This window comes from Parasteatoda tepidariorum, chromosome 8 (genome assembly GCF_982258835.1).
Source record: "Parasteatoda tepidariorum strain Cologne lab strain chromosome 8, Ptep-v5.0, whole genome shotgun sequence".
NCBI lineage: Eukaryota > Metazoa > Arthropoda > Arachnida > Araneae > Theridiidae > Parasteatoda > Parasteatoda tepidariorum.
This window is the reverse complement of record NC_141762.1, coordinates 87,905,286-88,451,843: the sequence shown is the minus strand read 5'-3', so window position 1 is coordinate 88,451,843 and position 546,558 is coordinate 87,905,286. Positions and strand designations below refer to the sequence as shown.

Genomic DNA, 546,558 nt, shown 5'->3' with positions numbered 1-546,558 from the left:
ATGCTAGTTAATTAGCAAAACTAATCTTTTTTTTATTGAAATGTTAATTAAGGTGTCCACTTACATATTCGGTTACTAATTTTTATTTGTTTAAACAAAATTACTTTGTTGCAATATAATATTCTAATACCAAAAAAAGTACTTGCGTGGCGTGAAAATATCTTTTGTGATCTAACTCTTTCAAAAGTACATAAAAATGATTGCCATCAGGGGTGTACATGTAGATTTATTAAATACACCTTGTGCGCCACCTAGGAACCAAATCTACAACCCGACACTCGAAATTTTTGCTCTGTTACAATCGTACCCTGTTACAATTGACCCAACTCTCCCCTACTCTCAACGGCAATACCAGATGCAATTATTGTCAGGTACAGCATTGTCAGATGCAAGCATTGTTAAGTACACAGGCCTCGTATTCCAGGACTTAATCTTTTTACGGCCACGTAATTTTGACCCCGGCTCAAAATTCCTGATTGACTCTGATGGACAACGCCTGAGCTGGTACCTCTTTCTCCAAACTTCCACACTACAACTAATGAAAGAACCTTTCGCAGCGAAAGATTTAACGTTCATCTTCATGCATATTTATACAGATTGTTTTGTCGGATGTCAGGATCGTACTCACGACCCCTAGGCACTCTATTAAGCCCATAATCCTTTAAGAAAATAAATCCCACAAGGTTAAAACACTAGTATTATAATTTTAAAGCTATAAATTCATGTTAAAAACTGAAAAAATTTCACAATAACAAACCAGAGTATTTAAATTGCATTTGTTTAAATCTGCTTTCCTAAAATTTTACATAGTTTATAAAAACAGGGTGCGTAGCCAAATCTTTTAACAAAAAATAAGCACCTTTTTAGCACTCAAAAATATTTTTAAGTACTATATAAATTGGCAAAATGCAAAATAATTTTCAAAAACTTTACATGATCATGATAAAATAACTAGTTTCTGACAGAGGACTCTTTTCTTGATTATATTAGCCATCAAAAAATGATGAAGAGATTTTCCGGTTTTATATCAGAGGGTAGAAAATGAAACTTGAAATTGAGAATATCTTGCAAAATGCAGCAGAGTTGCACATGAGAGTGCAATAATCTCACCGAACCCAACTCAGTCGGACATGCGGACTCGCAAGCATTTCATCAAACACGTAAAATGATCGGCATTTTTATAAGCTATGGACCGACAGTACGCCGAAATGGATTGCTGTTGAATGAATTGTGAAAATGTTGGATAGAACAATGTAAAAAGCATGCGTTTGCATAATACGTGGCTAAAATCAACATGGTAAAGAAAAAAAAATCTCATTTTCGAAAAGTAAAATTAAGCACTTTTTTAAGAACACCCAATGAAAGAAGCACCTTTAAGGGCGTTTAAAAAATAAAAATCGAAAATAAGCACCTTTAAGCATTTTTTCAAAAACGCTACGCTCCATGAAAAAAGAAAAATAGTTAACAATAAAAATAAGCAAATGAAAATAAATGGAACAAATAGTAACCAGCAAAAAAACCATTAGTTAAAATATGGCTTTTATAATCATTTTCGTGATTTCACGTTCCGCTAATTCCAATGGGATAGGGGAGAGTGGGGTCAATTGTAACATTTTTTACTTAACTATTTTTAACTAACAAAAATTCCAATATATTATTAGTATTAATTGAAAGACGAGTAAAGTAGACTATCCTCTACTAGAAAAAAGAATATATACCTTATTTTAAATGTTATTATTTTAGTTATTAACAATTTTTGACAGTCGTGCACTTGTTACAATTGTCCCCACTTACGGGGTCAATTGTAACAGTTCATAAATTCAACTAAAACTTAGTTAATTATGCATATTATCGTAGTTGTGATATATTTTTTAATTGATCAAAATAGTAGTGATATTTTAGGAATAAAAATAATAATGAGCAGAGACCTAAAGGGTTAAACTTTTAACTTTAAGGGGTTAAAAATTTTAATTTATGCTGTGAAAGGTGACAAATAAAATAATGCACATGCAACATAATATAGATGATATAGGAAACTATTGGTGGTTCTTAAAGAGTTAAGTAATGGTTTGTAAACATAAGAAATGGGACCTAAGGGGTTAAACAATTGCAATTGAAATTATGAATTTTATTTTCAGCTGTTACAATCGTCCCTTTACTTATTGTTACAATCGTCCCCAAGACGCCATTTCAGCTTCATTTGTTAAAAACTATGCTAGTTAATTAACAAAACTAATCTTTTTTCTCTTGAAATGTTAATTAAGGCGCCCACTTACATATTCGGTTAATAATTTTTATTTGTTTAAACAAAATTACTTTGCTACAATATAATATTCTAATACCAGAAAAAGTACTTACGTAGCGTGAAAATATCTTTTGTGATGTAACTCTTTCAAAAGTACATAAAAATGGTAGCCAGCAGGGGTGTACATGTAGATTTATTAAATACACCTTGTGCGCCACCTAGGAACCAAATCTAGAACCCGACACTCGAAATTTTTGCTCTGTTACAATCGTACCCTGTTACAATTGACCCCACTCTCCCCTACTCTCAACTCGAGGAGAAAAACACCACTGATACACAACCATCTGACGTCTCGGATGCTTTGCGCATGCTCACGGAATTTTCACTAGATCAGTTTTTTTTCTTCTTTTTTTAAATATATATATATATATATATATATATATATATATATATATATATATATATATATATATATATATATATATATATATATATATATATATATATATATATATATATATATATATATATATATATAAAAATTTCCCTACTTGTAGAAGAGTTTAAGCATGGATTCTTTTGATTAGAATAACAATCGAAACACGTCATCATCTCGCATTCGTGGATGCTTTGTTTATTGATTTTCTGCATTGTTTTACAAGTTTTAAATAAATTATGAATATGCTCACATTAATGAGAAAATATAATATAGTTTTTCTGAGTAGTGAATTTCGAAAATCCAATTTTAGATGTTCTTTATTGTTAATGAAATCTGCAGAAAGAATGTATCGAGGGTGTTAGACATTTGCTCTGAATTGATAGTTTATTATTCAGTAATTTTTGTTTTCTCAAAAACAAACATTGGAATAATTAACTATCTCATTATCAATAATTGAATATCAGATTGTGCACCACTTCATCCACTTGAGATTAAGGCCTTTTGGAAATTGTAATGAAAATTACAAATCTCAGGAATAATATAGTATAATTACATAGTATATATAATATAATTTTTATTTATGAACGTTTTAAAGCATCTTTACTGATCTTAATATACTGTTACTACTGACAAAAAATTATTAGTATTTTTACATGTTGATAGTAAATATTAATCTTTACTTTATCTGAGTGATTCAAATATTGATAAATTTTTTTTATTTGAAGCTAGTTTATTCGTTTATAGCATTTCTTTTCTCTCAGTAGTTAAGTTTTCAGTAGTAGTCAACAAAATCTATTTATTTAGCATATGAAAAAGGTGTATAATTTTTATTTTATTAATCTTTTCGTTGGGGTTTTGATTAGTCTATCTAAAGAATTAAAAAAAAACTCACTTTATAAAATGTTCAAAATCAGAGATCAATAATAAAAATCGGACTACCTAGAATAACTTTTGATCTAATGATCGGATCTTAACGTTCTAGGATTCAATCTTGATGGTTTAAGGGGGTGATCATAAATGTACTAAGTTAATTAGCGCAGACGATATTTAAAGTTACAAAAATTCAGACTCAAAAACGTACTTTCTCTGAATAAATGTACCTTTTTTCAGACGGATTCGAGTCTTTGAACCCCAAAATATAGGAGGTAGCCGCTATCTGGGAAATATGATCCCAGGAGAAAGGTCCAAAGTTTGGACTCCTTAATGTTAATTTTACTTTTTGGGTATTTCATCATATTTCGAGAATTTTTTAAACGAATTTAAAAAATTTCGCACACAATTATAAAATTCATTTATCCAAAAATAAATCTATGGAAAAAATAACTTTTAGCAAACATTTATTATTTTTTATTATTTGATTTAATAATAGTTAGAAAAAATTTGAATTGTAAGGTATAAAATTGCATATCTTACCATTCAAATTTTTTTCAACTACTATTGAATAAAGTAGTAAGAAATAATAAATATTTACTAAAAGTTAGATTTGGTATGGAATTATCTCAGGATAAACCAATTTTATATTTGTGTGCAGAAATTTTTCCAATTCGCTTTAAAGGTACTTGAGATATGGTGAAATACGCAAAAAGTAAAATTAACATTAAGGGGTCCAAACTTTGATCCGCTCTCCTGGGCAAACTATTGGAACTATATTTCCCAGATTGCGGCTGTAATATTTTCAGGATATTTTGATTTAAAATCCAAATTCGTCGAAAAAAAGGTATGTTTATTCAGAGAAAGTACGTTATTGTTTCTGATTCGTTAACTTAAAATATCTTCTGCACTAATTAGTTAGCATATTTGAGGTGACCCTCTCAAACCATTGAGATAGAGTCCTAAAACCTTAAGATCCAACCAATAAATCAAAACTTATTCAGGATGCTCCGTTTACTTTTTGCGCACTGTACGATGTCCACACTTCTTTAAACTTTAAATATATAAATCTTAGTAACTAGGAGTGAAATTAGAAAAAATTTCTCGTTGAAATGCATTTAGTAAAAGAGAGAGAATATTGAAGTAATTTTTTTTTCAGCTTATTTTAACCATAGTCATGAAATTTTAATTTGTAACCGTCCAATAATTAATTGGTAGAAGTGTTTTTTACTTCAATAAGAATTTAAGGAAAAATTATATGAGAAAATTTACTGATGAAGATTTCATTATACGAACTTACAAAATCACAAAACTTTTGTAATTCCCGTGCAACCGGCCAGCTAATAAAAAAAAAAAAAAAAAAAAAAAAAAAAAAAAAAAAAAAACCATCACCAGGGGTCTGTTACGAAGAAATTTGGGTCCGTTAACGGACCCTTCACAAAATATCTTTTCCTAAAAACAGACTTTCACAAAATATTTTAACTTAAAAACGGACCCTTCACAAAATGATTTTTCTTTTAATCGGACCCTTCACAAATTTGTTCATCTTCATTATTGTATTGTTAATTGAATAAACCCTTCCCAGGGCAGAAAACAAGAAAGATGGATGTAAACGAATTAAGTTTTGTCTTCGGCAGACGATTCTTCCATTATTCGTCCGAAATGAATATTCTGCATTCAGCAGTATAGGCTAAATACCAAATATTTGTCTGTTGCATCTCTAATTTAGAAGCATTAATTGCTGTTTATTTTTGAAAATTTAATTTTTTTAATTATAATTTTACAGTGCTGAGCATAATCTTGTATCTCTTTATAATTTAAAAACTCCTTGAAAAAGTTTTTTGTAATAACCGGACCCTATTTGCACAAATTCATAAAAGCAGGACCCTGGTTGAAAGAATGTGAGTAATTTTTTCATAATTTCACAAAAACCGGACCTTTCACAAAATGTCTGGACATACCTCTAAACACAAAAGAGTCGATTCATGGTTAACCCCCGCCAAACTTCACTTCACATTTTTTAAAAACTTTTCCAAGTTTAAAATTTGTTTGACGTCTTGGCGATTGTAGTTGTCGTCAGGGCTACAGGAAGGTACCATTAAAGAAACCCTTTAAAGAAGCCCCCTTTACTTTTTAATTGGCTTAATTTGCATCTTTGGAACTTAAAGTGCACCCAACTTAATAATTTTAAATTTTTTTTTGAGACTTAAGACACATCTTATGCAAATGCAGACGAAGAATTTCCTATTACTGCCCACTGCTAATATAAATTTTAATTGTTTTTGAATGATAGCTCTCTCCTAATTGTTTACTGGAAAGTTGTTATACAACACTTAATCTTTCGATAATTACATATACGATGGTTCAGTAGTGTTAGTACCTATCCTAATGCTCGTATCCTGCTTCACTTTTATTCAACTGTATAATTAATGACTGTAAATTATTTTCAATCACGGGTTCATTTTCTGCTTTTAAAGTTAGTTAACTAAACCATTGCCATTGAACATTTGGACGACTGATTCGCCTAGGAACTATTAACTTATTTTATCGAATAAGTTGCATTAAACATTGCTTTTCCTAATTTCATTGGACAAGGTATAACAGTATGATTATAGTCATTTCATTTAACACTCAGAACAATCATTTTGATTCCTAGACAGTTGAATTATTTCATCAAAATAATTAAACAGATTGTTAAATCGCTTATTTTTGCATATACATAAAAATCACCATTGTATAAATTATTTTGATAATTTATTATCAAGAAGCTCGGTCTAAAACGCAATGATATATATGCAACTATACTCTGTTCAGTGATAAAACTGAAAGCAAAAGTAAACCTAACAACCTGATCCTTGGCAATATCCCTTCAGCTGATTGGTATCGAGGTCAGAGCAAACAGTACTAATCTAACTAATGATCGAAGTGAAAATAATCGCGGTCTCAAAGACAAACTGGCAGAACGCGACGGAAAAACAGCAAACCTTTGTATTTATTTCTGCAATTCCCAAAATAGAGAATAGAATTAGTTAACTAAGAAAATTTTCAAATATACATTGCTGAGTCGTGGTGACTTAGGGAATAGAGCGTTCGCCTTCCAGTGAGGTGAACCTGGTTCGAATCCCAGCGATGGCTGGTCAATACGAATTCCGCACCCGGCTAGCACAGACTGCAGTGCTGACGTAAAATATCCTCAGTGAGAGACGGATCATGAATTGGAATCTCCTTGCCGTCAGACTAACCGTGGGAGATTTTCGTCGTTTTCCTCTCCATGTAACGCAAATACAGGCTAGTTCCATCAAAAAGTCCTCCACGAGGGCAAATTTCCCCCAATACTTGGTTCAGGCGCTCCTTGCCTTTTGGATTATGCTTAAAATTACAAGTTTACGGAGCTAAAGTTGCAAACCGCGGATATTTATATATTAATGCATGTTTGTGCAAGCTATAATTGTAAAATAGAATTTAAACTAACAAAACTTTATGTGAAAAATATGTGGTTACAAGCCAGGGAGTTCTTACAATTTAGAGTGGGAGCAGTTTCCTTCAGAGGTGTTCTTTTTCTCGTATGCCACTGCACGATTGTCATCGAAATCTGGCGACCAACTTGGCGTAGGTATCAATATGAATATCTGACTCGTAGACGAGAGAGCATATTCTTTAAAAATTGAGAAATTATAAGTCTTTATGCAAAAAAGGTATTGTAAGTGAATTACAGATCGTCGTACTAAAATAATTTATTCGCTTAATGCTAGGTCTCATAGTCCAGTGCTAGAACTGTAGTTTCATACAAACAATTTTTAAATAAACATTAATTACTTAACGACGCCTGGTGGCTGAGCGGTAGCGCTTCACGCTGTCGTGCCTTAGGTCCCTGGTTCGATCCTCGGGCCGGGCAAGGTTGACTCAGCCTTTCATCCCTTCAGTGGGTCGATAAATGAGTACCAAGCATGCTTGGGAACTAAACAGGGGGGGTTCCGCGTTCGGCTGACCACCTAACCAGAACATCTGTTCCTGCACCCCAGAGCCAATGGTCAAGAAAACTGAGATGGGCACAGTAGGCCTTGGCCCTCTACGGACTGTCGCGCCACTGAGTTTAGTAGTTTGATTACTTAACATTAATTACTCTAATGCAAACATCATAGAAAAAAAGATGTATTTGTTCTGATCTTTAACTCGTCTGAATTTTTTTCCAAAGTAAGAAGTAAAATGCTATTTCTGGAATATTTACTTTGTTAAGAGATAAAGCACTGTACTATCGAAGCTGTAAAGAAAATATCTTACAATAATCCTAAAATTCTTAATTTGTAAAAGGAAAGTGTAAACAAATTTCTTTTTCTATTTTTTTTCCTGTATTAAGAATTGATTTGCTATGTTGTAAAACATGCAAATTCTACTCTCAATGCTGTTCATTGTTGACAGTAAAAAGAAACACGCAAGAAGGAATAATAAAAGTAGTGCTCTCCCTAACCGTTTTTCCTCTGACTGGCTGCCTATCGACCTGCCCTATCTTCCTTGGCATATCTATAAATGCACCTTCTTTGCCCTTTTTGTAAGAGTAAGCAGCCACCCCTTAAAAAAAACTGCCTTTTCACTCATATTCCAATTAAAATAAAATAAATAACTCACAGTTTAAATAGTAATTACACACTGATAAAATCATTTCTGTTTATTGCTTTAATTCTGATTACTATTATAAATATTTACTTTGTTAGGATAATTCTCAACTGGTTTAATTTTTATGAGTTTCTCTTTTTTAAAGGCAGGGGTCTGTCCATACATTTTGTGAAAGGTCCGGTTTTTGTGAAATTGTGAAAAGATTACTTACATTCTTTCAACCAAGGTCCTGCTTTTATGAATTTGTGCAAATAGAGTCCGGTTAGTGCAGAAAACTTTTTCAAGGAGTTCTTACATTATAAATAGATACAAGATTATGCTCAGCACTGTAAAGTTATAATTAAAAAAAAAACATTAAATTTTCAAAAATAAACAGCAACTGCTGCTTCTAAATTAGAGATGGAACATACAAATATTTGGTATTTAGCCTATACTGCTGAACGCAGAACATTAATTTCTGACGAATAATGGAAGAATTGTCTGCCGAAGACAAAACATAATTAGTTTACATCCATCTCTCTTGTTTTTTGCCCTGGGAAAGGTTTATTCAATTAACAAAACAATAATGAAGATGAACAAATTTGTGGAGGGTCCGATTAAAGGAAAAATCATTTTGTGAAGGGTCCGTTTTTATGAAAAGATATTTTGTGAAGGGTTCGTTAACGGACCCAAATTTCTTCTAAACAGACCCTTGAAAAGGGTATATTAATGAATTTAAGTGATTTTGAATTCCAAAATTATTTTTTAAATAAATACCCTTTTCTTTAAAAAAAAAAAGCACCTTTAAATGTTCATGTTTTCAGAATTTTCAGTTTAAATTATAGAAAAAAAACTTTCAAAGGACTAGGTATGATAAAAAAAAATTATTAGGTTTATCAATTAAAGTTTTTTTAAATTTAGGTTTTCTGAAAATAATTTATGCTAATAATATCAGATCATTTTATAACACGTGTTTTAATTGCACATCAAGTTCATTTTGAATTTTAATTCAAAAGTTAAAATAAGAATTAAGCAATAAAAGCAAGCATTACGTTTAACGAAAATTTCATTTTATTATCATACTCTTTGCAACTCGGATTTCTTATTAACTATGATAAATAACTCCATATTTAAGAACCCATATATTCCATTTTTAATTTTTTCGTGAAAAAAAAAATTTTTTTTTTGATTAATTATGCATTGACTTCACAGCAAAAGTTTTCAATGAAGTTGATTTTTCTATCCACTTTCAAATCTACAAATTGTAAACAAAACGTCATAAAACATTTCAAGTAGGGAATAATAATATCGCTAACTGATCTAACAAAATTCCGTTTGCACTTTAATTTCAGTTCTTCTTCGTGAGCATGCGCAAAGCATCGATACGCACGCTGAAGTCACTTACAGGTATCTAATTATTAAGATAATCTGTAATTTAAATTCTTCACGCACAATAAACAACAAATTCTTTAAAAGAAATTCCTTTATTGAACTATTACTTTGAATATCGAAGAATTACATTCAAAAAATAAAGTTCAATTAAAATAATGCAACTATAAATGTTAAAATTAATAATTAAATTTTCGTGAGAGAAAAAAAAAAGAATTATTTTCGTAAATGGCATATCGTAAATAAATAACGTTCAATCTTCTTAATAAAATAATGAAACTATCAATGTGAATTAAAAATCGCAAAATCAACAATCGCAAAAATTTTTCAATTGAAAACTAAATTGAAGATTACACAAAACAAACTATTTAGAAGTTTTGTGAACATTTAAGGGAAAAAAACAAGATTCAATCATATTTAAAAAGTAGAGAACAACAAAAAAAAAATCTAGTTATTATTGAGGATAGCATTAAGTAAATATAGAAAAGTTCGATATTTTTTTTCCAAACGAAATAACATAATTATCATTGTTCTTATTCATTCAACTTATAAGGTTCCCGAAGTTTCGAAAATAATACATATTTAATTTTTATCTATTTTGCTTTGGTTGCGTACATGAAATTTTTTTTTTTTTTTTTTTTAAAGTTCTTGCGGGAAAAATTTATAAAGAAAATTATTAGTTTTGCAGAATCAGAGATTAGATTATGAGTATAGTTGGTAGAATCTCTTTTAGGATTCCGACCGGATTGTGTAGGGATTAGGGAACTGCCCTTGCATCAGAAAGATGCTGGGTTTGAATCCCGGGCAAGGCATGAATGTTTTTTCATACTCTGTACTTTCTGTCCTTACTGTGGGAGCAACGTTGGCCTACCTAATATGGTGCTGAAAGAGTGGCCAACAAATCTACCCTATAAATTCATTTCCTCATTATTTATTTCTTATTGGAAATTAAAAAAATACCAATTTAGTAAATAAATGGTTATCTAAAAAAATTTTAAAATGCAATATTGTTGCTTTACTGTTTTTCTGTTAGCAATTCAGTTTCTATGATAGCAATTATTCCAGTTTTGTGATGAGGAAGCATGATTTCACATAGTTTTATGAAAGCAAGATTATTGTAAATTCTTGCTGTACAGTGCTTTTGTGAAAAAGGGATAGTCCAAAGATACATCAAACATTAATTGCTTTTATTAATACTCTTACAACGGCCATATAAAATTAACCCTTGACTTACGGCAGGTACAATAAGTGGACCAGAATGACTTCATCATGCTAAGGGTCATAAGCAAAAAGTTAAATGAAAATTAGTAAGCATCATAGGAATATATGTATTATAAACATGGTGAAGGTTTTGTAAATTATTAACAGTGGGACTGAGGAGCAACCCTCCCAGTTTTAACACCACGAACTTTAAATAAGCAGTTACGGAAAAGTTCCTAACGAGCATGGAAAGACATCCATATATAAAAAAATATTTGAAAAGGAGCGATTTATGAAATGGCCGGAAACAAAGCCAAAACCGGGTTGTTAATATTAAATAATTTGGCTACAGCTTAATCACCAAAAAGACTGCAAAAAATTAATATAACCCTGTAACTGAAACGTTTTTATGATTAGAGAAATAAAGCAGCTTAAGGAATAAAGATTTAAAAAATGATTCTGATATTCTATTCAGTCGCGTGGGGGAATTAATGAGTTATACATTTGTAAAAAGTTAGCTGTTGCCATTGGTAGTTGAGAAAAGAATTAAATATTATATTCGCTTTTTATAAAATGCGATAAAAATTTAAATAATTGGTTTAATTTAATTAAAATTGGATTAAGAATGATTAAAAAAATATAATTATGAAGTTAAAGAAATTTTAAAAGTTAGGAAATATTCAATGCCTATAATGGCATCACAGTTATTATTACTTTAAAATTAAATTTCTATTTTTAAAATTTAATCTTTAAGTTTCAAAGTCTCAAATTTAAAAAAAAAAATTAAAAAAAAGTTTTAAGCTAAAGCAAACTTTTACATTGCTCTCAACTGTTGCTCTCATCTTCGGGATGATTAGAACTTGGAGACGCATTTAAGGTGAAAATCGCAGTATTTGGTACTTAAAAATAGACAAAATAATAAAAAATAGACAAAAATATAACAAGTTATTTCCCAGCTTAAAAAGGTTCTCAATTTGTTTCAGTTAGGGTGCATCTTTGAAATCAGAAATTGAACGCAGAGCATTGAATTTTATCTCACAGTTATATCATGTATTTAATAAATTGAACAACAAAATATCCCAATTTACGGTCATTACCTCATTTAAGATTGCAAGACATTGATGTCATCTTATTAAAGCTTTAAATTAAATCATCATTGTCAGTGAACCAAACTGGTAGCTATTAATTATTGAATTATTAAATCTTTTAATTAAATCACCATTGTCAGTGAACTAAACCAAGCGAACCAAACTAGTAGAATGACGTATACGTTAATTAAAAATATAATTTAGTGTATATCTAAAACAGGAAAGGCAATGGAAAACAAGCACATTAATTTATTAAGATGTATTTGAAATAAATCCAAAACAAAATTCAACCTTTTCAAATCAAAAGCTAGTCTTTTTTTAGTCAAAAATTAATAAATAAACAAACAAATAAATAAAATAAAATTCACACGAGACGTTTTTTATATTGGCGATACAGGTTATCTTGTTTTCTTCTCAATGAAATGTATTCTGTAAGTCCTGAGATACTAATAGTTTACTAATAATTTTGAAATACTTATTTTACTTTAATAGTTACAAAATATGAATGCTTTTATTTTTGAAATGGTTGTTTGTTTTGTGTAACTGTTACAATGCTACTTTCATAATTTGTTAGAAATTAAAGATAGTGATTTTTGGAAAAGGTTATTCATTATTGTTCAATAAACAATCTTTGTTTTGAAAAATTAAGTTTTAATTTATTTTATTTGTCAAGAAATAATGATTCAAAGAAAATTTTTAAATAAACGAGAAAAAAATGAGGACTTTCAGGATTGGAAAAAAAAACATTACACTTCCGGAATAATTTAGCGTCGAAAATTATTCAGATAATATGCTAAAGATAATTTTTTACTCATATTACTGAGGACTACTATACAATTCACTTAATTCCGTATTTATGTTGCCAAACTGCCCGTTTGAAGAAAAAAATCAAGCAAAGAAAAATAAGTTGTGAATTCATCAAGGATTATTTAGACTATGTTTGGCATGTCTAAGTATAGAAGTTTGGTTACATTTTCCAAAAATGTAACCAATACATTGAAATTTTGATCTAAACAGACCAATAATAGAGAAATAAAATATCTGTCAAAATTCCTATGAAATAATGAATGGAAAGTATAATATATACATCTGAGCTTAAAATTAATAATTCCTAGCTGTCATGATTTATTACCTGACATGAAATTTACATTTATTGACTCATAAATCATATGCAAATTTAATGAATATTCTGAAATGATCTAAAACGAGATTACAGAAAATTCGAAGCACGTGATTATAGTTTTCTAATTTATGAGAATTTTGAGCCCGATATATAAATTCTAAAGTATTCAATATACTTCAAACTTAGTTTACACTACAAGCGTAAATCTATAATTTTAGCTTAATGTGTAACTATTGAAGAAAAGCTTAAGAATTCATGTGTAATATATTACAGGCTAGAATATTTTGATGATTCGACATAAGATCTAAGAGAATTGCGCAAAATTAAGGAGAATAACGTTTTATTCTGAAATTAGCGGGGTCAGTTTCCTGCTCGCAGCGTTCGCCAACCCCCAATTGCTTTCGAGGTTTTTTTAAATTTGGATCGTTTTGCCTCACTCAGTGGATTTTAGCTTGGCATGAACTCTTTTTAAAAATCACGTCATAAATACGTAAAAAATATATTCTGTGAAAGTTCTTATTTATATGCCTTTCGGTTCTGTTTCGTTTCGGTGGGCACATTGTATTCACATTACGGTAAACCACATTACGACACTGTAATTCAAATTACGCTAAAAATTACTGATACTCAGGGTGCCAGAACATGTTACGGAACAAGAAATCTGATAAACCGAATTTTTTATAGTTAAAATTACCGTAAAATCATTGAATCACGCTAATTGAATAAATATTACTGTAAAATTTACGGTACATTATTTTACAGTAAAAATGAATTCTACAGATGATGCACATACATTTTAACCATAATTTGACCCGGATTTTTTTTATACTGTATTAAAAAAAAACCTATTATCATAGTATTTGGTACCTATTATCATAATTAAATCAGCATCATTCGCGTCAATAATAGTTTGACAATCCCCCTGGAACTGGAATAGCTCCTACTGACGTTAAATAAATACAAAAGTTAGAAAATGAGAAGAAAAAAAAAGCATTAAACAAAAAGCACAAATATTTTATTTAAATTTGAATTAATTTAAATCAAATTTTTTTACTCATTAAAATAAATTAATTTTTTTAAAATTATTAGTAAAGTACATATGTCAGGACTAAAGGAATACGAGGCAAAAAAAAAACACACATTTATGAAGAAAACAAGATCCACTGCATCGCCAATATCAAAGACGTCGGGAGTGAATTTTATTTATTTTGAAAAGAATGAGACCAGCATTTTGTTCGAAAAGATTGAATTTTATTTCGGATACAATTTAAATGCGGCGTAATAAACGAATAAGATTTTTTAGTTGTTTTTTTGTTTTGAAATTTCACTAAATTTCATTTTTAATTGGATAATTGGTGTCAACGAAAACCAACTGTCTAGATCCTAACTCGTAGAATTACCAATGATTTAATTAAAAATGCGCATCAAAAATACATACGATTGTCAAAAACAAACATTGAGAGTTATTATTATTATTTTAATCTGTCTAACGCTTTATAATAAATTCTAACAAAAAGCAATCCTTGAAAATCAGCTGCGAAAAACGACATTTTTTTTTATATATCTTAACAATATCTAATATGTAAAATAACTTTAAAACACCTATGAATTTTTAAAAAATTCATTTTTCAATAATTAAATTATTTTAATTGAATTTTTTGTTAAAATTTTTTAGCAAATTTTAATTGTTTTGTGTTGTCTATAAGAAGTGACCGATCTGTTACCAAATATATTCATTTTTAAAATTATTCAGCACTATTAGTTTTCACATGATTTCGTTTGTAGAAATAATCATGTTCAAAAAGTGAGTATTTTTTAGGTTATCCGTTCTATTATCAACCTTTGAAAAGCTAATTATAGAAGCTTATAACAGTTTATAAAACGGTTTGTTCGATAAAAATTAAGTCTATGAATCATGTCTAATACAACGTTATCCTAGCAAGGATGCGTGGGTCACTGTCTGTTCTACACTAGTGTTCTTTAAAAAAAAAGGACCACTGCCCTGTATTTCCTACACTGATGTTTTTTAAGGTAATTTTAGACTAATTGCCTATTTGGAAGATATTCACAAGTACATTTTTACAATTCCTTTTTTTAATTCACATTCATTTTTACAATTACATTTCATTTCAATTTACATTAATTAAATTGCATTTATTTCAATTTGCGTTAATTACATTGCATTTCAATTTACATTTTTACAATTCTTGTCTTACAATCACACTGAATCACATTTTTACTTAAATCATTGTACAACATTGTCAGCGTACAACCAAGTGGTCTGGATACAACCTAGTAGTAGAATTACCAATGACTTATTTCAAAATGTATGCTAAAAATATATACGATTAAGAGTTATTGTGTACAATATTATAAGAATTTGTCTAACATCTTATTTTAAATGAAGTTTTAACGAATGACAATCCAAGAAAATCAGATGTCCGAAGCAATAAAGTCAAGTTCAATTTTTATATTTTAATTATTTTCAATCTGTGAAACACCTTAAAACACTTATGTATTTTTGAAAATTCATTTTATAAAGAATCTAGAAGATTCCTTTGATTTTTTTTAAAACTCCCTGGCACATATCCCTGGCATATAAGCGTCCGGTCTGTATCTTAAGATATTCATTTTTAGAATGACTCAGTAGACAGCACCACCCATTTTTAATATTGCTTTCATGATTTCGTATGCTGGAATAATCATTTTCAGAAACAATCCTAAGATTACTTTTGAGGAATTTTCTGTATTTTCAAAAGTCAAGTATTTTTCTTTGTTGTCCGGTCTGTTACTAACCTTTTAAATTTCATTTATGAAGCTTTATTAGTTATACAATACAAACTTATTAATTGTTCTACAAAAAGTAAGTCTATGAATCTTATTTTAGCCAAGCAAGAATGTGTGGGTCATTGCCCGGTGTACACGTGCCCGGTATTTTCCACACAAGTGTTTAAGGAAAAAGATCATCGCCTGGCATTGGCTACAGTGATGTCTATTGAGGTAATTTTAGACATTAGACAATTATGTCTATTTGGAAGCAGGTTTACTAGCTCAAAAAGTTCTAATTTAATATATGAGCTGTAGTGGTTCAGGAGATAGAGCGTTCGCCCTCCAATGAGGTAAATTGGGTTCGATTCCCAGCGATGGCTGGTGGATACGAATTCCGCACCCGGCTCGCCCCGACCACAGTGCTGACGTAAAATATCCTCAGTGGTACACGAATCATGGGTTAGAGTCCTCTTGCCGTCAAGATAACCGTGGGAGGTTCTCGTGGTCTTCCTCCCGATGTAACGCAAATGCGGGTTAGTTAAATCAAAGAGTCCTCCATGAAGGCAAATTTCTCCCAATACTTGATCCAGGAGTTTCCGTGTCTTCTGGATTGGGTTTAAAATTACAAGGGTACGGAGTTAAACCAGTTCAACGACGGTTATAAAGTATAAAATAAATATTTGATGAGCCTAGTTGGTAGAGCTCTGCGCCCATGTCCAAGAGGTCCTGGGTTTGATCCCCACCGATCAAAAACTCACCGTGTAGTAAATGGTGACTGATGCACGTTAAATCTGCCGTCACAAAGTCCTCCATGTTCCCATACCAAATCAAAACCTCTGGGGGTATTGATCCAGGAGTTTCCTTGGCTTCTGGCTTGGTTCAAAATTACACGGCTACGGAGTTGAACATTAGAAATCGTAAACCTAAAACTGGATCGGCTGTTCAACGTCTGTTGTGATATAAATATTTGATGGTAGATAGAAAATATTAGATTTGAAACTTTGTCCATGTTGTTTCTTGTCTTGTAATCAAACAGTAATGTGTTTTCGCATTTAGGACAAAATTAAACTATACACTAAGAAAAAAAATGTACGGCCAAAACTTCCATAATATGATATGATAACATTGACCTTGTTTCTGGAATTTTCTACCGAAGCGCTTTGGTGAAGATTTTGGTAAAATTAATTATAAAATATGGTTTTATAATGTGTGATAAAATTTGATAATTTTATCACGATACCTTGTAGCACTGGATAAAAATAATTTTTTGGTAAAATTTACTTTTCAGTTTTGTACCTTTTACCAAATGTGTGGTAATAAGAACTATGATTTTGTAAACTAGAATTTCCAGTAACCGTTACTATGTGAACGGAAAAATTACCAAACACACGGCTTAAATACTATATATTTTAGTTTTTATTACAAAAATGATGTTTTTTTTTTATTTAAATTTGTGAGGTTATTTTAAAGGAATTTTTTTTCTGTGTACTTATGCTCCTCATTTTTCTGTTCATACAGAATTCCCTTTTTAACCTGCATACTTTCCCGCAAAGTATTTTCTCAAATGCTGTTATATATATATAAAAAAAATTAAAAAAAATAGTGCGTTCATAAAAATCTCTATCAGACATATATCTATCTGCAAATCTATAGTTATTATTGTTCATCTTCGAATTAATAAATTGGAAACACTGTACTATTCAATTTGTTGCGTTGTCTTAAGTCATAATTTAAATAGTGTTTAATAGTTAATTATACGTTAAGTATTTTTTAAGATTTATTTTTGATCCCTTCTGAAATGACTGTTGAAATTTTAAGCATAATTGGTGCTATGATGCGCATATTATCATATCAATTATTGGTGACGGAGCTGGTCTTTTTCGAGTAATAGCAAATATATATTATACGATAATCAAGTTATGGCTCGAAAGGTGCCTGAGGAAGTAGTACAACACGTTAATGTAGCGTTGGAATGAGTTTTCTATATTATCTCACGATAGAGAGATATATAATTTGAATACTTCTTTTGCCTATTATGCTGAAATATAGCGGACTCATACTAACGGTGGTTGGTGTGATTTAATTAATTTTTTGCAGATTAATGATTTACAGATTTTAAATTATTATTGAAGTTCATCACTTCAAGAACTTTAATAACATCACAGGCATATCTAGAAAATACTAAAAATTGAGGCCTGGACAGCCTGGTTGGTAGGGCGTTGGACTCTCGTTCGTGAGAACTGGAGTTCGACTCCAGCAGGCCGAATACTCCCCGTGTAGTAAATGGTTACTGGTGCACGTTAAATCTGCCTGGTCATAAAGTTCTGTATATTCCCATAACAAATCAATACCTCCTGGGGGTACTGAATTGGAGATCGATCGTTCTCTGGTTCAGGTCAAAATTACAATCTGTGGATGGATGAGTCCGTCCTATAAACGGGTGTGGCGTTCCTGACTATGGAAGTCTAAACAAGGGGAGATTCCCGACAAATCAAAATCAACACACAACTGCAATTTCAAAAAAATGCGAAATATTTGATAAGATTGAAACCTCCACAAGTTGAAATTTAGAAAACGCCGAATTTTGACATTTCTGACATTCGAAATACAAATGGCTGAAATTCTGACAGAGCCTGAAATTCTGATTTAACCAAAATTCCGATAACCCAAAACCCTGAGAACTCCAAATCCAAACTGACGGAATTCTAGCTTGATGAGATTTTGACATTCATGATTTCATTTCAGTTCCGGTTGAAGTAACTATATAAAATAAATTTATCTGTAAACTTTTAATGCTAAGGATATATAACGAACTTAGGTATATGCACTAAAAAATACAGTTTTGACGCATTGTAAAGGGAAAAAACAAGAATAATTATAAATTAAAAAAAAGAACTATTTTTTGTAACTATCAGCCCTAAACATAAATTTTTTCCCTACAGAGCTTACTCTTAATTACAGGATTCATTACTTTAACGTATGTACAAGACTCAAAATTAATTCATTCTCTAATACTTCTGGAACTTTCATTATACGTTCTAGAAAGGATGTAGGGAAAAAAAGTGCTTTAATATAGTTTATATGTTTATTGTTTACGCTAGAAAATTATTTTTTTTTTCCAAGAGAAACATAATTTTATTTTCCTAACAAATGTTAGTTACTTTGTATTTAACCACTACATAAAGCTGTTTTGTAAGCGAAAAAAAAGTCCTTTCTTCAATTAGCTTTAAGTTACTAAGATAAACGCAGCCGCAAGGTAATTTCTCTCTCAGTTTTTTTTTTCCGTTAATTAACTGAATAAGGTTCTTTCATGTTAGGGTAGAACTTGAAGATGATTAAATTCTCGTACGAAATTAAGCGTTATTACTTAATTAATTGAACATATTTTTCAAAGATTAAATTAATTTCTCTTCTCCATTAAACAAAATGAATGAATTTATTAATGATAAAGCGACTAATTTGGTTTTAGTTAAGTTTCAATTTCAGTTAAAACCATTTTTTTTTTTTAACTTGAGTTGCATGTTTAAAATATAGTATATAAAAATAATTCTATATTCCTTGAAACTATTAGTAATAGGATACCTTTTATTTTCACCGGTCAACGTGTCTTAGGTGGGTTTTTTTATTTTAGACATAGCTGAAAATGAGAGTTTAAGAAAATGATCAGAAATCAAAATCTTTTTTAAAATTTCTCTTATGAAAATCGTTACTTTTTTTAAAAGTAACTAAAAGTAAAAGTAACTTTTTTAAAAGTTACAAATGGATCCAAATAAATTCGTAATGTGATGCTATCCATTTACTAAAATCACTTAATACATTTTTTTAATTAATATTTTTTGGAAAGATATTAAAAGTCATCAGTTCTTTTTACAATGTTATCATGGTCCCTATAAATTTATAATAGGGGTATTAAATGAGGTTGAATGAATTTAGATTTTCTTAAGCCCGAAACTTACTGTTTAAAAAGGGAAGAAAGTAAGTACGAAATTCTTCGTTTATTTGGTAAATTTTGGATTAAACATTAAAAATGAGCAGTTTTTGCTGTGTTTAATTTCTTAAACATGCATTTTGATCTGCGTCCATTTTCTTAAACATGTATATCGATCTACGTCCATTTTCTTAAACACGCATTTCGATCTGCGTTCAGAATAAAAAGAAGACGTTTTAAAACGTCTCAAAATATTTGAGTGACGAATAAATTTTGAAATATAATGAATTAGCGAAAGCAAACTGGAAATCCTTGTTCGCTATGTCAAAAAAAAAAAAAAAAAAAAAATTAATTTATTGATATACATCAGATATTTCAGTAAGTTCATTAGTAAAAATACTTTTCATTTGGGGATTTCTCAAAATGTTAGAATTTAATTTGATAAATTATGTTTATTCAAATCAAAATAATAATAATAATACAATTCAAATCAAAATAATAATAATAATTTCAGTTAGGGGACTTCAAATCATTTTCAATTTGATTTTAACGTATTTAAAATTAAAATCCAAAATATTATTAAAGAATTTTGGATTTGTTTAATTCTACAAGACATTGTTGATTTCTGCACATAAAGATACAAAATTAATAAGAAAAAGAGAAAACTATTGGAGAGACATATGAAAAAAAAAGAAGAAAAGAAATAGAGCTGGGTACATTAAGGGACATATCCTCTAATAATCTAATGTCTATTTATTTCGAAATAAAGCTATAACATAATTTTACAATATTTGTCCGTACTTATTTTAAACATACTTTAACATCCATTGAAAATTCAAACTGAATTTTCAATTATATTCATTGGTACAGCCCTTACAAAATAATTTGCAAAAATCTCAAAAAGGATTTTAATAATTTGTCAAAATCCAAAATGCCCATTATTCTGCAACTGTTATAGAAACATTTGGTATTTATGTTTTTGAAGTCATATTTTGACTTTAGATTTTCCAGACGATGATGCCCTAAAATGTAACATTATAACAATATAATCTATTTATAGAATAACCAGCCTGGATGGTAGGGCGTTGGGCCCATTTCCAAAAGGTCGTGAGTTCGATCCCCATCAGCCGAAGATTCTCCGTGTTAAATACGGTGACTGGTGCACACTGAATTTATCAGAGCACAAAGTCCACCATATTCCCATAACAAATCAATACCGCTGGGGGAAATGAATTAGAGATTGACCGTTCTCTGGTTCAGGTCAAAATTACGATCTGTGGATGAATGAATGGGTCCATCCTATGAACGGGCTGTGACGTATGTGTAGTTGAAGTCGTATGACGCCATTGTCATGGATGGCGCCACTGAAAAACAAGAAACGCACCCTCTACCTAAAATTCGCTTGGTTTCACCAAGCAGGCTTGGCAGTATTTGGCAATCAGCTTCAGAAACAACAACAACAATTCATTATTTCCATCTTTGTGAAGGTTTCAGAAAGGTGAATGCAGAATTTAAAGATTGAATGCAGAAAATTGGACATTTTTGGGACTTAGGCTATAAATAAATTTGTTTTTATAACTTCTTGAAGCATTTTTATATAATTTTGTAAATAATTATAATAAATATTCTGTAGCAAAAATGGAACATCTTGCTACATGTGCGACTCAAAAATTATAAGCGCACAGATTATTTTTTACTGGCGAGGAAAGATAATTCTTTTTCAAAGAATTCATTTTCCCTGCCTAAAACTGCTGCTTAAAAACCTCTTAAAATGTCTGTACGTCTTTTTGTAAAAACGCAATATTTTTTTAAATTTCTGGTATTATATTTCTTAAAAGGAATTTCGAACACAAAAATCTTCGTTTTGAGAATTTTGCTTCTTTTAAAAAAATATATATAAGTTTCATAATTCTTTTTCTTTAATCATGAAAAATTGCGAATAAAATAGATGTGCACGTTTTTACGAGAAACTACTGAATTTATTTGCAAAAAATATATTTCTATTTCTCTACCTTTACCGGGTGGCCTCGGTGATTAAAAACGCATAAGTGATCACTAATATTTTATTAAAAGATAAGTGGCAACTTTTTCTAACATATTTTTTTCAGCTTACTATTGAAAGTGCGTCTAAGAATGTTTATGAATTAAATATGAATATTTTGAATTGTAAGTCATAGTGGTAGTTGCGACTGAAAAATTAAAAAAATTATAAACAAACAAAAATGAACTGAGTTTCTAGCGCTTTTTATATTTATGGTTTGTCTGTGGCATCCCTACTTTCACAGATTATTTAACTCACATTGACACCATACCAAAGGAAATTATTATAGACAATTTAGGAATATACATAAAAAAAGTAGGTTAAAATGAAGAAATTGTTGCTAATATACTCCATACGTATATGGGCCTATATCACCCCTTAATAGTAACCTATAATATTCGAACTCGGTCAGGTATTATATTATAGCATACTATACTACTATACCAAAGGAAAGTTAAAATTTTAGAACAAGAATTTGTAATTTGAAAAGGCTTCTTTAAACAAAAAATTGACTATAAACGTAAAGAAAAAAGTAACTGCGAATTTCTTAATAATAATGATAATAATACTGATAATCATAATAATACTAATAATGATAATACAAATAATGATATTAATACTAATAAAACGTGTTTAAATGCGTACCATAACAAGATAATTTTTTTTTAACAAAAATGATTTTTTTTTTATAGAGTTGCATAAATTGTGGCCTTGATGCACAAAAATAGATCGACAGTAAGAAAATTCCCCGTCAGAATTCGGCAAACTTGGTCTTAAAGACATGTAAAGTTGTTAGTCTTGTAAAATTATAAATATTGTTCCGAAAGGTCTATAAAATCATTATTGTTGGCATGAAAAGAACATGAAATCCTCATTATCAATCATAAATATGATTAAAAAAACAATGTTTTAAGTGTTTTTCTTTATTTTTTTCACTACTTGGTATAAAGTAGCCACCCCTCTTTTTTTGTGCATTTAGTGGCTCTAAAATTTATAAATAATTACAGTAAGACAAGATACAAATAGGTGTCAGTACTGCTATTTTTACAAAAAAGTACAAGATAAAACTTAAATCATTTACAAAACTGCAAGTTTTATTTATTTATTATTATTCGTTGCCCTTTTCCGTGGCTTTATGCTATTAGATTGAGCAAAACACATTTTTCAAAATAAATAAATGAATAAAATAAACTAAATAAAATAAAAGTGTTATTAGTATTCAGGATTATTAGTATTCAGCATTATTAGTATACAGTATTATTCGTATTCAGTAGTATTATTTGGCATGATGCTGTTGCTTGAAGCCAACTTATGATGGTCAAAATTGACCACAATCAAGCAATTTTTTCCAGTACATATCAGTTTCGAGGGGACATAAAAAAATCATGTTCCACAGTATCTATTACAAAACTGCACAGTATTGAAGCAGTTTTATTAGGTATCAAATATAGATCTATAATATATTGCACTATATTAGCATATTTGCTATTTATTAAAAGTGCATTAATTACTATTACCAAATTTGATTAAGTAAAATTGGCATCAATAATAGTATTACTATTTTTTACGTATCTCGTTTTTTTTAACTTTTTAGTACATAGCAAATTTTTTAATTTGCTTAGTACCTATTACCAAAATAATTAGTAAGTTTCATTGGCGTCAGTTACAATTTGGGGATTTTTTACGCTTCTCTTAAACGAATAATCACTATTTCTACAATAATATTTCTTTCTTTTCAGTGCATAACTTATTTTTCTTTTACTTCAATTATCGTCACTTTTTAATTATTTAGTTTAATAGAAACACATCTTAAAAGTAGAATTATAAACAGAATAAACATGTGGTTTCAGATAACTTTAGAAATATTACTGAGATGCCAGAGATCATATGAACTCTCTGTAAAGACTACTCCTCATTATTCACTGCATATATATATTTTATCTTACTTTAATTTTATTTTTGTGTTCTTTTTTGTGTTAATATGCGTTTGTCATGCGTTTTCTTTGTTTATGTAATTCTGTTCCTTTTTACTCCTTGTTTATGTCCACTTAAAGCTGAACATTGTATATGGATTAATATTCCCAATAAAGCCATATGTAACAACAGAAATATTAATTTAGTGACGTAGCCTGCGCATTCTACCAAGTTAATACTGGTCGTTCAGCCGGTCTAAAAACAAACAATAAATAATTAAAGAACGTGCAATAAACTCCTTTTTAAAAAATAATTTGAGCAATAAGCTTGAAAGCATAAAATATTTGAAAAAAGAAAATAGAACCCTCTAGAGTTAAATTGGAAACTTTAAAGCAATGACCGAGGAAAAACTAACCAAAAAATTTCGTTTTTTTTTTCCCTTCCTTCTTTTGAATTGATGTAATTGAAGTTTTTAAACGAATTTAAGAAACGAGAGCTAAAACTACCCTCTTCACCCACGGTGCTAGTTTCAGGAGGTTCTAGAGTTATAATAGGAGAGACAAGCAGACACACAAACTCTTCATCTTATTATTGTAAGATTGAACTGTAACTTTCTGTAACAGATCTGAATGATTTTTGATGGTATGTTTTCTTGTAATCAGCCCTTCCCAACAAGACATCTAATGTACCATATTTTTTTTTAAACCAAACTTTTCTGAAAATAACTAACATGTTTTGAAAATTTCACATAATCCAATGTTAAGCGAAATGCTTTCACGTTAAGCGAAATGTGTTCACAAAAATGAAGATTTTTAAGTGTTAGAAAAAATGATTTAAAATGCCTTTTTTAAAAAAGAATTTTTTTTCCAACTAAAAACTTTGCTATCATTTCATGAAAAATTGTGCTAAAACTTATTTGCGACAAAAATGTAAATTTTTAAAAAATTTTCGTGCAAGTCACATGTTTGAAATGCGTGTAAATAAACATGTCTATTGTTCAATATCTGATTAAATTTTTAAAGTTTATGCGATTTGATTCTAATAACATAAATCGTCTATTGCGTGAATGAGGTTGGGATTATTGTAATGCCTTGCCACTTTAGGTGCTTAGATTTAAATTAAACTCTTAAAGTGTGTCTCGTGTAAAGGAACTCTAAAGTCTCTCTCGTGTAAAGGAACTCTTAAACTCTTATGTCCAAAGGAACGGTGAACTTGAATTCTTAACTTATGTGTAAAGGAGCACTTTTGAAATAAAATGTTCCTTTACACAATTTTTTGGGTTGCTCAACATCGAATTCGAAGAAATACTGCACCACAGAACTCAATATAAGCTTGATATAATCCTAAGGGGCCGTTCAAAAATTTTGTCAGAATATTTTGGTAATTTTGAAATCCTCTTCTCCTCTTGTCAACCAAAATAAGCAAATTCACACACCTCCTACCATGCTTACGTAAAAAAGTTGCAACCCCCCTCCTTGGTTTTGCTTTAACTTTGAGTGTAGTAATCTTGTTTCAGAATTAATTTCAAATAAAAAGATGTTCAAATTAAAAATGTATTAAAAAGAGTTTACTTTTTTTCCTCCATTTTATAAAATTTTGAGTAGAATCCCATGTAGCATGATACGTAAATTAAACGGAAATTTTTGGGAAATTGGTAAAGTCGCTTTAAACGCAAATTTTACGTAATATTGACGGAATGATTGATATATTTGGTGTATTTTACGTAATATTAATGGAATCTATTTTACCAACCACCCTTCGGTAAGATTGCTTTCGAATATTTTTCGAAAATGAAAAGATATTTACTTTTCAGATTTAGTAAAAATGTACCATTTAATTTAGTACCATTTAAATTTCGGTCCGGATTTATTTACGCAAATGTTTTTTTTTTTGGGGGGGTAACTACTTTTTTTTTATATATAATTTGACGTTTCAACTTACGTACATTTTGACGCACTGTTGACGTAAATAATATGTAAAAGTTACGTACTCATTCTTACCTGGTAAAAAGTGGTTGGTAAAATATTCGTAACAGAAAGGATTTTATTTAAGTAAATTTTCCGTTACTTGAATAACCATTTTTTGCTATAATTCGACGTTTCAACTTACGTAAATATTGACGTATTCTTGACATAAAAAATTATGTATTCATTTTTACCTAGTGAAAAGTGGTTGGTAAAATATTCGTAAAAGAAAAGAATTCATTTACGAAACTTTTTATGCAAATTATCCGTTTTTTGACTAACCATTTTTTGGTATAATTCAACGTTTCAACTTACGTAAATATTGACGACGTATTCTTGACGTAAATATTATGTAAAAATAACGTATTCATTTTTACCTAGTAAAAAGTTGTTGGTAAAATATTCGTAAAAGAAACAATTTTATTTACGTGAAATTTTACATTTTTTGGCTAACCATTTTTTGCTATACTTCGACATTTTAGTTTTACGCAAATTTTAAGAATGCTTAGTAAAATTCAAAGGTGAAATGTATATATTTCTGAAGTGAATTTGATGGTTCTTTGCCACCTGGGATATTCCATATTTTGTTTTCCTTTAGTCTTCAAAACTTTTAACTTGTGAAACAATTCCAAGAAATTTTTTTTAAAAATATTTTAATATCTTACGCAAGCAATGCTCATATCCCTTTTTCCTCGTATCAACAAAAATCATAAAATCGGTCCCCCTGTTAGGTGCTTATGTAATAATTGAATCTATCCTCACTATACGAATAACGCATCTTGATTTTAAGTAAAAATCAGAGACTAAAGCAAATCATAAGATTGGCTTCCCGGTTAAGTGCTTTCGTAATAATTAAACATATCCTCACTATACGAATTACGCATCTTGATTTTCAGTAAAAATCAGAGACAAAAGTAAGTAAATCATAAAATCGATCAACGGTAAGGTGCTTATGTAATAATTAAACATATCCTCACTAAATGAATTTCACATCTTGATTTTCGTAAAAATCAGCGACAAAAATAAGCAACCCAATCCAGAAGACAAAGGAACTCTTGGATCAAGTATTGGGTGAAATTTGCCTTTGTGGAGGACTTTTTGAGGGAACTAATCTGCATTTGCGTTATATGGAGAGGAAAACCACGAAAACCTTCCACGGTTAGCCTGATGGCAAGGGAATTTTAACCCATGATCTGTCTACCACTGTGGATATTTTATGCCAGCATTGTGATCGGCGCAAGTCGGATGCGGAATTCGTATCGACCAGCTAACGTTGGGACTCGAACCCGGTTCACCTCATTTCAATGCGAACGCTCTATTCCCTGAGCCATCATGGCTATACAGCGTATTTGTATAAACAGGCTTTTTCATATTGTTATGCTTGAAGTCAAGGTTTTGAAACAAACTTAAGAGACTTTTCGTTTTCCGATTGTCGCAGAGTGACTGAGGAAGAAATATTTAAATGTGATTTTAATCTTCTTATTTAATTTTCACAAATAAACTGATGTTTTGATATTTACTCTTTTCGGCGCTATCTTTCGTTACATGTAAAATATATGAGATAGTCACCCAATAAGATTTTGAAAAATATCGCGAGCAATATTTTTCATTCATTTTTCCGAAATTGTTTGAAAGGTAATTTAGTATTCAACAATTGTCATTTTTAAGATTTTCGATAAATATCTTTGTTTTGTGTGACTTAAGTTAAGACAATTTGCAACAACGATTTGGGGAGTTAGTTTATTATGAAAAAATACAAGCGTTTCCCTACAAACAATATAGAATTATTAAATTCATCTATTTTATAAATAAATTATACTTTGATAAATAAACTGAATTGAAATTTAGTTACATAAGTTGATTAATAAAAAATCTCGAATGAATTCACTGTATCAACCTTCGTGAAAATAAACTAAATATCCAGTTCATTAATATTCACTTAAAAATATTTTTATAATAAATACGGGTGAAATGTTGATATCTGACTTTCACAAATTCAGAAATATATTTGGTATAATTTATGTTACATCTTCTATAGTAATAATATAATAATATAAACAGAAATAATATAATAATGTAATAATATAATATGTAATAATATAATATGTAATAATATAATATGTAATAATATAATATGTAATAATATAATATGTAATAATATAATATATAATAATATAGTATGTAATAATATAATATATAATAATATAGTATGTAATAATATAATATGTAATAATAAAAAATTTCATTTCATTCATAATATCTTTAATTCTAATCCAACATTAAAAAAATAAATAAATGAGCGAAAATAAAAACAACAAAAAATTTAATGGTGTCGGCTACCGGCTTCAATTCAATCATATGAACTCTTTTCTAAGCATATAGCACAAGGTATAACAACAAATACTAAGAATCCAGTTACCAAACCAGAGTTAGCTTTTTTAACTCAAAAATTTAAATTAATACGTATTAACTGAAGTTAAAATATAAACTAACACTAGCCTTTAATCTTAACAAATATTAACTAACATCTGCCTTAAATCATATGAATCTATTTTGTTGCGTAATCCTCAATAACATAAAACTGTTGTAACAAAAAATTCGTTTACAAATAAAAGTTTATTTCTTACCCGAAAATTTATTTTCAAACATAAACCAATCGAAATACTGGGTAGTTTTACTGAAATGGAAACTTATGCTCTCAAGAAACTAATTATTTTTAGAAGATCCCGAGAAACAAAGAGTATTTATTCTTTTTCCAACCATTTTTCTAGCTTATAGCTTGCAGTGAGCTGTTATTGGAATATAACTTTCGTTTCCCGATTGCAATTTTCGACGTTATTGAATATTTCATTTTCTTTTAAACACAAAGTAAAATATTTACGAGCAATATAATCCTATGTCTAATTTTAATTAAGAGACCCTAAGCAAAATATAAAAACAACTCAGAAAAGAAATATTTAAAGGTAGAATATTTTCAGCATTTTTTTTTAAAAAATAAAGAAAATCAGGTATGAGTAATGTTAATGTCTCCATTTTAATTAGAATAAATTGCGCTTCAAAATCCTTCTTTTTTTTCGAAAGAAATCTACATTAGACTTATATCTTGTAACATATATTAGAATATATCTTAAAAATTCGCTTTTTTTTCCTTTTTTTCAAAATAATTTTCTTTATCTTCATACAATATATGAAGGCCAAAAACAGTTTTTGTTGATGTGTTGATTTGTTATACTGGAAGGGTGAAAAGCAAAAATATATAAAACTAAATTATTGTTACTGATGGGGAAAAATGCAAATTATAAGATTTTTTAAAATTTTTTTAATTAATCTCTTATAATTATTGGATCTACTATGTTTCAGTACAGTTACGGTTAACAAAAGAATGTCAACATAGAATAATGGTTGGGTCTAAAGAATCATTTTAACAGATGGCAGACCAAGCGCAAATTGATATTGTTGCTAATCAATTTAAATAATGAAACGTAATACGCACATAATGAACATTATTTACGTATTAATATTAAAATTTGTTCTTTTATGTATTACGTAAAACATTATTTACGTATTACGTAAAACATTATTTACGTATTACGCAAAAAAAAAAAAAAAATTATGTATGTTACGTGAATGTATGTTACAAAAAACGTATGTTACGTAAAAAACAAATCTTTTTAAAATGCTGAATGAATCAGGACACGCATTTTTATTTGGCAACTCCATGGAATTACAGCCTCGCTACTTATTTAGCGATGGTCAATTATGTATATTTAAAAAAACATTGGATTAATCTTTAAAGTCAAAAGTGATCAGAATTTTGTATTGTTCAGTATTTTACATTTAAAATAATATGTTAAGCCACAAATCACTAAACTGTGAAAAAAATTTGATCTGTTGTGCCAAAAATTATAACCTCATTGACATTCTTATGACAAATTTTGTAAAACTGGGAATTAGCAATGAATATGATGTTTCTTTTTTTTTATTTTTTTTTATTTATTTTTTTTAATTTTTTTTTTTAATAATCTGTTACAATTTAGTTTAGAACTGATTGTCATAAAATGTCTTAATCGTAGTGGAGAAAAATATCGAAATCATTTATTTCATTTGAAGTTAAAAAATAATTTGCTTCATAAATTATAGAAAGTATTACTACCATTAGTATAGATTACTTATTTTCACTTCACCAATATTTTTCCACAGTGTTCCCAAGTTCAACATTCAAGTAACTGTAAGTTATTTGTAATAAAATATAAATGCATTTTAATGTTTTCATTATTTATATTTATATTACATGTCCTGTAATAATTTTCGCTAAAAATTACGTATAAATCATGTTTTGCCTTTATTTTTCAACACATGAAAGTGCCTCCAAATTAATTATTCAATTTAGCATAAATTGTTTGTTATTGAATATAAATGCTTTTTAATGTGATGCACATACTTGAATTTAAATTCTTATATTCTTTAGAATAATGAAAATACTTTCATTAGAAAAAAATAAGGCATCTTGTTTAATCACTATTTTTCAAAGTTTTCCACAATATGTTCAGAGATTTATCAATCAATTTAATATTTTTGTTTTTTCTTTTGCTTACAACACATTTTCAGTGTTGTAAGCAACACTCTATTATATATAGATACTAGTTCTTAGATATTTTCACTGAAAATTCGATGTATTATGTGAAACCCTTTTTCCTCGAAAGGGACCGTTCTCAGATTACATAAGTATCTAAGGTTCAAAGATATACCTATCAATTTAATACGTTGTTTTTTCTTTTGCTTACAACACATTTCCACTAATAACTGAACTAGTTTTTAGATATTTTTGCTGAAAATTCGACATATTATGTGAATCATTCTTTCCTTGAAAGGGACCGTTCTCATATTACATAAGTATCTAAGGTTCAAAGATATACCAATCAATTTAATATGTTGGGTTCTCTTTTGCTTGCAACACAATTCCACTAATAACTAAAATCATTTTTATATATTTTTACTAAGGATGCGACACATTATGCGAATCACTCTTTCCCTGAAAGTTCTGATATTACATAAGTATCTAACGAAGGAAGGGGGTTGTCATTTGCTTATTTTTGCTGTCAAGGGAGGGGTAAGGGCATGAGCAATGCTTATTACATTAGAATTCTTCTATTTTCAAAAACATTTTTACAATGCAAAAATTCAATGTAACAAGAAAAAAATTGCGAGACAATTTACGAATATAAGCTTTTAAATTTGAAATGGCAGTTAAATTCAGGAAAAGAAAAAAAATTTCTTCAAGCTGTTTCAAAATTTTCCTTAATGAATTAAATTGTACATTTTGCTTTATGAGAAGTTACATCTTGTGTAAGTTTAATCCTGAAATTATTAAAATTAGATCATAACAGTAAAAATCAAAGAAAGAATCCTGGAGAGGTGCTGCGACTTTTTTACTCAACCATGGATGGGAGCTCGTAACTTGATTATTTTTTTTTCGGGGGGGGGGGGTGACAAGGGAGTAGGGGAAGTCTGAAATTACTAAAAAACATGCTTACTTAATATTTGAACAACTTCAAATAGCTTTAAAAAATAAAAATTTTATATATCCAGTACTTTCTTCAGAACAGATGTTATTAAAAAGGGGCGTGCTTAGTCAGCATTGGAGTTCACGAAGCCGTTTTAACATTAACTATGAATAAAAAAAATCCAACATTTGATTCCGCGCTGTACAACGTATTTTATTTTATTTCATAAACGCCGTTGAACAGCCAACTCAACTTTTTGGGTTTACGACTGCTAATGTTCAACTCCGTAGCCTTGTAATTTGAACCCAATCCAGAAGACAAGGGAACTCTTGGATCAAGTACTGGGAGAAATTTGCCTTCATGGAGAACTTTTTGAAGAAACTACCCAGCATTTGCGTTATATGAAGAGGAAAACAATGAAAACCTCCCACGGTTAGCCTGACGGCAAGGGGACTCTAACCCATGATCCGTCTATCACTGAGGATATTTCCCGTCAGCACTGTGATCGGTGCAAGCCGGATGCGGAATTCGTATCGACCAGCAAACGCTGGGATTCGAACCCGGTTCACCTCATTGTAATGCGAGCGCTCTATCCCCTGAGTCATCATGGCTATACAACGTATTTATAAAAACATGCTTTTTTGATATTGTTATGCTTGAAATCAAGGTGTTGAAACAAACTTAAGAGAATTCTCTTTTTCCCGACTGTCGCAGAGTAGGAGACTAAGGAAGAAATATTTAAATGTGATTTTAATCTTCTATATTTAATTTTCACAAATCAACTAATGTTTTGGTCTTAACTCTTTTCGGCGGTATCTTTCGATATGCGTAAAATATAAGATAGCCCCCAAATCAGAATTTGAAATATATAGCGAGCGGTACTTTAAATTTTTCATTCGTTTTTCAGAAATTATTAGAAAGGTAATTTAGAAGTCGACAATTGTCTGTTTTTAGATTTTTCCATAAATATCTCTGTTTTGTGTGATTCAAGACAATTCGTCAACATCATCCAAAACGGTTTTCAGCACTATAAACAACAATGAAATAAATTGTTTTAAAAAAATTCTCAACACAAGCAAACATTAGATAACCTATATATCCAAAATTAGCAACAGCTTAATTTCAATGCTTAACTTTTTGAGAATTAATATATTGATCTAAAAGTTATCACGTGTTATTTCTCATAATTTTACAAAACAATACTTTATTTCCGACTTTTTTTTTTTTTTTTTTTTGAAAGGTGAAGGGGTTTTTGAATACTTTTCGAATGGTTAAAACAAAAACATAAAAAAAACCAAAACAAAACATTTAATTTAATTTTCATGATGGCGAAGGAAGAGGACATTATACCATAGAAGAAATTTCTTATCGTAAATTCTGTTTCACCTCCCAAACTAATTTAAAATTTAAAGTATTGAAAAATGATTTCAAGCACACCCAGAATAAGCCATGAAATTTCAATGACTGAAAAAAAAAAATTCAAAATATCAAAATGCCTCAGATAAATGGAAGAGAACTGCCCTATTGCGTAATCCTAAGTTATCCCTTCATAATTTTGTTTTCATTTTCATGTATCTTTTCTGTGTTTGAAACTTCTGACTTACCGTAGGTTTGCCTGAAAAATTTTGCCCCTTACTTTAAATTTTAAATTACTTAAGAAGGTGATAGAAAGTTTGCGATGAAAAGTTTATTCCGTGCTATAGCAACCAGTCCTTAAGAACCCAGTTCTGGTATCTAGATAGATGCATTAAATAAAAATAAATGTTTCATTTTTCTAATTTTAAAACATAATTACCGCAATACTTTAAATCCCATTTTTCCCCCCTTGTCGATATCTACATTGTTAGAATTTTCATGCCAAAATTACGGTAAAATCATCGCACCAGTCTGTCCATCCCATTAACCATAAAGTTTTTGATGACGAACTTTTTACCTTTACGGTTTTGAAACCGTTTACAACTAGTATGGTTAAAAAACCATGAATACAAGATTATACGTTTTTTTCCAACTATTTACAACTAGCATGGTGTCAAATGACTGTGGAATATGGTTTCTTTAGTTTATTTGGTTGTTTTTCACCTATCGTAAGAGATGGGAAATCTAGCCTTTTTTGTGTGCTAAGCAGCTTTATGGAGTTGCCATCTATGTGTAAATGAGAGTATCGTATTCTTTCAATCCAGGGTCACAAATTGGGGATTGCAAAACATTAGAATATGTGGGAGAGAATGGAGAAATTTTGCCGAATTAACGCTGGGAATCAAATAACCTTACTGTTGGCCATGAGATTGGCAGATAAGCCCTCTAGGTTATAATATGTACCCAGCAGCAAGAAAAAAAGTGGCTTTCTTAGACAGAACTAGTTGGTGCGATGAAATTCTGATTGTTTTAATGTATTAAGTGAAAGCAGTTAATAAACGGTTTTTCTCACAGTTAGCAGTTGAATACCATCTTCATTATGGTTTTTTGACTGATTTGTTTGAATATGGTAAAATTAAATAAATTGTTATTTAACCATTTTTCCCCAGAAATTTCCAACAGTGTATAAGTCTACAGAGAAAATGTTATTTTAAAAGTTCAAATTAAAAACTTGATCAGTAGTCCGGGAGATCTATTTAAACACATATCAAGCATCCATTAAAAAAAAAAAAATTCCATGGATTAATTTATAATTATCTCCATTTGAGAATATGACCGATGTGGGAATTAATAATTGAAAATAATAATAAATGAAGAATGATAATTTTTCGTGTAAGAAAAAGAAAAAGAAAAGAAAACGTCAAATTCCTCCACAAAAACATATTATTGAAGAAAATCTTTAACTTGCTCCATAAGATAAACTTGTGGGCAAAAAGAAGTAAAAAGATTACTTCAAAAAATACCCGACCAGACTCAATTATCTCTAGCTGAAAAATAATGCGATTGATTCCGTGTCCGGAGCTGTCCGAGTGGTCCAGTGACCGCTGCATGGGGCGGTGACCAACACACACACATACATACTGACCATTTCACTCCATAATTCGATCAATGAAAAGACTTTTTTTTCTCTTCGTCCCCTCTCTCGCGTTTTGTTCGAAATGGCAGCAGCTTTCGAACGTTTGAGGGGAATGGTGGAGGCCACGGAATGTTTTTCTATTCATGCGGCAATATTGATTCAGTCACGGTCACAACAAATAATGCACTGACCGTTGAGAATGCTTGTGCAATATCCACTTTCGGGGGTGTGGGGGATGGGATAACGAATTTCGAACTTTATCAGATAGAATCTTTTTCTCGCCACCCCTCCGCATTCTCAGGATGAGAAAGAATGCTTGCAAATAAAATGCCAGTCTTTTAGAGAGAGTAGTGACCGATGAATAGAGGAGAGAGAATTCTTTTTTATTTTATGTATTGTAAGGTGATTTGGGTTGATTTTGAAAAATATTAAACTTTTTCGTAAGGTGGCATAATATTTTTTTCTTCTTTTATTTGCTATATTTTTTTTATTAAAATAAAAAATGAACTACAAGGACATTAGACTATTTTTTAAAGAGATGTTATTTATTAAAATTTCCGATTAATTTTTACAAAGTGCATTTTTGCACTTTTTTGTTGGTTTTTCGAAATTTAAAATTTCATCGTACAATGCTGCACCATAAAAAAAATAATAAAGTAAAAAAAAAAAATAATAATAATAAAAACGGACTATTTTGAATGATTTTTTATTTAATACTCGGATCTTCCTCATCCATCGTTTATTTGCTACTTTTTTAAAAAAAAAAAATGAAATATAAAAGGAGTTACAAAGAAATTAGACTATTTTTTAAAAGAAGTTATTTATTAAAATTTCCGATTAATTTTTAAAAAAATGCACTTTTACAGTTTTTTTGGTGGTTTTTTAAAATTTAAAATTTCATCGTACAATGGTAAGCCATAAAAAAATTAAATTAAATTTAAAAATAACAAATAAATAAAAATACTATTTTGAATGATTTTTGATTTTATGCTCGGATCTTCAAGTTCTAGGACTCATCTATCTTTTAGTTGCTACATTTTTCAAATAAAATATAAAAGGAACTACAGAGAAATTAGACTATTTTTTAAACAGATGCTATTTATTAGAATTTTAGATTAATTTTTACACAGTGCACTTTTTTGAAATTTAAAATTTCATCGTACAATGCTGCACCATAAAAAAAATAACAAAGTAAAAAAAAAAATAATAATAAAATAATAAATAAAAAAAAAACGGACTATTCTGAGTGATTTTTGATTTAATGCTCGGATCTTCAAGTTCTAGGACTCATTTTAATGGTTTAAAGGGGTGACCTCAAATATGCTAATTAATGCATACGATATTTTAAGTTACGAAATAAGACAGAAAAACGTACTTTCTCTGATTAAACATATCTTTTTTTCAATGGATTCTGATTTTTGACCCCCAAAATATAGAGGGTAGGCTCAATCTGGAAAATATGGTCCTCATAGTTTGGTCAAGAGAGCGATCCAAAGTTTGGACCCCTGGATGTTAATTACACTTTTTGTGTAGTTCGATCTCGAGATCTTTTTAGGCGATCTTTTTCGTGCACATCTCGAGATCTTTTCAGGCGAATTTAAAAAATTTTGCACGCAATAATAAAATTAGTTTATACAAAAATAATTCCGTGCAAAAAAATTTTTTCAGTGAGTACTTGTTAATTTGTATTATTTTATTTAATAACAGTCGAAAAATTTTAAACTGTAAGGTAAAAAAATTTTTAAGTCATTTCAAAGTGTGTAATTTTACATGGCAAAATACAAAATTTGAATGAAATCGGTTGAATATTTCCTGAGAAATCTAATTTTATATATACGACTAAAATTCTGTTATTAAATAAAATTATGAAAAATAATAAATATTTACCAAAATTTATTTTTTGCGTATCTTCAAATGAACGAATTTTATAATTTTGGGCAAATTTTTTTCAATTCGCGTAAAAAGCTATCGAGACACAAAAAGTAAATGCACAAAGAGTGAAATTCTCCTGATCAAACTATGGGTATCATATCTCCCAGATCACGACAACCCCCCATAACTTGGGGGTCAGAAATCTGAGTCCGTTAAAAAGAGCGATATGTTTACTCAGAAAAAGTGAATTTTTGTGTCGGATTTCGCCACTTAAAATATTGTATGCACCAATTAATAAGCATATTTGAAGCCACCTCCTCAAACCATTAAGATTGAGTCCTAGAATGTAAAGATCCGATTATTAGATCAAAAATTATTCAGGGTTGTTAGTCTTCTTTTGCACTGTACACCACAAAAATCATGCTATAGTAACTCTTAGGACTCAGTCTTAAGATTGAGTCCTAAACCGGGAAGATCCGTTCATTAAATCAAGAGTTATTTTAAGTGGTCCCTTTTTTTCTTTTTTTTTTAGCACTGTACATCTGAAATATTTAAAATATAGTCTAAGATACATTTATAACTTCTATTTATAGTCTTTTTTTTTTTTTTTTTTTTTTTTTTGAAGTTTTTAAAATCTGCATCAATACTACCGCTATTAAGATATGCATTTTCAGATTCCTTATGAAGACGAAGACACTACGTCAGAAAAGACAAGTCTAATCAAAAATTTAAAAATGCACATTAAATAATTTCAATACATTAAATATATGTAGTTTAATACTCCCGAAATATTGTGCTGTTCATGTTTAAGGAATTTAAAATTAAATCATATAATTGAATTAGAAAAACACTTTTTCAAATTTTCGATTTTGTAATCAGGGGTCTGTGCAGACATTTTGTGAAAAGTCCGTTTTTGTAAAATTGTGAAAAAATTACTCGTAATTTGTGAATATAAAATAAACGTTAAGTCACATTCTTTCAACCAGGGTCCTGCTTTTGTGAATTTGTGCAAATAGGGTCCTGTTATTGCAAAAAACTTTTTCAAGGAGTTGTTAAATTGTAAAGAGATACTAGATTATGCTCAGCACTGTAAAATTATAATAAAAAAAATAATAATTTAAAAAATAAACAGCAATTGCTGCTACTAAATTCGAGATGCAACATACAAACGTACAAATATTTGGTATTTAGCCTATACTGCTGAACGCAGAATATTCATTCCGGACGAATAATGGAAGAAGCGTCTGCCGAAGAGAAAACTTAATTCGTTAGATCTGTCTTTCTTTTTCTTCCCCCTGGGAAGGATTTATTCGATTAACAAAACAATAATGAAGATAAACAAATTTGTGAAGGGTTCGATTAAAAGATGAATTATTTTGTGAGGGGTCCGTTTTTAAGTTAAAATATTTTGTGAAGGATCCGTTTTTATGAAAAGATATTTTGTGAAGGGTCCGCTAACGGACACAAATTTCTTCTAAACAGGCCCCTGTTAATATAAACTTGTGTAGTTTATCGTGACATAAAAATTTCGTTTTCTTTTAGAAACAACACTAGTTTCACAAAAATAGAGCAGAAATGTGTCATGATAGCTCTGAAACAAATATTAGTCGAATTTGAAAAACCCATGTATTCAAAATTGAAACAGCATATACTCATTTTTCAGCAAAATACACTGTTTAAAGAGTGTAAGTAACTGTGTGAGAAAGATGTTAATTGGCTGCCGGCAGGATTAGAACATCCGGTTTCGTAAAATAAACATAGTATGCCTCAATACATAACATGCCTTGTATGCCCCAAACAAAGTTGTAAAGTGCGCAAATTTTTTTTAAAAAAAATTGACTACCCAGCATAACGTTTGATCAAATGATTGGATTTTCACGTTTTAGGAGTCAATCTTAATGACTGGAGGGAGTGACCTCAAACATGCTAATTAATGCAAACCATATTTTGAAATCAGACAACAAAAAAAAAATATGCGCCTTCTCGGAATAAACATACCTTTTTTTCAAAGGATTCGGATTTCTGATCCCCAAATTATAGTGGGTAGCCGCATTCTGGGAAATATGGTCCTCATAGTTTGGTCAAGAAAGCGATTCAAAGTTTGGACTGCTTAATTTTAATTTTTGCGTATTTCGCCACATCTCGAGATCTCTTTAGGCGAATTTAAAATTTTTTACACACAATTAAAAAATTTTAAAACTCAAATGTAATTTCATTCAAAGTTATATATTTTATTTATATTGAATCCTAAATTTCTTATAATTAGATTACTACACTTGAAATAAAAAAAAAGGGGGACGATTTTCTTACGTATGCACGAGAAAGGATTTGTAATTCGCTTACTTTTGCTTAAAAGGAGGAGGGCAGTTTAAAAGAAAAAAGATCAAAAACATGCTTACATAAGATTTGATTGAACGATCTCTAATATGATGAAATCAAATAAATAAATAAAATGAGGGGGAAATACAGACTTTGCATATCGTGTTTAAGTGTCTCAGAAGTGCTTTCATTTTTAAAAATTGAATTTAAAATAGTTTTTTTTTCCTTCAGTATTTTTCAAATCAGCATTTCAGTGTTAGGAAATAAGCAACTTAACGGTCCATCATGACCATCTAATAACATTGTCAAAAACATTTTTCGCAAAAGAAAAATTTCAAAGATACTTCAACTTTATGGTCAAATATCTGGATCTTTTCGCCATTTATGTTAAAAGTATATCGCAAATCATATGGTAACAAATTTATTTTGTTCTTAACTCTGATTTTATTTCTATTGAAATCAATTAAAGTAGAAATTTTCTATTTTTTTCTAGTAAGAATTTTTAATTTTCGATGAAAAACTTTTATAAAATTTATTGAAAATAACATGTTTTATAAATCTTAAGAAAAAAAAAATTCCGCTGTAATATTTGGAAAAAAAATTAAATGGTATTATTAAAGTTGTTGAAAAAATATAGGCAATTTTCTGGTAAAATTCTAAATCATCAATTTACCTCAGAAGTGTTTGAAAAATATAATATAAAATCTTGAACTGAAACTTGAATTTTTAGATTTCTAATAACGAATTTATTAATAACTATGATAATTATAATTTTCATTTTTAGAACGTTATAAAAAAATTTAACGTTGCAACTTTTCAAAATATTTTTTAGATTTCTTGCATTTTATTTTTGTAATTCAGGTTTACTTTATATATCGGGTGTTCCATAATTATGTAGAGAAATGAAATTTTAAGAGCCCACACTTTTGAAATTGTAAATTGAATTGCCACATTGAAATGCATGCTAAAAACAATTAACATTAAAATAAAAAATAAAATATTTAAAAAAAATTGTCATATACAATAGCTGTATTAAAAATAATAGAAATTTCACTCCAATGAAAAAATTCCAAATAAACAGGATAAATTCTCCGACGAATAAATTTAAGTTAAATTACTATACTAAAACTAAAATAAAGATATAATGACACACTAAAAATAACAATGAAATACACAAAAATAAAATATAGCCAATAATATAACTATATGTAAAATGAATATTAATCAGTAATTTAATATTGTTAAAATTAGTAACAATAATAAACTCTAAATGTAAATTTTAATTTAATTCTGCTAAAACATTGTTGTAGAGTGTGCTGAACCATAATATGATTCAAACTTGCTGTAACTTTAATACTATCTCAGGTTGAATTAAATTAATTGCGCATATTAATTCTTCTTAAACTTGATTACTAGATGCTTTGCTCCAACTTAAACAGACATATGTTTCAATTTAGCACATTATTAAGGTTGCTAGTTATTTGCTCGATATTCTGGTTTAAGGTACCCATATTTTGATACAAAGTAACCATATTAAGGTTCAACTTCGAACGGTGTTTCCAAAGAAATTATATTTAAATCCTTACGACTTGCTAATATTTTCGCTTGATCTTAGAAAAACTGAAGCTAGTTATATCTTTGGCAGAATCACTCTTCATACAGACCTGACATATCACCATAAAGAGCTTTTTTTTTCGACATCCCCGCCGCCCTTCTTATCTATTTCTGGATCATGGTCAGTGGGCTGGTCAGTGTGGTGGTATGAGGGGGGAGTTGACGCAGGGCAAAGCAAAGACCCGTAGAGGCGAGCTTGTGGGAGGTCTACAAAGGACACAAGTTCGGATCTACGGGTTCCCGCTTAGCAGCTACACCCTTTCCTTCCCTCCTCCTCCTCCTCTTTTCAAACATCTTTTTCTTCTTATATAACTCTTAGATGTGGTCTTGAATCATGTTTCTGTCGATTTAGATAATGTCACATAACATCTTTTTGAAATCTTATACGTGGTCGTGAATCAACCATCATTAGGTAATGTCACATAACTTCTTCTTAATCTTAGATGTGGTCTTAATATACATTGATGGGCAAGCAAATGTGGTCTTACAGCATCTCCCTGAAATCTTATTTGTGGTCATGAAACATCATTCTGGACTCTAAGAAAGATCTTGCAACGTCTCACTGATCTTTTAGATGTAGTCTAGCTACTTCTTGTTGGACAATTATATTATATAGTATATCATATTATTATTCTTGTTGAACAATTATATTATATATTGTTATTCTTGTTGAACAATTATATTACATAGTATATTATATTATTATTCTTGCTGAACAATTATATTATATATTATATTATATTGTTATTTTTGTTGAACAATTATATTATATATTATAATATATTATTATCCTAGTTGAGCAATTATATTATTTAGTACATTATATTACTATTCTTGTTGAACAATTATATTATATTATATTGTTATTTTTGTTGAACAATTATATTATATTATTATCCTTGTTGAACAATATATTATATATTATACTAAATTATTATTCTTGTTGAACAATTATATTATATATTATATTGTTATTCTTGTTGAACAATTATATTATATAGTATATTATATTGTTATACTTGTTGAACAATTATATTATATAGTATATTATATTGTTATTCTTGTTGAACAATTATATAATAGAGTATGTATTATATTGTTATTCTTGTTGAAAAATTATATAATATATTATATTATATTGTTATTCTTGTTGAGCAATTATATTATATTGTTATTCTTGTTGAACAATTATATTATATAGTATATTATTATTGTTATTATATTATATATTATACTATATTGTAATTCTTCTTTGAACAATTATAATTTACCTGTACCCTGTTTAGATTATTTAATTTTTGTCATATTCGTCATCAAACATGTTTATGAGAAACGCATGCAGCACATTTTATTTATATGAATTTATTTTGAAGCAAATGTTAATGTTAACAAGCAATAAGGTATCCTGGCACACATTTTTAAGCAAGTTTTAAATGCATTTTAATGTGATTTTCCTCTTATTTGGAAGAGCTAAGCTAATTGCTATCTTTAAGTAGAGTATTATATTTTTATTGACTAGTTTAATGGATATGTAATCGAAAAACAGATCTGTAAGACTTAGTTGAAAAATATAGTAAGATATTGAATTAAATCAAAAGTTAATTGTAAATTAGCTCTATCAAATTCTTAGTAAAAAAGAATTAGAATACATTCGCAATTTTCTGTCGCATTATTTTTGCCAGAATTTCGTTATTCCCTCACAGAAATAGCATTATCGGCAAATAATACAGTATACATAAAAAGCTTATAATAACTATTATAAATAAATATATTAAACTAATTAAATTATAAATATATTCTAATAACAACAATTTACAATCATAAATTTCTATAATAAAATAATAAAAAATATTATGGTAAATGCGTTGCTCGATGATTTTTTTTAAAACTTGGGTATACTATTTGAATTTCAACTGAAATTTTTAATTGCGTATAAAAAGAAGTTCAAAAAATTCTTTGTTCCAAATGAATTTTAGTACTAGAATTACAAAAATTTAGAATTTACAAAAATAACTTTTAGTAAATATCCATTATTTGTATTATTTTATTTAATAATAGTCGAAGACATTTTGAATTGCAAAGTATACAATTTTTTTAATATCATTTTCAAGAATGTAATTTTACATGCAAAATGCGAAATTTTAGACGAAATCAATCGAATAAATCTTGAGAAATCAAATTTTAAGCATATGCTTTTTTTCAAATGAACCAGCATACATACAAAGTAGACTGAAATACATAAGTGACCAATAAACGAGTTAACTGCGAAATTAGCTCTGGGGTTGGTGAACGGTTCGATCTGAGTAAGAAATTAAATGTAATATAATTTTTTTTACTATTTTTAAATTACAATTAATTTTTATAAAATAAAAATTACTACTATCAGCTTACCAACAACTAAATGACGCGTTTTTCTAAAAATCCAGTTTACGTTACATTAAATTGATTTTACTCTACTTAATAAACGCATATTACTTTAAATCTTAGACATATAACTCCATACTTTAATTTCATCTTATATTAATTTAAGATTTAATGAAATACCTTTTACTTAAGTAGATGGTAAATTATGGTTCGAAATTCATTCCTATATAAACAATACTTTTTACGTAATTTTTCCTTAACAATACATTATAATTATAAATGGCTTTCTGTTCGTATATAATCGAATTTATTATGTTCTGTGCAGACGACTGTTTAAATGGAACAAATTTCAATTCAGAATACTTAAAGAATCTCAGAACACCACGATGTGCCTGCTGAATTCGAAATTCAAGATAGGCCTTGGAATTCTTCAGAGGGGGTTAACTCTTTCGAAAAATTCTTTTTTTCCTTTGAGGTCGTTGCTTTAAAGAATATTTTTCATGTTGGCCAACAGCCAAGTGAAATCTTTACACTTGCCTTTCGAATAAGAATTGCTCCTGCTTGAGGAAAAAAAAAATCGAAAATTGTTAAAATACACACTCGCGCACACTCTCTTGAAACTCCGTTCAATCTTGAACTATAATAGTAATACTATGAATATCGTTCATATTTACACCACCCTTAATAAGGTGCGAAATGTTTCTGTTCGATTTGAAAAGTATTATCGTGGAATAAAGTTTAAGAAGTGCGATAATGTGGTTCACCTTTGCACCAGATGATAGTTACAGCAAGTGTGAGCTAATTTTTGATTTTAGACAGTCCAAAATTTCCAACAGTGTATATTTATTAGAAATTTTCGGACTTACGAGCATAATTAAAAAATTAAAGCCTTTATTGTCAGTTTTTAAATACAGAAACAGCTAGATTAGTCAAAACAGTTGTAAACTGCTGTTTGTAGAAAATGCAACACCATGAAGGAATCATCAGAATCAAATGAAATTCGCAGCAAATGTCAATTATAGGATATTATGCAAATTAATAAAGTTTCAGAGCCATCGCGCGTGCGTGGCGCGCGCAGCGCCCTCTGAATTGATGCTGAAAGCGTATAAATAAAGTGCTGTAGCGGGACGTTGAAAATAGTCTATGATTATTTGTTAGTGGCAAACGTTTAGTGAGACCTGAGTATGCCTCCACGACGGAAGAATAAGAAATTCAAGCAACTTACGGAGTTTGAACGAGGGAGGATAATCGGCCTTCGAGAAGGAGGATTTTCCTATCGCGCAATAGCAGCTCGTATGCAGCGGAACAGTTCCACAGTGATGCGAGTTTGGAAGCAGTGGACCGACGAGCACCGAACAACTCGAAAAACAGGCACTGGACGACAGAAGGTGACGTCAGAGCGCGATGATCGACACCTGCTCCGCATGGCGGTGTATGATCGCACAGCTTCCTCCAGGCAGCTGGCAGCACATTGGTCTACTGCTACAGGTGTACAATTGTCGGCTTCGTCAATTCGTCGTCGTCTGCTGCGCCGTGGATTGCGTGCAAGGGTGCCATTATACAGGATTCCCCTCACGGCGGATCATCGACGGCTGCGTCGGCAGTGGGCTCTTGAGCACAGAGACTGGCGAGCTGATTGGCACCAAGTTGTCTTTTCAGATGAATCACGCTTCAATTTGTGGACCCATGATGGCCGTGTTCGTGTTAGACGTTATGCCGGTCAACGCTGCCTTCCTGAGTGTATTATTGAACGACATAGTGGTCGAACACCCGGAGTTATGGTCTGGGGTGCGATTTCGTATCATGGACGATCCAATTTGATACGAATTGAGGGTAATCTCAATAGCAACAGATACGTCCGTGAAGTGCTACAGCCCGAAGTCGTTCCTTTCCTTCAAGGCATCCCTGGAGCTATCTTTCAGCAGGATAATGCACGCCCACATGTTGCGCGGACTGTTAGAGACTTCTGTTCAGCACAACGCATGCAACTTCTTCCTTGGCCTGCTTATTCGCCAGATATGTCGCCTATTGAGCACGTGTGGGATATGGTTGGTCGGCGTCTCACTCGTGATCCGCGTCCTGCAGTTTCCAAAGACGAACTTTGGTTGCGCATACAAGCGATATGGAATTCTCTTCCTCAAGCAGATATTCAACATCTGTTTAACTCCATGCCACGTCGTATAGCAGCACTTATTGCAGCGCGTGGTGGCTGCACCAAATACTGATTTCGGACGCTTAATTTGTTTCTTTTGTTTTGAAAATTTCATCATTTATTTGTATCAGTACAAGTCGTTTCTGCATTAAATTTCATTTGATTCTGATGATTCTTTCATGGTGTTGCATTTTCTACAAACAGCAGTTTATTAATTATCAAAAAAAAAGAAGTTATTTTTTTTTTCAAAAGGAAAACAGACAACAACAACAAAAATTTAGTTTCGATTTTTAAAGAACTTGATGCTGACTGACATCAAACTCTTCCTTTTTTTAGTCTTCTCAAACTTTTATTTATTTTTTCATTAATGTAGTACAAACAAGATTTCAATCCCAGAATGTGATGAAAATTTTAGCAATAAGTTTTTAGGCACCCTCTTATTTTACTGTGTAAACATGAAGCAAAGCACTCTTTTTACAACAAATTATTGGCCGGGGGATCAAGACGGTTGAGGTTCAACAATTTCAAGACCAACAGCTTGGTGGGTACAATGCGGTCAACATAGCGCACAGACCGCATTCACATCTCAGACAAACTGGTATCCAAGGATGTTAAGTTAAGTAGGCTTCAAACCGTCACTAGGGATCACTAGTAGGATAAATATTTATTGTAAGACAATGTTTATAATTCGAAAATCCATAAAACTACCGGTTATATTACAATTAACAATCTAGTCACAGTCCACTCAGAAGTAACAGTCTGATAAAAAAAAAAAAAAAAAACCAACTTAGAACTACTTAGAAGGTAAAAAAAAATAATAAATAATTGAACTTTTAACTTAGTTATAAAGAATTCCTTATAATTCCTCGTTCAGCTTTTTTTTAAAAGTTGTATATTTATGTAACCGACAAAAAATAAGCTAATAATTAACTTATTTTAAGTCATTAAAATTATTATAAGTATTTATATTAATTTTAAAGGCGTAAAATACGTAAAATAGCATATATATATATATATATATATATATATATATATATATATATATATATATATAATATATATAAAATATACTATAATATAATATATGATGCATTATATAATATATATCGTTACAATACAAACTATTAAAAACATACGAATTCTCGATAAATATTAGAACAAAAAGCGTTTCAAGCTGATAAAAAGATTTTTTTTTTTCCTTTAAAAAAAGAGTAAACGTTCATAACACACCAATTTGTATCTTTTCAACGTGAGCAGTTGTTAAAATCGCACGATAACACATCAACAATCAGTTGTAGAAAAAGTTAGTTATACTGTATGTGGTTGAGAAAAAGGCCGCAGATTCGTGTTTCGGTTACCACCTGTTTCGAAGGAAACAAAGGGTTAATGGCAGCTGCACGTTCAGCTGCGCTACCCCTTTTAACCCAGCCCAAACAATGTGCTTGTTACACAAACCATAAAATGCATTTTAGATATTCGTGGTCATCTGAAACCATTCGTATTCCGTTAATTCAACATTTGGAAGACAGTTGTTTTTACAGTTTCAACGTTATTAACAGGTGTTGCTCCAGACTATACTCGAAAGGTCCTGTTTTAATCTGTAAATGCACGAATTTTCATTTTAAATAAATATTGTCTGAAATCAACCTGGTAATGTGTGAAGTTAAAGGAAAAAATTATTTTTAACCCCCCCCCCCACATAATTTGTTTTTAATAAGAAAAAAAAATATTTGTTTTTTGGACTTCGTGAGCTTCTTATCAAGGTCAATCTCTCCTTGAGCTTTAAAAATCTATTACGTGCAATAATATAATATTTTAAACATAAATTAATATGTAGATAAATTATATTATATTACATTACATTATATTATACTGCACTATTACTGTACTATACTATGCTATATTATATTTTAATCACTCCTTGAGTTTTAAAAATCTACTGTGTACAATTATATAATATTTTAAGCATAAATTAATATGTAGATATATATTATATTATATTATATTATATTATATTATATTATATTATATTATATTATATTATATTATATTATATTATATTATTTTATATTATATTATATTATATTATATTATATTATATTATATTATATTATATTATTTTATATTATATTATATTATATTATATTATATTATAATATATTATATTATATTATATTATATTATATTATATTATATTATATTATATTATATTATATTATATTATATTATATTATATTATATTATATTATATTATATGTTATATTATATTATAATGGGAGTTGAACAACCTACGCAATTCTAAGTTTACGGCTATCAATATTCAACTCCGCAGCCTTGTAATTTTGAACCCAATACAGAAGACAAAGCTTGGATAAAGCAATGGGACAAACTAGTCTTCGTGGAGGATTTTTTGGTAGATTTTACCCACATATGCTTCACATTGAGAAGAAAACCACGAAAATCTTCCGCGTTTAGCCTGACGGCTAGGGAATTCTAACCCTTGATTCCGTCTACAATTGACGATATTTTATGTCAGTACTCTGATCGGTGCGAGCTGGGAACAAAATTCGAATTGACCAGTCAACGTTGAGATCGAACCTGGGACACCTTATTGGGGAGCGGGAGAGCTTTAAACTATTGATGAAATTATTAAATGTAAACTATTGAAATGATTCCGTTTCTAAGATAAAATATTTTATGTAGGGCTCGTTAATAATATTTCATGAAAGGTCCGTCTTTACAATAAAATATTTCATGAAAAGTTTTCACGATGTAATACTTTTCGAAATGTCTGTTTTTGCGATAAAATATTTTGATGAAATATCTTTGTAGAGGTGAAAAAAATATGTGGCATTTTGTGAGGAGTTAACTCATATTTTTAAAACTAGTTTGGAACCAAATCTTCTAAAACAATCCCTGATTATCGTTATCCTATGTTGGTGCTTTTCGATTTTGTTTTCTGATGAATTTGAAAACTATATAGAATATTCTTTTCAGAAAGCAGGGGTCTGTTCAGACAATTTGTGAAAGGTCCTGTTTTTGTGAAATTGTTAAAAAATTACTCATATTCTTTTAACCAGGGTCCCGCTTTTATGAATTTGTGCAAATAGGGTCCGTTTGATGCAAAACACTTTTTCAAGGAGTTTTTAAATTGTAAATAGATACAAGATTATGCTCAGCACTGTAAAATTATAATTAAAAAAACTAAATTTTCAAAAATAAACAGCAATTGCTGCTTCTAAATTAGAGATGCAACTTACAAATATTAGCCTATACTGCTGAACACGGAATATTCATTTCGGACGAATAGTGAAAGAATCGTCTGCCGAAGACAAAACTTAATTCGTTTACATCCATCTTTCTTGTTTTCTACCCTGGGAAGGGTTTATTTAATTAACAAAACAATAATGAAGATAAACAAATTTGTGAAGGGTCCGATTAAAAGAAAAATTATTTTGAGAAGGGTCCGTTTTTAAGTTAAAATATTTTGTGAAGGGTTCTTTTTTATGAAAAGATATTTTGTGAAAGGTTCGTTCTTCTAAACAGACCCCTGGAAAGAGAGTAGTTAAAATCAGTGGCGTAGCTAGAATTTCACTTTAAAAGGGGCCTAAATTCGCTCCACTTTAAAGTTATAAAAATAAATGAACAAATAAAAACAAGAAGAGTTTCAAAATTTTAGAGACACGAAGAGTTAAAAATGTTTCCATATTTTTCTTAGAAATAAAAAATGCAATTCATTCATTTCTATAGGCATTGTCCTATTTCATCAATAACATTTTTAATGTTAAGTTCTTTTGATTTTTCTATTTTTTTTCTTTTTTAGAAAAAATAAATAAATAAAGCATTCCATTCAAATCTTTATTACTAAAATTTTGTCTACAACAAAAGGGATCATATTTAGTAAAGATGAGACAAAATTTTTGTTCAGCTCCGGCAACAACTCAGTTTAAATTTAATTCAAGCACAGGACTGAACTTTAAGCTCTGACAGCAATTAAGTTTAAATTTAATTCAAGCACAGGACTAAAATTTAAGCTCTGACAGCAATTAAGTTCAAATTTAATTCAAGCACAGGACTAAAATTTAAGCTCTGACAGCAATTAAGTTTAAATTTAATTCAAGCACAGGACGAAACCTTAAGCTCTGATAACAATTAAGTTTAAATATAATTCAAACACAGGACTAAACTTCAAGCTCTGACAACAATTAAGTTTAAATTTAATTCTAACACAGGACTAAACTTTAAGCTCTGACTACAATTAAGTTTAAATTTAATTCAATATAATAAAAATTATAGAGTAAATTTAAAATTATGTTTAGTGACAGAACTCAACGCAAGTTATTGTAAAAGTTTTCGATAAATAACTTTAAAAAATAATTTTCCAACCAAAAAGGAACAATTTTGGATGTTCATGATGTTAACCGAGTTAATCTAATGAAAAAATAAATAAATAGTGTCTAGATTATAAATAAAAATACGAATATAATCCTAAAATAATCCGGTTATTTGATAATATTTTAAACAAATTTCAGCATTAGATAAGCTATATTACCGTGTGAAAGATTTTTTTGAAAAAGCAATCTAATGTTTTGATGCATGTTCAAAAAATTAACGGACAAAACCACACTAAAAATTTGAACAAAAATTAGATTAAAGTAAATACTTAAACCTTATTTATCCATCCTAAAAAAAACTTTTCAATTTTATTTGTGTTTATAGGAAATATTCATGCAACAAAATGCCATTTTTTACACGTGAAATATAGGATTGTTGCCGATAATTTTTGATTCCATATGATTGATGATTTGATTGGTGAGGTTAACTGCAAATATTATTGCATAAGACACAAGACAAAAAATACGCAATTTCATCTCTTTCAAATAAATAAATTGCACGCCCACATTAACGATTTAATAAAAAATTTACTGAATAAGAAACTTAACTTGAATTTAAACAAAACAAGTTTCTAATATAAATTTTTGAAAACATTTTTTTCCCCTTCCAATAACTTCAGTAACAAATTGCTATCTAGCAATTGTCTGTGAATTCTTCAAAATTTCGAAAATTTTTACTACATTTTTATTTCGGCTTATTTTACTTAAAATATGAGGGCCCAGATATATTTTTTCTTGCACTTTAACGTTAGACAATAATTGCCTTAAAGTATATGCAAACTTTATATTGTCATTTTTATTTAAAAAAATATTAAAGTTGGCTTCTAAATTTTATGTAAATTATTATCTATAGTTAAAAAAATTCTGTTAACCAAAAAATGCGTCTTATTATTCTTTATAGAACATAATAAAAAATGAGGAAAATAAAACAATAATTTAGGTTATTTTTTAACATTCAACAGCAGAATTTAACATTTTAATACATATATATATATACAAATCTTACATATAAGCTTTCAGATTCTTAATATTTTACAGACTATTGATGGAGAAAATTGCAACCGTAAAAGCAATTTGTTTTATTCAAAATTATTGCTGTAAAATGAGAAAATAAAATAGTTCTTTTTATCTATAAATAACAGTTTCAAGATACTATAGGTAGGAAAATATTACGTTTAAAGTAAATAGTAAATAAAATTATTAGAACAGGATGAATTTCAATCATTCTTTTTAAAAGTTGCTTTACAATATTACATTAAAAAAAATTTAGTGCTGTTAAATAAAAATTTAAATCTAATAATATAGAACATTTGGTTAACTAATATACTGAAAATGAAACTACGGCATGTAAAAAAGCAAACAAAAAAAAACACGAGTGTTCCAAAAATTCTCTGAATTTAAATTAATACTAATTTAAATTGAATTTATGAATTCAAATCAACAAGTAAAAAAATATTCCCAAAAATTTACATCTTATAACAAAAGTTGAATCGATTCGCTTGTATTTTACGTTTCGCTCAAAACGAAACTTGGCTAGCAAAAGCCGGAGAGCCTAGTTTACAGTATGATTTATGCCAAATAGCCGTTTGTGAATGGGGGATGACCTTGGTCTTCGTGACAGATCTATGCGACCCCACCCCCTCTTTTCCCTCAGTTGACGAGGGAGGAGCCTTATTCAAACGCGGGGGAGGTGAGGGTGTAGGGTACTCGACCGGCCCCTGGATGACTCAATGAGTGAGGGGCCCCCTTTTTTGGCCAAGGTCAGTGGGTTAGTACTGCACCAGTAGTGGTGAGGGTCTCCTTGCACACCCCCACACCTAGAATTTTTTTTTATTTTTTATCCTGTCGAGCTCGACCCCTTTACGATAAATGCTTTAGTATTCCAATAACTAAGCTGGATAAATAGGGGAAAAAATAAATAAAATAAAATGAAAAAATCTTGACAGGATGAGAGAAAAAAAACATGGGAGGGTATAGGATAGTTCGATTTTTTTTTTCACATGAGAAGCCCCCTTACTGGGTCAAAACTGATATAGAAGGGTGGGGGTATAGACAAACGGCCTTCAGAAAATCGTGGATTATAATTTGCCCTTAACCCCTCTCAAGGTCACTATAATATGTTTTAATGAGTAACAAGTAAAATATTGATTTTATTCTTAAGTTAAAAAAAAAAAAAAAAAAAAAAAAATGCGTACAATACATTAATGTAAAATTATTAGTCGCACTATAAGATTCTACGTAAAATCTTAATTATCAGGTGATACTATACAGCTTTATTGTTTTTATGTGACTGAAACCGGTTTGCACTTGTTTACGTTCGTGTATCAATTGTTTAAATTCGACGATATATAACATAAATTTGACGATAATATAAATTAGACGATATATTATATAAATATAGAATATTTATTGTAACAAGCATTATATTAGTATATTATAATAATTAGATCAAATTATTGGACTCACTGTAGTTTTTTAATAATCACATGATTTGCACGAGTTTATATGCAGTACTTCTATAGTTAAACATACATGTAATGAGTTTTTATTCGGGATTTTTTTTATATGCATCTTATTTGTATTTACTTTTAACGTATTACATTACAATGTTAACTACTTGATACAGGAGCATAAACAAATGCAAACCGGTTTCATCAGAGTAAAAACAATAAAGCTGTATAGTATCACCTGATAATTATAATTTTACATAGAATCTTATAGTGGGTCTGATAATATGGCCTGTAAATGGGATCAACAAATATTTATTAAGAGATAATACCATAGGGATAGTCTAAAAAGGAGAATTTAAGATTACGCAAAAATTTAAAACATAAATAAAAACATCTTCATTTTGAGATTATTGCACATGTTTTTAAATATGTATAAAAGGACCTATAAAACTAGAGGTTTACCACCTCTGCTCGCTGTTGCTCGCCAAACCTCGGAACAGCTTTCGAAATTTCTTTGGGGTCGCTAAGCGAATCGTGCTCGTTTCGCCAGATACTTAAACATAGTCAGGGGTCTGTCCAGACATTTTGTGAAAGGTCCGTTTTTCGTGAAATTGTGAAAAAATTACTCACATTCTTTCAACCAGGGTCCGCTTTTATGAATTTGTGCAAATAGGGTCCGTTATTGCAAAAAAAAAAAAAAAAAAACTTTTTCAAGGAGTTTTTAAATTGTATAGACATACAAGATTATGCTCAACACTGTAAAATTGTAATTAAAAAAATTAAATTTTAAAAAATAAACAACAATTGCTGCTTCTAAATTAGAGATGCAACATACAAATATTTGGTATTTAGCCTATACTGCTGAACGCAGAATATTAATTTCGGACGAATAATGGAAGAATCGTCTGCCGAAGACAAAACTTAATTCGTTTACATCCTCCATCTTTCTTGTTTTCTGCCCTGGAAAGGGTTTATTCGATTAACAAAATAATAATGAAGATAAACAAATTTGTGAAGGGTCCGATTAAAAGAAAAATCATTTTGTGAAGGGTCCGTTTTTAAGTTAAAATATTTTGTGAAGGGTCCGTTTTTATGAAAAGATATTTTGTGAAGGGTCCGTTAACGGACCCAAATTTCTTACAAACAGGCCCCTGATAGTAGTCTAGTATTCCAGTTTAAGCAGTCAGCTCGTACAGATCAAAATTGTCAGGCATTTCGAAATTCGATATTTTATGAGGCCTAAGTTATTAAAGGAAGTGATAAGCAAAATAGATAAAATATCGATTTATTTTTCAGTGTAAAAATATACCAAACTTATTACGTAAAAAGAACGTAATCTTATCTGATTCCGTTTAAAAAAATGAATTAAGATCATAAAAACTTAGTTCATTTGCAAATACTATCATCCTGATGCTTGCTATTTGCAAACAACACGTGATGCACGGAGAAACAGGTAAAGTTAATAAACTGTATGGTGAGGAATTTTGGGGTAAAAAGAAAAAAAGCCATAATTCTTGTATTAAAACCAAAATATACGGTATTTGAACCATTCATATGGCAGCGGTTTGCCGAAATTCTGGTGCTAAAAATTATAGTTCTCATTAATAAAAATGAAAAATTGAAAAGTAAATTTAACCGAATAAATGGTTTAGATGCCCAAAGGTATTATGATAAAATTACCAAATTTTATCACATTAACCTAATTTTAACACACATTATAAACAATATTGTTAACTTTACCAAAATCATTACGAAATTTACCTTAATTTTACTAAAATTACTTCGATAAGAATTACCGAGTTTTTTGGTATTTTCATCGAACCAGAAACACGGTATATTTTCCATATTCTGGTAGTTTTGACCATATTGTTTTGCTCAGTGTAGGCATCAAAATTATAAAATTAACACAATACGCAATAAATGCCTTTGTGTTTGCGTGTATATAAATAAATTTTTTTTCCTTTAAAAAAATTTTTCATTAAGAAAAATTAACGCACAAATAATATCGTGCTGATATTTGTCATTTACTAACATCGTAGGTTTTAAAATTTAGACCAATGTATTATAAATGTCTTTTAGTTTATTTGTCTATAAATAAAAATGATCTAATATTTATTTTTAAGTAAATAAAAAAATACTATTTGGAGATGAGCTTATGCTCACAAACTTTTAATAATTTTTATATTTTTCCCATAAACACTATTTTTCCCATAAACACACAACTACTTTCCCATCAACACTTTTAATAATTTTTATATTTTTCCCATAAACACAAAGCTACTTTCCCATAAACACTTTTAATAATTTTTATATTTTCCCCATAAACATACATTTACTTTCCCATAAACACTTTAAATAATTTTTATATTTTTCCCATAAACACACAACTACTTTCCCATAAACACTTTTAATAATTTTTATATTTTTCCCATAAGCACTGTTTTTCCCATAAACACACAGCTACTTTCCCATAAACACTTTTAATAATTTTTATATTTTCCCCATAAACATACATTTACTTTCCCATAAACACACAACTACTTTCCCATAAACACTTTTAATAATTTTTATATTTTTCCCATAAGCACTGTTTTTCCCATAAACACACAGCTACTTTCCCATAAACACTTTTAATAATTTTTATATTTTTCCCATAAACGCTTCCCATAAACACACAACTACTTTCCCATAAACACTTTTAATAATTTTTATATTTTTCCCATAAACACAAATTTACAAAACTTTTCCCACTTCTAATAGGTAAGGGCAATTAATTTTCATTCTTGTTTGTTTATTTATTATTTTGTTGAACTGAAATATCTAATTTATAAATAATAAAATAAATATTGCAAGTGTTAATCACCTGTAAATTTATTGTTTGAATAAAGAAAAATAAAACAGGATTACAATTCTACTTCCAAATAAGTTTGAAAATTTATCCAAATATTTTGTCGCTTTTATCAGTTGCCAAAAAAGAGAAAAGGCGACTAAAGTTGGATTATACGATCAACTTGTAGCCAGACCTTTGAACTTTTATCATTGGGTCATTGCGGCATAATTCATTTCATGAGTTATTTTATGTTTTATTATGAGTTACTAAGTTGCAATTATGAGTTTTTAATGAAATTATTTAATTACCGTTGCCAGGAGCAACGATATGCCGCTATGCACAGCAAACTATTATATCCTACTTTACGTTACCCTTTTATGTGTATATCGATTAAAAAATAAATTGAATGAATCAAACTTGTAGGGCCAATGAGGAAAGACTTTGTAATAACTAAAAACAGCAGACAAGGTATCTCCATCAATTTCTACCTGATTTGCTTCTGATTTAACAGCTTAAAAAGTATGGATATAGAATTGCATAGAGATTTATATATTTTTTAATAAAAAGGCATAATTTACCAATTAATTTGAGAAATAAATTAATGCTAGATATAAATAAATGCAAGATATAAATTCGAAGCACAATAGAAACCATACATTAGTTACAAGCAGCTGCAAAATTTTAACGCGAATCGCTTGGAAGTTGAAAGATTTATAGTATTTTTAGTTGAAAGATTTATAGAATATAAAACCATTCAAAATTTGTGAGTTTTTCTTTGTTGGTGTGTCAATATTTATGCAAAAAGTAAAACAAGTCCATACAATTTTTTCTTTTTACTTAAGTTTTGACTTACATTTTTAGAAACGCATTCAGTACGAAAATACGATTACATACTGCTAGATTCAAAACCTTGTAATAATTCTGATTTGATAGTTGAGGTTCAAGTTTTCTGATTGACATTTATATTACTTACTCTATGAAAAATTATTAATTTATTTTATTAAGGTACTAGGGTTTTGCTTGCTTGTATTTTTATTTGAATCAGCTGATAAAAAGAAAGGTAGAAGAAATTAGTAAAATTATAAATTCTGATATTAATATCAATTGAGAGTATTAATATCAGAATTATTGTGTGATCCTAGTTTAAGAAAAAAAAATTTAATATGTTATTTTAAACTTGTTTGAAACCAAAAAAATTTTACCCCAAAAAATAATCTTTAAAACCAAAATTAAAATATAAAGTCTCATTATTTCAGATAAACAAACATTTTTTTAAAAAATATTCCATCAGAATACTTTTATAAAGACAGGTCGTAAAAATTCAGAAGAAACATATAATTTTTCAGGATGTATCTTCTTTTGTTTCTATTCTATAAAGACAGGTGTAATAGTAACCTTAGAACAATTTTTTCTATTTAAATATAATAGAACAATTTTTTCTATTTTCCTATTTTTTGATGCTTTAATTAGCAATCAATCAATAATTTCTTTTCGAGAATTAGTAATGTTATCTAATTCTTTTAAAACTGGTAAAATTACGAAAATTTTTAAAAGTTTCACAATTTTAAAATTCCTATCCCCCTTTTTTCATTGTAATATTTTTCAAAAATTTCTTTGTTCAGAGATCACTACCACAAATCTGTGTATGCATCTGCTTATATTACAATTTGATTATTTTCAATGGATAATAATCAAATTGAAACATAAGCGAATCAAATTTAAAATTCAAAAATACTGATTTCACAAGTAATATGGCTGAAAAAATACAAACATGCTGTGAGAAAATGCACACATGCTGACAACACGCCCATGCTGTGAAAATTTTACTAATATATTTAAATTTTTTTATTCAGAGCACAGTTTAAAAAACTGCATCAGGCTGATTGTAAAAATAGTTTATTCTGATTGAGTATCTTCAATAGAAAAAAAATTCTTTGTTGGATTCAATTGAACTGCAAACTCAAAAAATCTCAACAGCGCTTTAAAGTTTATATATATATATATATATATATATATATATATATATATATATATATATATATATATATATATATATATATATATGTTGTTGATGAAATAAAAATAAAATGGAACTAATTCAAATTTATTTTTAACATAGTTCATTTTGTTCTTGGAAATTTATATAATTTTAAGCATAATTTTTAATATTATTGAGTTCGAATTGGAATAAAGTAAAGTAACTGAAACAATTCGTATAATCCATAACAAATATTCTTATGATAATTTATTTAATTACTCTTTTTTAAGCATGAATTTAAACAGAAGTGCACTTTATTTTTTATAAAGCTGAAGCAATAAAGTATAGATAAAATAATTTTTTTTTATGTCACATTAATCAATTATTATTTCTTGTCTTATGACTACCGCACGTTAAAAAATACTCAAATTTTTTTTTCTTGACATTTATACATCATTATCCTTTATCATTGAAGACAAAAAATTAAAGTATTTTTATTTGACAACTCCAATATTAAAATTTTAATTTCTGTGGCTATTCAGCTTCAAAATTAGCACAAAAATATATTCCAACATATGATTAAGCACAAAAACACATCATAAGAAATTTCTTTGATATACAACTAACTCAAAATTTTAATTTATTTAGTGTTTTTCTTCTTCTTTTTTTTCTTAAATAGATTTTAAACTTTTGGAAAAAACCTGCAAAGCATTTTTTGAAAGCAAAGTGAAACGTTTTCCTAATTACCTCAATTTGAAAATGGTTACGATCTTGTAGGTCTCTTACACCGTATGGCAGTAAGTAATTACTTTTTAGAGTATTAGAATGATAAAAATTCGTAAATACTCTGTACATATAAGAGCTTCGGGCGGTATCATAATGATAGTTAATTTTTTTTAATTCTTCAATAATACTCCCATGTAAAATGTTTCTTCATATTTCAGTGTTATGAAGGAGAAATTTTGGAAACTTTTACAGTACCTATATGGTAAAAAAATTTATTGAAGGCTCTTTTCTACATTTTAGTTCATTTGCTTGTTACATTAAAGTTTTTTATTGTTTTTTGATTTACAATTGAATTTATTAATATATTCTAAAATTTTAATAGAATATTTTTAGGTTTTATATTTTAACTCCGAGTACTTCTATACTTTTATTTTCTTCATTCGCTGCCCCCATTTAACATTTACCTGAAAATAGTAATCGATTTTAATTTTTATATGCGATGCATGAATACATAATAGGCAAATTTAGGAAAGAAATAATGTTTTATATTAAAATTCATGTTTAATTATTCTAGAATTTTACTATTTTAAGGGCATTTTTTAATGTTTTTAAATGGTATTTTTATGCAGTTTTGGGTAGTTAAAATCCAAGTTTTTGTTAACATTTATGCAGTGAAGTTTCGGGAAAATGCAAGGCTTGCTCTACTCTGACGATGGCTCTGCGTTTATTTGACAAAAAAAGCAAGAAAAATGTTGCTTCTCCAAATAAAAAAATATATATATATAAAAAATTATTTCATAACTCAATTATTAATAAAAAAAAATTCTTCATTTGTTAATATGTATACTAAGCAAAAAAACTTTCAAAATAAAGTTTGAAAAAGAAAAAAAACAATGTCTAGATCTTTTTCCTCTGTGATAATACATAAAATGTCGATTGGGGTATATAAACGTGAATTATGCAAGTATGAATTAGGTATGTATGAATAATTCAAAAAGTTCTCTTGTGCTTTTCAAATTCGATGGTGAATATGAATTTATTTACAATGTATAATAAAAGTTAGGATAATTTTACAAAACTAATAAACTATTCATAAAATATATGCTTTATAAATGTAATTAATTTAAAAGTTGCTATTAAGTCACTACATTTATAATTATTATATATTAAAATAGTATTTATTCTTTTTCGTTATTACTATCATTTTATTTCTAACAACATTTCATTTAATTTAAAATCATCATGGAACAAAAAATCTTAACCCCCTACTAAAATTTCTCTAAAAGCATGCTTTATTATTTACAGCCATCACTAATATATGGATCATTGTTAATCCCTTTTTCTGAAATCAGAGATTAGGTTATAATTTAAAGTTTTGGAAAATATGAGACACTTCATAATGTTCTGAAATAATAATAAAAAATTTTCAGAATCGTAAAAATATTTTTTTTTTTAAATTTAGTTTTATAATTTAATTTTTAAAAAAAATTAATGCAATGAAATATTTTTTAAAAAAAATTTAAATTGACTGGTTAGGTTTTTTTTTCTTTTTTACTAAATAAAGTTATGATTTATAATTTATTTTCTAAATGATGTCTTAAAAGCTTCAGAAAACTAATAATAATTTAGAATATCTTTCCTAAAATTTAATATTATTTTATAAATTAATAATTATAAAATTTCATAAATTAAATTTTTCTTTTATAAATATAAATGTTTTATTTTACATAAAATATTTTTACTTTAATAATATAAACATTTTATAAATATAATAATCGGTTTTTATTTCTCAGAATTTCTTTTTTTTTATTTGTTAAAATATAATGCTGTATTAACTAATAATATAAAATTTTTATCAATTGAAATTAGAGCAATTAATGTTTTTTATTACACTTGGAGTAAAAGTCGTTTAAAAAAATTCTTTCTTAACCATTCACAGCTAAATACACCCCTGAAACATGCAGAAAGGGCGTAAGTCCTGTTAACTATCTTTCAAGGAAGATAGAAAATAAATAAATTAATTAATTATATATATATGCATAAATCAATCCACATGTATGTGGTATTTATTATCATAATAAACTAAATCGAAATAAACAAAACGAAAGGTAATAATGAAGCCTGAATCCAAGATCTCTAAAATTTAAGACTAAACTCATATGTTGATTTAAATTGTATAACAATAACAATCAAACCAATTCAATTAAATTGTAGTTCTTTCCTATTTAAATTTTATGAAGCGCAAAGAATTTAAGAGGATATTTATTTATCTGGAATAATATAAAATTTCATGATTTTTATGTTATCAAAACAAATCGGTGTGAAATATCAATCAATGGATTATGTATCCAAAATAAAGACTTTAGAACTGATATTTTTTGGTTCCTGAAGACAAAGAAAACAACAAAAAGCTATTTTTGTGCTGCCATTTACCACTGTTTTTCATTAGTATAGGTTAAAGAGGGGTGCAAATGGAGTAGCTCAATTTCATAGACTGTTATATATTACCACTGTTAAATGAAACTGTTCATAGTTAGTAACAAAAAGGAATCATGGGCTGTGGTTGTAATTTTATATAAAAAAAAATAAAAAAAACACGGCATCTAATTTAATCAAGCACATTTGAATAGCTATATTCTGAGCTGCATTTTCTGAATCGAAATGCATCTAACCATCGATTTGCACTTGTTATACGCACAGTGTAATAAGTTGAAAACAGAATTTACAGAACGATATCCAGAATTGTGATCAAAGATACAACACTTACCCCCTAGATACTTCCACTATTCTGGATGATAAACACAGCAAAAGATCAATCCACTTTATCACGCATAGTCTCCGACGCAGGTCGTCAACACGATAACGAAGACGCGTGGAAAAATTCGTCACTTTTTAAAAGTACAAACACAAGAGATCGTCTGCAAAATATATATATACAACAAATCAGCACATAAACGCAGACGATCGAGCACAAGACAATAGTAATCCACTCAACTTGTTTTTTCCCAAACGATCTTTAGCCTACACTTGCTACAAAATACAGAGGCAAATTAGTAAGGGGAGAAAAATAGTAGCACCGTACTCCAGAAAGTATCTTTCTACACGGAGAACCACCCGTGGACAGGAACACATTCCGTAGAGATGCTCTAGTCCAGGATCAGGGATGAGGAGAGGAGGGGGAAAGGATGAAAAGAGGGGAGGGAGGGATGGTGAGTGAAAGGGAAAAAGGGCGGTGAGGATAAGGGAAAAAAATATATCGAACCGATAGAGAAGAGGACGTGAAAAAAAAGGTAGAAGGCCTAACCTCTTTGGACGCGGGGGGTCGGGGGTCTCACGAACCAAGATGGCGGCTTCCCAATGGCAGCCATTTTGTAGGGGTGCATTTGAATGGGCCAATCAGAAAAAGAGACTGCGTGTGACGGACGGGCGAGGGGGGCGGGGAGACTCGTAAGAGTGTGAATCTTTCGTTCGTTTGTGCCGTCAGTCGTTCCTGAAACTGTGTGAGGTCGTACGAAATGCTGTCGCGCGATTTCGGATTGCCGGCGTATTCTATTTTTGTAACCGAGGCAGTGTGGAAGGATGGTTAAAAAAGGGTTATCCAGTTTAAAAACAGCTGGTGGGTTTGGAACGATGAGAGGATGCCGTTTATTTTCAGGTAAGAAAGAAAAATGGCTATGATGCTTGAATGCAAACGATTATTTTAGGTATAGAAATTTATTTCTATCTAGAGATTTAAATCAATTGTTACGCTAGGCAAATAGGAGTGCTATTTTATCATACTCATTTTACGGCTACAGTTTATTCATTTTTAAAAATGAACGTTGACTGAAATAAGTGTATATCGTCTGCTTTTTTCTTTCAAAATCGGCAAGATAGATTATTAAAAACATATTCAATACAAAGATCTAAAATTGCAATTAAATTAAAAGATGTCTTCTCCTTCTTAACAACGAGATTTTAAATAAATTAAGGGTATTAATCATTCTTTAAAGGACTTTAACATTAGAGTAACATAGCTTTTTGTTTTTTAAAAGAAATGTAATGTTTTGTATATAATTAAAATAGTTTTAAATAACAAAAAGAAGTCTTTAAAAGAAATAACACAGAAAATTTTATTTTCGACTACATTTTTATAGAAAATCGTTAGGGTTGTTAAGTATTTAATATTATTGGACGTGATAAAACTCGTTTTAGTATTAAGTATGAACAAAATTTTAATTAACTGAACCTTAAAATAAGAAATTCTGCACTTGATTATTTTGTTTCTCTTAAAAAGTTATATTAGTTCACATAAATTTTTATTTACAGCCAGTTTATTAAAACTTATTACAATTCACATAAAAGTATTGTTATTTTTTTAAAGTTATGTTAGTTTATATGCCATTCATTACAACCAGTTTATTAAAATTTATTACAATAAAATCTATCAACTATTTTTAAAATTCATCACAATGTTAATACACTAATTTTTTTTTCTCTTTTAAATTATGCCAGTTAGTTGGACCTTAACGTTTTAATTTGAAGAAGATACTTTTTACAAAGAAGTTCATCAGTGTTAGTGTCATTAACAGAAAAACTGCTTTGTCTTTTTGTAATTTACTTTATAATAAAAAAAATCTCTTGATTAAGAATTTTATGTTTGCATGACTGAACTGAAAAAAAACTAACAATGTTATTTCTAAATTCTTAAATTAACACATACTATTTTTTATTGCACGAAATTTTAAATTTTTGTATTTTCTTTTTTATTTCATGGAAAGTAATTATGAAAAGTTCCTACTAATTTCTGAATTCTCAAGTAAATCAATTCTACGTTTTATTGCATGCAATATTTCGATTTTTCTTCATCATCCTTATTATTTCTAGGAAAGTATAGTTTGAACATTCTTAACTTTGAGTTAATGTGAACATAAAATAAATGAACATTTAATTTTAAAAACAAGCTGGTTACAATTATCTAGTTAAAACGCCTTGTTAATTAATACCGGAGAATTTTACTTTTTTTACAAATGTAAATGTTTCACTTCACTCAGAGTAAGTTGTGCATTTTACACTTGTTTTGTTGTTTTGAACGATTGAAAAAATTTTTTTTTCATCTGCATTGTATTTTAAAGTGCTTTTCCTTCAATACTTGATATTTTTTATTAAATAAGTGTTGCTAAATAAGATTCAAGTTTTTTTTATTTTAAAAACCTTTTTCTTTTCATTTTAGATTAGATTCTTCTTCATGCATAAACATTTCACATCCGATCAACTAGCAATATGTCTTTGGCTAAATAATTAATAATTTGAATATTTCTATAATTCTTTTAAAAATAAATACATAAAAACTTACTACGATTGCTTTTCTCTTTTTTTTGAAATTCTGAAAAAAAAAATGAATTTATTTAGTAAATCAATGAAAAATATATTGTCATATAATGCATATAGTTATACATAAAAACAAGACAATTTCTTTTTGCTGGGCTTACCACTTACTTAAATTATAACAATATTTCTTTAATATTTATTGTAGGAGTTTAATTAAAAAATTTGAAATGATGAATGCTTTAACAAAAAATATTCACTGAAGTAATTGAAACATCATTTATGAAATTTATCATTGAAAATATCTTTATATAAAAACTTAATGATTAGATATTTAACCCAACATAAATTATCAAATTAGATTTTAATTTTAAAATCTGAATCATGCAGTTACAATTTAAAAAAAAAAAGCTTTTAAATGTATTTTTTAGAATAAAGTTTGGTAGATTTCTTTACACTCATTGATATGATTGCTTAAAGCGATAGTAGTGCTGTTAAAATAGTGGAATGTATAAATTATTTGTTAGTATAATAGGGCAATTTGACAATAAATTTAAGTATTGAAAGATTGGCACATTTTCCAAGGTGAAATGTGTTATATTTTCATAGTCATACAGCATAAACAAAAATAAATAAACACGTAATGTTGATTTGTTTTTGTTAGAGCTTTTTTTTTTTAGAATATTTTTTGTATGTACATATATGCACCATCAAATTTATTGATTAATTGTGGATAAATACATTATCTTGTTTATTTTTAAAAAGGATAGTTTGTTTCATAAATTTTTCTCAAGACTTGGTAGATTTATAAATTCTTATTCATCCATTATTTTATTTTTGCGAATAAGTTTTGAGATGCCTTAGAACTCTACTTTAAATATCCTGCACACAGATTTAGAATTTTTTTCTTTATTTTTCAAAACAAGCATACTTGGAGAAGTACATATTTAGAAATATCTTTTTAAGTACATTTTTATTATTTACAAATTTATAAAAATTTTAAGAAATGTGTGACAATTTAAACATTTAAAATATATCTACTTAAAACGATTGATGTTTTAAGAAGCTTTTTAACTATTTTCAAAAAAACATTTTTTGGTAAATTTGTATTGATAATATGTATTAATGATAAAATCAACAACATGATTGTCGAAGATAAAAATATAACCTTTTTAATTAAGTATGATCGCAATTGAAACATATTTATATTTACATTATTCTACCACACTGTAAAAAATCCGAATCAATTTACGTTAAAAAGTACCGGCACTCAAAATACCTTTTAGCATAAAATCTATTTTCACCGGAACATGTTACGGAAAAAAAAAGTACCGTAATTTTTATGGTAATAATTATCGGTAATCACTGAATTAATTTAACTAAATAAATATTATTGTAAAAATTAAGGTATAATGTTTTACGGTAAAAATGGATTTTTGGGTTTTATAGATGATGCACCCAAAGTGCCGGTACTTAATACTTTAATTTAATCTGGAATTTTTTACGATGTAGTTTAGAGCTATATTTTAAAAAAAATAATTAAAGAATTTAAAGATTAGGATTATACAAAAAAATATTTTTGTCGACGGTATTGATGATAACTGCATGGAGAATATGGCATTTAATTTAAAAGGAAACAATATGTTTTTCAAGCGAATTTACTAACATCTTTAACATTTTAAAGATAAAAAAAAAATTTATTTACAGTAAAAAAAAATTTTTTTATTTACAGTAAAAAAAATTATATAAAATTATTTAAATTTTGATTATAAATATTTTTTTCTCCGTCACTTTTTAAGTTCTGTTAATTTAATGTTAGACTTTCATACTAGGTTTTCATGATTTAAGCTAGCATCTTCAAATGGCAAGGCCAAAACGAATTTTGCCTCTTGTAAGGGCAAAAACTAAGCAAATTTTTCACGAATAGAATGTGCGCTGGTTCTAATTTTAAGTTACATTAATACTTTTGTATTTTACGTTTACGTGTGTTCCAAATATTTTTCTTAGTGTATGCAGAAATTTAAATTTTAATAATTTTTCGTAACCTCTCATCTTCATATGTATGACAGATATTTGACGTGCAGTGAAACTTCCGTAAGTTGACCACTTGCGATGCAACGCCTTATAGTGCTCAACTGAGATAGGTGATCAACTAAGATGCACGATCAGCTGAGATAGATCAACTTAAAGAGGTGGTGAGTCATTGTTTTTCCTTATCATTTCTTATTTCATGCTGTTTTTAAATAATTTTATTCACATTGTTCGTGTTTGTGTTTTCGTGGTATCAAACCAGGGGTCTGTTTAGAAGAAATTTGGGTCCGTTAACGGACCCTTCACAAAATATCTTTTCATAAAAACGGACCCTTCACAAAATATTTTAACTTAAAAACGGATCCATCACAAAATGATTTTTTCTTTTTATCGGACCCTTCACAAATTTGTTTACCTTCATTATTATTTTGTTAATCGAATAAACCCTTTCCAGGGCAGAAAACAAGAAAGATGGATGTAAACGAATTAAGTTTTGTCTTCGGCAGACGATTCTTTCATTATTCGTCCGAAATTAATATTCTGCGTTCAGCAGTATAGGTTAAATACCAAATATTTGTATGTTGCATCTCTAATATAGAAGCAGTAGTTGTTGTTTATTTTTTTAAATTTAATTTTTTTAATTAAAATTATACAGTGTTGAGCATAATCTTGTATGTCTTTACAATTTAAAAACTCCTTGAAAAAGTTTTTTTTTGCAATAACGGACCCTATTTGCACAAATTCATAAAGGCGGACCCTGGTTGAAAGAATGTGAGTAATTTTTTCACAATTTCACGAAAAACGGACCTTTCACAAAATGTCTGGACAGACCCCTGCAAACAGAAGGAAGATAATTTTTTAACATGATTTTAAATTTTATTTGTTAAATACATTGATATCATTATAAGATATCCAATAACAGTATTTTAAGAAAGTAGATTCCTTACCATAATGAATTACAATTTGTTATGTAAATTAAGTATTAAATTGATTTGTTTACAAAGCAAAGCAGATATACATATTTTAGCGATGTATTTCAGTGATATATATATATATATATATATATATATATATATATATATAATGTTGTTCAAAAGTTCAAAATGTAGAGAAAACATAATTATGTAATAAAATAATTATGAAAACATAAATATGTAAGAAAACATAATTAATTCAAAATGTAGAGAAAACATAAAAAATTACAAAACAATGAAAATGAAACTTATTGTTTTTCTTAATTTATATATATATATATATCTGTTAATAATAATTTCTCAAAATATAAAGGCAGAAGAATATATATGTGCAATCAGAAAACCTAAAATTATATATTTTTAAACATTTTAAAATTTATTTTATTACTTGTACTTACTTTTTTATTACAAAAGCCCACAAAGCGTTCAATGCTTTTTCACAAATTCAGGGAAAAATAAAAGTGAATGTAATATATTAGAAATTTTCCTGAAAACGATTTTATTTTTCTTGTCAACTTATGAACGGTCTTAGAATAACATTCAACAGTACTCCTAAATTTAATTTATTTCACTGGTTAACATATAAAATAGACAGGTGGTCAATGCCTTGTATTAAATAGGATAAGGTCGGTTCTTGGTAATAAAGGCTACTTAGACTAGTGGTCAATTAACAAGGGAGGTCAGCTTGACAGGTTTTTACTGCATCATTGTTTATACTTTTGTTGAGAGATAGTAATACATGGAATTTCAAGTTTATTCAGTTAAATTAAAAAGAAGAATTGTTTATTTTATAATAGTTTTGATTATTTGCAGATAAACACTAAGAGAGATGTTCTGACCGATGTTAGCAAATAGAATCATGATCGCTGCTGGAATCAGACTGTAAGAAGTCTGTGGATTATACTCGAAAAAATATGCAAGAATATAATTACATTGAGTTGAAAGCAAGAATTAAATCTTAGGTATGAATTCTTGTAACTGAATTAATATGCAAGAATATAATTACATTGAGTTGAAAGCAAGAATTAAATCTTAGGTATGAATTCTTGTAACTGAATTTCATGAATTCTATTCTATTCAATTCCAATCCAATGTATTTGTTTAGTAAATCATGCATTTTATTTTTACCTTATAGGTAAATTACAAAATTACATAATCTTTTTAATTTTTAGATGGTTTTATTCTCATACTTCTATCTTACAGCAATTTTTTTTTTCCTTTAGATTAATAACTAGTACAGTTTTGATTATTTTGTTAATTTAATATTTTGTAGTGATGCATAATATAATAAAGATGCTTGCGTTTAGTTTTTATTAAACATATTTGCATTCTTCTGAACACAAAATTTTAATAACTTCAGTAAATTTAAATTTTCATTTTTTTTAAAAATGTGTATGCTATAAGTGAAATTCTATTATTAGATGAAAAAATATTCTTAACTATAAAGAGCATACTTTTTATTACTTATTATTTTATTGAAACTGATACTAAAAAAACTTTTTGAGCTAAATGAAATTATTACTACTTTTACGTATTAAAGTAAAATTATCTATTGTTTCGTTAAAAAAATTATTTAAAAACAAAACAAGAATTATGTTTATTAAAATTTTTTAAAGAAAATTGTTTTAAATTCGTCGAAATATTTACTATAAATTACTAAATTTTTATTAAATTTGTATCTTAACATGTAGTATTGTTATTTTATTCGTGGCGTGACATAAATGTTATTTTGTTGTTTAATTTTATTACGTCAACAAATATTTTTCTTTTCTTACATATTTGTGAAAAACTTGTATAACATAATTTAACTCTTGTTCAAAAGCATTGGAAGAACTAAGGTATTTATGTAAAACACAAAAAATTGATTTTTTTTTTCTTTAGTTATATACATACTTTTTATATTGACTTGAAACCAAATAGAGTACTAATATACTGCAATGAGAATGTTTAGTTAGAAATCAACTTTTGAGTACTAAATATGATTAAAGATGACCTAATAGTATATGGCCAAGATTGTATTTATTTCATAAACCTTCCATTTTTGACAACTTCATCTCAGCTACATTTCAATTTTCAACACGATTGTCATCGTTTTAAATCACGATTTTAATCATTTGACTTGTTTATTAAAAAATAATTAGTTTAAATCATGAATGTAAATTTGCTCTGCCTTTCAAGATGTTCGGAATAGTGGAAACAAAAGGTGTATTATTTCTAATTCAAGATTAAAATATTTGTATGCATATTGACAACAAATAAACATAGAAAAAAAGTTGCATTTTTTAAAAACGACGCAATGATAAGTTATATTATTGATAAATATATATTTAATTTTCATCTGAAAGTAATTTATATTTTTTTAAAGAATCTTTCTCCTTTTATTTTATTTTTTACTAGGGTATAATTATATCATATTTGACTTTCTAACAGAAAAATCTTAAATTAACAATACAAAACGACAGCAATTTATTAAGGAGAAAAATAATATAGTTGACGTAGGGGTGAAGTCAAACAATTTATCACTAGCAAAAAAGGTTTTTACATTCCTCACTGAGACTCCGTAATATGAAATGAATAAAACAAATATTTGTTTTTATTTTAAAACCACCATTACTTTCTTTATTTTTTTTCGTACCTAAAAGTGAACAAAAACATAGTTTAAATTAAAATTTTAAAATCACCCACTACACAATCTAACTGCAAGTTTAACAGAAATTGTTTGTAAAATAGATACTAATCTATTTTACAAACTATTTTATTATCTATTATCTATTTTACAATTGTTTGTAAAATAGATAATAATAATTATGAATCGTACTCTATGAATTATGGTATAGGGATCCTGAATTATGGGATAGTTTAAATTAAAATTTTAAAATCACCCATAACACAATCTAAGGGCACGTTAAACAAAAATAGTTTGTAAAATAGTTACTTATGCATTATGAATCTTGCTCTATGAATTATGGTATAGGGATCCTGAACTATGGGATTTAATAAAAATTATAAATATATGAAAGTCAGCTGCACAGTCTGATAATAAATGTTAAATAAATTTCAGCAAAATAGTGGGTAATTTACAAAATAGATGGCAAATAGTACATGAATTACAATATATGAATTATGAAATACTTAATAAAATAAAATTGATGCCGTTTAGTTGGCAAACTTTAATAGAATTGTTAAACAGAAAATTTTTCGAAATGGATTCTAATTTTACTTGAATCACGCAAAAAAATTATTTCCTTTGGGCCTTTAAACTGAACAATCACCTTACAAATTTTGATTTTACAATAACAAAAGTAACAAACTATTTAGAGAACAAAAATGATTATCAATTTTCCGATTATAGAGATGAAATGAAATACATCAAACGCGCTGTTATCAAAACAAACTTTTTTTTCTCATAAAACAAAACTTATAAAACTATTTTAATTGTAACTGTCAAAATAAATAAATAAATGCAATAAATTCCTGTTTTATGCCTATCATTCGAACGATGTATCAATTGTCATCACATGTTTATAGTAACGTATGAGTAGCAAGCATCAATTATGTGCTACACTGTAATGGGAGAACCAATGGAGAGCCATTCTTCAGGTTTTGTGATCCAGGGTGACTCCCACAGCCCCCGGGGAATAGTTCTGGCACCCCCCCCCCCACCACCCACGATAAACAGTTCATTCCAGGCACCATCCAAACTGCAAATTCTGTAGAAAAGCCATTCTAGAATTGTTTTCGGAAGCTGCTAGATAAAATTCTCATGTGTGGTAACTTTCCCCATAGATTCAATAAACGCCGATTCAGTTTGCAACGTAACTTGATTCAAACATACTTTATGAGTGTCGGTAGTGATTCTATCATAATATATTAAATTTGACCAATCACATTCTTTCTAGGTTTATACTTTTAGTTGGAATTATACTGATGCTTTTGATTAATAAAAGAGTGGGCCGATATGTGTTGTTTTATAACCCGGATAAAATTTAGATTGCAGAAGAAATGCAATATAAATAAAAATGAATATGCCGAAGATGTAAAATGAATGAATTAGAAATAAAAAATGCCGCTTGGAATGGTTCGTTTAATCTATCTAATAAATTAAATTATGTATCAATACACAGAACCTGGTTAAATTATTAGACCCCACAGTAAGATTCTATGTAAAATCTTAATTATCAGATGATACTATACAGCTTTATTGTTTTTACGCGACTGAAACCGGTTTGCACTTGTTTACGTTAGTGTATCAATGGGTTGAATTAGGCGATACATAATACAGATTCGACGATTGGATAGATTAGAGGATATATTATATAAATGTAGAATATTTATTATATCAGGTGTTATATTAGTATATTGTAATAATTAGATCAAATTATTAGACGCACTGTAGCTTTTTAATAATTACATGTTTTGCACGAGTTTATATGCAATACTTTTATATTTAAACATACATGTAATGGGTTTTTATTCAGGAGATTTTTTATATACTTCCTATTTGTATTTATTTTTAATGTATTGCATTACAATGTTAACCCATTGATACATGAACGTAAACAAGTGCAAACCGGTTTCAGTCGTGTAAAAACAATAAAGCTGTATAGTATCACCTGATAATTAAGATTTTACGTAGAATCTTTAGTGCGTCTAATAATTCGGCCAGGGACTGTATATACATTATATTATTTGTTCCCTACACATATGTTAATACTTTGAATGTTAAAAGTGATGTTTCATTATTTATATTTATTATTCCTTTCTAATTATTTTTTTTTCCTATTTTCTAATCTATAATAATATTTTAAATCTATCATCCATCACAATTAACTAATGCACGAAGCTATAAATGGAAACAAATGTTCTAGATTGGTTATTTTTTTTGCCTGTTATATATAATATACTCTGAATGTTCAAACTAATTTTATTGAAAATACCTGCATAGCGTTGAAATAAAAAAAAATTTATTTTCGTCGACCGAAAATTATTATTTTTTCTTTTTTCTTCACACATGTTAAATAAAAGAGTATATGCGTATTTGTACTACTTGAAATTATGAAGCTAACATGCATGAAATTATGAATTGAGGTAAATGTATTTGTTATTATTTGCACATTAAATGAACCATAATTCGAAAATCGGGAATGTTACAACAGTAAAAATGCTCAAAATAATAAACTTTTTTTTTTTTGCATTCATTGCCCAAAAAAATTTAACAATAACGGAAAATATAGGAATTTTTTGTTGCTGTTTATATTTAAAACGTGGGATTTTTTTATGAGAGTAAGGTCGTATTTTCCCACCAAAATTTCGCTGCTGTTACAAACCGTAAGGACCATAGCCTTTATAATTAAAATAAAATGCATGAATACATAAAAATTATCTATTCAATGATTTCATTTTGTATTTTAAAAGAGCAGGCTTTGTGATTTAAAGCGACGTTTGGTAAGCGATCTTAGAATTATTAACAAAATTAAAGGAATTAGTAGTTAAACAATTTTTATTCGATTACTAAAATATTGCATCTCAGGTTTTTGCTGAAAATTTTGATCTTTATAAAGAATGCATTTTTTAACTATCAATTGTTAAACGTTACATTGAAAAAATTATACATTTTAATTCTGTTTTAAAATTTATTTAAAACAGGCTTACCTCACATTATAAATAGTACTAAAAAATTAAAAACTATGGTATTTATTACTAGAAAAGTTAATACTTGCGTTTGCGAGCTAAAATATTTTTCTACTGAAATAGTCTTAAATTTCATCATCTAAGATATGAAGTTTTGAAACAAATTAACAATGATAAAAATTTTCAACGTTTTGAAACAATGATTTAAATAGGGATTTCTCTCAGAACGTGAATTTCAAAGCAAATTACATTCAAGTTATTAAACACTTGTGAATGAAAATATGCGGTAATACTTGTTTTAAATATACCGTGATTAATATACGCTAATACTAGTTTGTGAGTGAAAATATACAGTAATATTCGTTAGTTAACTAATTTTCTAGTTTTAAGCAAATCATTTTAAAATGATACAAGTTCTGTTCATATACTAACATAGAACCGAGAAAAAAAAAATGAATTCTTATATTCCATCCCTTCCCAAAATTATTGAATAGAAATGAAATATTATTAATATGAAACGTAAATTAATACATGAAATTAAATACGAAGTGTTTTTTTTCCCACAGAGAAATTTAATAAGAGTTTCTATTCGAATGCTAGAGCGTATAAAAAGACGCGCTTTTTTAAATTTTTTTTTTTAATCAATTCGTGCCAAAATGGCAACAGGTCGGGCCAATACGTTTTTAGTGCCACGCTACGACAAAAAGCTTAACTACTATTTTTAATTGAATTTAGGAAGTTCTTGGTAATCGTTTGGTTTGGCTTTTAAAAAAGCTTAGTTGTTAAAGAATGAACACAAGTATCTTTTGCTAAGTAAATTATGATTTATTTTAATTTCTCACCATTATTTTAATTTCTCACCTCTTATATTTATTTTTATATGGATGACATGCATCATTAATACCTTCAAACTAATAGGAGAATAAATATGGAAAAGTGTTAATAATGTAGAACACTTTATTTCTGTTTACCGTAGAATACATCCAATCACAAAATTAAATAAACAAAGTAAATAAAAATTTGATAGAAATGGTTTTTACGAATAATATAACTACAATCTGAGATAAAAGATTTGGAACTGATTTGAAAGTTTTATGTGCTACTAAAATCCACAGAGTAAAAAACTTCAAAACACTAGCATAAATCCTAGTAATCCAACCTTAAATCAATAATTTTTATTAAAATGAAGAATGAAAACTCAACTTTAAAACAATAAGTCACAAAGAATATTCTTTCATGATATAAAATCGTACAGAAGTAAATAAAAATATGACACAGATACTACTCCGTTGAGTGTCAACTATTTTAATCTACTGTATGAACTAACAGTTTCCTCTAAGTGTTGCTAGAGGGCTTTGATGACGAAAAATTGCTTTGCCGTATGTCATTAGCCTTACTCTTCTAACCTCTATAATAAGTTGTCAGTAAAAAGAAAGTTTTATAAAATACAAATTAAAAATATTAGTTCATATAAATAATTTGCTAGTTTTAAACAAATCATTTTTAAATTCTAGAAATTTTGTTCATGTTAATACAGAACAATAAAATAAAATATAAAATTAAATCATAGTTTCCTACATTTCGCAAAACTAAACATTACTTTAAAGTGTTTTTTTTCTTTATTCTCTTCGATTAAAAAAACTTTTAATGGTGAAAAATTACTATGTCGTGTGTCATTGGCTTTACTCTTCTGACCTCTTATATAAGTTGGCAGTAAAAAGAAAGTTTCATGAAATACAAGTTAAAAACATTAGCTCATATAAATAATTTACTAGTTTCATTAAACAAATCGTTTTTGAATGATACAAATTCTGTTCATACTAATACAGAACAATAAAATAAAAAATAAAATGAATCCATAGTTTCGCGATACTAAACATTACTTTGAAGTTTTTTTTTTAAAATTATTTTTATCATATTCGATTAAAAAAAACTTTTGATGGGGAAAAATTGTTTTGCCGTTCGTCATTAGCCTTACTCTTCTAACCTCTAAAATAAAAACTCGTCAGTAAAAAGATAGTTTTGCGAGTTATAAATTAAAAATACTAGTTAATGTGATAAAATTCAATAGTTATTAACAAATCATTTTTGAATTATCAGGGGTCTGTTTAGAAGAAATTTGGGTCCATTAACGGACCCTTCACAAAATATCTTTTCATAAAAACGGACCCTTCACAAAACATTTTAATTTAAAAACGGACCCTTCACAAAATAATTTATCTTTTAATCGGACCCTTTACAAATTTGTTTATCTTCATTATTGTTTTGTTAATCGAATAAACCCTTCCGAGGAAGGGGGGGGGGAGAAAGACAGTTGTAAAAGAACTAAATTTTGTCTACGGCAGACGCTTCTTCCTTTATTCGTTCGAATTGAATATTCTGCGTTCAGCAGTATAGGCTAAATACCAAATATTTATATGTTATATCGCTAATTTAGTAGCTGCATTTGCTGTTTATTTTTTGAAATTTAATTTTTTTAATTATAATTTTACAGTATTGAGTATAATCTTGTATGTCTTTACAATTTAAAAACTCCTTGAAAAAGTTTTTTTTTTACCATAACGGACCCTATTTTCACAAATTTACAAAAGCAGGGCCCTGGTTGAAAGAGTGTGACTTAACGTTTATTTTATATTCACAAATAACGAGTAATTTTTTCACAATTTTACAAAAACAGAACCTTTTACAAAATGTCTGGACAGACCCCTGAAAATTCAATAGTTATTAACAAAATCATTTTTGAATTATACAAATTCCATTTATACTAATACAAGAACAAGGAAAGCAAACATGTTTGAAAGTGAAAATTCTTCAAGCAGCGTCAGCCACTGAAGTTGTTATAACCTTCTCTTCCTGAGCAGTTGGTACTTCTGCTTAGAACATTTTCTTTCAACTTCCGTTCGGGAATTTCTCTTTCGATGGCAGAGTCCGCCCTATTCTAGTTTTCTATTGTAGAGGGAAGTTCGAAACGGAATGGGAGGAGGCGCCCCCCTTGTTCCATTCCATGTTCTTACAAATGTCAAGAGTTCTTTTTTTTCTTCCTTACCTTTTCTTACAAATAGAGAAGATCTCTACTTAGTTCAGTAATGAAGGACCTGAGAGTGATATTTTATTTTCTAGAATCATTTGTTCCATAAAGTTTCGAATGACCTAAAAGAACTTCTCCGATCTGTTATGTTCAAATTTCGTCTTCTTCTTTTCCAGCTAAATGAAGACGGAAGTTCGGACCCCGAGTTATAATGATGCTGTTGTCGTTTTTTTTGCTGAAATTCTGCTGTATTTTCTCGTTTCATTAGAGAACTTTTCATTCTTCAACTTTGTTGAAAATGACCAGTGGGGTAAGTAAGAGCAGACGATTCTTAAGAAAGAAGTATTCAAGCAGTGAGTTCCATTGATATAATACTATTAACTGTAGTTTCGTTTTTAAAAAAAAATTTAGTTGTGTGTACAGCTTGATTTTTGTTTTAAAAAAATATTTAAGGGAAAATGTAATTTAAAAGACACAGTTTCTTTTTAATGTTGAAATGCAGCATACACTATCGTACGTGCTTTCTATAAGACATGTATATAAAATTTGATTTACAAATTTTATGATATGATTTATGTACTCAGCTGTGCATATATCCTAAGAGCAGACGATTCCTAAAAAAGAAGTATTCAAGCAGTGAATTCCATTGATATAATACTATTAACTGTAGTTTCGTTAAAAAAAAATTTATTATAAGTACAGTTTGACTTTTGTTTTGAAAAAATATTCAATATTTAAGGGAAAATGTAATATAAAAGATACAGTTTCTTTTTAATGTTAAAATGCAGCATACACTATCGTACGTGTTTTCTATAAGACATGTATATAAAAATTGATTTACAAATTTTATGATATGTTGTATGTACTCAGCTGTACATATATCATAAGAGCAGACGATTCTTAAAAAAGAAGTATTCAATCAGTGAGTTCCATTGATATAATACTATTAACTGTAGTTCCGTTTTAAAAAATTTTTTAGTTGTGTGTGTAGCTTGATTTTTGCTTAAAAAATATTCAATATTTAAGGGAATACGTAATTTAAAAGATACAGTTTCTTTTTAATGCTAAAATGCAGCATACACTATCGTACGTGTTTTCTATAAGACATGTATATAAAAATTGATTTACGAATCTTATGATATGATTTATGTACTCAACTGTATCATAAGAGCAGATGATTCTTAAAAAAGAAGTATTCAAGCAGTGAATTCCATTGATATAATACTATTAACTGTAGTTTCGTTGAAAAAAATTTTATTATAAGTACAGTTTGATTTTTGTTTTGAAAAAATATTCAATATTTAAGGGAAAATGTAATATAAAAGATACCGTTTCTTTTAAATGTTAAAATGCAGCATACACTATCGTACGTGTTTTCTATAAGACATGTATATAAAAATTGATTTACAAATTTTATGATATGTTGTATGTACTCAGCTGTACATATATCATAAGAGCAGACGATTCTTAAAAAAGAAGTATTCAATCAGTGAGTTCCATTGATATAATACTATTAACTGTAGTTCCGTTTTAAAAAATTTTTTAGTTGTGTGTGTAGCTTGATTTTTGCTTAAAAAATATTCAATATTTAAGGGAATACGTAATTTAAAAGATACAGTTTCTTTTTAATGCTAAAATGCAGCATACACTATCGTACGTGTTTTCTATAAGACATGTATATAAAAATTGATTTACGAATTTTATGATATGATTTATGTACTCAACTGTATCATAAGAGCAGATGATTCTTAAAAAAGAAGTATTCAAGCAGTGAATTCCATTGATATAATACTATTAACTGTAGTTTCGTTAAAAAAAAATTTTATTATAAGTACAGTTTGATTTTTGTTTTGAAAAAATATTCAATATTTAAGGGAAAATGTAATATAAAAGATACAGTTTCTTTTTAATGTTAAAATGCAGCATACACTATCGTACGTGTTTTCTATAAGACATGTATATAAAAATTGATTTACAAATTTTATGATATGTTGTATGTACTCAGCTGTACATATATCATAAGAGCAGACGATTCTTAAAAAAGAAGTATTCAATCAGTGAGTTCCATTGATATAATACTATTAACTGTAGTTCCGTTTTAAAAAATTTTTTAGTTGTGTGTGTAGCTTGATTTTTGCTTAAAAAATATTCAATATTTAAGGGAATACGTAATTTAAAAGATACAGTTTCTTTTTAATGCTAAAATGCAGCATACACTATCGTACGTGTTTTCTATAAGACATGTATATAAAAATTGATTTACGAATTTTATGATATGATTTATGTACTCAACTGTATCATAAGAGCAGATGATTCTTAAAAAAGAAGTATTCAAGCAGTGAATTCCATTGATGTAATTCTATTAACTGTAGTTTCGTTTAAAAAATATTCAATATTTTAGGGAAAATGTAATTTAAAAGATACCGTTTCTTCTTAATGTTAAAGTGCAGCATAAAACTATCTTCCGTGTTTTATATAAGACATATGTATATAAAAATTGATTTACAAATTTTATTCAAATTTATAGTTAACTGAACAAAGATTAACTACACAAAGCTAAAAACTGTCGTGATACTATTTATTTTCTTTTAAAAAATTCTTTTAAGTAGAAAAGAAGTCTGTATTACTATTATTATAAGCAAACTACTCTGTTAATTGTAAATTTCCAAATTAATTTTGTTTTCGTAAATAAAAAGAAAAAAAAATAGACATAATATCAGATGAGGAAAATTTTAAAATTTAAAGCAAACATGATTCGTTTAGCAAAAATGTAAAAGTAAAATTGTACTTAAAAATAATAGATAACCATACACCTCTTTTTTTTTTTTTTTTTTTTAAATAAATGATAGGTTGATTATTCGTTAAGTCCATGAAGATGTTATGAATAATTTTTTTTAAAAATAGAATTTAAAGCAAATCTAATTCCTTTTTTGTATTTTTTAAATAATAAAATAGGTGAGTTATTCAGGGAACCCCGTAATGAAATTATAAATAAATTTGTTATAAATCGAATGTGAAAACAAACCTAATTTTTAAAAAAATATATATAAAAGTACAGTAATACTTTCTATAATGTTAAAACATTGTAGAAAGATTTTTTCGTAAAAATGTTTTACTGTCGAAAGTGTTTTATTTTACAGTATTGAGTTATCCAGCGTTTTTTATTTATTTATTTTTTTTCTTTCAGTTTTACTTCTCAGTGAAAGATTGCTAGGAAATTCATCAATTTTTATCAATTATTATTTTTTTTAAGTTGCCAGCAGTAATTAATACTAATTTAACCCATATTACTAACGGTATGTGAAATTTTAGAATATATTTTGGAGTATGCGTAATTTATATTTTTAATAAAATTAATATTATGCATTTTATACGTAATTTTGTGTTTCATGTTTATAATAATGAGTTTATAAGAAATTGTTTGCCAATATTACTTTTAAAATATTCATGAATTCTACATATTTACATATTCAAATTGTTATCCAATATTCACATCAAACTACGCAATTCATATTTACTGAATCTATTTGAAATTGAATAAGGTTACAGCTTGAAAGAATTAATATAATGCATTATGAAGCATATATGTTTTATTGCATGATATGTATGCATATGTGACATATTTAATGTATACATGTTATGTATACACATTTAATATTATTATATATAAAACTCATAACATGTAATTTCGATTAAAACATTGTTCATTATTGCATATCTTTTTATTACTCTTTATTTAGAGATTTACATATGCTATTATTACTTACGTTTATAAAACTCTTGTTAAGCCAAAACTTTTCTTGTTCTTTAGAAAAAAAACATATTTTAAAAATTGAAAAAAAAATCATTATCTGAATAATAAATTATGTATTATTATATGCACAAATTGAAACCTAAAATATTTTAATATAAGAATTGATGACCGAAAAAACTTACACTGACTTGAAGAAAGTAATTCAAGATTTAACGTTGCTTCGATTTTTAATTACCCTTCACTAGGTACCAAAAAAATAAGGTACCTCACCTTTATTTTCAGCACACTTATTTTAAAGCTCTATCTTTACACTGTTTCACTTTATTTTCAAAGCAAACTAATAAATTTCTTTACCTTTAAAAATGTGCTTTAAAAATGAAATTTGGAATATAGTTCTCGGAGAAAAAATATTCTGATAAAATTACCGTATTATCGTTGCTGTATAATAAATACACTTCTGTTTTTCTTAGTTTTTTTTATTTTAAATAACGCAATTTTGGTTAATAAAACGAAACTAAACGTTATTTAAACAATCCATTTGGTTATTTTACCGTTCATATGGTAATGGTTTACCGTATGAACCGTAAGATATGAATGGATATTCATATGGTTTACCATGTGAATGAAAATAGTTTTCAGAATTATAGTTCTTATAACCACACATTTAATAAAAGCTACAAAATTGAAAACTAAATTTAATCGCAGAAATGGTTTTATGCAATTCTCTTAACTATCAAATTACCAAATTTTATCGGAAATTATAAAACCATATGTTATTGTTAATCAAAGCGCTTCGGTAATAATTACCATACTTTTTGCTGTTCATCATAGAGCAAAAAAAAAAAAAAACGGTAAATTTTACAATATTCTGTTAGTTTTGACTTTATTTTTTTCCAAGCGTTGATTGTAGATTTTTATTTTGTTCGTAGTGTAGAAGTTCATATTACATTTAAAATAATGAATGATTTTAAAATGAAATGCCAACCCCACAGCTGTTTCGATTTTTTTTTCATTAACAGAATGTAACTGCAAAATTAAATACCATTTGATTTAAAGACCTTCAAAATTGTATTTTCAGGTTTCCGCCGATTGTGTTATTTGGAAGAAACTTAAGTCTTAAATATTTTTGATAAAAATACACTGCAAAATCAGGTTTCTCAAATTAAACAAACTACGTTTCTCAAATTAAATCTCGTTTAAACAATAAATTACTTAAAATGAGTGCATGGTGTATCAATTTTGCACGGAGGAAAACGATTCGTGTAAAATTACCGTACTGTATCGCATTAACATTTCTGGCTTAAAAAAAAACAACAACATAATTTTAATTAATAAAACCAAAATATACGGTATTTATAATTATGGTATAATTTTTCAGTTGCTGTACATTCTTGTTTTCAAAATTATATTTCTTTTTACCACACATTTAGTAAAAAATACAGAACAGAAAAGTAAATTCAATCGAAAAAATGTTTTTTTTATGCCATTTTGCTTAAAAATGAGTTTTGAACAAGTCACTATATTCAATCATGAGTACATGAGGTTTTCATGAATTTTTTTTTTTTTTTTAAAGTAGTTCTTAATTTTTTTCACAGTTTCAACATCTTATTTTGTGAGTTGTGTATAATGTCCGGACAGTTATACAAAATTTTATTATAAAGATAAAAACTTATTGAGAACCAAATATAAATCATTTGCCATAAAATTATAAAACGGTGACTCAAAATGTTGCATAATAATATCATATCATATATGTTTACTCTACATATCATAGAATACAAAAACATTATTGTTAATTTTAACCTTTTTAAATTTTAATAATTAAAAATAAAAATGCAATAAAACCAGAGAATAATATTCAGAAGAAAAGACTATTACAGCAAAAATGCAGCTAAATAGAGATAGATGGAGAATTAAGAATTCTATACTATAATAACTTTTATACGGATGACAGGTAAAGATATTTAATCTTGATTTGTCATGTGATAAAACGATATCATGTGATTAAGAGATACGTCATAATGTTTCCACAATTTTCATTGGCTGCTGCATGATTAACATCATATAAGGTGACCAAATTTTGTACCGTATCATGATTCAAAATATAGATATCATTGTATAACTTTAAATTAATTTTTCTGAGTGTAATTTATGGATAGGCTAGCGTTATTTTTCAAATAAAAGTATTAACAATGTCCTTAAAATATGTATGTAGATTTATAAATTTATGAAATAATGTTGATGAAACTGATGTAATTGGGTATAATATGAAAAAAGCACAACTACTTCCACTTACTAGAAATAACATTTACCTTTTAGTTTAATTAATAAACTGAGTTTTAAATATGCTTACTAAATTCATAAACTTCGGAAAAACAACAATATAAATTATTTCCAAAGGAACTAGACTAATACAATTCCAACCTGACGAGTAGCGACTTATAACAAGACACTTCGTTTGATGCTTTTACTTGTTGCTAGAAATCAGGTTCGCAGAAAATGCTGTTTACTAGTTAAATTTAGTAGGAATAACACGATCTGTGACGTAGGCTATAGTATACCCAATTAAAATATAATTCATATAATTGAGTATACTATAGCCTACGTCACAGGTTGTGTTATTCCTACTAAATTTAACCCATGAACGGCATTTTCTGCGAGCCTAACTTCAAGCCACAAATAAACAAACGAAGTGTTTGATCGTTTAAATACCTGCTCGCCAGATTTTATTGCATTATAAAGAAAAGTAATTGATATTCGATTTTTGATTAATAATTGATGCATGTGGATAATGGCATTTATGTGGATAGTGGCATAGAATTTAGCATTGCGTCATGGTAAATGTTATTCCGACTAAGTGGAAGTAGTTGTGTTTTTTTTATATTATACCCAATTATATGTTGATAAAACTGAGTTTGAATTGAATAAAAAGTTTCTTCAAAATAGCGGACTTTATAATTGTTGACGTTCGAAAAAATGGATAAAATGGAAAAATGGACGCTAAATCATAGAATTGAGGAAATTTTTACTGCAACTTTAATAAGGTTGAGATGGTAAGTTGAGTCCTAGTTACCGTTCAATGTTGAACCCTAATATCATATAATCACGTTTCAAAGTACGATTTTATGGACTGACTTAGTCGACGAAGTTTGCTGCAAATTTGAACCACATTATTGTTCAACAGGCTCCGAAATTTCTTTAATGTAATACCAAAATAGTGTAATTGAAATCAGCTCTAACAAGGAATGTACTTCAAGTGCTACTCGTCAATCACAATAAGTTTTTATAAATAAATATAAATTCAACGATGAAATTTAGTACATAAGTAATATTCAATTATGAGTTTTAATGTGCCAGTAAATATTTAACGACACGCCCAGTAACATATACCCTCCAACATAGCAGCGCACGGTTTAGATTATCACTGCATCTGAAGATTATTTTCTACCTCAGATTTTTTATTCTTTTTTTTTTTAAGAAAAAAGTGAGAAGGAATTGTTAGTAGAAAAAAACAAAGGACAAATGAAAATTAAAGATAAAACAAAAGAAAAAATATTGCTACTTCAAAAAGACAGCTTTGATTTTTCTGTTAATTGTTTTATATGTCCGCACGCAACAAAATAACTTGAGCGCTCATTGGACCAATATTCACGAATCTCGGCTTAAGTGGCTCAGGGGATAGAATGTTTGCCCTGCGCTTACCTAAAGAAAGCAAAATATCTATGCGGTCTTATAAAATCTAAGCATCTCCCTATAAATAATAACTCAATCGCCCTTCACTAAGCCATAAAAAAGAAAGCTTAGTGAAGGGCTTGGGACAATATAATGCTAAGCTACGTTTTTAAATTAGTAAGGAAAGTTCTTTGATGAAAAACACCAAAATGTCCATTTGGGAAATAAGGCGTTTCTGTGTATTGCGCATTTCCTTCTACTCTACTTAACTTACTTCTACTCTACGTAAACTTGTAAAGTATGTATCTGGAAACAATAATAAGAAACAGTTTGATATTTAAAAAACTACTTTAAAAAAAACTGAATTTATCATTATTTTATTTCAAGCCCATCCTTTATTTTAATTTCATTATTTTTTTATGAATAATAACAAGCAGTTAATATGTAATTTTATTAAGTTTTTATTTACATAATTTTGCATCCACACCTTCTAAAATACATTTTTTTTCGTTTCTTACAGATAAATTCTACTAATTTTGCTGCAATGGAGACCGGAAAAAAGTGGTTACTTGTCGAGGCGATGAAAATACTATGTTGTATGAACATATTTTTTGTAAACACGCATATGTTTTTTTTAATTTCAAAAGTTTTATAACACAAATAAAACAAAATGCATTAATCAAAGTTCGTGTATCTGTTTTATTTGTTTAAATTAAAGCGTAATTCACTCAGCAAAGAGTGTAAAACTATTGCTATAAGATCAAATGACTTAATACTGAAATATTGCTTAACAATAAACATAATAAGTACTTTCAACTCAAAATATGAACGAGTTTACTTGAAACTTAGAAGTAATTTTATATACGTTAGATATAGGAAAAATAATAAAACGAGCATTAAATATGAGATAAGTTTGAAAAATTTATCAAAAGTTTAAGAATAAAATCTTTAGTTGGAATAATTTTTCTCAAACACTATTATTTAAAAGACTCATACTAAACAATTACATAAACATTCGTTCTAATGTTTTAAAATACGCTCTTAATTTTAATTTAAATTAAATCACATTTAAAAATTAATTTTAAAAAAAAACTTACAGTCGGCAATAAATATATAATTTAATATTTTCATTCGTTATTTTAAATTCTAAATGGTAAGTTTCTTATAAAAGTGAAACAGGTTATTTTCCAATTTAAGCAAATAATTATTATTACAACAGGAGTTTTATAGCGTACAGTGAGCAAAATTTTTTTTTAAAAAAAATGGACAACCCTGAAGTAAGCAGGAGTTTCTTGTTTAAAGCAAGCATGATATCTCAACATTATAACTGTTTAAAAGAGATGTATGTAAAAAAGATAAAAGGTATGTTCCTTTTGATGTAAGCATAATAAACCTTTAAAATGTAAAATAAAATTAGGAATTAGTAGTTTTTTTTGTCAGGAAAAGAAGACATTTCTAATATTATTCAGAGAACAAAGAGAATATTATTTATTTATTCGTTTCAATTTCCTCAAATAAATAAATATTTGATGAAGCAAAAAAGTAATTTCCCGTTGTTAAACAATGTTAAGTATTTATTATCAGTCAATTATTTAATAACTGTTAACTTATACGTACTTTCAGAACATTAACAAAGCAAAAATTGACAATCTTTTTTTCATAATGTAATGAGCATTTCTATTAAGTCAAATTATTTATATTTTTTAATATCATGGTAGTAGACGTGAAATTAAACCCAACTAATGAAACGCAGAAAGGCATCCCTGGCAAAAATCTTCCTGCTTTAGCAGAGAGATTGAGGTTTATGCTAAGGAACGCCATCTACATTACAAAGTTATAACTTTAAGGAATGCGTGAAAGAAAAATTGAAGATCTGTAAAAATGTCTTTTTGACATTGTTACATAGGTTAGGGTGAAACAAACATTAGATGGTAGAACGCCTTTTCAAATCTCGGAATATCAAAAATTAAATTTTAATTAGAATTAAATTATTTTTTAAAATTAAATAAAATTAGCTTCTATTAAAATTAAATAAATTTTACTTAAAATTAAATAAAATAAAATGAATTTTAATTAAAACTAAATCTTTAAGATTTAAATAAAATAAAATTAATTTTAATAAAAACTAAATTTTTAAAAATAAAATTAAAATACTGAAAACACCGTAGTTTTTGAATAGAAATGAAATGTTTCTTAAAATTTTAATGTGTATACTTTGCTTTTAAATTGAATTTAATAAGATTATTGCAAACTTACATTAAATGTAATGTAAATCAAAAACGTCTTAATTAACTCTATTTACGATAAAAAGATTAGCTGTTGTCTATTCCTTTTGTATTCTCAGTGGACAAAAGAATTGTATGATATAATAATTTGTAAATAAAGAAAATTAGATATCCTTTGATATCATCAGCTTGAAATTAATTAAAGTTATAACAGCATTTACCTATAAATTACTAATTCATCCCTTATTTGAAGGTATGTACCAGTAATTTAATTTTCAATACTTTTCTCTTTTATTATTACGTTTTAGTTTTTGATTATCATTCTAATTTAAAGACTTTAAAGTAAAAGTGGTGTTTCTTTACATTACCAAGTAATCATGAGTACTTAAAATGAAACATTTTATGTTAAAAATATTTAGTTTAATCACTTGCCGTTTTAAAGCCATTAAAAATTATAATATTCAAATAACAATAATTAATTATTATTACATTAATATATGAAATATATTACACATATTTAAGTAGTGATTTTTTTTTTACTACGTCTTTTATAAACTCTTCTTCTTTTACTTGCTCCAATTTTATTGATATTTACTTTTGTACTATTTAATTGGTTTTAAAGTACTGTTTTTAAACGTTTTACAATATTGTTCTTTTGTAAATTTTGTTAAATTGTTCTCTTAAATTATTCTTTTAATTGACACTTTTAATATTTTGCTGTTTTAAATGTTTATCACCTTACATGATTTTAGCTGCTCTACGTCCGCCATGTTCATGGGCTGTTGCCTCGCCTGATGTGTATTTTATGTATTTTATGTTTGAACTGTTTTCCGGATTTTTTTTTATTTTAGTAAACATTTACCCATATGTCCTAATTAATGGCGGGTCGGGGTAAATTCTTCCATATTTATGTAGTGATAATAAGTGAATACGCATTAATATTTTAAAAATAATTTACAGATATTATTTTTACTGTAAATAATAAGATAAATGTAATAAGAAGTCAAATTTTCTTTTTAATAAGTTATGCAGACTTTCGTTAAAAATTTTATATGAAACTATGTTCCATTGCAATTAAGACAATAAATACAAAATTATTTAGAGCTCTATATTATTACTAGGAAGTAACTATTTGCGCTATTGAAAAAAAATATGATCCTCATTGAATTTTTCTATTTATTTCTCTTTTATCATAAATGAGAGCGCAGATAAAATTTTAAATATTTTTGTTGTATTATTTATTTTATTTCATTATATTTTTAATTCATGTTCGAAAAATAAAATTTGTGTATTTTAAAATTATATCATAATTCTGCTGAAAATAAAACAATTATGTATTCATAAAAATTAGAAGATAGCAATTCACTAAAGATTAAAATGTAAATATTAAGGCAAAAATAATATTTTTTTTCTAGTTTTCAATAAAAATAATAAATGAATGTTTCGAAGGATTACGATAATTTCATATTTTTAAAAGAAACAACTTTCTAACTCCGAATATAGATGGCAGCACGAGGTAATATTTCCGTAAAATGGGAAACTAGAATTTTATTCTTTCTTTTTGTTTCTGCTGTACTTACGCTAAAATGTTTTAAATAATTCTAAAAAAACTTATGACGGAGAATTTGACTAATGCTTACATTTTAAAATAATACAAGTTCATATCGACAAATTTATTATTTTTATTTTTTATAAAGAATAACTTTTTATCCACTAGAAAATTGTAATATTCAAAATATTAATAGTTACATCTTGTGCCAAACTGTCTTTTCTAATTAATAAAAGTGAAATATCGTCTATTAAATACTTCCACAAAACAATTAGATATTTCATTTTAAAATCAAATTTCGGAGGGTTTATTGCCTCCAGAAAAAATGCTGTTTTTCGAAGTATCCCAAAGCTCTTTTGGTTTTGATTTTTTCCCCCTACGTTTTGTCAGGCAAAGTTTCTAACACTATTTAACTTAGTTATTATAAGAAAGCAATATTTTAACTTGAGATAGAGGCAATATAGCTGTATTCTGAACCTGCATGAATTAAACTTCGAAACCTAAAACGTTTAACGAGTTAAGACAGTTAAACTTGTTTCCAATTTTGAATTTTTTTATTTAAAACAAGATTTATATGATAAATTTAAAAAACTCGATAAATAAAACCCTATGTACTCTTTGAATTAAGTAAACCTATTTAGTTCAGAATTTAATGTTTTAGTTTTTACCACGTAATATACAAGTTTTAGAATATTTTTTATTATTTTTTTTCTCAGTTTTCTTTCTTTTTTAAATATTTAAGAATATAAAAGAAAGCCATATCCGACTATTACGAAAAAGAAAAAAAAAATTATGATATTCGAAATTATCGACTGAGGCAAATTTAGGAGCCATTTAAAAAATTTAACATTAAAAATTAAAAAAAAAAATCTAAAATTTTTTTAAATTTTTTCTTTTTTTTTTGTAAAATATTATGAAATTCAAGTAAAATAATTACTAAAATATTGCAATGCAAAATTTATCTTTGACAACCCACCTCCATAAATTTAAGCTTACGTTAGGCTTAGAGTCCTAAAATATGTCATTCGGCCCTACAATTCATATTTTTTTACAAACTGGAATAAAAATTTTTGACTAGACAGTAATTGATAAGTCAATTTTTTGACAATAATATAAATAAACTTTTTGACAAGAATATAAATAAATGTTTTGACAAGAATATAACTAAATTAGCTTGAATTTATGTGAAGACATGAATTCTTTTTCCTTTTCCTTAAATAATGCATACTTCCATCTTTTCGATTTTTTAATTAGCGTGATCACAACTGTGAACAAAAAACTCTTTCGAGGCTTTTTCTCCAGTGAAGAAATTTGACAGTTCAAGGAGTAGAAATATCATGCTTTTTACAAAAATGTAAAGAAAAATAGTACAGAACCCGTTATCCGGAAATCAGAAAACCGGAAAACCAAAAAACCGGAACGAAATTCAATAAATTTTCCCGTTATTTTTTTTTAAAAAAAATTTTTTTCCTCTTAAGATTTTAGGATTTTTCTTTCTTTTTTGAAAGATGTTCACATTACCATCATTTTGGAAATAATCATTAGTGTATTACTTCATCGTTTTTTCCTCTTTTCAAGATTATTTCCAAAAAAAGAATTTTTTTTAGTTGGGCTTAACAATAAAGAAACGGCTTTTTGTAGCGATTCAGAAAACTGGAAAAATCAGTTATCCGGAATAGCGATGGTCCCGATCGTTCCGGATAATCGGTTCCCTACTATATTATGCTTTTTATCATCCTTATTTACTAATTTAAAAAAATGGCGATAAAAATTTCTGAACACGGCAGTATCTTCCGCAACATGTAAAATTCAACCAGAAACTTATATATATGCTACCGTGAATGGCCAAAATCAAGAAAATGTCGACTTTCACCTGTGAATGTCAACAATAACATGTTCGTGAATGTCCGAAATATTTGTTCTATCCGATTTTATATTAATTTATTCCTTGATATTAATATATTTATTCGATATTTTAATATCAGCTGAGGATAGATTAGGTGAAACATTAGTGTTCGGAGTACCGGTTAAATGCATACTGGGTAACTGGTAGTATACATTAAATGCGTACATTGATGTAGGGCATATCGGGCAAATGTATATCGGGCAGTGGCATTTAACTAAATCTAGTATGTAATTCGGACATTTACCAAAGCGATTATATGATTGTCAACATTCACCGGTGGATGCCAACAACCACCAATTTCGGTCATTTACAGTAACATCTGTATATCTCTGTTATGCAATAAAAAAAAATAAACGGAAGCGACAAAAAAAAAAAATAAACGCAAGCGACAAAAAAAAAATCAAAATTGAGATTTTAATAGATTTGGCATTTTTGTATATCTGTTCTATAAATTTTTTTTACAAAAAATAAATTTTGTTTTAACTTTTTTTTTAAAATTCTATTTTAGCATTCACAGCATTAACAATAGAAAGAAAATAGTTGCGCCACTTTTTCCGAAATCTACTGAGAAGCACTTACGTTGTTTTTTCTGTCACACGTTCTTACGTTATTAAAATCGATTCACTGAATATCATGTATTTTTTGCATAATATGCAGTGATCAAAATATTGCTCTAAAGTTTTTGCTTCGGGACAATGAGCTAAAAAGTTTTCGACATTTTTTTGAATCCAATAATTGACACAGAAATTAATTAAAGTAACTTTTTAAGCAACAGCTATGTGAGTTATACAGTAAAATACAATATTTCGCGTGCTTTTCTGGAAATGAAATTGAAATTATTGAGCGGCAGGGTAGTGCTCGTAATTGTTACCGACAAATTCCAAACAATGAAATAAATTAGTTGAATAGTTTGCAAAAAAAAAGAAGAAGAAAATTTGTTTTTCAACTTGTAAGATTTTTTAAAATATTCAATAGATATTTTTTTCCATCGTATAGTATCCTCGTATAATTCCAAATTATTCAACAAAATTACAACAACAGCCAACACAAAATTACAACAATTATTAACAACAGCCAAATTATTCAACAAAAAATAAGCACCTTTTGCGAACATTTCAAGCACTCAAAAATATTTTTCAGCACTATATACATTAACAAAATGCAAAATAATTATCAAAGACTTCACATGATCATGATAAAATAACTAGTTTCAGACAACAAATACTTTTCTTGATTGTATGAGCCATCACCACCATAAAAAAATCAGGAGATTTTTCGGTTCGATTTCAGAGGGTGGAAAATGAAGCCTGAAATGGAGAATATCTTGCAAAATGCAGCAGAGTTGCACATGAGAGTGCAAGAATCTCACCGAACCCAGCTCACCAGTCACTCCCAAGTATTTCATCAAACATGTAAAATGATTGGCGATTTCATACGCTACGGACCGACGGTACGCCGAAACGGATTGTAGTTGAATGAATTGTGAAAACGTTGAATGAGAAAAATACACTTTTGTAAAATATGTGGTGAAAATCGACATGGTAAAGAAAAAAAATCTAATTTTGGAAAAGGGAAAATTAAGCATTTTTTAAAACTACCCAATGAAAAAAGCAACTTTTAGGGCATTTAAAAGACGAAAATCGAAAAAAAGCACCTTAAAGCACTTTTTAAAAACGCTACGCACCGTGTCTATATAAAATATCTATATATTTTAACAAAAAGCAACTCTTTGTGTTTTTCAAACAAAAATATGTGTGGGAACCGGAGTACTATGAAATATACCATCTAAAACCATTCCCATTTGTAATAGAAAGATGCAATTCAGTTATATGTTATACAACTATACAGTCCAGTTATTAATATTAATTGAATGTATGTACAATTGTACAATGCCAATAAATAAATACTATTAGATTTTAACCATTTTATTTTCATAACCGTCCTTGAACAGCAGACCCAATTTTCGGATTGATGACTATTAATGTTCAACTCCGTAGCCTTGTGATTTTGAACCCATTCCAGAAGACAACGGAACCCCTGGATCAAGTATCGGGAGAAATTGTGCCCTTGTGGAGGACTTTTTGATGTAACTAATCCGCATTTGCGTTACACGAAGAAGAAAACCAAGAAACTCTCCCACAGTTAGCTCGATGGCAAGTGGACTCTAACCCATGATCCATGAACCACTGAGCATATTTTACGTCAGCACTGTGGTCGGTGCGAGCCAAGTGCGGAATTCGTATCGCTAAGTATTCGAACCTGGTTCACCTCATAGGAAGGCAAACTCTCTTTCCCCTGAGCCACTACGAATCTAGATTTTAACCATTAAAAGGTTCTTTTCAAATTGTAATTTTCCACTTGACGTTTTGTCAGTTTGTTTTTATGCAGTGCAATCTTTGTGTTGTTGTCTCTATAATACAAGACCAAACTGATGACAAACAATAAAAGTTTGTAAATATTTTTTTTTTGTTTTAAAAACTTTACTACGGTGTAGGATGAATGGTTTGCAATTTGTACAATAGGTATAAACTACTGGTACAATGAAACCTGTTCTATTGTGCTCCGGATTTTTGAACCAGGATAGTCAGGTTGGAAGGGCACTGGACGTGAATACCGCAGTTCGAATCCAGCCGGCCGACGACCCGTGTAGTAAATGGTGACTGGTGCACGTTAAATCTATCGGGTCACAAAGTCCTCATATGTTTCCAAAAAAAAAAAAAAAAAAAAAAAAAAAAAAAAAAATTATACCTCTGGGGGTACTGAATTGGAGATTGATAGTTCTCTGGTTCAGGCCAAAATTACGATCTGTTGATGAATGAATGGATGTATGAATGGGTCCGCCCTATAAACGGCTGTGACATATAGATACGGCAAAAAGTCGAATTCTTGGTCATAGATGACGGCACTGGAAAAAGAAGGACAATCGCACACCTTGCCTGAATGGCCCACGACAACATCAACAACATCTGATGACATTTCTTTAAAATTTCGTTAACATTATGAACGTTATCGTTTATATCGTTTATTATAATTATGCATCGTTTTTGAGCTGCATATTGAGAAAAAATATCCATTTAAATATATAATCAAATGATAAAATAATCTATGATTAAAATAAATTGCTTTTTTTTTCCTTGCATTATTTGGTATGTTTCATAATATCCCGATATAAGAGATGCAATGAAACTCTTTCTTAGATCTATAATTTTTTCTATTTTTCAGCAAAAAGATGTTATTTAAAAATTAATAAAAATTTATTTAGATGGTAAAACGCAAGGACTAAAATTAAGCATCAATTGAATTTTTCTGTATTTAAAAAAAAATTTAATTTTATTTCACTGTTAATCTTTTTTCCCTCACCCCCCCCCCCCCCCAATTTTATACAATTTTTATTATTGATATAAAATCGAATGATAAGCCTAGATGCTATCTTTTCAACTATAATTGCGCGCTGTGTAGAAGAAAAAAAAATACCTGCCAATTTCAAAATAGACCAAACACCTCAGTCAGCAGATTTTCATCAAAACACACTGATTGCTAGTTTCCAGAAATCCGCCCACAAAACGGAATCTGTCCGTTACTTTGCAAACAAATTGCAGTGCAGGCCGACGGGAACAACAGGTGCGCGAAGACGCAATTAAAGAAACACACCCCACACGCCTGACAGATTTCATCAACTCAAAGAGGGACCGAGGGGCTTCCCCAACCCCAATAAAAAAATAAATAAATACAAACATGAAAAAAAAGCAGGTCGCTGCTTCCGAAAGTAGATCAACAACGGTACTTTCCCAAAGACTGGTCTTTTTTTATCCCTCGCTTTATTTGTTGTGCAACAGAAGAGGAGCATACCTATGGGGGACTGTCGACCCCCCATCTCCTGAATGGTGTCTTAGAGGAATCAAACTGCTGTCTTCCGGGTTTACATATAGAAACTGTCACACGTAGATGTTTTCAAGATGTTGCCCTTCGTTTGGGTTGTCGTTTTTGAAGAAAAAAAATAAGAAGCCTGTCTATGTTGCCAGTTTGTACCGGGTCCAATTCTACAGTATTAAACATCATCTCAGGGGTTTCCAACTTAAAAACACAAATCAAATGCCTTTTTTATGTTTGAAAGAACATTAAATATGACTGTCAGATTTTTAATAAGTTGTACAAAACAAAAGTACTGAATTACAAATTAAAATAAGAAATAGATTTTTAAAAATATTGAATAAATAATAAAAATTCGGGCTACAATAACTTTAATGTGCACCTATGTATTAAACAAATAATGTGCAAAAGATATCTAATTGTAAAGATATAAAACTTTAAAAAGATTGGTATTAAAACTTACATAGTAGCACACAAAATATTTAATGAGAAAATTGAGATTTGTCTGCTGCAACTACCAGAGAATAGATATTTACATTTAAAATTTACAAATGTGTGTGTAAATATTTTCTTCCAAACTGAGTGAGTGGTTTCAAAAAGTTAAATCGGATAATTTCTTCGAGAATATTTCTGATACGCACGTGCTAAATTATATTTACAACATACAAAAAATGAAATAAAATAGCGCTACATACATGCTTATTTTTGCATTTGAATAAATATTTTCTTGGGTGCAAAACCTGAGAAAAATTTTTTTTTGCACCGTTGGTATGCTAAATTTCACAGAAACGAAGAAATTAGGTTTTTATTAACGAGAAAAGTATTTTAAACCCATATTGATTTTTTACGAAAATTGTTCGCAAAAAAACGACAACTAATATATTTTAGTTTGCGGGCCACAAAAAAAGGTTTCGCGGGCCGGATGCGGCCTCCGGGCCGCCAGTTGGAAACCCCTGATCTAGAGCTTTTTCAATTGTTTTCCGATTTGAAAATCACTAGTATGATGTTCAACCATTCTGAAATGTTCAAACATGCTACGTATGTAGTTCACTATAATTATTTAAAGGGATTATAATTATTTATTATCATTATTTATATAATTATTTATAAGGAATTTATTTATAGACTGTGTCAACCTTCATCTATCAAAAGGTACCTCAAGATAGAATCGAGTTAACATGCCTTATATACTAGTGATTTGGTATTTAATATTTGTAGTGGTAGTTACGCCACAACTGCAACTACGTTTTTTTTAAATGTAGAGACTACAAACTACTTTGAAAATTTAGTAACTACTTCACTACTTTAAGGAGAATAACTTTGCTGGAGAACTTAATTTATACCTATGTCCAAATATGAAATATTTATTCCTGTTTACAAAAGCATGCTTGTTCTTCCAAAATAGTTTTTTTTTTTTTTTTCGATTTTGTTCAACTAAATTTCAACTTTTTAAGCACTTTTCAACAGCGAATATTAAATTATAAGAAATGCGAAATTTTCAAATGATTGCAACTTTTTAATTGTTTAATGATTTTTTTATTTCCTCTTAGAAATGAAGTACATCGAAAATTCTGTTTCTTTGAAATAACATCAATGCTTCACACGTGAAAGTGAGACCAAAGTCATTAATTATTTATTTTACGTAATGGCTAGTTTAAATATTAGTTATATGTGATTTTAAATACGTAATCTCTGTTAAAGATCAACCGCAGCCGCAGTATCATTTTCATTGCAACCATTGACTAACCCACAAAGATTTGTACCCATCAGATTCGAAAAATTAGATGGGTTAGCACCGTATTTCTCCTACAAACTGCTAAAAAAAAGTAGCAGACTACACAACAAACTACTAAAAAAAGTAGCAGACTACACTACAAACAACTAAAAAAAGTAGCAGACTACACTACAAACAACTAAAAAAAGTAGCAGACTACACTACAAAACAACTAAAAAAAGAAGCAGACTACACTACAAACAACTAAAAAAAGTAGCAGACTACACTACAAACAACTAAAAAAAGTAGCGACTACAGTAGTTTCACTACTTGTAGTGCGCTTCTTCCGACCACTGGGTTTAGCAATGTAAAATTTTTAACATTGTCTAGTGTTTTTTCAATAGTTTTTTTTTTTATTAAAAAAAGCATTAATGTAGTGTTTTACAATTCTGCTATGCTTACATTATCTCAGAAAATGTAGTATTGGATAATGCTTAACAGTGTTAAATTGTTAATCATTATCAATGCTTTTTCAATTTTATCATTCAATTTTATATAATGTTTAACAACTCTGCAATGCTCACATTTTATCATCTAATGTTTAACACTACGGGATTTGAAAATGTTTAACATTTTAAACTTGCTTGCTTTCTTTTGCTTTCTTCCTAATGCTTTCTTTTAAAAAAAAGCATTAGTATAATCGTTAACAACTCTAAAATGCTTCTATTTTCTCACGTAACGTTTCACATTACAGGATGTGTTAATGTTTATCATTGTAAAATAGTTAATCATTATCTAGTGCTTTTTGTATTGCTTTCCTAGTGAGGAGATCAAAAATTTTTTTAACAAATTTGAAACATAGAAATTATTTAACATCGCAGAATTCTTGTTAATCCTATAGTGCATTTTTTGTTTTATTAATAAAAAAGTAAAAATATAATCTATAATACAATGGTAAAAATTTTCTCAGAAAATATTTAACATTGTTTAACAAGGAAAACATTATTAAGTGTTTTTTTATTGTTTTCCCACAGAAAAAAATCGCCAGAATAATGTTGAACAGTTCAACAATGTTAAACATTTTCTTAGAAAATATTTAATATTGTTTAACAGGGAAAACGTTATTCAGTGTTTTCTATTGTTTTCCTACAGAAAAAAAAATCGACGGAACGGTGAACAATTCAACAATGTTAAAAATTTTCTTAGGAAAGGCTTAACATTGTTTAACAGAGAAAACATTATTCAGTGTCTTCTACAGTTTTTCAACAGAAAAAGTAACCAGAATAATGTTGATCAGCTCAACAATGTTACAATTTTTGTTAGAAAACGCTTAACATTTCAATATCGAAAAAAGTGCACTCTTGAACATATCCCACTGACAAAAATATTGTTACTTAAATAATTGTAAAAATATCTAAAATCCGTTTAACGAAAATTTCTCTATAACGAATTTTTTAACTGGAACCAATCATTTGCCGTATAGTTGGATGCTATATGGGATAAATTTCTTTATAGAGATATTACCCATATACATTTTTTGTTTTGTTTTATTTCATGGCCTATGTCCCGTGAAAGTTTTTTATTTATTTATTTATTTAATAACTATTGTCTGAAAGAAAGTTTATTTTTATAACCGTCGTTGAACAGTCGAACCAATTTTTGGGTTTACAGCTATTAATGTTCAACTCCGTGGCCTTGTAATTTTGAACCCAATCCAGAAGACAAGGGCACTCCTGGATCAAGTATTGGGGGAAATTTTCCTTCGTGGAGGACTTTTTGGAAGACCACGAGAACCTCCCACTGTAAGCCTGACAGCAAGGGGACACTAACCCATGATCCGTCTACCACTGAGGATATTTCACGTCAGCACTGTGGTCGGTGCAAGCCGGATGCGGATTCGTATCGACTAGCCAATGCTGGGATCGAACCCGGTTCACCTCATTGGAAGGCGAAAGCTCTATCTCCTGAACCATCATGGAAAGAATATCGTAGACATTTTCAAATACCCGTCCAATATTCAAACCCGTTGAAAAAACTAATTTTTAAAATTTTTTTTAAAAATCGCACGTAGTTTCCTCGATGTTTTTTTTAATTTTTTTTTTTAAATTTTTTTTTCCTTTAAAGTTTTCGTTAAGTTCACCCCCTTCCCTCTACATTTCAGCGTTACTGCAGGTAACAAAATTGGAGTACGAAACGATATCCTCATTTTTTATTTTCTTTCCCTTAAGACAACCGGATATAAACACATCGATGCCAGATAAATAAAAGTGTCAAAACGCGGAACGGAAACTTTTCTTCCAAAAAAAAAATATTGCTTTCCTAACTATAATCTTCAGCAATAGCATCTTTTTTTTTACTTAAGATTTTCATTTATTTCTTCTTTTTTTTCCATGTTGCCAGTAAGAAAGATAGCAGTTCCGTCGATATAAGACGCGAAGTTGTCTCGCTCATTAATAGAGGGGGGGAGGGGATGTCCAGACGACTTTCTCAGGAGACTGTGGTTGTCATGACAACAGGATGACCGCTTCAATGAAAAGAGAATCCCTTTGCTAATGATTGAAACTAACATCTCATTCGCGCTCTTCAGATAAAAAGGATTTTTTTTCTCTATGTCATCCCCTCCTACCTTCTATCGTTTTCGAACAAATTCTTCCTTTTCTTCATCTTCGTTCTTTCTCCCACGGAATCAACGAGACCAGTTCGTTACAAATAATTAGATTACATTCCAGGGTTGGGGCAATTCTTCTATTTGTTACACATTCTTACAAAGGACTTTTTTTCTCTCTCTATTTTTCATTTTTAAAAACGAGCTATCTTAAATATTCTTGTGTTGTAAAAACTTATTTTGCTCTTTAATCGAACAAATTACAACTTGCATCTGGCTCGTGTTTCATAATATTTTTAATTAAAATCTGCCGCCGTGGGTTTAGTTAGTATTTAGAATAGAAATTAATGTCATTTAATGCTCGCGTAGTAATTTAAATCTGACCTTTAAAATTTAAAAAAAAATGGTTTTGGGACGAAGTTTAACGAAGGAAACCTTGTTAAACTAGCTTTGTGGTTTTAATAGATTATAAAAGCTTGTTTCCCTATTTCTTTTTAAATGTAAAGAGAATCTTTGCTTTTCGTAATTTAGTAACAGATTACAATATATACTATTAAATATTAAACTTTAGTTTTGTATAAAAAATAAATAAATAAACTTTATTTTTTGACAAACCATAACAGACGAAACCTCGTCGTTACCTATAGTCGTTAACCTATATTTTATGATTTTTTTTCTTCAAAATAAACCAAAAATTGTAACTTTCACAGTTTTTTTTTCTTTTTTTAATTGAGTAAAGGAAAAAAAAATTATGCTATTTGTGTCTATCTACTATACCTCTTAAGAAGAGAAACATATACTTTTTCCACTAAAAAAGCATATTTTTTCGATGCCACAATCTCAAATCAAAATTTTGTTTTATTAAAAAAATTATTCAGCATTTTTTTTAAATAAGTTTAAAGATTTAAAAAGTATGTTATTTTAAAAATATTACAGTGGATATCAGAGAAATATTATGAACAACCAAATGCAATTTCGAAAGAAAAAAAAATTATTATCTTTAGAAAAATTATCAGAGACAAACATTAACTATGTTTACTACCCTGTAAAAAAAAATTCCCTATTAAATTACAGTAAAAAGTAAAAGTTCGAGTGTCGGTACTTTTTACTGTAAAATCCACTTTTATTGCAATACTTACGAACAAAAAAATCTTATATACCGTAATTTATACAGTTATAATCACCGTAAAATCACTATAATTAAATAAGTATTACTGTAAAAGTTTCGTTGTAATATTTTACGATAAAAATTACGTTATAATATTTTACGGCAAAAATTACGTTGTAGTATTTTACGGTAAAAATGAATTTTACGAATGATGAACCTTAAGTACCAGCACTTTATACCGTAATTTTAAACAGAATTTTTTACAGTGTACCTTTTGCTCGAACTTCATTAAAGAAAGAATATTTAATATTTTTTTGAAACAAATTATTGAAAATAGAAAAATATAACTCTCATGCAAACTTATTTTAAACCATATGTCCGTACTTTGTTGAGTTCAAATAGAAAAATATTAAAATATTGTAAAATAATGTCAAAAATCAAGCTTTACTTAATTCAGTTAAGTATTATTCAACAGATCCTTTCTCAAATTACAGGAGATGAAAAATCATTAAAATAAATTGATTTCTCTACATTTCTGAAAAAATCATTATCACTTGAAAAATCCCAAAAATCAAAAACAGACCTTTTTAATAAATTTAGTTTTCAATAGGTTTTTTTAGTTCAACTGAAAATTATTTTGCGGCAAATCCCAAAAAAATGAAAGCAATATTTTTTCTAACTGATAAAAATTCTCTAATTTTATTGAGTTTAAACGGATATTATCTTTCTGAAAAATCACAAAAATTGAAACATATTATCCCTAAATAACTTTTTCAACTTTTTTTTTATGGTTAAAATGGACAAGTTTCTACAAATTTAGATTCAGACATAATAAGAATGTGCCATACATTAAACGCTATTTTGTTATAAAAAAATTGACATAAGACTCTTTAGCCGCAATCGCAAAAATAATTCAATATAAAAAGTACATTATAACAAAACATGCAAAAACTTTGCGGTTACAGGCAATTCTGTAACCTCGACATATATAAACAGCTGAGAACATTTGTACTTTCACTTTCTCATAGTCATCAATACAATCCGCTCTTTGCTAAATATAGACAATCTATTTTTTGTTTCTTCAAAAATTATCACAGTCGAATATTAAAAAGATTGAGATTAAAATTACTTATTTTAATATTATATTTGAGTTAAATATATTTTGCCAACAACAAAGTTCAAAATATATTAGCTGTATAGAAATATTTTAATACTAGTGGGCTGCGCCCCCTGCTCGCTAGCGCTCGCCAACCCCCGAAAATTGCTACGCAATCTTATATGGTCTGCTTCGCTCGCTGCTAACTTAGGTACATTGTAAATGCACAAAATTCTAAGAATTAAAAACAATCATTCAAATCCATATAAAAACTTTTTTTAAAGAAAAAAATTGCATCTTTTTAGTAAATACTAAGTCATTAAAATAAATTTGAATTCAAATAAATGACATGTAATTCGTTAAACCTATTAGAAATGTGCTATAGTATAATTCGTAACGTAAATCAAAAATCGTCAAATAAATTCGTAATATATAAATTCGTGAAAAAAAAAGCGCTTTCGACAAAATACTAAAATAGAGATCTATCGACAAAGACTACTCACTTCTGCCTAGCTTAATAGTATGAGATTGCCGCAGCTGATGCTCTCTGGTTATTTCAGTATCCGTTCTTAAAAGCGCCATATGTTGAGCCACCTCAGCAAGATTTGGCATGTGACATTTTTAGCGGCAATCATTGGTCGATTCACCGTGTAAGAGAAATAGTAACGTAAACAAAACAAAGCAAACGTTGCCACCGGCGGAAAATAAATACAGCCAAAATTTGCGAGCCACGTAAGAGAATTATATATATTAGATAATAAATATATATAAATTCAAATTTTAATGATTTAATTCAAAACTTTAATTCTCGAATTTGTTGAGGAGGATTTTTGTATATTATCTAGTAATTAAATAGATCTCATGTTTTTGAAAATAACGTTGTAATGCCATAGGGTTATGGGCATTGTAACGCTTGTATCTTACGTTTTATTTTGGTTGTTAATGGTAGTTTAAAATCCGATTAATAAACTTACTTTACTTACTTTAATAAAATTACTTTTTGACATAAAAATGTCTAGTTTTTACCCTATTTGACTATAGTGAATTTCGTAACCAATTTTTGGCGTAATTTTAACCAGAATGGGTTTCTTTTTAAACGTATTTTTAGCTAGTTATTGATTATTGAGTTAATCAAATTAATAACAGTTATTAATCAAGTTATAACTGAAAATAACAGTTTATTTTCAGTTATATAATTTTCGTTTTATTACGACGAATATTAATTTATTTTTATGATTATTTTTACTGTAGGGAATTTCGTAACCAATTTTCGACATAAATTAGTTTTACTGGACGTCTTTTTTACTTCATCTTAACATAGCTAATAACGCTTTTTTAATTTATATGATTTGAGTTTTATTGCTGTGAACAGTGAGCAAAAAAAAAAAAAAAAAGTGAACCATCTTGATTAACTTTTGATTTAAAACGATTGAATTTTCACATTCTAGGACTCCCTCTTAATGGTTAAAGAGGAAGATCTTAAATGTGCTAATTAATTACTGCAAGCGAAAGTTACGAAATCTTGCAAAAGAAGCTTACCTTTTTTCGACGGTTTCGGATTTTTGACACTCAAAATAAAGGGGTAGCCGCAATCTGGGAAATATGGTCCCGATAATTAGGTGAGAGGTTTAAAATTTGGACCCCTTAATGTTAATCTTCCTTTTTTACCTATTTGCGTATTTTAAACAAATTAAAAAAAAATTTGCAAAAAAATTATAAAATTCGTTTATCTAAAAATAATTCCATGTTGAAAAATGACTTTAATAAAAATTTATTATTTTATTTAAAACTAGAAGGAAAAAAAATCTAATTTTACAAAGCAAAATAGAAAATTTGAGTCAAATCTGTCGAATAATTTCTGCAGAATCTAATTTTAAAAAATGCGTATTTTTAAAATTTGAGTAAAAAAAATAATAAAATCACTCTGAATAACTTTCAATCTAAAGGTCGGATTTTCTCGTACTAGGACTCAATCTGAGGAATGACCTCAAATATGCTAATTAATTAGTAAAGACGATAATTTAAATTACGAAACCAGACACAAAAACGTACTCACTTTGAATAAAAAAAATTTTTTGTTAACGGATTTGGATTTCTGACCTTCAAAATATAAAGAAAAATAAACGTTTATTTTGCCTTTTGCAAGGTAAAATAAATTTTTTGAAAGAAATCGGTCTATAAGTTCCTGCTGAAAATTTTAATTTTGATGAGGTTGTTCATTTACCACCTATATTTTGAAGGTCAGAAATCACATCAGTCTAGAAAAGGGTATGTTATTCAGAGAAAGTACGTTTTTGTGTCTGGTTTCGTAACTTAAATTATCGTCTTAGATTGAGTCCTAGTGCGTGAAAATCCGACCGTCAAAAATTTATTCTAAGTGATTTTATTTATTTATTTATTTATTTCGATTTTTAAAAATTCGACTTTTTAAAATTAGATTTCGCAGAAATTATTCGAAAGATTTCAATCAGTTTTCTATTTTGCTACGTAAAATTATATTTTTTAAACTGATGTAGAAATTTGTATACCTCAAAATTCAAAATTTTATTAGAGAAAATAATAAAATCTAATAAATAATTATTAAAAATAATTCCTTGCGTAGAATTATCGTTGAATAAACAAATTTTATAATCGCGTGCAAAATTTTTTCGATTCGCTTAAGAAATTTTCGAGACGAGGCAAAATACGAAAAAAGTAAAATTAACACGGGAACAAACTTTGGACAGCTCTCCTGATCGGGACCATATATATCTATATAAAATAATTTTTTTTATAAAATAAAAATTGTAACATAAATTTTGTTGCAAAATTACATTTCTTATTTGAATCAAATCCCAGAATTCCTAAAATCAGATTACAGTAAAAATCAAAGTAAATAAACAAGGAGGAGTGTTGCTGCTTTCTTACACTGCAACGAATTTCGTTTCGTATTCCGGTACAAAAATACGGTACACTTTTAGTGTAAAAATCCATTTTTACCGCAAAATAATATTCCATAATTTTAATAGTGATATTTATTTAGTTAGATTGGTTCAGTGATTTTGCGGTAAATATTAATATAAAAATCACGGTATATCAAATTTTTTGTTCCAATAAAAACTGCATTTTCGATATTGTTTTTACAGCATCTGAACCAGCATCTGAAATGCTATTTTCTTCAATTATTTGTTTTGAGAATCCTTAAGACACTAGATTCTTTCAAAAAATTAGATCAGACTTTTAATATAGACCAACTGCTGGACAAGGTATAGCCTTTTTAGGCTCGTTCATCCAAAAGTTAAAACTAACTAAATTCTTAGCTTAACCAATTACTCAAAACTCAAATAATTCGAAGAAGTTTCGAAAATCAGTTGAAGTTTGATTCAGTAAGACATTTCCTTTCAGTTTTAGCAAACGATAAGTTAGCCACTTTCTAAAATCTCATTTTTAAAAGCAATAAACGTCTGCAGAATAACAAAAATTGAACACAGGAGTCAAGGGATCTCGATTACGGTTACGGATACAGCTATCGTTTCCCCGCACCTGCACCCCCCTCTTAATACCTGACACGATCTTTAAGAAATAGAAAATGTAATAAAGACTACGGGAAGTTGAAGACGCCATCTCTTTTTCCCTGTTTTTGTTCATTAAGGGGGTTGACAGTCCTCCTTCCTTCCTTATCATTCCATAGAACATCCTGTCCATGCTTCTCAAACTTAAACGAATGAACGAAAGTCATTTGGGGCGGTGAGCTTCGAACATACAACACGACGATAAAGAACTTCTCAATTTTTCTTTTCTCTTTTTTTTTTTTTTTATTATTATCGTTAGTTGCTGTGTCTATGAGTTCCAGATAAAGATGAAGTTGTGTTCGAAATCGATTTTTTTCTTCTTTACAATGTTCGATAATCGATCGAGTAAATGATAGAAGATGAAGTTTTTTAATGATATCGGATGTCTTAGTAGATAAAATGAGAAATTTATAAAAATCTAGCCTCCATTTGAAAGACTGCCAAGTAGAAAGGACTTCTAGCCAGCGAAAGAAAAAATTTGTTGAAATGTTATTAAACTATTCGGTATTTTATGAAATAGCTACTATTATACTAGATAGCTAATCAACGAAAAAATAATTAGGTAGATTTTTAGGATCCTTAACAGTAGTAACCTGTAAGTTGCGTATAAACTTATGTGTAATTTTTTTCCTATAGAAAATATATTTGCGTACGATATTTATAATGTAATATTAAAAAACAAATCTTGTTAAAAAATAAATGCTTCACTAAATAGTATACGCAAATTAAGTATATTTAGCTAACTTAGAAGTAAGGGTAAATGACTAAATCAAATCAAGAAAAGATTATATTTAATTAACAAAACATAAAGTAATCCACGTTAAAAATAAATCTTCATCGTACTAATTTCTCTCAGAATACAACATGGAAGAAAAAGAATCTTCATCATAAAAATTTCTCTTAGAATACAACATGAAAAAAAAAAAAAAAAAGAATCTTCATGGTAAAAATTTCTCTTAGTGCATGGAAGAAAAAGAATCTTCATCGTAAAAATTTCTTTTAGAATACAACATGGATGAAAAAGAATCTTTATCGTAAAAATTTCTCTTAGTGTATGGAAGAAAAGGAATATTTTAAATTATGCAAGTTCTTGTTTAAACGCATGAACGAGTTAACACATAACGAGTTAACAGTAAACGAGTTAACGCATTGAAACGAGTTAACAGAGCTTTGGAAAATCGGTGCGTTACCCTAAAGGGACTTCAGGTATTTCAATGAATTGTAATTTATTTCATAGGTGGTGAATATACTCTACACCTACCAAGGTTTGATACTACTGTGCTAAAAGCTGGGAGAGTTTTAGCACTTTCTTGGCTCTGGTAGGGTGATTAACTTCGTGGTACCAATTCCCTTTTACTGTAATGCCCTGGTGTTCTCATCTCCCAATGAAGTGACCAGGGTTCGAATTCCAGTGATGCCTGGTCGATACGAATTTTTCACCCGGTATACATCAGCACTAACCACAGTGCTGATGTAAAATATCCTCAGTGGTAGCCGGATCATGGTTAGAGTCCCCTTGCCATCAGATTACCCGCTGGAGATTTTCGTGGTCTTCCACTCCGCGTAACGGAATTTGTTTCCTATCTGCCAACCGAGCTTTCCCGGCTCCAGATTATTAAGTATTTATAAAGAATAACTACTTCTATTGAAAAATGTTACAAATAATTTATGTAAAAAACTAAACTCAACGGCGCGACAGCCCATAGAGGGCCAAGGCCTACTGTGCCCATCTCAGTTTTCTTGACCTTTGGGCTCTGAGGTGCAGGAGCAGATGTTCCGGTCAGGCGGTCAACCGCACTCGGAACCCCCAGTGTTTAGTTCCCAAGCTTGCTTGGTACTCATTTATCGACCCACGGAAGGGATGAAAGGCTGAGTCAACCTTGCCCGGCCCGAGGATCGAACCAGGGACCTGTGGCACAACCGGGCTACCGCTGAGCCACCAGGAGTCGATTTATGTATCAATGTATTTATAAATATGAAATTAAACAACGCTACGATTTATTTTCATAAAAGTGTGCATTTAAACATAAACTTTGATAATTAGTAAAATTATTTATTAATAAACATTAATTTATTGATTATTATTAAAATTTTCAAAAAGAAATTTATTTATTAATTCGAAATAAAAGGATACAAAATCTTCCTACTTTTAGAATTATAATCAAATTTCTTTCAGAGGAAATTTCATATTTCTTTCTACTTATTATTTTTAAATACTGCTACAAACTTTTTCTATTCAAAATATTGTTGCTTACTAACTGACTTAATGTAAAATTAACAGAAAAAATTAAATTGGGGAAGAAAAAAAAAACGAAATTGCAGCGAATGAGTGGAATGATTAATTCAAAACGAAATTGTAACCAAGTTTTAAAAAATTATCTAAGAGTACAGTACAAATTACTTTTCACATTAATTTCTCATAGTCTCAGAAAAGTTTCTGAAACGTAACCTTGTAAAAATTTTATTTTGTTTTACAATGAAATGTTTCTGGGCAATTTCCGTTAATTACGAAATATTTACTTGACTTTCTGAACGATTTCAACACCTGCAAAAGTTAATTACCTGAAACGTAATTTCAATGCTATGTGCAGAAAAAGTTTTTCTTAAATTTAAAATCATTTCATGACGAAAATTAACTTCGGAATTTACGGAATCAGTACCTTATTTTCTAAAGAAATTGCAACTCAAAAATAAATGATTTATATAAAAAAAAAAATACTTTAAACAAAAAATATCACAAATAATAATTTCTATGATTAAGAAATTAACAAATAAATTAATAAAATAAAATTAACAAGTAAATTAATAAAATAAAAAGAAAAAAAAGTATCTACACAGTGATTCAAAATCAGATGGTAGCCAAAAATTATTATCTTTTGCTATTTCAAAATAAATTTTTTACAAAAATTCAAAATGGTTAACTTGAAAAAAAATTATTGCAATTCTTAATAGCAGAGGCATATCAATATAACTTTTCACAAAAACGTTTGGTTTCATTAATCTTTATCAAATTTAATTCGAGTTTTAATTACAAAGCAGCACATAGTTTCAAAAATATAAATAAAATAAATATTTATAATAGTAATATAATATAATATAATATAATATAATATAATATAATATAATATAATATAATATAATATAATATAATATAATATAATATAATATAATATAATAAAATACAATGTAATGCAATGCAATGTAATACAATATAAAATAGAATAAAATAAAAATAAGTAAAATAAAATAAAATTTTCGGTTGCATAAATTGTTTTCAAATACATTTCGAGATTTAATAAAAAAAAAGCTTATTTTTAAAAAGAAATGTTAAAAAAAAAGTGAATATAAACGGTTAAGGTCGATAAAATCAGATAAAATATCATCATGACATAAGATAAAAGAAACAAAAGCAGACAGCATAATAACTTTTACTGTATAAGTTTTTTACTCGTAGACCTCAGTTCTGGCAATCAATTTTGAACTAGCGGGGTGGGGGAAATGTTCAGAGGGGAAGAAAAAAAAAGACTATCACTTGTTCATACGAAAAGTTGACTTTATTATCATTTTACAATGAACTTTCTTCTTTCCAGAAGCCTGAAATCCCATCATCAAAGAATTCGGGAAAAGGGCCAAAACTAGGAGATTTTACTTGAAAGAACGTCAGCATAGTTTGTGTTTTATTTTCTTTGAAATTGTCATAAATCATACTTTTACAGATTATCAAGGAATGAATGAGAATATATACTGGAAAAGAGAACTTACAGAATCAATAACTGCAATGAAAAGAAAAAAGTTACAGACGAGGGTATGTCATGCAATCAATCACATGGATTTTGATGGTCTTTTTTAAAAATTGATTTCTATCTCGTCTGCAGCTTGGGTTCGTAAATGGCAACTTTTTTAATCTTAAAAAATAATCGGTTTAAAAGAGTGAAGATCGTTAAAACCAATTCGTACATTAAAAAAAATGTAACAAATGTCGTTTTAAAATAATTTTGTTTTAAAATTAGCAATAATTCTTAGCGCTACCGAACTTTATTAATTTATTTAAAAATATATAACCAAAATTCAATTTAAAAAAAACAACAGCTCTTAAATATGTAACGCTTGAAAATAAAGATGTAATAATTCTTTTCATTTTAATCTCACAAGGAAGAATTTTGATCTTTTTAAAAATTGATTTCTATCTCGTCTGCAGCTTGGGTTCGTAAATGGCAACTTTTTTAATCTTAGAAAATAATCGGTCTAAAAGAGTGAAGATCGTTAAAACCAATTCGTACATTAAAAAAAAATTTAACAAATGTCGTTCTAAAATAATTTTGTTTAAGAATTAGCAATAATTCTTAGCTTTGCCGAACTTTATTAATTTATTTAAAAATATATAACCAAAATTCAATTTCAAAAAAATAACAGCTCTTAAATATGTAACGCTTGAAAATAAAGATGTAATAATTCTTTTCATTTTAATCTCACAAGGAAGAATTTTGATCTTTTTAAAAATTGATTTCTATCTCGTCTGCAGCTTGGGTTCGTAAATGGCAACTTTTTTAATCTTAGAAAATAATCGGTCTAAAAGAGTGAAGATCGTTAAAACCAATTCGTACATTAAAAAAAAATTTAACAAATGTCGTTCTAAAATAATTTTGTTTAAGAATTAGCAATAATTCTTAGCTTTGCCGAACTTTATTAATTTATTTAAAAATATATAACCAAAATTCAATTTCAAAAAAATAACAGCTCTTAAATATGTAACGCTTGAAAATAAAGATGTAATAATTCTTTTCATTTTAATCTCACAAGGAAGAATTTTGATCTTTTTAAAAATTGATTTCTATCTCGTCTGCAGCTTGGGTTCGTAAATGGCAACTTTTTTAATCTTAGAAAATAATCGGTCTAAAAGAGTGAAGATCGTTAAAACCAATTCGTACATTAAAAAAAAATTTAACAAATGTCGTTCTAAAATAATTTTGTTTAAGAATTAGCAATAATTCTTAGCTTTGCCGAACTTTATTAATTTATTTAAAAATATATAACCAAAATTCAATTTCAAAAAAACAACAGCTCTTAAATATGTAACGCTTGAAAATAAAGATGTAATAATTCTTTTCATTTTAATCTCACAAGGAAGAATTTTGATCTTTTTAAAAATTGATTTCTATCTCGTCTGCAGCTTGGGTTCGTAAATGGCAACTTTTTTAATCTTAGAAAATAATCGGTCTAAAAGAGTGAAGATCGTTAAAACCAATTCGTACATTAAAAAAAAATTTAACAAATGTCGTTCTAAAATAATTTTGTTTAAGAATTAGCAATAATTCTTAGCTTTGCCGAACTTTATTAATTTATTTAAAAATATATAACCAAAATTCAATTTCAAAAAAATAACAGCTCTTAAATATGTAACGCTTGAAAATAAAGATGTAATAATTCTTTTCATTTTAATCTCACAAGGAAGAATTTTGATCTTTTTAAAAATTGATTTCTATCTCGTCTGCAGCTTGGGTTCGTAAATGGCAACTTTTTTAATCTTAGAAAATAATCGGTCTAAAAGAGTGAAGATCGTTAAAACCAATTGGGTATAATATGAAAAAAACACAACTACTTCGATTTAGTAGGAACAACATATGACGCAATGCTAAACGAATGGAATTTAGTTGTTGTTTATTTAGTTATTGCTATTAGTAGTTGTTGTTATTTGTTTTAGTTGTTGTTGTTTATTTAGTTGTATTTAGTTTCAATAACTTTTCTTTATAATGCAATAAAATCTGGCGAACAGCTATTTAAACGATCGAACACTTCGTTTGTTTATTTGTGGCTTGAAGTTAGGCTCGCAGAAAATGCCGTTCATGGGTTAAATTTAGTAGGAACAACACAGCCTGTGACGTAGGCTATATTATACCCAATTCGTACATTTAAAAAAATGTAACAAATGTCGTTCGAAAATAATTTTGTTTAAAAATTAGCAATAATTCTTAGCTTTACCGAACTTTTATTAATTCATTTGAAAATACATAGCCAAAATTTAATTTAAAAAAAAATAACAGCTCTTAAATATGTAACGCTTGAAAATAATGATGGAATAATTCTTTTTATTTCAATCTCACAAGGAAGAATTTTGATTTTATGTCTTTTTAAAAATTGATTTCCATCTCGTCTGCAGCTTGGGTTCGTAAATGGCAACTTTCTTAATCTAAAAAAATAATCGGTTTAAAAGAGTGAAGATCGTTAAAACCAATTCGTACATTAAACAAAAATGTAGCAAACGTTTTAAAATAATTTTGTTTAAAAATTAGTAATAATTCTTAGCTTTACCGAACTTTATTAATTTATTTTAAAAAATATAGCCAAAATTTAATTTTAAAAAATAACAGCTCTTAAATATGTAACATAAGGTAATATGTAAATATATGTATATGGAACTCAGTTCGACGTTTTGTCTTGACAGCAGCATCAACACGAACAAACATCTCACGGTGGTTTTTAAGATACTTTTTGTGGATAATATCACGGCAATCCTACTAGATACAAAGCATGTTCTATTTGTTAGTCAAATCCAGGTTATCTTCAGTATGTTCAAAACGAAGATGACCGCAGAATTTCGGCGGCTACTTTAAAAACATATAAGGCGTTACATGATCGTAGATTGATAAGAGAAAGACTAACATTTGAAACTGCTGAAAATGGCGGAGAAAAAATATCTTATGCACTTCATATTGATGCTTTATAGTTAGTTACAAAATATTACATATTTATGTGGATTATGGATCACAAAATGGATTGTGGATTATGGATTCTTTTTACTATGCTTTTCTAGAAATATAAATTAAGGGTGATGATTAAAAAAAGTGTTGTGGACAACCTCCATAAGTCTTTATCACGTGATTTATCAGAAACTTTTTCACCTGAAGCTTAAGATCAAGTATTAGATCAAAACTTCTGTATTAAGTAGCCAAATTAAATAACAATCAGATCAAAAACAGCTCAACTCTTTAAAAGAAAAAAAATAGAATAAAAATAACTTCCTAGTTTGTTTGTTTTTTAAAAAAACGTTAAAAAAATTAGAATCAAAAACTTCTTAAACAAAGAAAAGTCTAAAAAGAATGAAGAACTGAAAAAGGTGGAGTGGACGTAAAAAAAGGGAATTTTTTTTTCCAATGTAAGAAATTAGGAAGGGAGTGGTGAAAAAAAAAGGGAAGATCGCCAAAGAGGCCAGCCAATATGAGTCTGGCGCTAATGACGTCACCCGATCATTTTCGTTCTTTATTGACTCTCCTTTTATTTTACTCTTCTGTTTTCCGGTCTATCCAATTCTTAAGATTTCGATTCTTCCTCTTTTTTTCACCATCGTTTATTTTCCCTTTTTTTATCCCCAAGGTGTGGGAAATATCGAATTTTCTGTGTGATACTATATCTTTCTACTACTATGATATATAATTTAACCAGAGATATCCAATATTACAAGCTCAAACAGAAATTATGAACAGGGATTATGAATTATGATTATGGATTATAAATTGGGATTAGAAATTAGGAATAGGGATTAGAAATTAAGAATAGGGATTTGAATTACTTATAGGGATTATGGATGTGGAGTGTGTATAATAAATTCAAATAAAACATCGCAAGTTACTTTCTCTTATGTGTCCTATCATAATTATTTTTTTAAATTTTTCTTTCTTACATGGATGATAAATATTAAGCTAAAAAAATAATAACATAGTTCTTCATTCATAACTTTTGACATTTTTGAATGCCGAATATCGACAATAACAGAATGATATTGATATAAAATATTGTAAAACATATGGATATAAAATGGTGTAAAACAGAAATGATAAACTAATATTTTTGAAACAAACAATTAAGCATGCACTGGAAAAGATATATTTTAAAAACCTTAAACCTTAATTTTAATAAAATTAATTCAAACCTTACGCTAATTGAAATTTCTCAAAAAGAATGGTTAAATGACAACTTATTTAATTGTTATTTTACCACATTCAATAAAAACAGTCAAATAACCTTTAAAATGATGATATTCTGGTAGAAAATGGTGTAAAACAGAAACGATAAACTAATATTTTTGAAACAAACGATTAAGCATGCACTGGAAAAGATATATTTTAAAAACCTTAAACCTTAATTTTAATAAAATTAATTCAAACCTTACGCTAATAGAAATTTCTCAAAAGGAATGGTTAAATAACAACTTATTTAATTGTTATTTTACCATATTCAATAAAAACAGTCAAATAACCTTTAAAATGATGATATTCTGGTTGAAAATGGTGTAAAACAGAAACGATAAACTAATATTTTTGAAACAAACGATTAAGCATGCACTGGAAAAGATATATTTTAAAAACCTTAAACCTTAATTTTAATAAAATTAATTCAAACCTTACGCTAATAGAAATTTCTCAAAAGGAATGGTTAAATAACAACTTATTTAATTGTTATTTTACCATATTCAATAAAAACAGTCAAATAACTCTTAAAATGATGATATTCAAACTGAGAAATTTCTTTTATTGATTGTTTTCAACTAATAAAGTCAAACAACCAGAAATTTATTCACGTCAATGAGCCCATTTTATGAAGCCACTTAGTTCCTTACAGCTGAGTACATACAATAGCTAAGAGAACTACTGTTAATCTCATTACCAACTGAACGGGGATTCGAATCCCAGTGTTGATGTCACAATATTTCCTTTACACAACACATAAAGGGCTTTCAGTGTTTCGCACTCCCAATTGGTGGCCCTGGACTATTGGAATATGAAACTCACATTCACGCACAGTTGGCAGCTTGGCAGAGGCGTTTAACATAAAAAAGTCCCACATCTCACGATTGAGACCACCAGATAATTAAACCATATTCCAATGTCCATTTGACGAAAAAAAAAACTCATCGACAACTCCAGTGTTTCAGTTTTACGGTTTTCTAACTGTTAATTCTAAACGATTTCTAGGTTAAAAAATTTTATTATCCGTAAACTTTATGATTAGTTAAATGAATAGACTGCAGTCGGTTACTTTACCGTAATTTTAGAATGAAAGTCTAACATTGTATAACTTTGAATCATATACTGTATTTTAAAAATTAAATAAAATTTTTCACAGTTTTAAATATTAATGCAAGGAATTAGGAAGCTATTTTGAGTTATAAATTTAAAAAAAATATATTTTAAAAAAAAGTTATTAAAACTTTTGGCCTTCTGAATAATATTAAGATAAATTCCAAGCCTATGAATATGAAGTGTGTACTAAAAATGGTATAATAAAACTTTTGCCTATTTTGAATATCAATACCATAAATTGGGACCCATAGTTGTGAGCCACGCTCTGAAAAAGATATATTTTAAAAACTTTAATAACACCTTTGATCATTTTGAATATAATTCAAACCTCGTATATCTAAAGCATTTAATAAAAGGTATATATTTAAAGCATCAGTAAAATTTTGAATATTTTAATTATTAAAACAGTCAATCCACTATAAGTTAAAATCGTAAACTAAAAACGATATGTTTTGAAACTTTAAATAAAACTATTTTCCACTTTGAGTATCAAAAATTTGGAACCTGTAGTTTCAAGCCGTGCCTTAAAAAAAGGTATATTTAAAAAATAAAAAAAATTTATTCGTTTTGAATGATAGTACAATATACTTAGAGCCTGTAGTTTTTAGCCATGCAACGGAAAGGATATATTTTAAAATTTTAACAAAACTATTGACCTATTTGAATGGCGATAACATATATATTCTATAGTTTTGACCCATGTGCTTGATAGATTTTTATATATCTAAGATTTAATTAATTTATATTTTAAGAAATATAATAAATCTATTGATTGATTTGAATATTAATACAATAATTTTGGAGTATTTAGTTAAATAATGGTATATTTTAAAAAATTTAATAAATTTTTTTCCTCTTTTTACAAATATCTAAAAATATCAAAGTTTACAAATTTTTGTTTTTCGTTGTGACACCTAACTAAGATTTTTATTTAAAAAAATTGCAGATAATCTTAGGACCATCTTGGAAACATTAATTCAAAAATAAAAATATATGGCTATGTTTTTGCTAAAATTTCATTCAAGTTTAAAATATATCTAATATATTGCGTTACTTTCAGTTTAGTAGTGTTACTTTCCCGAATTTATTAAATAATGGCAATACCATTTCTATCCTAAAAAATAAATTAAAATTATTGAAATTAAAAAAAATGTTTCTTTTGTAAGTAATTAGTAAAACTTTCGACGAATTTAATTCTTAATACAAGGAATTCAAAATAAATAATACAATTAAAACAACATAATTTGTAAAAATAATATATTTTTAATACTGCGTCATTTATAACATAATTTATAAATAACACAACATTTAAAAAACATATATTTTGGAAAAGTTAAAAAAAATTTTTAAAAAATTGGCAATTATGAATCTTACTGAATTGAACCTCAATAGCTTTAAAGCATGAACTGGAAAATATATGTATTAAAAAATTAAAAAGATCTCTTGATGCTTTTAAATTTATAAAGAATAAATGCTTTACTTAGAATACAAATTTTAAACATAAATTCTGCGTCTTTAAGCTTGAAGTTAATCAGTGAATATATATATATATATATATATATATATATATATATATATATATATATATATATATATATATAAATATATATTAGAAGATTTAATAAATTTTTAACGGTTTTGAACTTTGAATCTCTATTATCTATATTGAAAAATACACTGAAAAATATCTTAAAAATTATTCAATGAAATTTTTAATACTAATACAATATAGTAAAATTTTGATTCTTATATAAAAAAAAGTACATTTTAAAAATAAATAAATTAAAAATGAAAAAAAGAGGATGAATTTTTTTTCTTCGATGAGTATTAATTGAATAGATATGGAAACTAAATTTTACAATCATACAACGTAAAAATTTTATTTTTTATATTTCTTTTGCAATTACAAGAACATGTCACACCTGTCGTAAATAGAACTCTTGTTCGAGAAATAAATAGATATTAATAACAGGCTTCCAGTACGGACAAGCGTCTTCATTCCGTTTTAGGAAGAAGGGAACGCAGCTGTAGAAAGCAATCACGAATATGATGAAAAGGCGTGATATTTCGCGCCTAACTCTATCAAAAATCAGACGATTTTAAGCACTTAAATCACGCACAACTCAACTCATGATAAAACTCTAGTGCTTGGAATCGCGTGTTCTATTTGTGATTTTTGTTTTTCTCTTCTGTTTGAGATTTGTTGCTCTTTTTTGAATACATGTATAGTTAGTTAAACGTAACTGGCTCTTACTTTAAGAAGAATACTAAACGTACACGTACTAAACACACACTAAACGTATATACTACTTCCTTATTGTGATACGAGAAATATAACATATATTGTAAAACAAAAATATTTATTGTAATTATCCATGAAAAAATATCTCGTGGCGTGAATATAGGGAAAACGTATGATTCATTAAGAATAATACGTTGATGCAGTAAAAATATATTTTCAAAAATGAAAGTTAATCACATAATAGATATAAAAAAATTAATAAAATTGTGCTTAGGGTTGGTAAAACATTAAAGTAAATTTAGGGGTAGGTATATTACATTTTCTTTTGTGGGGTTTTGTAACTTGTCTCTTCTGCAGAAAGAAACTAGATTTTTTTCTTCCTTTTTTAACTATGGATAATTATATTAAAAAATTTTTACTACTTAATAAGTAGCTAAAAATATTTTAGATTATTTTTTATTTCAATCTATTCATTGAAATAGGTTTTACTGAACCTTAGTCACCAGATTTTAAGGTTGCTCCTTTTTTAATTTTTTTCAAAGCTATTACAAATACTTTGAAAAAATCTTAAAAGCATTTAACATTTTAAACTTGCAAACTTAATTCAATAGAACCAATTTAAATGAATTAAATGGAATTAATTACTTAATGGATAGGGATAACACACAGATAAACATGGAGACACAACAGATAAACATGGTCAAATAAGAAGTTCTTTTCTGCCCTTAATTTAATATTATTTTTATTTAACCATTTACTCATTTATCTAACCATTTACTTTGTGCAAATGGTGATCTAAAATTATTTAACAGAATGACGTACTGAATAAATACTCAGACGTCTAAAAAGTAGTTATTTAATTAATATTTTTAAGCGTTGGATAACATTGAACAAATATATCAATGTTCGATTGTTTATGTTTGTTTTTAGACACTTCGAAAAAAACTAGTTAAATACCACTTCATTTGTTCCATAAAAACACGGTATCCAAATATTAAAATATTTATTTACATTTTCCCCAAATGCTGTTGAATGAAAAAACAAAGCTAACTTACGTATAAAAAAAAGTGAAACTTTTAGTATTAAATTATGTTTTGGTATTAATTATACTTTGGCATTAATTTATTAAAAAGTTAGAATGATAACTTTCATGAGCAAAATCTTGCATTTTCTAAGCGTAAATATAATCAACTTTTGCAAAATAATAATATTAATTAAATAAAATAAACAGAACTTTTAAAATATTTACATATTTTTTCTTCAAATACTTTTAAAAAATATAAATTTTTAAGAGAAAGTACACCTGGTGCCTAACATTCCTAACATTTACAACATATTATAAAGAACATTTTAACATATAAGATTATAAATGCAGTCACTATTAAATCCTCATTTGCATCACAACTTTCTAACAATTATTTATAATATTTTTAGCCAAATTTTATAAAAATCCGCAAAGACTTGTCAAACATTAATTTATGCCCATCATTATGCTTATATATTTACAAACGGTCTAGTAAAACATTAATTTTAAAAGTGAATGCAATGTTCTGTCAAAAACCATAATGTAAAACTAAAAACGCTTAAAAAAATCTCTATAAATGCTTTAAAAAACAAACTCTTAACACCAAATACAGCTAGTGTTTCCATAATAATACCATAATTAAACTTTCTTATGCTGTTTTATGCACGTTTCAAAACGTTACAAGCAGCATTTAACAGTAAATACAGCTATTGTTGATTTAATAACATTATATTATGTCCTGGCACTGATTCAAACTTTTTTTAAACACAGTTCTGAAAAAAAACGTTGCATGAAATTTTTCCTATGGTTTCTTACATTTTTTACTTATGCTTTAAAAAGTAAATACAACAAGCGTTCATATACATAATAAAATTTTCTAACGTTTGACAATGCTAATTTCAATATACCACAATGGAAGATATAGAAGCATATAGAAGAAATACAGTCGTTGTTTGTATAACAATAATTTAATATGACCTTCTAACATTTATTTATATTCTCTTACAGCTTTACATAAAAATGTTGAAGGAAATTTTTCTAAAACTTTTTATCATTTGCTAAATTTTTTGTTTGTTTTGAAAAAGTATTAACTTTTAGAAGTAAATGCAGCATTACAGTTATATCCTTTGAATGTAAATATACTAAAGCTTTGTCAAAACATAAAATTTGAGACTTTACTTATACTTCTTACAAATTCTCGCTAAAAGAAGAGTATTAACTCTTAATGTTAATACACTTAATTTTTGCATGACAACATAAGTTTTTAAATCAAAGTTGCATTTGTTTTGAATTGTTACATAAGTATTAACATTTAGTTTTTAGATTTCTTATGTTACTTATGTTTGTGTTTCTTTTTCAGAATGCTTTAAAAATCATAACATTTAAAAGTAAATAGATTTATGTCAACAATATACAATTAATATTACCTAAGAATTTAAAAGTAAATATAGCCTACTTCTGTTTACAGAGCCGTAATAAATTCTTCAAAAACTTTCAGTTTTATTTAGAAAAAAAAAAACATTGCTTTTCGAATGTATCTGAAGAATAAATATACTTAACTTTTAAGCAATAATATAATTTGTATTTTACCTAACATTTGTTTACATTTTTCACAAATCCAGCTCTAAAAGAGCTTGATTTAAAACTTTCTAATACTAAGGTTAACAGAGCTATTGTTGGTATAACGACACAATTTAATACATGTTTATACTTATTTAGTATATAGGTTTCTAAACATGTTTTTAAAATCATAAAAAATTAATAGTAAATAAATACAACTTTCGTATAAAAATACAATATGAAATTTTCCTATCATTACTTGAATTTCCTATAAATGCTTTAAAAATACTAAATTTAAACAGTAAACACAAGTAATGTTAGTATCACAACATCTTACTAAAGCTTTCTCAATGCTTATTTATGTTTATTAAGAAATTCTATAAAAAGTACTAACATTTAAGGATTAATGGAAATCATTGTTTGTACAGCATATTAAAGTTTTTAATCTTTATTTACGTTTTTTTTAAATATGTTTTAAAATAACATCAAATGTTTAAAGTAAATGTAATTATTTTTTGCATTTCTACATTATAGTAAACATTTCTACTAGTTGTTTATAGTATTTTGGAATTTTCAAAAACATAAAAAAAGCTTATCTTACAGTATAAACGAGTAAACATTTAAGCACGTGTGAACAAGAACGAATAATGTCATGTTTTTGTTTTTCATAATATCCTTCTATCTTTTTTGTATACATTTCAATAAGGAAATTTAAGCTATGAGGAGCAGTTTATGATTTTTATAAAATTTAAATCAGATCAGTTTAGTTAAAACTTTAATCTATAATCTTTTGTTTTAGGGAAATATTTCATTGAGCAGAAAAATTATTTTTAATTATTTACGATCTCAATTTTAAATAAATTCACCACCTCTCACATTTACAGTTTGCTTATGTACTTACATACAAATGTACTTCGAAAAATTTCATTGCTTACAGCTAAAAATGATATTTTTTAAAATTTTTACAAAACCTGCAAAATTATCCAGGAAAATTGAATAATTTTACTACAACTTAACTTCCTTAAGAACACTAAACACTTATAAATGGTTTTTCGAAATTAACTTAAAAATATTTGTTTAATAAACTTTAAACAATAGTAAGACAAATCAGAGGCTGTTACGAAAAAGATATTCTCATATTTAGTATTCCATTCCACAAATTTCAAAAGCAACGAGTAGATTTCTAGTTATTTTGTTTAAAGAACAGTTTGAACTTAAAAGCGGGAACATCACGAGATGAATGAAAGTCATGTGACTTGCAGATATAGCATCAAATAGTCCGGAATAAAATTTATGGGGGCGCTTACTGATCACCAACGTTACGCGTAGCAGACGATATTTTCAAAACAGAGCGTGCGCACCTGGCAACAACGTGGAATACGAGTTCCCAAATGAAAACACGAAACAAGATCCATCAGCTGGCTTATATCATTACAGAAGAAGATAAACAAGAACTAGATTGAAGAGGTATCACTTACTCAGATCGAGATTAAGCCTAATCGAGAATACCGCCGGTATTTCTCCGATGTTTTGATCCGCTTACTTCCCTCGTTCGACCGCTGACGGCACAGCAGACGATAATTGCACTAAATAATCCAAAAACTGGCAATTTAATAAAATATCTCATTAAAAATCACTATAGCCACCACAAAGAAGTATTATCCATATAGATCACAGCACAATATTTAAATATTATATAAATCCAAAGTGAAATAGCAGACGATCTCGAAGATGCAACCATCACATGACCGGCGCAGGATCGAATGTTTTGGCGGCCGCCATTCCGATCCGCTAGGCCTAACGGTACATTCGAAAGGAGAAGGGTGGTTGGGAAGGGGGCATCTTTTCTTGATCTTTTTTGTGTGCCCTAGAAAAGTCAGATGGTTCCGGGACTTTCCTAGTCTGTAAGAAGTAAAAAAGTAATAAAAAGATCAGAAGTGGTGGTCCCTAAACGGAGGGCCTCCTTCAAGAAGGCTTCTTTTTTCATTTTCTTTCTTCTTTTTTTTCTCAAGTTCTATAGATGTAAAGAAGTGAAAAAAAACTATCCCTGTAAAGATGCGGCGAGGGATGCTAAAGAAAATAATAAGAAGTTAAAAAAGAAAACCGTGTATGTGTCAGTGGGAGAAGTTTTTATTTTCTTTTCGGTCTTGAAGTGAGACCTGTGCTAAGTTTGGTTGTAGTTTTTACCGATTAAAATGGTTATGGAAAACGATCGCGATTACACCAAAAACTTTTGTTTTTGTTCTAGAAAGTAAGTATAATTGACGAGAATTTCCTCAAGGTCTTGAAGCAGGTTTAAAATGTTAAATATATTTATCGCTGTACTACCTATTAATCATTGAAAAACTTTTTGTCATTAAAATAATTATGAAAAGTAGTCCATGTGACAGAAAATAATTACGACTTAATTAACAAATAGTATAACTTAAAGCAGCGGTTCCCAATAGGTGTTCCGCGGAACCCTAAGATCCCGTGGAAGAGTCAAAGGTGTACCGTGAGTTAGGACCTTTTCTTAACCAGTAACTATTTTTGAAGCCTCCAATAGATATCCAACCAATAACCAATTTCTTATGTAATATTTAAGTTATTTTTATGAAAAAATTTATTAAAAGGCCACTAAGAAGTAAATAACAAATTTAAAAATAGTTCTTTTTTTCAATAACAATAAATTGCTAAAATGATATGCATTTACAAATGATTGCATCAGTATTCCACATCAAACTCTAAAATTTAAAGTAAAATAATCAATTTCAAGAATAAAGAATTATTTTTCTGCGATTACCATTTTCACAGTTTAAAGAGTTATTTTTCGAAAACGATAATGCAGCTTATTTTATTCAATTTGATTTATGCATTCGTCAAAAACTACTTCACTAAAAGCCACTACAATCTTGCGAATTCAAATGCCTAACATAAAACCGAATTTTAAGACAGTCAGTCATTGATGAAACAACGGAAAAATTTTCATTTTTCCCCTAAAATGTTAATATATATATATATATATATTTATATATATATATATATATTTATATATATATATATATATTTATATATATATATATATATATTTATATATATATATATATATTTATATATATATATATATATTTATATATATATATATATATATTTATATATATATATATATATATTTATATATATATATCTTAATTCAGTCATTCAGTCTTGATTCTTCGTAGAGTACTCGACAATAAGAAGTTGTGTGTGACACATTCATAGCACTTTTCAATAACCTACGACTGGATGGTGTTGGATCTAAATAACGGATGACTCTTTCAACTTCATCACGCTAATACTCAAGAATTGTGGTCTGGGGTTTATGAGGGCCAATGCAACAGCATGAATACCCATTCATGTTCCTCAAATTAATCCTTAACAATATCAGCTGTAAGAAAAGGCGCAGTGCTCTGTTGAAAGTACCGTATCAAAATAAAGTTTTGATCAAGCTATTACAATATACATAGCGTATTATAAAAACTGTAATATGTTTCATAACATTACAAGGTTATAAATTTATACTATTTTACTTTTGTAGTAATATTATTTGTATTTATGCTGTATGCTTCGTAGAAAGAATTTAAAAATGTATTTAATATATATTCCTTATAAACCAGGGTCAACTAAACTCATAGTCACGCCTCAGTAAAAAATGCTTTGAAACATTCTTGGATCCAACAGATGTTTTCGATTTTGTCAAAGAAAAAAGTATGAGTTATCAGAATTAATGCTATGTTTGAAAAATTCTTATCATCATCATAGTTGGCCAGACAGCCCAATATGAGCCAATGCCTTCCTCTGAAGATTTCTCCATAATGACTTCCAATTTATTTTTGATCTCCAATTCTTTGCATTTCAAATGAAAACAATTGGAAAAAATTTATAATATTCGTAAAACAAAAACAATACTATTTATTAGCACCTTGCGATTTATGGTACATAATTAATAGACTTAAAATAATAATGATTAAACTTCGATTTAGGTTTGTGTCTAAAACTTCTGATACATTAAATTATAAACTGTAACTATCGACATACTTCTAGATTGATTGTGCTATAATATTATCAAAGTTATTTTCTTGGAAAATTCGCTGTGCAATTAGTTTCAAATTGAAAGGAAAAAAAACGTAAATAAATAAATAAAAAATAAAAAAAGGACCGTATCAATGAGGAACTTTTGCTTGAAAATAAATAAATGGAAATAAAAATCAAAATAATAATTATTTACCCTAATTTTTATTTGCAATTATTTTTAATTACGTCATTAGTTTTTGATACATTAAATTGTAAACTTAGAGTTTTGATTTTTTTAGTCAATTGCGCAACTACATTGTTAAAAACTATTTTTTAAAACATTCACTGCGAAACATATATGTATACCGTAAAATATGCATGATATTTCTTTGGATATAATTGAAAAATTGGATATAATGTGAAAAAAAATTCAGGTTTTATATTATATGTAAAAAAATACATTTTATTTATTTATTTATTTTTTCAATTATATTTCAGTGTATTTTTTAACTTGAAAAACACATTTATAGTTTTTGATTTATTTTACGATAAACTTAACATTTTAATGTATTTTTAACTAACTGTGCCACCATAGTGTTAAAAGTATTTTTTTATAGAATTCACCAAACAATATTATCATATTATCAAACAATATTATCAATTATAACAATATTATCAAACAATATTAACAATGTACATGATGTTTAATACATGAATATTTTGACTGCATTTTTCTGCCTTTAATCTGTTGATACCATACTTTTTCAGATTGAAACTATAATAATTCTAAGGTGAAGAATTTTAATCAATTTTTTAAAAAAAGTTTAAATTATTCAAGTAAAAAAAGTACGTTTTTGTGTTTTATTTCATAACTTAAAACTTCTTCCTAAGGTCTGTACAAACACTTTAACATATTTAAGGTTAATCATTGAATAAAAAAATATAGCATCTTTTAGTGCTTCAAAATCCAATCACAAGAAAGAGTTCTTTGAAAAACTGAGAAAAGTTTTTTTGTTTTGTTTATGTCTGTTTATACAATTAGTTTGTGTTCCAAACAGAGTGCTCTTGTAAAAAATTTAATTTTTTTTCTAAGCTTCGTCGCGTTGAAAACAAATGTTATTTTGTGCTTGGGCATCTTTTTCAGTTTATTATTATTGTTACTAGCTGAAAACTAGTTTTTCTTTTTGAAATGAAACTTAATATTCAATAAATCGGTAATCATCAACATTACAAAATCATGCATAAAATTGAAAAAGATATGCGGACACAATTAATTAAATAACTTAAAATACCAGTTTTTTAAATTTATTTATTGCTATTTGTTGCTCTTTTATATAGATTTACGTTATTAGATTAAGAAAAACATGTTATTAGAAGTTCATTCTTTCAAAATAAAGATTTACAATGTTCAGTAGCATATACCATAATACTCCTTTCTCCGATGCTTATCCTATTCAGTAGGCTGTAAAAACCTATATCCCCTGTACTCATACTAGGTATCGTGATGCGTGTATTAGTGTACATAGCACATTTTAAAACAGCACCAATTAACATATTATCAGTAATACCTATTACCAAAAATTACCTATTACCAGACTAACAAGGCTAGATAAAATTTGATTCCAGTTTGTTCCAAATTAAGATTGCTAAAATTTTATTTTATGAATATAAGCCTAAATATATGAACATTTATTTTATCTATTCAAACAAAATTATATTCGATGAAAAATATCAAAAATCATTCGTGAAAACAAGCAACTGCTATTATTAAAATCTTCTTTTATTAAAGAGTAAGAGTCGAACAAATAGATCCCCAAAAATTTTGTGAGTTATGTCTTCACAAACATACTAAAAACATTAAGACTGAACGAAAAAACAAAAAGGAAGAACGTATAAACTTAAGCACTTATTTAACTCAAATTCACTAAAATGTCAGTTAGCTGGTTCTTCCACCAAGCTCTTCATGTAATGAATAAGATGATTGTTAAGTGCTTTTTTTTATAAGATGATTGTTTTCTGTATTTTTATTTCATAGTTTATAAATTGTAATTTCACATATTTTTATTTATAATTATTTAATATTTTCTTCACCAAAGTTCGGGTTTTTGACAATTATTTTCAAAACAAAAAAAGTTAAGCGTTAAAATAATCTAAGAACATTATTGATTGATCACTTCTAATTTTATATGTATGTCTATTTAAAAATATTTCATATTTATAGTAGCTAATAATTATTCACACACGAAAATTTATAGGTTTTTGACAATTGTCAAAAGCTATGTCTAAAAGGGGTTTGGGACATGACGGTTAAAACCAGATCAAACTGACAATTGTTAAAAACTTATCAACCCTGCTCTTATTTAACCGGTCATATATTACAGACATTTATATTAAATTCAGAAAATATTTATGAAATACTACTATTTTAATAATCAAGATAAAATATGGCATAAGTTATTAGCTATAAAAAGGAGATTATACAAGTTCGTTGCATACATGCATAACTAAACGACTGGAATAGAGTGTCCAATAGTAGGTCACATTTAAAAACCAATCTGCTTCGGCCATCGGTCAAGACCGCCTCCTTTCTGACCAAAGTATTATAGTTAGTTATTTTGTATTTCTTATGTTTCCTTTTGAAAGCGGAAACAATAATTTGCAAAATGTATTCGATAATGTCTAATGTAGGGGAAAAAATTAGTTACCTTGTATTCGATATTAAAACTAATGGTAAAATGTAGAAAAATTGTAATTGTACATTTGCTCTAACCCGAGGAGTAGGATTAGAAGAAATCAATAATTTTAGTATTTTTTATATCGTTAAGAATTTCGCAAAATTCGCGCAAGATTTGAATTTTGCACCATTTCTATTTTCAATTAATTATGCCAGTTTGTCATAATGATAAAATTAAATACCAAATATTAGAGGCTTCAGAAATGTTGCGTAAGCACCTAAAAGGGGTTAGGATTTGTGATTTACTTATTGTTGGTGGTTATTGGAGGAAAGGTATGAGCAATATCATTAAAATCCCCTTGTTTTTAATTTTTTTTAAATGCAAATATTATAATAATGTGATATTTAACGATAAATGTATAATAATAAATGTAAATAAATGTATGTAAATAAATGTATAATAAACATTTAATGTATAATAATGTAATGTAACATTTAAATTCAAATTTGGAAAGAAATTCGGAGAAAGAAAACAGAAAATTTTTTCGGAGTGCTTCAAGAGTTTTGATCATAGGAAAAAAGCGAAAAGATTCCTATAGAATATTCTGTAGAAAATTTTATAGAAGAAATGAAAACGTAAATTTTGTTTTGGGAAAAGTTTTATTTTTAATTTGAAATGTATAATAAAATTGGATTAATTCAATAAAAGCGTAAATTAGCGTGAAAAAATGTAGGGATATTGCGATTTTCTTACGTAATCATGGGAGGCTCTTGTGATTTGCTTATTTTGGCTGACCAGAAGAGGGGGGAGTTTAAAATTACTTGAAATATGCTTACGTAATATATGGATAGCCGCTTTATCATCAGATTTAATTTAATTAAAAAAAATTATTTGCAAACAAAAAAACTTCCAATGCGGAGTAAGGAGATAGAGAGATTTCGCATTTCCACGTGGCATCTTAATCGTTTACGAACGTACGTTAAGAGGCCCTTCCTCTCCCGACCGAAGTTAACCTGTTGAGGAGTAAATACAGGGAGGTAATATTCTAAATCTGCCTTTAATTCTTTTTGCTTAATTTTTACAAATAAACTGATGATGGATATTTACACTATTTGACTATCTCTTTCGATACACGTGTAAAAAAGTACAAGGCCCAATCACAATTTGAGATATAAAGCGTGGAGTATTTTATTTCTCAATCAGTTTTTTCTGACAAAATTATAGCTATACAATTCAGCAGTCAACATTTTTTGAAAACGCAAATACCAATATAAGACACCAATAATTACCAAGAAAACACCTAAAATCCAAAATGGCGAGGGTAGAGGTATCTTAAATTTTGCATAATGCAATCAGTGCTGAACAATATGAGTTCTATACAAAACTAACGCAGAACGTAAGTGCGGTATTCTGCGTGAAAGTGCTAAATCTATCTATTAAATACTTACACAAAATTAACATGGACTCATCAGTATGTCTGCAACAGAAATATTCCCTGTTTACATTTTGTGAGAATTTTTCAAAATATGTCAGCGAATGATTGGCGGAACTTAAATTAAGTCCAAAGGAAATGCCCTTTATATTTTATTTTATACTTTATTAGATATTAAAGGTAGTAAATCTCATTAATTAGCACTTTCAAGTATCTTCCTGAACATATGTATGGTTTCGAACAAAGAACGATATGAAATTGCTCACGATTCCTCAGATTGCGCTTGAACCTTTACTTCAGAACCATACGTACGTGAAAGTACGGGATTATACGTAAAAGTTCTAATATCTCTCTAATGATTCACATGCCTTAACCCTATAATATAACTCGACATGATTCATGCTAGAACATCGACCTCAGAGGTATGCCATGGTCAACAAAAATCACTTTCAGCCTACCACTATATCACGTAGTTTTTGCTCAAAAAAAATACAGAATGCACTCCTAAAAAAAGGAAACTTCCCTGAACCTTGTCTTCAAAACGGTCATTGACATCTAAGAATAGAATCCCCCAGTTCTCTTTAGCGACCCCCCTATTTTATTATTTTCTTCATCTTTTGACTCAAACACCTCTCCTCCTAGGAAGAGTCCGTGAGAATGCGGGTTGGTCGCCCCCTAAAAATAAAGAAATTTCTTTCTCCTGATTGTATAACGGGACATCCCAGGGAGGGGGGTTAGGAGTGCATAATCTGGGAAAAAAAGCTATCGGGAGATCCTTTTGGACACAAAAGGCCTTCGAAGATGTGGGGTGAAGGGACCCGAAGACCCAAAAAGAATCGGGTCACGTTAGTCACAGGCGAACCTGTGCTGTTATGCATTCGACCACCCCTCATTTCTAAAAAAAGATTCAGGCACGAGGAAGATGTATTCGAACGTTTTTTTTAATCAGGTTTTTTTGGAAATTCTTATATACCTTCAGCTTTTAAGTGAGGTCAACCCTTTCGCAGTACACTATGAACCTCTATATCATGAAACATTCTAGAACAGCAGATGGGTTCAACGCTGTTCGAAAAGTAACGTGATTAATAAAAATAAATCGCACAGCATAAAGTTGTCAAAAGTCATTCTTATTATCACGCGGATTAACGACGTGACAATACGCTTTTTATTTGGACTTTTGGGCAGAAATTTTACTCACTCATTTTAGCGAAATATTTGCAAAAAGTCTACTTATTTTATTTTCGCGAATTAATTTAATTTATTATTATTATTTTTTATTATTGTTATTTAGATTCATATTTTTAAATTTCAACAATTTCTTTATTTCGTAAACTGTTTTTTTTTTTTTTTTTTATTTTGATTGGTTACAGATAAATCCTTCAAATTATAGAACATATAGTGTAATATTGTATAAGAAAACTTTTAATTAATTAAGCAAGTAATTAATTTTTTTCTTTTTGTGAGGTGAGAGTGAAGTAATAGAAGCCAATCGTTGATGAAAACGGCAATTTTTTATTTATTTATAATTTAATTGCATAGTTTTCCCAGTTAGTATTATTAGTGGTTAATTTTTATAAACAATAAATCATAATTATTCAACTAGCTAACAAGAATTTAGTCAGCTATAGTATTATATTTCTCTTAATTACTGTATGTTATTTGTTTGTAATGATGCTTTTAAGTTATAGAAATATAATTTAATTTGTAATAAATCATTAATTTGAGCCAATAAGAAAAAGAAAAAAAGTGAGGAAGGGGGGTACGAGAAGGGGGAGTTATCTTAAATCCTACCTCGTGCTACGTCGAAAATAACAGCAACATTTTTCTTTTTCAGGATAGTTAAAATCCTTGATTGATTTATCGATGTTGCGGAAAATCCTACATATTAGTGCTTAATTTAATAATTCGGTAAAAAGAATTAATTATTGAATTATACGGAAAATGTGATTTTGCGGAAAATCCTACTTATTAGTGCTTAATTTAATAATTCGGTAAAAAGAATTAATTATTAAACTATACGGAAAATGTGATTTTGCGGAAAATCCTACATGTTAGTGATTTATTTAATAATTCGGTAAAAGGAATTAATTATTGAATTATACATTTATTGTGATAGTTCCCATATACCATATGCAGCGCTAAACAGTTTTTTTTTTTCAGAACGCGGTTTATCGGGAATTGATGTGTGGAGGACGAAGAAGAAATTTAAATATAAAATTATTTATAAGTTTTGTTTTCTATCCAATATGGAGGATAATTTTACCAAAGGATTAAACTCTATAATTTGTAACAGTTATGCAGTAATATGCATAACATATTTCCTAAATTTAAAAAAATTTTTTTTTTATCTTATTTAATCCTATTTCAATAAATAAAAATCATTAATATTATCTGTAGCCTTTTTATATCACAACCTTGAATTGAGTGCAGAATGAAATCTATATTTAGAGATTTCCTCTACATCTGCGCAACACATTAGCATAGAATTCGAAAACAAGTTCTATGGTTGCTAATGTTTTGAATTCATTAAAATTCGTTATTATTTTTAACGCTTTCTTTTCCGTCAACACACTTGAATGGGTAAGGCTAAGAAAATGAGCCTTGGCAATAGATTAAATTAGTTAATGGCCAATACACGGAATCCTTAACTTTCCTTGGCGAAAACTTGGCCAACAACGTGCACGCGACACTCGCTTTTTTGATTTGGTGGACGGATTTGTCAGGTAGGGCTTTGCACAGCAGCCGTTTTCCAAATTTATAATTTGGCAATGTAAATTTATATTAAAAATTAATGTTTACTTTTGAGCTCCAAAAAATTACAAAAAATAAAACATTTTGGACAAACAAACATAAACACATAATTGGATTCTTCATTTAAGCAGTTTCTGATGTTTAGTATATCATCACTGGTCAGTATCACTCTGGTTTTAAATACGAACATTTGGAAATGCATCAATCAACATTTTCAACAGAGGGTAATTCATCGAACCTCTTCAACAAAATAGAAATTCCAACAACAACAAACTTGTTCATAACAGTAACATTATTTCGGAAATTTTCACATAACATAATATAACCGGTATTTCATAATGACCACTCTTAATATGTTCTTTTAGACTTTCTGTTCGAAGAAATATATACATTTAGGGTAACGAATTAATATTTTATCCAGGACAATGTTATTAATTCGTTATTAACACAATTAATAACATTATTATTAATTGTTTTAGGAGACGGGGCTAAAAACATTGAAGTCTGTTTGATTGCCGGATGAGTCGAACAGTATTTATTGGAAACACATTCAAAATTTATAACGAAAGTTAACAGTTTTCTTTTTCCGTCGTTAGATTTTGATAGCGCTTGAGTCCTTTTTTTTCTAGCTTAAATATTTTTTTAATCTTTAATATGTATACTGATTTTACGACCAATATTCTAAAAAAATATTCGAATTAAAGTGGAAAGTCGTACCTGTGCGTTCCAGCCCCACTACACCCCTGCCCACATCGATACTATTACGAAGATATCAACCCCTTGCCAAACGTCCTGTCCCAACCCTTCATTCGTCAATATTCTCGAACATAACTGGTCGAACGGGTGCTTTTGTTGTACCATGTTTCTTACAGAAGCTTACTTATGTGATTGGAGGAAAGGATAAAAGAAATCACAACTCTTCACAATCGTTTGACCAATCGATGCATTGCAACTCTGATATTCTTATTACAAACTAAACTTACAATCATACTTCTTCTATTCTCTTGTTCAAATATTTTGAGTTATATTACATTAATAATGGTCTTTTTTTCATCAGCTTAGTTTAAAAATAATCCAATAGTTACGCGGAGATTACATGTGGTATGAAAGACAGCAAAAGTGATACTTTCTCTTTTTTTATTCAAACTTTAAGAATATGGTTATCTTTATTTACACTTTAAGCGTATAAGAAAATCGGATAAAATTTTATTGATCAGTTTTTACTAAATTTTGAATATTCAGTTGTTAAAGAACTGGTTTTTGGAGACTCCTTTAGTTACCTCGCGTTAGTCAGTCATGATAAATTATGATAGCTTTGTATGATATCAATAATAAATATATAATTAAAATAAAAAGATTAATAAATAAATAAATGTATGTGTAGCTTGCTATAGAACGAAGGATGTAAAAATAATAATAATCCGTTCTTTTATCGTATGAGGAAATGTAAAAATTTGTTAAAGTCACTTTTTAAATATTCAGTCTCTGATAATTTTATAGTTCAAAAATCGTTCGTAAATTATTATTTTTTATTATCAGAGTTCAATACTTTATCATAAAGCTTAAGATCAAATAAGTAAGCACTTATTTAATAAACAATTTTTATAAGAAATTATACAATTATATATATGTTACCGGCAAAATATGAAATCCGGGATTATATACAATGCCTAAAATTAGCCGGCAAGTATGAATTGATTTATATTTTACACATTGCCTAGGCATTATATATAATGCTGGATGCTATTTAGGCAAAGTATGAAATAAACGTACTGATGAGGTTATTATGTAAATGATGTGCATGTTACTGTGAATGACCGAAATCGGTGGTTGTTGGCTTTCACCGGTGAATGTTGACAATCACATAGTCGCTTTAGTGAATGTCCGAAATATTTCTTACATCCGATTTGATATTAATTTATTCTTGGATATAATTACATTTATTCGATATTTTAATACTTACTGACGATAGATTAGAAGAAACATCAGTGTTTGGAGCATCGGTCAAATGTATACCGGGCAGTGGCACTTGACCTTAAAAAAACATCAGTGTAGGTATACCGGGCAAATGTATTCCGGGCAATGGGAAACTTGACCTTAAAAAAACATCAGTGTAAGGTATACCGGGCAAATGTATACCGGGAAATGGCCCTTGACCATAAAAAAACATCAGTGTAGGGTATATCGGGCAATGGCACTTCACCTTAAAAAATCATTGCCCGGTATACCCTACACTGATGTTTTTTTTAGGTCAAGTGCTACTGCCCTTTATACATTTGTCCGATACTCCAAACACTGATGTTCTTTCTAATCTATCGTCAGTTAGTATTAAAATATCGAATAAATGTAATACTTCTCATATTTCATACTTTGCCTAAAAACGTCTGGCGTTATATATAATGCCGGTATTTCATACTTAGCCGGTCACATATACATAGCATGTTTAAAGCAAAAAAAGGTCAAATTATAAAAAATATGCATATTTCTTCGCAGTATCTTCCAGTTCTACTCATTTTTTTATTTTTCTATTAATATGAATTATAATAAAATCACTGATTTTACTTAATGCCGGGAAAGAAAAAAAAAATCGGTGAAAGGGGAATTTTTATTCGTATCTTGTTTTTCGCTACTTAGGGAACGATCAAATATTGCGCAAGCACCTAAGGTTTGCAATTTGCTTATTTTTGCTGACAAGAGGAGCGATATGCTTAAGCAATGCTTACGTAGGACCTTAAAATCCATTTTTTTCAAAATTTTCTCAATAAGAAAAAGAAGAATTTTACAACAACAAAAAAATTGTGCACAAGTGTTTCAATTCATTTTTAAGCTGTTGGTGGAATGTTCTTTGGAAATCTTTTGTTTTCTTGAAGTCGTTAAAAACCCTTGACTGCTAATTCTCCAAGAAGAAATTTTTTTTTGAACATTTTCTTTCCCTTAACTTTTATTTCAAATTCGAGATTTTCTAAGAGTAATTTTTTGCTAAATATTTTTGTTATATTATTTATTTATTACAATTTTAAACTTTTCTTTAAAAAAATTTAAACAGTGAGATTTTAATTTTTTATTCAATGTATTAAAGCCTCTCTTCTTTTCATTTTAGTAGAAACAAGTCAATCATATATACCTTACGTAGTGCTTACGTAGGTGCCTTTCTTCATCTAAATTATCTTTCATTTAAAAAAAAAATGTGCTAAATTAGTTAAAGAATTAACTTAAGTAATTACTTTTCCGTTCGTTCTGGTATATACACTATGAATTTTCGGATGTTGAAACATGCAGTTAACTTCTATCAAGACTAACTCTATTATCGGTTAATTAATTTATAAAAAAATATTATAATTAACGACTCAATTTTTATTTAAATGTTCAAATGAAAGCAATAAGAGGTCAAACATTTGAGTCTAAAAATATGGCATTCTTTTCTTTTTCTACTGTTTTACAATTATTAAATGATAAATAAGTTATATTTACTTTTTTAATGAGTTATGCATGATTTTATGTCTAATTCTATGTAATTATTAGATAATCTCTTTGTTGAACAATATTTAACAAATTTGTACAGTAACAAAAAAATTAAATGTGAATTTTAAAAAAATAAGTGTGAGAATGAAGTTGCAGTGGTAACGTGGTAACAGAACAAAATGATTTTTCTTTTTCATCAGTGGCTCGACAGACTTGGGCGAGCCCTGGCTTTCTCAAAAAGTTTTCCCCATGCATCTATAATATATGTGACTCTTTTCCAGTTCTTTATTCTAAGAATGTTTATGACATTCTCAATACAGTTGATCCATCTTAGCTTTGGAGGGAAGCAAACTGATTAAGTTTAAATTTTATCCAAATAGAAACGGAAATTAAATTTGTGGTGCCAAACCTGTGTTAACACAAAATAAAGAAATTTAAAAAAAGTTTTTTTTTTTCATTTTTATTTAAAGATTTGTTCATCATCAAGAAATGTAAATGGCTGCAAAGCAATTGGTAGTGAAATCGGAGGGTTAGAAATCTTTTTCGGACACGCCTCTGGCGGGCAGTTAGTTCGACTGCAAAAACCCACCACTTAATGGCTTAATAACACAAAAACCGGAATCAACTACGCTTCGCCTGTTAAATTTTTTATATGTGTATTGCATATCACCTTTTATCTTTTAAGTGCCTTTTAAGCTACATCCAATATTTTTTCAAACTCTCATAAATTACGTCAATTTTCTTAAACGAGCATTTTGAGTCATCTCCAAAATACAACAAACAGTTTATTTTTGTAAATTATTCATTAAAAACACAATTCATTCATAAATTCACTAATTTTTAAAAAAAGATAAAAGAAACAACAATTGAATCTCCTTTGAAGAACATAGGCATTCTTTTTTATCGAATCACTTCTAAGATGGCGCCACTTCAACTTACTTCAATTCTTCAAAACACTAATCGTGCCTCCATCTGTTGAGCAGATTTCAAATTTTTTATATTATTATAAGGGGCTTTAGTGATTTCTCCAGAGCCAATCCGGCTCACTCAGGGGAGCCATAATGTGTTGGCTGAAAAACAAAGCAAAACCCCTCCTGAGCTAGAAAACATATAGGATAAATTTTCAGCTATTATTAAGAAATTACAATTGTTGGATAAGGAAACCAAACTGAAAGGCAGCTGGTCCTCCTAATGATAGTAAATAAAATTCGTGAAGTCAGGTGCTTGTGCCTCATATACAGTCCCTGGCCAAATTATTACACGCCCTATAAGTTAACATTTTAATGCAATACGTTAAATATAAATACAAATAGCAAGTACATAAAAAATCTCCTGAATAAATAACCATTACATGTATCTTTAAATATAAAAGTATTGCTTATAAACTCGCGCAAAACATGTAATTATTAAAACACTACAGTGCGTCTAATAATTTTGTCTAATTATTATAATATACCAGTATAATACATGATATAATAAATATTCTATATTTATATAATATATCGTCTGATTTATCAAATCGTTGAATTTATATTATATATTGTCAAATTTAACCAATTGAAGCACAAACGTAAACAAGTGCAAACCGGTTTCAGTAGCGTAAAAATAATAAAACTGTATAGTATTACATAATAATTGAGGTTTTACATAGAATCTTATAGTGCGTCTAATGATTCGGCCAGGGACTGCATAGTTTGTTATAGAAAGGACTCCCCTTTCTACAAAATCTAAAGTCGTCTGCTACAATGAAAACAAGAAATATTGCATCTCAGAGAGGGGAGCTTCTCTCTCCCCTTTCTGTTGCCAACCCGAGTTAAAACCTGTCTTACATATTGACTCAACAATCCTACTTGAAATAGTTAAACCTTATTAGTATAGGCACCACCTCTGCTCCAGATGCATGGTGAGGGGAGTTCTTTCCATAGACATACTAGACCAAGTTTCATGGACATGCGTCCTCCAGAACGAATAATTGTGACCACAATAATAATTGTGATCACAATAGTTAATAATTATCCAGACTACAATAATTGTGGCCTGAACAGAATGTTTTTAATTACAACCACTCTACACTATTAGATAAGGAAAAGTTGGAAATTAATAAATAAAAAAAGTGCAAAACGTGGATTTTTTTTTTCACGCGTTAACGAATTATGTTATATAGAATCATTATTTAGTTGCTGTTTATTTCGGGTTATAAATTCAAGACTCTTTAGTCGGGAGGCAAAGAGACCTTCTAAATCTTGGAATGCATTAGATATGTGTTGTAAACCAGCAAGTGTTTTTGAAAGTGGTGTATTTTCCGCAGAAGCTCCTTTTAGGTAAATAAATCGTAATATTAACTCAATTAGTTTAGTTTATATAGTTTAAATCACGAAGAAAAGAAATAAATAAAGTAATTCCTGCAAGCGAAACAGGGATCATAGAGGTTAGGACGGTATTGTGGCAAATCTGTCAACATTACTTTCCAGAGGAGCGCCCCCTGTTGGCTTAACATTAAACTAATGAATTATAAAGTGTAAACTAGAACGAATTGGCCGGGGAAAAATTTTTTTTTTTGTAAATGTAAATACAAATAAATAGTTTTATTTTCCTCTGATTATGTAACGTATTTATTCTTGTGCTTTCAGAGATTCTTGCTGTTTACTTATTAAGCATAAAAAAAAAATAAAAAAAATGAAGATCACTAAAACCAATGAATTTTTCATCTATTTAGGGATATTACTTTTATGGGATCCATTTATAAAATATCTTTTATTCCTAATTTAGAGACTTTTACACTTGTAATAATACATTCTTAGCATTCTCTGCCAATAACAGAAATTGGAGTCTACCGTGTTGAAAATGTTACGCAATTGTTTCCGTTAAATTATACGTTATCTTTAATTAAATGTTCGAAGTAGCTTAGTTAAACTCTTTTTGAATTATTATAATCGTTAATGCGTCTGAAAGAAACCATATACCTCATGGTCATAAACAGTTATTTTTGTTATTATCCTGAACAAGAAAGAACTTTTGGTAAATAATTATCGCTTGTAAGTCGAAGTACAAATTTATCGTATGATAAAAAAACAATATAACAAGTCAAGTTTTTGTTTTCAACTGACATAAAATAAAAATAAAGATCTTTTCGAATGGTTATCTTTACATGTCGCACCCCAGTAAGAACAGTGTCATAATTATAACATGCAGCATTTGAGAAAAAGTAACTTTAAGAATGCTATAAAACTTATTCTGAATTAGACACAAAACTGAAACAACTGCCACCGGCTGGATAAATTGCGAGTTAGAGATGTGACACTTTTTGAGCCCGAAGGGGCACTTAATACATATTTTTTTATTGACATAACCTCAAAATTGCTGTTGTTTGACTTGTTTCACTTTTCTTGCCGGGGTGTGATGTGTAAGTTGATAAACGGCCCTGATTTAATGACCTGGGAAGATATTGTGCTCTAAGAAATAAACCGAATCTAAACATATCGGGATTGCTGAGATTTTTTTTTCCTCAGTAAAACTTGCAGATATTTTTTTTCCGTATAGAGAAATGCCCGCATAATTGGAATTGTACGTGCGAACAAGAAAGAATGTGCCCTTATATTTTGAGTATCACTTCGTCTCGATATTCATCTTTAGTACTGCAAAAAGAAACAAAACATTGAATGTATAGGTGCGAAAGAAAAAGAATGTCATAGTTTTAAATAGTATATTTGTGAAAGAAAGTTATGTTATACAAATATCTTCAAAAATGCTCATCACAATCATTTTGTGATCACGTATATTAAGTTTTTAGCGATAGTTAATCCCTTAACCCTTTCCTTCTCGCTCCCGTGAAAATGACGGGTTAGAGTGTTCAGTAGTAACGCGCCAATAAGAATAAAACTAATTAATTTCTTTTGCCCGGAAAAATTTTTTTTTAATAAAATTAATTAAATAATTAATTAGATAAATTACTTTGTGCATGAATTTATATTAGAACAAACAAATTTTATAATTGTGTACAAAAACTTTTCAATTTGCTTAAAAAGTTATCGAGATATGGTAAAAGTACACAAAAAATAAAATTAACATTAACCTCCAAGCTTTCGACCACTCTTCTGATTAAATATTGGAGTCACATTCTCATAAATGCGTTCTATCACCCATATTTTGATGATAAGGAATTCAAATTCGTCGAAAAGAGGTACGTTTAGTTAGAGAAAATACATATTGTCTCTTATTTCCTAACTTAAGATATCGTCTCTGCACTAATTAATTAGCTTAGATAAAATTATGTCCTCTAAACCATTAAGATTGAGCTCAGTACATAAAAATCTGATAATTAGATCAAACAATATTCAGAGGGTTCCGTTTTTTTTCTTTTATGAACTGTGTATACTTATTCACAGTGCAATTAAAATTAGTATGCATTTGCACTTAAATTATACATTGTCTTTAGCTATGTGTTCTTACATTTGCACTTTTGTTTACGTATATTTTTCGAGTGACCTTAATTGTCTAACATGAATCATATCTTTGGAGATGAAAAGCGAAGAACTCCAATTGGGTATACTATAGCCAACGTCACAGGTCGTGTTATTCCTACTAAATTTAGCTAGTAAACAACATTTTCTGTGAACCTGATTTCTAGCAGCAAGTAAACATTAAACGAAGTGTGTTGTTATAAGTCGCTACTCGTCAGGTTGGAAATGTATTAGTCTAGTTCCTTTTGAAATAATTTATTTTGTTGTTTTATATAAGTTTATGAATTTAGTGAACATATTTAAAACTCAGCTTATTAATTAAACTAAAAGGTAAATATTATTCCTAGTAAAATTTTCGGAATGGAAGTAGTTGTGTTTTTTTTCATATTATACCCAATTGATCTGCATTTAAATTTTCAATGAAACAGTTGCAATTTTGATTTTATCTGACTTTTAAATTGTAGTTCAAAAAATAAGATCTAAAATAAATAAACTTTCATTTTTTTCCGTTGAAAATATCGATTTCGATTACATTTACAAATCTGGTCTCAAAGGATTAGATCTGTTAAAAGCAACAATTTAATTCTTAAAACTACAATATAGCAAGTTTAATAATTTTCACATCTTCATTTGTTTTACATGTTGTTATAATTACCTTTGCCTACCACCCTATAATATCCCTATATCGGGAACATGAGGTACATGAAATATTTTCTTGCTTTAAAAATAAAAAATAATAACCTCTTGTTTTCTTAAAACATCATTGAATTTTTAAAAGTTTTTAAGTTTAATAAGCACATAATTATGTGCTTATTAAACTTAAAAATGCAGAAAATGCTCTTAAGAGCATTTTCTGTTCTCTTAATTTACCATTTGGTATTTTTAAACCATATTTCAAACTAGGTTACCCATTTTACCCCACATTCACCAGTACGCTTCCTTTCTCCAATACTTTATTTCAAATATTTGCAAACTGTACCTTTGTTGCTTCCAACAAGCATAGAAAAAAACTAAAATTGTATGGTCTGAGCTGATTATTTAAATAATTTCTAACATATCAAAGTCTATGACTAGATCTTAATCTATAACTATAACTCTTTCCTTGATAAACTAGATATTTCTTTTTAAGAAAACTCTCTTTATAAGTATATCAAATACTTTTGAAGTAAAGAACAACATTGCAACAAAACAACTTTTTTCCCGCTAAGACCACTGATTTCTGTATCTGTATGACCATTTTCACTGCGAATCGCCGCAGATGCAATTTTTTCGCTGTTAAACGAGAAGATGATTGGCGCGTTTCTTTTTCAGTAAATATTTTTTACCAATCTTGTTTTCTTTCCCATGCGAAAAAATTTCTAAGAGAAAGATGCTCTGTATTTGACGCATTCCCTCCTTATTACCCTTGACGCGTCTACGAATGTTTAGAAATTACGTGTGAGAAAAATTGCTCGTGTATTGCAATTCGTTCGATCACAACTGCGAAATACATGCAGTGTAAATGCAGTGAGAATGCTTATCCCTTCACTTAAATGACGTCACATTAAAGGCGTCTATTCCATACGAATACGTCTTTCTTGTTACAAAAATAAGCCAACAACTCATGCGTTGTGTTTTAGTTTTATTTTGATTGTGAATGTGATAAATTAATATTTTAAATTTTGTGATTGTACTTTAAAATTAAAAGTTGCGTAAAATCTATTTGTGAAGATCCTACGCTTTATAAAAGTGGGGCTGTCCTATTCTGTTTTTCTATACGAATTGTACGTGGTAAATGTTTTTGTTGGTTTTGGTTTAATTCAAATAATTAGATTTTTACCAATACATTAAAATTAGGACAATATTAATGTTTTATGTGGCCATTTTAACATATCTTCCAACAAAGTAATAGGCTACGTTCATTTCATGATAATATATGTCGGCGAGTATTATAGTAAATTATATTTGTTAAGACGCTTTTTTTTATTACATGCAATTCAAAACTTAAAAAATTGTGTAATAATCAACTATTGGCTTTGGCTATCATGACTAAGCATTTACTTATAAAATCTAACTATCAACCATGCCATAAAATAAATTACCCTTAAAGTTGGTGTGAGATGCAATTAACTAAACTTAAAGTAACTCTTATTACAGTTTATTTAACAACGAAAAAAGTTTTTATACCTATAAAAAGGTTACTGTAAAGGCCGTAAAAAAGGTTACTGTTACAAATTTTAATTAGCTCAGTTCTGTTCATACTCAAATGAAAAATCTTTTTCATGTAATATATGTCATAAAAGTTACTAGGGATCTTTCCATGTCGTGATCTGTTGCACAAACTACAATCGCCAAGGAGGCAAAACTTTTAGATTTAAAAAAAAATAAAAACATGTAGATGTTTGCCCGGAGGTGGCTGCGAGTTATACCTTTGTAGTTGGTTCCCTTTCTGAGATTTTTTTTCAGTTTCTCCCGGACCGCTACCCGGGGGTTGCCGAGACTTGGCATTTATTCCGCCACTGATTACCATATGGAAATCTCCCAAGTTACTCTCAAAAATACTATTTAGATATTATACTACTTTGTTCTTGCTGGAAAAATCTTGTATTTTTATTATATGTAATAAAGGCTTTTTTCAGAAAAATAAATTTAGGAAGGAATTAAGAAAAATAAATTTGATAGTATTCCCATCATTTTTTGGCCATAACTAATAGCCCAAGCTCCAATATTTTAAATATGTTATTATGACATGCACATATGTTATTATGACAAGCTTGAGCTATCACTTTTTTGAGGCATTTGGTTTGTGAAGATTCCGTCATAAATTTGCAACTTTTGATGTTATTTATTATTTTTTTGTTATTTATTAATTGTTTATTTATAATTTTTTTGTTCTTTTTCCTATAGTTTTTCAAATTTTAATATTTTTAACGTAATGTTGTTGCTATGTTACTTGTAATGTTATAATGATGTTATTTATTATTTTTTTGTTATTTATTAATTGTTTATTTATAATTTTGTTGTTCTTTTTCCTATAGTTTTTCAAATTTTAATATTTTTAACGTAATGTTGTTACGATGAGCGAATTCCAAATTTGCGTTTTCTTTTTTTGACATATTCAATATGTTATGATTTCACGATAATTTCACATCAATTAGTGATTTTTTTTCTTCATATTACTTTCCAGTTGCTTTTTTGGCAGCTATTACAATTTTTTTTCCAATTAGTTCTACATTGTATTTAAAATCCCAATATTTTTATTGTGATGCACAATATTTTCAAAATTCTGGAATTATGCTAATTTTAAAACTTATTTACAGAATGTGCAAATTTAAATGGGGATTCATTTTTAATTTAAATGAGTTCTCTTTTAAAACACATTTTTTTTTAAATAATAAAATTAAGAACTTTTTTTTTGGGGGTATATATCTTAAAAGCTCGGAAAATATTTGTGAAAAACATTACCCTTTTCTTATAATGGTTGCCTTTTTTAAGAACGAATAGCATCCTTTTTTTTCTCTTGTTTTTGCCTTGAAATCAGCAAATAAAATATAACAAGCATTTTTTCTAAGCTCCTTATTAAATATGAGTCTAACCTGGGGTGCAGAATGTGTCCGATCGTACAAACTGTGCCATAGTGGCTGTATCTGCAAATTAAGTGGTTTGCTCAAATTAAATGGTTTTGCAATCACTAAATGTTATAAGTTTTTGCAAAATTTTTTTCAAAAATAGTTTTAGATTTTATGTTATGTAAAGTGATTTCTGTTTATGTTTTATATTAGAAAATTTATTTGATAAAAAACTTATATAAGGCAAGAGGCACTAAAATATATTTAACATATAGAATCCAAGAATCCTCCATGGTTCTTAATTTGCCAATGATCTCATACTTTTGCTCTAATTTTATGTTGCAGTGATTTTTACAATATTTTAAAGCTTAAAGATGTAATATTAAAATTTTTATGTTTAATTGTGTATTTTATGGCTGTCAGCGAAATATTTTTACTAAACACATTTAGAAACTTCTTCTCAGAAAATACTCTAAAAATTTCCCTTATTTTCATGCTTTGAATTATCTAAATTTTAAAGACATGACAAACTAAATTTGGGCTGTATTGTTAAATGTATCCAAAATAATGCTTTTCCAGAAAAATGTTATTTTTTTGAAAATCAGTTTTAATGGTTTCTTTTTAAAATTTTTTTTAATCTATCCCTAATTGCATACTATGTTTATATTTTATGCTGTAAATCTTTTTGCAATATCTCTCCCAGTTTTAAAATGTACAATACAGTTGAACCTCTATTATCTGACGCCTGATCAACCTATCTTTCAGTTTTCTGATGCTTCCTTCAAAAGCATCTGGACATACATCATTGTTACAACTGATGTTACTCCATTGTTGATTCATTTTTAGCCCTTGATTTCATTAAGCCCTATATTTATTTTATTTCAATTCAATTACTTCTATGACGATGATTCAAAAATTTATTTGCTAAAATGTGCCAAAAGACATGTTTAAACTTCTGTGCTTTCGTCACTTTATCTGCCTGTTGAAAATTTATCATCCATCATGTGATCAATCAGTTACAAGTAGGCACCTACAGAAATACATTTTATTTCAAAGTAATATTGTGTGAACAGCTGATTGAAGCACATTTCATTTCAAAATAAAATAGTGTAATCAACTGATATCTGTAAATAAATATGATATTCTTGCATTTGAGTGATTGAAAATAGTCAGTCTTTTAGTTAAAATACTTGCTGGGCGGACATCTCCTTTAAACAGTAGAAAAAATATTATCTGTTATTCTTTTTCATGATAATTTATAATTGTTTAAAATAGAATAGTAAAACACAAGTGAGGGTTTTTATTTGACCTTTTTTTTTAGTTGTTAATTATTTTGATAAATTTTACTCATAGTTTTATGTTTATATGCTCTCAAATTTTATTTAAAAAGAGTTCCTCTGATTTTCTGACAATTTTGATTTTCCAACATAATTCTACTTCCGTGGCTATCAGATAAGAGGGGTTCTACTGTATCTTAACTGTATTTTTATATTAGCTTCACTTAAAATATTTTTATCATAGGTTTCTTTCTCTGAAAAGGAGTTTTCTACACAACTTTATTCTAGGTTGAAAGAGAAGCTAATAACATGATAGAAGGAAATATGTTGCATGAATTTTCTGTAAGCAAGACTCATGTTGGTACTAGTGGAAAACCTTATTCTTGTAGTATATGTAATAAGAGTTTTTCTCATAAATGTCATTTAACTATACATCACCGTGTTCATAGCGGAGAAAAACCATATTCTTGTAGTATTTGCCATAAAGATTTTTCTCAGAAAAATCATTTGGATACACACTACCTTGTTCATGCTGGGAAAAAGCCTTTTTCTTGTAGTATATGTAACAGGAGTTTCACTCGAAAATGCCATTTAGATAGACACTACCTTGTTCATACTGGAGAAAAACCTTATTCCTGTAGTATTTGTAATAAGAGTTACTCTCGAAAATATCATCTGGATACACATAACCTTGTTCATACTGGAAATAGACCGTATTCTTGTAGTATATGTTGTAAAAGTTTTTTTAGAAAAGATCATTTAGATGAACACTACTTGATTCATACTGGTGAAAGACAATATTCTTGTAGTATGTGTAATAAGAAGTTCTCAAGGAAAACCGAATTAACTAGACATCACATTGTTCATACAGGTGAAAAGCCTTATTCTTGTAGCATATGCAATAAGAGCTTTGCAAGAAAACCTGATTTTAGAATGCATCAACTTGTTCATATTGGAGACAAATCTTTTTCTTGTAGTATATGTAATAAGAGCTTTTCTCAGAAACATTATTTAACGAGGCACAATCTTACCCATACTGAAGAAAAACCTTTTTCTTGTAGTACATGTAATAAGAGTTTTGCAATAAAAAGTTATTTAACGAGACACAATCTTATCCATACTAAAGAAAAACCTATGTAACATATGCAATAAAAGCTATAATTTTGGTATGTGCAATAAAATTACTGAACAAAAATTGTTTAACAAGGCAGAATCTAAAGGCCATACTAAAGAAAAGTTGTATAATGTGTAATAAAAGTTTCGCTCTAAAACATTTTTTGTCAAAGCCCAATTTGATCCATGCTGAGGAAAAATCTTGTTACAGTTTATGAGCGCTGCTTAAATGTTTTTCTGAGAAAAACAAGTAAGTTTTTATAAATCTAGCTGATTCATGTTTGTAAGCAAACATAATTAGAATTAATAACAAGTTTTTCATGAATTTCTCACAAGTTATTTCATTGAAACTATAAAAAATAAGTATCTGAATGTTTGCAAAAATTTCTTTCTCCTAGAAAAGGTTTTAATCAGTCCATTTAGTACATATTGAATGAAGATAACAGTTAAGGTTAAAAATTTGAGATCTTCATTTATCTTGCCAAGAATCACATAACCATTTGAGCTATGCAATCGTGGCAGGGAAGCGGATAAATTACAGACTAGAGATGTAACGAATATTTGTTATTTGGCCTTTTTTATCGAATGTTAGGCCAAATATTCCAGATTATGTTTTTTTTTTTTTTAAAGCATTTTTTGACAAAACTTGTTTGTAATGTGAGCAGATTTATTATTCTAAAAGTCATATTTTTTACTATACATTATTAGAGATAGTTTTTATACATATTTATTAAGCTCTAAAACTTGCAAATTTCTGTTCTGAAAGACACATAGCAAATTGAAATTTGAAGAATTGAAACTTATACTTACCTTCAAGTTTTGTAATTTCTGATTTTTTTTAAAAATTATTTTCAGGCAAGTAAATTTTTTTTTTTTTTAAATACTTTTTGATTTGAAAATGAAAAACGTTTTTTGTTTTTGCTTTTTTATTTATATATTAGTATGACATTTTAATGAAGCGTTTCGAATAGATTTTATTCTTTTATTGTTGCTTTTTTCCTGTACGATATGACAGATAACCAGTAACAATGAAAACTATGAACAATTTTTTTTCTATATTTCTCCTTTTTTTTCATTAACTTTTTTTATCAGTGTTTTTATTATGACAGCATTTTTGAAAAGCGAGGTGAAAAGGTTAAATTGAGATTTTTGGCTTTCAATTTTTCATTTAAAAATTAAAAACGATTTTTGTTTCAGTTTTTCTCTAGCTTTTTCTTTTTTAAAAGGCTGTGTTTTTATCGACGTTTTTATTATGAGGTGGCCATTGAGAATGTTTTGTTAGAGAATTAGGATCGACTTTTTTTTTTTCTTTCTTTTTTGTATGTAATCTTTTGTTTTTATGGGCGATTATGTAATAGCGAAATTCTCTATTACATAATCGCTCTACTACGAATCTTTAATTCTCTGTAACGCGACGTTTTTAAAAGCGTTTCTGATAGGCTAAAGTTCTTTCAACGTTTTATGGTTACTTTTTTTTTCGAAAAATTCTTTCAGCATTGAAGTTTTGCTTCAAGAATCAAGAGGAGTTTTTTCTATTTCTCTCTTTTTTTTTCAACTCTACAACTTCAGTTTTTTTTTTAAAAATATATAAATATAGCTGTTAGACAGTTCTTTATTTATCTTTAATATTTCTCATGGATAACTATTATAGGTTTTTTCCCTTCAGTTCATACCAATGATAAAGCTAATTTCCAGTAATGACTAATTTATTTATATAGAAAAAATTAAAAAATTTATTATGATTTTTTAAAAAAAATATTACTAATCAGTCATCGAATATTCGATATTCAACCAAATCACTATTCGTTACATCCCTATTATAGACTATGTTGTTATACAAATTATTGAATAGTTTTAACTTCCTCTTTGGAAGCCTGCTTGCATGAACTTCTCAAATGTTTATTTGACTCGCTTTTACTTCCCTGTGTTGCATTCAATTTATCCAAACATATCTTTTGTGGTGAGAAAATTGTCAATTGCACTGCCAAATAAAGGTACATATTTGGGTTACAGGCAAAGCTAAACTTTTTTTTAAATTTCTGAGTAAATAAAATATCAGTTGATTAAGCTACATGTAAACATGTTTTATGCTTTTATTTTATCTGTCCCTAATTGCCTATTTTACCTATAATATTATGCTGTATAACTTTCAATCGTCTTTTGATGTTTTAATTGTTTAAGTATTTTCAACCGAGTTTCACGTCACTTTTTTATTTATCATAGCTTTTTTTTTCTGAAGTAACAGGGTTTGCAAGAGTCGACCCTCCCCCTTTTTTTTAAATGGTAATGATTTTTGAAATCTGTAACTAAATTTGTATCCTTCCAAAAACCATTTAATATTTCGGTAGTTTTTATGAAATTATTTTGTTATATGGAATAACAATGAGTAAATATTGGAAAATCAAAAAAATTTTGTGTTTTTCGATAGCAATAAATTAGAGAAAATACGAAAAAGATATGTGTTTGTAAATAATGCATATGTATTTCTTATCAACTTTCAAAATAACTAAATTCTAGAATAAAGAATTGTTTCCCTGATGTCAGTCTTGCAGTTTATTATTCTTTTTTCAATATTTTATTTTGAAAAACTATTTAAATATTAAATTCGTTCCGTGTGCATAAACAGAGGTTCATCGAATGCGATTCATTCGTAATTGTTATGATTTCTAAATCAAGAATGCAGTCAAACAGTTGAGTAATCAAAATTGTGGTTTCTTAGAATTTCCTCGATATTCTGTTTAGAATAATTTTATTCCCTTGTCAAGAGTTATGAAACTTAGTTGTCAGTATCTAATCAATGACATCGGTTCCCAATGGATGGTGTTTTCAATATAAATGTAAACAATAACAATCTCGAGCTCAATACCTGCTCCAGTTCCGGTTAAAAAATTTACAACTGCTTACTACAGCTTATTCTGTGAGGTGATGTTTTCAAACGGATAATTTTGTTTTCAAATCTGCCATATTTCATTGAATATTAATGTTATTAAGTAATTCTGGTGAGTTTGAAGTGAAAATTTGTTTTAGTTATTTATTGTTGTTGTTGTTCATTTACGTCGCACTAGAGCTTTAGTTATTTCTAGATATAGTGTTAAAAAAGGTGACATGGTTTGCTAGATTTTGAATAACTCGCTTTTTTGGCAGTCCTGATTTGGCCACTTACCATTTGTTTATTACTGTTTGTTCTTGTTGCAAGCTGTGCACCATCTTACGTTAGTGTTAGCCCTTTTAGCATTGTAAACACAAGTAATAAGTAATCAAATACAACGTTTGCAAGAATCACAAAACACAATGATCACGTTATGAGCCAAATGGCCTTAAATGCACCGGAAACAGTAACCCGGAAGTATAAGCGGTATGGAGCTTGCAGCGTTTCCTAGTGTAGAAAACACCATCCATATCCTTAAATGATTCACCTTCTTTAGCAAGACCCCTACTTTATTGGCGAAGAATATTAAGGCGATGAGCATATTTTCCAATGGGTGTAATAGGACAGTATATTGATCAATAAAGGTTTGCCTGTTTAAGTATTTAGACAGAAATGTTAGCAGGGATTAGAGTAATTTTTGTCTAAAACATCTGTGCTCTAGGCACTAAATTCTTTATATGTGTATTTCTGCATAAAATTAAATACTTCAAACAATGATTTTAATTTAAACTTGAATGCAAAACAGATAATTTTTTTTTAAAAAAATATTATTTTATCAAGGAAATTGGGAGGAGTGATTGCTTTTTTATCACGTTACAAAACTCCATTTTTTCTAACAATAATAATTTTTATAAACTGTATTGCTGTAATAATTTTCATAAAATTAAATTTGGAAAATGTAATTTTTTTTGAGTAAAGTAAATACTTCAATTAAGGAAAGTTTTTAGGGATTTAAATTAAAAACAAATTATAACACGAAATACGATTTATATATTTTATAATTTACTTACTATATAACGAATAACTAAGTTTCAGTGTTATAAGAGCTCTAGCTGACCCTTCACTAAGGATACAATTTACAGAGAAATCATCTCCATGAGAATGTCAGTGTATTAATCTCGGGTAAGAATAATATTTTTTTAACCAATGTCGGGGATTTTTCTTATTCTATCCATACACGAAAAATGTTCAAAACCTAAAATAGTAAATAGTAGTTCAAAAAGATAGTAAATGAACAAAAAATAACAAGATTCAACAGAAATGCTCTCATTATGTATATATATATATATCATGAGAAGGATAATTATATTAATAAAAAGAGCTTAAATTGTAAGAATTGCAAGTGGATTTTTTCTCCTGCAAACTTCAATCTTTGAATTATCCAATCATTTAAAGAACGTTACACTAAACAAATGATTTGGGTAATAATTTCTCTTGATTCCAGTGACCTGCAAGGTGTTTCTAAAGCAATAATAAATGTTACGGAAGTTCTCAAGTTGATTTCTATAGCGATGGACAGTGTCGACTGAAATGTATTACAAATGGAATTAATAAAACTTCTCGGTATCTAAAGGAGAGATTTTTAATTATCGAGGAGTACTTATATCCATCGTCTCACCCGCCCAACGACGCCCATGACATTAACTTATGTAAATATGTACTTCGGAATTTACTTCTTGACGATATTTAACCTCATACAAGATACAACTACATAAATATTAGGTACTCAATAAATGCACTGCTTCTTTTTAAATATAGACTAAATAGGGTACTTCCGATTCCAACCCATCTTGGAAACATGAACCAGATGTCCTACCTAGGTGGTGGTTACAAAAGTAGCATCAATCAAAGAATATAAGTAAACGAACGTTTAACTTCACTAAACTATAGGCAATGAAATGTATTTTATGTATGTACTAACTAGAGTTGTAGTTTCAACATTCATGTGCACTTTACAAAAAAATCATCTGTTTCTATACTGGAGTTAAAAATTACTTCAGAGAAAACTGCGTTGTTTAGTGACAAATATAGCTTCCCTGATGAGTTAAAAAGTGTTGGTCTAGTTCTATTAATTTTTGACTCATTTAATTTTGAACTTAACACATCTTGAGCACCCCCCCCCCCAAAAAAAAAAAAAAAAATGTAATAAACTTTAGTATACCCTGCTCTGTCCTGCGTTTCCCATATTAGGTATAGATGAGAATTGCAACGTATCCAAAACCGGAGATTAATTTTTTAGACCAACTGTTTGAATCATACGCGTCTGCGAATTCGGAGATGCATGCGAACAAGAACCTTATTGGTAGAATATATTCAGCAGCGAGAAACGCACCAATCATAGTCTCGTTCGCATCTCTGAATTCAAATGCGTGATTTTATTGCACTCATTGCTTTTGAAACTGTGACGTCATGATGTTACGACGTTTTAATAAATTCTCTTTAAGAATTTGGTAACCGTAGAATGAGGAAATGGTTTCCGGTTTCGTTTTTGTTTATGTTTGACTTCAGTAAAAATTACTTTTGTCGGAGAGCTGGAAGGGACTTTCAAAGTACTACTTTTTTAAATTATAAAAAGAAAAATATGAATGAATATTGTAGATATGCTTAAATTTTGATTTGTAATTTTGGCTAGTAATTTTTCTAACTATTTATAAAGCTAATCGTACTTAAATAATACAACTCACTAATTGTATTATTAAAATTTTGCATCTTTTAAATAAGTGATAAAAGAATTTTATCGATCTGTCATTAAAATAGACTTTTATCAGTATTTTATAGTATGTTTTTCTTAAAAATGCAAAAAATTGAACTGTTTGGTTAGATTGTTCACTGGTCTTTGAAATTTTTTACCACTCACAGTTTTTAATTTCCCAGAGGGTCGTATTTCTGCATTGGTTCTGCCAGCGAATTTGTGAGGATTTAATTATTGACTATGTCAACCTTCATCTTTCAAAAGGTTTCTCAAGGTGGAATTAAGTTGGGAATGGGTAACATCTCGGCGTGCGCCACCAGCCAATTCATCGAAACTATATAGTCTTGAATTAATTAGTCATAAATTGGAAACAAGTATTAATATGTGTAGAGAAAAATAGGAGAAAACTCCATGGGTAGACTATATTTGAGGGTGCCCCTTGATTCTCGCGAAGTTTTGATCGCCACGCTGGGTGATGTTGAAACCCAATCGTGATTCTGATTGATTGAGATTCTAGTGTTATTTTTAAATGTTCAATGGTTTATGTAATTTCAGAGGTCCGTTAGTTCTACATTGGATACGGTTAATTTTGCTTCTGGTCCTAAAAATGACTGCAGTAAATAAGATAAATCTTAAGTTTCTGTACGATTTGAATAACAATGGAAAAAAAGCAGTGATTGACTGGTGTGTGAATGAAGGTTTAAATAGTAATAGATATAAATGTCCTGTTTGTGGGAGTTCTTTTCCTTTTCTTTCTGTGCTTACTCCATTAATTTTTGTTTTGATGCAAAATGCACTTAATTGGGTTTATTAGTTTTGCTTATAATGGGTTAATTGGAATTTTATAAAGTTTTAGCCGATGCTTTGTTGAAATTTTACAATGTTTTATTGAAATATTATGTTTCGGCCGCATTCCTGTTACTACGGTGTTCCACGCAAACAGGAATGGCGCCAAACATAAGTCGCCAAGGGGCACCCTCAAGTATATTTTTACCAAACTCCATTGTCAAGTAAGAAACTATGTAAATTTTTAAAGCACATAATGACAAGCACAATATTTAGTAGATAGGTTAAGTAAAATAGCAAATAGTGGTCAGAATAAATTGAATATTATATACTAAATGACGATAATAATAATAAAAGTAATAGAAATTATTTACAAAGTTATTTACAAATTATTTACATAATTAGTATTCCTCTGTTAGTATAGTGACCCTGCCGACCTGTTACCGCTTGTGCTGGGGATGCTCACTATTCTGAAGTTTAAGCAGAGCTATGACTCGCCTGGATCGAACCCTCGGAAAGGGTAGAATTAAGTTAGCATGTCTTATATACCAGTGTTCCCTAACCTTTTTATCACTGCAGACCTGTCAACGTTCGATAATTTTATTGCGGCCCACTGGGGAAGGGAGGGACGTTGATTGTTTCTACCTGTTACCGCTTGTGCTGGGGTTGCTCACTATTCTGAAGTTTAAGCAGAGCTATGACTCGCCTGTATCGAACCCTCGGAAAGGGTAGAATTAAGTTAGCATGTCTTATATACCAGTGTTCCCTAACCTTTTTATCACTGCAGACCTGTCAACGTTCGATAATTTTATTGCGGCCCACTGGGGAAGGGAGGGACGTTGATTGTTTCTATTTTAGATTATTTTGATTTAGTAATTTTAATTGTATTTAAACGTGCCTTCAAAATAAAATACAGTTACCAGGGGTCTGTCCAGGCCGAATTTACTACTGTTTAGCGGTACCTTCACAAATTCAACTTTAGGAAAAACGGTAGTTTCACAAATTCAATTTTAGGAAAAACGGTAGCTTCACAAAATACTTTTTCTTAAAATTTCATTTTTGTATCCCTTAAGAAACGATAAATCCATATTTTTGTGTTGATTTTTTAATATAATTTTTAATTTTTCACAAATTATGTCTAAATTTTCACAAAATAGGTACCTCTCAGAAAAACCTAGATAGACCCCTGGTTACACCAAAAAATAGATATAATAACATTTTAACTTACTAGAACGCTAAATCAATGAGGTCACGATCGAGAGAGAAGACCAAATTCTTCATTAGTTCCAATGTAAATTTTGCGCCGCGCTTTCATGTTTTATTTATGATATTTACAGTTATGATGTTTGATTTGTTTAAAATTAAAACTAATTGAAAGAGAAAATAGTTGCGGTGTTTGTTTTTTTTACTTTTTAGAACATTAAAAAATTTATGGCGCTGCCTTCGGAGGCCTCTTTTTTTTTAAATAAATAGAATTGTAATGGAAGACAAATATTTTTAATTTGGGGTATAAACCGAGGAATTTAAATTCAGTTTCAATGAAATGGGCAGGCCGGTACCATTTGATCCACGACCGGGAGTTGGGGAACACTGTATATACTAGTGAGTTGGTATTTAATAATTAGAGTGGTAGTTACTCAACATTACTTCACTTCCAGAATTTTATCTGTGATAGAATTCGATGAAGGAATACCACTAGTTGATTTATGATATTTTTTTCTCTTTTTTTTAATATCATTTTTGTTTTATTTATTACATTTTGCTCATTATTTTTTGTCTTCAATTTTGTTTATTGACTGGTAACTTATTTACTTCATCTGATTTTTTTTTCCAGCCCTATATTTTATGCAAATCAACTATTTAATGTGGACCTTCCATCAATGTTGACAAGTTCATATCACATCCGCAGGTTACCAATAGCGGATCTAATTATTGACTGTCAACCTTCATCTATCAATAGGTAGGTACTTCAAGATAGAATCAAGTTAACGTGTCGTATATACTAGTGAAGTAGTATTTAATATTTATAGTGGTAGTTATGCCACATTACTTCACTTCCAGAATTTTATCTGTGATAGAATTCGATAAACGAATTACCGCTAGTTGATTTATGCTGATTTTTTTAAATATCATATTTGCTCATTATTTTCTTAATTTTTTTTTTAATATCATTCTGCTCATTTTTTTCCTTCAATTTTCTTTATTGACCAGGAGACTTTCATTTACTTCACCGGAAATTTTTTTTCTAGCACTATATTTTACGCACATCAACTGTTTAATGTGGCCCATTCATCAATATGGGCAAGCTCGTATCACGCCGCAGGTCACCTTTGATGGGGATGTTGTAATCGACTATGTCAACCCTCATCTATCAAAAGGTACTTCTTGATAGATGAAGGTTGACATAGTTAATAATTAAATCCCTTCAATGCTGACCTAGACGTGATATGATCTTGTCAAAACTGATAAATGATCCACATTTAACTGTTGATTTGCATAAAATATGGAGCTCAAAAAAAAAAAAAATCATATGAAGTAGGCACTATATTTTTAGCAAATCAACTGTTTAATGTGGACCATCCATCGGTGTTGTAGAGTTCATATCACGTCTTCAGGTCACCATTGAAGGGGATTCATTAATCAAATATGCCAACCTTCATTTATCAAAAGGTACCTTGCAATAAAATTTAGTTAGCATATGTTATATAGACTAGTGAGTTAGTATTTAATATTTATTGTGGTAGTTATGCCACAAATTCTTCCATTTAATTATTTTCACAAATTATTCATTGTATTACTATTGTGTTTTAGATGTAAGAGTAAATAATGTTTTTTGTGTGTCAATTCTTCACATGTTAGTTATGAAAAATTTCTCCTCCAGTTTTAAGTGTGATTATTATGATGTAACAATTATTACATGTAACAACATATTTAATTCTTGTTTGAACTCAGACTACAACCAATTTCAAATTTTAATCAGTACTTTTTTGTTAACTGTTTGGAAGCAAGCTCAATAATTGTTTTTGTTATATTTAATATTTTTAGGGAAGTCTATTTTGTTTGTGCTAAAAAAAAAAAAAATCATTGAGTTAAGAGAGAATTAGGTATCTTTTTTTTAAATTTATTACGACGATTTCTTACGATTTTGTAAGAAGTATCGTATTTTGTAAGATGATATATCTGCCTTGGTACCTGTTAATGCCAACCACAACTGCCAAAATGTTTTTAAATTTGCAATTTTTTTTAAAAATAACATCTAATGAGAGTAACTATGTGTTACATCATTTGAGTTGATCTTTTGTTTTTTTTTTGTAAACTGTATAATTTACTATTTTAAAAATTGAAGAAATTCTGGTACTTTCCCATTTTTCCAACTCATGCAATTAAATGCTTGTGGACGAAGTACTACGAAATAAGCAATTGCAGTTATAAAATATTTTTCAGTGAAAATGTATTTTCTTTGCTAGCCTTGAAACTTTTACTTACATAAATAATGCATTTATATAAATTTATTTTGAATCATATTTATTGAGATTACAATGAAGGTTAATAGTGTTTTATTTCAACTGAACAGTAAAGTGCTGCTAAAACACTAAATTCCAAGAAAAATAACATTCTAAAAAATATAAAACCGAAATGAATATAGCGAAAAAATATAAAAATGAAATGAATATAACGAAAAAATATAAAAATGGAATATATAAGACAACTTCACTCTTTCCATTCAGTTAGCTGACTCTTTGTTCAAAGTATAACTTTTGAATTTTGCTTGCTTTATTACATTTTTATTTGTTCAATTTTATAACTTGCATTCCGGATTTTGTTTATAAAGTCGAGTATGTCAGCTACCTAGATAATATTTATTTTTATGGTAATATTCTCTCTACCAAATCAAAATTAGACTCTCCAATTTTTTAAACTTAAATTAGCATTAAAATACAAGTATCTAAATATTTGAACTATAGGGGTTCAAATGAAGAATTATTTTGTGAAAGGTGTCTGTTATCATAAAAGTTAGATAAGTCTTTCGAGACACATTCATAATGTAACTATTTTATTTACAAATTTTCCCTGTACATGTTTTTTATTTACTTACATCCTTCATATTTTGTATATTTGCATTTTTATTTTGCTAATTACTGTTTGTTTTTAGCTGATTATAGTTTTTCATTTGTGAACTTTTTAACCTGAGTCTTGAAATCCAAAGTCATTTATCTTGGGTATGTATGTTTTGCATGCTTTATTCTAGCTGAATTCAATTTCAATAATTTTAAAGAAGTTATCTCTTTGTTTTTATCTTAATATAATTTTAATAGTTTTTATTAAAGTTTTTTTTTTTTTAAATATAATTTTAGAACTTTGGTTTCTTAAACCTTGATTGTAAAAAATCCCAATTTCCAATATATATATATATATATATATATATATATATATATATATATATATATATATATATATATATATATATATATATATATATATATATATATATATATATATATATATATATATAAGAAAGTTTTTAAAGTGCTGCTTTCTTAACCATAATTTTCATTTGATCTTGATCCTTAATTAAAATTGTTCTTAATTGCATTCTTGTTGATTTTTTATTTGTTCATTGATAAAAAATATTGGTCTTAGCACCTTTATTTGTGATAGTAAAGGAATGCACTTGTGTAAACATAAAATAAAATGCAAAATTTATTCAAATTTTTTTATTTTACTTATCAGAAAGTCAATTAAATGTTTGCCTATTGCCAATTATATCTAAAATGTTGCTCTTGATTCAATTTAAATGTTTTTAATTTCTTAAAACATCTGTGCTTAGGGAATAGAGCATTTGTCTACTAATGAGTTAACCTAGGTTCCAATCCAACGATGACTGGTTGTACCTAGCTTGTACCATAGTGATGGCGTAACAGTATTCGCATCTCAATGATATGCAGATCATGCATTAAAATCACCTTGCCATCGAGTTAACTATGATGGTTTTTCTGGTTTTTCCTCTTTATGTTAATGGAAATGCCGGTTAGTTTCATCAAAAAGTCCCTCATAAAGGCAAGTTTGTCCCAATGCTTGATCCAGAAGTTCCCTTGTCTTCTGGATTAGATTCAAAATTACAAGGTTGCAGAGTTGAACATTGATAGTCTTAAATGCAGAAATGGGTCAGCTGTTCAATGTTGATTATAGATATTTAATTTCTAATGCTGAACAGAAGATTAATATAGTGATTTTGTCGTCCTTAATATAATGATTCCTAGTACAGTACAAAACCCGTTATCCGGAAATCTGAAAACGGGAAAATCAAAAAACCGGAACAAAATTCGATAAATTTTCTCGCCATTTTTTAAAAAAAATAAATTTTTTTCCCTCGTAAGATTTTACGATTTTTCTTTCTTTTTTTAAAGATGTTTACCTTACCATCATTTTGGAAATAATCATTAGTGTATTACTTCATCGTTTTTTCTTACTTTTAAGATTATTTCCAAAATTTAATTTTTTTTAGTTGGGTTTAACAATAAAAAAACGGCTTTTTGTAGCGATTCAGAAAACCGGAAAAATCCGTTATCCGGAATAGCGATGGTCCCAACCGTTCCGAATAATCGGTTCCCTACTGTCATAATTTTCAGATCCTTCCGCATCCTAGTAATTTTAAAAATCCTAAAGAAAAAGGAACTTTCAAATCATGCAACAAAAAAAAAAAAAAAGGCATTTTTGCTGTCATGAGAAACTTTATTTATGAAACTAACATGTTTTATATTACACAGAGCAAAAACCTCCCATGATTAATCTAATGGTAAGAGAACTTTTACCAGAGTTGTTAGTAATTGAATTTGTTGAGCTATAACAATTAAGAAATGGAAAACATGCTTTCCTAGAAACGTTATGTTTAAGGCTGCCGATGACCAACTTTATTCACTCATGCATCTTTTTAATATTAAATTTAAATCAACTGTTTATAATAAAATTTTATAAACTGTTTTCAAGTCAGTTTTCGGTTAAGCTGTGTAAAAATTTATAGGTGTTTTGTTTTTGAAGTAAAAACTGCCTTCAATATATTTGTGAAAAGTAATTTTCTTTTATTTACTAGTAAACTTATCTTCATTGATGTTTAAATTAATAATATGCATTCAAATTACTATTGTGATATTTGTAAGAAAATTTTCATTTTCTATTTGCAATGTCTATTATACTTCCATAAAATGCTCAGCCTATACACCCAAATAATAAAAATATGTTATTGCATTTACTCATTTGTTGAAAGCAAATTTAGTTTAAGAGTAATGCACATATATTACTTTTTGTACAGTATGTTTAAATTTTATTTATAATGAATCTATAAACTTTTTAAAATATCAATATAATTCTTTATTTTATATTTATTTAAGTATCATATATATTTAGTTAAAATAGTTTACAGCATTAGATTTCTGGATTTCTACGTCTTTTTTTGCCTAAATGGCCACTCCTTCAGCGAACATATTTCTTTGCCCCAAAGATGCCCACTTAACCAAGGTTTCATAGATTTTAAATTCTGCCCTAAAGCAAAATATATCATGTCAAAACAGTTATTTCAGCTTGATTATTTAGAAACTGGTGGAATAGATGAATTTCTAAAACTACAGACATGAATAATTTTAAGGTTATACTATAAAATGAATATGATTGTGTCGAACATAAATTAGTGTTAGTGGACATATTTTGTATTAAAGACCAAGGTCATGGTTCATGAATGTGCCAGGTTTAGTGGTTAAAGAAGGCTAATAAATATAAATATATATTACCTGCAGGTTAGTCCATCTTGCACTGGGCAAATGAGCCAGTTTTCTGACCCTTAAACATGCAGCTTTTTCCTCTTATTTATTTTTATACAAAGATTTTAAAAACAAATATTACAGGAAATCCTTAAGAAACACACTTGACCTTTTATGACTTTACACTCAATATGACTTTAAAGTGATGATTTTAAATGGTTATAATACTAGAGAAAATTAATCTTGTTGGAAAAATTTGTGTTTTACTTCTCTGCATATTTTTTTCATTTATTTTGTTTTAATTTTTGTTCAATTTCAGTAATTACATTTTTATTACTTCCATTTTATTTCTTTGCTTATTTTTTAGATGTATTTTATAAAAATTAATGTATAATTTAGAGGGACACTAAAGTACTTTTAATGCTTAGTTTCTTCTAACATCTTAATGCAACTCTTGTCACATACTTATAGTTTAAATTTATTCAATATATAAAGAGTTTAATACTTTCATATTTAAAAAATGAAATGTTCAAATTGTTCCAACATTTTCTATTAAATTCCCTTATTTTTATCATAGGTTTCTTTCACTGAAGGGAACTGACACAAACTTACTCCTGGTTTTAAAAAGAAGCTAGTAACAATGTTCAGCGATAGTATTTTGCAGGAAATTTCCATAAGCAAGACGCCTCCTGTTGATACAAAAGAAAGACCTTATTCTTGTAATATCTGTAAAAAGAGTTTCTCTCAAAAATATAATTTAGATAAGCACAATCTTGTACATACTGCGGAAAAACCATATTCTTGTAGCGTCTGTTCTAAGAGTTTCTCTCAAAAGTGTAATTTAAATACACATTTTCTCATTCATACTGGAGAAAAATCTTATTCTTGTAGTGTATGCAATAAGAAATTCTCTCAAAAATGTCATTTAAGTACTCACATTCGTGTCCATGCTGGGGAAAAACCTTATTCTTGTGATGTATGTGATAAGAGTTTCTCTCAAAAAGGTCATCTAGATTCACACCACCTTGTTCATACAGGAAAAAAACCTTTTTCCTGTAGTGTATGTAATAAGAAATTCTCACAAAAATGTCATGTCAATACACATTTTATTGTTCATACAGGAAATAAACCCTATTCTTGTAGTATATGTAATAAGAGTTTTTTTCAAAAACGTAATTTAGATGAGCACTATTTTGTTCATTCTGGAGAAAAACCTTTTTCCTGTAGTATATGTGATAAGAGATTTTCTCGAAATAGTCATTTAAATACACACTATCTTATTCATACGGGAGAAAAACCTTTTTCCTGTAGTACATGCCATAAAAGTTTTACCCTAAAAGGTGATTTAACTAAACACATCCATATACATACTGGTGAAAAGCCTTATACTTGTAGTATATGCAATAAGAGTTTTTCTCAAAGAAATTATCTGACAAAACACAGTCGTGTGCATACCGGAGAAAAACCTTATTATTGCAGTGTGTGCAATAAGAGTTTTTCTCACAAAAATTATTTAACGAAACATAATCGTGTCCATACTAAAAACTCTCCCTCTTGAACTTGAGTCACTTTGGCGAGCAGAATTTAGCCTTTGTACAGTGAAACCTATCGGGTGCGACCACTCTCCGGTCCACAGTAAAATGGTCGTTCTTCGAGGTTACTTCCATTGACTTCAAAATCTTATCGAAGGTTCAGGATTTTTCGCAAACGATTTTAATCTTAGTCAGTGTCATTGTTTTATTGCATAAATGCCACTTGTGTTAGTATTATGAAAACCGGATAAATGAATAAAACTCAGATTCAATAAAAATGACCCCTAGTTTTTAGTGAATTCAAATTGACCAATTATGAATGATAGAACTATTTCAAATAGAGAATAATGTATTTTGTTTAAGTTTGTAATTAATTTCATGTAAAAAAATTTAGTTAGCTTTAAAATTGGGAAGAGATTTGTTTATTTGACATGCTTGTTTTTTCTAAAATAACTTCTGATTTCTAAAATTACTTCAGTGAGATTATTCCACTCTGATGTGCAACTGCTGCATTTTGCAAGATATTCTCTATTTCATGCTTCATTTTTCACCCTCTGATATCGAATCGAAAAATCTCTCCATGACTAATATGATCAAGAAAAGAGTTCTTTGTCAGAAACTAGTTATTTTATCATGATCATATAAAGTCTTTGAAAATTATTTTGCATTTTGTTAAAGTATATAGTGCCTAAAAATATTTGAGTGCTTAAAAGATACTTACTATATATATATATATATACCGTATATTCCGGCGTATAACGCGCACTTTTAATACAAAAAAAAACATTGGAGTTTACGGGTGCGCGGTATACGCCGAATATAAAAAATTTTAGATTAAAAAAATACAAGTATAGAAAAATACTTTTATTTTAAAGAAATAACATCATCATCAGCATTGGCACGACAGCCCTTTGTGGGCCTGGGCCTTCCTCAGAAGCTTTTCCCATTCTGCCCTTCTCCCAGCAATTGTTTTCCAGTTCTTTACTTTTAGGATGGCAAAATCCTCATCTACACAGTCCTTCCATCCAGTTCATCCAAGAAATAACATACCTTTACCTATATACTTTATTGATTTTCGTTATTACATAAATAGTTCATTATATCCGCCTTCTGTTATTTCTTCAGGCACGTCATCACAATCTGTTTGGTCTTCATCATCTGTGTTACCCTCATCCATAAATAAACAGTCATCTTCTGATCCGTCCAGATTGTTTGAATTGCTGCATTTTTTGAATGATTTTCTAACCATCTCAGGCTTAATTTCATTCCATGTTTTTAATATCCATTCGCACATTGTTTCCAAACTTGTATGACGCATATGTGCTCCTTTCGTAAAGGTTTTCTCGCCCTCCAACATCCAAGTGTTCCACAGTTTTTTTAAAATTGTCTTTAAATGGTTTGTTTAAGCAGACGTCCAATAGCTGAACTAATGGTGTTAATCCGCCCGGAATAACTGCCATATCGGTGTTACATTCTTTCAAAAATTTTTTTTTTGTATTATCTGTAAGGTGGGACTTAAACATGTCCCACACTAAAAGGCTTTCCGGTTTTCTATAGATACTAGACGAGATATTGCACATGTACAATCCAAATTTTCGTGCGCGTTATACGAAGAGTATATCTTAAAATTTAAAAAAAGTTATTAGAAATTAATCGTGCGCGTTATGCGCCGGAATATACGGTATATATATATATATATATATATATATATATATATATATATATATATATATATATATATATATATATATATATATATAGTATATATATATTTTTTTTTTCCCTTTTTGGAAAATAATAATTTTTACTTACATTATTTCTTTGTATAAAACTTTCATTTTGAATGAATCAGATATTTAAAAAACATTCATTTTGAATGAATCAGATATTTAAAAAACATCACATCCTAAACAGTATCTTTATTAATTATATCGTGTCAAATTTTTTTTTATAAAAAATTTTAATTTTAGCCAAAATTTTAAAAAAAAATCAACTGATTTTAATCATGCTGACCTGTTACTTATTATATGTCAAAAAAGTTTTTATAAAAAAGTCATATAGATTCTGACTACTTTGTTTATATTGTTGAAAGGCAGTGTGTTTCATAATGTCCACTCTTATGCATAATTTTTAAATTTGTTGTTATACTTATTTGTTATTGTTATTATATATGCTTGTTATTATAATTCTTGTTTTTCTAAAAAAACCTGATATTTGAGCTTGTAAAATTGTTTTAAAATCAAACTGTTTGGTGTGTGCAAAGGAAGGAAATTCTTGAAATCATATAGGAAGAGATATTTCAAGTAAAGAGTGGATAAAATCTAGATTAGTGTTTCCCAAATTTGTTTGGTTATGCAACCTTAAATGATAAAGCTTCATTTGGCAGAATCCCAACTTTATCAATAAAATTTATTTTCTTATATTAACCTAAAAAGATCGAAGTCTTAAATTTTTTATAAACTTTTGATAAAAAAATTTATATCTTTAACTGCTATTCCTTTTTTTTCTTCTTTTACATAACAAATTTTAAAGAAGTATTGAGAATTTTTGTTGAGTTGACTGCAATTGATTGTACCATAAATTGAATTATGTTCTAGCGTGTATAAGGTTTTGTGGAGTGTATAACAGCTATTTTGCTTTTATAAAATTATGTAAAGACAAATATTTATTTTAATTTAATAATAATGAAAAATAAATAAAGTAGTCATGCTATGTTGTCTTCTTCTTCCTTATCTCCAAAATTAGCAGGGCTAAATAATGTCCATGAAATTCATGACCCGGAGGAAGTTATGTTGTACATATTTTAAGTACTTTAAATTTTACAAACTAAAATGTATGATGTGATTTGGCATACTTGAATCAAATATGGTGTATTTGATTCATTCTTTTTCTTACAGAGGGATAGACATTACCGACCCTTCTTGCTTTTTATCTTTGATTATTACTAGAAGAGTGCAATAAATTTAAACTAACCTATTGAAAAACAGAGCTGCAAGCTTACTTAAGTTGATAAAAATAAAAAAAGCCTCGATCAAATGTCATGTTTTAGAAAATCTTTTTCTCTGAAAGTAATTAAATTTTCACTTGAAAAGAAATGAAAAAACAAGCTTACTTTTACTGAAGTAGGGACAAGTTACACGAAGCACAAGATTGAGGAACCTTAACCTCTATGGCTCTTTTGACCCACAATGGGCTGTTGCAGGTTTGCTTTATTTATTGGGGGCCAGCAAAAATTTTTTGGAACAAATCGGCACCTAAGATTTATAGACCCCTGAGTTGGAGTACTATTGGAATAAACAGGAGCTTTTTGAATCGTCAAATTAAAATTGCTTTCATGTCGAAATCGACCTTCGTGAGTTAAAGGTCGTCTTGACTCGGATAAACAACAAATTCTCAAAATTTCAATGAGATATTGAGTTATTGATAATGAGATATTGAGTTATTGTGAGTTATATGATTTTTCTTGAATGTTCGCTTGTCAAAAATGTTTTATTGATTAATGTCATCTTATTCATAGTTTAACATGTAGATGAATAAATTAAATAGAAAGGAAATACTTTTTTCCTCTTTAAATCACCTCTTATATCAATCTAAGCAATTTTTTAACTATTAACATTTTATCAATATAATCTGCTTTTAACATTCATTATTATAACAAAAAGTTATGACCATTATTATACAATAAGTGACCTTTTCTTTATTTTATAAGTGAACTTTTTCTTTAATTAAATAAATTGATTATAATCTAAGTTGATTTAGCTAATATGAGTATATTATAAACCATATTTTATTTACGGTATATGAGTATATTATGAACCAATTTAAAATTGGAAGACAGAAGACCTTATTAGATCATAGTGCTCTATCGAAAAAGAGAGATACTCTCTGGGTTTAAACGTATGTTAAGATGTTTCCAAGGGAGACACAAATGACCAAGTCTTAAAATCTATCGCCTTCGATTCTTTGCACTTACTGTACCCAGAGCACGAATGGCTACATATATTCACAGACCGTTCAAGATTGGCTAATGGCACTAATGCTGGAGCCGGAGTTTCCTGCAACCTTTTTTCATTTTACACCCCGATCGGTTCGTCTAGCACAGCCTTCGATGCAGAAGTATCGGCAATAAGCGTTGCTCTATCACAACTTCAGAATCACCTTGAGAAATTCAATAACGTAGTCATCCTTTCTGACTCCAAAACCGCACTCCAAGTTATTGCTTCCTCCGAAGCCCCCGCATCTGCCGACATTTTACAATGTCGTCAAGCCCTTCACAGGCTTGACCAAAACAACAAAAATGTCGATATGCAATGGGTACCAGCGCACTGTGGACTTCAAGGTAACGAAACTGCAAATTTCTTAGCCAAAAAACTGCCAAGATTCTACAAATATCTCGTAAGCCCGTTCCTTTCTACACCGTAAAAAGGCTAATAAAAATCTCTCTTCCAACAACATTTGAGGCAAAACTCCAAGAAGCAAATAAAGATAAGGATAAGGGCTGGCTAGAAGGAATTAAAAATATTCCGTTATGGCCAAGAGAAAAATCTGTGGACCTTTTTCGCCTTGCCACTGGCCATGATTTATTTTATTGAAATTATATACATTTGCTGACTTGTGTGCTCAATATAGGCTTATAAGTCATTGTCAAGTAGAAAATACAGATAGAAGCCCCACTGACCATGACTGTTTATCAAAACACCTGTACAGAATCAAATTCTTTTCAAGCCCCTTTTGTCCATTATGTAACCTGCAAGAAGAAATGGACGCTAACTATCTGAGACGCTACCCTGCACTTCCTTCTGTGCCCTTGTGGGAACGTTATTGGCGGGCGAGATACATTATTAAAGATCTATAGACTCTTTCTTTTTGTAGCTTTTGTTTCCGTTTTTTGTTCTTTCTTTGTATTGTTCTCAGCTACAAATTTGTCTTTCATGTCTGCCATTGGAAATAAAAAAAAAAATTTTTTTTTGGCTTGTTATTTTTTAGTTTACGTTGGAGTTTTTCTGATCTCTTTTATTTATTTACTAGCTAAATAACTGTTTTCTGTAAGGTGTGAAAGAAAAAACTATCACTAAATCAGCATTGAACAACACTACGAAATCATGCACAAAACTAAAAGACATATCAACATAATTAAAAAAAACTAAAATAATTAAATTTCTTTTATTTATTATCATATTTTGTCTTTGCCGGTTACTTTACGTTATTAGATTAAGCAAAACACGTTTCATAATTTAAAAGCAAAATTATGCAAAGTTGGGTTTTTACCAGTATAAACCATAGGAAAAACCTGGTAAATACTATTAACCCATGTTTATTCACTTACAGATATAGTGGTTTGTTATTTATATCTGATAGCAATATTAATTCCATATTATAGCTAATATCAGTAATTACATAATGTATATTTATATATAGTATGTATATCAGCAAGTAGTACACCATTGGACAAGTGATATGATGTAAATTGTAAATGTAAAACTAATTTTTCACATTAGCAGTTGAAGCATATCTTCTCACTATTGATAAATGTATTAGATTTTCAATATAAGCCGATAACCATGAATTTAATGTTAAAATTATAGTTGTAAATTATATTATTGTATTATATCATTGTTTGTGTAACATAACTTTATTACAGCTGCATTTATATACAGAAAATAACCGAATAACCCAAAAGCTTAAATAAGCTGAATTTTGGAATTTTATAGAAAATGAATTAATATTAATAACAATTTGTTTCTTTTTTTTTATAAAAGAATAATTAGAATCTACAGTAGTAATAAGTGTACTGTAAAATATGGATTTATCTTGCCTATCTTTTGTCATTTATTTTTATAAAATTAGATTACGAAAAGAAACTACTTATTTCACTTTGTATGTGCACTTTTAAGATCGAAATTTTCCAAAATAATCATTTGTTCAAATGAATTCAAATGTAATTTTTTATGTATGACTCAAGAATCAGTGAAATACAAAAATGATTATCAATGCTGTATGCATTAAAAATTAGAATAACACTGTTATTATCAAGACCACTGACAATATATAAAATACACAAATGTTTTATTTTGGCTAAAAGTTAGATTAATTTATAAATTAATATATGATAAACGTTGAAAAAAAAATCTGTATCAAGAACATCAGAACCTCAGAAAATTAGGAGGAAATAATACAAAAAAAAGAGAGACTAGACGAAATCAAGACCATTTTAGTGCAGAATATTCTTTAAAAAAATAGAGAAGGAAGAGAAAGCAACTAAAAGATTATAATTTATTAAAACATCTATCTAAATGTTATAGTTTTTATAATGTTGAATATGAACAATGCGCATGTGCAAGTTTTTCTTTCAACAAATCAGTGACATTCAAGAACTTGGAAAGTGTCGACGAATCATCCAATTTCTTGGACAGAAAAATCCGTCCAATTTCTCGGATTCAAGAAATTGGATCGTGTAAACAGGTCTTTACAGTCAGATGAATGAATAAACAAACAAAAATATCGGATTGTTTTCAAGAAAAACGATTTTCGGGTATGTTTGTGATCTTATTTTATTTCAATTAATTATAATATTTAACCATAATTGACCTATCTACAAATTAATATATACATTTATAGTTAATACATATATAACATTGAAATTTAAAAAATCTTGTTGTGTCACCCAAGTATGTAGGCTCTCGATTTAACAATATATGCCTCTATAACAATATATTTATTTGATCCCAAAAATTTTGTTGTAGCGAGGTTTTACTGTATTACATTTTATTAACTATCTCGTGTTCAAGATTCGGTTGTGGAATTTTGGTATTACATTTCTGAACTTGAACTGATAAATTATTCATCGGTATTTTGCATCGTAATTTTAACGCATTATCAAAACATATGTGTGTAACATTGAAACGGAACAAAATATCTAACCGGGACTTGATTTTCCTTACAGTATAGATTTCCAATTATCATAGCTAGTTTGGAGCAAACGATTATTTGAAGTTGAAAATCGATTATGGAACTATTTAGTTGCTGTTATTTCGTTACCGGACGCCATTTTTTTAAAATAAAATATTGTTCTTTAATTTTTAGCTTTTCATCATGAAGGATTTTGCAAGTTAGTCTTTCTTGTTTTTTTTTTTATTGATTCATTAGCATATTTTAAACTAGTTGCAAAATAAATATCAAATACTTAACTTCAATTAAAATTTTATAATGCTTTGGGAGTTCAAAGTCCCATTGGGTTTTATGTTCGTAAAATCAATATTTTACAAGTTGTTTTGAGGTTAGTTACGTGTTTTTGTGTTTTAATTATGCAATTTTTTTAACTTTATGTGGTTTTGCTGCACTTATAAGGATATTTATGCATGATTTGCTTTTTCTACAAAAAGTATAATTTATATCTAAGCTCATTATTTTATTTTTTTTAAAGGTATATTCAGTTGAAGATTAAGCTCGACAAATGACCCTGACAGTTAAAGACATTAAATTTATATGGGCTGAAATTCCATCAGATCCTGACACATCAGAATGCAAAATATACAATTGCGAATATAAAAACTTCAAAACTGTGAATGATAATAAAGTTTTTTTAAAATTAATTTCGTTATAAATGTTGATTTCATTTTAATTCTAATTGATCTTTGAATCGTTAAAAAATTGAGATGTACACGAATACCATATGTTTAATCTCTGAAATAAACTACCTTACTAAAAGAAAAAATGCATTTTTCAAATTAGTGTTTCCGGATCGATGAATTTATTGAACACTTTAAAAAGAAATTTTGCGAAAGTCACGAATGCATGCAGGAAAGTCCGAGGTGGTTCCACAAACACTTGCAATTCGTAATAATGGAAAATATTCAACAACTCACACTTTTTTAATACCCTTAAATACACTCTGGGCAGCCTAAGTAATAATAGTTCTAATTCTACCTAAGTAATAGGTAGTTCTGTCACTATTGCCTCTATCCTATTGAATTCATGATGTTTCACGCTTATTGAGTGGCAACGCCAAAAGTAATAGTAGTTTGACTCACTCTCACAGGAATAATGTTAGTTGTCAAAACGCAAAAATGCTAGGCACCTTTTTTTTAGGGATTTCCTAGGAATAGAAAAAAAATTGAAATTTAGCCGTTATATATACATATATATATATAAAAAATAAGGAGAGAGAGAGAGATTTTGAGTTATAATCATTGAGTTAATTGTGCATTAAAATTAATACATTTACATAAAAATCTTTTAGTTAATTGATAATTTTTAATGTACAAAACCAATTCGGATAAAATTCGTGGCTAAAGATTTATATATATATATATATATATATATATATATATATATATATATATATATATATATATATATATATACCCATGCAGCATGAAAGGGCAAATAAACGTTAAAAATCCGTTTGTCCGTTATAAGGTTTTGGTCTTACGTTAAAATTACGTTAATTTCACGTGATGATTTTCACCATTTCTTCATTCGTTAAAACGTATACGTTAAAATTACGTTAATTTCACGTGATGATTTTCACCATTTCTTAATTCGTTAAAACGTATACGTTAAAATTACGTTAATTTCACGTAATGATTTTCACCATTTCTTCATTCGTTAAAACGTATACGTTAAAATTACGTTAATTTTACGTAATGATTTTCACCATTTCTTCATTCGTTAAAAATACGTACTTAAAATACGTTATTTTAACGTGTACATTTTACCCATTTTTTGACCGTTTTTTAAAAACGTTTTATTAGCGAAAAATTGACGTTTTGTTGCATAGTTATATTTACGTAAATTTTTTGGGATTATAAACGTAAATTTAATTGTAAAAATGTTTCAAACAAAAAGGATGAACCTGTGAGAGCCCAAGAAAGATAATCTTTTACGTCTCTCTTGAATTCGAATAAACTGAACATTGCAGATTTTCATCACAATTCATATTTAATTTTTAATACTTATAATTATTTTTGTTTCATTAAACTGGTTATAAATATTTGCTTGTTGATAATATTGAGTCGGCTCATTATCAGTAACTGAGAAGGGAAATATGAGTTTTAATTCTTATATAACTAAACTATGATGAAAATTAAGAAATTTTCCAAAATACTGAATAAAGTAAACATTTTCTACAACTTGACATGCAACGAACATACCGTAGAAACACATTATACAGTCGACTCGTAAAGTGCTCGACTTCGCGCGCATGTCGTCGGGCTACCGAAGCGGGGGTGCCATCCCCTCCGCAGAGGATCAAAATTGTGATGGTATGTCTTCGGATCATCCTCCGGGATGTTTCCCATACCGTCGCCAATAACCCATTGTGCAGCTCTAGTGCGACGTAAATTAACAACAAGAAAGAGAAAAGAAGAGAGAAATTAAATATTTGCTTTTTCATTTTGCGTATTGACATTATTGGCTATTTTGACATTAGTGCGACAAATTTTTTTCTTTGTTTTTTGACCAAGATTTTTCCATTTAAGCTTAGTCCCGCAGTGGACTGATCGATAAGACACGGTTCCCAGCAGATCACCGAAGTCAAGCATCACTGGCTGCGGTCAGTGTGCGGGTGGGTGACCACTTGGATCAATCTGCGTAGGGACCGAGGGTGTGCGGTATTGGTCCTCGTTAAACTGTGCTACCGTAAAGTGCTCGACTTCGCGCGCAGGTCGTCGGGCTACCGAAGTGGGGGTGCCATCCCCTCAGCAGAGGATCAAAATTGTGATGGCATGTCTTCGGATCATCCTCCGGGATGTTTCCCAGACCGTCGCCAATAGCCCATTGTGCAGCTCTAGTGCGACGTAAATTAACAACAACAACATCAATTTAAGCTTAGTTCCCGGTTAATAGGGGTTTTAAGGGCCATTCTAGTCCTTGACAGGGGCGGTGCTCGATCCTCGACGCCACCGAGTACATGCGATATATGTGCTATTAAAATCTGTGGAATCGAGAGGCCTGTGGTCGATCACATTGCTGTGACAAATGGACAGGGATCTGGAGAAAATTTCCTACCCCTTCAGATTTAAGTCTAAATGGATGATAAGCCTAATGTACAGCTCTAGTGCGACATAACTAAAACTCCTACCTTCATTAATTCGTTGACACATTATCTGTTTACACTGTGTTATCTGGGAATACAATTTCAACAAAATCGTTTTAATATATACATACATTGCTTTTAAAATGAAGACAAATATCAGCAAGGAAAAAAACAGATTCATAAGAATTTACTTTTTTTTTTTTTTTTTTTTATCTAAAGCACTGAAGAGAGAAACGGAACGCTTAACGAAAATGGATCCTTCCAGCTAAAATTAAATATAGAATTTTTAATATATTATGTAAAAATAACTTGATCCACTGGAAATGTTAACAACTTGACACCCTTTTTTACCCTTATTGTTATAATCAAGTTTTCAAATCCATTATATTACCTCTTTTTTTTTTTTTTCTCCAAATGAAATCGTGATTTAAAATGTGCTTTTTATTTAAATGTGTATTTTTTTTTATGTAATAAATATTTTATGAATTTTTTCAAACTATTATTTTTAACACGGTCATCACCAACAACTAAAAATGATACCTAAATCATGAGACCATGCCTTTATGCATGCCAATTAATGTATGTAAAATCTTCACCCACGCAGACCAGAAAAACAAAAAATAAGCACGAAATTTGAGAAATAACATGTAATCATGATATAATAATTAAAATTAACCAGATATAAATAAATGTACATGTTGATCCCATATTATGTTAATTGATAAAACTTTTACATTGGTGGATGTAGTTAGATTAAATCTTTTTGATTTGATGGAAGACCTAACGTAGAATGTATTCTACAATATCTTTCTTACTCTCATTTCGGATTAAATGGAAATCCTACAATTTATGGTTCATTGTTCAGCCTATATGATGCACAAAAAAATCAATGTATATTGTTAGTTTTACAGTTTTAAAATATAACATAATTAATGTCTCATTTAGTTAAATTACTATAGTACGATCCTCTAATTCCTAACGATTGGATATGAAGTTCCTGGTTAAAGGAAGCAAAAAAGTGTAAAGTTTTAAAATAAATAATCACGTATTTTAAATAATCTTGTATGTCTTACGAATCAGTGATCTTAATTTATAATATTTATTCATGTTTATCTTTTAATAATAAATTATTGTTATAATAATTTTACATTTCCAGAGCATAAAACAGCAATTTTTATGAATTCATGAAAATTATAAAAAGCATTAAAATCGAGTTTTTTTTATGTACAAGCTATTCAAATAATATTATACTAGTAAAAATAAAATACTATTATATCTCTGTAATGAAAATAACATTACTTAACAATATAATTCCATTTTTCTTTAACCCCTTGGGGACGGGTGATTCAGAAAAGCATTCGTACAAAATCAGAATCAAGTTGCAATTAAATAAAAAACGGTAACTTAATTGTAGTCGTTACTAGTTAGACAGACTTACTTTGCTTTTATTTTAATTATTGTTAGTTTAATCATATATATAATCAATGTTAATTCAAAGTATAACTAAATAGTTTTATTTTGAACAAAGTAATGGTGAATTAAATAAATCAAAAAAATATAACTCCGCCCACAAATAAACTGCTAAAGAAATACTTTGATTACCAGTTTTATCTTCTTACCCTGATTGATACGGTTTTTTGCTGTCACGTATTTGTGACAGTCGGCGCGAAAGGGTTAAGTCATCAGGTAAAATAGTATTAATTTTTAAAAAAAAGGCTTGACAGTTTTATTTAACTTTTTTAAAAATATTATATGAAAGTTATTCTACAATGTAGCATTTTATTCCAGGTTTAATTAGAATAATAATAAGAAAAATAAGAAGAAAAATCAAAAATAGAGAAAAAATTGATTGACAATAGAGATTCAAAAGTACTCTCCACATTGCTTTCAGTTATTTGAGTTTTTGTTTTACAAGTGGATTAAACGATACAAAGTTTCAACTTTTCACTCCTTTTCCGTGGGAGCTAGTTCTACACAAGGATTGCTACCCCTACACTAGCTACCCCTACATTTATTTACATTGTTGCACGCGTGTGTTTACATACGCCGAATTCAATGGTAAGTTCTTTTATTCCTTACTTTAATTATTACTATTTTAGAATGTTAATTCATTATAATGCTTCACTGCCAAAAAAAGTAAATAATTATTGTAGTTAATTCTGCTTGAAATAAACACAAATATTCTAAGCCTATCATTTGCGAAGTTTAACAAACTATGACAAAACGTAACGATTTTGGAAAAAAGCAAGAGAATTTGTTGAATCTCATTTACTGTGCATAAAATGTAAAGAGACGAAATACAGATCCGTTACAAACGATTGTTATGCAGTTAAGATATTTTTAATAAAATCATGAATTTTTGGAAAGTTTTCTGATGGCACCTAAGCTTAATCAAGGAATATTAATCTGAAATACTGAGTTAAACTAGTTGCGATCTTATGTAAAAAAAAATTCTATTTTAGAGCTTTAATTATCAAAATTATTAAATTAATGCTGCATTATTTTATTCATCTGACAAATTTTGTTGCTATAATAAATAACAATTAACAAAAAGTAACAATTATAAGCATTATTCGTGCTACCGTAAAGTGCTCGACTTCGCGTGCAGGTCGTTGGGCTACCGAAGCGGGGGTGCCATCCCCTCTGCAGAGGATCAAAATTGTGATGGCATGTCTTCGGATCATCCTCAGGGATGTTTCCCAGACCGTCGCCAATAGCCTATTGTGCAGCTCTAGTGCGACGTAAATCAACAACAACAACAATAAGCATTATTCTGAAGATAATACTTAAATGATATTAATCATGGTTGACTTTACACACCAAAATATGAGTAGAGGGGATATTTTCCTTCTGTGATTTGCTGCGCCTACTATTGTGGATTTCAAACTTGCATACATTTATAAAAGAAAACTTGTAGAGGTTTGCCAGGGGGTAGTGGCTACAAGATATACCCTTTTGAGTTTCTTCCCATGTTTTGTTTTCAGTGTGATGATAGCCACTGGAAGTTACCAAGACCTGTTGATTATTCTGCCACAAGTGATGATAAACAAATTTTCCGGAGTAGAAAAGAATTTTAGCTAGATTTATAATGTAAATTTTTCTGTTTCACTAATTTTAGGGGATATTTCCATATATTAATCTGTCACACTAACTATAATAGCCAAGCTTCCAAATAGATATAAACTTGAAATTTTTTTTAAATAAAACATGAATGTTTGCCAAATGGTTACGAGTTATATCTTTCGAGTTGGTCCCTTTCTGTGATTTTTTTACTTTCTTTCAGTTTCTCCGATACCAGAAGTTGCCAAGACGTGCTGATTATTCTGCGATTGTTCATTTTATAGAGATCTCCCCTGATTTTATGAATCAAATAAAAGGGGATGTTTCCCTATTTGAACTAGATTGTGCCAACTAAAAATGTTGAAACAAAAAAATATATATATATTTTGTACTTTGCAAAAATTTAAAAAGAAGTATGTAGAAGTTTTCCTGAGGGTTGCTTCAACTTATATTCTCTGAGTTACTCCCATTCTGAGATATTTTCTTAATTTTTCGTGGACCGCTGGAAGTTTATAAATATTTATCCATAGGTAACAACATAGAAATACTCATTGAACTTTTAATTCCCTATTAGGGTTACTTCTGTATTGTGAGCAGTTATGCCAACTGCTATCGTTCAGGCACCAAATAGATTTCTAACTGCTAACTTTTTAAAAGAATATGTAAAGGTGTGCGAAAGGTAGCTACGAGTTATACTCTTCAAGTTGATCTCCGTTCGTTAATATTTTTTAGATCCTCCTGGTTGCTGCGTGGAAGTTGCTTAGAAGATATAGTGATTATTCACCGGCAGATCATGATACGGGCATTTTTCTTACTGTTTTGCCTACTCAGTACGAGATGGCATTTTTATTAGCAAATGAGACGAGACAAGTATTATGTGTGAAACAGTCCTATCGTATTGTTATTAATTTGAGCTGTCTTATCTACTTACCTACTATTGTCTTATAAAGTATAAAAACTATTTGTTGTTGCATTTTTAAAAAAGTTGAGTAGTGGCATTTTCTTTTAACTTTACCTTTTTAAAGAACCAAGGGTTAAACACGCTTGATTGGTGTAAATTTTACAAGAGTCTATAGCAGATGGTTCTTCAACCAAAATGTCGTGAAAGTATCATCTTAACAAGCTATTGCAAGAGAAAATCTCACATGGACAAAATAGTTTTTTGACTATTTATTTTGCAACATATCTTTTAAAAAAAAACAACACCCAGTTGAACATTTACTGGAAATTTTTCTTTTTATTTTTGAAACAGTTTTTGAAATTTATCAGCTAAAACGATATGGAAAATAATTGCAGTAATTTTCAATATTAAATTATCTTTAGAATTATTCTTATTCAAGCTTTTATTTAAATTTACATTGCTGTTTAAAACTTTTTTAATTCTTTTATAGTCACTGTATTCTAAAAATATGCCTAGGCAGGGGTCTGTCAAGGCCAAATTTACTACTGTTTAGCAGTACCTTCACAAATTCAACTTTAGAAAAAACAGTAGTTTCACAAAATACTTTTTCTTATAATTTTATTTTTGTATTCCTTAAGAAACGATAAATCCATATTTTTGTTTTGATTTTTTAATGTAGTTTTTAATTTTTCACAAATTATGTCTAAATTTTCATAAAATAGGTACCTATCAGAAAAACCTAGACAGACCCTTGCTAGGTGAAAAAGTTCAATTGAAATTTTTATTGCTAAATTTTTCTTTTAAACAATTTGTGTCTTGGTTTTTACCTAGCTTTTTACATTTCTAAAAAACTTAGTTTTTATTAACTGTATGACACAGTAGTTAAGAATGTTTCTATTGACTTTATTCTTATCTGGAAAATATGATAATTGGAAAGACTGAGATGTAAAGCTTTAAAATTTTATTTTGAGAATTAAAATAGATTTTTCTGTTTTACATTTGTATATAATCTTTTGTTTTTGTTAGCATTTTTAAGATAACACAGCATTTTAATAACATATTTCTAATAGATTATATTTTAGTTAATGTTGCTTTATGGATACTGCTTTACAGAAAATATTATTCTTAGCATGGAAGTTTTGTTGTAACAATTATGATAATTTTTTTTTCTCTTTCTATTTTACTTCATAACTTTATTAAGTATTTCTGGTTTAGGTTTTTGTTTTCCCTTTAGCCCATTCCACTAATATAGATAAGCATGGAGTAATTTCCAGTTATAAATAAGCTTATTTATTCGTAAAAAATATTTATTAATGAATTTTTTTTTAAAAAAATATTGCTATAAAAATATATTCTGCATTTCACCATTTTTTTTAGCTAACATTCTGCCAAACCATTACTCCTTACTTCTCTAGTTCTGAATAATAAATGTGCCCGTATAAACAAAACAAAATATGTTTGAATTATTTCTATGTTTTTAAACGTATTAACTGAATGAATTTTCTTTTTCATAATCTATTGATGTACTTCTGAGGAAGATCTTTGAAAAGGATCTAGCTTTGAGAATGAACCTCCATCAAGTCTCATTTGAAGGTACCTGAATTAAGTATGTCTAAAGAAATAACTGTATTTGAATTGTTTCCTTTTTTCTTGTGCTTAAAAATGGGTAAAAAAATTCGTGAAATTATAAACATGATCAAATCAATTGTTAAAAATTATTTCAGATTACTTTTGCTGATATTAAAAATAGTAATTGAACATTGTTTACATAGGCTGCCCATGCTTCAATAACAACAAATAAAAGTACTCAAAAATTTGTCTCTTAAAATGAATTATCATATATTGCAAATATATTTTCCATGTACTGTAGAATTCTAATTATTTCATGCACAATCATCAGCCTTTGCACTATTCAACTAATTTATAATAGAAGTTTCTGGTGTAAGTTTCATCGTTAGTATCAAGTAGAATGGTAAACTGTTACTGTTTTTACCACCACTATTTTTGCTGTTCCAATGTTTTATTTCACTGATACTTAAAAAAAAAAATGTGTTTTATCTGCATTAAATTAGTCTTTTTATTCATAGTCCTCCATAAGTTCAAACAAATTCTGAAACTTCTATTTTGCTTTTAAGAATTCTTCAGCGATTATGCAGATTGATGAATCCCTCAAAGGCTAAGGCTACTCAAACCAAACATTTGGCAAACATTAAAATGAATTATAAAATGAATAAACAACATCAATTAGAAATTCTCGTGGAATTAAGATTTATGCATATTGCTCAGTATTTTTTCAAATCTCCGTGGCAGAATCGCAGCGACAAGGCGACATTGTTGCAAAATTTTACAGATCTCTTGCAGAAAGATTTTTCTCTTGAAAAGAAGAAAATATTACTTTTCTTTTTTACAGAAATATTTGAACATGCAATATTTGAATCATGCATTTAGATAATCAGTTTTTGACACGCTCAATTTTCACCGATAGTATCATAAATCGACGTAATGTTTTGATAGTATTTTCGGCAGTTATTGATATTGATTTTCATTTGGTTCTTAACCATCTTGATATATTTAAACGATATGGAAAACTCGAATCGTGCATTTGAGTATCTATTTTTTAAGGCTATCTATTTTATTTTTTTTTTAAATTCTATCGAATTTTTAGAAGTTATAGATGTTGATTTCTCCTTAAATTTTAAATCAGATATTTTTTATACGATATTATTTATTACAACCTAATTTCAAAGTGTAACACGCTTTTGAGGAGTCCAATTTACGTAATTACATCATATATTTTTTTTTTTTGGGGGGGGGGCAATTGCTACTACGGATTTCATGATATTTAATATTTTTTTATTGTGATGATTATTTACAAAATGCGAAGAAGCTAATAAAGTGTGTCTCTTCCCACCAACAAAATGTGAGAATATCACCCATAATATTAAAAAAAAATTATTTCGTGTTAAATTAAGAAAATCATTATTATTATTTTTTGTTAACACAGCGTATTTGCCATTTTAAATTAGCAACATATATGTTTGTTTGTATTAAAAGTATTTTGCAATTAGATCTTAGTGCTGGAGAGTTTAGTCGCAGATAGCTCAAAAACATTCTGCCACAAGATTTCAAATTATCCTTGTTTTAATTAAAATAAGCCAATAGTATATATGTTTATATATATATATTTTTTTGTGTACATCTGCAATTTTCTACAATTCCGCATATTAGAAATTGAACTTTCAATATTGTTAACTTTAATCAATGATTTTATATCTATGACTATACATATGATATTTTCTATTTATATGATATATCTGTCTATGATATTATCACTTTATTTTTATAAAGTTTTTTTTTTCAATAACTTCTGCACTATATTATTATGCTTACATTAAATGAAAAAATTTTTGATTTCATACTGTTTGAAAACATCTTTTATTTAAATATCTTATTTCTCCAAGTGAATGTTTTTGTGTTTATTATTTGGTGTTGAAGTATTAATGATTAAAATGCTTTAAAACACGATTCATTGTGTATATCAAGGTTGCAAAAAATGCTTACTTTTCTCTAAAAGAGTTAGACTGACTAGTTTTCATTAATTTATTATATTTTCTTGCATTTTACTGTATACATTTAGCATACTTATGTTCCAACTTTTTATTTTAACAAAAACTATTAAGTAAAATTTACGTTAAATGTCTAATATTGCAGAAAACTTGTAAGTTAAGTAGTTCATGCAATGGAAATTATCACTACTACAAACTATATGAATTACAGTTTGACAAAAAAATATATATTTGTTTTCACATCTTTAAATAAGTTAAAAAAAAATTTTGATATATCTGCTCTATACTTGTTCAAAAAAATTTTTATTTTATTTTTTTGCAAGGGTGTGGAAAGTTGGTAATTTTGTTTTGCTCATATATATATATATATATATATGCAGCATTAAAAAAGATAATTTCTAATTAGTTCCAAGCATAAAATTATTATTTTTTGATACAATTTTAAGTTTAAGGCTGTTCCTCCTAATCGTTTTTATAGTCCAAGATTGCTATACTGCATTACTCCAAACATTCTGTCATGTTGCTACAATTAACTAACACCATTGTGTTCCTTTCATTTAATCACATTTTTCGAAGAAATATTTATTAAAATATTTCTCCAAAAACTGTGTTTTGTGTGTGAAGTTTTTTTTTTGAAATTTTTTTATCCAGTCCTTTTTAAGTGGTTTAAACAAATAAAGTTTTTACTGCCCCCAAGCAACCTGATTGTAACACACTAGGGTAACAACCTGATTGTAACAGAACACAGAACCTATTTTTCCCACCCTTCCTATTTTTCCCACCATTACTAAGAGTTCCGTTGTGGAAATGAATTTCTATATCACCAAACAGCTTTCTAATGTATTTTGGAGTAAAGTGTTACGTTTTAGCAGCAATTTTCCAGAAATTAAAGAATTTTCAAAATAACCATTTTTTGTTTAAAAAAGCTTTAACAGAGGCAATTGTAAAATGTAATTCTTCACTTGAACTAAATAATATATAGTTTAACAAATTACTGAATTTGTTAAAATTACTCCTTTTGTATATTAAAGATACTGTTAGTGTTAAAAGGCATAGTATTTTTACTGTTTTAATAAATGAGAAATTAAAAATTACGTAACTGAAACTAATCGAATTGTGTTTCTGAACTACAAAGTTCTTGCAAAATATTCTGAAGAGGAATGAAAATTGCAGCCAAGAAAGAGGAAAAATGTAAGAAAGAATGAGAGAGGAAAATAAAATTCTGATGATAAGTAAATAAACAGAAAGTATAGGGCAGCTTTTAGGAGTTTTTTACCTGACAATGGGCGCATCGTGGCAAGTACTGCGGTTATGAGAAAAAGTAATTTCAAATAGGAGTGTTTTGTGAATAGTTTTGTCTTGATTTTAGGTCAGCGTGGGTAAACCAATTGACACCTTTATTCCTTCATTGTTCTACCATTAGAAATGTGCTCTTGTTACCAAAGCAGCCAACAGCACCAGACTAAAAGTCTGGAGGAGTTCTCCTCAAAGCCACACGAAAAATAATTTTATGTTTTGTTTATAACTTACTGCTGGCTTCAATGTAAGATTTAGTTAGGATAAAAAAAAAATTATGAAATATTCTAATTCAGATTTGTGCTGTATATGTATGTAATTTTGTCGTGTAATATGTGACTAAAATTTGTAAAATAGATTTTCTTATATCTAAGTATTTGAATGTACTCAATCGATATATACTTAGTAGAAATTCCATGAAAATAATAAACAGTTATAAAATTTTTTATTTAACTGTATTTTATCTAGTCAGTATTGCTTCGTTTTAGAAATCTACTGTTGGTTGTAACAATTTAATATTATTGTCCGGTATATTTATTTTTTCATATGCTAAAATATTTATTTGTTTTCCAGGAACATTGCAGTGAAGAGGTGATAGTAACAGCGGGATGGAAGAAGTTATGAATGTTTCAGATCTGTGGCTATGTGCTATAATTGTAAATCTATATATTGTAAATATATTGTATGATAGTTGTAAAATAAATAAAACTTAATAAATCTTATTTGATTTAATGTTTTTTTCTGTATTTAAAATTATTTAGCTCTTCTGGATTAAAAATTGTAATTTTACGAACATAAGACTTAGAAAAATTGTAATTTTAGTAAGTAAACAAATCAAATGGTAAATTTGGTTAATATTTTTTTTTTTTACTTCTTGTGTGTGTTAAAGTAAATTTTAGTCAAATTTTTCAAGCTAAAAATTAAAATATATGCATTTAAAAAAAAAAAAATAATGAACCCAAAAGCATTCTAGAAGAGTAGATAATTTCCAGCAAGCAATTTGGAAACATGGACTTCAGGAGAGCAGTAGATTTCTTAATTATTAATTTAAACTAAAAAAAAAAAAAAAAAAAAAAATTCCATAGGGGTTTGGAAAATCATGTAAGTATTGAGTAATTTTTTCTTCTGCCAATTCTTTATGTTACAAACTTTTAGGAATGAAAAATGTAAAAAATTCCTGAGGGACATGAAACTTCATAAATAAACTAGTATGCTGCTGTGAAGAGGTAGAAAGATTTGCATTCCATATTCCTTGAGTTATAATTTGAATTGTAAAAATTTACAGAAAGTGTGAGATTAAAAACAAAAGCTTTTTCTAGGATTCTAAAAAAAAAAGCATGAATATCGGCTATTTTCCGTTATTTTAGTTTTAGTTCGAAAAGAATTAAAAGTTTTTTTTAAATAAAAAGTAAATGCTATATTTTTTAGTGTAATTATTGCAGCGTAAAGAATAAAATACGGAATGGTTTCTTTCCTTCTTAGTTAAAAAAAAAAACTTAAAATATGCTATTGTTAACAATTCGGTTAAAATTACGATAAATTTAAATTAATGTAGTTAAATTTACGCGAAAAATTTATTAATTCACCTAGCTCAAAATAAGCGTTAAAAATATTGATATATAAGCGTTAATAATACGTAAATAAAGCTCAAAATAAGCGTTAATAATACGTAAATAAAGCTCAAAATAAGCGTTAATAATACGTAAATAGTATGGATAAAATACGTTTGTATTTTGGTTAAAATAACGTAAAATGTACGTTATTTTAAAAAAAATAAGCGTTAAAAACACGTAAATATTCATGGTGAAAATAACGAATTTATAGAACCAAAAATATACGTAAATAGTTCGGTGAAAAAAACGTAAAAAATACGTTAAAAATTGGTTACGAAATTCACCTTAGTCAAAATAACGGCAAAAATCCGTCATTTTTACGTTAAAAACAGCCCAAATATAAACGCTTTTTTACCTAATTCGAGACTACCACTCGAAACGGAAATAAAACGTTTCAAATAAACGTTTTTTTGCTCTAAACCTTGTGGCATTTTAACGTTATTTTCACGTAATTAATACTTATCTCTGCTGCATGGGAATAAACGTTAAAAATCCGTTTGTCCGTTATAAGGTTTTGGTCTTACGTTAAAATTACGTTAATTTCACGTGATGATTTTCACCATTTCTTCATTCGTTAAAACGTATACGTTAAAATTACGTTAATTTCACGTGATGATTTTCACCATTTCTTAATTCGTTAAAACGTATACGTTAAAATTACGTTAATTTCACGTAATGATTTTCACCATTTCTTCATTCGTTAAAACGTATACGTTAAAATTACGTTAATTTTACGTAATGATTTTCACCATTTCTTCATTCGTTAAAAATACGTACTTAAAATACGTTATTTTAACGTGTACATTTTACCCATTTTTTGACCGTTTTTTAAAAACGTTTTATTAGCGAAAAATTGACGTTTTGTTGCATAGTTATATTTACGTAAATTTTTTGGGATTATAAACGTAAATTTAATTGTAAAAATGTTTCAAACAAAAAGGATGAACCTGTGAGAGCCCAAGAAAGATAATCTTTTACGTCTCTCTTGAATTCGAATAAACTGAACATTGCAGATTTTCATCACAATTCATATTTAATTTTTAATACTTATAATTATTTTTGTTTCATTAAACTGGTTATAAATATTTGCTTGTTGATAATATTGAGTCGGCTCATTATCAGTAACTGAGAAGGGAAATATGAGTTTTAATTCTTATATAACTAAACTATGATGAAAATTAAGAAATTTTCCAAAATACTGAATAAAGTAAACATTTTCTACAACTTGACATGCAACGAACATACCGTAGAAACACATTATACAGTCGACTCGTAAAGTGCTCGACTTCGCGCGCATGTCGTCGGGCTACCGAAGCGGGGGTGCCATCCCCTCCGCAGAGGATCAAAATTGTGATGGTATGTCTTCGGATCATCCTCCGGGATGTTTCCCATACCGTCGCCAATAACCCATTGTGCAGCTCTAGTGCGACGTAAATTAACAACAAGAAAGAGAAAAGAAGAGAGAAATTAAATATTTGCTTTTTCATTTTGCGTATTGACATTATTGGCTATTTTGACATTAGTGCGACAAATTTTTTTCTTTGTTTTTTGACCAAGATTTTTCCATTTAAGCTTAGTCCCGCAGTGGACTGATCGATAAGACACGGTTCCCAGCAGATCACCGAAGTCAAGCATCACTGGCTGCGGTCAGTGTGCGGGTGGGTGACCACTTGGATCAATCTGCGTAGGGACCGAGGGTGTGCGGTATTGGTCCTCGTTAAACTGTGCTACCGTAAAGTGCTCGACTTCGCGCGCAGGTCGTCGGGCTACCGAAGTGGGGGTGCCATCCCCTCAGCAGAGGATCAAAATTGTGATGGCATGTCTTCGGATCATCCTCCGGGATGTTTCCCAGACCGTCGCCAATAGCCCATTGTGCAGCTCTAGTGCGACGTAAATTAACAACAACAACATCAATTTAAGCTTAGTTCCCGGTTAATAGGGGTTTTAAGGGCCATTCTAGTCCTTGACAGGGGCGGTGCTCGATCCTCGACGCCACCGAGTACATGCGATATATGTGCTATTAAAATCTGTGGAATCGAGAGGCCTGTGGTCGATCACATTGCTGTGACAAATGGACAGGGATCTGGAGAAAATTTCCTACCCCTTCAGATTTAAGTCTAAATGGATGATAAGCCTAATGTACAGCTCTAGTGCGACATAACTAAAACTCCTACCTTCATTAATTCGTTGACACATTATCTGTTTACACTGTGTTATCTGGGAATACAATTTCAACAAAATCGTTTTAATATATACATACATTGCTTTTAAAATGAAGACAAATATCAGCAAGGAAAAAAACAGATTCATAAGAATTTACTTTTTTTTTTTTTTTTTTTTATCTAAAGCACTGAAGAGAGAAACGGAACGCTTAACGAAAATGGATCCTTCCAGCTAAAATTAAATATAGAATTTTTAATATATTATGTAAAAATAACTTGATCCACTGGAAATGTTAACAACTTGACACCCTTTTTTACCCTTATTGTTATAATCAAGTTTTCAAATCCATTATATTACCTCTTTTTTTTTTTTTTCTCCAAATGAAATCGTGATTTAAAATGTGCTTTTTATTTAAATGTGTATTTTTTTTTATGTAATAAATATTTTATGAATTTTTTCAAACTATTATTTTTAACACGGTCATCACCAACAACTAAAAATGATACCTAAATCATGAGACCATGCCTTTATGCATGCCAATTAATGTATGTAAAATCTTCACCCACGCAGACCAGAAAAACAAAAAATAAGCACGAAATTTGAGAAATAACATGTAATCATGATATAATAATTAAAATTAACCAGATATAAATAAATGTACATGTTGATCCCATATTATGTTAATTGATAAAACTTTTACATTGGTGGATGTAGTTAGATTAAATCTTTTTGATTTGATGGAAGACCTAACGTAGAATGTATTCTACAATATCTTTCTTACTCTCATTTCGGATTAAATGGAAATCCTACAATTTATGGTTCATTGTTCAGCCTATATGATGCACAAAAAAATCAATGTATATTGTTAGTTTTACAGTTTTAAAATATAACATAATTAATGTCTCATTTAGTTAAATTACTATAGTACGATCCTCTAATTCCTAACGATTGGATATGAAGTTCCTGGTTAAAGGAAGCAAAAAAGTGTAAAGTTTTAAAATAAATAATCACGTATTTTAAATAATCTTGTATGTCTTACGAATCAGTGATCTTAATTTATAATATTTATTCATGTTTATCTTTTAATAATAAATTATTGTTATAATAATTTTACATTTCCAGAGCATAAAACAGCAATTTTTATGAATTCATGAAAATTATAAAAAGCATTAAAATCGAGTTTTTTTTATGTACAAGCTATTCAAATAATATTATACTAGTAAAAATAAAATACTATTATATCTCTGTAATGAAAATAACATTACTTAACAATATAATTCCATTTTTCTTTAACCCCTTGGGGACGGGTGATTCAGAAAAGCATTCGTACAAAATCAGAATCAAGTTGCAATTAAATAAAAAACGGTAACTTAATTGTAGTCGTTACTAGTTAGACAGACTTACTTTGCTTTTATTTTAATTATTGTTAGTTTAATCATATATATAATCAATGTTAATTCAAAGTATAACTAAATAGTTTTATTTTGAACAAAGTAATGGTGAATTAAATAAATCAAAAAAATATAACTCCGCCCACAAATAAACTGCTAAAGAAATACTTTGATTACCAGTTTTATCTTCTTACCCTGATTGATACGGTTTTTTGCTGTCACGTATTTGTGACAGTCGGCGCGAAAGGGTTAAGTCATCAGGTAAAATAGTATTAATTTTTAAAAAAAAGGCTTGACAGTTTTATTTAACTTTTTTAAAAATATTATATGAAAGTTATTCTACAATGTAGCATTTTATTCCAGGTTTAATTAGAATAATAATAAGAAAAATAAGAAGAAAAATCAAAAATAGAGAAAAAATTGATTGACAATAGAGATTCAAAAGTACTCTCCACATTGCTTTCAGTTATTTGAGTTTTTGTTTTACAAGTGGATTAAACGATACAAAGTTTCAACTTTTCACTCCTTTTCCGTGGGAGCTAGTTCTACACAAGGATTGCTACCCCTACACTAGCTACCCCTACATTTATTTACATTGTTGCACGCGTGTGTTTACATACGCCGAATTCAATGGTAAGTTCTTTTATTCCTTACTTTAATTATTACTATTTTAGAATGTTAATTCATTATAATGCTTCACTGCCAAAAAAAGTAAATAATTATTGTAGTTAATTCTGCTTGAAATAAACACAAATATTCTAAGCCTATCATTTGCGAAGTTTAACAAACTATGACAAAACGTAACGATTTTGGAAAAAAGCAAGAGAATTTGTTGAATCTCATTTACTGTGCATAAAATGTAAAGAGACGAAATACAGATCCGTTACAAACGATTGTTATGCAGTTAAGATATTTTTAATAAAATCATGAATTTTTGGAAAGTTTTCTGATGGCACCTAAGCTTAATCAAGGAATATTAATCTGAAATACTGAGTTAAACTAGTTGCGATCTTATGTAAAAAAAAATTCTATTTTAGAGCTTTAATTATCAAAATTATTAAATTAATGCTGCATTATTTTATTCATCTGACAAATTTTGTTGCTATAATAAATAACAATTAACAAAAAGTAACAATTATAAGCATTATTCGTGCTACCGTAAAGTGCTCGACTTCGCGTGCAGGTCGTTGGGCTACCGAAGCGGGGGTGCCATCCCCTCTGCAGAGGATCAAAATTGTGATGGCATGTCTTCGGATCATCCTCAGGGATGTTTCCCAGACCGTCGCCAATAGCCTATTGTGCAGCTCTAGTGCGACGTAAATCAACAACAACAACAATAAGCATTATTCTGAAGATAATACTTAAATGATATTAATCATGGTTGACTTTACACACCAAAATATGAGTAGAGGGGATATTTTCCTTCTGTGATTTGCTGCGCCTACTATTGTGGATTTCAAACTTGCATACATTTATAAAAGAAAACTTGTAGAGGTTTGCCAGGGGGTAGTGGCTACAAGATATACCCTTTTGAGTTTCTTCCCATGTTTTGTTTTCAGTGTGATGATAGCCACTGGAAGTTACCAAGACCTGTTGATTATTCTGCCACAAGTGATGATAAACAAATTTTCCGGAGTAGAAAAGAATTTTAGCTAGATTTATAATGTAAATTTTTCTGTTTCACTAATTTTAGGGGATATTTCCATATATTAATCTGTCACACTAACTATAATAGCCAAGCTTCCAAATAGATATAAACTTGAAATTTTTTTTAAATAAAACATGAATGTTTGCCAAATGGTTACGAGTTATATCTTTCGAGTTGGTCCCTTTCTGTGATTTTTTTACTTTCTTTCAGTTTCTCCGATACCAGAAGTTGCCAAGACGTGCTGATTATTCTGCGATTGTTCATTTTATAGAGATCTCCCCTGATTTTATGAATCAAATAAAAGGGGATGTTTCCCTATTTGAACTAGATTGTGCCAACTAAAAATGTTGAAACAAAAAAATATATATATATTTTGTACTTTGCAAAAATTTAAAAAGAAGTATGTAGAAGTTTTCCTGAGGGTTGCTTCAACTTATATTCTCTGAGTTACTCCCATTCTGAGATATTTTCTTAATTTTTCGTGGACCGCTGGAAGTTTATAAATATTTATCCATAGGTAACAACATAGAAATACTCATTGAACTTTTAATTCCCTATTAGGGTTACTTCTGTATTGTGAGCAGTTATGCCAACTGCTATCGTTCAGGCACCAAATAGATTTCTAACTGCTAACTTTTTAAAAGAATATGTAAAGGTGTGCGAAAGGTAGCTACGAGTTATACTCTTCAAGTTGATCTCCGTTCGTTAATATTTTTTAGATCCTCCTGGTTGCTGCGTGGAAGTTGCTTAGAAGATATAGTGATTATTCACCGGCAGATCATGATACGGGCATTTTTCTTACTGTTTTGCCTACTCAGTACGAGATGGCATTTTTATTAGCAAATGAGACGAGACAAGTATTATGTGTGAAACAGTCCTATCGTATTGTTATTAATTTGAGCTGTCTTATCTACTTACCTACTATTGTCTTATAAAGTATAAAAACTATTTGTTGTTGCATTTTTAAAAAAGTTGAGTAGTGGCATTTTCTTTTAACTTTACCTTTTTAAAGAACCAAGGGTTAAACACGCTTGATTGGTGTAAATTTTACAAGAGTCTATAGCAGATGGTTCTTCAACCAAAATGTCGTGAAAGTATCATCTTAACAAGCTATTGCAAGAGAAAATCTCACATGGACAAAATAGTTTTTTGACTATTTATTTTGCAACATATCTTTTAAAAAAAAACAACACCCAGTTGAACATTTACTGGAAATTTTTCTTTTTATTTTTGAAACAGTTTTTGAAATTTATCAGCTAAAACGATATGGAAAATAATTGCAGTAATTTTCAATATTAAATTATCTTTAGAATTATTCTTATTCAAGCTTTTATTTAAATTTACATTGCTGTTTAAAACTTTTTTAATTCTTTTATAGTCACTGTATTCTAAAAATATGCCTAGGCAGGGGTCTGTCAAGGCCAAATTTACTACTGTTTAGCAGTACCTTCACAAATTCAACTTTAGAAAAAACAGTAGTTTCACAAAATACTTTTTCTTATAATTTTATTTTTGTATTCCTTAAGAAACGATAAATCCATATTTTTGTTTTGATTTTTTAATGTAGTTTTTAATTTTTCACAAATTATGTCTAAATTTTCATAAAATAGGTACCTATCAGAAAAACCTAGACAGACCCTTGCTAGGTGAAAAAGTTCAATTGAAATTTTTATTGCTAAATTTTTCTTTTAAACAATTTGTGTCTTGGTTTTTACCTAGCTTTTTACATTTCTAAAAAACTTAGTTTTTATTAACTGTATGACACAGTAGTTAAGAATGTTTCTATTGACTTTATTCTTATCTGGAAAATATGATAATTGGAAAGACTGAGATGTAAAGCTTTAAAATTTTATTTTGAGAATTAAAATAGATTTTTCTGTTTTACATTTGTATATAATCTTTTGTTTTTGTTAGCATTTTTAAGATAACACAGCATTTTAATAACATATTTCTAATAGATTATATTTTAGTTAATGTTGCTTTATGGATACTGCTTTACAGAAAATATTATTCTTAGCATGGAAGTTTTGTTGTAACAATTATGATAATTTTTTTTTCTCTTTCTATTTTACTTCATAACTTTATTAAGTATTTCTGGTTTAGGTTTTTGTTTTCCCTTTAGCCCATTCCACTAATATAGATAAGCATGGAGTAATTTCCAGTTATAAATAAGCTTATTTATTCGTAAAAAATATTTATTAATGAATTTTTTTTTAAAAAAATATTGCTATAAAAATATATTCTGCATTTCACCATTTTTTTTAGCTAACATTCTGCCAAACCATTACTCCTTACTTCTCTAGTTCTGAATAATAAATGTGCCCGTATAAACAAAACAAAATATGTTTGAATTATTTCTATGTTTTTAAACGTATTAACTGAATGAATTTTCTTTTTCATAATCTATTGATGTACTTCTGAGGAAGATCTTTGAAAAGGATCTAGCTTTGAGAATGAACCTCCATCAAGTCTCATTTGAAGGTACCTGAATTAAGTATGTCTAAAGAAATAACTGTATTTGAATTGTTTCCTTTTTTCTTGTGCTTAAAAATGGGTAAAAAAATTCGTGAAATTATAAACATGATCAAATCAATTGTTAAAAATTATTTCAGATTACTTTTGCTGATATTAAAAATAGTAATTGAACATTGTTTACATAGGCTGCCCATGCTTCAATAACAACAAATAAAAGTACTCAAAAATTTGTCTCTTAAAATGAATTATCATATATTGCAAATATATTTTCCATGTACTGTAGAATTCTAATTATTTCATGCACAATCATCAGCCTTTGCACTATTCAACTAATTTATAATAGAAGTTTCTGGTGTAAGTTTCATCGTTAGTATCAAGTAGAATGGTAAACTGTTACTGTTTTTACCACCACTATTTTTGCTGTTCCAATGTTTTATTTCACTGATACTTAAAAAAAAAAATGTGTTTTATCTGCATTAAATTAGTCTTTTTATTCATAGTCCTCCATAAGTTCAAACAAATTCTGAAACTTCTATTTTGCTTTTAAGAATTCTTCAGCGATTATGCAGATTGATGAATCCCTCAAAGGCTAAGGCTACTCAAACCAAACATTTGGCAAACATTAAAATGAATTATAAAATGAATAAACAACATCAATTAGAAATTCTCGTGGAATTAAGATTTATGCATATTGCTCAGTATTTTTTCAAATCTCCGTGGCAGAATCGCAGCGACAAGGCGACATTGTTGCAAAATTTTACAGATCTCTTGCAGAAAGATTTTTCTCTTGAAAAGAAGAAAATATTACTTTTCTTTTTTACAGAAATATTTGAACATGCAATATTTGAATCATGCATTTAGATAATCAGTTTTTGACACGCTCAATTTTCACCGATAGTATCATAAATCGACGTAATGTTTTGATAGTATTTTCGGCAGTTATTGATATTGATTTTCATTTGGTTCTTAACCATCTTGATATATTTAAACGATATGGAAAACTCGAATCGTGCATTTGAGTATCTATTTTTTAAGGCTATCTATTTTATTTTTTTTTTAAATTCTATCGAATTTTTAGAAGTTATAGATGTTGATTTCTCCTTAAATTTTAAATCAGATATTTTTTATACGATATTATTTATTACAACCTAATTTCAAAGTGTAACACGCTTTTGAGGAGTCCAATTTACGTAATTACATCATATATTTTTTTTTTTTGGGGGGGGGGGCAATTGCTACTACGGATTTCATGATATTTAATATTTTTTTATTGTGATGATTATTTACAAAATGCGAAGAAGCTAATAAAGTGTGTCTCTTCCCACCAACAAAATGTGAGAATATCACCCATAATATTAAAAAAAAATTATTTCGTGTTAAATTAAGAAAATCATTATTATTATTTTTTGTTAACACAGCGTATTTGCCATTTTAAATTAGCAACATATATGTTTGTTTGTATTAAAAGTATTTTGCAATTAGATCTTAGTGCTGGAGAGTTTAGTCGCAGATAGCTCAAAAACATTCTGCCACAAGATTTCAAATTATCCTTGTTTTAATTAAAATAAGCCAATAGTATATATGTTTATATATATATATTTTTTTGTGTACATCTGCAATTTTCTACAATTCCGCATATTAGAAATTGAACTTTCAATATTGTTAACTTTAATCAATGATTTTATATCTATGACTATACATATGATATTTTCTATTTATATGATATATCTGTCTATGATATTATCACTTTATTTTTATAAAGTTTTTTTTTTCAATAACTTCTGCACTATATTATTATGCTTACATTAAATGAAAAAATTTTTGATTTCATACTGTTTGAAAACATCTTTTATTTAAATATCTTATTTCTCCAAGTGAATGTTTTTGTGTTTATTATTTGGTGTTGAAGTATTAATGATTAAAATGCTTTAAAACACGATTCATTGTGTATATCAAGGTTGCAAAAAATGCTTACTTTTCTCTAAAAGAGTTAGACTGACTAGTTTTCATTAATTTATTATATTTTCTTGCATTTTACTGTATACATTTAGCATACTTATGTTCCAACTTTTTATTTTAACAAAAACTATTAAGTAAAATTTACGTTAAATGTCTAATATTGCAGAAAACTTGTAAGTTAAGTAGTTCATGCAATGGAAATTATCACTACTACAAACTATATGAATTACAGTTTGACAAAAAAATATATATTTGTTTTCACATCTTTAAATAAGTTAAAAAAAAATTTTGATATATCTGCTCTATACTTGTTCAAAAAAATTTTTATTTTATTTTTTTGCAAGGGTGTGGAAAGTTGGTAATTTTGTTTTGCTCATATATATATATATATATATATGCAGCATTAAAAAAGATAATTTCTAATTAGTTCCAAGCATAAAATTATTATTTTTTGATACAATTTTAAGTTTAAGGCTGTTCCTCCTAATCGTTTTTATAGTCCAAGATTGCTATACTGCATTACTCCAAACATTCTGTCATGTTGCTACAATTAACTAACACCATTGTGTTCCTTTCATTTAATCACATTTTTCGAAGAAATATTTATTAAAATATTTCTCCAAAAACTGTGTTTTGTGTGTGAAGTTTTTTTTTTGAAATTTTTTTATCCAGTCCTTTTTAAGTGGTTTAAACAAATAAAGTTTTTACTGCCCCCAAGCAACCTGATTGTAACACACTAGGGTAACAACCTGATTGTAACAGAACACAGAACCTATTTTTCCCACCCTTCCTATTTTTCCCACCATTACTAAGAGTTCCGTTGTGGAAATGAATTTCTATATCACCAAACAGCTTTCTAATGTATTTTGGAGTAAAGTGTTACGTTTTAGCAGCAATTTTCCAGAAATTAAAGAATTTTCAAAATAACCATTTTTTGTTTAAAAAAGCTTTAACAGAGGCAATTGTAAAATGTAATTCTTCACTTGAACTAAATAATATATAGTTTAACAAATTACTGAATTTGTTAAAATTACTCCTTTTGTATATTAAAGATACTGTTAGTGTTAAAAGGCATAGTATTTTTACTGTTTTAATAAATGAGAAATTAAAAATTACGTAACTGAAACTAATCGAATTGTGTTTCTGAACTACAAAGTTCTTGCAAAATATTCTGAAGAGGAATGAAAATTGCAGCCAAGAAAGAGGAAAAATGTAAGAAAGAATGAGAGAGGAAAATAAAATTCTGATGATAAGTAAATAAACAGAAAGTATAGGGCAGCTTTTAGGAGTTTTTTACCTGACAATGGGCGCATCGTGGCAAGTACTGCGGTTATGAGAAAAAGTAATTTCAAATAGGAGTGTTTTGTGAATAGTTTTGTCTTGATTTTAGGTCAGCGTGGGTAAACCAATTGACACCTTTATTCCTTCATTGTTCTACCATTAGAAATGTGCTCTTGTTACCAAAGCAGCCAACAGCACCAGACTAAAAGTCTGGAGGAGTTCTCCTCAAAGCCACACGAAAAATAATTTTATGTTTTGTTTATAACTTACTGCTGGCTTCAATGTAAGATTTAGTTAGGATAAAAAAAAAATTATGAAATATTCTAATTCAGATTTGTGCTGTATATGTATGTAATTTTGTCGTGTAATATGTGACTAAAATTTGTAAAATAGATTTTCTTATATCTAAGTATTTGAATGTACTCAATCGATATATACTTAGTAGAAATTCCATGAAAATAATAAACAGTTATAAAATTTTTTATTTAACTGTATTTTATCTAGTCAGTATTGCTTCGTTTTAGAAATCTACTGTTGGTTGTAACAATTTAATATTATTGTCCGGTATATTTATTTTTTCATATGCTAAAATATTTATTTGTTTTCCAGGAACATTGCAGTGAAGAGGTGATAGTAACAGCGGGATGGAAGAAGTTATGAATGTTTCAGATCTGTGGCTATGTGCTATAATTGTAAATCTATATATTGTAAATATATTGTATGATAGTTGTAAAATAAATAAAACTTAATAAATCTTATTTGATTTAATGTTTTTTTCTGTATTTAAAATTATTTAGCTCTTCTGGATTAAAAATTGTAATTTTACGAACATAAGACTTAGAAAAATTGTAATTTTAGTAAGTAAACAAATCAAATGGTAAATTTGGTTAATATTTTTTTTTTTTACTTCTTGTGTGTGTTAAAGTAAATTTTAGTCAAATTTTTCAAGCTAAAAATTAAAATATATGCATTTAAAAAAAAAAAAATAATGAACCCAAAAGCATTCTAGAAGAGTAGATAATTTCCAGCAAGCAATTTGGAAACATGGACTTCAGGAGAGCAGTAGATTTCTTAATTATTAATTTAAACTAAAAAAAAAAAAAAAAAAAAAAAATTCCATAGGGGTTTGGAAAATCATGTAAGTATTGAGTAATTTTTTCTTCTGCCAATTCTTTATGTTACAAACTTTTAGGAATGAAAAATGTAAAAAATTCCTGAGGGACATGAAACTTCATAAATAAACTAGTATGCTGCTGTGAAGAGGTAGAAAGATTTGCATTCCATATTCCTTGAGTTATAATTTGAATTGTAAAAATTTACAGAAAGTGTGAGATTAAAAACAAAAGCTTTTTCTAGGATTCTAAAAAAAAAAGCATGAATATCGGCTATTTTCCGTTATTTTAGTTTTAGTTCGAAAAGAATTAAAAGTTTTTTTTAAATAAAAAGTAAATGCTATATTTTTTAGTGTAATTATTGCAGCGTAAAGAATAAAATACGGAATGGTTTCTTTCCTTCTTAGTTAAAAAAAAAAACTTAAAATATGCTATTGTTAACAATTCGGTTAAAATTACGATAAATTTAAATTAATGTAGTTAAATTTACGCGAAAAATTTATTAATTCACCTAGCTCAAAATAAGCGTTAAAAATATTGATATATAAGCGTTAATAATACGTAAATAAAGCTCAAAATAAGCGTTAATAATACGTAAATAAAGCTCAAAATAAGCGTTAATAATACGTAAATAGTATGGATAAAATACGTTTGTATTTTGGTTAAAATAACGTAAAATGTACGTTATTTTAAAAAAAATAAGCGTTAAAAACACGTAAATATTCATGGTGAAAATAACGAATTTATAGAACCAAAAATATACGTAAATAGTTCGGTGAAAAAAACGTAAAAAATACGTTAAAAATTGGTTACGAAATTCACCTTAGTCAAAATAACGGCAAAAATCCGTCATTTTTACGTTAAAAACAGCCCAAATATAAACGCTTTTTTACCTAATTCGAGACTACCACTCGAAACGGAAATAAAACGTTTCAAATAAACGTTTTTTTGCTCTAAACCTTGTGGCATTTTAACGTTATTTTCACGTAATTAATACTTATCTCTGCTGCATGGGTATATATATATATATATATATATATATATATTCGTGGTTTTCCTCCCCATGTAACGCACATGTGGGTCAGTTACAAAGTTAGAAGGCTATGGAGTTCCACAATGAGAGTCGTAGAGTCAGAATTGATTTGGCTGTTCAACATCGGTTGTTAAATAAATTTATTATAAATTAAATTAAATCGGTTTATGTTTCCGATCATGTACGTGACTTAATTGAAAAAATTTACATTCTCATGATAATACAACCTATGACTTTTCAAAAACATCGCTCCTTTTCAAACTAAAATTATCATAACAAATGACCTTTAAAGTTATATGCAGGAACATTAAGATGAATGTGAGAACATTACAGTTGTATTCGATATATATATATATCGAACCAATCTATCGATATATCTTCCACCTACAAGTTACTAATTTAATTTATCTTAATTTTTTGCAAAAATTTACACTTTCGAACAAAGCAATTTTTTTTTTTAAAAATGTCAAGTCTGACAAGTCGCTACTTCGTAACAAAATTTTTTGCATAAAAATTATTACTTGCACATTAAAGTACAAGTCATTAACTTTAAAACGCGCTAACGTAAATGACTTTACAATTTTTTTTGACCGAGATATGAGATTTTGAAAATGTTTCGCCATTTATAGTGAAAAGTGAGTTGTGGCAGTATTTTTGGTGTAAGAAACCTGGAATAGCCTAGATATTATTGCAAAAGCAAGAGCTTGTATTAAAAGTATGCCGCGAAGAATAAACGCAGTTATACAAGCAAAAGGACATGTTACAAAATACTAAGATTTTGTTATTATATTTGTTTTTGTAAAAATGTTTTTGAATTTTATAATAAAGTTAAATTTCTTGAGTCGTTTTTTAAAATTTTATTGCAATTTTATAAATAATGTTCTTGTTTGTAATAATGTTTTAAATAAAAAAACTTAATTAATCCGAATAAGAAAGTTGCAAAAAAATAATACTAAATAATTTTCGAATTCACATTAATTTCGTCAATATTCTTCATTAATATTCAATAATCTTCAAAATCTCCTATCTCAGTCACAAAAAATCGTAAAGTCATTTACTTTAGCGCGTTTTAAAGTTAATGACTTGTACTTTAATGTGTAAATAATAATTTTTATGCAAAAAAATTTGTTACAAAGTAGCAACCTGTCAGACTTGACATTTCTTTTTTAAAAAAAATTGCTTTGTTCAAAAGTGCAAATTTTCGCAAAAAAAATTAGATAAATTAAATTGATAATTTTTAAGTGAAAGTAGAAGATCTGAACATGATATCCTGAAATTTTTATGAAAATTGATTCATTTTTGAAAAAGTTATGACACTTTGAAAAATGACAATTTTTTAAAAATTTTAAGTGTCCCTAATAATTTGGAAGGGTACTATATATATATATATATATATATATATATATATATATATATATATATATATATATATATATATATATATATATATATATATATATATATATATATATATATATATATATATATATATATATATATATATATATATATATATATATATATATGTAATACAAAAATAATAAATACTTTTGTATTAATAAAAGAATTAAAACTCTTTCGGTTTCATAAAATGTCTTTGTTAAAGAATAAGCGTAGAGAGATTCTATTTTGGGAATTCAAGGCTGAAAATATACCATTGAAATATAAATAGATTTATATTTCAAAGGAGGAGTTATTTTTAGAATCGTTCCCTTTTTCAATTCCATATAAGGAAGCAGAAATGATTTTCCTTAATGCGTAAGGTTACAAGAAATGTACGAAATGTGCCTTTTTACCTCAAATCTATGTTGGTATAAAACGTAAGAACGCATAGTTTTGCGTGTCCTTTTCATCATGATTTGATCCTGATAAGCTGTTCAGAAATTGTCAGAAGTCTTGTCCATTCCCCTCCCATAGGGAGTGTGGACGTGAACTGTTAGCAATGCCAGCCTACATTTAAATAAACCTGTTTAGAACGTATGATGGCTTAAGACTCCAATTATTTCAAGCTAAATACAACACTGACAACAGGGTTGTAGCCCTGTTATTATATATATATATATATATATATATATATATATATATATATATATATATATATATATATATATATGGGTCATTCTCACAAGAACAGTCATTTTCATGTCCCCAGTATATTTTATGTTTGTTTTACAGCAAAAAAAAAAAATTCAGGGAAAGTGTCCTTCAGAATGCAAGCTAACAGAAGAATAAAAATAAAATTATCAATTTTTATTTTTTATTTATTTTAGGTAATTAAAATATACCAATATGTCATTCCCTCACTTGTCCCCACTGCTGATTTAAAAAAAGAAAAAAATTGTTTCTGAAATAATTTTTTTTTTTTTTTTTACAAAGTCGTGTTTTTTATTTCAGAATACTGAAATATAGAATTCAGAAAATCAATTTTAAATTTAATTTCTGATAAAACTATTAACACAGCACTATTTTAAACTTTGACCCCAGTGTTTCGCGTCATTCCCTCACAACAATGTTCTTATCACCTGCAATCTTCTTAGAATAAAAATATTTTAATAAAAACTTCAGAAGTTAACAACTGGCATCATAGAACAAAATTGCAGTATGTTTCCATCTTCAATTTAAAGAAGCTTTGCTGTGGAATAAATTTGAATAAATCAAACCAGGTAAAATTTTTTACATTTGTCATTCCCTCTTGTCATTTTTTAGAGTAATATAAAATGCAACTTCATCGAGAAAGTGGATAATTATATGTTGCTTTCTTGTATGAATATAATTGTATGTGATTGACTTCAGAAATTAATTAGGCCTAACTGTTATTTTTAAATTTTATTGAATTCGTCATTCCCTCACTAGTGTATAAAGTGAGGGAATGACGCTGAAGTGAGGGAATGATTCAAGATGAGTATATTATCAAATTTGTTTTTGTTCAAAGGCGATTCTTTCGTTACGTGTGTTACTTTTACACGACATATTTCAACTTTAACACTTATTATAATAAACTTGTTAGATATTTTTTATGTTTTTCTTAATTTGTTGTTAAATCTATATGTGTTGTAAGTTTTCAAAACGAAGATTGAAGGCGCAAATCAATTTGATGTTGAAAAAAAATTTTCTGAAATTTTGTTACGTGTGTTACCCTTTATAATGCTAGATATTTGAAACTTTGAATATATTCATTTAATTTTGTGAAGTATAAAGGCAAAAAATTAAAATATTTTCTTTTATAGAGACATACAATATCGAAGCTGTGTTTAGTGATTTTTAAAAATTTCTTGCAACAGTAAAAACTTCTTTATTTTGGTGAAATTGGTGCGTTACGTGTGTTAACTGAACGTTACGTGTGTTACCCTCTGTGAATATTTCAACTGAGAAGTCATAAATGTTGCACTAAAACATTTATTTATTTTAATTTAGCAGAAGAAAAACAATTTATTTTAGCAAATAAAATAGTAAATGGTCTGGAAAGATGGTTGTAGCCCTTCTTTATACTGGTTTAGAGAGTAAAACATAGCAAATCTGAGGCACATCTATTCCTTCAAAATCATTTCTGTTTGGAAACAAAAATATGCATATTTTCCAATTATTTTATGCAAATATTGCATTTTAGGTTTACAAGCATGTGCATTTGCGTTAATAATGTTCCCGAGATAGAGCACATGTCGTTTTAATTTCAGTTATAGGCGCACTTCTGATCAGGAGGGAACAGAAATTGACTTATTGACTATTTGTGTGCCACAATGTGCATCTATGCATCTTATTCAAGTATCTAACGATACTTATGCATAGATTTTATGCTTTGTATTACCGTTGCCATGTATTGATCTTTTCAATTAATATCTTTATTTCCTTTTGGCTAATATATAATACTGTTGTATTAGGCATGAGTTGATTGGTTAGCTTTGCAAACAACACTGGATAGCAAATAAATTTTTTTGTATAACAACACAATGATATAAATAACTTTGCTTTTTGCTTCGCTTTCAAGATTTTGTACTACACACCTATCCCATAGAAGGAACTTCTGCATGCGATATCGTAAAATATTTCCAAATTAATTTCTTTTTTTATATTTTGATTGACAAAATATGAAATAATTCAACCATATATTTATTTTTAAATTCTTAACTTGACTTATTACTATAGAGGGTTTCTGTTAGCTCATCTTCTGAAGTAGAATCGTTTTTAAACAGTCTTAAAATAAAAGTGTAGACATTGTTTCACCTTTGTCTTTGCCTTAGGAAAATATTGTAAAGGACTCTATTTTAAACTCTTTAGGAGAGTATCGTCTAAGGAAACAGCTGCTGCGAATAACGGAACTGTGGCTGGATAGCATAATGCTGATTGAAATTCGTTTTGATATTCAAAAGAATATGCCATTGCAAAGTCAACTTGAATTTCCCTGGTTTTAATGCTAGATATGTTTGTTTGGAAACTATTACCTCGGATTCTTTTAACTCTTACGTATTATTGAAAGTTAGTCCAATTTTCAAGAGTTATTTCAAAACATTCTTCTTGCACATTTGCCATTATATATTTTTTTATTTTGAGCTATTGTCATCTTTTTCTCATCGTTACCAAACTACAATAAATGATGGTTAGAAACCTATAACAAGCAATGAGAAATTTTTGTAAGTATCAGAAGCACCCTTCCAACAATTAGATACAAAATTTCTTTTACTTTATATACATAAATACTTCTACCATCACCATGTATTGTCATAAACTTAATTTTAGCCTTGTGGCGTAACTACCACTACAAAAGTTTAACATCATTCACTAGTATATAAAGCATGCTAACTTGATTCTATCACGAGGTATCTTTTGATAGATGAGGGTTGGCATGGCCAAATAACTCCGCCCCCACAGCCTTCCAGTTAAAGAATAAAAATTTCATGATATTTGTTTTGATTCTAAGTTTTACAGTAGCAATAAATTTTTTAGTCATAAAGCACTAAATATGGAAAATTAAACAATGTTTAGGATGCAACTGACAAAAATCAGTATAAGCCTCTCTTAGAAACATTGTTAGATAGTTCTTTCGTTTTATTGCCCATTTTTCCCCGTAATAATCCAGAGAACCAGCTCTTGTTTCAATACAAGCATAGTATAAACAATCTAACTTTTGAAGAAAATCCATTTATTAATAATTAAGTTCATCTGAAATACTTAGTGGTGAGCCTTTTACATCATTATCAATCTGTTTTGAAAGTTCAAGTCTAACTTTCATTATTTCCTTATTTTCTTTCCTTTGAAGTGCAGAATCTTATGCTCTTTTCTTTTTTTCTTCATCTTCTTATTCTTTTAAATCCAGATAAGGACACTATTTTAAGCTTATCCATTTTATAATAATCTAGCAAATGCAGTCGAAATATTCTACTTAAACATAAACGTATAACAAATAGAAGTTTGGGAAAACAATTTCCAAAAGTTTCAAAATTATCGTCTTATTGTGCTGCTTTTTTATTAATGCTTATACCGACCTGATTTTACAAAAAACCACAATCTTACAATTCCGTATTTGTGGCATTGAAGTTGCGCGGCGGTTATAAAAAATGTCCGAACATGATTTAAATCTTTTATTGAAAATAAATAAATAATTAAAGTGTATAAGTACCTCTAACACACATAACAGTAACGCGCGTAACTTTTCGTTACGTGTGTTATTTTGAATAAAATTAATTATAAAATTTTAACTATTGGCAGTTTTAACTCGAGAATTTTTTCCGTTGCAAATCTTGACTTCTTAATTTATAAAACAAAAAGTTTTTAAATTTTCTTTTTTACTAAGGTTTTTACAGAAAAAAATGCAAAATTATGTTACGTGTGTTACTGGGAAATTAGACTATCTTGATTAATCGACTTTCAAACAAGCAAAAAAATTTAGGCCAAATTAAAAAAATACATTAAACAATGATGAAAGAGTAAAATAGTTATATTTATTACTAAAACCTATTTTATTGCTCTTTAATATTTTAAGAACTCCATTGGAATATAACATAACAAAGAAGAGAACTCCTGTTAAAATTCATAGTGTTCCACCTTTTGTTAGAATTCACATAAATATTTTTTGTAATTCAAAAAACTATCTTAACTATTAAAAAATGTACACCTTCTAGATTCCGAAATTGTGCCATTTTTGATTTTACGATAATTTTGAAAATTTAGTCACTCAGGACCACTTTTCGTGGAATCGCCCTCAATTGTGCCAGCCAATTTTATTTCCCAAACCTGTAAAAACTATTTAAAATATAAGACTAAATTATAATAAATATTAGATATACTTAGTGTGTTATCATTTTCAAACTTTAGGTAGATGTAACTTAGATAAAAACATGTATTAAAATAAAATATCATTCCCTCACTATTAGTGTCATTCCCTCACTTTTTAAATAGTGAAAATAATTAATTTACTTATTAATTAATTTGAAAAAGAAATTAAAAAATTAACAAATCAATTTATTAAATTAATTTATTTATTTATTAAATTAATTAATTAATTATTAATTATTATAAATTAATTATTTAAAAAATTAATTAATTTAAATATTAAGTATAATTTATAGGATATGTACTTTCTTTATAATGCCATTACATATTTCTATTAATATAAAAAGTTTCATAGCTTTTTATTCACTTTACTTTTTTGGGATTTTATGAACTGAAAAATGACAGTTTTCGTGAGAATGACCCATATATATATATATATATATATATATATATATATATATATATATATATATATATATATATATAAAGAGAGAGATTTTGAGTTATAATCATTGATTGAGTAAATTGTGCATTGAAATTAATACATTTACATAAAAATCTTTTAGTTAATTGATAATTTTTCATGTACGAAACCAATTCGGATAAAATCCGTGGCTAAAGATTTTTTAACTAACCGACAATCTGCTCAAATATTCAGTTAAATAATTAAGATTATTCAATAAATGTTATTAATTTTGATAAAAAATCATCAAATAAAACATCGTATTAAAAATTCGACATTTTTTTAATTATAAACATTGAATTACCCAGTACAATATATAATTACCTTGCTTGTATATATATATATATCTGCTTAGTGACTGTATTTTGGGAATCGTGAGGAAAAATAAACCTCGTAAAATTGTTCATTTTTTCTTCAGGTATAATGAAATTTAAAAAAAATAAAGTTGTGACAAATAATATATAACTGATTTTGTTTCACAAACATTAAACAATTATCACTATAAAATGGATTTACACATTTATTATAAAGCAATTCATTTTTTGACAGTAATTACGCAGTGAACATGATTTTATTTACATTCGTTTTTGATCGCAAAAAAAAAAATGTTCAATTATCATTTGCTATCCTTGTCAACAACATTCTCCAGTAAATCAATGAGAGATGTAATGTGTGGATTCAATTCATCTTGGAAAGAGTGACTAGTCTTTTGCTCCAGAATTAGTGACTTTAATTCTGAGACTGTATTTAGGGTTAGAGGTGACGACCACATTACAATTTCTTTCACATGATTCCAGTCATCATCAGTTAGTGATTGATTTAAGATAAAAACTTTTATAATTCCTTTCTCAGATAGTATAAGTTCGTTTTTGTATCGCTTCCCTTCATTGATATTATCAAAAGATGCATTCAAAAGCAAGGTGGCACTTTCAAGAAAACCTTTACTCAGTGCATACTCTATACAACTACGACAAATAAGTCGAAATTCTGCAATGTTTTCAAGAGAAGACAAGTTGTAGATTATAAATTTTTGTAACACATCACCTTCTGTGTTTGATACAATGAACGGCATGTCTAATAGTCGCTTAAAAAAATAATTATCCCTTTTGAGCAAAAAGTCTGCTTTAAATTGTTGAATTTCCTCTCTCGTCTGGAAATACCAATTTATAAACTGATCCACACGCTCATAGTTTGACAAAAATATTAATGTCAAATAGATAACATAGGGACACAATATAGTTTTCTTAAATATTTCAACTCTCACATATACATATGCTGAAGCCCATCTCAAGAAGGACTCAGCTGCTTGGATATTGCCATCGCATATCCACTCAATACAAATATGCCAATTGAAAAGTCTCATAAGCCACGATATTATCAGTCTATCTTGCTCGTTGTGATTGATTTTATAGGGATAACATTCTGGTGGCAAGGTAGATTTTGATAATAACCTGTGAAGCGAACTCAGATTGCTTGAATAAATAGCACCGTTAAATTCAGGCCGACCAAACATAAAGCAGATAAATAGTTTAATCTCTTCTTTGGAAGCATCATTTAATATCCTAAGAGCCATGCTTAGATTTTCTAATTGCAGCAAACGCACCAACACTTTGACGCAAAGTTCACTTTTCAGAAAGGATCTTCTTAATCTTGAAGGACTGGCACTCCATATTTCTTTAAAAATCATCATTTCATTTCCCATTTTACTCATCTCAGAACTAATTTTCTCCATTATACGTAAATAAATGTCTTCTTGAAGATAATCAAATAGTTCAAAAATAGTGGACAAGAATATTCTTTGATATGGCCAACTTTCGAACAAAAACATTAATACGTGAGAATGATTCCTAAAAAATTCGGTCATTTGAGTTGCACGATTGACATGAGATAATAAAAACCATAAAACATCTAAAGTTTCTGAAGAATCCAGATAAAAGGAATGATTTTGAGCTCCCATACGTCGAGTAGCTTGCAAAAGCCACTTACTCAAATGATCGTTTTTCTCCTGCTCCGACAATTTTTTCCAAAAATACTTTAGGGCAACTATGTTACCTACCTGAATCGAACAAGCAATCATATTTAGATCAATACTAAGGTTATCATCGTATATGTTTTCATGATCTATGATTCTAGTTAGAAAACTCTCTAAATTATTCTCGAGGGCACATGTCCAATATGTTATAAAATGATAATTGTACATTTCTTCTAATCGAGCGATTCTAAATCTGTTTCTAATCTGTTTTGAAATTTTCTCCCACAAAATTGAAGCACATTCCCCTAAACAATGAGAACAGGCTATCTCATACAAATGCCAAATATCTTTTCCTAAATTTCCATTATCGAATAGTTCCGTAAGGGATTTCGCTATGTCAACTGTCCCTTCTACTGTCCAATAAATTGTACCACGTTTCATGTAATACTCACAGAGATTTCTTTCATATCCTGTCCATCTGCAGTAACTACGAAACGCTTTCAACAACTGCAACACAACGGGTCGAATTACGTATGAGATTTCTGTCTTCAACGATGAGGGCAAAGAGCTATTGAACAATTTGTTTAATATTCTTCCCTCTAACTCAACTATATCTCTGGTATCGTATAAGAAAGAAGACGACATTTCATTCCTTATATCAGGGGCCATCCATAGCCCGATTGCAATCGACACTACTGCAATACGCTGCAGGGAAGGAGGTTCAGAAAAATTGTTTATGAAGTCTGATCTTTCAGTTGATTCTGTTTTAAAAGTCTTGAGTGTCCAGCTTCCAGATCTCTTTTCTTTACGGACTTCATCTGTAAAATACAGTTTAGTTTTAAATTAAAGATTCGAATAGAAAGAGTTCAAAGAACATTATGCATACGTAATTTATCACGAACCTAAGTCTAACATTTACTCTACATTTGACTGGTTAAGGGGAAATCAAGTATTGTTTACAATACCTACGTTATGTCTCATGCAATTTAGTTACTATTTTATGATTTTGTTTTCTTTTTTGCTTTTAAGTGCAAATTTGAACACTTTTTTTTACTTTAGATATTTTTAAAAATCGGTTATTGATTACATTTTTGAATACCAATTATTAACTTCCTTTTTGTGGCATCATGCAGTGGTAGTTCAATCAACTGGAAATTGCTGGTGACAAGCATAAAATATTATTGTCGAATATACTTAAAATATACAGTATATCATTGACTCTAATAATAAACGTAATATGTAAATATATCGTATTATGCATATGTAAATAATATGTACAATATATCACTGACTCTCTCTCTCTCTATTTTTTTTTGAACTAGCAGTATGATAAAAGATTTTAGTTTTTATCTGCTGACATTATGTACAAAGTGATGCGCATTAAAAACTTTGATTAATCGTATTCAATTATATTAAATGTAATTAATACAGTTTTATAATTTAAAAAAAGAAGTTGAAATCAATGAACTACGCACATTTGTGTTCACAAATTACATGATTTTTGTAAGAAATTCAGAGAAAATACGTTTTAGTTTTTGCTTTTGTCACTATAAATATCGCCTGCACTAATTGATTAGTATATTTGAGTTCACTCCCTTAAATTATGAATAAATTATTCAGGTTGATTCGTTTTCCCTTTTTTTGTTCACTGTACAGTGTGCTAAAAAAAAAGGATTTCACCCTGAATAACTTTTGTTCTAATGGTCGAATTTTCGCGTACTAAGTGTCAATCTTAATGGTTTCTGAAGGTGATCTCAAATATGCTAATTATTAATTAAATTACGAAATCAGTCACAAAAATGTACTTTCTCTGAATAAGCATACATTTTTTACATATTTGGATTATTGACCTTCAAAATATAGGGGGTAACCGCCATCTGGAAATTGCAACCCTGATAGTTTGGTCAGAAGAGTGGATGAAATTTTAGTCCCCTTAATGTTAATTTCATTTTTTGCATTTTTACTCAAATCCTCAAAACTAAATATGAAATTGAAAAAAAAAAAATTGAAAAAAAAAGAAAGAAATTGCACCCACTTAGACACCCCCATCATTCAAAAGATCATTTCATGCAAACAATAATTTTTAATAATTATTTATTATTTAATGCAACTGTTGAAAAAAAATTCGAATTAAGAGGCATAGGTAACTCTTTTTTATATCATATAACTTATTTTCTATTGTAAATTCTAAAGTTTCAAACGTTTTTATGTAGTAAAAGCCGAGAAAAATAAAAATGAATTATTTTTTAAAAATTGATTTGGTGACAATGTAGAAATATTTTAAATGGGGCGATTAATATTTAAACGCGGTTAACGCGTGAAGAACTTGACTTACGTACGCGTGGCGTGAAATTTCATTTATTTTTTCCGCTGATAGATGAATATTAATCTTTTTTTTAAATTACAAAATACAATGTTTTTTTTTCCGTCATCTGAAAATTTATTCGCAATTTAGCAGCGAGATTCGAAAAAAACCATTAACGTATGTTGAGTTTTATGAAACTATGTTTCTGATAAATTGTGGTTATACATCTGCTTTAAATTTTTTTTTTTTTTAAGTTGGTTCATTGAGTAATTGATACAATTTCAATAATATACATACATAAACATTGATATGGAATAATATATTTATTAATTTTTTCAATATATATTTTAAAATTGTCAAGCAACTACAACTTGAGTGAAGATAAAAGTTTTATGAAATGTATCGGTACATCGAATAAAATTGTAATATCATCGGTGATTATGTTTAATCGTCTTTTGATATTCCATATCACTACCAACAGAAAAACATTGCCGAATACCTGCCAATATTTTAAACATCTTATAATTTCTCAACACGTCATATAACGTCTTAATCTTAAAATAAATGTTGGAACTGACCGCGCGTGTTTCACATCACTATTTTACAACTATTTAATTATATTTTGTTCATTTTTCAAAATTTTACTTTATACGCCACCTCGTATATATATTTTTTAGCATTTAATGAAGGTTTTACTTTAAATCAAATATTTGTTTTTAAATTATTATCAAGTACTTATTAATAAAAGAAAGCTAAGAATTGTTAGTAATTAAACTTGTTAGGAAATTAAAAAACCTTCTGCTGCTTACTCGATGTAAAACAGCGGCTTATTTTTCAGAATGCTTTTTTTTTCTTTTCTGAAAATTGAAGATAAATTATTAATTGTTCTTATTTCTTCATATAATGAAAAGTAAACGCATATGTGTGCAACGCAAAAATACAAAAGATTACGTTCTTTTTTAAATGGACAAAAATTCCGGAATTACTCTTTTATTTTAAAGTTCCAACATATTCTCTCCCACTAAGTTTAAAAAACTTTCCCTTTCAAAAAAAAAAAAAAATAAATAAATAAATGAATAAATAAATAAAAATAAAAGAAAAAAAAGATGAAGAAAAAATTTGTTAAAAAAGTTTTATTTATATTATTCCTCAACTTTAGTAAAATTCACACAATATTGTTATATCAGAAAAATTCTCCATATTTTGAAGCTCTGAAGGCCAAAGGAATGTAACTGCAAAATTGAAATTTGATGTTCTGAATTTATTTACTTATTTTCGAAATTCTAATTCATTTGAAAGTTTTTGTAATTGTATTTTTCTCTCTCCAATTTTTCACTCTTTTTGTTATAAGTTATATTTTGTTTTATTCTGCAGAAACAAATTCGGAAACTGGAAGTTACAAAATGTTAAGTAAAATGCAGGAGGGAATTAAAAAAAAAATTAACATTCGTTGAATAGTTCAAAAATTTTCAATTATTAAAAGCGAATTTTTTCAGGAATTTCCATTTGTTCGAAAGTTATTGCAATTTTAAGTGCTGTTTTTAGCCTTTTTTTCCTCTTTATTTTCCGTTGCTTTAGATAATTACTATTGTTTTAGAAAAAAAAGTTTCCCACCGAGATCTTAATTATATAAGCTCGCGCTTTTCTTCAACTTTAATAGGAAAACAAATATAATGAAAGCGTGAGAAGTTAGATACTGCCAGGCATAAATTTTAACATTTGTATTGAACTTTTTAATCTATAAAAGAGGCGCAAGAGAAAAAAAAATCTCTTATTTGAATTGTTATATGATTTAAAGCAATTGTTACATATTGTTATATGTACATGTTATATATTTTTAACAAGTAAAATTACTTCTTATCGTGTCACCCATTCTGTATTCCTGAAGTATATATTTTTTTCTAGTACAGTTGATTATTTTTTTAAATCTAGGTATTCATTCTTCTGATTGTAATTAACATATTAATAAATTGCGCTTGCATAAAATTATAATAATTATCTAGTTTATAATCATAATGCTATTTTTTAATCGACTTTTAAAAGAAAAAAAACAATGATGAAAGAGAAACAGCCACGGGAGAGGATTGGAGCCTCTTAGTTTAATAAAAAGAAAAAAAAATAAACATTCAGTTTAAATTTAACCAATGAGTACTTGATTCATATCTAATCATTTATACTTCTCGATGAGCATAAGTTGGTGTTAAAAATAAAATAAATGCTGCAAATGGCCATTCCTTTTCAGAACATTTATTATCATTATCATAACAGACAGCAACATTGTGATCAATAAATATATCTTTATAAAAGTTAGGAGTCTTGTATTTCAAATTGTAATAACACTTCTATTTTGTACTATATCAATTCCAATTTTTTTTTAATTTGGTACAATATTTATTAGTTTGGTGAAATTTTTAAATTTTTGTTTAAATAATTACAAATTTTTATCAGTGTTATAATTGGGTACTTGCACTTTAAGAAGAAAAAGACCTCCCATACCCACTCATGTGACCAATGACGTCAGCTTATCTTTATCAGCAAAATGGCGTATCAAAGATGAGCTAAATTTCTCTACATAATTTAGAATGTTAATTAATGATAATTTAATTAAATACAGAGCCATATCGCACATCAAATTAGTTGAAATATAATTCTTTTTCATCTACTTCATTCAAGTAACTTAGATTTATTGTTTGTTTATGTATTTTATTGTAACCGTGATCTATTTTTGCTTCGTGTACAGTCCGCAAAAAAAAAAAAGATATCACCCTGAATAACTTTCGTTCTAATGATCCGATTTTCACGAACTAAGTGTCAATCTTAATGGTTCCTGGGGGTGACCTCAAATATGCTAATTAATTAGTGCTAACTATTAATTAAGTTACGAAATCAGACACAAAAACGTACTTTCTCTGAATAAACATATATTTTTTTTTACATATTTGGAATCTAGACACTTGAATTAGGGGGGGGGGGTAGACAAAATTTTAAAACAAATGGGTCGTAAATTGGGTTGCAATAAAGGCTTATATATTTGGCGATAGTCCAGAAAACCGCCAAAAAAGTCGCCTGCGCAAATAAATATTTTAAGATAACCCATTGACTGATTCAAAAGAGAAACGCTTAATTTTACTAGGTTGCTAGGCAACCAATTTCTGACTGTAAAAAAGTTGAAATAATGTTTCGTGATTGCTCTGAGAGGTTTAATTAATAGTTAATAGAAAACATCTCGAAGTTTCTAGGCAATAAACAATTTTTAAGTTCATTTATGTCCAAAAAGCAAAAAAAAAAGAAAAAAAAATTATTTTATTCTCCTTTGAAAAGAAAATTTGAATCGATTTATAAGTTTTTAGAATTTAAATACATGAACTTTTTATCTGATATTATTTAGATTATGCTATTTTTGTTATGTTTATTCGAGGACTTCATACTAAAATCAAATTAACATAACTTATACAAAATTTTAGGGATAATGATTTTTACAGCTTTAATCGAGTCTTCTAGGCATGAAAGTTGGAAGAAAAAAAAAGTGCTTGAAAAATAAAATGTAGATTGTATAGTAATTCTAATGCACATTCACAAGGTTTTCTATAATTTACGATATTTCTTTTTTCTATAACTCAATGAATTGCTGAATGTTTAGTGACATTTTAAAAACATTGAAATATTTTATGTTTAAGAATAAGATATTGAAATAATATGTTGCATATTGTATGATTCATTGTTTAAAAAACTGCTTCATTTTGCTAGATATTTACGTTACATGGTTTTCTTTGGATAAAGATGATTAGCAAATAGCATCCACATGTTTCGATACATTCTGAAACTTACGTTCGCAAATTCACCATAAAATGTCGCACAGCATATTCTTCAATTACGATAAGTTACATTTACCACCAAATACTGCTACTATGATTATTTTTGTTTTCTTATATATATATATATATATATATATATATATATATATATATATATATATATATATATATATATATATATATATATATATATATATATATATATATATATATATATATATATATATATATATATATATATATATCTGATATGATACTCTCTTTTTAAACAGAGCTCGTAAGGCCCTTAAGATACTGAAATGGGGGCACGAAAACTTAAAAGATTTTTTTTTCCTAATGCCCGCTGTGTTTTTTCCTAATCCGTCAATTCAGGCATCTACAGGGCGACAGATATCTGTGTGGCCTAAGGATTCCTAACGAGCATCAAACATTCTCAAAATTAAGTGTTCATTCACTGGAAAATTTAGTGTTTATTCAATGGTAAGAACTGTTCCTTCACTTGGTTATCTTACTACTTATTATTTAAACCACCTGAAGCTTAAAACAATATTATGTAAGTTATCTAATTTTTTTTTACATAATTTGCATTTAATAACAAATGTGTCGACATGCATTTAATAACAAATATGTCATTTAGCTAAAATTACAAATTTTGAAATTTTTATGATTTTTTTTTTAAAGACAAGCTAAGCTTAAGTATTCCATCACTGGTTAGTTTACCCTATAAGATTTTGAGAAATTTGCGATGTTGTGAGAGATGCTTAAAAATGTTGACTACGTATTTTTATTAATATTTATAAAATATATATTCGAGAAATTGATGAATATTTTATTCCAAATTTATTCATTCGTATGTATATTATTGAAATTTTATCAGTTATTGAGAAAAAAAAACTAAAAAATAAAAAATAATCACATTAAAGAAGCACAATCTGTTGTATAATCATATTCTATCAGAAGCATGCTTTTATAAAACTCCACATTCTTTGAATAAAATGTATTTTATTCAATAAAATGTTTTTTTCAAATTTCTTTACTAAATTGCAAATAGAATTTTAGACGACTAAAAAAGAAACATCGTATTTTATAGCTTAAATAAAAATGAAAAGATAAGCAAACGATTATTAGCGAAAAAAATATGAATGAAATTTTATGCTAAGCGCGCGAAGTCAAGTTCCTCGCCAGTTTATCACATTTTAATATTAATCGCCTCATTTAATCATTTCTTCATTGTCGCCAAATTATTTTTCTAAAAATAATTAATTTTTATTTTTCTCAGCTTCTAATAAATAAAAACAGTTGAAACTTTAGATTTTTCAATTGAAAAATATGTAGATTAATATGGTATAAAAAAATTCTTACCTTATAATTCAAAAATTTTTCATCCTTAATTTAATTAAATAATAAAAAATAATTAACAATTATTAAAAATTATATTTTTCGTGAAATTATCTTTGGGTAAATGAGTTTTATGACTGGGTGAAATTTTCTTCGAATTGCTTTACTAGTTTTTAAAATATGACTAAAAACGTAAAAAGTGAAATTAACATTAAGGGGTACGAACTTTGGATCGCTCTCCTGACCAAACTATGGGGACCATATTTCCCAGATTGCGGCTACTCCCTATATTTTGAAGGTTAAGAATCCAAATATGTAAGAAAAAATATATGTTTATTCAGAGAAAGTACGTTTTTGTGTCTGATTTCGTAACTTAATTAATAGTTAGCACTAATTAATTAGCATAGTTGAGGTCACCCCCGAGAACCATTAAGATTAACACTTAGTTCGTGAAAATCCGATCATTAGAACGAAAGTTATTCAGGGTGATATCTTTTTTTTTTTGCCGACTGTACCTGGCAACTTCGATGTATAATTAGTTTGTTTGTGTTCCACATGGCTTCGTGCCTGTCTTTGTGTTAAGTTTCTGTGTAAATAAAAAGTAAAAAAATTGAAATCCATGTGAAAGAATTTAGGATGTGTCATTTAACAGAATTGATGCTTGATGAGCTTGGCTAACTCGAAATAGAATGGAAAGAACAGTTGTTATCATAAATGCCATGCTTGAACAACTAATCAGGATCTAGATGCCCATATTACGTCACTTGCAGGTATCCCATTGCTGATATACGACAATGTTGATAACTCAAATATAAATAGAATACAAGTAATAGAAAATTCAGTGTTGTACTTCATCATATCCGCAGCAGGTGACGTATGAAAGTATTGATGATCCACATGCAATATAATTAGAATATAAATTAAACAAAGTTTATAGTTTCAATTTTACCTCGATGAGAGTTGTTATGTCTAAAACACGTTGTTTGAAATTCTTGATTTAAATATGTTAAAAATAAAGCATATATGCATATTTTTTAAACAATATTAATTTACTTTTCTCTGTGAGATTTCCAAAGAAAAATATACAGAAACGTCTGAATCTGGAAAAGAAATGAATTAATACAAAAACTGTGTTTCAAACTGCTTTGTTTTTACTTTCAACTATGGGTAGTATTGTAAAATATATCAAATTTATCACCTTAGTAAGTTGACCACCTGTTTAGTTGTCAAGGGTGGCCTTACCAGGGCTATTTGTCAAGTTCTCAAGTAAGTTAAAAAGAACCGTATTTATCTCATGTAAAAGCAAGTAAAATTTTTCTAACCTGATCACCTATTTATCTTGAACCCTGAAATAAGTTAAATTTGTCAATGAAAGCTATTTTACGTCTTAACTGAGAAAAGTTCTCAAGAAATTTTTAATTATATTAGTTTAACTGTTCGAAATTTACTCATTTGATGAAAAACATATACCTTTTTGGGAATTGATAATATAGGAAAACAATAAAAGGCATTTGTAACTAGCTGGATTTTAAGCACATGTAACATCACTTTCAAGATGTTGAAATTAATATGTTAAATTTTCTTATTACGTACTAGTGTATTGATATTTTAAAACATTTATTTCTAATAAATTCCTGGTATACATCACTAACAAAATTTGCATATTTGTTTTTTAAACTAATTAATTTAATTGCAAATTTATGTCACAAATTATAATTCATTCTGGTAATTAATTCCAGTTCTTAGGATACATAGGACATTTGATTAAAAAAATATTTAAGGTCATGAAAAAAATTACATTTCTCTTTATTTTGATTGGTAACAGGAACAGCTTAGATATAAATGCATAACACAAGCACCGTGAATAACGTGAAAAATGTAAAAATAACATAAAGCGTTGCTTTCATACTCTTCTAATCTAACCATGCGTGAAAAGATTAAAAAGTTTCTAGAAAGAACCTGTTTTAATACTTAAGCACCTGCATAAGATATTTTATTTAAAGCAAATATTAAATTTAAATGTTGAATTTTCTTCTCAAGTGCTGGAGGTATAAAATAACTGCATCGGAAGTTTAACAAAAGATAAAAATGTTTTTATTAAAAAACTAACTGCACACGACTGATGTTTCAGAATTGAAAGAAATTGTTTTAAGCATTTCATTCTCTAAAAAAGAAAAAAAAATCGGAAGGCTGTAAAATATGCATTAATCTCTTAAGTAATACATTCTTATATTTTCCAAATAAACATGTTTTGCAAAAGGAAAAAAATATTGTTACAAATGGCAATTAATAAAAATAAATGATAAGCGTGAGCAATTTGTGCAGCAATTCTTTTTTTTTTTTTTATAAAAAAAGTAAGTTTTTTAAAAAAGTGGCTAAAACTTGGTTTTCTTTAAAAAAAAAAAACTGTTTTTATTTTCCTAAACTCGTCGCTATCACTGATATATTCAAACGTTGATGACAGAAATGTTATTAAATCCACAAATCAAGAATTATAAGCTATTTACATCATAATTCTAATGAAATCGGGCTTATACATCTTATTTTTTTAATATTTTAAAATATCACTTATGACTCTGAATTTCAAATTCAATAGTTAAATGCATTTTACTTCTTACTAAAACATTCAAATGTTATTATAATACATTTACTTATAATGCAATTAAGCTAACTGTATTACTTACAATTTTACCACGTTTATATCAACTTGCCTTCGTGTATGTCTGTTCGGGTGGAATTTTGTAATCGATTTTAAACTAACTTCACGACTAGCTACAGACTTCGAATTTGGCGCATAGTTCAGAATTGAATGACAATGCATGAAAATGAAGAGGAAAAAGACATACAAAGTAAAATAAAATTAAAGAAAAATTAATATTTCCGCAATTGTCTTTTGTTGTCGATTCGATTATTTCAAATTAGTGTCACATGTCAGCTGAAAAGTTTTGTGTACAGTGAGTGAAAAAATTAAAATTTTGGTAGTGAGTGCGAAAAAAAATAAAAATAATATTTTTAAAAGCTATGTTTTTGTAGTAATAATAATTAAAAAACAAAAATTTGAAACACGAAAAACGTGGGGCGCTTGAAATACATAACAGTACATATACACATTTTCTTACTCATACACACGCACAAGCACTTACACATCCACATTCAGATACAATTACAGATATGCATACACATATTCTCATTCTCTATTCACACATACTGTTATTCATTTCATGCATCCCACGTTTTTCGCTTTTCAAATTTTTGTTTTTTAATTATTATTCTACTCTACAAAAAAGTGGTTTTTAAAAAAATTATTTTTATTTTATTTGTAAAACCTAGTCGCAATGGCTGATATATAAAAATGTTGATGGCGTGTGTGAATATATCAACAAATGTAGATTTGCAATGTTGGGCGACGCTCCTCCACCGCCGTGGCTTTGCCACATGTGCCCACTGGGTAAAGAAAAGAGAGTTAGCAGTTCTAGCACTTTGTGTGGCCATTGGACAATAATTCCAAGTGCCCGCCATTAGAAAAAAAAAAGATTTGCAATGTATTCACAAACTACTAAAAAATGAATTGGCATTCCCGATCGTAATGAAATAATGACTTATTTTACCAAAATATGTTGTAAAATAATTCTATAATCTTATTCAGACTCTTCATTAGAAATTTTTAGCTTTCGCTTCTTCGTTTTTTTCATAACCTGGTCTCAATAGCTAGCATATGAAAATATGGATGACGCGAATGTAAATAGAATGTAAATAAAATCAGATTTATAACCTATTCATAAACCACGTATATATATATATATATATATATATATATATATATATATATATATATATATATATATATATATATATATATATATATATATATATATATATATATATATATATATATATATATATATATATATATATATATATATATATATATATATATATATATATTTATATATATATTTATATATATATATATATATATATATATATATATATATATATATATATATATATATATATATATTTATATATATATATATATATTGAATACTATTTTAAATACTTAGCTCGTAACATCCTAATGTTCACACATATAACTTTAAAAGTTATTGGCTATGAATATGATACATTTAGTGTAAGAAAGAGAGATGTTGTAAATTTTTGCAAAGTCATGGGTTGTATTATCATAAGAATGTAAATTTTTTCAATTATGTCACGTACATGATCGGAAACATAAACCGATATAATTTAATTTATAATTAATTTATTTTATAACCGATGAGGAACAGCCAATTCAATTCTGAGTCTGCGACTATCATTGTGGAACTCCAGAGCCTTCTAACTTTGTAACTAACCCACATGTACTTTACATGGAGAGGAAAACCACGAAAACCTCGCATGGATAGCGCGATGATAAAGGAATTCTGATCCGTCAACCACTCAAGATATTTTATAGCAGCACTGTGGTTGGTGCGATCCGGGAGCAGAATTCATATCAACCAGCAGCAGCTGGGACTCGAACTTGGTTACCTCATTGGGAGAAACAACATTTCTGATTTATAGAAAGAAAAAGAAAGGAAATACAAAAAATCTCTTTTTTCCACTGTTAATAAGGAAATAGTTATCTAATTCGCATTACAGTTCAGTAAATTTCATTACCAAAAATAAATCTTCACATTGAAAATTATTTTTCAGTATTTTATTACAATTCAATTTACTATTAATAGAATATGTATAAGTACTTACCATTATCATTTCCTACAGCATAACTTCCCATCCTTACAGTTTTAAACACCTACTCACTTTCGTCTGAATACACTAAACTATATTTCTTTTCTTAAGGAGCCTTGCACTCAGGAGATTAACCCCTGTACATTTCTGAGAAGTTTACTCTAAAATGCATATTCATATCTGTTGTTGTCCATTCATAAATGTTGACTACGTATTGTTCACTTCCTTGAATAACCACACCTTACTAACTCTCAAATGAATCGTTTCTTATCTACCTATTCTATCCCAGCAGTCTAAAATAACAATACCTGCTTACTAGTAAAATCACATTCATTCTGAATACTTTTGATAAGAGGACGCTGTACCTGGGGAGAATCTTTTCATGGCAAATTCTCAGATAAAGAATTCTTTTTTGACTGTGTTAGTTATTATTTAATCTTAAATAGGAAAAAATCGATAATAGCTATCAAAATTAGTTAATTAAAAAATATTATTGCGTCTATAATATACCAAATTATTAGACGCACTGAAGATTCTGTGTAAAGCCTTAATTATGAGGTGAGCTATACAGCTCTATTGTTTTTACATGACTGAAACCGGTTTGCACTTGTTTACGTTCCTGTATTAATTGGTTAACATTGTAATGCAATACCTAAAAAATAAATACAAATAGGAAACATAGAAAAAATCTCCGGAATAAAAACCCATTATATGTATGTTTAAATATAAAAGTATTGCATATAAACTCGTGGAAAACATGTAATTATTAAAAGACTACAATGTGTTTAATAGTTTGGTCGAATTATTAAAATATACTAATATAATGCCTGATATAATATATATTCTATATTTATATAATATAACGTCTAATTTATCTTATAGTCGAATTTATATTATATATATTCTAATTTAACCAATTAATACATGAACGTCAACGAGTGCAAACCGGTTTCAGTCGTGCAAAAACAATAAAGCAGTATAATATAATTTAGATTTTACATAGAATCTTATAGTGCGTCGAATAATTTGGCCGTGAACTGTAAGCAGCTTATAATTTGGCATTTGATTACATATAAAAATTCAAGTAATATTTATATAGAAGCCAAATTCGTTAGCAAAAGGCGAATAAAAAAAAGTAAGAATGGAAGATAAAAGGGCGAAAAAGTACAGAATGAAATATCCAATAATAAATTTTGCTTTATTTCATATTTCAACCTAATTAATGACAGTATTATGATAATTAATGTTCCAATTCAAGAGGTCGTGGGTTCGATCCTCGCCTGCCGAAGACTCCCCGTGTAGTCTCAAAGTCCTCCATGTTCCCACAACAAATCAATACCTCTGGGGGTACTGATCCAGGAGTTTCCTTGTCTTCTGGATTGGGTCAAAATTACAAGGCTAGGAGTTGAACGTAAGTAGTCGTAAACCCATGAAATTGGGTCGGCTGTTCAACGACGGTTATAAAATAAAATAAAATGTTCCAATTCAGTTATAAATGATAAATAACGGTTAATGTTAATTACTCATGGGGATTATTCTAAGATAATTATGAATTTATTAAAATTATATAGTAAAAAATTTTTTTTCTATTAAAATTAATGCATAAATTAATTATGATTTAATATTAACTATTAATTTCAGAATTTGTCTACTTGAAGTTTTGTCCAATCGAAGTTATGTTTACGTGAATCTTTGTCCGTGCGAAGTTTTTCCCTCGCGAAGCTTTGTCCGGAGAAGTTTCGACTGTGAAGGCCTGGCCCATTACCTTTACTTCAATTAGCGAATCAGAATCATATCTGTTAAAAAAGTGAAAAAAAACTTTCATAGTACAGGAAATAATTTCAGCCCCTTTTTCAAAAATATATTTAAAAAATAATAATAAATAAAAACATTTTAAATAAAACCCCTCCTTAAGAAATACGTAGTATTCAGTATCCTCTCCCCCTTACCTCAAGTTGCAAATCCGAATCATATCTGTTGAAAAAGCGAGAAAAAGTTTCATGATGCAAGAAATCGTTTTTGCTCCTTCTACAAAATTTTTTATTTTTAGAAATCTTCATAGAAATAATAACTTTTATAAACACCTCACCTCGTAAAAGGAAGTGTAAGTCCCACTCAATATCTCCCTCCATCATATCTCAATATATATATATATATATATATATATATATATATATATATATATATATATATATATATATATATATATATATATATATATATATATATATATATATATATATATATATATATATATATATATATATATATATATATATATATATATATGTGACCCGTAGCAGAAATCTGTAATATTTATTGAGAATGATTTTTTAAGTGATGTGTTTTAAAAAAGAAGAAAGAAAAAAGAATGGCCGGTTGGAGTTAACTGATTTCTTATCTTTTCAAAAGTGAAGATCAAGAATTAAAAATGTCCATGAAAGTTGGTGTTTAAAAAAAAAAAAAAAAAAAACTCAGACATGGATCGCATTTACCTAGAGCAGTCCACTTTCACTTTGTAATAACTCCAGCAGAGGACCGTTTTTACATGTCATTGATTTGTCATTCTCAATATGAACCAAATGCAGATCCAATCGTCATTTTAGTAAAAATGAACTGAAACTGTTGTCCCCTCTTTAAATTCAGTTGATTTTATGGATTCAAAATCTTATTATTAATCGAATCGTTTGCATATGTCGCGATAGTCAGTAGACTAAAATTCGTCGCTGGGGTTATATCGGCAGCAAACGTGTTAAAAATTCTTTACTAAATCTAAGAGTGTTAGTCAAAGAAATATTCCAATACTTTAGCAATACATCATTTTAAATATATTTATTAATGAGCAGTCAATAATTTCAAAACTCTCTGGTTATTGAATTGGTAACTGGATATAAATCATTTCATATAAACTTCATATAAGAGATTTGTCAAAAATTTTGAAACGAATTCCCCTTCATACAAGATTTGATTTATACCACTGCATCTTCTAAAAATAGTAAAATTGAAAAAAAGATAGCTTATAAATTTTATTAAGACAATTGATCAAGTCATCGAGTTTTTTTTCCCTGCAAAAACATGGAGTTGTCTATGGAGTAAAATATTGTCATGGAGTAAAATATTTTGAAAGAACAAATTAAGCAGACTAAATAAGATGGCCAAATTACTTTTATAGAAGTTATTAATGATATCCCGTTTCATTTCAAATTTTAAAAACTGAAAAACTGTTATCTAAGTTGTTAGCTCCTGTACTATCTGACACAATAATTAAAAGTTTTATAGATTTCGAATATTTCAAGGAAAATTACAATGGAATGGTCTTAAGTCCTACAATTATGAACAAGAAAAGCACACAAAAGGAACTTTTTTCCTTTTTTTTTTCTTCAGTAATCAGTCATGTGGATAGTAATAAAGTATCCATGAGATAGTGACCTTGAAGCAGTTCACCTGCTGTATAGCCCTTTGGACAGGGTTAGTCCTACGTCATCAACGACGTCACTAGCTCTCCTCGTTCCAAACAAAGTTTTGAACGGAGCAAACAATATGGCGTTTCTCATGTAGTTAAAAGTGGGTCAACTAAATCTTTGAATATATTAATATAGAATCGAATTTAACCACTGACATGGCAAGAAAAAGTGTTGCATATATTAATATTACGTTAATCTCTTTTTATGATATTAATTGGAATATTATTAATTGCAAATGATTATGAAAACTTTTTGTATATATGATTGAGAGAATTTGTATTTAATATTTACCATATAAATTGTATTTATAATCTGGAAATCGGAAATTTGTGAATTTTAATACTTAGAAAATGTTATTTCTAATTTATGTTTAATTTTTCTTAAAATATGTATATTATATTAAATCAATTTTTTTTATAATATTGAGACAACTTATTAATTGTAAATAATTATGAGAATTTTAAAACAAATTAAAAAGTTATGTAAGAAGCATGAATAAAGTCAGATAAATTAGTGAAAATTATAAAGCATTTTAGATACACGTTTTTAAAATAGCTCAAATTAATTGGTAAATTTACTAAAATGATAGGAAGTAAAAAAAAGAAAAAAAAATTATATAAACAAAAGAGTTAACAGGTCTTAAAACATATTTACAACCAAATTATGAAATAAATATGGATGACTTGAATGTTACGTTCACTGCAACAAATAGAATATTACTATGAAGGTAATTTAAAAAAATTTTGATTTAGACTGTCAAATGCAAATTTTATTCTATAAAAAGTGATAACAGTAACATTTGCCAAAATAAAAGCTGTATAACTAAATATGCATACATACATTAAAGAATTAAGTTTCTAAATTAAAAAATTTCTTAAAAATTTGAATTATATTTATTTGAATAGCATGCGAAATTAATATTATTAAATAAGTAAAATTTAAACACCTATGTGAATACATAGATTAATAAATATGAATGTTAAATAAAAGTTTATGTATGGGATAAGTATGTTTTAAAGAATTCTAAAAATATTCATGTTGCACTTTCTTATCGAATAAAATAGGAATCTGAGATTTTAAGATAAATTCATATATAACACCTAAAAAAAATTGTTCCTCTCACATTTTAAAACGAAAATTAGAAATTTAAAATTCTAAAATAATTTAGCTATTCTATATATTAAAATTCTGGAAACTATACATAGTATTGACCCTTTTAACATAACATTACACTTTAACATAGCACTACACCAGTTACGTTAAGAAATAATCTAATATTAATTATCTAATAATAAGGTATCTTAATTTTTTCAAAAAATTAATGCATAAAACTACTGTTAAAAACTGATAAATACAAACAAGAAAAAATCTCAAGTCAAAATAAATCTGAGTTTAAACTAAAACTCTGTGCAGATTTAACTATATGTATACATATTAAATAAGTTAGTTACATAATTTATTTCTATTTAATAGTTAAAAACTAAAGCTTATGAGAATTAGCAGCAATAATCAGAAAATCTTAATCAAACAAAGTTTACAATAACTACAAATTTTATCATCAGATATAATTAAATAAACAGACATATTAGTATTGATAAATACAATCTAATTATAGATTAAAAATTAATTACAAAACGTTTTAAAACAATGCATGCCTATCCATAACTAAAGAAAAAAATTAGATGTAGGCCAAGAATATGTAACAAATTCTAAATAAAATAAGACATTATTTTTAACATGAAACAAGAGTTAAAAATATTGACGCTTAGATTTTTATACATCAAAATTAAAGATAACTTGACCATTTTGAAACTTTTTTTATAGCATTTAATGCACTTAACTCGTAAAATCTACTGAATACCCCGTATAATGAAAACTACATAAATTAGGAATATGTCCCTTAGAAGCGCTATATAAATTTATTTATTTCAATAATTAACTAAAAATCTTGCCGTCTTAAATTCACATAGGAAATGCCATTGAAATGGTTCGTTCGAAAAAATGTTTGGAAGGAGGCGGGGTGAAATACGTCATCACTGTCCCTGTCTATAGTAGGTCAAACCCCTGAAAAGCGACCTTGAGGAAGTTCACCAGCTGGACTAAATTTTGTGCTCCCTTGGAGAAGAAAAGCACCCCCACATGTGACGTTACATAACCACTTCTTGTTTTGGTGTCCCAGTAAATCTGCTCCAAGATTCTACCCCTCATATTACCTCCTGGGGTTAATTACAACCTTAGTACTGTTTGTCTACGATAGGTACTCTGTCCGCCACAAAGTCTGCGGCAGCCTGGTGCTATGGAAACAAGAAGAGAGCATTTTAGGGAGGGTGGCTTCGATGAAGAGGTCTCCTTTTCTTTCGCCTTCGATGATAGCTTGTATGGGGAGTATACCAGATTGGCTGACTCAGCCACCAGTAGGAGGCTTATTTAATCTGATTCAAGAACTTTTTTAAGATTCGCATGAATATTTTTTTCTTACTTAAAATAATTCTCTCGATTCAATCAGTTGTTATTTTTTAAATACAAAGGAAAAAAAGTGAGCAAATTCTGACATTAAGGGTAGTACAGGTTTTTTTAATTTTACGATGTTTATTATGAATGTTCATTGATTGTTAGATGGTTTAATTTCTAAACTTGCACATTTTTTAAAGCAGTTAATTTCTTTTATTACTTGAATTTTCTGGAAAAAGTGAAGAGCTTAAACTTAATAACTCTGATTTTAAAAGGAGATAAAACTTTTGCTGAAAATAAAAATAGTTCACGTTATCTGTGCCGGAGAAATATTAAATATCTTTGTTTTGATTATTAATTTTTAAATATTTATTTATTTATTTATTTTTTGAAACTGAAAGCAAGTGACCGCAACTAGGATGAAATCTAAAACTATCAACGATGATTTTTATCAGCACCCATCAAACCATCTGAAATTATCTAAAGTTTTTTTTGCTTAAATTACGTTTTCTTATTCATATTTTATTGTAACCTGTACAGTTTCTTTTCACTATTTATTAAAAACAGTTTTTATTAGCAAATTTATTTTTTTCTTAATAACCAATTTACTATGTATGATAAATTTATAGATGAGTTATTTATTAATAAAGCATTGAGCTGCTTTAAACAATTTTATACAATTTCCATACATATCCTATTTATCAATCGTTATTCATAGAAATAACAATTTCAATTTGTCATTGTATTTGGACAAATGGCATCGATGAAAATCAGAAGAGAGCTGAAACATAAAAAGGAACAATTTATTCAAGCTATTAAATTTAATAATTAATGAAAGAATTCCTGAAATTTTGAAAATGTTCGCTACTAATGCTTCTTTTGTAAAAACACGGTATCTCTTTTAAAACCATTTGAAGGCCAGGGAAAACATCAAAGGGGTTTTTCTTCAAAAGGTCTGAACATGTGTAAAAATAAATATTCATTCTCCTAACAGGAGTTTGGCATTTATGAATATTACAATAAGAAGGATACTCTTTATTATGAACATGAATTCAAAAAAGTTAAAGGAGGAAAAATAAAATAAAAAATTTACAACACAAATAAATTTTTTTAATTTTTTTTCTAAAAGAGTAGCTTTTGAAAAAGAGAAAAGATTAAAAAAAAGGAATCAAACGCTCTAAACGATGTTTCAGGCGCGAATGCTCATTTCTCTTAACTCTAGGGCTAATACAATAGATCGAAGAAAGAAGTCTCCTTTTCTCCCACCGAAACCAGTCTTAAAGAGGGACCCCGCACCCCTACTTGAAATAATCATACCTGGTCACCATAGTCACCGCCACCCCTCCAGACGAATGGCGGACAGAGTACCTATATTATATATATATATATATATATATATATATATATATATATATATATATATATATATATATATATATATATATATATATCTATCATATATATATATATATATATATCTATCATATATATATATATATATATATATATATTATATATATATATATATATATATATATATATATATATATATATATATATATATAAAAATTGGAAAATAAAAAAATTTAAAATCAATGGTATATTTATAATTTAAATAAAATACTTATATATTCAAAAGTGAAAATTCACGGGAAAGTGGTACTAATTCGTTTAGGAGAATCATAAAAACTCGACACCAATTAGTCAATGATGTTTAATTAATTAAGGTAATATATGCATATTGAAATAAAAGAAATAAGCTGTGTACTAGAAAGAAAAGCAAATGGAGTAAAGGTACTTATTCATCTAGAAGAACCGTAAGAAGTCGTCATATTGTCATTGACGGTCAATGATGCTTAATTAATGCTGGTAACATGCATTAATTGAAATAAAAAGAGTAACTTCTGTACTAAAAAAAAAAAAAAGAAAAAAAAGAAAGGAGAAAAGCGCATTGGGTAACCATAAAAATCTGCATATTATTACCGGCACTACTGCTGAATTAATATTGATTATGTGTATTAATTGAAATAAAATGAAATAAGCTGAGTGTTAAAAAGTCAAGCTCATGGAGGAAGGATTAATGGGAAATTCGCTTAAGAAAGCATTAAAATATCGCCATTCACAGATGACGTTTAACTCATATGTCTCCCTGACCGTAGTATGTACTACTGGTATTATGGTAATTGGCGATTTTGTTTTGATAAGAATTCTACAACGGGTTTTCTGCAGTTTCAGAATATATTTTTTCCGGTGTTAGCTAAGATAGTGTATTAATATTTTAATGAATTAGAATTAAAATAACTTTTTTCCATCACAACTTTTAAATATTTTAACAGTAAATTAAAGGTCAGATAAAGAAATGGTTATGTTCTAAAATCCTTATAAAGTTCTAATGTTTTTTTTTCCTTTCTTTTTTTAAAAATTAAAGTTTCTTTAGTTGGCGGCCACTGAAAAATACGTGTAAACTCAAATGTTGAAGGGTTATGCAATAAGTACCAAATATACAGGTATAAAATATATTGATATATTTGGTGATAGCCTGGTCGGTAGGGCGCTGGGCCCATATCCAAGAGGTCGTGGGTTCGATCCTCGCCGGCCGAAGACTCCCCGTGTAGTAAATGGTGACTGATGCACGTTAAATCTGTCGAGTCTCAAAGTCCTCCATGTTCCCACAACAAATCAATACCTCTGGGGGTACTGATCCAGGAGTTTCCTTGTCTTCTGGATTGGTTCAAAATTACAAGGCTACGGAGTTGAACGTTAGTAGTCATAAGCCCATGAACTTGGGTCGGCTGTTCAACGACGGTTATAAAATAAAATAAGATATATTTGGTGATTATTAAAGCTGCACCAATCAGTTTCAATATCTATACTTAGGAATTAAGTGTTTTACGGCCCCTCGAAAGGGATATGTACCTGAGGAAATAATGAGAAATTATAACTATCATGAATCGGTCGCGAGCAATGGCATCATGCCAAGAGATGCTAATTACATTTTATCTTTATTCCATTGGTATGAATTACAAACAAAGAGCTCTTCTTACTTCAATAACGCAAGGCCACTGAAGATTACAACATATAACATTAAGTAAGAAAAAAGAAATTATTTTTGCTATATTAATTCAAAAACTTAGTGGAAGAACAAGGTAAGTGCCATTTTCAGAATGAAAAATAGCACATGCATCCGAATTATTTTATTACCAATTTATTAGAAGGTGAGACTAATAATTCTTTGCTTTATTTTATTTACCACTGCCTAATCTATGTGTATAAAAACGAATGTGGGTGTGTGTGTCCTTTATAGATTCCTAAATAATCCAAACGAAATTGATGAAACTTAGCTTACAGATAGTTTAAAGCACGAGGAAGGTTACTGTCAATATTAGAACCTTCTACGACGAACCGTTTGAAGGGACTTGCGAAAAACGAAATGGAATTTTCTGATTGGTTAAACGTTAGTCATTGTCTTAAATTTAGCAATAGACAATTCAGTTTTTCACATATTTTAAGAACAACACCAGTAATAATGTCTAGCTTATAGCTCTATTTGATAAGAAAAATAGTTTATTACACATATTTAAATATTGAATTATTTTATATTCGTTGTGTCAGATAAATTCAATGAGCAACCTGATGTGGTAACACGCAAGGACTACGTCACCAAATTTATACTTTAAGAGTTATCTGGTACTACGCATTTTTTTTAAATTTATATTTCTCTTGAAACATTTTTTTTAAAAAAAAAAAATTATTTATTTAAAATCAACGGTAATTGAACAGAAAAACATATTTATGTATTTATAGGCAAAATTAATGGAAATGATGTATTTATTTGTTTAGGTGAAACGTCAAAAATCACCCCATTATTATTTACCCCAATGATGCTTAATTAATTTAAGTTATTGAAATAAAAGCATAAAATTGAAATAAAAGCATAAGCATATTGAAATAAAAGAAATAAGCTTTGAAATACAAAGCGATAGTAATAGAGTTAATCTATTAATTTGTCTAGGAGAACGGTAAGAAATAGTCGGATTATCAATGAAGACTTCTTCTTCTTCTTCGGCACGACAGCCTCTTACAGGCCTTAGCTGCCTCAATCTTGCGTAGCCTCCAACGCCTCCTATCCATGGCGACTTTTTTCCAGTTGCTAATCTTTATTACTTTGAGATCTTTAGTAGTGTCCTCCAGCCATCTAGTTGGAGGTCTTCCTCTGGCCCGAGATCCAGAAGGATTTTTAAAGGTGGCGATTCGTACTGCATTGTTTTCTGGACCTCTCCAGATATGGCCAAGCCACCTTAATCTATTGCTTCGGATGACCTGCACTATCTGTGGCTGTCCATAGAGTCTATATAATTCAAAGTTGTATCTGATTCGCCAACAGCCTCTTTCCTGTACTGGGCCAAAAGTATTTCGAAGGATTTTCCTTTCAAAAACACCAAGAGTACTCTCAGTGTCTGTGTTTAGTGTCCATGTTTCACTTGCATAGAGCAATACAGGTAGAATAAGAGTCTTATAAATTTTAATTTTGGGTTTTCGACTGATTAGGCTTGATCTTAATGCCATTAGGTTTGCCATTTTAATTCGGTTGTCTACCTCTGTCTTAATGCTGTTTTGGTCATTGATCACTACGAAGACTATGATGCTTAATTAATGTTAGTAATTTGTTAATTGACATAGGAAACTGATCAAAATTATAGCAAAAATATTGGAGAAAAGATACTTATTCATTTTGAATCGTCACATTATTACTGACACTATTCCTTTATTAATATTGATAATATGTATTAATTGAAATAAAATAAAACATCTATGTGCTAAAAAGCAAAGTTAAAGGAGAAAAGGTCCATAAAAAATTTGCTTAGGAAAACCGCAGAAAATCCCCATTCACTGATGACGATTAATTCAAATGTATCCCTGACGGTAATATGTACTACTAGTATTATAATAATTGGTGCAGTTTTGATAAGAATTCTACAACAGATTTTCCTTAGTTTCCGAAAATATATTTCCATTGGTAGCGAAGACAGTTTATTAATATTTTAATGAATGAGAACAAAAGAACTTTGTTCTACCACCACTAAACATTTTAATAGTAAATTAAAATTTGAAAGAGAAGTGGTCATTCGCCAAAATTATTGTCAAATTCTAATAAGTATTCAATTTTTTAAAATATTTTTTTCCTTTTCTTTATTTTTTTTTAAATTTTGGCCTTAGTTGGCTGTCACTGACAAATATATTTTTCACAAAACTTAAATGTTGAAGGGTTACGAAATAAGTACCAAATATGCCAATATAAGTATAAGATACTATGATATATTTCGTGATGATTAAAACAGAACCAATACTAAGCAGTTTAAATGCGGATACTTTGGAAAGAAGTGTTTTACGTCCCCTCAAAAAGGATATTTACCGGGGAAAATTATTTGATAATGGTAAATTTTGACTATTATTTTTTGGCAGCGAGTAATGGCATTATGCCAAGTGATGCTAAATACATTTTATCTTTATTCTAATGGGCTGAACTACAAAAAACAAGCTTTACTTACTTCAATAACGTAAAGCCACCGTAAAGGGCAACAAATGATATTAAATAGAAAAAAAATTATTTTGGCTATATTAATCGGGGTCGGGGTTATTAATAAATTGTCGGGGTTTTAAAACTTTAGACATTGTAGTGATAACCACCGAAAAAAGAGATCAGAAAGCTACATTGATTTAAATTTGCCACGTTGAAAACTTAAATGCGTAACTCAAAATTTCTGATTTTTTTTTTCGAAAAAAAAAAAAAAAACATATAATAGTTATTTTTTACTGTGCTCAGGGGCTACCGCTGGCCGTAGGTTGTTTAGCCTCATAGTGTAGTATTTCTCGCTCAAGCACCGTGGGCCGCCATTCGTATTAATGAGTGCTTTTAACTTTAACGAAGTTACTACGGGTTATTTAATTTGTGAAAATTAAATAACCGTTGTAGCTTACTATTAGATAATGAAATAATACTCAATTTGTTATAACATACTGATTATAACTATTTTATTATTTATAAACATTTTATTATATTTAGGATTGTTTTATTATTTTCTATTATTTATAGTTACTTATTTGATATTTGCAATTGATAAAATGCTTAACTTAGCGCAAAAACTTTTAATTTTGAAATTACAATAAGTATCTGAATAATGTGTGATAAATAAGCTTTAATAAAAAAGTAAAATGCATGAAATAAACTTGCTGATTTGGATTTTTGTTTTGCTAAGAAGTTGTTAGTTTACTTAGTAAAATTTTTTAAATGTGTGTGCTTCTCAGTTTACATAATCTGAAAATCAAATCAAAAAGATTTGTATAACAATTAAAAAAAATTACTTTTTTCAATTATTCTCTTTCATGGTTGTTGTGACTCTTCTTTTTTTCACAATTGCAGATTTATAAATTTTAAAAAATAAACTAAACGAATCGTTAGTTTTTAAGAGAAAAAAAAAACAATCTTTTGTTCTCTTTTATATCATCTTTTACAATAATTTGCAATGTGCAAACTCAAACACAATATATTAATTTTCAAATTTAATAATTTATCTCTTTTTAGAAAATTGTATTTTTATTAGTTGTGCTTTATTGAAATAGATTTAGTAATAAGTTCTTTGCAATAAAAATTTTGTCTTTAATTACTCTCTTGCTCTGAACCCAACTCAGAAGACAAGGGTGCCAAGTAGTCGCACTTTATTTGTTATTTAAGGTTTTCATTTTGGAATTTTTAGTTATACAATTTCAACGTTGTCGTTTTAGTCATAAGGGCTACTGATGATTTCTTTAAAATCAAAAATCATCAATAACCCTCTTGGTTTAACCTCGTGGTTTTATAGTTAGCTTTATAGTTAGTAACCTCGTGGTTTTAGCTCTACTCGATGCAAGTATTTTTAATTAAATAAAATTTCATTTACAAAATTGTGTTAATATTTTGCAATGTTTTTTCTTTCTTTTTCTTGTGCATGTAAAATAAATTATGAAAAAGTCATTCGGAAGAACTTTTTTTTCACGTGCTGCATAAATTTGCAAAAGACTTTTTTTTTTAAATAGAATTAATTGAATCAAACAAGAATAATTTAAATTAATAATACAATACTATTTGAATAAACTCAATAAACGCTTGTATAATAATAACCAATGAATGTAAAAAAATATCTTAAGTTATACTTAGCTAATATTTAAAAAAAATTTCACGACATAGAAAAAAAAACATGCAAAAGGTTTTTTTTACACTCTAAAATTTGAAATTTATCATTTTACTAACAATATGCACGTTCAAAAGTCGAACAACAGTTTAAGAAATGTCTGAAAAGTTTTCTTTAATCAAGCATTTTCCTAATAAAATTCATAAAATTTTTTTTGAAAATAATGTGATTTTAGAAATTTAGTAATATAATTTTTAATAATATTTATTCCAAAAATACTACAAAAATTAAAAAAAGCAAAGAAAAAAAGAATTGAATATATTTCAATAGTATACATATGAGACTAAAAATATCTTTTTTCTTTGAAAAATTTAAATGAAAATTTTCTCATATTCAAAAGATGAAAAGAAAAATTAAAAAAAAAAAAGAAAACAGTAAATAAATAAAAGGTTTCCTTATTATGCATCTGAATTTATCAGCAATTTAATGATAATTCAAAAACATTGAAAAAGATTTTTTGTATTACTCTCTTATATTGAACCCAGCTCAGATGAGTAGGGTGCTAAGTTATCACACTTTTTTTTTAATTTAAAAATTCCTAGTCAGGAAATTTTAGTAATACAATTTCATTGCTGTTTCTAGCTATAAGGATTATTCGTGATTTTTTATTACAAATTCGTGTTAGTAGTTAAAAACACGATGCGACAGATTAACACGGTGCAAATAGTTTTCATTAAAGAAATTTTTAATTACAAAATAATATCAATTGTTTTTCTGATTGACGGCGGTTTTTTTTCCATATAATTGAAAACTTTTAAAACGTTAAAAACTTTTTGAATTAGAATTAATCGTACACTAAATCTAAAATGTTATTTGAATAAAAAGAAATAACGCTGGTTAAATAATAACGATTGAAAAACTGTCTATCTTAAGAAAAACTTAGTTGACATTCAATAGAGATTCTTAAAACAGAAAAAAAATTAAGCATAAGTTTTTTTCTGTCTAATATTTGTAATTTACTATTTTACTAAATGTTAATCTTAACAAATTTCGATCCTTTAATATCTCATAATATTTTTGTTTCTTTAAAAAATTCCTGTTTAGAATTGTAGATAAAAGAGTAAAAATATCATTATGTCTTGATACATTTAGATGGAAATTTTCCGCATTTTCAAGATTCGCGAGCTGAACAGAAAAATAAAGAAAAGAAATAAGAATGAAATAAAAATATGTTTTTTTTATCATGCAATTCGCAAACGAGTCAAAAACAAAATTTATGTTAACCATTTTTGCTGTTAAAAACCTTCTTAGGTTCTTGGCTACTTTGCAAACAAGCCAAGCCAAATTTTAAAATAACCCCGAGAAAATCCCTCCAGTTAACCATTGCTCATGTCAGGTCTTTTATTCACACTCACCCCTTCATTATCATTCTTCTGATTTCGACTTCGAAATTTTGTGGCAGATTATCAGAGGAACTCTTGTTTTCTGCAATTATAAAGAACTGAAAGGGTAGAAACACCTGTCTTGACTTTTGGACCCCCCACAAATCGTTGACCTTGTCCTTGTAGCAGGAAGCATTCTAATTCCTATTGAAAATTGAAATAGGTGTGCTATCACTTATTCTTAACAACCATATAATGGAGACGGTGCTTCCAAGACATTTGTATTGTTGGAGGTGACATTATCAGTGCATTAGTTCAGTTTATTTGGTTATTTACCCTTCAGAACATGTTTGACTTTTCATTCATGCAGAGACGTAGCTACTAGGGTGGCGTAGAGGAGGGAGGCACCATTATGCTCTCCTAGTGTAGTCTATTTCAATCCTCGTTCGCTAATTTTAAGTTAGCAATTCTGATTTGTTAATTAAAGTTTTTAATACTCAAACAATCAACGGGGGCGGAAAAATCTAAACATGTTTTCACATCTCTTTTTTACATTTCGTAGTATCTTTCAATACATGTAAAATACATGGTCTTCACCTTATCACAATTTGGGGTATAAAGTGTAATTTTTCTTTTTCAACTTTTTCTGGCAAAACTTCTGCAATGAAGAGTTTTCGAAAGGTGGTTAAATAGTATACATTTGTCTGTTTTAAATTTTGATATATCTATATTTTTGTGTAATTTACGTAATAAGAATGTCTGAAAATTTCTCAAAAAAAAAAGAAAGAAAAAAATCAAAAAATTAACAAATGTGTATTTTAAATGGCTGATTCGAAATAATAAATAGCTGATTTTTATTGCTTTAAAGTTATAATCGAGAAAATATATAAAGAAGTTCAGAAAACAATTAAACACTAATTTTCATATTCAATGAAGCAACCCCTTAATCTTCCCCCTTTCTTTATATCATTTTTTTTTTAAATATATTTTTTGTCGTCGAATAATATGACATAATCAAAAGCTTGTAAAGTACAAAATAAATAAATAAGTAATAAGAAAAGGCAAACCAAAAATTCTTCTTCAAATCTAATATAGCGAGGTAGAGACCTCTTAAGTTGGGAAATCTACCTAAGTTGGATATTTTTTTCCCTACCAGATAACGAAATGCAAAAAGGTATTGCAGGTAATGTTATTTTCTTCTTGTGATTGGTATTGTTAAGGAGAAGCACTTCTACAGGCATCTTGGATGGTAGAAAAAAATCTTGAGGGCACATTTCGAAAGAAGGGGAATGTGTATAACATTACAAATAACGTTCAAATATCATTAACAGCAGTCAATTCTGAATTTTATTGAATATTTGTGTTATTTAAACTAAATGTTCACTACTTATTCATCTAAAAAAGAAAATTAATGACACATTGAATAAGTGAAACAAAGACGCCTTTATTTCATTTTCTTAAGAAAGGAGCTTTGAGAATTAATTTTTAAAATGAAATTTCTGATGAATTAAAATGATAAATAAGTTTAAACTAAAAAAAAAAAAAAAAAAATAAATAAAAAAAAAAAAGAAAGAAGGAGGAATGACTGGAAAGTAATGCAATGCAATAATACTATATGAGATATATATGCTATATTTTCACTATACTATATAATATATACATTTGTGTGCGGGTTAAGTAGAAGGAAACGTACTTAGATATGAATTTTAATGTCCTTTGGCAAGATTGTTATATACTCCCACAAACCATTTGTTTAAATACATTTCAGTCTTCAAATGCATGAATAGAAAATGTTGGAATATTGTTTTAAAATTGAATATTGATATTTCTTAAATAATATATGTATATTTTTATCCAATTTCCAATCTTCTTAACATTTTTTGCCTCATTTTCCTCAAAACTTTCTTCAACTATCAATTCTTTTTTGCTTCAACTTAAAAAAAGCTTATAGAATTAAGTATATGGAAAATTTAAAACTTAAAATTTCTAATACAACCAATTAACTAACCTTAGGTCCCATATTAGGGAAAATTGTTTCTTGTATAACAACTATTATGCTCGCATTCATAAATATTTTAGATTATTATTAAATTAAAGGATGAAAATCTTATAAAGACTTTCTTAGATGTTTTCAATGAAATATTTTATAATTTTAAATTATTGTTTTGGAGTAGCGAATGAATTTTTTTATTGCTATTACTTTAAATATTTCTCTATAACACTTGCTAATATTTTAAAATATTGTTCTCCGATGGGGACAGTATCTTACAGTAAGCCATGACTGTCCCAAAGAGTTGTTTCCCATCGAAGTCGAGTATTTTTTTAAAAATTAGTAGCCTGTTTTCAATATGGTTGCTCAACTTTCAGCTTTTGCTGCCTGTAGCGGTCGGTTATATTAGTCGGATATATGTTTGAAACATGCTTTTGAGGCGAAATCTTTATCGAGTAGCATCTGAGTGAGCAAGTAGCATCTACTTGCCAGTATCATGCTGCGATCAGTTTCAACATTTATTTCTTTTTCCTTATTAGTGTCAGTTGTCCGATGTTATAATTAATTTAGATTAATCAGCTAAGATTAATTTGAAACATGATTTACCTTCTGCACATCCACTTCAATTATTTGTCTCGCTTACCGAAACTGAAAGCGGTTAGTACAATGTTCACAAAAATGAATTATATATATATATATATATATATATATATATATAATATATATATATATATATATATATATATATATATATATATATATATATATATATATATATATATATATATATATATATATATATATATATATATATATATATATATATATATATATATATATATATATATATATATATATATATATATATATACAGATATATATATATATATATATACACATACAGGGTGATTCTAAAGAAATGAGCAAACTTTTAGGAAGTGATTGTACACACCCAAGCAAACAATTTTTATCAAAGAATGCATGGTCCAAAACAAAATGCAAAGGTGCTGGCGCATTTGGAAAGTTGTTTGATGCAAACGTGAAAGCTCCATTCCTGTTGCGAGTTACTGCGCTGCGTTACTTGTCACCAAGCTTTCGGCCGCTGCAGGGAAAGTTCGTGATATGCCTGGTGTGTTTCAGAATGTTCGCCTATCTTCTCTTCGCCGTTGTACTGCGTCCATAGCCGCTGCCGGCCACTGTTTTGAACACTTATTGTAATCACATGCCATTAAATTTGCTTTTATAACTTAACTCCATCGTTCTTTGTGTGTTTTTGCCTCATATAAGAGCATGAACTTTAACACCCTCTATCGGTTTTGCATTTTGTTTTTGACCATGTATTCTTTGATAAAAATTGTTTACTTGGGTGTGTACTATCACTTCCTAAAATTTTACCCATCTTTTTAGAATCACCCTATGTATATATATATATATATATATATATATATATATATATATATATATATATATATATATATATATATATATATATATTAATACATTTAATTACATTTAAAAATAAATAAATTTAGGGGATGGTTGTGCTTTGTAAAAAATATTTTAGGTGTTACTAAAAAAAATAATTTTAGGTAAAATTCCTAAGTTTAGGAAATTAAATAATTTCTCATAATTTTTTTAAATGAGAAGAATTTGATAGAATTTCTAATCTAAATCTTATTTAATGAAATTTTGATGCTTAAAAATTTATAAAAATCATCAAAATAAGTCATATTATTTAAAAAAAAAATTACATTTCATAATAATTAATTGAGCTTGCTATTCTTGGTTAGTACTAGTTTAGAACATTAATCAATAGTAAAAATTAAATAAATGGAAGTAACTTCAGTAGCTAATCTAAATATTTGTGAAAATTTTTATTTAATCTATTTGTGTAAAAATCGCTGCGTAATGTCAAAAATACGTTTTGAATCATAAATAGGATACAAAACTTGCTCACGTGAATCACGATGTAAGTAGTCTAATTTTTTGAAAGTGTGATTGTGCATTCTCGTCATTCAACTAATGTTTAATGTGTGTAATTTAATTGTTGACAACAGTAGTAGACAATGGGGTCCAAGGGACGAAAGTGACGTCCCCATAGAACTTTAAGGGATGCTTATTTCCGTTGTGTTTATTCAATTGAATTAATAAATGATTTACGATACCATCTTACGCTTAAAAAGTCTAGGATTTATTATAAATAAAAGTAATTGGTATCATCTTTTCAACTAATATAAATAAAAAGGAGCATGATATTTTTAATAACGTACACTGTTTAATACTATTTTATGTTAACTAAAAATCTACGTAATTTTTGAATCAGTAAAAATATAATAAATATTGATAATGAGTATACAAATTTTTTAAAATTAATTTCGTATTCAATTGTTTTTTAAAATTTACTGAAGCTAATTAAAATATATTTTTTTTATTTAAAAAATTTAGAATCATTTTATACTATGCGATATATATATATATCGTATAGTATAAAATGATTCTAAATTTTTTAAATAAAAAAATATATTTTAATTAGCTTCAGCAAATTTTAAAAAAACAATTAAATACGAAATTAATTAAAATGTAGTTTCAGTACAGGACTAAAGAGAATAGAAGGGCTGGTTCACTCCTTTGAAGTAGCTCTCGCCGCGCCAATCCTGCGATTTTCTCTAGTGACGTCACTTTGGCGCAAAGCTCGCACTTTTACTTCAAGAACGGAGCGTTCGGTTTTACTAGTTCTAACTAATATTGGAGCATTTCTTTTTGTGAGATATTCTAAGACATTTGTTATTTTCTATAATGACTTTCCTCAGTTTTTGCAGTGAATTTACAAGAATTGAAAACTATTATCGAAATGCCAGTTTGCGCGATTGCAACTTGAAAAAATTCTGATAGAAAAACAAAAGAAAAAAATATAATTTTCCGCGTGTTCCCTAAAGTAAATGAACAGCTATGTAAAGAATGGATTCCGAAATGACACAGTTAATATAAAACAGCAATACGTTTATTCTGTCGTAAAGAACTTTTATAAAAATTCATTATCTAAATAGAAACCGCCTCGTTACTTCAAAAAGAAAGGCAGGTGAAAAAAATTAAAAAATGGATAAAGTCAAAGAAAATTAAAATGTACTTAAGTATAAATAAAACATATAGTATATAGTTGGAATTCTCCTAATTTCATAACATATTTCTTAATGTAGTTATTCTAAATATTTATGATTTTTTTTTAAAAATTATATTCTCTTAAATTTAAATATCTATAAATTATATCATCGTAAATTTAAATATCTATAAGCAATTGTAAAATTTCTAATGTCATTATGAACCTAAATTATTATTTTGTTTCAGTAATTAGCGTTTAAAGTTGATGTTTCCTAATGATTAAGTATGAACAAATTGCTATTAACGGCATATTTTAAAACCAGGGATTCAAAATTTAACTCAACTTATTGATATAATAGTAAAACATTTTTATAAGTTTAAAATGGTATTTTTTTTAATATAATGGCCAAGAAAGTTTTTTTGAACTATGTTTATGAACTGAAATAATGCATTAATTACGTAAAGTTTGAAGGTTAATAACCAGAAAAAGTCTAACTTATTTTTACAAAGAGAAAGATGCAAAGTTATCATAATATCTTTGCGATCTCCGAGTTCTGTAGACACAGTGACGTCATGAAGAGGGAAATCGTAGCTTCAGCTCTAAGAGCGGAGTGAACTAGCCCTTCTATTCTCTTTAGCCCTGGTTTCAGTAAGGCTCTTTATTGCTGAAATCCACTAATCGCTGACATTTTTCATGCATGCGATTGTGAAGCTCGTAATTCTAAATTTACTGTTACAACTGAGCTAAAATTCATAGATATTAAAAAGATCATATTGTGTGAATTTTGTTCTTCTTCAGATCATCATACAGTTCTGGTTATTTAACAGAAATCGGAGATACAAACTGTAGAATAAAATTTATATACTCTGCTAACTTTAAATTCAAAATTAAATTTATTTTCAAGTTCGAAAGTAAATTTTTCCCTAATTCCTTTTTATTGTGGAATGGCACCAAGCAGAGGGAGCAGGGGGAAAATTTCCTTCATCATCTCGGTTCGGCAAGAGCCTGTTAATAAATTTGTTTAATTAAAAACTTGAATGACGCTTACAGACAATCGCACTAGAAATCCGCTTTGAAACTAACAAATTAAGACAAATATTTTTTGAATATATCACAATTCTAGTTTATTTTTACTCAATCTTAATTTAAATCAATATTTAATAAGTAACATTTTTATATAGAAAACAAAATTAATGATATTTTGATCCAATACGACAACCAATAAGAACTTGTTTTCTCAATTCTATTATTCTTTCCTACATAATTCTAACTGCAGTTTGTACTTTTTTAATGAGTTTATCTTTTTCAGTGATTCTTTATTACTTCACAATTTTCTTTTGCCAACTATCAATATAAAAATGATTGATCAATAATTTTTGTAAGCAAAAAAATATAAATAAGTAAAAAATAAGTTAAATAAATAAACGAAAACAAAGTTTATTACTTGCTCATGTAGTAAATATTATTTTTTTTCAAAGAAAATGAAAATTAATTAAAATTTTGAAAAAAGGATATATATATTTTTTTCTACATTTAATTCATTATGCACTAATTAGAGTTTAAATGCATTTAGTGCAAAATAATGCATTTAGTTTAAATAGTACATTAAATGCATTTAGTTTAAATGCATTAGAGTTTAAATGCAGAGTTTAAATGCACGAAACATTATGCACTAATTAGAGTTTCTTTAAATTCATTATGCACTAATTAGAGTTTAAAAATAATTTTATGATTTTTTTTACGCAGAAATAAGGTTTTGAAAAGATTTCTTCTCATTTACAATGCATCCATATAAATTTTATGAAAAGAATTTTTCATTGTAACAATAACCATCATTCAATCTTCTAAGTAGGGTGTTTGGTTGTTACCTTATCAGTTGTGATTTCATCCTATTCAAAATTGACATGCTTGTATTTAACTATTCATTTGTATTTGTAGTTAAAGCAGTTTTCTTATGATTTATTTTTGCTATCACACTAGTTGTTCTCATACTTCAACATCTGTTTGCTATTGAACACGAACATGCATTGTTCAAATCGCTATTGCACTTGTCAAGGTTAAGATCTTACCATTCACTATATTCATTATTTCTACTCCCACTAATTTATCAGGATTGACCACCCACATTTAGCTGACCATCTTATCAGCTCTTATTCAGACTTGTGTAGTTGTTGGTCAGAACCACTTGATGTAAGCCACCTGCGAAAGAATATTGGCCACTACAAAGTCATTAGTATATGAGTATAGGAACAGATAAGCAAGATATAGCACAGATATTTTAACCTGCGTGCTAATTATAATAGATTCCTAAAAAAGTTTTTCAGTAAGTTTATTATATTTTCTTCGCATTTAGTATATGATTAATTTTTATAATTTTTAACTATAATCGATATCTATTGAGTTATTTTTTTCTTTATATTATTTTTGTAGGCTTGTTATTAGATATTTCCTGAAACATTTTTCATTCAGTGTAATAATTTATTCCTGATATTTAGTATATAACTAATTAATTCAATTTAATTATATTTGATATCTATTGAATAATTTAATCTTCCCTGATGTTTTTATTTGTGTGCTAGTTATGTGAGATTTCAAAACATTTTATAATTTTTTATTAAGTGTAATTTAATTAAATATTTAGCATATAATTAATCAGCGTAATTTAATTATATTTGATATCTATTAAATAATCAAGTATATCTCAATTTATTTTAATTTATGCTAGTTATAGATGGTTTGTAGAAAAAATTTTAAGTTTTTCATTAAGTGTAACAATTTAATTTTATATTTAGTACGTAATTAAAAATAAAATTTAATTATATTTTATATCTTTTGAACAATCTAATTTTCATTGCATTTTTTTTTGTATAAAAGATTTCTAAAAATATTTGTGAGTTTTACTAAGCTGTAGATTAAATTCAATACATGTTTCATTAGATATTCTTGACATTCAGCATATATATATATTAGAGATTATCAGTAGTCAGTATATATGTAAGTAGTCATCCATAAAATTACGATACGAACTTTTATTCAATTGTTTGTCTACCAATTTCAAAGCTTTTTCCCTTAGAGCAGTGTTTCCCAAACTTATGACTTTCGTATAACCTTTCTAAATTTTTAAGAACGCTGTGTACCACTAATGAAAAAATGAATGTATTTTTTACTATAAAAAATTGCATGAAATTTAAAAATCACAACTGGCTGGCTATTGACACCACTAATTATTAACTGTCAACCTTGCAAAAAATAGCCTGGGGGTACGCGTACCGCACTTTGGCAATGCCTTAAAGACAGGGTATATTTTACTAAGCATAATTGAAGAATAGAGTAATACATTTAAAAATAAGTATATTCAGGGGTGGTTGTGGGTTTTAGAATACTTTAGTTTTACTAAAAGAAAATATTTTAAGGTAGAAATCCCGAGTTTGGGAAATTATAAATTTTTCTCATAATTTTTTAAAAAGAGAAGAAATTGATAGAACTATTTATTTAAATCTTATTTCATGAAATTTAAATGCTTAAATATTAATATAAAAATCATCAAAATAAGTCTTATTTTTTAGATAATAAAAATACTTACATCTATAACTATTAATAGAGCTTAATCGATAGTAAAAATTAAATAAATGAAAATAGCTTTAAGAAACTGATCTAAATATTTTTGAAAATTTTATTTAATTTATTTTTGTAAAAATAGATGCTTAATGCTACAAATATGTTTTGAATCATAAATAGGACGCAAAACTTGCTCATTTCTTGATTTTTATTCATAGAATTTGTTATATTAACTATTTGGAAAAAGTCACGTGAATCGGGATGTTTGATTTGAAATTACCTGAATTTGAATCACGATATTGATTCAGTTGAGTAATCTGATTTTTCGAAAGTGTGATTGTGCATTCTCGTCCTTTAGCTAATTTTTAATATGTGCAATTTAATTGCTGACAATAGTAGTCTAAGGGACGGAAGTGACGTCCTCATAGAACTTTAAAGGATGCTTATTTCTGTTGTGTTTATTCATATGAATTAATAAATGATTTAAGAAAGCATCTTATGTTTAAAAAGTCTAGGATTTATTATGTATAAAAGTAATTGGTATCATCTATTCAATTAATATATTTTTAATAATGCATACTGCTTAATACTATTAAATGTTTATTAAAAAACTACGTAATTTTGGAATCAGTAAAAAATATAAATATTAATTATGAGTATACAAAATAAATATTTAAAAATTTCATCTTTAATTATTTTTTAAAATTACTTGAAGAGAATTAAAATATATTTTTTTACTCAAAAGATTTAAAATCATTTTATTACATTAGATATGATTAATAAATTGATTATTTATCATATATGTATTGGATTTCAAGATTCGTTTATAGATTTAAATAAATTGATAAAATTATTAGGTAAAAATTAATTTTATTAAATTTGTATACAAAGGAAAAGAAAATTATACTTGGTGTGTATATTCATTTAAATTAATAAAGGATTTACGAAAGCATTATTCATTAATGAAGTCTAGAATTTATTATAAATAAAATTAATTGATTTCATATAGTCAATTAACATAAATTTAAGTATATTATAATTTTAATAATAAATATTATGAAATAATGTTTATTTAAATGTTATATGAAATGTTTATTGAAAAAGAATTTTTTTAATCTATATAATTATTCAAAAAATATAAAATAAAGTAAGTAATGATAATGAGTATACAAAAATTAGTGTTAATTAATTTTGTATTTAATTGATTTTTAAAATTAAATAGAACGAATTAAAAACAACTAATAAATAAAGCGAGTAAAGCAATTTAAACATTCATTGAGTATAATATAATTTTTAACAATGAATCTTTATTTTGTCCAGTGTAGGTAGCGAACCTACGAAAAAGGAACTTGCAGGGGGGGGGGGGATGAGTCTTATATAGCTCGATTATTATGTTTATTTTATTGAGGATTATAATTATTTTGAAGAATGTTAACCTTAATTTTTATTAGAGGCCCGAAGTCCTATTATTTAATAGTAATATATATATATTTTTTCTCTCTCACTTTTCTTGATTTTTTCTAATTACCTAAGATATGTTTTTATCATTACTTTCAATTTCTTCTTAATAATATGTTAATCCCAATACATATCACATATACACATCTTACACATTTAAAAGACTTAAATTCTTGTGTGTGTGTATTATTAATCCTTCTGTGAATTTATTAATCTCTTATTTTCCCTCACGAATTTTTAATTTTTATTCTATTATTTTCCAGTTTCATAATAAAATTAGAGCTTGTGAATTTTTAACACTTTTACCTGCGCAGCAATAATTGTAATAAATACTATTCTGATTAAGTTTCTAAAAAAAATTATTAAACAATAAGAACTTTATAAAGTATTTTAAAGTATTAAGTATCTTAGTAAAGTATTTTACTTTATAAAGTATATACGTAACTTTGTAAAGTATAAGAACTTTATAAAGTATGAGAACTTTATAAGAACTTATTAAGAACTTTATAAAGTATATGTGCATATTAGTTTTCTTTTCCATGTTTACATTACCTTCATAAGTTTAAATTATATGCTAATCATCTGACCAAAATTATGCTTTTTACTTTTCAAAACCATATTTTACACTTTATGTGTCTCAATTATAAAAAACATTATAATTTTCTAATATTTACTTGGATATATCTAACTCACATTACTCCAGTTCCTTATGCAAAATAGGAAAATATTTTATAATTTAAAATATTTGAACATTACATTTTGATTTAAATATTCTTTGGCTGCTCAAACTGACACAATAGCTTAAATTTTTTTAATTTTCAAAACATAGAAATATTTTTCTCATCAGTTTTAACAAAAACTTCTCTATTCTCTCGTTTTTTATCACTTAATGTACTAGAAGTTTTTGTTGATATCCTTTGTGACTGATTTGTAAAATTTATGCCTTCAGAATTTTACGAGTATTTGCGATAAGAATTTTATATTGCAATTTAAATGCTGTTTGTGAATTTTTTATAAATTTTTTCTTTTAATTACTTTATATATTGCTTCGCTGCTCAAAATCTAAAAAACAAGAGTTTAACAAGCGTTTTTTTTTTTTTTTGTTTTAAAAATTTCTTACTGCAAAATTAATGTTTTTTTTTTTCCAGATTTGTTCAGCTTTTTTGCTTTAATTATGGATTATTTATCCATTGTTCTATAAAATTTATTTTTCCTCCACGACAACTTTATTTTTTAAAATCTCTTTCGAGTGGATATTTATAAAATACAGGGCCTGATTATCGCCTAGGCCCAATAGGCATGGGTCTAGGGCCCACAATTTCTGAGGTGCCTCAAAAATTAGTAAAATGTCTAATGGAAGGTGAGATAGCTTTGTGTTGGTTTAAGTACTAAATAAAAAATAATTACAGCTTACAATAAAAAAAATAATTTAGCTAATCAGTGACTTTTAGCAAAAATCACTGATTTCAATTGTTTGGGATCACCAAACTATTTTTATTTTGACATAACATTGTTTTGTTGTTTTATATTTTGCTTTAGTTTATAGATGCGTAAACTTTATCTTAGAAAAATAATCCTCAATTGTCTGCTTTCAAAACTTCTTAGAATGTTTATCTTGAATCATGCAGTTCAATAGATTCTTCTTTATTGTCAGGACTATTTACTCAAAATATTATGTAAATTTCAGTAATTTAATTTCAAAATATTTTGTAAGGGGCCCGGGGAATTTGGTGGAACTTAGGTCTGGATTTGTTTTGATCGGTCCCTGGTTAAATGTGGAAGAAAAGAGTGCAAAATTGCGTGTTGTAAAATAACTTAATGATAAATATAAAACTTTACGATTTTAGTTACATTTAAAAAAATAATAATGAGTAATGTCAAGCGTTCTCTGAATTTCTATAAGTTTCGTTAAACGAGAATTATTACTTCGAATTTATTTCTTCGTATCGAGTAGCACATTCAGAATTTTTTTTTTTTTTTCAGATGATTATTTTTCTCAATTCAGGGAACTGTCCAACATTTTTTGATTAACTTTTCAAAAAATATTTTTACCTAAAACTAGAATAATTGTATATTTTGAAGCCGAAATATTGCGTGATTTTTTTTTGTTGAAACATTGAAGTTTAAGATTAAGTAAACAAAAATGAACCAGAGAGAACCAGTTATAGGGACTAGCGAGCATAGCTTCCAGCTTCTTTTTTTTAAAAAAAGTAAAAAAAAAAAAAATTCTAATATGTCTTTGATACATTAACACCAATAGATATTTTTCTTAACTATAGAACAGTGAAATTATTAACTAGAAAAAAAGAACATTTGGTCTATGACATTTTCCTGAAGTTTCCTTTTCTTAAACAGTTGTACATTTTTATCATAAATGCTATAAGCGGTGAATGAACATTTATCATTATTTACAACGATTCAGGTAACTTATTTTTTCGTTCATGTTTGGCTTTCTTAAATTTTATCGTACATGAGACATATTAAATTTGCATTTATCTTTTTTAAATACTCTTATTGAAATATACCAAGCATGATATTGTAATTACAATTTGATTGTTAGTTCAAATATTACTAAATTTTAAACTTGCAGTAAAAATAAAAATTATGTTTGTAGATGAAATGTAACTACACAGAAATTTAAAGATGATCAGACCATTTTGCATTATAATTTTAACAAGAGTTTTTTTTTAATATTTATTTTGTTTCTTTTTTCTTTTTCTATTCAAAATTTATAACTGTTCAAAAGTTATAGCAAATTTAAGTGTTTTCGTTTCACGATTTGTTCAGCTTTTTTATATATTGATTATTTAATCATTGTTGTACAAAATTTATTTTTCCTTCACTATGTCTTTATTTTTTAAAATCGTATTCTAGTGGATGTCAATTTAATATAGAAAAAGAGAGCGGGAGGTTGCATGTTTCTAGATGCAAACTTTACTTTTTCTGAAGCTTTCTTTTCATAAGCAATTGTACACTTTTATCATAAATGCTATAAGGAGTAAATAAGAATTATTTCTATTATTTGCAACGTTTTAAGTGCCTTATTTTTTCGTTTTCTTAAAATTTATCGTACATGAGACATATAAAATTTGCATTCTTCTTTTTGAGATACTTATTTATATTGAAACATACCAAAAATTATTTCATTTTCAGATTTTACTTTCTTAAAGCTATGGCCGCGCAGAATAGGAAACCATTCCGGAAAACTGAGGCTGAATATACATTCATTGATTTAATGGACGATGTAAGTTTGTTTTGAATTTTTATTAAGAACACTGTCTTTATTTTTAATTTTTTTCTGCCCACGTGTTTGTTAATATATTTCACTGTTGAATTTAATATTGTATTATACATATTTTTTATTTATATTACCGAGCAAAATATTTACTTAATTTTTTCCAAATAACTTTTATCCAAGAATCAAAGGAAATGTCGAAAAATTTAAATTTTATTTTTTTTAATCTAAAATATAATAATTCCGAAAAAGTTGAAAAAGGAATTTTCCTCATAATTTTAACACTGTGCATTGTTCTATTAAACCGCATACTGTTCTTTCCTTGTTTTAATTAGTCAAAACATAACAGAGTTGATATTTACTACTTTAGAGCTCTAAATAAGCGAATTTTAATGGGAGTTTATTGCATGTTCGTTAATAATTTTCCATGCTAGATTCTTTATTCTATGTTCTTTATTCTATGTACAATTAATGTTGGCATGCTGAAGTTACCGCAACTAATTAACATATTTAACTCAATGAGAAACAAAGTGTTTATTTTGCTTTTCAAATTATGATTTTCTAAACTTGAATAATATTATATTTAGGGTAATTGAAATAAAAAGAAATAATTTATGTCGTGAAACTCAAATTTATCGGAAAGAAGCTAAAAATATTTTTACTGTTTTTATCAGTATTGTCCCCACTGTTTTATGCGTGATTTCTCAGTGCTTAATTTACCGATTTTTTTATTATATTTTTTTACCTTTACGAATTCGGTATTTAACAGGTAAAAACGAGTGAAAAAAAAATTTATTGAATTGTACCACTTTCAAATTTACAATTTTTATAAATCAAAAATCAATTTAATGATGAAATTCAATTATGTTGAATAAAATATTTGCTTTTGGTTCTATAATATGTAACTAGCAATCATATAAAAGCAAAAACTATAATAATATGTGACTAAGAATTAGTCTATTCACGAAACCAAATCCCTCTTCCGTACCAAATGCTTCTTATATCGTACCAACCATGAAAATTTGAGTAAGAATGAATAAGCAATAGTAAGTCAGTAAGTAAGTATAAGTAAGTTACCCAACATAAGCGTTAAAGTAAATGGAATTAAAAAATCCGAATGTAATATTTGATAGGTATATGGCTCAGTATTGTTTTTTGAAAACATGCAAAATTTTCTATTTCTGACTCTAGGCAAGCACAATTTTCATATTTATTTGCATCTTGGTGATTTTAAGGAATAATTTTAGTACATCTTATGCAGTTTGCTTATAGCTCTTTGTGATTTAAACGGCTTCTGCGCAGAGGAAGGCATTTGAGTTTTTGAAATCCTACCAGTAATATAATTGTTTTATAACTGGATCCAATTGACTCGCATTAGATTTTCTGCAGGTTAATCGTCAATTCGGTTGAAGACTGATACATAAATTAGCAATGCCTTAGAACTCATTGGAAAGACGCCTGTTTTTAAGTTCTTAATCACCAGATTTTGAATTAAAACATTGTTACAGAAAATATTGAACTTAAATAGAGATTGAAACTGTCTTCTAAATCGTGTCATCTTTGGAGCCAATCGAATATACTGTTTTGGAAATTACGTTACATTTTAAATCAAGCATTATTCTACCTGGTTCATGTTCCGAGAAGCTGAAGAAGGCTCAAGTTTGAAGCTTAACCATTGCCTCAAACAACAGCTGACGATTGATAAATCAATTAGCTGCTTGAATTCTTAAATCTTGGAATAGAATTTTCAATTTTTTTCTGCCTTATTTTATGCCTACGTAACTGAATTTCAAATCTGAAATTGCACCGAAATAGTAGTATTGCATTTTTATTATCGACAGACAGAATTACGATTGTATATGAATTAAATACGTATGTCATGTGTGTTTCTCCTGAGAAATTGTAAAACTTCAAATTATAGTCAAAAACTATATCTTTCAAATTAAAAGTTAATAAGGCAGATATATTCTTCTTCTGAGTATTGGAGAATTATTTATTTTAATACATTTTGCGTTTTCTTTTATTTATCCAATTTGTTTGAAAATTTGAAGTAACGGATAAGGATATTTATTACAGGAATTGGAAATGATGGGAGAAGAATTATCACTTGTAAAACAAATTATCAATGCTCGAGGAAATCAAAGAATGATGACAAAAAAAATGGCTCCCTTGAAGGAGCTAGATTCTGCTCAAGAGTCAGTAATCGAAGAATTCCATCAAAGGTAATGATGCATTTTTCATATTACATTTAATTTTGCAAATTGTTTTTTCACTACTTTTTTAAGCATTTTTCCCAGGTTATTGATAACACTTTAAATATATTTTCTCATTTTAGATTAGAAGGAGAATCTGCATACGATAGGCTGCTGGTAAATCAAGATGGATTTGTTTGGAAAATAGAGAGATTCCAAAGCATATTAGCAGGATTTAAACATGTTTATGAAAGGGTAACTATGCTGCTTCAAGTCTTATTTATAGATATCGTCTTTACTATTAGAACATGGCTGCCAACTGTTCAGAATTTTTCAGATTAGGTCCTAATTTTTAAATGAAATCCGATATTTTTAATTTTATATATATATATATATATATATATATATATATATATATATATATATATATATATATATATATATATATATATATATATATATATATATATATATATATATATATATTATGATTTTATGAAATATTTTTCAATTTTATATTCTTGTTTTGTTTTTATTATGTTTCTTCATAAACAATGTTGTGATACAGCTTTTCCATGATTTTAAGCCACTGCATATCTCAGTTATACTATAATCTATCCTTTAATTGAGATTGTGTTTTAGATTTCTTAGCATAATAAGTTAAAAAATAAAAATCGGAATTCAGATTTCTTAGTTTAGAAAATAAAAATACGAATTTTCGTAAAATTGCAATATTTATGTTTTTAAGCCAATCCTTTGTTCTGATTGCCAATTCCTGTAATCATTGCGCAGAAGAAAGTTTTAGTAGATTTATTGGAACACATTATTCCAATAGCTGCTGCTGACCATTTCACTAAATTAAATCTTAAATTTCTACTGAGATATGCTATTATTATTTTTTGAAATATGCATTGTAGTATTTAAACACTACGAAATAGCTTGCATCAGAAATATTTGCTTATGATGCATATTATTATTTACCTGTGTTTTATAATTTGGAGAAGAATAGTTTATTAATGGGTAAAGGTAGTTTTTAAACTATTTATACTGGTATTCTTAAATATAAGATATTGATATTGTTAATTTTCCACAAAAGGTAGTGCTTATAGTTTTGTTTTACTAATTTACATAAGGAATTTAAATATATTTTCATTAATGTCCTAATTTATTAGTTAAATTTTTGCCTTACTATCGTAATTGGTGGGTATATTTTGTCGTGTATAGTGCTCCTACTATTCGACTCCTAAGGTTGGCAGCTATGTTAGAATAATAAACAACAATTTGCGATTCAATGCTTAATTTTCTTCCATCATTTTTTATAATTTGAGTTACCAATTCTTCGATATTAACTTTAAAAACTAAGACAATATCGAAAAACATGAATTTTTTTTAATGCCCGTATTAAATACAAATCGAAATTTAATTACTAAAGAAATATCTTTTGATTGCAAAATTTCATTTATTTCGCAATGTTTCGAATAATTAATACATTATTTTTGAATGTAAATTAGCATTTTTTGTATAAAAGTTTTGACTTTTCAATACAAATACTGAGGAATAATTACATAGCTATTTAACGAAAATATTTTTTCAGGAATTATGTATTTGCTTTTAAAACATATGTCATTGAGTTATAAGTAAAAAAATATTTTTTTTTTACTTAAAAAAATCTGCGTATTGTTCTTTTTCCTTTCAGTTTTTAAAATTTCGAAAGCTTTGTTTAGTTATGACTGGTGGCTCAAATTTCTTAAACTATTTTTCATTTATACTATATTCTATACATCAAGTTTTTATATTAATCTGTTCCTGCTTAAAGACATAATGTGATATGTAAAAAATAGCTCTTCTTTTTCTCCCAGATTTTTTCGAAGGAAGCAGAAAAGACTGAATTTTTAAGTGACCTGGTAATCAAACAGGGATGGATAATTCATGCTCTGGAATTAGAACTTATGAGCGAAAAACAAGTAAGTTGAAAATAATTTTTAGGAGAGAGGAAAGGTTGGAAGTTATATTTTTCTGTGTTAAAAATTAATTGAATTAATTACAGTAAGATATGAAAATCCAAGGCTAATTCTAAATTTAAACTTTATTCACCAACTAAGAATTTAGGTTAAGATTTTAATTCTTGACTGTTTAATGTTTTTTACCTTTTGTCTGTTTAATGTTTTTTACTGTTTTGTTTAATTTCGATTTATTTGATTTACAAATTGGTTAGTAAGGAAAAAGTTGTAATTATAAATTGCGCTAAATTAAGATAGATTAAAAGAAAACAATGTGATCTAGTAAATTACTTTATTATAAATATCAGAGGAAGAATTTTTTTTGTTGTTATTGTGGAATAAAAATCTATTTAGAGTAACATCCAATCTATTTTCAAATGACCTTGATTTTATTTTGTGTTCCGAAAAGTACATCTGATTTCGATTTCACAAATTCATCTGTACCAAAGGTTCTTCTCGTAAACATAATAATAACTACAATAATAATAATACTTATAGTAATAGTAAATATAGCAATGAAAAAAATTTCAAACAAATATTCATTTTAACAGTGTGTTTAATACTCGAATAATAATACTACTAATAAATAATAACTGATAGTAATAACTAATACTAATAAGTTTGCTTTCTAAGTAAGAAGCCATTATTCAAGGAAACGAAATTTAAGTACTGCAAAGTGCAAGTAGAGAAAATAATAAGGTATTGTAGGAAAAGTAACTTAAGTACTTTTGCAATAAATTTAAACTAAATTAGAATTAGCGAGTTATGAAATACTGCGGTATATTACTAATTCATAGTGCTTTAAATTAAAAAAAAATGGTTTTCAAGTTATCACCCCCTAAGTAATTATCATTTCAGTTGAGTTGATATTATTTTAAGACTCCCTGCAACTTTTGTCTGCAGTTTGATGAAAGTTTCAAAAATATCCATTAAGTGCAGCCTTTGCTGAACACCCTTATATATTTGTTAATAGCACTAATTATTAGAAGTATTTAGACATAGACAGTAAATTAAATATGCAATCTCTGGTTAAAAATTCCTGAATCGTTACAGTGAATGAAAACCAATTTTGAGTACCATGCAAATATTTTTTTAAAAATACTTGCTTTAAATGAATTTTTTTTACATATATTTGATTTTTTTAAATGAATATTTTTAACACAATTATTGAATTTTTAGGGTAGAGATAATAGAGATAAAAAATTTAAAGAACAGAGAGAAAAATTAGAACACTTGTGTAATAAACAACAAGCTGAAGTGGAAGATTTTCGAAGAAGACTTCAAGAGAGTGAAAACGAGTTGAGAAATGCAGTATCAAAGTAAGTACTTTTGAAAATTCTTAACAACAGTAATTTTAATACATAAGATAGATACATATATAAGTTCAAAATGAAGATAAAATAAAGAAAAATTATAGACATATGAAAAGAAAGGGGGGGGGGATAATAAGTAAAAAAATAACAAACAACAGTTTAAAAAAAAAAAGAAAAAAAAAGGATGAAATTTTATTTAAAAAAAAAGCCGGAAAAAAAGATATAATTTTTTCATCATCCCACACGATTATATCCGCAAAAAAGAGTGCTTTCTGATATTGTATCAATATAGCCAAAGCAAAATATATTAATGCAATAGTGTATATATATATATATATATATATATATATATATATATATATATATATATATATATATATATATATATATATATATATATATTGATCAGTAGTTTAAATATTATGCTTTACGTAAATAGAAACTTGTCATCAAACTAACTTGTCTTATTTATATGTATTTTATTCCTCAGTTTAAAATTCATTTTTGGTAAAAATTCTTTTTCTTTTTTATTATTAGGTTAAGAAAAGAAGAAGATGCAAGAAAAGAATTGCTGTTTAAGAATTCAAATTTGAGCTTTGATATTTTGAAGCTTAAAAAACAACTGACTGCAGTTAAATATGATTATCAGAAGGTATAAAAAACTATTTATTTTAAGACGTTAATAATTAGATATGAGACACATTACAAAATGTGATGCAACAGTGTAAATGTTACAGTAAAACAAAGAGATATAAATTATTTATGGTTTAATTGTAAACTTTACTGTTAAAATAGCATTTACAGTGAAAAGTACTAGTACTTTGAGTGCCGGTGCTTTTTATAGTTAAATTCGTTAAATTTTAGCGTTTAAATTTAGAATATTAAATTTAATATTGAAAGGTTAAATAAAACTTTATCTTAAACAAAAATCTACAGGCTCTTAAAAAGCTACTAAAACTTAGTATTTGGGTTTAAAATCATCCGAAAGTAATTATTATATTAGTTTTGAAAACAACTGAATGCTATCTTATTGGACACAAACGTAATATTCTGATATACATTCATTTCATTCTTCTTATTATCTCATCTTCTACCAGCGCTACAGCCGATTATCTCAAGAAGATTTATCCAGCTTCATCGATCTAAAAACAATGCTCTCCATCTATTAACTGCTGAGGCACTTTTCTACATTATCTAGCCCTCTTTTACGCAGCCTGCCTCTCTTTCATTTTCCTTCTGGCTTGTGAAAAGTTATTTCCTTTACTGGCTTCTCATTATTAGATCTATAGAAATGGCCAAGAAATCTCATCTGTTGTATTTTAATTGAACTTCTCTGAATTAGTCGTATGACTCATTTCCTGTTTATCTCACTATTTTTATTTTTGTATGCTCTTTTCTGCTTAAAGAATTTCCTATATGAGAGTAAATTGGCCCGAATGATGCGCATGTGCATGCCAGTCCAAACGTATAAGGATTCACTCCTCGTATGCCTCTTCACGCTTGTTCTCTCTGTGAGCGGGTATCTTATTTACAGTTCAGCTGGCAATTTTTTTCGGTTTTAATGTATTGTTTAAAAAAAAAGCATTTTCATCAATTCTAAATATTCTGTAATCTAATCGATGACGATTTTTTTCAAATTTTTCCCTCTATAGATAGTTGGAGAAAAAGAGGAATTAAATCAAAGATTGGCTGAAGTTGCATGGAATTCAGCTGGGGAACATGAGATGAAAGCTGCTGTGGAACAAGCATTTGAGATCGAAAAACCAGTAAGTTGAAATATTTTTGCTTTTACTTTTATACAGCATTTCTTTATATTTTAATTCTAATACAAAATCCACCAGACTCAATACTTAAGATATTTATATGCCACAAAAAATTCTACAAGTTCATTTGATTGAAATTTCTTACCTTATTTATGACTTTTCGTTGCAGTTAAGAACTCCGACCAACAGTAGTAAATACAATTATATTTTCACGTGGACAAATTCTTTGTAAAGACATGCAAAGCAAATAGTTAATATTAAAGTAATTTCTTAACTGATGAAAATATTGCCAGTTTTTGAACTATATATTGAAAGCAGGGTATAAAGAGGATAAAAATAATCACGAATGTTATTTTTTAAGAATAAAAATTCTATTGCGTAACAAAAGTCAAAATTAATAAAAATTTTTTTAGTTGGAAATCAAAATGTTTGCTTTAGTGCATACTTAAGTAAATTTCCATTACCTGCTTCATTTCTCATTAATTAGTAGAAAAAAAAGAAAGTGTAATGTAACATACATAATAATTATATATATTTGAATAATTTAAAATATACTCATTTTATAAAAATTAGTTCCGTTTCAGTTTCTTTTAAAATAAAGTTGTAATGAAAATTTTTTTATGCGTAGCAAATTCTATTGCTAATAAAAGTCAAAATTAATTTAAATTTTTTTTAGTTGAAAATCAAAATGTTTGCTTTAGTGCATACTTAAGTAAATTTCCATTACCTGCTTCATTTCTCATTAATTAGTAGAAAAAAAAGAAAGTGTAATGTAACATACATAATAATTATATATATTTGAATAATTTAAAATATACTCATTTTATAAAAATTAGTTCCGTTTCAGTTTCTTTTAAAATAAAGTTGTAATGAAATTTTTTTTATGCGTAGCAAATTCTATTGCTAATAAAAGTCAAAATTAATTTAAATTTTTTTTAGTTGGAAATCAAAATGTTTGCTTTAGTGCATACTTAAGTAAATTTCCATTACCTGCTTCATTTCTCATTAATTAGTAGAAAAAAAAGAAAGTGTAATGTAACATACATAATAATTATATATATTTGAATAATTTAAAATATACTCATTTTATAAAAATTAGTTCCGTTTCAGTTTCTTTTAAAATAAAGTTGTAATGAAAATTTTTTTATGCGTAGCAAATTCTATTGCTAATAAAAGTCAAAATTAATTTAAATTTTTTTTAGTTGAAAATCAAAATGTTTGCTTTAGTGCATACTTAAGTAAATTTCCATTACCTGCTTCATTTCTCATTGATTAGTAGAAAGAAAAAAGAAATTGTTATGTAACATACATAATAATTATATATATTTGAATAATTTAAAATATACTCATTTTATAAAAATTAGTTCCGTTTCAGTTTCTTTCAAAATAAAGTTATAAGGAAAAATTTTTTATGCGTAACAAAAGTCAAAATTAATTTAGTTGGAAATCAAAATGTTTGCTTTAGTGCATGCTTAAGTAAATTTTCATTACCTGTTATTTTCCATTACCTGCTTTATTTTTCATTAATTAGTAGAAACAATAAGAAATTGTAATATAATACATAATTATATATCTGAATAATTTAAAATATACTCATTTTATAAAAATTAGTTCCCTTTCAGTTTCTTTCAAAATAAAGTTATAATGAAACATTTTTTTATGATTTGAAGGTGATATGGGAGACTATTTATGAAACTAAACTGAATGCTTGCCGAAGACAAATGAGTGAGAGAGAGGAGCGAGATTATCATTCTCATCAGCAGCTACCTAACAAGGAGAAAGAATTGGATGAAATTTTATCTAGGTAAGTATCAAATATGGATAGTTGAAATGAAGATATATCGCGGAAGAATCTGTTCATTGTAAATTTTCCTATGCTTTCAAAAGTAGCATAAAAATCCGAAATCTTGCAAACCTAGATTAAGCAATTAAGTTTCAAGACCAGAAAGTATGTTTACAAAAAAAAGGAAACTAACTACGGCCGAATTTATTCGTAGGAAAGTATCTCGAATTGTGTTTGGTTGACTGAATTGCATTTTTGACACACTCCTGGATCGAACCCTAAATTCCAGTTTTTAATTCGAGTACTCTGCAATTGATGTCTATATTGGGTTTTTATGCATTGTTCTATAGTTGCTTTCCCAATTAAGGTTTTAAAATTATAATTTCTTCAAACGTAAATAACGCTTCACGGTAAAAATTTAGGGTTGCCACTGCACAGGGAGAATAGGGAAAACCTGGAAAATACGGGGAATTTAAAAATTACCTAAAATAACAGGGAAAATGCAGGGAATTTTGATTTTTTCTTTACAAACTGGGAAAATACAGGGATTTTTGTTTCTCATTTTTGTCTTTTAAAAAATGGTGACCACTGAAAGCGTAATTTATAGGATATTTAACCATGATATTTCAGCTGTACTAAACTATCTTATTTACTATAGCATTATTTAAGTATGTTTAGCTGTTTTTCCAGCAAATAAAACTAATAAATATAGTTTGCCCAATATATCTCACACAAGAGCACAGTAATTGTTGTTTCCTCTTATTGTTTGGTGCATAATATGTACAGGAAAAACACAGGGAATTTTATGTCCAGATTTGAGTGGCAACCCTGAATCTTCAGTTAATGCCTTTAATTGCTAGAGAAATGAATGAATAGTTAAATTATGAACATACAACAAGCGTTTAACAGTTAAAAACAATTGAGTTCATTTAACAAAGTAAATTTGAAGTTGAATATATTCATATGTCTGTTAAAACTATCTGCTGTAATATCGCAGTTATCAAATGAAATTTCAGAATGTAACTGATAATCATATTAAAAAGTAAAACTTGATATTTTTAATAATATTTTCAGATTAGAAGGAGAAAGAAAAACTTCAATATACGAACAACTGCTAAAAAATTTGGAGAGCTTAGATGATGATGATCTTGCAGTATCAAGACCAATGAATTTGAAGGTACAAAACTGAAGCTTATATTATTCTCTAACTTGAATTTAATTATAGATTGTAATTAAAAATCCAGAAAATTTTACTCGAAAATAAGTTTGTTCGTTTTAAACTCATCTATTTGATTTAATTAATGTAAGTTTTAAAAATTTTAATATTTTTTGTAATTTTACAATTTTTTGTAAAATCACACATTGCAGAAATCATATTAATAATGACCGAAGATGTGTAATTATAAACTCGCATACAATTTATATCCTAAAAATAAATATTTATTAGGAGGGGCCTCAAAAGCATTATAAAGCCCTTCATTTTTAAATAAAAAGTTTTTCCAACCGTGAACAATTTTGTATTACATAATTTTCTACACTCAAGCAGCAAGTAATTATTAAGATATTATTTACATAATAGTGTTTTTTTATCTAAATTAAAGAGTTCCCTAAAGAATATAAGAAAATATATTACAACTCAAAAAAATTCTTTCCTTCCATGAAAATATAAGTATTATATTGTGCTAAAACTAAGCCTTGTTCCATTTTTAAAACAATTAGATTACAGGAAGGTACTACAGAACAATGCCTTCTTAATTATTATTTTTTTACTTTTGATAATTTTCTTCGGTATTAGAGTCTCAAAAAATAGGCTCAAAATTGAGCAATTATATCTGTAACTTCAAATTATTGTCGCAATTATAATAATGTAGCGGATTGAATCATTATTTGGTACCTTGATTCAAACTTATCAAGGAATCCATATCAAATTAGTCTACTGTGTATAACAGTGTTTTCCATGTCAGTTGAAAAGAATATCAAGATTTTTACAATCAGCGTGGTCATTACTTTGGCCATTTATCAAAATTAACATCATTAATGTAATTAGTGGCCGTTTATCAAAGTTAACAGCGCGGATACATAACTTTATATATAGTGTTATAAAACAGAAATTAATTAAATTCGTTTCTCCGAATCACGGTATCACAGAAGGTATTCACTTTCCAATGAGGTGACCCAGGCTCGTATCCCTACGTTGGCTGATTAATACGAATTCTGCTCCCGGGTTACACGATCCACGGTACAGACTTAAAATATGCTGAAAGATTTACTTTGGGAGGTTTTCGTGATTTTCTTGTTAATGTAACGTAAATGCTGGTTAGTTCCATTAAAAAGTCTCGCCAATAATTGATACGGGAGTTCTATTTCCCTCTGGATTGAATTCAAGGTTACAGAGTTGAGCCCTGTTAGTCGTAAACTCAAAATTGAGTCTGCTGTTTTTAAGCTGGTTATAAAACTAAACAAAATTTGCTCCAGTCGGGAAAAATTCACAAGTTCTTGACTTACGATTAACTTGTGTTCATTTAATAATTATTTTTTTACATAAATTATAAAATTTGAAAAAAGTTGGAAAAGTTTCATGAAAATGTCATATGATTGAGAATGAAGCTTGTATGTTGGGTATATCAACAAACAGCTATAATATTACAAACTATACAAACAAACAAACAATAATATTACAGGGTATTAACACTTTAGCGTGTTATTCTTCCTTCTGTTGAAATAATATATGTCTTTATTTTATTCTGTGACCAACGTTGAACTGCTGACCCAATTTTGAATTTATTGGGAAACTAACCTTCGTGGGGAACTTTTTGATGGAACAAAATCGCATTTATTTTACATGGGAAGGAAAACCTCGAAAAGCAGTCACAGTTAGCTGACGGTAAAGGGGACTTTAATCCATGGTCCGTTGATCACTGAGGGTATTTTACCTCAACATATTGTGGTGGATGTGAGTCGGGAGCAGAATTCATATAAAGCTACCACCGTTGGGATTTGAACCTTGGTCACTTCATAAATAGGTGAGCGCTCTATCCATTGAGTTGCCATGGCATCTTATGTGCTTAAAAAAATCATCGTCAAAATATAAAAACATTTTTCTTTTAGATTTAAATTTAATGATAAAATAGTTAAAAACTCAATCCGCTATGAAGTATGAGTTCTTACGAGAAACAACTATGCCCCTAACGGTGCATCGAATGTAATGACGACTTTGAACTAAAAATCTGAAAGTAGATAAAAATATAACACTAGACTATTGTTGTAAAATTGCTAATAGCTTAATTTTTCGCTATAATTTTGTCAAAATAAATATAAATAAAATAAAATTCTAGAACAATGGTAGCTATACTTTTTCAATTTTAATAGTATGATGATTTTGTATGCGCGTGATAACATACTTTTTGCTCACCATATTTTTACAGCTAAATTTAAAAAGATTAAAAATTGTTCTAAACAATATATGTGAATATTTCTAAGATGCATATTTAGACATGTACAAAATATGGAATATTATCTTACCGTTCTTAAAAAATTGAAACTATTTTAAATAGATTAATTTTTCTTATTTAGTTCACAAATATATTATTTTTAGGTTGGAGCAAGAATGTGGAAGGAAAAATCTTCTGTTAGGAAATGTCTGTTTAAAAATGAAATTTGAAGGGAATTTGTGCTTGTTGAATCAATCAAATAGAAGGTACGTTATTTTAATTCATAAACAATACTAACTAAGCGAAAATAAGAATTTTTATGACGGAATAAGTGTTATTTGAAAGCAAAATCCTTTAAAAGATCTTTTTTAAGTCCTGTTCGATGGCGAGGGTGGCGTGTTTTTAAAATCTTCAATGCTTCTCTTCGGCGACTGACCCATATTTTCAAAAGTCATTTTGCTTTAAAAATTAATTCCAGAAATGTAGTTAAGGACTTTTTCCAGTTCTTCTTTCACTCTTAGGTTTAAATATTTATTTTCTCGTAACTTATACATCTTGAAACATATAAGTTTCTCATTTTAACCATCACATCTTCAATTTCCTATCATTATTAAAATCATTTTTTCCTTTTCGTAATTCGTAATTTTTCATCATGTTTTATTCCAAGTTTCTGCACAAAAGAAAGATTTTCATTTTAGAATGCAAACTAAGTAAAATGTTTTTCAAAGAATGAATATTTATATATTTGATTAAAAAATATATAGTACCACGCAAAGTGTTCAGGATGTGTTTTGGATGCTGATGCCTTTCGCCAATTAAAATAGAAAGCTACAGTTTAAGTGTTTTATACTTGAATCAAAGTTATAATTTTAAACTGCAAATGCCAACTTGCCGCAATGAATTATCCAAGCTTTGTAACTTTAAAAATTTAAAAGTTATTAAATTTTTTATAATTTTTTTTCCACAAAGTAAAAGTTATCAAAACTAATGTCTTGTTTTAATTTTTTTGCAAACTTTTGTAAGCCCAGATAATGAGGATTTTGAATAAATTAGGCCACAAACACTTTACACTTTCTCAAAATTGTGGCTTTAACTCCTTATTAACATTTTTCGCTATATTCTGAATAGGCATGGAGACCGATGGCTATAGCTAGGTTTAGATAAAAGTAAGAGTTACGAGTAACTGTTAGAAACTCACCGCTGTAATTAAAATAGCATATTATTTGCAAAAAAAGTATCATTTCATAAGACGGAAAAAATTATCATTTCATACCATCAATCTTTTACAGAGAACATAAATAATGAACACTTTATCTGCTTTTTGTGTGTCTATGGTCACAGTAAGATATTTATCTACATTTTTACAGTTAAAAATACTTATTTTATAACTGCAAATATTAACCAATTCAAAATTAAATAATTTTCAAGCATCAGTAATAATTTTCTCCAAAGTTTCTAAATTCGTTAATAAAGTTTTCAACACACGGCGATGTTAAAGGGGTATATGGTGCCAAAATTTGGCTATTTTTGCTTATTTAATATTTTTGTACAGTGCACAACGCTATCAGTTATCATTTTGTAAAATTTTATATATTCTTAAAACCTTCATCAATATACAGTGCGATCTGTTGGCAACTTATTATCAATTTCAAAAAAATTAAGTCCCCGAGTTCAGCTTCTTTTAATTACACTTTGGTGTTTATTTTAATCATTTAGTAACTGTTAGAAAATTATTTGTTCAAATACAACAAACAGTTTTGTAAATTAAAACTTGGGAAAAGAAGCACTTTTGTTATTCACCGAGTATAATAGCTGTCAATTATACAAAATAACCTGATTGATACCATTGTCCATAACACATATAATATTTTTTAGATTGGAAGTTTTGCAACATAAATCTCTTCTGCAGTACAACGAGGTGAAAATCTGCAAGATCCAGAATGTGAAAAAAAAATGTCTTAATATAAAGGAGCTTGTTTATTTACATAATCTTTTATCACTCTTTTGGAAATTACTAAAGCTCTTTCTGAGTCAAATATCATTGTCATTTCATGAAATATATGTATCATTGTCTTTAAATATTATTTTCTTTTGTGTGTGAAATAAATAGTCATTTGAAACAAAATGTCTGAATCGTTCTGTTAATAGCAATATATATTAAGCTTAAATTATCTTTTTTAAGCTAAAAAGAACAATACTGTGAATTTCTCAAGTCTTTTATATAAGTTTATTATTTTTTTAATTATTATTTTATATGCTTTAAATTTTTTTTTATTTTACTCATTAAAATATGATTTCAAATACAGGAGAGTACTGTATTACGCATGTAACATTGATAAAATTAGGCAAGGATTTGGTTTTCTCAATTTTATTTAAAAAGTAATCATGAGATCGATAATTTGTTCAGCCAATTTGATTTAATTCTTACAGTTTTTTGACAAATCTACAGTTTTAAGTAATTTATATGTTTTTTTTAAATAATTTCTAAATATTTTTTCCATAAACGAAACTCTGATTTTCGAATGAAGGATAAAATTACATTGCTTGAATTGCTTTAAATTCGCCTTTGGTGATTGTGGTCAATTTCTCAGCCTCTGTAATCTGTAATGTTTTTCACTTGGCGTCAAAAAATCGTAAAAGAGTGGCGAACTGCTTAGCTCTTATCCCAAGAAACTTTCACCAGCTCTAAGGAATAATAGCGCCTATGACAGAGAATTGTTAGTTGCATACATGACTGTTAAGTATTTCAGGCGTATGGTAGAAGCTCGTCCATTTATCATTTAAACCAACCACAAGTCAAATTTTTGCTTTTAGACAAAAAGAGGCCAAATGCTTATAATGCCTCGCTTTTATACTCCTATTAATATATATCACCTCTTGTTCTTTTTTTAAGGGGCTTCGTGCGTAGTTAAACGGTTATTTAAAAAAAACGTCACGAAAAAAAGCTATTAAAATCACTTTCATAAGACTTTTTCACAATTTTGTAGATGGTAGTATAACTGTATTTATGTCTAGAAGATATGAACTAAACAAAAGGAAATCTGAAACCAGGTGAAAATATTTCCTCATTAAATAGCCATTAAAGATTACTTAATGCAATGCATTTGTGAGACTAAAGAAGATATGAAAATAGCAATTTAGTGGATTGTTTGTTCTTCAAAAGGGCTGTGTATTTTACCTGGCATCCAAATCGTTATCATCAAAGAACAACAGGAACCAAGCCACACGGAAAAGAACGAAAGTGAATCCTTATGGTATCTTAAAAAAATCAATAAACAATTACTACGTCATACATTTAACAACGACGAGACTACTAAAATCGACCTGGACTTTATATCCGAACTCCTTTTTACGATAATTAACGAACTGCACTAAAAGTTCTGTTTGGGTTAAATAAATATCTCTCTGATCTGATAATTAATGATTTCAACATGATTAAAAAAATATTTATGTTTATAATATACTGAAACTATATTTCCAAAGTAATTAAAATATTTACATAATAGTGGTTGGACAAAAATATGGAAAAACGGCTAATTTAATGTAAACATTATTTTTTCATAGCAAAACGTTTGGAAACTTTAACGAGGCAAAGCTGTCGACACAACTTTCAAGATGCATGCTTGAAGCCTTTAAAAATGATGTCAGTTTCACCCATTCAAATTTTACATCGACAAAGCTAAGCGGAGGAAGTTAAATGCTTCTTTTCATTTTTAATACCATTATAATTAATAATAATCATTCTTATATAAATACTAGATGAATACCCTTTCTTCACATGGGGTTGAATAAAAAAAAGAAAATAATCAATAAATCAATACTTAGCAAAACTATGAAATCATACTCAGAATCGAAAGGTACAATTGAATCTACACAATTGAAGAGCTTAGTGTAAGCACCTTTAAATTCAATTTTCAATTGTGTGTAATATATATATATATATTCGTGGTTTTCCTCCCCATGTATTATTTGTATTTACTCGGAATACTTAGTTTTTCTTAATTTAATTTTTGTGACGTGGTTTTGTGAAAAAATGCGTTCTTCGTATTTTAAAATATCATATAAAGATGTAAAAAAAGTACTTTGGGAAATTATCCTGAATTGATTTGCAATTACATGATAGTTAAGATGCGGATTTACGCAACTTGGTTTACGCCAGCAGAAATTCTTATACCTGAATCTTATACCGGAAGTTGAAACAACCTCTACAAACACTGCCCCCTACCGTGGAAAACATGAAACGCGGTCGAGAATAAGGTGAATAAACCACGAAAACTATTCACGTTGATTTTACTTATGCTCACCTGAGAAACAGCACCACTGATAAATACTTATCAAAAATGTACTATAAACTCTGGGTAAAACTAAGTTTTTATCAATTGGAGCTGTAAGTTAAAATAAGAGTCGCCTGCATTTTAAATTGCAACGATGCGTAAGGTTATAATCCTATGAGATAATTTGTTTTTAGCTCATCCCTCTCTAACGGTTCGTAGTGGAATGTTCTAATGTCACAGTGAACTTTCCTAGACTTTGAACTATCAGTGTGCCAAATTTCATTGCTCTCGGTCAGATGGCCAATGAGTCCATAAGGGACAGACGTATATTCATTTATATCTATGCATAGATCATACATGAGTTAATTTCAATAAATACCTTTAAATAATTTTTTTTAAAAAATTTTGTAATTGTAGCCTCATATTACGAAGATTGTGTCAAAAGATCGCGAAATTAATTATTTAATCCATTGTTACTTTTAAACAGGGCTGGGATGTTGATGAACGGCAACAAAAATTTATAAGTTTAATAAAAATAAAGTAGTAACTAAAAATAAATGTGTAATTTAAGAATAAATTAAAATTGACATAAATATTACGTAAAGATAAATAACAATGTATTAACTTTAGTTAAAAACTTTAAAAACGTCAGAATTGTATAGTGTTATCAAATATTTTTTGCTATTTTTAAAACGAAACAGCTAACGTAAAAAGTGCAAATAACGTTGTTTATAAATTAAAGAAGGTCTTTGATCTAAAAGTAAATTCCTTATAACTTGAAAAGTTCGAATCAATTTTAACACTTTTTAAAGCATATTTAAAATACAAGATTCAATTTAAACTTTGCAGTAATTAATGAAGAAAAATATAAATATAATTAATAGCATTAATAGAAATTTGTTCGAGCAGATTTTACAGCCGCTATAGTAAATGATAAAATTTTACAGAAAAAGAACATTAGTAATTGAAAAAAAAAATTTAAAATGTGTTAAAAATTTAATTTTCCTAAATATTCCGCAATGCAAGAATGAATGGGATTTAATAATAAATGAAATGTGGAAAATAAATCGTAAAATAAAATAAATGATAGAAGGAAGTAATCTGATTTAGTAAATAAATACAAAAAATTAAATGAATAATAAAATTTACTGAATAATTTACTAAGTTGCATTTTAGTAATTAACTTTCGATATTATATCAGAAAACTTTACATTGTTTTCCTCATAATAGTTATCCACAATATTGTTTTATCTATACTTGCTCAGCTGAGTCTCTTAAGCTCCTTATCAGTTAATTATAAACAAGAAAGATATAAAAATAAAATTTCAAAGTAAATTTCTACTTGGGTCAACAAAGAAACTTTTTATTTTACTTACTTTTTATTAGATGATTACAATTTTTTCTCCCATATGAAATCAAAATTAATTAATTAAATATAATGAATGAATTAATATTTGATAAAACTGTATTAATATCAAATGTCATCCACTACTAGTTTAAAAAAATGTATTTGAACTTGAATGACTGAATAAAAGTATTTTATTAAGGATTGAAAGTTTTAGCAAGATATAGGAAAAGTGTGAACTAATGGCAGGACAAATAAAAAGTAACTATTGGTGTTGCTGTTGTCGCCAATCCTTCTTGATCCAGCACCAGATCGATCAAATCCCTGAGTTTGTGACGAAATCAAGCACTAAATGTGGTTTGCAAGGATAAGTCTGAGTTCTAGATTCATGCAAGCAAGAATATGATTGAAAGAAGTAGGATTGATCATGCATATGATTGAAAGAGGTAGGATTGATCATGCATACGATTGAAAGAAGTGGGATTGATCATGCGTATGATTGAAAGAAGTGGGATTGATCCTGCACATGATTGAAAGAAGTGTGATTGATCCTGCATATTATTGAAAGAAGTGGGATTGATCATGCATATGGTGCATGTAGGGAAGACTCTACTCCAGAATCAAAGGTCATACATTTCAAATGTTCACTAAAGAGTCGTGAGGCAGCAGTTTATATATATCTAAAGTAACCGTTAAAATATGTAGGTGGTCACTTTATTAACGTTGCGGTAGAGCTGCACAATGGGCTGTTGGCGACTGTCTGGGAAACATCCTTGAGGATGATCCGAAGACATGCCATTGCAAGTTTTATCCTCTGCAGAGGGGATGGCTCCCCTACTTTGGTAGCTCGAAGACCTTCGCACGAAGTCGAACACTTTACTGTAGAACAGTTTAACGAGGACCGATGCCGCGAACCCTTGTTCCCTACGCTGGCTGATCAAAGTGGTCACCCACCCGCTTACTAACAGCATTCAGTGATGCTTGACTTCGGTGTTCTATTCAGAACCCTATCTTCACGATCAGTCCACTGCGGGGTAAAAAAAGTTGCTAAGTAAAATAACAATTTGTAAATTAGAGGCACTTCAATGTAATGGCTGATCTTTAAAATATGTAATAATCACATTCGTTACTTCTTAGTATTAAAATCTATAATTAAAAACAGTCTAGAATGGCAATTAAAAAAATTAAAAAATTTCATTTCATTCATAAAACATTTTTTTAATATGCTACTTATCAGACGTGGTGCTCTGAAAATGCATACAAAAGTGTAGATTTTTACACAGATTTGTTTTTCAATTCACCAAAATTTGCAGAGAAATTTTGAGTGATAATTTAAAGATTACGACTGTACACATCAGCTTCAAGTCTGCGAAAAGTTCTTTTCTCCTATATAATCACATCCTTCTGCTTTCTAGTTAAATTTGAGAACAAAGTACAGTAAGTGCAAAGAATAAGAATAAATCATTCAGTATCATGCTTAATCTAACTTTTGCACGAATACAAAGTACCTTCACGAATAAGTTGTAAACCTGGTTCGGCCTAAGACTGTTAGAGATCTCACGACAAAAGAAACCAATGCAATTAAACTCTATTTTAAATTAAATATTAATAATGAATAAGTTAAAATGGCACCAAATACTGTGAAAACAGTTCCTCGAGTAAAGTAAATGCTTTCACAAGCCGATAATTTAGAAACAGGCCTATCCACCATCCCTCGGACATATTTAAGAATGCAGTCTCTATTTGCTGACTTAGAATATTTCGAGAGATATTCATTTTGCATGAACAGTCTCGATACAACCAGGTTCTTCTGCAATTCCAGTCCCACTTGGGCACTGACTCCAATGAGCACAAACAAAAACAACATAGCATTCAGTGCCAGATATGTTTGATCTAAACATTCATCAGGATACATGGCGCCATCGCGAATAAGCATGAGTGCCAATTCAGTGAACAGCATAACAGAAATTCCTATTATAAACATTAAAGAAGGCAAGGAAAACACTGATTGGATGCTATCAATGCTATCCATCGCCAAGTAGAACGCCTTGAAAACACATTGCACTGATTTTACAGATCCTTCTGTTCTCAAATGCTTCAACTTCTGCTTATAAGAACTCAGGACTAGACTGACGTTGTAGCATATTGTGCAGTATAGTACAGTGTATATCCCTGTCACCAAAGGATGGAAAATGTACAGAAGGAATTGCTTGAATATCAACAAAACATGCAAATCAGGTTGTTTGAAAAGGTATTTTGAGAAATATATGATTGGATCTAAGTATAAATAATCGCCAAGGGAAGATAAATGCGCCAAAATGACAGAGAATATGAAGTTTGTCGCCAGTATGGTAGCAATTAAAATGAATCCAAGAGGTACTTTGCTAGGATTGTTGAGTTTTATTACATTAATGGCAAGGTGTAGATCGTTGACGATTATCTTAATTTTCTTCTGCCTAAGATATATGCAAACCCACGTAACTAGGATGGTTGAATGACTCATCATGTGCGAGATAGAAGGTTTTAATAAATTAGGATAATGGTAAGTTGTGAGAAAATCCATAACAATTCCGTCCACGTACAGAACCAGGTTGCAAAAAGTAAAGATATGTTTGAAAAACTTGATGTAAGAACTTTTTTTGCTCCATGGAGTTTCAATTATATCTAGACCAAAAATGCTGAGTATCAAGCCTAGATATTTGTGCATTATATAGTTGGACATATCATAAATAATGTGTTAGGATATCGTTAGAAGTACAATCTGATGGTATAAATGTCAGGAACCATCCGGGACTGTCGTGCCTGTGAGGAGGGGAATAAAATGATATGTAAATTTAACTTCGTGAGGATATTGAATAAAACTTTAGTTAATAAATTAATATATGTTATAAAATTGAGTTCTTTGCAATTTATTGTAAGGGGAAGCATATTTAAACATCGTGAGTTTTATCCTATGGTGGAGCACTAAAGACCAGTTAATTGCTTTTACAGTAAAGATACAACCTGGAAAAGTCTTTTTTCATTGCTGCAGAACTTTGAGATAAGAGTTTTGAACGTCTTGTTTTCACCGGAGCTTAAATGCTGTAAAAATATGTGTTTACAAGTCTTGTTTTTAACATGTCTTCAATACCGAACGATATATTTTTTAAAGTCTTGTTTTTACTGGAACTTTAGTACTGTAACATTCATGATTCTGAAGTTTTTAACATATCTTCAATACCAAAAGATATATTTTTGAGAAGTCCTGTTCTTACTGGGATTTTAATACTGTAACATTCACAGTTCTAAAATCTTGTTTGCAAAGCTTCGTCAATATTGTAAGATACAGTTTTGAAGAGTATTTTTCTTATTTTTCTTTTATCTCAGATTCAGGTGTGTTAGAAAAGATTTGTTTTTAAAAGACCTCCATTACGGTAGGATATATTATAGAAAAAACTTGATCCTCGAACCTTTAAGAAGCATGTTCGATACGTTTTGTATATGATGGGGCTACCTTAAAGTAACATATATATTTGAAAAGTCTTTTTAAAAGTTTAGTACCGTAAGTAATCTATTAAATAAGTAGTTCAATTTTTACTGATGCATTAAAAGATTATGACATACAAATGCTTGAAAAGTCACGTGTTTAGCTTCAAAATTGCGAGATACGCGCTTGAAGAAACTGCTGTTTGGAACTATTTAAACAATATTTAATTTATTCATTTCAGAGCTTTTTAATATTTCACAACTATTAATCTTTTATTATTTTCATAAAAAGAGTTATTTTATTTCGTTGAACACTAACACAATAAACATTTTGAACATATTTAGCAAAACGAACCAAATTGTTTGCATTGGAGTGACTAGAGTAAATCCCAAATACTTCAACGAATGGAACTTTTCGAAAATATTTAATCTATAAAAATAAATCTCCCAGAAAGTACATCGGGAAACGAATAAAGAATTAATTACGTTTTCCTCTTTAAATAACAATTACAGCTTTTCATAAAAATATCACATAATTAACGCTACAGAAACATTTTTACCCAAACAAATTTTGTGTTAATAATCGATCAAAGAATGCTTTCTTAGATTAATAAAAATCTATGTAAGTAGACGGAAATCCGATAAAAGACGAAGAAGATTGATGTTAAAAATATTAAACTCACCGACAATTCAATGTTTTCTTATTGAAATTACATCCACGTACTCTATAAAATAAAATCGATGAGTAAGTCAATGGCTTTTAAATTGCAGGTAATTATCAAGTAGATTATATGACAGTAATAAAGTAGATATTTTTCCTTTCCTGTGGTTCATTGTTATGTAGTTAAAATGCAAGAAAATCAATAATAAAAATATTTCATTTTTATGAAACTATGTATCTTATATATGACGTTTTACTGTGCTTTCCAAAATAAATATTTTTTTATTAATTTTAAAATTCTGACATTACTTTTTTGATATAGGTAATAAAATTTTTTACTACTATTAAAATTACTACTATTACTACTATTAAAATGGGTCTTGGTAGCCAAGCGGTTAGAGAATTGGACTCTGGCCTGGAGAGGCCGAGATTTGGTCCTGGACTCCAGAAAGACCAACCGAGTACATGCGATGTATGTGATAGTAATCGAAAGTCCAGTGGTCGATCCCTGAATAGTCCCTTGAGTACAGGGATCTGGAGGAAATTTCCTTCCCCTTCAGACCTATGCCTAAATTGAAGAAGTGGCCTCACGAATGAGTGGTGCAGCAATTTATCCATTGGGTTTTCGTAATGACTATTACAGGTAATTTTGATTATTTTACAAGTAGTCATGATTTCGGACCAGAGTCTGGCAAAAATGTAATCGATTTCACATTTCGATTACAGTAATCAATTACTTTTAATCATGATTTCAAATTCTAATTACAGCTGTATTTGGAATTACAAGTAATCATGATTTCAGATTACATCTCAGTCTGGCAAAAATGCAATCAATTACATATTTCGATTGCGATAATCAATTGCCTGTAATCATCATTATAAATTTTAATTACAATTGCAATCGTGATTACAATAATCCATTACAGTAATCAATTACTTGTAAGTATAATTTCAAGTAATCAAAATGTATGATTACATGTAATCATGATTGCAAGGAATCTAAATATACGATTGCAAGATGATTGTATACCACGCACATGACTATATTTTACAGTACAGATAGTATAATGTATTGCATAATGATATATTCTGTACGCATTTACGCACAAGTTATGTACGAATAAATAAAATTAAAATGCATGTAACGTGCGCCAAGAGAAAGACCACTTTGAATATCTTTTGATCTATTGATTGGATTTTTACATTTTAAGAAAAAGTATGTTTTCTTTTTTTATTTCGTAACTTAAAATATCGCCTGCACTAATTAGTTAGCATATTTGAGGTCACCCGCTAGAACAATTAAGAAGGAGTCCTAGAACGTGAAGATCCGATCATTTGATCAAAAGTTATTCATTTTTTTAGCTCACTGTATATATGTATTTAATTAATGTATGTGTATGAAGATGCATGAGTGCCTTCATTTTAGTTACGCACATATACATATACTTATGTGGTATACATTAAATATATGTATACCTCTAACATAAATATACGTATGTGTGTGTGAGAAAACAATGTAGACATGTACTGTCCGCAAAAAAAAAAAAAGATATCACCCTGAATAACTTTCGTTCTAATCATCGGATTTTCACAAACTAAGTATCAATCTTAATGGTTTCTGGGGATGACCTCAAATATGCTAATTAATTAGTGCTAACTATTAATTAAAATACGAAATCAGACACAAAAACGTACTTTCTCTGAATAAACATATATTTTTTTTTACATATTTGGAATCTAGACACTTGAATTAGGGAGCTAGACAAAATTTTAAAAAAATTGGGTGGTAAATTGGGTAGCAATAAAGGTTTATATATTTGGCGATAGTCCAGAAAACCGCCAAAAAAAGTCGCCTGCGCAAATGAATATTTTAAGATAACCCATTGACTAATTCAAAAGAGGAATGCTTAATTTTACTACGTTGCTAGGCAACCAAAAACTGACCGTAGAAAAATTGAAATAAAGTTCTGTGATTGCTTTAAGAGGTTTTATTAATTATTAATAGAAAATATCTCGAAGTTTCCAGGCAATAGACAATTTTTAAGCTGACATCTGTCCAAAAAGCAAAAAAAAAAAAAAAAAAAAAATTTTTTTTAATCCCCTTTGAAAAGAAAATTTGAATCGATTTATAAATTATTTAATACGTTCTGAGTTTTTAGTATTTAAACACATGAACTTTTCATCTGATATTATTTAGATTATGTTGTTTTGCTATATTTATTCGAGGATTTCATACTAAAATCAAATTAACATAACTTATTACAGCTATATACAAAATTTTAGGGATTATCATTTTTGAAGGGAAAAAAAGTGCTTGAAAAATAAAATGTAGATTGTATAGTAATTCTAATGCACATTCACAGAGTTTTCTATAATTTACGATATTTCTTTTTTCTATAACTCAAGGAATTGCTGAATGTTTAGTGGCATTTTAAAAACATTGAAATATGTTATGTTTAAGAATAAGATATTGAAATAATATGTTGCATATTGTATGATTAATTGTTTAAAAAATCACTTCATTCTGCTAGATATTTAGGTTACATGGTTTTCTTTGGATAAAGATGATTAGAAAATAGCATCCTCATGTTTCGATACATTCTGACGTTCTCAAATTCACCATTAAGTGTCGCACAGCATATTCTTCAATTACGAAAAGCTACATTTACCACCAAATACTGCTCCTATGATTATTTTTGTTTCCCTTATGTATATCTGATACTCTCTTTCTAAACAGAGCTTGTAAGATATTTAAGATACTGAAATAGGGGCACAAAAGCTTAAAAGATAAAATATTTAATTTCATTAACTGAAAATATCTGGTCACAAAATTTTAATTTTTAAGTTAAATATAACTTTTACAATATTGATGCCCTTACGTTTTTAAAGACCACATGAATCCTGTTAAAATATTAAACTGCATATGTTTACTTTAGCGAGTGTAAAATCCTTATCAAAATAATGATCAAGACTCAACTGTAAAATAGTATAATTGACAATAAAAAATCAACTGGCTTCAAAACATATGAAGAGGGTACTAAAAGTCGACAAGTTTCGAGCGTTCAAATATAATCGCCCATTCTCAAGACTTGTCAGGTTTGAATTACTTGTGACTTTTATTATTCTACGCTCAAAACATGTCTATTTTTACTATTATCTATTATTTTTTTAAATCAATGAAGTTTTTATATTTTCGATTCAGTTTCTTGGGATTATCCATTTAGTTACACAACATATTAAATTATTTCACTCGATGTTAAAATAAGTTTTACATAAGTTAGAGGCACAAGTTCTTAGACTGAAAAAAATAATAATTCACTGCTTTGTGAAAAAATCAATGCAGTACAATTTTTTTTTGCTGTAAACCTTAACATTTTAATTCAAGGACATAAAAAAATTCCGTTTACAATTGAAATTTCAAAAGTCGAATGTGAAAATGGAATGTCCCCTAGCACCAGGAATCGAAATTAAATGGTTACAAGGACAACTATTTAAAACAAGTTAGCGTTCCTATCCTACTCGAAGTTGTTTGAAAAGGTATTTTTTATATATCGATTTCAAAGTTTATTCTACATATATTTTAGGGTATACATTCAGAATATTTCGATCGAGTTTACTTTTACACCTTTATTTGCTTAAAATTATTAAATAATTTGCTTGAAATACATTATTCAAGCTACATGATTTAATGCATTTATAGTATAATAGTAAACGGGGCTTCCATCGCATATCCTTAACCTTAATACCGTTATAAATGGAATAAGCTTAGATAAATAATAAAAGTTAATTTTCAAGGAATAATATGTTTCGATCAAACAGATTTCATTCTGGAAATAGCGAAATTATTGAGTAGATCCCTTGGAGCAATATAAGTCTTTAAAAAAAACTTGACTATAATTTTGAAAGGAACTTTACTTTAAAGAAAACCTAAATTAAAGTACTAAAAAAATTGATTAGCATATTAATGAGGAAATAATAAACTTAAAAGGGTAAAGAATAAGATTTTTAAAAAAGTTAAACTTTAATTAAATAGTTGGTAAAATAGTTCTGCGAAACACTTCCGGAAATTTCTTTTAAGATCAAGACGATATAGGGTAAACCAACAAGTGAAGGAACATTTCATAGATATTTTTTGAAAATACGATTTTAATCGTTTTGATTTCGATTGATTGGTAACAGTAGCTTACTACCTAACAATAGGAAGTCATCTAACAATGCACTGAGTTACCTGGTCTTAGAATCTTCTCTGGAAAAAGTTTTGAATTTGTTAATATCTGTTCAACGCCTTGTTTCTTTGACAAATTATAAGGTCAGGGTTTGTAGTTATCCGTTTAAAGTACAATTAATTGCATATAATAATGTTTTTTTTCTCATTGTGAAAAAGAGAATTCAAAATATGGTTATTGAAGTTACGTTTTATTTATTTTAAGCATCATAACATAAGCAAGTACTGAGATTAGGGTTTTTTATTAACTGGATTACCAAACGATGAAAAACAAATGAATAAACAAGTGTTCCTTTTTCAAGTTAATGAAAATAAAAGAAAAATTTTAATTTTCTTGTACCTTTAGTCATATTATACATCAAAATTATGTTAAAAATACAAAAATCAACTTCTAACCAGTGAAGGAACAGACATGTTCCTTCACTGGGAATAGATTTCCCAGTGAATGAACAGTATGTGTGAATGATTTTACATGGACAATAAGTAGTGATGATTTTACATGGACAATAAGTAGTTTTGAGGTATAGAGGACATCCAAAATTCAGTTAAATGTTGTATGAATAGTTCCTATAACAATTTCATTTGAAAATGCAAATTTAATTACTAAATTTATTTAAAGAATTATAATAATAATATATTTATTATTTATCTTTATAAATGTAGTGATTAGTTATTACATCATACCTTAGACACCTTGATAAACTATGTTTACTGACTAAATATAACAAATAAATATAATAATAAAAACTTGAATCGAAAATTTCTTTGCAGGTTTTTGTGCCAATAATTAGCTAAATTATTATCTTATTGCGGTCCTTAATGTCCAGACGGGAACTGGTAGGAAAAATCCATTTAAAGACAATCATCCATGTGAAAAATGGGTGAAGTTTTTTTTAAGGCGACATCCACCGATAACTCAGTGCTACGCGAAGATAATTTCAAAAGGCAAAACTTCCCTTAGAGAATAATATTCGAAATATGTACTGGTTTTAAGAACTTTAGAAGAATCTTTAGGAGGGAAGTAGCCCTGGCACCCTTTTAGAAAGTGATTGCATTTACAATGCGAACGAAACAAGAGTTGAATACTGCCCTTAAACGGGAAAAATCTTTGGCCCAAAAAATAAGGATTTATATTCTAAAGTACCTAGGAAAAAAAAAGTACCTCCATTGGTAGTTTTTCCTTACTGAATAATTCTTTGAGAAATTACAGAATCAGTCACTACTATATATTTCATTGGAAAAAGCGATTCTTGAAATGAAACGATGACCGCGGCAACCTTTTTCAAATATATTGCAGATGTTTCTGCCCATGGCTAATTACAAATTTTATCAAATTCCCTATTTTGCTTCTTCTGGATAGATATAAATCTCATATCAATTTGAAACTGAGCAAGTTTTGTTCATCAAAACAAATTTTCTGGTTTAGTACCTAATTCATGGAACTCTCCCGTTAGATCTTGAAAACAAAAGAATTGTAAAGCATTTGCCGGGAAAATTTTACATCCATTTTTAAATAAGATTTTAAGGCATCAACTGATGAAGTTAAAATGCTTTTATGAAATGCGATATTTTTCCATTCGATGTAGAAAACGTTTACTTTAACAAATGCATGTGAGACAAACACCAAGAGTTAATGAGCAAGACAGCTTATTAACAAAACACATGCTTCGAGAGTAACGATGCTCTATTTCTTCAGAAGCTTGAGAAGGAAATCTCACAAGTTATGTTGCAAATTTTTAAAGGAACAGTGACAAAAAAATTTAATCTCCCAAATATCCAATAGCCTGTGCTTTTCTCAATATTGAAGAATTTATTTCAAAAAGAAAATTTGGTTAATCAAATTTTGGCACTGAAGCTGATGCAACTAACATTGATAATGAAAGTATCTTGAAAACTGATTTTGAGATAAGCCCTCTTGAGGCATTGTTAGTTGCAAAAAAAATTGGTTCCATAAGTAAATAGTAAGTACTGCTGAAGATCCACTAGATATAAGTCAATGGGAAATGGATTTTACTCAAACTTCGAAACTCCTTTTTCTCATTTATTATCCAGTGTGGAATTCTAGAAATGGTACTGGAAAAATCAAAAGAAATTTCGAAGATACATTTACATTGGCCAAAAATTTGGAAAAAAGAGGAAGGTTAAATCGAAAGAAAAAGAAATAAATTACTTTTTTGCATTAACTTCAGAAAAAGAACGAAAATTTAAAGAGATTGAAAGAGCTGGGAAAAAAAGTTAAAGCAGAAAGTATGACGAAGAGAAGAAAAATACTTAAAAAGATTTTAAGAAAAGCTTAAAAAATATAGGGAAAAGAGTAAACAAAAAAGTGATCTAATTATAATAATAATAAAAACATCACCGGATTACACAATGATAAACGCTCATAATTTAGAACGGACTACTAAACTGTGAGAAAAAAAAATGAAAAACATTTTTTTAAATTATGTATTCAAACATATTTTACTTTCCATTCCATGCCTGAAAAAAGTAACATTTTCCACGTTAACTGTGGTTATATGTTGTAATTCCAAGAAAAATCTTGTTTTTAGGCATTTGTGTGGCCTATGGATTCCTAACGAGCATCAAACATTCTCAAAATTAAGTGTTCATTCACTGGAAAATTTAGTGTTTATTCACTGGTAAGAACTGTTCCTTCACTTGGTTATCTTACTACTTATTATTTAAGCCACCAAAAGCTTAAAACAATATTATGTAAGTTATCTAAATTTTTTTTACACAATTTGCATTTAATAACAAATACGTCAACACTATCATTTAGCTAAAATTACAAATTTTCAGATTTTTATGATTTTTTTTAAGGGCAAGCTAAGCTTAAGTGATCATTCACTGGTTAGTTTACCGTATAAGATGTTGGGAAATTTGCGATGTTGTGAGAAATGCTTAAAAATGTTGACTACGCATTTTTATTGATATTTATAAAATATATATTCAAGAAATTGATAAATATTTTATTCCAAATTTATTCATACGTATGTATATTATTGCAATTGTATCAGTTATTGAGTAAAAAAAACTGAAAAATAAAAAGTAATCGCATTAAAGAAGCACAATCTGTTGTATAATCATATTCTATCAGAAGCATGCTTTTATAAAACTCGAGATTCGTTGAATAAAATGTTTTTTATTCAATAAAATGTTTTATTCAAATTTCCTTACTAAATTGCAAATCGATTTTTAGAAGACTGAAAAAGAAACATTGTACTTTATAGTTTAAAAAAAATAAAAATAAAAAGATAAGCAAACGATTATTAGCGAAAAAAATATGAATGAAATTTTACGCGACGCTCGCGAAGTCAAGTTCTCGCAAGTTTATCACATTTTAACATTAATCGCCCCATTTAATCATTTCTTTATTGTCACCAAATTAATTTTTTTTAAATAATTAATTTTAATTTTTCTCAGCTTATAATAAATAAAAACAGTTGAAACTTGAGATTTTTCAATTGAAAAATATGTATTTTAATATGGTATAAAAAAATTCATACCTTATAATTCAAAATTTTTTCATTTTCAATTTAATTAAATAATAAAAAATAATTAATTATTATTAAAAATCATTTTTTTTCATGAAATTATCTTTGGGTAAGTGATTTTTATGACTGGGTGAAATTTTCTTTGAATTGCTTTATTAGTTTTAAAAATATGACTAAAAACACAAAAAGTGAAATTAACATTAAGGGGTACGAACTTTGGATCGCTCTCCTGACCAAACTATGGGGACCATATTTCCCAGATTGCGGCTACCCCCTATATTTTGAAGGTTAAGAATCCAAATATGTAAAAAAAATTATATGTTTATTCAGAGAAAGTACGTTTTTGTGTCTGATTTCGTAACTTAATTAATAGTTAGCACTAATTAATTAGCATATTTGAGGTCACCCCCAGGAACCATTAAGATTGACACTTAGTTCCTGAAAATCCGATCATTAGAACGAAAGTTATTCAGGGTGATACCTTTTTTTTTTGCGGACTGTACGTTTGTACGCAATAAATGTATGCATTTTATGCAAATACTTGTGTTGGTAATGTATGCCCGTGTTTGTGAACGTATGTGTATACAATGCACTTGACTTTGTTTGTACAAACAAACATGCACTGTATGTAGAATGTACAGTGTTCCAAAAAACGGGCCACCCTGAATAACTTTTGATCTAGTGATCAGATTTTTACGTTCTAGGACTTAATCTTAATGGCTCTAGAGGGTGACCTCAAATATGCGAAATCAGACACAAAAACGCACATTCTCTAAATAAACATATCTTTCGATTACTCACAAATTTGAAAGCAAAAATAATAAATAAAGAAATGCATTGATATATAATGCTGGAAATTATTTTATTACAAGTTGAGAGAGTTTACACTATATAATTCACAAGAATAATTAAAAAAAAAACATTACTATGCAAGGCAGGATATTATTTTATTACAAGTAGAGATAGTTTGCAATACATATCTATAATTTAAACACATTATAATAGATCTCAACTAAGATTTTTAATAATATATCGCTTACTGACCCCAGCCAGTGTTACTAGACTTTGGTGTTCCATTGGGAACCGTTTGGATGAATCCACTGCGGAGCAGAGAGGTAAAGCAGTTTATGTCCAATTTTTACGAAAATAATGATTGGACCACCATCTGTAGCATTTTAAGGATTAACAAGTTTCGACATAGCAATAATGTTGAAAATTGGTTTTCCCCTAGAGTTATTACACAGGGAAGAAGGGTCACGCTGGGGAAAAACTGTTCCCACCCTCGCATAGAAAAGAAGAACAAAGAGAATCATTGTGAAGAAGAAAATGAGAATTTCAGTTAAGAAGTATTGATTGAGAACAATTTTGAAGAGAAAACGGTTCATGTCAAACCAAATTTTCAAATTTTATTTTTTTCAAAATCAAAATCTGAAAATTTTGTCTTAAACTCTTTAAGGGATACAAATAAATACCCGAGAGGTTCGTTTATATTTTTATTTTTAAGATTCCCACCGGATGATTGCTCCAGAAAAATTTCAAACCTTGAAATTCGTTTTTTCTCAGAATCAGCTTTGTTCGTAAACTTTTCTTAGCAGAACATAAAAATGAATATAAACATGAGCATAAATTGTTTACTTAATCTTCAAATACTAAAGTAAATAAAGACTGTAGCTTTCACGGACATAAACTGTTCCTAGCATGACATAAACTTGGACATAAACTGTTTACTTATTCTTCAAATACTAAAGTAAATAAAGAATGTAGGTGACGGATACGTTACTACAATAAGTACTTTTTATTGTGCTAATTATGGTACCCAAACTATGCTGTTTCTGTTAGTAACATTATTTATGTTTTCATAATACTACATTGTTGTTTCATTCAATTTTTTAAAAAAAAGTTATCTATACTTACCTTCGTATGTAGTTTAAATAATAACAGTTTTCTTATGTAATCGAAACTATACTATCTGCTTCTGTTAGAAATATTATTTATGCTTTTATAATGCACTGTTTTTCAATTAATTAAAAAAATATTTGTACTTATTATCAGCTTAGTCTAAATAATAATTTTTTTTTTCAATGTAGAAAATATACGATTTTTAAACTTATTTACGGAAAGATAATACTAAGCGAAACTAATTTACAATAAAAAAAAGACTATTTAAAATATTAATAACACTAATAATTAACAAAAGAATAAGTCAATACAGCATCGAAAATAATAAGGATCAAACTACAAAAAACACTTTCTCCAGCTGAAAATATAGTAATCATTCTATCTATTATCATTTAAACGTATTTCATCATAGACTCAAATATATTAATTTTAGAATCAGTGTTTTGCTCAACTGTTAACAATCATGAAGCATTCCGGTTGCTCTGCGATTCAAAACTCACTTAGGAATAATGGCAGCGACAAAGATGATCAGAGCACTCAGTACCATCAGGTTTCGAGTTCTAAGAACTTCGAATTACGAATCTTTGCGAATCGACGCGTAAAACACATCAGTAAGCAGTATTATTGAAGTTGCCACTATAAACATAAATGGAACCGTGATGGCTCAGGGGTAGAGCATTCGCCTTCCAGTGAGAGGACAGGGCTCGAATCCCAGTCGATATGAATTCCGCATCCGGCTTGCACCGACTGCAGTGCTAGCGTGAAATATCGTTATCGGTAGACGGATCATGCGTTAGAGCCATCTTGCCGTCAGGCTAACTGTGGGAGGTCCTCGAGGTTTTCCGCTCCATGTAACGAAAATGTGGGTTAGTTCCATCAAAAAGTCCTCGTCAAGGCAAAATTTCTCCCAATACGTGATCCAGGAGTTGCATTGCCTTTTGGATTGGGTTCCAAATTACAAGGATAAGGAGTTGAACATTGATAGTCGTAAACTCAAAAATCAGGTCTGCTGCTCAACGACGGTTATGAAATAAACATAAACGAAGGCAAAGAAAAAATATATTGAATATATCCTACCAAGTTTCCAACCCAGAGACTATTTTTCATAGTATTTATCTGTAACAATGATAACACTTGGCCGACATGATAGCATATCGTAACATGATAACACGACAAATACTCCTGTTTGCTAAAGGATAGAACCTGAAGAAACGTTTGAAAGTATGCTAAATACAGTATAATGTAATTGTTCAAATACTGTGGTACAGTGCGAAGAAGAAAAAAAATAATCACCTTTAATAACTTTTATTTTTAAGGATCAGACTTTCACCTACTACTACTCAAACTTAATGGTTCAAGGGGGGGGGCTCAAATGTGCTAATTAATTTGTGGAGACGATATTTTAAGTTACGAAATCAGACACAAAATTGTACTTTCTCTGAAATAAACATGCATTTTTTCACAACGGATTTGGATTCTTCACACTCAAAATATAAGGGATAGCCGCAATCTGAGAAACATGGTCAAAATTATGTTGAATATATTCATTGAATTCATGAACTTCTTCATTTCCTGAACAACAAGGTACTATTACTGCAAAGGTCGAACTTGAGCCATGAAAAATATTTTTCTTACGTTAAAACAGATACGCGCACGTAATAATGCAAACCTTATATTATAAATAAAGCACTATTTTCTACGTTTTCATTTACGCATAAATGAATTGGGTACTTGCATTCCGAGAAGACAACCTTACCCACTCATGTGATCCATGACGTCAGTGCCAGCTAATCTTTATCAGCAAAATGGCATATTAAAGTTGAGCTAAGTTTCTCTAAGTTTCGGGATTTTTATTTATACTGGTGATAGACTGGATTATGCGAAACAGCTTGAAAGATGAAAAAAGAGGAATAAGGTGGAATTTCACAACTACTTTAGAAGACCTTGATTTTGCTGATGACATCGTACTTATTTCATCCAAATGTGCAGACCTTCAACTCAAAACAGACAAATTCAACAAATATTCAAATAGTGTAGGTTTATTCATGAACAAGAAGAAAACTAAAGTAATGAGAATAAATCAAAAGAAAAATGACAAAATTAAAATCGAAAATCACGAAATAGATGACATAGAGTCATTTAGCTATTTAGGTTCTATTGTAGATAAAAAAGGTGGAAGTAGCGAAGATATTAGACAGAGAATAATCAAAGAAAGAACATGTTTTAAGGGATTACATAAATTTTGGAGAGAGTCAAATATTGAAATAAAGACAAAAATAGTTGTTTACAAAGCTATTGTTAGAGCAGTACTATTATATGGCGCAGAAACCTGGAAACAGACTAAGATCGAAATACAAAAATTAGAAACCTTTCAAAACAAATGTTTAAGATTTATTTTTAAAATTTTCTGGCCTTACAAAGTATCAAATCAAAATCTATTAAAGAAAGCTAAAATAAAAACAATCGAAGATGAAATTAAAAAACGAAGATGGAGCTGGCTCGGACATATCCTTAGAATGCCCAAAGAAAAAATTTCATCTGTTGCGCTTACATGGGCCCCTGATGGTAAGAGAACAAGAGGAAGACCCAGACTTACCATCCAGCGCATGTTTTTGGGCGAATTAAAAGAATGTGGAATATCTGGCTGGGAGGAAGCAAGATCTATTGCTAAAGACAGGAGGCGTTGGAGGGATATGCTGTAGGCCTTAAGTGCCCAAGGCACGTAGAGGATAAGTAAGTAAGTAAGTAAGTTTCTCTACATAAATTAGAATGTTAATTAACGAAAAGTTAAGTAAACAAAGAGCCGTATCGCGCATCAAATTTGTTGAAAAATAATTCCTTCTCGTCTACTTCTTTTACTGAACTTAGATTTATTATTTGTCTATGCATTTTATTGAAACCGTGATATATTTTTGTTTTGTGCACATGGCAATTTCGAAGCATAATAAGTTTGTTTATGTTCTACTTAGCTTCGAGTCTGTCGTTGTGTAAATATATATTTCTTATTTTATAATCGTCGTTGAACAGACCACCCAATTTTGAGTTTACGACTACTAATGTTCAACTCCGTATCCTTGTTATTTTGAACTAATACAGAAGACAAGGAAACTCATGGAACAGTACCCCCAGAGGTTTGATTTGCTATGGGAACTTGGAGGAATTCGAGACTCGACAGATTTAATATGTATCAGTCACCATTTACTACACGGGGAGTCTTCGACCAGCGGGGATCGAACCCACAACCTCTTGAACATGGGCCCAGTACCCTACCAACCAGGCTATTCCGGCCCAATTTTATAATTTTATAATTTTATAACCGTCGTTGAACAGCCGACCCAATTTTTGGGTTTACGACTACTAATATTCAGCTTCATAACCTTGTAATTTTGAACCCAATCCAGAAGACAAGAGAACTCCTGAATCAAGTATTGGGAGACATTTGCCTTCGTGGATAACTTTTTGATGGTTGATTGATTTGTTCATTTACGTCGCACTAGAGCTGCACAATGGGCTATTGGCGACGGTCTGGGATACATCCCGGAGGATGAACCGAAGACATGCCACCACAATTTTGATCCTCTGCGGAGGGGATGGCACCCCCGCTTCGGTAGCCCGACGACCTGCGCGCGAAGTCGAGCACTTTACGGTAGCACAGTTTAACGAGGACCAATACCGCTCACCCTCGGTCCCTACGCAGCCTGATCCAAGTGGTCACCCACCCGCACACTGACCGCAGCCAGTGATGCTTGACTTCGGTGATCTGCTGGGAACCGTGTCTTAACGATCAGTCCACTGCGGGACAACTTTTTGATGGAACTAACCCGCATTTTCGTTACCTCGAGAGGAAGATTACGGGAACCTCCTACGGTTAGCCTGACGGCAGGAGGACTCTAACTCCTGATTCGTCTCCAATGAGGATATTTCACGTCAGCACTGTGGTCGGTGCAAGCCGGATGCGGATTCGTATCGACAAGCCATTATTGGGATTCAAACTCGGTTTGCCTGTGTGGAAGGCGAACGCTCTATCGCCTGAGCCATCACGGCTTATTGAAAGAATTGAAATTTTTTTCAAAAGAAAAAAATCTTTGTGAAGGGATGCAGGCTGTGTTACTTAAGAGAATTGGTACTCGACGGGCTTGGCTTACTCGAAATGGAAGGAACAGTTGCTAATGTAAACAAATACCCTGTTTCAGCAACTAATCATGATCAAAGTACCCACACTACGTCTCTTGGTATCCCATTATAGAGTGACAATAAGCAACGTATATGTCAGTATTGTGCCGAAAATGACAAACAACATTCCACGGGAAAAGTAAATGATATCGCCTGCAGATAAGGCGGTGGTCGGTCTATCCTTAATCATTTCAACATACTTATAAAGACAGTTATCGTTCAAATACATCAAATTAGAAAGATATTCATCTTGGAGAAACAATTTCGAGGCATTCGAATTCTTCATCAACTCCAGTCTTACTTGTGAACTGACGATAATGACAGCGCATAAGAAGAATATAGAAAACAGTACTGTGTGATAAAAATCTAAAGCCTCTTCAGAACTTATCGGATCGCTAAGGATCATAATGTACGATAGTTCGGTAAGTAGAGTTATAGAAATTGCACTTAAAAACATAAATGAGGGCAGAGAAAATGTGTTTTGAACATCACTTATGGAGTCCATAACGCAGCAGAAAGCCTTAAAAGTTAATTTTGTTCCTACTATCGAGGTTGAATCTCGCAATTGCTTTAATGTTTCTCGATAACTGCTTAAAGCTTGGGAAATATGATAGCATATTTTGCAGTATATCACAGTAAATAATCCAGTTGCAATTGGATGCAAGCAATATTTTAAAAAATGCTTGAATAGCAAAACCACGCTTAAATATGGCGGTTTGATAAAAAATTTTGTGAAGTAGGTATATCTATCCAAATAAGCATAATCATCGTGAGAATAATACACAATCAGGACAGAATTTGCAAAACTAATTACAAGTATGAATACAATTGTTATAAATCCGAAAGGAATATTGAAAGACTTTTTAACCTTGATAATTTCAATCGCTTCCTTTAAACTTTTAAGAATCATTTTAATTCTCTTTTGTCTTATGTAAATGTAAAGCCACATAGTAAAAACAGCAGAGTTGCTTAAAAAGTGAGCGAAAACAGGTTTCATAAAGTTTGGATACCGATTTACAAATACATAGTTGGTTAAAACACTGTCCACATACATAATTACAACTAAAAGAGAAAAAATGTATTTCACAAGCTTTTTGTAGTGCAAACATCGGGTCCATTGGTTGTCAGTGATACCAATGCCAAAAATGCACAAAATATGATCCAAAAATTCATGCATCGTAATATTGCATACTTCAGTACGAACGGGAACTTTTTTTACAGAGTTGTGTCTGTTACATAAATAATTAAATTTTTGCATTACACTATCCCGCAAAATTTTTAAAAGAGTGGTTTTTATAGCAATCTTATTTCAAATAAGAAAATGCGAAAAATTCTCAAAAAAAGATAAAAATTTAATTAAACATATGCATGTATCTTGCTAACCTTTTAATACCTTTATAAATAAGCCTAAAATATTTTGAAGGCAGGTAATAAATTTATACGGCTCACAACTGTATAACATAATCGTAAGAGACGACGAGAGAAATTGAAAATTGCATCGTTTCGCTTATGTCATTAAAGCCTAAAAAATAACAAATGGAATATTATAATGGCATTCGAATTTTTACATTTTATATAAAGTTTTCAATGATCAAATAATAAATTTTAAGTAGAACATTAAGTTTAATATAAAATTCATGCTAAATAATTAATTGCAGCTAGAAATAATATTCGATTATTGTTTAAATAAGCCTTTAATGTGGTTCTTAGCTTTTTTTATTAGGCCTAGTAATTTTATTATGCTGCTTAGTATCAGTAGACATAGTATTTTTATTACGTTGCTTAATATTAGTAGGCCTAGTATTTTTATTAAGTTGCTTAGTATTAGAAGATCTAGTATTTTTATTGTACGCAACAAATATGCTCAAATTTAAGAAAACAATTATTGCTGCTTGAGTAAAGGGGACAAAAGGCTTTCAATGTAAAAAAGTAAAATTTAAACTTATATAAATTTGCAAATTTTATAAATTTTATAAATTGCATCTAAAGGAATGAATTTATATGAAACTCAAATTCGTATAGTTAATTTCATTTAATTCTTAACTCTTACGAAATTATGCACAAGTGGGCGACCTTTGTGCTAAAATACAAAACTAAGGCAAACAACGTTGAAGAGCACAAAAATATTTCCAACCTTTGCTGTCTTGTCAAAGTTATGTGTAAAATGTCCATAAATGGAGGTAGGCGATGGCAATGTAATATGTTAAATGTTTAATAATTTCATATTTTACCGGTCAATTTTCGGTTCTGTAAACAATGCCAAGCTTCTAACATTTCCGGTAACATCTATACGAATTCGGCACTGTCCATTGTCGCCTTGCTCATTCTACAGGCTTGCAATTTGGTTAGAGTGTGGAAGAAACACATTTGTGTACAAATTTGTGTCTACAAATTTGTGTAGTTGTAGAAGAAAACGTTTTTAGTGGTAATGTCACCCACGATGACTCAGGGGATAAAGCGTTCGCCTTCCAGTGAGAGGACAGGGTTCGAATCCCAGTCGATCCGAATTCCGCATCCGGCTTGCACCAATAACAGGGCTAGCATGAAATATCCTCAGTGGTAGACAGATCATGGGTTAGGGCCCCCTTGCTGTCAGGCTAATCGTGAGAGGTTCTCGGGGTCTTCCTCTCCATGTAACGCAAATGTGGGTTAGTTCCATCAAAACGTCCTCCACGAAGACAAATTTCTTTCAATACTTGATCCAGGAGTTCTCTTGTCTTCTGGATTGGGTTCAAAATTACATGGCTACGTTATTGAGCATTAGTTGTCGTAAACTCAAAAATTGGGTCGACTGTTCAACGACGGTTATGAAATTATAAAACATTATACCTGTCTTAGAGTATAAATTTCTGAGCTTGTTTCTTAGCTAATCTTAGCTTGAAAATTTTCAAATATCATTTTATCATCTAATTCGAACAAATTCATATAAGATTTTTTTGTCAGGTATTGATGCTTTCAAATTTTGGAAAAGTATCTTAGTAGGGTACTTGATAGGAAATTCTTTCTACTTCGATTATTATTTTACTGCAATTTAGTAAAGTATTTTTCCCGAATACTGGATAAATAGGAGGCCTTACATCTACCATTTACTAATTTCAAATGGTTTCTATTACATTATATTCCGCAGCACATCTTCGTTTGGATCTTTTGCCATAAAGCTTTGCGTTCAATCAATCAATATAACATTATATTTTTTAGTTCAACCTAAAGATTTTTAATAAGTGTAAGCATCACCAATCGACTTTATTGTTCACTTTTCTTAAAATTATTTTTAATATTGGAAAACTACGAAGAAATAAAAAATTGTTTTTGATTTGCGAAATTAAAAATAATCTACTAAGTTTTTATACGAAATATTGATTCAGCTTTTTATTTCATTAATCATGTATCAGTAGTTTATCAATATGTTATTAATATAATTGAATTTTTGAAGTAGTTATAGATTTTGCAACAGGGATGTGGTTTTGTAATTCATTGATTAAACATCATTTTTTTTTCTAAAAGAAAATGGCACTGGCTGGATATTTCTTCAATCAATGCACTAAATTTGTTTTTTCGAAATTGGAAATGTATGCATAGTTACATGTTGCGTTGAAAGATATTATTTGTCTATAAATCATTAAAAATCAAATTAATATTTATGTTCTGATTGAAAAAAACAAATTTCGACACTATTTTAAATGGTGTTTTCGTATGCATAGTGTTTGAATTTTTAATTGCTAGAGTTAAATTTTTTGTTCTGAAAAGCAAAATTTAATTGTTTCGGAAACTTCATGATTTTTTTAACTGTTAACTATTAGGGTAAGTCTAGGATAGATGTTCGTAATTTTCATAAATCGAAATAAATGTACTAAGAATATATCCGCAAGAAATGTTTATGCCTATAATAAATTCTCATACACGTACTCAACATGTTTTGAGCGAAAAATAATGAAATATTGATAATCAAAAATATGAAAAATAAATGTTTGAAAATAAACTTACAAGGGGTCATTTCTTCCTAATATTGGCTTTAATGAGTTTACCTTCCAATTTAGTAAAGGAAAAAGTTAAAATAGGGAAAATAACACGTTTCATAGAGTTAACCAGGACAAACTTGCAATAAAGTGTAAATAATGAATTTTATCATAGAAAATAAGTAAAAAAATAATCGATTAAACAGAATCTAATTTATAGATTTAATCCATCACTTTCGAAAAATTTTACTACATTTTTGCCATAGATTTTCAATGTTTGTGCATGTATTAAGTAGTTGTTGCTGTTTGTTGCATATCTCATCCAGTCATAAATTTTAATTGTGCTGTTGTATTCCTCTAAACAGCCAATACACTGATATTTTATTTTATTTTATAACCGACGTTGAACAACCAACCCAATTTCGGGTTTGCGACTACTAATGTTTAACTCCATAACCTTGTTATTTTGAACCAATCCAGAAGACAAGGAAACTCCTGAACGCCCACAGAAGTATGATTTCTTATGGGAACGCACATCAGTCACCATTTAGGGCACGGGGAGTCTTCAGCCGGCGGGGATCGAGCCCATGACCTCTTGGACATGGGCCTAGTGCCCTACTAACCAGGCTATCCCGGCCTCAAGATACTGATATTCACAAAATTCTGTGGCATCAGATAATACTTAGAGTTCTATTGGGTAGGTTATTGTTTCTATTGATACTTGGACAAGCCAACCTCGCCTACCATAAGCCTTTCGCGTATTATGTCTGGAAGATGAGCCTTTCGTTTGGAGAGAGAGCACCGCAGTGGCGAAAGTACATCTTAGATCAGAACCTTCTCCTTGCATGGCAGCATTGAAATAAGGTCTGAGTATAGACGGCAGCACCCGTCCTTTATGAGGCCATTTCCTCAATTTAGACAAAGATCTAGGGAAAGTAAATGTTGAGTAGGTTGTAGGGTTCTATCAGATTATATGTTGGATCGGAGGAATCAAAACAGAATGCAAAATTCATACGGTCTTCGAAGAACTTGGTTTCAATATTGTAATGACGGAGACTTTGCCATATAACATATCATTCTTTAAATTGATGCAAAAGATTGCATACCTCCCAATTAAACATTTTTTCGTCCATTCTTAAATAAAACGTATTTATTTATTTATTGTCGGGTAGTGTATACTTATAAAGATATTTTTTTTGCATGTATAAGAAAACAAAAATTCAGCGAAATTTTCAAGGAAACAAAGCACAACCAATTTATTAACAGAATACCCAAATAAATTTAGTCAAAATCTTTAGACTAATCAGTGTGAGCTATATCATGCTAGAATTTACTTTTAACTGCAGATATGATTTTACCATTTAAATTTGTTACAGTGGATATTCTAGGCAGAAAACCATGTTGAATATGCGAGCTATGTTAAACTTAACTGAAATTTTTTTTCGATAAATAATACTTTCAAATATTTTTGAAAAAGGACTTAAAATAGCAATGGATCTTTAATAGTTATTGCAATTATTTAATTTAAATTTCTTATGAACAGGTATGATTTTAGTTTGCATCCAAGAAACAGGAAAACAATTTGTTTTAAGAGATAGATTAAACGAAATGAGGGGAGAGTAAACAAATACATCTGCTCAAACTTGTATAACAAATAAGGTGCAAGATCAACACTAATGACCAAGAAAAATTTTAATTCCTTTAAAACAACAACATCATATCTAACCCTATGAATAAGTAATTCGGACACATTTAGAACTATTTTTAAAACCAGAGCTGAAATAGTTCGTAAAAACAATTAAAATATCAATATTACTGATAATTATAGATAATAGTAATTGTGGATGCGTTTTTAAAATACGAAAAAAATTTCCGAGGTTTGGAAATGAAACTGCTTTCATTATTAAACACATAATTTTTAATACTCAGCTTAACAGTTAATCTTAAAAATTTTAATTCGCCATATTTAATTGAATCCTGGAATTTCATTACAATATTTCGGGCCCTTCACTTCTGCTTTAACAGATTTTTGGTTTTCAAGAGAATACAGAAATGGAAAGTAATTTTACAGTTCTTGATCGGGACAGTTTTGTTGATAAAGTCGAAAACTACATTATAAAAACTAGAAAAAGCTATATTAATATCAATGAAATTCACTAGAAAATTCCAATCAACGATAGGTATGAGATATCGCAGGCTCAAAAAAATCAAATTTTTTTGCAATATCGTAACTTGCACCATTTTACAATTTTTTTACGAATAGCCTTTAAATCAATATGAATAACTAGAGAAGATCTATCACTAATAGGTTTATCAAAATATTACTAATACTAATATTTATATAATTTCAAAACACTATTCATTTGATTAAATTTGTGCAGATTCATAAAATGTAACAATTCTCTATAACAATAATTAGAACATTAAGATTTAACAAATCAATATTGATCGATAAGTTAAAATCACAACATATAAAAATAACTCTATCAGAAGTAAAGTTTTCAAATTCATTAAAAAATTTAAGGCAAGTGTCAGTACTTACAAAGAGTGGAAAATGTATGACACTGATAAGCAGTTCCTTCGTAAATTTTAAATTAATCGAGATAAAACTGCATTCCAAATCAGGGAAAGAAAACTGACTACCCTCATACTCTATTACGGCAATAAGCAACGTTTATACACTGATGGACAATTGCTAAGGACGGATCATAAATTGCAATGTAGCATAACATTAAGCGAGACATGAGGCCTAGTAGGATAAAATATAGTTGCCACACTATTCAGACATTAGATTAAAGAATATTCATTGTTCTGGAAAGTCAAAAGCTATGAAACATCTGGAAGAAAAAAAAATTTCATTTGATGCTGCGTACGGAAAAATGAAACAATGCATCTAAATGTCAGCAGGCAACTTGAAGAAAGGTGTCAGTACGGGATATGTCCACCGTGGAGTGTGATGCAACATTCTACACGTCGTATCATACTTTGCACAACATTATCCAGCAGCTGTTGAGGCAATTTATCCCATTCCTCTTTCAGTGCACGGATGAGGATGTTCTTGTTTGTCGGAGGATAGATTCGATCAGCAAGTTGCCTCCCCAAAGAATCCCAAACATTTTCAATGGGGTTTAGATCAGGAGAACGAGATGGCCATACGAGGCGTTGAATACTCTAACTGTCTAGACAATCCTGAACAGCGAGTGTTTGATGATATGTTGCGTTGTCGTCCATAAAAACAAATTTATCACTGACAGCACCACGGAAAAGGCGAACATGAGGAAGTAGAACTTCATCAATGTATCGTTGGCCCGTCATAGTCCCATTCGCAACCACATGTAGGGGCATGCGGCCATTGATCATGATGCCGGCTTACACCATGACACTGCATGTCGGATATCGGTCCCTTTCCTGGATATTTTCTGGACGATAACCAGTACCACTCTCGCTCTAGATCAGTTGGGGCCTATAATTCGATGACAGACTGAACCTACTCTCATCTGAGAATAGTACGCATGCCCAGTCCTGTTCAGTCCAATTGTGATGCTCACGACACCATTGCTAACGGGCAGTATGGTGATGTCTGGTCAATGGGACACACACAACAGGTCTGCGGGCATATAGTCCTCCTCCCCTCAAACGTCTGGCAACAGTTTTTCGCGAGATCTGCTTTCCTGTGGTAGCAAGAAACTGATTTGCCACCTGCTGAGCTGTGGTGCACCTGTTCCTTTTTGCTGATAGGACAATATATCTGTCTTCTGCAGCCGTCGTACTTGTAACACGACCTCCCCCGTGCCGCCTACTACACATTCCAGTAGTTTTAAATGATTTCCACAGCCGTGAAACAACGCTGTGAGCGATGTCGAACTCCCTGGCAACATCTGTTATTTTTCGCCCTTCTTCGATCTTTCCAATAATTCGGCCACGCTTAAAATCATCTAAGTGATATCGGGAAGACATGCTGAAAATTTCAAGTTCGTCAGCTAAATCTTTCCTGTAAAACTTTGACTTGAAACAACAATTCTCCACACGCGTCAAAACCTTTAAAGCTCTTCTCAGCTCTATCACGTGAGGAACAGACGTGGAAAAAAAAAATTGCATACACATACCTCTTCTTACTATATCCCGCACTTATTCTAATTTTCCACATTTTGCTTCCTTTCATTTTGTGGTTGCTATGGATGATAGTGTTATCCGTCCTTAGCAATTGTCCAGCAGTGTAGTTACTGAATCACGTTCGTTTCGAAACACAACATGCTTGTCATCAAATATATCACAATCATCGATTCGATCACAAAGCCAAATTTTGCTGTGATTTTCAGAATGTGATTTTCAGAATGTGATTTTCAGAAGATACGAAGATGAAAAATTCGTTTGCAACCCACTAACGTTTTGATTTATTTGTTTATTTTTTTCAACATATATTAGTAGGCTTGTTTTCTCAATTAAGCTGGATGCTGGATATTAGGGTTATCTCGGCGTTTGGCGCGAAGCGCCACTAACCGATTCATCTATTCTGTTTTGTCGTATTCTAGGAGGTCCTAAATATCTTTGAAGTTGTAGTATGTTGTAACAACAAGTCAAGTCCTTAAAGAAGCAAATCTTTAGTTGAAGGGAAAATCATCTTTGGAATGGGGAGATCCCCTTGAGTAGAGTTGTATGATAAAGTTAATAGTATTTTGATAGTATGCAGTCTGAGCATAAAAAGGCGGTAATTGGGCTGAAATTCGAATTATCACGGATTATATCAATATCGAACAATTTATTGAAATCTGATGTGGTGCATGTTTTTGCGTCGCTGTAAAATTTTGTGGTCAATTTAGCTATAAAGCAATTGATATCATCAATGTTTAAGTCTTTTCTGAGTAATCTATTGCTAATCGCCCTTGGGGCGCCAGTCATTGTGCGTAAAAATTTACCTTCGGTTGTAGATAGCTTCTTTTTTAGGTTGTTGCTTATAGTAGTGAGGGCTGGGCAAGCATACGTAAGAATTGGTCGAATCGCTTGTATATAGATAGTTCTTTTATTTGCTAGATCAAGCTTTGAATTTTTATGCAGGAGGACTTTGAGCGCAAAAAACGCTCCTCTGGCTCTTTTGATTATGTCGTTTATGTGAGTACTCCAGCTCAAGTTATATGAGATCGTGACGCCGAAGTATTTAACGTGTTTTACTGGTTTGATCTCAGTATTAAAGAGATAGATGTGGGGAGTATTTTGCTGCTTTTTCTTACTATTTATGATTAAGAATTGACTTTTGTCGGGGTGTAGTTTTGTGCGCCATTTGCTGCACCATGTTTCAACTACTTGTAGTTTATCTTGTAGCAGGGTAATAGCCCGTTTTGTATTTATTCTCAATTAAGTCTTACAAATCTTTGTTATATAGAAGGACAGATAACACAATACGGAAGAGGACAGGTATGGTATGGTATGGTATGGTATTTTATTTGCGTCACACTAGAGTTGCACAATGGGCTACTGGCGACGGTCTAGGAAACATCCTTGAGGATGATCCGAGAACATGCGATCGCAATTTTGACCCTCTTTGGAGGGGATGGCTCCCCTGCTTTGGTAGCCCAATGACCTGCTCTCGAAGTTGAGCACTTTAAGGTAAAACAGTTTAACGAGGACCGATACCGAGCACTCTTGGTCCCTACGCAAGCTGATCAAAGTGGTCACCCACCTGCTTAATGGACTTCGGTGTTCTACCGGGAAACGTGTCACTCCACATGATCAGTCCACTTCGGGATAGAGAGGAGGACAGAACGAAGATGCATCCTGGGTAACAGTGGGATTCGAACCCGCTACCTCCACTCTTTGCGTTTGGCCAGGGAGGCCAGGACACTTTGATATAAAATAGAAAGTCACTTATTACATTTGCCGACCAGGTGGTCGAGTCGTCAGCGTGCCTGACTGCGAAGCCAGTGGTTGCGGGCTGGAAACCGTATGATCTTTCTCTCTATGCTGTTCTTTGTTGTGAGATATGTGAATGTGGCCCACCTTATAAATGGATTTTTGTTGCAGTGTGGGTGTGGGTAATGCTCTCCTCTCCATGGACTCAGGTTCGCAGGTGCCCACCGGGTTACGTATAAGAACAGCGCTTACGGCATCTTCGGAGGCGAAGAACGAGTGTTCGGCCGACCGGACTGGGTAGTGGCCAGAGAGCTGACCATTCATCAGAGAGGTTCTGGGTTGGAATCTTGGCCAAGGCATGGATGTTTCATTCTCTGTACTATCTGTCCTTATTGTGAGAGCAACGTAGGCCAACCTAATAATAATAATATTTTTTTCTGACGGCAGGCACTAAACACGTGTTCTTTTTTTCCAATGGGCCAATCATAATCGAGAGCACGTTATTCTAAGGATTGACGCTAATCCATGTGATAAAGATTACGATTTCATACTTACCCTTTCTATCATCTGTTACCTAACGTAACAGCGGACACGCGCAGTTTAAATGTGTGGTGAACACCTTATGAAACGACTTAGTTACTTGTTGATGGATACATACACACACTCCACAATATTTCCTCAATTCTTTCAACACATCAGGAGTTTCCAGTGCCCTGCACTTTTTGATTGGTGTCCCAGGACTATCGAAATTCGAAGCCGTTATTTACTCACAGATGGCAGCACCATGGAGTTGCTTAACACAAAAGTATAGTCCGTCAGTGTCTCATGATTGATGACACTAATGGCTAAGTTAATTAAACAATATTCCCTGGTAGGCGTGATAAAACACAACTCAATCACAACGTAACTCCAGTACTCACTACCTAACAAAAAAGCTTGGCTTAACCTAACTCCAATGTCCAGTTAAATTTCATTTTTGCTGTTTCGTGACTAGTTAAATAGTTACAAGACCGTATACTTTTGTATTCACGTTTTTTTTAACCCTACTAGTTCTAAACGGTTTTAAAAGCGTAATCAAAAAGTATTATTCATAACTGAAAACTTTACTGTTAATTTTATGGAAAGATTACTGCCAATTATTTTACAGTGGCTTTAGAATGAAAATTTTAACAGTGTAAATTCGTTTAGAATCCACACGCTTGAGATGTTAGAAAACCATACATATTACAATAATGAGGTAAATAAAAACTTTCCATACATTCTATTTTTTTTCCTCATATTTATTTTTAATTCACTGATACTGTTTATTGTTATGATACTGTTACTGTTTATTTACTGCTATATCACTGTCATTACTGATTATTCACATTAATAGGGAAAAAAACAGTGAGCAGAATTGTAATCTAACTATCAATAGTTTAATACAGAAATTCCAAAATGGTGTTCCACTAAACTCTCTGGTTCCGTGGAAGAGTCAGGTGGTTTCAAGAATTAGAGCTTTTTATAAACTAGTTATGATTTTTAAAAATTTGTAATTATATTTATACTTAATCAATAACACATCAGTTATATTATTTACTTATTATTTTAGTCATTTTTAATTTAGTTATTGAAATTCATCATCATCATCAATGGATCGACAGCCCAGGGAGGGCTTTGGCCTTCTCAAAAAGTTTTTTTCAGACCAGCCTTTCCAGGCCAATAGAAAAAAATTCATTTTTCATATTTTATCTAATTTTATAACCGTCGTTTAACAGCCGCCCCAAGTTTGAGTTTACAACTGCCAATGTTCAACTCTGTAGCCTCGTAATTTTGAGCTTAATCAAGGAGACAAGGAAGCACCTAGATCAGTACCCCCTTTGGTATTGGTTTGTTATGGGAATTTGGAGGACTTTGCGACCCTGTCAGATTCAACTTGCACCAGTCACCGTTTAATGTATGGCGGACGCATAGATTCCGGATATGAACTCAAAAATAAGGATTTGCTAAATGAATTTTGATGAAAAACGGATTTCTAGAAGATATTCGATTTTCGATATTTCCCTTCCATAATTAGTTTAAAATTTAAAGTAAAAACAAGCGAGCTTACAGAAGGTTGCAGCAAACTACGAAGTTTCAAATGTTGAAAGAATTTTTTACAAAATATCAAAATACAAACAAAACCTTTCCATAGAAAATGCATTGGCTGCTGGCATGGAAAGGGGAAGTAGAGCATCCTCTTAACACACGGGTTTTATTCTGCTGGCGGGCTTCAAATTCCCTTTCGCACGAACACAAGTCCGACGCGCTGCCAACCAGGATATCCTGGACCCTATTTGTCATATTTTATTCTGTAACCATCTTTGAGCAGCGATAGAGCTCAAGAGATAGAGCATCCACCTTCCAATGAGGTGAACCGGGTTCGAAACCCGGCAATGACTGAGCGATACGAATTTCACACCCAGCTTGCACCGACCACAGTGCTGACGTGAAATATCCTCAGTGGTAGACGGATCAGGGGTTAGAGTCCCTTACCATCAAGTTAACCGTGGGAGGTTCTCTCGGTCTTTCCCTTCATGCAACTCAAATGAGGGTTAGTTCCATCAAAAAGCAATCCACAAAGGAAAAGATGCTTGATCCAGGAGTTCCCTTGTCTTCTGGATTGAGTTCGAAATTACAAGGCTTCGTCGTAAACCCAAATAATAGGGTAGGCTGTCCAACGACGGTTATAAAATATAAAATATAACTGTCGTTGAGCAGCTGCTCCAAAGTTTTGGGTTTACGACTACCAATTTTCAACTCAGTAGCCTTGTAATTGTGAACTCAACACTCAAGCCTCAAGACAAGGGAACTCCTGGATCAAGTATTGAGAGAAATATGCCTTCGTGGACGACTTTTTTGATGGAACTAACCCGCCTTTGCGTTACATGGAGAGAAAACCACGAAAACCTCTCACGGTTAGCTTGATATCAAGGGGACTCTAACCTATGATCCATCTACCACTAAGGATATTTTAGCACTGTGGTTGGTGCTAGCCGAATGCAGTATTCAAATCGACCAGCCGTCGCTGGGATTTTAATCCGGTTCACCTCATTGGAAGACGAATTCTCTACCCCCTGAGCTACCACGGCTCCTATTTTTTCTATTAAATATTTTTAAAATAACTAGTACTCCTTCCTTGATTAGTACATTCACAACTAAAAATGAACTTTATTATAAAGTGGAGATTCCACCAAAAAAATGTCGATCATATAGGTTTCACAGTTGAAGAAAATTCTAGTCTAATATATCAACAAATAAACATTTAGCATTTATTCCATATAAGTGCTTAATTTTTAAACATAAATTGTTAAATTTAATTAACTGTACTGTAATTTATGTAAACTGAACGTGGTCAATTGAAAACCACTTAAAACGGAAATGGTGCTTTTTATAAAATGCAGTATTTATTATAAAATTAGTATGTTTAAAAAATGAATTATTTAAATTGTTTTCCCTTTATATTATGATGATTCATTTACATAACTAATAAATATTAACTGCACAAATAAGTTTTAAGTCATTATTTTTAGTCAATTGAAATTAATTGATATTACAATAGTAAATTAAGCACAATCATGAAGTACCAACGTTACTGAAATAAGGCTTAGTTTTTATCTCGCCGAATTAATTTCAGGATCAGATTTAATTGGATGCCTGTGACTGACGTCAAGCGTGTGTGTCGAGCCTGATTGGCTTCTGAATCATATCATAAATGAATGCCACGATTTGCCCATGATGACGTCGCTTGCAGGCCTCCAACTACTAAAACTTGCCCTTGATATAATTCGTAAGCCAAAAATTGTAAAGTGTAAAACACTTTCAAAGTATTTAAGAATACTAATACTAAATTCAACTCAATGGAGCGATTGCCTATAGATGGCCAAGGCCTACTGTTCCCATCTCAGTTTTCTTGACCTTGGGCTCTTGGGTGCAGGAGGAGATGTTCTGGTGGTGGTCAGCCGAATGGAGAATCCCAGTGTTCAGTTCCCAAGCATGCTTGGTACTCATTTTATCGACCCATTGAAGGAATGAAAGGCCGTGACAACCTTGCTCGGCCCAGAGGATCGAACCTAGAACCTGTGGCACGAGAGCGTGAAGAGCTACCACTCAGCCACCGGGCGTTGTATTTAAGAATAAGTAACGAAAAAAAAAATATCCGAGAAAAAAAAGAACTAAGTACAGTTTTTCGAGTACATATTTTTACACGCTAATACACACACTTTTTTATATCTTTTATTGCTTAAAAACTTAAAATTGTTTTTCTTTAGCAACTTAAGTATTTGTACTGATTACCTTTTATTCAGATTTTGCAAATTTACCCATTGGCTTGTTTAGTGTCTTGTTTGGGTTTGATGGCATAAGCACTTATTGAGACACATTTTTCAAATGTGTTTAAGAGTAATAGTAAACAGCGTGCATGCTACTGTTTGATAATTTTTTTAGAATTCGCGATCGCAACGCTCGAGTACGCCCTCTAGCGGGAGCCTGTAAATATCAGACATTAATTTATCACGTATTCATTAAGTTCCATCAAAATCATTGACAGAGTCAGACGCCATTTTCTTAGCAGCAAATAAAAATCAAAATTTCCCTAAGGAAAAGCCGAAAAATCTCCGGAATATTGAGATATCTTTCAGACCCAGAACACGCCGAACATTTGAAGAAAAATTTCTCAATAATTTTCAACTTCTGAAATGACATTTTCAAAACGTACGCTTACCAAGATAAAGTTGGTACATTTTCGTTTTTTCGGTAAAATATTTCGCTCCTGAAAAAATAAAATTGCATCTTGTTTTGTTTTTGGAAATCCCAAAGACGAATTTTCGTAGCACTAAAAAATGGTGACAAAAAAAATTGTTTTTTTGTTTTTATTTCGTCAGAATTCTTTATTTTACGTTTTTTAGTTTCTAAATAATGATTTTTATTGAAACTTGAAATTTTTGATAAAAATTGCTGTTAAGAAACTTTTTTTACAAAATTAAATCTCATAAAATTATGAGGCTTATGTATACTTTTTGTTCATTTGAATTTTTGAAGTAATATGATTCTTAAAACTATGGAATGTAAAGTTTAAATAGGCTTTTCTTGTTATATCATTAAATTCAGTAAAATTATTTCTCGGGCATTAGGTTTTAACTCTTTTAATAATATACATATTTTTTTCTGTTTATGTACAAATATTTTTCCAATGTGTTTTGGATGTTCCTTCTCTAATAAAAGGAGATACCATTTTGTTTTCGTTTGCATAAGAAAGGATATCAAACATTTTTCTTTTTTAAATTTAATAAGCCACGATAAAGAAGGAACGTTACAATGGTACATGCCAGAGTTGGCCAAAAATGTAATCAATTACATTTTTTGATTACAGTAATCAATTACTTGTAATTAGGACTGGGCGATATTAGAAATTATATATCGTGATATATCGTCAGATTTGCATCGCGATATAGTATTTTTGAATTTCATTTACTTTAAGGCACAGAAAGTCAGATTTCTATCAAGACTTCATACGCATATTGATTTAAATCAATTTATAAATTTGAAAATATATATGTTTTGCTAAAGAAAGATATTAAATAAATTGACTAAGATGTACAAATCTTACTTAAAATATTTATTGAAAAAATGTGTGTAGATACAGAATGAAATATTTGCACTTCTTTATCGTTTATAAGGTATAAGCAGTCTTAATTTAAGTTAACCCCTAAAACACCCTTAATGAAAAAAAATATTGTTATTAAACAAAAGCTGATTTTAAAATTTCAAAATATATTTTAATTAAAATAAAAGTTAGATTGACTAAAAGCCGAAGTTTAAAATTAAAAATGTTCGAATTTTAAACTAAAAAGTAAACATAAGATTTGTAATAATTTTTTAAAATTTTCGTTCTCTGAAAGATTTCTCAGTTTAAAAATAAAAAGGGAATTTTATAAAGATATCTAGCTGAAATTATTGAAAGAAAATTTAAAAAATTAAAAAAAAAGCTTGTTAAGAAATTCATTATACACTTAAAACAAAGTGTTAAAAATATTTTTTTTTTAAAAAAAGAAACTTTTTTCAACAAATCAATATTTGCTTGTACTATTATGCGTAAATAATTACAGAATTATTAAGTTCGATCGTAATGTTCAAATTCTTAATGAAGAAGTAAACACAAGTTTTGCTATATTTTCTAAAAATGATCACGCAAATAACCAAAGATTTCTTAGTTTAAAAATAAAAAAATAAATAAAAGTGAAATTTATCAATATATTTACCTAACAGCATAGGAACAAAATTTAAAAAATAAGTTCGTTAAAAAATTATTTGTATGCTTAAAACAAAGAGCTAAATAAATTTTAGAAAAAAAAATGCTTCTTAAACACTATTTTTATTATTATTTCATATAAATAATTAAATTAAATTAAATAATGACCGAATTATGATCGAAAAACAAAGTAAGGCAAAGTTTCTTAATTAAATTCTTAAAAATAAAAACAAAAGAATTGTGATATTCGGTAATATATTTAGCTAATTAACTAATAATATAAAACGAAAATTAAAAAAAAATAATAATTTTACTCTCTAATAAAACGAAGTAGTAATTGATAAAAAAAAAAAAAAAGAAATGAATAAAATTCGCAAACTTTTCAAATTCTTTTGAACAAATAAAGTTTATTGACTTATGTCCAAAAAATAAGTTTTGTTTTAACTTTATTTCTAAAAATAAAAACAACTCAAGATTTATAAATTTAAAATCAGTAATAGAAGCCCATTAAATTATTAGAAGTTTTATCCGAAAGGTTTTTAATAAATTAAAAGAAAGTAAAAAAATAACCTAACAAATTTATTTACTTTGTAATTTAATTCCTTATGGGTGCCTTAAATTAGATTTCCGATAATTTTCACATTTAAAAATATAAAAAAAGTTTTGTCAGAAAATAAATAAAAAACATACCTAATTAATGAAGAAACTTTTCTTTATAAATTCTTTTCAATAATAGATTGCGTTCAGAACAAGGTTACGACGGCGATCACGAAGTTAATCCCATTGAAAATAATCTACAAGAAACGATTTCAAATCGCGAAGTTGCGAAAACGAACATGTGATATAACGATATAAGGTCTCAAAAGTGATTCTGATTCTACCTATCATCAGTCAAGGCCGTCTCAACATAACGAAACAATATCGTCTTCCACAGCGCGAGTTGGCATCGGAACGTAAGAGAAAGTCCTTGCGTGTATCGCTATATCGTTATATCGTCTTCTTCACTCGACGGCTTAAATCAGATTTCTGATGCATCGCTTGGAATGAAAGCCGCTGTATCGGTTTGCCGATATAGGCGATAAATCGATATGTCGCGATACATCGATTTATAGCCCAGTCCTACTTGTAATCATGATTACAATTTTCAAAAATTTTGATTACGACTGTAATCATGATTACAATATTGATTACAGTAATCAATTACTTGTAATCGTGATTACAAAGTTTGATTACAGCTGTAATCATGATTACATAGTCGATTACAGTAATCAATTACTTGTAATCATGATTACAACTTTCAAAAAATTTTGATTACTGCTGTAATCATGATTACAATTTTGATTACAGTAATCAATTACTTGTAATCAAGATTCCAAGTAATTGCGATTACAAGTAATCACAACAAAAACGATTACGAGTAATTATGATTACAAGTAATCAAAATATATGATTGCATGTAATCATGATTACATGTAATTTGAATAAATGTAATTTGATTAAATGTAATTATGATTACATGTAATCTAAATACACGATTACAAGACTATTGTATTCTTATAAATGATAATATTTTACAGTAGATAGTAGAATGTATTTTATAATGATACATTTTGCACATATTAACATGTACTGCATTTTGTACGTATTTGTATACTTACAAATGAATGTAACTAAAATGTATGTACATATGATTTTATCTAGTGCATATGTTCAGACATTTTAGTTTCACACACATGTACATACACTTATATTGTAGGTATAAAATATATGTGCGTATGTATATAGATAATAATTACGTATGTATGTGCAAACAATGTAGACATGTACATTTATACACAATGAATATATGCATTTTATGCAAATATTTGTGTATATAAAATGTATATCTATGTTCATGTACGCATGTATATACAAGTACTTGTGTTTGTACGAACATACATACATTGTCTGTACAATGTATGTCCCATGCATGCATGTGCAATTTATTTATGAACAGTATAATATATGTATGCATGTACAATATAGATATGTCTGTAGGATGTACAATATATGTATGTATACATGTACATGATATGCATGTCCAGTGTATTTATGTACATATACATAATAAATTCATGCTCAATGTATGTATCCAAATATGCATAATACATTTGTGTACGATTGTACGTACATTGAGCGTATTTATATTTTACATATATTCATACATACATTCGACATGCATAACATACGTACATACGCACATTTGAGATGCATATATTGTACAGATGTATATACATATAGCGTACAGATGTATATTCATATAATGTACATATGATGAAATGAACATATAATGTTCATATAATGTACATATGTGTGTACATATACTGTACATATGTGCATAAATATATTGGGCATAATTATTTCGCACAAATTTTACATGTGTACATGCATGCTATCCCTATCTATGCATATGGTGCAATGTATATATGTCCAATGAATGTATCCACACATGTACAATACACGTATGTTCCATGCATGCATATCCATATGTACTATATATGCACGTACAATACATAAATGTATGTACATACATTGCACATGCGTACATACATTACACGTATACATATGTACATGACATTTATGTCTAAATATGTGTACAATACAATAAATAAAATGCATGTAAGTTAACTTTTAATGACTCAAGCAAGTTAAATGACAAAATCAAACGATATTTAAATTTAGTTTTCAGCTTTAATTGTTCTATATCATTTTGAAATTCTCTGAATAAAAATTTTTTTTCAGGTATTTTCACGAAATGTTTGATAGATTACAGATTTATTTTTTTTATAACATAATGCATGATTCATAGAAATTTTTTAAGTGGTAAGAAAAACGGTACATTTTATCTGTGGAATTAATATTTAGAAATTCAAAATAAAATTATCGTTTGCTTTCGAAAAAATATGAGGTAGAGTTTCATATGCCTTTAGAAGAAATTTTAAAACAAATTTTAATAACTTTACTCATAAATTTTTTAATGTATGCACAATGTATGTGTAGATTGTAATTACATATATTTAAATGCACGCATGTATTTGTACATTACTTGTAATTATGTACATGTATACGTTGTATGTACATGCATACGTTGTATGTACATGCGTACATTGTGCATATAACTATTTTTTTGTACATCCATGCATTACATGCGCATAAGTATTAACAAAGTATGTAGTTATACAAGCACATACGTAAGTTGTACATAAGTACATACTTTGCGTGCACATATATCGATGTACATATAAATATGCATGTATACATGTACGCATTTTATTTACGCATCTATGTGCATATATTGCACCTTTAAATAACATTCTTACATATTGTACGTAAATACTTACAATTTTATATACATACGTACATTGTATATACGTGATATTATCGTAAATTTATACAATATATGTACTTAAGTACATAAAAGCATGCAAACGCATAAACATTATTTTCATATACGTTTATACATACATTGCCTATGTATGCAAAGATACAAAACATTGCCTTTTTGTATAAACTAACATACATGCGTACATGTATCATAAATGCATAATTATATGTACTAAGCATATGCGCATTGCATTAAATATATTACAATATAATTATGAATATTGCACGTACAAATAACGTTTGTGCATACATTATATGTATAGGAATCGCAAATTGTACGTTCATGCGTGCGTACATTCTATGTACATAAAAATATGTAAACACATAAATACTTACATAAAAAATTTGACTATAGTATACAATCGTAATAACTTGTAATCGTATAGTTTGATTACAAGTAATCACAATTACATGTAATCAAATTACATGTAATCATGATTACATGTAATAAAATTACATGTAATCATGATTACATGTAATCATATATTTTGATTACTTGTAATCATAATTACTCGTAATCGTTTTTGTTGTGATTACTTGTAATCGCAATTACTTGGAATCATGATTACAAGTAATTGATTACTGTAATCAAAATTGTAATAATGATTACAGCTGTAATCAAAATTTTTTGAAAATTGTAATCACGATTACAAGTAAGTGATTACTTGTAATCGTGATTACAAGTAATTGATTACTGTAATCAAAATTGTAATCATGATTACAGCTGTAATCAAAATTTTTTGAAAGTTGTAATCACGATTACAAGTAATTGATTACTTGTAATCGTGATTACAAGTAATTGATTACATAGCTGTAATTATCTGTAATCAATTACAGTTGTAATCGATTACTGTAATCAACGGCCAACTCTGGTACATGCTACATTAAGGACGTCTCCAGAGTAAATGATTGACTGTTCATATCGAAATCGCAGGTGTCTCATACAACAACGCCGCCTATAGTTCGTTGCGATCGCAAATTCTTTTTTTCACTTTTAATTTTGTTACGTATTAAGCTGGTGAGTTCATTTTTGAGATATGGGGACCAGAGAGATCCCATAAATACTTCTTGAGTTGTGAATGAAGGAGAATTTTATCATTTGAAAGATATCCTTGTTTTTATTGTTTTAATTAAGAATCAGAAATTCTAACCTACAGTTCAAATTGGAAGAAAAAAAATTAGACAACAACCATTTTGCCAATGGGTAACCTGTGATCGCTTTTCGGCGATCACAATTTATTTTACTATAATTTTATTTCATTATTTTTTTCCCCTAAATTTCAGTTAGAAAAGATTGATTTTGTTGTTTGCTTACCATTAAATTTACATAAAGTGTTAAACCTCTTTTAAAGAGTCTGTTTATGCTCCTTTAGGCAATTATCAACTGATACAATAAAAACCCATTTAGAACATGGAAATATATTGATTTTAATTTTTTTTTCTCTTATCGATCTGTCATTTAATTATAAAAATGTCATAAAAGAAAATGCTTTTAAGAATGTTAACAAGCTTATTATCATGTTTTAATATATTAATCGAAAAGTAATTTATTTTGTCACGCTATAGTTTCAAATTCAGGCTTTCAGAATTGTATGACATTTTTGTATTGTGTTTGACATTTCGTATTGAATTTACGAATAAAAAGGCATGTGTGTACTTTATTTTGTGCTACATTTATATTTACAAAACCACCATACGTCATTGACAGTTTTACTGTGAAGTGTTTTATGCTTATTATTATATTTTAAGTTTTTGATCATAAGCATTTCAAAAACTGTTTCGGGTTATTAAATTTTCATTGTAAATTTTTTTGAGCTATAACTTTTTAATAAGAAATTATAAGTGTCTATTTGCCATCGAACTGTTTGCATTCTGAAATCTTTTCAACCGCGTTACATTTTTATGACGAACTGTTTTAAACCATTGTCTTTATTTCTTTATTGTGAACTTTTTACGCTACTATTTTCAGCAAGAAATAAAAAGTGCCTATTTTCCATGGAGCTTTTCGCATTTTAAAATCTGTTCAACTGCGTTACATTTTCAGGACGAACTGTTTCAAGCCATTGTCTTTATTTTCAAGTTAATAAAAAGAGACTATTTACCAACCTACTGTTCACATCTTGAAAATCATTTGAAAACAGTTGTTAATTGTTTTAAACTATTATCTTTATTTTTTTACTGTACACTTTTTTATGTAATTTCCTTTCAATTAGATATAAAGTGTCTATTTAAAATCTAAGTGTTCGCTTGAAAAAACTATTATAATGAGTTGCATTTCTATGACGAATTGTTTTAAACTATTATCCTTACTTTAACAGTAAACTTTTTTTCGCTAATACTTTTTATTAAGAAATAAAAAGTGCCCATTTGACCCCTAAATATTTGCATTCAGAAAAATATCCTACTTTCTTACATTTTAATGGTGAACTGTTTTAAGCCAATCCTTCAAAATTAAAAAAAAACTGTTGAAAACACAAACAAAACTGTTTCATGCCGTAATATTTTATTGCAGCTTTCAAAATGTGCCTTTTAAAGTAGAAAATTATCTAAATTTTCATAAAATCATTTTATTTTTATTGTAAAATATTTTTTCCTATTGCTTTTTTGATAAGAATCTAAAAATGTTTGTTTCACCATTTGAACTTTCGAACATGTATCACTCCAGAGAAAAACATGTATCCTGTAACGGCCGTTACATATGAATATATATACTGTGAACTGCTTTATGTTGACATCTTTCAATATGAAAAAGCCAAGCGTTATTTTCTCAACAATGAAAGACCGTTTTAAACACTTAGTATAAAACTCTTTCACCTACCATTTTTTTTACTGTGCATTGTTTTATGGTAATATCTTTCAATATGAAAAACCCAAATGGTCATTTCTTCAAATATGAAAAAATGGTCTAAACACTTAGCTCGAAACTGCTTTACACACCCAGACACTTTTTTTTTTTTATTATTAACTGTTTCTTGTAAATATATCTTTTAGAACGAAAAATTGTTTGATTTTATTATAAAACTGCTTCACATGTCATTGCATTTTTACTGCGAACTGTTTTGTGTAATTGCTTTCAAGGATGAAATCACACGTGTTTTTCATACCACGCATGCCTTGATAAATTTCAAAACAAGAATCTGAAATATTTGCAGTAATTAGAAAATGAATCAAAAGCTACTAAATCCAAATAATCAACAGTAAATATACTTTTCTTATTTCACAAATACTTCGCGTTGTATGTGTCTAATGTTCCGTGCTAATGATGTAACAACACAATGAGCTATCACGTGATAAATAAATCCCTTGACTTAGTATTTAAAGCCTTCGGATTAGACATAACTGAAAATGAATGGGACAAGAACAGACTTTATGCTCGAATTCTGAAACACAGTTTCTTATTTGTTGCTTTGATAGTATTCTTAGACAGTCTCGTCGTAGATGCTCGCTATGCTCACGACAATCCACTATATTTAAAACCATGCATTGCCCATACTATAAGTAACTCTTCTATTTTAATCATGTGGATTTGCATATGTTTAAAGCAAAAAGAACTGAAGGAAGTACTCAGATGCTTGGATGAAGCAATTGAAACGATTAAAGTCAAGCGGCGAAGTAACATTCCAGTTGGAAGCATTGTAGTTATAACCATTTTAATAACTTGCATTGCTTTTTCAATACTGATGGAGCACTTTGCATCCTTAAATAGTTATGCATACTTACTGCCTATAATACACAACACAAAAATGGGCTTAAAACAACCATATTTGCATGTAATCGTTGTACTGAAACAATTCTTCATGTGTATTCTTCATCCTTTAACAACGGGGTTATTTACTGTATTATACTGCACGACATGTTATCATCTGTGTCAGATATTTTGCAGTTACCGAGAAATAATAAGAAGCTTTTCTGCCGACGCATCTGTAGAGCCAACTATAAGAATTTTGCGAACGTATATGGGTGTGATGGATTTGGTGGACTGCATTCAATCTATATTTTCAATTCCTTCATTCATGTTCATAACAGCGACTTCGATTATACTGCTTACAGAAATATCCTTTGTACTGATACGTGACGAACCACCATTTATTGAAGAAATTTTAGATCAGTGCCACCTGGTGCTGAATGCTGTAATCTTTTTGATTGTTGTCATCATTGTTTGTTCCCAAGTGAGTTTGGAGTCGCAGAAGAATGCGAACGCATCCAGATTGTTCCTGGAAAATGAGCTGATCACAAATTATAAATCGGGAATATCCGAGGATATAATTAAATATGTTCAGTTGATAAAGGATAGACCGATTACTAAGCTATCTTCTTTGGAAAGCATTTATTTTTCTCGTAGTTTAGTGTTTACTGTTTTCGGTGCAATATTGACTTACTCGTTACTGATTGTTGGCATTGACTAATGGACGAAAACTTTTACTTTGTTGATTCAAGAAGCTTTTTATTGCTTAACAGTGAATGATAATATTCTTTAAAAAATATCTGTTTCACTCTAGAAGGAATAGATAGAAAAAATTGCAATTCATTCCAATTTTTTGCTTAAGAAGCTCTATAAATGTATGCTTTGCTACTAGTTTTTAGATCTAAGTACTGAATTTTACTGTCTTTACTGAATTTTACTAGATCTTTACTGAATTTCACAGTCCTTGGCCAAATTATTTGACGCACTATAAGATTGTATGTGAAATATTAATTATTAGGTGATACTATAAAGCATTATAGTTTTGACGCTGATGAAACCGGTTTGCACTTGTTTATGTTCGTGTATCAATTGGATAGCATAGTAATGCAATACGATAAAAATAAATACAAATAAGAAGTATATAAAAAATATCTTGACTAAAAACCCATTACATGTATGCCTAAATATGAAAATGTTGCATATAAACTCGTGCAAAACATGTAATTATTAGAAAAAACTACCGTGTGTCTAATAATTATAATATACTAATATAATACCTGATGTAATAAATGTTCTTTGTTTATATAATATATCGTCTAATTTATCCAATCGCTGAATTTATATTGAATGTCGTCTAATTTAACCAATTGATACACGAACAAATTCCAGTGCAAAACGGTTTCAGCCACGTAAGAACAATAAAGCTGAATAGCATCACCGGATAATTAAGATTTAACGAAGAATCTTATAGTGCGTGTAATAATTTGACCAGAGACTGTAAATGTAATGTTTGTTTCTTATTTTTAAAATGTATTTTCTTAATTTTATTTTATTGGTGAATTTGTTATATTAACCACCAAATCCCTTGTTTATACTTTTAACAATACTAAGTTTTTGTATTTTCAATATTCCATTTCTATACTTTCAATATATCACTCTTTTATACTTTTAATATTCCCTTTCTATACCTTCAGTGGTCTTGTTCTATACTTTTATTGTATAACTACAAGTATTAAATTAGATTCTACACTTTAAAAAAAATTAATTTCTAAAGCTTTAATATTCTGTTTCTATTCACATAATATTCCATTTCTACACCTTTAATGGTCCATTTCTATACTTTTAATAGTTCACATTTAAACAACGAATATACCATTTCTACACCTTTACACAATTTCTACATGTTTTTGCTCCATTTCTGCAAATTTCAATTTCAATTTCTACAATTTTTATATTCCATTTTAGCGCATTTAAAGGTGTATTTCAAAGTGTTTAATATACAATTTAAACATGTTTAAGATTGGATTTCAAAATTTTAAATCTTTCAACTTCAGAATTTTTGATAGTTCTTTTTTAAACTTTAATATTTAATTATCTACAATTCTAATATTCTGTTTTTTCAAGTTTAATACTCCAATATTCTCACTATAATAAAAATATACCATTTAATTGTAAGAACACTTAATTGCGAAAAATATTTCTTTTGAAGTAAATGAAATTTTTATCTTAAGCATAAATACAATGAATAGCTAATATTTATATTGAACTGAATCATTAAATTACATTGTTTCAAGATACAAGAATATATTCAATGTTAAATATATGAAAATTTGTATTTTCATAATTATAAATTTTTTTTTTCATAATTGTACTGAACTATTAAAATGCATTGTTTCAAGGTATAAGAATATATTCAATTGTTAAAACATGAATATTTGCATTTTCATAATTGTAAAAATTGTTTTGTTTAACTGTATTGTATTGTGTATTATAACTAAGATTAAGAATTACTAAATTACCCATAAAACAATTTCACATAAATACCCCTAATAACCTATTTATTACCCGGCTGTATAGCTGAAATAAGACAAAAACTCAATAGAACAAAATGATTAACATATATTGGCGTTTACAATACGGAGCCATTGAAGAATTATTATATGTAAGATTATCTATGCCATAAAATATCATAAAATTAACTATATCAGTTGTCATAAGAAAAGTATTTGGCTATAACATAAAGCCTTTCAGAAATACCTCCGTAAAATTAAATCCACGATAATCACGGACATTTACCTATGGACTATATCCATTTTTGTATAAACTCATTTTTGGGGAATTTGTAAACTAAAACTTTAAGCCCATTTTTATAATTACCTTTACATATCCATATTCTTCGAAGTCTTTCTTGAATCCTAGAGTTGGTGACATATTTCTATGAATACGAACGTTTGTTCCTGCAAGAGTATTTGAACCACTAAAAATAACGCGTCTTATGCTGACATGCCCTTAACAAATCAAATGCTAAGTAAGGAATTTTTACTTTTATTTCATTGTAGAAGAAATTCGTCTGCAAAAAACAATATTTTAATTCTTTCATAAGCTTTTTTTCTTCTAAATGTGAATTGAAAGACGTTTATTTCTTGCGATTTTTTTATATCATTTTTATTTAATTCCTATTACTTGTTAATTGATTGTTCAATAATTTTTGTTTTCCTTATTTCTTACTATTTAAGAAAGCAAGCAAAGAGCAGACTGTGCAACACCGTTTAAAGAGTTGGCGATGTTGATATACGTTCGTGCTGGGAACTTGGCATAAATTTGGCGTTCCAAACAGGCTCTCTTCATAGGAACAATGGTTTTTTCTTAGCTTGCAGCACAGTGTAGTATCAAATATATTTCATTTGAATAAATACTGAAAAATAATACACGTTTTAACACTCTTTATAGCTTAAGCAGTTTTTGAAAAAATCGATATTTAGCTTTCTGAAGTTTGAGAAAATACTTGTTTTAGTATATAAACAGATCGTGTGTTTAAAACCGAAATCGTAAACGAGTGAGATGTTTCATCATCACTAGGCTTCTTTTGCGGTTTCTGTTTTTTTTTTCCAAGAAATTGTTCATTTATTGATTGCAGTCGCCATTGCTTGTTTTCAAGATTAGAATCTCATAGAAAAAGTAAATTTATCTTGTTAACTAAAATCAAATCAAACGCTAAACTAGATTTGTCTGATTGTATAATTAATTCTGTACAGTTGATTAAAGATAGACTACATATAGATAAAGGGTTTATTTTTCCTGTGATATAGTTTTTTCGATTTAGAGCCATATTCGCTTATTCTCTTATAATTGTATAATTATTTAACGTATAATTATTTAAGGTATAAGTAATTGTATAACTTATATAATTAATAATTATTTAAGACATGAAATGCATTTTATTGCGTTATCGACTATTTATTGTGCTAGCATTATTAGAGGTTTTAAAATAAAAAGTACTGAATTATTCTCTATTATCTAATATTTAGATAAGTAAGAGAATATATCTCTTTTATTCTAGACAAATGAAGCAATTAAAAAAGGTACAATTAAAAAACGTTTGTATTATGAATTAACCTAACCAAAATAACTTAAACTAAATCATAAATAAAAGAAAGGATGAAATGAGACTACTGATGCGTTACATTTAAAGGTAGTGTAAGTTCATTTTAATATGCATTAAAATGTTAAAGGTTTCGTGCTCTCATCAGTTAAAAATTATGGTGACAAACTATTATTGACTATTCTTTTGATTCCTTTATCAAAAAATCGCACTTAGTTATATGATTATAAACATGAGCAAATATATCATAATAAACAAGAAAAATAAATTTCTATAACCCTACTAAAATCGCTTTAAATTTTTTTGTATTTAATAACAGACTTCAATAATAGGAAAAAAAACTTAGAGGCAAAATTTCTCAGCCTTACATTATTAATACTTGACACAATGATTCATAGAGTTTAATATTTAGAGTAGGGAAAAGAGTCTTGATAAGTAATCTTGACACATAAACTAGATTGTTATTTATACTTTAAAAGTAATCTCTCTTTATTGTGTTGTTTATTAAGTATATTTTTGATAAATCGCCAAAAATCAGTTATTAGTGCCCATTTAAATTGATCTATTCAATCAAATGTCACGCTTTTCTTCGTCTTGTCTACAGAATTCATGTTCTTAAAGTTTAAAAATGTTTATTTAATCAAATGTACAAGGAACGAAAAGAAATTTAAATGGGTATTTCTCTGGAGTGTTATTGATTTTTATATGCTTTTTGAGATGAAAATAATTTAATATTTAAGCAGTTTTACTTTTATGTGCATAATTTAATTTCTTTCCCCTTACACTAATTTTTTATTTAAATGTAATTTTTTTTTCATGTTACATTTGTAATGATTTTAAATTTTTACGATATTCACTTGTTTGATACTTCTAATAAACCGGGAGATAATTTATTACGTTACAGTTTCTTTAAGATACCAAATAATCTATATCGGTAAGCGTTAAGTTTTAATTATCATGGAAAAGAGCTTTAACTTCAATTTTTTGCAAATAGTTGTCTTTCCTGACGATTTTTCTAAAAATTTATAAATCGTTTCAAAGCATTATACGAGTTCATATTTAAGATATTAGTTAGTTCCCGGTATCAATAAGTATTGCATAAAAATAATCAACAAAAATTTAAAATTCTGTTTCTAAAAATTACATCTGTGAATGAAATCTAACCCAATAATGAATTTTTGAATATTGATTTTAAACTGGAATCATAATTCTTTTTCTAAGCAAAAAAGAACGAAAATAAATAATTTTATTTAATTACTAACTGTAATTTGAAAACTAGTTATTTATTTATTGTTATAAATTTTAGTTTGGTTATACCAAATAATCACAAGATGAACATTCACTTGATTTATAAATCTCTGAATCTGCTGTTTAAAGTCTTTGGTATAGATGTTTCTGATAATGTAAGGGCTAAGAGTGAAGTTTATAAGCGATTACTGAAGTACGTTTTCTCAGTTTGTATTCTCACAATGTTCTTTGACAATCTTGTTACAGATATTCGATTTGTTAACAGTAGTTTGAAGTATTTAAAACCAGTTATCTCTCACACTTTGAGCAACTTATCTATTCTTGTCATGTGGTTTTCCGTGTATATTAAGCAAAAGAAAATAAAGTTAGTTATTAGAAGATTGGATCAAGTAATTAAAATTATGAAAGTAAAACGACAAAATAATGTTCCATATGGCAGCATTGCAGTTACCGTCATTTTATTAACTTGTATTGCTCTTCCTGTGCTGATGATATTTTCGGCAAACAATGATCACTATGTATACCTTATTCTACATGTACCAGAAAGTACACGAATAGAGTTTGACAAATTACATTTCACTATAATTATTACATTCAAACGTTTCTGCTGGCTATTGTTGCATCCCTTAGCGACAGGAGTATTTACCGTGCTATACTGCACGATATGCTATCGTGTGTGCCAAGTGTATCATTGTTACAGACAAAAACTGAAACAATTTAAAGTTTACGGTTCTGTTGAGCAAATAATACAGGTTTCGAAGATAATCCTCTTTGTAGGAGACTTGGTTGAATATATTCAGAGTATATTTTCTTTTCCTTCGTTTATGTTCATAGTGGCAACTTCAATTATACTGATTTCTGAAGTATTTTACGTTTTGATTGGCAGAAATTACTCGTTCAAATTGCAAGGCTTGATTGGACTGAGTGCTCTGATCTTCTTGACTGTGGTCATTGTTGTTTGCTCTCAGGTGAGTTTAGAATCGCAGAGGAATGTGAATGCTTCCAGGTGGTTCATTGGGAAGTACGCCGATTCTGAACTGCAGATGTCAGACACTATGATTAAATACGTTCAAATGATAAAAGATAGACCAATCACTACATTATCTGCTTGTGAAAGCCTTTATTTTTCCCGCAGTTTGATCTTTGCGATTTTCGGTTCGATACTGACTTATTCGTTACTTATTATTAGCATCAATTAATATTTTAAGTACTCTTTTTTGCTCGTGAAATGCTATTTCTTAATAATATCAAATTGTAAAAAAATTCAAGTTATTCACTTAATGTAAGATAACAACAGAAAATCAGTAAAATCTAACCTTATCTTGCACTACTTTCTATTATTTGAAAGATACAAAATGTCTCGGTTTGTTCTGCATTACGTAATATTAGATTCCATGCAAACTAATATTATCTATCATTCACCGTAATATTATTTTGTATTTGTTTTAATGCTATATACTATTATATTTCATACTTTCTGTTATTATCTCGCATCGTTTTTTACTTTTGAAATAAGCAAGAAGATTTGGTTCGTAGTTGAATAATTCGCTGATATAATTTTACTTAATTTTCAGTATTGTCGTGATGCAATAAAACATAGAACAATAACTTTATAATGTCATTCCATGCTTCATTTACTTAGCAATACAGAAATACTAAATAAAACAATATTAGCGAATTCTGCTACCATCCATTTTCCTCCATCTCACTCCAAAGCATATCTTGCGTTCAGCTGACTTTTTGAGTATTACAAATTTAATTAAAAAATAATACTATATCGCAACTTTTATTGATTTTTTCTCTTTTTCATGCAACGTGTTTTCTAATGGATCATTAATAATTTTCAAGTTTTTAATTTAAAAATGTATTCTTAATTTTTTTTAGAAATTAGGTTATTTCCTCCAAATCTCAATTGAGTTCGTTAGTTTGTAAAACATGCTTGATAACTTTAGCCGTTTGTAATTTCACAATTATCCTTCATTACTAATATTCTGAAATTATATAATAAAAACCATACTACATAATTACAAAGTTATATTTACATTCGAACTGAGTTGAAATTCCACCTTTAAAAATTTTTTTTTCCCATAAAATACAACTACATGCCATTCATTTCCAAAAAGATTAAAATAAAATTATATCTCTAATTTTTAAATTGTTACTTTTTGTAATAATTAATACATTAAAGAAAATTTAAAAATATTCAAATTGTTAATTCAAATATTAAATTTTCTTTCGGTTCTTTTATCACTAATATTAAATGTAAAAATACTTCCGCAACACTATCCTCTTCGAATCTGAAATTTTACTTAACAAAACACTTGAAACAAAATCCAAAGGCACCCGTGGAAATATTTTCAGGGAGTGAAACCGTCAAAGCCTTTACTATGAACTTTAAAAGATTTGCGAAAAAAAATTTGTATTATAAAAATAATTTTACATTGGCACATCAGAAATTTTTAACGATTCTATAATTTGTTAAATGTACTATGTACAAACTAACAATTTTAGTCGAAACATTTAGGTAACATTTAAATTTCGAAACCATAAAAAAGTCGTAAATATTGTATTTTATCAAAAGTAGATCTGCACAAACATTTAATTGCATACAAGAATGAGACGAAAAAACATAACATCGTTTTTTACTATAAGTTGCTTTTAGTACTAATGATCCAAATTTGACTACTATCAGATATTTTTTGAGAACGCTGCTACACAAAATGTTTGTTCAAAATCAATCAGTCAGTTGCTTGTATTTTGCTGATAAGAGATTATGCATTACGAACATAGTTAAAGCAAACATAACGTTATATGTAAACGCTTTAAACCGGACTTTTTAAGAAAAGACGGATTAAGTTTTAATTATGTTTTTTGTATTAATAAATCAGTCATGGAAAAAACAACATTATACAATTTCTGGATTTGAAATTTCTTCAACTCATTTTTAGATAAATAATTTTTTTTCTTCTGTTAACTTCAACAAAAATTCGCAAAAATCAAAAACATTTCAGGACATTTAGTGAAATGTTTAATGATTAAGAACATTTAAGGACATTCTCTTTTCTTATGGACAACTTTAATCCCTGCCTGTTTCAATGGAATACATCAATGAGTTTATAACTAAAATCTTGGAAACCATGGTAACTATTGCGACGCTCTTCAAACCAATCCACGAAATACTTCGATAAAACAACATAAAAATCAGATGAGTATCCACTAAAAAAATACCGATATATCAATTAAACAAAATTAAATAAAAATTTTGAGCATTTAAATAGGTAATTCCTAAATTTTAGAATTCTCTATTGCGGTTACACTGTCAAGAATTCAAATCCGCAATACGATTCACTATAAAATTTAGAAAATTGTGATCAACACAAGGCGATCACAGGTTACCAATTGGCAAAATGGTTGCTGTCTAATTTTTTTTGGAAAAGAAAGTTTATTGTGTTTTAATCTTGGATATCTTTAACTGTTAATCCTGAATTGCTAGGTACACAATTTCACAGACGTATTTAAATGCAGCCCAGACACGTTCTGTGTAAATTCTTTTGAGGATTAAATAGACAGTGATCAGTCAATCGATATTAATATTGACTTTTTCGGATTGGTACAATGGTGTTTGATGGAGATTGCCAGCTGCATCATACACCCGTTTCGGATTTACAAGTTCATGCATGAAATATGATTTGAAATCTAGTTTTTTTTTGCAATTTTACATGAATAGTGAATGAATAATTTATATTGCGTGGAAGACAGTGGATCCTTTTATCCCAAACTGGTGATCAGCACCCAGTTCTTGTATTTTCACGAAAGGGGTTCAGCGAGTCACCATTCGCTCCTTGGTAGGGTTCAATTCTCTCAACAACTTCTTCCTTATGCATCGTACTCTAGCTTCAGAAACCTTCATTTTCCTTGATTTTTCGTGGTTTTAGCATATTTTAGCATTCATAAAGGCCCTTACTTCAGCTTTTTTACAGGGTGAAAGACTGCTTCTTTTACCCATGATTGAAGGTTTCCAATTGATTATATAAACCATGCACACAAAATAAACAAATAATTGCGTATTACAAAACTGTAAACACATAAAGGCAGCACATGAAGTCACAGAAACACGTCCGCAACTGACACTCGCGACAACGCGACTTAATCCGCTTTGCACTTTTTTACGCGGATTGCACTTTCTTACGCTAGTGTATCAATTGGTTAACATTGTAATGCAGCACATTAAAAATAAATACAAGTAGAAAGTAAGTAAAGAATCACCTGAATGATAACCAATTATATGTAAGTTTAAATATAAAAGTATTGCATACAAACTCGAGCAAAACATGTAATTATTAAAACACTACAGTACGTCTAATAATTTGGCAGGGACTGTATATATATTTTGTTATATGCGCATTTCGTAATATGTATATGTTAATTTTCTTAAATTATTGAAATTGTATAATTTAATAACAACCCTATTAATTACAAACTTCCCTAAATTATTCAGTATAATGAAGAACTTATATTCTATATAAAATCATTAAGTTAATTGTATGCCATTATAAATAAATTTACTAAAAACTTCTCTGTAAATTTATATAATTTTTACCAGGTGCAAATCCATGGCTCAAAACAGGCAATTCATCTTTCTTTCTCTTTCTTTTCTTAAATGTAAATTTTTCATAATCATTAAAATTGTATAGTTAAATATCAACCTTAATAAGTATAAACTTTTTTAAATTATCCAGTTTAATGTTACCTTTCGCACATCCATTTTCGGGCCCATCCTTGGTAACTAACAAATCAAACACACCTCAGTAATGCAGTAAGAACGTGCTCTATAAAACAGAAACCCTCTATTTTTGCTTTCACTTCACTTTGCACTTCTGTTTTCATATTTTGCAATCTGGCAATCTTATTACGAAATTATTTTAAATCATTCTTAAAAATTTTCCTGTACTTGTAAGTTTATTTGAATTCGCTACTCACTTTATAGATTTCGTTCCGTGTTTTGTTTTTTTTTTTACATATTATTTTCTGTTTTTTACGTGGTTCTTAATTGTTAATGTGTTCGATTTTGTTACAAAAAATTGTTTGAGTGCTTCTTACACTTTTGTATTGATATACTTTGCTTCGGCTATATTGATTGATACAATAACAGAAAGCACTCTTTTTTGTGGATATAATCGTGTGAGGTGATGAAGAGATTATTGCTTTTTTTGCCAATTTATTTTGTTGCATTTTTTAGATTGTTTCATTATGTTATTTTATTTTAATAATTTTCTTCTTCTCTTTTCGTTATTCTGTAATTTTTTAAATGTTTTCTCTTTATTTTGAACAAATAGCTTTCGAAAATATTTTTTGAAATTGAGTTAGCTTTCATCATACAATAGTTTTGATAAACTTCTAGAAAAGTTATCTTTTTTATGCGTTGTTTTAATGCAAAGAAAAATGCTCTTTGTGTTTTCTCAAACGAGTCTGTAAAAACTTAAAGAAAACTTAAAAATTTTACAAAAAAAATAATAATAATAAAAACTCAACAATTATGACTTACGCTATTTTCGTGCAAAGAAATGGGAGAAGAACATGGCATTACGTCTTGGACCACGATAAAAATAGCTTTTCTTAATAACTTGGCGTTGATTACAAACTTTTTTGAATAAATTTGTAGAATTTGTCGAAGCTGACTATTTGAATCTTGTCAATAGAAAAATAAAATATTTAAAATTAAATTTATGACAAATGTAAAATTAATTCTCTAATAATGAAAGATATTTAAATGCAAGTGATATTTCAATGGAGTTAGTTGTACAATTTTCTTCTTATTGAGTTTAAATGATCAAAAGCTATATGCCTTTAGAAATTAATAAGTGAAATATATTGATAGGAATAAGGTAGTCAGATTTTGTAAATATTTTTTAGTATATGTATACGTTTTTGGAAATTTTGACGACAACCCTTTCTATTGTAATTAAGATCAAAGTTCTCTTTCATACCAAAAAAAATAATGAAAAAAATCGTGAAAGCGTCTGCCAATGACCGAATCCGAATTACTGAATCCAAAATCAAGAGTAGCATCTCTTAAATGTACTCTACACAAATTCTTTTTAACTCCCCTAAAATCATAATTGAATCGTCAATGATTCTAACGACATAAAAGTTTTTAAAGTGTCCGCAAAATGCAGCTATTAATATTTTGTAAACAAATGAAAGCAATGCTTGGAACCGAAATCAAAACTAAGATCAGTTAAATGTAAGCTACACAGATATTTTTAACTTGCCTTATATCGTATTTTAATAATCAACGACTTTATCCACACCTATGCTAATCGCAAGTAGAGACAAGAACAAAATAAAAAAATGCTTTATAAATATCATTTTGCAAATGTATGTGTTTTTGGAAATTTGTCTTTTGATAAATTGTTTCTGTTCTAGGACGAAAAATTTATAAAAAGCAAAAATATAAAATATTTTACTCTTTTCTTATCGATCCATGTAACGTCCAACTTTTTATTTCAATACTAATGTTGACTCATTAATTCACTATTGCTTCTAATCGAAGACAAAAGTCTATTTATAACCTCTTTATTCTTCATTTCTTACTACAAATATGTTTCAGTTACGTGGTTATACAAATTCTAAGAGTCTTGTTGGCGATCGCTAAAGTATTCTCAAACCTAATATTGATTATGGGGAGTTGGCTTTATTTTTGGCGATGTTATCTTTCTATAAATCAACAACATTTGGATCTCTTACCATGATCCTAACTGTCCGTTGGGAACAATTTATTTACTTTCATTTTATATTTTTGGCGACTGGGGGTGGCCTATTGGGCATCGCAGTTCCAACCGCTGAGTATAAAATGCTAACTAAAATTCTCGATGTGCGAGAATGTTTTTTCTTGATCCCTTTAAGGGATTTCTTTTATATATTATTTTTACATTTTGAATTATGTCCGTTTTCAAATATTAAGAAATCATTTTTTCTTGAACGATTTTATTTATTTCTCTGAGACAATTATCATTTTATTACTTCCAAAAAATAAAATGTATCTGTAACGGCCAAAAAGTCAATAATGCTACTTGTACAAATTAGCTAATTAATTTAAAATGATCGCCGTCATAACATAAACAATGATTTTAGCGACATCTACCCTAATGACATAGAGAGTCATTTCCAAAAAATATTTTTAATGAGATTTTATAAATATTCGTTAGTATATGTGTTTTTGGAAATTTTTACCCCTCCTTGCTTATGTTATTAATATCAAAGTTCATCTTCACAGAAAAACAATTATAAAAAATATCTTAATTGTCTGCAAAAGGATCCCCTTGTAATAATTAATTATATGTAGAGAAAGGAAAGCAACTCTTGAAACCAAAAGTAGGATGTTTGATTTATCTATAAGATTACAGAGAAGTCTAGAAGTTAACAGGTAACTATTTCTCATAAATTTGAAACAAATAACAATCATTTTACTTCACAGTTTGATCTTTTCCATTGGAATATTTAATTAAAACTTTCTCTTAATAATATATAGCAAGTTATGAAAGTTATTCAACTAAAACTAAAATTTATGTAATGAATTAATTGCTTTGGAGATCTCATAAAAGGGAAATTAAGAACAAATATCAGTTAAGTAAAATTATTATTTTATTATTCTTACAAAGTTTTTCTTACCGATAATTGTCAATTAAAAATTTACAAATTATTTCACAATACTTAATGTTTAGAAAATTATAAAAGTTGCTTCGACAAAAGAAAAACAACAATTTGCAACACATTTAATCATATATTCTATATTTCAGGTGGAAGGAGTTTTAATTATAGATAAAAGTGAATAATATTTCTTCATTTTGACAAAGTTTTTTTTACTATTAACTCACATTATTTCTGATTTAGGTCATATTAGAAAAAAGAAAGCATATTTATCACAAAAATTTTTCGATACATCAAGTTTATTTTTTTTGTAAATATAGTTTATTTTAAGAGTGACTTCAGTTTTCTGTTATTATTAAATAACAAAGCTAAAAAAGTACAAATAATTCTTTGTTTTTGTATATCCTGTTTTTAGAATCGTTTTCTAGTTTGTTAAAAATTCATTTTCGTCTTATGCTTCATATGAAAGGCTTCAGAATCAATTATTTAATGAAACCAATTTGTTAAAATAAACTCGTTAAATAAAACCAATTGGTTTTTTTTCTCGTTGCACGGTAAAATTACAACCAAATTGTGACAAACGTATATTTTTCTCTCTTGTTGCAAAAAGATTCTATGAGTTAGACAATAATTTTGTCTGTTATTTGATGCTTTAAGTGGAATGTTTTCTTCATTTGATTCTATGAAATTTGCTTTAATTTGTTGAAATTTGCTTTACCATGCAACAAAAAAAAAGAAGCTTTTTTGTATGGGCTAGTATTACAGTAAATGCTTTTCACTTGTTATTTGGCGGAAACTAGCGAAATGCTACGAATTTACTTATGTATTCTAATGATAAACTTAAGCAAATTGAGAAGTATTTCTTAATGATCCTTGTTATTAATCTCTTTTTTCAACGCCGAATTTCAACATCATTGCCAAAAATACTAAATAAAGCGACAAAAAATTACTATAGGTCTCAAAAAATAAAATTTTCTGAAAATTTTCAACAATAATACATTATGAAAAGAAAAGAAATCTCATTTATTTCTATGTGACGAATAAAATATTTTACTTTTAAAAATAAAAAAGTAATTTATTGATAATATTATTATTATGGTATTGTAAAAAATATTGTTTTCAAATATTTTATGCTTTCATTCAATTAAGTATTTCTATGGAAAATTTTTCGAATCAATCTGATTGCAATATTATTTTTATCAAACGGTTTTCCCTGCAATTAATTTTTTTCTCTCGCAGTGTATTAGTCTGGCGATGAGCTTTAAGTATATGACCCCCCCCTTAATATTAGATATAAACTTTAAATATTGATATCTCGGGTGATTTTTAAATTAGGATGACGTGTTTTTTACCATTTTTATTAATTTCTTGAGTGGGAATCTGTGATATATAATATTTTTTGTCTCTGGGTGCCGAATAAAAATTTAAAATTAGTAAATTGTTGAAAAATTAGAATGTTAAAAAATTAATGATTGATCAAAATAAACGATTTCTTAAATTGAAACCATGCTCCTATAATCGTTAGATAAAGATATATTTAGGTGTGGTGTGCAGCATTTATAAGACACCCTGAATTTATGTGTGTGTGTGTATTATCCTTGGATTTGCCCGATTAGACTAGTTTATGTAACAAGAAAGATTTTTGTGAAAATATATTCATTTATCTAATTTAACACACAATTAACTCAATGATTTTGATAATAATTTAATTACATTTGTTGGATATCTATTGTTTTTAATTAAATTTTGGAAAAACTTAATATATATTTATTCTTAAACTTTCTTTATAATTTTCTTCCTTCTTTCATTATACGTATTATAATTGATCTTTATTTGGTCTTAAAAATTGATCCTTAAACTTTTTATAACATTAACTTTATTCATTTATAGCAATCCAACCAGAATAAAACACATTAATTATAACTAACAACAAGCATCCATGCAGTTTCTATTATTTTTACAAATTTTACAATTGTTTGGTCTTACAGATCAATTCTTTTAGACAAACTTATAAGCTGATTGCACAACTTCAAAACTTAATTTTTAAAATTGCATTCACTCAGTGGCCTATTCATCCCAACTCTCAACAAGTCTTGCAATTTGTGCACATGCTTTATCAATTGATGATGCTTTCATTGCCCGTTCTTTAGCTGCATAGCTTTCATTTAAATTGCATATTTCTTTTCGTAACGACGTATTACTTTCGTATTGAGAATCTAATTCTCTCGAAATTTGTGCAATTCTTTGGTCTTTTTGGTCACATTTTTTCGACAAACTTGAAAGCAGATCACACAGCTTCATGATATTGTTTTTAACATCACTTACACTTGATAATTCATTGAAAAAAGGTATGTTCAAGTGTTGCAGCTTCTCTACTAATGCTGTTCGTAAAGCTTGATCTTCGGCTGCATGCTTTTTATTTACATTGCATATATCTTTCTGTAATGACATACTTTTTTCAACTGCAGAATCTTTTTCTTTCGAAAGTTTTGCAATTTTTTGTTCTTGCAGATCACATTTTCCCGACAAATTTATAAACTGATCACAGAGTTTTAAAATATTATTTTGGATATTGCTTGCAAAGCCTGATTTTTAGCTGCATGTCTTGCTTCCAAATTGCATAGCTCATTCTGCAATGATATAAATTTTTCATCTGCAGAATCTTTTTCTTTCGAAAGTTCTAAAATTTTTTGGTCTTTCAGGTCACATTCTTCGAACAATTTTATAAGCCAATCACAGAGTTTTATAATATTATTTTGGATATTGTTTTCCCGTAATGATTCCTGCAAACCTTCTATCTTTAAATGTTGCAACTTCTCATCTATTGATGCTTGCAAAGCCTGATCTTTCGCTGCATAGCTTGTATTTAAATTGCATAGCTCATTCTGCAATGATATATTTTTTTCATCTGCAGAATCTTTTTCTTTCGAAAGTTCTGAAATTCTCTGGTCTTTCAGGTCACATTCTTCGAACAATTTTATAAGCCAATCACAGAGTTTTATAATATTATTTTGGATATTGTTTTCCCGTAATGATTCCTGCAAACCTTCTATCTTTAAATGTTGCAACTTCTCATCTATTGATGCTTGCAAAGCCTGATCTTTCGCTGCATAGCTTGCATTTAAATGACATAGTTCATCCTGAAATGATATATTTTTTTCAACTGCAGAGTCTCTTTCATCCGTAACTGCTGCAACTTTTTGCTCTTGCAGATCACATTTTTCCGAAAAATTTATAAGCTGATCGCAAAGTTCTATAATGTTATTTTGGATATTGCATTTCCGTAATGATTCCTGCAAACCTTCTGTCTTTAAATGTTGCAACTTCTCAAGTATTGATGCTTGCAAAGCCTGGTATTTAGCTGCATGGCTTGTATTTAAATTGCATAGTTCATTCTGCAATGATATAATTTTTTCATCTGCAGAATCTCTTTCTGAGGAGACTGCAGCAATCTTTTGCTCTTGCACAATGTGAAACCGCGACAGTCTTTGAAGATGGGCAAACAACATGAAAATTTGATTCTGAATATCTTCTGAACTCAACGTTTCTTTTAGCACTTTGCCGGTGATGTGGTTCAACTGTCCCGCAATTTCTGGGTTGACTTCAGGTAAAGATTTAGGTGAATTAAAATTTGCGTTAATTTCTTCTGACATTTTTTGATTTAAAAGCGCTAAGCATTCATTCATGATCCTTTTGAAATTGTAGAGATCTTGCATGCAACATTCTGCTTTTGTTTCGTGTGTTTTCTTTTTTTTGTTCTCTGTTATCAACATGTTTGATAACTCCTCGTTTCTTTCCTTTTGTAACTTTAACTCTTGAGTAATTGTTTCCATATCCTGGTGAAGTATAAGGATTTGTTCCTCAGAAAAAAACAATTCTTCCTTTAGTTTGACCTATGTAGAAAGACAAAATTAATTTAATAAAAATCTTTCTACCAATAATGCAATAAACGTAATATAAATAGGACTATTAAAAAATCTAAATATCTGAGTAATAAATTGTTACTATATGTCTATTCCAGACATTAAATTTTCCCTATAAGTAATAAACCTAAAATAACATTTTCGAAATCAGACACAAATGCTCCTTTTACTAAATAACCGTAACCGTTTTGAAATTAGCTGATAACTTAATATCTAACGGCAGAAGTTAAATTTATGAAATTTAGATGTAGAATAAAAAGACCATGGCAAAAAAAATGTAAACAAACAACTCAAAAACCAAATTTATGGAAGGAGTAATAATATTTTGTTTTTCCCCATTTTGTGGTGGCTTATAACGTACATACCATTTCAGCTTCATAATTCTCATCCATGTCTCTCACTTTCTCATTTTCAGCTTGCATAGACATAGTATTTTCCAGTGAGAGCTGAAAATTAAAGACAGTGGCAATAATTAAAAATTGAATTTGAGTAAAATTGATTGAGCAAGATTATTTAAAATAACTCCACTTTAATAACATTTCACTTAAGTATACTCAAAAATGCATTAAAAGAATATTGTTAGAATTTAAAAATACAATTAACAAAAAATATTGAAAATCAGAGGGTGGTATAGTTTATCTATCGAAAGAACTCTCCACGCCACAAAGTCTAAGACCATGAGCTGCTATGGTAACAAGAAATAGCGCATTTCAAAAAGAGGAATTTCCTTCTTTCCTGATTCACTTTCTCTAGTCGACCCGAGCCAAACCCTGTCTTAAATAATGACCCAACTCCCTACTTGAAATAGTTAAACCCAGTAACCATAGCCACTATTTCAGACGAATAGCAAGGGGAGTTCTTTACATAAACAAACTATATGTGAAGTTGTATTTACTCCAGAGATATACACTCTTAACACTTGACAGCAAAAATAAGCAAATCCCGTTCGATGCTAATGTAACATTTAAACAGTTTCCTATGAATGACCAATAACAAAAAAGAAAAAAAAATCATATATTGTTAGAATACAAACCCGTGGAAACGGTTGTCTCATAATGTCTAATTGTCTGTCTAAGTCGCTAATATCCTCACAGCTTTGAAGAGACTCATTCAAGTCATAACAGGGAGTATTAAAAATGGACGATTCTGGCAAAATCTGGCTGCTTGACAGACGAGCAGAGTCCATCAAAGATTGTTTTGAGAAAGTATCTCCTTCACTGTAATCGAAGGGAGGAATCCATTCTTCCTTTGGTACAGTTTCACCTATTTTTATGAAGTAAACGGAGAACTTGTTCAGTTACAAAATTACATTAAGTTTTTCATTGCACTCAAAAAAGGACAATAAGAACTTAAGTAGTTTGGTTATTTTACGAAAATATTTAACACTCACTGTTGAAAAATTTTTTTTGGATGAGTATCAGCTAGAAATCATTTAATCGTTTCAAGCAAAATAACTGAGAAATAAAATCAGAAAGTGCATGTAAAAATAAATAATAAAAATTCTCTGGTGATTAACTGATTTTATTAAAAAGTAAAGTATTATAGAAGTCAATATACTGTTTCTCAGTCCCAGGCTCCGAGACGGAGGATAATAGATTTCCGGTTAGAGAGATGATAGGCAAAGATTAACTATCGTACCAAAAGAACAGCTGCTTACCCCTTAGAGTCAAGCCATTAAGATTTAACCATGACATAAATAGCAATCTATTAAAATATTCGAGCCGGGATGGGTCAGAGGGTAGAGCGTTCACCTTTCAATGAGGTGGACGGGGGACAAATCCCAGCAATGACAGGTCGATAGGAATACCGCATCCGACTTGCACCGACCACAGTGCTGGCGTAAAATATCCACTGTAGTAGACGGATCATGGGTAAAAGTCCCCTTGTCGTCATGCTAACCATGAAAGGTTTTCGTCAGTTTCCTCTCCATGTAACGCAAATACGGGTTAGTTTCATCAAAAAGTTCTCCACGAAGGCAAATTTCTCCCAAAAACACTTGATCTAGGAGTTACCTCGTCTTCTGAATTGGGTTCACATTTTGAAGGCTGTGGACTTCAACAATAGTAGTAACTTAAAAAATTAGGTCTGCTGTTCAAAAACGATTATAAAATCTAAATTATTAAACTATCTGAATAAACAGTTCGAGCAAACAGTTTTCAGTGAAATGCGGTATTGTCTGTTAAAGAAAAACTCAGTTACATGCTTTTGAACAAAAACTTAAGAAACAACAGAAATTCTTGTTCTTTCTCTGCATTTTTACCGAATTTTATTCCTCACAAAGCGGAAGAAAAAAAATCTTAAAAATCATTTGCTCTCGCTTCACGCGTTGCATGTCATAAAAACATTTAAGATGACAAAACTTTAACAACATTTAAGATGAACTTCTGTTAAATTGAAAACTTCATAACTTTATAAAAATCTCTATTAATCAGTTTTTTTAAAGTTGTAATTTATTCAGATTATATATTAACTTATGTTTTTAACTAATAATATTAATAATTAATTAATTTAATAATATATTAATTGTATTCAGATTCGGAAATCAAGAATCTAAAAAATTTTTGAAACAGTTCTTATTTTATTTATTATTTTCTTTTATTATATTTTTATTTCTTTATTATTTTCTTGCAATTATTTGTACTACCATAATTTTTAATCACTTTCTTGTAACACATATATTTGTAAGATTAAATTTTCATTCATAATTATAATAATGAAAAACAAAATATAATTCTGAAGGGCAAAAATAAGGAAAGCAATATACTGTAGGACTTCTATTTAACGAACTTCCATTTTGCGAACATCTCTATTTTGCGAATTTTTTCGAGGAACCAAGAACATTTTGGAAATTTCTTCGTAAAATAACAGCGAAGTGAATTTTCTATTTTACGAACTTTTCTCTGAGATTCCCTTTATTCATTTTCCAAAATATTTCGAAACATTTCAAACTTGTTGACGAATTTTATGGGGGAAATGAACTTGAATTAATTTTCGAAGCTACTGCTTTATGTAATGTTTCACTGCTTTCTCTAAAAGTTATTTTAGAGAAAGCAGTAAAATCCCTTTTCCTTTTTGCTTGCATTGCAAACGAAAAACTCAGTTCAAATTAATGGATTTTATCAGTAGCAATTAAACTTAAGAACGCATGTGGTATTGCATGCTTAAAAATATTTTTCCAATAAATGCAGTTATAATATTATACATAAAATTAGCTTCTTTTCTTTCTTTTTTTCAGTTGAAAATGTATGTAGCATGATAGTATAACACTGGATAATGTTTCGCTCTATTTTTGTTTTTCCTGCAGATTTCTTTTATGGTTAAGATTCATAAAAAAAAATAGTAGATACTAGTTTACAAGATAACGGCGTATAAATTGCTATTTAAATTATGCCTAGTGTTTATGAATTTAAAACCTGTTTTGTGTTGTTTAAGTATTTTAAAAGGTAATTTTCCATTTAATAAATTTTCCCTATAAGGAACTTATTATCGGGATTTAGCAACTTCGTTAAATAGAGGTCGGAGTGCATAATAAGGAAAACAAAATATATTCCTAAAAATTGTAGATGAGATGAAATCTTGCAGTATGCCACTGAACATATCAACTGCAAAGTGATTGTAATGGGGCTAAATGTTTATTTTAAAATTGATATTGTTAAAACTAACATGTTATGCGGTATCAACAACAAGATCAGGCTATTCTCTATAATCAGTATTTATCGACTTACGAACCAAAAATTAAAAATTTCATTAAGTAGAATTCCTACATACATTTTTGATTCAGTAGAACACTGCAATAAGATAGAAAATATTTGGCCAGTTTCTTTATTTTCCAAACTGACTTTCGTAAACTAAATTTAACTTCATAAATTAATTTGGTAAAATAAGAAACCAAGCAAAGTTTTGAATTTCACTGATATTTGGAAAAAAAAACATTAATGCCTCATGCAATGAATACGAATTAAGAAAGTTTGCTTTTCATTGGTAGGCATTAATATTTTATAATGCATACAACTGTAATTACTTACATGGATGTGTACAAGTATTTATAATTATAATAAAATTTTTACAGTTATTTAAAAGCAAAAAGATTAAAAACATAAAAATTATAATACTAAGCTTACCACTTCTCCATCTTTGCAACTCTGTAGCACAATTTTTTATATATTTATTAGCGATACTGATGTATTTCTGTAATCTACTCATTTTGTTTTCGCTTAGTTTCACGTTCCTGCGTAGATTATTTTTTATTATTTTAGCCCTGAAATAAAAACAATAGATGTATATTAGAGTTGTTATATTAATTTGTAGAATTATTGTCAGTATTATTAAAAAATGTAGCAAAAACTATTATTTCTTCAAAGCGAAAAGTTTCAAAGATAAATTATTTCATAATTAAGAAAACAATTTTTAATACAAATTAAAACAAATTTCTTATATATGCAAGTGTTATATGTATGTAATAAGAATTTACATATTGATTCAAAAAATTTCCCTAAAAATGAAATTATTTTATTTTTTTGAACAAGAATTGTTCTTTATTTCATGTCTAAAGTTTAGCAATATTTATTGAAAAGCATATATTTAATAGATTCATTAAAATGTTCTAAGCATAAAGTAATATACAAAACTGTTTATTCTCTTATTTCTTTAAAATATTTAAATTAAAATAATTGTTTTCTTATTAGAATTTTTAAATAATAAAATTATTAACTATAAACATTTATTATAGCCAAAAAAATGATAAAAACTCTGAAGAAGTTTTATGAGATATAATTGATTGTTTAAAAAAAGTTTAAACTCGTAATAATAATTGTGAAATGAGAGTTGCCATTATACTGTTAATACTCCAAGAATATTCAAAAATAATAACGAGTCCTCTTGTGAATTCCGGGTTTATCAGTGTTTTCCCTCGGAATTCCAGGATGTCTGTTTTGAAAATAGTGTCAGCATGGAATGGTAAAAATCCAGTAGATTTTACAAAAGAGTATAAATTTCATGATAATTGTTGTATAATGTACTAAATATTTTAAGCATAGGGAATTTTAGGAATTTTTACAGTCATCAAAATGGAAAAATTACAATATTTTCCAATTATGACATTAAAGATGATTAACTTTATGTATATTATGTTTACTCATAAGCGGCTGGGTGGCGCAGTGGGTTTGTCGTCGGCCTTCTGAGCCCAAGTCTGTGGGTTCGATCCCCGGCTCAGATACCTGATTTTCGGGAAGCAGAAAATCCTCGTATGATTCCATGTCGTATGATTATGCGGCATGTAAAAGATCCCTGGAGTGCCTTATTATCTCTTGGCATTTCCGGCAAAATTAAATTCCTAGTGTACTTTAGCATCCAAATAGAGTCTCGGTGCTGCCATCTAGTGCGTCAGAAACTAGACGTCCAAATTAACATGACCAACGGTATCTCACTCATTTTGGTGGTCCTGAAAGAGTGGATACCACCTCTGGAGAACGCACTAGGTCTGCTCATCGGCAAGACCGATTGTGCAGCTCATTGGAAATAAAAAATGTTTACTCATCATTTCGAATATTAATAGGCATTCATCAGACATAATTAAAAGATTTTTTTAAATTAATTTAAAAAGAGAGTTATGGATAAAAATAAACTGAGGATTTTAGAACAAAAAAAGGTTTTGAACTGATTTTTGTAAATGAGGTTCGCTTAATTATGTGTTAGTCATATTTATTTAATTATTCAAGACAGAAAGCAATAATTGGTACAAAAATTCTATTTCTATAGGGATATTTTTAGGAAATATACTCAATTTTATGGAATTTTCCACAATGCCGGGAGAAATTTAATTGAAACAGTAGACCAGGAGAAACTACCAAAATCTAGTAGTCTACTGGAAAATCCAGTAGAGTTGGCAGCTATGATAGTGGAATATATAAATCAAACTGCATTTAGACACTTACAGGAGAGTCGGGAAGCCCCGCCCACTTAAGGAGTATTGCTTATATTTCTGTATAACATTGAGTAAGAATCAATATTTTTGTATGTTTCTATTGTTTTATCATCTAATTAAATAATGCAAAAAGAATAAACCAAAAAAAGAATAGTTTAACTTTCAAAAAATCGAAATTTAAAAAAACATGCTTTTCAGCCCTTTTCAAAATGTGTCGGGTAGCCCCACCCAGTTACAAAAATTATGTTTTTTGACTGTTTTTTCAGGTTTAAGTGAGAATGACCAATGTATTTACAATAGATAAACCTCATTTATCATTTTTATAGCAAAATTATTTTATTTATTACATATTTATATACTTTTAGTGAATTCTATCATTTAATAACAACAAATGTCATACTTTTTACCATTATTAATGTATAGTAATATTTTATAATATTAATATAAATTTATATTAAATATTTAACGAAAATAATTTAATTTAAGTAACAATAGTTAATAACAATATTTTTTTTCAATATAAACTTATTTGGTTGATCTCTTCTTATAAACTTAATATGAAATACTTCTTAAAAAATTACAAATTTACTTTGTATTTTGATTACTTTCAAATGCTTCTGTAGACTGATTCGTTCGCAAATAAGTGAAAATAAATAAGTAAGCGAATGGTTATCATAATATTTATGATTTCTTGATATTAAATTTAATTTGAATATATCAATTACATTTTAAAAATATTTAATTTGCATTTTTAAATATATAAATTTATGTTTCATATAATATTAAAACATATATTTGTTGTTAAAAATGCATATAACATTCAAATTTGAAGCAATAGAATAATAATCTTTGCAACCGTACATTTATCGACGAAATAAAATTGGGCGGTGATACCCGAAATTCATGTGAGCGGGTCTACCCGAAATCCAATTTTTTCGTAAATTTGTAATTACTCGAACAATTTTTCACATATAAACTTCTTTCTTTGTGCAAATTAAACTTAAGACTACATACTTTAACGCTGTATGTATAGAAAAAAATTATTTTTTTAGTATTAAAATGAAGTTTAATCTAAACATTCAACCAATTTTTCTTAATTTCAAGACTACTGTATTCAAAATATTTTCAAAACTATTGTTTACCATGTTACCAGCTGCATAAATACTTGAAACTTTGAAAATAATCTTTTTTTAATATAACAATCAATGTCCGATGGCCCATTGACTTGAAAAAATATTCTTTACATATGAAATTGACAGTGGGCGGGGGTATCCGCTGGGCGGGGCAACCCGACTCTCCCCGAAGTGTCTGATTCTATTTTTAAAAAAATAATAAATAAATAAATAAATAAACTTGCAAGACCTACCGCGTTCCAAACTCCAATGAATATTTCGTTTCACTTTCAGATGAAGGTCTTACACAGACGATAATGACTGTTTGTGAGTTTCCTCCCAAACTCTCCTTCAACAATCGAGTGAGACAACTCTCTCTGTATGGTGGTAAGTCTTTCTAAGAATAAACACACAATTACTTTCTAGTTAATTTTTCAAGATGACTTTTATTTCACTCATAGGCCCGATTCTTTCCGACCGAACTAATATATTTTGAAATAAGTTTTGAAATATTCAAAGTCATCACCCAATTGAAAATATCACTTACGTTATTCTAGAATTTAAATTAATTTTTCGTCATGAAATATTTTTTACTCTATTTTTGGAGTTGTTATAAAATTATTCACGTAAAACCACAAATGTAATCTTATTGATTTGAGAAAAAATATAGAGAAGCTCTAGGAATGGTCAAGCTCTTCTCCATGTAGTGTAGTAAAACTATAATTTAATTTCCAATTGAACAAATAATATAGTATATCCTCAAAAAAATATTCAAAAAAAATTACCAAAATCAAAATATTAATCTTAAGTCCAATAGGGAGACAGAGTGAAGAGGCTTCTGAAACAAGTTTTTTAGCAAATAAGTTACATCCGTTACAGTTAATGCATTAGCATTAACTCAGGACTCACTGTGACCCTGTTCACTGTGTGTTAGTTAAAACTAACTAACTCCCTTGCGTTACAGTCCATGTTGGATCATGGCCTCACTAACAATTTTTCTGCTAATACTAGTTAAAATGTCGTAAAATTTCCAAAAATAGAAACCTACAGTTATTTTTTTTAAAATCATTTATGATCTAACTTGGTTTGATGAGTGACAAATTCAGCACATTGTTGAAAATAAAAAAAATTCTATTCATCGGCATCAATGATTTTTGTCTTGGTGGAAAAAACTTGCCATCCTTAGCAATTTTTTTTATCACTATTGAGTATAGAATCTGTACGTAAAAATCTGTTTAATTTTCTAAGGGGACAGAAAAACAGGAAGTGAAAGGTTCAAAACACTTCAAATCGGATTCAAAACGCCTCAAAGTTAACCAGTGAATTCCATAAAAAAATTTTTTTTTACCTGTTTTTCCTCTAGTCGGACTTTGGGCCTTAGAAATCGTGCAGAATAAAGAATAAGAATAAAATCGCTGTTAATGAATTGAATCATCCATTTTATACCAGATGAGGAATGAAAAACTTGACCAAAAAAAAATTATATTCACATACTACATTAATCTATACTATTTACAAATATATTTTCTATCTTACATACTAAATAAATTACATGCTTTCTAAATACTAATAGATACTAAATTATATACTAAATAAAATGTCAAAGTTACAAAATAAATTAATATTATTGAAGATGATAAAAGTTCCAGCTATTAACTTCCGAATGAAATGAATAATTTTTTAAAAATAAGCTTGATATGAAAATGATCACTAAATTTGACAAGCAACTAGTTCTTGTTTCCTGGTGTAATTAACAGCAAGAATAAATACAACAAAATTTTGTATTCTGAAGTACATATTTACTGTCTGCATTGTAGAAACAGAGGTATAATCTCGCCAAATTTGGTCACGAGAATGAGGGCGCTTTACTCATTCTCGTGAGAAAGGGAATTCGAATCTAGTCGACCAAAGACTCCCCGTGTAGTAAGTGGTGACAGGTGTAAGCTAAATCTGTCCGGTAACAAAGTCCTCTGTATTCCTATAGCAAATTAAACCCCTGGGAAAACTGGATTTTAGACTGATCGCACTCTGATTCAGGTCAAAATTACGATATGTGGATGAATGAATGGATGTGTGAATAAGCCCACCCAATGAAATGGGTGTGGCAGAAGTCAAATTCTTGGCCATAGATGGCGCCACTGGTAAACAAGAACAATAGCACTCCTAATCCCTTAATGGCCTAAGAAAACAACAAATTTGATGTTGAAAAACTCTATAAATTGTGTGAATGATTATTTTATATAAAATTAATTACGAATTAAGTGTTGTTACACACGTCAAAGAGTGTAGTTAAATCTTACTACCAATAATGAATATATAAAGCTTACACCAATCTGCAGCTAGTTGGTGAAAAAGGTTTTGTTTGTCCAGCTCCGTAAATTTGGTGAATGAATGACATTTTAAATATTTAACTAAATTATTGTGTAAAATGATGGTCGGGTTTGTTTTAAAAGTATATCAAATGCTTTTGGAAATTTTCTAAGTTTAAAAGGCGAATAATTTGTGCAATTTCAACAGGATTCCCACTCAAATTCAGAAAAAAATTTACTTGACTATTCCAGGAATATCAGACAAATTTCAGTGAAACCATATTTTATCATTACAATGTAATTTTTTATCAAAAAACCTTCATTCATTTATTTGAAAATGGAAAATATTAGATTATGTGAGAACAAAACAAACATACATAATTGATTGAGGATGATAACATAGCAGTTTCACTAAAATGTGACTAATAATTGTAATAGTTGCTAGAATTATTTAAATGTAATCCCAATAACTGATTACTGTTACTGACAATTCTATGACTGGTTATTTTCCAGGTATATTGTAGGAATTTCCTAGATTTTTGTAATGAAAAATGCAGTTTTCATTGACTATTCCTTGCTTTTTAGAGTCAAAATAATATTCCCTTGCAATTTCAGGTTTCCAGGTTTTCCAAGTTCTCCCTGACCAGTGGGAGCCCTGTTTCAAGATCAGAAGATAGCTATTTGTTGAAGTTACATCAAGTTGCAATAATATGACATGGTGGTTACATGAAGTGTACTGAATAAATATAAGTTCTTTTTGTCGAATTTAATTTACAAACTATTCACAGCCTATTTAGTACCAAGTCATCAGCTTCAATACTCTTTACTGAGTGATAAAAAATATTGATTGTGCTCGATTATTTACCGCCAAATAATTTCAATCCTCGTGTCGGATTAATTGCACAAATTACTCATGTAAACTGCTAAATAATGCTCAATAATCTTTTGAAACAAAAATATGTATCTGTTGCCACTCGAATGAGGAAAGATGGTTTTAGACTTTCATTGTTGATCCAGATAAAAATCTGTCCTAAGAGTTTAACCCATCCTACTTATAATAGTTTAACCTTGTTACAGTTTCCGATAATGTCCTAGACAATTGACTATTTTGTTAGGCTGGCAGTTATAGATATACGAAATAAATATTTACTTACTGTATTACTAGTTAAAACAAAAATCACTCTAGACAAAACAGATAGAGACTTATTTATGTAACTGGATTCTATTCGAATCTTAGAGCCATTTACATCACTTTGTCCAGCCTAAATTAAAATGAAGAAGAAATTATTATAAAAATAGGAATTTAGAGTAAGATTTAGTTTTAAAGAACTTGTCAAAACTTAAAAATCCATTCGCTACATCGGAAGTTTTCTTAATATGGGGGAACAAAACAAAAAATTTCTTACAGTAGCTTTTTGGAACAGTCCTAATATTTAACGACACAAAAATATCCATAATTAGAAAAGGATTACACTTTTAATTCTACCTCTAAAAATGGAGAGAATTTATTGCAGATGTGCTTAGAAATTCCAAATTTTGAAAGCATTTTTCAACTATATTTTGCAGAAACTTGGTTAAAATAACGTCTTACAACATATAAAGCATCCATAAAATTGGTTTGTATATTTTATTCTAACTCATAAACAATTCCCAATTAATCAAGAACAAACAATACCAAGAAAATACCATGCAAAACAAACACTAGGAAGACTGCTCGAACGAACCCCCTCAAAATATACTATTCTGATTGTTTTTAAGTTTCATATTTGAACAAAGGTCTTGATAAATAAACGAATGAATTTCTCTCTGATGTACAGGGTGTTTACAAAGTCCCGGACCCATTTTGATGTTTAATAACTCATAAAATAATAAAGATTTAAAATTAATAACATAAATGATTAGAGACTCAAAAAGTTTCATGACCCTAGTCAATGAACTTCCACGTGTGCCCCCTTCGTCGCACGGAGAATATCAAGTCAATAGTCAATTTCGCGCCAGGAATATGATACACAGGTCACGATGACACCCACCTATACCTTCGTATTCGATGATACCTTCGTATTTCCACAACTAGAAGAGCTTCAGTCACATATCTTTTTGCAACAAGATGGTGCACCATCTCATTGGGGTATCATCGTTTGTCATTCTTTGAATGATCATTTTCCAGGAAGGGCGAGGAGGACCAATTCTTTAGCCACCCAGATCACCTGATATAACGCCGCTGGACTTTTTTCTTTGGGGATTTATAAAGGACAATGTTTACAGGAGGATCGTGTCGAACATTGATGACCTAAAAGCCAGAATTACAACCGCAATAGCCTCTGTGGATGCCGACATGCTTGCCGCTACCTGGCGTGAAATTGACTATCGACTTGATATTCTCCGTGCAACGAAGGGGCACACGTGGAAGTTGATTTACAAGGGTCATGAAACTTTTTGAGTCTATCTAACCATTTATGTTATTAATTTTAATCTATCTTTATTATTTTATGAGTTATTAAACATCAAAATGGATCCGGGACATTATAAACACCCTGTATTTTCATAAATTTATCTTAAAAGAATAAATGTCGGGGGAAAAAATTTGCTCTTACGAAAAATTTTTTTCATCAAAATAAGTTTAAATAACATATTTTCCGTTCTTTAACTTACTCGCTAACTCGGATTTCGGTAGTCGTTAGCCTACGTTTTAAACGTTAATGCAAAAAAAAAAAAAAAAAAAAATTGATAAAATGAGATTTGTTAAATCAGAGTCCAATTGTAGTGTGATGTTCTTATACGTAACAAAACGTGCATTTATAGTGTATTATTCCACTTACTCTCTCACTGCCAGCTAAATCAACTAGTAGGAGCTTTCCCGTTATTATCTTTCGATCTGCAGAGTTTTCTTGCTTTATCACTATCTGGAACACAGCATGACTCCTCGAACTCATTCTATTATGATCTGTAATGAACATTTATTTAATTATTAAATGGCTGTAATCAATATCAGTATTAAATATTAGTATTTTAAAAAATACTAACACAAAAACTATTTGGTTAATATCTAGTATAACCATCGAAGTTCAGGAAAACTTATTAAATTATACAAACTTAAATATGCGGCTAAATAATATTTGATTTGTATAAATTATTTGATAAAAAAATTAAAAATTTAACCTTTTAAATTTTCTAAAGCTTGTTTATTAAAATTACAAGTTGAAAGCTCTTTTTAATCCATAAATGCTTACTTAAATTTTAAACCTTTAAACCATTGTGACAAATCATATAAATAATTGATCAGTTTATATAATCTGGAACTTGGTTTTCAGCATATTTTTAAAACAGGTGTTTTTCATAATTTAACTTAACCTTATATAAACACTGTTGTAGTAACTAATAGAATAAGCACTTACCCGTCGCAGCCACATGTCTTTTATGCTTAGCTTTATTAAAGAATTTCATAAGGTCTTCGACATTTCTGACTGTTATCTCTCTAAGACCCTAAAACAAAAGTACTAACACTTAAGCATTCGAACAAATAAAAAATATTGTGTCGACTTATCACAGTTGAACTAGATTGAACAGGGCTCGAAAAACCGCCCGTCCGTCAGTCCTCGGCGGTCAAAAATTTCCCGCGGACAACGAATTTCTCGAATCCGACGTCCATTTTCCCGTTAATGTTCGTGATACATTTTCAATTTTTGTTATCTTACAAGAGTCTAGCGCCTCACTTCTAAAATGACCCTCTAATTTAGAAATCCCGTATAGCAACATACTGCGCATGGTGGAATTGATATTTTCTCTGTCTGGAAGTACTGCAGCGGTTGAAAGGGGCTTTTCAGCAATGAACTTACAAAAAAACACATTACGTACTGGTCTTAAACAAGAAGCGTTAAGTGCAATTATGAACATCTACCTAAATGGAAAACCCCTTTCAGATTTCTGTGCAGAAACCTCTGTAAATCATTGGCTTGATTGTGGAACTGGCAAACGCCATATTTGATTCATTTAAAAAACGCAGTACCCTCGGATTAATTGTCATTCCAGATGGCTTGATCTTTGTCATTTAAATTATTTCATAAAAGAAATACTAGGTTACTATTAGTAAGCTAGTATTTCTTTTATTACTGTATAATGTAATCCTAGTACTTGTAATCCTAGTAACTACTTATTAATTGTGCAATTTATATAAATGTTTGTAATAAATAAGAGAAAATTATATTTTCATTTATTTAGAAGCTACGCGTTAGTTTCAAAGGAGTTGACATTCTTGGACATTGTTGGACAAGCTGTCCGCGGGGACGGGAAAAATTTATGAGTTTTTTCGATTCCTGAGATTGAAATTAGATAGTGTTCCCCTATTCAGTAAATTTTATGAAATGAAAGAAGCCACATACGCTTGATAAATACATTAAATTTCTAAAACTCTTCATGCGCATAGAAATTTAGATATATTTTACGATAAATGAAATTAAATCAAAATAATAACTACGTTTAAAATCATTTCAATATTTTTGGTTTAGGATCATTAAAATGTAGAACTGAATGATGTGTAACACGAATGTAAAATTCAGAATAAGCACTTATATAGTTTTAAAATAACTACAGTGCAATTTTCTTCCTGTAAATAACTGATGAGATACAATATAGATTTGAATATAAATTTTTCTTTCGTATAATCTCCCTTATATTCAAAGCTTACTTTTTGTATACTAAGTATAAAATTTATAATAATTAATGGATTATTTATTAAAATTGTTAAATATATGTTAAACATGACTAAAGCGTGAAAGTTTCTATGATGGCAAAAATAAATATTTTTCAATTAAATTTAAAATGGAGAATAAAAAATTTTAATTTTTCATTCAATGTAAAATCTATATTACTTAGTTTCACAATTAATTCCATTAGCAAATCAAATTGGGTTGTTTAATTATACCGAATGAAACAAAAAATCCCTTATCCATAAAAGATGTCTAATAAAAATTTTTTTTTTGTGTAATTCAACTAAAATTTAAGGTTTTGAAGGCATTAATTTAATTCCAGTTTTTTGGTTACATTCACGATTTGCCAGAAATTCTACTTAACAAAATTATGATTCGTACTACCACACATTTAGTAAAAATACAAAATTGGAACGAAAATTCTACCGAATAAGTGGTTTTTATTCAATTTTCTAAGGCATCATGCTAAAATTGAAATATTTTCCATAGAACTATCTTTTATTTTACTATTTTAGTTATTTTAAGGCTTTTGATGCCTATGCCATTCAGCAAATAGAATAAGAATAGGCTGCCAGGATATCCTGTTTGGCAGGGCTCTGAGCTCACGTTCATGCGAATAAGAGCTCGAACCTAGCAGGCCGAAGATTCCACGCGAAGAATGGTGACAGATGCATTTTAAATCTGTCGGTTCACAAAGTCCTCCATGTTACCATGACAAATTATACCTCGGTGTGTACTGAATCGGAGATTGATTGTCCTCTGGTTCAGGTCAAAATCACGATCGGGGGATGAATGAATGGATGTGTGGATAGGCCCACTCAATGGAATGGGTGTGGCGGAAGTCAAATTCTTGGCCATAGATGGCGCCACTGGAAAACAGGAACAATCGCACCCAATTTGACTTACTGGCGGACGACAATAACAACAACAACAGATCTTATAATCTGTTAACGCTACTATAGTTTACTTAAAATGGTGGTTTATTTAAATGGTTGATAGGAGTTAGGTGACTATTTACTCTTCCTGAGATATTTTTTAATTTTAACTCAAAGAAAATGGGCCTAAAATACATTTTGAAGTGTTCTAAAGGTTAAAAAAAAAACTCGGATGAATCAAACTATGGTATCTGTTTTTTGCATCTTTTGTGGAGATAGTGGGATTTATTCATTTATTCACTTAAATATACGGTTCTTTTTTCTTTCTTTTTTTTGAAAATATGGACTTCTATTTCTCTTTGTCTGAAATATATGCAAATTACAAACTCTTTCTATACCTACGTAAAGAAAATGCAATAACGCAGTTTCTTTTTCAACTTTGATTTTTACAGTAGCAATCTAGTCAAAAATTTTAGGATTAAGCTTGAGTAAAAAATACAACTTTATGTAAAATGAAATTTACCTTTTAACTCATTTCATAAAGCTCTGATATTCTTAAGTTTTTTTCCCTTTTTTCCTTCCCCAAATTTCATTTTTTATTCAGATTTGAAATTCTCCAAATGTTACTTTTTCAAAAACTTGCGGGTTCGAATCCCGCTCAGGGCATGGATGTTTCTTTCTCCCTCTGTATTCTACGTCCCTTCTTCTGTGTGATTGCGTGAATACAACCCGCCCTATAAACGGGTTTGTGTTTGTATGACGTGGGCGACGCTACTCCACCACCGTGACTTAGGCTTAGCCATGGGTGCTCACTGGGTAACGATAAGAGAGTTAACTTTTTCAAAAACATCTTTGTCATGTTTATTTCCGCTTTTTCTTTTTTTAATAAACTTTAAAATAAATGAAATTTCGTCTTACTGTAGCACTGCTTATACCATAATTCTTTCATGTCAGGAAAAATATACACATGATAAAAACCTCTCCCCAGTTTAGGTTATAGTATAATACTTGAGCGACCATTAACATTATAATCCTACTTGACCAAAACCACATGAGTTGGAAAATTCTTAGTCAAGCTTGATAATTTAAGAAATCAAATTTCAATTGTATGTCTTTAAATCTTAAACGTTACATATTTTAAAAAATTTAATAATGTAATTTTCACAACTTTCGTTCAGCTGTTTTAGATGTAAATAAAGTTTTTATTTCCCAAAGTCATATTTTCATCATTTTAAGGATCACTTTAACATGGTAATTTTTTTTGAGGTATAAATTATTGGGTATAAGTATGAAAAGTATATCCGTTTTGACTGAAATTTGTTTTATCTGATAAAACATTTAAGATGACTTTTAAAAATCATAATTGTTTAAAGTCAATTGAAATTTATGCATTTTAATGCAAAATGGTACATTCCTAAAATCATGTAAACTTAGAAGCCCAGGCTCGAGCAAATTCAAATAAGATTTTTATACATTTTTATACAAACATAAATTTTTTTATACAGAATGTATATACGGTTTGGAAGAATTGAAATATTGGGTGAACAAATAAGTTCGCCGTTTGTCACAAGATGGCACCACCAAAAAATTATGTAGAAATTGACTGGTGTTATAAGTCTAATTGTAATTTTGTTCACCTGGCAACCTTTATTATAGTGATTCTGTATTAGCTTTACATAATTGTTTTCGTACAAAAATGTCAAGTTTCGTGCCTAATAAACATCATTTTCGAGAGCTTTTGATTTACATCTTTAATTTGAAGAAATCTGCAGCTGAGGAGGATCGATTCCTTGGAGAGGCTGCTAAAAGTGAGAGAAGTTGTAGTGAGTGGTTTTAGAAGTTTAAAAACGGTGGAAGATACATAACGCAGTGGAAATTGTGCGAAGACAAGGAATTGGAAGATATATTGGAAGAATTTTCATTAAAATTTTCGACTGGATAGGAATTTGTTGCAAAAGCTTTTTTTTGCATAGATAATGTTTTATTCTTAATAATTAAGTTATTAAATCTTTACTTTGTCTGTAAAATTTAATTGAAAAATATGCAACAATAAAAAATTTTCCATGTGACCAAAAAAATTTTTATACTATAAAACTGTGCATTAAAATGAAATTAGATAACTTTATATCAATGGGTCTACATTCTTAGATTAAAAATTATTTACATGTTCCAATGCATTTTTTTTAAGAGAGGAGGATCATGTTTTCAAATAATCATTTTCCTACATTTCACAAATATATATTTTCCTACATTTCACAACTATATATTTTCCAGTTTTCATGAAAATATAATTTTTTGATGAATAAATTTTTTTTTTATCTTCCTTTCTACATTTCAATCAAAATAATGTAAATAACCCTGAGACTTAGCAGACTCCAATAAACAAAATTAATAATAAAACTTTTGTTATTATTTTCATTTTTTTTTCTTTTTAAAGAAGTTTAAGAACTATGTGGAAAATAGAATTACGCGAAAAGCAATTAACGATAGTTTCCCCTTATGGTGGGTTCTGTGAAGGAGAAACATTTTTACAAGTTTTCCCGATCATGTTAAAAATAAATCTGAATCATCTACAAAATAACTCCTTGAAGAGATTTTTACGAATTTTCTCGACAGCAATTTTTGGATATTTTCAAAAGTTTGTCAAATAAATCATACATATCAAGTTCAAATTCGAAAATTAATTTTTCCATATTTTAAACATCCTATTGTGTTATGTTAAAATATTTTAGTATTGAAATGTATAATTGCTATAAATAAGACATAAAAATAATAATAAAAATTATATAGGTGAACTTTTAAAACATAGATCTAGATATAAAATGTGGGAAAACTCTAAATCTGTTTTTTTTTCCCCTGTAAGAACATGGTTATTATTCGAAACAGATCAGCCATGAGAAATTTATTTTTTGCTTCTTTTATGGCGCATAAAAAATAGATATTATTGATTATGAAGGATCTTCTTACGTATCCTCCTACGGATGCATTTTTAAATGAAAAAAAAAAAAAAAGGCTTCTTTCAATACTCTTCCTTCGGGGTACATATTTATTAAAATTTAGCAGTTTATTATTCTTCAAGCTAATTAAAAACTGCTTCCAAGTATAAATTTTAAAGATTTTGGAATAGACATGATTTTTTAAAAACTTAAAGTTAAAAAAAAATTAGACCAATTACTTACTCTAATGAAGGGAATACGCTTTTTGTCTTCATATACAAATAAGCTTTCCTTCTGTGAATCTAAAGAAGGAAAAAAATAAAAGATGCACAATGTATAAATAATATGCTTAGATTTTTATAAGCATAGCTTTAACTTTAACTTACCACTTAATAAGTCAAATATTTTCTCCAAATAAATTTCATAAAACGAAATCTAGAAAATAACAAGCATTTATATACATGTAGTAAAATAGGCTTCATAGACAATCTTTATGCTATTTAAAAATAGATTCTCCTATTTAAATTACACTGGACATTTAGAATTTTGATGTATAGTGTTCTCAGTATTGGTACGGGATATTTCATTTCATGCATACCTTTATTTCGAATTTTATTGAGTCTTCAAAAGATTCTGTTTGATTGAAAATATCGTGAGCAACTCGTGGTATAATTCAAAGTCTTTCAGTATCTGATAGGTCTCCCTATATTAATAAACGACAAAAACATTTAGCCTCATTAGTAAATCTTTACACAATATAAATAATAAAATGATCATAAAATATTATTACGTCACTAATAAAATAATTTATTATAGGTCATCGATAACAAATCACTGATAGAAGTAGGTTCAATTAAAATTTCTTTTTCTACTTTGTTTCTTAGTTTTAAAAATCTTTAGTCTAAATTACACAACTGAGAATTTTTATCCTATCGAAAAAATAAGACTAAGCTGTATTTCTCAAATAACTATAGTTTTAAAGTGGCTATAGTTTCAAATAACTATAGATTCAAAGTGGCTTTAACATTTTCCATTCATTATTGATTGCAAATGAATTTTAATATAAAAAATTCTTACTATGATTATTACATTTTTGAACTCAAAGTAAAATATATTCATAAATTATTTTTTTAAAAAAAATAGAGAATAGATCGTGAACAAGTGATCGCTCAAATAATACCCACACTAAAAAATTTCGGATTAAATTACAGTAATAAATATAAACATTCTGAGTGTAAAATTCGTAAAATTCAATTTCTTACGTTAAATTTTTGTAGCGAAGTTTTTACCGTAAATTTAATAACAATAATTCAGTAATTATACTGGAAATATTACCATAAAAATTTTTTTTGTTGAACAAAATTTAAAAGGTAAGAATGGATTTTTATGGATCAGGGTGCCAGTACTTTTTGCAGTTGTTTTATCAATAATTATCTACGTAACACCTAAAGGGGTGGAGATTATTTCTTTAAGGAGTTTCAAACTTTATAAAATAAAGTAAAACGTAAATTTCGCTATTACAAGGTTTTATCGTTTGTCTGAATATGATACTAAAATTAGATTATTACAATGAAAATTAAAGCAAAAATGAATTAAGAGTTAAAGCGATTTTCTCACTCACTTGAAAAAATTCCGGATCCAATTACTGGCACACAGTGTGCCCTTTTTTTTACTTGAAAATCCATTTTTGCTGCAAAATTTTACGGAACAGAAAATCAAATACAGCATAATTTGCATACAGTAATATTTACTGTAAAATCCCCAATTAAATAAATATTAATCAAATAAAATTACGCTATAAAATTTTACTTTAAATATAGATTTTACAGATCAGGAAAGAGTCAGGATGTCAGTACTTTTGAGCGGAATTTGATCCCGAATTTTTTAAATTCCAAGGCTAAAGAGACAATAAAAAGGCTAGGGGAAAGAATTCCTTTGAAAGAACTCTTGGCGCTCTGAGCTTTAGAATTCAACTCGTGGCGCTCCATGGCACTACATTAACTTTTCACTTCAAGAACTAGTCTAGCAATCCGGCATTCTGTTTTCATATTTTTTTATTTATTCCATACGATCATTGTTATTTTCTATATTTTCTGGTGATTTTTGTTTCATTTGATTACAAACAATTAACTATAGTTTCAATCAGCTTGCGCGATTACAACCTGCAAGAATTTTCATGAAATACAAAAAACGTAATTTTCCATGTATTTCCTTTGAAGATGTAAAAGTACAATTAAAGGAAACGTAAAATTAACTTGTAGGATTTTTCCAGTTGTGATTTAAAGGCCTGTGGTATTATATATTTATTCGATCATTTAAAAATTTTATGAGAATTTCGCAATTTAAATCGATATTCCCCTAACACTTTTAAGAGTAAAATTGCAAAAAAAAAAAAAAAAAAAAAAAAAATGCTTGGGTCAAATTAATTAAAATATTTTAAATTAAAAGTTATTGGTAAAAAAAAATTCATATAATCTGTTTTTTAGTGTCATTATTTTAAATATTTGTTTTTTAAATTATATCACCTTAGTCTAAAATATTTCTAATTTATAAAATCGTCGTAGTTTAAATATTATTTTATTTTGATAGTTGGCCTTTAAGAGTGTTGTTTGCTAGTGATAACGTTTTAAAGAAATTTGTCATTATCTGTTAGAAAATACTCTAAAATTAAGCTCAAAATTAAAACTTCAATCAGTTTACAAATAATTGTCATCGAACAAAATATAATTATGAAAATATTTTTATTTGCTTTCTGTTATTTAACAATAAACGTCCAAAACGAAAATTCGAACACATTACTGGAATATAACTGTGGCATCCCGCCCGCTCTATTTTATTACTGTTTTGACATTAGGAGAATATTTGATTAAGGATATATTTATTCAAAAACTTTTTAAATCTTTAGAATCATGTTTCCAAAAAAGGAAAAGAAAAAAAAAAACAGAAGAATCTTAATTTAACCATCGGAGAAAAAAAATAGGAAAAGTTTAGTAAATTTAACAGTTGCGAAAAATAACAATAAAATAAAATAAATTTTTACCTCCATTGTGTAGGTTTTGCCGCTAGAAGTTTGTCCGTAAGCAAAAATAGTGCCATTGTATCCAGTCAAAACACCTGTATTGAAAATGTTTTTTTAAAATTAAAATATAGTTACATATTGCACAGTTGTAAGCTTTTCTATTATTATCATTAAGTTCTACGAAAATAAATTATTTTATGTCGAATATATACAAATTATATTCATATTATGTTGAAACATTCCACCAAAGCTTTGTAAAATAAATTTGAATATTAAAAATTGTTGTCTATCTTACCGTAAATTGTAAATACGTTTTTTTTTTTTTTAATTCCTACACACTTTTATATAAATGTTAATATATGGGAAGTATCTTATTGATTGATTACCGATTGATCGATTTGAATTTGTTGATTTATTAAATCCCTTACATTTTTTTCTCTAGTTCTTATCTTTCTTTATCTAAACATTATAACGTAAATCATTTTTATATACGGTGATCATAGCGATCTGAACTAATTATAATGATACACTTTTAAAACTAAAACTAATATAAAATATAATTATATAAAAAGATTTACATGTCAATATGCGTCAATTTTCTTAGTTTGAATATTCATGATTTGTCCACGCACTTTCCTATGGAAGTTACGATTTGGGAAGCATCTTAGTCACTGATTAGAATTTGTCGATTTATTGATTCTGATACATTTTTCTCGAGTTCTTTATCTTTTTTTACCAAATCATTGTATCGTAAATCATTCTTATACATAATCATAGCGATCTGAGCTTATAATGATGGCACGCTTTTAAAAATAAACCAAATATTAAATATTTTTTTTTAAATTTTTTTTTTCCATTTTGAAATAGAAACAGAATAGAGTGAGCTGCACAATCGGTCTTGCCGATGAGCAGACCTAGTGTGCTCTCCAGATGTGGTATCCACTCTTTCAGGACCACCACAATGGGTGAGATACCGTTGGTCATGTTAATTTAGATGTCTAGTTTCTGCCACACTAGATGGCAGCACCGAGACTCTATTTGGATGTTAAAGTGCTCTAGGAATTTAATTTTACCGGAAATGCCAAGAGTGTATATATTAAATATAATTATTTATAAAATAATCAAAGTTATAAAAAGAAATATGAAATTACGTGTAGGATACGTTAACACAAAGAATAATTAATAACCGAAGGTGACGACAGACTCGTGCCAATTAAATGGAGCTTGCAAAGACAAGATTTGTTCTTTTTTTCTCAACTACCAAACATTTAATTATTCTTTAAATGAATCTTAAGAAATTTGATATTCAATGCAATTTTTTTCTGTTACGATTTTATCACGATTCTTATATCGTGATTGAAGCCATGATTCTGTGATTTGCCCATCTATTCATTCGGAGATTGAATATTTAACCGATTCACTTGATTCGCGTTTTTTTTTTAAATTTTTTATTTGCTAATCCGATCATTTTCGTTTATTATCTTCTGCAATACAAATATTTAAATCGTCTGTAATTAAATTTGAGATGACAACCCAACGAAAACAAAAAACAATTATTATTAACCAGCTTTTCTACTGTAGCAAGCATTTTTATTACTTTAGAAAAATTATATTAAAATATGTATAGCACAAAATTAGAATGATGTAATATGAAAAGTATCTTTACTTACTTGCAACTATGGGTTTAGCGACGTCATCGTATACTTGTTCTTGGGATGAATTCGGATCAAATATTTGATCGAAAGTATACACTTTGTCCTAAAGGGAAGCATATAAAAAGGGAATGAACAAAATAAATAATATAATTATATTATATCTTCCTCAAGTTAGATGAAAAAATTTAAGATTTTGCTAAATATGTGATATGTAGGGTATTGATTGAATAAATTTAATAAGGATTTTATGCACTCTATAAAATAATTTCTTATTTAGGGTTTCCTTAAAATAAATGAAAGTATAAAACCTATTTAATAATAATAAACTTGTTTTAGCAGTTAATGTTTGAAATAGGCCTTAACGGACCTAATAGAATGTATTGAATAGTCAAATGCAATTATTTACTTAAAAGAAAATCGAAAAATTATTGGAGAAGGATCTTAAAGAAAATTTCAGGAAAATAAATTTAAGAAAACATAGTAACAGTAACAAATATCTTATTAAGTGCACATTTTATTTAAGGCCTTATTCAACCACCAAACAAAAAAAAATTCCAAGTAAATTAATTTCCTTGTTTCGTAACTTTGAATTCAATATAGTAAAAGATCTTCATCTTTGCGAATAGAATTTTTTTACAATGTAACTATTGAAAAAAAAATCTGTTTCCCATATTAATAATTTATAATAAGGAATAAAAGTTATAAGTGCAAAATCTTTTTTGGATTATTTGAATTGTTAAAAAATGCTTAAAAAGATCCCAAAAATATTTTTATGCACTCTTAGAACCCTATCATTTTACTGAAAATACTTTCATGATCTTTACGAACTACTATTAATATATGTATGAGATTGAGTTTAGTAAATTTATGTTCTTAATTAACATTTCAAAAACTTTTAAACCTCTTCAAACGTTGCCTCACTGAAATTATTCTACTATTTAATCGAGAATATACAAAATTATTGAAGTAAAGGGAAAAATCCATTAAAGAGAAAATACGACTTAATTGCGCTTAGTTCAACAATGGATGTCAACTGACAGTTGAAACATTTTAATACTCCTGACGCTTCTTTGCAATAACCAAATTTAAAAACAAAATATCAACCAATAAAGCAGCTAAAGTTAAATAATGTATAAATCAATCTGAAATAAATACTTAAAATTAAGAGAAAAAATTGCAGATTTTTTTCGAATTAACTTGATATGAACCATTATCTGTTATCTTAAAAAAAAAAAAAAAATGACCGAGATTCCTTATTGTCATAAAAATTTCCACTTTAGCTGATGTAATATTGTGAATCTGTAGCATTATTACCATTTATCTATATGATGCCTTTTTTAGAGCATTTTAAAAAATAAAATAAATTAAAAGGTAAATTGAAAAAAAAAATAAAGGGAATAACTTACCGAATGTAAATGTAACATTGATTTTTCATCACGAAATTCATAACTGTGTACCAAAGCCTCCTTATCTTTTTCATTTTGTTCTCGTATACGGCAGCAAACTTTGATGCTCGTATTTTGTTGAGATGCCATCTATGCATTTAAGAAAAAATGTCTTTACATTTGTCTTTTACAAAAAATCATTTAAATTCTCTTTACTGAAAGTTGAAAAAAGTAGTTATAAAAATTTAATGTTCCCAATTAAAGTTCAGGATTTGAAAATGACTTATCCATGAAATAAAAGAAACTATTAATTTTTTTTTAGAATTAAATTTACAGAGGCCAAATGAAATACATAAAAATTTCATGTAGATAAGTAATTCTATATCTCTAGATAATTTATAAAAACTGAAAAGAATCCATCTGAGAGAACTGAATAGAACATATACATATTTGAAATATAAAATCTTGTGGGCACAAAAAAATTTAAAATCCATAATTATTTTTTTTTAATTTTAAACTGCCGTTAATCTAATACACAAAAAAACTTGTATATACAAAAGAATTCAAATTTAAACTTGAGAACAGTATTACTATAACGAAGGGTATAAAGTTATGTCAAAATTTATATTTCCGAATCAAATTACCAAAATCGACAATTAATTAGCGTTGAAAATTTCTAAAATTGAAGTAAATTTTATGCATATTTTTCATTAATCATATTAGGGAATTCTCAATAAAAAACCCTAAAATTTAAAAAATTAAAGAAGGAGACTCTAAGTAATGGCTAAATGGACGATTTAAGGCTCTAAGTCAGTGGCTACCAGCTGATGGCCCGCGAATTGCATCCGGCCCTCTAAGTCTTTTTTCGTGGCCCGCGAGCTAAAATATTTTCGTTAAAAAAACCAAATTTCTTTGTTTCTGTAAAATTTAATATTCCAACGTTGCAAAAAAATTTATTTCTCAGGTTTTGCATCCAAGAAAATATTTATTCAAATAAAAAAAATAATAGTGTATGTTGCTCTTTTATATTTCGATTTTTTTTTTTTTTTTTTTTTTTTTTGTATTTTGGGAATTTAATTTAGCATGTGCGTATCAGAAATTTTCTCAAAGAAATTCTCCAATTTATCTTTTTGAAGCCACTCATTTTGGACGAAATTACTTACATTTGCGAAGTCTAAAAAGCATAGAAGAGGTAATGCATATCATGTTTTATTTACATTCTTTGAATTGAATATGGGATGATCGGAAAATAAAATAAAATTTAAGATGCTCGAGAATTCCTTTTTGCTATAATTCCTAATAAGTCGAAAAAAATGGCAATTTATCTCGGAATTAAATTTAAAAGAAAAAAAAATCTTGTCACCAAGTTTCTGATTAAGAAAAGATTCAAAATGATACGTAACAAGCATTATTTGTAATGCTTGTTATTTTAATATTAAAAAATCTCAATATTTAAAAGCAAAATATAATTCTTATTTTATTAAGTTTCCTGTCTAATGCAAGTACACTTCCTCAGTCCCTGTTGCAGGCTCCAATGAGTGTCAGTTGTGTTACCTTTCTTCTCCCCTATCTTTTCTGAGAATTTGTGTTCCTTCAGTGTTATAACAAATTTCCCCCACTCCTCTGCTGACCAAAGTGGATTCCAAGGTAATGGAAGGTGACCTTTCTTTTCATTCAGCTTAAGATTGTCATTACATGCCCGCGTTTTTCTTTCGCGGGGAAAGAAGCAAATTTTTCCATTGATCTTACTTAAAATAAGTTTAAATTCTCTAATTATTCAATTAATTTTCCTTTTATACTTAATAATCATTATGAGTGGAAAGAAGATTGATAGTGCTTTCAATGATCGCTGAGAAAGGGATTGTATAATTGGTCAAAATAACGAGAAGTTCCAATGCTTAGTTTGCATGCTAGTGATACCTGTGCCTCAAGAATATAACATGAAGAGACATTATTCAACTCTGCGTGGAAAAAAAAAAGTTTCAAAACTATGGATGAAAATCCGGAAGTATTTCGATCAATGATTTAAAGAAGAAATTGAAACAGCAAACTGGAATTTTTATAAAATTTTCCCATGGTCAATAATCTGTTCTGCGTGCCTCATATGCCGTTTCTCTTGCGCTTGCTAAAGCAAAGAAACTATTGACTGATGGCAATTTAGTAAGGAAAAAAATTGCTATTGAAATGGCGAAGGCATTTGGTGATAAAAGATTAGCCTAGAAATTCCATTCGGTGCTACTTTTTCTAATCAAATATTACAAAAGAGAGTCACTGTTATGGGAGAACAGGTAGGAACATCACTGATTGATTTAATTCAAAATAGTGAGTATTTTTCGCTTTGCCTTGATTGATCAAACGAATGTGAGTCAGTTATTAATATTTATGCGCATTACGCAGGAATACTTTTCTACTAAAGAAGAATTATTGGAAATGTGTCCAATGACTGATACTACGAAAGGAACAGACATCTACGAAGCAGTAAAAAAAGCAGTTGGCCAAGCAGGAGGTTTTATCAAATGTTCAGCAATTGTAACGGATGGTGCACCAGCGATGTAGGGGTAGGGGGGACTGGATTAGCACTGTACTTGATAAAAATCTGACAGCAATATTTAATGTTCCTTCAAACATAAAACAGTCCTATATGGAATTTTGATAAAGTGCTCTAAATGAAAGGCCACAATCAAAAAATTATGACTATAAAACATTGACTATAAAACATTAATAACATTGTATAAAAGTTCCCTTTATTATTTCATTTTTTGAAAGATAACTCAGTAACATAGGTTTTCCAAATTTTAGAGTTTTGATAAATATTTCTGCTTTTGCGTCTTGACATTCAGAGATTTTTGGTTTCTCCTTTGGTTAAACATTTACAGTTACTTTTTTTTTTGTATTCTTCGTTGAACAGCCGACCCAATTTTGGATTTACGACTACTAATGTTCAACTCCGTAGCCTTGTAATTTTGAACCCACTCCAGAAGACAAGGAAACTCCTGGATCAGTACCCCCACAGGTATGATTTGTTATGGGAGCATGGAAGACATAGTTACATGACAGATTTAACTTGCATCAATCACCATTTACTACATGGACATCGATCCAGTGCCCTTATAACCAGGCTATAGTTTTGTAAGAGTCTAAACGCAGACAAAAAAAAGTACATAAAAAATTATCTACTGGAAATGACTAAGCACTTAATTTTGTTTCATTACAATGCTGAGAAAAAATCCATAGAGTGTTTAAGAAATTTTACTCGCTAATGAATTTATTCCAATAAGGTGATGACTTTATTTTTAGCTATTTTTTAAATACATGCTGCTGAAAAAAATGAATCGGAAATTAATCTTAATTGAATAAACCGAGAGAACAAAAAACGTTAAGAAAACAGAAAGCAAAAATATAATTTAAAATTCTAGATAGTGAGGGAAGAGGTCTTTTAAGAATATTTATAGTGCAGTCCGGTTAGGCACAAAATACAAATGAATAACCTGTGCAGTTTTAACTTACATAATTATTAAACGGTCTGTAAAGCAAAATTGTTCTTATAGTTTTGACAAATTTTCGTCATGATTACTTGTTGGTCTACTTCTCAAAAAATTTTATTGGGTTATTTTTCAAACTTTTTTGTGCTACAGGAAGAGGAAAATTTAGACTTTGAGAATTGAATACAAGATGCAATGCAGAAAGTTTTCTGTGTTTACAATTCAGTCCTTCGAGTTTATTACCTTGCCAGGTGGTCCAGAAGAAAGAAATCTAAATCTGGACACCACGCCTTGTAAGTGATATAAATATTACTCTACGCTGTACCATTGTCATGTAGTTCCAAGTAATACAAATAGAAATAAAGCATGAATGGTTCGATATTTTATTTTATTTTATAAAATTTTTAACCAATCCAGAAGAAAAAGAAACTCCTGGATCAGTATCCCCAGCGGGATGATTTGCTATGGGAACATGGATGACTTTGTGACTCTACAGATTTAACATGCATCTGCCACAATTTACTATACGGTCTAATCTTCGGTCGGCAGGGATCGAACCCACGATATCTTGGACACGGGCTCAGTTCCCTACCAACTGGGCGATGATTTGATATTTTATTTTATTTTAGAACCATCGTTTAACAGCCGACCCAATTTTTTTGGTTCACTACTTATTTTCAACTCCGTAGCCTAGTTATTTTGAATGTTTTCGACTTTTATTCCATTGACTGTTTTGCAATTCGCTTCGTTTAGCGACTTGGCTCACAATTGGCAACATTTGCGCCCAGCTAACGGAAAAGTACTAAAATATGCACAGATTAAAGTGGCTCAAATTACTAAATGGAAATCCTTCGTGATTTGAGTCATTACTAACAAACTCAACTGCCAATGGAGTGAAGGCTGAGAGAGAAATTTTTAAATATGTTTTTAATTAATTCTCACAGACAAATCAATGATGGATAATTTTTGTAATTCACAACTTCGTGCAAAGCTGTCTCCCAGCCTGTTTTTAAGAAATATATATTTTAAACATTTCTATTCATTTTTTTTCAGGCAAAATTACGTCAATTCAGTTTTTGAAATAAACGTTTTAAAACGGTAAAGTATTGTATATTTTATTGCTTTTAAAATTTGTATGACTTTTGTTTTTATTTTCTTATCCAAAATAAACATAATCATAGTGTTAACGTTTCATATTTTTGAGAAAAATCCACAGAAGCTCTAAAAATTACCAATCACTACTTTTCATTGCTTAATGGAGTAACATCTTTATTTTTCATTTTCTTTTCTTTATTTTTTTTTTTAGTATAGTGCTATAAATTTGTAACCTACCAGCCAAAATTTAACCTAAAATTGAAAACAAGTTACAACAAAAAATACGAAAAGAAGAACCCTTAAAATACTGCTCCATCGAAAAGAAAAAAAATAAGGAAAGAAGTAAAGTTACATATTATTCTCATAATATTTTTATATGCTGATGCATATAATAATATATTTATTATTATAATATGCATTAAAAATAAAACATAACCTGGGATTCAACCTCCAAAATATACAACTGGTTTTCATACTTTGTTCAAATATAATAAATGTAATGGAAACAAAGCTCTCGCGACTAATTCGAATAAATTCATTTTATATATAAACATACAAATAATTCGAAAAAAATTACTGATTCGCTAATAAATTAATTTACCTACCGTCAACTTAAATTTATTTCAAAAATATAATGAAAGACATAAATATCTGAATTTAAGTTATAAATTACTTAATAAAAATTATGTTAGAGAATTTCATATATACGGATTGAAAATTGAACTAACTTCCTAATAATATATGAATCATAGAAATGAGATGACCAAATGATAAAATGACAGATGGGAAGCAAAAATAGAAACTAAAATCACAATATTTGAACCAATGTAAAACTAAAAAACAATATAAAACTATATAAAACAATATAAAACTATATAAAACTAAAACCCGTCGTCCCGCAGCAGTCGAAAAAGAGAAGAAAAAAAAGTTAACTGCGCGTTGTATAATACTTCATAAACATGTTTCCTTAAATATAAATTAAACATAAATTACAAATTAAACTTTAATAAAATTATTAATTAAACGAATTTATATTAAATTTTTACATTAAATTAATTTACATTAAATAAAATTTACTTTAAATTAAAAATTATACATAGTGGAAACGGATAAATAACTGGGAGTAGTGTGAACAGTTCTTGATTTAATTTTTGTGTTTGATGTTTTGTTTTTGTATTTTGTATATTTCATCTCTTTCTGTATTTGTATTTTTCTTTTCTTTTGATCTCTGTATGGCGTTTGGATAATGCCTATATCGCCTGCTGCATTGGAAATAAAAAAAAAAAAATGTGAACTGCTTATTACAAATATAATAATCCACATGTGATGATAATAACTTGTAACGCCTGTATAAATTTAAATTCAACATAATTATGTATACAAGTGAAAGGTTATTATAAATTTTAACAATAAATTAGGAATTAAATAATTGTATTACTTACCGAACAAGGATACTGAAATATCTGTAATTTATCCGCAGGACCACGTGCAGCATTTAGAATCACGCGTTTTGACTTGCAAACCTTACTCCAACACTCACAAAGCGTACGAGCTGACAGGTGTAATAATGATTTCCATTGGCTTGTCGAAAAGGATGTATGACGTCCCTTTCGACAGGGCATGACCTACTAATGACCTGTCCATCTCATGACGTTTCAATGAAGGTGGTTTCTATTGGATACTAAAACTTTCCAACATGAGAAAAAAATCTGTTCATTTCAAGAAATACAAAGAATGGAAGAAAAAATATTTAATCCTCTTTCCCTAAAATAAATGAAAATATATATTTCATTATTATATTATACTTTAAATATCATATTTTTTGATGATGTAATTTCATACTCTATAAAATTATATCATACTTTGAAATTAACAGTAATTTTTCAAATGCATGGTTAGTGATTATTTTAAAATTTTTCTATGATTAGAAGTAATGGTGAAATTTAAACAAGAAGGAACAAATAATCATACTTTAATAATTTCTAAAATTTGTCAACACGAAAGGTTTCCGGATTATGGTTCCTGACCCATACTAGCGATGATTCTAGGTAAAAAAGGTACCGGAAGAAAAGGTACGGAAAAAAGGTCCCGGAAAAAAAAGGTCCCGGTAAAAAAGGTACCTGTGTAGGGAAAATTCTGTAGGGGAAAATATTTGAAATGAGAAGATTAGATTGAAGCGCTTTTTGCTGTTACGTGCATGTTTTTTTTTTCTTTCATTTTTTCGTGTGTCGTGCTTTCTCACATTAGCAACTTTTTCACAAAATATAATTTAAAATAGAAAATAACACATTTTTCACTTAAAAAAATTACAAAAAAAAAAGTAAAACATTATTGAAAAATTTAAATACTAGTATCTTCCCGCTTTAAAAAATAATCAAAGAAGAATAAATAAATGAAATAAAATTTAAAGAAAAAGCATAATGCAACCAGCCCATACCAGCCAAAAATTTGGAGAAACTTCCCTCGCAAAACTTTAAATTTTGAAACAAAAGTTAATTAAGGAAAAGAAAAATTTAAAAAAATATTTCTTCGGGAACTAATTTTAAAATTAATTTAAAAGTAAATTTCGTTTAATGCAAAGCAATATCTTAGATTAGAATATAAACTTAAATTTAGATAACAATGGTAAGCATGGAAAATAAGCATATAAATAATACGTAAGAGTGATTTACGTAAGTATGGAATGAGGCTTAATTATTGACGGAATAAACTATTCGCTTATTTTTGCTGACTAAGAATGAAGGAGTGACCCAAATTGCTTGAAATAAGCTTACGTAATATCTAAACGAACCTTATGTGGCAATTACAATGCAATGCATGCATTCTAATTCATTTCTTAAATTTTCTATAAAATATTTATTGTATAAAGTAATCAGAAAAACCTGAAATAGACAAAGAAGCGAGTGATCATTATATTTAGGAAACTTATTAACGAGTAATTATTTCCCGGTAGTGGCTGGAAGTCCCCCCAGATTCAAATCAGTGGGTATCATTCTTTCTGGGAAATAAAGGAAGCCTTAACAAAATTAATTATTATTGCCCTCAATGACAATTGAAAACGCGCAGTCCAGTCCAAATGATAAATTTGTATCATGTTTTTTATCGTATGTGTAATGATAAATGTGAACTAAAATAGTAGCTGTATATTGTTACCGAGTATTATTCGTTATCACCACTTAGTAAGTGTGATAAACCATTGAATATTTATCAAACTTCCTAGTATGACTTTATAATCCGCATTAATTAATTTTTTTAAAAAATATCGTCAAAATATATCTTTAAGTATTAACACTTATTTAAATGTTCCACCAGCAATTCCACCAGCAGTTGAATCCATAAAATTACTAACAAGGTGATTTTTCCTGGTTGTTTCTTTTAGAGCTCTTTTTTTCTCCTAATTTTCTTTGTTTTTTCCAACCAATAAAACAGGGTCTTATGCATACCGCTACACAATTTTTAAAATCATTTTAGTTTCCTTAGTATGTAACGCAAATTCAGATCAGTTCAATCAAAAAGTCCAGCATGAATGCTATTGTCCCAATGCTTATCCAAGAGTTCCCTTGTCCTTCGGGTTTCGATAAAAATTTTGAAACTACGGAGTTGAACATTAATTGTTGTAAACCCAAAAATAGAAGGGTTGTTCAACACCAGTTTTAGAATAAAATGAGATAAAGTGGCTTTCTGTGCTGAGAAAATTTTATTTGAGTAATATTTATTATTACAAAATTAGCAAGAATAAATAAGTTCAGAATAACATGTGTTCTTGTGCTGAAAAACAATAAGAATAGCATTAGTTTTAGTGGCGCCCAACCAACACCTCCTAGAATGAAGGCCTCAGCACGACACACCCCTCTCAATCCTTAGTAGTCCAACGAGAATCCTTACCGCGTCTTTTCAGAAAAGCTTCGATCGGATACTTTATATGAGTTTGTTTTTAATTAGAAACTTACCTTTCTGAAAATAAAGTTTTTTAAGCACTTTTCGTCTCTACTGAAAAGAATGAAATTTATCGAACATATACTAACATTCTGAGAAAAATTATTTTAATTGTATTATCAATTGAAATAAAGATATTAAAAAAAAAACTGTACTCTAATATACCTTTTGTAATTTATTTAAAGGAATGAGACAATATTATTTGACAATTTATCTATGTAAGCATTTATTATTATTCTTTCATTTAAATATATACATAAAACAAGCTATATATAAAAAATAATTTTATCATTGAGTAAAATTTTTTATGAAAACAAATTTTCATTTTTAAGACAGCTGATATAAAGTTATATCCTTAACTTTATTGAAATTTGAACACAATTTTAAATTAGTGTAGTATAGTAAAATTATTTACAAGTTACTAGCTTTTCACAGCTTTCAAAAATGAAAAGTGATGAAACAAGCAACAAAACTGTTTATTTCAAATACAAATATAGAAACAATGTAAGATTTCATTTTAAATCTCTTCAGCTTATTAAAAATATGACCACTTAAACATTAATTTATTAGTCTAGTCATACAAAATATTTTTCAAATAAACTCAAAAAGTATTATAATGCTACTTGTCTTAAAAGTTACAAATAAAAAACAGAAGCTGTATCAAAAATTGATTCTATATTTTAATGTTGAAAAAAACAAACAGCTCCTTTATTTTAATGTTTGTAGTTTTCTTTTCTTAGTTTCTGGTTCAATTTTAGATTGAGTTACTTTTAAGTTTAAGTTAGCTTTCTTTTTATTAAATCGTTCAGTTAAAATTGAATCATTTAGCTTTTTACAATAATTGCTTAAAAAGGTGTTAATGGCTCGAGTTACCAAAAATTTAACAATGAAACTGGAATCATGAGCAGAGCATTGATTGTCATTTAAGAATATTTCCTTTCTTTCCAAAACATTAATAGTAGTTTCAATAGCCAAAACTTTATGATTATGCATTTGTAGAAATGAGCTTTCAAACTCTTCAGAAACTAATTTTTGAACTACCACATATGCGTGCAAGATTATGTCAACAATTTCTTGCTTAGGGTAAACCAAACAACCTCTGTCTAATGTTTGAATGTATGAGTTTTCAACATCATCTATCACATTAAATTTCTCTTCGATATCCGTTAATGTGATAGATTTCTCACAAAATGAACAATATTTGTTTTATTTCACCAGTCTTTGGGTCAGTTTTCACCGTTCCTTTAACTATGACATCCGACGAAAAATGTTTCTCACACACCTAAAAACAAGTATACATTTTAAGTATTTTGTTTTTATTTTTAACTATTTCTTCAAAAAATATTATACTAAATACTTTATAGTTTTGATGTCATAAACTTTTTTACATATTTGATGTAAAAAAAAAATTATGTTCTTACATTTAGTTCTCACTCTTAAAATGTTCTCATATTTTTAAACTCAACGAAAAAAAAATTTCAGAAAAATCAAAATATTTGTTGAAAGTCATATTTTACTCAATGAAATATGAGATTCAAATTAAATTTTCAATTACAATTTCTATTTATTCTTCACAAAACCAAGACTTCTAATGCACAATACCCAATGAAGTAAGAGACGCAAATTAAAATTTAAGTAAAACTTTTAATTTCTGGTAAAATTTTAAATTATCACTCTAGGAAAAACAATATTAAAATACTTATAGAACTGTTGTAATAGAGGTTTGTGATTTTTTTTTGAATGATTTAAATTTTCGGTTTCATATTGTTTGAATTTTATAGCCTGCATTATGTTTTCACATTTTGTCAGACTTTCTCACACAAAAATGCAATTAAAACAAATTTTAAAACTATGAAAATCATGAAAAATTTGTACTATCTCATTTAAAATGCCTTCTAAATTTAATATATATTTTTCTCCAAAATAAAAAAATGAATATAATTTGATTTAACTACCTGAATCATTATTTTAAAAAAGAAAGTGTTGATTTAAATCAACGAACCCCGATTTCAACAGAAATAAACAATAAGTGAGAAAACTTACTCGAGAATTCTTAGTGATGATAAAATCCTTCCGTGAGAGTGCTTGTAGCCAACGTCTTTGTTGAGCTTCATCTTTGGGAAAATTAAATACGGCAACTTTTGGACCGTTAGCATAATTTCCTTTGCAGTTTACTGCACAGCAATGGTAAGGCATGACACATTAATATATATTGCAAATATGTAATCCAACAGTAGCTATCATAACTTAAAACTTCACGAAAACGAATTAAAAATAACAAAACACGTGGAAGGGGAAGAATCGGCGCCAAAGGGAATGACTGTTATGGTCACCGGAATTCCATTTCGCCAAAATCAAAGCTATGAATGACGCCAATGCTAATGGAAGAATGTGGCAGCCATTCAGGTCTACTTCGTTGGACTACCAACGGATCGGATTTTTCATTTATGTTAACCCGTGCTGAGGCCTTCCTTATTCTAGGAGGTATTGGCCCAACACACACACACACACACACACACACACACACACACACACATATATATATATATATATATATATATATATATATATATATATATATATATATATATATATATATATATATACAATTCGAACTAATTTAGACAACCTGCAAAACAATTAAAAAAAAAACAGTAACATTTTAAATCTGATCAAATTTAATTAGTTTTAAAAGTTGTTTCTAACGAAAAAGAGAATTATATAAATCATTTGAATACTTGGGGAAAAGAGGGCCTTTTGTATCTTTCAGAAAATACATTATAAGAATGCATATGCTTCATAATTAAACAACTTCTAATTTTTCTATACAATAAGATGCATTGTTCTTTCATATTCTTATTTGATGAAATATTTAAAGATAATTATTTAATGAAAATAATTACTGTTATTGTAACTTTGATACTACTTTTTTTGAGAAACTAAACTGTTGTAATGGTTGGTTATGAACTACATTTTATAATCTTAATATTATTTTATTGCCATTTTATTTGATTACAAGAAGCAACTATAATATATAAATCAATAACACTTTATGAACAACTTTAAAAACTCTATAATACTCTTTTTTCACATATAATTTATGACTACAAGAATATGCTTATAGCAGTGATATACAGATGATATAAATGTATTGTAAATTATATATATTGTAAAAGATTCATAACATAAAATTTAAAAAATAATAATATAATATAATTATAGTAATATAAAATTAAAATTTAAAAATTATTCAATAAAATTTTTTTTTTAAAAAAAAAAGGAAGAAAATGGCAATCTGAAATAAAAGAAAAAATGCAGAAGAAAGATTACAAAATTTGTGCCCGAGATGCTATGGAAGTTCCTTAACTCGAAGAAAGTTTGATAAAAATTAAATAATGCAATTTAAAAATACAAAGCAATCATGTCATTATAAATTATAAAATTCCTTTTTTTTTCTTCAAATTTTTCAGTAGAAGGATTATGGAAGTTTATTATTAAAGTATTAAAATATAATACAAAGTGTGAGTTACTTAAAACAAAAAAAAATAATAATAAGTAAAAAAAAAAAGAAAAAGGAAAAAGTTTTTATCGCTTTATTACGATCACTGGTTACCCATTGGTCAAATGCTTTTTCGTTCTGCATTGACTCCGTTAAACGCCACAACATTTCAAATCATGGGTTGCAGAAACTGTCTCCATTGATGTTTGTCGTCGGATTGGTTTTCAAATCCTGCCTATGTACGTGTTTCATAATACTTTTCATCCTTCAGCATTCATATTTATATTAAAATCACCATCAAGACAGTTATTATACGTTAATAATAATAAGAATATCAAAATACTTTAAATTATTATTATGTAATTACATTAAAAATGCCTGCTAGTGAAAATAAAAAGAAAAACAGCAGCTTTCGCAATCCTGTTTATTTACATGTTTCAAGAACTCACAAAATACTTTTTCTTCTTCAGTATTCATATTTATATTCAAATCACCGACTAGCCAGTAATTATAAGTTAACAATGCAAAGAATATAAAAATACTTTAAATTATTATTACGTAAATATATTAAAAATGCCTGCTAGTTAAAAGAAAAACAGCAGCTTTCGCCGTAGCAACGCATGCGATGACGACGCATTCTCACTGTTAACTATTACTCTTGAACACAGTTGACAAGTGTGATGACGTCCAAATAATTTGAACACTCCCATTTTCATTGCGATGCGAAGACAGAATATTGTTTAAAGTGGTGCGTGGTATACCACGTTCTTCGGCAAAACGTGCTTTCGATAAATTTGAATTTTCAAAATCTTCAGCGATTTTTTCTTTCTCTGATAGAGTCAACGTCTTTCTCTTTGCCAACATGATGACACGATGAGAGAGGTTCGAATGAAATTCTTTCCTCTGGTCTGGTCAGCAAGTGGTCACGTGACACGATGGGAAAACTTGTCCTTTGTTCTTGTCGGAATGGCGAAAGCCCCCTCCTTGGAAGTGTGGACAGGGACGTGCAATTACTGGCAGCAAAGGCAGGAGAAAATTATTTGTGAACTGGGGAGTGGAAACTCTCTCCGTTGGCTGCAACATTTTCTTAGAACTCGAGAGGGGTAAATGCCTTGTAAGGAAGTTAAATAGGCTTGCATAAGAAAAGAGCTCCCCGCTCCTCAGATAAAAATCACCTTATAAGTTATAACGAATTTAAAAAAAACTTGACTTGAATTTTAAAATCCGATAATCTGTAACAAAGAATTCCTATACAGTGAGCCAGGACTTTGATTGATTTGATTTGCTCATTTACGTGGCATTAGAGCTGCACAATGGGCTATTAGTCCATAGGGGATCATGCAATATTGTTTTAGTTCGTTTGCCATATTACTTAACTACGCAAATTTTTGTATATGAATTCCCAAAGACATGTATAGCAAAAATTTCAAATGTTCCCCAAGGGGAACTTGCACATTAATTAGTAAAAACTTAATTAAAAATGGATCCCATTGCAGGCTTTTGCGTGTAGTAGTAGATAATGCTCATAGATGGCGCCATCAAAATTTATTTTTATTTTAAGAAATAAAACAATTTCAAGCATATTATTTAATAATTATGTCTCACAATTGTATATTTTGAAATAAATTAAACATTCAAATTAAAAATTTTGCTTATTTAACCTTTTTGAAAACTAGTTATACGTATCTGGCATCATTTGTTTGTAAACAAACGTAGCGAGATAGCTTCCAGCGATTGTTATATTCATCTAGTTACTACAAAAAAGGATGAAAAACTAGTAAATTTTAAGGAAAAAAGTATAAAGAAAGTAAAAGAATCTGCTCAAGAATGGATTACAATAGGTGGGAAAGAAGGGGAAATAGCTGACAATATAATTTCAAAAGATTTATCCACCTCAAATAGTGGCTATCATCGATAGTGCTACATGCGTTTTACGGATAAGACGAAAATTGAAAAAGCCAGAAGTAAAGCATGTAGAAATGTCTGGGAAAGAAAAGTCTGGGGTCTGGGAAACATCCCTAAGGATGATCCGAAGACATGCCATCACAATTTTGATCCTCCGCTGAGGGGATGGCAACCCCGCTTCGGTAGCCCGACGACCTGCACGCGAAGTCGAGCACTTTACGGTAGAACAGTTTAACGAGGATCAATACCGCACACCCTCGGTCCCTACGCAGACTGATCCAAGTTTTCACCCACCCGCACACTGACCTCAGCCAGTGATGCTGACTTCGGTGATCTGCTGGGAACCGTGTGATAGGACTTTGGAAAAGTGACTTTATATGCAGATGACCTTATATCAAGGTCTGACTGTATTTACTTATCACAATTATTTCCGAAGGAACTAAAAAATTACTTTCCGAATAACATTTAAAACTATAACATTCTTTTTTTTACTTTTTTTTATTGAAACACAAATAAATTTTAATAATAATACAATAAAGAGCCTTTAATTATGCAATATTCACTTTTTTAGCTTCCAAAACAACAATGTGCATATTAAATGCTTCATAATAAAAATAGTAATAGTTTTTATCCATGCTAAGCCAAATTTCTAAGAATTAATTAAATTGTAAACATGTAATTGTCAATTATCTGTAAAAAAAACTGAGCAAAAATAATAAAATATTATTTTTTCTTAATTGTGATTTCAGTGTTTTAATTCGTTCTTATATCGTTCGTTATTGTTAAGTAAAATTGTTATTTCTTTCAAAGTCATGAGAAACTGCAAACTGTCAACTATTAACTTCTGCTTAAATTTTGTAAAAATAGTTAAATATTAATTTTAACTACTTTATTTCTATCAATATTTTATATTCTATCAATTATTCATTTTTAAATGTAATTTGCTTTAGATTCAACCAAATAACAATAAATTATACAATGCATTCCATTAAAGAGTCACTAGCATTTAAAAATCTTTCATTCTTAGATCATTCAGTTTCATTTTATATAGATATATATATTTAAATTACGGACATATGAAGAAAAAAAATAATAAAAAATAACAAACAACTGGAAAAAAATAAATAAAAAGGATAAAAGTTTTTAAAAAAATCCGGAAGATAAAAGATATAATCTTTTCATCAGCCCACACGATTATATCCGTAAAAAAGAGTGCTTTCTGATATTGTATCAATATAGCCAAAGCAAAATATATTAATACAATAGTGTGAGGAGAACTCAAAATTTTTTTTTACTAAAATTACAACAAATAAAATAAAACACAAAAAGTAAAAATAGCACGTAAAAACAGAAAATAAAATAAAAGAAAAAGAAAAAACAGAATAAAACATAGATGAAATATAGGTTTCATCTATAAAGCGAGTAGCGAATTCAAATGTACGGGAGATTTTTTAAGAATGATTTGAAAAATATTTTCGTAACAAGATTGCCAGATTGCAAAATATGAAAATAAAAACGCAAATTGAGTGTAATTAGAGGAGTTTTGTTTTAAAGTGCTGTTCTTACTGCATTGCTGAAGTGCGTTTGATTTGTTAGTTACCAAGGATGGGCCCGAAATGGATGTGCTGTACCTTGCGCCGAAATGGATGTAATATTATACTGGATAATTTAGGGAAGTTGACCATAAATAATTTTAGAAAATAAATATTTATTTAAGAAAAAAATATAAATAGAAAAGAGAAACATGAATTGCCTGTTTTGCACATAATTTTAGCCACGGATTTACCCGAAAAGGATTTGCACATGGAAAAATTATATAAATTAACAAAGAAAAACTTTGCTTCTTTCTCTTTGTAAAAATAAGTTCTTTTCTGGTTATTAGCTTTCAAACTTTACGGAACTAACACATTATTTCGATTCATAAACATAGTTTAAAAAAACTTTCTTGGCCATTATATTAAAAAAATACCATTTTAAACTTATAAAAATATTTTACTAGTTGGAGAAAATGACACTATAAATACTTTATTTTAAGAAGTTCAGTTTTAACTTTAATTATTAAGAAAAATGAAAGCATATATCGACACTTTTTTTTCTACATATTCTGTTATATTCAGAATCCCCGATTTTAAAATATGTAGTTAATAGCAATTTGTTCATACTCAATCATTAGGAAACATCAACCTTAAACCCTAATTACTGAAACAAAATAATAATTTAGTTTCATAATGACATTAGAAATTTTACAATTGTTTATAGATATTTAAATTTAAGATGATATAATTTATAGATATTTAAATTCAAGAGAATATAATTTTTAAAAGAATCATAAATATTTAGAATAACTACATTAAAAAAATAAGTAATGAAATTAGGAGAATTTCAACTGCTCACTATATATTTTATTTATACTCTTTACTTACATTTCAATTTTCTTCGACTTAATCCATTTTTTAATTTCTATTCCTTCTAGGCGATTTAGATAACAAATTTTTATAAAAGTTCTTAACGATAGAAAAAACGTATTACTGTTTTACATTAACTCTGTCATTTCGGAATCCATTCTTTACATAGTTGTTCATTTAATTTAGGGAGCACGTGGAAAATTATATATTTTGTTTTTCTATCAGAATTTTCGCAAGTTGCAATCGCGCAAACTGGAATTTCGTTAATAGTTTTAAAATTTTTTAAATTCACGGCGAAAACTGAGGAAAATCATTATAGAAAATAACAAATGTCTTAGAATATGTCACAAAAAGAAATGCTCCAATATTAGTTAGAGCTAGTAAGGCCGTACGCTCTGTTCTTGAAGTAAAAGTGCGAGCATTACGCCAAAGTGACGTCACTAGAGAAAATCGGAGGATTGGCGCGGCGAGAGTTTCTTCTAAGGAGTGAACCAGCCCTTCTATTCTCTTCAGCCCTGTATATATATATATGTATATATATATATATATATATATATATATATATATATATATATATATATATATATATATATATATATATATATTCTATATATATATATATATATATATATATATATATATATATATATATATATATATATATATATATATATATATATATATATATATATATATATATATATATATATATCTATATATATATATTATATATATATATATATATATATATATATATATATATATATATATATATATATATATATATATATATATATATATATATATATATATATATATATATATATATATATATATATTATATATATATATATATATATATATATATATATATATATATATATATATATATATATATATATATATATATATATATATATATATATATATATATATATACATAATATTCAAATAGAAGAAACTGATAAGTTCTATTTCCTTTTTACTTGGTAATTATTATGCACCATCGAATTCATTTTGAAATGAAAAAAAAGTTATAGTAACATATGCTTAAAAGTTCAAATCGTAAAAATTCTCATTGAAGAATAATTATACTTGCAAATAAAAGAACCCATCAAAATCGAATATATAATAAAATTATCTTTCTCCCTTTTGTAAATATTTAAAAGGCATTACAAATGCCTTTGTTCATGTTAAATTAAGAAAAAAAATAATTTCTCAAAATATAATTAAATCTTTTTTAAGGAGCCTTATAATTTTTCATATTTTCTATTAGTTATGTAACAATACGATTTAGCAAAATATGTTTCATTTGTGTAAAACTCAATTCAAAATACTGGAAAACGATTTATTCAAATTATCTTCCTTTGTGAGCGATTAAATGTAGTTAAATGCCCCAAATTATGTTCTTTATATTTGAATTGTAAAGCGAATTCCATCATTATTTAGTTTATTAAATTATGCATTGTTGAATCGAAAAAAAATCAATAGTTTTTTCAGTAGTATTGAGCCTAAACAATTTATGTAAGTAAAGTATTGTTACTATAGTACTGCCTGTTACCGTTTTATTATCATAACGAAATTGTCTCAAAACTGTAAATTTAGTGACAGTGACATCGGAAAATCTGGCTTTTCTAGTAAGTTTAATTGCTTTTGTCTAGTATTTTTTAAATATTCGAATCTTTAGTAATATTTGTTTTGCAATGTAAAATACTTTAGAGCTCTTTACGAATGAACTCACTAACATTATTTTCTTCTAATATATCTCGTATCAGACAGTGGCAAGAAAATAGCATTATTTTGGAAAACATTCATATGCTTTTTATCTATTAAAAAATGTCTTACATGATTCAGGCTATTCATCTTAAATTTGATTCTAAAATATCTTTTATGTAATATTATTTTCATGAAAAGAAACCCCCTTGAACAAAATCGAGTAAATTACGCGATTTTGAATCATAATTGCAAAACTAGATAATGCAAATATAAATTTTCATAAATCAAAGCATTTCATTTATTGTTGGAGCAATGAGTTGTACATAATATTCATTAAACCATTTACCGAGTTCAAAAAACTCTCGGATTCAAACCTTAATAATTTGATTATTTTACCTATTTATCACAGAACCAATCTTAAAATTGGTAATATTTAAAAAGTCCTTTTCTGCCTTTCGTACAAACTAGATTTCCCCAACCTTTAAAACTATATTGCTGCCATCAATAGCTGAGGTGCTTACCAATGACCTTGTTACTGTGGTCTTGAGTCTGTTATCACTTTCTTATACTTCGATTTAAAGGACATGACAGATAAAGACATAATTCGAATATTAAATTGTCTTATATAGCTGAAATTCGAATCATAAAGGTTTGGGTTTTCTTCTAAAACTATTCAAAACTGTTCTTCGACTACTGACCTTGATTTCAGAGCTTCATTTCATATCTTTAAGAATTCCATTTACAGGTACCGCAGTGGACTGATCGTTAAGACACGGTTCCCAGCAGATCACCGAAGTCAAGCATCCCTGGCTGCGGTCAGTGTGCGGGTGGGTGACCACTTGGATCAGCCTGCGTAGGGACCGAGGGTGTGCGGTATCGGTCCTCATTAAACTGTTCTACCGTAAAGTGCTTGATTTCGCGTGCAGGTCGTCGGACTACCGAAGCGGGGGTGCCATCCCCTCCGCAGAGGATCAAAATTGTTATGGCATGTCTTCGGATCATCCTCAGGGATGTTTCCCAGACCATCGCCAATAGCCCATTGTGCAGCTCTAGTGCGACGTAAATGAACAACAACAACAACAACAATCCAATTACAGAGTTATGATATATATATATATATTTTTTTTTTTAATGGCGGGCACTTGGAACTATTGTCCATTGGCCTCAGAAAGTGCCAGAACTGCTATTCGTTACCCAGTGGACACCTGTGGCGAAGCCACGGCGGTGGAGCAGAGTCGCCCACGTCACACAACCTCAAACCCAGGGCGGGTCACATTCCCACAATCACACACAGAGGAGAACACAAAGAGAGAGAAGAAACATCCATGCCCAGAGCGGGATTCGAACCCACAGCCACTGGCTCCGCAGTCAGGCACGCTTACCGCTCGGCCACCTGGCCGGCGTTATGATATTACTAGTTCCCCATTCTTTCCAAATGACCAGAAATCCATTTTACTTTATTTCAATCTATGGCTCTTACTCGTCTGTTTATTATCTCTGCTTCTTTATTCGATTTTCTTGTTCATGCTTGTTCTCCATATTTTTTTCCTGTTGTAACTTGTTTGTAGTTTTCCTTCTGTACCTTCCTCGTTTTATTCTTCCGTTTTGCGCTGTAGCACCAAGCAAGGTGTCTTATTATACAACTGAAACTGCAGCTTATTTGTTTTTGTAGCTTTATTTGCGATATTCAACATTATTTTTACATCCAGACTGTCCCTTAAATGTTGCGACAAACTTCTAAGAAAGGTAGGATACATCATGAGGATTAAGAAATGCATAGCAACCCATAATCAGAAATTTCCTTCTACGTCGTTATTGACGCTTCTTTATTATGAACTGTTTCCTCGCGATCTTTTGAAGAGGTTCTTTTGCTAAGCTAAATTATCTCAGTTTATGTTTTTTAAAATTAGTGCCAAAAATTGCATTCAAATAGGCTCAAAAATAGCCATTTTATTGTAATTTATTGATTTGGCGCCAAACAAGCTGGCCCAGTGTTCTCCCAAAGCATTTTTTGACTGGTGGCCCGCGTCTCTTGCCCGTTATTCCCAATAAATGCGCCTTCTTTGCCCTTTTTTCTTAAAAATAAGAAATCATCTCCTAAAAACACAGTCTTTTTATTCAGTTCTATTGTGAAAAACATTAATTCACTGTTTAAATAATAATTGCACATTAGTAAAATTATCTGTGTTTATAGATTTAATTCTGATTACTATTACAAATATTTACTTTATTAGGATTATTCTCAACTGTTTAAATTTTCTTTCTTTCTTTCTTTTTTCTGGCGCGGGGGGGATATTAAGTAATTTTTAAAGTGATTTTAAACTTTAAAGCAGTTTTTTAAATAAATGCCTTTTTTTTTTAAATGCTTATTTTTTCAAAATATTCAGTTTAAATTATAGAAAAAAGCTATCCAGTTGTTTATCAATTAATAATTTTTTTGTTAGTTTATCTTCTTTCTTTTTCTTTTTTGAAAAACAGAATATGCACATAGATTGCCTTTTAGCATGTCCTTAATTATTTTCATAAACTACAAATTTTTCTCATATTTTAAAAATGAGAGAAAATTACTTTTTTAAATGTGCTCATTAAATAGTATGAGAGGGTAATTTAAAAATTGTTAAAGATAAAGTTCTGTTATTACTTAGTATTATGCATTTTGATAACGATTTATGATGTTAAGTGAGTGCCCTTTCAAAATTAAAGTACCTTTTTCTGAGAAGAAGCGCTTTGCCCTTTTTTATTCCTAAGGAGAGCTCTGAGCTTGCCATATCATTAAATTACAATACAACAGATATTTTTGAGCCCATTCTAATATAGTTTTCTATAATACTTTTTAGAGAACATAAAATTAACAAAAAGTTGAGATATTTTAGGTAACAGATGTACCAGTTCAAACGGACACGAACAGTATTTTCATAAAGGGGAAGCATCCCTAGCTGCGTACAATGACATTTCCGATCCTGAGTTGCTATTGAATAATTCTTAGTCATTATGATGTGTCCTACCTTTAATGATGATAACTTTTAATGATTTATAAAAGTTTCGATTTTGTGATGGCACGTGCGAGACCAAATGTGACCTACGAAATTTTAGTTTTTGTAAAGGTTGTATAATTTTAAAATAATATATAGAAAATACAATTATAGTTTATTTAATTGGATATTTTACTGTTAGTAGGCTTAAAACGGATCCTAAAATATTAATTTCAAAAGCAAATCCTAAATATTTCATAACAGTTAGGTTTGAGACATTGTTGTGACTGAGCAGAAATAGTTTCTTAAGAATTATTTGATATTCAATTACTCTAAACCCTTAACTGTTAAACGTTATAGGTTTCAGTATCAGGAAAAAAAATATATTTTAATTTTTGCATTTCGTTCTCACATTTCATAAACGGCTCTTTTGCTAGAACAAATATGAATATAAGAACGCGATCTTTAATAATCGTTATAAATAACTGAGACTGACAATTATAATAATTTAAATATTTAATTTTAAGAACAATTTAATCTAATGTATACAGATATTTTATTGTCTTCATTTTATACAAATATTTTAACTATTTGTGATAAAGGTGTCTAGTGCATATTTCACTCACTTAGCTTAGAGTAAATATGGACCAAGGAAAATAAATCTGAATTATAAGCCGAAAATGAAAAATAAAGCATATCATTCTATGATATAAATACCATGAAATAAGATGAAGATGACCATTTTATTAATGAAGAAAATTAAAAATAATATGAAAAGGATAACTTACAAAAATATAACTTACAAAGGATAATATAGGATAAAAGATAACTTACGAATACATAATTAATTTTAATCCCTTTCCTATTTTATATTGCACATTTGATTATTTTTTTACAAACTTATTTGTCAAAATTTGTTTTCTTCTTGTAGATTTTTAGGATTCAATATAAATAAAAACAGAAATATGTCTGAAGGCTTTCATGAATCAGAAAACAGAATGGTTTCCCCACAGAATCTTCAGCAGTCATCAGTGGTAAATACATTTAATTAGTTTATTTCAGAAAATTTAATATTTAAAGAGCATAATAGTGATAAATTAAAACCTTGGTATTTTTCGTAAAATAAAATTAGACACACTGTTCTTGGGGAACCTTTTATTTATATATGTTACCGTTAAAGTATATAATGCAGTTATTCCATGTTATAACCAAGGTACCTAGTTACCTAGAATACCTAGTTATTCCATGAAATAACTGATCTTGTCAGTTAAAGTGTGTAATATGTTATGAATTTGACACTTTAACTAGTTATTCTATGAAATAACTAGGTATTCTATAAATTAACTAATGGGAGACAGTTAAAGTGTAAAATAAAAAATTAATCTAAAATGAAATAATTAGGTATTCTATAAATAAACTAATGATAGACAATTAAAATGAAAAAGAAGCAATTTATCTAATTTATGCAGCGTATAAATGGTATTTATGGAAACGTACCATAAAATCATTTGTTACAACAAGGATTACTAAAATGACACTTGGAATTACAAATAACTTTATTTCTAAAACAAAAAAAAATTTTGTTGACACACTGGGTTTTACACGAGCATTTTTTACATTACTTGGAATTACAAAGAACATTGTATTTGTCGTGCGAGATACATGATACAGATTATTTTACACTTCAACGGGTTGCAGATCGTTATTCTATGAAATAACTAGTGAAACCATGAAATACAAGAGAGTTTTACACTTTAACGGACACGATCAGTTATTTCATGGAATAACTAGGTATTCTATAAAATAACGGATTTCATACCTTAACGGTAACATATATATATATTGGAAATATTCCATATTGGTAATAGTAAATAATAAAAAAAGAAAAAAAAAACAATTAAAACCAAGATTTTGGTTTAAATTTAATAGAAATTTCAATGATTGAATGAGATTAACATTAAATTGGGTTACTCGGAAAATTTACAAGAACAAATATTAACTTGAGAGTATGAGGATACAACATGAATAAAACTAGGATAAATTATTACTTAATGTTATTTATTATGTTATGTTAATTTGTTATATTATGTTAATTATGTTATTTATTGTTATTGAAAATTCATGTCTCAATATGCACCATTATGACCACCCTGCTAATAACATGTAGGACCACTCTCAGCCCTCAAAACTGCTAGTACCCACCGTGGCATTGATTCCACAAGGTGCTGATAGTCTGAGCAAGATAGGTAGTCTGAGGTATCTGGTACCAAGCGTTCACCAACTGGTCCTGCAATTCCCTCACATTGCGAGGGGGTAGCGTGGCAGCACGAATTTGGTTTTCCAAGTAGGACCTCTATTGGATTAAGGTCAGGTGAATTTGGGGGCCAAGACATGACTTGAAAGTCACTGGAATGTTCCTCGAACCAATCCATGACGATTCGATTCTTATGACATGGTGCATTATCCTGCTCTTAAACACCATCCCCCGCCGGAAAAACTGTTGCCATGAATGGGTGAATCTGGTCTGCAAATATGTTCAAGTAGCTTACAGACGTCAGGGATTGTTCTATGAGGATTATGGGTCCTAATGTGCCTCATGAAAACATTGCTCCTGGGCGAGAAACCATGAAAACCTGGAGGAGCCCATTGTTACAGATGGGGGGTAGTCATAATGTAATGGCTCTTCGATGTACATAGCAATGTTTAAACTCGAAAAACATATTAGATGTTTTTACTTTTTTTTCAAAACTAAAACCGCTGATTCCATTTGACTGAAATTCAAACTCACTTATTGGACTCTTATATTTGTTGGTACGCTTTTTAAAATGGATTTTTAGTGGAAGTTTTACGACTAATAATACCCTTGAATTCATTAAATTTATTTACTACGTAATTTGATTTATGTGCACAATAGAAATTATATTTGAAATACATTCATATAATTACTCCATATTCACTAGTATAAAATTCAGTGTTTGGAAACACAACAGTTTTAATTCTTTTATTCCAAAATAAACCAGTAAAATGCATAAAAACCAACAACAAAAAATGTGAAAAGTAAAGAAAAAAAATAGCATATGTGACCAGTTCTTATTGACAAAATACATCTCCGTTTTCCTGCTTTAATTATTTTATAAACGTCATTGAGCAGCCAATTTTGAGTTTACGACTAATAATGTTCAAATCCGTAATCTTGTAATTTTGAACCCAATCCAGAAACAAGGTAACTCCTGGATCAAGTATTGGGAGAAATTTTCCCTCGCGGAGGACTTTTTAATGGAACTAACCCGTATTTGTGCAACATGGAGAGAAAAAATACGAAAACCTCTTTCGGTTAGCCAGACTCCTTAGGAAAATTGGGCATAGACATACCTATAGCAATATATATTAACCTGGTTATCATAAATATTTATATGGCAATATACCTAAAGCCTATGGTAACCATAGAAATTTATATAGCATTTATATGACAAGCCGCCGTAAGTGCCTGATTACCATAAAATTTGTATGGCATTCATATGGTAAGACACCATAAGGCTATGGTAACCATAGAAATTTGTATAGGATTTTATGGCGGAACAATATAGTCTTATGTTTCAAGGTGAGTGCCATAGGCACATGGCAAAGTAATGGAAACACACTATGCGCATGCGTTATTCATATGGGAGAGAGAACATGGTTGCAGAAGGGTGACGGATTATTTTGAGGTAGCTCCGACTATCCAACCCTATTTTGCGTCAAATAAGCCAATCCATTAAAAAAAATGGTACTTTTCAATGAAGTTCTCCCAACTTATAGAAATTTATAGTAATTTAAAGTTGTTTTCGATTATGTCAAAGAAAAAACGGTATTTTAACTTCAAAAATTTCCAGTGCTGTCACGTCAACGGCAAAGAAAGCGTGAAGCCTCTACCTCGACTTAGAATATTCGGCCAAGGATATTAAGAGTTTTTTTTTGTTCATTTATTATAATTTTTTTTACGACTTTGACGTTTCATTTATTTCTTTTTTTCGAATTCCTAACTAAATCGATTTTAAAACTTCTTGAAATTAATCAATATTTTATTAGTTTCGACAACGTTTCATAATTTTTTAAAAATAGTCTGTCCTATTAAAACTTGATTTTGGATTGAAAGGATTTTAAAAGCATCTAGAAACAAATTCACATAAATAACACATTCCTATTAATTTTTATATAATTACGTGCAGTTATTATCTGTTGCAAATGGGGAATTCTAATAATTTTTAAAACATTTTTGCAATCCTTTTATTGCAGGAAAAGAAAAGAAAAAGCAGTGAATTTAGAAGATATCTGAAACAAGTGTTTGAAGACTCACTCATGACAGGGTTTTCACAAATTGCAACTTCTCGCACATGGAAGAAAGCAATTCCAAAAGCAGCAATCCTCATCTTTTGCTTCCTGGGATTTACGTATCAGACATGTGATTTTTTGCATTATTATTTCCAATATCCTGTGACTGTGAATGTTGAAGAAAGCAGTCCTTTTGAAATGACTCCCCCTGCATTCACATTTTGTAACAACAACATGTAAGTGTTAAAAGCTGATTATTAGAATAAGGGTTACTCAAATAAAAGTGAACACTCATGATAGCATTAGAAATGTTAATGCGTTAATTGGAATGTTAATCACTCTTCAGGGTTTAAAATTAAGGTCAGCTTTTTTAAGTAACCTTTTTAATAACTCTAAACGGTAACATTTCAGTTTTTATTGTATTCATAATGCAAACACACTTATCCATTTTCAATTTGGACAACCTTCATCTAATTATGGCTCTATTACTTTGATGTATTAGGCAGTGAAGAATGGAATTTAATGTGATAGCTTAATTACGAATGTAACAGCTCATTGCTTGATATTGTCCAAACATTTTAATTTTTTCTTCATTTATTTAGAAGTTTCAAGTCACAGCTGCTTGAAAAAATATCGTAAGTCCTTAAAATACTAAAAAAACTTTTTTTAAAAATTAATTTCATTGAAAATCACAGCAAATTAACTACATTACAAATTTCATTAAACTACCTCACGTTATTATGAAGCATGAGTATCACGTCGAATAAACGTATTGCAGAGAGCGCCAAATATTAATATCGTATTGAGCTGTAGCGTTAGTTAGCTTCACTTTTGGTTGAACTAGGATGAATCAACAAACCAAACTACAAAGTGAAATATTCTTCAGAAATGGGTTATTTTGAGTGTTTGGTGCTCTAGTTCAGATGTGATTTTTTGTGATTTCCTATACCTATATTCCTTTCCTTCATCAGGGTACAAGGGTCGAAATCCAAAGGTTCATCAGGGTACAAGGGTCGAAATCCAAGGGTTAATCAGAGTACACACTTTTTTATATTCGGAAATCTACATTGTATTTTAGAGATGGAATCAGTCAACATATCATACATTCTGTTAACTTTTTCATTCTCGGAACGATTTACCTAAATTTGCTATCTGTTTTAAGTTTAAGCCAAAGTGAATCAAATTCTCCTCTTCATGAAGAACTCGAAAATTTACAATCCCCGTACGTCTTGTGATTGAAAGTTGTACTGTAACCTTTTCTCATATTGAGATGAATTTCATTTCTCTGAAAGAAAAAAAACACTAAATTGTTTGAGTTTTTATCGCAGCATTTTTCAGAATCTATTTTTGAAATGAAGATTAAATCTGCATAATACAAAACTGTGGTCAAACTCAAGAAAAAAGCAATTTTTTCAAGACTGCCAGATACTGATTTGATTAAAGTTATAATACAATTGTAAATATCTTTAATGCACATTAAAACAACTGCATTGGATATACATTGTCGCTAGAACGTAATGGATATTACTTGATTGGATATTACTTATGGATATTATTGGATATTACTTATGGATTTATTGGATATTACTCTGATCAACATTGTTAACCGAGTTGAGCATAAGTTTATTCCTCAATTCCTACTTAGATATAGCTACGACAACAAACATATGAAATGATACAAATTCCGTTGGGTTTAATAATTGTGACTTTTGTGTGATAAGAGTTTAGTTTAATCTGAACACTTAATGTGGAAAATGATTACTCCAAACTCAAGCTTAGAATCACACAATAAATCAGTTATTTTCACCAACGTTGGTGCGCTTTGAATTACGCTAGTAATTTGTTTGCTGGTAAGAGTTGACGTGACTGAGCGGTTTTTCGAAAGATGCTGAGCTGTCTTTCAGAAGCAATTTTTGTTGAACTCCGATTTTTGAAAGTTGGAGGCTACAAAAATGAAATAAAGTTTTCTTTAACCAGCAAAAAACTTAATTTCACAAGATAGCAAACACTGGAATGGTTTTGGTAAGTAAATTAGATTATTATGCCCACTAGAAATACTGATGTACGGTGCGAAAAATAAATAGAACATCCTGAATAACTTTTTATCCGTTTAATACACCGGGATTCTTCGGTCAGCGGGATTCAAACTCTCGTTCTCACGAACATGAGTTCAACCGTCCTACCAATCAGGCTATCTCGCTGTATCTAAATTTCATCTAGAGTGAAACCGAATTTAAGATTTATACAATTGTTTAATATTAAATTTATTTTTCTTGCAGACTTCGTCGGCGAGATTATTGCAAGGAAAATAGAGTGATGGGCTGCTTCACATACACTGATAAGAAACTATTTTGTAAAAAATATCCTCGATATTGTTTCGTTGGCTGGGAGAAGAAGATTTCGTTGGAAGAAGCAGATTTGAGAGTAAGTGTTTTAGAAACTTTATAAGAAAAAACACACTCACTACACTATTGTTAAAAATTTTGGAGCCTGTCGAACGTCAATAACGTTCATATCCGCTTAAAACATAATATGGTGCTAAATTGAACTATATTTGCGTAATTAAATGCTTGGTTACACAATTGATAATCTGAAACAATTTAAATGGGGAAAATGGTTTAAATTTGATACCCTATTTAAGTTGAAACAAGTTTTTACCGTATTATGCTCTTACACTGTAAAGTATGCGGTGCAATATCTCCCCAAATTTGGTATTGAACAACCCAGAAAATTGTGAAAAGAAATACTTCATTTCAAGCTATCATCAAGTCAATCGTTTATAAACACTTTTTGGGCTGTGTCTGAGTCTAAACACCAAAAATTCAGAATGATTATACCAAACTCACGCGCATTTGCATTATTCGTGAATCATTTTCATTTTCGAACACCCTAAGTAAGGAATTGTTTGGAAATGACAAAAAATGACCAGTCAATTTTAGCCACCTTGAAAGTCGCATTTAAAGTCTGATTAAATTAAATATAATTGCCATTGTCCGATATTTTCAAAATTAATTTTTCGCAAGATTAAAGTAAAATTTACGTAACATAAAAAATTTATTTATTGAATAAGGAAAATGCTTTTGTTTTGAATTTGTTAGATAATCAATTTAGTAAAATTAAAAAAGAAGGAAATGAAAAAAAAAATGCAATTCTTCTTTCTCTGTGATTTAAATTTTCTTGGTGGCAAGATTTTTTTGGTGATAAGATTGATTAAAGTAAGTTAGTTAATTAAATAAAGTATTCTTGATTTATGAAAATTGCTAAATCACAAAAACAAAGAATTTTATCAATTTTTTATCAAGCAGCTTTCAGATCTTCTTGGAAACGGAGTAGAATTATAGAACAGCGCATGAGCAAATTATTTTTGAGAGAACAGTATCTTCATTACTGTCGTAAAAATAGTCAGTGCATAAATTCATTAAAATCTAATATTGAATTCTTTGTGTCAAATATTTATTATAATTATCATTTTCACATGCATTTTAAATGCAAATTTTTCATTCTACAATCCTTTAAATAAAAATGTCATAACTTCAAAAAATCCAAACTTTTATTGGCGAGAAGTTGGGTACTAACAGTGGTTCGATGCATTAAACGTAAAATTATATGTTTCTGTAATCACATTGAAGGCCTAGCTCAGTCTTAAATCCAGAGTCTAAATAAATCAAATGCGAACTTTTTAACGTAAATAATCATTTACTTGGTTCCTTTAGTTTTCAAACAGCGTACATTAAGCTAATTTTCTTGGGTACTTTACTTTTAGCCGAAAGCAAGAAAATGCAAATATCTTTTCTTTAATTTAATTTTAATGTATTAAATAATTAAAAAATATTTAGAGAATAAATAAAGTTAAAAGAAATATTAAGGAAAGTTGGTTGTCTACATTTTTTTGGCGATTTTTCGTTAGCTCCCGGCTTACCGAAAAGTACCTATATTTGAATTAAAATGTATTGTATACTGTTTTAGATCTGTGTATTCTCTTAACCGAAGAAATTTATAAGAAATTTATTAATAAGACTAGGTGAAAAATCTTGATAATCTTGAAATCTTGATTTCTTAAAAAAAACTTTTGAAATATTTAGGTTATTTGTTAGTTCTAAAGCCGAAATAATTCTTAACGGCAAAAACTGAGTTCCTACTTTGTAATTAATAATTTGCTTCAGATGTAAAGCATTTAAAATTTGGCTTTTTTTATTTTGCTCGGAGAAACGAAAAAACACTTCAAAAAAGTGTGACAGTGTTTTTTGCATCGAAGAAACACTGTCAAAAAATTGACTGATGCAGAAATATGATAGGGCTTTGATTTGCCAAAACCAACGAAAAAGTACAAATAATATATCAGAAAACAACCTATCTTTGCCATACCACGCTATCGTTCTGGGATGACTATAAAGAGCTATTTTCAATGTCAAAACACAGAAAGAAATAGAGACACACAGAAATAGAGAAGAAGTTTTATAATATAAAAAACGAAACTTGATTAAAAATAGAGGTTTAGTATGTAATAAATTGATCGAAAAAGATATTACAGAAAACGAAATAATTTGTTAAACTATTAAATCAAAAAAATCATGCGTTGAGTCCCTCCGCGCGGAAGAAGTTAAACTTCGCAACCTGCGACGTTAATTGTAGAAGAATCAGCAGTCGTAGAAGAATCACTAGTTCTATTCAACGACTCTTTTTCCTGCTCCGCTCGCTTCCGTGCTCTGTAATAACGGTAATATTGTGCATTTTTCCTTCGTGGACCTCTTGAAACAGTGGAAGTGCTTGTGGTTGCCTCATCGCCTCGCCATGGAAAATGTATTTGTATTAATAATGTATGTGAATGCGTCATAATGTAATTTCAAATGAGAAAACCTAACAATCAATTGATATTCACAAGAGACGTACCTTGACATAACCTTAAATCCGTCGCATTGTCCGTGGGATTGTTTTCACTCATTTTTTACAATTGTTATCCACTAAATTTGAAAATAAAAAATACTATCCTATTAAATTATATGTGTATCAAATCAAACTTAAAAAATATTTATAGAAAAACAATACTTTTATGACTTTTGTTGTTTTTATGCTAGTGAGAACCCGAAACAATATGGAAATGAATGAGGGAAAACTAGATCCTACCACGTGATTTTCCGGCCAATAAAAATGTAGCGTTAAACGTTTAACGCAACCTTGTTGGAAGTCGCATAAGAAGTATAACTTCAAAAACGAAACTTGATTAAAAATATGTTGAATATGTAATAAATTGATAGAAAAAGATACTGCAGAAAACGAAATAATTTGTTAAACAATTAAATAAAAAAAAAAAAAGTGTATCCACGTTTTTACCAGTTTTAACTATCACAAAAGTTAAGGTATAAGTGACAGCATTTATACGAAAGAAAACTGAATTTTCATAATTGATTTGATAAGCTACATTTTTCATTTAATCGAAGCATTGAAAGGACAAGATTTAGCATGCTTTCCAGATCTATATTCAACCATGCTGTGTTTTACTGTCTTCCTTTAATTACAGCACTGAGGAGTCGTACGACTTTCAGTTCTCATATACTCCTTGTAATATAATGTGCCTCAAGCATTTTCTATGGATTCGGTCCAGAACTAAGTGAGGTTTTGTTTAAAAACTGCTGTATCTTTATCTGGCATTGTCCTGTTGGGAAACTCACTTCGGCTTACCTAATGTACATGGTTCCCAATTTAAAAAATGAATGAGTATTAGCTAAGATTTTAACTACTAAGATTTTAAGAATTACTTAAAAATGCTTAAATTTATCTTTTATTTGTAAATCACGAATTTATTCCCGAATTATTTTTTGCAACCACATATAGTTCATTTAAATTAAATATTTACTGATTGACAAATTTTTGATGAAAAAAGTGCTAAAAAAAAGAAAAAACGAAATTTTAAAAGTGTACAAACTTCCAAGAAGCCAACTTCAAACAATTCTAAAGAAGGAAAATGCTCCTTGTATAAATCTTAAGAAAAACTTACTACCAAGTTTTTTTTTTAGCAAAACAGTTATAAATTAAATGGGTTTGTTACCAGTTTTTCACCAGCTTCAAAAGCAAGAAAGAGAAAGCCTTCGGAGTTTTGCATGTAACTTAAAAATGCTCTATCTGGTAGAGCAAAGCTCCACCAGGTAGAGCATGAATTGGACATACTATTACATAAACAGTTAGCTCCAATACTGGCTCTTTGCTCTACAAGGTAGAGCCAGTATTGGCGCTGCTAACTGTTTATGTAATTGTATGTGCTAATTAGCTCTTGCCGTCATAATAAAAGCTTACTTATGCAATTTAGGATAGCTAACCCCTCCATCCCGCATTAGGAAAAACTCAATAGTTAAATTGGTAATTTAAAGGACACTTGCTGCTAAATAATATTCTTTTTGAAATTTTGAGCTTTGACAGTGAATGGTAATCGTTACACAACGAGTACAAACAATATGCGCGTATTTACACGACGAGTACATACGTCATGCGTGTATAAGACGTATTTACACGAGAAGTACACACGTCACATGTACCTCAATAGATATTTGAGGAACGTGCATGCACGTTAAATCACATAATTGGTAAAAAATATGCGCAGAAGGTCAATGCAATATGTCCAAGTTATTAGTGTGTTACGAATAAAATTGAAAGTGTTATGTAAAATAAAATATTTTTCTTAAACGCAAACAAATAAATCTTTTTTTAAAATTAATTATTTTAAGCATATTTTAACTAAAAGAATTAGTTTCTAAAAATTAATATGAAAAATATTTTCTTTCTTTATCTATGTATGATATCTTGTAATATTCGATGTATCGAATTTTTCTTTTCTCTCTTCAGATTCGAGATATCGAGTATTGACTGTATTTTGCTTTTCAGGTTCCTCTTTTCTCTTTTAAGAGTATCAGCATGAATTGGAACGAAGCAGATAAATTTTCGACTACAAAAGCAACGCCTTTTCGTTGCGACATGCGATATGGCAAAAGTGAAGAATACTGCAAGTAAGAAAAAGTTTTCATGGTGTGGAAAAAAGAATTATAAATAGACAAACTGTGTGATACAATTCACTCTTCGTATCATTCGACGTTTATGTTAGGGTGGGTTGGAAAAAAAGCAATAAAAGATTTTTCTTTTCAAAATATTAAGAAATGTCCTGCGGGAAAAGAAGGAAATGATATAAAAGATTTTAAAATTGGTTGATACCTTTCTATCTCAATACTCTAAGTTTATATAAACTGACACAATTGTACATTTTTCTCAAATTTTTTAATCAAACTGGACCAAAGACATATTATTATTTCTTATACATATTATATGCTTTTACAAAGTAGAATAAGTTTTAGTAAAATCATTTCCATTCTATTCACACTAGTTGAAAAATGTGTTTGAAAAACTCGAATCGCCTTAAATTTTTTGTTTATAACTTGAGAATTTAATATTATTATATGGGCTTATTATATGGAAATTATATGGGCTGAAATTCCATCAGATCCTGACACATCAGAATGCAAAGTATACAATTGCGAATATAAAAACTTGAAAACTGTGAATGATAAAGTATTTTTTTATAATTAATTTCGTTATAAATGTTGCTTCCATTTTAATTCTGATTGATCTTTGAATCGTTACAAATCGAGAAGTACATGACTACCACATATGTAATCTCTGAAATTAACTACCTTACTAAAAGAAAAAATGGATTTTTCAAATTAGTGTTTCAGGATCGATGACTTTATTGAACACTTTAAAGAGAAATTTATTTGAAAAATAGTCACGAATGCAAGCGGGAAAGTCCGAGGTGGTTCCACAAACACTTCCAAATCGTAATAATGGAAAATATTCAACAACTCACACTTTTTTAATACCCTTAAATACACTCTGGACAGCCTAAGTAATAATAGTTCTAATTCTACCTAAGTAATAGGTAGTTCTGTCACTATTTCCTCTATCCTATTGAATTCATGATGCTTCACGCTTATTGAGTGGCAACGCCAAAAGTAGTAGTAGTTTGACGAATTTCCTCTACGCTTTTACTACCCGTAGACTCACTCTCACAGGAATAATGAAAAAATGAAATTAGGCCGTTATATATATATATATATATATATATATATATATATATATATATATATATATATATATATATAGAAAGAGAGAGATTTTGAGTTTTAATCATTGAGTTAATTGTGCATTAAAATTAATTCATTTACATAAAAATCTTCTAGTTATCTACTATATTGATAATTTTTCATGTACAAAACCAATTCGGATGAAATCCGGGGCTAAAGATTTTTTTACTGACCAACAATCTGCTCAAATATTCAGTTAAACAATTAAGATTATTCAATAAATGTTATTAATTTTGATAAAAATTCATCAAATAAAACGCCGTATTAAAAATTTGACATTTTATTAATTATAAACATTGAATTACCCAGTACAATATATAATTACCTTGCATATATATATATCTTCCTAGTGACTGTTTTTCGGGAATAGTGAGGAAAAATAAACCTCGTAAAATTGTTGATTTTTTCTTCAGGTTTAACGAAATTCAAAAAAAAATAAAGTTGTGACAAATAATATATAACGGATTTTGTTTCACTAACATTAAACAATTAACACTATAAAATGGTGTTGCGCATTTATTATAAAACAATTCATTTTTTGACAGTAATTACGCAGTGAACATGATTTTATTTACATTCGTTTTTGATCACAAAAAAAAGTTCAATTATCATTTGCTATCCTTCTCAACAACATTCTCCAGTAAATCAATGAGAGCTGTAATGTGTGGATTCAATTCATCTTGGAAAGAGTGACTAGTCTTTTGCTCCAGAATTAGTGACTTTAATTCTGAGACTGTATTTAGGGTTAGAGGCGACGATCACGTTACAATTTCTTTCACATAATTCCAGTCATCATCAGTTAGTGATTGATTTAAGATAAAAACTTTTATAATTCCTTTCTCAGATAGTATAAGTTCGTTTTTGTATCGCTTCCCTTCATTGATATTATCAAAAGAAGCATTCAAAAGCAAGGTGGCACTTTCAAGAAAACCTTTACTCGGTGCATACTCTATACAACTACGACAAATAAGTCGAAATTCTGCAATGTTTTCAAGAGAAGACAAGTTGTAGATTATAAATTTTTGTAACACATCACCTTCTGTGTTTGATACAATGAAAGGCATGTCTAATAGTCGCTTAAAAAAATAATTATCACTTTTGAGCAAAAAGTCTGCTTTAAATTGTTGAATTTCCTCTCTCGTCTGGAAATACCAATTCATAAACTGATCCACACGCTCATAGTTTGACAAAATTATTAATGTCAAATAGATAACATAGGGACACAATATAGTTTTCTTAAATATTTCAACTCTCATATATACATATGCTGAAGTCCATCTCAAGAAGGACTCAGCTGCTTGGATATTGCCATCGCATATCCACTCAATACAAATATGCCAATTGAAAAGTCTCATAAGCCACGATATTATCAGTCTATCTTGCTCGTTGTGATTGATTTTATAGGGATAACATTCTGGTGGCAAGGTAGATTTTGATAATAACTTGTGAAGCGAACTCAGATTGCTTGAATAAATAGCACCGTTAAATTCAGACCGACCAAACATAAAGCATATAAATAGTTTAATCTCTTCTTTGGAAGCATCATCTAATATCCTAAGAGCCATGCTTAGATTTTCTAATTGCAGCAAACGCAACAACACTTTGACGCAAAGTTCATTTTTCAGAAAGGATCTTCTTAGTCTTAAAGGACTGGCACTCCATATTTCTTTAAAAATCATCATTTCATTTCCCATTTTACTCATCTCAGAACTAATTTTCTCCATTATACGTAAATAAATGTCTTCTTGAAGATAATCAAATAGTTCAAAAATAGTGGACAAGAATATTCTTTGATATGGCCAACTTTCGAACAAAAACATTAATACGTGAGAATGATTCCTAAAAAATTCGGTCATTTGAGTTGCATGATTGACATGAGATAATAAAAACCATAAAACATCTAAAGTTTCTGAAGAATCCAGATAAAAGGAATGATTTTGAGCTCCCATACGTCGAGTAGCTTGCAAGAGCCATTTACTCAAATGATCATTTTTCTCCTGCTCCGACAATTTTTTCCAAAAATACTTTAGGGCAACTATGTTACCTACCTGAATCGAACAAGCAATCATATTTAGATCAATACTAAGGTAATCATCGTATATGTTTTCATGATCTATGATTAGGACTGGGCGATATTAGAAATTATATATCGTGATATATCGTCAGTTTTGCATCGCGATATAGCGATGTATCGCGATATAGTATTTTTGAATTTCATTTACTTTAAGGCACAGAAAGTCAGATTTCTATCAAGACTTCATACGCATATTGATTTAAATCAATTTATAAATTTGAAAATACTATATATGTTTTACTAAAGAAAGATATTAAATAAATTGACTAAGATGTACAAATCTTACTTAAAATATTTATTGAAAAAATGTGTGTAGATAGATACAGAATGAAATATTTGCACTTCTTTATCGTTTATAAGGTATAAGCAGTCTTAATTTAAGTTAACCCCTAAAACACCCTTAATGAAAAAAAATATTGTTATTAAACAAAAGCTGATTTTAAAATTTCAAAATATATTTTAATTAAAATAAAAGTTAGGTTGACTAAAGCCGAAGTTTAAAATTAAAAATGTTCGAATTTTAAACTAAAAAGTAAACATAAGAATTGTAATAATTTCTTAAAATTTTCGTTCTCTGAAAGATTTCTCAGTTTAAAAATAAAAAGGGAATTTTATAACGATATCTAGCTGAAATTATTGAAAGAAAATTTAAAAAATTTAAAAAAAAGTTTGTTAAGAAATTCATTATACACTTAAAACAAAGTGTTAAAAATATTTTTTTTTTTTTAAAGAAAAGAAACTTTTTTTAACAAATCAATATTTGCTTGTACTATTATGCGTAAATAATTACAGAATTATTAAGTTCGATCGTAATGTTCAAATTCTTAATGAAGAAGTAAACACAAGTTTTGTTATATTTTCTAAGAATGATCACGCAAATAACAAAAGATTTCTTAGTTTAAAAATAAAAAAATAAATAAAAGTGAAATTTATCAATATATTTACCTAACAGCATAGGAACAAAATTTAAAAAATAAGTTCGTTAAAAAATTATTTGTATGCTTAAAACAAAGAGCTAAATAAATTTTAGAAAAAAAATGCTTCTTAAACACTATTTTTATTATTATTTCATATAAATAATTAAATTAAATTAAATAATGAACGAACGAAAAACAAAGTAAGGCAAAGTTTCTTAATTAAATTCTTAAAAATAAAAACAAAAGAATTGTGATATTCGGTAATATATTTAGCTAATTAACTAATAATATAAAACGAAAATTAAAAAAAAATAATGATTTTACTCTCTAATAAAACGAAGTAGTAATTGATAAATAAAAAAAAGAAATGAATAAAATTCGCAAACTTTTCAAATTCTTTTGAACAAATAAAGTTTATTGACTTATGTCCAAAAAATAAGTTTTGTTTTAACTTTATTTCTTAAAATAAAAACAACTCAAGATTTATAAATTTAAAATCAGTAATAGAAGCCCATTAAATTATTAGAAGTTTTATCCGAAAGGTTTTTAATAAATTAAAAGAAAGTAAAAAAATAACCTAACAAATTTATTTACTTTGTAATTTAATTCCTTATGGGTGCCTTAAATTAGATTTCCGATAATTTTCACATTTAAAAATATAAAAAAAGTTTTGTCAGAAAATAAATAAAAAACTTATCTAATTAATGAAGAAACTTTTTTTTATAAATTCTTTTCAATAATAGATTGCGTTCAGAACAAGGTTACGACGGCGATCACGAAGTTAATCCCATTGAAAATAATCTACAAGAAACGATTTCAAATCGCGAAGGTGCGAAAACGAACATGTGATATAACGATATAAAGTCTCAAAAGTGATTCTGATTCTACCGCTCATCAGTCAAGGCCGTCTCAACATAACGAAACAATATCGTCTTCCACAGCGCGAGTTGGCATTGGAACGTAAGAGAAAGACCTTGCGTGTATCGCTATATCGTTATATCGTCTTCTTCACTCGACGGCTTAAATCAGATTTCTGATGCATCGCTTGGAATGAAAGTTGCGGTATCGGTTTGCCGATATAGGCGTTAAATCGATATGTCGCGATATATCGATTTATAGCCCAGTCCTATCTATGATTCTAGTTAGAAAACTCTCTAAATTATTCTCGAGGGCACATGTCCAATATGTTATGAAATGATAATTGTACATTTCTTCTAACCGAGCGATTTTAAATCTGTTTCTAATCTGTTTTGAAATTTTCTCCCACAAAATTGAAGCACATTCCCCTAAACAATGAGAACAGGCTATCTCATACAAATGCCAAATATCTTTTCCTAAATTTCCATTATCGAATAGTTCCGTAAGGGACTTCACTATGTCAATTGTCCCTTCTACTGTCCAATAAATTGTACCACGTTTCATGTAAGACTCACAGAGATTTCTTTCATATCCTGTCCATCTGCAGTAACTACGAAACGCTTTCAACAACTGCAGCACAACGGGTCGAATTACGTATGAGATTTCTGCCTTCAGCGAGGAGGACAAAGAGCTATTGGACAGTTTGATTAATATTCTTCCCTCTAGCTCAACTATATCTCTGGTATCGTATAAGAAAGAAGACGACATTTCATTCCTTATATCAGGCGCCATCCATAGCCCGATTGCAATCGACACTACTGCAATACGCTGCAGGGAAGGAGGTTCAGAAAAATTGTTTATGAAGTCTGATCTTTCAGTTGATTCAGTCTTGAGTGTCCAGCTTCCAGATCTCTTTTCTTTATGGACTCCATCTGTAAAATGCAGTTTAGTTTTGAATTAAAGATTCGAATAGAAAGAGTTCAAAGAACATTATACATACGTAATTTATCACGAACCTAAGTCTAACATTTACTCTGCATGTGACTGGTTAAGGGGAGATCAAGTATTGTTTACAATACCTAGATTATGTCTAATGCAATTTAGTTACTATTTTATGATTTTCTTTTTCCTTTTTTGCTTTTAAGTGCAAATTTGAACACTTTTTTTTTACTTAAGATACTTTTAAAAATCGGTTATTAATTACATTTTTGAATACCAATTATTAACTTCCTTTTTGTGGCATCATGCAGTGGTAGTTCAATCAACTGGAAATTGCTGGTGACTAGCATAAAATATTATTGTCGAATATACTTAAAATATACAGTATATCATTGACTCTAATAATAAACTTAATATGTAAATATATCGTATTATGCATATATAAATAATGTGTACAATATATCACTGACTCTCTCTCTCTATTTTTTTTTTTGAACTAGCAGTATGATAAAAGATTTTAGTTTTTATCTGTGGACATTATGTACAAAGTGATGCGCATTAAAAACTCTGATTAATCGTATTTAATTATATTAAATGTAATTAATACAGTTTTATAATTTAAAAAAAGAAGTTGAAATCAATGAACTATGCACATTTGTGTTCACAAATTACATGATTTTTGTAAGAAATTCAGAGAAAATACGTTTTAGTCTTTGCTTTCGTCACTATAAATATCGCCTGCACTAATTGATTAGTATATTTGAGTTCACTCCCTTAAATTATGAATAAATTATTCAGGTTGATTCGTTTTTCCTTTTTTTGTTCACTGTACAGTGTGCTAAAAAAAGGACTTCACCCTGAGTAACTTTTGTTCTAATAGTCGGATTTTCGCGTACTAAGTGTCAATCTTAATGGTTTCTGAAGATGATCTTAAACATGCTAATTATTAATTAAATTACGAAATTTAATTCACAAAATTCAGTCACAAAAATGTACTTTCTCTGAATAAACATAAATTTTTTACATATTTGGATTATTGACCTTCAAAATATTGGGGGTACCCGCCATCTGGAAATTGTAACCCTAATAGTTTGGTCAGAAGAGTGGATGAAATTTTAGTCCCCTTAATGTTAATTTCATTTTTTGCATTTTTACTCAAATTCTCAAAACTAAATATGAAATTTTAAAAAAAAATTGAAAAAAAAAGAAAGAAATTGCACCCACTTAGACACCCCCATCATTCAAAAGATCATTTCATGCAAACAATAATTTTTAATAATTATTTATTATTTAATGCAACTGTTGAAAAAAATTTCGAATTATGAGGCATAACTTTTTTTTATATCATATAACTCCGCGTATTTTTCTATTGTAAATTCTAAAGTTTCAAACGTTTTTATGTAGTAGAAGCCGAGAAAAATAAAAATGAATCATTTTTTAAAAATTGATTTGGTGACAATGTAGAAATATTTTAAATGGGGCGATTAATATTTAAATGCGGTTAACGCGTGAAGAACTTGACTTACGTACGCGTGGCGTGAAATTTCATTTATTTTTTCCGCTGATAGATGAATATTAATCTTTTTTTTAAATTACAAAATACAATGTTTTTTTTTTTTCGTCATCTGAAAATTTATTCGCAATTTAGCAGCGAGATTCGAAAAAAACCTTTAACGTATGTTGAGTTTTATGAAACTATGTTTCTGATAAATTGTGGTTATACATCTGCTTTAAAAAAAATTTTTTTTTTAAGTTGGTTCATTGAGTAATTGATACAATTTCAATAATATACATACATAAACATTGATATGGAATAATATATTTATTAATTTTTTCAATATATATTTTAAAATTGTCAAGCAACTACAACTTGAGTGAAGATAAAAGTTTTATGAATGGTATCGGTACATCGAATAAAATTGTAATATCATCGGTGATTATGTTTAATCGTCTTTTGATATTCCATATCACTACCAACAGAAAAACATTGCCGAATACCTGCCAATATTTTGAACATCTTATAATTTCTCAACACGTTATATAACGTCTTAATCTTAAAATAAATGTTGGAATTACCTGACCGCGCGTGTTTCACATCACTATTTTACAACTATTTAATTATATTTTGTTCATTTTTCAAAATTTTACTTTATACGCCACCTCGTATATATATTTTTTAGCATTTAATGAAGGTTTTACTTTAAATCAAATACTTGTTTTTAAATTATTATCAAGTACTTATTAATAAAAGAAAGCTAAGAATTGTTAGTAATTAAACTTGTTAGGAAATTAAAAAACCTTCTGCTGCTTACTCGATGTAAAACAGCGGCTTATTTTTCAGAATGCTTTTTTTTTCTTTTCTGAAAAGTGAAGATAAATTATTAATTGTTCTTATTTCTTCATATAATGAAAAGTAAACGCATATGTGTGCAACGCAAAAATACAAAAGATTACGTTCTTTTTTAAATGGACAAAAATTCCGGAATTACTCTTTTATTTTAAAGTTTCAACATATTCTCTACCACTAAGTTTAAAAAACTTTCCCTTTCAAAAAAAAAATAAATAAATAAATAAATAAAAATAAAAGAAAAAAAAGATGAAGGAAAAATTTGTTAAAAAAGTTTTATTTATATTATTCCTCAACTTTAGTAAAATTCACACAATATTGTTATATCAGAAAAATTCTTCATATTTTGAAGCTCTGAAGGCCAAAGGAATGTAACTGCAAAATTGAAATTTGATGTTCTGAATTTATTTATTTATTTTCGAAATTCTAATTCATTTAAAAGTTTTTGTAATTGTATTTTTCTCTCTCCAATTTTTCACTCTTTTTGTTATAAGTTATATTTTGTTTTATTCTGCAGAAAACAAACTTGGAAACTGGAAGTTACAAAATGTTAAGAAAAATGCAGGAGGGAATTAAAAAAAAATTAACATTCGTTGAATAGTTCAAGAATTTTCAATTATTAAAAGCGAATTTTTTCAGGAATTTCCATTTGTTCGAAAGTTATTGCAATTTTAAGTGCTGTTTTTAGCCTTTTTTCCCTCTTCATTTTCCGTTGCTTTAGATAATTACTATTGTTTTAGAAAAAAAAGTTTCCCATCGAGATCTTAATTATATAAGCTCGCGCTTTTCTTCAACTTTAATAAGAAAACAAATATAATGAAAGCGTGAGAGGTTAGATACTGCCAGGCATAAATTTTAACATTTGTATTGAACTTTTTAATCTATAAAAAAGGCTCAAGAGAAAAAAAAATCTCTTATTTGAATTGTTATATGATTTAAAGCAATTGTTGCATATTATTATATGTACATGTTATATATTTTTAACAAGTAAAATTACTTCTTATCGTGTCACCCATTCTGTATTCCTGAAGTATATATTTTTTTCAAGTACAGTTGATTATTTTTTTTAAATCTAGGTATTCATTCTTCTCATTGTAATTAACATATTAATAAATTGCGCTTGCATAAAATTATAATAATTATCTAGTTTATAATCATAATGCTATTTTTTAATCGACTTTTAAGGAAAAAAAAACAATGATGAAAGAGAAACAGAGCCACGGGAGAGGATTGGAGCCTCTTAGTTTAATAAAAAGAAAAAAAAATAAACATTCAGTTTAAATTTAACCAATGAGTACTTGATTCATATCTAATCATTTATACTTCTCGATGAGCATAAGTTAGAATTGGTGTTAAAAATAAAATAAATGCTGCAAATGACCATTCCTTTTCAGAACATTTATTATCATTATCATAACAGACAGCAACATTGTGATCAATAAATATATCTTTATAAAAGTTAGGAGTCTTGTATTTCAAATTGTAATAACACTTCTATTTTGAACTATATCAATTCTAAGTTTTTTAATTTGGTACAATATTTACTAGTTTGGTGAAATTTTAAAATTTTTGTTTAAATAATTAAATTTTTTTTATCAGTGTTATAATTGGGTACTTGCACTTTAAGAAGAAAAAGACCTCCCATACCCACACATGTGACCAATGACGTCAGCTTATCTTTATCAGCAAAATGGCGTATCAAAGATGAGCTAAGTTTCTCTACATAATTTAGAATGTTAATTAATGATAATTTAATTAAATACAGAGCAATACCGCACATAAAATTAGTTGAAATATAATTCTTTTTCATCTACTCCATTCACGTAACTTAGATTTATTGTTTGTTTATGTATTTTATTGTAACCGTGATCTATTTCGTGTACCTGGCAACTTCGATGTATAATTAGTTTGTTTGTGTTCCACGTGACTTCGTGCCTGACTTTGTGTTAAGTTTCTGTGTAAATAAAAAGTAAAAAAATTGAAATCCATGTGAAAGAATTTAGGATGTGTCATTTAACAGAATTGATACTTGATGAGTTCGGCTAACTATATAATGGAAAGAACAGTTGTTATCATAAATGCCATGCTTGAACAACCAATCAGGATCTAGATATCCACATTACGTCACTTGCAGGTATCCCATTGCTGATATACGACAATGTTGATAACTCAAATATAAATAGAATACAAGTAATACAAAATTCAGTGTTGTACTTCATCATATCCGCAGCAGGTGACGTATGAAAGTATTGATGACCCACAAGCAATATGATTAAAATATAAATTAAACAAAGTTTATAGCTTCAATTTTACCTCGATGAGAGTTGTTATGTCTAAAACACTTTGTTTGAAATTCTTGATTTAAATATGTTAAAAATAAAGCATATATGCATATTTTTTAAACAATATTAATTTACTTTTCTCTGTGAGATTTCCAAAGAAAAATATACAGAAGCGTCTGAATCTAGAAAAGAAATGTATTAATACAAAAACTGTGTTTCAAACTGCTTTGTTTTTACTTTCAACTATGGGTAGTACTGTAAAATATATCAAATTAATCACCTTAGTAAGTTGACCACCTGTTTAGTTGTCAAGGGTGGCCTTACCAGGGCTATTTGTCAAGTTCTCAAGTAAGTTAATAAGAACCGTATTTATCTCATGTAAAAGCAAGTAAAATTTTTCTAACCTGATCACCTATTTATCTTGAACACTGAAATAAGTTAAATTTGTCAATGAAAGCTATTTTACGTCTTAACTGAGAAAAGTTCTCAAGAAATTTTTAATTATATCAGTTTAACTATTCGAAATTTACTCATTTGATGAAAAACATATACCTTTTGGGGAATTGATAATATAGGAAAACAATAAAAGGCATTTGTAACTAGCTGGATTTTAAGCACATGTAACATCACTTTCAAGATGTTGAAATTAATATGTTAAATTTTCCTATTACGTACTAGTGTATTGATATTTTAAAACATTTATTTCTAATAAATACCTGGTATACATCACTAACAAAATTTGCATATTTGTTTTTTAAACTAATTAATTTAATTGCAAATTTATATCACAAGTTATAATTCATTCTGGTAATTAATTCCAGTTCTTAGGATACATAGGACATTTGATTAAAAAAATATTTAAGGTCATGAAAAAAATTACATTTCTCTTTATTTTGATTGGTAAGATATAAATTATTATAAGCTAAGATTATAAGCTAAGATATAAATGCATAACACAAGCACCGTGAATAACGTGAAAAATGTAAAAATAACATAAAGCGTTGCTTTCATACTCTTCTAATCTAACCATGTGTAAAAAGATTAAAAAGGTTTGAGAAAGAACCTATTTTAATACTTAAACACCTGCATAAGATATTTTATTTAAAACAAATATTAAATTTAAATGTTGAATTTTCTTCTCAAGTGCTGGAGGTATAAAATAACTGCATCGGAAGTTTAACAAAAGATAAAAATGTTTTTATTAAAAAACTAACTACACACGACTGATGTTTCAGGATTGAAAAAAAATTGTTTTAGGCATTTAATTCTTTAAAATGAAAAAAAAATCGGAAGGCTGTAAAATATGCATTAATCTCTTAAGTAATACATTCTTATATTTTCCAAATAAACATGTTTTGCAAAAGGAAAAAATATTCTTACAAATGGCAATTAAGAAATATAAATGATAAGCGTGAGCAATTTGTGCAACAATTCTTCTTCTTTTTTTAATAAAAAAAGTAAGTTTTTTAAAAAAGTGTCTGAAACTAGATTTTCCTCTAAAAAAAAAAACTGTTTTTATTTTCCTAAGCTCGTAAACACTGATATATTCAAACGTTGATGACAGAAATGTTATTAAATCCACAAATCAAGAATTATAAACTATTTACATCATAATTCTAATGAAATTGGGCTTATACATCTTATTTTTTTAAATATTTTAAAATATCACTTATGACTCTGAATTTCAAATTCAGTAGTTAAATGCATTTTACTTCTTACTAAAAAATTCAAATATTATTTTAATACATTTATAATGCAATTAAGGTAACTGTATTACTTACAATTTTACCACGTTTATATCAACTTGCCTTCGTGTATGTTTGTTCGGGTGGAATTTTGTAATCGATTTTAAACTAACTTCCCGACTAGCTACAGACTTGAAATTTGGCACATAGTTCAGAATTGAATGACAATGCATGAAAATGAAGAAAAAAAAAGACATACAAAGTAAAATAAAATTAAAGAAAAATTAATATTTCCGCAATTGTCTTTTGTTGCCGATTCTATTATTTCAAATTAGTGTCACACATACCCTCCAACTGCTACGGAATTTCCGTAGTTTCAGAAATCTTCTTTTCTGACGGTAGCAAAATTAATGTCTTAATATTTAAAAAAAATTAATTTTAGCGTAACTTGTCCACTATTACTTATAAAAGTGCAGGCCATATGGCTAGATTCTTAAGTTCTGATAAAAGTTTTATGAGAGATCCATTTGCTTTAAAAATTTCTACTTTGGTTCGCTACCACTAGAAAGAATTATTTTCAAAATCCTCATAAGTTGGAGGGTATGGTCACATGTCAGTTGAAAAGTTTTGTGTACAGTGAGTGAAAACTTTTTAATGAAAATTTGTAGCTTTCGCTTCGTAGTTTTTCTCTTAACTTGGACTCAATAGCTAGTATATGAAAATATGGGTGACGCGAATGTATATAAAGCAAAGCACAAATGTATATAAATAAACCAATCAATATATATATATATTGAATACAACTTTAAATACTTAGTTCCTAACATCTTAATGTTCACACATATAACTTTATAAAGGTTATTGGTTATGATACTTTTAGTTTGAAAAAGAGTGATGCTTTTGCAAAGTCGTTGGTTGTATTATCATAAGAATGTAAATTTTTTCAATTAAGGCACGTACATGATCGGAAACATAAACCGATTTAATTTAATTTATAATTAATTGATATTATAACTGATGTTGAACAGCCAATTTAATTCTGAGTCTACGACTATCATTGTTGAACTCTATAGCCTTCTAACTTTGTAACTAACCCACATGTGCGTTACCCGGAGAGGAAAACCACGAAAGCCTCGCCTGGATAGCACGATGAGAAGGAGATTCTGATCCGTCTACCACAGAAGATATTTTATATCAGCACTGTGGTTGGTGCGATCCGGGAGCAGGATTCGTATCAACCGGCAGCAGCTGGGACTCGAACTTGGTTATCTCATTGGGAGAAACAACATTTCCGATTTATAGAGAAAAAAAAATTACGAAAAATTCTCTTTTTTCCGAAGTTAATGAGGAAATAATTATCTATTTCGCATTACAATTCAATAAATTTTATTACTAAAAATAAATCTTCACATTAAAAATTATTTATTAGTATTTTATTATAATTCAGTCAACTATTAATTGAATGGGTATAAGTACTTACCATTATCATTTCCTATAGCATAACTTCCCATCCTTACAGTTTTAAGCACTTACTCACTTTCGTCTGAATACACTAAACTATATTTCTTTTCTTGAGGATCCTTGGATTCATAAGATTAACCCCCGTACATTTCATAGCAGTTTATTCCTAAATGCGTATGTTGCCCATTCATCAATGTTGAATGGGAATTGTTCACTTCCTTGAATAACCACACCTTACTAACTCTCAAATGAATCGTTTCTTATCTACCTGTTCTATCCCTGCATTCTAAAACAACAATACCTGCTTACTAGTAAAATCACATTCATTCTGAATACTTTTTAGAAGAGGATTCTGTACATGGGAGACTCAGGCAAATTCTCAGATAATTAATTATTACTTAACTGTGTAATTTATTATTTGATCTTAAATAGAAAAAAAAACATTTATAGCTATCAAAACTAGTTAATTAAAAAACTATTTGCAATAAGTAGAATAAAACTAAGCAACTTAAAATTCGGCATTTGATTACATATAAAAATTCAAGTATTATTTATATAGAAGACAAATTTGTTAGCAAAAGGTGAATAAAAAAAGTAAGAATGGAAGATAAAAGAACGAAAAAGTACAGAATGAAATATTCAATAATAAATTTTGCTTTATTTCATATTTAAACTTTATTAATTACAGTAATATAGTTATTGTTCCAATTCAATGATAAATCATAAATAACGGGTTAATGTTAGTTACTTATGAGGATTATTCTAAGATGATTATGAATTTGAATTTATTAAAACTATATGAGGGATAATTTTTTTCTTATAAAATTAATGCAGAAATTAATTATAATTTAATATTAATTATTAATTTCAGAATTTGTATACTTGAAGTTTTGTCCAGTCGAATTATGTTCATGCGAAACTTTGTCCATGCGAAGTTTTGACCGTGAAAGTCTGACCCATTACCTTACCTCACCTCAATTAACAAATCTAAATCATATCAGTTAAAATAGCAAGAAAAACTTTCATAATACAAGAAATAATTTCAGTCCCTTTTTCAAAAAATTATTAACAGTCATTTAATATGTATATATATACATATATATATATATATATATATATATACATATATATATATATATATATATATATATATATATATATATATATATATATATATATATATATATATATATATATATATATATAAATATATATATATATATATATATATATATATATAAATATATATATATATATATATATATATATATATATATATATATATATATATATATAAATATATATATATATATATATATATATATGTATATATATATATATATATATATATATATATATATATATATATATATATATATATATAAATATATATATATATATATATATATATATATGTATATATATATATATATATATATATATATATATATATATATATATATATATATATATATATATATATATATATATTTAATGACTTTGTGTATATGACCCGTAGGAGAAATCTGTAACATTTATTGAGAATACTGATTTTATAAAAGTCTGCAAAAAATAAATTTTTAAATATTCTTTAAAAAAGAAGAAAGAAAAAAAGAATAACCCGTTTGAATCTACTGATTTCTAATATTTTCAAAATTGAAGATCAAGAAGTAAAAATGGCTTATGTCCATAAAAATTGTTATTAGAAGAATAAAAAACGAAACTTACGCAAACATGAACCTCAGTTACCTAGAACAGTTTACTTTCATTTTGTAATAACTATAGGAGAGAACTGTTATTGATTTGTCAAGACCTAGTAATCCTCAATATGAAACAAATGCAGATCGAATCGTTATTTTAATGAAGAATGAACCGAAACTGTTGTCCCCTCTTTAAATTCAGTTGATTTTATCGTTTCAAAATCTTATTATTAATCGTATCGTTTGCATATCTCCTGATAGTCAGTAGACTAACATTCGGCGCTGGGGTGAGATCGGCAGCAAACGTGTTAATAATTCTTTACTAATTCTAAGCGTGTTAGTCAAAGAAATATTCCAATACTTTAGCAATACTACATCATTTTGAATATATTTATAAATGAACAGTCAGTAATTTCAAAACTCTCTGGCTATAAATTGTCAAGTGGATATAAATCGTTTTATATACTTTCATGTAAGAGATTAATCAAAAATTTTGAAATGAATTCCTTCATGAAAGGTTCGATTTATACCACTGCATCTTCTAAAAAAAGTAAAATTGAAAAAAAGATAGTTTATAAATTTTATTAAGACAATTGATCAAGTCATCGAGTCTTTTTTCCCTGTAAAAACATGGAGTTGTCTATGGAGTAAAATATTGTCATGGAGTAAAATATTTTGAAAGAACAAATTAAGCAGACTAAATAAGATGGCCAAATTACTTTTATAGAAGATATTAATGATATTCCGTTTCATTTCAAATTTTAAAAACTGAAAAACTGTTATCTAAGTGGAGTTAGCTCCTGTGCTATCTGACACAATCATTAAAAGTTTTATAGATTTCGAATATTTCAAGGAAAATTGCAATGGAATAGTCTTAAGTCCTACAATAGACAGGGTTAGTCCTACGTCATCAACGACGTCACTAGCTCTCCTCGTTCCAAACAAAGTTTTGAACGGAGCAAATAATATGGCGTTTCTCATGTAGTTAAAAGTGGGTCAACTAAATCTTTGAATATATTAATATAGAGTCGAATTTAACCACTGACATGGCAAGAAAAAGTGTTGCATATATTACGTTAATCTCTTTTTATGATATTAATTGGAATAGCTTATTAATTGCAAATGATTATGAAAACTTTTTGTATATATGATTGAGAGAATTTGTATTTAATATTTACCATATGAATTGTATTTATAATCTGGAAATCGGAAATTTGTGAATTTTATTATTTGGAAAAAGTTTTCTAATTTATGTTTAATTTTTCTTAAAATATGTATATTATATTAAATCAATTTTTTTTATAATATTGAGACAACTTATTAATTGTAAATAATTATGAGAATTTTAAAACAAATTAAAAAGTTATGTAAGAAGCATGAATAAAGTCAGATAAATTAGTGAAAATTATAAAGCATTTTAGATACACGTTTTTAAAATAGCTCAAATTAATTGGTAAATTTACTAAAATGATAGGAAGTAAAAAAAAAATGATATAAACAAAAGAGTTGACAGGTCTTAAAACATATTTACAACCAAATTATGAAATAAATATGGATGACTTGAATGTTACGTTCACTGCAACAAATAGAATATTACTATGAAGGTAATTTAAAAAAATTTTGATTTAGACTGTCAAATGCAAATTTTATTCTATAAAAAGTGATAACAGTAACATTTGCCAAAATAAAAGCTGTATAACTAAATATGCATACATACATTAAAGAATTAAGTTTCTAAATTAAAAAATTTCTTAAAAATTTGAATTATATTTATTTGAAATGCATGCGAAATTAATATTATTAAATAAGTAAAATTTAAACATCTATGTGAATACATAGATTAATAAATATGAATGTTAAATAAAAGTTTATGTATGGGATAAGTATGTTTTAAAGAATTCTAAAAAAATTCATGTTGCACTTTCTTATCGAATAAAATAGGAATCTGAGATTTTAAGATAAATTCATATATAACACCTAAAAAAAATTGTTCCTCTCACATTTTAAAAAGAAAATTAGAAATTTAAAATTCTAAAATAATTTAGCTATTTTACATATTAAAATTCTGGAAACTAAACATAATATTGACCCTTTTAACATACCACTACACTGTACTATGATAACACTACACATTAATATAGCACTACACTACTAACGTTAAGAAATAATCTAATATTATTATTAGATAATAGATACCTTATTATCTAATAATAAGGTAACTTAATTTTCTCAAATAATTAATGCATAAAACTATAGTTAAAAACTAATTAATGATGATGTTGACAAATATAAACAAGATAAAATCTTAAGTCAAAATAAATCTGAGTTTAAACTAAAACTCTGTGCAGATTTAAAATTAAATAAGTTAGTTACATAATTTAATCCTATTTAGTAGTTAAAAACTAAAGCTTATGAGAATTAGCATCAATAATCAGAAAATCTTAAGCAAACAAAGTTTACAATAACTACAAATTTTATCATCAGATATAATTAAATAAACAGACATATTAGTATTGATAAATACAATCTAATTATAGATTAAAAATTAATTACAAAACGTTTTAAAACAATGCATGCCTATCCATAACTAAAGAAAAAAATTAGATGTAGGTCAAGAATATGTAACAAATTCTAAATAAAATAAGACATTATTTTATACATGAAACAAGAGTTAAAAATATTGACGCTTAGATTTTTATACATCAAAATTAAAGATAACTTGACCATTTTGAAACTTTTTTTTATAGCATTTAATGCGCTTAACTCGTAAAATCTACTGATACTCCGTATAAAGAAAACTACTTAAATTAGGAATAAGTCCCTTAGAAGCGCTATATAAATTTATTTATTTCAATAATAAACTAAAAATCTTGCCGTCTTAAATTCACATAGGAAATGCCATTGAAATGGTTCGTTCGAAAAATTGTTTGGAACGCGTTTGGAAGGAGGCGGGGTTTGACGTCATAAAATACGTCATCACTGTCCCTGTCTAATGAACAAGAAAAGCACACAAAAGGAACTTTTTTTCTTTTTTTTTCTTCAGTAATCAGTCATGTGGATAGTAATAAAGTATCCATGAGATAGTGACCTTGAAGCAGTTCACCTGCTGTGTTGTCCTTTGGGAATAGCAAGCAACCCCCACGTGACATCACACATCCCCTTCTTGTTTCCCGCAACTCTAGGTCAAACCCCTGAAAAGCGACCTTGAGGATGTTCACCAGCTTGACTAAATTTTGTGCTCCCTTGGAGAAGAAAAGCACCCCCACATGTGACGTCACATAACCACTTCTTGTTTTGTTTTGGTGTCCCAGTAAATCTGCTCCAAGATTCTACCCCTCATATTACCTCCTGGGGTTAATTACAGCCTTAGTATTCACTCCGTCATTCATGTCTGGGGTTGCTAGGTTAGATGAACTACTTTATCAGTATTAATGATACGGGATTACAAGTTAACTTCAAGAAATGTATAGTGCGGCTTTCAGGAGAACTCCTCCAGACATCCGTCTCGCGTCGTGGCGGGTACTATGGTTACGAGGAAAGGTCACTTCGAATAGGGGTGTGGGGTGAATAGTTTTGTCTTAATCTTAGCGTAGGTCGTCGGGAGTAAACCAATTGACACCGTCTTTCCTCCATTTCACCCCCATCAGAAATGTGCTCCCGCTTGTTACCATAGTAGCAGACAGCCCCAGACTTTCAGTCTAGAGGAGTTCTCCTCAAAGCCGCACTATGGTTTCAGCAATTTTTAAAAAGTAAACATAAGTAAATAAATAAAGAGTAAAATAGTATACTAAAATAAAGAGTTAATTAAAAAATAAAATAAGATTATGACCAGATTCTTATTAAAAAATCTACTTTTTCTTTTCTTTTATGCACATTTATTTATTTATTCATTAATTTTAAATATGATTGAGAAAAATGGTTTTTTCTTTCTTTTTTGTCAACAGAAATTTTTTTAATATAAAATATTTTTTTAAAAAAGTAATGAAATAAATATTGCTTTTGCTCTTGATATGCCTCCAAACAAAGTGTTTGATTCTCTCGTAAATATATATATATATATTAATAATCGAATATTCGTTTTCATGATCTGCAAAAATATTTTTGGTTCTTTATCACACTTTAATATTTTAAATTTTTTACGATGCTTGGTTGACTAAAGTTAGACTTATATATATATATATGAAAAAAACTGGAAAATAAAAAAATTTAAAATCAATGGTAATGAAGTAGAAAAAAAATACTTATATATTCAAAAGTGAAAATTCACGGGAAAGTGGTACTAATTCGTTTAGGAGAAACATAAAAACTCGACACCAATTAGCCAATGATGTTCAATTAATTTAGGTAATATATATGTATATTGAAATAAAAGAAATAAGCTATGTACTAAAAAGAAAAGCAAATGGAGTAAAGGTACTTATTCATCTAGAAGAACCGTAAGAAGTCGTCATATTGTCATTGACGGTCAATGATGCTTAATTAATGCTGGTAACATGCATTAATTGAAATAAAAAGAGTAACTTCTGTACTAAAAAAAAAAAAAAAAGAAAGGAGAAAAGCGCATTGGATAACCATAAAAATCTACATATTATTACCGGCACTACTGCTGAATTAATATTGATTATGTGTATTAATTGAAATAAAATGAAATAAGCTGAGTGTTAAAAAGTCAAGCTCATGGAGGAAGGATTAATGGGAAATTCGCTTAAGAAAACATTAAAATATCGCCATTCACAGATGACGTTTAACTCATATGTCTCCCTGACCGTAGTATGTACTACTGGTATTATGGTAATTGGCGATTTTGTTTGATAAGAATTCTACAACGGGTTTTCTGCAGTTTCAGAATATATTTTTTCCGGTGTTAGCTAAGATAGTGTATTAATATTTTAATGAATTAGAATTAAAATAACTTTTTTCCATCACAACTTTTAAATATTTTAACAGTAAATTAAAGGTCAGATAAAGAAATGGTCATGTTCTAAAATCCTTATAAAGTTCTAATGTTTTTTTTTTCTTTCTTTTTTTAAAAATTAAAATTTTTTAGTTGGCGGCCACTGAAAAATACGTGTAAACTCAAATGTTGAAGGGTTATGCAAAAAGTACCAAATATACTTATACAGGTATAAAATATATTGATATATTTGGTGATTATTAAAGCTGCACCAATCAGTTTTAATACCTATACGTAGGAATTAAGTGTTTTACAGCCCCTTGAAAGGGATATATACCTGAGGAAATAATGATAAATTGCAACTATCATGAATCGGTCGCGAGCAATAGCATCCTGCCAAGAGATGCTAATTACATTTTATCTTTATTCCATTGGTATGAATTAGAAACAAACAGCTCTTCTTACTTCAATAACGCAAAGCCACTGAAGATTACAACATATAACATTAAGTAAGAAAAAAGAAATTATTTTTGCTATATTAATTCAAAAACTTAGTGGAAGAACAAGGTAAGTGCCATTTTCAGAGTGAAAAATAACACATGCATCCGAATTATTTTATTACCAATTTATTAGAAGGTGAGACTAATAATTCTTTGCTTTATTTTATTTACCACTGCCTAATCTATGTGTATAAAAACGATTGTGGATGTGTGTGTCCTTTATAGATTCCTAAATAATCCAAACGAAATCGATGAAACTTAGCTTACAGATAGTTTAAAGCACGAGGAAGGTCTCTGTCAATGTAAGAACCTTCTACGACGAACCGTTTGAAGGGACTTGCGAAAAACGAAATGGAATTTTCTGATTGGTTAAACGTTAGTCATTGTCTTAAATTTAACAATAGACAATTCAGTTTTTCACATATTTTAAGAACAACATCAGTGATAATGTCTAGCTTATAGCTCTATTTGATAAGAAAAACAGTTTATTGCACGTATTTAAATATTGAATTATTTTATATTCGCTGTGTCAGATAAATTCAATGAGCAACCTGATGTGGTAACACGCAAGGGCTACGTCACCAAATTTATACTTTAAGAGTTATCTGACACCACGCATTTCTTTTAATTTATATTTCTTTTAAAACATTTTTTTTTAAAAAAACTATTTATTTAAAATCAACGGTAATTGAACAGAAAAAAATATTTATGTATTTATAGGCAAAATTAATGGAAATGATGTATTTATTTGTTTAGGTGAAACGTAAAAAATCACCCCATTATTATTTACCCCAATGATGCTTAATTAATTTAAGTAATATACATGCATATTGAAATAAAAGAAATAAGCTTTGTACTACTAAGCGAAAGTAGTAGAGTTAATCTATTTATTTGTCTAGGAGAACCGTCAGAAATAGTCAGATCATCAATGAAGACTTTTTCTTCTTCTTCAGCACGACAGCCCCTTACAGGCCTTGGCTGCCTCAACCTTGCGTAGCCTCCAACGCCTCCTATCCATGGCGACTTTTTTCCAGTTGTTGATCTTTATTACTTTGAGATCTTTAGCAGTGTCCTCCAGCCATCTAGTTGGAGGTCTTCCTCTGCCCCGAGATCCAGAAGGATTTTTAAAGGTGGCGATTCGTACTGCATTGTTTTCTGCACCTCTCCAGATATGGCCAAGCCATCTTAATCTATTGCTTCGGATGACCTGCACTATCTGTGGCTGTCCATAGAGTCTATATAATTCAAAGTTGTATCTGATTCGTCAACAGCCTCTTTCCTGTACTGGGCCAAAAGTATTTCTGAGGATTTCCCTTTCAAAAACAACCAAGAGTACGCTGAGTGTCTGCGTTTAGTGTCCATGTTTCACTTGCATAGTGCAATACATTTAGAATAAGAGTCTTATAAATTTTAATTTTGGTTTTTCGACTGATTAGGCTTGATCTTAATGCCATTAGGTTTGCCATTTTAATTCGGTTGTCTACCTCTATCTTAATGCTGTTTTGGTCATTGATCACTACGAAGACTATGATGCTTAATTAATGTTAGTAATTTGTTAATTGACATAGGAAACTGATCAAAATTATAGCAAAAATATTGGAGAAAAGATACTTATTCATTTTGAATCGTCACATTATTACTGACACTATTCCTTTATTAATATTGGTAATATGTATTAATTGAAATAAAATGAAACATCTATGTGCTAAAAAGCAAAGTTAAAGAAGAAAAGGTTCATAAAAAATTTGCTTAGGGAAACCGCAGAAAATCCCCATTCACTGATGACGATTAATTCAAATGTATCCCTGACGGTAATATGTACTACTAGTATTATAATAATTGGTGCAGTTTTGATAAGAATTCTACAACAGATTTTCCGTAGTTTCCGAAAATATATTTCCAGTGGTAGTGAAGATAGTTTATTAATATTTTAATGAATGAGAACAAAAGAACTTTGTTCTACCTCCACTAAACATTTTAATAGTAAATTAAAATTTGAAATTAAAATTGATAGAGAAATGATCATTCTCCAAAATTATTGCAAAATTCTAATAAGTAGGGGAGAGTGGGGTCAATTGTAACAGGGTACGATTGTAACAGAGCAAAAATTTCGAGTGTCGGGTTCTAGATTTGGTTCCTAGGTGGCGCACAAGGTGTATTTAATAAATCTACATGTACACCCCTGATGGCAATCATTTTTATGTACTTTTGAAAGAGTTAGATCACAAAAGATATTTTCACACCACGCAAGTACTTTTTTTGGTATTAGAATATTATATTGTAACAAAGTAATTTTGTTTAAACAAATAAAAATTAGTAACCGAATATGTAAGTGGACACCTTAATTAACATTTCAATAAAAAAAAGATTAGTTTTGTTAATTAACTAGCATTGTTTTTAACAAATGAAGCTGAAATGGCGTCTTGGGGACAATTGTAACAATAAGTAAAGGGACGATTGTAACAGCTGAAAATAAATAATTTTACGTTTACAAACCATTACTTAACTCTTTAAGAACCACCAATAGTTTTCTATATCATTTATATTATGTTGCATGTGCATTATTTTATTTGTCACCTTTCACAGCATAAATTAAAATTTTTAATCCCTTAAAGTTAAAAGCTTAACCCTTTAGGTCTCTGCTCATTATTATTTTTACTCCTAAAATATCACTACTATTTTGATCAATAAGGAAATATATCACAACTATGATACTATGTATAATTAACTATGTTTTAGTTGAATTTATGAACTGTTACAATTGACCCCGTAAGTGGGGACAATTGTAACAAGTGCTCAACTGTCAAAAATTGTTAATAACTAATATAATAACATTTAAAATTAGGTATTTTTTTTCTTTCTAGTAGAGGATAGTCTACTTTACTCGTCTGTCAATTAATACTAATAATATATTGGATTTTTTGTTAGTTAAAAATAGTTAAGTAAAAAATGTTACAATTGACCCCACTCTCCCCTATTCAATTTTTTAAAATATTTTTTTCCTTTTCTTTATTTTTTTTTTTTAATTTTTGGCCTTAATTGGCTGTCACTGACAAATATATTTTTCACAAAACTTAAATGTTGAAGGGTTATGAAATAAGTACCAAATATGCCAATATAGGTATAAGATACTATAATGATATATTTCGTGATGATTAAAACAGAACCAATACTAAGCAGTTTAAATGCGGATACTTTGGAAAGAAGTGTTTTACGTCCCCTCAAAAAGGATATTTACTGGAGAAAATTATTTGATAATGGTAAATTTTAACTATTATTTTTTGGCAGCGAGTAATGGCATTATGCCAAGTGATGCTAAATACATTTTATCTTTATTCTAATGGGTTGAACTACAAAAAAACAAGTTTTACTTACTTCAATAACGTAAAGCCACCGTAAAGGGCAACAAATGATATTAAATAAAAAAAAATTATTTTGGCTATATTAATCGAAATTCACGCATCATAATTCTGTCGTATTAAAATTGTCGGGGTTTTAAAACTTTAGACATTGTAGTGATAACCACCGAAAAAAGAGATCAGAGAAGCTACATTGATTTAAATTTGCCACGTTGAAAAACTTAAATGCGTAACTCAAAATTTCTGATTTTTTTTTCGAAAAAAAATATAATAGTTATTTTTTACTGTGCTCAGGGGCTACCGCTGGCCGTAGGTTGTTTAGCCTCATAGTGTAGTATTTCTCGCTCAAGCGCCGTGGGCCACCATTCGTATTAATGAGTGCTTTTAACTTTAACGAAGTTACTACGGATTATTTAATTTGTGAAAATTAAATAACCGTTGAAGCTTACTATTAGATAATGAAATAATACTCAATTTGTTATAACATACTGATTATAACTATTTTATTATTTATAAACATTTTATTATATTTAGGATTGTTTTACTATTTTCTATTATTTATAGTTACTTATTTGATATTTGCAATTGATAAAATGCTTAACTTAACGCAAAAACTTTTAATTTTAAAATTACAATAAGTATCTGAATAATGTGTGATAAATAAGCTTTAATAAAAAAGTAAAATGCATGAAATAAACTTGCTGATTTGGATTTTTGTTTTGCTAAGTAGTTGTTAATTTACTTAGTAGCATTTTTATGATGTGTGTGCTTGTCAGTTTACATAATCTGAAAATCAAATCAAAAAGATTTGTATAACAATAAAAAAAAAAACTGCTTTTTTCAATTATTCTCTTTCATGGTTGTTGTGACTCTTCTTTTTTTCACAATTGCAGATTTATAAATTTTAAAAAATAAACAAAACGAATCGTTAGTTTTTAAGAGAAAAAAAAAACAATCTTTTCTTCTCTTTTATATCATTTTTTACAATAATTTGCAATGTGCAAACACAAACACAATATATTAATTTTCAAATTTAATAATTTATCTCTTTTCATAAAATTGTATTTTTATTAGTTATGCTTTATTGAAATAGATTTGGTAATAAATTCTTTGCAATAAAAATTTTGTCTTTTGTTATTCTCCTGCTCTGAACCCAACTCAGAAGATAAAGGTGCCAAGTAGTCGCACTTTATTTGTTATTTAATTATTTAAGGTTTTCATTTTAGAATTTTTAGTTAAACAATTTCAACGTTGTTGTTTTAGTCATAAGGACTACTAATGATTTTTTTAAAATCAAAAATCATCAATAACCCTTTTGGCTTAACCTCGTGGTTTTATAGTTAGCTTTATAGTTAGTAAGCTCGTGGTTTTAGCTTTACTCGATGCAAGTATTTTTAATTAAATAAAATTTCATTTACAAAATTGTGTTAATATTTTACAATGTTTTTTCTTTCTTTTTCTCGTGCATGTAAAATAAATTATGAAGAAGTCATTCGGAAGAACTTTTTTTTCACGTGTTGCATACATTTGCAAAAGAATTTTTTAAATAGAATTAATCGAATCAAACAAGAATAATTTAAATTAATAATACAATACTATTTGAATAAACTCAATATACGCTTGTATAATAATAACCAATGAATGTAAAAAAATATCTTAAGTTATACTTAGCTAATATTTAAAAAAGAATTTCACGACAGAGGAAAAAAATAAGCAAAAGGTTTTTTTTTTCACATTTTTTTAAAATTTGTAATTTATCATTTTACTAACAATATGCGCGTTCAAATGTCAAACAACATTTTAAGAAATAACTGAAAAGTTTTCTTTAATAAGCATTTTCTTAATTAAATTTATAAAATATTTTTTTAAAAATAATGTGATTTTAAAAATTTAATAATTTTTAATAATATTTATTCCAAAAATATTACAAAAATTAAAAAAAGAATTGAATATATTTCAATAGTATAGATATGAGACTAAAAATATCTTTTTGTCTTGAAAAATTTAAATGAAAATTTTCTCATATTCAAAAGATGAAAAGAAAAAAAAAAAAAAAAAAAAAAAAAAAAAAAAAAAAACAAACAATAAATAAATAAATAAATAAAAGGTTTCCTTACTATGCATCTGAATTTATCAGCAATTTAATAATAATTCAAAAACATTAAAAAAGCGCTCGTTTTTTTGCATTACTCTCTTATATTGAACCCAGTTCAGGTGACTAGGGTGCTAAGTTATCGCACTTTTTTTTGAATTTAAAAATTCCTTTTCAGGAAATTTTAGTTATACAATTTCATTGCTGTTTCTAGCTATAAGGATTATTCGTGATTTTTTATTACAAATTCGTGTTAGTAGTTAATCACGATGTGACAGATTAACACGGTGCAAATAGTTTTCATTAAGGAAATTTTTAATTACAAAATAATATCAATTGTTTTTCTGGTTGACGGCGTTTTTTTTCCATATGATTAAAAACTTTTAAAACGTTAAAAACTTTTTTAATTAGAATTAATCGCACACTAAATCTAAAATGTTATTTGAATAAAAAGAAATAACGCTGGTTAAATAATAACGATTGAAAAACTGTCTATCTTAAAAACTTAGTTGACATTCAATAGAGATTCTTAAAACAGAAAAAAAATTAAGCATAAGTTTTTTTCTGTCTAATATTTGTAATTTACTATTTTACTAAATGTTAATCTTAACAAATTTCGATCCTTTAATATCTCATAATATTTTTGTTTCTTTAAAAAATTCCTGTTTAGAATTGTAGATAAAAGAGTAAAAATATCATTATGTCTTGATATATTTAGATGGAAATTTTCCGCATTTTCAAGAATCGCGAGCTGAACAGAAAAATAAAGAAAAGAAATAAAAATGAAATAAAAATATGTTTCCTTATCCTGCAATTCGCAAACGAGTCAAAAACAAAATTTATGTTAACCATTTTTGCTGTTAAAAACCTTCTTAGGTTCTTGTCTACTTTGCAAACAAGCCAAGCCAAATTTTAAAATAACCCCGAGAAAATCCCTCCAGTTTACCATTGCTCATGTCAGGTCTTTTATTCACACTCACCCCTTCATTATCATTCTTCTGATTTCGACTTCGAAATTTTGTGGAAGATTATCAGAGGAACTCTTGTTTTCTGCAATTATAAAGAACTGAAAGGGTAGAAGCACCTGTCTTGACTTTTGGACCCCCCACAAATCGTTGACCTTGTCCTTGTAGCAGGAAGCATTCTAATTCCTATTGAAAATAGGTGTGCTATCACTTATTCTTAACAACCATATAATGGAGACGGTGCTTTCAAGACATTTGTATTGTTGGAGGTGACATTATCAGTATATTAGTTCAGTTTATTTGGTTATTTACCCTTCAGAACATGTTTGACTTTTCATTCATGCAGAGATGTAGCTACTAGGGTGGCGTAAAGGAGGGGGGCACCATTATGCTCTCCTAGTGTAGTCTATTTCAATCCTCGTTCGCTAATTTTAAGTTAGCAATACTGATTTGTTAATTAAAGTTTTTAATACTCAAACAATCAACGGGGGCGGAAAAATCTAAACATGTTTTCACATCTCTTTTTTACATTTCGTAGTATCTTTCAATACATGTAAAATACATGGTCTTCACCTTATCACAATTTGGGGTATAAAGTGTAATTTTTCTTTTTCAACTTTTTCTGGCAAAACTTCTGCAATGAAGAGTTTTCGAAAGGTGGTTAAATAGTATACATTTGTCTGTTTTAAATTTTGATATATATCTATATTTTTGTGTAATTTACGTAATAAGAATGTCTGAAAATTTCTCAAAAAAAAAAGAAAGAAAAAAATCAAAAAATTAACAAATGTGTATTTTAAATGGCTGATTCGAAATAATAAATAGCTGATTTTTATTGCTTTAAAGTTATAATCGAGAAAATATATAAAGAAGTTCAGAAAACAATTAAACACTAATTTTCATATTCAATGAAGCAACCCCTTAATCTTCCCCCTTTCTTTATATCATTTTTTTTTTTAAATATATTTTTTGTCGTCGAATAATATGACATAATCAAAAGTTTGTAAAGTACAAAATAAATAAATAAGTAATAAGAAAAGGCAAACCAAAAATTCTTCTTCAAATCTAATATAGCGAGGTAGAGACCTCTTAAGTTGGGAAATCTACCTTAGTTGGATATTTTTTCCCCTACCAGATAACGAAATGCAAAAAGGTATTGCAGGTAATGCTATTTTCTTCTTGTGATTGGTATTGTTAAGGAGAAGCACTTCTACAGGCATCTTGGATGGTAGAAAAAAATCTTGAGGGCACATTTCGAAAGAAGGGGAATGTGTATAACATTACAAATAACGTTCAAATATCATTAACAGCAGTCAATTCTGAATTTTATTGAATATTTATGTTATTTAAACTAAATGTTCACTACTTATTCATCTAAAAAAGAAAATTAATGACACATTGAATAAGTGAAACAAAGACGCCTTTATTTCATTTTCTTAAGAAAGGAGCTTTGAGAATTAATTTTTAAAATGAAATTTCTGATGAATTAAAATGATAAATAAGTTTAAACTAAAAAAAAAAAAATAAAAAAAAAGAAGGAGGAATGACTGGAAAGTAATGCAATGCAATAATACTATATGAGATATATATGCTATATTTTCACTATACTATATAATATATACATTTGTGTGCGGGTTAAGTAGAAGGAAACGTACTTAGATATGAATTTTAATGTCCTTTGGCAAGATTGTTATATACTCCCACAAACCATTTGTTTAAATACATTTCAGTCTTCAAATGCATGAATAGAAAATGTTGGAATATTGTTTTAAAATTGAATATTGATATTTCTTAAATAATATATGTATATTTTTATCCAATCTTCTTAACATTTTTTGCCTCATTTTCCTCAAAACTTTCTTCAACTATCAATTCTTTTTTGCTTCAACTTAAAAAAAGCTTATAGAATTAAGTATATGGAAAATTTAAAACTTAAAATTTCTAATACAACCAATTAACTAACCTTAGGTCCCATATTAGGGAAAATTGCTTCTTGTATAACAACTATTATGCTCGCATTCATAAATATTTTAGATTATTATTAAATTAAAGGATGAAAATCTTATAAAGACTTTCTTAGATGTTTTCAATGAAATATTTTATAATTTTAAATTATTGTTTTGGAGTAGCGAATGAATTTTTTTATTGCTATTACTTTAAATATTTTTCTATAACACTTGCTAATATTTTAAAATATTGTTCTCCGATGGGGACAGTATCTTACAGTAAGCCATGACTGTCCCAAAGAGTTGTTTCCCATCGAAGTCGAGTATTTTTTTAAAAATTAGTAGCCTGTTTTCAATATGGTTGCTCAACTTTCAGCTTTTGCTGCCTGTAGCGGTCGGTTATATTAGTCGGATATATGTTTGAAACATGCTTTTGAGGCGAAATCTTTATCGAGTAGCATCTGAGTGAGCAAGTAGCATCTACTTGCCAGTATCATGCTGCGATCAGTTTCAACATTTATTTCTTTTTCCTTATTAGTGTCAGTTGTCCGATGTTATAATTAATTTAGATTAATCAGCTAAGATTAATTTGAAACATGATTTACCTTCTGCACATCCACTTCAATTATTTGTCTCGTTTACCGAAACTGAAAGCGGTTAGTACAATGTTCACAAAAATGAATTATATATATATATATACAAGTATATATATATATATATATATATATATATATATATATATATATATATATATATATATATATATATATATATATATATATATATATATATATATATATATATATATATATATATATATATATATATATATATATATATATATATATATATATATATATATATATATATATATATATATATATATATATACACATACAGGGTGATTCTAAAGAAATGGGCAAACTTTTAGGAAGTGATTGTACACACCCAAGCAAACAATTTTTATCAAAGAATGCATGGTCCAAAACAAAATGCAAAGGTGCTGGCGCATTTGGAAAGTTGTTTGATGCAAACGTGAAAGCTCCATTCCTGTTGCGAGTTACTGCGCTGCGTTACTTGTCACCAAGCTTTCGGCCGCTGCAGGGAAAGTTCGTGATATGCCTGGTGTGTTTCAGAATGTTCGCCTATCTTCTCTTCGCCGTTGTACTGCGTCCATAGCCGCTGCCGGCCACTGTTTTGAACACTTATTGTAATCACATGCCATTAAATTTGCTTTTATAACTTAACTCCATCGTTCTTTGTGTGTTTTTGACTCATATAAGAGCATGAACTTTAACACCCTCTATCGGTTTTGCATTTTGTTTTCGACCATGTATTCTTTGATAAAAATTGTTTACTTGGGTGTGTACTATCACTTCCTAAAATTTTACCCATCTTTTTAGAATCACCCTATGTATATATGTATATATATATATATTAATACATTTAATTACATTTAAAAATAAATAAATTTAGGGGATGGTTGTGCTTTGTAAAAAATATTTTAGGTGTTACTAAAAAAAATAATTTTAGGTAAAATTCCTAAGTTTAGGAAATTAAAAAATTTTCTCATAATTTTTTTAAATGAGAAGAATTTGATAGAATTTCTAATCTAAATCTTATTTAATGAAATTTTGATGCTTAAAAATTTATAAAAATCATCAAAATAAGTCATATTATTTAAAAAAAAAATTACATTTCATAATAATTAATTGAGCTTGCTATTCTTGGTTAGTACTAGTTTAGAACATTAATCAATAGTAAAAATTAAATAAATGGAAGTAACTTTAGTAGCTAATCTAAATATTTGTGAAAATTTTTATTTAATCTATTTGTGTAAAAATCGCTGCGTAATGTCACAAATACGTTTTGAATCATAAATAGGATACAAAACTTGCTCACGTGAATCACGATGTAAGTAGTCTAATTTTTTGAAAGTGTGATTGTGCATTCTCGTCATTCAACTAATGTTTAATGTGTGTAATTTAATTGTTGACAACAGTAGTAGACAATGGGGTCCAAGGGACGAAAGTGACGTCCCTATAGAACTTTAAGGGATGCTTATTTCCGTTGTGTTTATTCAATTGAATTAATAAATGATTTATGATACCATCTTACGCTTAAAAAGTCTAGGATTTATTATAAATAAAAGTAATTGGTATCATCTTTTCAACTAATATAAATAAAAACGAGCATTATATTTTTAATAACGTACACTGTTTAATACTATTTTATGTTAACTAAAAATCTACGTAATTTTTGAATCAGTAAAAATATAATAAATATTAATAATAAGTATACAAATTTTTTTAAAATTAATTTCGTATTCAATTGTTTTTTAAAATTTACTGAAGCTAATTAAAATATATTTTTTTTATTTAAAAAATTTAGAATCATTTTATACTATGCGATATATATATATATATCGTATAGTATAAAATGATTCTAAATTTTTTTAAATAAAAAAATATATTTTAATTAGCTTCAGCAAATTTTAAAAAAACAATTAAATACGAAATTAATTAAAATGTAGTTTCAGTACAGGACTAAAGAGAATAGAAGGGCTGGTTCACTCCTTTGAAGTAGCTCTCGCCGCGCCAATCCTGCGATTTTCTCTAGTGACGTCACTTTGGCGCAAAGCTCGCACTTTTACTTCAAGAACGGAGCGTTCGGTTTTACTAGTTCTAACTAATATTGGAGCATTTCTTTTTGTGAGATATTCTAAGACATTTGTTATTTTCTATAATGACTTTCCTCAGTTTTTGCAGTGAATTTACAAGAATTGAAAACTATTATCGAAATGCCAGTTTGCGCGATTGCAACTTGAAAAAATTCTGATAGAAAAACAAAAGAAAAAAATATAATTTTCCGGGTGTTCCCTAAAGTAAATGAACAGCTATGTAAGGAATGGATTCCGAAATGACACAGTTAATATAAAACAGCAATACGTTTATTCTGTCGTTAAGAACTTTTATAAAAATTCATTATCTAAATAGAAACCGCCTCGTTACTTCAAAAAGAAAGGCAGGTGAAAAAAATTAAAAAATGGATAAAGTCAAAGAAAATTAAAATGTACTTAAAAAGTATAAATAAAACATATAGTATATAGTTGGAATTCTCCTAATTTCATAACATATTTCTTAATGTAGTTATTCTAAATATTTATGATTTTTTTTTTAAAAATTATATTCTCTTAAATTTAAATATCTATAAATTATATCATCGTAAATTTAAATATCTATAAGCAATTGTAAAATTTCTAATGTCATTATGAACCTAAATTATTATTTTGTTTCAGTAATTAGCGTTTAAGGTTGATGTTTCCTAATGATTAAGTATGAACAAATTGCTATTAACGGCATATTTTAAAACCAGGGATTCAAAATTTAACTCAACTTATTGATATAATAGTAAAACATTTTTATAAGTTTAAAATGGTATTTTTTTTAATATAATGGCCAAGAAAGTTTTTTTGAACTATGTTTTTGAACTATGTTTATGAACTGAAATAATGCATTAATTACGTAAAGTTTGAAGGCTAATAACCAGAAAAAGTCTAACTTATTTTTACAAAGAGAAAGATGCAAAGTTATCATAATATCTTTGCGATCTCCGAGTTCTGTAGACACAGTGACGTCATGAAGAGGGAAATCGTAGCTTCAGCTCTAAGAGCGGAGTGAACTAGCCCTTCTATTCTCTTTAGCCCTGGTTTCAGTAAGGCTCTTTATTGCTGAAATCCACTAATCGCTGACATTTTTCATGCATGCGATTGTGAAGCTCGTAATTCTAAATTTATTGTTACAACTGAGCTAAAATTCATAGATATTAAAAAGATCATATTGTGTGAATTTTGTTCTTCTTCAGATCATCATACAGTTCTGGTTATTTAACAGAAATCGGAGATACAAACTGTAGAATAAAATTTATATACTCTGCTAACTTTAAATTCAAAATTAAATTTATTTTCAAGTTCGAAAGTAAATTTTTCCCTAATTCCTTTTTATTGTGGAATGGCACCAAGCAGAGGGAACAGGGGGAAAATTTCCTTCATCATCTCGGTTCGGCAAGAGCCTGTTAATAAATTTGTTTAATTAAAAACTTGAATGACGCTTACAGACAATCGCACTAGAAATCCGCTTTGAAACTAACAAATTAAGACAAATATTTTTTGAATATATCACAATTCTAGTTTATTTTTACTCAATCTTAATTTAAATCAATATTTAATAAGTAACATTTTTATATAGAAAACAAAATTAATGATATTTTGATCCAATACGACAACCAATAAGAACTTGTTTTCTCAATTCTATTATTCTTTCCTACATAATTCTAACTGCAGTTTGTACTTTTTTAATGAGTTTATCTTTTTCAGTGATTCTTTATTACTTAACAATTTTCTTTTGCCAACTATCAATATAAAAATGATTGATCAATAATTTTTGTAAGCAAAAAAATATAAATAAGTGAAAAATAAATTAAATAAATAAACGAAAACAAAGTTTATTACTTGCTCATGTAGTAAATATTTTTTTTTCAAAGAAAATGAAAATTAATTAAAATTTTGAAAAAAGGATATATATATTTTTTTCTACTTTTAATTCATTATGCACTAATTAGAGTTTAAATGCATTTAGTGCAAAATAATGCATTTAGTTTAAATAGTACATTAAATGCATTTAGTTTAAATGCATTAGAGTTTAAATGCAGAGTTTAAATGCACGAAACATTATGCACTAATTAGAGTTTCTTTAAATTCATTATGCACTAATTAGAGTTTAAAAATAATTTTATGATTTTTTTTACGCAGAAATAAGGTTCTGAAAAGATTTCTTCTCATTTACAATGCATCCATATAAATTTTATGAAAAGAACTTTTCATTGTAACAATAACCATCATTCAATCTTCTAAGTAGGGTGTTTGGTTGTTACCTTATCAGTTGTGATTTCATCCTATTCAAAATTGACATGCTTGTATTTAACTATTCATTTGTATTTGTAGTTAAAGCAGTTTTCTTATGATTTATTTTTGCTATCACACCAGTTGTTCTCATAGTTCAACATCTGTTTGCTATTGAACACGAACATGCATTGTTCAAATCGCTATTGCACTTGTCAAGGTTAAGATCTTACCATTCACTATATTCATTATTTCTACTCCCACTAATTTATCAGGATTGACCACCCACCTTTAGCTGACCATCTTATCAGCTCTTATTCAGACTTGTGCAGTTGATGGTCAGAACCACTTGATGTAAGCCACCTGTGAAAGAATATCGTCCACTACAAAGTCATTAGTATATGAGTATAGGAAAAGATAAGCAACTGAGTTCTCTGTAGAGAAGAAATTTAGTCTAGGAAATACTTGAAAACTTGTCTAAGAAAAAAGGAAAACTTGTGAAACGTAAGTTAAAAATGTTTATTTATTCTTTTGTAATTCCTTAGAGCTTATATTGTTTAAATTTTTATTTTAATGTGATTTTGAAATTTAATGTACTCTGTCACTGATCATGCGCACTGATATTCTACAGTTTTTAGCTGAGTTATAATATGTAATGCAGGATCTCAAGGGGGTTAGGCAGCGGATTTTTTAATGTATTTATATAATTTTTAAAGTGGAATAAGCAGCAAACATTTAGTTTTTAAAGGGATGCAGAAACGATTGATAATTTCACAGACTTATAATTAGTACTTTTTTATTTATTTTTTGCAAAGAAATACTTTAATATTTTTTAGTAAAAAAGAATTTAGCATTTTATATTTCTCTTCGATCTCTATAAACTTGAATCTTATATTATTAATAAATATTTTAGAAATATTCAAACTATTTAATCGATTTTGTTTTTGTAAAATATTTTGTGATTTCAACTACCTCTATAGAATGTTAAAAAAATGAAATAATTTATGATTTTTTTATCAGATCAAGGGGGAAAGATTTTGTAAGCAATTTTTTACTACTTAACGCATAATTTTCTGTTAAAATACCCTATTACCCATACATATTATACCTGTTTGATACTCTACGCATTGTTTTCATAATTTTCAATGCAAAGAAAGAGGGATCCTGAACTATAAGTAAATATAGTAGTAAAATGCTAACTATAAACTAACAATTAATATTATGGACTAAAATTTAGCTAAATATTATAAGCTAACAAAAACAAATTTGTTTTGTAAGCTCAAATTTATTTATATTAAATTAATAGAAATTGATATTTATCAAAAATAAAATATTTCACAGATATTTTAACCTGCGTGCTAATTATAATAGATTCCTAAAAAAGTTTTTCAGTAAGTTTATTATATTTTCTTCGCATTTAGTATATGATTAATTTTTATAATTTTTAACTATAATCGATATCTATTGAGTTATTTTTTTCTTTATGTTATTTTTGTAGGCTTGTTATTAGATATTTCCTGAAACATTTTTCATCAGTGTAATAATTTATTCCTGATATTTAGTATATAACTAATTAATTCAATTTAATTATATTTGATATCTATTGAATAATTTAATCTTCCCTGATGTTTTTATTTGTGTGCTAGTTATGTGAGATTTCAAAACATTTTATAATTTTTTATTAAGTGTAATTTAATTAAATATTTAGCATATAATTAATCAGCGTAATTTAATTATATTTGATATCTATTAAATAATCAAGTATATCTCAATTTATTTTAATTTATGCTAGTTATAGATGGTTTGTAGAAAAAATTTTCAGTTTTTCATTAAGTGTAACAATTTAATTTTATATTTAGTACGTAATTAAAAATAAAATTTAATTATATTTTATATCTTTTGAACAATCTAATTTTCATTGCATTTTTTTTTTGTATAAAAGATTTCTAAAAATATTTGTCAGTTTTACTAAGCTGTAGATTAAATTCAATACATGTTTCATTAGATATTCTTGACATTCAGCATATATATATTAGAGATTATCAGTAGTCAGTATATATGTAAGTAGTCATCCATAAAATTACGATACGAACTTTTATTCAATTGTTTGTCTACCAATTTCAAAGCTTTTTCCCTTAGAGTAGTGTTTCCCAAACTTATGACTTTTGTATAACCTTTCTAAATTTTTAAGAACGCTGTGTACCACTAATGAAAAAATGAATGTATTTTTTACTATAAAAAATTGCATGAAATTTAAAAATCACAACTGGCTGGCTATTGACACCACTAATTATTAACTGTCAACCTTGCAAAAAATAGCCTGGGGGTACGCGTACCGCACTTTGGCAATGCCTTAAAGACAGGGTATATTTTACTAAGCATAATTGAAGAATAGATTAATACATTTAAAAATAAGTATATTCAGGGGTGGTTGTGGGTTTTAGAATACTTTAGTTTTACTAAAAGAAAATATTTTAAGGTAGAAATCCCGAGTTTAGGAAATTATAAATTTTTCTCATAATTTTTTTAAAAGAGAAGAAATTGATAGAACTATTTATTTAAATCTTATTTCATGAAATTTTAATGCTTAAATATTAATATAAAAATCATCAAAATAAGTCTTATTTTTTAGATAATAAAAATACTTACATCTATAACTATTAATAGAGCTTAATCGATAGTAAAAATTAAATAAATGAAAATAACTTTAAGAAACTGATCTAAATATTTTTGAAAATTTTATTTAATTTATTTTTGTAAAAATAGATGCTTAATGCTACAAATATGTTTTGAATCATAAATAGGACGCAAAACTTGCTCATTTCTTGATTTTTATTCATAGAATTTGTCATATGAACTATTTGGAAAAAGTCACGTGAATCGGGATGTTTGATTTGAAATTACCTGAATTTGAATCACGATATTGATTCAGTTGAGTAATCTGATTTTTCAAAAGTGTGATTGTGCATTCTCGTCCTTTAGCTAATTTTTAATATGTGCAATTTAATTGCTGACAATAGTAGTCTAAGGGACGGAAGTGACGTCCTCATAGAACTTTAAGGGATGCTTATTTCTGTTGTGTTTATTCATATGAATTAATAAATGATTTAAGAAAGCATCTTATGTTTAAAAAGTCTAGGATTTATTATGTATAAAAGTAATTGGTATCATCTATTCAATTAATATATTTTTAATAATGCATACTGCTTAATACTATTAAATGTTTATTAAAAAACTACGTAATTTTGGAATCAGTAAAAAATATAAATATTAATTATGAGTATACAAAATAAATATTTAAAAATTTCATCTTTAATTATTTTTTAAAATTACTTGAAGAGAATTAAAATATATTTTTTTACTCAAAAGATTTAATATCATTTTATTATATTAGATATGATTAATAAATTGATTATTTATCATATATGTATTGGATTTCAAGATTCGTTTATAGATTTAAATAAATTGATAAAATTAGTAGGTAAAAATTAATTTTATTAAATTTGTATACAAAGGAAAAGAAAATTATACTTGGTGTGTATATTCATTTAAATTAATAAAGGATTTAAGAAAGCATTATTCATTAATGAAGTCTAGAATTTATTATAAATAAAATTAATTGATTTCATATAGTCAATTAACATAAATTAAAGTATATTATAATTTTAATAATAAATATTATGAAATAATGTTTATTTAAATGTTATATGAAATGTTATATGAAATGTTTATTGAAAAAGAATTTTTTTAATCTATATAATTATTCAAAAAATATAAAATAAAGTAAGTAATGATAATGAGTATACAAAAATTAGTGTTAATTAATTTTGTATTTAATTGATTTTTAAAATTAAATAGAACGAATTAAAAACAACTAATAAATAAAGCGAGTAAAGCAATTTAAACATTCATTGAGTATAAAATAATTTTTAACAATGAATCTTTATTTTGTCCAGTGTAGGTAGCGAACCTACGAAAAAGGAACTTGCAGGGAGGGGGATGAGTCTTATATAGCTCGATTATTATGTTTATTTTATTGAGGATTATAATTATTTTGAAGAATGTTAACCTTAATTTTTATTAGAGGCCCGAAGTCCTATTATTTAATAGTAATATATATATATTTTTTCTCTCTCACTTTTCTTGATTTTTTCTAATTATCTAAGATATGTTTTTATCATTACTTTCAATTTCTTCTTAATAATATGTTAATCCCAATACATATCACATATACACATCTTACACATTTAAAAGACTTAAATTCTTGTGTGTGTGTATTATTAATCCTTCTGTGAATTTATTAATCTCTTATTTTCCCTCACGAATTTTTAATTTTTATTCTATTATTTTCCAGTTTCATAATAAAATTAGAGCTTGTGAATTTTTAACACTTTTACCTGCGCAGCAATAATTGTAATAAATACTATTCTGATTAAGTTTCTAAAAAAAATTATTAAACAATAAGAACTTTATAAAGTATTTTAAAGTATTAAGTATCTTAGCAAAGTATTTTACTTTATAAAGTATATAACTTTGTAAAGTATAAGAACTTTATAAAGTATGAGAACTTTATTAGAACTTATTAAGAACTTTATAAAGTATATGTGCATATTAGTTTTCTTTTCCATGTTTACATTACCTTCATAAGTTTAAATTATATGCTAATCATCTGACCAAAATTATGCTTTTTACTTTTCAAAACCATATTTTACACTTTATGTGTCTCAATTATAAAAAACATTATAATTTTCTAATATTTACTTGGATATATCTAACTCACATTACTCCAGTTCCTTATGCAAAATAGGAAAATATTTTATAATTTAAAATATTTGAACATTACATTTTGATTTAAATATTCTTTGGCTGCTCAAACTGACAAAATAGCTTAAATTTTTTTAATTTTCAAAACATAGAAATATTTTTCTCATCAGTTTTAACAAAAACTTCTCTATTCTCTCGTTTTTTATCACTTAATGTACTAGAAGTTTTTGTTGATATCCTTTGTGACTGATTTGTAAAATTTATGTCTTCAGAATTTTACGATTATTTGCGATAAGAATTTTATATTGCAATTTAAATGCTTTTTGTGAATTTTTTATAAATTTTTTCTTTTAATTACTTTATATATTGCTTCGCTGCTCAAAATCTAAAAGACAAGAGTTTAACAAGCGTTTTTTTTTTTGTTTTAAAAATTTCTTACTGCAAAATTAAGTGTTTTTTTTTTTCCAGATTTGTTCAGCTTTTTTGCTTTAATTATGGATTATTTATCCATTGTTCTATAAAATTTATTTTTCCTCCACGACAACTTTATTTTTTAAAATCTCTTTCGAGTGGATATTTATAAAATACAGGGCCTGATTATCGCCTAGGCCCAATAGGCATGGGTCTAGGGCCCACAATTTCTGAGGTGCCTCAAAAATTAGTAAAAAGTCTAATGGAAGGTGAGATAGCTTTGTGTTGGTTTAAGTACTAAATAAAAAATAATTACAGCTTACAATGAAAAAAATAATTTAGCTAATCAGTGACTTTTAGCAAAAATCACTGATTTCAATTGCTTGGGATCACCAAACTATTTTTATTTTGACATAACATTGTTTTGTTGTTTTATATTTTGCTTTAGTTTATAGATGCGTAAACTTTATCTTAGAAAAATAATCCTCAATTGTCTGCTTTCAAAACTTCTTAGAATGTTTATCTTGAATCATGCAGTTCAATAGATTCTTCTTTATTGTCAGGACTAATTACTCAAAATATTATGTAAATTTCAGTAATTTAATTTCAAAATATTTTGTAAGGGGCCCGGGGAATTTGGTGGAATTTAGGTCTGGATTTGTTTTGATCGGTCCCTGGTTAAATGTGGAAGAAAAGAGTGCAAAATTGCGTGTTGTAAAATAACTTAATGATAAATATAAAACTTTACGATTTTAGTTACATTTAAAAAAATAATAATGAGTAATGACAAGCGTTCTCTGAATTTCTATAAGTTTCGTTAAACGAGAATTATTACTTCGAATTTATTTCTTCGTATCGAGTAACACATTCAGAATTTTTTTTTTTTTTTTCAGATGATTATTTTTCTCAATTCAGGGAACTGTCCAACATTTTTTGATTAACTTTTCAAAAAATATTTTTTACCTAAAACTAGAATAATTGTATATTTTGAAGCCGAAATATTGCGTGATTTTTTTTTTTTTTGTTGAAACATTGAAGTTTAAGATTAAGTAAACAAAAATGAACCAGAGAGAACCAGTTATAGGGACTAGCGAGCATAGCTTCCAGCTTCTTTTTTTTAAAAAAAGTAAAAAAAAAAAATTGTAATATGTCTTTGATACATTAAAACCAATTGATATTTTTCTTAACTATAGAACAGTGAAATTATTAACTAGAAAAAAAGAACATTTGGTCTATGACATTTTCCTGAAGTTTCCTTTTCTTAAACAGTTGTACATTTTTATTATAAATGCTATAAGCGGTGAATGAACATTTATCATTATTTGCAACGATTCAGGTAACTTATTTTTTCGTTCATGTTTGGCTTTCTTAAAATTTATCGTACATGAGACATATTAAATTTGCATTTATCTTTTTTAAATACTCTTATTGAAATATACCAAGCATGATATTGTAATTACAATTTGATTGTTAGTTCAAATATTACTAAATTTTAAACTTGCAGTAAAAATAAAAATTATGTTTGTAGATGAAATGTAACTACACAGAAATTTAAAGATGATCAGACCATTTTGCATTATAATTTTAACAAGAGTTTTTTTTAATATTTATTTTGTTTCTTTTTTCTTTTTCTATTCAAAATTTATAACTGTTCAAAAGTTATAGCAAATTTAAGTGTTTTCGTTTCACGATTTGTTCAGCTTTTTTATATATTGATTATTTAATCATTGTTGTACAAAATTTATTTTTCCTTCACTATGTCTTTATTTTTTAATATCGTATTCTAGTGGATGTCAATTAAATATAGAAAAAGAGAGCGGGAGGTTGCATGTTTCTAAATGCAAACTTTACTTTTTCTGAAGCTTTCTTTTCATAAGCAATTGTACACTTTTATCATAAATGCTATAAGGAGTAAATAAGAATTATTTCTATTATTTGCAACGTTTTAAGTGCCTTATTTTTTCGTTTTCTTAAAATTTATCGTACATGAGACATATCAAATTTGCATTCTTCTTTTTGAGATACTTATATTGAAACATACCAAAAATTATTTCATTTTCAGATTTTACTTTCTTAAAGCTATGGCCGCGCAGAATAGGAAACCATTCCGGAAAACTGAGGCTGAATATACATTCATTGATTTAATGGACGATGTAAGTTTGTTTTGAATTTTTATTAAGAACACTGTCTTTATTTTTAATTTTTTTCTGCCCACGTGTTTGTTAATATATTTCACTGTTGAATTTAATATTGTATTATACATATTTTTTATTTATATTACCGAGCAAAATATTTACTTAATTTTTTTCCAAATAACTTTTATCCAAGAATCAAAGGAAATGTCGAAAAATTTAAATTTTATTTTTTTTTAATCTAAAATATAATAATTCCGAAAAAGTTGAAAAAGGAATTTTCCTCATAATTTTAACACTGTGCATTGTTCTATTAAACCGCATATTGTTCTTTCCTTGTTTTAATTAGTCAAAACATAACAGAGTTGATATTTACTACTTTAGAGCTCTAAATAAGCGAATTTTAATGGGAGTTTATTGCATGTTCGTTAATAATTTTCCATGTTAGATTCTTTATTCTATGTTCTTTATTCTATGTACAATTAATGTTGGCATGCTGAAGTTACCGCAACTAATTAACATATTTAACTCAATGAGAAACAAAGTGTTTATTTTGCTTTTCAAATTGTGATTTTCTAAACTTGAATAATATTATATTTAGGGTAATTGAAATAAAAAGAATTAATTTATGTCGTGAAACTCAAATTTATCGGAAAGAAGCTAAAAATATTTTTTACTGTTTTTATCAGTATTGTCCCCACAGTTTTATGCGTGATTTCTCAGTGTTTAATTTACCGATTTTTTTATTATATTTTTTTACCTTTACGAATTCGGTATTTAACAGGTAAAAACGAGTGAAAAAAATTTATTGAATTGTACCACTTTCAAATTTACAATTTTTATAAATCAAAAATCAATTTAATGATGAAATTCAGTTATGTTGAATAAAATATTTGCTTTTGGTTCTATAATATGTAACTAGCAATCATATAAAAGCAAAAACTACAATAATATGTGACTAAGAATTAGTCTATTCACGAAACCAAATGCCTCTTCCGTACCAAATGCTTCTTATATCGTACCAACCATGAAAATTTGAGTAAGAATGAATAAGCAATAGTAAGTCAGTAAGTAAGTATAAGTAAGTTACCCAACATAAGCGTTAAAGTAAATGGAATTAAAAAATCCGAATGTAATATTTGATAGGTATATGGCTCAGTATTGTTTTTTGAAAACATGCAAAATTTTCTGTTTCTGACTCTAGGCAAGCACAATTTTCATATTTATTTGCATCTTGATGATTTTAACGAATAATTTCAGTACATCTTATGCAGTTTGCTTATAGCTCTTTGTGATTTAGACTGCTTCTGCGCAGAGGAAGGCATTTGAGTTTTTGAAATCCTACCAGTAATATAATTGTTTTATAACTGGATCCAATTGACTCGCATTAGATTTTCTGCAGGATAATCGTCAATTCGGTTGAAGACTGATGCATAAATTAGCAATGCCTTAGAACTCATTGGAAAGACGCCTGTTTTTAAGTCCTTAATCACCAGATTTTGAGTTGTTGTTGTTGTTGTTCATTTACGTCGCACCAGAGCTGCACAATGGGCTATTGGCGACGGTCTGGGAAACATCCCTAAGGATGATCCGAAGACATGCCATCACAATTTTGATCCTCTGCAGAGGGGATGGCACCCCCGCTTCGGTAGCCCGACGACCTGCACGCGAAGTCGAGCACTTTACGGTAGCACAGTTTAACGAGGACCAATACCGCACACCCTCGGTCCCTACGCAGACTGATCCAAGTGGTCACCCACCCGCACACTGACCGCAGCCAGTGATGCTTGACTTCGGTGATCTGATGGAAACCGTGTCTTAACGATCAGTCCACTGCGGGACACCAGATTTTGAATTAAAACATTGTTACAGAAAATATTGAACTTAAATAGAGATTGAAACTGTCTTCTAAATCGTGTCATCTTTGGAGCCAATCGAATATACTGTTTTGGAAATTACGTTACATTTTAAATCAAGCATTATTCTACCTGGTTCATGTTCCGAGAAGCTGAAGAAGGCTCAAGTTTGAAGCTTAACCATTGCCTCAAACAACAGCTGACGATTGATAAATCAATTAGCTGCTTGAATTCTTAAATCTTGGAATAGAATTTTCAATTTTTTTCTGCCTTATTTTATGCCTACGTAACTGAATTTCAAATCTGAAATTGCACCGAAATAGTAGTATTGCATTTTTATTATCGACAGACAGAATTACGATTGTATATGAATTAAATACGTATGTCATGTGTGTTTCTCCTGAGAAATTGTAAAACTTCAAATTATAGTCAAAAACTATATCTTTCAAATTAAAAGTTAATAAGGCAGATATATTCTTATTCTGAGTATTGGAGAATTATTTATTTTAATACATTTTGCGTTTTCTTTTATTTATCCAATTTGTTTGAAAATTTGAAGTAACGGATAAGGATATTTATTACAGGAATTGGAAATGATGGGAGAAGAATTATCACTTGTAAAACAAATTATCAATGCTCGAGGAAATCAAAGAATGATGACAAAAAAAATGGCTCCCTTGAAGGAGCTAGATTCTGCTCAAGAGTCAGTAATCGAAGAATTCCATCAAAGGTAATGATGCATTTTTCATATTACATTTAATTTTGCAAATTGTTTTTTCACTACTTTTTTAAGCATTTTTCCCAGGTTATTGATAACACTTTAAATATATTTTCTCATTTTAGATTAGAAGGAGAATCTGCATACGATAGGCTGCTGGTAAATCAAGATGGATTTGTTTGGAAAATAGAGAGATTCCAAAGCATATTAGCAGGATTTAAACATGTTTATGAAAGGGTAACTATGCTGCTTCAAGTCTTATTTATAGATATCGTCTTTACTATTAGAACATGGCTGCCAACTGTTCAGAATTTTTCAGATTAGGTCCTAATTTTTAAATGAAATCCGATATTTTTAATTTTATATATATATATATATATATATATATATATTATGATTTTATGAAATATTTTTCAATTTTATATTCTTGTTTTGTTTTTATTATGTTTCTTCATAAACAATGTTGTGATACAGCTTTTCCATGATTTTAAGCCACTGCATATCTCAGTTATACTATAATCTATCCTTTAATTGAGATTGTGTTTTAGATTTCTTAGCATAATAAGTTAAAAAATAAAAATCGGAATTCAGATTTCTTAGTTTAGAAAATAAAAATACGAATTTTCGTAAAATTGCAATATTTATGTTTTTAAGCCAATCCTTTGTTCTGATTGCCAATTCCTGTAATCATTGCGCAGAAGAAAGTTTTAGTAGATTTATTGGAACACATTATTCCAATAGCTGCTGCTGACCATTTCACTAAATTAAATCTTAAATTTCTACTGAGATATGCTATTATTATTTTTTGAAATATGCATTGTAGTATTTAAACACTACGAAATAGCTTGCATCAGAAATATTTGCTTATGATGCATATTATTATTTACCTGTGTTTTATAATTTGGAGAAGAATAGTTTATTAATGGGTAAAGGTAGTTTTTAAACTATTTATACTGGTATTCTTAAATATAAGATATTGATATTGTTAATTTTCCACAAAAGGTAGTGCTTATAGTTTTGTTTTACTAATTTACATAAGAAATTTAAATATATTTTCATTAATGTCCTAATTTATTAGTTAAATTTTTGCCTTACTATCGTAATTGGTGGGTATATTTTGTCGTGTATAGTGCTCCTACTATTCGACTCCTAAGGTTGGCAGCTATGTTAGAATAATAAACAACAATTTGCGAGTCAATGCTTACTTTTCTTCCAGCTATCATTTTTTATAATTTGAGTTACCAATTCTTCGATATTAACTTTAAAAACTAAGACAATATCGAAAAACATGAATTTTTTTTAATGCCCGTATTAAATACAAATCGAAATTTAATTACTAAAGAAATATCTTTTGATTGCAAAATTTCATTTATTTCGCAATGTTTCGAATAATTAATACATTATTTTTGAATGTAAATTAGCATTTTTTGTATAAAAGTTTTGACTTTTCAATACAAATACTGAGGAATAATTACATAGCTATTTAACGAAAATATTTTTTCAGGAATTATGTATTTGCTTTTAAAACATATGTCATTGAGTTATAAGTAAAAAAATATTTTTTTTTACTTAAAAAAATCTGCGTATTGTTCTTTTTCCTTTCAGTTTTTAAAATTTCGAAAGCTTTGTTTAGTTATGACTGGTGGCTCAAATTTCTTAAACTATTTTTCATTTATACTATATTCTATACATCAAGTTTTTATATTAATCTGTTCCTGCTTAAAGACATAATGTGATATGTAAAAAATAGCTCTTCTTTTTCTCCCAGATTTTTTCGAAGGAAGCAGAAAAGACTGAATTTTTAAGTGACCTGGTAATCAAACAGGGATGGATAATTCATGCTCTGGAATTAGAACTTATGAGCGAAAAACAAGTAAGTTGAAAATAATTTTTAGGAGAGAGGAAAGGTTGGAAGTTATATTTTTCTGTGTTAAAAATTAATTGAATTAATTACAGTAAGATATGAAAATCCAAGGCTAATTCTAAATTTAAACTTTATTCACCAACTAAGAATTTAGGTTAAGATTTTAATTCTTGACTGTTTAATGTTTTTTACCTTTTGTCTGTTTAATGTTTTTTACTGTTTTGTTTAATTTCGATTTATTTGATTTACAAATTGGTTAGTAAGGAAAAAGTTGTAATTATAAATTGCGCTAAATTAAGATAGATTAAAAGAAAACAATGTGATCTAGTAAATTACTTTATTATAAATATCAGAGGAAGAATTTTTTTTGTTGTTATTGTGGAATAAAAATCTATTTAGAGTAACATCCAATCTATTTTCAAATGACCTTGATTTTATTTTGTGTTCCGAAAAGTACATCTGATTTCGATTTCACAAATTCATCTGTACCAAAGGTTCTTCTCGTAAACATAATAATAACTACAATAATAATAATACTTATAGTAATAGTAAATATAGCAATGAAAAAAATTTCAAACAAATATTCATTTTAACAGTGTGTTTAATACTCGAATAATAATACTACTAATAAATAATAACTGATAGTAATAACTAATACTAATAAGTTTGCTTTCTAAGTAAGAAGCCATTATTCAAGGAAACGAAATTTAAGTACTGCAAAGTACAAGTAGAGAAAATAATAAGGTATTGTAGGAAAAGTAACTTAAGTACTTTTGCAATAAATTTAAACTAAATTAGAATTAGCGAGTTATGAAATACTGCGGTATATTACTAATTCATAGTGCTTTAAATTAAAAAAAAATGGTTTTCAAGTTATCACCCCCTAAGTAATTATCATTTCAGTTGAGTTGATATTATTTTAAGACTCCCTGCAACTTTTGTCTGCAGTTTGATGAAAGTTTCAAAAATATCCATTAAGTGCAGCCTTTGCAGAACACCCTTATATATTTGTTAATAGCACTAATTATTAGAAGTATTTAGACATAGACAGTAAATTAAATATGCAATCTCTGGTTAAAAATTCCTGAATCGTTACAGTGAATGAAAACCAATTTTGAGTACCATGCAAATATTTTTTTAAAAATATTTGCTTTAAATGAATTTTTTTTACATATATTTGATTTTTTTAAATGAATATTTTTAACACAATTATTGAATTTTTAGGGTAGAGATAATAGAGATAAAAAATTTAAAGAACAGAGAGAAAAATTAGAACACTTGTGTAATAAACAACAAGCTGAAGTGGAAGATTTTCGAAGAAGACTTCAAGAGAGTGAAAACGAGTTGAGAAATGCAGTATCAAAGTAAGTACTTTTGAAAATTCTTAACAACAGTAATTTTAATACATAAGATAGATACATATATAAGTTCAAAATGAAGATAAAATAAAGAAAAATTATAGACATATGAAAAGAAAGGGGGGGGGGAATAATAAGTAAAAAAATAACAAACAACAGTTTAAAAAAAAAGAAAAAAAAAGGATGAAATTTTATTTAAAAAAAAAGCCGGAAAAAAAGATATAATTTTTTCATCATCCCACACGATTATATCCGCAAAAAAGAGTGCTTTCTGATATTGTATCAATATAGCCAAAGCAAAATATATTAATGCAATAGTATATATATATATATATATATATATATATATATATATATTGATCAGTAGTTTAAATATTATGCTTTACGTAAATAGAAACTTGTCATCAAACTAACTTGTCTTATTTATATGTATTTTATTCCTCAGTTTAAAATTCATTTTTGGTAAAAATTCTTTTTCTTTTTTATTATTAGGTTAAGAAAAGAAGAAGATGCAAGAAAAGAATTGCTGTTTAAGAATTCAAATTTGAGCTTTGATATTTTGAAGCTTAAAAAACAACTGACTGCAGTTAAATATGATTATCAGAAGGTATAAAAAACTATTTATTTTAAGACGTTAATAATTAGATATGAGACACATTACAAAATGTGATGCAACAGTGTAAATGTTACAGTAAAACAAAGAGATATAAATTATTTATGGTTTAATTGTAAACTTTACTGTTAAAATAGCATTTACAGTGAAAAGTACTAGTACTTTGAGTGCCGGTGCTTTTTATAGTTAAATTCGTTAAATTTTAGCGTTTAAATTTAGAATATTAAATTTAATATTGAAAGGTTAAATAAAACTTTATCTTAAACAAAAATCTACAGGCTCTTAAAAAGCTACTAAAACTTAGTATTTGGGTTTAAAATCATCCGAAAGTAATTATTATATTAGTTTTGAAAACAACTGAATGCTATCTTATTGGACACAAACGTAATATTCTGATATACATTCATTTCATTCTTCTTATTATCTCATCTTCTACCAGCGCTACAGCCGATTATCTCAAGAAGATTTATCCAGCTTCATCGATCTAAAAACAATGCTCTCCATCTATTAACTGCTGAGGCACTTTTCTACATTATCTAGCCCTCTTTTACGCAGCCTGCCTCTCTTTCATTTTCCTTCTGGCTTGTGAAAAGTTATTTCCTTTACTGGCTTCTCATTATTAGATCTATAGAAATGGCCAAAAAATCTCATCTGTTGTATTTTAATTGAACTTCTCTGAATTAGTCGTATGACTCATTTCCTGTTAATCTCACTATTTTTATTTTTGTATGCTCTTTTCTGCTTAAAGAATTTCCTATATGAGAGTAAATTGGCCCGAATGATGCGCATGTGCATGCCAGTCCAAACGTATAAGGATTCACTCCTCGTATGCCTCTTCTCGCTTGTTCTCTCTGTGAGCGGGTATCTTATTTACAGTTCAGCTGGCAATTTTTTCGGTTTTAATCTATTGTTAAAAAAAAAAGCATTTTCATCAATTCTAAATATTCTGTAATCTAATCGATGACGATCCCTCTATAGATAGTTGGAGAAAAAGAGGAATTAAATCAAAGATTGGCTGAAGTTGCATGGAATTCAGCTGGAGAACATGAGATGAAAGCTGCTGTGGAACAAGCATTTGAGATCGAAAAACCAGTAAGTTGAAATATTTTTGCTTTTACTCATATTTTAGTAAATTTTGCATACTTTTATGCAGCATTTCTTTATATTTTAATTCTAATACAAAATCCACCAGACTCAATCCTTAAGATATTTATATGCCACAAAAAATCCTGCAAGTTCATTTGATTGAAATTTCTTACCTTATTTATGACTTTTCGTTGCAGTTAAGAACTCCGACCAACAGTAGTAAGTCCAATTATATTTTCACGTGGACAAATTGTTTGTAAAGACATGCAAAGCAAATAGTTAATATTAAAGTAATTTCTTAACTGATGAAAATATTGCCATTTTTGAACTATATATTGAAAGCAGGGTATAAAGAGGATAAAAATAATCACGAATGTTATTTTTTAAGAATAAAAATTCTATTGCGTAACAAAAGTCAAAATTAATAAAAATTTTTTTAGTTGGAAATCAAAATGTTTGCTTTAGTGCATACTTAAGTAAATTTCCATTACCTGCTTCATTTCTCATTAATTAGTAGAAAGAAAAAAGAAATTGTTATGTAACATACATAATAATTATATATATTTGAATAATTTAAAATATACTCATTTTATAAAAATTAGTTCCGTTTCAGCTTCTTTCAAAATAAAGTTATAATGAAAATTTTTTTATGCGTAGCAAATTCTATTGCTAATAAAAGTCAAAATTAATTTAAATTTTTTTTAGTTGAAAATCAAAATGTTTGCTTTAGTGCATACTTAAGTAAATTTCCATTACCTGCTTCATTTCTCATTGATTAGTAGAAAGAAAAAAGAAATTGTTATGTAACATACATAATAATTATATATATTTGAATAATTTAAAATATACTCATATTATAAAAATTAGTTCCGTTTCAGTTTCTTTCAAAATAAAGTTATAAGGAAAAATTTTTTATGCGTAACAAAAGTCAAAATTAATTTAGTTGGAAATCAAAATGTTTGCTTTAGTGCATGCTTAAGTAAATTTTCATTACCTGTTATTTTCCATTACCTGCTTTATTTTTCATTAATTAGTAGAAACAATAAGAAATTGTAATATAATACATAATTATATATCTGAATAATTTAAAATATACTCATTTTATAAAAATTAGTTCCCTTTCAGCTTCTTTCAAAATAAAGTTATAATAAGACATTTTTTTATGATTTGAAGGTGATATGGGAGACTATTTATGAAACTAAACTGAATGCTTGCCGAAGACAAATGAGTGAGAGAGAGGAGCGAGATTATCATTCTCATCAGCAGCTACCTAACAAGGAGAAAGAATTGGATGAAATTTTATCTAGGTAAGTATCAAATATGGAGAGTTGAAATGAAGATATATCGCGGAAGAATCTGTTTATTGTAAATTTTCCTACGCTTTCAAAAGTAGCATAAAAATCTGAAATCTTGCAAACCTAGATTAAGCAATTAAGTTTCAAGACCAGAAAGTATGTTTACAAAAAAAAGAAAACTAACTTCGGCCGAATTTATTCGTAGGAAAGTATCTCGAATTGTGTTTGGTTGACTGAATTGCATTTTTGACGCACTCCAGGTTCGAACCCTAAATTCCAGTTTTTAATTCGAGTACTCTGCAATTGATGTCTATATTGGGTTTTTATGCATTGTTCTATAGTTGCTTTCCCAATTAAGGTTTTAAAATTATAATTTCTTCAAACGTAAATAGCGCTTCACGGTAAAATTTTAGGGTTGCCACTGCACAGGGAGAATAGGGAAAACCTGGAAAATACGGGGAATTTAAAAACCACCTAAAATAACAGGGAAAATGCATGGAATTTTGATTTTTTCTTTACAAACTGGGAAAATACAGGGAATTTTGTTTCTTATTTTTGTCTTTTAAAAAATGGTGGCCACTCAAAACGTAATTTATGGGATATTTAACCATGATATTTCAGCTGTACTAAACTATCTTATTTACTTTAGCATTATTTAAGTATGTTCAGCTGTTTTTCCAGCAAATAAAACTAATAAATATAGTTTGCCCAATATATCTCACACAAGAGCACAGTAATTGTTGTTTCCTCTTATTGTTTGGTGCATAATATGTACAGGAAAAACACAGGGAATTTTATGTCCAGATTTGAGTGGCAACCCTGAATCTTCAGTTAATGCCTTTAATTACTAGAGAAATGAATTAATAGTTAAATTATGAACATACAACAAGCGTTTAACAGTTAAAAACAATTGAGTTCATTTAACAAAGTAAATTTGAAGTTGAATATATTCATATGTCTGTTAAAACTATCTGCTGTAATATCGCAGTTATCAAATGAAATTTCAGAATGTAACTGATAATCACATTCAAAAGTAAAATTTGATATTTTTAATAATATTTTCAGATTAGAAGGAGAAAGAAAAACTTCAATATACGAACAACTGCTAAAAAATTTGGAGAGCTTAGATGATGATGATCTTGCAGTATCAAGACCAATGAATTTGAAGGTACAAAACTGAAGCTTATATTATTCTCTAACTTGAATTTAATTATAGATTGTTTTAATAATTAAAAATCCAGAAAATTTTACTCGAAAATAAGTTTGTTCGTTTTAAACTCATCTATTTGATTTAATTAATGTAAGTTTTAAAAATTTTAATATTTTTTGTAATTTTACAATTTTTTGTAAAATCACACATTGCAGAAATCATATTAATAATGACCGAAGATGTGTAATTATAAACTCGCATACAATTTATATCCTAAAAATAAATATTTATTAGGAGGGGCCTCAAAAGCATGATAAAGCCCTTCATTTTTAAATAAAAAGTTTTTCCAACCGTGAACAATTTTGTATTACATAATTTTCTACACTCAAGCAGCAAGTAATTATTAAGATATTATTTACATAATAGTGTTTTTTTATCTAAATTAAAAAGTTCCCTAAAGAATATAAGAAAATATATTACAACTCAAAAAAATTCTTTCCTTCCATGAAAATATAAGTATTATATTGTGCTAAAACTAAGCCTTGTTCCATTTTTAAAACAATTAGATTACAGGAAGGTACTACAGAACAATGCCTTCTTAATTATTATTTTTTTACTTTTGATAATTTTCTTCGGTATTAGAGTCTCAAAAAATAGGCTCAAAATTGAGCAATTATATCTGTAACTTCAAATTATTGTCGCAATTATAATAATGTAGCGGATTGAATCATTATTTGGTACCTTGATTCAAACTTATCAAGGAATCCATATCAAATTAGTCTACTGTGTATAACAGTGTTTTCCATGTCAGTTGAAAAGAATATCAAGATTTTTACAATCAGCGTGGTCATTACTTTGGCCATTTATCAAAATTAACATCATTAATGTAATTAGTGGCCGTTTATCAAAGTTAACAGCGCGGATACATAACTTTATATATAGTGTTATAAAACAGAAATTAATTAAATTCGTTTCTCCGAATCACGGTATCACAGAAGGTATTCACTTTCCAATGAGGTGACCCAGGCTCGTATCCCTACGTTGGCTGATTAATACGAATTCTGCTCCCGGGTTACACGATCCACGGTACAGACTTAAAATATGCTGAAAGATTTACCTTGGGAGGTTTTCGTGATTTTCTTGTTAATGTAACGTAAATGCTGGTTAGTTCCATTAAAAAGTCTCGCCAATAATTGATACGGGAGTTCTATTTCCCTCTGGATTGAATTCAAGGTTACAGAGTTGAGCCCTGTTAGTCGTAAACTCAAAATTGAGTCTGCTGTTTTTAAGCTGGTTATAAAACTAAACAAAATTTGCTCCAGTCGGGAAAAATTCACAAGTTCTTGACTTACGATTAACTTGTGTTCATTTAATAATTATTTTTTTACATAAATTATAAAATTTGAAAAAAGTTGGAAAAGTTTCATGAAAATGTCATATGATTGAGAATGAAGCTTGTATGTTGGGTATATCAACAAACAGCTATAATATTACAAACTATACAAACAAACAAACAATAATATTACAGGGTATTAACACTTTAGCGTGTTATTCTTCCTTCTGTTGAAATAATATATGTCTTTATTTTATTCTGTGACCAACGTTGAACTGCTGACCCAATTTTGAATTTATTGGGAAACTAACCTTCGTGGGGAACTTTTTGATGGAACAAAATCGCATTTATTTTACATGGGAAGGAAAACCTCGAAAAGCAGTCACAGTTAGCTGACGGTAAAGGGGACTTTAATCCATGGTCCGTTGATCACTGAGGGTATTTTACCTCAACATATTGTGGTGGATGTGAGTCGGGAGCAGAATTCATATAAAGCTACCACCGTTGGGATTTGAACCTTGGTCACTTCATAAATAGGTGAGCGCTCTATCCATTGAGTTGCCATGGCATCTTATGTGCTTAAAAAAATCATCGTCAAAATATAAAAACATTTTTCTTTTAGATTTAAATTTAATGATAAAATAGTTAAAAACTCAATCCGCTATGAAGTATGAGTTCTTACGAGAAACAACTATGCCCCTAACGGTGCATCGAATGTAATGACGACTTTGAACTAAAAATCTGAAAGTAGATAAAAATATAACACTAGACTATTGTTGTAAAATTGCTAATAGCTTAATTTTTCGCTATAATTTTGTCAAAATAAATATAAATAAAATAAAATTCTAGAACAATGGTAGCTATACTTTTTCAATTTTAATAGTATGATGATTTTGTATGCGCGTGATAACATACTTTTTGCTCACCATATTTTTACAGCTAAATTTAAAAAGATTAAAAATTGTTCTAAACAATATATGTGAATATTTCTAAGATGCATATTTAGACATGTACAAAATATGGAATATTATCTTACAGTTCTTAAAAAATTGAAACTATTTTAAATAGATTAATTTTTCTTATTTAGTTCACAAATATATTATTTTTAGGTTGGAGCAAGAATGTGGAAGGAAAAATCTTCTGTTAGGAAATGTCTGTTTAAAAATGAAATTTGAAGGGAATTTGTGCTTGTTGAATCAATCAAATAGAAGGTACGTTATTTTAATTCATAAACAATACTAACTAAGCGAAAATAAGAATTTTTATGACGGAATAAGTGTTATTTGAAAGCAAAATCCTTTAAAAGATCTTTTTTAAGTCCTGTTCGATGGCGAGGGTGGCGTGTTTTTAAAATCTTCAATGCTTCTCTTCGGCGACTGACCCATATTTTCAAAAGTCATTTTGCTTTAAAAATTAATTCCAGAAATGTAGTTAAGGACTTTTTCCAGTTCTTCTTTCACTCTTAGGTTTAAATATTTATTTTCTCGTAACTTATACATCTTGAAACATATAAGTTTCTCATTTTAACCATCACATCTTCAATTTCCTATCATTATTAAAATCATTTTTTCCTTTTCGTAATTCGTAATTTTTTATCATGTTTTATTCCAAGTTTCTGCACAAAGGAAAGATTTTCATTTTAGAATGCAAACTAAGTAAAATGTTTTTCAAAGAATGAATATTTATATATTTGATTAAAAAATATATAGTACCACGCAAAGTGTTCAGGATGTGTTTTGGATGCTGATGCCTTTCGCCAATTAAAATAGAAAGCTACAGTTTAAGTGTTTTATACTTGAATCAAAGTTATAATTTTAAACTGCAAATGCCAACTTGCCGCAATGAATTATCCAAGCTTTGTAACTTTAAAAATTTAAAAGTTATTAAATTTTTTATAATTTTTTTTCCACAAAGTAAAAGTTATCAAAACTAATGTCTTGTTTTAATTTTTTTGCAAACTTTTGTAAGCCCAGATAATGAGGATTTTGAATAAATTAGGCCACAAACACTTTACACTTTCTCAAAATTGTGGCTTTAACTCCTTATTAACATTTTTTGCTATATTCTGAATAGGCATGGAGACCGATGGCTATAGCTAGGTTTAGATAAAAGTAAGAGTTACGAGTAACTGTTAGAAACTCACCGCTGTAATTAAAATAGCATATTATTTGCAAAAAAAGTATCATTTCATAAGACGGAAAAAATTATCATTTCATACCATCAATCTTTTACAGAGAACATAAATAATGAACACTTTATCTGCTTTTTGTGTGTCTATGGTCACAGTAAGATATTTATCTACATTTTTACTGTTAAAAATACTTATTTTATAACTGCAAATATTAACCAATTCAAAATTAAATAATTTTCAAGCATCAGTAATAATTTTCTCCAAAGTATCTAAATTCGTTAATAAAGTTTTCAACATACGGCGATGTTAAAGGGGTATATGGTGCCAAAATTTGACTATTTTTGCTTATTTAATATTTTTGTACAGTGCACAACGCTATCAGTTAGCATTTTGTAAAATTTTATATATTCTTAAAACCTTCATCAATATACAGTGCGATCTGTTGGCAACTTATTATCAATTTCAAAAAAATTAAGTCCCCGAGTTCAGTTTCTTTTAATTACACATTGGTGTTTATTTTAATCATTTAGTAACTGTTAGAAAATTATTTGTTCAAATACAACAAACAATTTTGTAAATTAAAACTTGGGAAAAGAAGCACTTTTGTTATTCACCGAGTATAATAGCTGTCAATTATACAAAATAACCTGATTGATACCATTATCCATAACATATATAATATTTTTTAGATTGGAAGTTTTGCAACAGAAATCTCTTCTGCAGTACAACGAGGTGAAAATCTGCAAGATCCAGAATGTGAAAAAAAATGTCTTAATATAAAGGAGCTTGTTTATTTACGTAATCTTTTATCACTCTTTGGAACTTACTAAAGCTCTTTCTGAGTCAAATGTCATTGTCATGTCATGAAATATATACATCATTGTCCTTAAATATTATTTTCTTTTGTGTGTGAAATAAATAGTCATTTAAAACAAAATGTCTGAATCGTTATGTTAATACCAATATATATTAAGCTTAAATTATCTTTTTTAAGCTAAGAAGAACAATACTGTGAATTTCTCAAGTCTTTTATATAAGTTTATTATTTTTTTAATTATTATTTTATATGCTTTAAAATTTTTTTTATTTTACTCATTAAAATATGATTTCAAATACAGGAGAGTACTGTATTACGCATGTAACATTGACAAAATTAGGCAAGGATTTGGTTTTCTCAATTTTATTTAAAAAGTAATCATGAGCTCGATAATTTGTTCAGCCAATTTGATTTAATTTGTACAGTTTTTTGACAAATCTACAGTTTTAAGTAATTTATATGTTGTTTTTAAATAATTTCTAAATATTTTTTCCATAAACCAAACTCTGATTTTCGAATGAAGAATAAAATTACATTGCTTGAATTGCTTTAAATTCGCCTTTGGTGATTGTGGTCAATTTCTCAGCCTCTGTAATCTGTAATGTTTTTCACTTGCGTCAAAAAATCGCAAAAGAGTGGCGAACTGCTTAGCTCTTATCCCAAAAAACTTTCACCAGCTCTACGGAATAATAGCGACTATGACAGAGAATTGTTAGCTGCATACATGACTGTTAAGTATTTCAGGCGTATGGTAGAAGCTCGTCCATTTATCATTTAAACCAACCACAAGTCAAATTTTTGCTTTTAGACAAAAAGAGGCCAAATGCTTATAATGCCTCGCTTTTATACTCCTATTAATATATATCACCTCTTGTTCTTTTTTTAAGGGGCTTCGTGCGTAGTTAAACGGTTATTTAAAAAAAACGTCACGAAAAAAAGCTATTAAAATCACTTTCATAAGACTTTTTCACAATTTTGTAGATGGTAGTATAACTGTATTTATGTCTAGAAGATATGAACTAAACAAAAGGAAATCTGAAACCAGGTGAAAATATTTCCTCATTAAATAGCCATTAAAGATTACTTAATGCAATGCATTTGTGAGACTAAAGAAGATATGAAAATAGCAATTTAGTGGATTGTTTGTTCTTCAAAAGGGCTGTGTGTTTTACCTGGCATCCAAATCGTTATCATCAAAGAACAACAGGAACCAAGCCACACGGAAAAGAACGAAAGTGAATCCTTATGGTATCTTAAAAAAATCAATAAACAATTATTACACCATACATTTAACAACGACAAGACTATTAAAATCGACCTGGACTTTATATCTGAACTCCTTTTTACGATAATTAACGAACTGCACTAAAAGTTCTGTTTGGGTTAAATAAATATCTCTCTGATCTGATAATTAATGATTTCAACATGATTAAAAAAAATATTTATGTTTATAATATACTGAAACTATATTTCCAAAGTAATTAAAATATTTACATAATAGTGGTTGGACAAAAATATGGAAAAACGGCTAATTTTATGTAAACATTATTTTTTCATAGCAAAAAGTTTGGAAACTTTAACAAGGCAAAGCTGTCGACACAACTTTCAAGATGCATGCTTGAAGCCTTTAAAAATGATGTCAGTTTCACCCATTCAAATTTTACATCGACAAAACTAAGCGGAGGAAGTTAAATGCTTCTTTTCATTTTTAATACCATTATAATTAATAATAATCATTCTTATATAAATACTAGATGAATACCCTTTCTTCACATGGGGTTGAATAAAAAAAAGAAAATAATCAATAAATCAATACTTAGCAAAACTACGAAATCATACTCAGAATCGAAAGGTACAATTGAATCTACACAATTGAAGAACTTAGTGTAAGCACCTTTAAATTCAATTTTCAATTGTGTGTAATATATATATATATATATATATATATATATATATATATATATATATATATATATATATATATATATATATATATATATATATATATATATATATATATATATATTCGTGGTTTTCCTCCCCATGTATTATTTGTATTTACTCGGAATACTTAGTTTTTCTTAATTTAATTTTCGTGACGTGATTTTGTGAAAAAATGCGTTCTTCGTATTTTAAAATATCATATAAAGATGTAAAAAAAGTACTTTGGGAAATTATCCTGAATTGATTTGCAATTACATGATAGTTAAGATGCGGATTTACGCAACTTGGTTTACGCCAGCAGAAATTCTTATACCTGAATCTTCTACCGGAAGTTGAAACAACCTCTACAAACACTGCCCCCTACCGTGGAAAACATGAAACGCGGTCGAGAATAAGGTGAATAAACCACGAAAACTATTCACGTTGATTTTACTTATGCTCACCTGAGAAAAAGCACCACTGATAAATACTTATCAAAAATGTACTATAAACTCTGGGTGAAACTAAGTTTTTATCAATTGGAGCTGTAAGCTAAAATAAGAGTCGCCTGCATTTTAAATTGCAACGATGCGTAAGGTTATAATCCTATGAGATAATTTGTTTTTAGCTCATCCCTCTCTAACGGTTCGTAGTGGAATGTTCTAATGTCACAGTGAACTTTCCTAGACTTTGAACTATCAGTGTGCCAAATTTCATTGCTCTCGGTCAGATGGCCAATGAGTCCATAAGGGACAGACGTATATTCATTTATATCTATGCATAGATCATACATGAGTTAATTTCAATAAATACCTTTAAATATTTTTTTTAAAATTTTTTTGTAATTGTAGCCTCATATTACGAAGATTGTGTCAAAAGACCGCGAAATTAATTATTTAATCCATTGTTACTTTTAAACAGGGCTGGGATGTTGATGAACGGCAACAAAAATTTATAAGTTTAATAAAAATAAAGTAGTAACTAAAAATAAATGTGTAATTTAAGAATAAAATAAAATTGACATAAATATTACGTAAAGATAAATAACAATGTATTAACTTTAGTTAAAAACTTTAAAAACGTCAGAATTGTATAGTGTTATCAAATATTTTTTGCTATTTTTAAAACGAAACAGCTAACGTAAAAAGTGCAAATAACGTTGTTTATAAATTAAAGAAGGTCTTTGATCTAAAAGTAAATTCCTTATAACTTGAAAAGCTCGAATCAATTTTAACACTTTTTAAAGCATATTTAAAATACAAGATTCAATTCAAACTTTGCAGTAATTAATGAAGAAAAATATAAATATAATTAATAGCATTAATAGAAATTTGTCGAGCAGATTTTACAGCCGCTATAGTAAATGATAAAATTTTACAGAAAAAGAACATTAGTAATTGAAAAAAAAATTAAAATGTGTTAAAAATTTAATTTTCCTAAATTTTCCGCAATGCAAGAATGAATGGGATTTAATAATAAATGAAATGTGGAAAATAAATCGTAAAATAAAATAAATGATAGAAGAAAGTAATCTGATTTAGTAAATAAATACAAAAAATTAAATGAATAATAAAATTTACTAAATAATTTATTAAGTTGCATTTTAGTAATTAACTTTCGATATTATATCAGAAAACTTTACATTGTTTTCCTCATAATAGTTATCCACAATATTGTCTTATCTATACTTGCTCAGCTGAGTCTCTTAAGCTCCTTATCAGTTAATTATAAACAAGAAAGATATAAAAATAAAATTTCAAAGTAAATTTCTACTTGGGTCAACAAAGAAACTTTTTATTAGATGATTACAATTTTTTCTCCCATATGAAATCAAAATTAATTAATTAAATTTAATGAATGAATTAATATTTGATAAAACTGTATTAATATCAAATGTCATCCACTACTAGTTTAAAAAAATGTATTTGAACTTGAATGACTGAATAAAAGTATTTTATTAAGGATTGAAAGTTTTAGCAAGATATAGGAAAAGTGTGAACTAATGGCAGGACAAATAAAAAGTAACTATTGGTGTTGCTGTTGTCGCCAATCCTTCTTGATCCAGCACCAGATCGATCAAATCCCTGAGTTTGTGACGAAATCAAGCACTAAATGTGGTTTGCAAGGATAAGTCTGAGTTCTAGATTCATGCAAGCAAGAATATGATTGAAAGAAGTAGGATTGATCATGCATATGATTGAAAGAGGTAGGATTGATCATGCATACGATTGAAAGAAGTGGGATTGATCATGCGTATGATTGAAAGAAGTGGGATTGATCCTGCACATGATTGAAAGAAGTGTGATTGATCCTGCATATTATTGAAAGAAGTGGGATTGATCATGCATATGGTGCATGTAGGGAAGACTCTACTCCAGAATCAAAGGTCATACATTTCAAATGTTCACTAAAGAGTCGTGAGGCAGCAGTTTATATATATCTAAAGTAACCGTTAAAATATGTAGGTGGTCACTTTATTAACGTTGCGGTAGAGCTGCACAATGGGCTGTTGGCGACTGTCTGGGAAACATCCTTGAGGATGATCCGAAGACATGCCATCGCAAGTTTTATCCTCTGCAGAGGGGATGGCTCCCCTACTTTGGTAGCTCGAAGACCTGCGTACGAAGTCGAACACTTTACTGTAGAACAGTTTAACGAGGACCGATGCCGCGAACCCTTGTTCCCTACGCTGGCTGATCAAAGTGGTAACCCACCCGCTTACTAACCGCATTCAGTGATGCTTGACTTCGGTGTTCTATTCAGAACCCTATCTTCACGATCAGTCCACTGCGGGGTAAAAAAAAGTTGCTAAGTAAAATAACAATTTGTAAATTAGAGGCACTTCAATGTAATGGCTGATCTTTAAAATATGTAATAATCACATTCGTTACTTCTTAGTATTAAAATCTATAATAAAAAATAGTCGAGAATGGCTATTAAAAAATTAAAATATTACATTTCATTCATAAAACATTTTTTTTTTCAATATGCTACTTATAAATGTGGTGCTCTGAAAATGCATACAAAAGTGTAGATTTTTACACAGATTTGTTTTTCAATTCACTAAAATTTGTAGAGAAATTTTGAGTGATAATTTAAAGATTACAACTGTACACATCAGCTTCATGTCTGCGAAAAGTTTTTTTCTCCTATATATTTAAATTCTTCTGCGTTCCAGTTCAGTTTGAGAACAAAGTACAGTAAGTGCAAAGAATAAGAACAAAGCATTCAGCATCATGCTTGATCTAACTTTTGTACGAATGCAAAGTATCTTCAAGAATAAGTAATAAACCTGGTTCGGCCTAAGACTGTTAGAGATCTCACGACAAAAAAAAACCCAATGCAATTGAACTCTATTTTAAATTAAATATTAATAATGAATAAGTTAAAATGGCACCAAATACTGTGAAAACAGTTCCTCGAGTAAAGTAGATGCTTTCACAAGCCGATAATTTAGAAATAGGCCTATCCACCATCCCTCGGACATATTTAAGAATACAATCTCGATTTACTGACATAGAATTATCAGAGAGATATTCATTTCGCAAGAACAGTCTCGATACAACCAGGTTCCTTTGAAATTCCAGTCCCACCTGAGCACTAACTGCAATGAGCACAAACAAAAACAACATAGCATTCAGTGCCAGATATGTTTGATCTAAACATTCATCAGGATACATGGCGCCATCGCGAATAAGCATGAGTGCCAATTCAGTGAACAGCATAACAGAAATTCCTATTATAAACATTAAAGAAGGCAAGGAAAACACTGATTGGATGCTATCAATGCTATCCATCGCCAAGTAGAACGCCTTGAAAACACATTGCACTGATTTTACAGATCCTTCTGTTCTCAAATACTTCAACTTCTGCTTATAAGAACTCAGGACTAGACTGACGTTGTAGCATATTGTGCAGTATAGTACAGTGTATATCCCTGTCACCAAAGGATGGAAAATGTACAGAAGGAATTGCTTGAATATCAACAAAACATGCAAATCAGGTTGTTTGAAAAGGTATTTTGAGAAATATATGATTGGATCTAAGTATAAATAATCGCCAAGGGAAGATAAATGCGCCAAAATGACAGAGAATATGAAGTTTGTCGCCAGTATGGTAGCAATTAAAATGAATCCAAGTGGTACTTTGCTAGGATTGTTGAGTTTTATTACATTAATGGCAAGGTGTAGATCGTTGACGATTATCTTAATTTTCTTCTGCCTAAGATATATGCAAACCCACGTAACTAGGATGGCTGAATGACTCATCATGTGCGAGATAGAAGGTTTTAATAAATTAGGATAATGGTAAGTTGTGAGAAAATCCATAACAATTCCGTCCACGTACAGAACCAGGTTGCAAAAAGTAAAGATATGTTTGAAAAACTTGATGTAAGAACTTTTTTTGCTCCATGGAGTTTCAATTATATCTAGACCAAAAATGCTGAGTATCAAGCCTAGATATTTGTGCATTATATAGTTGGACATATCATAAATAATGTGTTAGGATATCGTTAGAAGTACAATCTGATGGTATAAATGTCAGGAACCATCCGGGACTGTCGTGCCTGTGAGGAGGGGAATAAAATGATATGTAAATTTAACTTCGTGAGGATATTGAATAAAACTTTAGTTAATAAATTAATATATGTTATAAAATTGAGTTCTTTGCAATTTATTGTAAGGGGAAGCATATTTAAACATCGTGAGTTTTATCCTATGGTGGAGCACTAAAGACCAGTTAATTGCTTTTACAGTAAAGATACAACCTGGAAAAGTCTTTTTCATTGCTGCAGAACTTTGAGATAAGAGTTTTGAAGTTTTCACCGGAGCTTAAATGCTGTAAAAATATGTGTTTACAAGTCTTGTTTTTAACATGTCTTCAATACCGAACGATATATTTTTTAAAGTCTTGTTTTTACTGGAACTTTAGTACTGTAACATTCATGATTCTGAAGTTTTTAACACATCTTCAATACCAAAAGATATATTTTTGAGAAGTCCTGTTCTTACTGGAATTTTAATACTGTAACATTCACAGTTCTAAAATCTTGTTTGTAAAGCTACGTCAATATTGTAAGATACAGTTTTGAAAAGCATTTTTCTTATTTTTCTTTTATCTCAGATTCAGGTGTGTTAGAAAAGATTTGTTTTTAAAAGACCTCCATTACGGTAGGATATATTATAGAAAAAACTTGATCCTCGAACCTTTAAGAAGCATGTTCGATACGTTTTGTACATGATGGGGCTACCTTAAAGCAACATATATATTTGAAAAGTTTTTTCAAAAAGTTTAGTACCGTAAGTAATCTATTAAATAAATAGTTCAATTTTTACTGATGCATTAAAAGAGTATGACATACAAATGCTTGAAAAGTCACGTGTTTAGCTTCAAAATTGCGAGATACGCGCTTGAAGAAACTGTTGTTTGGAACTATTTAAACAATATTTAATTTATTCATTTCGGAGCTTTTTAATATTTCACAACTATTAATCTTTTATTACTTTCATAAAAAGAGTTATTTTATTTCGTTGAACACTAACACAATAAACATTTTGAACATATTTAGCAAACCGAACCAACTTGTTTGCATTGGAGTGACCAGAGTAAATCACAAATACGAATGGAACTTTTCGACAATATTTAATCGATAAAAATAAATTTCCCAGAAAGTACATCGGGAAACGAATGAAGAATTAATTATGTTTTCCTCTTTAAATAACATTTATAGCTTTTCAAAAAATATCACCTAATTAACGCTACAGAAACATTTTTACCCAAACAAATTTTGTGTTAATAATCGATCAAAGAATGCTTTCTTAGATTAATAAAACTCAATGTATGTAGACGGAAATCCGATAAAAGACGAAGAAGATTGATGTTAAATATATTAAACTCAGCGACAATTCAATATTTTCTTACTGAAATTACATCCACGTACACTATAAAATGAAATCAATGAGTAAGTTAATGGCTTTTAAATTGTTAGTAATTACCAAGTAGATTACATGACAGTAATAAGGTTGATATTTTTCCTTTCCTGTGGTTCATTGTTATGTAGTTAAAATACAAAAAAATCAATAATAAAAATATTTCATTTTTATGAAACTATGTATCTTATATATGACGTTTTACTGTACTTTCTAAAATAAATATTTTTTTATTAATTTTAAAATTCTGACATTTTTTCTTTTGTGATATGGGTAAAAACTTTTTACTACTATTAAAATTACTACTATTGCTACTATTAAAATGGGTCTTGGTAGCCAAGTGGTTAGAGAAATTGGTCTCTGGCCTGGAGAGGCTGAGATTCGGTCCTGGACTCTAGAAATACCAACCGAGTACATGCGATTTAGGTGATAGTAATCGAAAGTCCTGTGGTCGATCCCTGAACAGTCCCTTGAGTACAGGGATCTGGAGGAAATTTCCTTCCCTATGCCTAAATTGAAGAAGTGGCCTCACGAATGAGTGGTGCAGCAATTTATCCGTTGGGTTTTTGTAATGATGATTACAGACAATTTTGATTATTTTACAAGTAGTCATGATTTCTGACCAGAAACTGGCAAAAATGTAATCGATTTCACATCTTGATAACAGTAATCAATTACTTTTAATCATGATTTCAAATTCTAATTACAGATGTATTTGGAATTACAAGTAATCATGATTTCGGATTACATCTCAGTCGGGCAAAAATGCAATCAATTTCATATTTCGATTACAATAATCAATTTCCTGTAATCATCATTACAAATTTTAATTACAATTGCAATCGTGATTACAATAATCAATTACAATAATCCATTACAGTAATCAATTACTTACCCAATCATACTGTTATTATGTAAGCATTATCCCCTACTATATTTTATTACCCTTATTTTTACACCACTTATTCTTACATCACTTTGATATCAAATCCTATGATACTGCATCTTTTGCTGTAAAGTTTCTACAATCATGCAATATGTTCTTGTTATCACCTCCACTGTATTACCCCTATTTCTGTAACCTCCCTCTTTTGTTTATTCAATAAATTGTTAAAAATTGTGATCTTTCCTACCCTCTGCTTGGAGTTGCATAACTTTGAATGCGGACTCTGACGTCTTAGCCATGCATGATGTTTGTACCAATTAGATTTCCCCACCCCCCAAATTCTATTCTCTTTTTATCAAATTATTTTCGATCAACCTTTACAGTTATTGTCTATACCCTTATTTTATTCCGATCGTAGGTGCGTGCTTTAGTTGCACAGGAACTCCGTTGCTTATAAGTAGGGCTGCAGGTTTGTCGCGGCGTGAATTTCCGCGAAATTGTCATCTTTTTTTCCTAAAATCCACGAATTTCTCAATATGTCTTGACTTGCGCGAAAATTGCTTAAAATGTGATTTTTTTTAATTTATTATTTTTATTAAACAGAATTTTTTATTTTCCGGAACCTTAAATTGAACATGTAAAATTGATTAGATATTTAGGGGAGTGAATCAAATGCAAAATGACATGAAAATAGTTCAGAGATAATCACAATCTTGTCAAATAAGGTGGTCTTTTTACACCTAAGGAGGGTAATTACCTTCCTGAAGTCAGTAAGAGTACAAAAGAAATTAGAATCACAAAAGAAGGAAAATGTTATAAATCAAATCTTAGACAGAAAAATTGTTATACATGCTATTGCACTGGGCAATGAAATTTCTACTGCCTCTCTACATATCCAGTCAATTTTTCCTAGGCGACTTTTTGTGATTTCTTAAATATATATCAGTTTCTGGATGAAGGTGGGGGGGACTAGTAGTTACTAGGGACTTGTATCTAGTAGTTTGAATGTAGAATGTTTGAGTTTTCACAGCAATTACTTCTTACAAAGCAACGGTAAAGGAATTGCGCGTTGGTGAAGGAAAATTGATCGAGTTTTGGAAATCAAAGACCAAAAGCTTCAAAAGTGGCAATTCGAAGTTTGTCGGTGCCTAAAAACAGCTTTGAAGTAGAAAGATCGCTTTCTAAGTATAAAAATGTATTAAGTGATGAAAGACGAAGGATAAATGAGAATAATCTGACAATGTACAATAAATTGTACCAAAATTCTGTTCATTTAAATAAAAATATTAATATTGCTTGAAATTCAAAGAAATACTTTTGTTGTGTATTTTTAAGCTTTTCTTATTATTTGCGCAATTTCTGTCTTTTGCATCATTCATGTAATAAATTTTTTTATGATTAAAATTTGTGTAATTTTCAAATTTTCCTGCGATTTTTTCGCGAATTTGGGATCTTTTTTCCCGCGACAAACTTGCAGCCCTTCTTATAAGCGACACTTCTCGCCCTTGTTCAAGTTTTTGACTCATCTTTGTTGCAATATACATAAAAAAAAATCATTGAGAACGGTGGAGCAAGTAAATTTAAGGCAACAGGCAAAAAGAAACAGATTCATTACAAATAAATTAATACCAAGCAATTAGTTCTTTCAGCATATCGTTAAGGTTTGAGCAAGTTTTCAGAAAAGTTCACTTTCCATAATGCAATTTTTTCTTTTGTAAAAAAAATATTCAAAATCACAGAGTTTTGTAAAAACTCAATAATAATACTTGATGGTATAATCGTATTGTAATTATAGAAAGAGCAAAATAATCGAAAAAAACTTAATTTTAATACTTAGCAAACAAATAGTTGGTTAACAAAACGAATAAACTAGATTCCGTTTAAAAAATAGTTAAGGCCTGAATCACACTTAAAAATATTAATTATATTATGCTTATGGTATTTAATATACACAGATGACATTGACAAATCAATAGCTATCATAAGTAGTTACATATAACCAGTTAAAAAAATATTAAAACAAATACAAGTTAATATTTACGATTGGTTCTCAAGGCAAGCATAGGCATACTATTACTTGTTTTTCTTAGTCCACTTGTTTTTCTTAGTAAATATCAACCTACTCCTTAGGTAAATTTTTCTAAGTATAGATAAATACCATATTAAAAGCATTGCAAAAGTAAAAATTTTGAATTTACTTGCGCAGGCGAAAAGGATGAATATCGAACTGGTTTACTAGCAACGATTGGCGAGGAAAATGTTTCATAAATTAAATTGTTAAATAAAAATTAAATAAAATTGTCGCAGATTAAGTTAAATTTATTTATAGATTTATTAAATTATTGTTTCTAAAACAGGATAAAAAGCAGTAATCCAAATTTTGTTGTCAGATTGAGGAGTTATTATTTTAAAACTTATTTTCCCTACATTTTGAGTGTACTCACTGGGAATTGGAAAAATTTCAGTTTTTGAAAGCTCAGTTAAAATTGTTAATAAAGGAGACGAAGGAAATAAAAATGAAAATATGACCACCGAAGCCGACGTCTTCAGGGGGTTCCTCGGTAGCCATAAAACAAAACCATTTCTGATTGAGGGAGAAGCAAATGCCTAAATTAACTCCCTCAGTACCCCGATGGTTTTGTATAGAAGTCCAGGAAAAAACATGAAATACAAATAACCAATTTAGAAAAGAAACTCAAACAAAATCATCAGAAAATAAAAACTCTCTTAACCAGGTCAAACATCGGTTTCACAAGCAAGCCGAATGATAAGGAAACACTAAAAACTAAAGAAAACAACGCCTGATTAAATCGATATATACTTGAATATATATATATATATACTTGATTAAATCGAGATTCAAATAATCCCACTAAAATTATGAACAGATGACATATTTATTATAAAAAATTAAAAGTTGGATTACAATTAACACTGAGCGAACTCCTAAGTGAGGTGCAACCAGGAAGACATCTGCTAGCATCTACATTGTTTGAAGCTGTAAAATAACATAAATTTAAAATTTCAGTTCACATTATACTGCCACATCCCTAATTAATTCTTGCTAATCTAATTCATCTCCGGATAATGTAATGCAACTGCAATCTTTTAATATAATACAATCACTAATTTCAAACATATTGTAATAAATATGTCTAAAATTGGTTTATGTACTTCGTAAATACTATGTGAAATTAAATTATTTTCTGCAAAAATTCCATCGATTACTCACAAATTGGAAAGCAAAAATAGTAAAAAAAAATACATTGATATATAGCGCGCAATCAGAATAATTCACAATCAGAATAATTAAAAAAAACATTGATATGCAAGGCAGGATACTATTTTATTACAAGTAGAGATAGTTTACAATATATATCTATAATTAAAACACATTACAACTGCGGATTTTAATTGCATATTTTGCAATCATGTATTTCGAATTCTTAATAAGGATACTTTAAATTTTGAATATAAATTTCGTCAATATAATACATAAAAATTATCACAAAGCTTAGCATGGCTTTCTGAAATGAAAATTTCAAGTATTCATGTAATATTGCTTGGCAAAAATTGAGTTTATAATAAGCATTTAATAAGTTATTTTTTGATATTACACTAGTTTTTAAAAATAATAAAATTTGACGAAATATCTTAAAAATTTATAATTTTAGGTAATGAGCATATTACATAAAAAAATACTTACAGTTTAGAGCTAATACTCTTAAATGACGGTTATATGACAAAAATTACAAACAAACTTATTTCCAACATGAGTAAACACATCAGTAGGCAGTATAATTGAAGTTACCACGATAAGCACAAACGGAGCAGCGATGTCTCAGGGGATAGAGCATTCACCATCTAATGAGGTGAACCGGGTTCGAATCCCAGCGATGCCTGGTAGTTACAAATTCCACAAAAATCTTGATCTGACAACAGTGCTGACGTAAAGTATTCTTAGTGGTGGACGGATCATGGGTTAGAATCCGCTTGGCGTCAGATTTACCATGTGGGGGGGGGGCTCTTCGTGGTTTTCTTCTCTATGTAACACAAATGAGGATTGGTTCTATGAATAAGTCCTCCATAAAGGCTAACTTTCTCCCAATTTTTGATCCAGGAGTTACATTGTCTTTTGGATTGGGTTCAAAATTACAAGGCAAACATTGCTAGTCGTATACTGAAAAATTGGGTCTGCTGCTCAACGACAATTTTAAAATAAACACAAATGAAAGAAAAGAAATTATATATTGAATATATTTAACCAAGTTTCCTACGCTAGGGATAGTTTTTCAAAACCTGCATTATCTGCTCAACAGAACCATCAACATGAAATCGTTTCAGTGTTTATCTGTGATAATGATAACACTTGGCACACATGATACCACATCAAAATATAACACTGCAAATACTTCTGTTGCTAAAAGATGCAACAAGCATCTGAAAAAACGTTTGAATGTATGTTAAACACAGTAAAATGTAATTGTTCATACACTATTCTTGTATTTTATGTGACTGTGCGGGTTGCTGTGTATGTGAAACTAATAATTGTTAATAACTTTTGGTTTCAAGAATCAGATTGTTTGCTTTTAGGACTCAAATGTGCTAATTAACTTGAGCGCAGACAATATTTTGAGACACGCAATCAGACACAAAAAAGTACTTTCTCTGATTAACATATCTTTTTTTCAACAGAATTCCGATTCCTCATCCTCAAAATATAAGAGATTGCCGCAATCTGAGAAATATGGTCACAATAGTTTGGTCAGGTTAGAATCAAATTTAAGTTGACTATATTCTTTGAATTCATGAAATCAATCATTGCCTGAACAACAGCATACTATTACTGCAGACGTCCAATTTGATCCAAGGAAAACCTTTTTCTTATGCTAAAACAGACACGTACACGCTATAATGCAAACCTCATATTATTAAAAGTACTTTTCCTACCTTTTCGTTTACACATAAATGAATTGGGTACTTGCAGTCCAAGAAGAAGACAACCTTACCCACACATGTGACTTATGACGTCAGCGCCAGCAAATCTTTATCAGCAAATTGGTATATTAAAGTTGAACTAAGTTTCTCTACATAACTTGGAATGTTAATTAACGTGAAGTTAATTAAATATAAAGCCGTATCGCACATCGAATAAGTTGAAAGTTAATTCTTCCTTGTCTACATCTTTTACTTAACTTAGATTTATTATTTGCTTATGTAATTTTTTTTAACCATGATATATTTTTGTTTTGTGTACCTGACAACTTCGATGCATAATTTGCTTAGGTTCCGCATGGCTTCATGCCAGTCTCTGTGCAAATATGTAGTGAAAGAATTGAAATCCTTGAGAAAGAATCTTCGAAAAAGAATTTAGAATGTGTCTCTTAGGAAAATTAATACTTGACTGGCTTGGCTTACCTGAAATAGAATGGAAAGAACAGTTGCTAACGTAAGCAAATGCCACGTTTCCACAATCAATCAGGATTGAGTTGAAATATAATTCTTTCTCGCCTACTTCTTTTACTTAACTTAGATTTATTATTTGTGCATTTTATTGTAACCGTGATATATTTTGTTTTGTGAACCTGACAACTTCGATGCTTAATGGATTCGCGTCTGCCTTTGTGTGAATATACATTGAAAGAATTGAATTTTTTTTTCAAAAAATCTTTGTGAGAGATTATGGGCTGCGTTGCTTAAGAGAATTGGTATTTGACGGGCTTGGCTTACTCGAAATAGAATGGAAAGAGCAGTTGTTAATGTAAACCTGATTGCTCGCTTCAGCTACCAATCAGGTTCGAAATACCCACACTACGTCACTTGCAAGTAACCCATTAAAGAGTTAAATTTAAGTTGACAATAAGCAACGTATATGTGAGTATTGTGCCGAAAATGACAAACAACATTCCACGGGAAAAGTAAATGATATCGCCTGCAGACAAGGGGGTGGTTGGTCTATCCTTAATCATTTCAACATACTTATAAGGACAGTTATCGTTCAAATACATCGAATTAGAATGATATTCATCTTGGAGAAACAATTTCGAGGCATTCGAATTCTTCATCAACTCCAGTCTTACTTGTGAACTGACGATAATGACAGCGGATAAGAAGAACGTAGAAAACAGTACTGTGTGAAAAAAATCTAAAACCTCTTCAGAACTTAATGGATTGTTGGAGATCATAATGTACGATAGTTCGGTAAGGAGAGTTATAGAAGTTGCACTTAAAAACATAAATGAGGGCAGAGAAAATGTGTTTTGAATGTCACTTATGACGTCCATAACGCAGTAGAAAGTTTTAAAAGTTAATTTTGTTCCTACTACCGAGGTTGAACCTCGCAATTGCTTTAATGTTTCTCGATAACTGCTTAAAGCTTGGGAAACATGGTAGCACATTTTGCAGTATATCACAGTAAATAATCCAGTTGCAATTGGATGCAAACAATATTTTAAAAAATGCTTGAATAGCAAAACCATGCTTAAATATGGCGGTTTGATAAAAATTTTTGTGAAGTAGGTATATCTATCCAAATAAGCATAATCATCGTGAGAAAAATACACAATCAGGACAGAATTTGCAAAACTAATTACAAGTATGAATACAATTGTTATAAATCCGAAAGGAATATTGAAAGACTTTTTAACCTTGATAATTTCAATCGCTTCCTTTAAACTTTTAAGAATCATTTTCATTCTCTTTTGTCTTATGTACATGTAAAGCCACATAATAAAAACAGCAGAGTTGCTTAAAAAGTGAGCGAAAACAGGTTTCATAAAGTTTGGATACCGATTTACAAATACATAGTTGGTTAAAACACTGTCCACATACATAATTACAACTAAGAGAGAAAAAATGTATTTCACAAGCTTTTTGTAGTGCAAACATCGGGTCCATTGGTTGTCAGTGATACCAATGCCAAAAATGCACAAAATATGATCCAAAAATTCATGCATCGTAATATTGCACACTTCAGTACGAACGGGAACTTTTTTTACAGAGTTGTGTCTGTTACATAAATATTTAAATTTTTACATTACACTATCCCGCAAAATTTTTAAAAGAGTGGTTTTTATAGCAATCTTATTTCAAATAAGAAAATGCGAAAAATTCTCAGAAAAAGACGAAAATTTAATTAAACATATGCATGTATCTTGCTAACCTTTTAATACCTTTATAAATAAGCCTAAAATATTTTGAAGGCGGGTAATAAATTTATACGGCTCACAACTGTATAACATAATCGTAAGAGACAACGAGAGAAATTGAAAATTTCATCGTTTCGCTTATGTCATTAAGAATAAAGCCTAAAAAATAACAAATGGAATATTTTAATGACATTCGAAATTTTACATTTTATATAAAGTTTTCAATGATCAAATAATAAATTATAAGTAGTAAATTATAAATTATAAATTATAGTAAATTATAAATTATAAGTATAAATTATAAGCATTAAGTTTAATATAAAATTCATGCTAAATAATTAATTGCAGCTAGAGAGAATATTCAATTATTGTTTAAATAAGCCTTTAATGTGGTTCTTAGCCTTTTTTATTAGGCCTAGAAATTTTATTATGCTGCTTAGTATTAGTAGGCCTAGTACTTTTATTATGTTGCTTAGTATTAGTAGGCCTAGTTTTTTTATTATGTTGCTTAGTATTAGAAGGCCCAGTATTCTTAATATGTTGCTTAGTATTAGTAGATCTAGTATTTTTATTGTATGCAACAAATATGTTTAAATTTAAGAAAACAATTATTGCTGCTTGAGTAAAGGGGACAAAAGTCTTTCAAAGTAAAAATTGTCGAAATTGTTATTTAAACTTATATGAATTTTGTAAATTTTATAAATTTTATAAATTGTATCTAAAAGAATGAATTTATATGAAACTCAAATTCGTATAGTTAATTTCATTTAATTCTTAACTGTTACGAAATTATGCACAAGTGGGCGACCTTTGTGCTAAAATACAAAACTAAGGCAAACAACGCTAAAGAGCACAAAAACATTTCCAACCTTTGCTGTCTTGTCAAAGTTATGTGTAAAATGTCTATAAATGGAGGTAGGCGATGGCAATGTAATATGTTAAATGTTTAATAATTTCATATTTTACCCATCACTTTTCCGGTAACATCTATACGAATTGGGCACTGTCCATTGTCACCCTGCTCATTCTACAGGCTTGCAATTCGGTTAGAGTGTGTTGTTGTTGTTAATTTACGTCGCACTAGAGCTGCACAATGGGCTATTGGCGACGGTCTGGGAAACATCCCGGAGGATGATCCGAAAACATGCCATCACAATTTTGATCCTCTGCGGAGGGGATGGCACCCCCGCTTCGGTAGCCCGACGACCTGCGCGCGAAGTCGAGCACTTTACGGTAGCACAGTTTAACGAGGACCAATACCGCACACCCTCGGTCCCTCCGCAGATTGATCCAGGTGGTCACCCACCCGCACACTGACCGTAGCTAGTGATGCTTGACTTCGGTGATCTGCTGGGAACCGTGTCTTAATGATCAGTCCACTGCGGGACGTTTAGAGTGTGGAAGAAAATTGCCACTCCATATCTACAAATTTATGTAGTTGTAGAAGAAAACGTTTTCAGTGGTAATATCACCCGCGATGGCTCAGGGGATAGAGCGTTCGCTTTCCAGTGAGAGGGCAGGGTTCGAATACCAGTCGATCCGAATTCCGCATCCGACTTGCACCAACAACAGGGCTAGCATGAAATATCCTCAGTGGTAGACAGAATAGTTGCCCCTCAGTTAGAGCCCCCTTGCTGTCAGGCTAACCGTGGGAGGTTCTCGGGGTCTTCCTCTCCATGTAACGCAAATGTGGGTTAGTTCCATCAAAAAGTCCTCCACGAAGACAAATTTCTTTCAATACTTGATCCAGGAGTTCTCTTGTCTTCTGGATCGGGTTCAAAATTACATGGCTACGTTGTTGAGCATTAGTTGTCGTAAACTCAAAAATTGGGTCGACTGTTCAACGACGGTTATAAAATTATAAAACATTATACCTGTCTTAGAGTATAAATTTCTGAGCTTGTTTCTTAGCTAATCTTAGCTTGAAAATTTTCAAATATCATTTTATCATCTAATTCGAACAAATTCATATAAGGTCTTTTTGTCAGGTATTGATGCTTTCAAATTTTGGTTAAGTATCTTAGTAGGGTACTTGATAGGAAATTCTTTCTACTTCGATTATTATTTTACTGCAATTTAGTAAAGTATTTTTCCCGAATACTGGATAAATAGGAGGCCTTACATCTACTATTTACTAATTTCAAATGGTTGCTATTACATTATATTTCGCAGCACATCTTCTTTTGGATCTTTTGCCATAAAACTTTGCATTCAATTAATCAATGTAACATTATATTTCTTAGTTCAACCTAAAGATTTTTAATAAGTGTAAGCATCACCAATCGACTTCATTGTTCACTTTTCTTAAAATTATTTTTAATATTGGAAAACTACGAAGTAATAAAAAATTGTTATTGAATTGCGAAATTAAAAATAATCTACTAAGTTTTTATACGAAATATTGATTCAGCTTTTTATTTCATTAATCATGTATCAGTAGTTTATCAATATGTTATTAATATAATTGAATTTTTGAAGTAGTTATAGATTTTGCAACAGGGATGTGGTTTTGTAATTCATTGAATAAACATAATTTTTTTTCTAAAAGAAAATGGCACTGGCTGGATATTTCTTCAATAAATTCATTAAATTTTTTTTCTCAAAGTTGGAAATGTATGCATAGTTACATGTTGCGTTGAAAGATATTATTTGTCTATAAATCATTAAAAATCAAATTAATATTTATGTTCTGGTTGAAAAAACAAATTTAGACACTATTTTAAATGGTGTTTTCGTATGCGTAATGTTTGAATTTTTTATTGCTAGAGTTACATTTTTTGTCCTGAAAAGCAAAATTTTATTGTTTCCGAAACTTCATGATTTTTTTAACTGTTAACTATTAGGGTAAGTCTAGGGTAGATGTTCATAATTTTCATAAATCGAAATAAATGTACTAAGAATATATCCACAAGAAATGTTTATGCCTATAATAAATTCTCATACACGTACTCAACATATTTTGAGCGAAAAATAATGAAATATTGATAACCAAAAATATGAAAAATAAATGTTTGAAAATAAGCTTACAAGAGGTCATTTCTTCCTAATATTGGCTTTAATGAGTTGACCTTCCAATTTAGTAAAGGAAAAAGTTAAAATAGGGAAAATAACACATTTCATAGAGTTAACCAGGACAAACTTGCAATAAAGTGTAAATAATGAATTTTATCATGGAAAATAAGTAAAAAAATAATCGATTAAATAAAATCTAATTTTTAGATTTAATCCATCACTTTCGAAAAACTTTACTACATTTTTGCCATAGATTTTCAATGTTTGTGCATGTATTAAGTAGTTCTTGCAGTTTGCATATCTCATATAGTTATAAATTTTAATTGTGGTGTTGTATTCTTCTCAACAGCTAACACACTGATATTTTATTTTATTTTATAACCGTCGTTGAACAACTGACCCAATTTCGGGTTTACGACTACTAATGTTCAACTCCATAACCTTGTTATTTTGAACCAATCCAGAAGAAAAGGAAACTCCTGAACGGCCCCAGAAGTATGATTTCTAATAGGAACGCGCATCAGGCACCATTTAGTGCGCGGGGAGTCTTCAGCCGGCTGGGATCGAGCCCACGACCTCTTGGACATGGGCCTAGTGCCCTACTAACCAGGCTATCCCGGCCTCAAGATACTGATATTCACAAAATTCTGTGGAATCAGATAACACTTAGAGTTCTGTTGGGTAGGTTATTGTTTCTATTGATACTTGGACAAGCCAAGCTCGCCTACCATAAGCCTTTTGCGAATTATGTCTGGAAGATGAGCCTTTCATTTGGAGAGAGAGCACCGCAGTGGCGAAAGTACATCTTAGCTCAGAACCTTCTCCTTGCATGGCAGCATTGAAATAAGGTATGAGTATAGACGGCAGCACCACTCCTTTATGAGGCCATTTCCTCAATTTAGACAAAGATCTAGAGAAAGTAAATGTTGAGTAGGTTGTAGGGTTCTATCAGATTATATGTTGGATCGGAGGAATCAAAACAAAATGCAAAATTCATACGGTCTTCGAAGAACTTGGTTTCAATATTGTAATGACGGAGACTTTGCCATATAACATTTCATTCTTTAAATTGATGTAAAAAATTGCATACCTCCCAATTAAACATGTTTTCGCCCATTCTTAAATAAAACGTATTTCTTTATTTATTGTCGGGTAGTGTATACTTATAAAGATATTTTTTTTGCATGTATAAGAAAACAAAAATTCAGCGAAATTTTCAAGGAAACAAAGCACAACCAATTTATTAACAGAATACCCAAATAAATTTAGTCAAAATCTTTAGACTAATCAGTGTGAGCCATATCATGCTAGAATTTACTTTTAACTGCAGATATGATTTTACCATTTAAATTTGTTACAGTGGATATTCTAGGCAGAAAACCATGTTGAATATGCGAGCTATGTTAAACTTAACTGAAATTTTTTTTCGATAAATAATACTTTCAAATATTTTTGAAAAAGGACTTAAAATAGCTATGGATCTTTAATAGTTATTGCAATTATTTAATTTAAATTTCTTATGAACAGGTATGATTTTAGTTTGCATCCAAGAAACAGGAAAACAATTTGTTTTAAGAGATAGATTAGACGAAATGAGGGGAGAGTAAACAAATACATCTGCTCAAACTTGTATAACAAATAAGGTGCAAGATCAACACTAATGACCAAGAAAAATTTTAATTCCTTTAAAACAACAACATCATATCTAACCCTATGAATAAGTAATTCGGACACATTTAGAACTATTTTTAAAACCAGAGCTGAAATAGTTCGTAAAAACAATTAAAATATCAATATTACTGATAATTATAGATAATAGTAATTGTGGATGCGTTTTTAAAATACGAAAAAAATTTCCGAGGTTTGGAAATGAAACTGCTTTCATTATTAAACACATAATTTTTAATACTCAGCTTAACAGTTAATCTTAAAAATTTTAATTCGCCATATTTAATTGAATCCTGGAATTTCATTACAATATTTCGGGCCCTTCACTTCTGCTTTAACAGATTTTTGGTTTTCAAGAGAATACAGAAAAGGAAAGTAATTTTAGAGTTCTTGATCGGAACAGTTTTGTTGATAAAGTCGAAAACTACATTATAAAAACTAGAAAAAGCTTTATTAATATCAATGAAATTCACTAGAAAATTCTAATCAACGATAGGTATGAGATATCGCAGGCTCAAAAAAATCACATTTTTTTGCAATATCGTAACTTGCCCCATTTTACAATTTTTTTACGAATAGCCTTTAAATCAATATGAATAACTAGAGAAGATCTATCACTAATAGGTTTATCAAAATATTACTAATACTAATATTTATATAATTTCAAAACACTATTCATTTGATTAAATTTGTGCAGAGTCATAAAATGTAACAATTCTCTATAACAATAATTAGAGCATTAAGATTTAACAAATCAATATTGATCGATAAGTTACAATCACAACATATAAAAATAACTCTATCAGAAGTAAAGTTTTCAAATTCAATAAAAAATTTAAGGTAAGTGTCAGTACTTACAAGGAGTGGAAAATGTATGACACTGATAAGCAATTCCTTCGTAAATTTTAAATTATTCGAGATAAAACTGCATTCCAAATCAGGGAAAGAAAACTGACTACCCTCATACTCTATTACGGCAATAAGCAACGTTTATAGTTACTGAATTACGCTCGTTTCGAAACACAACATGCTTGTCATCAAATATATCACAATCATCGATTCGATCACAAAGCCAAATTTTGCTTAAATAAATAATGTAATTTTCAGAAGAAACGAAGATGAAAAATTCTTTTTTTTTTCTTCTTCAGTTTGCAACCCACTAACGTTTTGATTTATTTGTTTATTGGTTTCAACATATATTAGCAGTCTTGTTTTCTCAATTAAGCCTTAGAGATCTTTGTTACATAGAAGGACAGATAACACAATACGGAAGAGGACAGGTATTGTATGGTATGGTATTTTATTTGCGTCACACTAGAGCTGCACAATGGGTTACTGGCGACGGTCTAGGAAACATCCTTGAGGATGATCCGAGAACATGCGATCGCAATTTTGACCCTCTTCGGAGGGGATGGCTCCCCTGCTTTGGTAGCCCAATGACCTGCTTTCGAAGTTGAGCACTTTAAGGTAAAACAGTTTAGCGAGGACCGATACCGAGCACTCTTGGTCCCTACGCAAGCTGATCAAAGTGGTCACCCACCTGCTTAATGGACTTTGGTGTTCTACTGGGAAACGTGTCACTCCACATGATCAGTCCACTTCGGGATGGAGAGGAGGACAGAACGAAGATACATCCTGGGTAACAGTGGGATTCGAACCCGCTACCTCCACTCTTTGCGTTTGGCCTGGGAGGCCAGGACACTTTGATATAAAATAGAAAGTCACTTATTAGATTTCTTTGTTGTGAGATATGTGAATGTGGCCCACCTTATAAATGGGTTTTTGTTGCAGTGTGGGTGTGGGTGTGGGTAATGCTCTCCTCTCCATGGACTCAGGTTCACAGGTGCCCACCGGGTAACGTATAAGAACAGCGCTTACGGCATCTTCGGAGGCGAAGAACGAGTGTTCGGTCGACCGGACTGGGTAGTGGCCAGAGAGCTGACCCTTCATCAGAGAGGTTCTGGGTTGGAATCTTGGCCAAGGCATGGATGTTTCATTCTCTGTACTATCTGTCCTTATTGTGAGAGCAACGTAGGCCAACCTAATAATAATAATATTTTTTTCTGACGGCAGGCACTAAACACGTGTTCTTTTTTTCCAATGGGCCAATCATAATCGAGAGCACGTTATTCTAAGGATTGACGCTAATCCATGTGATAAAGATTACGATTTCATACTTACCCTTTCTATCATCTGTTACCTAACGTAACAGCGGACACGCGCAGTTTAAATGTGTGGTGAACACCTTATGAAATGACTTAGTTACTTGTTGATGGATACATACACACACTCCACAATATTTCCTCAATCCTTTCAACACATCAGGAGTTTCCAGTGCCCTGCACTTTTTGATTGGTGTCCCAGGGCTATCGAAATTACTCACAGATGGCAGCACCATGGAGTTGCTTAACACAAAAGTATAGTCCGCCAGTGTCTCATGATTGATGACACTAATGGATAAGTTAATTAAACAATATTCCATGATAGGCGTGATAAAACACAACTCAATCACAACATAACTCCAATACTCACTACCTAACGAAAAGCTTGGCTTAACCTAACTCCAATGTCCAGTTAAATTTCATTTTTGCTGTTTCGTGACTAGTTAAATAGTTACAAGACCGTATACTTTTGTATTCACGTTTTTTTTAACCCTACTAGTTGTAAACGGTTTTAAAAGCGTAATCAAAAAGAATTATTCATAACTGAAAACTTTACTGTTAATTTTATGGAAAGATTACTGCCAATTATTTTACAGTGGCTTTAGAATGAAAATTTTAACAGTGTAATTTCGTTTAGAATCCACACGCTTGAGATGTTAGAAAACCATACATATTACAATAATGAGGTAAATAAAAACTTTCCATACATTCTATTTTTTTCCTCATATTTATTTTTAATTCACTAATACTGTTTATTGCTATGATATTGTTACTGTTTATTTACTGCTATATCACTGTCATTTCTGATTACTCACATTAATAGGGGAAAAAACAGTGAGCAGAATTGTAATCTAACTTTCAATAGTCTAATACAGAAATTCCAAAATGGTGTTCCACTGAACTCTTTGGTTCCGTGGAAGAGTCAGGTGGTTTCAAGAATTAGAGCTTTTTATAAACTAGTTATGATTTTAAAAAATTTGTAATTATATTTATACTTAATCAATAACACATCAGTTATATTATTTACTTATTATTTTAGTCATTTTTAATTTAGTTATTGCAATTCATCATCATCATCAATGGATCGACAGCCCAGGGAGGGCTTTGGCCTTCTCAAAAAGTTTTTTTCAGACCAGCCTTTCCAGGCCAACAGAAAAAAATTCATTTTTCATATTTTATCTAATTTTATAACCGTCGTTTAACAGCCGCCCCAAGTTTGAGTTTACAACTGCCAATGTTCAACTCTGTAGCCTCGTAATTTTGAGCCTAATCAAGGAGACAAGGAAGCACCTAGATCAGTACCCCCTTTGGTATTGATTTGTTATGGGAATTTGGAGGACTTTGTGACCCTGTCATATTCAACTTGCACCAGTCACCGTTTAATGTATGGCGGACGTGTAGATTCCGGATATGAACTCAAAAATAAGGATTTGCTAAATGAATTTGGATGAAAAACGGATTTCTAGAAGATATTCGATTTTCGATATTTCCCTTCCATAATTAATTTAAAATTTAAAGTAAAAACAAGTGAGCTCACAGAAGGTTGCAGCAAACTACGAAGTTTCAAATGCTGAAAGAATTTTTTACAAAATATCAAAATACAAACAAAACCTTTCCATAGAAAATGCATTGGCTGTTGGCGTGGAAAGGGGAAGTAGAGCATCCTCTTAACACACGGGTTTTATTCGGCCGGCGGGCTTCAAATTCCCTTTCGCACGAACACAAGTCCGACGCGCTACCGACCAGGATATCCTGAACCCTATTTTTCATATTTTATTCTGTAACCATCTTTGAGCAGTGATAGAGCTCAAGAGATAGAGCATCCACCTTCCAATGAGGTGAACCGGGTTCGAAACCCGGCAATGACTGAGCGATACGAATTTCACACCCAGCTTGCACCGACCACAGTGCTGACGTGAAATATCCTCAGTGTTAGACGGATCAGGGGTTAGAGTCCCTTACCGTCAAGCTAACCGTGGGAGGTTCTCTTGGTCTTTCCCTTCATGTAACTCAAATGAGGGTTAGTTCCATCAAAAAGCAATCCACAAAGGAAAAGATGCTTGATCCAGGAGCTCCCTTGTCTTCTGGATTTTGTTCGAAATTGCAAGGCTACGTCATAAACCCAAACAATTGGGTCGGCTGTCCAACGACGGTTATAAAATATAAAATATAACTGTCGTTGAGCAGTTGTCCCAAAGTTTAGAGTTTACGACTACCAATTTTCAACTCAGTAGCCTTGTTATTGTGAACTCAACACTCAAGCCTCAAGACAAGGGAACTCCTGGATCAAGTATTGGGAGAAATATGCCTTCGTGGACGACTTTTTTGATGGAACTAACCCGCCTTTGCGTTACATGGAGAGGAAAACCACGAAAACCTCTCACGGTTAGCTTGATATCAAGGGGACTCTAACCTATGATCCATCTACCACTAAGGATATTTTAGCACTGTGGTTGGTCCTAGCCGAATGCAGTATTCGTATCGACCAGCTGTCGCTGGGATTTTAATCCGGTTCACCTCATTGGAAGGCGAATTCTCTTCAACCTGAGCTATCACGACTCCTATTTTTTCTATTAAATATTTTTAAAATAACTAGTACTCCTTCTTTGATTAGTACATTCACAACTAAAAATGAACTTTATTATAAAGTGGGGGTTCCACCAAAAAAATGTCGATCATATAGGCTTCACAGTTGAAGAAAATTCTAGTCTAATATATCAACAAATAAACATTTAGCATTTATTCCATATAAGTGCTTAATTTTTGAACATGAATTGTTAAATTTAATTAACTGTACTGTAATTTATGTACACTGAACGTGGTCAATCGAAAACTACTTAAAACGGAAATGGTTCTTTTTATAAAATGCAGTATTTATTATCAAATTAGTATGTTTAAAAAATAAATTATTTAAATTGTTTTCCCTTTATAGTATGATGATTCATTTACATAACTAATAAATATTAACTGCACATATACTTTTTAAGTCATTATTTTTAGTTAATTGAAATTAATTGGTATTACAATAGTAAATTAAGCACAATCATGAAGTACTAACGTAACTGAAATAAGGCTTAGTTTTTATCTCGCCGAATTAATTTCAGGATCAGATTTAGTTGGATGCATGTGACTGACGTCACGCTTGTGTGTCGAACCTGATTGGCTTCTGAATCGTATCATAAATGAATGCCATGATTTGCCCATGATGACGTCGCTTGCAGGTCTCCAACTACTAAAACTTGCCCTTGATATAATTCTTGATATAATTCGTAAGCCAAAAATTGTAAAGTGTAAAACACTTTCAAAGTATTTAAGAATACTAATACTAAATTCAACTCAATGCAGCGATAACCCATAAAAGGCCAAGGCCTACCGTTCCCATCTCAGTTTTCTTGACCTTAGGCTCTTGGATGCAGGAGGAGATGTTCTGTTGGTGGTCAGCCGAATGGAGAATCCCAGTGTTTAGTTCCCGAGCATGCTTGGTACTCATTTTATCGACCCACTGAAGGGATGAAAGGCCGTGACAACCTTGCTCGGCCCAGAGGATCGAACCCAGGACCTGTGGCACGAGAGTGTGAAGAGCTACCGCTCAGCCACCGGGCGTTGTATTTAAGAATAAGTAACGAAAAAAAAAATATCCGAGAAAAAAAGAACTAAGTACAGTTTCTCGAGTACATATTTTTTACACACTAATACACACACTTTTTTATATCTTTTATTGCTTAAAAACTTAAAATTGTTTTTCTTTAGCATCTTAAGTATTTGTACTGATTACCTTTTATTCAGATTTTGCAATTTTACCCATTGCCTTGTTTGGTGTTTAGTTTGGGTTTGATGGCGTAAGCACTTATTGAGACACACTTTTCAAATGTGTTTGAGAGTAATAGTAAACAGTGTGCATGCGTTATCATTGCACGCGTTGCTATGGCGACTGCTATTGTTTGATAATTTTTTTAGAATTCTTTTTTTCACTTTTAATTTTGTTATGTATTAAGCTGGTGAGTTCATTTTTGAGATATGGGACCAGAGAGATCCCATAAATACTTCTTGAGTTGTGAATAAAAGAGAATTTTATCATTTGAAAGATATCTTTGTTTTTATTGTTTTAATTAAGAATCAGAAATTCTAACCTACAGTTCAAATTGGAAGAAAAAATATTAGACAACAACCATTTTGCCAATGGGTAACCTGTGATGGCCTTTCGGCGATCATAATTTATTTTACTATAAATTTATTCTATTATTTTTTTTCTAAATTTCAGTTAGATACGATTGATTTTGTTGTTTGCTTACCATTAAATTTACATAAAGTGCTAAACCTCTTTTAAAGAGTCCGTTTATGCTCCTTTAGGCAATTATCAACTGATACAATAAAAACCCATTTAGAACATGGAAATATATTGATTTCAATTTTTTTTCTCTTATCGATCTGTCATTTAATTATAAAAATGTCATAAAAGAAAATGCTTTTAAGAATGTTAACAAGCTTATTATCATGTTTTAATATTTTAATCGAAAAGTAATTTATTTTGTCACGCTATAGCTTCAAATTCAGGCATTTAGAAGTGTATGACATTTTTGTATTGTGTTTGACATTTCGTATTGAATTTACGAATAAAAAGGCATGTGTGTACTTTATTTTGTGCTACATTTATATTTACAAAACCACCATACGTCATTGACAGTTTTACTGTGAAATGTTTTATGCTTATTATTATATTTTAAGTTTTTGATCATAAGCATTTTAAAAAATGTTTCGGGTTATTAAATTTACATTGTAAATTTTTTTGAGCTATAACTTTTTAATAAGAAATTATAAGTGTCTATTTGCCATCGAACTGTTTGCATTTTGAAATCTGTTCAACCGCGTTACATTTTTATGACGAACTGTTTTAAGCCATTGTCTTTATTTCTTTATTGTGAACTTTTTACGCTACTATTTTCAGCAAGAAATAAAAAGTGCCTATTTCTCATGGAGCTTTTCGTATTTTAAAATCTGTTCAACTGCGTTACATTTTGAGGACGAACTGTTTCAAGCCATTGTCTTTATTTTCAAGTTAATAAAAAGAGACTATTTACCAATCTACTGTTCACATCTTGAAAATCATTTGAAAATAGTTGTCAATTGTTTTAAACTATTATCTTTATTTTTTTATTGTACACTTTTTATGTAATTTCCTTTCAATGAGATATAAGGTGTCAATTTAACATCTAAATGTTCGCATGAGAAAACTATTATAATGAGTTACATTTTTATGGCGAATTGTTTTAAACTATCATCCTTACTTTAATTTTAAACTTTTTCAAGCTAATACTTTTTATTAAGAAATGAAAAATTCCCATTTGACCCCTAAATATTTGCATTTAGAAAACTATTCTACTTGCTTGAATTTTAATGGTGAACTGTTTTAAGCCAATCTTTCAAAATTAAACACAAAAACTGTTAAAAACACTAACAGAACTTTTTCATGCCGTGATATTTTACTGCAGTTTTCAAAATGTGCCTTTTGAAGTATAAAATTATCTAAATTTTCATAAAGCCATTTTATTTTTGTTGTAAAATATTTTTTTCTATTTCGTTTTTGATAAGAATCTAAAACTGTTTGTTTCACTATTTGAACTTTAAAACATGTATCACTCCGGAGTAAAACCTGTATCCTGTAACCATGTATCCTGTAACGGCTGTTACATATTTTATACAGTGAACTGCTTTATGCTGACATCTTTCAATATGAAAAAGCCTAGCTTTATTTTCTCAACAATGAAAGACTGTTTCAAACACTTAGTATAAAACTCTTACACCTACCATTTTTGCTACTGTGCATTGTTTTATGGTAACACTTCGGTTATCTAAACACTTCGCACAAAACTGTTTTACTCACCCTTACATTTTTTCATCATTAACTGATTCTTGTAAATATATCTTTCAGATCGAAAAATTGTGTGAACTTTGTATAAAACTGTTTCACATGTCATTGCATTTTTACTGCGAACTGTTCTGCGTAATTGTTTTCAAGCATGAAATCACACGTGTGTTTTACGCCACACATGTTTTGATAAATTTTAAAAAAGAATCAGAGATATTTGCAATAATTGGAAAAGGAATCTAAAGCTACTAAATCCAAATAATCTACCGAAAATAAACTTATCTTATTTTACAAATGCTTCGCGATGCTTGTATCTAATGTTCCGTGCTCATCAGGTAAAAACACAATGAGCTATCAAGTGATAAATAAATCCCTGGATTTAATATTTAAAGTCTGAATAATCTACAGTAAACTTATCTTATTTTACAAATACTTCATGTTGTATGTATCTAATGTACCTTGCTCATCAGGTAAAAACACAATGACCTATCACGTGATAAATAAATCTCTTGACTTAGTACTTAAAGCCTTCGGATTAGACATAACTGAAAATGAATGGGACAAGAACAGATTTTATGCTCGAATTCTGAAACTCAGTTTCTTATTTGTTGCTTTGATAGTATTCTTAGACAGTCTCGTCGTAGATGCTCGCTATGCTTACGACAATCCACTATATTTAAAACCATGCATTGCCCATACTATAAGTAACTCTTCAATTTTAATCATGTGGATTTGCATATATGTGAAGCAAAAAGAACTGAAGGAAGTACTTAGATGCTTGGATGAAGCAATTGAAACGATTAAAGTCAAGCGGCGAAGTAACATTCCATTTGGAAGCATTGTAGTTATAGCCATTTTAATAACTTGTATTGCTTTTTCAATACTGATGGAGCACTTTGCATCCTTAAATAGTTATGCATACTTACTGCCCATAATACACAACACAAAAATGGGCTTAAAACAACCATATTTGCATGTAATCGTTGCACTCAAACAATTCTTCATGTGCATTCTTCATCCTGTAGCAACGGGGTTATTTACTGTACTATACTGTACGACTTGTTACCATCTGTGTCAAGTATTTTGCAGTTACCGAGAAATAATAAGAAGCTTTTCTGTTGACGCATCTGTAGAGCCAACTATAAGAATTTTGCGAACGTATATTGGTGTGATGGATTTGGTGGATCGCATTCAATCTATATTTTCAATTCCTTCATTCATGTTCATAACAGCGACTTCGATTACACTGCTTACAGAAATATCCTTTGTACTGATACGTGACGAACCACCATTTATTGAAGAAGTTTTAGATCAGTGCCACCTGGTGCTGAATGCTGTAATCTTTTTGATCGTTGTCATCATTGTTTGTTCCCAAGTGAGTTTGGAATCGCAGAAGAATGTGAACGCATCCAGATTGCTCCTGGAAAATGAGCTGATCACAAACAATAAATCGGGAATATCCGAGGATATAATTAAATATGTTCAGTTGATAAAAGATAGACCGATTACTAAGCTATCTTCTTTGGAAAGCATTTATTTTTCTCGTAGTTTAGTGTTTACTATTTTCGGCGCAATATTGACTTACTCGTTACTGATTGTTGGCATTGACTAATGGACGAAAACTTTTACTTTGTTAATTCAAGAAGCTTTTTATTGCTAAACAGTGAATGATAATATTCTTTAAAAAATATCTGTTTCACTCTAGAAAGAATAAATCGAAAAAATTGCAATTCCTTCCAGTTTTTTGCTTAAGAAGCTCTATAAATGTATGCTTTGCTACTAGTTTTTAGATCTAAGTACTGAATTTTACTGTCTTTACTGAATTTTACTAGATCTTTACTGAATTTCACAGTCCTTGGCCAAATTATCTGACGCGTTATAAGATTGTATGTGAAATATTAATTATTAGGTGATACTATAAAGCATTATAGTTTTGACGCTGATGAAACCGGTTTGCACTTGTTTATGTTCGTGTATCAATTGGATAGCATAGTAATGCAATACGATAAAAATAAATACAAATAAGAAGTATATAAAAAATATCTTGAATAAAAACCCATTACATGTATGCCTAAATATGAAAATGTTGCATATAAACTCGTGCAAAACATGTAATTATTAGAAAAAACTACCGTGCGTCTAATAATTATAATATACTAATATAATACCTAATATAATAAATAGTCTATGTTTATCAAATATATCGTCTAATTTTTCCAATCGCTGAATTTATATTGAATGTCGTCTAATTTAACCAATTGATACATGAACATAAACCAGTGCAAGTGCAAAAAAACAATAAAGCTGTATAGTATTTCCTGATAATTAAGATTTAACGTAGAATCTTATAGTGTGTCGAATAATTTGACCAGAGACTGTAAATGTAATGTTTGTTTCTTATTTTTAAAATGTATTTTCTTAATTTTATTTTATTGGTGAATTTGTTATATTAACCACCAAATCCCTTGTTTATACTTTTAACAATACTAAGTTTTTGTATTTTCAATATTCCATTTCTATACTTTCAATATATCACTCTTTTATACTTTTAATATTCCCTTTCTATACCTTCAGTGGTCTTGTTCTATACTTTTATTGTATAACTACAAGTATAAAATTCTATTCTACAGTTTTAAAAAATTAATTTCTAAAGTTTTAATATTCTGTTTCTATTCACATAATATTCCATTTCTACACCTTTAATGGTCCATTTCTATACTTTTAATAGTTCACATTTAAACAACGAATATACCATTTCTACACCTTTACACAATTTCAACATGTTTTTGCTCCATTTCTGCAAATTTCAATTTCAATTTCTACAATTTTTATATTCCATTTTAGCGCATTTAAAGGTGTATTTAAAAGTGTTTAATATACAATTTAAACATGTTTAAGATTGGATTTCAAAATTTTAAATCTTTCAACTTCAGAATTTTTGACAGTTCTTTTTTAAACTTTAATGTTTAATTATCTACAATTCTAATATTCAGTTTTTTCAAGTTTAATACTCCAATATTCTCACTATAATGAAAATATACCATTTAATTGTCAGAACACTTAATTGCGAAAAATATTTCCTTTGAAGTAAATGAAATTTTTATCTTAAGCATAAATACAATGAAAACTAATATTTATATTGAACTGAAACCTTAAAATAAATTTTTTCAAGATACAAGAATTTATTAAATTGTTAAAATATGAAAATTTGTATTTTCATAATTGTAAAAATTGTTTTGTTTAGCTGTATTATGTTGTATATTATGACTTAGATAAAGCATTACCCAAGTAATTTCACATAAATACCTGCAATAACCTATTTATTACCCGGTTGTACAGCTGAAATAAGACAAAACCTCTACAGAACTAAATGATTAACATATATTGGCGTCTACAATGCGGAGCCATTGAAGAACTATATCTAAGATTATCTATATCATAAAATTATCTATATCAGTTATTATAATAAAAGTGTATGGCCGCAACATAAAGCCTTTCAAAGAGGTACCTCCGTTAAATTAAATCCACGGAAATCACGTACATTTACCAATGGACTATATCCATTTTTGTATAAACTCATTTTTGGGGAATTTGTAAACTGAAACTTTAAGCCCATTTTCATAATTACCTTTACATATCCATACTCTTCGAAGTCTTGTTTGAATCCTAGACTTGGTGACATATTTCTATAAATACGAACGCTTGTTCTTGAAAGACGTTGCAAGAGTATTTGAACCACTAAAAATAACGCGTCTTATGCTGACATGCCCTTAACAAATCAAATGCTAAGTAAGGAATTTTTACTTTTATTTCATTGTAGAAGAATTTCGTCTGCAAAAAACAATATTTTAATTCTTTCATCAGTTTTTTTCCTTCTAAATGTGAATAGAAAGACGTTTATTTCTTGCGATTTTTTGATATCATTTTTATTTAATTCCTATTACTTGTTAATTGATTGTTCAATAATTACTGTTTTCCTTATTTCTTACTATTTAGGAAAGCAAGCAAAGAGCAGACTGTGCAACGTCGTTTAAAGAGTTGGCGATGTTGATATACGCTCGTGCTGGGAACTTGGCATAAATTTGGCGTTCCAAACAGGCTCTCTCCATAGGAACAATGGTTTTTTCTTAGCTTGCAACAGAGTGTAGTTTCAAATATAAACTGCTGTTTGTAGAAAATGCAACACCATGAAAGAATCATCAGAATCAAATGAAATTTAATGCAGAAACGACTTGTACTGATACAAATAAATGATGAAATTTTCAAAACAAAAGAAACAAATTAAGCGTCCGAAATCAGTATTTGGTGCAGCCACCACGCGCTGCAATAAGTGCTGCTATACGACGTGGCATGGAGTCAAACAGATGTTGAATATCTGCTTGAGGAAGAGAATTCCATATCGCTTGTATGCGCAACCAAAGTTCGTCTTTGGAAACTGCAGGACGCGGATCACGAGTGAGACGCCGACCAACCATATCCCACACGTGCTCAATAGGCGACATATCCGGCGAATAAGCAGGCCAAGGAAGAAGTTGCATGCGTTGTGCTGAACAGAAGTCTCTAACAGTCCGCGCAACATGTGGGCGTGCATTATCCTGCTGAAAGATAGCTCCAGGGATGCCTTGAAGGAAAGGAACGACTTCGGGCTGTAGCACTTCACGGACGTATCTGTTGCTATTGAGATTACCCTCAATTCGTATCAAATTGGGTCGTCCATGATACGAAATCGCACCCCAGATCATAACTCCGGGTGTTCGACCACTATGTCGTTCAATAATACACTCAGGAAGGCAGCGTTGACCGGCATAACGTCTAACACGAACACGGCCATCATGGGTCCACAAATTGAAGCGTGATTCATCTGAAAAGACAACTTGGTGCCAATCAGCTCGCCAGTCTCTGTGCTCAAGAGCCCACTGCCGACGCAGCCGTCGATGATCCGCCGTGAGGGGAATCCTGTATAATGGCACCCTTGCACGCAATCCACGGCGCAGCAGACGACGACGAATTGACGAAGCCGACAATTGTACACCTGTAGCAGTAGACCAATGTGCTGCCAGCTGCCTGGAGGAAGCTGTGCGATCATTCACCGCCATGCGGAGCAGGTGTCGATCATCGCGCTCTGACGTCACCTTCTGTCGTCCAGTGCCTGTTTTTCGAGTTGTTCGGTGCTCGTCGGTCCACTGCTTCCAAACTCGCATCACTGTGGAACTGTTCCGCTGCATACGAGCTGCTATTGCGCGATAGGAAAATCCTCCTTCTCGAAGGCCGATTATCCTCCCTCGTTCAAACTCCGTAAGTTGCTTGAATTTCTTATTCTTCCGTCGTGGAGGCATACTCAGGTCTCACTAAACGTTTGCCACTAACAAATAATCATAGACTATTTTCAACGTCCCGCTACAGCACTTTATTTATACGCTTTCAGCATCAATTCAGAGGGCGCTGCGCGCGCCACGCACGCGCGATGGCTCTGAAACTTTATTAATTTGCATAATATCCTATAATTGACATTTGCTGCGAATTTCATTTGATTCTGATGATTCCTTCATGGTGTTGCATTTTCTACAAACAGCAGTTTATTTCATTTGAATAAATACTGAAAAATAATGCACTTTTTAACACTCTTTATAACTAAAGCAGTTTTTGAAAAGTTCTCATCATGCTCCCGGAGTCATTCTTTTGCGGTTTCTGCTTTCAATTCAATAAATCGTTCATTTATTGAATGCAGTCATCATAGCTAGTTTTCAAGTTTAGAATCTGCAGTTGCCTGATGGTATATTTAATTCTGTTCAGTAGATTAAAGATGGATATATATCTACATTATCCGGTTGTAGAAATATTTATTTTTTCTGTGATTTAATTTTTTCCCAATTAGTGCTATATTTGCTAATACTCTAATTATTGTCAATATTATTTAGGCATGAAATACATTTTATTTCGATAGTGACTATTTATCGTGCAAGCATTATTAGAGGATTTAAAATGAAGAAAATACTGAATTATTCTTTATTAGCTAATATTTAGATATATAAGAGACTGTCTCATTGTAAACAAATGAAACAATTAAAAAACGTGATTGACTGGGCAACAGATTGTTTGTTCTACTTATTAATCTAACCAAAATAACTTAAACTAAATCATAAATAATTGAAAGACTACTAAGATAGCATAAGATATTCAATAAGACTACTAAGGTCTTACTTTTGAAAGTGGCGTAAGTTCATTTTTTTTAATGGCGGGCACTTGGAACTATTGTCCATTGGCCACAGAAAGTGCCAGAACTGTTAACTCACTTTTCGTTACCCAGTGGGCAAATGTGGCGAAGCCACGGCCGTGGAGCAGCGTCGCCCACGTCACACTACCACAACCCGTTTATAGGGCGGGTCACATTCACACTCAAAGGAGAAGGGACATAGAACACAGATAGAGAGAAAGAAACATCCATGCCTTGCCCGGTATTCGAGTCCAGAACCTTTCTGATGCAAGGACAGTTCCCTGCCCCCTACATAGGGCGGTCGGCGTAAGTTCATTTTAATATGTATTAAAATGCTGATTCTTTTGATTCCTATATTAAAAAATCGCACTTAGTTATATGATTAACATGAACGATAACATGAACAAATATATCATAATACACATGAAATATAGATTTTTATAGCCCTACTAAAATCGCTTTAAATTATTTTGTATTTATACTTAAAAAATAATCTTTCTCGATTGTGTTGTTTATTAAGTATATTTTTGATAAATCGATAAAAATCAGTTTTAGTACCCATTTAAATTGGTGTATTTAATCCAATGTCACGCTTTTCTTCGTCTTTTCAACACAATTCATGTTCTTAAAGTTCAATAATGTTCATTTGATCAAATGTGAAAAGAACGAAAAGAAACTTGAATGGGTATTTCTCTGGAGTGTTATTGATTTTCATATGATTTTAGGGATGAAAATAATTTAATAGGGAAACAGTTTTACTTTCATGCGTATAATTTAATTTATCTCTCCTTACATTAATTTTTTATTGAAAGACAATTTTTTTTCTTGTTACATTTGTGATGATTTTATACTTTTGGGATATTCACTTTTTCGATACTTCTTAAAAGCAGGGAGATAATTTATTACGATACAGTTTCTTTAAGATACCAAATAATCTATAGCGGTAAGCGTTAAGTTATGCTTATCAAGGAAAAGAACTTTAACTTCAATTTTTTGCAGATAGTTGTCTTTCCTGACGATTTTTCTTAAAATTTATAAATCGTTTGAAAGCATTGCACGAGGTTCATAGTTAAGATATTAGTTAGTTACCGGTATCAATAAGTATTGTATAAAAATAATAAACAAGAATTAAAAATTTTGTTTCTAAAAACTACATCTGTGAATGAATTTTAAACGAATAATCTTGTATGCAGTTTTGAATGTCTGATTTTAAAATGGAATCATATTTCTTCTTCTTAGCAAAAAAGGACAAAAATAAATAATTTTATTTAATTACTCACTGTAATTTGAAAACTAGTTATTTATTTATTATTATAAATTTTAGTTTAGTTATACCAAATAATCACAAGATGAACATTCACTTGATTTATAAATCTCTGAATCTACTGCTTAAAGTCTTTGGTATAGATGTTTCTGATAATGCATGGGCTAAGAATAAAGTTTATAAACGATTACTGAAGTACGTTTTCTCAGTTTGCATTCTCACAATGTTCTTTGACAATCTTGTTACAGATATTCGATTTGTTAACAGCAGTTTGAAGTATTTAAAACCAGTTATCTCTCACACTTTTAGCAACTTATCTATTCTTGTCATGTGGTTTTCCGTGTATATTAAGCAAAAGAAAATAAAATTAGTTATTAGAAGATTGGATCAAGTAATTAAAATTATGAAAGTAAAACGACAAAATAATGTTCCATATGGCAGCATTGCAGTTACCGTCATTTTATTAACTTGTATTGCTCTTCCTGTGCTGATGATATTTTCGGCAAACAATGATCACTATGTATACCTTATTCTACATGTACCAGAAAGTACACGAATAGTGTTTGACCAATTACATTTCACTATAATTATTACATTCAAATGTTTCTGCTGGCTCTTGCTGCATCCCTTAGCGACAGGAGTGTTTACCGTGCTATACTGCACGATATGCTATCGTGTGTGCCAAGTGTATCATTGTTACAGACAAAAACTGAAACAATTTAAAGTTGATGGTTCTGCTGAGCAAATAATACAGGTTTCGAAGATAATCCTTTTCGTAGGAGACTTGGTTGAATATATTCAGAGTATATTTTCTTTTCCTTCGTTTATGTTTATAGTGGCAACTTCAATTATACTGATTTCTGAAGTATTTTACGTTTTGATTGGCAGAAATTACTCGTTCAAATTGCAAGGCTTGATTGCACTGAGTGCTCTGATCTTCTTGATCGTTGTCATTGTTGTTTGTTCCCAGGTGAGTTTAGAATCGCAGAGGAATGTGAATACTTCTAGGCGGTTCATTGAGAAGTACGCTGATTCTGAACTGCAGATGTCAGTCACTATGATTAAATACGTTCAAATGATAAGAGATAGACCAATCACTACATTATCTGCTTGTGAAAGCCTTTATTTTTCCCGCAGTTTGATATTTACTATTTTCGGTTCGATATTGACTTATTCATTACTTATTATTAGCATCAATTAATATTTTTGGTACTCTTTTTTTCTCGTGAAATGTTATTTCACAATAATATCAAATTGTAAATAATTCAAGTTATCACTTAATGTAAGATAACAACAGAAAATCAGTAAAATCGAACCTTATCTTGCACTCCTTTCTATTATTTGAAAGATACAAAAGGTCTCTGTTTGCTCTGCATTATATAATGTTAGATTCTATGCAAACTAATATTATATAGCATTCACCATAATATTATTTTGCATTGGTTTTTATGCTATATAGTATTAGATTTTTATATTTTCTGTCATTATACTGCGTCGTTTTTTATTTTAGAAATGAGCAAGAAGATTTGGTTCGTAGTTGAATAATACGGTGATATAATTTTACTTAATTTTCTGTATTGTCTTTATGCAATAAAACATAGAACAATAGCTTTATAATGTCATTCCATTCTTCATTTACTTAGCAATACAAAATTACTAAATAAAACAATATTAGTGAATTCTGCTACCATCCATTTTCCTCCATCTTACTCCAAATCATATGTTATGTTCAGCCTATTTTTTGAATATTTCAAATTTAATTAAAAAATAATACTATATCGCAACTTTTATTGCTTTTTTTTCTCTTTTTTTCATACAATGCGTTTTCTGACAAATCATTAATAATTTTCAAGTTTTTAATTTAAAAATGTATTTTTAATTTTTTTAGAAATGAGGTTATTTTATCCAAATCTCAATTGAGTTCGTTAGTTTGTAAAACATGCTTGATCATAGTCATAACTTAAGCCGTTTGTAGCTTTACAATTATCATTCATTACATAATAGAAACCATACTACATAATTACAAAGTTAAATTTACATTCGAACTGAGTTGAAATTCTACCTTTAAAAAAATCTTTTACCCCCTAAAATCCAACTACATGCCATTCATTTCCAAAAAGATTAAAATAAAATTATATCTCTAATTTTTAAATTGCTATTTTTTGTAATAATTAATACATTAAAGAAAATTTAAAAATATTCAAATTGTTTGCTTGCATAAATTTTCTTTCGCTTCTCTTATCACTAATATTAAATGTAAAAATACTTCCATAACTTTATCCTTTTCAAATCTGAAATTTTACTTAACAGAACACTTGAAACAAAATCCAAAGGCACCCGTGGAAATATTTTCAGGGAGTGAGACCATCAAAGCCTTTAATATGAATTTTAATTAAAAGATTAGCGAAAAAAGTTTTGTATTGTAAAAATAATTTTACATTGGCACGTCAGAAATTTTTAATGATTCTGTAATTTGTTAAAAGTACTATGCACTAACTAACAATTTTAGCCGAAAAATTTAGGTAACATTTTAAATTTCGAAACCATAAAAAAGTCGTAAATACTGTATTTTATCAAAAGTAGATCTGCACAAACATTTAATTGCATACAAGAATGAGACGAAAAAACATAGCATCGTTTTTTACTATAAGTTGCCTTTATTTAAGATCTAAATTTGACTATCAGTTATTTTCTGAGAACGCTGCTGTCACAAAATTTTTGTTCAAAATCAATCAGTCTATTGCTTGTATTTCGCTGATAAGAGATTATGCATTACGAACATAGTTAAAGCAAGCATAACGTTTCATGTAAACGCTATAAACCGGACTTTTTAAAAAAAGAAGGGGCAATTAAGTTTTTTGTATTAATAAATCAGTCATAGAAGAAGCAACATTATGCAATTTCTGGAATTGAAATTTCTTCAATTCCTTTTTAGATAAATAAATCTTTTTCTTCCTGTTAACTTCAACAAAAATTCGCAAAAATCACAAAAATTTCAGGACATTTACTGAAATGTTTAATGATTAAGAACAGTGGTTTCCAGCTGGCAGCCTGGGGGCCGCATCCGGTCCACGAAACCTTTTTTTGTGGCCCCCGAACTGAAATATATTAGTTGTCATTTTTTTGCGGACAATTTTCGTAAAAAATCTATGTGGGATTAAAGTACTTTTCTCGTTAATAAAAATCTAATTTCTTCGTTTCTGTGAAATTTAACATACCAACGGTGCAAAAAAATTTATTACTCAGGTTTTGCTTCCAAGAAAATATTTATTCAAATACAAAAATAATCGTGCATGTTGCTCTTTTTTAATTTTTTTTTTGTATTTTGTGAATATAATTTAGCATGTGTGTATCAGAAATTTTCTAGAAGAAATTCTCCGATTTAACTTTCTGAAACGAAAATATTTACACAAACATTTGTAAATTTAAAATGTAAATATTTATTCTCTGGTGGTTGTAGCAGACAAACCTCAATTTTCTCATTGAACACTTTGTGTGCTACTATGCAAGTTTTAATACCAACCTTTTTAAAGTTTTATATCTTAACAATTAGATATCTGTTGCACATCAATTGTTTAATACATATAGGTGCACATTAAAGTTATTGTAGCCCGAATTTTGTAATATGCAATTAAATATTTTCAAAAATCTACTTCTTATTTTTATTTGTAATTCAATACTTTTGTTTTGTACAACTTGGTAAAAAATCTGACAGTAATATTTAATGCTCCTTCTAACATGTATGAGTCCTACATAAAATTTGATTTGTGTTTTTAATTGTGGCCCCCTCGCCTCATGTAAGTTGAAAACCCCTGATTAAGATCATTTAAGGACATTTTCTTTTCTTATGGACAACTTTAATCCCTGCCTGTTTCTATGGAATATATCAATCAGTTTATAACTAAAATCTGGTTATAATAAACCATGGAAACTATTGCGACTCTCTTCAAACCAATTCACGAAACTTTTCGATAAAACAACATAAAAATCAGATGAGTATCCACTAAAAAAATACCGATACATAAATTGAACAAAATTAAATAAAAATTTTGAGCATTTAAATAGGTAATTCCTAAATTTTAGGATTCTCTATTGCGGTTACACTGTCAAGAATTCAAATCCGTAATACGATTCACTATAAAATGAAGAAAATTGTGATCAACACAAGGCGATCACAGGTTACCCAATGGCAAAATGGTTGCTGTCTAATTTTTTATGAAAAAGAAACTTTATTGTGTTTTCATTTTGGACATCTTTAACAGTTAATCCTGAATTGCTAGGTACACAATTTCACAGACGTATTTAAATGCAGCCCAGACACGTTCTGTGTAAATTCTTTTGAGGATTAAATAGACATTGATCAGTCAATCGATATTAATATTGACTTTTTCGAATTGGTACAATGGTGTTTGATGGAGATTGCCAGCTGCATCATACACCCGTTTCGGATTCACAAGTTCATGCATGAAATATGATTTGAAAGCTAGTTTTTTTTTGCAATTTTACATGAATAGTGAATGAATAATTTATATTGCGTGGAAGACAGTGGATCCTTTTATCCCAAACTGGTGATCAGCACCCAGTTCTTGTATTTTCACGAAAGTGGTTCAGCGAGTCACCATTCGCTCCTCGGTAGGGTTCAATTCTCTCAACAACTTCTTCCTTTTGCATCGTACTCTAGCTTCAGAAACCTTCATTTTCCTTGATTTTTCTTGGTTTTAGCATATTTTAGCATTCATAAAGGCCCTTACTTCAGCTTTTTTACAGGGTGAAAGACTGCTTCTTTTACCCATGATTGAATGTTTCCAATTGATTATATAAACCATGCACACAAAATAAACAAATAATTGCGTATTACAAAACTGTAAACACATAAAGGCAGCACATGAAGTCACAGAAACACGTCCGCAACTGACACTCGCGACAACGCGACTTAATCCGCTTTGCACTTTTTTACGCGGATTGCACTTTCTTACGCTAGTGTATCAATTGGTTAACATTGTAATGACGCACATTAAAAATAAATACAAATAGAAAGTAAGTAAAGAATCACTTGAATGAAAACCAATTATATGTAAGTTTAAATGTAAAAGTATTGCATACTAACTCGAGCAAAACATGTAATTATTAAAAAACTACAGTACGTCTAATAATTTGGCCGGGGACTGTATATATATTTTGTTATATGCGTATTTTGTAATATGTATATGTTAATTTTCCTAAATTATTAAAATTGTATAATTTAATAACAACCCTATTAATGACAAACGTCTTTAAATTATTCAGTATAATGAAGTAATTATATTCTATATAAAATCATTAAGTTAGTTGTATGCTATTATAAATAAATTTACTAAAAACTTCTCTGCAAATTTATATAATTTTTACCTGGCGCAAATCCATTTCGGGCAAATCCGTGGCTCATAACAGGCAATTCATCTTTCTTTCTCTTTCTTTTCTTAAATGTAAATTTTTCATAATCATTAAAATTGTATAGTTAAATATCAACCTTAATAAGTATAAACTTTTTTAAATTATCCAGTTTAATGTTACCTTTCGCACATCCATTTTCGGGCCCATCCTTGGTAACTAACAAATCAAACACACCTCAGTAATGCAGTAAGAACGTGCTCTATAAAACAGAAACCCTCTATTTTCGCTTTTACTTCACTTTGCACTTCTGTTTTCATATTTTGAAATCTGGCAATCTTATTACGAAATTATTTTAAATCATTCTTAAAAATTTTCCTGTACTTGTAAGTTTATTTGAATTCGCTACTCACTTTATAGATTTCGTTCCGTGTTTTGTTTTTTTTTTACATATTATTTTCTGTTTTTTACGTGGTTCTTAATCGTTAATGTGTTCGATTTTGTTACAAAAAATTGTTTGAGTGCTTCTTACACTTTTGTATTGATATACTTTGCTTCGGCTATATTGATTGATATAATAACAGAAAGCACTCTTTTTTGTGGATATAATCGTGTGAGGTGATGAAGAGATTATGTCTTTTTTTGCCAATTTATTTTGTTGCATTTTTAAGATTGTTTCATTATGTTAATTTATTTTAATAATTTTCTTCTTCTCTTTTCGTTATTCTGTAAATTTTTAAATGTTTTCTCTTTATTTTGAACAAATAGCTTTCGAAAATATTTTTTGAAATTGAGTTAGCTTTCATCATACAATAGTTTTGATAAACTTCTAGAAAAGTTATCTTTTTTATGCGTTGTTTTAATGCAAAGAAAAATGCTCTTTGTGTTTTCTCAAACGAGTCTGTAAAAACTTAAAGAAAACTTAAAAATTTTACAAAAAAAATAATAATAATAAAAACTCAACAATTATGACTTACGCTATTTTCGTGCAAAGAAATGGGAGAAGAACATGGCATTACGTCTTGGACCACGATAAAAATAGCTTTTCTTAATAACTTGGCGTTGATTACAAACTTTTTTGAATAAATTTGTAGAATTTGTCGAAGCTGACTATTTGAATCTTGTCAATAGAAAAATAAAATATTTAAAATTAAATTTATGACAAATGTAAAATTAATTCTCTAATAATGAAAGATATTTAAATGCAAGTGATATTTCAATGGAGTTAGTTGTACAATTTTCTTCTTATTGAGTTTAAATGATCAAAAGCTATATGCCTTTAGAAATTAATAAGTGAAATATATTGATAGGAATAAGGTAGTCAGATTTTGTAAATATTTTTTAGTATATGTATACGTTTTTGGAAATTTTGACGACAACCCTTTCTATTGTAATTAAGATCAAAGTTCTCTTTCATACCAAAAAAAATAATGAAAAAAATCGTGAAAGCGTCTGCCAATGACCGAATCCGAATTACTGAATCCAAAATCAAGAGTAGCATCTCTTAAATGTACTCTACACAAATTCTTTTTAACTCCCCTAAAATCATAATTGAATCGTCAATGATTCTAACGACATAAAAGTTTTTAAAGTGTCCGCAAAATGCAGCTATTAATATTTTGTAAACAAATGAAAGCAATGCTTGGAACCGAAATCAAAACTAAGATCAGTTAAATGTAAGCTACACAGATATTTTTAACTTGCTTTATATCGTATTTTAATAATCAACGACTTTATCCACACCTATGCTAATCGCAAGTAGAGACAAGAACAAAATAAAAAAATGCTTTATAAATATCATTTTGCAAATGTATGTGTTTTTGGAAATTTGTCTTTTGATAAATTGTTTCTGTTCTAGGACGAAAAATTTATAAAAAGCAAAAATATAAAATATTTTACTCTTTTCTTATCGATCCATGTAACGTCCAACTTTTTATTTCAATACTAATGTTGACTCATTAATTCACTATTGCTTCTAATCGAAGACAAAAGTCTATTTATAACCTCTTTATTCTTCATTTCTTACTACAAATATGTTTCAGTTACGTGGTTATACAAATTCTAAGAGTCTTGTTGGCGATCGCTAAAGTATTCTCAAACCTAATATTGATTATGGGGAGTTGGCTTTATTTTTGGCGATGTTATCTTTCTATAAATCAACAACATTTGGATCTCTTACCATGATCCTAACTGTCCGTTGGGAACAATTTATTTACTTTCATTTTATATTTTTGGCGACTGGGGGTGGCCTATTGGGCATCGCAGTTCCAACCGCTAAGTATAAAATGCTAACTAAAATTCTCGATGTGCGAGAATGTTTTTTCTTGATCCCTTTAAGGGATTTCTTTTATATATTATTTTTACATTTTGAATTATGTCCGTTTTCAAATATTAAGAAATCATTTTTTCTTGAACGATTTTATTTATTTCTCTGAGACAATTATCATTTTATTACTTCCAAAAAATAAAATGTATCTGTAACGGCCAAAAAGTCAATAATGCTACTTGTACAAATTAGCTAATTAATTTAAAATGATCGCCGTCATAACATAAACAATGATTTTAGCGACATCTACCCTAATGACATAGAGAGTCATTTCCAAAAAATATTTTTAATGAGATTTTATAAATATTCGTTAGTATATGTGTTTTTGGAAATTTTTACCCCTCCTTGCTTATGTTATTAATATCAAAGTTCATCTTCACAGAAAAACAATTATAAAAAATATCTTAATTGTCTGCAAAAGGATCCCCTTGTAATAATTAATTATATGTAGAGAAAGGAAAGCAACTCTTGAAACCAAAAGTAGGATGTTTGATTTATCTATAAGATTACAGAGAAGTCTAGAAGTTAACAGGTAACTATTTCTCATAAATTTGAAACAAATAACAATCATTTTACTTCACAGTTTGATCTTTTCCATTGGAATATTTAATTAAAACTTTCTCTTAATAATATATAGCAAGTTATGAAAGTTATTCAACTAAAACTAAAATTTATGTAATGAATTAATTGCTTTGGAGATCTCATAAAAGGGAAATTAAGAACAAATATCAGTTAAGTAAAATTATTATTTTATTATTCTTACAAAGTTTTTCTTACCGATAATTGTCAATTAAAAATTTACAAATTATTTCACAATACTTAATGTTTAGAAAATTATAAAAGTTGCTTCGACAAAAGAAAAACAACAATTTGCAACACATTTAATCATATATTCTATATTTCAGGTGGAAGGAGTTTTAATTATAGATAAAAGTGAATAATATTTCTTCATTTTGACAAAGTTTTTTTTACTATTAACTCACATTATTTCTGATTTAGGTCATATTAGAAAAAAGAAAGCATATTTATCACAAAAATTTTTCGATACATCAAGTTTATTTTTTTTGTAAATATAGTTTATTTTAAGAGTGACTTCAGTTTTCTGTTATTATTAAATAACAAAGCTAAAAAAGTACAAATAATTCTTTGTTTTTGTATATCCTGTTTTTAGAATCGTTTTCTAGTTTGTTAAAAATTCATTTTCGTCTTATGCTTCATATGAAAGGCTTCAGAATCAATTATTTAATGAAACCAATTTGTTAAAATAAACTCGTTAAATAAAACCAATTGGTTTTTTTTCTCGTTGCACGGTAAAATTACAACCAAATTGTGACAAACGTATATTTTTCTCTCTTGTTGCAAAAAGATTCTATGAGTTAGACAATAATTTTGTCTGTTATTTGATGCTTTAAGTGGAATGTTTTCTTCATTTGATTCTATGAAATTTGCTTTAATTTGTTGAAATTTGCTTTACCATGCAACAAAAAAAAAGAAGCTTTTTTGTATGGGCTAGTATTACAGTAAATGCTTTTCACTTGTTATTTGGCGGAAACTAGCGAAATGCTACGAATTTACTTATGTATTCTAATGATAAACTTAAGCAAATTGAGAAGTATTTCTTAATGATCCTTGTTATTAATCTCTTTTTTCAACGCCGAATTTCAACATCATTGCCAAAAATACTAAATAAAGCGACAAAAAATTACTATAGGTCTCAAAAAATAAAATTTTCTGAAAATTTTCAACAATAATACATTATGAAAAGAAAAGAAATCTCATTTATTTCTATGTGACGAATAAAATATTTTACTTTTAAAAATAAAAAAGTAATTTATTGATAATATTATTATTATGGTATTGTAAAAAATATTGTTTTCAAATATTTTATGCTTTCATTCAATTAAGTATTTCTATGGAAAATTTTTCGAATCAATCTGATTGCAATATTATTTTTATCAAACGGTTTTCCCTGCAATTAATTTTTTTCTCTCGCAGTGTATTAGTCTGGCGATGAGCTTTAAGTATATGACCCCCCCCTTAATATTAGATATAAACTTTAAATATTGATATCTCGGGTGATTTTTAAATTAGGATGACGTGTTTTTTACCATTTTTATTAATTTCTTGAGTGGGAATCTGTGATATATAATATTTTTTGTCTCTGGGTGCCGAATAAAAATTTAAAATTAGTAAATTGTTGAAAAATTAGAATGTTAAAAAATTAATGATTGATCAAAATAAACGATTTCTTAAATTGAAACCATGCTCCTATAATCGTTAGATAAAGATATATTTAGGTGTGGTGTGCAGCATTTATAAGACACCCTGAATTTATGTGTGTGTGTGTATTATCCTTGGATTTGCCCGATTAGACTAGTTTATGTAACAAGAAAGATTTTTGTGAAAATATATTCATTTATCTAATTTAACACACAATTAACTCAATGATTTTGATAATAATTTAATTACATTTGTTGGATATCTATTGTTTTTAATTAAATTTTGGAAAAACTTAATATATATTTATTCTTAAACTTTCTTTATAATTTTCTTCCTTCTTTCATTATACGTATTATAATTGATCTTTATTTGGTCTTAAAAATTGATCCTTAAACTTTTTATAACATTAACTTTATTCATTTATAGCAATCCAACCAGAATAAAACACATTAATTATAACTAACAACAAGCATCCATGCAGTTTCTATTATTTTTACAAATTTTACAATTGTTTGGTCTTACAGATCAATTCTTTTAGACAAACTTATAAGCTGATTGCACAACTTCAAAACTTAATTTTTAAAATTGCATTCACTCAGTGGCCTATTCATCCCAACTCTCAACAAGTCTTGCAATTTGTGCACATGCTTTATCAATTGATGATGCTTTCATTGCCCGTTCTTTAGCTGCATAGCTTTCATTTAAATTGCATATTTCTTTTCGTAACGACGTATTACTTTCGTATTGAGAATCTAATTCTCTCGAAATTTGTGCAATTCTTTGGTCTTTTTGGTCACATTTTTTCGACAAACTTGAAAGCAGATCACACAGCTTCATGATATTGTTTTTAACATCACTTACACTTGATAATTCATTGAAAAAAGGTATGTTCAAGTGTTGCAGCTTCTCTACTAATGCTGTTCGTAAAGCTTGATCTTCGGCTGCATGCTTTTTATTTACATTGCATATATCTTTCTGTAATGACATACTTTTTTCAACTGCAGAATCTTTTTCTTTCGAAAGTTTAGCAATTTTTTGTTCTTGCAGATCACATTTTCCCGACAAATTTATAAACTGATCACAGAGTTTTAAAATATTATTTTGGATATTGCTTGCAAAGCCTGATTTTTAGCTGCATGTCTTGCTTCCAAATTGCATAGCTCATTCTGCAATGATATAAATTTTTCATCTGCAGAATCTTTTTCTTTCGAAAGTTCTAAAATTTTTTGGTCTTTCAGGTCACATTCTTCGAACAATTTTATAAGCCAATCACAGAGTTTTATAATATTATTTTGGATATTGTTTTCCCGTAATGATTCCTGCAAACCTTCTATCTTTAAATGTTGCAACTTCTCATCTATTGATGCTTGCAAAGCCTGATCTTTCGCTGCATAGCTTGTATTTAAATTGCATAGCTCATTCTGCAATGATATATTTTTTTCATCTGCAGAATCTTTTTCTTTCGAAAGTTCTGAAATTCTCTGGTCTTTCAGGTCACATTCTTCGAACAATTTTATAAGCCAATCACAGAGTTTTATAATATTATTTTGGATATTGTTTTCCCGTAATGATTCCTGCAAACCTTCTATCTTTAAATGTTGCAACTTCTCATCTATTGATGCTTGCAAAGCCTGATCTTTCGCTGCATAGCTTGCATTTAAATGACATAGTTCATCCTGAAATGATATATTTTTTTCAACTGCAGAGTCTCTTTCATCCGTAACTGCTGCAACTTTTTGCTCTTGCAGATCACATTTTTCCGAAAAATTTATAAGCTGATCGCAAAGTTCTATAATGTTATTTTGGATATTGCATTTCCGTAATGATTCCTGCAAACCTTCTGTCTTTAAATGTTGCAACTTCTCAAGTATTGATGCTTGCAAAGCCTGGTATTTAGCTGCATGGCTTGTATTTAAATTGCATAGTTCATTCTGCAATGATATAATTTTTTCATCTGCAGAATCTCTTTCTGAGGAGACTGCAGCAATCTTTTGCTCTTGCACAATGTGAAACCGCGACAGTCTTTGAAGATGGGCAAACAACATGAAAATTTGATTCTGAATATCTTCTGAACTCAACGTTTCTTTTAGCACTTTGCCGGTGATGTGGTTCAACTGTCCCGCAATTTCTGGGTTGACTTCAGGTAAAGATTTAGGTGAATTAAAATTTGCGTTAATTTCTTCTGACATTTTTTGATTTAAAAGCGCTAAGCATTCATTCATGATCCTTTTGAAATTGTAGAGATCTTGCATGCAACATTCTGCTTTTGTTTCGTGTGTTTTCTTTTTTTTGTTCTCTGTTATCAACATGTTTGATAACTCCTCGTTTCTTTCCTTTTGTAACTTTAACTCTTGAGTAATTGTTTCCATATCCTGGTGAAGTATAAGGATTTGTTCCTCAGAAAAAAACAATTCTTCCTTTAGTTTGACCTATGTAGAAAGACAAAATTAATTTAATAAAAATCTTTCTACCAATAATGCAATAAACGTAATATAAATAGGACTATTAAAAAATCTAAATATCTGAGTAATAAATTGTTACTATATGTCTATTCCAGACATTAAATTTTCCGTATAAGTAATAAACCTAAAATAACATTTTCGAAATCAGACACAAATGCTCCTTTTACTAAATAACCGTAACCGTTTTGAAATTAGCTGATAACTTAATATCTAACGGCAGAAGTTAAATTTATGAAATTTAGATGTAGAATAAAAAGACCATGGCAAAAAAAATGTAAACAAACAACTCAAAAACCAAATTTATGGAAGGAGTAATAATATTTTGTTTTTCCCCATTTTGTGGTGGCTTATAACGTACATACCATTTCAGCTTCATAATTCTCATCCATGTCTCTCACTTTCTCATTTTCAGCTTGCATAGACATAGTATTTTCCAGTGAGAGCTGAAAATTAAAGACAGTGGCAATAATTAAAAATTGAATTTGAGTAAAATTGATTGAGCAAGATTATTTAAAATAACTCCACTTTAATAACATTTCACTTAAGTATACTCAAAAATGCATTAAAAGAATATTGTTAGAATTTAAAAATACAATTAACAAAAAATATTGAAAATCAGAGGGTGGTATAGTTTATCTATCGAAAGAACTCTCCACGCCACAAAGTCTAAGACCATGAGCTGCTATGGTAACAAGAAATAGCGCATTTCAAAAAGAGGAATTTCCTTCTTTCCTGATTCACTTTCTCTAGTCGACCCGAGCCAAACCCTGTCTTAAATAATGACCCAACTCCCTACTTGAAATAGTTAAACCCAGTAACCATAGCCACTATTTCAGACGAATAGCAAGGGGAGTTCTTTACATAAACAAACTATATGTGAAGTTGTATTTACTCCAGAGATATACACTCTTAACACTTGACAGCAAAAATAAGCAAATCCCGTTCGATGCTAATGTAACATTTAAACAGTTTCCTATGAATGACCAATAACAAAAAAGAAAAAAAAATCATATATTGTTAGAATACAAACCCGTGGAAACGGTTGTCTCATAATGTCTAATTGTCTGTCTAAGTCGCTAATATCCTCACAGCTTTGAAGAGACTCATTCAAGTCATAACAGGGAGTATTAAAAATGGACGATTCTGGCAAAATCTGGCTGCTTGACAGACGAGCAGAGTCCATCAAAGATTGTTTTGAGAAAGTATCTCCTTCACTGTAATCGAAGGGAGGAATCCATTCTTCCTTTGGTACAGTTTCACCTATTTTTATGAAGTAAACGGAGAACTTGTTCAGTTACAAAATTACATTAAGTTTTTCATTGCACTCAAAAAAGGACAATAAGAACTTAAGTAGTTTGGTTATTTTACGAAAATATTTAACACTCACTGTTGAAAAATTTTTTTTGGATGAGTATCAGCTAGAAATCATTTAATCGTTTCAAGCAAAATAACTGAGAAATAAAATCAGAAAGTGCATGTAAAAATAAATAATAAAAATTCTCTGGTGATTAACTGATTTTATTAAAAAGTAAAGTATTATAGAAGTCAATATACTGTTTCTCAGTCCCAGGCTCCGAGACGGAGGATAATAGATTTCCGGTTAGAGAGATGATAGGCAAAGATTAACTATCGTACCAAAAGAACAGCTGCTTACCCCTTAGAGTCAAGCCATTAAGATTTAACCATGACATAAATAGCAATCTATTAAAATATTCGAGCCGGGATGGGTCAGAGGGTAGAGCGTTCACCTTTCAATGAGGTGGACGGGGGACAAATCCCAGCAATGACAGGTCGATACGAATACCGCTTCCGACTTGCACCGACCACAGTGCTGGCGTAAAATATCCACTGTAGTAGACGGATCATGGGTAAAAGTCCCCTTGTCGTCATGCTAACCATGAAAGGTTTTCGTCAGTTTCCTCTCCATGTAACGCAAATACGGGTTAGTTTCATCAAAAAGTTCTCCACGAAGGCAAATTTCTCCCAAAAACACTTGATCTAGGAGTTACCTCGTCTTCTGAATTGGGTTCACATTTTGAAGGCTGTGGACTTCAACAATAGTAGTAACTTAAAAAATTAGGTCTGCTGTTCAAAAACGATTATAAAATCTAAATTATTAAACTATCTGAATAAACAGTTCGAGCAAACAGTTTTCAGTGAAATGCGGTATTGTCTGTTAAAGAAAAACTCAGTTACATGCTTTTGAACAAAAACTTAAGAAACAACAGAAATTCTTGTTCTTTCTCTGCATTTTTACCGAATTTTATTCCTCACAAAGCGGAAGAAAAAAAATCTTAAAAATCATTTGCTCTCGCTTCACGCGTTGCATGTCATAAAAACATTTAAGATGACAAAACTTTAACAACATTTAAGATGAACTTCTGTTAAATTGAAAACTTCATAACTTTATAAAAATCTCTATTAATCAGTTTTTTTAAAGTTGTAATTTATTCAGATTATATATTAACTTATGTTTTTAACTAATAATATTAATAATTAATTAATTTAATAATATATTAATTGTATTCAGATTCGGAAATCAAGAATCTAAAAAATTTTTGAAACAGTTCTTATTTTATTTATTATTTTCTTTTATTATATTTTTATTTCTTTATTATTTTCTTGCAATTATTTGTACTACCATAATTTTTAATCACTTTCTTGTAACACATATATTTGTAAGATTAAATTTTCATTCATAATTATAATAATGAAAAACAAAATATAATTCTGAAGGGCAAAAATAAGGAAAGCAATATACTGTAGGACTTCTATTTAACGAACTTCCATTTTGCGAACATCTCTATTTTGCGAATTTTTTCGAGGAACCAAGAACATTTTGGAAATTTCTTCGTAAAATAACAGCGAAGTGAATTTTCTATTTTACGAACTTTTCTCTGAGATTCCCTTTATTCATTTTCCAAAATATTTCGAAACATTTCAAACTTGTTGACGAATTTTATGGGGGAAATGAACTTGAATTAATTTTCGAAGCTACTGCTTTATGTAATGTTTCACTGCTTTCTCTAAAAGTTATTTTAGAGAAAGCAGTAAAATCCCTTTTCCTTTTTGCTTGCATTGCAAACGAAAAACTCAGTTCAAATTAATGGATTTTATCAGTAGCAATTAAACTTAAGAACGCATGTGGTATTGCATGCTTAAAAATATTTTTCCAATAAATGCAGTTATAATATTATACATAAAATTAGCTTCTTTTCTTTCTTTTTTTCAGTTGAAAATGTATGTAGCATGATAGTATAACACTGGATAATGTTTCGCTCTATTTTTGTTTTTCCTGCAGATTTCTTTTATGGTTAAGATTCATAAAAAAAAATAGTAGATACTAGTTTACAAGATAACGGCGTATAAATTGCTATTTAAATTATGCCTAGTGTTTATGAATTTAAAACCTGTTTTGTGTTGTTTAAGTATTTTAAAAGGTAATTTTCCATTTAATAAATTTTCCCTATAAGGAACTTATTATCGGGATTTAGCAACTTCGTTAAATAGAGGTCGGAGTGCATAATAAGGAAAACAAAATATATTCCTAAAAATTGTAGATGAGATGAAATCTTGCAGTATGCCACTGAACATATCAACTGCAAAGTGATTGTAATGGGGCTAAATGTTTATTTTAAAATTGATATTGTTAAAACTAACATGTTATGCGGTATCAACAACAAGATCAGGCTATTCTCTATAATCAGTATTTATCGACTTACGAACCAAAAATTAAAAATTTCATTAAGTAGAATTCCTACATACATTTTTGATTCAGTAGAACACTGCAATAAGATAGAAAATATTTGGCCAGTTTCTTTATTTTCCAAACTGACTTTCGTAAACTAAATTTAACTTCATAAATTAATTTGGTAAAATAAGAAACCAAGCAAAGTTTTGAATTTCACTGATATTTGGAAAAAAAAACATTAATGCCTCATGCAATGAATACGAATTAAGAAAGTTTGCTTTTCATTGGTAGGCATTAATATTTTATAATGCATACAACTGTAATTACTTACATGGATGTGTACAAGTATTTATAATTATAATAAAATTTTTACAGTTATTTAAAAGCAAAAAGATTAAAAACATAAAAATTATAATACTAAGCTTACCACTTCTCCATCTTTGCAACTCTGTAGCACAATTTTTTATATATTTATTAGCGATACTGATGTATTTCTGTAATCTACTCATTTTGTTTTCGCTTAGTTTCACGTTCCTGCGTAGATTATTTTTTATTATTTTAGCCCTGAAATAAAAACAATAGATGTATATTAGAGTTGTTATATTAATTTGTAGAATTATTGTCAGTATTATTAAAAAATGTAGCAAAAACTATTATTTCTTCAAAGCGAAAAGTTTCAAAGATAAATTATTTCATAATTAAGAAAACAATTTTTAATACAAATTAAAACAAATTTCTTATATATGCAAGTGTTATATGTATGTAATAAGAATTTACATATTGATTCAAAAAATTTCCCTAAAAATGAAATTATTTTATTTTTTTGAACAAGAATTGTTCTTTATTTCATGTCTAAAGTTTAGCAATATTTATTGAAAAGCATATATTTAATAGATTCATTAAAATGTTCTAAGCATAAAGTAATATACAAAACTGTTTATTCTCTTATTTCTTTAAAATATTTAAATTAAAATAATTGTTTTCTTATTAGAATTTTTAAATAATAAAATTATTAACTATAAACATTTATTATAGCCAAAAAAATGATAAAAACTCTGAAGAAGTTTTTATGAGATATAATTGATTGTTTAAAAAAAGTTTAAACTCGTAATAATAATTGTGAAATGAGAGTTGCCATTATACTGTTAATACTCCAAGAATATTCAAAAATAATAACGAGTCCTCTTGTGAATTCCGGGTTTATCAGTGTTTTCCCTCGGAATTCCAGGATGTCTGTTTTGAAAATAGTGTCAGCATGGAATGGTAAAAATCCAGTAGATTTTACAAAAGAGTATAAATTTCATGATAATTGTTGTATAATGTACTAAATATTTTAAGCATAGGGAATTTTAGGAATTTTTACAGTCATCAAAATGGAAAAATTACAATATTTTCCAATTATGACATTAAAGATGATTAACTTTATGTATATTATGTTTACTCATAAGCGGCTGGGTGGCGCAGTGGGTTTGTCGTCGGCCTTCTGAGCCCAAGTCTGTGGGTTCGATCCCCGGCTCAGATACCTGATTTTCGGGAAGCAGAAAATCCTCGTATGATTCCATGTCGTATGATTATGCGGCATGTAAAAGATCCCTGGAGTGCCTTATTATCTCTTGGCATTTCCGGCAAAATTAAATTCCTAGTGTGCTTTAGCATCCAAATAGAGTCTCGGTGCTGCCATCTAGTGCGTCAGAAACTAGAAGTCCAAATTAACATGACCAACGGTATCTCACTCATTTTGGTGGTCCTGAAAGAGTGGATACCACCTCTGGAGAACGCACTAGGTCTGCTCATCGGCAAGACCGATTGTGCAGCTCATTGGAAATAAAAAATGTTTACTCATCATTTCGAATATTAATAGGCATTCATCAGACATAATTAAAAGATTTTTTTAAATTAATTTAAAAAGAGAGTTATGGATAAAAATAAACTGAGGATTTTAGAACAAAAAAAGGTTTTGAACTGATTTTTGTAAATGAGGTTCGCTTAATTATGTGTTAGTCATATTTATTTAATTATTCAAGACAGAAAGCAATAATTGGTACAAAAATTCTATTTCTATAGGGATATTTTTAGGAAATATACTCAATTTTATGGAATTTTCCACAATGCCGGGAGAAATTTAATTGAAACAGTAGACCAGGAGAAACTACCAAAATCTAGTAGTCTACTGGAAAATCCAGTAGAGTTGGCAGCTATGATAGTGGAATATATAAATCAAACTGCATTTAGACACTTACAGGAGAGTCAGGAAGCCCCGCCCACTTAAGGAGTATTGCTTATATTTCTGTATAACATTGAGTAAGAATCAATATTTTTGTATGTTTCTATTGTTTTATCATCTAATTAAATAATGCAAAAAGAATAAACCAAAAAAAGAATAGTTTAACTTTCAAAAAATCGAAATTTAAAAAAACATGCTTTTCAGCCCTTTTCAAAATGTGTCGGGTAGCCCCACCCAGTTACAAAAATTATGTTTTTTGACTGTTTTTTCAGGTTTAAGTGAGAATGACCAATGTATTTACAATAGATAAACCTCATTTATCATTTTTATAGCAAAATTATTTTATTTATTACATATTTATATACTTTTAGTGAATTCTATCATTTAATAACAACAAATGTCATACTTTTTACCATTATTAATGTATAGTAATATTTTATAATATTAATATAAATTTATATTAAATATTTAACGAAAATAATTTAATTTAAGTAACAATAGTTAATAACAATATTTTTTTTCAATATAAACTTATTTGGTTGATCTCTTCTTATAAACTTAATATGAAATACTTCTTAAAAAATTACAAATTTACTTTGTATTTTGATTACTTTCAAATGCTTCTGTAGACTGATTCGTTCGCAAATAAGTGAAAATAAATAAGTAAGCGAATAGTTATCATAATATTTATGATTTCTTGATATTAAATTTAATTTGAATATATCAATTACATTTTAAAAATATTTAATTTGCATTTTTAAATATATAAATTTATGTTTCATATAATATTAAAACATATATTTGTTGTTAAAAATGCATATAACATTCAAATTTGAAGCAATAGAATAATAATCTTTGCAACCGTACATTTATCGACGAAATAAAATTGGGCGGTGATACCCGAAATTCATGTGAGCGGGTCTACCCGAAATCCAATTTTTTCGTAAATTTGTAATTACTCGAACAATTTTTCACATATAAACTTCTTTCTTTGTGCAAATTAAACTTAATACTACATACTTTAACGCTGTATGTATAGAAAAAAATTATTTTTTTAGTATTAAAATGAAGTTTAATCTAAACATTCAACCAATTTTTCTTAATTTCAAGACTACTGTATTCAAAATATTTTCAAAACTATTGTTTACCATGTTACCAGCTGCATAAATACTTGAAACTTTGAAAATAATCTTTTTTTAATATAACAATCAATGTCCGATGGCCCATTGACTTGAAAAAATATTCTTTACATATGAAATTGACAGTGGGCGGGGGTATCCGCTGGGCGGGGCAACCCGACTCTCCCCGAAGTGTCTGATTCTATTTTTAAAAAAATAATAAATAAATAAATAAATAAACTTGCAAGACCTACCGCGTTCCAAACTCCAATGAATATTTCGTTTCACTTTCAGATGAAGGTCTTACACAGACGATAATGACTGTTTGTGAGTTTCCTCCCAAACTCTCCTTCAACAATCGAGTGAGACAACTCTCTCTGTATGGTGGTAAGTCTTTCTAAGAATAAACACACAATTACTTTCTAGTTAATTTTTCAAGATGACTTTTATTTCACTCATAGGCCCGATTCTTTCCGACCGAACTAATATATTTTGAAATAAGTTTTGAAATATTCAAAGTCATCACCCAATTGAAAATATCACTTACGTTATTCTAGAATTTAAATTAATTTTTCGTCATGAAATATTTTTTACTCTATTTTTGGAGTTGTTATAAAATTATTCACGTAAAACCACAAATGTAATCTTATTGATTTGAGAAAAAATATAGAGAAGCTCTAGGAATGGTCAAGCTCTTCTCCATGTAGTGTAGTAAAACTATAATTTAATTTCCAATTGAACAAATAATATAGTATATCCTCAAAAAAATATTCAAAAAAAATTACCAAAATCAAAATATTAATCTTAAGTCCAATAGGGAGACAGAGTGAAGAGGCTTCTGAAACAAGTTTTTTAGCAAATAAGTTACATCCGTTACAGTTAATGCATTAGCATTAACTCAGGACTCACTGTGACCCTGTTCACTGTGTGTTAGTTAAAACTAACTAACTCCCTTGCGTTACAGTCCATGTTGGATCATGGCCTCACTAACAATTTTTCTGCTAATACTAGTTAAAATGTCGTAAAATTTCCAAAAATAGAAACCTACAGTTATTTTTTTTAAAATCATTTATGATCTAACTTGGTTTGATGAGTGACAAATTCAGCACATTGTTGAAAATAAAAAAAATTCTATTCATCGGCATCAATGATTTTTGTCTTGGTGGAAAAAACTTGCCATCCTTAGCAATTTTTTTTATCACTATTGAGTATAGAATCTGTACGTAAAAATCTGTTTAATTTTCTAAGGGGACAGAAGAACAGGAAGTGAAAGGTTCAAAACACTTCAAATCGGATTCAAAACGCCTCAAAGTTAACCAGTGAATTCCATAAAAAAATTTTTTTTTACCTGTTTTTCCTCTAGTCGGACTTTGGGCCTTAGAAATCGTGCAGAATAAAGAATAAGAATAAAATCGCTGTTAATGAATTGAATCATCCATTTTATACCAGATGAGGAATGAAAAACTTGACCAAAAAAAAATTATATTCACATACTACATTAATCTATACTATTTACAAATATATTTTCTATCTTACATACTAAATAAATTACATGCTTTCTAAATACTAATAGATACTAAATTATATACTAAATAAAATGTCAAAGTTACAAAATAAATTAATATTATTGAAGATGATAAAAGTTCCAGCTATTAACTTCCGAATGAAATGAATAATTTTTTAAAAATAAGCTTGATATGAAAATGATCACTAAATTTGACAAGCAACTAGTTCTTGTTTCCTGGTGTAATTAACAGCAAGAATAAATACAACAAAATTTTGTATTCTGAAGTACATATTTACTGTCTGCATTGTAGAAACAGAGGTATAATCTCGCCAAATTTGGTCACGAGAATGAGGGCGCTTTACTCATTCTCGTGAGAAAGGGAATTCGAATCTAGTCGACCAAAGACTCCCCGTGTAGTAAGTGGTGACAGGTGTAAGCTAAATCTGTCCGGTAACAAAGTCCTCTGTATTCCTATAGCAAATTAAACCCCTGGGAAAACTGGATTTTAGACTGATCGCACTCTGATTCAGGTCAAAATTACGAAATGTGGATGAATGAATGGATGTGTGAATAAGCCCACCCAATGAAATGGGTGTGGCAGAAGTCAAATTCTTGGCCATAGATGGCGCCACTGGTAAACAAGAACAATAGCACTCCTAATCCCTTAATGGCCTAAGAAAACAACAAATTTGATGTTGAAAAACTCTATAAATTGTGTGAATGATTATTTTATATAAAATTAATTACGAATTAAGTGTTGTTACACACGTCAAAGAGTGTAGTTAAATCTTACTACCAATAATGAATATATAAAGCTTACACCAATCTGCAGCTAGTTGGTGAAAAAGGTTTTGTTTGTCCAGCTCCGTAAATTTGGTGAATGAATGACATTTTAAATATTTAACTAAATTATTGTGTAAAATGATGGTCGGGTTTGTTTTAAAAGTATATCAAATGCTTTTGGAAATTTTCTAAGTTTAAAAGGCGAATAATTTGTGCAATTTCAACAGGATTCCCACTCAAATTCAGAAAAAAATTTACTTGACTATTCCAGGAATATCAGACAAATTTCAGTGAAACCATATTTTATCATTACAATGTAATTTTTTATCAAAAAACCTTCATTCATTTATTTGAAAATGGAAAATATTAGATTATGTGAGAACAAAACAAACATACATAATTGATTGAGGATGATAACATAGCAGTTTCACTAAAATGTGACTAATAATTGTAATAGTTGCTAGAATTATTTAAATGTAATCCCAATAACTGATTACTGTTACTGACAATTCTATGACTGGTTATTTTCCAGGTATATTGTAGGAATTTCCTAGATTTTTGTAATGAAAAATGCAGTTTTCATTGACTATTCCTTGCTTTTTAGAGTCAAAATAATATTCCCTTGCAATTTCAGGTTTCCAGGTTTTCCAAGTTCTCCCTGACCAGTGGGAGCCCTGTTTCAAGATCAGAAGATAGCTATTTGTTGAAGTTACATCAAGTTGCAATAATATGACATGGTGGTTACATGAAGTGTACTGAATAAATATAAGTTCTTTTTGTCGAATTTAATTTACAAACTATTCACAGCCTATTTAGTACCAAGTCATCAGCTTCAATACTCTTTACTGAGTGATAAAAAATATTGATTGTGCTCGATTATTTACCGCCAAATAATTTCAATCCTCGTGTCGGATTAATTGCACAAATTACTCATGTAAACTGCTAAATAATGCTCAATAATCTTTTGAAACAAAAATATGTATCTGTTGCCACTCGAATGAGGAAAGATGGTTTTAGACTTTCATTGTTGATCCAGATAAAAATCTGTCCTAAGAGTTTAACCCATCCTACTTATAATAGTTTAACCTTGTTACAGTTTCCGATAATGTCCTAGACAATTGACTATTTTGTTAGGCTGGCAGTTATAGATATACGAAATAAATATTTACTTACTGTATTACTAGTTAAAACAAAAATCACTCTAGACAAAACAGATAGAGACTTATTTATGTAACTGGATTCTATTCGAATCTTAGAGCCATTTACATCACTTTGTCCAGCCTAAATTAAAATGAAGAAGAAATTATTATAAAAATAGGAATTTAGAGTAAGATTTAGTTTTAAAGAACTTGTCAAAACTTAAAAATCCATTCGCTACATCGGAAGTTTTCTTAATATGGGGGAACAAAACAAAAAATTTCTTACAGTAGCTTTTTGGAACAGTCCTAATATTTAACGACACAAAAATATCCATAATTAGAAAAGGATTACACTTTTAATTCTACCTCTAAAAATGGAGAGAATTTATTGCAGATGTGCTTAGAAATTCCAAATTTTGAAAGCATTTTTCAACTATATTTTGCAGAAACTTGGTTAAAATAACGTCTTACAACATATAAAGCATCCATAAAATTGGTTTGTATATTTTATTCTAACTCATAAACAATTCCCAATTAATCAAGAACAAACAATACCAAGAAAATACCATGCAAAACAAACACTAGGAAGACTGCTCGAACGAACCCCCTCAAAATATACTATTCTGATTGTTTTTAAGTTTCATATTTGAACAAAGGTCTTGATAAATAAACGAATGAATTTCTCTCTGATGTACAGGGTGTTTACAAAGTCCCGGACCCATTTTGATGTTTAATAACTCATAAAATAATAAAGATTTAAAATTAATAACATAAATGATTAGAGACTCAAAAAGTTTCATGACCCTAGTCAATGAACTTCCACGTGTGCCCCCTTCGTCGCACGGAGAATATCAAGTCAATAGTCAATTTCGCGCCAGGAATATGATACACAGGTCACGATGACACCCACCTATACCTTCGTATTCGATGATACCTTCGTATTTCCACAACTAGAAGAGCTTCAGTCACATATCTTTTTGCAACAAGATGGTGCACCATCTCATTGGGGTATCATCGTTTGTCATTCTTTGAATGATCATTTTCCAGGAAGGGCGAGGAGGACCAATTCTTTAGCCACCCAGATCACCTGATATAACGCCGCTGGACTTTTTTCTTTGGGGATTTATAAAGGACAATGTTTACAGGAGGATCGTGTCGAACATTGATGACCTAAAAGCCAGAATTACAACCGCAATAGCCTCTGTGGATGCCGACATGCTTGCCGCTACCTGGCGTGAAATTGACTATCGACTTGATATTCTCCGTGCAACGAAGGGGCACACGTGGAAGTTGATTTACAAGGGTCATGAAACTTTTTGAGTCTATCTAACCATTTATGTTATTAATTTTAATCTATCTTTATTATTTTATGAGTTATTAAACATCAAAATGGATCCGGGACATTATAAACACCCTGTATTTTCATAAATTTATCTTAAAAGAATAAATGTCGGGGGAAAAAATTTGCTCTTACGAAAAATTTTTTTCATCAAAATAAGTTTAAATAACATATTTTCCGTTCTTTAACTTACTCGCTAACTCGGATTTCGGTAGTCGTTAGCCTACGTTTTAAACGTTAATGCAAAAAAAAAAAAAAAAAAAATTGATAAAATGAGATTTGTTAAATCAGAGTCCAATTGTAGTGTGATGTTCTTATACGTAACAAAACGTGCATTTATAGTGTATTATTCCACTTACTCTCTCACTGCCAGCTAAATCAACTAGTAGGAGCTTTCCCGTTATTATCTTTCGATCTGCAGAGTTTTCTTGCTTTATCACTATCTGGAACACAGCATGACTCCTCGAACTCATTCTATTATGATCTGTAATGAACATTTATTTAATTATTAAATGGCTGTAATCAATATCAGTATTAAATATTAGTATTTTAAAAAATACTAACACAAAAACTATTTGGTTAATATCTAGTATAACCATCGAAGTTCAGGAAAACTTATTAAATTATACAAACTTAAATATGCGGCTAAATAATATTTGATTTGTATAAATTATTTGATAAAAAAATTAAAAATTTAACCTTTTAAATTTTCTAAAGCTTGTTTATTAAAATTACAAGTTGAAAGCTCTTTTTAATCCATAAATGCTTACTTAAATTTTAAACCTTTAAACCATTGTGACAAATCATATAAATAATTGATCAGTTTATATAATCTGGAACTTGGTTTTCAGCATATTTTTAAAACAGGTGTTTTTCATAATTTAACTTAACCTTATATAAACACTGTTGTAGTAACTAATAGAATAAGCACTTACCCGTCGCAGCCACATGTCTTTTATGCTTAGCTTTATTAAAGAATTTCATAAGGTCTTCGACATTTCTGACTGTTATCTCTCTAAGACCCTAAAACAAAAGTACTAACACTTAAGCATTCGAACAAATAAAAAATATTGTGTCGACTTATCACAGTTGAACTAGATTGAACAGGGCTCGAAAAACCGCCCGTCCGTCAGTCCTCGGCGGTCAAAAATTTCCCGCGAACAACGAATTTCTCGAATCCGACGTCCATTTTCCCGTTAATGTTCGTGATACATTTTCAATTTTTGTTATCTTACAAGAGTCTAGCGCCTCACTTCTAAAATGACCCTCTAATTTAGAAATCCCGTATAGCAACATACTGCGCATGGTGGAATTGATATTTTCTCTGTCTGGAAGTACTGCAGCGGTTGAAAGGGGCTTTTCAGCAATGAACTTACAAAAAAACACATTACGTACTGGTCTTAAACAAGAAGCGTTAAGTGCAATTATGAACATCTACCTAAATGGAAAACCCCTTTCAGATTTCTGTGCAGAAACCTCTGTAAATCATTGGCTTGATTGTGGAACTGGCAAACGCCATATTTGATTCATTTAAAAAACGCAGTACCCTCGGATTAATTGTCATTCCAGATGGCTTGATCTTTGTCATTTAAATTATTTCATAAAAGAAATACTAGGTTACTATTAGTAAGCTAGTATTTCTTTTATTACTGTATAATGTAATCCTAGTACTTGTAATCCTAGTAACTACTTATTAATTGTGCAATTTATATAAATGTTTGTAATAAATAAGAGAAAATTATATTTTCATTTATTTAGAAGCTACGCGTTAGTTTCAAAGGAGTTGACATTCTTGGACATTGTTGGACAAGCTGTCCGCGGGGACGGGAAAAATTTATGAGTTTTTTCGATTCCTGAGATTGAAATTAGATAGTGTTCCCCTATTCAGTAAATTTTATGAAATGAAAGAAGCCACATACGCTTGATAAATACATTAAATTTCTAAAACTCTTCATGCGCATAGAAATTTAGATATATTTTACGATAAATGAAATTAAATCAAAATAATAACTACGTTTAAAATCATTTCAATATTTTTGGTTTAGGATCATTAAAATGTAGAACTGAATGATGTGTAACACGAATGTAAAATTCAGAATAAGCACTTATATAGTTTTAAAATAACTACAGTGCAATTTTCTTCCTGTAAATAACTGATGAGATACAATATAGATTTGAATATAAATTTTTCTTTCGTATAATCTCCCTTATATTCAAAGCTTACTTTTTGTATACTAAGTATAAAATTTATAATAATTAATGGATTATTTATTAAAATTGTTAAATATATGTTAAACATGACTAAAGCGTGAAAGTTTCTATGATGGCAAAAATAAATATTTTTCAATTAAATTTAAAATGGAGAATAAAAAATTTTAATTTTTCATTCAATGTAAAATCTATATTACTTAGTTTCACAATTAATTCCATTAGCAAATCAAATTGGGTTGTTTAATTATACCGAATGAAACAAAAAATCCCTTATCCATAAAAGATGTCTAATAAAAATTTTTTTTTTGTGTAATTCAACTAAAATTTAAGGTTTTGAAGGCATTAATTTAATTCCAGTTTTTTGGTTACATTCACGATTTGCCAGAAATTCTACTTAACAAAATTATGATTCGTACTACCACACATTTAGTAAAAATACAAAATTGGAACGAAAATTCTACCGAATAAGTGGTTTTTATTCAATTTTCTAAGGCATCATGCTAAAATTGAAATATTTTCCATAGAACTATCTTTTATTTTACTATTTTAGTTATTTTAAGGCTTTTGATGCCTATGCCATTCAGCAAATAGAATAAGAATAGGCTGCCAGGATATCCTGTTTGGCAGGGCTCTGAGCTCACGTTCATGCGAATAAGAGCTCGAACCTAGCAGGCCGAAGATTCCACGCGAAGAATGGTGACAGATGCATTTTAAATCTGTCGGTTCACAAAGTCCTCCATGTTACCATGACAAATTATACCTCGGTGTGTACTGAATCGGAGATTGATTGTCCTCTGGTTCAGGTCAAAATCACGATCGGGGGATGAATGAATGGATGTGTGGATAGGCCCACTCAATGGAATGGGTGTGGCGGAAGTCAAATTCTTGGCCATAGATGGCGCCACTGGAAAACAGGAACAATCGCACCCAATTTGACTTACTGGCGGACGACAATAACAACAACAACAGATCTTATAATCTGTTAACGCTACTATAGTTTACTTAAAATGGTGGTTTATTTAAATGGTTGATAGGAGTTAGGTGACTATTTACTCTTCCTGAGATATTTTTTAATTTTAACTCAAAGAAAATGGGCCTAAAATACATTTTGAAGTGTTCTAAAGGTTAAAAAAAAAACTCGGATGAATCAAACTATGGTATCTGTTTTTTGCATCTTTTGTGGAGATAGTGGGATTTATTCATTTATTCACTTAAATATACGGTTCTTTTTTCTTTCTTTTTTTTGAAAATATGGACTTCTATTTCTCTTTGTCTGAAATATATGCAAATTACAAACTCTTTCTATACCTACGTAAAGAAAATGCAATAACGCAGTTTCTTTTTCAACTTTGATTTTTACAGTAGCAATCTAGTCAAAAATTTTAGGATTAAGCTTGAGTAAAAAATACAACTTTATGTAAAATGAAATTTACCTTTTAACTCATTTCATAAAGCTCTGATATTCTTAAGTTTTTTTCCCTTTTTTCCTTCCCCAAATTTCATTTTTTATTCAGATTTGAAATTCTCCAAATGTTACTTTTTCAAAAACTTGCGGGTTCGAATCCCGCTCAGGGCATGGATGTTTCTTTCTCCCTCTGTATTCTACGTCCCTTCTTCTGTGTGATTGCGTGAATACAACCCGCCCTATAAACGGGTTTGTGTTTGTATGACGTGGGCGACGCTACTCCACCACCGTGACTTAGGCTTAGCCATGGGTGCTCACTGGGTAACGATAAGAGAGTTAACTTTTTCAAAAACATCTTTGTCATGTTTATTTCCGCTTTTTCTTTTTTTAATAAACTTTAAAATAAATGAAATTTCGTCTTACTGTAGCACTGCTTATACCATAATTCTTTCATGTCAGGAAAAATATACACATGATAAAAACCTCTCCCCAGTTTAGGTTATAGTATAATACTTGAGCGACCATTAACATTATAATCCTACTTGACCAAAACCACATGAGTTGGAAAATTCTTAGTCAAGCTTGATAATTTAAGAAATCAAATTTCAATTGTATGTCTTTAAATCTTAAACGTTACATATTTTAAAAAATTTAATAATGTAATTTTCACAACTTTCGTTCAGCTGTTTTAGATGTAAATAAAGTTTTTATTTCCCAAAGTCATATTTTCATCATTTTAAGGATCACTTTAACATGGTAATTTTTTTTGAGGTATAAATTATTGGGTATAAGTATGAAAAGTATATCCGTTTTGACTGAAATTTGTTTTATCTGATAAAACATTTAAGATGACTTTTAAAAATCATAATTGTTTAAAGTCAATTGAAATTTATGCATTTTAATGCAAAATGGTACATTCCTAAAATCATGTAAACTTAGAAGCCCAGGCTCGAGCAAATTCAAATAAGATTTTTATACATTTTTATACAAACATAAATTTTTTTATACAGAATGTATATACGGTTTGGAAGAATTGAAATATTGGGTGAACAAATAAGTTCGCCGTTTGTCACAAGATGGCACCACCAAAAAATTATGTAGAAATTGACTGGTGTTATAAGTCTAATTGTAATTTTGTTCACCTGGCAACCTTTATTATAGTGATTCTGTATTAGCTTTACATAATTGTTTTCGTACAAAAATGTCAAGTTTCGTGCCTAATAAACATCATTTTCGAGAGCTTTTGATTTACATCTTTAATTTGAAGAAATCTGCAGCTGAGGAGGATCGATTCCTTGGAGAGGCTGCTAAAAGTGAGAGAAGTTGTAGTGAGTGGTTTTAGAAGTTTAAAAACGGTGGAAGATACATAACGCAGTGGAAATTGTGCGAAGACAAGGAATTGGAAGATATATTGGAAGAATTTTCATTAAAATTTTCGACTGGATAGGAATTTGTTGCAAAAGCTTTTTTTTGCATAGATAATGTTTTATTCTTAATAATTAAGTTATTAAATCTTTACTTTGTCTGTAAAATTTAATTGAAAAATATGCAACAATAAAAAATTTTCCATGTGACCAAAAAAATTTTTATACTATAAAACTGTGCATTAAAATGAAATTAGATAACTTTATATCAATGGGTCTACATTCTTAGATTAAAAATTATTTACATGTTCCAATGCATTTTTTTTAAGAGAGGAGGATCATGTTTTCAAATAATCATTTTCCTACATTTCACAAATATATATTTTCCTACATTTCACAACTATATATTTTCCAGTTTTCATGAAAATATAATTTTTTGATGAATAAATTTTTTTTTTATCTTCCTTTCTACATTTCAATCAAAATAATGTAAATAACCCTGAGACTTAGCAGACTCCAATAAACAAAATTAATAATAAAACTTTTGTTATTATTTTCATTTTTTTTTCTTTTTAAAGAAGTTTAAGAACTATGTGGAAAATAGAATTACGCGAAAAGCAATTAACGATAGTTTCCCCTTATGGTGGGTTCTGTGAAGGAGAAACATTTTTACAAGTTTTCCCGATCATGTTAAAAATAAATCTGAATCATCTACAAAATAACTCCTTGAAGAGATTTTTACGAATTTTCTCGACAGCAATTTTTGGATATTTTCAAAAGTTTGTCAAATAAATCATACATATCAAGTTCAAATTCGAAAATTAATTTTTCCATATTTTAAACATCCTATTGTGTTATGTTAAAATATTTTAGTATTGAAATGTATAATTGCTATAAATAAGACATAAAAATAATAATAAAAATTATATAGGTGAACTTTTAAAACATAGATCTAGATATAAAATGTGGGAAAACTCTAAATCTGTTTTTTTTTTCCCCTGTAAGAACATGGTTATTATTCGAAACAGATCAGCCATGAGAAATTTATTTTTTGCTTCTTTTATGGCGCATAAAAAATAGATATTATTGATTATGAAGGATCTTCTTACGTATCCTCCTACGGATGCATTTTTAAATGAAAAAAAAAAAAGACTTCTTTCAATACTCTTCCTTCGGGGTACATATTTATTAAAATTTAGCAGTTTATTATTCTTCAAGCTAATTAAAAACTGCTTCCAAGTATAAATTTTAAAGATTTTGGAATAGACATGATTTTTTTAAAAACTTAAAGTTAAAAAAAAATTAGACCAATTACTTACTCTAATGAAGGGAATACGCTTTTTGTCTTCATATACAAATAAGCTTTCCTTCTGTGAATCTAAAGAAGGAAAAAAATAAAAGATGCACAATGTATAAATAATATGCTTAGATTTTTATAAGCATAGCTTTAACTTTAACTTACCACTTAATAAGTCAAATATTTTCTCCAAATAAATTTCATAAAACGAAATCTAGAAAATAACAAGCATTTATATACATGTAGTAAAATAGGCTTCATAGACAATCTTTATGCTATTTAAAAATAGATTCTCCTATTTAAATTACACTGGACATTTAGAATTTTGATGTATAGTGTTCTCAGTATTGGTACGGGATATTTCATTTCATGCATACCTTTATTTCGAATTTTATTGAGTCTTCAAAAGATTCTGTTTGATTGAAAATATCGTGAGCAACTCGTGGTATAATTCAAAGTCTTTCAGTATCTGATAGGTCTCCCTATATTAATAAACGACAAAAACATTTAGCCTCATTAGTAAATCTTTACACAATATAAATAATAAAATGATCATAAAATATTATTACGTCACTAATAAAATAATTTATTATAGGTCATCGATAACAAATCACTGATAGAAGTAGGTTCAATTAAAATTTCTTTTTCTACTTTGTTTCTTAGTTTTAAAAATCTTTAGTCTAAATTACACAACTGAGAATTTTTATCCTATCGAAAAAATAAGACTAAGCTGTATTTCTCAAATAACTATAGTTTTAAAGTGGCTATAGTTTCAAATAACTATAGATTCAAAGTGGCTTTAACATTTTCCATTCATTATTGATTGCAAATGAATTTTAATATAAAAAATTCTTACTATGATTATTACATTTTTGAACTCAAAGTAAAATATATTCATAAATTATTTTTTTAAAAAAAATAGAGAATAGATCGTGAACAAGTGATCGCTCAAATAATACCCACACTAAAAAATTTCGGATTAAATTACAGTAATAAATATAAACATTCTGAGTGTAAAATTCGTAAAATTCAATTTCTTACGTTAAATTTTTGTAGCGAAGTTTTTACCGTAAATTTAATAACAATAATTCAGTAATTATACTGGAAATATTACCATAAAAATTTTTTTTGTTGAACAAAATTTAAAAGGTAAGAATGGATTTTTATGGATCAGGGTGCCAGTACTTTTTGCAGTTGTTTTATCAATAATTATCTACGTAACACCTAAAGGGGTGGAGATTATTTCTTTAAGGAGTTTCAAACTTTATAAAATAAAGTAAAACGTAAATTTCGCTATTACAAGGTTTTATCGTTTGTCTGAATATGATACTAAAATTAGATTATTACAATGAAAATTAAAGCAAAAATGAATTAAGAGTTAAAGCGATTTTCTCACTCACTTGAAAAAATTCCGGATCCAATTACTGGCACACAGTGTGCCCTTTTTTTTACTTGAAAATCCATTTTTGCTGCAAAATTTTACGGAACAGAAAATCAAATACAGCATAATTTGCATACAGTAATATTTACTGTAAAATCCCCAATTAAATAAATATTAATCAAATAAAATTACGCTATAAAATTTTACTTTAAATATAGATTTTACAGATCAGGAAAGAGTCAGGATGTCAGTACTTTTGAGCGGAATTTGATCCCGAATTTTTTAAATTCCAAGGCTAAAGAGACAATAAAAAGGCTAGGGGAAAGAATTCCTTTGAAAGAACTCTTGGCGCTCTGAGCTTTAGAATTCAACTCGTGGCGCTCCATGGCACTACATTAACTTTTCACTTCAAGAACTAGTCTAGCAATCCGGCATTCTGTTTTCATATTTTTTTATTTATTCCATACGATCATTGTTATTTTCTATATTTTCTGGTGATTTTTGTTTCATTTGATTACAAACAATTAACTATAGTTTCAATCAGCTTGCGCGATTACAACCTGCAAGAATTTTCATGAAATACAAAAAACGTAATTTTCCATGTATTTCCTTTGAAGATGTAAAAGTACAATTAAAGGAAACGTAAAATTAACTTGTAGGATTTTTCCAGTTGTGATTTAAAGGCCTGTGGTATTATATATTTATTCGATCATTTAAAAATTTTATGAGAATTTCGCAATTTAAATCGATATTCCCCTAACACTTTTAAGAGTAAAATTGCAAAAAAAAAAAAAAAAAAAAAAAAAATGCTTGGGTCAAATTAATTAAAATATTTTAAATTAAAAGTTATTGGTAAAAAAAAATTCATATAATCTGTTTTTTAGTGTCATTATTTTAAATATTTGTTTTTTAAATTATATCACCTTAGTCTAAAATATTTCTAATTTATAAAATCGTCGTAGTTTAAATATTATTTTATTTTGATAGTTGGCCTTTAAGAGTGTTGTTTGCTAGTGATAACGTTTTAAAGAAATTTGTCATTATCTGTTAGAAAATACTCTAAAATTAAGCTCAAAATTAAAACTTCAATCAGTTTACAAATAATTGTCATCGAACAAAATATAATTATGAAAATATTTTTATTTGCTTTCTGTTATTTAACAATAAACGTCCAAAACGAAAATTCGAACACATTACTGGAATATAACTGTGGCATCCCGCCCGCTCTATTTTATTACTGTTTTGACATTAGGAGAATATTTGATTAAGGATATATTTATTCAAAAACTTTTTAAATCTTTAGAATCATGTTTCCAAAAAAGGAAAAGAAAAAAAAAACAGAAGAATCTTAATTTAACCATCGGAGAAAAAAAATAGGAAAAGTTTAGTAAATTTAACAGTTGCGAAAAATAACAATAAAATAAAATAAATTTTTACCTCCATTGTGTAGGTTTTGCCGCTAGAAGTTTGTCCGTAAGCAAAAATAGTGCCATTGTATCCAGTCAAAACACCTGTATTGAAAATGTTTTTTTAAAATTAAAATATAGTTACATATTGCACAGTTGTAAGCTTTTCTATTATTATCATTAAGTTCTACGAAAATAAATTATTTTATGTCGAATATATACAAATTATATTCATATTATGTTGAAACATTCCACCAAAGCTTTGTAAAATAAATTTGAATATTAAAAATTGTTGTCTATCTTACCGTAAATTGTAAATACGTTTTTTTTTTTTTTAATTCCTACACACTTTTATATAAATGTTAATATATGGGAAGTATCTTATTGATTGATTACCGATTGATCGATTTGAATTTGTTGATTTATTAAATCCCTTACATTTTTTTCTCTAGTTCTTATCTTTCTTTATCTAAACATTATAACGTAAATCATTTTTATATACGGTGATCATAGCGATCTGAACTAATTATAATGATACACTTTTAAAACTAAAACTAATATAAAATATAATTATATAAAAAGATTTACATGTCAATATGCGTCAATTTTCTTAGTTTGAATATTCATGATTTGTCCACGCACTTTCCTATGGAAGTTACGATTTGGGAAGCATCTTAGTCACTGATTAGAATTTGTCGATTTATTGATTCTGATACATTTTTCTCGAGTTCTTTATCTTTTTTTACCAAATCATTGTATCGTAAATCATTCTTATACATAATCATAGCGATCTGAGCTTATAATGATGGCACGCTTTTAAAAATAAACCAAATATTAAATATTTTTTTTTAAATTTTTTTTTTCCATTTTGAAATAGAAACAGAATAGAGTGAGCTGCACAATCGGTCTTGCCGATGAGCAGACCTAGTGTGCTCTCCAGATGTGGTATCCACTCTTTCAGGACCACCACAATGGGTGAGATACCGTTGGTCATGTTAATTTAGATGTCTAGTTTCTGCCACACTAGATGGCAGCACCGAGACTCTATTTGGATGTTAAAGTGCTCTAGGAATTTAATTTTACCGGAAATGCCAAGAGTGTATATATTAAATATAATTATTTATAAAATAATCAAAGTTATAAAAAGAAATATGAAATTACGTGTAGGATACGTTAACACAAAGAATAATTAATAACCGAAGGTGACGACAGACTCGTGCCAATTAAATGGAGCTTGCAAAGACAAGATTTGTTCTTTTTTTCTCAACTACCAAACATTTAATTATTCTTTAAATGAATCTTAAGAAATTTGATATTCAATGCAATTTTTTTCTGTTACGATTTTATCACGATTCTTATATCGTGATTGAAGCCATGATTCTGTGATTTGCCCATCTATTCATTCGGAGATTGAATATTTAACCGATTCACTTGATTCGCGTTTTTTTTTAAATTTTTTATTTGCTAATCCGATCATTTTCGTTTATTATCTTCTGCAATACAAATATTTAAATCGTCTGTAATTAAATTTGAGATGACAACCCAACGAAAACAAAAAACAATTATTATTAACCAGCTTTTCTACTGTAGCAAGCATTTTTATTACTTTAGAAAAATTATATTAAAATATGTATAGCACAAAATTAGAATGATGTAATATGAAAAGTATCTTTACTTACTTGCAACTATGGGTTTAGCGACGTCATCGTATACTTGTTCTTGGGATGAATTCGGATCAAATATTTGATCGAAAGTATACACTTTGTCCTAAAGGGAAGCATATAAAAAGGGAATGAACAAAATAAATAATATAATTATATTATATCTTCCTCAAGTTAGATGAAAAAATTTAAGATTTTGCTAAATATGTGATATGTAGGGTATTGATTGAATAAATTTAATAAGGATTTTATGCACTCTATAAAATAATTTCTTATTTAGGGTTTCCTTAAAATAAATGAAAGTATAAAACCTATTTAATAATAATAAACTTGTTTTAGCAGTTAATGTTTGAAATAGGCCTTAACGGACCTAATAGAATGTATTGAATAGTCAAATGCAATTATTTACTTAAAAGAAAATCGAAAAATTATTGGAGAAGGATCTTAAAGAAAATTTCAGGAAAATAAATTTAAGAAAACATAGTAACAGTAACAAATATCTTATTAAGTGCACATTTTATTTAAGGCCTTATTCAACCACCAAACAAAAAAAAATTCCAAGTAAATTAATTTCCTTGTTTCGTAACTTTGAATTCAATATAGTAAAAGATCTTCATCTTTGCGAATAGAATTTTTTTACAATGTAACTATTGAAAAAAAAATCTGTTTCTCATATTAATAATTTATAATAAGGAATAAAAGTTATAAGTGCAAAATCTTTTTTGGATTATTTGAATTGTTAAAAAATGCTTAAAAAGATCCCAAAAATATTTTTATGTACTCTCAGAACCTCATCATTTTACTGAAAATACTTTCATGATCTTTACGAACTACTATTAATATATGTATGAGATTGAGTTTAGTAAATTTATGTTCTTAATTAACATTTCAAAAACTTTTAAACCTCTTCAAACGTTGCCTCACTGAAATTATTCTACTATTTAATCGAGAATATACAAAATTATTGAAGTAAAGGGAAAAATCCATTAAAGAGAAAATACGACTTAATTGCGCTTAGTTCAACAATGGATGTCAACTGACAGTTGAAACATTTTAATACTCCTGACGCTTCTTTGCAATAACCAAATTTAAAAACAAAATATCAACCTATAAAGCAGCTAAAGTTAAATAATGTATAAATCAATCTGAAATAAATACTTAAAATTAAGAGAAAAAATTGCAGATTTTTTTCGAATTAACTTGATATGAACCATTATCTGTTATCTTTAAAAAAAAAAAAAAAATGACCGAGATTCCTTATTGTCATAAAAATTTCCACTTTAGCTGATGTAATATTGTGAATCTGTAGCATTATTACCATTTATCTATATGATGCCTTTTTTAGAGCATTTTAAAAAATAAAATAAATTAAAAGGTAAATTGAAAAAAAAAATAAAGGGAATAACTTACCGAATGTAAATGTAACATTGATTTTTCATCACGAAATTCATAACTGTGTACCAAAGCCTCCTTATCTTTTTCATTTTGTTCTCGTATACGGCAGCAATCTTTGATGCTCGTATTTTGTTGAGATGCCATCTATGCATTTAAGAAAAAATGTCTTTACATTTGTCTTTTACAAAAAATCATTTAAATTCTCTTTACTGAAAGTTGAAAAAAGTAGTTATAAAAATTTAATGTTCCCAATTAAAGTTCAGGATTTGAAAATGACTTATCCATGAAATAAAAGAAACTATTAATTTTTTTTTAGAATTAAATTTACAGAGGCCAAATGAAATACATAAAAATTTCATGTAGATAAGTAATTCTATATCTCTAGATAATTTATAAAAACTGAAAAGAATCCATCTGAGAGAACTGAATAGAACATATACATATTTGAAATATAAAATCTTGTGGGCACAAAAAAATTTAAAATCCATAATTATTTTTTTTTAATTTTAAACTGCCGTTAATCTAATACACAAAAAAACTTGTATATACAAAAGAATTCAAATTTAAACTTGAGAACAGTATTACTATAACGAAGGGTATAAAGTTATGTCAAAATTTATATTTCCGAATCAAATTACCAAAATCGACAATTAATTAGCGTTGAAAATTTCTAAAATTGAAGTAAATTTTATGCATATTTTTCATTAATCATATTAGGGAATTCTCAATAAAAAACCCTAAAATTTAAAAAATTAAAGAAGGAGACTCTAAGTAATGGCTAAATGGACGATTTAAGGCTCTAAGTCAGTGGCTACCAGCTGATGGCCCGCGAATTGCATCCGGCCCTCTAAGTCTTTTTTCGTGGCCCGCGAGCTAAAATATTTTCGTTAAAAAAACCAAATTTCTTTGTTTCTGTAAAATTTAATATTCCAACGTTGCAAAAAAATTTATTTCTCAGGTTTTGCATCCAAGAAAATATTTATTCAAATAAAAAAAATAATAGTGTATGTTGCTCTTTTATATTTCGATTTTTTTTTTTTTTTTTTGTATTTTGGGAATTTAATTTAGCATGTGCGTATCAGAAATTTTCTCAAAGAAATTCTCCAATTTATCTTTTTGAAGCCACTCATTTTGGACGAAATTACTTACATTTGCGAAGTCTAAAAAGCATAGAAGAGGTAATGCATATCATGTTTTATTTACATTCTTTGAATTGAATATGGGATGATCGGAAAATAAAATAAAATTTAAGATGCTCGAGAATTCCTTTTTGCTATAATTCCTAATAAGTCGAAAAAAATGGCAATTTATCTCGGAATTAAATTTAAAAGAAAAAAAAATCTTGTCACCAAGTTTCTGATTAAGAAAAGATTCAAAATGATACGTAACAAGCATTATTTGTAATGCTTGTTATTTTAATATTAAAAAATCTCAATATTTAAAAGCAAAATATAATTCTTATTTTATTAAGTTTCCTGTCTAATGCAAGTACACTTCCTCAGTCCCTGTTGCAGGCTCCAATGAGTGTCAGTTGTGTTACCTTTCTTCTCCCCTATCTTTTCTGAGAATTTGTGTTCCTTCAGTGTTATAACAAATTTCCCCCACTCCTCTGCTGACCAAAGTGGATTCCAAGGTAATGGAAGGTGACCTTTCTTTTCATTCAGCTTAAGATTGTCATTACATGCCCGCGTTTTTCTTTCGCGGGGAAAGAAGCAAATTTTTCCATTGATCTTACTTAAAATAAGTTTAAATTCTCTAATTATTCAATTAATTTTCCTTTTATACTTAATAATCATTATGAGTGGAAAGAAGATTGATAGTGCTTTCAATGATCGCTGAGAAAGGGATTGTATAATTGGTCAAAATAACGAGAAGTTCCAATGCTTAGTTTGCATGCTAGTGATACCTGTGCCTCAAGAATATAACATGAAGAGACATTATTCAACTCTGCGTGGAAAAAAAAAAGTTTCAAAACTATGGATGAAAATCCGGAAGTATTTCGATCAATGATTTAAAGAAGAAATTGAAACAGCAAACTGGAATTTTTATAAAATTTTCCCATGGTCAATAATCTGTTCTGCGTGCCTCATATGCCGTTTCTCTTGCGCTTGCTAAAGCAAAGAAACTATTGACTGATGGCAATTTAGTAAGGAAAAAAATTGCTATTGAAATGGCGAAGGCATTTGGTGATAAAAGATTAGCCTAGAAATTCCATTCGGTGCTACTTTTTCTAATCAAATATTACAAAAGAGAGTCACTGTTATGGGAGAACAGGTAGGAACATCACTGATTGATTTAATTCAAAATAGTGAGTATTTTTCGCTTTGCCTTGATTGATCAAACGAATGTGAGTCAGTTATTAATATTTATGCGCATTACGCAGGAATACTTTTCTACTAAAGAAGAATTATTGGAAATGTGTCCAATGACTGATACTACGAAAGGAACAGACATCTACGAAGCAGTAAAAAAAGCAGTTGGCCAAGCAGGAGGTTTTATCAAATGTTCAGCAATTGTAACGGATGGTGCACCAGCGATGTAGGGGTAGGGGGGACTGGATTAGCACTGTACTTGATAAAAATCTGACAGCAATATTTAATGTTCCTTCAAACATAAAACAGTCCTATATGGAATTTTGATAAAGTGCTCTAAATGAAAGGCCACAATCAAAAAATTATGACTATAAAACATTGACTATAAAACATTAATAACATTGTATAAAAGTTCCCTTTATTATTTCATTTTTTGAAAGATAACTCAGTAACATAGGTTTTCCAAATTTTAGAGTTTTGATAAATATTTCTGCTTTTGCGTCTTGACATTCAGAGATTTTTGGTTTCTCCTTTGGTTAAACATTTACAGTTACTTTTTTTTTTGTATTCTTCGTTGAACAGCCGACCCAATTTTGGATTTACGACTACTAATGTTCAACTCCGTAGCCTTGTAATTTTGAACCCACTCCAGAAGACAAGGAAACTCCTGGATCAGTACCCCCACAGGTATGATTTGTTATGGGAGCATGGAAGACATAGTTACATGACAGATTTAACTTGCATCAATCACCATTTACTACATGGACATCGATCCAGTGCCCTTATAACCAGGCTATAGTTTTGTAAGAGTCTAAACGCAGACAAAAAAAAGTACATAAAAAATTATCTACTGGAAATGACTAAGCACTTAATTTTGTTTCATTACAATGCTGAGAAAAAATCCATAGAGTGTTTAAGAAATTTTACTCGCTAATGAATTTATTCCAATAAGGTGATGACTTTATTTTTAGCTATTTTTTAAATACATGCTGCTGAAAAAAATGAATCGGAAATTAATCTTAATTGAATAAACCGAGAGAACAAAAAACGTTAAGAAAACAGAAAGCAAAAATATAATTTAAAATTCTAGATAGTGAGGGAAGAGGTCTTTTAAGAATATTTATAGTGCAGTCCGGTTAGGCACAAAATACAAATGAATAACCTGTGCAGTTTTAACTTACATAATTATTAAACGGTCTGTAAAGCAAAATTGTTCTTATAGTTTTGACAAATTTTCGTCATGATTACTTGTTGGTCTACTTCTCAAAAAATTTTATTGGGTTATTTTTCAAACTTTTTTGTGCTACAGGAAGAGGAAAATTTAGACTTTGAGAATTGAATACAAGATGCAATGCAGAAAGTTTTCTGTGTTTACAATTCAGTCCTTCGAGTTTATTACCTTGCCAGGTGGTCCAGAAGAAAGAAATCTAAATCTGGACACCACGCCTTGTAAGTGATATAAATATTACTCTACGCTGTACCATTGTCATGTAGTTCCAAGTAATACAAATAGAAATAAAGCATGAATGGTTCGATATTTTATTTTATTTTATAAAATTTTTAACCAATCCAGAAGAAAAAGAAACTCCTGGATCAGTATCCCCAGCGGGATGATTTGCTATGGGAACATGGATGACTTTGTGACTCTACAGATTTAACATGCATCTGCCACAATTTACTATACGGTCTAATCTTCGGTCGGCAGGGATCGAACCCACGATATCTTGGACACGGGCTCAGTTCCCTACCAACTGGGCGATGATTTGATATTTTATTTTATTTTAGAACCATCGTTTAACAGCCGACCCAATTTTTTTGGTTCACTACTTATTTTCAACTCCGTAGCCTAGTTATTTTGAATGTTTTCGACTTTTATTCCATTGACTGTTTTGCAATTCGCTTCGTTTAGCGACTTGGCTCACAATTGGCAACATTTGCGCCCAGCTAACGGAAAAGTACTAAAATATGCACAGATTAAAGTGGCTCAAATTACTAAATGGAAATCCTTCGTGATTTGAGTCATTACTAACAAACTCAACTGCCAATGGAGTGAAGGCTGAGAGAGAAATTTTTAAATATGTTTTTAATTAATTCTCACAGACAAATCAATGATGGATAATTTTTGTAATTCACAACTTCGTGCAAAGCTGTCTCCCAGCCTGTTTTTAAGAAATATATATTTTAAACATTTCTATTCATTTTTTTTCAGGCAAAATTACGTCAATTCAGTTTTTGAAATAAACGTTTTAAAACGGTAAAGTATTGTATATTTTATTGCTTTTAAAATTTGTATGACTTTTGTTTTTATTTTCTTATCCAAAATAAACATAATCATAGTGTTAACGTTTCATATTTTTGAGAAAAATCCACAGAAGCTCTAAAAATTACCAATCACTACTTTTCATTGCTTAATGGAGTAACATCTTTATTTTTCATTTTCTTTTCTTTATTTTTTTTTTTAGTATAGTGCTATAAATTTGTAACCTACCAGCCAAAATTTAACCTAAAATTGAAAACAAGTTACAACAAAAAATACGAAAAGAAGAACCCTTAAAATACTGCTCCATCGAAAAGAAAAAAAATAAGGAAAGAAGTAAAGTTACATATTATTCTCATAATATTTTTATATGCTGATGCATATAATAATATATTTATTATTATAATATGCATTAAAAATAAAACATAACCTGGGATTCAACCTCCAAAATATACAACTGGTTTTCATACTTTGTTCAAATATAATAAATGTAATGGAAACAAAGCTCTCGCGACTAATTCGAATAAATTCATTTTATATATAAACATACAAATAATTCGAAAAAAATTACTGATTCGCTAATAAATTAATTTACCTACCGTCAACTTAAATTTATTTCAAAAATATAATGAAAGACATAAATATCTGAATTTAAGTTATAAATTACTTAATAAAAATTATGTTAGAGAATTTCATATATACGGATTGAAAATTGAACTAACTTCCTAATAATATATGAATCATAGAAATGAGATGACCAAATGATAAAATGACAGATGGGAAGCAAAAATAGAAACTAAAATCACAATATTTGAACCAATGTAAAACTAAAAAACAATATAAAACTATATAAAACAATATAAAACTATATAAAACTAAAACCCGTCGTCCCGCAGCAGTCGAAAAAGAGAAGAAAAAAAAGTTAACTGCGCGTTGTATAATACTTCATAAACATGTTTCCTTAAATATAAATTAAACATAAATTACAAATTAAACTTTAATAAAATTATTAATTAAACGAATTTATATTAAATTTTTACATTAAATTAATTTACATTAAATAAAATTTACTTTAAATTAAAAATTATACATAGTGGAAACGGATAAATAACTGGGAGTAGTGTGAACAGTTCTTGATTTAATTTTTGTGTTTGATGTTTTGTTTTTGTATTTTGTATATTTCATCTCTTTCTGTATTTGTATTTTTCTTTTCTTTTGATCTCTGTATGGCGTTTGGATAATGCCTATATCGCCTGCTGCATTGGAAATAAAAAAAAAAATGTGAACTGCTTATTACAAATATAATAATCCACATGTGATGATAATAACTTGTAACGCCTGTATAAATTTAAATTCAACATAATTATGTATACAAGTGAAAGGTTATTATAAATTTTAACAATAAATTAGGAATTAAATAATTGTATTACTTACCGAACAAGGATACTGAAATATCTGTAATTTATCCGCAGGACCACGTGCAGCATTTAGAATCACGCGTTTTGACTTGCAAACCTTACTCCAACACTCACAAAGCGTACGAGCTGACAGGTGTAATAATGATTTCCATTGGCTTGTCGGAAAGGATGTATGACGTCCCTTTCGACAGGGCATGACCTACTAATGACCTGTCCATCTCATGACGTTTCAATGAAGGTGGTTTCTATTGGATACTAAAACTTTCCAACATGAGAAAAAAATCTGTTCATTTCAAGAAATACAAAGAATGGAAGAAAAAATATTTAATCCTCTTTCCCTAAAATAAATGAAAATATATATTTCATTATTATATTATACTTTAAATATCATATTTTTTGATGATGTAATTTCATACTCTATAAAATTATATCATACTTTGAAATTAACAGTAATTTTTCAAATGCATGGTTAGTGATTATTTTAAAATTTTTCTATGATTAGAAGTAATGGTGAAATTTAAACAAGAAGGAACAAATAATCATACTTTAATAATTTCTAAAATTTGTCAACACGAAAGGTTTCCGGATTATGGTTCCTGACCCATACTAGCGATGATTCTAGGTAAAAAAGGTACCGGAAGAAAAGGTACGGAAAAAAGGTCCCGGAAAAAAAAGGTCCCGGTAAAAAAGGTACCTGTGTAGGGAAAATTCTGTAGGGGAAAATATTTGAAATGAGAAGATTAGATTGAAGCGCTTTTTGCTGTTACGTGCATGTTTTTTTTTTCTTTCATTTTTTCGTGTGTCGTGCTTTCTCACATTAGCAACTTTTTCACAAAATATAATTTAAAATAGAAAATAACACATTTTTCACTTAAAAAAATTACAAAAAAAAAAGTAAAACATTATTGAAAAATTTAAATACTAGTATCTTCCCGCTTTAAAAAATAATCAAAGAAGAATAAATAAATGAAATAAAATTTAAAGAAAAAGCATAATGCAACCAGCCCATACCAGCCAAAAATTTGGAGAAACTTCCCTCGCAAAACTTTAAATTTTGAAACAAAAGTTAATTAAGGAAAAGAAAAATTTAAAAAAATATTTCTTCGGGAACTAATTTTAAAATTAATTTAAAAGTAAATTTCGTTTAATGCAAAGCAATATCTTAGATTAGAATATAAACTTAAATTTAGATAACAATGGTAAGCATGGAAAATAAGCATATAAATAATACGTAAGAGTGATTTACGTAAGTATGGAATGAGGCTTAATTATTGACGGAATAAACTATTCGCTTATTTTTGCTGACTAAGAATGAAGGAGTGACCCAAATTGCTTGAAATAAGCTTACGTAATATCTAAACGAACCTTATGTGGCAATTACAATGCAATGCATGCATTCTAATTCATTTCTTAAATTTTCTATAAAATATTTATTGTATAAAGTAATCAGAAAAACCTGAAATAGACAAAGAAGCGAGTGATCATTATATTTAGGAAACTTATTAACGAGTAATTATTTCCCGGTAGTGGCTGGAAGTCCCCCCAGATTCAAATCAGTGGGTATCATTCTTTCTGGGAAATAAAGGAAGCCTTAACAAAATTAATTATTATTATTGCCCTCAATGACAATTGAAAACGCGCAGTCCAGTCCAAATGATAAATTTGTATCATGTTTTTTATCGTATGTGTAATGATAAATGTGAACTAAAATAGTAGCTGTATATTGTTACCGAGTATTATTCGTTATCACCACTTAGTAAGTGTGATAAACCATTGAATATTTATCAAACTTCCTAGTATGACTTTATAATCCGCATTAATTAATTTTTTTAAAAAATATCGTCAAAATATATCTTTAAGTATTAACACTTATTTAAATGTTCCACCAGCAATTCCACCAGCAGTTGAATCCATAAAATTACTAACAAGGTGATTTTTCCTGGTTGTTTCTTTTAGAGCTCTTTTTTTCTCCTAATTTTCTTTGTTTTTTCCAACCAATAAAACAGGGTCTTATGCATACCGCTACACAATTTTTAAAATCATTTTAGTTTCCTTAGTATGTAACGCAAATTCAGATCAGTTCAATCAAAAAGTCCAGCATGAATGCTATTGTCCCAATGCTTATCCAAGAGTTCCCTTGTCCTTCGGGTTTCGATAAAAATTTTGAAACTACGGAGTTGAACATTAATTGTTGTAAACCCAAAAATAGAAGGGTTGTTCAACACCAGTTTTAGAATAAAATGAGATAAAGTGGCTTTCTGTGCTGAGAAAATTTTATTTGAGTAATATTTATTATTACAAAATTAGCAAGAATAAATAAGTTCAGAATAACATGTGTTCTTGTGCTGAAAAACAATAAGAATAGCATTAGTTTTAGTTCACACACACACACACACACACACACACACACACACATATATATATATATATATATATATATATATATATATATATATATATATATATATATATATATATATATATATATATATATATATATATATATATATACAATTCGAACTAATTTAGACAACCTGCAAAACAATTAAAAAAAAAACAGTAACATTTTAAATCTGATCAAATTTAATTAGTTTTAAAAGTTGTTTCTAACGAAAAAGAGAATTATATAAATCATTTGAATACTTGGGGAAAAGAGGGCCTTTTGTATCTTTCAGAAAATACATTATAAGAATGCATATGCTTCATAATTAAACAACTTCTAATTTTTCTATACAATAAGATGCATTGTTCTTTCATATTCTTATTTGATGAAATATTTAAAGATAATTATTTAATGAAAATAATTACTGTTATTGTAACTTTGATACTACTTTTTTTGAGAAACTAAACTGTTGTAATGGTTGGTTATGAACTACATTTTATAATCTTAATATTATTTTATTGCCATTTTATTTGATTACAAGAAGCAACTATAATATATAAATCAATAACACTTTATGAACAACTTTAAAAACTCTATAATACTCTTTTTTCACATATAATTTATGACTACAAGAATATGCTTATAGCAGTGATATACAGATGATATAAATGTATTGTAAATTATATATATTGTAAAAGATTCATAACATAAAATTTAAAAAATAATAATATAATATAATTATAGTAATATAAAATTAAAATTTAAAAATTATTCAATAAAATTTTTTTTTTTAAAAAAAAAAGGAAGAAAATGGCAATCTGAAATAAAAGAAAAAATGCAGAAGAAAGATTACAAAATTTGTGCCCGAGATGCTATGGAAGTTCCTTAACTCGAAGAAAGTTTGATAAAAATTAAATAATGCAATTTAAAAATACAAAGCAATCATGTCATTATAAATTATAAAATTCCTTTTTTTTTCTTCAAATTTTTCAGTAGAAGGATTATGGAAGTTTATTATTAAAGTATTAAAATATAATACAAAGTGTGAGTTACTTAAAACAAAAAAAAATAATAATAAGTAAAAAAAAAAAGAAAAAGGAAAAAGTTTTTATCGCTTTATTACGATCACTGGTTACCCATTGGTCAAATGCTTTTTCGTTCTGCATTGACTCCGTTAAACGCCACAACATTTCAAATCATGGGTTGCAGAAACTGTCTCCATTGATGTTTGTCGTCGGATTGGTTTTCAAATCCTGCCTATGTACGTGTTTCATAATACTTTTCATCCTTCAGCATTCATATTTATATTAAAATCACCATCAAGACAGTTATTATACGTTAATAATAATAAGAATATCAAAATACTTTAAATTATTATTATGTAATTACATTAAAAATGCCTGCTAGTGAAAATAAAAAGAAAAACAGCAGCTTTCGCAATCCTGTTTATTTACATGTTTCAAGAACTCACAAAATACTTTTTCTTCTTCAGTATTCATATTTATATTCAAATCACCGACTAGCCAGTAATTATAAGTTAACAATGCAAAGAATATAAAAATACTTTAAATTATTATTACGTAAATATATTAAAAATGCCTGCTAGTTAAAAGAAAAACAGCAGCTTTCGCCGTAGCAACGCATGCGATGACGACGCATTCTCACTGTTAACTATTACTCTTGAACACAGTTGACAAGTGTGATGACGTCCAAATAATTTGAACACTCCCATTTTCATTGCGATGCGAAGACAGAATATTGTTTAAAGTGGTGCGTGGTATACCACGTTCTTCGGCAAAACGTGCTTTCGATAAATTTGAATTTTCAAAATCTTCAGCGATTTTTTCTTTCTCTGATAGAGTCAACGTCTTTCTCTTTGCCAACATGATGACACGATGAGAGAGGTTCGAATGAAATTCTTTCCTCTGGTCTGGTCAGCAAGTGGTCACGTGACACGATGGGAAAACTTGTCCTTTGTTCTTGTCGGAATGGCGAAAGCCCCCTCCTTGGAAGTGTGGACAGGGACGTGCAATTACTGGCAGCAAAGGCAGGAGAAAATTATTTGTGAACTGGGGAGTGGAAACTCTCTCCGTTGGCTGCAACATTTTCTTAGAACTCGAGAGGGGTAAATGCCTTGTAAGGAAGTTAAATAGGCTTGCATAAGAAAAGAGCTCCCCGCTCCTCAGATAAAAATCACCTTATAAGTTATAACGAATTTAAAAAAAACTTGACTTGAATTTTAAAATCCGATAATCTGTAACAAAGAATTCCTATACAGTGAGCCAGGACTTTGATTGATTTGATTTGCTCATTTACGTGGCATTAGAGCTGCACAATGGGCTATTAGTCCATAGGGGATCATGCAATATTGTTTTAGTTCGTTTGCCATATTACTTAACTACGCAAATTTTTGTATATGAATTCCCAAAGACATGTATAGCAAAAATTTCAAATGTTCCCCAAGGGGAACTTGCACATTAATTAGTAAAAACTTAATTAAAAATGGATCCCATTGCAGGCTTTTGCGTGTAGTAGTAGATAATGCTCATAGATGGCGCCATCAAAATTTATTTTTATTTTAAGAAATAAAACAATTTCAAGCATATTATTTAATAATTATGTCTCACAATTGTATATTTTGAAATAAATTAAACATTCAAATTAAAAATTTTGCTTATTTAACCTTTTTGAAAACTAGTTATACGTATCTGGCATCATTTGTTTGTAAACAAACGTAGCGAGATAGCTTCCAGCGATTGTTATATTCATCTAGTTACTACAAAAAAGGATGAAAAACTAGTAAATTTTAAGGAAAAAAGTATAAAGAAAGTAAAAGAATCTGCTCAAGAATGGATTACAATAGGTGGGAAAGAAGGGGAAATAGCTGACAATATAATTTCAAAAGATTTATCCACCTCAAATAGTGGCTATCATCGATAGTGCTACATGCGTTTTACGGATAAGACGAAAATTGAAAAAGCCAGAAGTAAAGCATGTAGAAATGTCTGGGAAAGAAAAGTCTGGGGTCTGGGAAACATCCCTAAGGATGATCCGAAGACATGCCATCACAATTTTGATCCTCCGCTGAGGGGATGGCAACCCCGATTCGGTAGCCCGACGACCTGCACGCGAAGTCGAGCACTTTACGGTAGAACAGTTTAACGAGGATCAATACCGCACACCCTCGGTCCCTACGCAGACTGATCCAAGTTTTCACCCACCCGCACACTGACCTCAGCCAGTGATGCTGACTTCGGTGATCTGCTGGGAACCGTGTGATAGGACTTTGGAAAAGTGACTTTATATGCAGATGACCTTATATCAAGGTCTGACTGTATTTACTTATCACAATTATTTCCGAAGGAACTAAAAAATTACTTTCCGAATAACATTTAAAACTATAACATTCTTTTTTTTACTTTTTTTTATTGAAACACAAATAAATTTTAATAATAATACAATAAAGAGCCTTTAATTATGCAATATTCACTTTTTTAGCTTCCAAAACAACAATGTGCATATTAAATGCTTCATAATAAAAATAGTAATAGTTTTTATCCATGCTAAGCCAAATTTCTAAGAATTAATTAAATTGTAAACATGTAATTGTCAATTATCTGTAAAAAAAACTGAGCAAAAATAATAAAATATTATTTTTTCTTAATTGTGATTTCAGTGTTTTAATTCGTTCTTATATCGTTCGTTATTGTTAAGTAAAATTGTTATTTCTTTCAAAGTCATGAGAAACTGCAAACTGTCAACTATTAACTTCTGCTTAAATTTTGTAAAAATAGTTAAATATTAATTTTAACTACTTTATTTCTATCAATATTTTATATTCTATCAATTATTCATTTTTAAATGTAATTTGCTTTAGATTCAACCAAATAACAATAAATTATACAATGCATTCCATTAAAGAGTCACTAGCATTTAAAAATCTTTCATTCTTAGATCATTCAGTTTCATTTTATATAGATATATATATTTAAATTACGGACATATGAAGAAAAAAAATAATAAAAAATAACAAACAACTGGAAAAAAATAAATAAAAAGGATAAAAGTTTTTAAAAAAATCCGGAAGATAAAAGATATAATCTTTTCATCAGCCCACACGATTATATCCGTAAAAAAGAGTGCTTTCTGATATTGTATCAATATAGCCAAAGCAAAATATATTAATACAATAGTGTGAGGAGAACTCAAAATTTTTTTTTACTAAAATTACAACAAATAAAATAAAACACAAAAAGTAAAAATAGCACGTAAAAACAGAAAATAAAATAAAAGAAAAAGAAAAAACAGAATAAAACATAGATGAAATATAGGTTTCATCTATAAAGCGAGTAGCGAATTCAAATGTACGGGAGATTTTTTAAGAATGATTTGAAAAATATTTTCGTAACAAGATTGCCAGATTGCAAAATATGAAAATAAAAACGCAAATTGAGTGTAATTAGAGGAGTTTTGTTTTAAAGTGCTGTTCTTACTGCATTGCTGAAGTGCGTTTGATTTGTTAGTTACCAAGGATGGGCCCGAAATGGATGTGCTGTACCTTGCGCCGAAATGGATGTAATATTATACTGGATAATTTAGGGAAGTTGACCGTAAATAATTTTAGAAAATAAATATTTATTTAAGAAAAAAATATAAATAGAAAAGAGAAACATGAATTGCCTGTTTTGCACATAATGTTAGCCACGGATTTACCCGAAAAGGATTTGCACATGGAAAAATTATATAAATTAACAAAGAAAAACTTTGCTTCTTTCTCTTTGTAAAAATAAGTTCTTTTCTGGTTATTAGCTTTCAAACTTTACGGAACTAACACATTATTTCGATTCATAAACATAGTTTAAAAAAACTTTCTTGGCCATTATATTAAAAAAATACCATTTTAAACTTATAAAAATATTTTACTAGTTGGAGAAAATGACACTATAAATACTTTATTTTAAGAAGTTCAGTTTTAACTTTAATTATTAAGAAAAATGAAAGCATATATCGACACTTTTTTTTCTACATATTCTGTTATATTCAGAATCCCCGATTTTAAAATATGTAGTTAATAGCAATTTGTTCATACTCAATCATTAGGAAACATCAACCTTAAACCCTAATTACTGAAACAAAATAATAATTTAGTTTCATAATGACATTAGAAATTTTACAATTGTTTATAGATATTTAAATTTAAGATGATATAATTTATAGATATTTAAATTCAAGAGAATATAATTTTTAAAAGAATCATAAATATTTAGAATAACTACATTAAAAAAATAAGTAATGAAATTAGGAGAATTTCAACTGCTCACTATATATTTTATTTATACTCTTTACTTACATTTCAATTTTCTTCGACTTAATCCATTTTTTAATTTCTATTCCTTCTAGGCGGTTTCTATTTAGATAACAAATTTTTATAAAAGTTCTTAACGATAGAAAAAACGTATTACTGTTTTACATTAACTCTGTCATTTCGGAATCCATTCTTTACATAGTTGTTCATTTAATTTAGGGAGCACGTGGAAAATTATATATTTTTTTTTTCTATCAGAATTTTCGCAAGTTGCAATCGCGCAAACTGGAATTTCGTTAATAGTTTTAAAATTTTGTAAATTCACGGCAAAAACTGAGGAAAATCATTATAGAAAATAACAAATGTCTTAGAATATGTCACAAAAAGAAATGCTCCAATATTAGTTAGAGCTAGTAAGGCCGTACGCTCTGTTCTTGAAGTAAAAGTGCGAGCATTACGCCAAAGTGACGTCACTAGAGAAAATCGGAGGATTGGCGCGGCGAGAGTTTCTTCTAAGGAGTGAACCAGCCCTTCTATTCTCTTCAGCCCTGTATATATATATATGTATATATATATATATATATATATATATATATATATATATATATATATATATATATATATATATATATATATATATATTCTATATATATATATATATATATATATATATATATATATATATATATTCTATATATATATATTATATATATATATATATATATATATATATATATATATATATATATATATATATATATATATATATATATATATTATATATATATATATATATATATATATATATATATATATATATATATATATATATATATATATATATATATATATATATATATATATATATATATATATATATATATATATATATATATATATATATATATATATATATATATATATATATATATATATATATATATACATAATATTCAAATAGAAGAAACTGATAAGTTCTATTTCCTTTTTACTTGGTAATTATTATGCACCATCGAATTCATTTTGAAATGAAAAAAAAGTTATAGTAACATATGCTTAAAAGTTCAAATCGTAAAAATTCTCATTGAAGAATAATTATACTTGCAAATAAAAGAACCCATCAAAATCGAATATATAATAAAATTATCTTTCTCCCTTTTGTAAATATTTAAAAGGCATTACAAATGCCTTTGTTCATGTTAAATTAAGAAAAAAAATAATTTCTCAAAATATAATTAAATCTTTTTTAAGGAGCCTTATAATTTTTCATATTTTCTATTAGTTATGTAACAATACGATTTAGCAAAATATGTTTCATTTGTGTAAAACTCAATTCAAAATACTGGAAAACGATTTATTCAAATTATCTTCCTTTGTGAGCGATTAAATGTAGTTAAATGCCCCAAATTATGTTCTTTATATTTGAATTGTAAAGCGAATTCCATCATTATTTAGTTTATTAAATTATGCATTGATGAATCGAAAAAAAATCAATAGTTTTTTCAGTAGTATTGAGCCTAAACAATTTATGTAAGTAAAGTATTGTTACTATAGTACTGCCTGTTACCGTTTTATTATCATAACGAAATTGTCTCAAAACTGTAAATTTAGTGACAGTGACATCGGAAAATCTGGCTTTTCTAGTAAGTTTAATTGCTTTTGTCTAGTATTTTTTAAATATTCGAATCTTTAGTAATATTTGTTTTGCAATGTAAAATACTTTAGAGCTCTTTACGAATGAACTCACTAACATTATTTTCTTCTAATATATCTCGTATCAGACAGTGGCAAGAAAATAGCATTATTTTGGAAAACATTCATATGCTTTTTATCTATTAAAAAATGTCTTACATGATTCAGGCTATTCATCTTAAATTTGATTCTAAAATATCTTTTATGTAATATTATTTTCATGAAAAGAAACCCCCTTGAACAAAATCGAGTAAATTACGCGATTTTGAATCATAATTGCAAAACTAGATAATGCAAATATAAATTTTCATAAATCAAAGCATTTCATTTATTGTTGGAGCAATGAGTTGTACATAATATTCATTAAACCATTTACCGAGTTCAAAAAACTCTCGGATTCAAACCTTAATAATTTGATTATTTTACCTATTTATCACAGAACCAATCTTAAAATTGGTAATATTTAAAAAGTCCTTTTCTGCCTTTCGTACAAACTAGATTTCCCCAACCTTTAAAACTATATTGCTGCCATCAATAGCTGAGGTGCTTACCAATGACCTTGTTACTGTGGTCTTGAGTCTGTTATCACTTTCTTATACTTCGATTTAAAGGACATGACAGATAAAGACATAATTCGAATATTAAATTGTCTTATATAGCTGAAATTCGAATCATAAAGGTTTGGGTTTTCTTCTAAAACTATTCAAAACTGTTCTTCGACTACTGACCTTGATTTCAGAGCTTCATTTCATATCTTTAAGAATTCCATTTACAGGTACCGCAGTGGACTGATCGTTAAGACACGGTTCCCAGCAGATCACCGAAGTCAAGCATCCCTGGCTGCGGTCAGTGTGCGGGTGGGTGACCACTTGGATCAGCCTGCGTAGGGACCGAGGGTGTGCGGTATCGGTCCTCATTAAACTGTTCTACCGTAAAGTGCTTGATTTCGCGTGCAGGTCGTCGGACTACCGAAGCGGGGGTGCCATCCCCTCCGCAGAGGATCAAAATTGTTATGGCATGTCTTCGGATCATCCTCAGGGATGTTTCCCAGACCATCGCCAATAGCCCATTGTGCAGCTCTAGTGCGACGTAAATGAACAACAACAACAACAACAATCCAATTACAGAGTTATGATATATATATATATATTTTTTTTTTAATGGCGGGCACTTGGAACTATTGTCCATTGGCCTCAGAAAGTGCCAGAACTGCTATTCGTTACCCAGTGGACACCTGTGGCGAAGCCACGGCGGTGGAGCAGAGTCGCCCACGTCACACAACCTCAAACCCAGGGCGGGTCACATTCCCACAATCACACACAGAGGAGAACACAAAGAGAGAGAAGAAACATCCATGCCCAGAGCGGGATTCGAACCCACAGCCACTGGCTCCGCAGTCAGGCACGCTTACCGCTCGGCCACCTGGCCGGCGTTATGATATTACTAGTTCCCCATTCTTTCCAAATGACCAGAAATCCATTTTACTTTATTTCAATCTATGGCTCTTACTCGTCTGTTTATTATCTCTGCTTCTTTATTCGATTTTCTTGTTCATGCTTGTTCTCCATATTTTTTTCCTGTTGTAACTTGTTTGTAGTTTTCCTTCTGTACCTTCCTCGTTTTATTCTTCCGTTTTGCGCTGTAGCACCAAGCAAGGTGTCTTATTATACAACTGAAACTGCAGCTTATTTGTTTTTGTAGCTTTATTTGCGATATTCAACATTATTTTTACATCCAGACTGTCCCTTAAATGTTGCGACAAACTTCTAAGAAAGGTAGGATACATCATGAGGATTAAGAAATGCATAGCAACCCATAATCAGAAATTTCCTTCTACGTCGTTATTGACGCTTCTTTATTATGAACTGTTTCCTCGCGATCTTTTGAAGAGGTTCTTTTGCTAAGCTAAATTATCTCAGTTTATGTTTTTTAAAATTAGTGCCAAAAATTGCATTCAAATAGGCTCAAAAATAGCCATTTTATTGTAATTTATTGATTTGGCGCCAAACAAGCTGGCCCAGTGTTCTCCCAAAGCATTTTTTGACTGGTGGCCCGCGTCTCTTGCCCGTTATTCCCAATAAATGCGCCTTCTTTGCCCTTTTTTCTTAAAAATAAGAAATCATCTCCTAAAAACACAGTCTTTTTATTCAGTTCTATTGTGAAAAACATTAATTCACTGTTTAAATAATAATTGCACATTAGTAAAATTATCTGTGTTTATAGATTTAATTCTGATTACTATTACAAATATTTACTTTATTAGGATTATTCTCAACTGTTTAAATTTTCTTTCTTTCTTTCTTTTTTCTGGCGCGGGGGGGGGATATTAAGTAATTTTTAAAGTGATTTTAAACTTTAAAGCAGTTTTTTAAATAAATGCCTTTTTTTTTAAATGCTTATTTTTTCAAAATATTCAGTTTAAATTATAGAAAAAAGCTATCCAGTTGTTTATCAATTAATAATTTTTTTTTAGTTTATCTTCTTTCTTTTTCTTTTTTGAAAAACAGAATATGCACATAGATTGCCTTTTAGCATGTCTTTAATTATTTTCATAAACTACAAATTTTTCTCATATTTTGAAAATGAGAGAAAATTCCTTTTTTAAATGTGCTCATTAAATAGTATGAGAGGGTAATTTAAAAATTGTTAAAGATAAAATTTAGTTATTACTTAGTATTATGCATTTTGATAACGATTTATGATTTTAAGTGAGTGCCCTTTCAAAATTAAAGTACCTTTTTCAGAGAAGAAACGCTTCGCCCTTTTTTATTCGTAAGGAGAGCTCTGAGCTTGCCATATGATTAAATTACAATACAACAGATATTTTTGAGCCCATTCTTACATAGTTTTCTATAATACTTTTAAGAGAACATAAAATTAACAAAAAGTTGAGATATTTTAGGTAACAGATGTACCAGATCAAACGGACACGAACAGTATTTTCATAAAGGGGAAGCATCCCTAGCTGCGTACAATGACTTTTCCGTTCCCGGGTTGCTATTGAATAATTCTTAGTCATTATGATGTGTCCTACCTCCTTTAGGAATTTGTCTCAACACTTCGCACTGTAGTAGCTCAAACTATATGCTTTCTTCACTTGCAAATTGATCAAGTGTTTCTGCTAAAAATTTCATAATTATAATAAATATAATACTATTTATGATAGTTAATTAATTATAATAAAAATTGACTACTATTAAGGGATTTTCTCACATGTATCAAACTAAATTTAAAAAAAAGAAAAATATCGCGATTTTTTAATGATTTATAAAAGTTTCGATTTCGTGATGGCACGTGCGAGACCAAATGCGACCTACGAAATTTTAGTTTTTGTAAAGGTTGTATAATTTTAAAATAATATATAGAAAATACAATTATAGTTTATTTAATTGGATATTGTACTGTTAGTAGGCTTAAAACGGATCCTAAAATATTAATTTCAAAAGCAAATCCTAAATATTTCATAACAGTTAGGTTTGAGACATTGTTGCCACTGAGTAGAAATAGTTTCTAAAAAATTATTTGATATTCAATTACTCTAAACCCTTAACTGTTAAACGTTATAGGTTTCAGTATCAGGAAAAAATATATATTTTTATTTTTGCATTTCGTTCTCACATTTCATGAACTGCTCTTTTGTTAGAACAAATATGAATATGCGAACGCGAGCTTCAAGAATAGTTATAAATAACTGCGACTGGCAATTATGATAATTTAAATAATTAATTTTAAGAACAATTTAATCTAATGTATACAGATGTTTTATTGACTTCATTTTATACAAATATTTTAACTATTTGTGATAAAGGTGTCTAGTGCATATTTCACTCACTTAGCTTAGAGTAAATATGGACCAAGGAAAATAAATCTGAATTATAAGCCGAAAATGAAAAATAAAGCATATCGTTCTATGATATAAATGCCATGAAATAAGATGAAGATGACCATTTTATTAATGAAGAAAATTTAAAATAATATGAAATGGATAACTTACAAAAATATAACTTACAAAGGATAACATAGGATAAAAGATAACTTTCAATTAATAATTAATTTTAATCCCTTTCCTATTTTATATTGCACATTTGATTATTTTTTTACAAACTTATTTGTCAAAATTTGTTTTCTTCCTGTAGATTTTTAGGATTCACTATAAATAAAAACAGAAATATGTCTGAAGGCTTTCATGAATCAGAAAACAGAATGGTTCCCCCACAGAATCTTCAGCAGTCATCAGTGGTAAATACATCTAATTAGTTTATTTCAGAAAATTTAATATTTGAAGCGTATAATAGCGATAAATTAAAACCTTGGTATTTTTCGTAAAATAAAATTTGACACATTGTTCTTGGGGAACCTTTTATTCATATATGTTACCGTTAAAGTATATAATGCAGTTATTTCATAGAATACCTAGTTATTCCATGAAATAACTGATCGTGTCAGTTAAAGTGTGTAATATGTTATGAATTTGACGCTTTAACTAGTTATTCTATAAAATAACTAGGTATTCTATAAATTAACTAATGGGAGACAGTTAAAGTGTAAAATAAAAAATTTATCTAAAATGAAATAATTAGGTATTCTATAAATGAACTAATGATAGACAATTAAAATGAAAAAGAAGCAATTTATCTAATTTATGCAGCGTATAAATGGCATTTATGGAAACGTACCATAAAATCATTTGTTACAACAAGGATTACTAAAATGACACTTGGAATTACAAATAACATTATTTCTAAAACAAAAACATTATTTGTTGATACACTGGGTTTTACACGAGCATTTTTTACATTACTTGGAATTACAAAGAACATTGTATTTGTCGTGCGAGATACATGATATAGATTATTTTACACTTTAACGGGTTGCAGACCGTTATTCTATGAAATAACTAGTTAAACCATGAAATACAAGAGAGTTTTACACTTTAACGGACACGATCAGTTATTTCATGGAATAACTAGGTATTCTATAAAATAACGGATTTCATACTTTAACGGTAACATATATATATTTTGGAAATATTCCATATTGGTAATAGTAAATAATAGAAAAAGAAAAAAAAAGAATTAAAACAAAGATTTCGGTTTAAATTTAATAGAAATTTCAATGATTGAATGACATTAACATTAAATTGGGTTACTCGGAAAATTTACAAGAACAAATATTAACTAGAGAGTATGAGGATACAACATGAATAAAACTAAGGTAAATTATTACTTAAACTCCATAGAAAGACATGATAAAAATGTTATTTATAGTTATTGAAAATTAATGTCTCAATATACACCATTATGACCACCCTGCTAATAACATGTAGGACCACCTTCAGCCCTCAAAACTGCTAGCACCCACCGTTGCATTGATTCCACAAAGTGCTGATAGGTAGTCTGAGGTATCTGGTACCAAGCGTTCACCAACTGGTCCTACAATTCCCTAACATTGCGAGGGGGTAGCGTGGCAGCACGAATTTGGTTTTCCAAGTAGGACCTCTATTGGATTAAGGTCAGGTGAATTTGGGGGCCAAGACATGACTTGAAAGTCACTGGAATGTTTCTCGAACCAATCCATGACGATTCGACTCTTATGGCACGCACGGTGCATTATCCTGGTGGTAAACACCATTCCCAGCCGGAAAAACTGTTGCCATGAATGGGTGAATCTGGTCTGCAACTATGTTCAAGTAACTTACAGACGTCAGGGATTGTTCTATGAGGATTATGGGTCCTAATGTGCCTCATGAAAACATTGTTCCTGGGCGAGAAACCATGAAAACCTGGGCGAGCCCATTGTTACAGATGGAGGGTGGTCATAATGTAATGGCTCTTCGATGTACATAGCAATGTTTAAACTCGAAAAACATATTAGATGTTTTTACCTTTTTTTTAAAACTAAAACCGCTGATTCATTTGACTGAAATTCAAACTCACTTATCGGACTCTTATATTTGTGGGTACGCTTTTTAAAATGGGTTTTTTAAAAATATCTAAGTTTTACGACTAATAATACCCTTGAATTCATTAAATTTATTTACTACGTAATTTGATTTATGTGCACAATAGAAATTATATTTGAAATACATTCATATAATTACTCCATATTCACTATTATAAAATTCAGTGTTTGGAAACACAACAGTTTTAATTCTTTTATTCCAAAATAAACCAGTAAAATGCATTAAAACCAACAACAAAAAATGTGAAAAGTAAAGAAAAAAAATAGCATAGGTGACCAGTTCTTATTGACAAAATACATCTCCGTTTTCCTGCTTTAATTATTTTATAAACGTCATTGAGCAGCCAATTTTGAGTTTACGACTAATAATGTTCAAATCCGTAATCTTGTAATTTTGAACTCAATACAGAAACAAGGTAACTCCTGGATCAAGTATTGGGAGAAATTTGCCTTCGCGGAGGACTTTTTAATGGAACAAACCCGTATTTGTGTAACATGGAGGGAAAAAATACGAAAACCTCCTTCGGTTAGCCAGACTCCTTAGGAAAATTGGGCATAGACATACCTATGGCAATATATATTAACCTGGTTATCATAAATATTTATATGGCAATATACCTAAAGCCTATGGTAACCATAGAAATTTATATAGCATTTATATGACAAGCCGCCGTAAGTGCCTGATTACCATAAAAATTTGTATGGCATTCATATGGTAAGACACCATAAGGCTATGATAACCATAGAAATTTGTATAGGATTTTATGGCGGAACAATATAGTCTTATGTTTCAAGGTGAGTGCCATAGGCACATGGCAAAGTAATGGAAACACACTATGCGCATGCGTTATTCATATGGGAGAGAGAACATGGTTGCAGAAGGGTGACGGATTATTTTGCGGTAGCTCCGACTATCCAACCCTATTTTGCGTCAAATAAGCCAATCCATTAAAAAAAATGGTACTTTTCAATGAAGTTCTCCCAACTTATAGAAATTTATAGTAATTTAAAGTTGTTTTCGATTATGTCAAAGAAAAAACGGTATTTTAACTTCAAAAATTTCCAGTGCTGTCACGTCAACGGCAAAGAAAGCGTGAAGCCTCTACCTCGACTTAGAATATTCGGCTAAGGAGATTAAGAGTTTTTTTTTGTTCATTTATTATAATTTTTTTTACGACTTTGACGTTTCATTTATTTCTTTTTTTCGAATTCCTAACTAAATCGATTTTAAAACTTCTTGAAATTAATCAATATTTTATTAGTTTCGACAACGTTTCATAATTTTTTAAAAATAGTCTGTCCTATTAAAACTTGATTTTGGATTGAAAGGATTTTAAAAGCATCTAGAAACAAATTCACATAAATAACACATTCCTATTAACTTTTATATAATTACGTGCAGTTATTATCTGTTGCAAATGGGGAATTCTAATAATTTTTAAAACATTTTTGCAATCCTTTTATTGCAGGAAAAGAAAAGAAAAAGCAGTGAATTTAGAAGATATCTGAAACAAGTGTTTGAAGACTCACTCATGACAGGGTTTTCACAAATTGCAACTTCTCGCACATGGAAGAAAGCAATTCCAAAAGCAGCAATCCTCATCTTTTGCTTCCTGGGATTTACGTATCAGACATGTGATTTTTTGCATTATTATTTCCAATATCCTGTGACTGTGAATGTTGAAGAAAGCAGTCCTTTTGAAATGACTCCCCCTGCATTCACATTTTGTAACAACAACATGTAAGTGTTAAAAGCTGATTATTAGAATAAGGGTTACTCAAATAAAAGTGAACACTCATGATAGCATTAGAAATGTTAATGCGTTAATTGGAATGTTAATCACTCTTCAGGGTTTAAAATTAAGGTCAGCTTTAAGTAACCTTTTTAATAACTCTAAACGGTAACATTTCAGTTTTTATTGTATTCATAATGCAAACACACTTATCCATTTTCAATTTGGACAACCTTCATCTAATTATGGCTCTATTACTTTGATGCATTAGGCAGTGAAGAATGGAATTTAATGTGATAGCTTAATTACGAATGTAACAGCTCATTGCTTGATATTGTCCAAACATTTTAATTTTTTCTTCATTTATTTAAAAGTTTCAAGTCACAGCTGCTTGAAAAAATATCGAAAGTCCTTAAAATACTAAAAAAACTTTTTTTAAAAATTAATTTCATTGAAAATCACAGCAAATTAACTACATTACAAATTTCATTAAACTACCTCACGTTATTATGAAACATGAGTATCACGTCGAATAAACGTATTGCAGAGAGTGCCAAATATTAATATCGTACTGAGCTGTAGCGTTAGTTAGCTTCACTTTTGGTTGAACTAGGATGAATCAACAAACCAAACTACAAAGTGAAATATTCTTCAGAAATGGGTTATTTTGAGTGTTTGGTGCTTTAGTTCAGATGTGATTTTTTGTGATTTCCTATACCTATATTCCTTTCGTTCATCAGGGTACAAGGGTCGAAATCCAAAGGTTCATCAGGGTACAAGGGTCGAAATCCAAGGGTTCATCAGAGTACACACTTTTTTATATTCGGAAATCTACATTGTATTTTAGAGATGGAATCAGTCAACATATCATACATTCTGTTAACTTTTTCATTCTCGGAACGATTTACCTAAATTTGCTATCTGTTTTAAGTTTAAGCCAAAGTGAATCAAATTCTCCTCTTCATGAAGAACTCGAAAATTTACAATCTCCGTACGTCTTGTGATTGAAAGTTGTAATGTAACCTTTTCTCATATTGAGATGAATTTCATTTCTCTGAAAGAAAAAAAAACACTAAATTGTTTGAGTTTTTATCGCAGCATTTTTCAGAATCTATTTTTGAAATGAAGATTAAATCTGCATAATACAAAACTGTGGTCAAACTCAAGAAAAAAGCAATTTTTTCAAGACTGCCAGATACTGATTTGATTAAAGTTATAATACAATTGTAAATATCTTTAATGCACATTAAAACAACTGCATTGGATATACATTGTCGCTAGAACGTAATGGATATTACTTGATTGGATATTACTTATGACTCTGATCAACATTGTTAACCGAGTTGAGCATAAGTTTATTCCTCAATTCCTACTTAGATATAGCTACGACAACAAACATATGAAATGATACAAATTCCGTTGGGTTTAATAATTGTGACTTTTGTGTGATAAGAGTTTAGTTTAATCTGAACACTTAATGTGGAAAATGATTACTCCAAACTCAAGCTTAGAATCACACAATAAATCAGTTATTTTCACCAACGTTGGTGCGCTTTGAATTACGCTAGTAATTTGTTTGCTGGTAAGAGTTGACGTGACTGAGCGGTTTTTCGAAAGATGCTGAGCTGTCTTTCAGAAGCAATTTTTGTTGAACTCCGATTTTTGAAAGTTGGAGGCTACAAAAACGAAATAAAGTTTTCTTTAACCAGCAAAAAACTTAATTTCACAAGATAGCAAACACTGGAATGGTTTTGGTAAGTAAATTAGATTATTATGCCCACTAGAAATACTGATGTACGGTGCGAAAAATAAATAGAACATCCTGAATAACTTTTTATAGGTTTAATGAACCGGGAATCTTCGGTCAGCGGGATTCAAACTCTCGTTCTCACGAACATGAGTTCAACCGTCCTACCAAGCAGGCTATCTCGGTGTATCTAAATTTCATCTAGAGTGAAACCGAATTTAAGATTTATACAATTGTTTAATATTAAATTTATTTTTCTTGCAGACTTCGTCGGCGAGATTATTGCAAGGAAAATAGAGTGATGGGCTGCTTCACATACACTGATAAGAAACTATTTTGTAAAAAATATCCTCGATATTGTTTCGTTGGCTGGGAGAAGAAGATTTCGTTGGAAGAAGCAGATTTGAGAGTAAGTGTTTTAGAAACTTTATAAGAAAAAACACACTCACTACACTATCGTTAAAAATTTTGGAGCCTGTCGAACGTTAATAACGTTCATATCCGCTTAAACCATAATAGGGTGATAAATTGAACTATATTTACGTAATTAAATGCTTGGTTACACAATTGATAATCTGAAACAATTTAAATGGGGAAAATGGTTTAAATTTGATACCCTATTTAAGTTGAAACAAGTTTTTACCGTATTATGCTCTTACACTGTAAAGTATGCGGTGCAATATCTCCCCAAATTTGGTATTGAACAACCCAGAAAATTGTGAAAAGAAATACTTCATTTCAAGCTATCATCAAGTCAATCGTTTATAAACACTTTTTGGGCTGTGTCTGAGTCTAAACACCAAAAATTCAGAATGATTATACCAAACTCACGCGCATTTGCATTATTCGTGAATCATTTTCATTTTCGAACACCCTAAGTAAGGAATTGTTTGGAAATGACAAAAAATGACCAGTCAATTTTAGCCACCTTGAAAGTCGCATTTAAAGTCTGATTAAATTAAATATAATTGCCATTGTCAGATATTTTCAAACTTTTATATTTCGCAAGATTAAAGTAAAATTTACGTAACATAAAAAATTTATTTATTGAATAAGGAAAATGCTTTTGTTTTGAATTTGTTAGATAATCAATTTAGTAAAATTAAAAAAGAAGGAAATGAAAAAAAAAAAAATGCAATTCTTTTTTCTCTGTGATTTAAATTTTCTTGGTGGCAAGATTTTTTTGGTGATAAGATTGATTAAAGTAAGTTAGTTAATTAAATAAAGTATTCTTGATTTATGAAAATTGCTAAATCACAAAAACAAAGAATTTTATCAATTTTTTATCAAGCAGCTTTCAGATCTTCTTGGAAACGGCGTAGAATTATAGAACAGCGCATGAGCAAATTATTTTTGTGAGAACAGTATCTTCATTACCGTCGTAAAAATAGTCAGTGCATTAAATTCATTAAACTCTAATATTGAATTCATTGTGTCAAATATTTATTATAATTATCATTTTCACATGCATTTCAAATGCAAATTTTTCATTCTACAATCCTTTAAATGAAAATGTCACAACTTCAAAAAAAATCCAAAATTTTAATGGCAAGAAGTTGGGTACTAACAGTGGTTTGATGCATTGAACGTAAAATTATATGTTTCTGTAATCACATTGAAGGCCTAGCTCAGTCTTAAATCCAGAGTCTAAATAAATCAAATGAGAACTTTTTAGCGTAAATAATCATTTACTTGGTTCTTTTAGTTTTCAAACAGCGTACATTAAGCTAATTTTCTTGGGTACTTTACTTTTAGCCGAAAGCAAGAAAATGCAAATATCTTTCTTTAATTTAATTTCAATGTAAACTGCTGTTTGTAGAAAATGCAACACCATGAAAGAATCATCAGAATCAAATGAAATTTAATTCAGAAACGACTTGTACTGATACAAATAAATGATGAAATTTTCAAAACAAAAGAAACAAATTAAGCGTCCGAAATCAGTATTTGGTGCAGCCACCACGCGCTGCAATAAGTGCTGCTATACGACGTGGCATGGAGTCAAACAGATGTTGAATATCTGCTTGAGGAAGAGAATTCCATATCGCTTGTATGCGCAACCAAAGTTCGTCTTTGGAAACTGCAGGACGCGGATCACGAGTGAGACGCCGACCAACCATATCCCACACGTGCTCAATAGGCGACATATCCGGCGAATAAGCAGGCCAAGGAAGAAGTTGCATGCGTTGTGCTGAACAGAAGTCTCTAACAGTCCGCGCAACATGTGGGCGTGCATTATCCTGCTGAAAGATAGCTCCAGGGATGCCTTGAAGGAAAGGAACGACTTCGGGCTGTAGCACTTCACGGACGTATCTGTTGCTATTGAGATTACCCTCAATTCGTATCAAATTGGATCGTCCATGATACGAAATCGCACCCCAGACCATAACTCCGGGTGTTCGACCACTATGTCGTTCAATAATACACTCAGGAAGGCAGCGTTGACCGGCATAACGTCTAACACGAACACGGCCATCATGGGTCCACAAATTGAAGCGTGATTCATCTGAAAAGACAACTTGGTGCCAATCAGCTCGCCAGTCTCTGTGCTCAAGAGCCCACTGCCGACGCAGCCGTCGATGATCCGCCGTGAGGGGAATCCTGTATAATGGCACCCTTGCACGCAATCCACGGCGCAGCAGACGACGACGAATTGACGAAGCCGACAATTGTACACCTGTAGCAGTAGACCAATGTGCTGCCAGCTGCCTGGAGGAAGCTGTGCGATCATTCACCGCCATGCGGAGCAGGTGTCGATCATCGCGCTCTGACGTCACCTTCTGTCGTCCAGTGCCTGTTTTTCGAGTTGTTCGGTGCTCGTCGGTCCACTGCTTCCAAACTCGCATCACTGTGGAACTGTTCCGCTGCATACGAGCTGCTATTGCGCGATAGGAAAATCCTCCTTCTCGAAGGCCGATTATCCTCCCTCGTTCAAACTCCGTAAGTTGCTTGAATTTCTTATTCTTCCGTCGTGGAGGCATACTCAGGTCTCACTAAACGTTTGCCACTAACAAATAATCATAGACTATTTTCAACGTCCCGCTACAGCACTTTATTTATACGCTTTCAGCATCAATTCAGAGGGCGCTGCGCGCGCCACGCACGCGCGATGGCTCTGAAACTTTATTAATTTGCATAATATCCTATAATTGACATTTGCTGCGAATTTCATTTGATTCTGATGATTCCTTCATGGTGTTGCATTTTCTACAAACAGCAATTTATTAAATAATTAAAAAATATTTAGAGAATAAATAAAGTTAAAAGAAATATTAAGGAAAGTTGGTGGTCTACATTTTTTTGGCGATTTTTCGTTAGCTCCCGGCTTACCGAAAAGTACCTATATTTGAATTAAAATGTATTGTATACTGTTTTAGATCTGTGTATTCTCTTAACCGAAGAAATTTATAAGAAATTTATTAATAAGACTAGGTGAAAAATCTTGATAACAGGTGATATTTCTTAAAAAAAACTTTTAAAATATTTAGGTTATTTGTTAGTTCTAAAGCCGAAATAATTCTTAACGGCAAAAACTGAGTTCCTACTTTGTAATTAATAATTTGCTTCAGATGTAAAGCATTTAAAATTTGGCTTTTTTTATTTTGCTCGGAAAAACGAAAAAACACTTCAAAAAAGTGTGACTGTGTTTTTTGCATCGAAGAAACACTGTCAAAAAATTGACTGATGCAGAAATATGATAGGGCTTTGATTTGCCAAAACCAACGAAAGAGTACAAATAATATATCAGAAAACAACCTATCTTTGCAATACCATGCTATCGTTCTGGGATGACCATGAAGAACTATTTTCAATGACAAAACACAGAAGGAAATAGAGACACACAGAAATAGAGAAGAAGTTTTATAATATAAAAAACGAAACTTGATTAAAAATAGAGGTTTAATATGTAATAAATTGATCGAAAAAGATATTACAGAAAACGAAATAATTTGTTAAACTATTAAATCAAAAAAATCGTGCGTTGAGTCCCTCCGCGCGGAAGAAGTTAAACTTCGCAACCTGCGAAGTTAATTGTAGAAGAATCAGCAGTCGTAGAAGGATCACTAGTTCTATTCAACGACTCTATTTCCTGCTCCGCTCGCTTCCGTGCTCTGTAATAACGATAATATTGTGCATTTTTCCTTCGTGGACCTCTTGAAACAGTGGAAGTGCTTGTGGTTGCCTCATCGTCTCGCCATGGAAAATGTATTTGTATTAATAATGTATGTGAATGCGTCATAATGTAATTTCAAAAGAGAAAACCTAACAATCAATTGATATTCACAAGAGACGTACCTTGACATAACCTTAAATCCGTCGCATTGTCCATGGGATTGTTTTCACTCATTTTTTACAATTGTTATCCACTAAATTTGAAAATAAAAAATACTATCCTATTCGCGATCGCAACGCTCGAGTACGCCGTCTAGCGGTAGCCTGTAAATATCAGACATTAATTTATCACGTTTTCATTTAGTTCCATCAAAATCATTGACTGAATCAGACGCCATTTTTCAGCAGCAAATAAGAAACAAAATTTCCCTAAGGAAAAGGCCGAAGAATTTGAAAAAAATCACCAGAATATTAGTAAATCTTTCAGGAACAGAACACGCCAAACATTTGAAGAAAAATTCCTCAATAATTTTTAATTTCTATTATCAACAAACTTACAACTGATGACTTCCGATTTCGGATACTGTTACAGATGTGTGTATTAAGGTAAAATGCATTTCTTCTGTCTTCAATTCATTACGAATTAAAGTGAAGTCAACATTGCTTTCGTCATTCCAGTGAATAAATATGAATTCAGAACATACAGAATTGTAATAGTTATAGCATATTCTTCTTCGTTATAGAATAGTATATATTTCTGTATCCATATAATTCGGAAAACAACAATAAAAAATTATCCAAGTTACTTGAAATAGTGCCATTTGAGCTGATTCTTAATTTATTTCAATCGTTTTCTTGGTAAGTATTTTTTAGTTTTGAAAGAATAAGTTCAACTAGAATTCAGCTATTCTGTTTTTAGCTACATATTCAAATTCATATCAATTATAAAATTTTGCTGTGTAGTATGTTATCTAAAAGTAATGAAGGGATAAACTATGTATCTATTATTTGAGAATAAAGTTTTCAAACTAGGAACTTATCATTTTGGAATTCTCCGGGAATTATAAATCAGGTAAGTGCAATGAGTTTTACAATAAAAAATTTGCTTGTAAATATTTTTTTTTCATTTGATGATGGTTCTCTATAGAATGGTTTTTTACGTTTGATTAAGAACTATAAGAATAATAAAAAAAGAAACAATATGAAAGTTTTTATTTCAATGTAAGGAATTCTTAAAATCGTTTTTTTATCCTAAGAATTCTTTATTTTCCGTTTTTTAGTTTATAATTTTTTGATAAAAATTGTTCTCAAAATACTTTTTTTTAAAAATTAAATGGTATAACATTATGTGTTTATGTATACTTCTTGTATATTCCAATGTTTGAAGTAATATGATTCAGAAAAGTATGGAATAAAAATTCGGTACTTAAGTATTAACGCCACCGCCGCTACAGATTTGGCGGTTTTTAAGTGCCGCCAATCTACACTTAAAATTTTTGCGACAATTCCTTAAAATAAAACACTTTATTTAAAATCAAAATAGTCAATCGGATTTCGGTGGAAAATGAGCCGATATAGAGTTTAGCATAGATTCAAAACAATCATATCGCCATATGAACTCTGATAAATAAGATTCCAAATGAAATAACATTTCCAAAACGTACGTTTACCAAGATAAAGTTTTATGTTGTGGGAATTGGTACATTTTCGTTTTTTCGGTAAAATATTTCCCTCCTGAAAAAATAAAATTGCATCTTGTTTTGTTTTTGGCAAATCCAAAAGACGAATTTTCGTAGCACTAAAAATGGCAACAAAAAAGAATTGTTTTTTTTTTTTTTTTTTGTTTCGTCAGCATTCTTTATTTTACGTTTCTTAGTTTCTAAATAATGATTTTTATTGAAACTTGAAATTTTTTCATAAAAATTGTTGTCCAAAAACTTTGTTTACATAATTAAATTTCATAAAATTATGAGACTTATGTATACTTTTTGTTCATTTCAATTTTTGAAGTAATATGATTCTTAAAACTATAGAATGTAAAGTTTAAATGGGCCTTTCATGTTATATCATTAAATTTAGTAATACTATTTCTCGGGCATTAGGTTTTAACTCTTATAAGAATATACATATTTTTTTCTGTTAATGTACAAATATTTTTCCGATGTGTTTTGGATATTCCTTCTCTAATAAAAAGAGATACCATTTTGTTTTCGTTTGCATAAGAAAGAATATCAAGCATTTTTCTTTTTTAAATTTAATTAGCCACAATAAAGAAGGAACGTTGCAATGCTACGTGCTACATTAACGACGTCTCTAGAGTAACTGAATGACTGTTCATATAGAAATCGCAGGTATTAGTCTCATACAACAACGCACCCTATAGTTCGTTGCGATCGCGAATTAAATTATATGTGTATCCAATCAAACTTAAAAAATATTTATAGAAAAACAATACTTTTATGACTTTTGTTGTTTTTATGCTAGTGAGAACCCGAAACAATATGGAAATGAATGAGGGAAAACTGGATCCTACCACGTGATTTCCCGGCCAATAAAAATGTAGCGTTAAACGTTTAACGCAACCTTGGAAGTCGCATAAGAAGTATAACTTCAAAAACGAAACTTGATTAAAAATATGTTGAATATGTAATAAATTGATAGAAAAAGATACTGCAGAAAACGAAATAATTTGTTAAACAATTAAATAAATAAAAAAAATGTGTATCCACGTTTTTACCAGTTTTAGCTATCACAAAAGTTAAGGTATAAGTGACAGCATTTATACGAAAGAAAACTGAATTTTCATAATTGATTTGATAAGCTACATTTTTCATTTAATCGAAGCATTGAAAGGACAAGATTTAGCATGCTTTCCAGATCTATATTCAACCATGCTGTGTTTTACTGTCTTCCTTTAATTACAGCACTGAGGAGTCGTACTAATTTCAGTTCTCATATACTCCTTGTAATATAATGTGCCTCAAGCATTTTCTATGGATTTGGTCCAGAACTAAGTGAGGGGTTGTTTAAAAACTGTTGTATCTTTATCTGGCATTGTTCTGTTGGGAAACTCACTTCGGCTTACCTAATGTGAAAGTTTCACAATTTAAAAAATGAATGAGTAGTTGCTAAGATTTTAAGAATTACTGAAAAATGCTTAAATTTATCTTTTATTTGTGAATCACGAATTTGTTCCCGAATTATTTTTTGCAACCACATATAGTTTAGATTAAATATTTACTGATTGACAAATTTTTGATGAAAAAAGTGCTAAAAAAAACGAAATTTTAAAAGTGTACAAACTTCCAAGAAGCCAACTTCACACAATTCTAAAGAAGGAAAATGCTCCTTGTATAAATCTTAAGAAAAACTTAGTACCAAGTTTTTTTTTTAGCAAAACAGCAAAATTAAATGGGTTTGTTACCAGTTTTTCACCAGCTTCAAAAGCAAGAAAGAGAAAGCCTTCGGATTTTTGCATGTAATTTAAAAGCACTCTATCTGGTAGAGCAAAGCTCCGCCAGTTGGAGCATGAATTAGACATACAATTGCATAAACAGTCAGCTCCAATATTGGCTCTTTGCTCTACGATTTAGAGCCAATATTGGCGCTGCTAACTGTTTATGTACACTGAAGAGCCAAAAAAACTGGTACAGGTATGAGTATGCAAATAAAGGGGTATGGAGCCAATCAAAGTACAGCGCTGCGAACGGCAACGCGTATATAAGACAACGAGCGTCTAGCCACATTCGATCATTGGATTTCGTAGAGTAAGGTTGTTTTAAAACCGAGCTCCTGCTACCATGTCAACGTACCGATTCGGCCGCGGAGGGAAGGTTTTCCGACCCAACCGTGTTCCGGAAACTCATGTGGATATTGATGCGATCAGAAAAGAGACGAAAGAGTATATCGCCATCAACCGACAAAAGATTTTACTTAACTTCGACAAAGAATTCGATAGAGCCAAAAGACATGCAACAGACATTGATGCTGAGATTGCAAGTGCACGCGATAAGATGTACATGGCAAATTGCTATAGAATGAAGTTTCGTTATGAGGAAATGTTGATCCTAAAAGCATCTCGAGACTCCCAAAATGCCATGCCTCCATCCAGCCCTGACCCAGTAACGGAGACAACAGAGCCAGAGAAAATCCCTACAATTTCTCAGACAACAACTCCAGTAGATACATCAACAATCCCAGATGAGCCAACCCCAGAGGAAGCTACTGACAACATAGATCAGCCAATCTCTACTACCATCCCAGAGACTGACTCCACCACTTCTACTTCTAAATCCAGCAAAAAGAAGAAGAAGAGAAAGAAGTGCAGTGTCAACACGGCGACACAAAAATGCACGGAACCAGAATCAGATAGCGAACCCCCTCGCCCGGAGAAAAAGATTGCCTCCACACCCATAGTGGAAGATTCACCATCAGATCCAATTATTACTGCAGCCCCGGATATCGCCGAGACTCCAGTGGAAAACAGCGAACCGACTGATATTCTACAACCCACCCGTAGAAAATTGAAAGCCCTCATCCGAGGACTTAGCACAGACATCGAAATCCCAGATCTCGAAAAAGAACTTATAGATTTAGAGCTGCGGCCAATCAGAATCGAACAGTTGAGGAAAAGGCGTGGCCAGGAACTCAAGCTCCTCCCCCTCTACCTAGTCATCTTGCCAGATTGTGGAAACCACAGCAATATCTTCGAAATCGAGAGACTCCTAGATTCTCCTGTTAAGATCGAGAGATTTCGTGGCGGCCGTCACGTAATACAATGCTACCGATGTCAACAGTTCGGACACACACAGAAGACATGCCATGCTGAGCCTGCTTGTATGAAGTGTGCCAATGCACACTTCACGTACACTTGTACAAAACCAGTGAGCGAGCCTGCTAAGTGCATAAACTGCCTAGGTGAGCACCCAGCCTGTTATTCCGGCTGTGGTGCAAGACCCAGAAGAAGACCTAGAGAGAGACCCACCCAGCCCAGCAAAGCCTCAGACAAAGCCACCAGGTTCCTGCTGCTATTCAAGGAATTACAAGAGCTCCTCAAGGACCCAGATCTCCAAACTCTACTCCGATCTCTACTCCCAGATAAGCCTTAGACGCAGAGATCTCCTCCAAGCTGACCTGATTTCATCCCAAGACGACCACAGCCCCCTGTGGAATTTCTACTTTTTTACAGCCAATTAGTCACAGTCACCTAAGGGTTCACTACCGATGAAGAAGTGAGATGCCCGCTTTCGCGGGCAGGTACTTCGAATCATTATATATCAAGTCAAGTCAAAGCACAGTTCTTAGCAACCTTGTTCGCAGGGTCCGATCCAGGGGAGCCAGAGATCTGTAAGCCTAAGAATAGTGAGCAACCCGGCACGAGTGGTGACTTGCCAGGACGGCCGGGTCACTATATTAACAATAACACAAATGGTTTTTTGCTACCTTGTTTACCCCATGTATTATAATGTAAATAATTTTGTATCTATTCAAGTAATTTTGTAAATAATTTTGTATATAGTTTATCTTGACCTTAATATTTCTTGCTTATTAATGTTATTCATCTTGTAAATAATTAATTAATTAATTGTGCTAGTGCTTGTATGTAGTTTTATCTCTTAAATGGAGTCTCTCCAAACCCTTCCTCAATCATATCATTGTACCTTATTCATTTTATGACTACCTAATCTATGCCTATTAAATTTAGATGAATCAGTTAGCGGCGCTTCGCGCCGAATACGTAATTACTATTCATTTCCAACATTCCAACGTTCCAGCACAGTTCTTAGATCGGTTACTGCTGCTACAATGCCAGGTTATACAGATTTAATTGAGCTTGAACGTGGTGTTATAGTCGGCGCACGGGAGATGGAACATAGCATCTCCGAGATAGCAATGAAATTTGGATTTTCACGTACGACCATTTCACGAGTATACCGTGAGTATCGGAAATCCACCAAAATCCCTAGTCATGAGCATTATTGAACATATTTGGGATGCCCTTCAACGTGATGTTCAGAAGATATCCCCACCCCCTCTTACTCCCACTGGTTTATGGACAGCCCTGCAGGATTCATGGTGTCAATTATCTCCAGCACTACTTCACACATTGATCGCATCCATGCCACGTCGTGTTGCGGCACTTCTGCGTACTCACGGGGGCCCTACACGATATTAGGTAGGTGTACCAGTTTTTTTGGCTCTTCAGCGTAATTGTATGTGCTAATTAGCTCTTGCCGTCCACATAACAGCTTACTTATGCAATTTAGGATAGCTAACCCTTCCATCCCGCATTAGGAAATACTCAATAGTTAAATTGGTAATTTAAAGGACACTTGCTGCTAAATAATATTCTTTTTGAAATTTTGAGCTTTGACAGTGAAGGGAAATCGTTACACAACGAGTACAAACAATATGCGCGTATTTACACGACGAGTACATACGTTATGCGTGTATAAGACGTATTTACACGAGGAGTACACACGTCACATGTACCTCAATAGATATTTGAGGAACGTGCATGCACGTTAAATCACATAATTGGTTAAAAATATGTGTAGAAGGTCAATGCAATATGTCCAAGTTATTAGTGTGTTACTAATAAAATTGAAAGTGTTATTAGTAAAATAAAATATTCTTCTTAAACGCAAACAAATAAATCTTTTTCTTAAAATTAATTATTTTAAGCATATTTTAACTAAAACAATGAATTAGTTTCTAAAAATTAATATAAAAAATATTTTCTTTCTTTATCTATGTATGATATCTTGTAATATTCGATGTATCGAATTTTTCTTTCCTCTCTTCAGATTCGAGTATTGAGTGTATTTTGCTTTTCAGGTTCCTCTTTTCTCTTTTAAGAATATCAGCATGAATTGGAACGAAGCAGATAAATTTTCGACTACAAAAGCAACGCTTTTTCGTTGCGACATGCGATATGGCAAAAGTGAAGAATACTGCAAGTAAGAAAAAGTTTTCATGGAGTAGAAAAAAGAATTGTTAATAGACAAACTGTGTGATACAATTCACTCTTCGTATCATTCGATGTATACATTAGGGTGGGTCGGAAAAAAGCAATAAAAGATTTTTCTTTTCAAAATATTAAGAAATGTCCTGCGGGAAAAGAAGGAAATGATATAAAAGATTTTAAAATTGGTTGATACCTTTCTATCTCAATACTCTAAGTCATGGGTCGCCAAACTTTTTTGATCATCGACCCCTATATAATTTTTCGAAATCTCCATCGACCCCCATAAAAGTAATTTTCTGTTAATTAATATAGAACTCTATTAGATACTGTGTTAGTACATTTATTTTATGATTAAAACATTTATTAAAGTAATAGTACATTGCGTAACAATAGTTTTATGAAAAATATATTAATGTTGAAATTTAAATACCTTAATATTTATTAAATAATAAGTAAAAATAATAAGTAAAGTAACTACAGATTTATCGCTTCTTAACCAATGAGATGAGTGTGCCTGGTGTTTTTTTGCAAGGTTCGCTATATTGGGCTCAAAATTGGTCAATTTTAATTTTAAATCCCCTCGTAACTCCACATTTAATTTATTTCTGTACTTAGTTAAGATTCAATGTACGTGACTGAAACCGGCTTCAACCATATAGGATCTTGGAAAAGCTAGCATAAAAAGGCTGAGCTATTTCATAAAGTTCTACATATTTTTGCTTTATATTTATATTTGTTCAAAATTTGCTTATTGTTAAATTTTTAAAAGGCGTCTTTGCTTCAAGATCCGATAATAATTCATCAAAGTTATCTTGCAGATTGATGCCCACGTTTTTGATGATGCGTTTATTAATTTATGCTCTATAAAGAAACTGATATTAAGTCAATTATAAAAAATGTTCAGAAATTTTACATACTCAATTAGATATGTGTGATTTACGTATTAAGAACTGTTTTTTCTTTGACCCCCAATCGAACCTTCCGATTCGGATCGACCCCCATTCGACCCCCTGACTGAGATCGATCCCCACTTTTGTTAAATAGACCCCTAGGGGTTTCCACTTATAGTGGTATATAGACCACTTTGGCGACCTCTGCTCTAAGTTTATATAAACTGACACAATTGTACATTTTTCTCAAATTTTTTTAATCAAACTGGACCAAAGACATATTATTATTTCTTATACTTATTATATGCTTCTACAAAAGTAGAATAAGGTTTAGTAAAATCATTTCAATTCTATTCACACTAGTTGAAAAATGTGTTTGAAAAACTCGAATTACCTTGAATTTTTTGTTTATAACCGTCGTTCAACAGCCTACCCAATTTTTTGCGCTTGCCCCTTAGTAATTTTGAACCCGACCCAGAGGACAAGGGAATTCCTGGATTAAGTATTGGGAGAAATTTGCCGTCGTGGAGGACTTTTTGATGGAACTAACCCGCATTTGCGTTGCGCGGAGAGGAAGACCACGAGAACCTCCCACTGTTAGTCTGATGGCAAAGGGACTCTAACCCATGATCCATCTACCACAGAGGATATTTCACGTCAGCACTGCGGTCTTTGCGCACCGGATGTGGATTCGTATTGACCATCCATCACTGGGATTTGAACCCAGTTCACCTCATTGGAATGCGAATGTTCTTTCGCCTGAGCTCTTCAAGTCTCTTGCTTTTTACTGATGTGTCTAATCAACTAGAATATAATAAATTAACGAATGCACTCAAACCTTTTCTTGTGTGATAGATAGGGACCACATAAATAAATTCACGCAAAGCTTTAAAAATAGTTATAAAAAATAGTTTTAGCAACACATTTAAGTTTTTTTATGCGATAAATAGGGACCGCATGAAAAAGTATGAGATAGAGTCACCGAGAGCAGTGAACCCTTCACCTTCTGTTATTCGTTTTCAAATCGTACGTATCGCTAAATCGAAATTACTTTTCATTTCGATTTGTTTTTGCCCTTATCCATTTTCAGGGATTATGTCTAAAATAAAATTAAAATCTTATATCTAAATAGAAAAAAAATAATAAATTCAAATTTAATTTATGCTTTGTAATGAATTTTGCTATATTAGTCCAGGAATTTGATCAGCACCTTAAAGGAAGTCAATTCATATTATATTTAGAAATTAATTCACATTTTTTCTTATGAAATCATTTTATTTAGCGAATTTGTCTCTTGCGCAGATCAGAAACGAAAAAAAAGTAAGCTTCTTCTACTAATTCTTCAAAACAAATAAAGAAAAGCCTCAGACTATTCGCCAACTATCTCATCAACAGACAATAAACTCAGTGACTCGCTTTCCGTTTTAAGATAACTCGAGTGGACATGATGCAGATGCCCTTCCATCATTATTTGCAATCTATGAATTTTTCCTTTGACTTCCAAGATTTCCATCGCAATATATTAATTACACATTAAATTTATTTACATGGAAACTCTTGTGTGTTCAACAATTAAATTATGTATTATTATTATTATGACGATGGCGCAGTCACACTTAGCAAGTCAACTATTCAATGTAGACCATCCATCGAAGTAGGCGGAATCATATCACGTTCGAGTCACTACTTATCTTTGGCGAGAATCGGTTGCGTTTATTATGTTCTGCATTTTTAGTTAAATCAGTCGCCAAAGATAAATAAAAGAAGAGATGCGAAATTTAAACATAACTTTAATAAAATTTTAACAACTAAATTAAAAGCATCCAAGATTAATCGAACATGTACTTAAAGCAAATTGCAAAAAAAAAGAAAAGAACAAAATTTTACGACGGTATATCACATTTCATGCCTTGAAATTCAGTTTAGTTCATTAAAGAGATTACAAAAATACATTGAGGGTACTTTGAAGTTTACAGGTTCGCCAAAGCATGAACTTCGCTGCTTGAACCAAGTAAGCAGATTACGCCACGCTATTCGCGATCGCAACGAACTATAGGGGGCGTTGTTGTATGAGACGCTTACCTGCGATTTCTCTATGAACCGTCATTCAGTTACTCTGGAGACGTCGTTAATGTAGCGTGTAGCATTGCAACGTTCCTTCTTTAATGTGGCTTATTAAATTTAAAAAAGAAAAATGCTTGATCTTCTTTCTTGTACAACCGAAAACAAAATGGTATCTCTTTTTATTAGAGAAGGAACATCCAAAACACATCGGAAAAATATTTGTACATTAACAGAAAAAAATATGTATATTCTTATAAGAGTTAAAACCTAATGCCCGAGAAATAGTATTACTAAATTTAATAATATAACATGAAAGGCCCATTTAAACTTTACATTCCATAGTTTTAAGAATCATATTAGTTCAAAAATTAAAATGAACAAAAAGTATACATAAGCCTCATAATTTTATGAAATTTAATTTTGTAAACAACGTTTTTTGACAACAATTTTTATCAAAAAATTTCAAGTTTCAATAAAAATAATTATTTAGAAACTAAGAAACGTAAAATAAAGAATGCTTACGAAACAAAAACAAAAAAAAAAAAAACAATTCTTTTTTGTCGCCATTTTTAGTGCTACGAATATTCGTCTTTGGGATTTGCCAAAAACAAAACAAGATGCAATTTTATTTTTTCAGGAGGGAAATATTTTACCGAAAAAACGAAAATGTTCCAATTCCCACAACATAAAACTTTATCTTGGTAAACGTACGTTTTGGAAATGTTATTTCATTTGGAATCTTATTCATCAGAGTTCATATGGCGATATGATTGTTTTGAATCTATGCTAAACTCTATATCGGCTCATTTTCCACCGAAATCCGATTAACTATTTTGATTTTAAATAAAGTGTTTTATTTTATGAATTGTCGCAAAAATTTTAAGTGTAGATTGGCGGCACTTAAAAACCGCCAAATCTGTAGCGGCGGTGGCGTTAATAAGTAAGTACCGAATTTTTATTCCATACTTTTCTGAATCATATTATTTCAAACATTGGAATATACAAGAAGTATACATAAACACATAATGTTATACCATTTAATTTTTCATAAGTATTTTGAGAACAATTTTTATCAAAAAATTATAAACTAAAAAACGGAAAATAAAGAATTCTTAGGATAAAAAAAACGATTTTAAGAATTCTTAACATTGAAATAAAAACTTTCATATTGTTTCTTTTTTTATAATTCTTATAGTTCTTAATCAGACGTAAAAAACCATTCTGTAGAGAACCATCATCAAATGAAAAAAAAAATATTTACAAGCAAATTTTTTATATATATTTTTTATATCTATCTATCTATCTATATCTATATCTATATATATATATATATATATATATATATATATATATATATATATATATATATATATATTTGAACGAAATTTAAACATTAACAATTCGAGTGTTATAAAATATATTGTAAGAATGTATGTTAAGAAAGTCCAACTTAAGAAATTGTTCACTCGAACAGCATCTAAATAAACTAACCGAAGTAAAAACATCGCATAATAGGACACCACATATAATGAAACATGCTGTAGCTTCGACTCTATAAAGAAGAAACTTCCTTAGTGGCGAAACACAGAACGAAAAAGGGAAACTTGGAGATAAGAAGGAAAATAACAAACAAGTTTCAAAAAGGAAAAAGTCGGTTGTCAATTACTTTTTTCCGTGTTGTAATGTATTATTTATTAATTTTTACATGTCCATGTTTACTTCGTTCATTCTGAGTTTTGACACTGAAGAATAATCTTTATTATATGGAATTGAAATTATGTTATATCTGTTCAGGCGGCATTATTTGTGGTCATTTCACAATGATTAACTGTATTTATAGATAGAATGTTACCGAAAAGAATTTGAAGAGTATTTTGCAAAACATATTTTATGAATGAAATCAATCAGATAACTATTAATTTTTTAATATTAACAGGCATGATATTGTTCCTTTTCCAAAGAAACATAACTACCCTGCCTTTTGTACGATTGTTAATTCAAGACTGGGTGATCCTAAAGCCAAAGATGCTATTTATCCGAATTCACTGAGTAAGTAAATTTTTCTTCATAATGTTTAATACCTATCGTACACTTATAAGAAGTTCCTGGATTCCTAGATGTCAGTTTGCAACGTGCCAAGTCACTTAAAAATGTTTTAGTATTTTCTATTCGGTCTGAAATTTCTAAGCTTGTTACAATGAGCCCGCACGCCTATTGACTAATTAAGAAATTAGTTACTATAATCCTAAAATTACAGGGGCTTATTACAATGAGCTTTGGCCTCCACCGTTGCTCTGAATTGAGAGTCAAAGTAAAATTAAAATTTTCAAATTATTTATTTCGTTTGAATTCTTTTTTAATAAGTTGTTTGAAATTTTTACTTCGCTCGGTTCATTTCTATAAACTTTTCCAATTTTGTAGACTCAATGTACATGTGAGCACATTTATGTAAAATTAAAATAAAGCAGGATAATTCAGAAGTGCATGTAATGTTCTTCAATTATCCTATAGGCAATTGGGCTTATTAAAGTATAGGTCTAAAAACTTAATTTAAATAAAAATTTAATTTCAATCATAAAAAAATTAACAAAATTGTCATTCAATTAAAAAGTTCACATTCTATGTTTATCTCTAATTCAGCTTTGGCATGATTAAAATTTATAAAACTATTTTTCTGATATAAATCTGCAAAATGCAGAGCTTTGGAGTCGAGTAGAGCTTTCCTGAGTTTAAGACGAAAAGATTTATCGATTCCACATCTACTTAGTTAAAAGCTATTACTTACAGGTTAAAAAAGAAAGTTAAGACATTTTTAATCTTATAAAATTATTTAGACAAATATTTATACTCCTGTAAATAAAATATTACTCAAATGATCATTATGAAAATTAGTTTTTTGGTAGCTTTTTTTCAAAATTAGAATGCTACATTTGTGCATTTTTGAGCTTTTGCTAGATTGAAATATTGAAAAAAAAACACGGAGAATTGCATATACTATTAAAAAAATTATGTTAGTGAATAAGTTATTAATTAATTTTAATTTTAACACTTTTACATTTAAATCACGAATACCAAAATGAAATTTATTAGCTAAGTTTCCGATGACCTTCAGAAATCAACTTCTCTCGGATCAACTCATCCGATAGAAAATTAAAGTAAAATAATTTTAAAAACAAAATTTAAAAAAAACAACAGTTTTTCTAAGAGTTTGAACGAAACTGTATGTAAAAAAACACTGCAACTTATAAAATTCAAGTTTATATAGTCTTTATTTTTGCAGGTACATATTTGTTTACTTTATCTAAAGTTTATTCGAAAACTGCCAACTTTTCATTTGCTTTCTTTAAAAAATTTTAACAAGAAATTCTCGCAATAAATTTTATTATTCAATACTACAGGAGAAATTTTTTTCATCTCTGACGTCAGCATTATTGAGTGAAAATGACATTTCTTTAAATGCCAATATTCATTTTTATTTCGGTAACTTTTTAATTTAGATCGGTACATGTCGATTACACCAAGACGTAACAGCTCTCTTTTGACCTCTATGCGGCCACAGGAAGCCGAGCTGCAAGGGTTGCTGTTTCCAGAAAGCTTTATGGGAGACGGCTGTTTGCAAGAAGACCCGCTGTTTGCGTCTTTGCTGACTTCTACTAACAGAAGAGTCATTTTTTGGATGGTGCAAGGTTAACAGAAATTGGAGCATAGATCAATGATCAAATGTTTTCTTCACCGATGAGTTCGACGTACTTTTATAACGGTTTGCTGGTTTGGACAGGCATAATTCTGGATTCGCTCCCTTCTCTCCATCTCATTGAAGGAAGTTAACGCATATTTTACCACACTTAATAAAAATTAATATTTTTTGAAAAAAATTCTATCACTTACTAATAAAACACCAAGTAAAACATAACATAAAAAAAACTCACCAAAACTTTAATGGTTTAACATTTACAAGCCGTCCTATGTATAGGACTATGGTCCAATCCACTACTAAATGTGGTGTGATCAAGCCTCTTGGGTCACATAAAATGACAGAAAATATTCGACGCAAAGTCCTAAATTATATTTTTGACACACAGTTTAAGGTGTTTTGTACAGTTATTGCAAACTGACAACTATGCTTTTTCCACCATAATTTCTTATTAATAAATGATCGGTTTGTAATTGATCAGTCAAGTAGTATGGGTTTCTCTGTTGAACGCCTAAGCGTCTTCCTGCAATATTTCGTGATACTCTCAATCCTAGGTAAGATACTATAATGTGTCGAAAAAATTTGAGGAGTTCTAGAGTTTGTGCAGGCACAAAAAGTTTGGAAAGTTTCCATTCTGCAACCAATGATGTCTAAAATGCATTTATGAACAATGGTCAATGGCCATACAACAAATTGTAGCTCTCCTCTATATAGAACGATGGTAAAGTATTGGTTAATGATAGTTTTGGAGCCCCAAGTACGCCCTAGGAGCGCAGTGGGGGCACTACCCATAGTACTTTTGGTCGACAATTTTCTGGATGATGAAGATATTCACCATATCGGTTGGCCAGTCAGATATCCTGACCTCACTCTTATAGAGCATGCCTTGGACGCTTTGGGGAGTTCACTTGCAACACGAGAACCCATTTGGAAGCCATCCTTTCTCGGAAAACAGCAGTACTGAATTAGTGAGAGAAACTGCCAGAGAAACTTATAAACTGCCTTATTTTCAGTATAAAATCACTGTGTGAGGCGTGTATATTCAATTCTATAACGACTCTTCGATACAATACGACGCACTATCAATTTTGTATACTACAACTGTTGAATAGTTATTATTTTTGTATTATATCAACCTATGTTCAAACCAAATTTCATTAAAAATCTGTCCTGTAGTTCTGGAAATAATTGTTCATATATAAAAGTTCTCTTAATTTGGAACTACTTGCTGCAAAGTAGCCGCCACCATTTCTTTTTTATTATTCAGTAACATTAAAATTTACAATTACAGTATGGAGATATGATTCAAATAAGAGTGAGTAAAGTTATTTTTACGATGCAACATAAAGTAGGAATCATTAACTTAGGATGCATGTATACAATCTTTCCTAAAATAAAATGAGTTAGTTAATGAAACATACGCATTGCACACAGAGAATATTAAAATGAATTAAAAAAAGGTTTAAGAAAACCGAAGTGATTAAAAGTTAAATATTATAAATTTATATTATAAATTTATTTTATGCAGTTGACGTATTTGTTGTAAATCTCTTTATGAGAACACAAATATCTTTATTATATAACCAAAAACTTGCAAGCTTTTAGAACAATTTACGTGATCAGTTTGATAAATTATACGACAAGAGGATTAAAATTACTTGGCAAATAATTGTGCAGAGTCAATTTTTCACTGAATCAGTGAAGAAGGTTAAAACATTTTTGTTTTAAAACAGGCATGATCTGTTTATCAACTCAATTCAAGAAGAAGATTGAGATTACTAGCCAATTTATCGACTATGTAAGTATTCTTCCGTAATTACAAGGGTCGACAGCTAAGCCTAGTTAAAGATCGATATCAGCTATCATATATCAAAACTTAAAAGTTATCATAATGATGATAATTAAATTAACTCCCCGATTATGTGCTGCTAGAACTTTCTGTCATAGATTATAAAATTTGTAAGACAAATAAAATCTCAATTTACTTTTATATTACAAATTTGCTGATCATTCAGAAATGACAACAACGCATTCTTCGGATGTTGCCAACCATGATACTTTCCTCATGATGGTAATCATTAGTCTCAAAGAGGCCTAGAAGTAAAGTCAGCTGAAGTTTACCAAAGTGGAAGCTTTCCCATACACTTAATAAAGTTTTTTAATGGAGAATAAGTCTTCTTCTTTTCTCATGAAATTGCAATAATCCAAAAAATTGTGTGCCATAGAAATTATTTTCCTCTATTCTCCTTTGCTTATGGACAACTTTCAACATGAACAACTGTTCAAATTTTCAGTAGTCCAAAATGCCTCTGTTTCATATTAAACGAAAGAGAAGATAAAAAAAAAGGTGAAATCTTCTTCAATGAACACCAAGATAAGGGCTTATTAATGATATATGAGTAGGCTTTATTACAGTGCATATATTTATTATAATGGCTTTATTACAGTGGTTCGTTCATTTTCTTCTATGGCGCCCAAATGCTATTCATTGCCAAAAAAAAGTGATAGAATCTCATTTGCTGCTTTTTAACAGAGGGAACTGGTCCACTAAGTTAAATTTTTCAACAGAAAAACCCCTTCATTCACATTGCAAAATATTGTTATTATTTTCAGATGATAGGTTGCATGTCATGGAAAGGCTGGTCCTTTCCCATGACCTTAATCCAGTACAAAACTTGAAGGGCATAGGCTCTCTACATAAAAAAAAATAGTTTCAATCTGCGGCAGAATTGAACGCTGCCATCAAGACATAGCATAATATTGGTACTACTGTCCTTCAGATATCAGTGAACTATATTCAGTATTTAATATTTCAAGGCATCAACAAATGTGGTGCATATTTTAGTTATAATCAAAATTAGTTTAATCTCGGCTGGACTCTTTTCCCCTTTCTTTATTTATCGATTTTTGTTCTTATCCAGGCAGAGAAAGGGAGTTACTCCTTTGGAATATGTATTCGTGTATGCACTTTCTGATTATACATATTTCGATCTCCATTGTTTTCTTTGTGTTTAGGTGTAGCAGAAAATCTAGGTGGATTTATTTCAGTGGGACACACTGTAATATTTAATTTATATTCACTTCTGTTAAGCCTTTTTCGAATTTGTCTTAATATGTTTGAGTTGGAAACTAAATATATTTTAAGAATTAGTGGACAAATGCATCTTAAACTAACTGTTTCTGCTTTTAATTGCATCGTAAAAATAACTAACTGACTTTTATAAGCATTAGATCTTGTTATTATTATAAACATCGAGCACCAACATATGGGCAACTCAACTGCTTTCCACTAAAAGAATAAGAAGAAGCATTCCTGATCTTTCACGAAACTGAAAATTGTCATTGAAGTTTGAAGTTCGATTACACTAAGAATTATCCCTGGTTATACATTGCAGTACTTTTGGTGTAAAGCAGTTGCCACTATTTATAATAATAAGATACACGAATATTTTTTTACTTGTTTCAATTGGGAATTTCATTGTTGGTACAAGTGAATTAAATAAATTTCTTACTAAATAATATTAAATAAATTTTCTTACTAATTAAATAAATTTCCGCAGATATTGACATCTCTCTTTTCACGCATCCTGAGGAATACTTTCAGTATGACGATCGAGTTCTTTTCTATGCATCGGCACACGACAGCAGACAGCTAATCAATCCTTTCAAGGAAGGTTACGAATTGTTCGGAGGACAGGCATATGAGGGCAATGTTGCAATGGTAATAGAATTTTTTAACCTTAGTAATACCGTACAACTTGGGGACGAAATCAAACATATTAATGAAGTAAGAGTTTGAGCGTTTTGCTCTTCTTTTACTACCAAAATCTCTTGCGCAAGACTCCTGAAATATGGCCAGCAAATGCAAAAAAGAACTTAATTCTACTGTCCCAAAACAATTAAAAAATTTCAAATGGATCATTCTAGACAATTGTTTGAACGTACTTTTCTTATAGGTTTAGCATTAATTATTGTTTTGTTTTTTGATTTCAAGGTATTTAAAACACAATATCAGTAATGTTTGCTAGCTCTACTAAACTTTATTCTCAACTCTAGTCTTAACTCCATTTAATAGAAAAGGGAATTTTTTCCCGTTCTTTGATATATAATTATCTTTATACAATATCAGATAAGCTCAATGATCAACGTGAAGAGGGTAGCATATACGGACTACATCACCAAATTATTGTTTCAGAAGTTATCAGAATCCACAAGCAATATATTTGATATTTATAGTAACGTTTTTGAAACTAATTTTTTTATAAAACAAATTTAAATTCAATGGTATTTAAATTATGAATAAAAAAGATTCAGTCCTACAAATAAAACTAATGGAGAAAAGGTACTTATTTTGTCGGAGAACTTTAAATTATCGTCATACAATTATTGCAACTGATGACGCTTAATTAATTTTGATAATGGTTACCACGTTATTATAGTATCGGTTCTGTTTTATGAGGTACCAAGTCATTATGTTTGGTACTAAGAAAGTTACTTAATTTAATTGAAGACGCTTAAAGATACTTACCTAATAGTCTGATATGGGTAATGTGCTAATAGACTTTTCATGGTTTTCCTTGAAAGTCCCCGCTTTTTTTTGGTAAAAAGAACAGAATAAGGTTACTGAAAAACGATACAGGAAAAAAAATATGGAACAAAATAGACCAATGAAATTACATACATTAAACGAAATTTTTAGTAATTATTTAAATCAAGAGAAAGGGAAAAGTTTCTGTTTATTTTGTTTTTAATTTTATACACAAAGCAAGAGATGGTCAAATTGTTGAAAAAAAAACATTAGATGCAGTGTTCTACAAGCTTACAGTCTCAGTACAGGATTTCTAAAACAAAATTTGGTAAAACCGCAATTTTTAACACAAAATGAGAAATGGCACATTTTAAGTTAGAAATTATCAAAAATTAAATATTGCTTCTAAGTTAAAGAACAATTTGCATATTTTGAATTATTACAGTATAATTAAATAATAATTTTAATAAATTTATTATAATTAAATAATTATTATAATTAATAAATTTATTATAATTAAATAATTATTATAATTAAATAATTATTATAATTAATAAATTTATTATAATTCCAAATGTTGGCCAATGATATAGTTCCAATGACTTTCCAAATGTTGGAAAAGTTTTGTTGTTATTCAAGTTTTAGTGAGTGACGTCATGAGAAGTTCTCATATGTAATGCATCATTTTCTATTACTATAAGAAGAGAAGTAAAGTTTCACCGTTAACCTCAAAAGTGCAAAAATGCAGAAAATAAGTATTCTCTGCACAATCCACGTTAAAGTCGGAATTGATTTTAAACTTTATCTGGGGAACTAAACGCTGCAGTAAAATAAATAAATAATTAAAAAAACAGTAAAATATCAGCTACATCTTTAAGCGAAAAATTACGTTTTACTAGGATTAGAAACAAATAACAGAAAAAAAATGTAGAATTTTCCGAAAATCTCATTGGCAGAAATGAATTATTTGAGAGATTTGTTGGAATAAACCTTAAATCAGCGATAGACATTCCTAGATATCATTGTTTTTAAAGTACTTAATCTTGACTTTTGCTTAATGCAAAAGAAATCTGCCAGATTTGTTTTATTATAAAGCAATTTGCATGATTCCTTTTTTATTACAAAGCAATTTGCATGATTTTTCTTTTTAACGTAATAGTTTTTGAGGTTAGTGGGTTTTCCTACTTATTAGAAATTTTTTGTTGGTTACTTTCTTACAATGTTCGAAAAAATTAATGTTTTTTTTAAAGAAAAAATTCGACTGTACAATAGAACTGGAAATTTTTATTGCAGTGAAAATGAGTAGACTCTATTATAAAAATCATGTAATACAACGCATAAGTTTTAATCATACGAGTTTACATCTTAAATGTCATTACTCTATTTTTAAATTCATGAAAATAATTTCCTTTTCAGACTCAGATTGAAAGGCTTCCACCTCCATACAGTACCAATTGTTTTGACTACATCAAAGCGTGGAAAGAAAATAATGGCAGTGGACCGACAACGCAAGCAGTAAGTTAGATTATCGAACGAAAAACTAAGTAACCCCTAAAGAAATCAGAAATATTATATTTTATAACCGTCTTTGAACAGCTGACCCAATTTAGGGTTTACGACTACTAATACTCAACTCCGTAGCCTTGTAATTTTGAACCAAGGGAAATTCTGGAAATTTGCCTTCCTAGGAGACTTTTCTATGGAAATAACCCTCATATTTGCGTTACACGGAGAGGAAAACCACAAAAACCTTACAAGGTTAGCCTGACGTATATAGGACTCTTACCTCTGATTCGTCGACCATTGAGGATATCTTACGTCATTATTGTAGTCGGTGCGAGCCGGTTGCGGAATTCGAATCGACTAGCTATTGCTGGGATCAAAAGCGGTTCATCTAACTGGGAGACGAGCTCTCCTGAGCCGACGCTGCTCAGAAATCAGGAATAGTGTAACTTAATACCGACTACCAAAATTCTGTGAGAAAATTATTTCGTGAGGTTTAGCAGGTACCGCTCATCCAGTTTAATCCCCTCGCTGAGACTGTAGATTGTGTAAATCCTTAAAATTACAGGTATAACGTCATTTTCGTGGTTTTAACATGTATTACTGATGAAAAAGAGAATTTCAATGCAGTTCAAGTCATGTGATTTTTCAGGCTGATCGAGCTGCTATTGGATAAGCGTGAGTGTCATTAAAAACATTCAACATTGCTTTCAGCCCGATGAACTTTTCATGATGAGCTGTTGTCGTTGTTGTTGTTGTTTATATCATAAAATCAGTTTTGCAGCAATATATTCTGATGAAGCAATTATTTTTCTTCTAGTAATTCACAACAGATTGAACACTTTAAACAAATTTTTAACTTTTCTGGGAAAGAATAGCTAAAATTAAAAAATATCTAACTGCTTTTTTTTTGCTAAAACAAAAAAATTTTTTTTTATAAAATTAAAAGCGGAAGAGTTGCACCAAAATAAAAGAAATATTGAGGTTATTAAAAATTAAAATCACAGTCAAACACACTATCATTGCGAAGATTTCTTGGATCCAATAAAGTCAATAAAAAATTTATTAATGATTATGCACAAATATCGAATCAATTAAATGTTTTGTTACAACAAATTATACTCCTTATCAATGGACTAGATTGTTTTGAATTGTTGAAAACAGCATTGATTTGTCAATACATACGAGTACATTGAAACTTTTTATCCATATCATGTTATATTTTATTGAGTTTGTGAATGTGGTGTTAGAGCTGTTAGTTAAAAAAGGTGATATATCTGGTGTGTGTTATTTATGCTGTGACTGACACTATTTATGAAAAAAATGGTAT

The 546,558-nt window shown here is 28.9% G+C and overlaps 11 protein-coding genes and 3 long non-coding RNA genes across 24 annotated transcripts; 8 read left to right on the top strand and 6 right to left on the bottom strand.

The window, feature by feature from the left end:
* The first annotated feature begins 60,193 nt into the window (after nt 1–60,193).
* Nucleotides 60,194–81,839, top strand: LOC107452460 (uncharacterized). 2 transcript variants are annotated; one of them, XR_015435929.1, is made up of 5 exons: nt 60,194–60,413; nt 64,135–64,260; nt 65,884–66,106; nt 73,906–74,039; nt 81,676–81,839. It is a non-coding gene; the product is annotated as an uncharacterized LOC107452460 (long non-coding RNA). The 2 variants fall into 2 exon arrangements; XR_015435928.1 differs by having other exon boundaries at nt 60,202–60,413; nt 65,884–66,032.
* Nucleotides 81,840–135,263: 53,424 nt separating this feature from the next.
* Nucleotides 135,264–155,824, top strand: LOC107452456 (uncharacterized). The gene is made up of 3 exons (XM_087149653.1): nt 135,264–139,455; nt 147,674–147,799; nt 153,195–155,824. The coding sequence occupies exons 1-3, from the start codon at nt 138,629–138,631 to the stop codon at nt 154,150–154,152; spliced, it is 1,911 nt and encodes a 636-aa protein (XP_087005779.1). The 5' UTR covers nt 135,264–138,628; the 3' UTR covers nt 154,153–155,824.
* A 10,335-nt stretch (nt 155,825–166,159) lies between these two features.
* On the top strand, nt 166,160–173,707 carry LOC147806505 (uncharacterized). Its single transcript, XR_015435927.1, has 2 exons — nt 166,160–169,729; nt 173,559–173,707. It is a non-coding gene; the product is annotated as an uncharacterized LOC147806505 (long non-coding RNA).
* Nucleotides 173,708–178,724: 5,017 nt separating this feature from the next.
* Nucleotides 178,725–186,273, top strand: LOC147806504 (uncharacterized). The gene is made up of 2 exons (XR_015435926.1): nt 178,725–182,294; nt 186,125–186,273. It is a non-coding gene; the product is annotated as an uncharacterized LOC147806504 (long non-coding RNA).
* Nucleotides 186,274–194,897: 8,624 nt separating this feature from the next.
* Nucleotides 194,898–446,006, bottom strand: LOC147806500 (uncharacterized). Of its 6 annotated transcripts, none has more exons than XM_087169288.1 (2): nt 445,715–446,006; nt 194,898–197,180 (listed from the first exon to the last, which is right to left on the bottom strand). In XM_087169288.1, exon 2 carries the CDS (start codon nt 197,029–197,031, stop codon nt 195,007–195,009), a length of 2,025 nt encoding a protein of 674 aa, XP_087025414.1. In that variant the 5' UTR covers nt 197,032–197,180; nt 445,715–446,006; the 3' UTR covers nt 194,898–195,006. The 6 variants fall into 6 exon arrangements, with proteins under 6 accessions (XP_087025414.1, XP_087025413.1, XP_087025416.1 ...); XM_087169287.1 differs by lacking the exon at nt 445,715–446,006 and adding an exon at nt 278,872–279,013; XM_087169290.1 differs by lacking the exon at nt 445,715–446,006 and adding an exon at nt 243,769–243,785.
* On the top strand, nt 230,235–250,962 carry LOC122270488 (uncharacterized). Of its 2 annotated transcripts, none has more exons than XM_087169291.1 (12): nt 230,235–230,427; nt 236,274–236,364; nt 238,432–238,577; nt 238,691–238,802; nt 240,407–240,511; nt 241,727–241,866; nt 242,398–242,512; nt 243,513–243,626; nt 245,294–245,427; nt 246,481–246,583; nt 249,002–249,103; nt 250,713–250,962. In XM_087169291.1, exons 2-11 carry the CDS (start codon nt 236,293–236,295, stop codon nt 249,065–249,067), a joined length of 1,107 nt encoding a protein of 368 aa, XP_087025417.1. In that variant the 5' UTR covers nt 230,235–230,427; nt 236,274–236,292; the 3' UTR covers nt 249,068–249,103; nt 250,713–250,962. The 2 variants fall into 2 exon arrangements, with proteins under 2 accessions (XP_087025417.1, XP_087025418.1); XM_087169292.1 differs by lacking the exon at nt 230,235–230,427 and adding an exon at nt 231,080–231,098.
* Nucleotides 310,412–330,970, bottom strand: LOC107452458 (uncharacterized). The gene is made up of 11 exons (XM_087169281.1): nt 330,935–330,970; nt 330,723–330,771; nt 330,580–330,638; nt 325,215–325,302; nt 324,639–324,763; nt 322,974–323,081; nt 319,765–319,907; nt 316,597–316,733; nt 313,509–313,738; nt 312,841–312,921; nt 310,412–312,445 (listed from the first exon to the last, which is right to left on the bottom strand). The coding sequence occupies exons 4-11, from the start codon at nt 325,261–325,263 to the stop codon at nt 311,105–311,107; spliced, it is 2,214 nt and encodes a 737-aa protein (XP_087025407.1). The 5' UTR covers nt 325,264–325,302; nt 330,580–330,638; nt 330,723–330,771; nt 330,935–330,970; the 3' UTR covers nt 310,412–311,104.
* LOC122269862 (THAP domain-containing protein 2-like) lies at nt 330,967–347,399 on the bottom strand. Of its 2 annotated transcripts, XM_087169282.1 has the most exons (5): nt 346,952–347,398; nt 342,415–342,736; nt 336,417–336,545; nt 333,377–333,450; nt 330,967–331,039 (listed from the first exon to the last, which is right to left on the bottom strand). In XM_087169282.1, the coding sequence occupies exons 2-4, from the start codon at nt 342,592–342,594 to the stop codon at nt 333,442–333,444; spliced, it is 318 nt and encodes a 105-aa protein (XP_087025408.1). In that variant the 5' UTR covers nt 342,595–342,736; nt 346,952–347,398; the 3' UTR covers nt 330,967–331,039; nt 333,377–333,441. The 2 variants fall into 2 exon arrangements, with proteins under 2 accessions (XP_087025408.1, XP_087025409.1); XM_087169283.1 differs by lacking the exons at nt 330,967–331,039; nt 333,377–333,450; nt 336,417–336,545; nt 342,415–342,736 and adding an exon at nt 345,364–346,190 and having other exon boundaries at nt 346,952–347,399.
* LOC147806503 (uncharacterized) lies at nt 358,341–368,947 on the top strand. The gene is made up of 4 exons (XM_087169298.1): nt 358,341–358,439; nt 361,681–361,952; nt 363,996–364,140; nt 368,593–368,947. The coding sequence occupies exons 1-4, from the start codon at nt 358,371–358,373 to the stop codon at nt 368,716–368,718; spliced, it is 612 nt and encodes a 203-aa protein (XP_087025424.1). The 5' UTR covers nt 358,341–358,370; the 3' UTR covers nt 368,719–368,947.
* Nucleotides 370,341–382,788, bottom strand: LOC147806502 (uncharacterized). The gene is made up of 2 exons (XM_087169297.1): nt 382,425–382,788; nt 370,341–374,623 (listed from the first exon to the last, which is right to left on the bottom strand). Exons 1-2 carry the CDS (start codon nt 382,453–382,455, stop codon nt 373,947–373,949), a joined length of 708 nt encoding a protein of 235 aa, XP_087025423.1. The 5' UTR covers nt 382,456–382,788; the 3' UTR covers nt 370,341–373,946.
* Nucleotides 403,028–424,409, top strand: LOC147806501 (uncharacterized). Of its 3 annotated transcripts, none has more exons than XM_087169293.1 (12): nt 403,032–403,265; nt 409,999–410,089; nt 412,509–412,654; nt 412,768–412,879; nt 414,411–414,515; nt 415,731–415,870; nt 416,357–416,471; nt 417,456–417,569; nt 418,737–418,870; nt 419,924–420,026; nt 422,451–422,552; nt 424,162–424,409. In XM_087169293.1, the coding sequence occupies exons 2-11, from the start codon at nt 410,018–410,020 to the stop codon at nt 422,514–422,516; spliced, it is 1,107 nt and encodes a 368-aa protein (XP_087025419.1). In that variant the 5' UTR covers nt 403,032–403,265; nt 409,999–410,017; the 3' UTR covers nt 422,517–422,552; nt 424,162–424,409. The 3 variants fall into 3 exon arrangements, with proteins under 3 accessions (XP_087025422.1, XP_087025419.1, XP_087025421.1); XM_087169295.1 differs by lacking the exon at nt 403,032–403,265 and adding an exon at nt 404,043–404,152; XM_087169296.1 differs by lacking the exon at nt 417,456–417,569 and having other exon boundaries at nt 403,028–403,265.
* Nucleotides 446,007–470,673: 24,667 nt separating the features above from the next.
* On the bottom strand, nt 470,674–491,231 carry LOC122272657 (uncharacterized). Its single transcript, XM_087169279.1, has 11 exons — nt 491,196–491,231; nt 490,984–491,032; nt 490,841–490,899; nt 485,477–485,564; nt 484,901–485,025; nt 483,237–483,344; nt 480,028–480,170; nt 476,859–476,995; nt 473,771–474,000; nt 473,103–473,183; nt 470,674–472,707 (listed from the first exon to the last, which is right to left on the bottom strand). The coding sequence occupies exons 4-11, from the start codon at nt 485,523–485,525 to the stop codon at nt 471,367–471,369; spliced, it is 2,214 nt and encodes a 737-aa protein (XP_087025405.1). The 5' UTR covers nt 485,526–485,564; nt 490,841–490,899; nt 490,984–491,032; nt 491,196–491,231; the 3' UTR covers nt 470,674–471,366.
* On the bottom strand, nt 491,190–502,978 carry LOC147806499 (kinesin heavy chain-like). The gene is made up of 5 exons (XM_087169280.1): nt 502,665–502,978; nt 496,677–496,805; nt 495,285–495,372; nt 493,637–493,710; nt 491,190–491,300 (listed from the first exon to the last, which is right to left on the bottom strand). The coding sequence occupies exons 1-5, from the start codon at nt 502,842–502,844 to the stop codon at nt 491,271–491,273; spliced, it is 501 nt and encodes a 166-aa protein (XP_087025406.1). The 5' UTR covers nt 502,845–502,978; the 3' UTR covers nt 491,190–491,270.
* Nucleotides 502,979–516,109: 13,131 nt separating this feature from the next.
* Nucleotides 516,110–521,902, top strand: LOC122271747 (uncharacterized). The gene is made up of 3 exons (XM_087149652.1): nt 516,110–516,267; nt 519,459–519,730; nt 521,734–521,902. Exons 1-3 carry the CDS (start codon nt 516,199–516,201, stop codon nt 521,900–521,902), a joined length of 510 nt encoding a protein of 169 aa, XP_087005778.1. The 5' UTR covers nt 516,110–516,198.
* Nucleotides 521,903–546,558: the final 24,656 nt, after the last annotated feature.

Excerpts from the sequence above, each read along its gene's own strand:
- LOC107452456 (XM_087149653.1), top strand. The coding sequence starts at position 138,629 with ATGATAGAAGGAAATATGTTGCATGAATTTTCTGTAAGCAAGACTCAT. Across the intron at positions 139,456-147,673 it reads CATACTAAAGAAAAACCTAT|CCCTATATTTTATGCAAATC; the intron begins GTAACATATGCA and ends TTTTTTTTCCAG. Across the intron at positions 147,800-153,194 it reads CAACCTTCATCTATCAATAG|ACACAAACTTACTCCTGGTT; the intron begins GTAGGTACTTCA and ends TGAAGGGAACTG.
- LOC147806500 (XM_087169285.1), bottom strand. The coding sequence starts at position 208,594 with ATGGGAAGTTATGCTGTAGGAAATGATAATG. Across the intron at positions 197,181-208,563 it reads TGCTGTAGGAAATGATAATG|ATGAAGTCCGTAAAGAAAAG; the intron begins GTAAGTACTTAT and ends TGTATTTTACAG.
- LOC122270488 (XM_087169291.1), top strand. The coding sequence starts at position 236,293 with ATGGCCGCGCAGAATAGGAAACCATTCCGGAAAACTGAGGCTGAATAT. Across the intron at positions 240,512-241,726 it reads AACTTATGAGCGAAAAACAA|GGTAGAGATAATAGAGATAA; the intron begins GTAAGTTGAAAA and ends TTGAATTTTTAG. Across the intron at positions 242,513-243,512 it reads TTAAATATGATTATCAGAAG|ATAGTTGGAGAAAAAGAGGA; the intron begins GTATAAAAAACT and ends TTCCCTCTATAG.
- LOC107452458 (XM_087169281.1), bottom strand. The coding sequence starts at position 325,263 with ATGAAATTCTTTAATAAAGCTAAGCATAAAAGACATGTGGCTGCGACG. Across the intron at positions 323,082-324,638 it reads ATTTAGCTGGCAGTGAGAGA|GCTGGACAAAGTGATGTAAA; the intron begins GTAAGTGGAATA and ends ATTTTAATTTAG. Across the intron at positions 316,734-319,764 it reads TCATTGGAGTTTGGAACGCG|GGCTAAAATAATAAAAAATA; the intron begins GTAGGTCTTGCA and ends TTTTTATTTCAG.
- LOC122269862 (XM_087169282.1), bottom strand. The coding sequence starts at position 342,594 with ATGCCCTGTCGAAAGGGACGTCATACATCCTTTTCGACAAGCCAATGG. Across the intron at positions 336,546-342,414 it reads TATTTCAGTATCCTTGTTCG|ATGGCATCTCAACAAAATAC; the intron begins GTAAGTAATACA and ends TTAAATGCATAG.
- LOC147806503 (XM_087169298.1), top strand. The coding sequence starts at position 358,371 with ATGTCTGAAGGCTTTCATGAATCAGAAAACAGAATGGTTTCCCCACAG. Across the intron at positions 358,440-361,680 it reads ATCTTCAGCAGTCATCAGTG|GAAAAGAAAAGAAAAAGCAG; the intron begins GTAAATACATTT and ends CTTTTATTGCAG. Across the intron at positions 364,141-368,592 it reads TGGAAGAAGCAGATTTGAGA|GTTCCTCTTTTCTCTTTTAA; the intron begins GTAAGTGTTTTA and ends TTTGCTTTTCAG.
- LOC147806502 (XM_087169297.1), bottom strand. The coding sequence starts at position 382,455 with ATGGGAAGTTATGCTATAGGAAATGATAATG. Across the intron at positions 374,624-382,424 it reads TGCTATAGGAAATGATAATG|ATGGAGTCCATAAAGAAAAG; the intron begins GTAAGTACTTAT and ends TGCATTTTACAG.
- LOC147806501 (XM_087169293.1), top strand. The coding sequence starts at position 410,018 with ATGGCCGCGCAGAATAGGAAACCATTCCGGAAAACTGAGGCTGAATAT. Across the intron at positions 412,880-414,410 it reads TTAAACATGTTTATGAAAGG|ATTTTTTCGAAGGAAGCAGA; the intron begins GTAACTATGCTG and ends TTTTTCTCCCAG. Across the intron at positions 416,472-417,455 it reads TTAAATATGATTATCAGAAG|ATAGTTGGAGAAAAAGAGGA; the intron begins GTATAAAAAACT and ends ATCCCTCTATAG.
- LOC122272657 (XM_087169279.1), bottom strand. The coding sequence starts at position 485,525 with ATGAAATTCTTTAATAAAGCTAAGCATAAAAGACATGTGGCTGCGACG. Across the intron at positions 473,184-473,770 it reads TGAGACAACCGTTTCCACGG|CTCTCACTGGAAAATACTAT; the intron begins GTTTGTATTCTA and ends TTTAATTTTCAG. Across the intron at positions 472,708-473,102 it reads AGAATTATGAAGCTGAAATG|GTCAAACTAAAGGAAGAATT; the intron begins GTATGTACGTTA and ends CTTTCTACATAG.
- LOC147806499 (XM_087169280.1), bottom strand. The coding sequence starts at position 502,844 with ATGCCCTGTCGAAAGGGACGTCATACATCCTTTCCGACAAGCCAATGG. Across the intron at positions 495,373-496,676 it reads CAATGTTACATTTACATTCG|GACAAAGTGTATACTTTCGA; the intron begins GTAAGTTATTCC and ends GCTTCCCTTTAG. Across the intron at positions 493,711-495,284 it reads CGCTAAACCCATAGTTGCAA|GTGTTTTGACTGGATACAAT; the intron begins GTAAGTAAAGAT and ends TTTTCAATACAG.
- LOC122271747 (XM_087149652.1), top strand. The coding sequence starts at position 516,199 with ATGTCTGAAGGCTTTCATGAATCAGAAAACAGAATGGTTCCCCCACAG. Across the intron at positions 516,268-519,458 it reads ATCTTCAGCAGTCATCAGTG|GAAAAGAAAAGAAAAAGCAG; the intron begins GTAAATACATCT and ends CTTTTATTGCAG. Across the intron at positions 519,731-521,733 it reads ACATTTTGTAACAACAACAT|ACTTCGTCGGCGAGATTATT; the intron begins GTAAGTGTTAAA and ends TTTTTCTTGCAG.